At 44.3% G+C, this 539134-nt stretch overlaps 16 protein-coding genes and 1 long non-coding RNA gene across 38 annotated transcripts; 10 read left to right on the forward strand and 7 right to left on the reverse strand.

Moving 5' to 3' along the window:
* The first annotated feature begins 3017 nt into the window (after window positions 1–3017).
* Window positions 3018–11172, forward strand: KCNG1 (potassium voltage-gated channel modifier subfamily G member 1). Of its 2 annotated transcripts, none has more exons than XM_065645722.1 (3): window positions 3018–3179; window positions 8557–9361; window positions 9863–11172. In XM_065645722.1, the coding sequence occupies exons 2-3, from the start codon at window positions 8603–8605 to the stop codon at window positions 10631–10633; spliced, it is 1530 nt and encodes a 509-aa protein (XP_065501794.1). In that variant the 5' UTR covers window positions 3018–3179; window positions 8557–8602; the 3' UTR covers window positions 10634–11172. The 2 variants fall into 2 exon arrangements, with proteins under 2 accessions (XP_065501794.1, XP_065501795.1); XM_065645723.1 differs by lacking the exon at window positions 3018–3179 and adding an exon at window positions 7264–7287.
* A 13528-nt stretch (window positions 11173–24700) lies between these two features.
* MOCS3 (molybdenum cofactor synthesis 3) lies at window positions 24701–28222 on the reverse strand. Its single transcript, XM_065645724.1, has one exon. It carries the CDS (start codon window positions 28206–28208, stop codon window positions 26805–26807), a length of 1404 nt encoding a protein of 467 aa, XP_065501796.1. The 5' UTR covers window positions 28209–28222; the 3' UTR covers window positions 24701–26804.
* A 103-nt stretch (window positions 28223–28325) lies between these two features.
* DPM1 (dolichyl-phosphate mannosyltransferase subunit 1, catalytic) lies at window positions 28326–38953 on the forward strand. Its single transcript, XM_065645870.1, has 9 exons — window positions 28326–28447; window positions 29343–29442; window positions 30005–30038; window positions 32227–32303; window positions 32413–32438; window positions 33398–33493; window positions 34946–35014; window positions 35303–35417; window positions 38567–38953. Exons 1-9 carry the CDS (start codon window positions 28341–28343, stop codon window positions 38669–38671), a joined length of 729 nt encoding a protein of 242 aa, XP_065501942.1. The 5' UTR covers window positions 28326–28340; the 3' UTR covers window positions 38672–38953.
* Window positions 38954–43107: 4154 nt separating this feature from the next.
* On the forward strand, window positions 43108–48861 carry LOC135994666 (collagen alpha-1(I) chain-like). Its single transcript, XM_065645422.1, has 2 exons — window positions 43108–43233; window positions 47815–48861. Exons 1-2 carry the CDS (start codon window positions 43108–43110, stop codon window positions 48859–48861), a joined length of 1173 nt encoding a protein of 390 aa, XP_065501494.1.
* Window positions 48862–48944: 83 nt separating this feature from the next.
* ADNP (activity dependent neuroprotector homeobox) lies at window positions 48945–78534 on the forward strand. Of its 9 annotated transcripts, XM_065645399.1 has the most exons (10): window positions 48945–49260; window positions 54329–54450; window positions 56026–56313; window positions 57211–57306; window positions 59342–59500; window positions 60840–60885; window positions 62014–62320; window positions 71208–71320; window positions 72550–72642; window positions 74370–78534. In XM_065645399.1, exons 6-10 carry the CDS (start codon window positions 60847–60849, stop codon window positions 77493–77495), a joined length of 3678 nt encoding a protein of 1225 aa, XP_065501471.1. In that variant the 5' UTR covers window positions 48945–49260; window positions 54329–54450; window positions 56026–56313; window positions 57211–57306; window positions 59342–59500; window positions 60840–60846; the 3' UTR covers window positions 77496–78534. The 9 variants fall into 9 exon arrangements, with proteins under 9 accessions (XP_065501471.1, XP_065501469.1, XP_065501470.1 ...); XM_065645397.1 differs by lacking the exons at window positions 56026–56313; window positions 57211–57306; XM_065645398.1 differs by lacking the exons at window positions 56026–56313; window positions 57211–57306 and having other exon boundaries at window positions 59345–59500.
* Window positions 64901–119518, reverse strand: BCAS4 (breast carcinoma amplified sequence 4). The gene is made up of 5 exons (XM_065645407.1): window positions 119437–119518; window positions 108025–108126; window positions 105552–105686; window positions 81659–81733; window positions 64901–64977 (listed from the first exon to the last, which is right to left on the reverse strand). The coding sequence occupies exons 2-4, from the start codon at window positions 108064–108066 to the stop codon at window positions 81659–81661; spliced, it is 252 nt and encodes an 83-aa protein (XP_065501479.1). The 5' UTR covers window positions 108067–108126; window positions 119437–119518; the 3' UTR covers window positions 64901–64977.
* Window positions 119519–129758: 10240 nt separating this feature from the next.
* On the reverse strand, window positions 129759–142879 carry PARD6B (par-6 family cell polarity regulator beta). The gene is made up of 3 exons (XM_065645832.1): window positions 142814–142879; window positions 137966–138188; window positions 129759–130585 (listed from the first exon to the last, which is right to left on the reverse strand). Exons 1-3 carry the CDS (start codon window positions 142877–142879, stop codon window positions 129759–129761), a joined length of 1116 nt encoding a protein of 371 aa, XP_065501904.1.
* On the forward strand, window positions 142878–143758 carry LOC135994667 (proline-rich protein HaeIII subfamily 1-like). Its single transcript, XM_065645423.1, has 2 exons — window positions 142878–143254; window positions 143368–143758. Exons 1-2 carry the CDS (start codon window positions 142878–142880, stop codon window positions 143756–143758), a joined length of 768 nt encoding a protein of 255 aa, XP_065501495.1.
* Window positions 143759–153390: 9632 nt separating this feature from the next.
* RIPOR3 (RIPOR family member 3) lies at window positions 153391–205652 on the forward strand. 11 transcript variants are annotated; one of them, XM_065645907.1, is made up of 25 exons: window positions 153391–153608; window positions 161514–161594; window positions 161687–161755; window positions 164851–164981; window positions 174015–174143; window positions 178095–178241; window positions 181279–181357; window positions 182124–182147; window positions 182268–182321; window positions 183076–183225; window positions 183637–183712; window positions 184108–184151; window positions 184835–184960; window positions 187085–187230; window positions 194115–194244; window positions 195228–195809; window positions 196960–197099; window positions 197857–197989; window positions 198746–198854; window positions 200037–200198; window positions 200370–200528; window positions 201593–201795; window positions 202042–202125; window positions 203076–203166; window positions 204648–205652. In XM_065645907.1, exons 5-25 carry the CDS (start codon window positions 174043–174045, stop codon window positions 204746–204748), a joined length of 2841 nt encoding a protein of 946 aa, XP_065501979.1. In that variant the 5' UTR covers window positions 153391–153608; window positions 161514–161594; window positions 161687–161755; window positions 164851–164981; window positions 174015–174042; the 3' UTR covers window positions 204749–205652. The 11 variants fall into 11 exon arrangements, with proteins under 11 accessions (XP_065501979.1, XP_065501982.1, XP_065501975.1 ...); XM_065645903.1 differs by having other exon boundaries at window positions 153598–153871; XM_065645906.1 differs by lacking the exon at window positions 164851–164981 and having other exon boundaries at window positions 153598–153871.
* A 986-nt stretch (window positions 205653–206638) lies between these two features.
* Window positions 206639–245457, reverse strand: PTPN1 (protein tyrosine phosphatase non-receptor type 1). Its single transcript, XM_065645882.1, has 9 exons — window positions 245290–245457; window positions 219280–219370; window positions 217753–217853; window positions 215882–215980; window positions 215090–215227; window positions 214499–214708; window positions 213668–213829; window positions 212858–213093; window positions 206639–210398 (listed from the first exon to the last, which is right to left on the reverse strand). The coding sequence occupies exons 1-9, from the start codon at window positions 245455–245457 to the stop codon at window positions 210191–210193; spliced, it is 1413 nt and encodes a 470-aa protein (XP_065501954.1). The 3' UTR covers window positions 206639–210190.
* A 261-nt stretch (window positions 245458–245718) lies between these two features.
* On the forward strand, window positions 245719–402036 carry LOC135994870 (uncharacterized). Of its 2 annotated transcripts, XR_010607049.1 has the most exons (6): window positions 245719–245795; window positions 253846–253907; window positions 303158–303293; window positions 377229–377447; window positions 381882–382056; window positions 401340–402036. It is a non-coding gene; the product is annotated as an uncharacterized LOC135994870 (long non-coding RNA). The 2 variants fall into 2 exon arrangements; XR_010607048.1 differs by lacking the exon at window positions 401340–402036 and having other exon boundaries at window positions 381882–383316.
* On the reverse strand, window positions 394728–397106 carry CEBPB (CCAAT enhancer binding protein beta). The gene has a single exon (XM_065645931.1). The coding sequence runs from the start codon at window positions 396833–396835 to the stop codon at window positions 395849–395851; it is 987 nt and encodes a 328-aa protein (XP_065502003.1). The 5' UTR covers window positions 396836–397106; the 3' UTR covers window positions 394728–395848.
* Window positions 402037–405890: 3854 nt separating the features above from the next.
* PEDS1 (plasmanylethanolamine desaturase 1) lies at window positions 405891–421881 on the forward strand. The gene is made up of 6 exons (XM_065645619.1): window positions 405891–406113; window positions 409547–409666; window positions 417225–417316; window positions 418853–418997; window positions 419634–419846; window positions 420696–421881. Exons 1-6 carry the CDS (start codon window positions 405891–405893, stop codon window positions 420815–420817), a joined length of 915 nt encoding a protein of 304 aa, XP_065501691.1. The 3' UTR covers window positions 420818–421881.
* A 4356-nt stretch (window positions 421882–426237) lies between these two features.
* On the forward strand, window positions 426238–443967 carry UBE2V1 (ubiquitin conjugating enzyme E2 V1). 2 transcript variants are annotated; one of them, XM_065645620.1, is made up of 4 exons: window positions 426238–426284; window positions 435361–435509; window positions 438759–438884; window positions 439254–443967. In XM_065645620.1, exons 1-4 carry the CDS (start codon window positions 426263–426265, stop codon window positions 439398–439400), a joined length of 444 nt encoding a protein of 147 aa, XP_065501692.1. In that variant the 5' UTR covers window positions 426238–426262; the 3' UTR covers window positions 439401–443967. The 2 variants fall into 2 exon arrangements, with proteins under 2 accessions (XP_065501692.1, XP_065501693.1); XM_065645621.1 differs by having other exon boundaries at window positions 426243–426278.
* Window positions 443968–491301: 47334 nt separating this feature from the next.
* SNAI1 (snail family transcriptional repressor 1) lies at window positions 491302–494840 on the reverse strand. The gene is made up of 3 exons (XM_065645808.1): window positions 494748–494840; window positions 493687–494190; window positions 491302–492409 (listed from the first exon to the last, which is right to left on the reverse strand). The coding sequence occupies exons 1-3, from the start codon at window positions 494824–494826 to the stop codon at window positions 492228–492230; spliced, it is 765 nt and encodes a 254-aa protein (XP_065501880.1). The 5' UTR covers window positions 494827–494840; the 3' UTR covers window positions 491302–492227.
* Window positions 494841–499317: 4477 nt separating this feature from the next.
* On the reverse strand, window positions 499318–506023 carry RNF114 (ring finger protein 114). The gene is made up of 6 exons (XM_065645787.1): window positions 505863–506023; window positions 505029–505179; window positions 503935–504041; window positions 502492–502606; window positions 501497–501604; window positions 499318–501272 (listed from the first exon to the last, which is right to left on the reverse strand). The coding sequence occupies exons 1-6, from the start codon at window positions 505985–505987 to the stop codon at window positions 501207–501209; spliced, it is 672 nt and encodes a 223-aa protein (XP_065501859.1). The 5' UTR covers window positions 505988–506023; the 3' UTR covers window positions 499318–501206.
* A 667-nt stretch (window positions 506024–506690) lies between these two features.
* SPATA2 (spermatogenesis associated 2) lies at window positions 506691–515643 on the forward strand. The gene is made up of 3 exons (XM_065645786.1): window positions 506691–506879; window positions 509769–510194; window positions 511963–515643. The coding sequence occupies exons 2-3, from the start codon at window positions 509877–509879 to the stop codon at window positions 513214–513216; spliced, it is 1572 nt and encodes a 523-aa protein (XP_065501858.1). The 5' UTR covers window positions 506691–506879; window positions 509769–509876; the 3' UTR covers window positions 513217–515643.
* The last annotated feature ends 23491 nt before the right edge of the window (window positions 515644–539134 follow it).

Genomic DNA, 539134 nt, shown 5'->3' on the forward strand with positions numbered 1-539134 from the left:
CTCTTGGTCTCCTGATGTTGATGAGATCCTGATCTAAACAGCATAGTCCAGTGTGATTTAACAGTGAAAACACTGCATTAGTCATACGGGGTGGTAACGAGTTCTCCTTTGGTGCCATACTGCTGTGCCTCTTCCCGAAAGGACAGGTGTAGCATTTCGGGCAATCAGAAATCATAGAAATATGGGCTGGTAAATGTCTCAGATCACTGAAACTCTCCCCTGCCCTGAGGCACGGTCACGCATGCTGCAGCCAGTCCTGACAGCTGTTTATCTAACCTTTTCTTTACATCCTCACTGAACAGATTTACAACCTCCTTAGATTCCAGCTACTCACACAGTAATAGTACTGTCTGGTTTGTTTGTTTGTTTCCTGATATCAAAAGTAATCTCCCTAATTGCACTTTAGTAAATTGCTTTTTATCCTACCAGTGGTGGTCACAGAACAACTGTTTACTGTCATCTTTATAAATGTATTTATACATTTAAAGACAGTTGTCCTGTCCTTACATTATGTTTTCTTTCCCAGATCAAATAATCAAGTTACATCTTTCCTCATAGCTAACATTTCCTAAGCCTCTAATAGTTTTTGTTGCTATTCTCTTGTCTTGTTTGCCTACATCTTTCTTTGAGAGTGAGTGCAATGCTTGAAACTGGATAGAGTCATTCAGCCAAGCCCGACTAGTGCTAAATGGAACAGAAATAATGCTCTCCAATGTCTTACAGATGATCCTCCTATTACAAGAGCTCAGAGCAACAGGACTATTTTGCAGCACTGCTCAGTCTACAATTCACAACAGCCTCAAGATTCTCTTCTGCAGTATTTTTACCTAACTAATAGTCCTCAGTTGACATATGATATTCCTTTCTATGTGGCATACTACATAATTTTTCTTCTAGAATTTGATTGTGTTGAGTTCAGACTAGGTCTGCAGTATATCAGGGTCATTTTAAATCTCAGCATTGCATTCCGTGGTTGGAATCACTGCAAATGTTACAAAAATGCCCTCCACTCCATCACCCAAGTTATTATAGAAAACACTGACCAAAGCTGTCCTTAGATAATTCCCTGGGAGACCTTACTTGATGTGTCCTTCCTCTTTGACAGCAATTATCAACAAAGGCTTTTAAATACAGGCTTTCATTAACAAGATTATTACGGACTATTATACAAAAGCCAAAACTCTTCATAAATGGCACTGTGGTCAGTAAAACCAGTTACCTCCCTTCTGCAGATAAAGGCTGAGAGCTGTGCTAAGAAACCTTTATAAAGTCAAATAAAAATCATAAGCAATATCACGGGAAAAGAAATGCAAGTTGCCCACAGCCACAGTCACTGACAGCCCTCTGCACAACTGCTGTTTAACAACTACGGTTGAAGAATATAAGCATGACTACTCCTGTGTGCCCACACAATTCTGAACCACAGTCCAATTTAGTTTAGAAAAAAAAAGAGGTATTTTGCTAAAATTACCATAGTATAGGTTTTTCATTTGTATTACCATAGCAACAAAGGACCTCACTTGAAATGAGCCTCCCCCCCGGCTCTGGCTGGAGTGCACAATGAAATAAGAGACAGTCCCTGTCCCGCTGGGCTGAGAGGTGACTGTCCCCATCCTGCATCGAGGTGCAGCAGTTCATCTGCAGGAAATTCCCTCTCAGACCAGTGCCTAAGCAGGTGAGAACAATCAGAGGCCAAAAGCACCAGTATCTCCGTACCCACTGGGGGACAACAGCACAGGGGATGGGAGCGGATTAAGAGTCTGTGACAGAGTTTAAGGTGCTGGTTTCTCCTTGACCTTGGCACCAAGATTTAATTCGCTCCTTTAAAACGGAGATTAAATCCACACAGAGTACCTTCCACCTAGCTGTCAAACAAATTTCATTAAAAAGTAGAGATACAAAATGATCTCCAAATCTCTGACAATCAGTAATACCAGTGTGCTGTCTTTGCAAGGGTGCTACCGGAATAAAACACAGTTTTAGCTGTCCAGGAGTCATTGCTGTGGATTGAAGGTGAGAGAGATGTTGCGATTTATGCTTTAACGGACACTTCTAAAGCCACTTCTCTCACAATAAATAAACAAATAGATAAAATTACCATGGAACGGGCAAAGCAGCAGAAGTTTTATTGGCGACGACAGCAGCCCGGGATGCCACCTGTGGGCAGCCCGCCGCTTCCAGCCGCTGCCAGCCCCTCCCGAGGCTGCGCCCGGGGCTGCCGGCGGGGCAGCGCGGCGGTCTCCCCCCCGGCCCCCGGCCCCCGGCACCGCGGGCGCGCAGCGGGCGCGGGCTGCGGCTCGTCGGGGCGGGCACGGCATGGCCCGGCCCGCCGCCCTCCCGCTGCCATCCCGCTATTCCCCCTCGGGAGAAGCATTTATCGCGGAGGGGAGCGCCGGGAGCTCCTCCCCCGGCGGCAGCTCAGCCCGGGCCCGCGGGCGAGCGGCGATTTCGCGCGGGGCGCCGGGCGCAGCCCGCTGCTCCCCGCCTCCGCCGCCGGCCGCGCACACGCACAGGGCGGGCCGCGGGCTTCCCGCGGGGTGCGGAGCGGCCCCCGCCTCCTCCCCGCTCGCCGCCGGCCGCCCCATGCGGAGAGCCGGGGCCCCGCCGCCCGCGGCCGCCCGCCCCGCACATGCGGCCGCCCCCGCCCCGCGCAGCGCCGGCGCAGCGCGCTGAGCACGGCCCGGCGCCGCCGCCGACCCCGCGGCACGGGGCTGCCGGCGGCCGCGCTCGCTGCCCGGCGCCGCGGGCAACTTGCAGGCAAGTTTCCCGGGAACTTTTCTTCCAGGAGCGGCTCGGGGCGGCGGGTGCCCGGGGAAGGCGGCAGCGGCGGGGGAGCCGCGGGCATCGCCGCGTCCCGGGGGCAGAGCCCGGCCGGGGCCGCCCGGGGGGGTTCCCCTGGGATGTCGCTCACACCCCGGCAGAGATGCGCATGGCGGGGAGGGGGCGGTGGGTCGTGCGAGTCCGTGCACGGGTTGTAGCAACAGGTTTTCTCCCGCAGCAGGGATGGAAGAGAGGGACTGTCCCCCCGTGCCGTCATCTGTTCGCGGCCCCGGGCTGCCCGTGCTGCCGGCGGCGGGAGGCGCTCGGCTGGCGGAGCGGACGGCGCGGCTGAGTCCCGGCGCTCGGCTGTCCTGTCGCGGAGGTGGCTCACGGCGGGCGAGGCTGATCCAGCGGGCTCGGTTTGTGATGCTCGGTGTTCCCCTTCCCGGCTCTCCCTCTCCCCGAGTCCGGTGGCTGCCCAGGGCAGCACAGAGGCTTGTGTTTCACATTTACTCCTTGCCTAATCTGAAGGTCCTTTATAGCTTTAATTTAAAAAATAATTAGGATATGGCTTTTATATCGATCTATTTGCTGACTTCTATTCGCTGGCAACTAATACATCGGGTTAACTATTATTGATAGATAATGTATTTCTGGCAGATTTTTTTTCATTGTAAAAGACTTGGCGGGGGGGATGAGGCCACAAGTAAAATAACTCTTCCGTGACTACGTATTTTTTCATTTCAGTGGTAAAATATGCATCTATACAAATAAATGACCAATCCTTTACTTTTTAAAAATATGTTTAGGAGATTGTTTTGAATGTGCCTTATTAAAATTTGTTGACAGAAATATATTTCATAGCAGAATAATAACTATAGTTATTAGTTCTAATGTTTTTCAGAACATTCTCCTGGGGATTTAAGTTATCTGCAAAGTTGTTTCACTGCTGATTATTATCTGCAGAATAAGGCTCAGCTTTATAAAACCAAACACTGAGTAACATATTTATCATAATTCAGTTTGTAGGTTGTCAGAAGATGCCAAAAAGCATAACACTGTTTAGATCAAGGAGGGCAATATACAGATATGAGCATATATTTTCAGTTTATATGTTTTTCAGGATAGTTTTGTTTCATATTATACATTGACCTTTATAAATTTCAGTTTCATTTGGCTGGAGGTTCACTTTGCAAGCAGAGCTGAACTTTGAGATCAGTTCTTACTACGTAAAGAGCTGCATGAGTATAGCTTACAGTATTTCAGGGGGGTACCCTGGCAGTGTTGATACAGCACAGAAATCATGTGTCAGAAGATAGCTGAATGTGACACTGCTTGAAAATACTGCTTATTTTAACTAAGGAAAGAAAAAAGGAGGATGGATCACTAAATTGTAAAGCAGTTTCTTTTGGAATTCATTCCAAAAAAATCACTGTATTCCTATTCAACCTGCACTGAAACCTGAAACTTTTTTTAAAAAAACCCCTTAATTTACAAATGGTAAAAAGCAACAGAAAGAAGTTCCAGGCACTGGAATTGATAGAAGAGTCTAGGGGGCAGTTATGCATCTTCATTGCATGCTTGTTATCATCCAGGCGCAACTTTGAATTGTCTGCATCACAGAGCAGTAGCAGGACTCCTTGCAGGAGCTCTGATTACATCAGAGATGCACTGCAGAATTCAAAACACTGCAGAGGACATTGAGGGGGGGCAAGTGATACTTGCAGTGGAATTTTAGTATGTTACTCATGATTTCTGTTTCTTTCCCTCAGAAGGGCATCTTTAGTAATTCTTTCCCCATTATCTAGCAGTCTGGCACCCTTCCTGAATTTCGGCTGAACGTAAGGGCAGTACAGGTTTCTAATTCGATTTCTTCACCAGACATAATGGATAAGAATGTCATCTTCTACAAGACAGATTTTTGAGATGATGTTTTATCTTGCTTCATGTGCCTACCACACCATTTAGAGTCACCAAGAACCCTTGGTATAGGCCAGTTATTCTGTATTACCATCGTTTCTAGAAGCCAGAACAATGATCAGGATTGTATAATGTAGTAAGAGACAGTTCTTACCCCATAAGCTTACAAACAAAATCGGAGACAATGCTCAGAGAGAAGTGATTTGCCCAAGATGAAAATAAATTATGAGCAGGGGAGCTGGAAGGATGAACTGGGATTCACTAACTCCCAAGTATTCAAAAGGCAGAATACTATCTCAGACGAGGAGGGATTTTACTATTTGCCTCACTTAACCAGAGCAGTTTTATTTGAGGATTTTACTGTTCCAGCATATCCTTAAAGTTCAACTTGTTTAATTGTTTGGAAAACTGTTGCTATAGGCTAATGTGTTTGTCTGACCTTACATTCCAGTGTGTTGTCTTCAATCCTTAACACATTTCCTACAGCCATCTCCCAACGTCATCAGTCTGCAATGCATGAACAAAACAGTTTGCTTGTTTTTTAAGCTCAACATCAAAAAAACCCTTCCATTAATTAGATCGCTACTATCTTAAAGCAGCACTGACCATCATTCTGTAGAAGCACCTTCCAAAGGAAAACAAACGTACAGAGAAATACATGGGTTTATTTTTCTCCTTCCTCCGTCCCTTCAAGTCAGGCCATCTTTTCTATTGTCCTTTATTTTCTCCTATTCTTCCTCCTTAGATATGATGCTATGTGTATCTGAGGCAAAGAACATATAAATAACGCACGTACGGCATCAAATACTATAGCTGCCTACGTGGGATCCGTGGGCTCGCCAGTTCTGGTTATGGAAAAGAAGGAGCCACCTTTTGTAACTGCAGTCATCCAGTGTGTTACGCAGAGGATTCATTTGACAATTTAATGTCTTGCACAGGTCGAGAAGCTGGAAGTGAAAATAATTCTTTTTTCTTTGCTCTGTTGTTTCACAGTTGATGCCTCAGGGTTACAGTGTGTGTCTGACACACACAGAACATTTACATTTCCCTCTCCCCATTTCTTCCCATTGTGTCAACAATGGATGCGGTGGGAGATCAAACCAGTGACAGAGATGAGCTGCCTCCTCATTTTTCCTGGCTGAGATTCAGAGGCTAAGTTGTTGCTAACCAACATCATCTGGTATTACAGAAGGGAAGACAGTTAACAGCTCCCATGTATCCATAGTCTTACATCAGTCATAATCTTTATTCTCTTCGGGCCAGTCCTGCCTTAGACACAGTTGAGGCAGAGGGGAAAACACTTGTTTCTAAATAAAACAACAGTTGCTCTAAGAAAAGGAACTGATCATAAACATCCATCAGGTAGCCCTGTTTTCCCACATCAAACCTGCAGCTTGAACTCCCAGTGGCGTTACTTCTACAGATGGTATCTTGGGAATGCTTTAAGAGAAAACCAGCTCTGAGGTCATTAAGAGTACTTCATGTGATGGGACTGTATGTCAGGGCGATGGCCAGTTCAGCTGTTCATACTGCCTCTGTTCAACGTGCTCCAGCAGGCACTGGCTGCACCAGCTATCACCCTCCTCAGCCCCCTGCATTTGTCTGAGTCCTGCAGCATTTCCAGTGGGCAACGGCAGACTGCCGTCATCTGTCATGAAGCTCCACTGATAATCCCAGTATTGGCTAGAATTTCCTAGAATGTGACTTTTTCATTCAATTATGTTTCATTTTAATGTTCTTTCCAAAAAAACAACAACAAAAACCCTTTCATGTTAGCAGGCCTTCGCTCAGTCTTTCTTGAGGCAAGAGACAAACCAAAATCAATTGGATGTTTATTTGAGTGCAGGCCTGTGGGATTTTGTCACTGTTTGTGCCCATCGTTACTTCTAGAGGAGTTTCAGAATTGTCCATCCCCTGCCATGGGGATTTCCAGAGTCATAGCTCTGAAGGAAAGGCAGAGCAACTCAGTGGTACAAGCAAGTATGTAGTGATGAGGCACTGAAAGCTAAACACAGTTAAGATTTTGGCATGGAGAACAGGTTACTTGCCAAATAGCTGTTCTCAAGTCGCTAACAATAGTAATAGAGATCCCACTTGTGACAGAAGGAAGATGATAAAGCTTACCTCAGGCCACAAAATAGTACCACAGCTCTTGGAAGATCTGAATCATGGCTTGTCCATTCTTGTATGTTCCCGTAGGGCTTTCTTTATCCACATGCCCTGAAGGTAAGTAAATGACTGGTTTCCTTTTGTAGTAAAGAAGATTGCAGGTGAAGAATCAGGAAATACTGCTCCATCCAAAGCTCACCCAGGGCCACATGTTTGTAAGAACTGCTCTGGTCAGAGTAATCCCTCTGGGAAGGTAGGAGTAGGACCAAGTTAGTATTTTACTGAAAACAGCAACGAAAGCCCATCGTTCTTAATCTGAAGTGCAGCTGTGTGTTTTAAGTATTTTGCTGTTGTGTATTCATGGGTTTTTCTTCTATAATAGGTATGTAACACTATTGATGTGGTTTATAAACCCCAGCTTCTGAAAACAACAGTTCTGTGTTTAAGGAAGTCACCCTAGCAGGGCTATATATCCCTGGGGTGCGTATCAAAGGGGAGGTAAGTACAGCCAGGAAAAGAACAAAACTGTATACTGCTACTGAAGCCAATCAGGTGTAATATTTGTTACTTTCCTGTGAACTCAAGGTAGAAGGCCAGAATACTTGTGCATAATTTAGATCTATTTATTGTACAGTCTACTTAATAAATAAATACTCTTATTGAATGAAACTCAGGAGCTCCACACATTAAGCTGTAGCTGACTGTACAGATGGAACATCTAGAAGCAGTGCTGTACAACTCTCCTCTGTATGAGCGGACTTTCAGTCCGACTTCTAAAACGCGGTGAGTTAGGGAGGCAAAAAGTTTAGCATTTCTAGTACCTGCTTTTTATAGCCATTTAAACGCTGTGGTTACTTCATTCCACAGACTTTACACTAGTGTTGTGTGAACAGAATTTGAATGTGATTTTCAAAGTCATCGTAAGAATGTTTTGGTTTCCCATAATCAGAGGTGCAGGCAGTCACCGTGGCTCTTGGCTACTCTTCAATCCACTGGAAGGACGGAGACCTATTACTGTATGTAGGGTGTCAGTTATAACTGAAATAATATTCCAGTGTTTGTGTAGAAATCATGTATTTTGTTGCAGTCTGTTGTAAATGAGGCCATAAAAAGTGAGTTGCCATGTCATTAGATGTATATAAACTCATACAAACTTTTTATGTGATCATCAATATAAGTGGGGTTTTTTTCCCCAAATTGTTTCCATATGGCCTTTTAGAAATTAGTCTTATACTATTTTTTAAAAGTGTGTATTTACTGAATTACAACATAATTGACTTCTGATTCTTTCTATATACTTTACGGGTACTAAAATACTCAAGATTTTTATGTGTAATAGTTAAATAAAAATATGCAATTTCCTTTTCTACAAAACACACTTGAATTCTGGGTTCTTATGTGATACTGTCATAATTTTTATAATTCCATTCTGAACGAGGAATATCCTGCAGGAATTATTTCCAGTTTCCCTCTGTCCTCACTGGGAACTAAGACCTCTGCATCTGAGAGAGGAGAAGCCCCTCAGTGTGACAAATATGCCAAGCAGAGCTCCTGAACAAGGGAGGAGCCCTTGACAGAGTCAGTTCTACCCCACTGGACAAACCCATTCTCACCAGAAAGGTCTTCTGACCACATTCAGCCACTGCTGTTTTCTTTCCAATTGTTTTTATCAGCCATAAATGTTTTTGAGCTCCAATCACTACGTTTGTTCCAAACTTGAAAATAATCCCTCATTCACTCACCCTGTGTATCTGGTTTTTGTTCCAGAAGGGACTTGCAGAAGTAGCGAAGTGATGTGAAGTTATCTTCCAAGATGACTCTTCTACCTGGAGAAAATTCCGACTATGACTATAGTGCCCTGAGCTGTGCTTCGGATACTTCCTTCAATCACACATTCTTTCCAGAAACAGAAACCCTTAAGGGAGTCTTCTACCAAAGAGCCAAGCTAATTCACTCTCAAGAGGATCTCCTGAAAGGCTTTCACCCTGATGATCGGAAGCATCATATTATTATAAACGTAGGGGGCATTAAGTATTTGCTCCCATGGACCACGCTTGATGAATTCCCTTTGACACGTTTGGGACAACTAAAATTCTGTAACAATTTTGATGACATTCTAAACATCTGTGACGATTACGATGTGACATGTAATGAATTCTTTTTCGACCGCAATCCAGGAGCATTCAGGACAATCCTGACCTTTTTGCGGGTTGGGAAACTTCGGCTCTTGCGGGAGATGTGTGCGCTGTCTTTCCAAGAGGAGCTGCTCTACTGGGGAATTGAGGAAGACAACTTGGACTGGTGTTGTAAAAGGAGATATCTGCAAAAAATGGAGGAGTTTACAGAAATAAATGAACGGGAGGATGACCTCATAGAAAATGAAACAACAGGTGAAACAGTAGAGGAGACAAAAATCAGCTTGTGCATGAAAAAGTTGCAAGACATGGTGGAAAGGCCCCAGTCTGGCCTCCCTGGAAAGGTGTTTGCTTGTTTGTCTGTTTTATTTGTAACTATTACAGCAGTGAACTTATCCATCAGCACCATGCCTGACCTGAGGGAGGAGGAGGAAAAGGTAAGTTAGCTTTTCAGGATGGAAAATGGTATGTGCTGGGAAGAGCAGAACAAGTACAAGGTCTGATGATCTGGATTTCAATGAGGATTTTGTAGCTGTCTTTAGAGGGGGAAGAATAACGCAAAAAATATTTGAAATCTCACATTACTGTATTCAATTACGTGTAAGAGAATTAATTGTATCAAGTTTTATCTCCAAAGAAAATTTTGTTAGTGTGCATTCTTCTGTACAACTGTATATTACCTTGTTAAGCTTTGTATTTGCTATTTAGAAAGCCTGAAATTACTGAGCAATCTATTCTGTGGAATAAGTAGTTCTTTTTGAAGTTTTGCATGTAACTTGTTCCAATTTGCCAATGTGTTTCCCCTTGGCAACAGCTTCAATTCCTTTAATATTTTGAGTTTTACAAAAAACCAACACAGAAACCTCTCTTCCTGTCACCGTACCAACTAAAATAGTTATTATCCAGTGCCGATTACAAACTCCTCCTCTTTCCTGCAGGGCGAGTGTTCCCAGATGTGCTACAATATTTTCATTGTGGAGTCTGTCTGTGTGGCATGGTTTTCCCTGGAGTTCCTGCTAAGATTCATCCAGGCAAAGAGCAAGTTTGCATTTTTGCGCAGACCGTTAACCCTGATAGACATAATAGCCATTCTGCCCTACTACATCACTTTGCTAGTAGACACCACTTCAGTGGGCTATAAAAAGCCCACCTCCGGGAGCATCTACCTGGACAAAGTAGGTCTGGTCCTCCGTATTCTCCGTGCCTTGAGGATTCTGTACGTCATGCGGCTGGCCAGGCACTCCCTGGGGCTGCAGACGCTGGGGCTGACCGCCCGCAGGTGCACCCGGGAGTTCGGGCTCCTGCTGCTCTTCCTCTGCGTGGCCATCGCGCTGTTCGCACCACTCCTGTACGTCATTGAGAACGAGATGGCAGACTCGCAGGAGTTCACCAGCATCCCCGCGTGCTACTGGTGGGCTGTCATCACCATGACCACGGTAGGCTACGGAGATATGGTGCCCAGAAGCATTCCTGGCCAAGTGGTGGCACTGAGCAGCATACTGAGCGGCATCCTCCTCATGGCATTTCCAGTCACCTCCATCTTCCACACGTTTTCACGCTCCTACATCGAGCTAAAGCAAGAACAGGAAAGAATAATGTACAGGAGAGCACAGTTCTTATTAAAAACAAAGTCTCAGATAAGCAATGCGTCACAAGGGAGTGATATTTTATTCCCCAGTATCTCTTCTGAGACTAGGGACAATGAATGAAATTTAAGTTACTATTTTTCCTGATGTCAAGTAATGTTTTGTTGTATCAGATTCCACCTTTTAATTTGCTTTGGAAGCATTTTACCAAGGTAACCCTCGTATTAAAGTGAAGAAAAGGAGCTATTAGCCAGGAACCGATGTGGTTTAAGAAGCCTGTTATGATGCTGTTTCTTCCCTTCCCAGTATAATGTATAGGACAGATCTTTCACTGAGATCATACAGTGGGATCTTAGGAATTAAAAGTTATCTAACAAAAAAAAAAAAAAAGAACAACATATAATTGTGTACTTGGCAGGCTGTTTTGCCATTTGTAATACACATTTTTCCAACCAAATCACAATGTATATGATCATTAAACAGGCTGCCATTTTTCTTGTTCTTCCTGTATATAAATAATGTAAATACAACAAAATTAATGGCTAAATTCTCTCCCAGTAAAATGCCTTCGAGCGTAATGGAAATAACCACAGATGCTTGTCCCATTGTGCTCTTAAAATAACATTAAGTAAGATTTGTCATTCACAACAGCAACTGTGTATTTCTTGGTAAGTCAGCCTTAAACATACCAGAAAAGAACTGAGCTGTTCGTGTGATAACCTTGCTAAAGATGTAAATACTTATAGCTCACCAATTTCAAAATTTAATTCAAGTTACAGTGTTGATCCCATGTCATTGAATGCGGTATTCCCGGGGACTAAGTCTTTAAGTTTTGTAGCATTTAACATTATTATTGAGAGGTGACTAGCTGCAAATCAAACGAAATATGCATGATGAGATGCCAGTCGTTCCCTACCATCTGTTTCCATGTTTTTACTTTACCTCAGATATGAAACAGAATTAAAGAGGCCTGTTTCCAGGGGACACCCTACCATTACTTGGCAAATTGACTCTGCGGCAACCCATTCACATTCAGCATTTGGTTCTTTAAGAGGAGCAGAAAATATATGGTCGTGGGAAGTTGCCAATTATGAGAAAAAGAAAATATCATTTGAGTCATGGAGGGGGGAGGAGTACTGGCAGATTTATACTTTACTGTCCTCAATCATGAGGAACTTACGACTTAATTAACTATACCTTTGCCATCATTACAGACATCATAGTAAGGGAGAAAATTTTAAACAGCATATGAAAAAGCAATGAAGGTCCTCAGACACAAGCGTGTGTTCCTTATCTGCACGTGTGTCTTGGTCTGGGTTCTCCTGCTGAAGTCAGCGGGAGCACGTGGGTCAATGAGACACTCGGGTCTGGCACAAGTTTCTATGGAGATTAATGACAGATCTCGTGTTTATTTTAGAGGGAATGAGACTGGCTTGCATAGCAGCTCAGCACTAAAACTTAAGACTTTAAGGAAAAAAAGAAGTTAAATACACTCATTTGATTTCATGTGTGCTTAGAGGCAAAGAAAAGCTGATCTTAAGAGTCTCACTTTTTTCCCCCCTCTTTTTTTAGTAAATTCACTTATTAACAGTTAAGAGCTAGAGAAATTTAGAAGTTCCCATTGCATTCACAAATGCTTCTCTATCCTGATTTTCAGAAATACTATTGCTCATTGGCATTTCTGGAGCAGGTTGCTAGAAATGCCACAATGCATGATGTGCATTTTGTGATGTAAATTAAGGCCAAGGACACAAACATTGTCCTTTCAAAAAAGGTAGAATTGTTCCTCAGCCTATGCTGTTTGGCCAAACCCACATCACACTGGTTTTCTTTTCAAATGTCTATAAAACACAATTTGAAGGTATTCTGGTATGCTCGTTCTTGAAGAATAATTCTAAAACTTTTAAAATGCACTTCACAAATAATTAGGGCTCTAGCATTCTTCAGCCTGCCATAGGTAAATATATCTATGGAGAATTACGGCAGCGTGCTAAACTATTCAGTCTAAACTTTTGGTAATTAATTATGTACCAGAGCTACAAATGTAACCAGCTTTTCACTCTTGTTCTTCAGCTTTAATTAGAGGACAAAAACCAGGAACATTGTGACAAAAAAAAGGGGGCACATTTGCCATCCAAAATACTCTTGATTTCAAAACTGTTTGATCATGTGTAGCATTGGCTCCAACACAAGTGCTATACGTCCTTCTACCTTTGTGTCAGCATTCATTATAAAAAGAACTGGTAATTAGATTAGTCCTGTGAGCAACAGTTGCTTATCTAAGAATGTGTTTGACAAGCTGAGCCATAAATAAGAAGCTGTAAGTGAATACAAAGAGAAATCAAGACTTACCAAATAAAACCTAAGCTTATTTCCATGTTGTGTTAGCTAATAAATGTTGAACATCCATCTATTTTCTCAATGCCTTTACATTATAATTCTAGCTTGATTCTGAAGTCCTTGTCCAGAAAAAAATAACAAACCAAACGAACCACCCTGGAGCTGGGTGTTGGTTGAGCAAACCTGTGAAAGCATCTCGCCTGTTGCAAATTCTGCCTAAGCCAGGAACACATAAGCTGGCCAGGATGTACCCCTATGTAATTTTGTACTTGGCAACACATTACTTGTAAGCATATCAACATGTTTTACTATGAAGCGCTGTAACAAACTTGCTTGTGTCTTACAGAAGGTAATACATACTGTAGTCCTTACGCTAAATAAATCCAGCTATATGTCTTAAGAGCACAACATTAGTATGAAACCCACATGCTGCGTTCCAGCTTTTACTGTGAAGGCTGGAGGTTTAAGATCATTATGCCTCTTTACAGTATATTAGCTAAATTTCAGTCAGATTCATTAAAATTATGGATTGATTCCAAAGCTGTTTCCAGTGACACAGCTGATAGCTACCAAGTCAGCTATCGCTCCTTTTTTGCAATTTAACAGCATGTGCAGTCAACAAGAAAGTTCCAATAAAAACACCTTGTGCTTTTATGAAGTCAAAAGAATTGTTTGAATTGCCACAGCTGAAGTGGTGCATGTTTCCAATAGAGATGGGGTTGCATTGCTATTTATATATCCTATGTATACTGCAGTAAAATGTACAGTATGAATCCAAACAGCAGTAGCTGCATTAATTTTGATTAATAAAGTGTTAGGCTCTCCTTTCATTTTCATGTGCTTCTTATGGTATAGAAAGACTATCACACGTGCTATAGGCATGTTTGACAGCCCGGGGTCGGTATGAGATGTGAGTGGCAGCTGAGGGAGCATTTGGGCGATGAGCATGGCGAGCTGAAGCAGCCTGGCTGTGGCAGAGAACATCTCCCAGGAAAGAAAATGATCTCAGTACGGAAAAGTCTGGGTACCAATTCAGCGGCTTGTATAGGGAAACCTCTTCCTTGCCTGTTGTCCCGAGAACCATAATCACAGTGAACTGAGACATAACTTTAAAATATTTGAACCATTTAACCAAAGAATCTAACAGATTCAGAAAAGAACAGGAAGGAGCTGTGGAGATTGAGAAAGAGAAAAGTCCCTTGATAAAACCAGAATTTCCAGGTAAGGTGGTGTATTAAATTTCTTTCTCCAAAATCTTTCCCTGCTCCATCTTCCTTCCTCAAAAACAATAAGAAAAGCAACAAAATTCACTTGGTGCGCGCAACACTGATAAATGAAGACAGAGCCACAAGGATTCTCTAACTGTACATCAAAGAACATAATTTGCAAGGTGAGTTGGAATAATTTGTATTACACTAACATTCATTCCACTTCAAGCTCTTAGGGAAATTCTTGGTAAGGAATATATAGGAATTGTCTCAATTCGTCCCTTTGTATTTTTTTCCACTGTAATTCAATACTCCAGATTCCCATAGTCAGAGTCTTTAGCAATGTCCAATTAAACAATTTAAGAAAATCATGCAGAACTGAATCATGGGTTTGCACATCATCAGATGCACGTCTGGGAAGGAAAACTGGCATGCTCTACACGTTCATGACTCACGTGGGTAGAGTCTAACTGGGTATGCAGGATGATGCAAAAGCAAAAATTCTTGCTGTTGAAGGTTCTCATTCCTACTGCTATAACTAAACTCTGTAACCAAAACCAGAGTTTCATAGGAATCTCTGTGGGCAAAAGCTTTCCACTCAAACAGTCCTTTAGGCTACAGGGTGAGACTCAGAGTAAAAATCCATTTTAGGCACTTAGCGAAGTGCCTGAAGGGGCAGCCTCGTCAAAAGATCTGGATCACCACTGGGAGATCCGTGTCTTCTCTGGGTTTTATTTTTTAATAGAGGGAGCATAGAATGAACTAGATCTGCAAGTCAGCTGTCACATTAAAAGGCCAGTGTTAGGATAGATTAATTGCACAGCACCACCAATATCTACCAGCACTAACTCCGCAGTATTTGGTCCTTTCCACATCTCATTCACTGTATGTGGGGACCAAGGAATATGAAACAGCATAAAGAATCTGGATCCACAGAGCTCAGCTTCTTCTTGGTCAGGGTCAGTATGAAACAAAAAGACAATGCAAATATAGCAGTTCTTGGCAGTTCATGCCTGATTGTAAAATAGCTCTGTTCCATACAATTACTGAGTGGTTTTTGCTTAGATAAGAAAAAAGACCAGTAAGTTAAAAGAAGAGGAAAAGAACAGATACTTCTCATCACAAAGCTACAAAATTTCACATTACTTTCTTGGTTTGCAACAGGCTGAAAACTGGACCGGGTAATCCTAAACCTACCTAGATTTAATTGACTGCATTTAACCAGAAATTAAACAAAAAAGTGACAAATGTGACTTTGAAGACTGTGACATCAATCCCTGCTCACACATGAGTCAGTGACATTAACCCCTGACCTGACCAGCTGCCTCTGGCCTCAGTGTCAGAGTTTCACCATTTTCACATTCATTACTCACCATTTTCATCTCTATCAGTCATTGCTACAATAGTATATGGGCCACTTTTTTTCTGTGTTAATAGTTCTGTTGGCTCCTTATGCAAGATTTGACAGTGAATTTAGCATCTGTTTATCCAAAAGACGATATGGGTACCAAAAATACGGAAAAAAAAAAATTCCAAGCACAATCCCCTCTGAGATGGTGGAACTGTAGTATCCCATAGGCACGAAGAGTGCAACGTACAGAAACCAGACAGAACTGAAGGCATGAAACTAGAGTTCATGACAGCGGATGAATGTCACCCCTGTCAACAAAAATGCACTTCAAAAGCTCTATTGTAAAAACAAAAAATGCTTGACGCTAGATTTACCCACTCACTCATTTACGATCTCCTCTGTGGCATTTTAACAATCCCATGTCAGCATTACTAATGCTCTCAGTGTTGCTAACGTAGTAATGATGTACAAAAACCAGGAAAGTGAAGACCAGTTCAGATCCAAAACTTGTATTTCACTGCATCAGTCCAGCTCTGGGCACGTTCTGTCTTGTCTTGTAACATTAGAGTGTAAGTCCTTGGGGCAGGATTCCTTCTTTGGTAGCTGTCAGTCGCTATGTAAAATCATACACCATAAATAAAGATAAATTTCTACACCACGAATAAAGAGAATTTTGCCTGTCCCGCCAAACTGAACATGTTCAGAGTTTGGCCTATTAATTAACAATAAAACTTGACCTTTCTCCCTTTTTGCTCATTGTGGTGGTGTTTGTGGTTTTTTGGGGTTTTTTTGTCATTTTCCAGCATTTCATATGTTCTGAAACACTTCCTAGACATCACTAAAGGTATTACAAATGCTATTAGCGCTGCGAAAAGCATGGTGAAGAAACTACAGGATCATAATATCAGGAGGTATTTCTGCCCTGTCCAGCGGGGTTTTAGTTTCTCTTTGCCTGTGGGAACTAATCCAGAAGCAAATGTCACTTGAACAGAAATAAAGTTCTGCCATAACTGGAAACACAGCAGGCCAATTAGGGTAATGAAAGCACATTTTCTACACTTTATAAATATTAATTTGTTATCCCTGTAGCCCTTGTGGCATGAGTTGGACAGCCTTGTGCCACACCAGTGTCAGCCAGGGCACACAAACACATGTAGTGCTGTCAAGCTACCGTTTCAGTTTCCCCTCCACCAGGTACCCTTTTTAACGACTGCAGTTCTTAATTATGGTCATAATTTTAGTCTTACATTCATCGTGGGTCCAGAAAAACAGGGCTGTAAACTACAATAATTAGCCTGCTCAAGTGACTGACCTGGAATGCAAGTCCTTCCTAGCCATCAGCTGCAGATTAGAATTTTTTAAAAGAACAAGGCCATTTGTTTCAAAAACTAGACAGCTGATTTTACAGCTCTCAGTCATGCAAGTGGTCAGCAAGCATCATCATGTTCCTCCTTCTGTTAAAGATAACAATATAATTTAAATTGTGCCTACCATAGGAACAAATTTGTATGGCCTAGGATAAGTTTCTGTAGTTAATTATATATAGAAATAAAGTTTTGACACAGAATTCCTAAATGGCAAATCGAAGTAATGCTGTTCATTTTTATCAGTAAGGCACCTCGTGTCACAAAGAAGCTAAGTGATATCCATAACTTTTATAGTGATAGATCCCAGGTCAACCAAAAAAAAGACAACTCAGTTTCATTCATAAATAGAAGCACACTTTGGGAATTCAAAGCAATACTATCCTCAGGCAAATCAGATCCAACACTGTGGAATTGCAGGTGTCTTCAATTTTGGAAAGGAATGTTTCTCAGAACAACCTAAGTGAGGAAAGTTAGACTGCACAGCATCACACCACACAGTAAGTGGGTGAAATTATCTTTTTCGTTAGGTGAAGGCAGCACAAATTCAACATGGCAATCACAGAATGAAAATGAACGCGATTTGATGGGAACAGGAAAGAAGCACCAGCAACGACAGCATGAGGTAAGGCTGGCGTCCTCGTCCCACCACACGGCCTTCTATAGGCCCTGAAACTGCACTAATAAAACATTTCTCTTGATGGGACTTGTGTAAACCTGTACATGCATTTTTCCACTAACTCCTTGCTCTGACAGCAGTAACTCTGGCCCACAGCTGAAGTACTTCTAGCACTTGCACGAGACCATGATGCATATTTAAGTTTTTGTAGACTACCGATATGCAAAAGCCAAGGGAAAGTTTTCCCTGTAAATCGAAATTTGCCATTACGTGCTGTATTTGAATATTATTGCATTTCTAACTATGAAAGTTCTAGTACTCAAAATGCATGACTAGCCACAGGGGATGTGCTGGTCAGGCTGCTAGAAGAGTCAAGAATTACTGAGAAACACCGTAAATGCAAGCTGCGTGTCAGTGTTTGGGTACGAGACCCCTTTTTCATCAATGCAGAACGGAGAACATGCCTGATTGAGGGATCTTACGTTGCCATCTACGGGCCTATGCCAGCACTGCTAAAAAGTTCCATGTGAAACTCCGCTCAGCGAGACATCTATGACACCATCGCGCAGCTGACAGCTCCAGCAGGACTGACAGCATCTTCCCAGCCACCTCTGGTAAACTGGCATCAATCACCCTGCAAAGGACAGACCCATTTCTCTCCCTAACTACAGGGAGAACTTGAATCTAATCTTTTTAGATATTAAAAGTTAGGAAAAGGTAACCCCATACTGAGCATCTTTTCTAACACAAACTGTGGAATTGCTGCTTTTTCATTGTTGGAGGATTTCTTAAACTTATAACCTACTCATGGAAAAAAACTAAGTCATCACTGTGTTATGCTCAAAAGAGAGAAGAACTGTCACTAAGCACTGATCTGTAGACAAGCACAAAATTTAACACAACAGATAGGCCAAGCTCTAATAGCAAGGGCAATCAAGTCTTTCTTTGTTGGGAAAGCAGCTGTAAATAGCAGCAGGGACTGTTGAGAAGAACAGGCTGCGTGGCAAGTAAAAGCCAAGTCTTGTGGATCCCAAACCCCAAATGTCGTAACTAGGGTGTAAATTTGTAGCTCAAGGTGCCGCTCCATTACGACACAGGCTCACCTAAACCTGAACTCAGTGTCCTGCTCTCCCAGAGCCAGTCGCAAACCCTCGCGTTCCTCAGAGGCACTGACTCTCTCGGCGAGACAGACCCACTGCTTTGCTGGGGTTACTTTTCTCCCTGAAAAGGCTCCCTGGGGGACAAATGAACACCAACATCTGCAGAAGAAAGGGCCAGAAAAGAGCAGTTTCCAACAAGAGGGACGGCGGCAACACTAATTTAGAGTGACGCACGGATGGTGGAGAGAACAGAACCAGGGGAGCTGTAATGTAAGCTCATCCTGAGAGGAGGGAGAGAAATGCTGCTGGTGGGAGAGCAGCCAGCTGGAGATGTTCTACAGGTAACGTGAAACAAACCTTGCCTGTAGGAAAAGGAAGACTCGCGTTCTTCTTGTAAACTAACAAGATGGCACCAAGGCCCTAATCACCAATTTGCCACCCAAAGACAAATGACCTTGTGAGGTTCAGTTTCTAAATTAAACAACAGGCAAACAGGGAATATTTGCTTTCCTGTTGTTTGGGGTTTAGGAAAAAAAAAGTCTAATTTCCAGAAGTGCACTAGAAGTCTTAAGGAAGGGACAGTGCTGTAGCTTCTTACATCTCAGATGAAACACTACCATGATAAACTTCTGTGACAGTCCATTTAGCAGTGGGGATGCACGCACGTTTAACACACTGTCCATTAGTTGGGAACAGACCACTCTACTCTTCTGAATTTACATCAGCAGAATTCCTTAAGACTTAAGTGGCTTTGTCACCCTTTCTATTTCTGCATCCTCAGAGCTCCCTGGAGAGAGAAAAAAACAGGTAAAGAAGATTAAACAGGTAGACAAAAAGAACACGTAGGGTGCAACCACAACAAGTAAGAACAACTTTCCAGCACTGTAAGTAATGACAGTACAGCTGTCTCATCTTCCCAGCTGGCCCCTGGAGGCATTACAACCACCCTGAATCACACCGAGAGCTGAAAGACAGAGTCTGGTGCCCAGCCAAGCGAAAGTCTGTCAATGTCATGAGAACACGTGTTGAAGAACACGGTGCTCTCATCTGAAAGGCAGGAAAAACAGAAAGACATAACAACACAAATTCAGTTTTAATAAATTGAAAAGGCACCTAGAGTGCTTTAATGAGTTCCAGCCATTATAACACCTGTTACCTCCCACTACTACAGTAGTAAAATAGAAACTGAGAACGGAGTTTCAAAAAGATATTTGAATGGACAATATCCATGTCCTGGAAATGATTTCTATAAATTCTACCCAACACTTATGGTTCTATCACACAGGATGTCACCTGTGCTCTGAGCATACACATACATATATGTACATATAAACATGTGTGTATATATACATAAAAATGAGTTTACACATATTTTTAAGAGTTTCAAACCCTTATATTGTGAATTTATAAATCTATTTCGCAAAATAAGAACCTCCTTTCACTATTCAAGAGCAGGTGAATCCCCATTTGTATAAGAGACTTCATTTCCCAGCCAAATATATAAGGAGCCATTTTAAATTTGGAAATAACCTTACTTCGCAAGCAGAGATTTGGTCTCCTAGCAACAGCATGAACACCTTGCGAACAAAACTACAGCTTATTTGCACAGAAGGGCCTCCTGCCACGGGCATGGAGAAGCCCCAAGAACATCCAGCTGCTGGTTTCTTCCTTCAGTGAGTGATGGTGAAGGGCCAGGTCTGCAACACCTACAGCCAACGCGCACACCAGGGTCCCAGCGAGGGAAGGACCACGGCTGAATCCAAGCGCATTGTGGTACAGCCGGGATTCTCCTACCTAATCCGCTCTTGGTTCTGGCTACAGCTGGAGCCTGATTCTAGCTTTCAATAGATACTATAAGTAACCCCAATGCAGAATAGAAATAGCTTCTTTTCTGGCTGGAAAGCTTGTACTGCAACAGGACTAGACAGAATTCATATCACTTTGCTTTTCTGATAAGATTCATATGACAGATATCATTTGGATGGAAGTTATTTTTTGTTTCTAGCTACAATTTGTGTCATGAGCATGAAATATTAGAATTGCAAGTACTTCACAATAAAAAGAACAGGTCAGAGCGGCACCATCACATAGATATACTTCAGTTGGCTTTGACAATCAGCTGAATCAATCATATGAAAGATATTGTGAAGACAAGATTAAATTAACCCATTAAATGATAACAGACTAGAGAACAGGCAAACAGAATACATTTTCCTTTCCTGCTGTCGAGACCAGAGCATACCAGTTGCTTTTCTGCTGCTATATGGAAAAGATGAAGAGCATGCAGCTCTATGGCTCAAGGCTCTGACTGTATAATAAAGACCATAACGTATTTGCACTGTGAGTGACCAAGCATTTGTCCCTGCTTCCAGCATCGCAGATACAATATCCCACTGCTTTGTCCAAGTCACATAACCCATGAATTTTAGTTCTTAGAGCTGTTCTAGAACAACATGCTTATTAAATTGCTTCCTTGGGATCTAGTCAGTAGAGTAAGAATAAGCACAACGCACACACAGCAGGGACTGGGGGAAAAGTGACTTGCCCAGAAGGAGTCCAGGCAAAACTTAGCAGAAACTCAGGATTTCTTCTCGGTCTTTTGCCTTATTCATTAAATTATTCTCCTTTGGACAACTCCGAGTTATTTGAGGAGAAAGCTCTGGCAAATCTTTCTGTCTCCTTCCTAACCATGGGCTCTAATTACATATTGCTTTTTTCCCTGTGCTGTATTTATCTTCCCCAGAAAGATTTGGAAGCTGCAGTGTAAGGTAAGCAGTGGGGCTGGCATATTTAACCAACATAAACCACAGAAGGTTAATGCCACAAACCAGTGTGTATATGTTTTCCTGTGGTTTGCATTAGTGTTTGCTAACTGTGCTCCGAATTTTGCTAACCGAATACATATCAATATTTTACGTGTCTCCTAGTCTTACTGTAGGAGGAAAAGCATGACCACATCATGCCCACCAGAAATTCAACGGACTGGTACGACCTCTGAGGAACTCTAGCGAGCCTTCAGCTGTAGTTATTGCTGCCTTTGCTCTTTTCTTCTTCTCCCAGCTGCCCCCTTTAGTGACATAACTGCTTTTTATTCAACTCTGCCATTTCAAAACTCCTCAGTTATTTCTGGCTGAAGTCCTGTAATGAAACAAAGCAGCACAGTTTGTATTTATCAAGCTTCTTATACCACTACAGGATGACTCAGCTCCACCTTTCTCGCCCAGCATTGCTGCATTTTGTTCAAATGCACTGGAATATGTGCATTTTTTTCCTCAATCACTATAAAGATCATCCTCTGGTATCGTAGAGGCCACTACAATTTTATAGACCGCCAGCTGAGCAACACCACCCTGGCCCGAGTACACAGCGCCTGGACCCAGCTGGCGGCTCTACCAGAACATCAGAGCACCCACTGCTCCTCCCTCTCAGGTTTTTAAATTCTGCTTCAAACACAGGGCCACTAAGTCAGACACGTATAAATCAAGTGACACCAAGAAAGTTCATGCTAACACTGTAATGACTCAACCTTCTCTAAAACACAGAGTGACAAGCAAGTCTAATCTCCAGTGACAGAATGACGCAGTTTCAGGAACAATTCACCTAATTACCCAGGACATGATTTAAGCCATTTCATATGTAATATTGTGATACTCTACGGCAGGAAATAACAAATACACCATCTTTTCATTTCAATATTCTGACCAGCACCTGGATTTCAATGAAAATCACAAATATTCAAAGAGATGCAGGTGCCATGACTTCACAAGACCTCTGCTTTTGATTTATACCCATGAACCAAGAGGCCTGCCAGACTCTCCACTGCGAGCAAAATGCAGCTGTTTAATTGCAGCATTAAAGGAATACAAACTTAATCCCATACATTAAGCTAAAGACTCGAAAAACTTTCAAATCTATTTTAATAAATCCTGAGTTAAAATATGCTTATAACTATGGAAGCTTTAAACAAACGGATATGCTTATTTTCATCCCTTTGTTTTAGCACTTCTGTTACCCCACATTTCTTTCGCCAGCCAGGAGAGGATAACCCTTTGCTGCTCTTGTCATCTGTAAAACTTCAGCTTGCTGCTAGAAGCTCCATTCATGACATTTGCACTGAACACGTCGGATTTATCTTTTAAATACTGACGACAGGCATCAAATGTCTCCACGGTACTATGTGGGATGCTACGGTTCACAACCCAGTTTCATTACCACAGGCATGAGCCTGAGCTCTGGACACAGACGCTTCTATGGGATTGTTTTGATACATCAAGTCCCCAAGTTCAGTTCTTGTTTTCCAAAGTCCAATTTGTTCCATTTTATAAAACCAGAAAGACAAAAACGAAATATCCCTGACTTTTAAAAAAACCCCTGCCCCAACCAGGTAAGAAAATCTGTAACACTTTTTAGTAATATCAGGAAAGCACTAGCAATGACTCTGCAGTGAATCTTGGTAGATTTAAGATCTGCATTTAACTTTGTGCCAGTGTCTCCAACAGTCCTTTTCTGTACAATTATCCATTTTGGCTGCACAAGTGTTTCAAAATAGCATTTGGAAATACCCTCAGGTTAAGTCTCTAAAACAAACAATGGTTTGCAAACTTGCCCTAGAAAGATAATTTCCATTTAATCAGAATATTGCATGTACTGTTCAATTGCCCTGCTCCATTTTATTTTATATCCCTGGTCTTTTTTTCAAAAGATCTGTACAACAACGCATTTTTACAAGTGAACCTCAGCTCTTGCTGAGGCTGAATTGAATCTTAAAACCTAGAGAATGATTTGGTTTATTAACTTGCAGTGCCACCTAGCAAATGTCCTTAACATTTTTCTTCCTGATGTAGCTTTACAAACGACAGCATAGAGCTTCCATATTTTTTAAAAAAGACAAACTTGTGCTCGCACTATTTTAAGCATCTAGTGCATAGTTTTGAACAGTTAATTTTTTATCAGAAATTATGCTTACAAATAGGATATTAATAAAGATGCTCACATACCTAAAATTCTGGTATATGACCTTTGAGAACTAGTTTTGGACATAACCCTTATCCATTTGTCTACAAATAGCTCCATTAATTGTTGGTTTGTTTTTGTTTATTGGAGTCCTGAGATATGAGGGACTCTTGCCATCATAATAAGGAGGATTTTAGCCTATTAAGGCACATTAGTGCCTGGTATGTAGACACCTTTCAGACTCACCTGAAAGCTATAGCGGCTTGATTTGCTTTGCCTTAAAATAATAACCATCTCCAGAACAGAACAAGTTCAGATACTTAACTCTGCGTCTGAACTGCAAGGCTACACCACAGACCCACATGTGGGAGACATTAAAATGCAGCAATTCAGAATAAACGCTGCAGTCACTTTCTATTTCCCAGATCTCTAACAGGACGCTGTTCCCTGTTTAGTTCCTGTGCCAAATTCTAGTAAGCCATTTAAAAGAGAACATAACAAAACAAGCAAAAAGCAACCTCATGACATCAAAGCGAAGGACAAAGAGAAAAATACACCCTGCTGACTGACCTTATCTTCTCTGGTAACACATTGGAGACCAACTACACTACAGGCTCCTTGAATAAAGCAGCTTGTCTTCATTTACAATGTCAACACGTACCAATATTTAGACAGTACTTTGGCAGCAATACAAAATGATACAGTTTTATTGCTTCTCTTCGAGTGTCTAAGTAGAGTTCTGCTATTATACTTCCTGGTGAACAGAGAAACCAGAACACGCTTTGTAGAGTTCAAGAATTAAAACAAGTCAAAACAAAAGATAAGTTTCCAATAATAAGAACAGGTTTGGCTCAGTTATGATCCTGTGACCCTTGATTTATCAGCCTATCTCCAAAGAGCCCAGCACTGCATGAGGACTGTATTTACAGGAAAACTTGTGCATCACTTTAGAAAGCCAAAGGAAAAAAAAAAAAATAAAAAAAAATTTCCATCCTGTAAAGAATGAAATTTTGTCAAGCACTATGGACCCGATCTTTATCTAAGATGTATGGCAGATATTTCTGTATTTCTGAGAATTGCTAAGTCAGGGAAGATTTTATTTTTCCAAAGAAACCTACATTTTGCATACTTTCGAGATCAGAACTGAACCACTAGGTCTTTCCAGAATAACCTTCTCTATATAGCATGGTCCAATTAGTTTTGCATAGAACTCTCTTTACACAAAAATAACAGATGCATTTCAGATGCTGTACTCCTTCAAGAAATTTGGACCTTAGTCCCTGCAGATTGACAAGAGTTGTCTTTCTAAAAAGCCATTTTAAAATAAAGATCCTTGGATGTTTGTCTCTCACCAGCCTGACTTGATGCATTTACTGGTTTTGCCAGTTCTGATATAATTTTATGGTTTGGGTCCTCTTTCACTCATCCTTGTCACTGTTTTTCCATAGAGTTCTCCAGATCCCTGATGTGTCGTCATCTATACAGAGCAGACTCACACCCTGGTTTCCTGCTTCGAAATGTGCTACAAGAAATGCAGTTATAAATTTGCTAGAAAAAACGTTCCACCAAACACCACAGGCTTTAACATCACCTCCTTTTTCTTTCACAGAGTTCGTGTACATCTGCTGCTAAAATGTTATAACAAGGGAAAAGACTTTACACGCGATTTCTATCCACTGGAAGTAGCAGTCAGATTTAGAATCAAAAAGTCTGTCCCTTTTCCCCACGTTCATAGGATTCTTTGAATGACTGAAAAGGAATCACTTCTTCAGGTCAGGTGGATTTACGATATACCATCCGTTGCTTAGCATTGGAAAATCGGATATTAGAGGATTATTGCTACTGTTCCCTTTCATGCTTCAGCCTCTTCTTGACACCACATTACAGAAAGAAACATGAACACATAGGTCAGGCATTTCAAACAAGTCCCTCTGGTTTCTAATTCCCAAAAGCTGAATCCCACCAGAAGCCAGATGTTCCGACTGAACCAAACCTCCACAACGCAGCTTAGAAGGTCTTGACTGACAATGCTTTCACTACATACCACGAAACACTCACACTTATTTTAAGTCATGGTTTTCAACATTTTCCTTGTCTTCTCAATTGTGAGAGATACAACTCTGTATTTATAAATTCACGTAACTGTTTCCTTCACAAGAGACGAAGATTATTATTGCTAAAACCCGTGGCATGTTATAATAAAGTAGGCGGTGTGGATGTTCTCAAATTTATTTTATTAAAATATGCCTTTTTGACTACTAATTATAATGATACTATTCTTTTTGCCTTTGTATAATGCAAAGATTAGTCATGACAAGTGGTTTTTTCTCCTCAGAAAGTAAAGGAAATCCATACCTTAATTAATAAGAAGATAATTACTATGCTTAAGTGATGAGGACTCAGGCAGCTTTCTGTTGAGAAGCTATTTATTTCTCTTCCTTTTCATTCAGTTTGTCTACAAGAACTTTTCAGATGTGTGTAGCTCTTCATGCCAGTTAACAAAATAACGCAGTACAACTGGGAACATGCTTATGAAATACGTCTTTGTACTCTGGAAGGGAGGACACACATCTGTTTTTTTTCTCTCTCACCTCCTCATCTCTCAATCTCTGAAATTCTCTAAGACCTCACAAAAACACTTTCTGTGTTTTACAAACTTTCAGAGCTCAAACTTATGCCTTATTAACATTTAACGTCAGGTTTTCTATGCAAGTCACTATGTAAATGTACATAAAGTTTTTTGCCAGCCAAGAAATGAGGATGGATGGCTCTTGAAGTTCTCAACAGAACATCCTTGCTGCAGGTGCTGTTATTTGCAGTGAGCACTTCTCTTTCATAAATACAGAGAACTACAAGGTGTCAACCAAAACAGCCTTGTCAGCATAGTCTTGGCAATTCCATATGACAGGCTTAATAGCGCTACTGACCAGCTAGAGATGAACAGTTAGTTACATTTTATAATCACTGTGTGCACCCTTTCAATTTGTTAGGCAGTGAGGAACATGAGCAATAACAACTGACTGCTGTGCTTTGTCATTCTCCAGGTTATAATTACTAATTAGGAGTCACTGTCAATCATCGCATGCACAATTAAGTAGTTATCCCAAGTTTTCACTATTAAATAATAATCAAGAAACACATTTCTTTAGATTTCCATGGATAATTTCACATTTTTTATAAAAATAATCAGACATTTTGAAAAATACATAATTATTTGGGGGAAAAAAACCTACCATTAAAAAAAGCAACATTGTATTTCTATCTCCTGTTTTAGGCACACGACACAGTCATTACACAGAGAAGATGAAACCCTATGGAATTTACTATGAAAATTTCCATTTTTTTTACCATTTAAATTTCTAATACTGAGGAAATGTTGGGTCAATTTTACTGGCCCAAGCCATGAGCCCCCCTTTAATATCCTTAGCTAACACAGAACCAAATTCTTTGACAGGTAACTCCTGCAAAATTCTTACAGCCTTCTGAGAATCATTTCCTAATTTGCAAACAACATATACAGGAAAAGATGTTTGGCCATGAGTTCTCTGCTTTTCTTCACAAATTCTTTTTTCTAAATATTCCAGATATTCTTCATCTTTATCTTCTAATTTACTCAAAGGAATGTGGACAGCATGTGCCAGGCGACAGATATCCACTTCTACCCGTGGACGAACATCTAACAATACATGAGGAACTTGCTCATCCAACAGTTTTTTGTATTCCTCTACAGATACTCTGTCTTTACTGGACAGCAGATGTAAAGTCCTGCACTTGTCTGTTGCAGACGAACCACAAAACGCCTCATAATCTTGAAGGCAGGTGACAGATGGACTGTCACCACAAACAGCACAGTCTGGTTTCTTTGGTCTTAACTTGATATTGCGAAATCTCCCTTCGAGGGCATCAAACATTAGCATGAACTGATTGAAGGAGGAACCCATTCCCGAGGCAATCTTCAGCACTTCCAAGGCCTGGATGCACCCCATGATGCCTGGCACAACACCCAACACTCCCCCATCCGCACAGTTAGTCACAGTCTCTGGTGGGGGCGGCTTGGGGAACAGACACCTGTAGCAGGGCCCCCCCTGGTAGTTGTACACCACCAGCTGCCCCTCCAGCCGCAGGGCGCTGCCAGACACCAGGGGCTTCCCAGCCAGAACACAGGCGTCGTTCACCAAGTACCTGGTGGGCACGTTGTCGGAGCAGTCGGCGATGATGTCGTACTGCCGCACCAGCTCCAGGGCGGTGCGCGGGCTCAGGGCACCACAGTAGGGCACGTACTGCACTGTGGAGTTCAGCAGCCGCAGGGCTGCTGCGGCAGACACGGCTTTGGGGAGCCCCCGGCGGGCCTCCCCGTGCAGCACCTGCCGGTGCAGGTTGCTCGTCTCCACCACGTCGTGATCCACCAGGCCCAGGCGGCCGATGCCGGCCGCGGCCAGGTACTGGGCCAGGGGGCAGCCCAGCCCGCCGCAGCCCACCACGAGCACGGAGCAGCGGGCCAGGAGCAGCTGCCCCCGCACGCCCAGCTCGGGCAGCACCAGCTGCCGGCTGTACCGCAGGATGTCGGCGGGGCTCAGCGAGGCCTGGGCGGGCAGAGGGGGCAGCTCGCCGGGAAAGCCAGAAGTTCCCTCCTCTGTGAGCGCGGCGTCCCCCGCGGGTCCCCCCGCCAGGAGGGCGGCCAAGCGCTCGCGTAGGCCGCGCAGCTCCCGCTCCCGCTGACCGATCTCCGCGCTCAGCCGCGCCGCCTCCGCGCTACCCGCCATGCCTGTGAGGGACGACGCCACACAGCGCGTCACTTCCACTTCCGGCTGGCACCGCGGCGGTTCCGGTCGCGCAGCGCGCACTGATTGGCCGCGGCGCGTCCCGTCGGTTCCGGGTGCGTCAGCGCGCCCGACATGGCGGCCGGCGGCGCCGACAAGTTCTCGGTGCTGCTGCCAACGTACAACGAGCGGGAGAACCTGCCCCTCGTCGTGTGGCTGCTGGCGCGCACGTTCCAGGAGAGGTACCGGCCGCGGGGTGAGGTGCCGGGGGGCTGGGGGCGGTGCGGGGGTGAGGCCCCCCCTCACTGTCGGTGTGAGGTGAGGTGAGGGGGAAATAACGGCGGGGCGGGAAATGAGCGGCATTAACGTGTACGGAAAGACGGCACTAGTTAGGACATAACGTTATCTGGGGACCGGTGACAGAGCCCGGGAACGGCAGAAGGTGTGCTGGGGAGGGTCAGGTGGACATGAGGAAAAGGCTCTTCCCCCAGAGGTGCTGGACCCTGGACAGGCTCCCCAGGGAGGTGTCACGGCCCCAACCTGACAGCGTTCAAGGAGAGACTGGACACCGTCCTCAGACACGCGGGTGACCCGTGGGGTGTGCTGGGCAGGGACAGGAGCTGGGCTCCATGGTCCTGTGGGTCCTGCCAGCTCAGGACATTTTGTGATTCTGCTGTGGAATACATAACGTTTTTCACTCGGATGGAGGTGGCGCAGCCGGGTGTTCCTAAACCATAGGGCTGGGAATGGCACTTCTCTGGGGTTAATTAGGGAAACGAAATTATGCTAATTAGCAGTCTCGCATGTGCTGTGATCCGTTCTGCACCAACCGCCAGGTTGAATCACCACAAAGGCAATTTTAGGTTTTTGTCTTCCCCAGTCCGAGGCTGGAGCGGAGCTGAGGAGCAGTGGGTGACGGGGAGGTTTGTGCAGCGATCGCAGCTTCAGACTGAACCAGCGACACGTTTTGTCACCACAACCACAGACTGACAGCTGTAACAATAACTATAACCTGTACCTCGAGCTGTCAGAAAACCACTTTGCATTCTGATCTTCAGTTTCGTGCCTTTCAAAGTGACATAAGTAGTGAAAGTGGGTTTTCCATTTGTGCTTTTAAAAAAAAATTTCTCATTTCAGTGGAAACAATTTTGAAATTATCATCATAGATGATGGAAGCCCAGATGGGACACAGGAAGTTGCCAAGCAATTGGAAAAGATCTATGGATCAGATAAAATAGTGAGTTGTATATTCTATAGTTTTTTTGGGTTTGTTCTATTGGAAAGTACTTGATGTGCATTACCACGAATCTATGGGTTATATCTACACGCACATGAAAATCTTGTAATTTATATTCAGTACTAAAAGTACGCTACATCACTTTGGGAAACATGCCAAAATATTTGCTGTTAGTGTTTGTTATTCCTTAAAAGTGATGGTGCTGGGGAGACTGCTGTTTAGATTTATAACCATATTCCAGATTGCAGAATTTGAAGAAATCCTTTAGTTACTAAGATGGTGCTTTCAATTTTTTTTTTTTTTTACTGCAGAACTACTAATTAAAGCTTAGAAGGGGGTTTGTTTTAAATATGATCTGATCAAATACTTGTTTAATATAATGGTTTGTTTCTCCTGTATTTTGACAGAGAAATTTATTTTTATATGTTATCTAGATTCCTAAGAATTAAAAGTACATTTAAAATATTTTTATACCTTGAAAGTAGTGAATTTTAAGGTGTCACTAAAGTTAATTAAAAACTGTACTTCAACTAATATCTGTATATTTTAATATATCCTGCAGCTTCTGAGACCTAGAGCAAGAAAGCTGGGCCTCGGTAAGTCCATAGTGACTCTGGTTAGTACTGAAAAAAAAAAAAAAAGAAATCTGCTGTATTGTTTGATTGATTCTAGTATATAAAGTTCCAGAAAAAATCACAGTAAAGCCCAAAAGCAGAAATCTGTGTTTTCATCAAGCTTGAAAACCACACAAATGAAAATCAGAGTATTTATAAGACGTTCCCACAACCTCAAACCTGCAAACTGTGGTCACTGCAATTCCGTCCAACCATGTTTTCCCGTTAACATCAAGGTGCTTCTCTCCCTCCCATCCTCTAGTCACTGATTACAGAATTGAGGGGTCTAGACTGAGGGGAAAAAATGTAAGTTTTTCCAAGAGTAGCTGCTGTATTTTTCTGGAACCTACTGACTCAGAGGGGACAGTGGGACTTTTTGTGCAATCTGCCCCTGTGCAGGATGTTTCAAAAATTGGACCGCACTTTGTGCAACCTCCAGAGAAGGCTGGGATGTTTTTCTGACTATATTTGGACAGAGCTCTTTACAGTTAATCCATTTCAGTGTGAATTATGACTATAATTAAATAAAAAATACCTATCTGACAGATGTCCTGTGCTTAAAACTCCTGAATTATTGTCTCATCTATAACTGACATGTGAATGGAAGGTTTTGAAGTACACTGGAGAAGTTAATTGGTGTTGCAGAAATCTCACTAATTTGGGAGCCAATCTTGTACCACTGAGACTGATCATTAAAATTTGCAGGAAATTATGCAGGATTGCAATTTTATAGCTCTGATGGCATATTTCACAGAATACGTATGTGAAGTTTGTAATTATTTGCTTTAGGAAAAGCAGACATCCTAGAAAGTCATAAATGCCATTAAAACTTGTAGTATGTAAGCTATCCTAAACCAGAGTGGAGATATTTCCATCTGTTAATATTCATGTTATATCCTTATCCCTCCTCTCTTATAATAGGAATGCAGAAAATGATAAAATGCACTACCTTGTTTGATTTATTGGAAATCAGTAGCTGACTTTCTTGCTACATGTCTTGGTAATCTCCACTTCCACGTGCTGGTAAAACATTTGAGGTGTCTTGTGTGCTGACTACTGCAGCTAACTAATTTCTCCAGTCCACTGAATAAAAATTCTAATTTTGATATTGAATTGTCTATTTAAATCAACTTTTTTTTACTTTTTTCTACATCTCATTTATCTAAGAAACTCCAAAAAGCTTACAGATAGTTAATTTTATGTTGCCTGCCTTTTCATCTTATGTCCTAATTTGACCAGTGTTATAGATTAGAACTGACTGAATTTGAATTTTTCTTATACCACATCTTCTATTTATGCACAGTACACAAATCTGTGATGCTCCTACTGTGTAACTTTGCAAACAACATGAAAAAGAAAGACAGGTTGTTCATTAACCAGGAGTTTGGTTTGCTGGGAGAGAGCCTGCTAAGGACATCAGTTGAGAGTAGGGTTTTTTGAGTTTCCTGATGAAGTTAACGGAAAGGTTCAAGAGTAATTGGGATCAATGAAGAGTATATGCTGGTTTTGAATCTCTGTTGTGCTGCTCTGCTGTCCTTGGAAGCAGCGCTGTCTTTGAACACTATGACTCGGATCAGAAATTTGCATTGTTGAGGAAAACTGTAATAGCAAGACTTGTTCCAGCTCGTATCAAGATAGCTACACCCACTCATACAGGATGGATAAAACACAACAAAATCTCAAGTAAGAAAAAAAAGACTGTCTGCAGATTAGGTATCAGGATATAATTCATGCTGTCAAGGAAAACAACCCAAACTCTATATGCCACTAACAGTAAATTCTGAATCTAGAAAGCAGGGGTTTTTAACTATCAGTGATTATTTTGTTGTGTCCTGTTTCTAGTTTTGTATGGTCCAAAGTGCCTATGGCGCTTCTGAAAATTATATTTCAAATAGTGACCCACTTACCAAGTCATGTTCGTGCATTTCTAGTGCAGTAGCATTTGCCAAGGTTTAAATTTATAAAATCTAGTTCTGAAATTGTAGGGAAAAGAAAAAAAATATTTTGATGTTTGACCAATGATACATAATTTTAAAATAAATTTCAGGAGGTTTTTGTTGATTCTTTACTAGTATAACTTAGGGATTTTAGAAAATAAGTGAAAACTGTGGCTAAAAGATTGTATATTTTAAAAGAATGAAGGAAATTATTTCTGTACCATTTTCATCAGGCACTGCTTACATTCATGGAATGAAGCACGCTACTGGGAATTTTATTGTTATTATGGATGCTGACCTCTCTCACCATGTAAGTCTGTCTTTTATGTGGTGTGGTTTTAATCTGTTATAATTAAATTTTCATTGATTTTTTTTTCCCACCCCTTACTCTTTTCTCACCTGTTTTCCTTCCATTTCAGCCAAAATTTATTCCAGAGTTTATCAGGTAGGTGCCAATTGTAGCATGACAAAATGACTCCTGAACACTTATTGTTTTGTAGTAATACTTGAAAGCTTTATATTCTTGTATAGCTGTCTAGCTATAGTGACCAATTCGTCAAGGCAGGAATTCAAATAAAAGTTATTGGACCTCATTAGATGTGTCCCAAAATAATCCAGAAAAGTAATTAGTTCCTAACTGGAGCAAAGATCCTAAAGTTTAAAGTAACAGCACGTGTGGCTAAGTACTCCTCTTCCTTGGAATGGTTGTTCAGCTTTGAGAAGTGTATCCCTAAATGTCATCTTCTAATTCTCATTATTTCACCCTGTGTGCATGTAGGGATGTTGACTAGAGGGCCCTGTCCTCAGGTAGCTGTGAAATCCTTCTTTCCCGTTTGCCTGTCTCTTCCCTTCCTCTGCCTGTGACACTTCAGTTTGTGAGAAACGGCCAACGGGCAGCATGCTGGGGGCTGAGGGGCACAGTCTGTGGCGTTTTCAACTTTCTCACTTAGTACTGGAGGCATAGAATTTTTGATAAGTTTCTGCAGCAGGCAGGCACGGTGTGTACTAAGGATAGTTCCAGACTTTTTTCTTTTCCTTACTATGGGTTTGTCTAATTTAAATATTTAGATGTGTATTTAAAATCATTCTGTCTTTTATACTAGAGAGAGGCTTTTAAAATGCATAAGCTAGTCTTTATAAATTATTTATGAAATTCTATGATATAGTTGATTAAAGATAATCATAAGATTCCATGACATAGCTCTTCATAAGAGAACAATTAACAGGTTTTTAAATGCATAATGCTTATACCCACCATAGCTATTGCTTTCCTCTCTTGTCTACTTATTTGTTCAAAGGTTTGTAAAATACAGATTTTGTACTAAGAGTGATTGTTCTTATTTTGAAATTTGTACTACCTTCATGCAAATATTCTGTTTTTCTAATGAAACCAATTGCTTATAGAAAGCAGAAAGAAGGCAATTTTGATATTGTATCTGGAACAAGATATAAAGGAAATGGAGGAGTATATGGCTGGGATTTGAAAAGAAAATTAATCAGGTTAGTATTTTTCTAGATATTTACAGATAAATTTGTTATTTAGAAATGTATAAGAATTCCAAGTGCTCAAACAACAAATCTCTGTGAGCGGTACTGACTGTTTAGTCAATAGTACTAGGTACTCCAAAATTATATTAAATAATTGAAGCACGCATGATTTCAAATTCTGTGGTTAAAAATCCACCACGAAAGAATGTAATGATATGACCAGGTGTGAGAAGTGGGTTGGAACAGAGGACAAATCTGCACAGGATCAGGGTGGGACAGTTTGTCAGCTTCATCATCCAAAGGATGAGCTGAGACTATGACACCTTTGTCAACTTTAAAAGACACATTTGGTTAGCTTCAGGATCTATAATGGTCCTTTCCTTACACAGTAAATCACTGCTAAACCCCTCTGTTGACACTCTGATTTGTCATAAGTTAAGAATTGTCTGGCATGATCAGTGTCAATAAATCGCTACTCAGAAAAGTTACAGTGAGCACCAGGGAGAGGTTCCACCCAAAAGCAAAGAGGAAAATGACATCAAGGTTGTATGAGCACACGGAGGCTGGCATCTCGGGTTTACAGGGACTTAGAGATATTCAGGAGGTAAACTGCAAGTTTCTTCTGCAGAAAGTCTTTCTCTCGTATGCCTTATTTAAGAATATGTGTAAGTTAATGCTAATTTGTAAGTTATTGTAAAGAATGAGGAGCAGAATTTGTGTTACCAGTCTGATCTGGACATGGTATCACAGAGCCTATTTGCATTTCTGGAATAAGTGCTCATCTTTTTATGAATCTAAATAAAATATATACCCAAAGAAAGGAAGAGAGCTAGGTGGACATTAGAGGAATCCTTTGACATCATACTTGACAGTGCAAAGGACTTGCACGTCTTCTCGGTGTGTACTACAGCCCTCAGCAACAACATGATGACTGGCTTTTCAGTCTTACAACATTTGTCATTGGTGGAGCTTACTGTACTACAAAAGCAGCATAAACCAAAACCGAATCTTGATTTTTCTAAATCCAAGTCTCACATTTGTCAAGGAAGCGTTTTTGTTGTCCCTTTACAATGAATGTTAGGAAAAAAATGTAGTTTTGACTGATGTCAAATTTATTTCTTTTGTATTGTAATAGTATGTAGTTGTACCAACAACTCTACCATAAAGAACCAGATTGTAAACTTGATTTCTAAAAATCATTGTTTTTTCCTTCCTACAGAGGTTCAATAATCTACTGATCATCAACATTTGGAAACCAAAAGGTTGAGTTTTGGCTTCAAGATGAACATTCATTAGTCAAATCTAGCAGTGAAAACATATTCAAAATATACTTGTTTTATATTAAGCAATAAAGGGTTTCTTTTTTTGCCTAGTAGGATGATATTTACTGACTTTCTAGAAACTCTGCTTGGTCTTTTGGAGTTGTGTACTGAGAAATTTTGACATCCATGTTTTCTTTCACAGTCGTGGGGCCAATTTTCTAACTCAGGTTTTGCTGAGACCAGGTGCATCAGACTTAACAGGGAGTTTCAGGTATGGGTCTGGTTTGCAATTCATAAATTTTATTTGAAATTAAGAAACTGCTGAACAAGGAACTGCAGTAAGAACAGACCTCCTTTACTGCAGACTAAAATCTGTTTGGAAAGGATATAAGCAATAGTAGACTAGATTGCAAGAACTGTTGCTCCTATGACCTTAGTATTTTAAAAAATCATTAACAATTATATGCGTGATTACAGTTAAGATTCCTACACACTACCTTGGTTTCTGAAGTTCAGAAATTGTGCTCGAGGTTTCATTTTCTTTGTAAATCGTTTACAGGTTGTACAGAAAAGAAGTCTTACAGAAACTAATGGAAAAATGCGTTTCTAAAGGATACGTCTTCCAGATGGAGATGATTGTTCGGGCTAGACAGTTAGGATACACTATTGGAGAGGTATAGTAAAAGTTTTGATAAGTACATGGTGCTTTCATTTAAATGTAAATGCAGATTACTGGGAGCACAGGAAATTTTGTGCACTGCCGAAAAGCAGCGAGATTTTCAAATCTATATAAAGAAATTGCATGTGTAGAACTCTTATTTTTCCAACTTTTCCAGGTGGATACCAGATCTGAAATTCCAGTTACTTATTCCTCTGGCTGATATGCTTCTCAGATCCTTCCCTCTTCCTATGCTATTTCTTTAGCTGCATACAACTTTAGCAGGTTCTTCGAAGGAGGGAAATAAGTCAAAATATAACATAAAGCTGCTCTGAGCCTTTACTTTCCTCCTTCACATGGTACAGACATCTCTAGTTAGGTCTTCTTAAATCATTTTGTTTTCTCCAGCAACCTGATTCTATTTCAAATTTATTCTGTTCTCTGTCATTTATTTCCTTATTATTTTCCAGCTTTCCAGCTATTGCAACTTTCCACTTCAAAACTCTTTGAATGTGCTGTCTATAATCATTGAAAAGGAATGTGCTGTCTATAATCATTGAAAAGGAACTCCAAACAATTATTAGCTCCTCCATTTCCAGCACTCTGCCTTTTGTATTTCATTGAATTGCTCTTGCTGGTGTCTTTAAAGATGATTCACAGGAATTCTCTCTGCAGCCAAATCTCAGAACCAGTTCTTCATCATCATTTTCATGACCCTGAATTGTCGGAGAATTCTGTTCTGTACTTCTCTCTCTAAGCCTTATGTATTGCATTTCTCTGTCACCATCAGGTAGAGTATTTCTGTGCAATAAAGGGAGCTCTCTTCTTCCACCTTTCTTGCTTATGGAGCAACATCACTATCCTGTCTGTAGTTGGGGTTTGACCTTAATTTCTTTGGTCTTCACATCCAGCTGCATTCACATATTGCTTTCTAATATTGCTGAATTAAATCCTCATCTGTCTATACATCCGGATACTGAAAGCTAGGCTGAAATGAGGTTTTATTTAGTATACATTTTTAAAAGAGTAAAATACGCTTCTCTGGCTTTAAGAAAATGGAGTATTGGGTTGCTTACATTTCTTCAGGCTGCTGCCGCAAAGACCTTTCTTCTGCCTGTTATTTGGTCCCACCACTCACTGCTTTACATGCCTCTACTGGTTGTATAGCATCAAATATAAGCTATTTGTCTTCAGTTCTAAGCCTGGCGGACAGTCTTCGCTAGGCCTGATGTCTCCCAGTCAGCGTGGGTCGTGGGCTCTGTTTTGTGGTGGGTCAGTTATGCCATCCTCTGCAACTCATCTGTTACATTCTCAAGTAAGCATCGTCTTCCCTCCTTTGGCTTCTCACATGCGGGAAGAGTTTTCTCTAACATCTGAAGAGTTGCTTCATTATTCTGTTTCAGCCTTGTCTTTAAGATTTCCTTTGTGATATCTGTAATGAACCTGACAGTGTTCAGATTGCTGATGCAAACCTATAAATAAGACTATTGTATTTTTACCATTCTGTGTGTCATCTGTATATTTTAACTTCCTGGGCCAGAACAATTTTCCATCAAGTTTCAAGTACATTGATACGGTATTTCCTCATCAATACTTATGATCTTTATATATCTCATAATTATCCAAATAGTAATACTAAAATTCCAGAAGAGGTGACCCTTGCATGTCTAATTCCTGGTTTGCAGGCGCTGCAACCCTACAGGCAGAACAGGAGTTTTTATGCAGTTGTAAAATGTAGATACGGTTGTGAGGGTGAAATATTTCTTAAGCAAAGTTGAAAATGAAGCTTGAGACCTGCCAGCCTAAAAGGAACAAATGGCTGATGAGATGAACTGACACAAACTATACGTGAATAGCCTTGTATGCACCTCTCTTTCATTCTGCTCCACTTCTTCACTGTATGTAAATGTCCCCCAGTGCATGGAATACACCCTTTTGAAAAGGCTTCCTTTAAGACTAACAACAAACTTCTTATGCAAGAAATGCGAAGTCCAGCAACAACACAGAATGTTAATTCCTATACTGAAGGGAAAGACTGGATACCTCTTATTAGATGAGGTATTAACCATTCTTCACCACTGGTTGGAAAATGTCACTTCTGACATCCTATGCTACATATTCAGCAGTTTCTGTCTGTGCCCCATAGATCATCCATCTGTAGTTGCCAGGATGCTTCCTGGGATCATCAAAGGGACCCTGCTTAGGAAGCCAGAGTCACTGCTGAGTCTGTCTGCATCCCGCCTTGGGTATCTTCTCACTGTCTTCTTGACTGGGTTTTCTTCTGCCATGGACTGATGTGCTAGAATAGTGAGAAATCCTCAGTCCTGGCACAGATGCAAAGGTGTGGTGATTTTTGTGGTCCGCTTGCTAGATGATTTCTGGTTCAAACTGCCAGCAGAACACTAAGCCAATTATTTAATGACTTTTGCAAATGCAATTATTTTACCCCCTGAAGTATTTCAGTTTTGCATACAAACGTGAATGGAAATTCTTGAATATTCTAATACATGGTTGGCAGAATGTCCCATCATATGTCATTTGTACGTGGTTGAATCACTGAAAAGCAGTATGTTCCTAATGTTTTAGGAGTAGTGAGTTCATCTGGACAGGATGATCACTTTAGTAAGAAAACCCAAATTAGTGGTTTAAATGCCCTTTAATCCTGTAAATAATCTGTAAAATTCTCAAAGACTAATAAAGACAGGTATGGCTTGTGAAATATGCACTAACTGCCATATTCAGATGTCATCTTCTAGCCAGCAGTGAGGTTGAGCAGAATGCTGGTTCATGGTGGCAGGAGATTTTTGCCTTCCTGAGGCACTGACTCATTGAATTGAGCTAACAAGGAAAGTGGTGAAGTTTCATTTTAAGCCCCCAGGCTTTAGCGCACTTCAACTATTAAGTTTGTTCTGACTGGTGTATCATCCAGCCACTGAGTAATGTCTTTGGATCATCTTTAAAGGTGATAAACCAAATAATTTCATGCTCCCTAGCTATGGGGCATTATTAAAGCCACTGGTAAGAACTGACGCAAAGGAAGCTAATCTGATTCTTGCCTTCTTCCCATGTCTAAACATGCTGTAGTTCAAAGGCCATTCTTTTGTTTACAGAATATCTGATTATTTAGATTTTGAACCTTAAAAATAGTTTTGCTTGTTTCAACAGGTTCCTATTTCATTTGTGGACCGTGTCTATGGAGAATCTAAACTGGGAGGCAATGAAATCATTTCCTTCTTAAAGGGACTCTTGACCTTGTTTGCTACAACATGATAGTTTATCCTAAATTAACTTCATTAGGAAAACATTTTCTGATATCTGTGGGTTTTAATATATGATAGCAGAAGCTTGATAATTTGTGTGGTGACCAGAAGACCTGCTATAAACTAACAATTAAACAAACTACCAATAATAAACTAAATATATTGTGTCCCAAAATGCTCCTTTCCAAATACATGAACTGTATGTTAAACTAAAAACTAATAAAGACTAATGCTCTGCTCTATTTTTGTAAAAAGTAATGAAGTCTTAATAAAGAACAAAAAGCTAAATGACCTTTTGCATTTAGAAATGAATCATTATTCAGCGGAAGCTGAAGATGATTGTGAAATAAAGACAAGCAAGGACAAAAAAATTACAGAATTTATCTTATCTTTGTTCTGTGGTTTGCAGATAGCATTTTAAACATAAACCAATTAGTTTCCTTTCTTTCCTCAGCGCATATATACGTGTAGCTTAAAACAGATATATAGAAGGGTTTCTACAGATCTGATAATAGCTTGCGCAGTTTAAGAGGAAATACAGATGAGTACAGTCATTTGTTCTTTGTAAAATTGTTCCTAGACTGGCAGGAATGTTCTTTGGATAAGAAAGAGAATCATAAGTGCGGAATAATTTTGTATTCTGTGTGTTTGTCCAGAAGCAGATGATTCCCTTTTCCTATTTTATTTAGAAACAAAACATTTTTAGAATAAAACCAGGAGTATGACATCTCACCCAACTTCAGGGTGACAGAAGACCCAGTTCACCTCACTGAAGACTTCTGAGAATTTTTTCTTATGTCAAATAACAGTTTGCAATATAAAATCTGTATTTGTTCCAGACCCTGATGAATGAAACTCAGAGTAATACTATTTTTGTTTCACTGTTTGATATAACCAGAACTCAGAAATTACGAAGCCCTTGCAATCAAATATGCACTTGGAGTGACGGGGGAAGAACCAAGCTGGAATTTTAAATTATTTTGATAATGGCTTTTTATATATAAAAAAAAAGTCCTCGTTTTTTGAGGGGTGGGGGTATAGTTCTGTGGATACCTGTATCAGAAAATCAGTGGTAGGAGATCTGAAACAACAAATGTATTAAAAATTACAACTATTTGGCTTCTGTTTGTCTGCATTCCTTTAGTACACTAGATACGGTTGTTAATTAAAACAACAACAACAACAAAAATACCCAAACACCAGAAAGTCTGTAGATAAATGATCAATTCATATTTGAGATAGTTATTTACCAGAGTCAGTGACAAAAATTAATTAAATATAACTTTAAAACCAAAGGTTATTTTCTAGTGAACTGTTTTAGAGATATTCCCTTGTTCTTTACCAAAGTTGTACAGATTCTGATATTTTTCTTTTTTTTTGAGTATTCAGGGCAAATGTTTCGTATTTAATTTGCTTTAAAATAACAAAAAAATGTAGCTAGGTTCTGAATCTACCTGTAACTGGATTACAGTGACTTAACTGTACATTTTGTGACATTTGCCTGTACTTTTCCAGCACATTAGATATAATTTCATTTGGTGCAGGCTAATTGGATCTCATAATTTATACAGAAATAAACCTCTGGGTATAAAGGGCCACTGAAATCTCCAGTGAATAGATTTCATCTATTTACGTTTCATTGGGAGGTTTCATGGCTAAAATAAACATTTTAAGTTGAAAATAGGTACAAAGTTTTTAATGACCAAATAGCGAGGGTTTTAGACATTTATTCAAATGTACATGCTACTGAAAACCATTTGCTAGAATGTAAATTGAGCATCAGCAAGATCATATTTTTCTCAGACTTCTATGTAATGATATATAACTAAAGTCCATTATATTAGTTATTCATAATCTAATTGCTGTGAATTAGGGTTTAGGTTTTAGAATGTGCATGCCTACTTTTTAATTATGAAAATCACTTGGTAAATTTTCTTCACTGATCTATTTATGAGATCGTGTTTGGAGGAAGGTGCTTTTACATATAAATTAGGATCATACTATGTGGCATATTTTGTGTGCTCCAGTATGTAAAAGTCTGAAACGTGACTGGGCTATATTCAGTTTTTAGATAAATAAGTAATATTTTTAATTATGATTAAAGGTAATGGTATATAAGTTATCAAGAAAGAAGTGCAATAAGGAAATGAAGTGCTTCATATCAGGACCTAAGTGGATACTTTACAATACTTCTTGACACAAAAGGTCACAAGAGTGAAACTAATTTCAACAGCCTGCACCAAGGTACTTGTAGGAAGCACTGCTGAAGGGAACGAATACATGGATCCAGGGGAAGGAGGCAGAATTAATAACATGCAGGTTTTCCTTCTGTTAGTGGAATATATATACACATACACATGTATATTTCACAATACATACCATAAAAAACACCTGGTTTGGTTTTTTTTCCTACCAAAACGACTATATATTTCTTAAAAAAAAAAATGAAAGGGGGGAATGGACTTTCAAAAGTTGTCTTACGGTAAATTTTAAAAGTCCGAGGCTCAGAAGAAGTAGCTGTTGTTTGTGCATTTGCCCATCCGTGCTCTTGTAAAGGGAGAATCATAAAACAGCATTCTGTTAATGCTGAGTTAGAAAAAAAGAAAAAAAGAAACTGAGTCTTTGCCCAGAACTGGCCTAAATAACTTCTCTCTTCTTCCTTTCCCACATACATCTCAGCCTGCAGTACTTTCTTTCCAAGGAGTTTCTCCACTGAGGTGACTCAACGCATCTGGTTCTAAAGTATTCCCTGTCTTTGACCACTTAGATGTGGCACTGCAGAACATCACAGGTGCTCCCACAGTGTTCTGTACAGACGAAAACATTGCAAAAACAAGCTCTAAGGCTGCACTCTGTCGCTGACCTTTCTCTTGCATGCACTGCTGTGAGAGCTCATAAAAAATAAATATCATAATACTGTGAGCAGTGTTCAAAGCTCTCATAGAGGTCGTTCTTTAATAAAGCTGTTACCTTTTTAGCAAATAATGGGATGAAATAGCCATCCCTTAGTGCTGCTTAAACTGTTTACTTTTTTGAACGTAAACTCTTTGAGTTGCTTGAATTTGTTCTCAGCTTTTTTTAATCAAGCCTCTTCATATTTGAAGACCACCTATGTAAATTCTTAACACAAACCCCAAAATTTTAAAAGAACATGTAGAGGAAGAACGGCTTATGATGTAAGAAGGAAGTTATGCAGGAGTGGCCGTACTATCTCTTACAGTGCTCAAAATGGATGCAGAATGAAAGCGAGTAAGAAACACAGCCAGTATGATCTCTGCCCAAATACGCCAACAGTCAGCAATACAGTGTCTTGTGGAGACAGAGGTCAAGGTCCGGATCATTTAATGGTTCCTTGTGTTTTCTAAGGACTTGATTGTTTTTTAAATTTTTCCCATTTGCCTTTCATTATTATTTTATAGACCCTAGTTATCCCCTCATCATAGTCAGTCTTGTCACTTTTAATTTCCTCAGACAGAAGCCACACCACACATTGCTCGTCTCAAAACGTTAGTAGCAGACTATGGTAGAACAGTGCTGCTATAACGTCTAGAGATCAGGTGCCTAGAACTCCATACAATGCCTGAAACATCCACGTACTAGGGATTTATACAGTGGCATTTTAGTTTTCAGTTCCTTTCTTAGTACCATTGCAATACTCTATGTGCCTTGTTTTGGCCACCACAAGACACTGCCTTAACATTTACAGAGAATTTTTCATTTTATGTCCCTGGTTTTACAGTTCCACATAAATCAGCTTTCCTTAATTACATCCATATTAATTTCCTATGAAGGCACAAATACTCTGCTAATGTACTTTATCATACTTTCATAGGAATCTGTGTCTGCAAGCACTCAATCATTTGGCAAGAACAGGAGCTTTAATTCCTTCCTGGCTTAAATCAGTATATATCATAGATATATTTGGTTGGGCATGTTCAGTGCGGAGGGAGAAGAAGGTAATGTGCATTTTGCACCAGTAAAATTCACTTTCCCCTGAGCAGCAAACTGATTACCTCCCTGGGCAGATAGTCAAGGCTCTGGGAAGGTCTCTCGTTCTGTTTTTGTGGGCTAGAGATTCAACATCATGTATAAAAAATCTTACACAGCAGGTTCAGTTGTTCAAACCCATTAGAACAGCCAAAGCATGTCCTAAACATCCAGCGGGCCGTCCCAACAGACCTGAAGTTAAAGACTGCGTTGTGGAGTTTTGCATGGAGTATCATTAGGATTATCCTTGACCTAAGTTCAGTTCTTGCACTCTGGTTTGGGAGTATTTCTGAATGCAGAGCCCCAGTCAGAGCTCTGCTGGGTGACTTATGCAGCCCTGTATTAGCGTGAAGTTTTTTATCGGACAATCTGAAGCCCGAGATGAAACACGTAACTGGGGGCTACTAAAATTGATAGCGGCTCTTGTGCAAGGACTGAGTGCCTGATCAACCCAAGCGCATGGACCGTGAGCAGCTGTGGTCTCCTCCTGCCCCAACGCCCTCAGCAGCCCTGCCTCAGCGGTGTGCGATACAGGCTTGTACCCTGAGGGATGGATTTTGTCACTCTAGCCAGATGCAGATTCCAGTACGTAATTCACAAGGTCGAGCAGTTTCATCCCTCTGACCTAGATCATTATTATTCTGAAGCTGAGACAACCACTCCAGACAACCAAGGCCTAGTTAACGTATCCAACTGAATGTGAAACCAGTATCAAAATGAGATCCTGGCTTATCTGGTTTGGGTCTTGTGCATGTGGGTTTGTCTGATCTGAGGCTTTAATCTGAGCCAGCAATAAAGACGTCCCTAGTTGCCAGTATAAGCACTACAATAAAACATATTTTCCAGTGGGCTGCGTACAAAGCCAACTGCAAGGTTGCACAACCTTCTGCATATCAACAGTAAAAAATAATGATGACTAATCAGTAATATTTATTTAAGGGCCTATCAAGATTTCAAGTATAAGCATGGATTGAAATCTTGGCACAAATGAATGAAATGACAGATTGTCTACTGGGTTCAATACATTGATGACTTCAGCAACAGCTTTTCAACCGTTAGCATTCCAGAGCTGTAGGCAAACGTTAACATGAGGATCAGCATGAACCAGAGTATAGGCAGATGAGAGGATTGCTTATCAAATTTTATCATTGTTTTATGACATATTACCTCCAAGGTGTCATGCTGTAGAAGACACAAATAAAGCAGGTAATCGCAGAACTTCTGTAAAGCACAGAAACTTTCTGAGCGTCATTTCCTTTTCCTATGGTGATTGTTACTGTTTAGGGGGAAATATATTGGGACTGGAGAGAAGGAAACTGAATTGCAACTTTTAATCCAAAACTAGATCTGAAAACTCAGCCCTTGAGAGGTGCTTTCAACAAAGCAGCAGTGGGCACAGATCACAAGAAGGAAGGTTATCCCTGCAAGGTTAGTTGCACTGACCAACAGAAACTAGTGTCAATGCTGCATGATAATAAAAACAAAACCAAAACCACCTTGTGTTGGGCTCACAAACTTCTTTCCTGTTTTGACTTTTTGCAAACATGTCACACCCCTAGGAGGTGAACACAGACAAAACCACAGCCAAGAACTTGATGTTTCCTGGGAAGCTGAGAATGGTTCTCCCACTCCTAAAATGTGGTGCTCTCGGGTGCTCAGAGCACCAAATGATACTTCTACTTTTGTTCCAGAACAGGAAAGATCTTGACTAAGCTCCTATAGCCACTGCTTGAGGATGCTCTGGGGTCCTCTGTCCCACTACTTCTGTGCAACTACCCCAGAAGAAAATAACCAGATTTACTTACTACATGGAGAATTTCATGTCATGACTGCAATATGTTTGCAGAGCTCTCGTTTCTAGTCCAGTTTTCCATTCTGCTTGCTCTTGCAAAGAAGGCGTAAGGCAGTACTTTTGATAGGTGGATCCTGTCAAAATAATTATATTACTTATTGTAAAATGCAGGGGAGGTAAAAAAGACAAGCTGCTTGAAAGTGATAAATTATTGAAATACTGAAGTTAGGCAATTTAAAAATTTTAATCAATGTCTTTCATTAAGTAAATCCCATCTGAATGCAGTGTTTCTTAAAGCATTGACAACATGTAAGACGTCAGTCCTATTTCCACAGCAAGAATGCGGTTTGTCATGGCAGCACAGCATCACCTCCAAAGGAGATGATACTTGACTGACCAGCTTCCCAGTGAAATGTAAGCATTGCTTACGACAGATAAATTTCTTACGGGTCCAAGGGATCAGCCTTTCCTTTCAAGTTAACTCAACCAACTAAGCAAACCTACCTTAAACATCCCTAATCACAGACCTGCTCAACATGATTATCATCTTAAAAAACAAGGAGAAAAGGAGAGTACTCAATGTCAAAGGGTAGTTCTTCCCTACTTTCATCTTGATACAGACTAAATTTGGGTTCTTTCTGGTGACTTTTCCCAAAGACGTCTTCATGGAAGAAGGTTAGAGAACGTTGGCAGACAATGAAGTGTCTGAACAGCATCGGAGCTGGATGGCTTAGTGGGTCTTAAAGATCATTGTGATCTTAATGCTGGTGTGGATTAATTTACTTGTCTTTATTATATAAGTAATTATGTTAGGTGCTTAAAGCCATTGATAACCATCTTAATTGTTTTTCATTTGAATAAACACCAAACAGTACTGCTGCTAAACTAGTACAATTATGAATGTGGGCACAATTTTGAGGTGAATCAGTAGCACAACACATCTTCAATTATACCTGTTCAATCTGGGAATGCTGTCTCCCCTCCGGTGTTAAATGTTTAGTCTCCTACAATGCTATGATTTTACTGATTTTTCTAGTGGCCGTAGTCTATTGTGAGAAACAATACCCACTTCTGTAACATAAAAAGCATGTTAAGACTATTATCATCAACTTTTGTTTCATTTTGTTCGGCTCAATCTACACATGCAGGAGAAAACTGGGCTCAAGTCTCCTTTTCTCCTTCTTGCCCACTGCTTGAAGTCTACCTTTAAAATTAATCTTTTCATACAAACTTTGTATTATTCTCATCTTTCATTTCTAACTCGCTGTTGACACCTGTCACAGTGCGCAAACCGTCACAAAAACTCTCACCGAACTAAACGAGCACAAGGTCTTGTCTATCACGTGAGGTCTGCTTTCCACACACACCGTCTCATCCTTGCCCAGTTTTGCAGCCCTGTCATTGCAGACGTTACCCCAAAGCAGGCACTGGCTCACGTTTGCTAAACCTGTTGCTGCTACGTTATCCTTCCCTCCTGTTGTTCTCTCCTTTGCCTGAAAACTTTGCCTGCATCACCCATCTTGTACACTGAGTGGGTATTTCTGCCTTCTGATGCTCTTCTCTCTATCCATATCTAATGTATTTCCCTCTCGCACCAAATTCCAGTTTCTGAACTCTTCACAAATTGTTTTCCAAACTCTTCTTGGTCCCAATGCTGCACCGGGTGCCACCATCATGGCTGGAAATGCCGTTTCCAGCTGGAAATTCCTTGATATCGTTGATATCGAAGTGGTTGGAGGACACTCTATCTTCATCTGGTCTGGCTGCCAGCCAAGCTGCTTCTGGTAAATATCAAGAAACTACAGCAAGCTACAAAATTACTCCGATACTTATGCTCGCACCCAGAATTCAGGACACAGAAAGATGTCTGAAAGCCTATTCGGTTCTCATGCCCGGATTCCAACTATTTCTGCTTGGTCTACCGTATCCTTTGCACATATTTTCATGTTGTGTTCATTCCCTTAAGTATCTATCAAATATGATTTCTGTTTCCAGTTGCATTATCTTGTTGCCTTAAACTCAGTTCCTCTAACCTTCAGACACTTCTCACTACGTTTTCCCAAATTCAACCATTAGATTACAAGGTCTATGGGTCGGTGATTTGTTTTTCCAGTGCTGCTGTATTTTTACACATTTTTTTCCGTATTTTCTTAGAAATTTATTTTCTATGTGTAATAAATCCATGCAAGAGCCCTAAAGCATGGTGGTGACAGATGCAGGCAGTGAAACGGGACAATCTTCTCCAACCTTGCCCAGGCGCAGCTGAATGACACAAGAATGTCTTGAGCTGTAATCTAAATCAGTGTGTCAGTGGTAAAAAACAACTAAAAAAGTCTGGAAAACAGGAAGGTCCTAAAGCTTGTTTGGGGTTGTGTATTTTAGTCGATAACAAGGCAACTGGCTTAAGCAGCCATGAAGTTAGCAGAATATGGCACTGACTTAACAACATTTCAGAAATGTTTTCCAACACACTTTCTTAATTCCACCATCAAAAAAAAAACCCACCATCTACTCTTGGAAGGCAAACTGAAATTATTATAGACAAACCAAAGCAGCTTTCTCTGCTTTCCTTAGTTGAGACATATTTCACATACGTATATCGCAGAGAAACTTTTACGTACCTCAGTTCTAGAAACCCTTTAAGTGCTAAAGGACAAGCTTTGTTTTTGCAGGTAAGTTTTGTGTATTTCCGTTCTGTTGTAAAACGCTCTTTCCATGACTTACTGGTTCTTATGACCACTAATGTGAAGATACCATGAAATACCCGGTGAAATAAAGGTGCGATTTGCAGACAGTGACAAATAGCGCGCTTCTATGTTCTGCTGAACTAGAAAGTCTTAAAGCAAGCTGACAAATACAATAAAATGTCACTAAACTCTTCATAAAAGCTATTTATGTGAATTCTGCTAAACACAGTGGCGTACACATTTTCAGGCTCTTGGCCTCTCGAAAATGTAGGAGATCCTTGAGTTTTATGGAGTCCAAGTAATTTATGACTTTACTAAGCTTTCATACTTCAGGCGATGATTCGAAAACAACTTTTCTTTCTAGCATTGTAAGGCTTAACTATAATACATGTCACCCTGAACCAGAAAGGTTTTGAATACCAAGGATGGAAGGATTTTATGCTTTGCTTCATCCTTCAAGTGTTTGTGTATTTTCAAAGTAACAAAAGCCATTATTGGCTTTCACTTGTAGAATTTTTTTTTCACTGTGCTGTAGAATCGGGCCTCGTTTGTCGAGCTCCTGAGCATAGTTGTCTTTATCCACAAGGAGGAAGCACGTGTGGAGTCGTCATGATCCACGTTACGGCTCTGGAACGCCACTTGGGAAGTCGATGATGTGTCTGTGGTGCGGATGTGTGGAACATGTAGGTGGAATCACAGAATGTCCTGAGCTGGCAGGACCCACAGGACCACGGAGCCCAGCTCCTGTCCCTGCCCAGCACACCCCACGGGTCACCCGCGTGTCTGAGGACGGTGTCCAGGCTCGTCTCGAGCGCTGGCAGCTTGGGCCGCGACGCCTCCCTGGGGAGCCTGTCCAGGGTCCAGCAGGCCCACAACAGACACGTCGCACATCCGCCTTCGGGTGACTGTTTGCCTTTAGCAACTGAGCCCAACGCGACAAATCGAGGTTTCGGGCAGCAGCCGTGTGCGGATCACACGCGTCCCCTGCCACCCCGCCCCGTTTCCCGCCCAGCGCCGCCGCGGGCTCGGGAACGCCCGGCAGCGCGTGACCCACACGAGGCGCAGGACAGCCCTCGCCTCCATCGAAGCCGCCCTCCCCTCGGCCTGCGCCTTACCGCGGCTCCGGGACCGGCCGCCCCGCTCTGGCGGCGGGGGAGGGCCGGGCCGGGCGGTGTCGCGGGAGCGGCGGCCCCGCTCCCCCCGCGCGCCGCTGTCCATGGTGTGAGGCGACGCGCGAGCGCCGGGGGGTGCGCGCGGGGCGGGGCGGGGCGGGGCGCGCGCAGCCGGAGGCGCCGCCGCTCCCCGCGGCACGAGGCCGGGCGCTCCCGGCCGCGGTCACGTGCGCGCAGCGCGGTCACGTGGGCGCGCCGCTCGCCAGGCGCGTGCCCCCGCCCCGGCGGCGGAGGCCCCTCAGGACAGGATGTAGTCCCGGCCGGGGGCGGCGGAGGGATAACCGGGCGGCGCCAGCTCCCGCTCCGGCCCCAGCCGCAGGGCGCGGCGCCTCCTAGCGGGGCCGGGGTAGATCCCGCCGCCGCCCGCGGCCACCTCCGTTCCTCTCGCGAGAGCCCCCCCCCCCGCCCCGCCGCCGCTCGGCGCGGTTATGTAACCCGCCCGCCCGCCGCTGGCGGGGCGCGGCCCGCGGGGCGGGATGGGGGCCAGGCCAGCGGGAATCCACCGGGGCTCGGGCCCCCTCCCCCCCGGGGCGCGGCCCCCTCCCCTCCCGCCGGACAATGAGTCCCGTATGCTAATGAGAGTCTCGCGTCACTTCCGCTCTTTCTCGGCCGCCATCTTGGCCAGGGCAGGCTCTGGGCAGGAGGGCCCCGGCTGTATTGTCTGCAGGGCGCCCAGGGAGCCCCCACCCCCCGCCCGCAGCCCCACACCCCCCGCCCGGGGGACCGAGCCCAGTGAAGCCGCCGCCCCCGCCCCCCGGGACCCGCTCACCATAGGCCGCCCCCGCACACTCGCCCCCCCCGCCATCCAGCCCCCTTTGTCTCCCCCGCGCCGCCGCCGGCTCCGCTCCGCCCGCCCGCCCAGGGACCCGGGCGGCGCCAGGGAGGCAGCTCCGCGCACCCCCCCCCAGCCGGAGGTGCCGGGGGAGCGCCCGCCCTCGCTGCCGAGGAGAGCCCCGGTCAGGTAGGTGTGTGCGCGAGTCCGCGGTCCGGCCCGGCGGGCGCAGCCCCCGCCCGCCCCCTCGCTGCCCTCCCTCCGCCCGGCGCTGCCGCGGCCCCGGCAGCCCCGTCCTGCCAGCCCGGCGGCGGAGCGGGGGGGGTCCCGGCGCTGCCCGCCGCAGCCGGGGGGCTGCGGGAGTTGGCAGGCGGGCCCACTCCCCTCCCGCGGCCGCACACATGTTGAAGAGACTTGGCCGCCGTCGGGAGGCCGGCTGTGCCCCGGCCGGAGCGCGGCATCCGCTGCGCTGCCCCCGCCGTCCCCGCTGCCCGCGCCCGGCCGCCTCCCTTCCCCCGCCCGCCAGGGGGGACCACGCAGGGATGTGTCCCGGCCGCGATGGCGGGGAGGCGCTGAATGGGTCCGGCAGCCCGGGGCGGCCGGGCGAAGCTTCCCCGCTGGAGCCGGCTCGGACAGCGGCGCTGGCTGCGGCGCGATGAATGGGGCGCAGCTTCCCCGGGCAGCCCAGGTGTGCTCGCCTGCGGGAACAGGCGCGATCCGCGGCCGGGATCCCGAGACCAGCACCAGCTGCAGGATGGAGCAACGTTGACTCACCCATCCCTCCCTTGCCTACCCTGGGCTATAGTAACTGACACCCGTTTCTCAGACAAAGGCGGGGGAAACCAAACCCTAAAGCCTGGCCGTGCCGCCGGGAGCTGCACCCTCCTTGTCACGCACCCCTTTCACTTGGCACCCGCAGCCCGGGGGCGGGGGGGTGTGTGTGCGAGATTTCCAAAACAAGTACCACGGCGTACGCGATGCTGGTGGTGCCCCCCCCACCTCCTCCCGTTAGATCGGTATTGTCGCTCCCGGTTTATGGCCGTAGAAGAAAAATACCAGCCCCCACCCAAAATGCACCGCAGCCCAGTCGGCGGCGCGGAGCCGAGTGCGGCAGGGAGGCAGTAGGGGGCGCCGTCCCCTCGCCGGGCAGGGCCGGGGGGGCAGGGCCGGGTGGCACCGCAACGCGCCGCCCGCAGCCCCGGCGCCCCGCAGCCCCGGCGCCCCGCAGCCCCGGCGCCCCGCAGCCCCGGCGCCCCGCAGCCCCGCAGCCGCGGGACGGGCCCCGACGTGCCGCTGCCCTCGTACCTGCCGGCCCGCAGCGGAGCTCCTCCGGCCGGGGGCGCTGGGGGGCGCGGGGAGAGGATTCAGGGCGGTTCTGCCAGGTTGTGAGGAGGGTGTTGGTGATCGTATCAAAACTTGGCTGTGGCTTGTGGTGCCGTTTGCTCCATAAACTTGCATGGCTTTTCTCACCCGTCTTAGCGCACGGCTGCAGCGGTACAAACTTGCGGGGCGAGGCGTTGCTGAAGCATCGAGCGCTTTGTCTGGGGCCATAGCGGGAGTCCAGATAACGGCACACTTTGACGTTCTGATATTCTTTGTTTATTGGATGTATTTAAGCCATTTGGTAGGTGTGAAAGAGGTTTTCATTCCTTTTAGAGGAATTCCCGTTTTTAAGTTTTGGGTTTGTTTTTTTGCTAGCTATGTTTCTATTTATTTTTACTTCTATTTTCTGTTTCTGTTTGGAGGTACAAGGTGTATCTGAGATGATGGAGACACGTTCCCAGCTGTCAGGGTGATGTGGAGCAGCCTCAGCTGGCTCTGGCACAGCCAGGATGTGCTGCAGCCACCGGCCTTGGTCCCCCTGGCAGGGTCTCAGCTACTTGGAAAAACTTTTACTTGGGGACTCTGGTAACTGTAAGAATTACAAGTTGTCATCCTTCTAGGTGAGAAAGATGGACCATCCTGTTTAAAAAAACAGAAAAGCTTTTTTTAGTTATTATTATTTTTGCTTTTAATAACAAAACAAACCAAAGTTTGGTTCGTTTTTAGATGGGTATTTACAGATGTTGGGTAGTAATTCAATACCAGCACATCTACATCTACTGTGTTGAAATCTTAAAATGTCAAAAAGAGACAACAAAAGAGAAACATACTGTTGTTAATAAAATTGCACTTGAGGCTGGTGGGTTGTAACATGACTGTTACATTTCCTGAAAATTTTTATAACAAATACTTAAATAAACTTCTGTCAAAATAGACATGTCCTTTTTGATACACAACAAATAGCTTGTTCTCCTCCAAAAGTAATACTAAACTAGATGGTTTTGTACTATTTTTATAGTAAGCCGCCCATTGCTAAAATTAACATAATTTCTTAATTAACTTTTTAAAATTACTTTTTTGTATCTAATAGAAATGAGATGCTTCAGCAGCTCTCTGAGATCATTGCAAAATGATACATTTTGGTGCCCCACTTTTTTTTTTTTTTTTTTTTTTAAACTTGAAGTCATGGTCCATCAGACAGGTTTCTAGAAAGCATCTCTTTAGGTTACTACTATTTATCCTTGAAAGTATATTGTGTGGAACTATTAGAGCTTAAAAGTCATTAAGAGCTTGCAAGATCACTTGTGTTAATTTTTAGGATGGAGATGTTTGGATATGCAAGGGATGGGGAAGGTGAGAGGTGGCTGCGTTTGCCTGTAGGTGAGACAGACCAGTGGTGAACAGTGTCTCTGCTCATAGTGCTCAGGAATGAAAAACCCTCATAGGAGAGGAACTTTGTGGCTGTTTTGGAAAGTTCGTGCCCTGCAGTGTTAAGCATCAGCTGCACCAACAAAACATCTAGGAAGGCTGCATGTGCTCCTCAGCATGAGATGAATAACTTCATTTTTTTTCTGTGTATGTAGGATAGAAGTTACCAGTTGTCAGAAGATGCCCATTAGCATTTTCAGAATTGGTATGTGTCATTTACAGTGGTATTTTACAACAGCATTTTAATTAAGCATTAATAGTCTAAAGTATCATTCATTAGGTACTTACCAAACCGAGCTCCGCAGTTACTGAATTAGCTATTAAATTCTAGATGCATGCACGTACCCATTTTCTGTGGAAGGTAAGTTGTGCTTCTGACACACTGCAGAGTGAATAATAGATGATCGTTCCCAACCCAGCTTTACCACTCCATAATAATAGTAAATATTGAAAGTAGATACTAGCATTTAAAGTAGCATTCCTGGAATAGATAACCATATCAGAGTCTTATCAGTAGTCACAAGTCATATAGTCCAAATGTGTATTTTATAACTTTTTATTAAGATGGCAGCTGATTTGATTGATGTAAAGAAAGAAATTTGAACAAATGATTTTGTGAGAGCAAAGACGGTGCTCATGGGTTAATGTATTTGAGATCGCTGCAAATAAGATTTAGCAGCTCAATAGGAAATTTATTGGGGTATTTTGTGGTTTTGCTGTTTTTCATTTTTTTTTTTTCAGAAAGGGGAAGTTATCTTTGCTCCACTACTTCAAGTTAGTTTAAGAGAGACAAAATTTTATACACGATGAATGAACAAAACAGTGTGAGATCTGATGAGGATCATAGTCTGAAGTCTGGAGGTGGTGGGTGCCGGGAGAGGTGGTGGGTGCCGGGAGAGGTGGTGGGTGCCGGGAGAGGTGGTGGGTGCCGGGAGAGGTGGTGAGCAGCAGTGGGGCTGCAGCTGAGGAGCGTGGTCCACAGGTGTCATTCGATCTGCTCTGTCTGCATGGGCAAAGATGGGATATTTTTAAAATTATTAGTTCAGCTGCATTTCTATATTAATAATGCAGGGTTTGCTGGGATTTTTTTAAGGTGCTTGTAACATGCTTGTTTAAGGAAGATAACAGCTGACTATGTTGGCCTCCCATCTAAACAAGCATTACAGTATTTATGATTATATTAAGATCTCCTCTAGACTTAGATTTTACATATATATATGTGCGTTGGGTATGTTTTTGATGAACATAAATGTAACAGTGTTATTGTTACTGTGGAGGTAGTCCTGCTCATATAAATAAATATGTTGATGCAAGTGTATGTTTCCTAGTAATAGTACAAGCTATGGAGATGAGCACGAAAGGTACTGGTTTGAGGATAATGTAATGTAAATGTCTGCATATGTATTGGAAGACAAAGAACTTCTGATTATGTTAATTTAGTTTTAAAAAAACCTTGTACCTTCTGTATATGTAGAAGGTTTGTTTTCACGTTTCGGGAAGAATGCCCTTGCTTTGCTGGTCAGGATGGCCAAAGTGACCTGGTCATTTTGAGCTGTCAGGAAGTACTTAGACATGGTATAAAAACCAAATACTTGTTCTAGGTTTGAATGAAGACATTTTTAGAGAGGGTGTAACTGTTCTTTATCTACCTGAGGGCCATATGCCTCAAGGGAAAATCTACATTGTTTGGAGCTTCACTAGAGCTGGCTGATGTTGAAAGGTGAACACAAGGCTTGAATTTAGTGTCTTACTCTGATTTCACATTAGTGTTTTTGAATGAGTATGACGGTTGGTGGTTTTGAATAAGAGTGGAATAAATACAATTTTTTTCTGCAGTGAGTCACTTTCAGCTACCACCATTTATATATCCTTACTGGTTTTTTTTTAAGGTGGCATTAAAGATGATTTGGATGAAAACTGATATTGACTGCTGGGTCCTAAACCTGTGTAGTTGACTCCAAACACTTCACACTTGCAGGTTTCTAGCTGTGCAAATCATGTAGCAAAATGTTTCATTTAAAATCTGCTTCCCAGGGAGTATCTAAAACAATTTACAAGAAATAGAAAGTAAGTAACTCTGTAAACAGCCTGCCTACTCAAGTAATGCCCTGCAGCTCATCCAGTCGTTGAAATGTGGCAAAGGGGATGCTCTCCAGCCTGGCTTCACTCTTTGGTGTCTCTTCCCTACCCCCAGCTCCTCGCTTTCAGGCCTCAGACCTCAGCCATTCTTTATTCCTTTCACCCCTTTTTACCTCTTCTGTGTATTGATTTCTGATGTGACTCTGGATCTGATAGTTCTTTGCTTGTGCTGCAGCTGGGCCAAAAGAAGGTGTTAGTGATGCAGATTCATAGCAGCAACAGTAAGGGGGCGAATGTCTCTTGAAATATAAAATAATGGTCTTAAAATGCTTTTTTTTCCCTAAAAAAGTAAAACTTAAGTTTGTGATCTTTTTGTTTGTTTGTTTGTTTGTTTTGTTTCCCCATTCCTGCTGCTGCTGCTATGAAGCCTTTTGAATATCGAAGGTTCCCGAGTCAGACCGAAGACAGCGGTAGCTGAGGTGGATTAACGCTGGAATGTAGTCAGGGCCTGGAACACTGGGAGCTATGCTTAGACAGAAAGGGAAAGAGGTAAGAAATGTGAAGTGGTAAGACTGATTTTAAGCTCTTGTTTACAGACTTTACCCAATCGTGTAATGCCAGCATTTGTGCATAGCGTGTGTGAAGTGGTAAGGCAAAGGAAAAACAATTAGCATCAGCCTACTTCACAGACTATTTTTACACTTTAAATACTCAGATGCTAGCCAGTTGGCGAGACCTTTTCAATATCTAATGTATCTACTATCTGAGAAAGCATGTATTGGCAGGGGTTTGGATGAGCTTCTAAAAGTATTTGTGTGCTCTCTTTTGTTTCGTTGATCTGTTCTGCCGCTTACCCCAGCCTGCAAGCAATGCATGCACTAGACAGGCAGCACTGAGGGATGCAGTTTCACTCTCGGTTTAAATCTCTGTGTCTGTGCTGCCCCTGGAAGGGGTGGGATGAGCCGCGCTGCCTCCCGCCTCTGCCAGCCCTGCTGCCGTTCAGGTGAGCGAGGGAACCGCTCTGCCTGGAAAACGCTCCCGCGTTGGCTCAGGTCTGTGCTCTGGCTGCTGACACCGTGGCGATGTCAGGAAAACACGACACACAAGACAGGACTACCCTTTACACTTGCAGTCTGATCTGATTGCAGTTTCACAATCGGTGTAATCCAGTCGTAAATTACGTGCCTTTTGATTACATGCTTTGTTTTCACAGAGACTTCTGTGCCACTTTGTTTAATTACATAAGTGTTTCTGTGAGTTTTGGATTGAAAATTTCAAGATTATTCTTGATTTAATTTAAATGTAACTGCTAATTCATGAAGCATGCTTGTATTTCCAAATTAATTTTTATTCTGGGATTGTTCATCTTCAGCTACAATCTAGATGAGAATTATTTTGGAATTGTAGAGCATATTCATGCAGCCTTTTTTCCTGATCAGTGAAGTGTGGATATCATGGTGTAAGCAAATAACATCCTTTGTGCTTCAATGATCTCCAGTCTCAATTTCAAATTTCAGCAAGATGTGCAGGGTTTTATTACATTTCAAACCGAAATCTTTAAGAAATAGCCCTAAACAAGTGAGACTATCATATTGAGTATGTATATTACATATTGATTTCACTGCACATGTGTGGATGCATATAATCGTTTATCTTTGGAGATCTCGAACAGTCACAAAAGACATTATGTGAGATGGCGGTAGGTGTGTAAGCCCACTTCTGGAGCTGCTAGTGCCTCTAATTTAAAATTTTCTATGCACCGAAGTCTAGCATGCCCTAGAGAATGAATGCAATTTAAAACTGCTTTTTGGAATGCAGTAGAGATTGCCAGAATTGATGTGTTTTTTATCACGCATGTTCAAAAGATCCTTCTTTAGAAAGCATTCAAATTTAGCTAACGGCATTCTTTAACATAGTTCAGCCTAATAAGAAAACCCAACAGAAGTTCCCAGCAGAGTGGAAGGTAGCAGGTTAATCATCAGGAATAGGAATAAAGAGTTGTGGTTCCCAGAGCAATTGAAATTTGGCCATTTTGTGGTTTATATTTGGGACATAGAAACGACACTGTACAGAACTTTTGCTACTAAACAAAAGTTGATAAGGAAATAGTTAATCACTTCTCAGTTTTGCAGTTAGTGCACACACCCACCAGATGGAGCTTCTGGCACCAGTGGAAAATTCCAGAAATCGAGCAAGAATGAGAAGTGTGTGAATGACTTAGAAGATCCCCGTCTGCTGGACTGCAGAAGAGGGTTTTTTTTTTTCACTTTTAAATAAAAAATGAATGGAGAGTAAGACATATCAGCCTTACTGATTCCTTTCACTGGAGCTGTCTTCCATACAAGTTTTCCCTCTGACGGGAAGTTGGAGTCGCACAGCTGAGGCCGGACAGTAAGCCCCAAAAAACTTGAGGTAAAACAGAGTTTCATAAGCCCTTGCTGAAAATTGTATAGAAACACTGAAACAGCATGTTAAGATTTTTAGCCTAAGAATTTCCTCCAAAGGGTTTTAAGTAGGTTTGGTGGGGTTTTTTTTTAGTACCACATTTTAGATGGACTTATGTCCTCTCCTGAAGCAATATTCACATAGGATGTCCAGAGAAGTGGTGTGTTAAACAGTCCTTTTTGTTTCGACACACAACTTGAAGCTTTTTTTGAGGTAGCTGATTTAATCTCTGAAGTAATTTTATATTTTTTAAAGTTCTTTTTTGACAAAAGGACTTTTAAGAAATAGACTATTTGACTGTGAGGGAGAATTGGGGTGGGTTTATGTGCACAGTGCTGCAAAAGTTTTACAATCCTTGAACCAGATAGCAAACCACATTTGTTAATTTCCTGCAGTTTCGATAATCTTAGTTTTTCCAGACGGTTTGATTTGGGTTTTCTGTTCACTTTGTCTTTCTAATGTGCCTAGTCCTGTTTGGGGTATAGACGCAAGTGAAAGGACCTTGGCTATAGACACGGGTCAAAGGGCTCAGGGGCTTGTGCTTGATGTGCTGGCTTAGGTGGAGTTTAAGTGCTGGGTCTGACGTGGCAGCTGCACACAGAGTTTTCTCGTTGCAGTTGAGAGGTGTTTAGACAGAAGTTTGCTGAAGACCACGGTGTTACCTGGGCAGAAGCTTGGTGTTGGAGATGGTTGAGCGATAAGGCCGAGGAGGTGCTCTCCGTTTAAAACGTTGCCATGAAAATAGAGCGCATGCTGTTACAAAACAGTCTCCATCCTAGGATTATAGCGGGCTTGAAAAATAAGCCCTTAGTTGTCTGGCGTTTCAGATGTGCTGTTAAACTGCAAATCTCATTACCTTCACAGGAGATGTGGGTGCACAGCCCTCTGAAAATTAGGCCAGACATGCTGAAATAAGGAGGAAAGAGAGGAGTCCAACAGAAGAAAGTGAAAATGCTTAACGTAAGGCATGACAGATGTGTTGGGAGTGGACTCTTCATTTACTTAGTGCAGGGAGGGGAGATACTTAATTGCAACTCTTTTCAAGAAAGTTTTTAGTAGTTTTCAGTTCTTCCAGCTCCTCTGTTCCCCCTGCTGTTTCTGCCCCTGGTATTTTTGATTTGCTCACTCTTCTCGGTGACACCTTTCCGCTTGCTGACTGTCGTTCTTCCTTGCTCAGCTCTCCTGAAATTGTCAGGTTGCAGAGTCCCAGCCTCCACCTTGCTGCAGGGACAGGCCGTTGTCATCATGTGAATACAGAATAGTACACACCATCATACTGTATAGCGAAATCTTACCTGCATACGTGAGGAGGCTGCTTTTCTATTGCTGTGGGAACCATAGATTCATTTTCTTGCCTGTTTTTCGTGTATTTTAAGATATTGCACTAACAGCCTTTGCAAATCTCCTTCATGGCTGGCTTTTTAGAGCATGCTGTTAAATGCAGCTAGCTGGGCAGATCATGAAAAGCAGACCTTATTTTAAATGTAGTTGGAGCAGGGAGATAAAAAGTACAGTGTCAAGAAAGTTTCATTTTGTCCAAGCACATACACCTGCTGTCAGCTCTGATATATGCTACTGTATTGCACTGCTATTTGTAAACGGATAATTTTTTCAACTTAAAATATGAGCAAAATAAGGGCTAAAATAAAATAATGTTGCATTATATAACGTCAGAAAAATGCCAGATGCTTGGTGATTCTCTTTAGCAACACAGTGCAGGGAAACAATACTGAGTCTTCAGGAGGCCCAGTATGGGATGAAGTAATTCCCTGTGTTCATTAGTTGTGTCTTCAGATGGATGCTCTGGAGGCCAGCAGGGCTTTCTGCAGTGAGGAGTCAGAGGGACAGAGGTGAATTTGCACTCAACAGAGACACAGGGGCCCAAATTCTACTTTCTAGTTGGAAAATAAGCCAGTATGAAACAAAGCAACCTATCATCCATACCTGTTTGAAGATACAGCTAGTGGTTTTCTTAAAGCATATGCAATATTCAGGTTTGCCTCAATGTGAAGTATTTTAAAAATTTTGTCTTTTAAAATTTCTTAGAACGTTTTAGTATCTTCTGTTGAAACCATACTTGCTGAAGAAAAACATTTCTGTACTTTAAGCTGTGGATGTGTTGTCTGAATAATCAACAGAGATTAAAACCTAACAATTTTAAACAGTAAAAACCCTTATTACTTGGAAAAGTAATTATAAATGACTCAACAAATTTTGCTTTTATACACTTCAGATTTGGTTGTTCCAGACTTGGTGATACTAATGTTATGTCTTATGTTTCCACTCTGCTCAAGACTGAGTTTCTGTCCCTGGGTGATGTGAGTTGAAGAGGTATCAGTCTTCCTACAGAGGCATGATCATTTACGTGCCATTACCCAAAAGAGTTTACTTCACAGCATCCGACTAGCGGTGTTTTATCTGAATACTTCCCAAATGAATGTGTGTCCCCAGGGTTGTGGCTGAGAGCCGTGGTACCTGTTTGATCTCCCAGAGTCTTGTAGTTCAAGGTGGGACTGCGTTTGTATGGAAACCTTCTAGGAAAAATGACCTGGGCAAGGAAGTGCTGTTGGTATTTCACTGGGTGTACCTCATCTACACAGGGCGCAGCTACGCTGTGAGTTCTAGTAGCTCGGATGAGGTGGAAGCTGAGGTCCTGACCACTTGACTCAAAAGGTTATATGAACTGTGAATAGGAGCATTCGTCTCTCTGTCTTGCTGGATTTCTGAATTGGATAACGTAACTGAAATCTGAGCACTAAAAATACTCCTCAGGTAGCATCACCCAGAGGAAGCTGTTGTTTGAGCCATAAACCTGCTAAAAGTTCCTGCAGCACTTGTTGGAGTGCACTCTACAGTAGCCCCGTGTCAGTAAAGGTACCGTAAATGTGGTTTATAATTAGCTTTGTAGTCCTTTGCAATGAAACGTATGTTATGACTGTAAGATTGCCCTTATTACATTTCTTATCTCTTGTCTTTAACGCTTTGTTTTGTACAGCAGGATATGATCCTTCTTCTATGTCCGGGCTTTGGCCTCACACAGTAGGTGTAATATAATCGCTGAGGTGGGCGTTCTGGAAGGAGAATTATTTTTGGAGGCTTTTGCATGAAACTTGTCCAATGAGTCTGAGACGCCCAAGCACCATTAATTTTGGAGGTAAATGCCTCATAATATGTACTAAATAGATTGGGAAGAGTTAAGAATTTCATTTGGCGAAGTGTGGGCAAAAAAAAGGTTGAGAGAGGATAGTTCTGACTGTTTACTCCTGACATTTGGAACTTTTGAACTTAAAGGAACACCAACTTGGACTCTAGAAAAACTGGGGGTGTGGGGGACTTGGAGTTCAATTAGTCTGGCAGCTTCGCTGCATATTAATTAGTTCCCTGGTTTAAATTGCCCCCCCCTTTTGGTTTATTAAAACCAACAGAGGCAAAAGGGAAAGATGATTTTGACTACAAGAGAAATGGCCAGACTGCCTGAAGTGCTCTCGTGCTGCAACAAACTGGGGAAAAACCTGTGACGTGTGATACGGAGGTTTAAAGATGCATAGTTTAAGTTGGATGTCCCTTTAAGTTACTCCTTAGAATCTGACATTTCTTATTTGAATCTCAATTGAAATGTTTCGTTTTGGAAATTCAACTGAAATATTTTTTATTAAGATATTTTCTATCATTTGTCTATAAATCGGTCTGTCAAAGTGAGCTGGGATATGTATAAAGGGAGGGGAGGGAGGAATGCTGTAGTTAACAATGAAAAGATAAAGCCAAAAGGGGAAGAAACAAAAACAAACAAAAAACCCCACACAAATGAAAGAAAATATAACAATTAGTCCCAAAAGAGTGTTTTTTTAAATGACAGATTTAAAATGTCAGTACTTGCCTTGGGCAGGGGGGAGGGAAGGGAGAATAATTTGCATGAAATATGATTTACTCTGAATTTTATTCATGCTATTGTTATTGGAATAAGGTTACTGATAAAATGATAAAGATAATGTACTTTTTAAAAGCTAATAAGTTAAGTTTGCTCTAGTAAACAAGAGTAATGTAGTAGTGGCACACAGCCGACAGAATTGAGAACTGTTTTAAACATTTACAGTGTCTAGGTTGCACTGATGATGTTGATCCTGGATTACCATTGCTTTCTGATATTAACAATAACTGTTATCAAGAAATATTTAATACTTAAAACCAGGCTGTCCAGTAGAAGGCTATTCTGCACTTTTTAATGAAGTCATTTTTAGCATAACTAACTTGTTACCAAACTGCATGCATTTTTTTTGATTATGCTGTTTCACTCTGCTGCGGCCCTCCCGTTAGTGTTATGGGTATTAAGAAATTTGGGGTTGAATTATTAAAATGCAAACCATGGGATCATGATACAAACCGAACAAGGGCAATGGACTAGAGCAGCGGGTTTGAGTGTGCGGGGCGGTATATTACGTAGGGAAAAGGAACAGCTTTTAGAATAAGGGTTTGAAACATTGCTTTTTCTGTAGGAAAAAGATGGAGTATTGCATGCTGGGAACAAGTGCTTTCCATAAGGTAGCTAAATTTTAAAAGTACATTTGTTTCATTTTGTTTTAGGCTTTGTTTAAGTGTTCTAATCTGGTAATTTTGTCCTTTCTGCAGTTTTCATTTTGATTAGACCTCTGCAAAACTCTCTTCTAAACAAAAATTCAAAAACAAACAAAAAAAGCAAACCTGGGCCACAACTGCAGTTTGACATTTCTGAAATATTGCTCAATGTGTACAGAAGAATATTTAAAGGATATTATTAATAGTATAAAATATTTATGTGGTCTGTTTTCCATAGTTTCAAAATTGCAGATCTTTAACACCAGTCAATTTAAAGATGTGAAAGTTTTGGATGACTACAGAGAAATGGCTGAAAGTAAAAAAATATGTTAAAAAGTAGTCTTCATTGACACCTCTTAAAAACAAAGCACTACGGCCCCCCCAGGAAAAGCACTACTCCTCAGGAATGTGAATAGTCACATTGTTTTTTTCTTTGTTTTGTGAGTAGCAAGACATAACACACTCAGAAGACGTTTGAGTAGATGAGTCAGGACTTATTTCATTAACTGCAGTTCAATGTTTGGCCAGGTTTCCAGAGGAAACAAAGCTTATACAAGTTTTCAGATCGTGCTTTGTCTCCTTATCTCCCCTCCCTCCCAGCCAAGAACAAAGTTGGCCATTTTAAACCAAATCTGGTAGAGGTGGAGGACTGAAAAGATAAATAAGCACCTTTTAAGTTGCATTAAATGTAGATCTCCAGGAAGAGAAGAAAGTAAGGTTTGAACATTCTCAAGTCTCATTCACAACTCTCCTCCCAGCCTGTTCCCTGCTGGATGCAGCAATGCCATGGGGCTGCTTAAAAACTCTGCGGGAGGAGTTGTAAGGAGGAGGGGACGGAAATCCCAGGGTTTAGGCCCGGGATTTTCTGGGGTTGACTTTGCGGCAGCTGCAGAGGTGCCGTCGGGGGTGCCTGGAGCTGAACGCAGCAGCTCGCCCGCCATTCTCTAACACGGAGCTAGCAGAGGGTTCTGAAGGAAAGAGAAGAAGCAGTAAAGTATCTGGGCTTAGTATTTGAAGTTTTCAGCTCCAAATGAGAGTTGTTGGTGCCTGAGTGCATGTATAGTATATTATTCCATGGATACGATATTATTACAGGTACAGCAGCAGCTCATGATGCCCCGTAAAGCTTTTCTTTCCCAGAAAGAAAAGCAGGCTCGTGCCAGGGAAAGGGATATGTTAAAAAAGAGGAGGAGGCGACAAGACTATCTCAAAAGAAGCGTGGAGCCGCAGAAAAATGCAGAAACAATAAAATGGCACAGGGATGATGAGAAGAGGAGAGAAAATGAGCAAGTTAAGGACAAAGATATCAAGAAGCGGTGGAGACAGGATGAGAGAGAACGACGAAAGAATGTGGACGCTATGAATTGGCGCAGGGAAGATGAGAAGAGGGAAAATGAGCGAGGTAAGGACCAAGAAGGCCAAGAACCAGCAAAGAAAGGAGAGGGGGAAAGAGCAACGAAAGGATGGACCTTTCGAAGCAGCGGAAGGATGATGAGGGGGAGAGGGGAGAAGAGAGACTGAGAACATGTGCAGAAATAACAAAAAATGTTAGTATCTTTTAGTTTTAAATTTGTAGGAAATCTGCTTTAATGAATTGCAGTTCTTGCAGCGCTAATTATTTTAATAAGATTGATCTAAGTATAGATGGATGCAAACTCGACAAGTCACATCAGGATAGCAAAGGCTGGGTTTACACGTTGCTTATGAAATTGCCTGTTTTACACACATGCTCACACCTAATACTTTCTTCAACAGTACAGTTGATGAGACTGTTTCAGATCACCAAAAAGTTCAGGTTTTCTCAATGTTCACAATATGTGTAAATGAGAACATTAGGAAAGGAAGGGTCAACCAAACATGCTCATCAGAGAGGGTAAAACTGATGTTTTATTTTATTCTTTTCAACACTGTGCCCAAGAGATAGTTGTTATTGCATCCCCAGGTTTATTCTGAGGTAGATTATGTAACAGAAGTTGTACGGAAGTGTAAATTTCACAGGATGCCTTTTAAGAAGCAGTCAGTTCAAGACAGGCACGTTCTGTGTCATTAGATCTCAGGTGTTGGCATCAAATCAGTTGGCATCACATTTGACTTGATAAATTCAGCCGACACCTTGGCATCAAATCTGACAAACTGACAAACAGTAGCTGTTTACAGTGTGAAGACCCCTTCTAAAGCTGCATTTTTATTACATTTTATATAGGACTTTTTTATCTGGAGTCACAAAATGTGTTTTTGTTGCAGTAGCCCTAAAACATGAGTTGTAGGCTTATGAACTGGCGATGGGTTTATTCTGGATGAGAGTCCAGTCCTTTGGAGTACTCAGACTCTCATCTGCTAGAAGCCCAAAGGGATTTAGAAATTGGAGCCCTTAGAGCAAAAGGGGTGGTGCCTTTGCAAACACAGGGCGCGTGGCTCGTTGCTCCGTCTGGGGCCGCTTTGCCTGCGAGGTGGGGAAGGTGCTGGCACCGTACCTTGGGTGACATGGTGCCTCTTCTCAACAGCAGTCATGAACTCGCCATCTGGAAGTGAGAAACTCATTCAATTGTCTTTTGGGTTTTCTGCATTTAACATATATTTGTCTTAGGATAGAAGATCTACTTTTTTTTTCCTCCATGTAAGTGTTTTGGCAGCGCTGGTGAGGCGGCCTGGCAGGACACAGCCACGGGAACAGAGAGGAGAGTTGTGTTACTGCTCAAACCACTGACTCCTATGTGGCCCAGTACTGAATGTGGCCAAATAATTTTATTACTCAACAAAACCAAAATGGTCAACATACTGAATACACATAAAGCTTTTATTTTTAGTGCTGATCCTTTCTATTGAGCCCAAAAAATAAACTTAAAATGTTTAAGGGTGAGGGGTGAATGTTGCTTATGATGAGTAACTTCATATATTTCATTGTGAGGGGAAAATGCTCCCTAAATGAAATACCAGCTTTGTACCTCTGTGCTCCAGTCAGGTTTCATTGTAGGCCTGGGAGTCAGCAGCTGGTAAAATAAATTGTATGTCAACAAAATTGATAAATGCATGTAAAAACAATTACTTCCAGGAGCCTCGTTTTTATTTCTGTAATTTTTTAATTCTCTTCGTTCCTAATTTTCACTCAGTACTCACTAGGAGAATTTAGTTTTGGAGTTTTCCTTTTCTTGATTGACTGCTTCTAACTGTTCTCAGCTCTGGGAAGTTACATAAACTTAGAACTACGTTCATAAAATTTCCAAAGGAAATAAGGGGAATAGCCAGACAGTGACTTTAAAATTATTCCTCTAGTATCATTAGCAATGTTGACATCATATGTTTCTTATATGTTTAAAAAAATAATGACTTTAAAAACCTCGTGTATTCCACTGCCATTGTTCCCCAGTGGAGCAGGTACTTGAGAAGAATCAGTGGCCGCTGCGAGGAGCGTTGGGATGCCCAGCTGCCCACACGGCTCTGAGATGCCTGAATAAGAATAAGCTGCACTGCAGACTAGGGCTCTTTTCTTTATAGCTTTTAGGGATTCTGTAACTTTTTTTTTCACTTTTTTTTCACTTTTGCCATTTCACGGTGGTGCTCTTTGCAAACCTTGTTGAGTGCAGAACTCTTCCTCGCTGAAGTGTTTAGGGTCACCTGCAGTTCTGTGCTTGCTGGTCATGGACGCTTTGCTGATGGTGCAGACTGACACTGGTAGTAAGGAAATGGTGTCGTTTTCAGTTAAGCATAAAGAAAAGAAAAGAAAATCTAGAGTAGGTTTTCTAGAATACCTAGACTGGTGTTGTCTTGGTTCCTTTGCACAGCAAGATTTTCTTCCAGATTATTCCTTTAGGTCTTTGAAGTATTTCTGGATGAAACCCACCATTTTCCTAAGTAGCCTGTGACACTAGGTGGAAGCTTTCTCTTTTTGATCACCTGTGATAGTTTGACTGATCCGGGGTTTTGCTGGTTTTCCCTCTTGTGTTCCTTATCCTCCCTGTCCTGGGCACGCACCTTCTGCCAGGTCGTAGTTCTCCAGTTGTGAACACGGCGTATTGTGAATGAGATCGGTACTCCCCTCAGATGGGAGGACTGTTTGCACTGAGGAAAAGAAAACGTTCATGGTTGCAATACAGAACTCTAAACCAGGCATGCAGTATTGTATTTTACGTTAATTAATTTTCAAAATAATTGCACAGTAATCTTTAACTCATCTTTTGAGTCAATTTTCTAGGTGGTTCCAGTCCCTTGGTAACTGATGTGTTAAAGGGCTGAACTGCCTGGCCATGTTAATTTGAAGTGCTTGATGCTCATACAGTGAGGATAGTGTATTTTTATTAAACACTAAAAGTGGTTTAAAAATCACTTTGAGTAACATAACAGCAGGATGTGTCAGACTTTGCATTCTGGAAGTTTTTAGAGTAGTGACTGCAATTGTTTCCATCTGGAATTTGAAGTGCTAGTTAGAGTAGCGACAAGTCACTGCAAGTCTATCTAAATGCTGAAATCTATTAAAAATAGTAGTATGTTGAAAAATATGGGGTTGTTGGAACTTCTCTGTGACTATGCAGTGGTTAATTTTTGGGCTAGACCTAGTTACCTTTCTGCTTTTTTGTCATGCCATAAAAATTAAAGTCTTGAATTCCTGTGCTTAGGATATTTGCACTGTTAAGTTCCTAAAACTAAGCAGAAATTTTCTCTAGTAATGGGTTTGTCCCCACTGTTCACTTGAATTATATTTTTCCCCAAATATTGTTCACATTAGTGCTCCTGAGAGCATTTTAAGGTGTTACACTATTTTCCCGCTAGTATTTTCTTTTACCAACTATGGCTAAAAAGGTGAGAATTGAGCAGAGAGAAAAGCCCTTTGCTGTGAGCAGCACTAACTGGAAGTGAGCCCCCTTTTTACTAATATCACAGCTGTGAACCTGAGTTCTTTGAAAACACTGAGGAAGCCTTTGATTTCAAACAAATGAAGCCAAATGTTGTGGCCTTTTTTGGCCTGCAGTTGTTGTTGCTTCTTAAAACTTGGACATAATTATTAAATTAAATCAATCAGCCTATATGGTGCCCTGGCCCATTCCCATTTCAGGGTGTGATTCCGTTGGGTGAACTGAACTGGTTCCTGTGGACTTCTCAAGCTTCAGAAGTCTTTGTTGTGATTTTATGCCCTAATTTTGAGGTTACAAGATGCATATATCAGAACTGCACTTGAGATTAAATTCTTCCTTCCCGGGACCCTTGCAGCCCATTAAAAGCCGAGGACAGCGTTGTAGTTCAGTGCAGAATACCTTGTACACACTCTGAGTTCTGTGAAGTCTCTTAACTGTTGTTCCTCTGCTTACCTTGCAAATACTCCTTGCTTTTTCACAAACCCTTCCTTCCCATCCTCCCTTCACATTTTTGGATGAAGATCCGAGAGTGCTTCATCCAGGCCGCTTCGTTAACACATGTGCACTCGCTAGGAAACTTGTCTTTTCGTTCATGTTTTGCATAGTGGCTGTTGCCCAGAGCAGTGAAATAGTTCTGCATGAAGTTTGGCTAAAATAGGTCTTTGCATCTCCAAAACGTGACTGTGAAATGAAAACTGAAGTGCGGTGTTTCTGATTTAGTAACGATACTGTGCTCTTTTGTAGCTTGTCTTTTCTGCTTACATTTGGCTACTGAATTATTCTAGGAGTCAGTACCTGGCTGTGGACTAGACCCTTGTGCTTGGTGCTGCATAAATACAGAGCAAAAGAAGGTTCTGAATACCTCTCATGCAGTCTGTTTATTTTACCATTATTTTTTGACTGGTACAGTCAGACATTTTGTGTAGTCACAAACCATAATAATATCAGACTGTATCTGCCTCTCCACTAATTATGATTAAATGGGCAAGAAACGTCCCAAATAAAATTAACTGTATTTGCTTAAGGATGAGTTGAAGATTAGGTGAGCTGGATTCAGCTATCAAGCAGAATTTGCAAACTAAGGTTGATCTTCAGTTTTCAGATGTAAAGATCTAATTGTATCCTCTGTTATGATGTGTCGTGAGAGGAGGATCTTGATAATTTCTTGTCTTTAAGACCTGACTGGGAGGCAGGCAAAAGGGCTGAGGCGAGGTGGTGCAGACAGAACAGAGGTCTATCCTTAGTCCTAAATCATTTGCTTTCTTTATCACTTGGGTTTATATATCTTGTGGCATATTTGGCATGTCTAGTTATATTAGACACAGTAATTAAGAGAAAGCATTTGATTCTTTTTGGTGAAGAAGTTGTTAGTGGTGTTTTGTACTAAATAAGCTATTTGTTACTAAGCATTACTTTCAGACTTGTGGCTGACTTTCAAGTTTACAAGTGATCATTGCCTAAACACAAACATCACTTGGTGATGAGGAAAAAAAAATGGTTTCTTTACAAGCAAAATGAATAAATTCTTTAATCAGGGACTTTGGTTTTAAAGAAAACGGCACAGCTTGCTAGAAGGTTTCAAATGTAATGTTTTTCAGACACTAATGTTTCTACAATTGATATTAAGAACTTGGGTTATTGTGGAATAAAATTACTAGGACGTTATCTCCTTGGATTTGAAGTTCACTTGAAAATGCTCATTCAAATCCTGAACATACTTGACTATGCTGCTTCATATATTTTTTCATGAAAAAATGGAGCGTACAGGTAGCTCTAAGTAACGCGATGGAGAGCAGCGCTCAGCCCGCTGCCCTTAGAGAAAAGGAATTAGTGGAGCCAGGAGAAGGTTCTTGGCTACAGTAATATTTTTCACTCTGGCTCTATGAGCTGCAGCAGCGAGAACTTGTTATAAGTGGTGTTCTTCACTTTAAAAACAACAAAAAACCCCATTATGCTGTGCTTTGAAAGCAAACTTGTGATACTTTATTGCAGCTTGGCGTTCAGAGCCATACTTCCCAGTTCTGTTCAGGGAAGAGAGGGAATAGAATGTTAGGCGTATTTAATTCCCAATTTGTGATCTGTGTTTAGGGATATAAATCCACTCTCTGCACTCTGTGGTATTTTTTGTTCTGCTATTAATGCAGTTGTGCTATCACCCAAGCCAGATCTGGTTTAAGTCAGGAAGAAGCGGCAGTGGGCTCGGCACTGAAAGCTGTTTCATAGTGACTGGCCTACGAGAAGAAACTGCAGGCCGGCGTTGCTTTTTCCATCTGGAAACGTTAAGCTTCTCTTACTGTTTCAACTACAGGTCCAAAATAGATAAAGTGCTACCACTTGGAAATTGCAAATAGGACACAACCTTACTAAACTATTTGCATTAATCAATAGGCCAGTTAGGAGCTGGAATTCTTAGGCAACAGAATTTTTCCCATGAGTTTTTACCATCTTTTAAACTGATTTGTTACTGATGCTTCACAAAATTGGTATTGCTGCTCCTCAGCCCTGTTAAATATTTTCAATTACTATTCATGTCTTTCATGTAAAATGGACCTGGCTCAACTTTAAACTATATTAGACGTTTTTACAATTGTAGCAAAATTGCAGCCTTCAAATGATATTTTTAGTCGAGATTTTAGTTCTATTTGTGGAAGTAACTAAACTAATTGTAATGCTGCCCTGAAACATGTAAATGTACTCTTTGCGGGCTGAATTTTTTTAATACAACAATTTCTCAATGCAAATTCCTGTTTGCAAGATAAATATTCATTACTATTTTTTAAAGCTTTGCACCATTTACGTGCTTATACTTTGTCATAAATGGTAGTATTTTACTTCATCCGAAAGCATGTTAATAGTACAAGTAACAGGATAAAGCCTCTGCCCAGAGTCAGTTTTCAAAGTAACAGAAGTTAGAAACTCAGATTCAAACGTTATTTCCTAGTGTTTTATGAGGATTAAAAATAATTCACTGGGCGGGAGTGAGGAGCGTTCTGAAAGGACGACATGAATCATTCTAATCATTTGAACAATCACATCCACTCCTGTAGAGAAAGGAAGAATGGTTTAGGCCTGGATATTGTTTGTAATTGCAGGTGAAATATTTGATTCTAAAAGAGTATAGATAAGAATAGATACAGCATAAAAAAAGAGCAGTTCATTATTTCCCATAGAAAGTCTAATTTTTTTCTGATTCTAGTCGTTTTCACTGAGACTAGAGCTGAAACACCTTTACAGTCGCATAACTTAAAATACTTGCATTTAGACTTTTGTATGTGAAGAAATCAACACGTTTGTGATTACACTAAATTCTCTCAACAAGTGGTACTTGGAGGAAGCTGACACAGACCCTTGAAATACTTCTTTCCTGGCCAGTGTTGTTTGAAACTGACTGTCAATAGTCGCTGTGCATGGTGTGTCTAAAGTGACTTCATTACTGCAAATACTACACCTGAATAATTTGGAATCCCTGAGATTTATAGACAAAGTCGAAACTTTTTTTTCTTTGTTTTTTCATCTAGGGGTGTTAAAATGACCCTTGTCTTTGTTTCTGGTCATCTGTGACAGTGGCCAGCCCGATCCAAGTACCAAAATGCTTAATGATCAGAATTGCTTGGTACTTCTGAAAATTTCCCTGTAGATCTCTATATACAAACTCAGGCTTGTTTCCACGTACTTTCTAATTTATACTTGTGATATGAAGCAGAAACATCATGACAGCTTGCTGCTCCTACTCAGCAGCAATTTCTGATTTCATTGATTTGAAGAGACTAGAGCCCAGCACCATGTGCTGGCAGCACTGTGTGTAGATCACAAAACAGCTGAAGTGGTTTGTATCAGCACTGTTACATTTACAACGTTTCAGTTTTATTTCTGAAACTAAACAGTGTTGTTGGGGAGAATCATGGAATAGTAAGTTGTCAGGAGCTGCCTTAAAGGATTACTTGGTAAAAGTTGGTAGGAGGATGCAAATAAACAGGCTAGCGTGTAAACAGACAAGGAAATCCTTTAAGGAGTTTGCATGATAGTGCATATAGAAGAGTTGCTTTCGATCAGAGACACAACCCATATCCTTTGTACTTGGAGAAAATTTCTTCGGCAACTGCCCTTGATCTCATGATTGAAGGGCAGAATTTTTGTCTAAATCAAAAATTTAATGGCTGCAAACTTGTGTTAACTCTGCATTCTAGGCTTCTGCCTGAAAGCGTTAGAAATACTTCCAAGCTTCTAACAAAAAAAAAAATCCATTTTTAGTTGATGTAGGTAGTCTTTGGCCTTACAGTGGATTCGTTTGTTGATATGAATCGAGCCTTTTATTGTCCAAACAAAGCAACATTTCTGCATTGACTCTTGGAAATGTTAATGATAAAAAAATGCAGCTTTTCTCTCCTGGAGTGATACTCTTTACACTTGCTATTTCAGAAACTCCCTCCCCTTTGCTTTGAGAAAAGCCTACCTTTGAATTGCTGGCTCCACCCCCTCTCCCTTCCAAAATACCTGTACGTTTTCAGGGGCTTCCACGTTTCTGCCGTTTTGCCCCTTCTCAAAGCGCAGGAGCCTCGTTGATGGTTCCCGCAGGGACAGCAGGACACGGGCTGAGAACTCCCTACACCCTCAACAAGACTAGTTCTTCGTGTCTGCAAGAAATCTTAGTGGTGACGGCTGAATCTGGGGATCCACATATCTTAAAACTGTAGACTTTCTTGTAGCTGGATGGTCCCAGTCATTAACGGCCAGTTTAGTTGGAAGGAGCTGTCTCTGTGCTGGGATCTGAAAGGGAGGGTTTTCTCAGCTCCTCTTAGAGGTGTTGAGGCATCTCCTGTACTTTTTCCAGTGATTTCTATCTCTGAAGGGCTCTAACCAAGCTTTTGGGTCCCATCTTAATAAAAGAATGTATGCTAAACAGAGCGTGGCAGCCACTTAAAGCTATAAATACAGTAAATGGAGGAAGCAGTATTGATTTCTTATCCTACCTACATCTGAATGCAAGAAGCGTCTTTCTCACTGAAGAGATACTATTAAATGTATTACAAGACTGACACAAACCTCGAAGCTCACCTTACCGATTTTTCAAATCAGTTAGGGTATCTACGCACAAAAGATACATTTTTAAGTAATTCGGCATAGGGGGTAAATTTCATGTAAATACAAACGCTTTAACAACCAGTTATTTCCAGATGCAGCTGATTAGTTCTGCAATAGTTGTTACACCAGTTTGTTGGGTTTTCAAGTGCTCTCTTAAGTTTGTCAATATCTGGCTTTATGGCCTCATTTAAGAACAAATCAGACAGAAAATGTGGTAGTTTCTTAGTTAATGGTACAGCTCTGATACTGAGTTATATGGGTAAAATGAGACAGAAAATTAGTAATAATTAAAAGTGCAATGCTATCAGACAAAACATGTTTGACTTAAACCTTTTCTCTTACTTTCTTTTTCAATAGAAACTATGTTCCAACTCCCTGTCAACAACCTTGGCAGTTTAAGAAAGGCCCGGAAAACTGTGAAAAAAATACTTAGTGACATTGGTTTGGAATACTGTAAAGAGCATATAGAAGTAAGTATCGTACCTCCCAAGTGGTGTAGTTAAAATGCTCCAAAGTTAGTGGCACTGTGAGGTCTTTGGTGTATGACTTTTTTTTTAATTTTTTTTAAATCTGCTTCACAAAATGTTAAGTTTTTACTGTTAATTTTGAAGGAATCCTCTGTATCCTGTTCCCACCCCGTACTCCTCCGTTCTCCTCAGTTTCTGAGAATGATTCTGGGATTCCATTTGCTACCCCTTCATTGCTTTTAAGTGCTACACAAAGTAGGACTTAATGACTTGAGCTAAAATGTACCTGTAAACACTTTTTAGAAGTTAAAGAATCACTTGTGTACCTGTGTTAGTTCCTAGAAGGGAAGAGTATTTGTGCTGCTCTTCTGGACACACTTCATAACTATCATCCCAAAGCAGAGCTTTGTCTCCTGAACATTAACTTCTGTCCTGTGAATTCACACATTTTAGAGTACTCAGCAAATAATGAGCTGTTTGCTTCAGCTTTCCTGTTTCTGTCTCTTTAAAGAGCATTTAAAGAAGATGCATAAAAGAAAGAATTGCCAGTCCTTTCTGCGTGGAAAATTTGTGGAGCAAGTGTTAATTTTTAAGAGCAAAATTCTGAACTGAGATGATGTTACTTTCAGTATTCATTTCAGTGGAAATACTGGTTTTGAGTCCTTATGTGCTGTGGTCTTATGCCAAAGGTGAAATGCCGAAGTACTTCATATGATTATTTTTTAATAGCAATTGGGCTTCTTGGACATCGTACATGTGGTCAAACTTTTAAAACTTGGTTCTGAATTCCTGTGTGAAATTAAAGTAAGAAAAACGCCAAACCAATCAAACACACACGCCCCCAAAAGAAAACAAACCCCACCACTCAACCCAACATCAGAGTTATAGTAAAGCATCTGTATGATATTAAATGTCTAGCACTAGCCCGGGAATACTTTTCTCCATGTCTGCTTTTGAAAATGGGTCAGGTATGTAATTACAGTCTTGGATTAATTAGGAGGATGAGTATTGAAGATAGTTCTTCAGGTGTTTCTTGATGTTGAGGCTATTCACAACTCGTCACCTCCGAAGAGGTACATCTAAAATACTCGCAGTTCCTTGGGTTAAGTATATCCACTGTTTGCCAGCCGCACCTGAGAGGGCTGCACGGACGCTCACAAGAGTTGCTTAAGGGAGTAGCTGCTCCTTGGTTTTGATTCTCTGTGCTCTCTTCCCATCTTCCCCTTCTCCAGGATTTTAAGCAGTTTGAACCTAATGACTTTTATTTGAAAAACACTACATGGGAAGATGTAGGATTGTGGGACCCATCGCTTACAAAAAATCAGGTTGGTAACGGTTTATGTTGACATGTCTCGTTCTGAAGGTGGTTCATACTAAAGGGCATTTCACAAATATGCCAAGAGCTTTTTCTGCAGTTTTGCCCATTGATCTTCATTTGTCATCAGTTTAAGGGACAGCAAAAAGCCACGCTGCCTTTTTTTTTTTTAAGGAGTAATAATCCTGGTCTTTATCGTAGTAGCATGGATAACCAAATACTGGAGAACTGATTGCTCAAGAAATCTTTCTTACTCACCCTTTGAAAACTGCATATTAGGATCCCATCTTTTTTTAAGCTTAGCACAACTTCACTGTCCTTCCAGTCAAAACATCAACAATTTTTTGCAGTTTGTGACGAGCTTTTTTTACCCTTCCTTGAAAGTTTCATTATCTCTCTTCTTCATTTCAGATAAAGTTCAAATGAACATATCTAACTGCTGCTCCCTCCACTATTGTTGCAGCTCTGTCTGCCACATCTGAAGATTCTCATAATCTATATCTGAGATTTGGTTTAGGCATACGTAGTTCTATACAGTAGAATTAAGTTACACTGCAGCTCTTACTTTTTAGATGTTTCTGAGTCAGTAATAAAGGAAGTTTGAATTGAACTAGAAGTGGAGGGAGGAACAAATACTTGATTCTGATTAAACACATTTAAGGCAAGTCCTGTGCACAGCACATTTTTTTTCTAGTTAATTCCAGAATAAAAACTGTAATATAAGAGGAGACACAGCTTTGCTTTAGTTTGTTTTGGTGTATCTTGTCTCCAGCCTACCAGATGTGTGAGGCCTCAGCAGGTGGACAGCAGCAGATATTCCTACTTACTTATGCAGAGGAGAGTCCAACTCTCCAGCTACTTCAAATGATCGATGTGTAGGTTGATGCACAAGACTTGTTTTGATACTTGTGATGAATGTTTGTAACTATTTGAATTTCATGTCTTATCTCATCTGAAATGCCAGATTACTTGTGGTTATCTCTAAGGCAAATGTAACTGTAGTTTTTCTTACAACAATTGACAAGAACTGCATCAGCAACATGTTAAATATAACAAAGGGTGCAGGGAAACTGCGAGTGTGGAATTTCCAAATAACTTTTGTTTTTTTTCTGATTGAAGATTGTTTTCAAAATCAGGTTTGTGCTTTGATCAGAAGGAAAAGGCATGGTGGCTTTAAGGGCTTGTGTGGCCTTAGTACAGGACTTGGAAAGCTGAAATCCATTGGTTCACCAAAAATAAGTTTTGAAGAGCATCTTTTATACTAAAGTTTGTAATGGATTTAGACACTGAAATAGCTGAAGTTATATATCCACCTTCCATCTATAAATGCTTGGCAGATTTTGATGGGAAGTAATTCATGTCTTCTGGATATGTTCTCATACTACTCAGTCATGCTTGCCCCCTGGAAATAAGCTTACAGTGAATTTTTTCATGCAGCTCAGCTACAGGGAATGAGGCTTTTATTGACTGGTGGAGAAAGATGTTGATGATTTAGCCTTGCATGCTAAGTTTACAGTTAAATTCTTGAGGGACCTCTAAACTGGCACTCGCCACATCACGCGTGTGTTCAGATGATAAACTTTTTAGGGTCTGATCTGCATCAAAAATTGGAGAGAAGAAATTAAAGGTCTGAGACTAGTGCAGTGGGTTGTGAGACTTCAAAAACATTATTGTTTAGAGAAGATCATGGATGGTGTTTTTCTAAAATTGGCTTTTCAATATGTTCTTTGTTTTAAGGACTATCGGACAAAGCCCTTTTGCTGCAGTGCATGTCCATTTTCCTCGAAGTTCTTTTCAGCATACAAAAGCCACTTCCGGAATGTTCATAGCGAAGACTTTGAAAATAGGATTCTCCTTAATTGTCCTTACTGTACTTTCAATGCGGACAAAAAGACTTTGGAAACGCACATTAAAATATTTCATGCTCCAAATGCCAATACACCGAGTGGAGGCATCAGCACTTTTAAAGATAAAAACAAACATGAGAGCCTTAAACCCAAGCAGGCTGACAGTGTAGAACAAGCTGTTTATTACTGTAAGAAGTGCACTTACCGAGATCCTCTGTATGAAATAGTTAGAAAGCACATTTACAGGGAACATTTTCAGCACGTTGCTGCTCCTTACATAGCGAAGGGAGGGGAAAAGTCACTCAATGGTGCAGTTCCGTTAAGTTCCAGTGCCCGAGAGGAGGGTAGTATTCACTGCAAACGATGCCTTTTTATGCCGAAATCATACGAAGCTTTAGTACAGCATGTTATCGAAGACCACGAACGTATAGGATATCAGGTAACAGCAATGATAGGTCACACTAACGTAGTGGTTCCAAGATCTAAACCTTTGATGCTAATAACTCCAAAACCACAGGATAAAAAGCCCATGGGACTCCCTCAGAGGATGGGTCCCCTGTCCCCTGGAAGCGTTCGATCTCTTTCGTCACAACAGATGATGAACAGACTCACTATACCAAAGCCTACATTAAATTCCACAGGAATGATGTCAAACGTTCACCTACAACAAAACAATTACGGAGTCAAGTCGGTACCTCCAAGTTACGTTGGCCAGCCAGGAGGAAGGCTCAGCTTAAGCGGTAACGCAGCGGTTTCTATTCCACAGCAATCGCAATCAATGAAACAGTTTTCAGGCAATGGAAGGCCGTACACTCTTGGAGGGGAGCAGAGATCACAGGCCTCAGCAAGATTCTCTCTTCAGTCTGCCAACTCATCTTCTCTTTCATCAGCTCAGCTGAAGCAGACGTCATTATCTCAGTCGCAGGCAGCTTCAAGAGTATTAGGTCAGTCTGGCTCGAAATCTGTAGCTGCTACAGGTCCTTCCACTGTCAATACGTCATCCACACAGAAGTGGAAAATCTGTACAATCTGTAATGAGCTGTTTCCTGAGAATGTGTATAGCGTCCACTTTGAAAAGGAGCACAAGGCTGAAAAGGTGCCTGCAGTAGCTAACTATATAATGAAAATACACAATTTCACTAGTAAATGTCTATACTGTAACCGCTACTTACCCACTGATACATTGCTTAATCATATGTTAATACATGGTCTGTCTTGTCCATATTGCCGTTCAACTTTCAATGATGTTGAAAAGATGGCTGCTCATATGCGAATGGTTCATGTTGATGAAGAAATGGGACCTAAGACTGATTCCACTCTAACCTTTGATTTGACATTGCAGCAGGGTAGTCACACGAATATACATCTCCTTGTAACCACCTACAACTTGAGAGATGCTCCTGCTGAATCTGTAGCTTACCATGCTCAGAATACTCCCCCAGTTCCTCCAAAACCACAGCCGAAAATCCAGGAGAAGTCTGATGTACCTGTCAAAAGTTCTCCGCAAGCAGCAGTTCCCTACAAAAAAGACGTGGGGAAAACTCTCTGTCCTCTGTGCTTTTCAATCCTAAAAGGACCCATCTCTGATGCACTTGCACATCATCTACGGGAGAGGCATCAAGTAATTCAGACAGTTCATCCAGTTGAGAAGAAGCTGACCTACAAATGCATCCATTGCCTTGGTGTGTACACCAGCAACATGACGGCCTCCACCATCACGCTGCACCTCGTGCACTGCAGAGGGGTTGGGAAGACTCAGAACGGGCAGGACAAAGGTACCTCGGTGTCTCGGCTGGGTCAGTCTCCAGCTGTAGCACCTGTAAAACGTACTTATGAACACATGGAATTCTCGCTAATGAAGAAAAGGAAAATGGATGATGACGACTCCCCCTCTGCCTTTGAGGAGAGGCCTGAAGAACCTGTCGTTCTAGCATTGGACCCCAAGGGTCATGAAGATGATTCCTATGAAGCCAGGAAAACATTTCTTACAAAGTATTTTAATAAGCAACCATATCCCACTAGGAGAGAGATTGAAAAGCTGGCTGCCAGTTTGTGGCTATGGAAATCTGATATTGCATCTCATTTTAGTAACAAAAGGAAGAAATGTGTTCGAGATTGTGAAAAATACAAACCTGGTGTGCTGCTTGGTTTCAATATGAAAGAGTTAAACAAGGTTAAACATGAAATGGATTTTGATGCAGAATGGCTGTTTGAAAACCACGACGAAAAGAATTCCAGAGTCAATGTTAGTAAGACTGTTGATAAAAAAATAAGCTTAGAAAAAGACGATGAAAGTTCCTCAGACAGCTATGAAAATATAGAAGAGGAATACAATGAAAGCGGCAGTCCATTTGGTCAGTGTGTTCCTGACATCGGTGGGAAAACCTCTTCTGAGAGCATAGCAGAGAACGCAGAGCACAGCATATCCAAGGAAATCATTGAAGAAAATACGTCACAGTCTCCAGAGAAGCCAGATCAAAAACCAGAGGAAAGCTCTAAATATGAAGAGATTATTTCTGCTGAAGAACCAACAAAGCTGGTAGGAGATGTCTCAGATAGCGAAGGTGATCAAGATGATCAAGATGATGCTGTTGAATGGAAAGATGGAGCTTCACAGTCTGAGAGTGGGCCTGGTTCTCAGCAGGTTTCTGATTTTGAGGATAACGCGTTGGAAGTAAAACCAGAAGCGTGGACAGATGAATCCTCCCAAAGTGAAGATGCTGGTAGCAGTAAACCGACTGTTGAGACAAAAGGGGGTGGATCTGAAAGTGATGAAGAACAGTCAAAGTGGAAGAATCGTTCCTATGGAAAAGTAGAAGAGTTTTGGTCTAAAGACCAGTCGCAATGGAAAAACGCATCCGAGATGGAGGAGAGCTTGTCGAACCAGCAGATGGAATGGCAGAACAGCACAATCGACAGCGAGGACGGAGAGCAGTTTGACAGTGTGGGTGCCGGCGTGGCGGAGCCGATGCACAGCAGCCTAACTGGTGTGGAGCTGAGCAGCCAGCAAGCGTGAGCCGCGCGGTGCGGAAGCATCAGGAACATGATCCCATCTCCTGCTGTCTGAACACCTTCATTTCAGTGTGACCGCGAAGCTTCATGGCTGCCTGGTACTGCCTGGTACTGTCTTAGTGCGAGGGCGTGGGTGGGCGGTTGTGGCCGCTCTGCCCGTGGTTATCTGAGGATGCTCTTGGTGAATCTGGCTTGAGAAATACCTGCTGGGCTGAGCACAGTAACTTAATGTGAAAATGGATAAGCTGGTGGCTCCAGAATGCACAGAGAAAAGCAGAGGTTTATTTTATCTGCATTTTCAACATTTATTTCACTCTTGTACATGTTCAGTTGTATGTCTTTTTAAACATTACCCTTTTTCACATGGTAGTGTAGGGCCAACCATCCAAGCTACCAGTTCAACGTGTATAGTAGACTATGGGGAAATTGATTTTTTTTCATGTATCATTCTGAATAGTTGAAATGTATATTTGTACAGTCTTTTAGACCTATTCAAGTGAAGCTTATGAAATTGTTCTTGTGTACCCATCATAGATTTGTTTCTCTTTTTTAGTGTTGCCCTGCTGTGTAATAAATGCTGTATCTAGTTTACCTAGCAAAAGCTTGAAACTGCTATAGTAAGAATTTTGACAAACTTAGTTTTTGCACATAACCTTGTACAATCTCAAAACAGAGGCCAGCAACATAAAAAATATATCTGGACTCTATTGTATTATAGAATTTTCTTGTTCTGAATATCCTTGGCATTACAACCGATGACAAACGTATTTCAGAGCCATTTTCTGAAATCTTTTAAGCTAAAAAAACAAAAATCACATGCAAGAAACAAGTTTGCAGCTACTAATTTTGACACCTTTTAGACCTGTATAAAAGTGTATTGTGTTCAAGCAGCACACTGAAACAAAAGTGCTGTGTTTTGGATATTTAGTTTTATCTTTAGTTAACACCAACAAGGTGTTGTATTCATTTATACCATCTAATATATGACACACTGTTGTAGTATGTATAATTTTGTGATCTTTATTTCCCTTTGTATTCTTCATTTAAGCATCTAAATAAATTGCTGTATTGTGCTTAATGTAAATATTTGCTTTATTACATGCAAGTGCTGCATTCCTGTTTGGTAAATCCCACCTTGCTACTACATTCATTCCTTTTTTTTTTTTTTTTCCCCAAGTGCTCCACAGCTCTGCTGGGACATGTATGTTTGGTACTTTCTTACTGAATAGACTGATCTCTTTCAAGGATATTGAAAATCTACAAAATGTAGATTTGGCTGAATTTGTCTTTACTATTTAGCATTCTAAACCACTAATTTATAAATAGGATTGTAGTGATTTAAAGGTAATCTAATCGTGATGAGAACAAAACTATTCTTAATTAGAGTGATGAGTTTGATTTAGGCATATGTGTCATAAATATCAGGGTACCTACTTTTTTCGTACTTCACAGGAGCTAAATTGACCTGTGAAATTTTCATTAATGTTGTAAAGGAGGAAATAGTTCTGTGTTCTTTGACATTTTAAACAGCAAAACCATTTCACAGAGATCTTGAGAAAACATTTCAATATCCTCGTAGCAGTGCTGGGTCAGTATGAACTGCGGTTACCGCTGTTCTAACGCCCAGGCCTCTGTGAGCCAGCGATGGGAGTCATGGTCTGCAAGCAGCTTGTGCTGCTGCTGCTCTTTGCAATGAGCATTTCTGGGATTTGTTGAACTAATTATGTGTGTGAAGCGATGACTGAAAACAGTGACCTTCAGGTGAGGATGGCTTAGGATTGTCTTGTTCCTTTCCCCTCACAGAAGGGGTTTGTACTAACATTCTGCTGTTTGGACTCGGAGGAGTAGAAGTTGGACTGGCTCCCAGTTGTGTGCTCAAGTGGTAGAATATACATTTGAAGAACAATACAGGAAAAATACTTTTGACATTTCCATCAGTAAAAGAGCTCCCTGCACTTCTCTGCCTTAAAAGAAAACCTGAGCCTCAACTCATTTTGTTAGCAGGTTTTCCAAAGTTTTTTATTGAAAATGACTTTTCAGTAAATCAGGTGAGAGTTTGTTAACTATCACTTACAGATCTCAATGGGTTGCTGATCTCTTTCCCAACACAACCAGGCACTCAAAGTCCTAGAAAAGGTTATTCTTTGCTAAGAAAACTTGGTTATGTTCCTTTTTCCCTCTGCAGGAGGCTACTGTCTGAAAACTTAAGACATTTCAGGATTTGTTTTGTGTCATTTCATCTGGGCTTTAAGGGATTTTATAAATGCGTTTTTAAGAAACTTTTACAAAAAAAAGGCAAAACAACAAGAAAAAATAGCTGAATAAGACAACCACCTTTATCTGTTAAGTAATGAAATAAAAAATTGGGTATCTTACGAATTTGCATCATATTTGTCTCAAGATCTAGCAAGGCTACTTTACCATTAGTGAACTCCAGTAAGGCTATGAAATGTGAACTCTTTGAAAGTGCTTCATTTACCAGAAAATTCCGTGATAGGAAATAGCATTTTATATAGTGACTAGGTTAAAGGTCTTGCACAAAAATAGTCACACTAAAGTCACACTTATCTCAGCACTTTCTTTTGGGTCCTGTGACTTAACCCTTTACTGACACAGGAGATCTGCTCAATCAAAACCTTTACATGATATTGCAGAAATATCTGCATTGAAGTTTTATTTCACAAGCTCTTAATCTCACTGAAAGTTCAAGTGCCATTTACCACTGCCATCCTCTGCTTGGCAGTAACATTTCTGTAGCAACAACTTGCCAATAATATTTGACCCTTTGACATGTATTTTCAAGGCAGAAACCTGAATATTCACCCAGTATTTTGATCAGAAAGCTCTACCATTCTAACCACCAAGAAATCAGTAGGTTTCAAATATCTGCTAATACAGTTCCAGTGAACAGTTTAGCATTTTGTAATACATATATTTCATACACTGCTATGGTATTAAAACAAGTTTATTTCAATTTTTATCAGAACCAAAAGATTTCAGGAATATGTTGTGTGTACTGTCTCTTCACTTCTCTAAATAAATAAGCTGATATTTGGATGAACAGGTTGGTATAACTAAGAGTATTTTGTTCCTTTCATAACTAATTTGCCTCTGCAGCTCATTTGTAATAATCCGTTACAGTAACCTGCATTGCAGGGGCAGAGACACTGACTGGGTTTGTCTTCTATTGCTTTATATTTTAATTCAACTTTATCTTTCATCATCAGTCCCACTAATAAATATGAAAAGGTTGAGTTCATTTATTTCTGCATCAGAGAAGCGCTGGTCTCCATGGTTACTCAAAGCCATGTAGCTTTACTTTCACCATAAGCTTTTTTTTTTTTCCCATTACAGAATTTGCATTGGATCCTCCATCTTGAGTCTTTCCACAGGTAAAACAAGAGCATTTCTTTCTATTTCTCCATATTTTACTGTATGCAAACCCAATCATCTAAAAATCGTATAACCTTCTCTGCCTAATGTTTCTTATCCAGAGAACTGAGTGGTTTTTATTTACCTAGACCTATTTTGTAGTCATTATGAAAAAAAAAAAAAGGCTACAGGTTGGGAGAGGAACTGTGCTACTCCTGGTCCTGGTTAAATCGCTTCATTACAAAATTGCACAGTCAAAGGTCCAGAACAGCTTTGCAGAAAGTTTATTTGTACCATTCAAGTTATGTTACACAACAGCTTTTAAAACCCTACGTTGAGTTTGAAATCGAGTGCTGGAAGCTTCAGCCATGTGCAGTTCATTGAGTTTTAAAATTCTGACATTGATTTCATGTTCTTTTGTAAAATCTGAAGGTTTAGGAAGTTGGCGGTATTAGCTCATCACCTAACAGTTTTTACATGCTATACGAGAGCACTCACCAACCTCCTGATCATTTTAAGTATAAACATGAAGGTAAACAAAGTGAGGTTTTGCACATTTTCTTCATTATTAAGTGAGTGCAAACTACTGCCATCAATTCTTAGAATAAATGTTCCAGCCTCGTACAGCAACAATACGATCAGAAAATTTAGCTTCCCTTAGAGATGCCAGCCAAAGACCTGAAATGTAACACTTCTTCCTAAGGTCATAAAGCACGAACCGTTAAGAATAAACTCAGGCAGCCTTTCCTAAAAACCTCTTGATAGTAAAAAATTAATTACTTTGATACTTAGTACCTACATAGTTGATGGGAAAAGTCTTCGGTGGAGTTTTGGCAGGTCATAGGAGCATGGTGCTGATGGAGGATGTCTCTGAAACAAGAACAGGATAGAAATTAATCCTAAAGAAAAGGAGACAATTCTTAAAGGGTTGACATGGGGGTGGGAGAGGAATCAGCATCTCAGAACTGAAGTTACTTTCCAATACAAGATAACTGGCTCTGTAAACAGTGCTGACAATGGGAAGTTGTTTACTTTCGCACCTGATTCTACAGACTTTGCAATCATCTTAGCTGGATTAATACTGAACAGATAAAAATAGAGTAGAACACAGGGGAAATTAGTTTTAAAGCACAGAAAAATGCAAATGAATTAACAGCACTGGAAAATACTGACTACATAAGAAATATAGAAAAGGATTTGGTTTTGCTTCTGGGGTTTTTAAGTATTCAAATAATTGATTAATCCTGAATTCAGGAGATAAATTAATTTTTCTGTAGTGCAACAATTCAAACCTCTAGCTAAAATCAGTCTCAATGGAAAATGAAGAGCCTGGCCTTGCCATAAAGCTAATGGTCTTCAGGCTTGAAACATATTTCCAAAGAATAGTTTGCTATTTAGATGTAATCCTCACATTTATTTGTATTTAACTCTCATTCATGTGCTTCTGCTGTGCATCTGATTACAAACATTTCTTGATAGTGTCCACTGTTAATTCTTTGGAATATATATTGTCTCTCCATATACATCCAGGCACAATTTAAGTAAGTATTCATTTATATAATGACCAAGGTGCCATTGGGAGAATGAACGGGGGCTCTGCTGACAAACTCTCCATTTCCACATCTGGAGATCAGCCCGTGTTCACAGAGGAGGCGCTTCCCCGCTGTTCGAATCTTTGCTATGGGGGAGAAACACAGTGATAATCATCGACAGATGCACGGGGGTTGGAAGTTTTTATGTGCAGACCCAAACAAAAGGAGATAGGCTCCTTTTAGTGGGCAGAGTACTAGAAATTTTAATGTAAAATGTAAGTTTTTTCAACTAAGGTTGAAAATCAACAGTCACAACCGCTGAGGATAGACAAGATGAAAAATCCGAGTTGATCGTGTAAGAACTGCTAGTGACGAGGTTCACCTCTGCAAAATAAAAAGGAGAAAAAACCCCAACCAAAAGCAGCTGTAAAGACAGCCAGCTGTAATGATTCACCATGGAATAATACATTTTCTGTATTTTCCGTAAAATAAAAGTGGAGAGAAAGAAAAGTTTAAAATCACTTGCGTTTTCAAAGAAACATAATCTGCCCTTCATTTCTAGAGCAATATTGCCAGTGGTCATACCCAGAGAAAAGGCAGGAATAGTGTTTCGAGTGACAGTAATCAATTTAACAGGCTGGCTGACCGTCTGTTTGCAGAAAGCCCTGATCAGCACAGTCAGACTGAACTAAGGACTTAAGCCTCAAACTAACTTTAAAAGTAGACTCCGGCTGTCCCATAGCTCAAGAAACCCCTGTTCCACTCTGATTTGCAACCGGTTATTTTAGAACTGCTTATTCTTAGAACTTACTATCCAGAATTCCTCCAAATAGTTGATGCCATAATTTGCTTTGATGAATAATACCTTATAACTTATATAGTACTACAGGTGTTAAGGTTCATAGATAGATATACTTAGTCCCTTCTGACCTGCAGGCTCTCTGTTTTCTGTATACCCCACACACAGGGAATTCTATTGGGTGACTTGTGTAACTGGGCCATAAATACTTAGAAAAGCGACTCCTCCTGTTTTACATCTACCCACACCAAACTTGGATCAAGGAACACTCTTGTCACCAGCTTATGTTAAAGGAATGACTTCAGTCTTCATTGTCTCAAAGGATAGTAAAGGAGAGGCAAAGGTGCCAATCCACACAACCTGACAGTATTTTGTGAGAACAGGCTGAGGAAAGCTTTCTGTCACTGGGGCACAAGTGCCACCCAGGTTAAAGGACAAGGGCATAAGGAATCTGTGCTGTGCACATCACACAGCCCAAAGATGAAATAATTCCTTTGTGGTCAGGCTGCTGTGAAACTTCAAGGAAAAATGATCTGGTTGCCTGCTAAGGAAGAGGGGGGAGGAGGGGAAGGAAACGGCTTGAAATTCCAAAGCCTATTAAAGTCATCAAAAGAGAAAGGTTCAAGTAGTAACAAATAGCTGTTCACCTCTAGATCGCTGGATTCATGGCTGGCACAATCTAATAAAGGCCAGCTGATGGCCCTTAGGAAGGCGGCGCTCTCATTAAGACGGCATCCATACCGTAACAACGACCACCGCTGGCACCGACTGCAGCCCTGGCTCGCTGAAGGCCAAGTCCCAGTAAAACTAAACTGGGTTTATGTCTAATCCAGGCTCTAAAGGCCTCAGGCAAGGTTCTGGCATTCTGCTGGCCTCTGTGAGCCCCTATGGCACCTCTTCAGTTCAAATACATAAATCCTTATTTCTCCGCTTGTCTCTTAGGTCAGGCTTGAGACAGCCCAGCATAGTGTGTCAAGTTTACATTGTACCTGGGAAACACAAGCTGGAAACAGATCTCTGCTGAGATGCCCCATATGCCTTTATTCTTTCTCCCAATCTTGGAAACTATTAATTACCTTAAAGATCCAACAATGAGTGAATAAACCGAGGAAACAAAGATTAAAGACACTATAGAGGAATTTAGCATTTGAAAGGCAGTATAACATGTTAGATGAAGCTAGATCCGATAGCAGGAACAAAAGGATTAAAGCATTTGAGAGAGCTTTTGAATAATAAAGTATACACTACAACTCTGCACTTGCACGCAAATAAAAGACACGGCATGTAGAATCATGCCTGAAAGATTAAAATTTCTGGTGGCAGCTTTAGAGACTTCAGTCACTTGCATGTTAACAGGCAGCCAAGTTATCCAGGGAGACAGGTCGCATGACATCATAATATCTAAGGCACTAAAAGCCCCCTCAAGATATACAGTATGGAGCCCCTAAGAGCCAGGGCCCCGGCTGATAAAGCAAAATACGGCAGAGCGGTGAGAAAATGACCCATTTAAGAGCATAGTGGTTACTCTGACAACTGCAACCCAGCATCAGAACAGCAAAGCTGGGTCAAAAGGTGATCCCTTCCAGGTTGTATCACACCCAGGAAACAGCTTAATGCACAGACTGTCAGATTCTACCTTCTGTTGAACAAAACTAAACACTGGGCTGAATGTGTCTGCTTGCTCAGTTTTGTTTCACACCAGGCTGAAGTCGGCCTGCACACACAGCAACGTTACATTTAAGACAATTGCTCTAAGAATTGCTGATGGGACACGGAAAATTGTTTCCCTTCTATCCAAGTATCTACAAGATGGTCCAGAAATCCACTTTGGTCCTACTTTTATAGTGCAGATGTGAGGCATCTACCCCTCAGGGACCATAAGCCCAGCCCAGACAGACAATTTATCCATCTATCCCTGGGCATTCTCTTTGCCAACAGCCTCCCAAGCAGACAGGGCAGCAGCCCCTCCCGTGCAATGTAACAAACCCCCCGTGGGAAGCAGCCGGCACACGCAGGGCTCTCGGTGGGCAGGGGCACTGGCACAGCCACTGCGTGCCCCAGGAGAACGGTTCGGCATCATTAGCGGGATTTCTGAACCTGTTCCAAACAGCATGTTTATCCAGGCTATTTGCAGTGTGCCTGACCGTTACAGCTAAAACACTGAGCTATTTTCACTGACAGCAAAAATAATAGATTACTTGAGAAAAGGAGGAGGGTTATTATTTCACACAGAAAAAAAGAAGTTAACCTTCCACATGCTGCATCTCTGGAAACTTGGCTGGTAATGGGAACATTCTTACTCTGACAGCAATCATTTCAGATCCACCAAAAAAGTCTCCTCTAAGGCTACCGAATTTAAAGCCTTGGTAGTTCAACTTAGACGTATTTACAATAATTGTCCTGGGGTAGTTACCCCTCTGAACGGAGCTCCTCATCAATTCTGCTCCTTCAAAGCAGGGAAAGGAGCAATAATAAAATATTTCGTCCATGCTGCTGGACTGTGGTGATGACTTTACCTTGAGTACTAATGATGTTTCCACAGCTCCTGAAACCATTTACTTTACATCTGCTGCCTACCACCTGAAGCAGCACTAAAAGGCATTTCCCTTGACACCAATAAATATATTTGCTCCTGTTAGTTGCAGTGAAAGACCACTGAGCTTTCTGGAGTGGATCAGCACTGCTGCAGATATCCAAAGAAAACAGAAGAGCAGTTCTCCACAGGAACCTGCAACAGCAATTTGAACTCTGCTATGAAAGATAAAAGGGGATTCTTGGCTATCTAGTAATAAATGTTTTTCAGATACGGTCATTCTCGCAAGTATTAATACCTAGGCTGTAGAAATCAAAACAAGGCAAACCCAGAAACCTGTTTCTTTGGCAGCTCCAAAACCAAACAAACATTCTCACTTTTTTTTCCAGCAAAACTTAAAAAACGATGATTTGGATTCCTCTCAGTCTTAATTTTTAATATAGTTCTATACAACGGTGGTAAAATAACTTTCATTTCTACTAAAAAAAAAAAAATAAGGTTCAACATTAAAAACTTGCTTACTAAAACCCGATCAACTTGAACTTTTCCAACCAGCCTTCTTTGGATTGCTGCCAGCCCATCCAGCACAGTGCCAGCGGACTCTTGTGAGACATTTTGGGGGAAAAGTATGAATTACAGAACCAAAGTGTTCTTCACACATCAGCTCTGATGCTGAGCACAACCAACCCACATGATCTTCTCTGTTAAACACTTGCTATATACCAAGGAAGTAATTTAATAAGGATGTTTTTAAAAGAGAATAAGGGGCCTCATGTCCACTCCTGCCACATCAGACAGACCTCTCTTGCTTAGGCTGGCGTTCGCGGTAATTCTTGTCTCACGTTTGTGGGGCTGCCAATCCCGCTGTGCCAAGGCAAACGGAACTCAGCCCTTCTATAGCATGTGCTGGGTAAACGTGCCACTGAAGATGTAACACAGCACATCACCTACACAACTGGGAAGAAACAAGCAGTCTTAAGGCTTATCCTTCACTGACATAACTTCTCAGAAGCTTCTCAAAGGTGTTTAACCAGAGTCAAGGAACTGCCTTTTAATTAGCAACTTAGAAGTAAGACGGAAAAAGGAAGATGAATCCTAACAACAGCCTTGCAAACTAGTTGAACACTACTACACCTCGGGAAACCAAGGCACAGGTTGCGCGGTGTGTCCTCACAGTCAGCAAGTCACGGCAGAGCCCAGATTTAAATCGGGACTGACAGGGGATTTCTAGCACAGCCTGCGGCACTGGTTTAAAACTTCACCGCCTACGGCTGTCCTCCCCGGTCCTCCCCCAGAGGCTGTTTTTCTCTTGGGCAGCAGAAGGATGTGCGTCACCACCCAAGAGCCATCCCAGCTCAGTCTGGCACACCACCTTAAATCACCCATGCAGGCAGGTTTGTACTAAGGTGCCAAAGCTATTAATTGCAAAAGCCAGAGTATGGCTGTAAGCTCTCCTCTTCAGGCCAGTAGTAGCTTCTGTCCTGAGGCAAACATAGTAATGTCAAACCACTCCAATTTTCAGAACACAGGCTTCAGAGCCCAATTTTTGCTTATGTCCCACCATACTTTACCCAGTATGACTTGCAAGAGTTGGATTCCGTTCTCAACTTCACACGCACAACATCTTTACCTTCTCAGTAAGGTAAAGAAATCTAACAGTCACTCTGTAAGCCCAGAATGTGACTGGATGAGGAGCACAAACTGCACAATTTTCTTCCTGAGCAAATACAAAAGCCTTTTCTGACTCTGGTACCTGTCATGAGCTGGAGTCAGCTGAGCTGGACATCCGACCTCACCTGCAGCACCAACAAAAGCTTCCAGTGACAACCTCTGTAAATGGACTCTACAGAATTCCTGAAGAGCACCTCATCTTTCCCTTTTCCTTCAATCTGCAGGATTTCTGGGAAAGCTTTCCAGATGACTATTGACTCTTGCATCAATTTTCTTAACTCTGATTGACCAGCAGACAGGGGTGGGGGGAGGAAGTTCTTCCTATGGTGGTCTGTTACTAGTCACCTAATCAGAGGACAATATAAAGTTTGAGGCATGCTGTTTCCAAACAGAAGGCAGTCATATCACTTTCTAGTATTATATATTGGTCTCAAAAGCATGGTAAATAGGTCACAGACTGACCGGGCGGGTTTCATTCTCAAACAGCTTATGAAGTAAATAATACACAACAAAAATGGGAAATTTACCTATTAGAATCCAACTCATCCCCTCATCTGGTTGCTTTGTAACTCAGAAGTCACACACCTTATCCTTCTTAGCGCGATCATATTATCATCATGGCATAAATCATAAGCTCTTCCTTCCTGTTGTTCTAAACATTTTGTACAAGCACTTCAGAGCAAGGCCAATTCCATGCAAGCTCCAGAAAGCATCACGTATAGACTTTTGGCTGAGATTAGCCATTAATGACAGCCTTTCACTTATGACTTATGATTAGAATCTCTTCAAGGGAAGGATAAATCAGGCTTCCTTTTGTGAAGTACAGTGCCATGAAAACATGTAAAAACTGTCTATAAATAGTAATGAGATGCATAAAGTCAAGAGAATTTAGAAAAGGCACAGGAGAAAAAAAACCACAACATCCCCTTTTTTTCCCCCTCAGTCTCTTTGGCAAAGAGCTATTCAACAGTTGTAATAATGATCACCGCACGCATCAATAATCTTGCTGAAGCCACAGGAAAGTACAGTTTATTAGCTGTTCAGGAAGGAAACAGAAACACACGGATGCAGCAGCTCTGCCAAGAGAGTGTGGGATGCAGAAGAGACGTGACAGCTTTGAAGAGTCTCACTGCAAACTCTGTTCTCTCTAAGTGTATATACTCTTAAGTTTTTGTGCTCAGGCATGTTATCCAGCAGGCTTTCTTCTCTTCAGTGATGGATCTAGTTTCTCACTAATATAATCAGTTTCCTGATCTACTGTTGCCAGAAGGAGCATGTCCTTTAAAAAGACAAGTCTGGATTTGTTTTGTTGTTGCCATTTGTGACAGGTCTGATAGTCTGTGTCTACCAGGCTTCCTAAGGCAGACCGCCCTGGCTTCCGCACTCTCAGTCTCTCAATTTATTTCTAAATAACAAGCAGTAATATGTTTGGGGCTTCTCCTCGTGTATTAATCTTCAGGAAAGCCAAAAGGGAATAGGAGTGAAAGAAAGAATGAGACAAACTAAGATACATAATAACAATGATACCTAGCACTTCTATCTGTAGGAGCACAAAGGACAGAAACTGGCCATTTGACCTTCACAATATCCTTCTAACACAAGTATTCTCATTTTACTAGTAAGATAACTCTGTGCATTCTTTGCAGTGGTTTTTACTGCAGCCCAGGTCTCTGTCTAGTGGCACAATCTAAGGAAGTGCATAAGACAGGGGCAGATCCAACCAGGGACTACTACAGTGACCTGGTTAATAAAAAACCAAAAACACACAAGAAAACCCCACCATGGGACCAGATGGATGCATTTGAGGATGCTAAAATTGCTGGTTCACGTCATTGTGAGGCTGCTGTCAGTCATCTTAAAGGTCAGGGCAATCAGAGGAGGTTCTTGATGACAGGACAAAAGCCAAATGTCACGCTTAACTTCAAGAATGCCAAGGAGGAAGATACAGGAATCTACAGGATGTTCGGCCTAACCTCAGTCCCAACGAAAATATGGAGCAAATCATTCTGGATTCAATTTCCAGCACTTCAAAGAAAATGAGGTGATTGAAAAGAGTCAGCATAGATCGAATAAGGGCAAACAATGGTTAGCCAACCTAATTAACAGCCAGCTAGAAAGCACCTTGACAGAAAAAGTACTGACGGTCCTCAGATACACGAAGCTGAACCTGAGTCAGCTCTGGCAGGAATGAAAGTACCAGCACACTTGGATCGGTACAGGCACAGCCAACGGACCCACGGATGTCATCACTTCTATTTTGCTGCGAGACTGAGTCTGGAGTGCTGTGCCTGGTTTTGGGCTCCCCAGTTCATGGAGGATTTACTGGACTGACATACTTGGAGCAAGTCCAACAGAGCACAATCAAGTTGCTCAGGGCTGGAGCACACACATTATGAGAGGCTGAGACAGCCAGTTTCTTCAGCCTGGAGAAGTGCAATTTAGTTGATGTCTTCAACTACCTAATGAGTGAAGACAGAACTACTTAGAGAGAAAACAGAGCTGGACTCCACTCAGAACTGTATAGCAAAAAAAATACAGGCAATGGATGTAAGTTATGGAAAGAGAAATATCAATCACACATAAGGAAAAAAAAAATCTAGGTGATGATGTAGTCAAAGACTGGAATAGGTTCCTGTAAAATCTCCCGTCTTGGAGATGTTCAAATCTGGCCAGGACAAGACCCTGAGCAGCCTAACCTAACTTCACTTGGCCCTGCTTTCAGGAGAGAGATGGACCTGATGGCCTCCAAAAGTTCTAACTCCTGTTATTCAGTGATTCTAACTGAGGCGCAGAGGCAAGAAATTACTTTAATTCTACCTGTGGTCTTAATCATGTTAACCCTAAGCTTTAAAGTCAGCATTTCTGGGCTATTTATTCCATTCCCTAACTGCTGGGGAATCCCCACGTGGTATTAGGATTAGGTAGGTTTTGGTTAAGTAGGTTTTCTGCCTTCTTGCACAAGTTAAATTATAAATGTTAAAAAATGCAGTGCTGCACTCACATTATGCAGTGGCACTCCTAGCAAAATGTGCAAAGTCCAAGTCTGCTGCTACGTCTGCTGCTCAATACTCAAAATGAATTTATTCATTATTCGCTAATGTATCACTTGCTGGCAGACTCAGGCCAGTTCCCAAGGGATTGAGAGTTATATCCACAAACCTTCAAAGCAGGTGTTAGCTTTTCCACAAAGGTGCTAAAATGAATGGCTAGGGAGGCTCAACTAGGCATCTTAGCCTGGCTTTCGGTCTTTCTGAAATGAGTTAAGGCACAAACAGCAGACTCCAAGGCTGTCTGTCCTAGAGCAGTTTTTATTTTATCAATGCAGTGTCTGAGTCAAGCACATACAATACCAGAATAGTAATAGCCTCAAATTATAGGTCCCTTTGCAAATCAACTCATACCAACGCATTTTCTCATCTAAGACATTTGAACATTTGGAGGCTCTTGCACATGGAACAACAGCAAAGGTCCCCAAGGAACAACTCAAACTGATTTCACTTTCTGGAAGAATACCACAGACAAAAATAAACAAAAATAATACCATCCATCTGAAGCATGAGGCAGCATTATATTCAGGAAGGAGTCTGCAATTATAATGGGAATCAGATAAGGCTAATAACAAAATAGGTTGACCAAACAGACATGACAAAGCACAAGGAGTTCACACACCTTTCCTTTACTCGGTAAAAGATTCACTCCAAGTCAACAGCAGTAGCCAAGTCAAGGAAAATCCTGCTTCCCAAGCTGCCTTGCTGTTTCAGTGTTACCATAATACAAAACAACCTTCTAACTCCTCCTCAGAGACTATGAACAAGCAAACAGGCTGTGTGGATGTGAGACACAAGTGAGCTCATGCTCATACCAGAAAGACATTTAGATGTAGCCTGAGTGACTCTAAAGAGCCTTTACAGTTTCTGTACTTTGGTTTGATTATCTGTAAAATAGGGGCAATGAAGCAGTATGAAACATCATACACAAACTCATCAATTTTATTACATTAGGTCCAGCAGCACTGCGGGAATGGATGAGGCTGTCAGAACAACCCATTGCAATTTATGCCTGCTGTCTCCTCTCCACCTGCAACGCATCTCACTACAGAACTGAGCTTCAGCTTCCTGGAGACTTCTTCAGCACTAGACAACTATTGGGTCATGGTGACAGGCTGAACAAACTCAGCTCTCTCAGCCTCTCTTCACTGATCAAGTTCTACAGCCCAAGCATCTTCCTCACCTTCCCATGAGCTAAATCAAGTTTATCAATATCTTTCTTATACTGGCACCCCCAAAATTAGGTGTGGTGCTCCAGACAAAGTCTAAGGAATGTCCGTTTAAAAGAACAATCACTTCCTTTAATCTACTGGTCATGTTTCTTTTGATACTGTCCAGTCATCTGTTGGCCTTCATTGGTGGCACACTGCTAATTCGTGCTTAGCCAATAACCTAAAAAGATTCCTGGGTCTTTTTCAGCAGAGCTGCTCTCCACCCAGTTGATCCTCAGCCTGTACCATGGCAGGGTGTTAACTCATCTCAGCTGCAGGATTTGCTGCTTGTCCTTGTTGAATTTTATAAGATTCACGTGAGCACATTCCTCTGGCCAGCTGACGTCCTCAGAAAGGCAGCCCTGTTCTGGAGCACACCTCTTAGTTCACTGTGGTCCACAAACTTGAGGAGGGTCCATTCTGCCTCCTCCTCCAGGTCACTGATAAAGATATTAGGCAACTGTCTGACTACACCTATAACTGGCCTCCAGGTCAAGTACGAACCACTAACAACTACCCTTCGAGTGGAATGCTCTAATCAGTTTTTTTCACCCATCTAGGTCATAACATCCCTATTTAGATACAAGGATGCTGTGGGTGTCTTTATCAAAAGAATTCCTACAGACAAGGTACATGATATCAAACTGCTCTCCCCTTATCCACAGTCACATCATAGTCATATTATTCCTGACAAATTCACAGTAAGAACAAACTTAACATTCCTAATAGAGAAACGGTGCTAGAAAAAGTATTCATAAAGGAGAAGTACTAAAACAGACAGATGCTAGTCCTGCTGTATTTCCATGTAAGGCAATGGGAACTGAAAGCACATAGCACCTTAGATGATCCAGCAGATGCCAGAAATGTGGCAAAAACTGGAAGCATTAGATTTAGCCTGGCAAAATATACAGAATTCTGATGCTCATTGGGAAGGCCTTCAGACAGAGAGGCTGACCCACCCACATAGGAGATGAAAAATTACATTCATTTTCCAAGAGTAATACAGCAGGAAACAAAGATCAATGAGGGTGGGCTTATATGTCAGCCTCTAGTCAGCGGCTATGATGCTGCTCTACAGTAGTACAAGTAGAAATCTGTCCACAAATACAGGCATAGCCAGTGTGCCTGCACTGTCAAATCAAAGCTCAGTAACTCATCTCGAGCTGAGACCAACAGCTGATGCTTGGAGTACAAAACCAGGCTAAGTATGCCGTGCTCCTGCCTGGAATGCTCTCCTAACCTACAGGAATTTGCAGCATACAGGGTCCTGGAAATAGGTAACTTTGCTAAATTACTTTGTCTGATCAAATTTAACATACACAAATCTTCTTTCATTTACAACTGCAACAGTGGGTTCCAAACTTCATTGATATATTGCAGGAAAAAAACTCCTTTAGTTCATTTTGAGTCTATTTCTTCATAATAACTTCTACCTACTGTCTCATGCAATTTTAGATTTCAAAGAACTCTAGTGCATTCCTCTCCAGTGTGGAAAAGAGAAAACTAAAATAATTGTCTGCTTGGCTGTTTCCCAAAGGAACGTGGTCCCAAATTCCCATTCTAGATTCCTTTTCTAGTTCTACTGCAATAGGACCAGAACTTCAGTCTGTAAAGACGAAGCCACAGATTTAGAATGGCACAAGGTTTTTATTTACTTTCTTCGCACTTTTGCTAATAATTCTTAACATTCTATTTTCTTTCTTGCCTGCTGTGCTGAAAGTTTTCATGAGGCCATCTATAATTACTTCATGATCTCTTTCTTTAGTGAGAAATGCTGGTTCAGAGACCAATACCATACACATAAGGCTCACTCGCATCACCCCCATTTGCATCACGTTATATTTATTGACATTTCATTTTGGCTACAAGTTTTTCCACTCAGTCTCTCAATGTTGCAAGGCCTGTCTACAGCTCACTGCAGTTGGCATTCACTTCTGTGATCTCAAAATAACCATGTCAACAAGCTTTACTATCTCATTGTATGCCTCATTTTCTAAATTATTGGTGAACACTGAACAGCATGCTAGAGATACAGCTAGCACCTGAAAGACTTCTTCCCAAGCCCTTTGCTCAGGAGCAGATAAAATCTTTGAGATCCCAACAGAATGAAGAAGACAGCGTTACACTTGTACACTTTGCGGGCCCATCATGGAACATATGTAAATAGTGACTTTTAGCAGCCAGACATGAGCACAGCCACACTGCTTAAGTGGGAGGAGAAACAGCCCAAAATAAAAATAGAATAATAGTCCCACCACTGATACAAGCCTCCATTTCTTCTTCCTATAAAAAGAAATATAATTTTGTCTTAGTAACAACTAACACAAAAAATTGTTGTTATAGTCTGGAAATTAGTGCAATAGTTTCATTTTACAATTCCATATCGTCCTGCTACAGGGGGCACTCTGGAAATGAAAGAGTTAAGTGGGAATGGGGGGCAGAGGGGTGTTGCATGGATTAACCAAACTTTTCTGGAAGAGACACTATCAGGGAACAGTTCTCCTTCAGTAGGTAAAGTTGTGTCAACTAACAGGGAATAAATCAGTCTGTGTGGACTATGGCAAGGCGAGGCAAGGGACCTGGCTCACCAGTGTGTGGGTGCTGCGGAAGGGCTGGAGAACAGGCAGGGGGAGCCCAGTTCAGCTGAACCGAACCCAGCTAAACCCGGCTGGGGTGACTCCAGCTGAGCAGAGCCCAGCCCAGCTGCCGGGGTGACTGGCTGGTGCGTGCACACACACACACACATTTCTGCAGACTGTTTTGCATTTTTGTTCTTGGCAAACCAGAGCAGCTTGGGAAATATTTGCAGGTCTGGCTGTTTAAGCAGGAGCAGCCTAGCAAGGAGCACGCAACAATCACCCGAGATTGGCTCGCAGCTTTACTGCTGCCGGAGGAAGAAAATCATTTCCATAATAACTGTTTTGCAGCATACCAGCTATGCTTTCTATAGCATTTTGCCACCCAGCTGAATTACAAAAAAACAAGGGTAAACATGCTATTTTCATACCTTTTTTCTTACCCAAGCCATACTGACACACAGGCTCTGCGACAAAATGAATGCTACTGAAGCCCAAAAATATCTGCACAGAATATAAATATATTATGAAATAGCTTTTAAACTCTGCCCTAAAGCACTTTCTGATTGGCTGCCAATGATGTCACACATCCATAAAGTCCAATAAAACGCCTGGGTTAACAAGTCCCATTTCTGTGCATGAGCTTCACACAGCAGGAGCACAGACTCCCCCAGGACAGGTGGGGGGTTAACCACACCCTCGGGTTAACCATACCCTTGGGTTAACCATACCCTCGGGTTAACCATACCCTTGAGTTAACCATACCCCCGGGTTAACCATACCCTTGAGTTAACCACACCGTTGGCCCGGTGGTTAAAATCCTGCACCTCCCCACGAAGCTGCATTGCTGTCTGTGCTTGCGGACTGATCTAAACCGTACTTAACTAAGCGCTGTTTACTTTGGAGAAAAGCCTTCCTAAAGGATACAGTCAATCACTGTCAGTTTTTAGGTATTAAAAATGTATATTCGGGAAAACTAGTTTGGTCTCATCTGGCAGTTATGATCTTACATTTCAAGTCGAAGGTGATCTAAGCACGGCACCCTTTCCAGATAAGAACTTGACCTTCGGTCCTGTTTGAATAAACTGTTATTAAAGTGAGTAACATTTTACAAAACCCCTAACAAAACTACAATCTACAATTTTAGAAAACTCAAAACGTAGTGCCAGAAATATTAACTAAGCGTTAAAACCTACTATTTTGGCACCAATTGCTCAAATAGTAAAATTTATTAACTCTTTCTGTGCACTCATGCTTACAGGTTGCCTGACAAGGAATCCTGGTTTGTGGGTTTAGGTAGCTTTGACAAATGGAGCATTCTATTCAGAGAGAAATTTGCTGCATAAAATACTAATTGTGTATGATGCTGAATTGCCAGCAATCAATATTTGTTTCTTACTATGAATACAATCCTTGGAGCTGGCTTAGTGTCAAGTGTTATTAGGTAGACAGTGTGTGGCATTGTAGTAAGGAATCTTCCGCATGAACTGAAAAGATACGGAATTTGATCACCTTATTCTAGGCTGTTTTGCTGCCAAATGTGGGTTAATTTGTATATAGCAGCCTATGTAATAGTTTGCACCCATACTTCCAAAGCAGGCATGGAAGCAGACCACATAGAAATATGAAAACATTGCCCGATTTGCTACATAAAACTTTGTTTTTCAAATCTTTGTCTACAGTTTAGGAACATTCAATAGAAATGAACTGCAAACTACCCGGTTCAAATACGGAGCTGCTGTAAAGTATGGTATCACTGCAGTGCTCAAAGCAGGATCACAATATAAGAGAAAATGCTGGGTATTGCTGTCTGCCATTGTTCCTTCTGCCTCCCTTTTCAGTTGCATATTAATGGCAAAAATGCTAAAATCAGTCAAAGGAAAAAAAAAACCCAAAAGCTCAGTGTCTGGAAACCTCACGTTTTCCTCGATTACTCCTAAAGGATCCCTTTACCACTGAATCTCAGCACATACCATCAAATATTTCAAGTGGAACAAATTCATTAACTTGTAAACATTACTTAACTAACTGCAAGCCAGTGACAGAAACCCAGAGCACTGGTAAATGAACTCCAGGCAGGCACTGCATTTCATGTGTTAATACTTGCCAGCTGCTCATGTTGCACTTTTTTACCACAAGAACAAAATGTGGCTGCTGAGTAAAGACACTTAACAAAAAACGAAATAGGAGAAACCTGGCCTCAGCCATAAACTATGGGTTTATTTTTATTTTTTTTCTTTTACACATGGACACATACTCTGTCTCTCTGCTAAAAACAGAACATACATATAATAGTCTTTTTAGCTATTGTTGCTTTATAATAGCTATGCTAGGAAATTTTAAAGAAAGTGCCTGTGCATGTTTGGTACTCCAGACAGCAAGAAATTTGCCCCAGGGAGAAACCCTTTGTAAAAGAGATGGGGGAAGGGAATATGCTGGTAGACAGAGCGCGCCAGGGAACCAACACATGAGTGTGTGCACATTCGTGTTGGAGGCTCTGGAAAAAAACGCTCGTCATTGCAGCTCCTCAAGGCTCCAGCACAGCAAAGCACCTTTCCTGCTGCACAACCATTGAATCAGGCACGGAACTGCCTGTTGGCCACAGACAATGGCCCAGCCAGGAAGGGGTGGGTACCAGCAGATGGAATGTTTCTCCACTTTGAGAAACATGCAATTTTTAAACGACTTATTTTCCAAAAATTAGTTTTATAAGAAAAGAAGTCCTAACTTCTTACCCTCATGAAAACTAAAGGTGATCAACATTTTGCCCCAAAACTTGGGCCTGTGACTTACAGGATGCCAAGCTTTGTTTTAGCTTTGGCCAAAATGGTATTTCATTCGACATTCAGTGTGCTTCTAGCAATAATCCTAAACAGCACTCAAGCATTTCAGCAATGCAAGTGAAAAGCAATTTGCTATGGCACCAAGGAATAAATATTTCTGAAATTATGTGCCATGAAGTTCTGCTTAGCTGTTGCCAAGTAAAAAAAGAAAGAAAATCGCCTGATCCACGTTTGTGTCTTTTAACAAGTATCATGTTTTAAATGGGTACTTGTAAGGAAAGCATCCGATTAACCACTTTGGTGCATGACATCTACCATCAGTATCCCAGATACACGGAGCAGCAGCTTCTGATCTAGATAGGCAGATTCCAGAGCAGGTTTCTTTACAGAAGCTGCCAGGAGAGAAGCCCGTGTGGTGATCGTGCACGAGGTGGAAACCTCTCCACTGGACGCTGGACAAAACCTTCTCACAAAAGTCGCTGCACAGTAACTGTGCATGAAAAATGGCTCTAATATGTGGCCCAGGCGTAATGATAAAGTCAGTGCATGAAACTTGAAATCGTGACTTCTGGCTCTCTCATTCATTTCCTATTAGTAGTCTATAGAACTATTTTACCTTCATAAAACCACAGCACAGTGTAATTTCTCTGGATGTCGCTTTTCTTTGGATGTATTCCCACTGTCACCTACCATGACTTGATTTTGGTAAAGCTTTATTAGCTGCTGGGGTCCTACTTCCAATGATGGGAAACAGTAAAAACAAACAAACAAAACCAAAACAAAAAACCCCCAACCAAACAAAACCAAAAATAAACCAACCCAACCTACAACAAAAAAAGTTAAAATATTGTGGTCGTAACCAAAGTAAACCAAATATCAGCCTATGTCACACACAAATGAAAAACAACACTAACAGGTTATATTAACACCACAAATACTTGAACACGAGGCACTCTTTAGAGTGAAAAAACCCTTATCTGGTCCCAGATCCTTCATACTTAAAGCTCATGCCTTTTCACTTCCATCCCAGATCTTTGACCAGATCTTTCCTCTCCACAAAGAGCCCAGGTGTTTCTTGAATTCACTTAGCATTTCCAACACTTCACTCATTCTCACATTAATGAAACCCATATGTTTAAGTATTACTGTCACGAGTCACAGAGGTCAGGAGACACCCGCCCCCCCCAGGAGACTTCCAGAAAAAGTCAACCTGATGAACAAAAAGAGTGATTTATATAAGTATTGCTCCTGTTTGAGTATCACTCTAAGATATTATGAAGTATCCACAAGCTACAATGTGTTCCATATTATAAAAGCCAAACCAGAATAAAAACTCCTTTCCAAAATTTCCTCATGCCAACTTCATCCAAATTTTAACACAGAAATTTTTCCGTGTCAAGTATCTGTAGTGGGAATTTTTGTATTTAAACCCTTTACTAACTCACAGTATCTTCCTGGGTCACATACCAGTTTATCTAGTTAAAAAATGGATTCTTTGTTCACCTTTTCTTTTTTAATCCTTTAAGAAAGGACTTCAGATGGAAAACTGAAGTATGACGGTAGTTTATCAAACAAGTTTCATGTAGCGAGAGTCTTCTACTCAGGGCTCGTGCACACTTCCATGTAGTGCCAGGCCACACTGTAGATCATGGTACAACCACGATAAACTAATTTTACTTCTGTATGCCTCCAATTCCCATCAGCAAGTTGGTGCATGTGTTTCCTTTTGCCCTTTTGTCTGGTGTGTTTACCCAAAAAGCAGTTTGCGCCTGGAACTACTGTCAGTCATGTGCTTCAAGATCTAGCCTTACTATAAATTATGGAAGCTTTTTTTTTTTTTTTTAAGTAAAATGTTTTGTAAACAGAAAATCATTTTGAAGGTCAACTTTTTTTTTTGGTGCAGAATTAAAAATAGGCACAGAATAAACACAGAAATTTTTGCTTTTGTCACACAGACCACAATTTCTACAGACATTCCTCTGATGAGACACCATTACACAAGCATATATTACATGGTTACAGAAATAAGTGGAGAAGCATACCATGCTGTGGAGACAATAATCCACAGAAATATGGTAAAACAAAGTTCCCAACAAACTCACCACAACTATGGCTGGCAAAAACATAATTTCTCAGTGTATTACAATCCGTTTGAGATGTTTAACCCTAACATCATCTGAGCTGCAGCATGTTTCTGCATCTCAGCTAGAATTTAAAATGTAGCTGGTAGAGCATAAACTGAGAAAAATAGTATAACCAAAGGAACCGAGAAACAGGGAAAACAGCCATCCTTTTTTAGTAAGAGAATTCTAGTATTTTGGGAAATGTAATTAATTTCTCTTAGGACCAGCTGTATAAATGGCACACCTGTAACAGAGAATCTGGGATGAGAAAAATCCAGACAAGTAATTCTGCTAAGAAAGGGACCCTACAGCACCTGTCACAGTGTACTGCTCTGCTGGCCCTAGGGCATTCACGTTAGAGACACAGCAGCCAAGTTTGAGCTTTTATTATTTCATTGCCTTTTTTTTTTTTTTTTTTAAGAATCAATGGCAGCGCAGCACAGGTTTATGAACAGGAACTCTGAACCACTGAGATTGTGAACTGTAGGTATTTTTCATGCATTGCATTGTAACGATGAATGCACACAATCCTGTTTAACAAGAGAGATAATGGCACAGATCCTCATACGAAGACAGAAACACAAGTACAAACAGAAAATCTGATCCAGCTGAAGCCGTCCTGCATCGCCCAGCAGCCAGGGCGGTGCAGCACTGCGATGGACAACACACAAACGCTTCCATCGACAGCGCGAGCAGCAGCACAGCAGCACTGCTTGCTGCATTCCTTACAGGAGCAGCCAAAGGAGCAGAAGACAAGGGGAGGGTGAAGTGACATTTCCCACTTACTTCACTGGCGCCAGCTACTATTTTTTCTGTAACTAATTCACTTAAACTCTGCACAAGGCAATGTTACGTAGAGCATGCTGAAGGAAGATTTTTTTTCTTTCCTTTCAAGAGCACGCATCAAAGCCTAGTAAACCATATACTGCAGAATATATTTAAACCTCAACAATACTAACCAATAGTCACTGAAACAGAACTCCGGAGGAGGAGCTCTTTAACGTGCAGAGTCTGGGTTTCTATTTTCTGGCACAGATTATACCAGCTTACCGAAAAGCAGTATTTTACAAATCTTTACATATGGAGCCAGAGGCTTTTGTCAGTGAGATGCAGTTATAGCTTAAAATAATTTCTATGGTAGAAAAGAAAGCACTAATGAAGGTGGCTTTCTGACAAATCCAGTTTTTCCTAACTGTTTTTATTCATTCATTTGATCTCAGTGCTGGAATTTTGCAACAGGAATTGGCTCAGTCTCTTTCCAAACATAAAGGGCCTAATCCCTCCCCATCAGAGAACAGGAAGTCAGAAGCCAATCTTAGCACTGATTAAAAAAAAAGAATCTGGATTGTTATTTTAACTTCTTTGTTGCACATAAGCTAGAGAAATTTTTTCCACTACCATTCCAGCATGATGGCTCAATTAGAAGCTGATGTTTCCCCTAAGTGGCACCTGTTTAGCACAAGAGGCACTTTGCCCCATCTTCTCCCTACAGAGCAGCAATTACACTCCAGTTTCTCCCTATCATTGTGTATGTAACTCAGAACACATACTGCACAAATCCTTATTTATGTGCTGCTGCTGCCTTGCTTTGGACAGTCTAACTGTGACATTTCTAGTGTAAAGACTTTTTACACCTGCTCTAGGTGCATTCAAACAAAACTGGTTCAAGTGCAGGTTCAAGAACAGGCAGTATTTTGTACTTGGACTTCTGTCCATGCACACTGTTAGTGCCCACAGTGTTGTACGTGCATCTGCTGGGCCCCACCACCCTTCCCGCACGTTCTCCATGCCCAGGTGTGTGCCCGGGTGCGTTTCCAGTCCCGTGCGCGGTGTTGGAGCCCCAAGCCCTCTCCTCTGCTCCTCCGAACCAGCGGCACTGCCTGGTGTCCAGCACAGCGGTGCAGCCTCCCTCAAGCTCTTCCACCAGAGCCCAGACTCAGCAAACTGGCAAGACACTCTGCCTTCACTTTGAGAATTGTGCCGGCTCTCTCAAAGCTGCAGGTGAATGAGAGCTAGAGCCATGGGTAGCTGAAATCCTGACTTCTGCACCTACTGCATTCCCTCACTTGAATCTTCCCATTTTTAAGTGGTTTTTTTCTCAACACAGAACCAGTATGACCTCTCTGGGGCTCCCAAACCAGGTAATGAATCAGTCCAAATCAGAATGGAACTGAATCAACTTCAAGCGTAGCTGAACACACCCACAGAGCTCTTGACATAAAATATTTAAGTGTGTGTCAGATTTTTTTTTTATTTTTCCCAATATTAAAAAAAATGGCTGGTAGTATTCAGCACTTGAAAATTAATGAGTTTTAAATGTGAACATAGTACATCCCCAGTTTTGAAATAATCTGCTCCATTTTCTCACTTCTCATCTTTCCCATCTGTTATGTTTTAGTAACAATTTACCAAATATTTTTCTTCAAGGCTGTCAGAAAAATCTCATAGCATTTTGGAAACACTAAGCATTATCTTGTGAGGTAAATCAGGACACAAAGAAGTAACACGACGTTTACATGATCACACATTGTCAGTGGCAAAGACAGTAATGGAAATCCCAATATGTGCTGCTTTGGAGTCTTCAAAAAAAGAAATTGGTAATATATACAGTAAACAGGGAACCTGAAACTGACATTAAGTTACATACGAATGATGATCTGGAAAAGTTAAAAAAACGCAAAGTCTCAATATAGGAAAGACTTCTTATTCCAATTATCTATTTTTGTTAAGATTTATTTATGAAAATTCAAACCCAGCTAGCTGTCTTCTATATTAAGCAAAACCTAAACTCTCCATAGCTCCTTAGTTCTTCTGAGCTTTCTTCTCTCAGAGCATGAATGTACTCTCAATCTATGGAGACTGCAGCCAGAAATCTATGTCCAATTCCACACTTTACACCGGTAACCGCTACTTTAGTCAATATAATTCATCAATAACTCTTGCTCATGACTGAGCTCAGATGAACTAATAAAGTAACACACAGAATGCTTCATACACCATCATCAATTTCCCAGTTCAATTTGTCAGAATCTACCCCAGGTGTCAGGAAAAAAAAGCCATTAGCCAGAACCTTAACCAAGACAAGATGGCAAACCCCACCTCAGGTAAAGAGCTGCTGTTCTAGAGATTACAGTATTAGTAGAAAGAAAAAGACAATAAAAAGCCTCCATTAAACGAAAACAAAGGTGCACCTTTTTCTTCATTTCATCGGCGTGAAATATTTGGAGGTTATGATTTTATAAGCCTTTCCCTGCAACTATACAAGGGTTAAAAGTTACTCTAAAAATAAATATTTGTCAAGATTCTCAACCAATGACATTGAAAGAAAATTCCTGGCTTTACAAAAATGCCAGATATGACAAGATGTGTGACAAAACAGCAAGAGTTGCTGACATTCAGTTTTCTTCCCTTAGAAAAGATACCAGTGGTTTTCTTTAAACTCCACATGCTGAAGTTCTATAAAATAGACTTCCTTTCCTTTCTGTAATATTGCTGAACCCCATTCAGCCAGGGCACAGATAACATCTTTGGATAAAAGATTTGAAATCACAGTTTCTCCCATATGAAGTTCAAGCTTTACAGAATAAAAGTTTCTCTTCCACAAAGCTGCAAACTTCACAAGAAAAAGTTATTTCCTCTGTTCTGTTCCCTCAGGAGGTGTTATATTCTTATAACCTGTCAGACTTACCCAGTCATGTTTGAAATATATATTTAGTATAAGGTTGTTTCTTTTCTGACCACCTCTGGATATTCCTAACACAAAGAGTGAATTCTGATTACTCACTTTTCTCCCACAGATTGGACACCTTTCCCAGTGTTCCTGTGCCCTGGAAGTCTATATGAAACAACTTTGTGCATGCCCCAAAAGCACAGGCAAAGATAAAGACAAATATGACAGGATTTTGCTGCACCTTGAAATATAATTACAAACAACGAGATTTTCCTTACATCTAAAACAGCATGCATGTTTAATTAGAAGAGGAAAAAAAACTTAGCTGAAATATATATATATACATGCACACACACTACTCAGAGAGAGGGGAACTCTCAAACTTTTCCACCCCATCTGATCAAGGCTATGGAGAGAAGATACACAAGTGGGATACTCTCATTTCAGAACAAATTAAACTCACCTACAAAGACAGTCCTAATTTTGAAGTGGCAAAAGATGCTGAAGGGGCATCTCTACAATAATATCCTACGGAACAGGGGAAGGGGGATGGACAACCAGAAAGATTTGGAGAGAGTACAGAAACCTGGGTAGTTGGCAGGGATCTTATTAGGTTTCAGGCAACAGTCAAACCAACAGGAAAATTGCTGTAGAAATTCAATCTCCATTTATGTCCTTAAACAATTCAATCCTTTCCTGCACACTTCTACAATAAGTGAATAATTCCTTAGCAACACACAGCGTTGTCATTCAGAGCCAGAATTTAGAGTGAGAGCCACAGTGTAGAAGTTCTTAACAAGCAGCTGTAGGGCATCATTCAAAGGTCTACGCAGCCAAATAATCCCTCTCAAGTGGTAACCAGCTGATGGGATGCCTACTGATAGGCTTAAAGGGTAAATATACAAACTTATTTCCCAGTCTTCAAGAACTTGTAGCTGAAGGACAGATGTTTTGTTTAATATCTATTGTTGGATTTTTTTTTTCCCCATGAATTTGTCTGGTTTCTTTGGGAATAGATAACATCTTGTGCATGTACATTCTATGGCATATTAATACATTGTGTAAGGAAGTATGTCCCTTTTTGTATTGTGAACCTGCCTGCTGATAATTTCACTGGATGACCCTGGTCCTTGAATTATGGGAGGAGTGAATCATTCTCTATTCACCTGCTCCACATACATAATGACTTCACAAATCTCCGTCCTGTCCTCGCTCAGGCTGGGTCTGTTGTTTAGAAATCCCTGTGAGAGAACATTTCCTTATCTGCGCTCATCCTTGTCACCTCTCTCACCATGCCTTCTAGACGTGCAATTATTGGGGGGAAAGGATGGGAGGGAGGGAGGGAGGGATAAGATCAGTAAAGTAAGAAGCTACACCATTCCCTATTTATTATTCTACCATTCCCTATTTGTTGTTCTGTTTTGTTCACTAATATTACCATTCCAAGACACCTGCAAGCATGAATACACAATTATGCAATATTTCAAATTTTTTCTTTGTAATTATAAGGAAAAAAAATTGAAAATTCCATACTGTCTTTAAGTCCAACACAAGCTAGCTTCTGAGTAAATAGTCTGGCTTTTCCACACCCTTATTGGTGTCCCAGTTATAGAACATTATTTGTATAGGCAGACCAACCTTGCAAAACTTCCAGGTCTGATATATTTTCCAGACTGGCTATCTGCTGAAAGTTTTATATGTTTGGAAAGTTTTAGGGAACGAAATCAAGCCAATTCAGATAATGAAATTAAGGAAAATATGTGTTGTTTAGCTCTTCTGAAAAGCACTGATCCCTTCATAAGCTACAACAGGGATTTTAAATTGGCAGTAAACTGCCCTCATATCAGGGACATACTTTCCCATTCTTATGAAAATATTACCGAATTTGGCCAAGTTACAACTCTTCATTGAGTCTATGTATGTGGTTTTCTAAAGATTCACTAGAGTTTGACAGCTGGAGATGAAATCAGTGTACACCATCTCCTGTCCATGCCTCTGTTAACCAGACTGAATATTCATTATTCTCTTTAAGCAGTTAAGGTTTGCCCTGGATCTGCAGAAACTAAACTGGATTTTTTCTGCAACTGAAGCTTTCAGAGGTTGCTATGACACCAGACAAAAATTTGAACTGGTTTAGCTGTACATACATGATCACTGACACCTGTGTATTATTGCCTACCCAGTACATTATGCACACAGGGACAGAACAGATGAAGAGTACATAAAGCTTCCTCGAGTCCACATCAGACCTCATTATCCCTGACTCTCAACATTCTTCTTCTACCAGCAAATATCACTAAAACTCACTGAAAGAGTTCTCGTCCCCCTCTAGTGCTCAGCCATGGATGACTCTATAAAGTAGTTTCAACATAATTGACATAAAAACAAAGACTGGATAGAAAGAACAATCTGTGCTTATTTCTTTCACTGAAAGATGACGTATAGCAACCTTCCTATTTGTATTTACATATACAGAGAAAATAATTTCATTCAGGACCAAAATGTAGAGAACTTCAAAAATTACTGCTGGAACTATTCAATGTAACTCTTAAAAAAGCAGCAGTTCTTTAAAAAAAAAACTGAAAATTTTTAAAAATTAAAAAAATCCATTTACAGAAGCAAGCAGTAGCTAGTTCTTTTATACCACTTAAAATTAATAATTTAATATGCTGTAAGGCTACATTTGATACAGGTATTTAACATCACTTTCACATCTGCTGGAAGCAACTTTAAAAATACTCACATTTTTAAGTGATGAGATAGTTGCACACTGAAATAATTTGCAAATAGTATTAAGAAATGTACTGTGGCTCTTCTCTGCTTCAAGCACCCAGTCTTCTAGGAAGGAAACACGGTGTGCAACCATTTTAACAAATGCCTGTGGAGAGAGGAAAAACACCTAATGAAAATTAAAAGCACATGTGCTGGGTCTCAACATTATCCTAGCTACAGATCAGAAGTCAAAGGAAAAGCTTGAACAAGATTTCAAAGTGCACTATTGTTAATATAAATATCCAAGGGGCACATGCTCATCAGCAGACTACAGACGTTTACAGCTGCGAGAAGAACCACTGGTCATGACCTAAGGCTAATTTTCCTCCTTACCTAAGGCCAGAGTTTTGCTCCCTTTTCAGCATACAGAGTATGTCAGCACTTGCATAGTGTCTAGAGGTCTAACGACAACAGTGGGGTGAAAAGCTCTTCAGAACCAGCAAAGACACTGCTCCTACTGGTGGGAGTGAGAAAGTGGCCAAAGTCGTAGGAGGGAGGAGACAACAGGCAATTTCAGTTAAAAAAAGATCAGGAATTCTTGACCTAAAACACACATGTTCAGTTTCAGTTGAAACTTGAGCCATAAGGGAAAGCCAACTAGAAAGAACAGAGCATTTATTTGTTAAAATACAGAACAGTTTGTAAAGAGTTTTGATGCTCTCTACTAATGATTAAGCTTCGCTATTTTTTTTTTGAGAAGTTGTGCACTGCCCATTTTAGGGATGGGGAAGGTGATGCTGAACAGATGAATTAATTGCCCAAAATGTACCAATGGCAACATCAAAATTAAAACCCAACAGATTCTCATCCTATATAACCACAACAGTTCCTTCCTTTTCTGCTCTTGGGAGAACAAGTTAATTTCTCCCTTGAAAATTCCCATGGATGCTAAGCTTTAAATGTAAAAGTTCTAATTAAAACACTAACTACTGCTCAAATTGCCAATTTAATCTTGTGCTCTCAGATTACTGCCATTACAGTTGGTAATGGTAGGGAGAAAAACTGATTCCTGGCCAATCAAGGTATTATACTCCCTTGATAACCAAAAAAGCCTCTCAACAAAATTCTGCTGCATTATCCTAGGCTACAGTTGTCCTTGAAAAGACTGGTGTTTTCTCCATATTCCAGATTATTATGTCCCTACAGTTGTACTAAAGGAATGGGGTCAGGAAGACTGTGGTGTTGGTTTTTTTTTTCCCTCCCTGTATCAGAGGGAAAAAAGTAATAAGGAACCCTGTTGCTTACCATACTTTTGGCACAAGTAATTGCTTAGAGTTTTAATTTTAGTTTCCTGTTCAAAGACAAAAACACCTTCCCACATTCCCCATAAAATCCCAACCACCTATAAGCATGGAATTTGCAAAAAGACCAAAATGGGTGAGGCACTTCCAGAAACAGCTGGCTTGAAACCTGATTCGGTCAGCTATTTTTCACAGTGCTAGCTGAAGTATAGATTCAATATGGTCAACTTATCAAGTATGCTGAGAGCCCAGTAGCTATTTCTTGGACTGAGGTACTCAGTTCTAAAAATTAGACAGGTTCTAAACAAGTTAACAGTTGACTCGCACTTTTGTTGCCTCAATTTCCTGTCCGAAGGTTTCTCCTGGTGCTGTGTAAGTCCGTAAAATAGGAAGTGGTTTGATAAGTCTGTTATCAAACGTCGGTATAAAAATGCAAACTACAAAAATGAATCACATTTAAAGGAAACTTGCTGAAAGCTAAGGCAATTGTCCTGTCCCTCCCAGAGTAATAAACCTTACCAGAGGATATTACTTTGTACAGGAGTAGAGCCTGAAGCTTAAAGCACTGCCTGTCTGGATTTAATGCCACAAACACTTGGTTTCTTTCCCTTTGAGTCAGTTAAAACTGATTTTAAACATTACACAATTTATCTCCTCATGTTTTCATTATATTCCTCCCAGAGGCAAACTCGCCCTCAGTTGACGCAGATTTTAACATACTGCTTCCTAAATATGGTGAGGCCATCATCTTTGTGAGTCATAGCGGCTTCCCTCATTCAGGATACAACAAACACCAGAACAGACACAACAGAAGATGGGAGCTCAGAAATCTCCCCACTACTACATAGGATGATCTTCACAACTTAAAATGGGTATGTCCAGCACTGGACATGAGACTTGAATTTTTAAATCGTTTCAGAGATATTCAAGTCACAAAACAATTAATATTATTAGTATTATTAATATCAAAACCACAACTAATGCTTTTAAGCTATCATTAGGAATTGTAGAATCCACAGCAATAAATTACTCAGCGATGTTCCAAACCCATAAACACTTATATGTGCTGAACCATGGGTAAACATGTTGATTTAAAAAACAAACATAAGACCACAGAGAGCCATAAACATTTAAACACCTGCACAATTAACCTATAAAACACATAAAGAGAAGGATATAAATTTTCTAATGCAATGAACAAACCTCTAATTTATCAACTTTGGCATAGATGTGGTACATTTCCATCAGCTTGTCTTTAATGAGCGGAATGGTCTCGTCCAGGATCTGGCACGTATCACTTCTAAGCTGCATGAAAAAAAAGTATCTCACATGAGGATGAATTTTGAAGATAAACACTACACTATTTTTTTCACATGAATATTTCAGAAAACATCTATCCAGAAAAGGTATCACAAGGGTCCTTTTGCAGTATGTTATCAAGGAGAGATTGGGAAAAGAACTTACTTTCTCAAGTAATCCATGAGACATTCCAAAAAACAATAGTCAATGGCAGGACTCCCACATCCAACAATTTTAATAGACTTAAAGAATACAAAGGAATATGGATCCCTTCAAAAGAAATTTTTGCCCCAAAGACTGAGTAGAAGATATTCTTCCTTCAACTTCATAGGAAAGAGTAAGGATCTTTTAGCTAAAACAGTGAGAATCTGGAGTTGGGCTAATACTGCAGGGAATTTTCTGGGCATTTTGAGATTTAATCCTGGATCGCCAATAAAGCACAAATGCCCACTATAAGTAATTGAATCCATGGAATATGCATTATAAACTCTAATAGGCACTTAGACATTTTACTGATGATCATATGACTAATTTGTGTGTTTGGTTTTTGGTTTTGTTTTAAGAAATTGCGTTTTAAAAATCTGAGTATAGACAAAGCTATAAAATTACTCGTAGTAAGATTTTATGGCATTTTTATTACCAGAATGACTACATGCAGATCAAGTGCTTTTATAGTGCTATAAGTGTTCTACAATAGGAGATCAAACAGACATATCAAAATAGTAATGACTCAAACCAACTGGTCTCAGCACCACATCCACCAAATATACACACGGACACCTCTCCCAGCAGTGACACAGCTGTACACACAGACACACTGTTATCTTTACAGTATGGACTTTATACCCAACAGAAAGTGAGCACAGACACTCCGGCAGGATCTCTATGAATGAAATCAGACATATTTTCTAACAGTAAATAAAAATACAGAATTAATACCTAATGAAGGAGCCAAAGCAGAAGAATTCCAGGTTTGTTCTATTAAATTGCTTTGGGTCAACAGTGGGCAAAAAAGCTCCTCAATCATAAAGAATATAGGAAAACCAGATTGGTGATCTGTCTGAGATGAGGTTCATACTTGGGTAAACTACATCAGACTAAAATTTGAGCCTGGACTTTCCGAAGTTAAGGCAACAAACGCGTTTGCTAATGTTGGTCTGGGAAAGGACTACGGAAGAGCCACTCTTGCAGCTAACCGCTAGATAACTGCTGGAAATATAACACAGCTTGAGACAGAGCCAGAAAGAGGGAGATGATGTACAGACCTGGTACAAAAACTATCAACAGAAGGTCAGAGCAGACACGGAACAAATCTAAACTATCTGTCTTTGAGGGTAAAAGCAAACAAGCAATACAAGACACAGGAGAGCTGATTTGCCAGCAAGCAGCCTGTGATGAAAGGAAATGATATGCAAATACAATTCAAGAAGAGTCATTCTGCAGCAGTCTGCAGAACCACTGCAACAGAGGAGTTCAAGAGGAGTCAGCACATGACAAAGGGAAATGATTCTCTTGGTGCAGCAACCTCTCCTGAGCCAGAGGAAGCCGGACTGGTCTGAAACCCCACATTTTAAAACAAGATTTATTTCCCCTTGTACAATGTATTTTACTTTATCTTAGTGCTGATTTAGCTGAGTGCTCAGCACAAGCACCAGAGCACAGCAGTCCATAAGAAAAACAAACCAAATCAAACTCGTATTCCTCTCACTAGGTTTTACTATGCTAACTGGAGGAGGGAGGGTTTGATTCAGCTTTGTCTTCTAATTCAAGTCAGCAAGACCAAGCTCAAGGAGGTAGGAAACCAACAGCGCCAAAGTCAGGAGACAGCACAACCAGAGTATGAATGATGAATTGGAACACAAACCAGAAATGGCACATTGCATGTAGGGCAGTGAGAGCCGATCCTTGCATACGCTGCAGTGACAAGCACAGATTCTTTTTAGTTTGTATTTTATAAAAACTATCGCTGTTTCAGGAAACAAAAAAAGTAGCTGGAGCCACAAGTCAAATACACTGTGGAAAGTCTAATTGTCACAGGGACTTTTTCGAAAGGATCTCTCTGTATTCTTTTCCAGTCTTTGATACCATATGTTAACACAGAGTAGCATAAAAGGATCACAAGTAACCACTGTAAACTGAGCAGCTCAGTGGTGAGAAGAGAAAGCTGAGGTTGGTATGTTCCTGAGAAGTCAGCAAACTCAGGCCACAGCAAACCAAACAAAACCACCTCTTTCTCTCTTTTCCCTAGTGATGAAACCAGGTTTCACACCCAGTGCCTCAGGGAGGAGGTTCCCAAAGTGTAAGTCCATGAGACAAAGATAAGCAGTTGGCAGCTGGGCTGTGGAGCCATAACAAAGCAAGATTTACAAACACATTAATTTCCCTGGAGCAAGTTCTGCAAGAAGGTTCAGTGGTTTCAGAACCACTAACCTGTGGTTTTATAAACTGGTGAGTATGCTGGAATATCAACATACATATTAAAAAAAAAAAAAAAAAAAAAAGAGGAGTATCAAATATAAGCTGAGATTTCGTATCTATCCATACATCCTCTTCAAGGATTAGGAGCCAAAGAAATGGAAGTAGTGAATTCCCACATGTAACTAAACCAGCCATGCATCTCTGAATAGATATCACTTTCAATCATTAAGATATACGAGAACCACAAATAATTGTATCTAAAAAGGCAACCAGCAATGACCCATAGAAACAATATAAGATCAGCATATATGAGAGTCTGAATTTTTTTTGCCTGTGTGTCACTGGTTCAAATCATAGTTCAGTTAAAAAGCAGAATTTGATAATTACACTTGGCTCTGAAGCCACTTAGAAGACATTAATTTACTTTGTTGAAGTCAGTGCCCTAAGGAAGACATCACAAAGAGGTAAATGACTGGCACTAAGATTCTTCTAGCACAGCCTTTTCATTGCAAGATGCTCCTTCCATGGCAAGTGCGATGCATGCTGAACTGTATTTACATTGTCACTGCAACTTACCTCCTGTACGAGTGTCCATTTGAAGTGCTGTGCCATGCTGTGCCTAGCCAAGTACAACAGTGTGACACTGGAAATAACATTTTATCTTCCTAGCACTGAGAATCCAGGTTTTTGCTCATTGCAATATTCAAATGTATACATCAAGAGTACTTGTAAGTGAAAAGCAGCAGCACACTCAAAGGAGAAAAGCCAAATCCCTCTCTGTGAATACTTAATGCCCAGTTGAAAAAAGCAAGATTCCTCTTGCCTTTTGTCGGCATAGACAAAAGACAAGTTATTGCTAGGCACAGAAGCTGTAATCAGTTCAAATACTACATTGTATTTATCAGATTCCCAGATACCACTTGATGTGCTGCCGAAAGGAACCTTGCATTGCAGGTACTGGAGAGAAGGCACAGAATCAGCACACTGACTGCAGTGCTTTGATGTTCCCAGATAAGGTCAGTAATCTGCACACCAGGGAATTATTCACAGCCTGCAGGTTGTGGAAAAATGTTTTCGGGGCAATGCAAAGATAGTGTATTGAAACTAAGTTAGTGGGTTTTGTAGAAAAGGTTGGCAAGACAAGAAGTCTCACAGGAAATTGAAAAGCTCACTGGATCTACCTGAACAAGCTTACCATCTTCCCTATATTGGAGCCAAAAAAGTTAAGGTGCATGCCTGACTGATGGGAAAAATCATAAGGTACATACAAAATCTTAGTGTAAGCTCCCAAACAGAAGAATTGAGTGAATGAATTTAAGAATAAACCAGACAGAACACAATCAGCAGTGAAGAGCTATTGATTCAAACCACTTGCTTTGAGCAGGTGACGTCGTATCACTGAAGCAATCATCACCTTTCAGGAATGAACTCTAAGGATTTTTTGGCCCAAGAAACCAATCTATTGTATTCTACATTTTTCACAGACTAAATCTGCTGTACTAGAGAATCTAAAGCTGACAAATGTATGCCAAGATGTATCAAAAAATAGACTGCATGCTCTGAGGTTCACATGCTCCTTTATAGCTATTTTTGTCAAAAGCTGAATGGAAAAACATCTGCTTCAACAGCCACTAATACTGAACCATTCGTACAAGGCACCTATTTCTCCTTTTAAGTCCCCTACTAAACCATATGAGGCTTTGATGAGCCAAGCTTTTGTTTCTTTCCACTCGATGTCACGTCCTTCTGGAAGCAATGAGGCCTCCTTTCCATAAGCAAGACATGCCAACAACAAAACCAGGAACCTCTAATAGAAGTCAAAAGAGCATTAATAACTGGCTGTATTGCTGACTGATTTGCCTAGAACAAGGATGATGGCCTCACTTCTCTTATGCAGAATCCACATCCAGGCTGGAAGAAAGACCTGTCGCACAACAAAAGTATGTTAATTTGAGTTTTCCATGGGTTCTTGCAGACCACACCAGACTGCTTTGGGGCCACCTACTGTGACTCAGGAGTTCTGTCCTTGAGAGTAAGCACATTTCTCTAAACAACACCGGGACACATGAACAGAAAAGTGGAAAGATGCTTAGAAGGCAATATTGGCATTAGTTCTGTAAACAGAAGAACATGTGCAGAAAGGTGAGCACACCAATGTCTTTCATTTGCACTAATGCTGGCAAGAATAAAGCCAGGAAATTGCTTTTCAACTGCCTAAGAGACATTTACCATGTAGTTTTCTTATCTGCTTCACTTTATTCTATCCCTCTCCATTTATCTATATAATTCCTAAGAACCACCCAACAAAATAGCTCATAAGGAACAAGTCTTCCAGGAGTTGTTGGCTGGTCACTTCTTGCCATTAGAAGTGCATTCAATACAATTAGCAACCATTTTATTTGCCAGTGACACATGCATTATAAAAGATGCCTCAAGACAGAAGAAAAATGTGGTAAGGGCTGGTAGAAGACAAGACGGTCAGCGCATCAACGACTGTAAGAGGAAGTCCCTCTAGGTAAACTTGATCCATGCTATCTGAACTAGTGCTCTATGAAACAGTCAGAAAGGGTTCAAATGTGCTATGAGTTCCTCTACCTAATTTTATATCTTTTAGCCTAAGGAAGAAAAAGCTGACTTCAAAAATCACATTTATTATTTTGACATGAACAACATAACCCAAATAGCCTTCAGACAGCGCTACTTTACGCCGAAAGCCAAGGGTAAGCTATGTAGTACCACAAACCTCTTGCTCTAAATGGTTTATCTCAAACAATTAGGCACTGACAATGGCAAAGACAACCGCTGTTTTACAAATGTTGCACAGCGTATGGGTCACAACCCCATCACTTCCCCACTCGGTTACTCCACCTATGTGAACTTCTCTCTTACACTCTCATTGCAGGCTCTTTGGAGACACAACTAGCTCGATGCGTTTGTACGGCACCTCGCGCGGGCGGCCTGAATTCGTAGCTGGTGCCCGTGAATGCTGCCGTACCACACCGCCTGTGTGCGCATCAGTCCAGTGCAGCTGTCCCCGCGAGCGGCCTTCTGGGGAGGTTGCACAGCACCACGCAGGTGACGGGAAGGGCCGGGCGCAGCGCGCAGTTGGTGGTTCCGGGGGCGCTCCCGCCGCCGCCCTTAGCGCCACCTGCTGGGCGCGGCGCAGCGCCGCAGCCCGGCCCGCGGCGGCAAGATGGCCACCCCGCGCGCCGCCCGCCTGCCCGCCCTCGGCGGCGCGGCCGCACGGGCCCGGGCCACGGAGCGGGGCCGCTGTCCCGGGGAGCTCGGCCGGCCCCCTCGGCAGCTCGTCAAGCGTCTCTCCCGCTTCTTTCACCTGGGGGGAGAAGAACAGGGCCTGAGGACGAGCTGGGACCTCATCTGCCGTGCTACCGGGGAGTTGTTTGGCAACCACCACATCCCCAGCTCCAAACGTCCAAAAACCAGATGCGCAAGAACTCGCAGTACTGAGAAATGTAAAATTTGGAGGCTCTGGGAGGGACTTTTCCCTCCACACTAGCAGGTGACCCAAGGGATGTCCCCACCATCTCCGGCCACCCAGGTTTCCAGATCTCACAAGGAGTTTTCTGCCAGCAGCCTTTACGCCTATCGTGTCAACGCGTATTTCAGCAAAAGTTCCTTGCCAAGCATCTTACTCAAGTTTTAAAGCAGGAAGGTTTATTCTAACATTTGCACTTGGATGTAGAAGCAAAGCGTGACTTAGAGAAGACGATTTGAAGTTACAGCCCACGTTATTCACCAATAGAAAACTGGTTAAAACTCCCCAAACCCAACCCATTAGCAAATACCTGACGAGCACACACCAAAACACACATTTTGACTATTCAGAAGTAGAACACTATGAAAGAAAACCAAGAGCGGCTCAGAACGGCGGTTTTGGACAGCCGCTGAAATGCTTTTCCCACATGGGAAAAGGAGCCAGAACTGCACGAAAACTCCGCAGCTCCCCGAGGGCCTGCCCAGAGCCAAGAGCTGCGGCACTCCCAGCGCTGCACGGCTGACAGCTGCTGGACCTGCACTCTTCACTAGAGTTCACAATTAAAGACTGTTGTTCACAGAATCCCAGCAAAGAATTGCAACTACAGGGAGAACAAACCTTCTATTCTGAGCATGGGTTTTTTTAAAAAAATGGAATAATGAGAGTTCAAATACAGGAGATGGAAATCAGTAAAATTAAAAGGTCACCCAAATCCTGCGTTTGCACTGCAATTTAAATAATATAAATACATAATATTCTCCTATCCTAACTGCACCTCAGATTCTCCAAAATTAAAATAATGAACCTGATGAAAACTTTTTTTTTTTAAATAAAGCCAAACAAAGGGAAGTTGTCCCATGTGTTGGGCTATTTCGCTTAAATGGTCATCATAAAAACAGAACAAGAGCAAGGGCTGCCTGAGCAGACCACTTTACCATTTTTCATCTGGGCTGTAAGGAATTATCTCCTTCCTAAATAAAGTTTATTTTCCTTTCACCTGGTAATTAAACTACGGAAATCTGAGTTGCCTCTGAAATTCAAATTGTAGTTTTCAATCCAACAGTTGGGCTAACTCCAGGATTTTCTTGCCATTTTAAAAGTGCCCAAGGACCTCCCAAAACAGGTACAATCACTTTTGTCTGGAACAACATGGCAAAAGGAGTTGCTATCAAGACAAGGCATTAGATAGAAGAAAGGATGCCAGCAGAGGAAGAATAGGTAAGAAGACAAATGGACTTTGTCAGCAAGGGGCAGAATGGAAAAGACTTGATTCTTCATTTAGACTTAAGCGAATATTAAGAGCAGCATCCATCTAAGTTCACCCCAAAGGCTGTGCTTCGTGTGGACTGAAGACGGGCACTGGCATGCAACTCCTCTTTTACTTTATAAAGCCTATTCCACACAAATGGAGCAAATATCATTCTCTGCAGAGCCCAAGTCAACTTTCCAGCTCAGATGAGGCCCCTAACAACCTGTTCCATGTCTATCTGAGCTAAAGATTTCTGTGTGGAAAAGCTGTTTTCCTTCTGCTGCTCCTTCGCATGCTTAAATAAAGGAACAGAATTTCCACAACTAATTTCTCTTCAGAAAGAATGCTCTTCTTTCCCACTGCACATAGGCTAACTCTGAAAAGATCACTGCTAAACAACAGAAAAATTCATAAGAGTTCCCAGTGATTCCACATTACTATAATACATTTAACTTCTGGAAAACTTGTAAGCATTGACTCCGAGGGTCTGATTTCCTGAGGTCTTCATAAGGCAGAGAAACATAATTCCTAGCTTTTTTGTTAAGTGTATTTTACAGCAGAGCAAGCTCAGTGGGTGGTGCAAGCATCAGATGGCCTACAGAACAATTCTATCAAATCCCAATATTTCTTGGCAAGTCTGCACAGTCAGCTTCACAGGCCTGAAGCCACTGATGTAGCCACATGTCCAAAACTGATATCAAACTTACAGCTTTGAAAAGGCCATTGAATGGTAGCAGTCATTAAAGGAATGACTGTAACGCAGGTGTAAATTCCACTAATTCGACAGGTGATGCATTAAAGAAACATCCATTTAAAGAAATTGCATTAGCTGTATAGGTTACTCTCCTGCTCTGACTAAACTTGCAGACATGCTGCAGACAAGTCACTTGCTGACATTACCAGCCCTTCCAAAGTCTACCATAAGCATCTTGCATTCATAATGTTCATATTCAAATGTTGGAGTAGCATGTGCTGGAGGACAAAAGCAAAGTTTATTGGCACCACTGAGAATAAGTTAATTCAAACCAGATTCACAGTCCTTAATTTTTACTCTAGAGTGTTACGCAGCCTAAAAGAAAGAAGACAATAGTAAGAAACAATAGAAAATAGATGCAAACAAACCACTTAACACTATTTCTGCAAGGCATGCTACTATAAAAGCACACTAGGCATAAAAAGCCAAAATACTATGTTTAAAAAGGACTCCACCACAAACAGCAGCTCATATGAATTGCAAAGGAGAAAAATAACATTCTAAGGGCTCAAGGTATTTAAGACTACTTCCAAAATGGTTAAGAGGAGCCTGTTGCAAATTGCAGTATCAACAATATATTTACCATCATCTGTAATTAGGTACTTACTAAACACACCATACAAGCTCCTTCCAGCTGATGATAGAACTCACTGTATATTTATCATTAAGATCTGAAAGAAAATCCACTGAACACATTTCAAAGTTATGATGAAAATATGAGGTGACAAGTGCTTCTTAGTTAAGACTATAATTTCACAATCACTTTAAAATTATATAAGCTGGCAACAGAAGTATCCCATCCTTTTCCATCACTCACTTATGCCCCTAAAGCCAACCCTTTGCACGTGAGAGGACAGACATTCACAGTGGAATGAATCAGGGTTGTTCTAGGTTGAAAACTAACCATTAATTCTTTTGCCATATCATTTTATCTCAGATCAGTTATTGAACTCTATTCATTACACAGCCATTTTAAGGCAACACTGACAAAGAAAACAGGTAGCGAGGGGAAGAGACATCTTGGATCTTTCAACAGCGGTGTTAAGGTATCGTGAAACCTTAGCCAAAGGCACAACAGCACCACTTCCAGATGGCATTTTAATGTACCCATATATCCACTGTTGATTCTCCTGTTTATTTATGGAAAGAAAACAAAATAAAATTAACACCACGACTTCAGTTTGTAACTTAGGCAAAAATACACAGTCTGGCTTTAAGGTTAGTTTTCAGACTTTCTCTCATGTAGTATATACTGTACCCATAGTAATATCCCGCTCTCACCACTTCCCTTTAAATGTCTTTGTTTCTCTTCTTATTTTGCATTCATCATTATCATAGTCTCATTTGCTACAACTGCTACACAAAATCAAAAATCACAATGAAAATCGGGACTTATATGCTAAATTAAAAAATTTTAAAAATGCAAAACTAAGGCAACTCTTTGTGAAAAGGAACTGAAAGCCCTCGTTCTGATTTCCACACCACTGTGATATGTGACAGAGCTGAGCTAGCAAGCCAAGGCCTACAGGAAGAATCATTTAAGAAGACAAAAACTGTGATTAATCCCCAAGGAGGAAAATACCTCAATTATATCACTGCTTTGAGCAAGCTACCAATACGTGCAAGATTCAAGAGAGGTCTGTGTCAAAACACATGTAATTTCAGCCGAAGATGCCTGAAGGAAGCAGAATGACTTGCAAGTAGCAAAGAACACAAGTTGTTTCTGTGTTCCTTGTAAGAACTAACAGGCTTGGCGCTCGAGTCCAAAAATACATAGCCTGCCATGCAACACTATACAGAAAACCTGTTTTATTAATTGGCAGGTCTTCTTTATTTCTTATTTAACATCAGATTGAGTGGCAATTGATAAAACCAATACAATCCAGCTGACATGAACTAATACTTTAATGAAACTTATTCCCTACTAAGTTGTTCACTTTGCAATGTCATCTTAATCAAGCTTGAAAATTCATTTTTGTAATTGTTAACAGCATTAACGATACTTGTTTCTGGCCCACTATAGATGTATAAACGACGAATGAAGCAGATCTTGATCCAGAAGTAAGACAAAGGCTATCAGTGGTTTAACCATATGAAAATTACGTGGGTATCATGGACTAAGCATTATATCATCTTGAAAATGCTGAACAGAAAAGCAAAAAGATCCCAACATTTGGATGTGTGTGAGTGGTCTAGCTCATTGCAAATCATAGATAACTCCATATGGAGAGATGAAATTGATGGGAGTGATGATGTCAAGAGAGAAGCACAGGAAAAAAAAATCTCTTAATAGTGAAACTGAATTAGAGTTTCTCTTTTTTTTTCTTGGACACAAAAATAAATCATATCAACATTTTACTGCCAAAATGAAGGAAGGGGGTGAGTGAGGGAAAGCTGTTTTAAAGACTGATTTAAGAGTGTATTTTATATTGACAAGAGAAAATTTTAAATAATCTGCCCACAGAGAATGCTATTCACTTTGTACCACCACCAGGCTCAAGTGGGATAGGAGCTTCCTGCAGGTCAGAAAAGGGGATATTCCCAAGTGCTCCCTTCTTCGGTTTTTGCAGCCTTCCTCTCTTTTTGGGGGTGGGTGGGAGAATGTCTTCGCCTACAAAATGCAACTTCAAAACCTCTCTCTCTGCCCTCAGGGCTCTCAAGCGTCCCCTATCCGTTACCAGGACGGTGACAGTGCTGTGCAGGGTCACCACTGTCACCATCCTGATGGAGCTGAGCAGCCACACCAGGGTAACTGAGCGCATCCGAGATCCTCAAACTCAGCATCGTTCCACTCGATCACACCAGTGCTTTGAGCCTCACCATCACCAGCAGACTTGTTTCTGCAACATCAAGTAACAGCAGCAGCCACAGTCATTTTAAAAAAGCAGCACGGAAACACTTATTCAGCTATTCGGGAGCTCAGCAGTAGCTCAACTTTGTCCAACACGGCATCCCAGCCCCGGGAGACCTGCAGACCAGGCCCTCCTCAGCCAGAGGGAACGCGAACACCCCGCCGGCGCCGGAAACAAGACAAGCACCACCGAGCAGCGGGCTCGTCCGGAGCTGCGGGCACAGCCCGGCAGCCCCCGGGACAGAGGGGCCGGAGCCTCGGCCCGCGGGCGGGCAGGGCCGGGGGCTGCTCAGGCACCTGCCGGCGGCAGCTGCTCCCCGCTGCCTCTGACCGGGCGAGCGGAGGCTCTCCCGCTGGGAGCCCCCGGCCCGAGCGGCCCCGTGCCCGCCGCCCCTCGCCTCACGGAGCCCCCGCCGCGCTGCACCTGCAGCCTCGCCCCCTCAGCCACCCCCTCGAGCGGCGCCGCCGAGCCCGCCCCTCGCTCCCCAGCTCACGGACCGCCCCCGCGCCGGGACAGCCCCCGCTCGGCGCCCCCTCCCCGCGCCTACCTCCCCCCCCCGGGCGAGCCGCCGCGCCGCGCTGCCCTCAGCTCCTCCGGCCGCGGCACCACCTCCGCTGCAGCTCTTCGCCGCTCCGCGGCCGAGGTGCTGGCAGCCGCCGCCCCGCCCCTGGCTGCCGCTCCTCCCCTCTCTCTCAGCGCTCCCCCCCCTCAGCGTTTCCCGCCGCCTGAGCGGGCCGCGCGCGGCACCTCGCGGCCGGCAGCGCGAGCGCCAACGCTGCGGCGCGAGGCGGCGGCGCGGGCTGTGCCGCCGGCAGCCGGGGCGCCCCGCTCGAGCAGACGAGGGCCTAGGGCTTAGGGACAGGTCTTGTTTAAAGTCACGACACCTCAGCCATAGGAAAACGATTCGACAAAACCTGCACCAGGTACAGCCCCAGCACAGGCAGGAGCCGTCCCCTCCATGACCAAGAGCATTTGGCTCCAACAAGCCTGTGCTGCAGCCCGGAGGGCAGAGGATGTGTCAGGAGGATGGAGCCAGGCTCTTCTTGGTGACAACCAATGACAGGACATGGGGCAATGGGGGCAAACTGGAACACAGGAGGTTCCACTTCAATATGAGAAGAAACTTCTTCCCAGTGAGGGTGGCAGAGCCTGGCCCAGGCTGCCCAGGGGGGCTGTGGAGTCTCCTTCTCTGCAGACATTCCAACCCGCCTGGACACCTTCTGTGTAACCTCAGCTGGGTGCTCCTGCTGCGGCGGGGGATTGGGCTGGATGAGCTTCCAAGGTCCCTTCCAACCCCTGACATCCTGGGATTCAATGATCAGATGCACTAGACTCAGTGTCTGTTTCCTAATCGCTGGGAAGTTAAAGGCTGCAGCTGAAAGAGCAGCTTTAAGGTGCTCAGATTTTCTGTGCCCTGTTTGCAAGACTTGAGGTTAGAGACATTCAGTTTCATTTTAGGCAGAGCAGAACTTCTGACACAGTGTCCAAGTCACAAAAACATCCTGGCCTTGAAGACGGAGCTGAGAGACTCGCCGTGGAAACCTGCAGCTCAAGAGCCTCTCCTTTGGCCTTCTGGATGTTTCTTCACTACCGAAGATGCTCATCCTTGCATAGGGCTCCTTTAAAACCCACTCTTGAACCAAAGCAAGCTGTTAGAGGATAGATGATCAAGACAGCAGTCAGAGTCAAGACAAAAGTAGCCATCTGCTCTCAATTTATTTGTCCTTCCTCCTCTAAGCCAGAAACAGGACCTACTTGATATCTACTGATCAGTTGAGGACTGGTAGATGGAACAAGGGGAGGATTTCTCAGTACCAGCGTTTCTTCTCAATGTCATTCTCAGTTGGAAGGGGTCAGCAGCAGCCTGCTCTCAGAAAAAGTTTGTCCCATGCATCCTGTACTGAAGATTCACACTAGAGTCCAGTGGACTCCATAGTAGCAGGGACATATAGAGCACTATGCAGTATTTCCCAGTAATTGGTTTGAAAATCATCTAATTTTAGAATTTTATACTACATAAAAACTACTTTTGAGTGCTCGCAGAGCAGAAGGCCACAACAAGCCTACACTGTCATCCAAAGCTCTTCCTGGCTTTGGATAAAACCAAATTATTGCTGAATAATGGGAGAAATTTAAATTCAGTTTAGCATCTATAAGAAAATGCCCAAATTTGTAGTCTCCAGTTTGCTGAGAAGATCAAAGCCACCAGGCTTGAAGAGGTACTTGAAGCAACAAATGAAAGAGATAACAGGTTGCGGGGTTTCCCCAAGTCTTTTCTCAAGAGCAGGAACACGGTGAGCTGGATCCAGTCTGTGTCATCCTGACAACAGCACCAGACAGACCCTTTTATGTCACACACATGGTGACTAAAAACCTCTTCTCTGAAAAACTGTATTTGTAAAACCTGATCTTCCACTGACCAGCACTGCATAGAGGAGAAACACGTTGCATTTCTGGGCGCTGCATTTCTGGTTCCAATGGAAGCTCTCCAGGGCTGGCAGCCTTCTTGCTATGGATTTGCAGAGTTAACAACACAGACCTGTTCTCTGCTCAGCCACTCGGGTACCGTTTATGCTGTAGACCCCAAGGGTTTGTATTCTGTATTTTTAAAAGAAGTGTTTCTATCAGGGGAAAGATGTACCAGATAAAACTTCGGTGAGATTTGGAAAGTGTATTTGGGAAGCCTTAACAGATCAGAATGAAATATTCCTAACATCTTGTACATCACGTATTGTTACAAAACTAATTTATCTATCATAGGAGGAAGAGCCCGAGGAGGTAGATTTAGAAGTAACACAAGGAACCAGGGGAATGCTTCAGGTCCTTTAAAAGTATAACATCAACTTTGATTCCTCCTGATGATTTCACACAGACTATGCCATGTACTGCCATGAGCTATTTACTACAGGGGAAACCTCTCAAGAGAAAACAGTGCTAGAAGCACAGATCATACATGGTATTTCTGTTTCTACAACCAAATGGCTTCATGACCTCTGCATCTCAGCTCTATGGTTAGAATAACTCTTCTGTCTTCACTACCCTAAAAGTTTATCAGTTTTAAGTACAGTCAAAACACAAGTGAAGCCACATGTTGAATTACTTCATTTTTTCAATATAATAACTTTGTAGGATGACTCGAAACCAAACAGTTTTTCTACATTATACAGATCCAGTTACTAACCACTTGAGGTATTTTTGAAAGACAGTTAACAACATTTCAGTGTTTAATAAACCACCCAAATTGTCTTTTGGAAGTAGGTCTTTTTGCATTAAGTTTTAGCTCATTTGTTCATAAATTTGCAAAATATATCTGCTTTTCTCATTTTACAGAACAGGACAGAAAGCGTATGAATGGCAGACTTAATAACAAGGTTATTAGGGCATTTAAAATTTCTGAATTGCAAGTCCAAGCATTTTATGTAACCTTACCTTATGTATTGCAAAATTAAGTATTCCTTTCTACGATATGCTAGGACTGTTACCTCATTGGTTAGCAAATCTGCTTCCTACTTTTATCTCCGTTTTGTCTTGCGGCTCTGAATAAATAGGCTATTTATTTTCAAAACTGATTTAGACATGCCAGATTATGATGCACATCAGCTTTGCCTGTTGTAACCACACCAATAAAATGTTTTTTATACGAGCATGAACCCTTGCACTGGATGGTGTCCCTACCTTTTCTAGCTCCTTCGGCATCATCTGCTGTTCTTGTCTGTCCCTCAAACTCTGTTCCCTGTTTCTCAGCATCACCAATGCAACTGTGACTAGGAAAAAAAGCCATATCAGTAACTAGGTATTACCAGGTGCTCAAAAGGAAGCATGAAGAAGTCATTGCACCACAGAGAAAATGAACCATGTTCTCCTGCAGAAAGCAAATGTGAGGGCAATAAATATGTTCTTATATACTTTCTTAAATGTAACATCACACAGCCTGATACAAGTCTTTCACACTGATGAAATGCAAGGTATTTCCGTATGCTATCAGGTAATAAAATGGTAGTTCAAGTAGAAAGGAATGTTAATTGGAAGGACAGGAAACAGTATTTTATTAGCAACACTTCTGAATTGCTGTAAGAAGAAATGCTGGTTAAATAGCACAGCACTTCAGATCACTTTGTGCTTCATATTTCTAAAGCACTTTTAAAACCAAGCATATGACATTAAGTCCTCAGAGACAAATTTATCTCCTGTTTGAGAGGGAAAGTACACAAGAGATCTATCACCGCTGCACAAGGAGCCTGAATTCTTAAATCTTGGCTACAATCTTGCCTCTTCAAGAACCAGCTGTACCATTTCTCACATACCTCTACAGCACCCAAGAACAATACTGTTGCCGTCCAACACATTTTTCCTCATGCTAGTCTTGGAAGCCATTTATGAAGCTACTTTGAAGCTGATTATTCCTCTCTAGCATTACCACATGCAACAACTACATAATAGTATCTGAATATTGATACTTGCATTGCAAGGAACACAAGTTTATCAGAAGTAATTCGGACAGGTCTGAAACTAGAATGCCACAGCTAGTTTTAAGATAACGAGAAAATTCAAAGGGGTATTTGGCACTAGCCTAAATCTTTCTCCTGTTGTTACACCGAAGAAGGGGGGATTTTCAATTGATTACTTATGAAAATCCCAGAAAGTCTTTGTATCTGCAACCATACATGAGTTTCCAATTTCATAACATAACTGAAGTCCTAAAAATCTTGTTAAGAGCTCATCACCTTGCAAAAAGTGAAGTACTGGTGGCATTTCAAGGATAGATGTGTTCTTGCATGGTACTTAACAGCGACATTCCTCCCTCAAGAAGGCAGCAATAGGGTAAGTTAGAGCCTTCCTTTACAGTTAGTTTCTTAGTTCAGGAAAACTACCACTGAGGATTACAGTGATTTGTAGGAATAGTGTTGCTGACTTGCATGAATATGCATTTTAGTCTCATTCCCTTAAAGTGTCCTGGATTAGCTTCTGTACCACCCCTCCACTGCGGATTCAGTCCAGGTCAATATTAGCATTAATCTTTCGGCTCTCATACAGCCTAAAGCCCCCTATCAAGCTCACTTTATCTGCATGGATATACACATTCCTGAGGACACATTCCTTAGTCTTTTATCCTGCAATAACCCATCCCCCTGATTCTCAGTGGGTTTTACTTCGGACAAATGGTCTGAGCCATGGAAGCTTGCTGGTGGGGGCAGAAACCCTGATGGATACAGACGGTCCAGCTGCACAGTCGGTGCTCCTGCTGCACAGAGCCCGTCCTGCCCCACGGACGTTCCCAGACCAGGGAACACTGGAGGAGATGATGCGTTTGCAGAGAGGTCGGGTCAACACTAGACTAATGCTGTGGAAGTATACCTTGCATGAAATGGAGTCCTCTAGATTCAATATATTTTTATCCTCCTTAAAAATGACTTCTTAGGGAGATAAAATTCACTGTGAACCAAATAACTCAAAGCTGGTAAGTGGAAGTTATATTCAACTGTACTTTTCCAATCCGTTATTTAATTTCCTCACACAAAACTGTTTACAAACAGCTTTACTGCTTTTTACAATCTTTTTCAGGTTGATCAGCCCTCTCCTCCTAAGTTTTGTTATACTGAAAACATCCTATAACATAATGATAACATCACTTTTTTCCAGCCTGGCATCCCTTTTGAAAATAAGCAACTAGAGCTGCACACTATACTGAAAGCATTGCTGAATCATGGTTTTGTACAGCAACACTGTGCTTGGCATTCACCATTACATATGCAAAATTGATTTTTTTTCCCCACATATGCACATTTATACTACACTGAACTGTTTGCCATTTCACTGTTTAATCTTGCAGTCTGAAATCCTTCAGATTTTGCTCCTCATTTTTGCTAATTTACTCAAAGCACCTTACAGCTGAAAAATTTCAGCAGCAATACTACAAAGTTACTTGCTCTCACAACAATTCACGTTAAAGAAGAGTCAGTAACTTTGAAATCTCTTCCAGTTTCAGAGCATTTTGCATTTGGATAGAAGTTCTGAAGTTAGAAATATACTACACCTGAATTTTAAAACAGGCAGGACGAATTTTTAAAGCTCACATCATTTCAAGAATACCAGACCAATTTCAGCATTCCTTTAGGAGAGGAGTGAGCCGTCAGCTTCTGCACAAACTAAAGAAATTTCTTCCAACTACAAGACGTTCAGACTCAGGTGCACTGATAAGTAGATGAAGGGTTCTTTCAGCTGCATACCAATATTAAGATCCTGTAGTGCTGTTCTCCATCTTTTTGTCACTTTCCCACAGCTCCATAGGCCAGTATGAAAAGTACTGAACCATAGAAATAAAACTAGTCACGCATATATGAAAGGAAGGTATAGAACAGAAGTCATATGATTTGCCCCAACACCAGCAGTCACAAAAGCCCTACACAAAGGCTGAACAAAACTCAAGTCTTTTATCACTAGGTAAATGTTTACAAGGGCTGTCAAGGCACTAGATAAGGGAGAAAACATTTGGAAGTGGAAAGGGTTCAAGTTAAAACTTCGATACAGACAGCTATACCAAATACTTACAGTAACAGTGAAAAGCTCCACGTCACCAGCAGCACTTGACAAAGGCGACAGAAGATAAGGAACCATCCCCCAGGCCTCAGGACCTAAACTTTGCCATGAGCAGTCCTCAGGCGAGTGGTACAATGCAAGATTTGTTATTTGCAGCTACTGTAGGAATAAGCACATCACGGGTTAGTGGATGGGACTGAAGAACAAAAGTTTTGAGCACTTACACTTTCCATGTGTAGAGATCTGCTCCAGAGAAGGGAGCGGAGGAAGCAAATATTTGCAACTGCTCTGAAAACAGAGCCCACGTGGCTGCCCAAGAGAAAAAAAAAAATAGAAATAATAAATGAAGCCCATCTACTTTCATACTTGAGAGTAAGAAGATACATTCTTCCTCATTTTTACTTATCTGACAAAGTAATTGAAAAAAAAAACCCACAACATTTTATTTCTATTTCTGTTTATTATTCCAGTCTGTAAAAATATAAGACTAATATACAACTACATCTAGCTTGATTTTGTAAAATCAGTCTTCATTCAGTGAGATACCAATGTACATTATACATTGAAGTTGTAAGAAAAATACTGATATTTGACATTTTAAACAAGTTCATTCATGTAAAAATCACATTGCAAGTAAAATTTCATTAGAAAATACATAATATTCACAAAAATACACATATGTTAAAGACAGCTTGTGAGAACATTGTCCTAAATTTAATTCAGCTGTGGAAAAACACATATGATTCACAGTTAGGCTTGACTTATCCAGTACCATAGCAGAACTTCCAAGTAAATGCATCTTAATTCTATCAAGAATTTGTTCTTTTTCCTATTAAGGTGCACTTAAATCTCCCAGTCACAAGTAAGGAATGACTTGTCCCCCCATTGTGCAGGTACACAACATATAACACTAGTCAAAGGAATTTTAGTCTTCCATTCCATTTTGAAATAATTTGGATATTTATAAATTAATTTATAAAATCTGGATTGGAAATACAATTTACATATACAGGATACTTAATACACAAAGATTACATTGATAGCAGCGTAATATTTTCAATCATGCGTAGCATCCTCACTATCACTTTTGGATTTTTTCTTCTCTCTTTTAGCTAAAGATAAAATCTATATAAAACAGTCAAGCCTTTAAGTATTTTCTTCCAAGGAGAAAATTGTAAAGGTGTTAAAAATTTAGGAGGTAGTGAACGAAAGGCTAACAATATCAGCATATTTTTAAAAAACCATATACGGAACCCCAGTATCATTTATATATAAAATTAAGTTTAGCCACTCATAATCAACCATTGATCATCCTGAAGCAACAATTTACAATATTTTGTAATTAACAGTGTATGCATTAGTAAGATATGGAAGAACTTTAGATATTTTGTGGTAACTGCAGCATTAAGCAATTACATGCTGTGCAGTCTGTCACCGTAACTGTAAATACACACTTCTAAAATCCCATTTTTATGTTATTCTTTAAAGTTTTTATCAAATCCCAAATTCTTAGTTTTACTACACATCATCAATTTCTTGAAAACAGACCATGGTACGTGTCAAAAAGAATATTATCTCGCATTTAGATTCATCAGTTTGCAGGAAAGGTCCTAAGAGGTGAATTCTCATGCAATTTAGAGTAGGACCCTAGGTAAATTTCTACAAGTCCTTAATACTGGCATATATATTCAAAATATTCATGCATCTGTGGTAAGTACAGATTGGGTAACACGGAGTTTAGCAGCTCGCTAACCTGGGCTGTTTGTACCTACGCAATCAGTTACCTCGCAACACGAGCATTCTCAGACTCCACCCGCCCGTGTAAGTTAATAGCTCAGGGCCATTATCCAAGCTGCAAAATACTAACGTACCACATTAGACCCATAATGTATTTCCACTGAAAACATTACACTGTATTAAGTGCACTACCAGTTCATCTTCTGTATCTGTGGACCTCCTTTCTCTTCTCATCCAAGTGCCTTTATTCCTTAGATTATTCAAAATACATTCAAGTAAAAAAAAAAAAAAGGCACAGAAGTGCAAACTAGCATAATAAACGAAAGTCACCCTCCACTGATGATTTCATACAGGAAGGAAAATATTTTGATAAAGGAAAAAAAAAGACATTTTAAAGTAAACGATCTTCCTTAACCAAAGGAAGTGTAGAGCAGCATGGCCAGAAAATGTATATTTAAAGCCTACGTTGCAAAATGAATATTTATTCTCCTCATTTCACGCTGAGGATGTAGTTACTTAATTTTTAATAATTATTAGCAAAATAAGTAAAACACTTCAAAATTCTTGCTCATGTTGGAAAAGATTCCAGGGCCTCTCCATATGCACACTGAAGAAACCATAAATAAATCCAATGAAGCAGATCTCTAACCTGTATTTACAGAGTACCATTGTCTGTTATGTCAACTCTCCATAAATCAAAAAGGGCATGAATCCAGCCTTTCTTGACATCTACCAGACTTCAACTCCAACGGCATTGAAGGCTGGAATACACTACTGCTCTTGAGATACGAATTTAAAATTTACATTTAGTAAAATTAAGCAGCAGTAATTTCTGATGTTTATAGCATTACAAAAAACTTAAATACAGTTTTAGCCTCTGATACCCTATAAAGACTTTTACAGATGCCTCAACATTAAACTTACAGTTAGTGTCTTGTTAGTAAAGTTACCAGAGGTAGATGTTTCCCTAAGACAGACTGAGAGACAGACAGAAAGGGGTTTGTCTCTTTTCCCACTCATCATGTCTCCCCACAGGGTAGAAGACACTTCAAGAACCTCGACTCCTGGCTCTGGCAAGGACAAAGCACAGCACAGACCTGGCAGCATCCCACTTCTTTCTTAGCAGCTGGCACAGCCTGCTGGAGCCCTGGCGAGAAGCTCCATCCATCCTTCTCCCCAGTCCTGTTCAGTCCCCATCTCATTTTCCTGCCATAACTGATGTTCCCAGAGAAGGGTCAGGTTGGGACCTGACTGCCCAAGTGGCAATGCAGGAGACACTAAAATGGGAAAGGGGAAAAATAACACCAGAAGCCTCTCCCTGCAATTCTCCTAGGAAGTTTGCAACTGATTATATGCATACCTATGTGTTTGCAGCATCAGGACTTGTCATCAGTATTTTGTTTTACATACAGCAACTCTGTAATATTCAAAACACCCAGCCAGTGGTACACAGAAAGATCAGCATTTACAGTTCAGTTCATTATACTGAATAATTTAATATCACATGGCTCAAGCAAGTTCTATTACAGCCTCATTCTGGTTTACACCATTTTTTTTTCAATCCAGGGATTTCACTTGATTTAAGATGTCTTAACTTGTTCAGGTTTGAAGAGAGTTGCTTTTTACATAATTCAGACTCGCTACAACAAACCTTTGCTAGTAGAAACCTTTAAACTTCTACCAGGACTGCAATTTTAACTTAGATTGTATTATGTTATTTCCATAGCATTAAACTTACACTTGATTTCTTTGAAATTTACCAGGATTAGCAACTAAATCAAATGATATCCTTAAATATTACAAACTAAAATGAGAACAGGTCTTTGATACATAAGTGTTAAGACTTTCACATTTGAATTTCAAAATCATAGTCATTAAAAGTAAACTTATCTGGCCATTAAAACCAGCAAAGATGCATGACTAACGAGGCCGTGGTTGCACATTCACTTACAATGGAACGCCCCACTTCAGAAGCCCCCGCCTTCAAATCCTGACAGTTGTCAAGGTGCGGACCACTATCACGCATCCCTCTTGCTCAACTGGACCAACCAAGAACATCTCTTCCCACCCCACCTCCTGCTTGTTTTTCAGTTTCCTCCCACACAGAGCTTTGCCGGCTAAATAACAGTCCAAAACAGGAATGAAGTGGCTAAAGCAGCTCCGTCATATGTAAGCAGCACTTCAGATGAACATGAAACCACAGTACATTAGATAATCAACCTCGCACAACAATGGAAGTTTACTTCTATAAAACCAGTAGTATTCTGCATTTAAAAAAAAAAAAATCAAGTACCTTTAAAAGAAAGCTCACAGCCATCTCTTAACTATCCTTCATTTTCAGTTTAAAATTTCCCTCATCCAGTTCCAGTCATTTATCAGTTGTCTTCTGTCTTTGTGAAATATTTACATTGAAGTGCAGAATTAACCAAAGTTAGTCAACTTACATAATTTTGAACTTCCTGTATTTACTTTTTTCCCTCCTTTTAATCTAACTGCAGTGCTCGGTAGATGGAGAGGTATAAAATGTATTACATATTAAGCCAAATTAGACCATGTATGGCATCCTTACTTCATACAAAGTACACCAATGTCACTTCATAGCGTTATTATAGTTCCATCTTCTTCTAATGACTTATGATCTGGATCTTGTACTTCATGTTCCATGCTGATGCTGCCTGCTGAATGATTCAAGTTCATCTCAGCGGAAGGAAGGAATCCATTTTGTGTTGACTCATGGAGTTCAATTTGCGTCAACGATTCCAGGCTTTCGCTGGCAGGTGCAGCTTTTGGAATCTGCTGTGGTTCACCACTGTCTTCAATAATAATGTCCTCTTCATCGCTCTCCTCTTCTCCTTGCAAGAAGTTTGCTAAAATATTTGGCGTGCTGCTTGGAAGGCTAGATTCGGTAGACTGACCGGAGCTGCCAGAAGTCCGACTGTTCCTCACAACGTTATTTCTCTGGTTTGCCGGTCTTACCGTAATGATCAGGTTACGGCTGTTTGCAATCATCATGTCTGTAACCTGATCAAGGCTTTTTCCTGAAACCTCGATTCCGTTCACCTCCAGTACTTCATCATTGACAGCCAGCAAGCCTGTGCTTTGAGCCAGACCTCCAGGGACAAGCCTGGATATGAAAATCCCTGGAACTTTCTCTAATCCATGTGGCGTTACTCGGACGCTAGAGCCGTCTCGTATATAGAATCCAAGGGGTTTGTCAGTTCCGTATTTGTAAAGTCGTACCCTACGATGGGTTTCTGGAAGAATATCTACATCTATAATAGAAGACACCGGTCTGAAGTCTTGTGGCATGCTAATGACAATGTGTGGTTTCTTCTTGTGATTATCCGGACGTAACACATTTGATAAGACATTTTTCTTCCGTGTCATGGTATCGGTACCAAAGGCACTGTAGTCTGCATCTTCTGTAAGACATAGCACATTGATGATTAGATCACTTTATACGTGGTCCATACCAGATTGCTATCATGTTTTTGTATCTAATCTAGGAGGTTTCTGGCTTACTATTGTAGAAATGTTTCTCTCTACACATGAAACAAGAGCTCTAACATTATGAGATTTAAAGTTTGTAATACTTTTGGTTTCCTACTACCAAAGACAGCACACAAAAAAATTAAAGCAAGTTAGCAGCAGTAGAGACACAAAGAACAATAGTCTAGCTGCTTGAGAAGAAGGTTAGAATGGAAAGAGTATGTTCCTAGAAACATTTTGATTTTATTCAGAATAATTCCACTTGTTAGTTTTCTCTCCTCAGATTTCAGATCGTTGGAAAAGAAAGAATGAAAGAAGGAAAGCAGCCAGGGTGCTGACGATTGCCCAGCGCCTGGCAGCCAGCCAAGTGACCTGGATTCAAACTCCAGAAAGCTTATTCCATTCTGCACCCTCCTCCCGCCCCCGCAAACGGAGGGAAAATGGCTGTGGAGCAGAAACAAAGAGATTTCGCACACAAATACTTCAAGCAAAACTGTTCATACAAGCAATGCTGTAACTGCCACAATTTGACACAAGTACGCAAGTGGCCTAGAATTTTAAAGAGGAAAGCATATGCAAGTCATACAAAAATTTTAAATGGAGAGTATGTTCTGTGGAAGAAATTCTGATGTCTGAAATGCCTATTTACCAAAGGAAGCTGCCATTTTTCTCTTTAGTGTTCTATAACTCTCCAAAAAACAATAAACCAAAGCACATTCAGATCTGAGTTTCCTTGAATTTACACTTGTATTTCTGCAATGTTGCAGATTTTTTTTCTGCGGCGGATAAAAAAAGTAATAAAGCAGAATGGGTTTGCGCTAACCCCAGGACTCAGAGAAACTGGGATTTCTTTGTAGTATCACATTAAGATGCCACAGCCAAGAAAGTAACATAATTGCTATACATTTCAACTGTAAATTGAAATAACTATGCAAATGCTGTTGTGTGAAATTGCAGGAGAGCTGTCAATTGCTGGTGAAAAAAGTACACATTGATAGTTGGTACGTCACAAGACTTTCTTCTGGGCTAAGAGGAAGAAATATGGACATATACCAATTGTATTTAGACTCTTCAGACGCTTTAAGCAAAACAGAGAAAGTAGCTAGCTATGCTCGAGAACATTACATCAGATGATTGCGAATACAGGAAATAGTTTTTAGTTTATTTGGGAGTCTGAAAGGTTTTCTTGGAAAAGCATGTTCTTCAGCAAAAGAGGTTCAGGAGGAAAAAAGTGATTTAAGGTTAAATTAAAATAACATTAGATCTCAACGTCAAACAAGAAAGCTTTAGAAATAGCCTATAATCTCTTCTTCAGATGCTTAAGTGTGTTAAGTCAGTTGTGTTGAAGAGTGGGTTGATAAAAACCAATCCAACCTCCCAAACCAAAGCATATAACAGGTGGACTATGTCTGAAGCGTAAAACACCTCAAAAAATGCAAACTTACCATTCTCACTGTAAAATGCATTTTGGGATATATGACTGAAACCATTAAAAATGCTGTACTGCATTGCTGAAAACAGGTTGATTTTTCAGACATGAAGCAATTCTTTTAATATTTGCTTAAAATTTATGATCAAAGAAAAAAGTGTGAGAAGTTTTACCCTTCTCTCTCCTGACAACCCATTCAACCGGTTTCAAGTTAGACATCTGGTTGTTATTATACATTGGGAGGATTTTTGCAATTCAATGAGTTGCAACAGCTTCTCTTTTTTTATTTGGAACTACAATTACTTTCAAAACAACTCAGAAAGGGCAATTGTGAAATAAGATACTAGACAGAAGGGTCTTGCTTTAAATATCTTTTACTGCTAAATACAAAGTAACACAATGACAGCAAGAAAGTGATAGTATAGGAGAAGATTGTAGACAAACAAAAGACAATGGTGACTTGAATATTAGAATTAAGAATGTTAATGAGTGCAAAGGTTATTTTTTGAGGCCACGGATTTCCCCCTGCCCCCCAGCAGCTGCTGTGCAGCTCAGTGCTCTCAAAAATGACATATAAACTTCTTTGTGCGGTGCTGTCTAATTAGTGTAGATCTCTGATACTTTGGAACTCTGGTTTTAAGGCTGCACAATCAATGGCAAATTCAACAAGACTAAAGAAAAATATTCCAAAGACCAGAGAGACATTGCATGGACACGACATATCATTTTGCCTCATTTCAAAAGCTTCGTTTCTTTTTGGTTTGTCGCGGTGACACATTTCTAGGCATCTAACACCAGATTTCTCCAGAGGAGCTCTGTTCATTGGGAGTTCTCCAGAGATCCAAGGATTAAGTTGGAAGCATTTTGACTGGTTAGTTCCATATTGTTCAGACGTTAAGCCATTTTATTTCTTTTTTTTTTTTTTTTTTTTAGAGTAAGCTCATCTAAAGAAATTCATCAAAATTCATCAAAAATTCATCAAAATTGCACATGAAGAATTTATTTGTGCTGGAGTTCAAGCTGCTGATGAAAACTGTAGGTTGAGGGAACTGGGGCTGTTTAGCTTGGAGAAAAGGAGGCTGAGGGGAGACCTTATCATTGTCCACAACTACCTGAAAGGAGGTTGGAGCATGCAGGGAGTTGGTCTCTTCTCCCAAGTAGCAAGTGATAGGACAGGAGGAAATGGCCTCAAGTTGCACCAGGGGAGGTTCAGATTGGATATTAGGAAAAAATTCTTCCCATAAAGGGCTGTCGGGCATTGGAACAGGCTGCCCAGGGCAGTAGTGGAGTCACCATCCCTGGAGGGGTTTAAAAGGCATTTAGATGAGGTTCTTAGGGACATGGGTTAGTGCTAGAGTTAGGTTATGGTTGGACTTGATGATCCTGACGGTCTCTTCCAACCAAAATGATTCTATGATACAGGTATTAACACTGGTACCAGTGAAGCACTAGGTTTCTGCTGCTTTTATTACAAGATTTGGCTTAGAAACAGTACACAGAAAAAAAAGTGTATCAAAACTTTGTCAGTATTGATGTTCTTTCAAGTACTCTTCCACATACATCACAACATCAAAAGGTATTCAGTTTGGGGTTTTTTCGCCTTAAATTTGAAGTGCGAACATTCAGATTCTTGTCAAAGAATCAGACAATGTCTGGCATGTTACACGTTCTATCCTCTTTGACATTCCCAGCTTGCCACAGTGGGCTGTAAAGCTTCTTCACCTTGGTAGCAGGTGACGTACCAGGATCCCATCCTGCCCCTACACGGCAAGTCTGGCCACCTTCCCCAACAGGAACAGAGTTCACTAAAGTCATCGCCCAACCCACCTTCCCGCAGCCACCAGTGGACAGGACTTAAAACTTTGGTCCAAATCGAATTTTTCACAGTCAGTAGAGAAACATGAAGATCAGTTGCAAAAGGACTGGCTTTGAAAATATTATGTAAATATATCTGTATGTGAACTAGCAGATTCAAAAGTGCTTTTAAAACAAAAACTAAGATTAGAAAAACATTTATTGGAAGAGATGAACTTTAAAATTCTCTTTCAGAAGACAAATCAGACAAATATACAATCAGAAATCTTAATATTGAGCTGGTGCTTTTGCTTTTAGAAACTTACTGAAGTTACGTGACACATTGTTGAAATAAAAGCATCCCAAAATTGCAAGTCACCTGTCAAAACATTTAAGAAACTATAAAGCACCAGAGGTTAGTCAGTTTGCATTGTATTAATACCTAGTCTTAGTGGCCTAATAATTCAAAACTACCACAAACCTTATGATACACAGTTGAGGTTACAGAATTTGTGGGAAAAAGAAATAGTGAAAGGTTGATGAAAACTCATCTCTCCAGATCTCAGCCAAGCATCATGACTCTGTTTAACCTCTCCTTCCACTGCTAAACAAATTTTCTAAAGCAATATCCTTGAGTACAAAGGCATCTTTGTTCTGGCACCTAGCTAATCAGTTTAAAGCTGCAGTGGAAAAATATTCTGGCATAAAGCCAAAGGACAAGGTGTTAACTGCAGATTGTGTTAAGGAGAACGTCCACATAGAGCAAGAATGAGTTTTCCCTTCGCAGTTTCACGCTCAAGGTGGCACCAACCTATATATACTTATTACTTGAGATTTAAAACAAAACCCCACAAATGCCAAATCTGGTTTCAATTTAACATTGTTCAAGACATATATTTAAAATGTTTTCCTGCTCTATTTGCAAAGCAGTGTAGAGTTACCCCTCATGAATTAAATTTTCAAAACCCTCAAATCATGAGTACGTTTGAATATAGATGAAATTTAGCATTTTTTAAATAAGCCCCAACAAATTCTGCCTCTTACTTAGTCAGAAGTTATAACAAAACATCGTTTTAGGAAGTTAACCTGCCGGCTTGCCTTACTTTTCAACAAAATAAAACTTCTCAGTGAAAAAGTCTCTCTCAAGAGGCACAATGAATTAACCAAAGAACTCACATTTTACTATATTCAGCCATGTACATGCAGAGCTTGCAGGAGTTGTATATTATAATTTAATATCCTGCAAGCAAGTTTTAGCAAAATATATATTTCATTATAATGCCTTTAAGTTATCTGTATTTTTCTTGTATTTACAATGCAAAATCCCCCATGTCGAACTGCCCTTCGGGCCTGTGCGAACTACATCCCCCCCCTGCCATTTTATCTTCAGTAAGATTTTTCTCACAGACAGAGTGACTCCCATACATCTGGATTTAATCAGGATACATTAGTTTAACCTTTAAATTCCAGATGTCAACAGTACCTGTTAATCCGTTAAACTGCAGAATGAAGTTCCAATAAGCAACTGTTTTCTACAAACTGATAGCCATTCTTGGCTTGTGCAATATCAAGCTCCAGTTTACATTTAGCACTGGAACTGTTCAAAATATTTCAAAGGAATTTAGTTAAATACAATCAGAAGAGTCTAAGGGGAATAATGTGACTTGATTTTATTTCATTCCAGGATCTCTAGGTTTCTTACCACATGAACCAATACACATAAATGCTCAGGGCTGACAGCCTTCTAGCTTTTGTAAATAAGGAGTAAAAAATAATTGAACAGAAAAGAACGCTTACTCTGGCATTCCAAAATTTCAGAAATTTTGGAGTTATGTTATTACAATTGTCACTTATTAATAAAATCGCAAAAGCATCCTGCTGCTCTCATTTCAACCCCTTAAGATGCTCTTCAAATGCAATATACTAAGAAGTTAATACTATTTATCCTAGATTTTATCGTAGTCTGCTCATACCTTATGTTAGCTTTTCACAAATTACATGTAGCTTCTAAATAGGTAAGACAATATAAGATTTAGTATCTTTCAAGACAGCAAATACTTTATTTTCTGCACAGTGGCTTTTTGCCTTGCAGATGGGAAAGTAACTTGTGTCACTTATCAGTTATAGTTCCAGAACAGCACAGATCAAAGCAGCCCCATCAATAGCAGGTATTTGTTCGGGAAATTGATTTTCAGTTTCAGAGGTGCAGTCAATTAAGATCTGTGCAATCGTATTAATCACACTAAACAAATTATGCTGCACAAATTATCGCATATCTTTAACTCCTGCGGTTCAGCTTTCATTACAGGTAAATTCTCACAAATAAAATACAGAGTCAAGCTATTTCTTTATTTTCCATCAAACCAACCTCTGTTCCACATGGCAAAGGTGCACATGAAGTCAAAGCCTCAGTTTAATCAACAGAAGCAATCAAAGCGGCCACAATGAGTTCAGAACAAAGTACAGTGCTGGACTCAGATGCCAGCCTGGGTTCTTTATCCCCTAAACTCTACAGCCTGAAGACTCTTGTGTCAAAAGGAAAGTGGTGACAGCCAATACATTCTTACACGGCTTTTCCTACTAATCAATTCTTAGCATGATAAACTGAAGTGGGTTCATCTTATTTCTAGTTTCGTGCATTATATCAATTCTATTATCAATTCCTTGCACCAGAGTAATAAGAAACAATCATACTTTAAATAAAGGTACATTGAATACAGGTATAAGGTGTTATAAATGTAACACTAGTAACAATTAAAAACATATGGTGTTAAAATACAACCTCAATAATCTCAGTCTGACAAAGTGGCTTATCTGTTCTCGTCATATGGCTACTGTAAGAGATTAAATGGAATCATAGACCTTTTCTACCTCTAGGTTCTATTAAAGCAAACAGTTCATTCTTTTGGCAACTCAGGACTGAAAACACAGGCCTTACTAGACCATACTATCCTCAGTACAAACAAAGCAAACGTATTTTGCCAGCAACATAGCAGCTGGCAAGCAGCCACACTGCTTTTGAATATTGGGTTTGTGTCAGGCTGTTGTGGAGCTCATTCATTTTTTGGAGTGGGTAAGTTGATAAAAGCTTCCAATACCCAAGTATTTTCTGAAGAAAAAAAAGCCTTGTCTTAGCAAGAACTGCAAATAGTGCACATCTTTATAAAACAGCTCAGCGATAAGCAGTCTCCTACTCAAAGATCAGGTGACTGTCTTTTGGTAGGAGCTGTGCATGCACATGCTTGTTTATCTACACACAACACATGCACACTCACACCTGTATGTAAGTAAGCAGAAAACCAACAAGTGCAGAAATCAGGTTTTCTTGGCTTCTCTGGATTAAAAATTATCAAACCACATCACTAGATTTCTCCTCTCCCCTTCAGGTGCATGTACTGAATATGTTCTCCTGGACAAGTACAACTCCAAGTTTGATCTCTTTTTCCTTCACGAACAAAAGCAGAAAAGACATTGGAAAAAGACAAGAAATTTGTGCCTGGAAGACATGCCATTTTTAAAGGTAAATCAACAAATGGAGCAGCATTCACATTTAAGGTTTGCTACCCAAAATAAGCTTGTAATTTTGAAAGCTTCAGAATGTTTTTACTAGGAAAGTGTGATAAAATTAGCATATTACAAAGTTAGTATTTAATTTATACCGACATATAATACTACATGTAATAAGACTTTCAAGGTTCCTTTCCATCCTGTAATGGCCTCTCTTCTTGTCTGATCAAGATCAGAATTTTAAGTGAAAGGCATCCAACATACAGAGCAGAAAACCCTAGAGGTTTAAAGTTTATTTTCATTTGCTTACATAAAACCAGAAAGAAGCATTTGCTAGAGATTTAACTTGACTTTATCTAACTGAACTCAATACAAGCAGAAAAGCACAAAGTATAAATAGGTTGCCTGAGGAAGCTCTTGCAAGAGAGATGACTTGTGAATACCTTTCATGATCCATAATTACTATGGAATTCAACATTATGAAATAGGACTGAGGGGTTTTTTTCCTCTATACGTCACACTGTTTACTGCAGCACAGTAAAACTGGATAAACAGGTGATTCACAGACTTCAACTGCACTTACCTTTCCTCTGAATGAAAATCCTGAGTAGAGGATTGGCCGTGGAAACTGCTTTATGATAATTGTCATCATTATTGATAGGCAGCAGGTCTCCATGAATGTCCGTATATCCCACCAGAACATCAACATTTGGTATCTTGTGCACATGCTGCAATAATCCATAGAACTCCTCAAACTTGCCAGGTTTGGATCTCTCCAGAGAAAATCGTCGGAATTCAGCTCCAAACTACAACAAAATATATCTCACATCATTAATACAGAAATCTAACAGCAATAGAATGATTTGAATGTTAAACCAGAAGTGTTGTGGAATTGGAAGTGCACTAAAAACTACAATCAATAATTTCAAAGTGGCATAAGAAGGTCAGATTAAAGTGGTTTGTTTAGTTTGTTTTCCTCCTTTTTTTTTCCCCTCTCTCAAAAAAAAAGTTATAACTATTTTTGGTCCTGATAAAACATGTACTTTTGAATATGCAAAAGTTGTTTTCATTGTTCCATTTCAGTCAGAGCATTCACTAATATGGGAGCTTAGCATTAAAGTGAAAAGCTAGCGCAAGAATAATTGCAGATTTTTATATGCTTATGAAAAAGCCATGCTCTCAGTAAGGGACAGAATTCATAGCCAGCACCGATGTTGGTGGCTCAAAACCAAGATTATTATTAACCTCCCATGGTATGTGACTACCTGGAACTTCTTCAAATAAATTTCAATGCACTTTAGAATGGCAGGTATAGTTGTCACACAGCTATGGTTAACCTATGCAAGACTGAGTAGTTTTCAGATTCCCAGTTGTTTGGACAAGAAATGAAAAAGCCACTTTGCCCTGAAGACTACAAAGAATGGCTGCTGCTTTTCAGTACAGACTACGTGCAGTAAAGCTTTAGTGACCTGATCTCAAGTCATTTCTGCTCTTACCTAAAGAGAGATATAGAGGGTGCAACCAGCCGCTACTCCTTGAGAGTGTTCAGAAGATTTCCCTGCATGATCAAGACTCAAATCTTGATTACATAGTCTTTTAAAATGTCTGGTTTATACCCTGGATATAACCACAAGATTCAGAAGATGCGCAACAAACCATTCAGTCACTGGCGCTTATCAAAAAACAAAGCTAGCAAGGATTCGGTGATGGTAGGCAAAAGACAAAACTGGGTGCAAACAAAAGAGTAAGCATTTGATGCACACCAGACAATTTGGAATTTTAGCAAGAATAACTGGTAAAATTAGAGTGTCGTGCCCTGCATGGGTGGGACCCAAAGCAAACAGAACACTGGATAAAAATTTCTCCAAAACCCCCATATCAGGCACACAAAACATACCAAAGATGCTAAAGGTAATTAAGAGATAGCAGCAGTCAGGTTACTAAAAGCAGAACAGCTTGTATATGAATTAAAAGGGTAATAAACTAAACACTAAAAAAAGAAGTCAGTTAGTGGCATTTTTTGTGAATTCTATAGCTGACCTACAGTAAACTTAAAGACTTCAAATAATTTCTTTATCAAGTTTAGCTTTAAGCAGAACAGAAGGGCACATGGAACAAAACACTCACTGAAAGTTTGAGCCTCAGTATCACATACTTGGGGATAGGTTACACCGAGTAGATGTGAAGGTGCACATTACCAAGCCTCCAGACCAACCTTTACCTCACATTTGATTACAGCCTTTCAGAGAATAAAAGCTTTAGAGTTTGCACATATAAACAAAGGAATGAAAATAAGGAGACAAGGACCCCATTGTTGGCACATTAGCACCACACTAACTCAAACACAGCGCAGGAAAAACAGCTACACCTTCCCACAGCCCACTTCATCCACAAGTTCAAATGAAGGCACTATCTGGGAACATTCCTCTTCTAGAAATACTCCAGTTACCACAATAACTAACAATAAGGCAGAAGGGATGATTCATACGTGCTTAGAAAAGCCTGCAGGAGGAACTCCCATCACGTCAGGAGCGGCACACTTCATCATGACGTCAGTGAAAGACTTTATCCGTGTCCCTCCTAGATCTTTCTTCAGCTATGTGAAGAATGAATACCACAGGAATTGCCAGTGCATGGCATCAATGTCAATTGTTTGGCTTCAAAAGACAACGTAGTTTCAACATAATCCAGTAATAAAAGTTTGAAAAGCCCACAACCTTGCTCTCAATTTGAAGTGAGTTAAAGTTTCTTGTGACAAGCATGCAAAGGGTCAGATTTTCAAACGTGTGATTTTTATTTTTTCCACGTTATTTTATACATAGTCGGTAAAAACACCAAGAAACTAATAAGCTGGCTATTATTTCCTAACACTGTTTGCCATATGCTCAATATTATTATAAAGACAAAAGTAAAACTATGCAATTTTATAGTTTAAGTCCCTGAAACGCTTTGATATCAGATGTTGCACTCCATGTGATTAAATAGGCTGCACTGACGACTTTTAAGTAGTTTAGGGGAGATGAAAGATTGGAGGAGACAAACTTAAGAAGAGAAGGCTTCTTGCCACCTGAGCTCTTTACAGCTACATGCTGTTACACAGTAACTCATCTGGGGAAGCACAGTACAAGCGATGTGAGCATACTAGGAAGTTACTAGAGATACTCACTGAAGTAAGACTGAGAGACAGCTTCAAGTCCTCTGTAACACAGCATACTGCTGCTGTAGGTCTCCAGCAGTTATAGAACATTAACTACAGCAACCATCTGCCTTACTGGTATATTAGATTTTTTTTTTTTTCAGAATGAAATCCAAGTCATAAAACCAAGAAAGGAAAAACCTGAATTATATACCTAGAGAACCTGAGCTTTATTTTGGAGCTGTTATACCATCCCCGGGAACTCTAGTTTGGGGTATAAATCTTTATTTTCTATGACAAGAGAAAAGGCTAACTTGAATTAAAATACTATGGGGATTCCCCAGGGTAAGTTCAGACCAGTTACCCAAATTGAATAAACTAGACCAACAAAAGGATTTTGTTCCTGTAACTGCAACTACAGTTGGGCTGTACTGGCACAGCTTTATCAGATCATTGATTTGGAGTATCTAAATAAAGAGCCCTACATTGCTGATAAGCCTTCAAAGCCTAGACCTCTCCACAGTAATGGGTCCTCTCCACCTCCCACACGAGCCTTTCTTCTTTCTCTGTAGAATTGCTTATTTTCATAAAAGGAAGATGGCTCCTATGCTGTATTAAATCAAGGTGCTGTTAAATAGTGCATTAGTGACAAGTAGTTCTAGGAATGCCTTGAAACCTGCTTCATAATACACACTTAAGAGACAGTCCCTATCCATTAGAACTTCTACACTTCCCTGTACAAACACCAAAGAACACACCACACAGGCGATCTCTAGACAGATTTAAATCAAGGAAAACACAATGGGGGAACAGTAAGCCTAGAGTTTGGGGCTGAGGCAACAAGTATTTTATTTATAAACACAATGTACTGATTGTTTTCAATCTTACAAGACCACAGGTGAAAACGGACTTCACCAAGCACAGTAACAGCTACGCTTAACTAGTATTTGAAATCATGGCTATCAGGTATTCCTGTGCCTTCTGGTTTTATCCACATTAAAGTTAATTTAACACTTTAAAGAAATTAGCATCATTCAAGCTGTAGAGACCAACCATATGTTTTCTAGAAGTTTCAGCATTATGTTACGTGATCCTCAAAAAGACCCACACAACAAAGTCCTGACTGCTTCACCTATACCAATGCTGGTATAACACTTGATTTGCAGGAAAGGAAGGTCCAGAATACAGACAGACTGTAGACCAGGTTTAAAAAAGCTCACGAGAGATGTATTTTTGCATAAATGGAAGAAAACACATTCCCACACGTAGGTGCACTTGCAATTTGCCTAGACAATGAAAAAGAAGTTTTGGTTCACAGTGCGTAACCTGAGTTACTAGATTGATGCTGCACCTAATACTGTGCATCCAACACTTCTACAATTGTTAACTGCAGAATGACATGTCAGCAAAATCTTACAAATACAAACCACAACAAAAATCTTTTTTTTTTTTTTCAGAACAAAGTTCTGTCAGCGAGACTTTGACTAATCAGCACATGAAAAATGAACAGAAGAACAGATCCAGATACAACTTAAAGAATTGTGCAAAGCATCGACAAACTTTTGGTATAAGATGTAACATAGAGATATACACTCATAAAACAATTGCCAGTGTAAAATCCTCAGACAGCCTTCAAAGAAGGCAGGTCCCACTTTAAGATAAGCTAGTCAGGGCTGACCTCCACCAAGTAATGCAAGCTATATGTTCTGGCCCACCAAAAAAAAAGTACAGAAGCACTCGATAAGTTAAACAAATGTATTATTTTTCTAATTCAGACAAAGAACAGGTTTTGGAGTTTGAATCATACCTCTCAACACCTCTTTGGGCTCAGATATCCGAAACTTACCCCAAACATCTATTTCTCTGTTTGTCTTTTAGCCTGTATAGGAACCAAAGGGCAAACTCGGCTAACTTGCTTTTCTTAAAACACCTCAAAAATCCGTTAGTCCCCCCGCAGAAGCGCACCAGCAAGCGACACCAGCACCTCACCCACTCCCCTCGGACCAGCCGGGGAGGGCGGAGGGCCCGGCCAGAGCGGGGCCGGGCAGGTGGGGAGGGACCCGGCCCCCGCCGCCTCCCTCAGCCCGACGGCTCCAGCGCCACCGGGGCCGCGCACCGGCCGACAGCGGCCCCTCGCCCCCGGTGCCACCTCCGGCAGGTGAGTCAGCAGCTCTCCCCATCCCCACACAGACCCTGCGACCAGACGCCCCCGCAGGGCAGGGCCAGGCCGGGCCGGGCCGGGCCGGCTCCTTCCCGCCCCGGCGCCGCCGCCGCCCTGAGGTGCCCAGCGCTCACCTTGCTCTTCACCTCCATGGTGCCCAGGCCCCGGCTGCCCGCAGCCCCGCGCTGAGGCCGGTTCATGCCGCCGGGGGGTCGGTATCGCGTCTTCTCTCCTCTCTCTCTCTCCCCCGGGTGCCCCCGAGCGCGCTGCGGGAAAGGGAGAGCGGCAGAAGGAGAGAGAGGGCGAGCAGCGCGGCCCGACGCCAACTGCCCCCGGCAACCGCGGCCGCTCCGCCGGCTGCTGCCGCCGCCCTCAGACGGGGGAAAGGGGCGGGGCCGCGGCGGCTCCTGGCACCTGCCGCGCGCCCAGCCGGCGGCCAGCGGGGGCGGGGCAACCGCGCGGGGCCGCACGGCGCCTGCGCCGCAGGGAGGGGCGCGGGCCGGCGGAGGGCGGGGCCGCGCACCTGCCGCTGGCGAGCATGCGCAGTGGCCGGCGGGGCCGCGCACCTGCGCCTGGTTCGGCGGGTCCGAGGTGGAGGCGGCGCCCGGCGCGGGTGAGGAGGAGGGGCCGTTGTGTGATAAGGAAGTTTGTTGGTGTGTTGGTAGTTTTTTTTTTTTTTCTTTCTCAGGGAGCAGGTGCGGGATGTGCCTCGGCAACCTTTGCCCTGGAGCAGCCGGCTCCGGTGCGCACACTCAGGGCCGCGCTGGCCGAAGCGCTGGCTGAAGCGCGGTCTCTCGCCTTCTCCTCAGGCGCCTCAGCGCGCCCCCGCCCCCGCGCTGGGTGCGCCCCTGGCCGCGGACAGCAACCAGCCCGCCCCCCCGCGGCCTCCCACCGCGCCGGGAGCCGGTCCGGCCCCGCCAGGCCCCGGCTCCGCCCGGCCCGGGTGCCGGCAGCCCCGGCCGGGCCGCCCTGAGGGCGGGTGGCAGCCACGCACCTCCGAGGCTGTCTTGGGATCCTGCGAACTGAGCACGGAAAGTGCGCCGGTCTTAGTTTATGTATTGACAGATTACAAAAAATAAGCCTGGATTGGGATGAAAGCTTGAACTCTCTTACTCTCAGGATGGATCTCTCTGGTCATTCTGGGTGTAAAGTTGTTCCTGGAGTTTGTTTTCATTTTAACCACGGGTAATATTGCAGGATCTGGTAACATGTCAGAGTGGTTGTCTTAGATAACCTTGTTTATTGGTTTCATTTTGAGATAAACTAATTATTTTCATGTAAAGGTCTGCTTAGCTACCCCAAGAGAGGTACTGAAACCTCCTTAGTGGAGAGACCATAAACACCTTACAATTTGAAGAAAAATGACTTCTCGCTTATATAATTTTACATGTATTGGCAAAAAGAAAGCATGTAGATTAATCTAGTTATGTCAACAAACCTTTGAAATAAAGGTCTCTCCCTAATCTGTAAACCTGATAGCAGAGCACACAGCGTGAGGCATCTTGGTGTAGATGTCATGTAGATGGCTGTGAAAGGAGTTCAAACAACTCCTTGCAGTTGAGGCAAGTTCTGAGTGTCTAGTTGGTTCCCAGGTCTCAGCTGGTAATCAGTAATTAAGAAAAACCACATCCAGTGCTGAATCACTTCTAAGTCAGTGCTGTTTTTTCTACACTTGATCTTCCTCCCGTCATGCCAAAGGCAAAGAAATTGCAGCTATCACTCAAGCCAAGTTGTAATTAGTACAAAGGATATTGTTAATTGTTAAGTATAGTTTGCTGTCAGACGGTGTCTAGACTAATTCAAGTCTTCCCATCCTTTATCTAGTATGTTTTGGTTTTACACTGCAAAAGGATACATAGAGAATACAGTCTGTAAATGTAGATAAAAATCTGTGCTCCTGGTGTAGCAGAAGATAGATTACAGCTATGTGAGCAAGACATGGATAAAATCTCTTATTGTGTCACTTTGTAATTAGAAAATTGAAAAGAGTTTGGGCTGCTTTCCATTGCTGTCTTCTACAGCATGCTTTGCTTAATGAGCTGTAGGAAAACACAGAGTGCAAGTGACAGAAGACCGTGAGTTCTCCAGGTTTTTAAAGCTCTTGGTTTGCCTCTTTTCTTTCAGAGAGAGGGAGGAAGAACCTCCTGAAGATGATTTGTGCTTGAGGACATTGTGCAGTTAATTTTATTGCTATGGATTTATGAAGTATCGCCTGAGATAATGTTTTTTCTGTTGTGCATTCCTCGCATGGTTGGAGTGCCATGCGGTGGGTGTGGTGGCATGCTTAAGGAGTCAGTGCAAATTCATTTCAAGTCACTGGAACCAACCTAACAAAAAGTATTAATCACTGCCTTGCTTTCATCACAGGGAGCTGATGTATGAGGAAGGAATGAGATAAACAATTCGATTTCAGATAAAAGTAGGGGGAGAGGTAGGCTTTTTGTGCCAGTTGTAATGCAAGTTCATAGAGCTATTTTAGTCACAAGTTCTGTAAAACCTGTGATTCAGACTTGATCAAGCTATTCATGGCACGTTCAGTTCAGTTTCAGCTCTGTGAAGTTGAAAGACAGGTTTGGTTTCCTAATCTCTGGACAGCTGGGGAAGTTTTTTGAGACACCTTTTTTTCTTTGTTTGTTTTTGTGTAGAAATTCAATCACTAAGTCCACCATGGAGTATAGTGAGGTTCTACCATAATGCTTCTTTCCCGTCTCGAGACTTCCCACTTTTTAAGTGGAATGGAATTCCATACAACCCTCCTGGGAGCTGAAAGAATACTTCCAAGAACAAAACATAGAAAATATCTGCCAGTGTGTACTGGAAGTTATTGATGACCCACCTAAACTTTTATTGTATAATTCAGGGCTTATACTGTTTTTATATGTAACATAAACTATTCTTCATTTACACTGTCAGTGCTAGCTCAGAAGAGGAGTCGTTAAATTCAGTACATTGTGATCTGATCTTGGATTGGAGTTGATGAGAGGTTGTTTTTTTTGTGGGTTTGTTTGTGGTTTGTTTTTGTTTTTATGAGAACAGAAGAATAAAAGGGGAAAAGAGAAGCTTTATTTAAAAAAGAAGAAGGTCATACTACAGATTCCCCTGCTTTCTTTAAAAAAATAAAATCTGTACTTACAGGATTTCATTTTACACCTTCTGCAATTTTGATACATTAAACTTGCATACCAGTTATGTTTCCCTACAAAGAGAGAAGTCTTCAGGAACAGTGTATACGCCTGGATAACTCCATTTTCAGAATATTAGGGACACGTGACCTCAAATTGCTTTTGCCTTCCCTATAATACATGAGTAGTACAGCCAAGCCATTTTTGTCATAGACACATCATATGTTCACAAATGCAAATAATATTGTAGAGCACTATTTTTAGGTGCCCATGAAGCCATGGAAATAAATTTCGTAACATTCTGTTAATACTCCTGATCCTGGAGCAGGATAGATGAATTTACAAATGTTGCATTAGACAGAAAGAATTTGAGAGGGGTAGCTTTTTATATTTTGTCTCCATGAAATACAATCCATACCAACAGTACTATACAAACACAAGAGCAAAGCTCAGAAAATAAACCCCATTACATGGCAGTTTAGCTAATTTATTAATAAATAGTGATATTTAAATAGCACATGTATAATAAAAAACTGAATTTGTTATCATGAAATTGTGACAGTTGTGGGATTTTGAGGATTTCTTGCTTTTCTTATGCAGAAATCAGCAATACCATACAATCCTACCAACAGCATAGTGGCTGTGTAGTTACAGGTATATGAGTGCAGTTCTAAAGTGCTCTTCAGCTAGGGACTGCTCCTCCTTTTCTGCCTAGATTTTATGAATGTATTTTTTGTACAGGTGCATAGGAAGACTTGAGAAATATTTCTGTATCAAAAAAAACCCAACAAACCTGAAGAACTGCAACACTCGGTTTTTAAATATCTACTGCAAAGAAGCCAGGAACATACAAGCCCAAATTAATGGACACTTCAAATAATACTTTTGCTCAGTAAATAGATATTACAAAATACTTACATTGTTAACTGCAGAACTAATGCCATTTCACCTCTTAAATATAGGATGGACCAGGGGAGCAACCAGAGAGTTAAGATGGAAGAATTTCTGTGTTCTCATTCTGCCTCTGCTTTCGTCTTTGGCTGTCAGCAAAACAATGAGCCTTCCCCCCCACGCTCCTCTTCCAGGCACCTTTAGTTGTTATTTTGATGCAATATTTACTTACCTGTTGGTGATAAAATGAATCGATTACTTTCAAAGTTCATATATGAGATCTTTTCCAATGAAATATTTCTAGTTTCGTAGGGTTGTGGGTTTTTCTTTCAGTTTGTACTTTTGTTTTATTTTGTCTAGCTTTATGGGAAAAGTTGTCTTTGTGTCATACCGCCTGCCAAATAAACATTTGTTTCTGGTGTGCTATAAGTCTTGATCTGGTTTTGGAAACATATTTAAACTTACTCATGAAAAATAGTCCCATACATTAAACACAGGTACTACCATAACTGGGGATCTGACCAATTCCAGGAAGAGCTGTGTGGAAAGGGGTGCCCAGCAGCAATACACCCTGTGAATGGGGGACACCAAAGCTGTCACACTGCCTGCTCGGAATGGGGATGGGAGCAAATGTGGGAGCACTGAGAGAACCGGCCCTGGTTGGGGCTCCCGAGTCCCCCTGTGCTTGGTAAGCTGGAGGGTCCACTGCTGAGGAAATCCTCGGGATGTACCATTATGGAATTATTTCTTCATTAGGCAGGAGAAACTGGTGAATTATTTTGGATTTTCTTACCCCTGTGGAAATTTTTGCTTTTCATTCTGAATGGGAGTTCTGACTATTGACAAGCTCTGACATCAGCCCCTTGGTGAAGGTTGTGTTGCAAGTGCTTAGTGTGCCCTTTGTCCCAGCCATGGAGTCTCCGTCTGGAGAATATTTCTGTGATTTTTCTTGGTTAGGGGCTTTAGTTGTGATAAACATCTGAAGTTTAGTGAAAATAGCTTTCCTGACAAGTCAAAAGCTAGTACTGATATTTAATTTTACTCTCTGAGGTTTCTAGCTAAAGTAACTTAAAACTTTCAAAGCTTTTCTTCCCATTCATCTAGTAATCCATTTCTGTTTGATGACTCAGGATTACTTTGAAATTCCTCCTTGTTTAAACACCGTAGTACTAATCACAGCTCACTTCTCACACTTGCACACGTGTGTAGAGTTTAATGATTTAACTTTTCTGGCTAAAGTGTTCAAAAGAAACCCTGCTGGTGCTCGAGCTGTACAGGTCGATAGATAACACTTCAGTGGATTTTCCTCAAAGTAATTTGTGACCCTTGCTTATTTGTCTTTCCAGTGAGTATTCCTCATCTAGAATTTGGAAAAATTATGACAGCTCAAAGGAATAATTACTCCAAAATTTATTTTAAACTTCACTTGGTACAGGTTAGAATTTTTATTTTGTCTTATTCTTAAAGAATTAGAAAAGGAAGTTTTTTGGAATAAAGACTTTGCTTTTAAGCTTGTCTGGAAAGGATGTTATTGCTATTTGTGAGCGAAACAATGCCCTCTGCTAGCGGCTGTAATGTAGAATAAGTAATACTTCAAGTGCCATCTGCTGCATAATGAGCACTGGGGCCTTTTACTGAAAAAGAATGTTTTTATACAGAATGGTGGTTGATGTTAAAATTATTTGTGACTACACAGAGTATGCTTATAAAGCAAATTATTTGGCTTTGTAAGGTGTTAAAAGTGATTTCCTATCAAACAAAGATAACATTTGAGTTTTGAAGTGAACAAGCTACAATGGATTCCAGCAGTTTAATCTTTATAAACATCCAGCTCCGTTACACAGTAACTTGCTTCACAGCTGGATTGGACCGTGTTGTCTTTGTGTCCCCTCGTCCCCCAGGGTGTGATGTTTATCTCTGCGTCACCATGTTATTTTGACATCGCTTATTGCCAGTTGGTGTATCACTCCTGTAAGCACGTCCCTCCTGCCCCATACTTTTGCAGGTAATCTTTCAGAAATGTTGTATTTAGGTCCCTTTTCTTGAGCTGGTGTGGTTTTCTGTGTCCACCTTCTCTCGGAACTGCTAGAAACAAATCAGCGTCCTCCAAGCTGGCCCCACCGCCGGGTCGTGCAAGAAATGGTCGAAGAAAGGGAAGTGATCACAAGACCTATTGTGGTCCTGTGACTTGTCTGACTGTGAGAAAATTAATTTTGCAAATGACGCCCGCATCCACTTTCAAAAGTAATGAGAGCTCTTTATAAAATAATTCATTAGGACTTATTATGAGCGAATTATTATTGGATAATACGCGAGTCATCCAGGGTCGCTCACACGTGCTCGGGTGACGCTGATGTTCCGGATGTGCAGAGGTGGGTGGGCCGCCGGGAGCCGCGTGTCGTGGGGACCGGCCGGGTCACGCGTGGCGCTGCGGGGCGGGGCCGCCAGGGGGCGCCGGGCCCGGTCAGCGGGGCTCCGCGGGGACCGGCGCCAGCGCTGCGAGCGGTGACATCGGCCGCGCCTGTGCCAGGTGCTTCTGGTGCATTAACTCCTCCCGTAGCCTTACGTGCGTTTGTAATTGACACATAAAATGATTCTTGTCATCGTTTAATATTTCATCGATTTGTTGCTGAAGTCGTAAGATGAAGTTAGCAGCATTTTAGGAAAATGTAAAACAATGATTGTATTTAAACAATTCAAATCAACACAGGCCTTTTCTCCTCAGTGTTTGCATGCGTGGGGACACAAGCAAGTCAAACCCACTGTGAAACTACAGAGTTTAAGCAGGCAGATGTTTACACACTAGCATAATAGAACTGTCACTGTTTATTAAACAAATAGTAGTGATGCAGTGGTAATAAGTAAAAGTAGAAAAGTACAAGCCAAGGGGAATAGAAAAGCAATTCCATTTTTCCATGTATTTCACATTTGGAAATACTGAATCCATGTGAGTTCAGCCACTGTCCCAGTTGCGTTCGGCTTTTAGAAGATATTCTTTGCTTCTGTTGGCTCATCTCTTAGTTTCCCTCCTGAGTTATAATACCCTGAACTATAAACTCCAATGCAGATAGATGCACAAAGAAGCAAAAATAATCATGTGCTTAGAATTGTGGATGTGTGTAATTACAGTTTAATCTTACTATAACACACCCTCAGAAATTCTGAGTAAATGCACTTTATGTAGGGATGGTTTGTTATAACACAGTCTGAAGTTTGTTGTGTTACAGTAATGAAAGTGCCTGGTCAATATATTGATAGATCGACAGATAATCTACTTCTATGCAAATTACTTCAAATTTATTAACATTTCAGTAGTATTCTAAAATTAAAATAATACAAAATACAAAGAGTAGGGTGAAGGCATAAGCAAATATTTGCATACATATTGCTTGCATTAAGAGCAGCAAGAAAAAGATTGTTTTCTCTAAGTCAGCCTGGTGTAAAAGATCATATTAATAGGCCTGACTACTCAGTTATTGCTATTATAAACAGAGTTATGGTTTATAGTAGCCTTTCTAAAAGTCGGTTTAGTCTGGATCTTCCTGAGAAGCCTGGTCTGCTCACAGATTTTGCTGTCTGTAGCTCAGTTGGTTTAGAAAACAAACAAAAATGATTTAATTCAGTACTTAAACAGTGAGATTATAGTTAATCTGCTTATGCTAGAACATTGGTGAGGCCAAAACACTAGCTGTATAATATTGTTGCAGCCAACCTGAATATTTTCTTGTTAAACGATCTCTGTATATCACTGGCATGCTACTTGATAGAAGTTGAGTGGCTGAATTTGTGCGTTTGTGAAGTGCCTTGAGACCCTTGGAGAAAATGTGCTAGCATGTTTTTAATGTCTCTTTAGGTCTAAGACACATCAGGCTGTGTTTTATTTTTTTCATTGTATATATTATAATGATGCCAACACTGGAGTATTTACTGCTTTTCATATGCGTGAGAATGCTAAACATATATATTTTTGAAGGAAATTCCAGAAGAATGTGAAACTAGCTTGTAACAATAATTTGTATGTTTGTGTCCATTGTTTTCAATAATATGTAAATTGTTACAGTATAGAACTTACTTTGAACCCTGCTACATAATTAGCTGCAGTAAACATCAGTATTCAATTTGGAAAATCTGTAGCCAAGTGTTTTATTAGAATTTCATGGAAAAGGAGAATGTGAACAAAACCATAGAGCAGATAATCTGAAATGCAGTTAAAAATAATGAAAACCAAGCACCAGCCACATAAACATACCAGATGAAGACACAGCAAATGAAGATCATAAAAAATAAACTGGAATAAAAACATGCAAGGCCCGTCCTTCACTGAAGTAAATAGCGACATCTGCATCAGGAGTGATGAAACCTTGGTCATTTGCTTTAGTGGAGGGTCCTGTCTGTGAAATTCATTATAAGTCTCATGTTTAGGAGGAAATGACAGTAATAGTAAAGGTTTTTTGGTCAACAGGTTGCATAGGGCTCCTGCAGAGATTTGATGTTCTGACAAATGTGCTCCTGCAAATCCAGTTAAGTTGATTTTAAATAGCCCTTGTGTTCCACCCTGCTATGGAGCTGGCACACAAGGACATGAGTCTGTACTTCAATGGCTGCAGTTCCCAGTCCACATGTGAGGATAGTCCTGTGTTGTGTGAGTTGGTGTGACACCATTCACTCCGGTGGGTGAGGCTGGAGCACACATCCAGCTTTGCTGACTGGCCTGTAAGACTGGAAAACCTGAGCAGAGAGGCAGGACATAGCTGGCTGCATCTTACAAACAAAGAATCTTAGAACAGTTTGGGTTGGAAGGGACCTTTAAACATCATCTTGTCCAACCCCCCTGCAGTGAGCAGGAACATCTTCAACCAGCTCAGGTTGCTCAGAGCCCCGTCCAACTTGGCCTTGAGTGTTTCCATGGATGGAGCATCCACCACCTCTCTGGGCAACCTGGGCCAGTGTTTCACCACCTTCAGTGTAAAAAATTTCTTCCTTATGTGTGGCCTGAATCTCTTCTCTTTTAGTTTAAAACCATCACCCCTTGTTCTATCACAACAGGCCCTGCTAAAGAGTCTGTCCTCATCTTTCTGATCTTGAACTGCTGCATTATATTTGCCAAGTGTAGGATTCTTCAAGCCACCAGTGTGATTGATCATAACCCCCAAAATCCTACGAAAATCAAGAGTAGCATTACAATAATTAGCATATGTTCTGTACTCACCTGTACAAGTCCATGTATTTGCTCCTCCTTGTTTGTCTTGCTAGGTACACCAGCTCTGGTACTAGCCTTTCTGTGCTGTATCACCATTGCCTTTTCCAGTGCTCCAAACCCCAATCAGTTTCCAGATCCGGCATGAAATCCACTTTTACTTGTATCTCAGCACTGTACTTTCTAATATATATATGAACCCTAAAGTGCCTGAGTTGTTTGCTCAGCCAAGTCCACCAGCCCATCTGTTTCTGTCTCTTATTGCTCTCACTTTCATGTGTGTCAGTTCCCCATGCATCTTAAAAACATATTCAGCTGCACAAGAGATCTTGCCTTGCCTGTTTGAAGACTTTCGTAGAAAAATCCAAATCCTAATGAACTTCATAAAGTACTGCGAAAGAAAATAATAACTCTGCCCTAACAGTTTATTTTATGAGATCTCTGGTCATCTGGTATGTTGAGAACTTTAGTACGTGTTTTATCCTCCTGAAACAGGATGGAAGAATCTGGTATGTGTCCTAGATATTGCTGAATATGGTCAAGAGGGCAGCAAACACTATAAGTAATAAAGTTATCATGAGAGCATGTCCAAATTCCGTACAGTCAGCTGATTTTCCTCATGGGGAGTGTCTAGATTCCTGTGCTGTCAGTCATGCAGCATGCCAGCCTGATGGGGAAATGATGCTAAAAAACATCAGGGAAAATGGAAGAAGGATGAGACATACTGTAATCCAGGGTGCTTTGCCCAAGGCAGGAACATGGTTGTGTGTTGGTGTTTACAAAAGGCCTGGCAAGGCATTGTTCAAAAGAAAAGAGGTGTGATTGTGTGGGTTCGTGTGGGGAGGCGTTGGGAGGATGTCAGCCTGCTTGCTACATCACAATTTCACATCTTTTTTTGCCAGAATTATCAGGAAGGTGTCTAGAAAGCTGGTAGAAGGGAGCTCATTCTGGAGGAACAGTACCTGCCTCAAGAAGCAACAAGAGGTCAGTGGTGGGTGCAGCAGAAGGGGCTTGAGCGGGATTTGCTTGACAAGGAGTCAACGACATGGCAAATTACAGAAAACCTACGGGAGGGTAGGATACAAAAAGGGAGGAGGCAATAAGAGAAAGATTATGATTAGGGAAAGACTGAAGCTTGTAGGAGGAGGGAGTCTTAAAAGGGATGGTGAAGAGAGAGCAGGGTAAGGGGAGAGGAGTGAGCAATGGATGGGGAAGGTGGAAAGGGAGGGAATCTGGGCAGAGGAGAAAATGCCTGGGAAGAAGTGAAGGGGTAAGAGTTGAGGGGGGCAGGAGAACGGAGGAATAAGCAGGGGCGCAGGGCCGGGTGTCCCCGAGTTTGTAGCCGGTTTGTCATTGCCCTGCGGCGCGGTGGGGCCTGGAGTAAAACAGCTGGAGCGAGCAAGGGGGCGCCTGGGATGCTCCGTGATGAACGGCGGAGGGTCCGGGCCGCGACCGCAGGCTCGGCATGTGCTGGAGCCGCGCTGCACTTTCCCAGCCCCCCTGCCAGGATGGGGGGGGTCGGAGGGAGGGAGCGAGCGAGCGGGACGGGGCCATCGGCATCCAGCAGCAAACAAGCGCTCCGGAGCCGCGGCTTCCTGGAAACGGAGCCCAGCTGGGTGACAGGCAGCGGCGATAAGCGGCGGCTATCGGGGCCCTCCCGGCCGCCCGGCCTCCCCGCGCCGCGGAACAGCGCTCCGCGCCCCGCCGCCCGCACGGCAGGTACGGGACACCTGGCCGCGGAGAACCGCGGGGCGGATCCCGCCGGGGGCTCCCGGGGGAGCGCGGGGTGCCGGCTGCGGCTCCGGGCGGGGAGAAGCGCTGTCCCGCCCCGCTGAGCGCCGGCGGAACGCGGGCAGCGACCCCCGCCCTGCCCGGCGGCGGGAGGTGCGGGGCAGGGGCGCGGCGGCACCGCCGCTCCGGGCACCCGGCGGAGAGACGGGGCCGGGACGCGCGGGACAACGGGAGGCACCGGCACCGCATCGGTAGGTGAGAGCTGCAGGGCACCGAGAGGGGGCTATGGCACCTATGGGGGGGGGTACATGGCACCTATGGGAGGGTGCATGTCACCTATAGGGGGGGTTAGGCTCCTTAGGAGTCCGCGGACATCTGTAAGTAACTGTGAGGCAAGCCTCCAAGGATGCTGATATTCCTTCAGAGGCTGCACTGGCGCAAAGAGGGGCGGTAGCTTTTTATCCAGGGGTAAACACATTCACAGCAGGAAACACCCAGGAACCCCCTGGGACGTGAACACTGGGCTGGAGCTGGTGGGAAAGAGGAGCAGGACAATGTTTATGCCATCCTGTAGGGTTTGCGTTTTGGAGATGTCATTGCATGGGCTGGTTATATTTTAGTGAACTCTTTGTCTGCACGGAGATTACATTTTATTTGCTCATAAATACGAATTGAGGTCTTGGGTCACAGCCCAGTTACATTTTGCTTCAGACGGAGTTTAATTTCCCCTTTTAAAAAGTGTTTTAAATAAGTTGGGCCATATGGAAATTGAGTTGTTCATCAACCAGAGAAACTTGGAGGAATTTGAAAAATAAGGTTACATATTTCTTGAGCCATTTCTTGAGTATTGAACCAGAGTCAGAGTGCAGCACCAGTACCCAGAACTCCTGATTCAGTAATTTCCTTTGTTGGGATCAAGACTTAATCCGTCTCTACCTGTGTTTTCACAGCTGTAAAATGGGAGCTACACCTATTAATGAGGGGCATTACAGATTCTTTTTGGAAAGACCTTAATTAAAAAAAAGGCAAAGGAAAGTCATTTGTAAGGGTAGTAGACAATGTAAAATGTACCTGAGGGAACATTTCATGTTGAATGGAGAGATATGTCTGAGAAAGATGTGTCTAAAGGAACATGCATATTAGAAACTTCTTCTCTGTTGTGTTCATTTCTTGTGCAGTTAATCGCTTACATGCTGCTGCTCTGAATTCTGCAGAGGGGATGACATAAGCACCACATGTAGTAGTGCAGGAAAAGCTGCACAAAACCTGCCAAAATGGGCTGTAGCTGTTACTGAATGGCAGGCCAAGCCCACTTTATGCCCCAGGTCTAGACAGACACTTGTGTGAGATACAACACATGCCATACAGTAGTGAACAACGAGCTTGGTAAAATTTTCCTCTGATTAGAGTCTGCATACTGTTTACAGGAATCGAAGGGCTTCCCTGAGAGGGCAGGTCGTGTGTCCCTGTCTAGTGCTCGATTCTCGAGTCAGTCAGTAACGTTGTGGTTATTTCTGTTAACCACATGGAGCCAAGAACAGGGAAATACAGGCCAAACAGTGAGTTATGTAATGGTATTCCCTAAGGGGCAGTATAAAAATGAAATTATTTCCTTCTGTCAAGACAAAAAGCAGCAGCACGGTTGCTCTACAATGTTCACTCTGGCCCTGGGTTACTTCGGAGCAATCCAGGCAGAGAGTTGGGACCCTGTAATAGCAGATCCACCGATACCACTTGATTCCCTTCCACAGCTAATTCCTTCACAAATACTCCTTTGCAATATCATCATAAAGAATCCGAGAAGTGGAATAGATCCATTATGGCTAGAAAGGGAAACCAGACTCAGTCTATGGGGAGGGGAAAGTTATGATTCTTTTTCAGGGGTTTGGGGAGTGGTAACGGGAGTTACAGTGCACTAGGACAAAAACAGAGGTTCCGTGTACAGAAAGTTGTACAAAATAAAGCAAGAGAGTGAGAACTGTCCCAGAAGGTTTGTTAATTATGCCATTTGGATGAAATAAGTAGAAAGGCTAGATTGGAAGTGAAGGAGATATTTATGTAAAATTGTAGGTTTAATATTAGTTAAATACACACACTCGATCTTAGCCAAAAGGCTCAGAAAAAGGGAACGGACAGAGTTGAATTATCTAGACTGTTGTTGGCCAGGGTTGAATTTTGGAAGGTAATTGGCTGGTGACGATCCAAAATTATACAGACAGCAAGTCTTGCAAGGGACACCAGCCGACCTTTAATGACTGCAGGTGCTTCGGGTGCTGGGTTCAATTCTAATTGTAAGATGACGCCTCCAGAAGTGCAAAAGGGACACACATATTTATGAAATACCAGGTTTGTCCATTTTTTCAACTTTTCCATTTCTGTTGCCAGTTTATTCTCCCTGAGCACAGATTGCTTTAAACCAGTATGTCTTCAAAGACAGAATGCCTCAAACCCATAATTTATATTCAATTCAACTTTTTAGGGAAAGAATTTAATTTTCAGCCAATCAATACATCTAATCATTAATAATTTAGAGGATCAGAACACCAAGATGATCTTGTCTTCTATGTCACTAATACAGAAAATACTGCAAGAGTAGTTAGCAAACCAAATTATGTGTAACTGATCTAGATTTGAATTTAGTTGTTTCAAATTAAATAATAAAATTTGTTTCATGGGGAACTTAAAATGCAATTATTATTGGAAAAGTAACTGTGTCTGTGATATTTTGTTATTAATCAGATATGTTCTTTCCGTGAATTCATCCCTGGCCTGCTTGATGGAGTAGCAAAAATCCACTTTCATTATTTTTTTAACTCTTGCTACCCCAGACCGAGTTATGTGGTGGCCCTTGCAAATTGCTCTGGCCTTTGTATCATGAATTAACATCCACAGCAGAGTTTATACCTTGAGGTGTGAATCTCAGTTGCACAGTAAAATACCCATAATATCTGTCATTGGATTATAGTCATACAGAATGACTGTAAGATTTCCGACTGAATTGTCAGGACTATTAGTGATTAAGAAAGCAAACTGACTTGGCGCTGTAAGCTTTTAATCTTGTTTTTCTTTCCTTTCTCTACGACTAATTTGTTCAGACTACGAATTTGGAGAATGCTGGCAGCTCAAGCTGGGATGTCCAAGACTTCCATTAAGAGTCAATAGGTTCCTATAATTTCAAGTAAGGCCAGTAAAATCTGTTGATCCTCAAGAGCTCCAAGAGCCAAGGACTCCAAGTTTCAGTACAAATAACTAATAATAGGGGCATCAGAATTTAACAGACTCTTCAGACATTTTGGCCTCCTGGGCTTCTGACATACCTCATCTGTAAAATGGTGATAATACAGTAATATTTACATAGTACCGGGGAGATGATAAGAAATCAATATCGATCTTTCTCCATTACGTAGGGAGGGTTGTATTTATGATCAGAGAATGGACCTTGTTCCTCTTAGCTGAATACTTTCCTCACTTATTTCATATGGTAGGACCGGTAGTAATAAAGCACTCGTCATTTTGTTTAAAAAAAGCTGGCCTGTAGAATGTGTGCTCACCACAAGAGTTTTCTCCAACCATTGTAGAAACATTCTTAAACTTGTAATTTTAAGCTATACGTAAATATCAGTAGCTAATATTCCATGTGCCTATGAAGGTGAAAAGGGTGATCTGATTACGTGTATTTGCAGCTCTCTCTCTATTTCACATTCTTGCAGACCAGAACAACAACATAACTTTCTTCTTTCAGGATAGTTAATGTTCTGGCCCAGAATTATAGCACCAGATGTGTTGCCACAGAAACAATTTAAAGGGAGAAGGAATTGTGAGCAAATTGTCTTTCTAGTGGAAAATGTAAAAGCAGTATTCACGTTTTAGAGCTTCTCACTGGTTCCTGTGTGTGTTATACATGTGCACAGCAGAGATTAGGGGAGAATTTTGCTTTTTTGTTTCATACATCTGTTAGCATTTTGAAATTCTCTATACAGGGTTGAAAATTGAAAAATATCCTATTATGGGCGCAAGTTATGTACCTTAGAGACTTTTTAATTAAATCCTGACTCACTTTTAGAAGCTTTTTTCTTGAACAGTGTGCAGTGTGCTAGCTGATTTACTTAGCTTCACTTGCAACTTGCTTTGGAATATATTTCCAGAATAGTTGTTTCTGTGAAAGTAAGGAAACATCTGACTAGATAAAATTATCCCAGATTTTGATGCTGAGAGTTAATAGCACATTTTTACTTACTACAATAGACATGCTGATGAAAGGCGGAATGTACATAGGAAATATTTTGTTTCCAGTCTTGCCCTGGAAGCTTTAAAGAGCCAAAGCCCTTGATTTAAGGTAGCATTACTTTTTCTCAGAATAGTTGCCACAGGATACTCTACTTGGCATATCTGTTTGTCAACTATTACGAAAATATTTGTCTGAACAAAATGCAACATCATTTACTTTAATATCCCCTTTTCACTTTTTTGACCACAAAAGGATGTCTTTATCTTACAGTTTTGCAGACTGTTTGGGGTAGAATAATGAGAAAAACATCCAGGAAGGCTGGATGGAAACGTAGCTGAAGGAAACATAATTGCATTTATCTTATCAAAATCCAGGTTGAAGTTCATGTCTCTTAGGAGTGATGGAAATATTTTACCATATGCATCTATATGAGTAGTGCCACTCTGTGATTTTGGAGGATAATGAACATATGGTGTTACGCCAAGAAACTTTATTTTATAATTGTTTGTTTTGTTTATTATTTTCCATCTGTGAAATTTATTTTTTAAAAATGTTTTTTCATATAGCCATACTTTTAAATGTCCCTCAGTTTGGAAATATGTAATTTATTTCCTTTGTTACTAATTTTTTATTAAAATCTAAGATCTTCACTTTTCCTTTGATGAAATTGTTTGTAACGGAAGTATCAGAATATATCCAGGTATATTAGAGTTGGGAACAGATATGCTTGTGAAAATAGTTTGACCTTATTTTAAGTGTCCCACAAGAGTAATCTTTTGCAACCCATCAGTTTTGGAATAGACTGTATACTGTGTCACACATTTGAATTTTGGCAGGTTCACAGGCATGTGCATCACCAAACAAGATCTGCCACAAAGATAAGAAATTCATCTCTCTCTTGCATTCCTCATTCAGGCAGAACTCCAATGGTGGGTGTGGAAGGAATGCAGAGCTGGGGCCAGAGCTTGTGTCTGCACAGGTTAGAAATGAACTTGCAGTGTGAAATTTGGATCTGAATTGGCGTCCATATTTCCCTAGAAGACCACAGAGATTTGAGTCCAGGTTTCTGGTTTGGTTCTCCCTGGAGCTAAATCAGGCCTTATGTTTGTAAACTGATCTGAATGTCCCATTAATTAGTTCACACCCCTTTTGTTCGATCCCATGAGAAGATGAGTTAGTCTTTCTTGAGGCAGTAGAGCTTTCCCAGACAGACATTGTAAACTAGAAATATAGGTACTTACAATTTTCTTAAAAATGTCCTTTGGGCCTGAAATTTCTCATGCTTGGTTTCAATCCAGTATTGAATAAGACTGGAAAGTTTGAATAATGTCAGTTCAGCTGCATGTGAGTTATTCAAGTGCATTTTAGAAATACGTACTTTCCACTTACATTTTTTCCATAATTCTCTGCACTTACATAACCTCTGTTTTATTATTTAAATTGACACAGACTCGAAGAGGGAAGAGTCATTCTCCAATACTGGAACTCAACAGATAAACAACAGGGAGGCAGTTCAAAGACCTCAGTGTACAGTTTACTGCTTAAGTGTTAGCCTGAATAGCTTTATATTTCTACTAGTGCAGACAAAATATAATGTAAATAACCTTCAGTTTATCGGTGGGCTGAATGTCTGCAATTTTTACCTCATGTAATTGAAATTTTACAAGAAGAGTTTAGAAGGTTTCTCTGAATCATAAAGAAGGATTTTGTTTGATGAGATCTGTAAAGTGAAAATAGTAGGCCCAGAGTTTTCAGAAAGATTTGACACGCAGAGGTATTTCAAATGCATACGCAGCCGTTTGCGCAATTATTACAATAGAGTGTACATGTTGTGTAACTGTGAATGAAAATGTGACCAATACTTGATCTACAGGGAAAGTTCAAAGGCTTTTTTAAAGTTTTGAAGATAACCGATTTGTAGCAAGTTGGTTACTTGTTTTCTACAATGGGAGGTAAAACAGAAGTACAGTTAAAATGGATGGATCATGTCTAAAAATGCATCGATTTAATTCTCTCAGTAACATCACAGCTTCAGCATCACCGTATGTTTGTTTTATAGACATATATAACTGCACATTGCTGTGTGCCTTTTTTCATGCTTTTAGTACGATAGTATATGCCCAGGCTTCGTGAAGATTTGTCACTAGGCTTTTGTTATTCATTGTCTGAAATGGAAGCCCACCCAGTGATCCCGAAGGTAACGCCACCTTTGAAGAGAGTTCTGCATGTAGAATACTACTTTAATTAGCCACGACTCCCACTGAAACAATAGAGCCAGCCTTTGTGTAACTGCTGAAGTCACTGCATCTTGTTCCCAATTCCAGTGAGGCTGAGTTGTGCCCCTCCCTTTTTCTGAAGTGTTCACATGCCAATGTGTTGTGCAAGCAATATAATTTGTTAACAAATAAAGAATAATTTAAATAACCTTAGAAAATCAGTGCAGGCATCCCAGCTGCCGACAAACAAACATCAGAAGTGCGTGCAGAACAAGTAAGTAGCAGTGCAAAGTATTTCAAAATTGCTTGAGCTTGGGTTCTTCAAGAAAAAACTCACAAGTTGAAGGAGTATGTGCTCTGCAGGAGAAGACTTTGGATAAGAACATATACAGTATCTTCTGGTAAGATCTCCAGTCCAGACAGAATTTCTTCATCTGCCCAGCCTAGCTTGTCTCCTCCAGAGCTGTAATAATACATTATGAATCTTTCCCCCATATGTGTATTAATTTGACTGCTCTTAGTTTCATTTAAGGCAATAAGCAAGTATATTTTGACCTGTAATTGTCAAATTATCTTTACAATACAATAAAACTGTAGTTTGTTGTAAAATATCTCTCTTGAATAAGCCGAGTCATATGGAGCAAAACACCATTTTTCTATTATAACATTGAATGCACTGTGTGCCATTGCTGCTGTAACTGTGTAAGGATCTGGATTTAATTCTGGATCTGAGTTAGTATATTGTTGGAATAATTTGTCAACATGAATATGTTGTATCTGAATGGCCGTTTCTGAATTTTGAAGATCACTCAAGAGTGATTTTTGGCCAGTAAGTTCTCTGGCCTGTACACTCTCAATGACCATTCTGTAGAGGATCACAAATGTGAGTTCATGAGATCTGCGATCCACACAGCGATGGTTTGAGGGTCATATTGCAAGGGTGGGAAAACTGTCAGGGGACGTAGAACATGACAGGGACTTGGTGTTGTATCTGCTGCGTGTCCAGCCAGGCGTGGTTCCTCACTGACGGGAAGGCGGATCGCTGGAGTGCTCAGAGCACCTTGCAGCATTCTGGACACTGCTGCCGTCAGCTCAGGCTCGTCTGGCAAGATGTGTCATGATTCTGTCTTTCACAAATCGGGCCTGTCTGATGCCAAAAAAGATCAGTGCACACATAGTGCCTTTGATATCACAATACTGTGATGTTGAACTGTTTTGCCTGTGTGTTGTCCTGAAATTTAAAGTTCTTTGCTGGTGATCTCAACCACTAGGACTCCTTAAATTATCAATCAAGCAACAGCTATGTGAATATAGACCATGCATTTGGCCATCCGTTTTTCTGTTAGATCTCTCTGCAGCTCTAGTAACTATAACTTAATGCAAACCTGACTGGCTTTTCCCTACACACCACATTCTGAAGGCGACTGTTGTTTGTCTCTATTCTATTAGGACAATAGGAGCTGATGAATTAAGGATCAGAACATACAGTGAGCTGATTGATACCTTCAGTCTTTAGTTCATTGCTCTTGGGTAAGAGCTCTTCACTCTCTTGAGTCTGCGTATGTTGGCATTACAGTTCATTCCTTCCACCTTGAAAAGGAACTAAGAGAATTTTCTTACAGGGTTCCCAGTTTTGTGAAGTTGCACAATCCTATTCTGCAAGAGTGGTCTCAATTATAATTGGGTCATAGGTAAGTAATGGAGTCTGGGTAACACAGACTAAGTCAATTTACATCACAAAAATGAGTCTTGTTTTATGAGGCATGAAGGACTTGCCCACAGATTTTTTTGTAACCTGAGAACTGTAGTTGTTCTACACTTGCCATGCAGTCATACTAAGCCTTGTTCTGTGCTTAAATGTAGTACTGCTATAATTTTGTCTCAGCTGAAGTTTTTTTAAATGACATAGCCATGTGATTTAAAAGCTCCTGCTGCTGTATTGTTATGGTAGTGTTATATGCTAATACAATTTCCCTGATGCTTCACAGCAGTACATCTGTACTAGTGAAGTCCTTGTAGTATCTAAAAACACACAAGTAATAAGCCCCTCTCTAGAGATTTTAAATCCTGGTCTATATTACAGATTCCTTCCCTCAGCTAAATTGGGTGAGGTCTGTGAAAAATGGTATCTTTTACCAACATGGCTGAATTAGCAAAAGATGCAAATGTAGCAGCAGTTATAGTGCACAGTAAACTCGTGCATGTGTTCGTACTAATTGTTTTAAGTCTGAGGGATAGTTGTAAATGCGCTGATAGAAAGCACAGGCTTGCCAAGTTGCGCCATTCATTCTAGGAGAACTTTTTGTAGTAAAAAATATGAACATTCTGATAGCAGCGAGGTGCTGGTAGTATAGTTACACAGAAGGTGTTCACATCAAAGGATTTTTTTAGATTATCTGCAGACTACTAATGCCTTTCAAAACTATACTACATGTATTAAACCAACAAAGCTTTCTTGTGTAACTGTATAGATCTATGTTACAAAATTTCTGGCATAGCTGTGAGCACTAAGAGGAACGTTAAAAAATGAAACCCGTAAAGATTTAATTGTGCTGGCAAAAATACTCATAGAATGCTCCTTTTGCCAGGATCGCCTCTGTCTTTTGGGGAGAGAAGTAGAAACGCACTGGCAGAAGACCTCAGTTATCTCTTTTGTTGGAGTTTTGTTGTTGTACTTACACATAGATGCAGAGTGAACCAGTCCAAGGTCTAGGAGAAACCCCTTGTGATGCTGAAAAATGTGAAACACTGAGCAGCTGGTGCTGCTAGCTGCAGTAAAAGCTTTGAGTCCTCAGGGAGCAAACAATTGGGTTCACAGTCTTTGAAGAAATTTGAGACAGAGAGTTGATTGAATTTTTTTTGCACACAAAACTGAAATGCATTTTCACGAGTGACTCTTGCCGTATTTGTTGATGATATTCATAACATTTCAAGGGACCTTAAAATTAGATTAGCCTTTGGCCTAAATGTCGAAGTGGTTTGGTCTCAGCTGATCCTGCTACTGAGCAACTTCTGCTTAGCACTTCCAGTAACGTCCGCCTTTTCTTTCCAGTGAATACCTCTCTTGTGCTTGGGCTGGGTGATGTAGAAGAGTCTGACATTTCCAGGAATTTATTATCTCTGGCAGAAGTCTTGTTAGTGTGGGTTGTTGATAAGTGGGAAAGTAAACATGTGGCTGATGGGGCAGTGCGTTTTCCGTGGCTTACCACCAGTCCGATTTCACGTCACAGCACACAGTGGTCCTCTGAAGAAAAACTTTTCTACCATTAATTAATTTCAAAAATTATTCTTCCTGTGTTATTTTGATTATAACTTATCTACTTTTTGCTCATTTCTAATGTAGAAATAGTTTTTTATTGTTTACAAATTCCAGTCACATTAGAGACATCATTTTCTGGTGTTGCTAGAAATACTTCTGATTTAAGAAATAAGTGTGGCACCAGTATTAACCTTTAATGAATTTCAAAAGGGAGTTTTTATATGCCCAAATAGATTCTTTCTATTTGGTGACTGTGAAGTATTTGAATTAAATAGCAGCAACAAAACAGGGCTGAAGAAAGGAAATTTATAAAGGCCAAGGCAGATCTGCACTCAGTTGCTCTGGAGGAAGGCATCTCCAGTCCTTCAGAGATGTGTTGTCAGAACGGTGTATGTGAGCTCTCCCTACACACCTTCCAGGAAAACGGCTACTTTAGAAAAAACACTCGAAACAGTAGTCTTTGCTAAGCTATATTTTTTAGACTGAAATAGGTTTAAGGGGTGCTCCATGGAGTCATGATGGTCACAGATTTTGTAGTCTTTCCTGGGCAAACTATGTCTGGAAGTCAATACACAAGTTTGACTCTTCTTTTCGGAAGAGTATTGCTGTAATTCCGTTTAGGCTTGGAATAATCAAAAGCTATCTTCTAGGCAGAACCAGACTGACAAAGCTTGAATATCTGGTTTAAAAGTACGTGTAGTCCAGTTCAGACTGCATTTTGCTTAACTGCTCACTTCACCATATGTATCCTTATATACATTAGTCTTTCAGCTGTTTCCAAAGCTATCTCCTTTTGAATGTTTAATATTTAAAAACCAATTAGTTCCATTTTGTTTTGTTTGGATAGTTTGCAATTAAGCATTCTTTCAAGTGGGCTTTATTTAGCTAATTCCATCACAAAAATAAGCTCTAAGGGAATGAAGATAAGTTCAAGCTAGCCAAAGTTTATTTTTATTATTAATAATTTATATTATGGTAGTGCCCTGGGGAACTAGGGCCCCACTAAACCCGGTTTCCTCTGTATGTGACGACTGTGTCTCACAAAGCCTTATGCAGCAGAAAATTATTTTTTGCTGCTTTGGCTTAGTGCAAGGAACCTGCTCTGTACTGCAGGGGAACGTACTGATGAAGAGTGTATAAAGACAAATCAAGAATAAACTTGTAAAGAAGCTTAAGCTACGAACCAGAGGGAAAAACCTGATGCATCTATTCTATAGAAAGCCAATCACTAATGCATTTTTCCAGTGTGAGCACCAAATCATGACTACAAAGGTCGTGTTCGTCCTCTCTCTGAAGTTATGGCAATGCTCCCGGTGACTCTGATGGACGCAAGATTAGGCAGAGAAGTGGTGGTCCTAAAACCCTTATCTATTTCTTAACTAGCAGCAGAAGACACTTTATTTTATAAGAAGATGCTGATGGGCAAAATTAGTTTAAAAAATTTTCATGTTTAGTCAGATTTCTGTCAGAAGTTACGGGCTTCGCAATATCTGATCCTAAATAATTGATCTACTTTATATTTTACAGAAGCCTTGAAAGAAATGAGTCCTTTCGCACCTGATAAATGCAAAGGAGACACAGAGCCAAAGCCTGGACTTCTGTAAATACGCTGGTTCAGATAAACTGAGGGTCTGGCACACTCTCTGTGGGATAACTGTGTGAGTTAAGTGGACAGAACTGACGCTGGGATGAACAGGGCTGCAAAGTGGAGGTGCCTTTAAGTTACTGTAGCACTGCAAATTTTCATCATCAGTGGATTTACCATCCTTCTCTCCTCCCCTTGTGTGGAAGCACCAGGCTTTTCTCTACTCTTTCCATAATTCCAAATTCAAAATCTGTGCAGAAATTTTCCTGACATATTTGTTCCATATTCCTGTCCTCATTAATTCAGTTTAAAGGGAGTAAAACATCTGTTTCCAAGTACAGCAGTGTGGTTAGTATGTAGGCCTTTTTTTCATACAAAAGTCACTAAATCTGGCCATTTAACACACAGATTTTATAGAAGCTAGAGTTGGGCTGTGCAAAGTTCACCTCATTAAAAACAAACCCAAACCAAATAAAAGCAGAGAATAATAGCATAAAAAATGTGGGCCAGGAATGTTAGAGAGTATGTATCAGGAACTGGTAAGAAATGAAGAGGAAAGTACAGATATATCCACATATATTCAAAGATTCTTGTTTTTTTCCGCAAGTAAGGTTGACATGCTTGTGGAGTGCCTACAGAAAGGGAACATTAGTATAGAACACAGTGTTAGGATTACTATGACAGCTGCCCTAATTCGTTAGAAAATATAATGAGTTCAAGCCTGTATTAGAAGATACTGAGTAAATTCAGCCTAGATAAAATGTTCGAACACAACAAATAATTTTTTCACGCTTCGGCTGTTAGTTGGCCATGAGAGACATTCTAAATTGTCTTGATTTTGATATATCTTTCTAAAAAACTCACCCTTTTTCACTATATTAAGATAGGTACCAACATTCACTCATCAATAGTGGAAATACTGACTTTGAAAAAACTAAATCCGTGTTTACTCAGCATTAAAGAAAAGACTTTGCTTTAAAACATAAACCTTTTATCTCTCCTATTTCCCTCTTATATGATGTTTTGTATACTTCTTTTCTTTTTCCAATGTTCTTTGGGATACTGATCATAACTTAGCAACTTCATTATTTCTGTGGCACAAGATCGTCTTGGTAACATTTATGAGAATAAAACATGGTTGCCATAGGAAGTTGACTTAATGGTTTAGTTCTTAATAAATGAACGATTTTCTTGATCAGAGAGCTAAATGACAGAGAGTTTCTCCCATTTCGGAAACATGCCCAGGGACAAATACCATTATATTGTGATTCACAGACTTCTGTTTTTGAAGATATCAAAATACATCCCACATACTGTGAACATCGAATTTCACTGTTACTGGAAGTTTGTCATCTGTTTTGGTTAATGTATCCTTGTCAGTGTAATAATCAAAACATGTATCTATCCGACATGCTGGTTTCTATTGAAGCTTAGACTTGGGACTTTCTACAACCCTAAGGCTGAGATAAAGGACCTTCCTTATTTCATAACTGACCTGGAAATAAGCTTTTAGGAGGCTCCTGCATTAGCCGATGGATGGAGACATGGTCACACCTGATAAGTCTATTTGTAACATAGATTCAGGCATAGATTGAGGGAAACAAGGTGGATAAGATATGTATTACGGAAGAACGTTCCTTGGGGTTCCCAATTAAGAAGGAGGAAGCTCTCAAGGGCAGAATTGGTAGGATTCAGGGCCTTGCTGCTGGGCATATTTGCCTTTGTCAGAAATGGAAGAGCCTGTTCATCACTTGTAAATTGCTCTCCCTCGGTGCCATCTGCTTCTTCTCTTGTTAGGAATTTGGTTTTAAGTATTCATTATAATGTAGCTAACTGCAGACCCAAATTCTGCCCAAGCTGAAAAAGCTGCAAGTCAGGCTAGCGTGCGGAGCCTGCCACATTCCTGAATCTCTGATTCAGGCTTGCAAGTTTGTCATCAAGTTTGAAATTGAAACCAGAGGAGCCAGCAGCAAGCCCTGTGCTCATAAATCAGCTGATAATGGGTGAATTGTTCTGTGCCTTCCCCTGAAGAGGAAAGCAAAACTCAGTGCAAAAGTACTCATGGCAACTAGGAGAGCTGAGGTCCAGGCAAGCCTGGCGAAACTACGTGCGGCTACATGAATATGACACGTACTGGCAAAGGAATTAAATGGGGATTTTGGTTATTTGCAGTAACCGATTCTTTTCTTATTACAACAGTACCAATAAGTTACAGTGGGATTTACAGCCAACTTTGATTCCAAGTAATGAATTTCCATAAAAGAAATGGGCACAATACATCAGTGTGTGATCTGTGACAAGGTCTCCTTTGTGCTTCGTTTGTTTGATATCTGCTGCCACTAGAGGGAGGTACCAAATTGACCACAAAATTATGTCTTGAAAAATAGTTTCCAGGTCATTAACGAAGTATGGGCCAACATTTGCTGCTGGGATTCTACGGGAAATCTGGAAAAAATGGCAGATTAATTTCCTCTGGATGTACACCAGTGTCACTGAGAATAGAACTTGGATCTGAATGCTTAGATGAAAACTAATTAGAAATACAGTAACGTTTTGAATCGCAGGCTTGAAAAACAGGTCATCTTGGACTTGAAAGCTGAGTGTTGCGTTCAAAGAGCTACACTAGAAATGTTTACATCAGAGACACCACCTCCAGCACAGGAGAAGCTGTCTGAGGGGACTGCTCAGGAGATTTATTGCTGCATAGGAAACCTGGACTCCAGAAGTTCATTTCCAGAAGCTGGCATAAAGCTGTAGAAGGGCCTAATGACTAAAGCAATAACTTGGATCAAAGCCATTTATCTGATTTTTTTTTATGGCTTGAATATGGCTAGGAGGAAACCATGTCAGGTATGTAGTATTTAAATATATATTTGAGAGTTGAATCTGCCTAGATAAAATTTTCAAAAGTACCAAAATGAGGTACGCACTGGAGCCCCGTCTTTCTAAATAATGTGAGCTATGAATGTAATTCTTATTGAAAATCAATTGAACTAACTCCTGAGAGCCCAAATTACTTTTGAAAATGGGTTTATATTCCTAAATCATTTGAGATTTTGAAAACACAACCCGACAGATCTAAGTTTGGTGCAAAGTAAAGGGCTTGTCTAATAATCTTGAGTTAAACAGGTTTAGGCCAAGAAGTTCTGTGGAACACATATGCAGGTTTGTAGGGAAGCAAAATCTTCTACTTACAGCAAAATTGCTAAGTGATTGCTCACATTGCTCAGTCTTTGACCAGCAGAAATATCTGGTGAATATGAGTGGAAGAATGACTGTTCATGGCTCTGCACAGCTGTATCCAGTGGGCTTTAGAGCACGGTAACTGGACGTACATCTTTGGTAGAAATGGTTTCCTGCTGTGAATCCTTGTGCTGTGAATCCTTTCCACAGAAGGGATGGATCTGAAGAAATGTTCCCTGTTTGGGTGTAATGCTGTGTTAAAATAGCTATACTGACATGTAGCATCAAAGGCACTTTCTGTCTCCTTAATTAAAATGACTTTTCATCTCTAGAAAAATAACCAGAGAAATTTTTCTTAGTTCTGCCAATAACAGTATAAATAGAACGTTTGTCTAATTGAACAAAAATGCTTAAAAGTTAAAGGGTTTTAGTCATAAATTGGGAATGTTTATCTAGCAGAGTAGGCATTGCTACTGAGGTCAATGGTTTTTCTAAAGAATGCTAAAGAGCAAAGATTAAATATAGTGTGTATTTTCCCAGTGGACTTGACACTGTGTGGTACACAAGATGCACATTTCATTCTTTGTTCAGTCTTCATTACATCTACCTTTAGAATAATTAGGGCTGAGTCATGTTGTTATCACATCTCAGGAGTTTCATTAATTTTAATGGTCTGGATTCTTTACATGTCCAATGCTACAAAGTAAGTGCCAAGGTCTAGAAATTTCCAGCCAGTTCCAGGGTACGTCGGAATCACAAAAGGTTTCAGTGGTTCAGGCCTGGATCTGCCCTAAGACTTTGTTCAGAATGTTTGACTGTATTGCAATACATTGTGACAATCTGATTTTTTTTCTTTACCAGTGTCATAAAAGGCTCAAATGCCATTGTCTGCTGCAAGTGTTTTGAAATTGATACCACCCATCATAAGGATCCAAAAGTGTTTGTTAATTCCATTGTTCTTGAGTTTTGAAATAACGGAGAGGAAGAAAAAGAATTGTGATCACATCAATGTGATGGTGGATAAATGTAGCCCAGTTTGCAAAATGTCTGAAATTTGACTTTTGCTGGAAATTTTCTAGGGTTAGAGTTGTCTTTTCGCCGGTTAAGTGTTTGCAATATGTATTTCTGTCAGCTAAAACCCTAATACAGATGCAGTTGTAGCAGCAAAACAGTTATTGTGGTGGAGTTTATAATAAATTCAGGGAAGTGAATTAAGTAACTTAGCACTTTTGAAGGATTTTTTGAAACAGCAGATGATTAGTTGGAATCACAGATCATTTCTTGTGTAAGTCCAGAGAGTGTCTCTGAAGCCCATAAATGTTCATCTACTACATCACCACAGATTTTGGTTATGTACAGTGAGCACTGCGTTTCAGGAGAGATGGTATAGGACCAACATACATTAGTGGCAAATTTGTTTGGCTGTCATGGAGCTGAAGTTAATTTTATAAAACTATGCTCTAAAAAGACAGAGATTCTAGGTGGCAACCTTACAATAAAATCTGTGTACTATGCCATGCAGAAATCCACTTACTAAGAGGATTCTCCCTATAAGCACAAATATAAGCCACATATTTTAGGGTCAAGGCTGCAGTCCCTCCAATGAAATGCTGAGCACATCTGATATTGAGAAAAGGATTGTGTTGTGATAATACAAAATGAAATCGACTCTGTTCAGTTTCTACAACTAGAAGAGAGAATAGCTCTGTTGTCCTTCCAACTAAGGCTCATGTAATATTTAAAAATAAAATTATGTACAAAAATAACAGCAATAATCTAAAAATGTAAGGAGGAAGTTAGCATCAAGCAGTATAAGATAAGTGGTCATGATCACATAATATATCCAGAATCACAAACATGATCCTAAGACACTGAAGTGATTGACGTTTCATAGTTTGTGTTTGGTTGTGTTTATTTTCGATAGCAACTAATAATTTACTGGATTTCAAACTGGCTTTTATGTTGTTTGGCAGCCGCTGCTTGAAGCCCATGCGCAGCGGGCACTGACATGCCAGCGAGATACACAGCCCGCTGTGGGCTCTGTGTGTGTCCACAGGCAGCTGACGGAGACAGGAACCTGCTACAGTTCTTGTAGACACACAACTAGAAGCAAGTGCGTGTCTCTTAACCAACTCGTCATTCACAATTGGAACACTCTGCATTTTAAGGAAACATTAATACCTTATTCTAGCAATAGTTCACCAAGTTTAAGTGAACCTCTTGGAGATGTTAAAAGAAAAACATGGCTACTAATTTAAAGTACAAAACATAAGCAGGAATATTTTGCAAGAAGTCAGTGAGTCATATTTTCCTCATAAAATTGTTGAAACCATCATGCCCAGAAACAATTAAATATGTGACTAGGGCTGGAAAAGTTTAGCTATAAACACAAACAGACACCAGCTTTTTGTTTGCAGAGGATGAAGGTCATTTGGCTTGAGGAATATCCTAATACCAACAGAGACAAAGCAGAACATGCAGTTTGTACTCATGGCTGCGTAGAAGCTCAAATATTTGGCCCTACATGCCTGGATACTTGTTAACACTGATGGTCAGATGCTAATAGTCCATTATGGCAAGTCATTGGCACATCGTTGAAATAGGAACAACCATATTCCTTTAATTTGAGAAAAACACTCTTTTGCGTTATAATAAAAATACATTTCTGAGACCCAAAATCTTGATCTTACGAAACTGCACATATGAAGAAGTTGGAGTAGATTAGTATCTGGCAGTTCGGAGCTCAGTTTAAGTCTACCAGACATTATAAGACCTTTTCAAGACTTCCTGGTTTTTTCTATTAGTTTGGTGTTTCTATTGCCCCTGGAAATAGACTCCTGCAGTTTGGGCTGATATTTTTGTGCTTTACCTACGCCAGCCCCTAGCTAGTTACACGTTCAGGTTCTGTGCTCCTGGGGAAGATTCAAAGTGCGGAAGCGCCTCTGTCCCCCCGGGTATAACCCCTGTCGTTCTGAGGGCTGGAGACATTGGCCTGCACAGCAGAGGTTACAGGTTGGAAGACAGATTTGAACTCGCCTTTGTTGGGGTCCTTATCTGGGTTATTTCTAGCCTAAAGGGAGAGTTACATTTGAGATGTGCCCAGATGCTTTTTCTCAGGGGCAGTTCTAATGTAGCTCAGCACTTTTATACAGACACTCTGGCTAGCAAACCCCTCTGTTTAAACAACCGCATTTATAAATCATTCTTACAAATAAAATGTTGTCTTGACATCCTACTTATGGTCTTCTACTCAGACGTGTGAAATGAGCTGTAAGATTTCTAGGTTGCTACAAAAAAATATATCTGCAGGTGTGTACCAAGAGGTATCTGACTTTGTCGACATTAATTCAGCGTAGGAAAGATAACCTCTTCAATGGTGCTTTCCTAACATGATTTAGATTCTCCTCAGTCTTACAGGAGGGAACTGCGAAAATGTGCTTGTGAATTGCTTTTGAATGTAGCTCCGTGTTACAGCAGAACATGACACAGTCAGTGGCCTTGAAGACTGAGATTTGTGCAGTGAAAAAAACAAAGCAAACAAACAACTCATGAGAAATTTTAAATGCTTACGGCTATGCACAAGTGAGGTCCAATTCATCTCTCATTTCGACTCATTTGCAACTGTGTATCTTCTTGAAGTCCAGAATTATATTTCATTTAAAAAAACCCGAAACCCACGTGTGGCAACAGAGTCAAGTCTAGGCAATTTAAACAATTTATTTATTTCACCAACTGAGTTTTGGGGAGGTCTGTACATTTCCAGCTTCTGTACATTTCCAGCTTCTGCACATCTAGAGTTCAGTACCACAAATTTGTACTTCGAGTGTCTTCTCACCATTTTCCACTTTCTGTTCCCTGTTAAGGGTCTGCCTGGTTTTGTTTCTTTCATATTTATATGCTTCAAAGGCTTTCAGGCTCATGCTATGCAGGCTTTAGGAGTCCTATAAAATTAGACAAGGTTTTCCTGCACTTTCTTCCTCCCTCTTACTCGTGAACTAACTTGCCCAGGTTAGAGAACCGAAGAATAGATCCTGGGAATCTGGCTTAGCCTTGATGAGGGATGTGGTCAATAACCATGAGGCTATTCCTTTTATTTCTTCCTTTAACAGCTTGTTATGCAACTACATTTTTCAGTAAGTTACATGTTTTTTTCAGTCTAATGATCCTTTTGATGGGGTGACTGTTCACAGGCTCATAGGCATCTGAAAACTAGAGGAAAGAATGGAAAATATTTCGAAACTTCAGCTGTGTTGTGATGCAAGTACAATCTCTGAATAAGGGTGTTAAGGAGGAATACTTTCAAAGCAAGAAAACATAAGTGCTGTAGATTTTGATTAAAAGGTGACTAAGATACGCCTAAATTTTTGCACGTAACAGATTTTTATTGATACTGCTGAGGCTATGGAGACACGTGGACTTGGATGCACTGCGATACAAAATACCTAGCCATGCCCAACACTTCTTTTGACAAACCAGGTAGCTTGCAAAGCAAGTAGCTGTTTGACTCAACTTTATAATTTTCACATCTTGCTCTAAAATCTTTTGTCTATTTTTCACAGTTCATGAGCTTGGCACAGCCTGTAGAACAGGCAAAGAAATGGGAGTCTGAGAGCTCAGCCCAGGGAACCGACTGAGTGGCTTCTGCTGAAACAGCCAGGTCTCAGTGCAGGATCTCTGCTTGTGGAAATCCGTGACTTCTGTTACTGCTTTGGTAGATAATGACACCTAAAGCATAGTCACTTACAGTGTACTTGTAGACTAACTCAGAATTAGCAAAACGCTCTCAAGTCTTACCCCCTCGGGAAGTCTAGTTCAACCATTCAGGTCTTTATATGCAGTCTAGAAGAGCATTTAGTTGAATTGCTCTCCAAGTTAGTGGCAGAGCCAGGAAAAGAGTCTTATCCTGACATTTCTGGGTTCCTAGTCTGATTAATTGTAGCCATGCTGCTGGGATAATGTCAGGCCTAGGGGCTGAGTGCCCATGTTTCTTTCCAGTATCTGCACTGATAGAGTAAGAGCTCACTGTTCTTCAGAGCACATTCTATAATGTAGAACAAACTTCTGCATGGAGCATCTCCATGTAAAGCTCTTTATTGGAATTTGTACTTCTCTCTACAAATAGATACTCCAGCTTTTTGTTTTACTCAGTTTTACTCAGTTGTGGTGTTTACATTACACCAGCTTGCGGGGGGAAGGAGGGGAATTTTTCTGTATATTAACTGTCTGGGTGATTTTCTACAGCTGCTTTGAAGGATATGTCTGTTACTTATATTGTAACTTGGATTCTATAGACATATGGCAGAGAACACAATTCTCCAGAAAGCAAAAGAGGTTGACTGATGGAAAACAGAAGAGAGCAATCCAAGAGAAATCCTGCCAGAGGAGGAGCATGAACTTGAAATTTACTGTTGAAACCAGACTTCTGCCTTGAGCTTAAGTACCACTCTCAGCCAATTCTACCACTGACTTCAGTGTGGCTCTGCACAGATACAAGGAACTGCTTTTTGGACCTGACTAAGTCTGGAGTTTAAGTATTGCTCTGGCATCCATACTGATTTGGAAATACACTGGTTGGCTTGAACTCCTTAAGCAGTGGGACAATTACAGGGTTTTTAAAAAATCAGAAGATTAGAGAGCTGGTGAATTGAGGCTGTTCTGGCTTTTACATAGCGAGTTTGTAAAATCAATCAGAAATTGAAGAAGGCATGAGAGATTTCATTTTAGACTGTTCAGCCCCTTATTAATTGTATCGTGGATGGCAACAGAGGAAATGCATATAGCAGACAAGTCTTTTTTTTCTATTTAATCTACTGTCTGTTATTCTGACTTTCCACTTCCATGCAGCTCAGCATTTGCAGCAGCACAAGTCTAAGCCTGAATTGCCAAGAAGGTTTTGACTCATCTGTTTTTCTGTTTATTTCAGAAGCCGATAACCTTACTGACTGGCAATCATGTCGGTCAAACTCACATTTGTCTCTCCTGGTGATGGGGGTGGTATCAGCAGGAGTTGTTCCTTCACTGGATTCAGCACCATGCAAAGCAGAAAATTAGCGTAAGTAACACAAAAAGAAAAGCACCTGATCGTTTGGGCAACCGACATTAGGTACCGTGAATGTATTTTTTCACTTAAGGCATCTGTGTGTATAATAGAAGTTGTTCCTCATTGCGTGTCGTCATGGTTCACTGATAAATAGCTTTACTTCACACCATACTATGGTTCTGCTATACACACTGTAGTTGAGAGGTGGCTGGATTTCAGAGGTTGTGTGTCAGACTGTTCAGAGTGTCCATTCCTGCTAGAAAAATGAAGGCTTGTGACCCTTCCTGCTAGCAGCCAAATAGTAACTGGTGTTTTCTGACTAAATCCTTCCGAACAGTTCTAGTTCTTCAAAATCTCACAGACCTTTAAAAAGATGAATCCTGGCAAAACATGGAGCAGGACCCAGCTCAAGTTCTCCTGGAGTTATTTAAGTGGAGCAGAGTTACATGAGCGGAAGGGCTGCGTCTGGCAATGCCACAAGGGAGAGGAGGGGAGGAACACAAACAGGCCAAGAAGGCCACTGCAAATTAGCTGCTACCAGTAGCAAGTCTATAGTACAGCTGAGGTTGCAGTCGAGTCTTCCAGCTTTCAGTCGATCTCCGTAATTGCTAAGCCATCCTGTAATGTTTTTTCCCTTTTTGCTTATCATAAGTTGTTGTGTGGTATTGCTCTATGTAGATAGCTGTGCAGCTTTTCCACTAGAAGTATTCGCGTTCTTTTTCTGGATTTAGTGATCCCTGTATAGCCTGTCAAGTGCTTTTAGAAAATATGATATATAAATGGAAAATTAATCTCTGACTGCCAGTGCATGCTGGAATAAAAACAAAGTGAATCATTTAGCAGTATCATATAGACCTATTGGAAAGTAGGCCTCTAAAAGTATTGTACTCAAAAAATCATATTGAGAATCAGCAAAATACCTGACTTATGTCATAAATATGTCTTCAAAAAAACAAATGACTGACTTAATTTTCTAGTTAAACACAGCATGGTAAAGTATGAACAAAAATGAAATTCCAGGATGATTGTGATGGAACCAAGAAGTCTTCACATTTGAATAATTTTGTTGTGGAAGCTGAAAAATAATATCACACCTAGCAAAGATCGGACATCTAAAATCACACCAATAGCTAATATCTTGAGAAAAACGGTCAATAAATTATATAAACGGAGTTGAACTCAAGTACATAGTGGGAGTTCTAGCAGGTAAAGGATCTACCAGGAAAAGAGTTGAACAGCTGTTTCTGCAACAAATGCACAGTCCAGCAGGATAAGAGTGCTCCAAACAGAGAGTCCATATATCCCTGAAGATTATTCTGTTACTTTTAGCTGCAAAGGTTTTCTAACCAAATGCCTCTCTTTGTGCATTTTTATGATGTTGCTTTTCATTATTTAAGTGTTTAGACAGAGAGTTCTGTTCAGGAATCACCGCAATGAGGGAAATTTGTGTACTTAGCTAATCAGTCACAGCCCACTGAACACCCAAGAGCCTTCCCCAGCACAGTGAAGAAATTCTTTAATCATCCTTTCCTAACTTATTTCTCCCTCAGGCACTGTTGCAAAACACAGCAAGAGATTGCAGGGGCCCTATGCCACGTCTGTCCAAAGGATGACACACGAGTCAGGTCCACATGGAGATTCTTAAGCAGATGCTAAATACGCTTTTGTATTTCTTTAGCAACTTCACTTTGAGGCTCCCAGTCAGACACACTACTTCATTTTTCCTCAGAAAGGTCTCCACAGGAAGTAAACGTTGTTACTGTTATCTCTAAAGTGGGAAATCTGATACTTAATTTATTAAGTTCACAAGGGAAAGCAGCAGAGCATCTAGCTTTTAGCTGCTGTTCCTAAAGGCCCATGTCAGCCACTTTGCTGTGGAATGTATGAAAATGAGATTCTTAACATCAGTGCACTGAGTATGGATGGGCCACATGAGTCAGTAGGAGATACTGAGGTAAACAGCGAGTTTTAAATCCCAGCCTGTCCATACGCAGCGCTTGGATGCTGTGCTTTAACCGAAGGGAAACCATTTCCTGAATTTAGGATTTGCAATCCAAAACTCTGAAGGTAAATATCAAAATCTTTTCCTTTCAAAAAATAAACAAACCCCAGGAGTAATTTGGTCTTTTTCATTTCAAAAGATAGAATTATCTTATATCTTCCATATGATATCTTGCTAATTAGAGTACTCATCTAAAGCATGGAACTGGATGCTATTTCCTTCTTTGCATAAAAGAATTTTGAGTGATGATCCTTCTAGGAGACTCTTTCGACTGCTGTTACTGGCTGGACTGTCCCTTCCAGTATTATGCCTGTTGAAACCCTCTCACTTTGTGTGGAATACTCAAAGATTCATAATCTTACAAAATAAAACAATATTAATATAGGTTTCTAACTTAACAGTGATGCTCTTCATTATATGTAACCTGAGCTCCAAATGATTTGCTTAATTAATACTTTACATTAAGCCATCCTAAAAAACTAAAATAATCATTGGGCTGAAGAAATTAAATATCAAGTAATGGTTGGCAACACTTAATTTTATCAGATTTTTTGCAGATTATGTGTTAAAAATGGAGCTAAGTAGAAATTTAGCATTAGGATAATTACAGTAGTTACTTGAAGGTTTCTATAATAGGACTGGGAACAGCTCTCAGGTGTGCTGGGCCTAGGATTTAATCACCAAGCTCAATAATCTCATTAGGCCTTCAGTCACATGCCTAGAACTCAAAACAGCCAGTGCCTAAGTACTAAGCCTGTTGAAGTTGATCATTTCTCCAGGTGAGCTGAATTTAGGACGGGGATTGCAGGGAGGGTGAGAAGCTTCTCTGAGAGTGCCCAGCTGTCTTGGTGGAATGGGCAACTTCTGTGTGTAATGTTGGTTTAGGGGGGTGACTTACAGAGAGTATTAACAAAACTATATAAAAATAAGTAAGACTTAAAGGAGTATACAGACAGAGGTAAGCCAAGCAGAAGTCTGACAATGTGAAAGAATTGTTTGCAGAGAGTTTGGTTTATGGTTTAAATGGCGTAGATATAATTAATGGCTTTGGGTGTTCTAACTCTTTAGGTTAGCACAAAAAGTCCTGTGTGGGGACTTCTGTTAGAAACAGTATTTAATGTTGGTTTTGCAGGTGCTTTTAAGAGTAAGTGAGGTGTTAGCCACTGGAAAAAAAAAAAAAAAACAACTTGATAATTATATATTTTATGCAAGGTGGGTTTGGTAGCTTGCTTTTCTCAAACATGGTAGGGCTCTAAGACATCATTTAAATGAATGGTGAGTGCAGGCAAAGTAATAGCAATTTCTAAAGGCTTTTTATGTTATCTTTATCAGTTAGACCTTGAGCAGATCAAAAGTTTGTTGCCTCATTTTCCTGAATTGCAGGTGAGAGTCAGAATGGGAATGTGCTTGTCCTGCAGCATGGCTCACTTGACTAGTTCTGCAGTTGACCCGACTGGTGTGAATGTGCGCACAGAAGCAGAGCCTGAGTGAGCTGCTGTGCGTGTCTGCTGAGATAATTGCTAGCAGTATGAAAATGAACTTGTTATTAGCCTGTTATGAAAATGAGCTTTTCTTTTTCTTGCTCAGTGCCTGCTCCCACCATCCCAAAGAAATGGGGACCTGTGCAATTTTTCTTTACTTAAAAAGGATAAGAGAAGCACTAGGCTTCTCAGAGTCTGCGTCAAGCTTGGAGAAGGAGATGTTTCTTATTTAAATTTGTTGTTGTTGAAGTCACAAAAAGCTTGCAGCTTTTTTGCACTAGGTATTTAGGGCTGGGCCTTAACTTTTTAATATTATTTGTGAAAGTATTCTCAGTGTGTCCAAGAGCTTTGTGTTTTTGTGTGAAGTTATATAGGACTGGGCATGGAGCTTGTAGCCTGGAAGTTTTGTGGGTCAGGCAACTCTCTTCTCCCAGGTGATGGGGTTTGCATATTTCCCATATTTATTTTCTTTTTCCACAGAAAGTCTCTCGGCAGAAGTTCAGTGAGATCAAGAATGTCACTGAAACCCCCCAAGGCTTATAACTCCCTGCAGAAGGGGGCAGTCATCTGGGATCCAAAGCCACTGCAGGTGAAGAAAATTTTTGAAGCTTTGAAGAAAGGACTTAAGTAAGGACTTTTAAAATATTATAATTTGCCTTACCTAGTCATGCTGCTTACCTTTGTGTATCACTGTTCTCTGTCTACATCTGGCATCTCTAAACATATGTAGTGACTTTCGCAGGAACTGGCTTGGGACCTCGTGAAACAAGTTTCGTTTGCTCTCCGTCAGTCTGAGAGCGAACAAACAAAGTGCTCTAATGTTTTTGTTTGTTCCTAGGTTGTTACACTTCTCTAAAAAGTCAGTGACAAGTAGAACTGTGGGGAGATTCTCCATCTCTTGGGGAGCAGCTAAACTCTCTGAAGGGAGGGAGGCTTTCGGAGTGTGCAGAGTGGCAGGCAGGATGTCTGCAGATCACGGAGACACCTGGGTAGGGATGGGCCAGCCAGGTCTGGGGAGCATTGGCAGAGAGTTTCTGTGTGGAGTTTGCTTTGACTCAAAAAGCTGGCTTAAAACCAAGTCTGAAAGTGGGGGTGTGTCCTGCTAGGACACAGAGGGGTCGCTGGTTCATAAACAATCTCTGTTCTCTCTATGCTAATTAAAGAACACTTACAGAGTTAGATATTCTAGTGGAGGGGGGGGGGTTGGTTTTGATTTTTTTTAAAATTTTTAAAATTTTTTTTTTAATAGAATTAAACTCATGGGTTCAAAAGTCCTCTTTCATCTCTGGATGGCTTATTGTAAGGGAAATGTCTAAACAGATCCGCCTGAAAAACTTCAGCTGACTTGAGGTGATGGAACAGAGCTGTAGAATAACTCCATCTTATGGCAATGTAAATAAAATTATCTTGCTTCAAATGTAGCATTATTTCAGAGTCTTTATTATGGTTGACTGCACAGTCAATGTTGCATCAGTACAGACCTGAGTGCAAAGGCTAAAGACCAGTTTTGTCCATTGGCTCCATCTGGCAGTTGAGGGGAGTACACAACAGATGTAAGAGATCAAAGGATGGGCTGGCGATTGGAATTTAGGGTGTTCTGGTTTTCAGGAAGCTGTTGGTTACCTCATAGCAAAACTGATATTATTCAGTGCTGAAATGGCAAATAAAACATAGATGTGCTTGCTCTCTTGGTGTTATAGACCACGAATGAAGTGGTGGTAAGTGCTGTTTGCCTCCATCAGTGGTTGGAACTGGTCAAATTTTAACTGAGTCCTCAATCTTATAATATAAAAATATATCTTAAATTGTTGATGAGTCTAGTCTAATATCATAGGAACTTCACTTACACCCTGAAGCGACTGTCTGAAGACAAAATATCTTTCCTTGCATGTGTAGACTCTGTAGCCCTTTCTAATAGATTCTACAGTTTTTTCATGTATGTTGTTGCTGCCCTCAGAATTTTGCTACTGTATTAATTCTGATCATAGTTTTTCTTAAGCAAAGAACATAAACCATGCTGTAATAATATATTGTAAACTCAGATGTGTCACATTTTTATTCCAATAAAAGACTAAGTCTTAGCCCTAAAAATATCAGTCAATGTCTTATTAGTGGATTTATATTTAAAACAAATAATGAAACCAAATGTTTTTTGCAGAGTTTAGAATTTGTCAGAGCTTAGGGAGGAGAAACCATAAGGTGGATCAGAATTTGTTCCCAGTTCTGCAGGGAATGCCATATAACCTGATTCCTGCCAAAACTGAGTATCTAGCTAGTTGACTGAAGTAACCTACAGAAAACAACTGTATCAAATAGCAATGCAAAGTCCAAATTTTAAGTAAATGCAGACTAAGTCTGCTTGGTGCTGGAGTGACTTAGATTTTTAGTACGGAACATGTTTTACGTGCCTGTTTCTTTATAGCTATAGCAAATAACTCTTTATTCTGTTAACCATCTGGGTACTGTTCCAATAACTCATTATTCTGTTAACCATCTGGGTACCATTCCATTAAGCTGGCAATTCCAACATACTTAAATCTAAAAGTGATGAAGCTCTTCTAAAAGTAAAGTGAACCCTTTCCTGCCACCAGCCGTGGCTGCTTCTGCACTGAGCTGTTAATAGGCAAGTGTGAAGAGCAAACAGCTGAATGCTGGAGCCACTGAGTGTCTTGGGGGAACTGGTTTTGTAACAGTCAGAAAATGAGATGCATCAAGGCAAACGTGAAAAAGTGCAGATGTCTGAAATGAAGTTATTTTAACTGCTCAGAGACTATTTCTTATATTGTAGTATTTACCAGGTGACTCTTGTTCCATCTTAAGCTTATGAGGAAAAAGTTACCTAAGTCTGCTCTGTATTAAAAGCAAAGTTGGAAGAAGGTGGTCTCAGCAGAAATAGTTTAAGTCCCTGTGGGAACTCCTAAGGGGCAACCCTTGCATGCCAGCAACTCTACAGAAGCCAATTAGCACCAAGTGCTTCACACCTTGCAAAATAGTTCCCATTCTGGAGAAAGTAATGGCTGCATTCAGAAATTGTCTAGCATTCTAGAGGGTGGTATTCAGCTGTGTTTGCTAAAACACAGAATTACATGTGGAGTACTTCTATGAGCTTGGGTTTGTAGTGCAAGCATTTCATATTGCAGTTCTTTGACTTTGTAAAATGAAGTTGGTTGATGAATTCTTATTCTTCAGTAACTGTAAGAGACTTGCTCAACAGATGACCTGATCTTCTGCCTTACAGAAAAGGTTCCAGAAGGCCAAACAGGAATAGTTAGAGAAATCTGAAAAGGCGATGTATGAGCTGGGTTATGTGTGTGTTAGAGCTTGCTGTTCTCCTCATACATCCTGCCTTTCCTCTTGCCTTTGGTACTTCCAGCTCTACAGCATTGTTTTGTTTTACCTCACGTTTCCAGAATAAAGTCTGTCTTTCACTTGAATGATCTATTTCAGATGAAGGGAAATGAGAAATAGTAAATGCCTGAGTGCAGCGTGTGCATGTGTGTACCTGATGCAGCAGTGGTGGCCTTCTTGAACTGTACTGTAGCAAAACAAGAGGAGTGTTCTAGAGAAGGAAGTTGCTTTGTAACATTCTGCTGAAAAATTCTTTGGGGAGGTGTCATAATGAATGTACCAGAAGAATGCAACTCTGGGTTTTCTTCTTCTCCAGTGAATACCTGGAAGCACATCAGGCTGAATTGGATTATCTCTCTGGTCGACACAAAGATACAAAAAGGAACTCTAGATTGGTAAGATACTTTTAATGTTAAATACTTAAATGACTTTAGAAAGTCAAAGAAATGAATGCTCTCTCACATCTAGGACTCCCAAGAGTTTTCCAGTTAAAGCACTGAGGTGAGTTTCATCAAGGCATCACAGTCAGACATTTACCAAGCAAGTTAGCTCTTGATGTGAGAATTAAAACTGTGATTTCTCATTTTCAGTATCCAGCAGTGTTCTTTAGATAGCGTTCCTTTACTGGCATGGTATCTCCCCGTGTCTGTTTAGTTATCAGTATTTGTACCTGACTCTAGATGGACAGAAATTATGATAAAGGTTGAGCTTTTTTTCAATAGTTGGTGAATGTGTCCTATAAAAGCAACATAGATTTGGTTGTGTTTACAACTCCCTAGAAATACCTTCAGCAAAAATGCTGATGAAAAGACAATTGGCAGATCCAGCTTTGCCTTTCATTTGGGAAATAATAGCTAGATTTTAAAAAAAATAATAAATCAGAAACTGCCATGTACCATGACCAATGTCCAAGTCTTTGTTACAGCTGGTGGTGAGACTTACTGTCTCATTTCAAGCATCTGTGAAAACAAACCAACCAACCATGCACATAAAATGAAGCTACTTCTAAAAATGTTGCACTGTTTCCTTGTAGTAAACAATGCATCTTAATTTAGTGTAACTTAACATACGCGTACTGAGTCTTGAAGTGAATAAGAAAGTATTGTTAATATGTACAAATACATATGCTGTCCTGTTCAGCCTGTACTATTTCTCTTTCAGGCTTTCTACTATGACCTGGATAAGGTAAGACTTGTGAGGATGAGATGAAATGTTGCAAGTGGAGGAAAAAAACTGATGTGTCTACTGTGTTACTTAAAGTCATGTTTAGGAAATAATTTCTCATGTCCTCCCCCTCTTCTAAAGCAAATCCGGTCTGTGGAGAGATACATCAGAAAACTGGAGTTCCACATAAGCAAGGTAAGGAGTTTTCTCTCTTGTATGTGTAAGGCTTATGCTGCTATCTAAGCAAACTATCTAAATAGAAAACACTTAATTATAATTCATCTGAAGGGGAGTAATGCTGGTTACTTTCTGAAAGCTGTAACCACTCTTTTTGCAGGAAGGGGGTTTTATTTATTTGTTTGTGTTCTTGAATGGTTGGGCTGAATGGGTGCTACCCAACCTGAGTTTGCCTGTGAAACCAGTTTGTGTAGTCTGAGTTTATTCAGAAAATGCTGCTGTGGGAAGACTTACATCTCTTCCCCCACTTCCCACGAGGGGCCTGGTGGGCAGCTCTGTACAGCACGTCTGCTCTCTGCCATCTGCTTCTGAGGGAAACGCATCTTTCCTCTGACATGGCTAAAGGTGTAGGTGTTCTAAGCTGTATCGAGGGAATCAGTTTCCTGCTCCCACAGTAATTTTTCCCTAAACAGTGTTATTCTACGCCTTCTACTCTGAGCAAGTTTTTTTCCTCAATATCCCTTGTTTTTTGGTGTGTGTGTTTTTTTGGTGGTGTGTTTTGTGGTGGTTTTTTTTTTTTCAGCAATGTCTACAAGCTGTTGCACTCATTAGTCTGTAAAATGCAGGAGTTGCAGCATTCTGCAATACTATGATAATGGGATTTAGTTGTTATTTTTGCCAGGAAAGACTGCTGATGTTCCTTTCCAAAACTTCTTACAACTATTCTAGGGTAATTCTTGTTCATTCTTCCCCCACCTCCCAAATCTTAAAGGTAGAAGAACTCTATGAAGCTTACTGTATCCAGTGCAGATTGCGTGATGGGGCTGCGAACATGAAACATGCGTTTTCCTTGTCTCCTTCCACCAAAGCATCCAGAGAGAGCCTTGTGGAGCTTTACAAGAACTTCCAAGAGTGCACAGAGGTAGGAAATACTACACACATGTAACAAAGACCTGACTGTTCCATAGCAAAAAATGTGCTAGGACTTGCTGTTAGCTTTTTTTTTTTAATGGTGCATGTTAAACTTAATGTGTGAATGAAATACAGGTACATAATGTGAACTGAAATTTGTGAGATAAATATCTTGCAGGCAAAGCTCTTTTCAAATGACAGCCTTTGAATTTCTGTTTTAATACTGGGTCCATTATGAATTCCAGTGGAAATAATGGGATGAAAGTAGAATAACGAATAAGCTATGTTATTTTTACAAAATGAGTTCCACTCCTCTGTGGAGTGGCAAAAAAGCCAAAGTCCTTTAAAGATGAGATAAGAAAATGGTGTGTTGGGGAAGGTGGCTTCCCTGTGCTGCTTCCCAGTCATAGTCACTGTTCAGTCTTTCTTCCAGGATATGTGCTTTATAGAAGGGGCGTTGGAGGTCCATTTGGGAGAGTTTCACTTGAAGATGAAAGGTACGTTGCTTTCTTGTTTCCTTCAAGACTCATCAATTGATTTTTGGTTTCCCATGTAGCGATCTGGTCCATTGAGTCCGATTACTCAATGTCGGTTTCTTCCACTGGCTTTCTGGATCAGGCCCTGAACAGAGTTTTAGCAAACTTGTTTGCTTCAGCACTGTAAAACAGATCTGCACTGGTATTTTGTATCCGAGTATAAAAGCTCACAAGCTTTCTTTCCTCAGCTCAAAGTTTGTCCTTGTAAGAGTGTTTTGGGCTGGTGGCACAGCTTCTGCGCAGGGTTGAGCATAAGAGGGTGTTACCCTGATAGTAGCTTTATTTATTGCAAGCTGGGGCATTGGGGGACTTTGTAAAAAATCTACAAGTATTAGGAGTTTTCCTTCTCTTTTCAGGCTTGGTGGGCTTTGCACGTCTCTGCCCAGGGGACCAGTATGAGGTGCAGTATGCAGCAATTCATGTTGTCCTTTATTTTATGCTGTGAGTTTGCAGTTAGAGGAACAGGAGAGCAAGAGTGCAACGTATAGAAGGGGAGCAGGAAACAGCCTCTGATAAAACCGTGCACTGCCCTGCTGAGAACAGTGCTTTGGCACATCTGCTAATTACTCTGCTCTCTGAGACTGAGGGGGGAAAGATTGGATTCAAGTGTTATGGGAGGATTTAAAATATGGCAGCGATTATCTATCAAAACCAACTTGTCAGGTCTTTGTCTTCAAAGTTGCCATGAAATCAAGTAACAATTGCTGCCTGTTTCTTGGAAGATTGCCCCTGACGTGATTTGAATGCATCTTGGTGTCTTGCTGGGTTGCTCTCCTACTTGTAACCGTTCCAAATGAATTCCAGTGTGCCTTGTATTTCAGTGCTGCTACCCTTGCTATGCAACATAGTTTTGCAGTACTTCTAGAATGGGTGGGATGTGTCATTTGGCCCTGAGTTAAGGTGTTAAAACCAGCAACCTGAATTCCCGCCTCCAGTCTTCTAGCTTTAGCCAAGTTCCTAAATGTATAGTCATCAAAGAACGGCTTTGCACCTGCAGTACTGGAACAGCGTGAGGCCTATGGACTGAAGGGAATGTTCTGGGATATGTTGACCCAACATCATTTTTTCCTTCGTGGTTTCTAGGTGTTCGTGCGACTGGGGCGCCAAAAATGGAGGTTGAAAGGCAAGATTGAGACTGATGACAGCCAAACATGGGATGAGGAAGAGAAGATTTTTATACCCAATCTCCATGACAAGTTTGAAATCAAGGTGTGGTGTATAATGGTTGGATTGAAATCAGTGGGTTAACAGGTCTTCTGCCATACTACTTACCTGTTAGGCTACCAAGCATTTGTCAAAATTCTTCAGTAGTTTTCTTTCCCTGTACTTGCCAAAATAGCAGTTAATCAATGTTCTGCTTACCAAACAGACATCTACGTCTGTTTTACCTTTGCTCCTGGCACTCATAATTGTAGCAGTGCATCTGCTTCCTCATGTTCTGGAGTCTGGTATATGTGGTGGTTTTAGTTTTGTTTTGCTTTTAACCTCAAATTCCTAGATCAATATCTGGGATTTTCTAGGATGAAGTTTAGATATGGAGACAAAAAGAGATTTATGTATATATTATGTCACTAACGTGAAATATTAAGTACCTGGAGTTCTGTTCTCCATTGAAAAAGGAATATGTATATGGAAAAAATGTGTGTTTCGAATGTGTAGTTGAAATATCCTTTTATCTGGGTGCACTGCAGATTCTTTCATCACATTTTACTCCAGTGATGCTCCATATCTGCAAAGAATCATAGGCATTTATATGCCTGGTACAAACTATCTGTACTTTATATCTTCTTGTAGAGTTCTGACACTTTTTGAAGTCCCTCAGAAGAGGTCATATCTTTAATAGCAAGAGACCAGTGCTAGTGGCCTGTGATACATAAACACAGTGTTGTGGGTGCCCCTTGGGAGCAGCTTGTAGTTTTTTATAAATATCCTTGTGCAGCTGCCCCGGGCGTTGGTCCTGGCATTTACCTAGCAGGTGGAGTTAATCCTTAAACACCACTTCCACTGCAGTCTGGCATCTCTCGTGGGCTGGACTCTGCAGCGTGACTCCTGTCAACCTAAAAGGAGCTGAGATGGAAGGCTGTGCTGGATCCTATACTACTAGGAAACCGTGCCAGTGCAGGGCTTCAAGTTTTGGCAGCTGTGTGAAAGCAGCTATTGCAATGTTCTCCTCCTATCTGGCAGCAAGAACTGGGTTACACAGGAGAGACCCTTTGGCATCTCACCAGTGCAGCCTTTGGAAATGTGCTTATAATGTGGTTTTTTTGCTGCCACTGCACAACAAAGATCAGGTGAGAGGCTAATTCAGATCCCTGTTTTCCCATAATAATTGTAAAAACTTGTATTACTTTGTATGACAAAGACAAATTTTATTCTTTTCGTCAGCTTATGAAAGTCTACTGACTAAAGTTCTCCATACCCTCCTGCTCTTTCCACTTTGTACTTAATAGTCTTCACCCAGTATGAATATGTAGGTTAAAAAAAAAATTTGAGAAGTGCCGAAGAATGTTCCAAGAGGATCCTAGCAACAAAACTTTTGCCAGCTCTTAAAGGAGATGTAAGCATGTAACTAATTCCCAAAGTGGACTTCTTAGGCACTTGTGCTGAAATCCTCTGCTGAGTCTGATGCTTTATGTGCTTCTAGAACACCTTGATCTTCAATTGGAAGTGTGTTTTTATAGCAAATATTTGACTAGATTGGTTTTTAAGTAGCTGAAGAAGCAAAGTGCCAGGATGGAAAAAGCACAGGCCTGTAACTACACTGATAACAAACTCTGAGCAACCTGCAGAGATAGAGGAAAGAACTGCCACTTAGAAGTTCTGACTTGGGTCCACAGCTGAGCTGAGGACAGTCAAAAGGTCACAGTGGATGCAGAGAGTTGTGCTCCCAGATCCTTCAGGCAATTGAAAGCTGCAATAGTCTAGTGTAGGTAGGCTGATCTACTTCTCTGTAATATGTACTTTGACAGCATTGTTCTAATATAGTACAGAGTCTAGCTTGTCTACAGAAATGACAACTACTTGTATGTATACCAGACCTAGAATTTCCAAATTTCAGACTAATTTTTCTACATAGTCTACCAAATTCTTTTGACAGAAGTGCTGAACAGCTGTCTCTCTCCAACTCATGTAACTCCTTTCCTCTTTTCCAGCCATCTGTGGCGTAGTCCTTGTGGGGACATTGGCTCACAACAGTTTAGAAGCCCAGAATTGAGTATCAAGGCTTTAAGTTTGTGAGCCTCAGCAGATCTGAGCCTGGGGTGTTCTCCTTTCTATGCACATGACTTAGGAGTGTGTCTGCAAAGATGAAAATCGGTATGTTTGTCCCTGCAGGTGACAGAGCTGCGAGGACTGGCCACTATTCTAGTTGGTGTTGTGACATGTGACAGCATAAACTTTTTTACAACCAAGCCTCAGTCGATCATTGTGGATATAACTGAACTGGGCACCATCAAGCTACAGCTGGAGGTCCTCTGGAAGTAAGTACAGCTTTAATGAAAAAACTGGAGCTAGAAATTTGAAATAAAGGCTCCTAAGTATGTCACTTAGTAGCATTCAACATCATAGTCCTCTTTTAATTTGCAGAGCAGGGGCAGGATAGGCAGCAGCCACATGCTTCCTCACAGCAACCCCAGCTCCTGGGCTGATCTCTGACGCTGGGACTGGTCCTCAGGGAACAGGGGGAGGGACAGAAGCTATTTCTATGACCCTTTGGTTCTTTGTGTTGGTGTTACCAGAGCCATGGCCACATGAACTGACCAGCAGGCTTTTACTGAGCTTACTGCTCTTCAGAATGAACACTCAAGTCTAGCTCCAAGCAGTGTATGTGCATCTCTAAAACATGAACAATAATCTTAAAGATGGTGAAAACAAACAGAAAATAGCAACTTCTAGGCACAATGAAAAATATAGTTGAAATTTTAGGACAATCACTACTACAAGACCACAATTTGTTAAAAAGGGAGCTTTCCCAAAGACTTGGCACCTTCATATTTGCACTAGGATTAGAGATATTGACAGAAAGCCTGTTTGTGTACTACAGGGAAGCCTGGTTACAGATGCACCTTTAAAATAGCTGAGTATTTTCATGGAACGTATGACTCATTAAATTGTTTTATAATTTGTAAAATTTTTGTAGTGGATTACTGTGTTATTAAAAGCAAATTCTCACTTTTGTGGATGCTGCACTGGAACTTCTTTTGCACTCTAGACATGCCACCACAGATTTTTGAGACGGTACTGTTATTTCTGCTTTATGGGACTGTGGGTCCATACTAGGTCTTCAACAAATCAAAAGTTTTTAATCTGTTTCCATTTATTACTGCCCAGGGGTTAAATCTAGCCACCTCAGTGAACTGCCCATTAAGCAATGGACACTCTTCACTTGTACTTTTGTATCGGGCTTACTGCAGCTCTCAGTTCTTCCCAACCCGGTGTGTTGAAGAGGCGCTTGAATGTGCCTCCGTGATAAGGACCTTCTTGGAAGGCCACTTTGTGATGGCTTATGGATCTAGGCACTCTCTAGGAAAAGCAGCAACTGAAGAGTGTTTAGATTAGGAAAGGCAAGAAGCTTTGCCTTGGAGGCCAGACTCACCTGTGACTCAGCCTTATACAACTCTTCTCTGGTCATGCTGGTTTCTTGCTTTCTTCAAAATTACCCCAAAATAAAAAAGCTTGTATGTGTTGAGTGTTTGGTCTGCCAAACTTGCCCAAGAGCCAAACCGATCTTTTGGTAAGAGAAAAGTTTCCCTGCCCCTAAGGTCAAGTAACCAAATGTATTTTACAATCAGACTTAATACCCTGTTTCTACTTTTAATTACATTTGGAAACACCATTTGACTTAAACTTTGTCATGGTCTTTTAAGCCACCAAAAGGAGAAATACCACAAAGTTTTTCAGTTGCAATTCCCGTTGAATTGTTGAAAAACAGTTTTCAGGTTGCATTTCTGGGGCTGAGGAAAGAAAAGCTTTATTGATCAACATACTATTTTCTGAATGTCTTTTGTGTATGCTGTGGTTCTTGAAATTTACTGTTGTCTTGTACATGCAACTGGGCAGAAACATGAGTCTTGCCAACAGCATCTGAAAATTATTTTCAAACACACATATTGCTCTGAGTCAATGAGAAATAAACTTGCACAGCGGAGTTTTGCCTGCACCGGTTTATGACACTTTTTCCTCCTGAGATCTAACAATGGGCATCAGTATATGTTTTGTTCTGCTGAGGTGCTGCAGCTGCTCTGAGACTCTTGAGGCCTCTGTTTCTTATTTGAGAAGTTGAGCCACTAATTAGTTGAGTAACAAAGCCTCGTTCCAGAAGCTTGCTGTGATCTTGCATTCTGTGCCCTATGAAAATTCCTCTTACTTGTGCCCTTGTGTGTGAATTCCCATTGGAATTTGATAGCAGAGACATTCATGGCAGTGTTATAAAAAACTGGAGTGAGGATGGTGCGAGTTGCATGATATAGATTTTTTTTTAAAGTCGTTTTTGAAATGATAACCCTTTAATATGAAGGCAAATTAAAACATTCTGTTTTGACGTTCACATGTCTTAATATTGAGGAAAGAAGGAGAGAAAAGGGGCATGGAGGGTATGTGGGCTCTCATAACATCCCCAGCAAGTCTGATACTTTTATTTGTTGTCTCACTTTGCAACAAGCGCACACCACCAAAACTTGCACTGCCTTTAATCTGGATCTAAAATGATCAAAAACTCTATATGCAAATTCAGAGCAGAAAGGACTCTTGCAGAGATGCTTTTCTTATAGGGGAAGAAGTCCTTTTTCACTGACTTCAAGCCTAAAGTCTTGAGAAGCTACAATTGTGCAGTGAAGGAGATATACTTTCTTGAACTAGGTATAAAATCTGGTTTTACCCTAATATGGGAAGTGCTGTACTGAGGGGTGGCACATTTGTAGTGGAGTCTGGAAGAAATATTTTCTTAACCCACACAAATGGCACTTCATAGATTCACTGAATTTAGTTTTTTCTGGATCTACTTGCCTTTCTTCACTGTCCATGACTTGCATAAATAATTATGCACGTAAGTTGTTCTTTCAAAAGGACTGTATGAGGAAAATCCCTTTCTATTCTGGGATATTGCGTAGTTTCTCAGATAATAGCCTAAATCTTCAAAGCAAATTATACTTGTGACTACATTTTCTAGAAAAATACTATTTAAATTGTGTTGACACTTGATTGTCGCAGTAGCTCACAGCTCGGAGTGCAGCTTTTGACTGGCAAAATGAGCATTTCTGTGGCATTTGGGACAACCATCACCCAGCTGAGCTGAGAGCAGGGTTACTGGTGACGTGCTTGCTTTGGGAGTTAATCCCACTTGGAATTGTTCAGTGTATGAGAAATCTCTGTCTGCGTGTCTCTGCTGTGTTTAAGTTCTGTGAAATGTGTTGGTATCCTACCAAGTGGATTCTCCAGAGCACTTCTGCACAGAACTGGCAGGCTCCTTCTCTTTGACAGCCTGTTTGCTGAAGTCATTTACAGAAAGGAGAAATTGCATGGTGATAACTCAGTGTTTCTGTTTGCAAAGACAGAGCACTCAAAATAACAGCTGCTTTTTCCTTTGATTTAAGAATAACTAAACAAATCCATCTCATTTGCCCAGACTCCCCTGAGAGGCAAGCTTTCAGTCTAGATCTGCTTTGTGAGAAATCCAAGTGTAGATCACTCTTCCACTTCTAAATGTATATATTCTTTAAACAGGCCACTAGTCTTCTGGGCTCTGACAAAAGTTCCTTCAGTTCCTTTATAGATTATGCCATGAGGAGTGTGAATGAGTTTGGGCCTGTTGCAAAATGGCTTTGTTGGCCAGTTTGGCAGAAGACTTCATTTTTTTTGCCAACCTAAACAGCAGTCTGAATTCTCTCCCATGAAGGACAAAGAGAGAGCCTGTTTCTCTTTTCAGAATTTCAGTGAACACCCCGTACTGGGATCTGAGGGTACCATCCGCACAGAACCACTCTTGTCATTTCTGCCTGCTTTGTGTGCTGGCCTGGCTCACAAAGTTTGTGGAGGAGGAGGAAAACAAACAAACAACAAAAAAACCCTTAAAGGAGAATAAAAAAGGAACGTCTGGGGTTTTTTTGATACATACCTACTGATAGTCTTGCTCTTATAGATGAGAACTTCTGTGAATAGGTAGTTACTGGTGCAGGAAGCTTTAAGCAGCGGTCCATCAGTGCACCTCTGTGCTTTTGGTAGAAGTGGTGTTTCATAGCTTAGGTTGGTGATAAGCTGCACTAACCTTGATGCCAGTGCTGCTTATGCTTCAATGAGTAGGAGAAACCTAACAACAGTCACACTGTTGAAATTGTATGGGCATGTTCACCTGTGTTCAATAGGGGAAAAAAAAGAAATCTCAATGGTGAGTCCAATCCAGTTGACCAGAATAAATTTTTTTTTGGTTAATGCAAGTCTGGATTCACAGGCTTAGTAGTGAGACTCAGACAGGTCTGCGCACCAGCAGCCCTTCTGTCCTGGTGGCATTTAACACATGGAGCGTGATGCGGGCACAGTCTTGGCAGTGGCAGGAAGGAGGTTGGATCCCGTGGGGCTGAAGACTGGATTTAGTTCCGCTCTTATATGCTCTGCCTGATTACTTGCTCCTCTGAACATAAACCAAGAAGTGTCTTCCTTACACACCCAACAGAGAAATGCAGCAGGGTGAGGGAAACGGTAGAAATTTCAAGTATTCCATCCCTCCATGGGTTTGGTGCTGATGACAAAACAGTATCTCAGTGGGACTCCACGTTCAGTGCTGGCCGAGGCACCACTGAACGTGTGCGGGTGCAAAGCTGCTGGTGTGGGAGGCTCAATCTAGGAAACGTGAGCTCTGGTGAATTATAAACCCCTTCAAGCTCAGGCTGGGCACATGTGTTTTGGGGCTGAGCACTGAAGTCCTGCAATGGTGCTTGGGGAAGCTAAAGGAGAGTTGTGTGTGTGCTGACATTGGCCTTGGCAATGATGGCATTGTAGTGTCATGCATTTAGTGCCAATATTGTAATTAGTCATAACCAAAGGCCGGTGTGTTCGGCAATGTAGAAATGGAATTGGACATGGACAACATGGAATGGAATGGACAACAAAGATGATCAGAAAAGCGGGGCTGCTTCCATTTTTGTTTAATAGAATTTTTCAGCCTTGAAAAGATGTTGATGGATAACACTGTACAGGCTTATAGACATTTGCTGTGGGGAATGTGGAAAGGAAATGATTTGCCACTGTTTCTCTCAGTACAGGCACAGATAGCGCCCCCCCAGTCAAAGTACTTTTTTCCATGATTTAAAGTTAAATAATTAAAGTTCTCCACACTTCTGACCTATGCAGAGATCTTCTCTCAATGATTTCAGGAAGTGACTAGACTAACTAAGGAAAAGCACGTGACAATTAAAGGCAATAGTCTGCTTGCAAAGTCTGGCGCATGACAGATGTAAGCTATGGATTGCCTCAAATTTGAGCGTGTGTCTGGGGAAAGCCTACTATATTTGACTGATTTCCTATGCTTTTCCCCTGAATATCCCCTACTGGCTTCTGTCAATGTCAAGACGCTGAGAGAGATGGATTCATAGATCTCTCCCAGCATGATGTTTTGTTTGCTGTACAAATGTGGAACAAGATGATGGATCATGCCCAAAGAGCTTACAACCAAGAGGTAATAGATGCTTGAGAGCTGACTTCAGTTTTTCTTTCACCCTTTGCTTTGCTCTCTCATTTTCTTGCAGTAACAGGAAATGTGTGCTTGTTTGGAGGGCAGCTGAATAGCTGCATTTTGCTAGAGGGTTTTAGTAGTTGGTAAAGAGGCAAAACAGATTTAGCTTGTTATTCCCAACCCTTTCCTCCAAAGTGTCACTTTGTATTACTGCATTGCTATATTAAAAGCTAAAAATGAAAAATCTGAGGAATGAGTCCCTGTGACTCTTCTTAAAGAAACGTCATGGATGGGAGTAATTTGCTTCCATCAGTAAACATAGCAGGCTTCAGCTAACAGGCTCTTACTGTCAGAAACCTGATTTATTTTTTTGCATAGTGAGACAATGCAGATGGTTGTTAATGTGACTCCATGGAACTGGCCTGTTTGATGAACCCCAGCTGGGTGACACTGGTTAATTTAGCCAATTAACCTGTATTAGACGAGCGCACAGAGCATTTCCTCTGTGCTGAGGAGGACAGCGGTGCACTGCACTGCAGGATGCTGCTGAGAATTGTCCCCGTGCAACACGAGAAGCTGGAGAGAACTGGAGCTCTGCTCTTCAATTTCTGCTAGAGACCAGAACTGAATTTCCCTGTAGTTGATTAGTCCTCATTATTGTTTGGATCTTTTCAGAATTCTATATTGTACAGCTAAGTGCAGCTGACTTTATCGGCTGCTGTTATCAGCTGCTGTTCGGTCATTATATTCCTCTCTATGGAACTAGATTTGTTATAAACAATTCACTTTTTTTGAAAATGCCAGCATTTAAGTGGAAAAACAAACTTTATTTTGGTGCTACAAGGCATATCAGTAGGGAACAAAAGTAACATACAGAAAAAAACAAACTTCTTTTGTTTAACTTTAAGTATGTTTTCCCTCTCCTGGTCAGCTGAGTTGTGTTTTGGGACAAAGTTTGTCTAAGTTTCCTCAGACTGCCTTGCAAAGGAGTTAAGAAATTAATGGCTGTGATGCAGCAGGTAATTGGGAAGTCTTTAGAGCAGGACTTGTCAGACTCGGGTAGACTGTAGCCAGTGTCCCCTGGGGCTACAACTGGACTCATCCATGACTGTATGAACCGCATAACTTGTCATATACCACTGAACAAGCTTCCTCCACCAGCCAAAGGCATTGTTTATTAATATTTGAAGGATAATGAAAATTCAAATTAATCTTCAAAGGATAATGAAGCTTTTTTTTTATCGGCTTTTGCAGGTGATGTGTGCTCTGCAGCAGGGAAATTGATGGCAGTTTTCCTTTATTACATGTATAATGTGCTGTGTTTCCTCCCTGCCCGGTGTGGTGTGTGTCGGTGGCTGTCAGCAAGCAGCCCGTTCTGCCCTTGCCAGCGCACGGTCTGTGGGAGGACGGGGAGCGCTTCAGATGTGGGGGCTGTTGGATTCTCCTTCCAAGGACTGTGGCACAGGTCTCTGTCTCAAGGGTGCTGAGAATTCTGTGTAAAATAGGCAACCTTTTCACCTACCTCTTTCTCTGCTGGTGCAATCACTGATACTGGGCAGAGAGGCACTCTCTTTCCTTTTATTCCCTGTGTTGTTTATTAAACATCGCAGTTCAAATCCTGGCAGCTGGTCATGCTGCTAAATGTCCCTGTCCTTTATGGACCTACTGACACTTGGGCCTTTGTGTCTTCTGCTACAGCCCCTTTGACACGGAGAACCTGTTTCTGTCACCTGGAAGCACTGCCAAGTTTTCGGTGGGTAGCAGGAAGAGCTCGTTGTACAACTGGACCCCCCCAAACACTCCCAGCTTCAGAGAGAAATACTACCTGGTGAGTACGCCAAGGAAAGCAGAACACAAAGGATGGACCTAGGACTCAATTTTTGGATTAGAGTAGACTATTGAAGAACATACTTAGAAATGTGAAAGTGTAGCACTCCAAGGCCATTGCGGTTTATTTTGAGGCTTTGTTATTTTTTTTTCTTCTAACCCCTATTCTTTTGAGTTGCATTTCAGATTTTGTACAAGGAAAAAAAAGCGAAATATTCTTGGCAGGCAGAATGGTAGAGGTGTGAGCATCTGCTGTGACAGTCTGCAGTGGGAACCAAACTAGAAACCGATCTGTGTCAGTAGCCATGGAGCAGGATGGTGCCGTAGAGGTGCCCTGTGAAACAAGCCTTCCTCCTCCTCACCCCACCTTCTGCCAAGGGGAGCCCGGGGAAAAGAAAACCCAGTCCTTTTTCTCATTCGTTCAAGAGGGTTTTGTTTTAATGGTTGTTCTATGTGATCCTGTGAATTCTGCCATACGTATCAAATACTGGTAACATCATATGTATGTTTCCTAACATCAAGTCTAAATCAGCTTTGGCATTGCCTAACCAAGGCAGCAGAATATGCAGTCTTCTTCAGAAAGGTTTATTATTTGTACAGGGTATGTTGGACTCTTAAAAATGAACGTTTCCTCCAACCACTATGTCCACACGCTGTCCTGAGCTGATGTGACCTGACAGCTGCTTGGCAAGGTTCTTCTTCCGGAAACAATGTTTTTAGCTGTCTTGGTAACATTCATCTGAAAGATGTGAAGCACAGTCGCTACGGCTCTGCTTAGTTCATCCAGTAGGCTCTTAGTACTTTGTTTTGATAGTTTCTTCTGTCCAGTCCGTGCTGGCCGGCTCCTTTGTGCACAGGAGCCCTGTGGTTTTGATCAGTTTGTGTGTGCGTGTGTTTCCAAGAGCAGGAAACCCCAGTTCTCTATCTTAAATGGTGTCTCGTGCTTTTCAGTTATGTGTTCACTTATGAATCTGTTTGCTGCAGTCTGTTTTGCAGCAAAGGCAGAACCAAGGGGATGTAAGTGATGAAGCTCAGCCTCCCAGCATATTGAGCTACTTGGCTGCCTGTGATTTTGATGTGCACGGGAGGAACAAAACTCACAATCCTGCAGAGACAAGTGAGGCAGACTCGTTCAGCAGTGAGGATCAGAAAGGGACAGAATCCAGAAATACAACTCCAGCTCTGGACCACAGGACGTTGCCGTCAGTAATTATTAAAGAATCTAGTGCTGAAGAGCAACAGCATCCTCTTCCAAATCACGCAACTCTAGATATCCTGAAGAAGACTCCATGTGTGGATGGATTTCCAAATCACCCATCTAGTTTTCTGAATCGTCGCAAAGGTAGCAGAGATTCCTTCAACCAGACCAGAAATCGCTGTCTGACAGAGCAAGACATTAGTCAGAAAAGCTCAAATGCTACAAATAGCCTAAAACTAGATGGATATACAAAGTCAATTGATAAGACTCTTCTTGAAGTGTTAAATTTGCTGAAATTACATGATGTGGGGCAAGCCCAGCTGGAGAAATTGGAATACCAGGTTTCATCCCTGAGGGATAAATTAAAGGTACGGTAGTGTTTTACTCTTGGTAGATGGTGTAGCTGTAGCTTCCACTGTGACTTCTAAAACTGTAGAAGTTCCATGACCCTGTGGTGGTTTTGACTTAATGACGCATCAATGGCATGTTCCCACAAAGTCAGCTTGGCCACCAGAGGTCAGGCAGTGCTCAGGAAAAGCTGCTTTGAGAGCCAGCTCCACAGGAGCACTGTGTTGCACAGCACCTTCAAATGCTGTGTGCACATCCATCATCTGGAAAAAGAAATTAAGAAACTGCATGCGGCCAAAGCGGAAACTAGTCTGGGCGAAACAGAACTTGAACTGTATGTCAGAGCCTCGGCACTTTGGTTTGCTTCTAATTTCTTTTGGTGTTTTTCAGACTTAGTATAACTTGAGATGACTGTATCAGTTCATCAAACCAAATTTTTCTCCAGGATCACCCAGCTTTTGCAGGTGGTTCACTCTGTCTGACAAGTCATATCATGCTGAAACATTTCTTTAGAGGGGAAGGTCCTGGAGAAGAGCTTTCTGCATGCAGTGGGTTAGATTGCAAATTCGGTAGCATTGTAGTACAGTGTGCAGGCTTGGGAGAATAAGATACTGTAAGACTTCATCTGAGGTCTGGAATAATAAACGATGTTAACAAAACTGCACTGACTTCCTGTTCTAGTGCAATGACTTTAAAAATAGAAACTAAGAAAACTAAACCAAGTGCTCTCAAAGCAGCCTTTCCAAGGGGGAGAAGGTTAGTGGCCCCGTGAAATCCAGTATTGATATCAAAGTTCTTGGATGCTACACTGGAATGCAACAGAGCCCTAAGATTGCTACTTCTAGATCTGAAAGGGGGAATAAGTGACAATTGCACTGAGGGTGGAAGATGCAGAGAAAATCAGCTCTTGTACCCAATTTAACGGGCATGGGAACCCAAAGCAGAATACAGACAGACAGAAGCACTGAAGCATAGTTCGAGTTCAGTTAGCAATCTTATTTTGGGATCAGAGTGCAGTTCCTAGGGCTGACTTTCCTGATGTGTTAAGAATGAAATCAGAAAAGCAAACTGATTTGTTATTAGGAACGATTTGAAAAACAGCAAAGAACTTTGTGCAAGATGACTTGGTAACTATAAATAACAATCTTTTAACTTTCATTTGTTCAACAGCTAAAGACACTTCATCACAAACATTCATCTATGGAAAGTTTGATGGTGGAGACAGTACTGGAAAGTTTTGACTTTTTAAATGCCGACTGTAGTGCTGATGAGCTTTCGTTATTTGGAAGCATAAGAACAGCCAGTATTGGGTATGTATCTGCAGGAAAGGGGTAATGAGAGCTGATCCCAGCAACACTTATTGATACACAATACTCAGCAAAGTAATGATTGTGCAGAGCTGCTGTTTGTATAAACATGCAGCACAGAAACCTTTTTTTTAATACTCTGAGATTCATAACTCAGAATACCTACCAGATTGCAATAGCAGGAAAGTTAATCTGAATTTACGGAAAACATTGCAGAGCGATACCTGCAGGGTATAGGGGAAGACCTAACGCATGGGACTGCGGGGAAACAGGCTTATCGGCGCGATGCTGAGCAGCCCTGCACTGGTGAGGGAGAGAGCTGCTAGTGACTTACAGAGCTCTTCTGTCTGTTCTTGCTTTCCTGGGAGACTTACTACACTCGCAGTATCATTGAGCTGGGAGAACACCAAGGGATTTGTCTGTTTTACGTGCTGCTTTTGCAGTTGACACACTGCAAATGATCCAGCAACTCAGTTCACGTTATCTGAAGTGTGTTGATTTTTCTAAGTATTGATCCTCCAAAATGGGATTTTGTGGGATCACCTGATCTGCTATTGCTCTTCTGGAATGAGTTGTAGAAATAAAGTCCTTCTGTTTTTAAGAAGTGTTTAAAATGTGATTAAAAAATGATGTTATCTGTTAAATGCTACCTGGTTTGTACTTTTGCAACTTGCTTGAAGGCTGCTGCTGAGACTGGACATCTTCATATGACCTCAGCAGCAAATGAATGTTTTAACTTCTTTTTCCCTCATCTCAACAGCACATACAATGACAGCACGCTTCAGTCCCCGAGCTGTGACACAGGAACAGAAACAAGGGATGTAACTACTGGTGATGACAACTTAGACGCTCTCTTGATAACTCATCTGAAGCTGTGCAAAGGTCTTTTGCAGGTAAAGAGTAGCCTGTGGGTTTCCAGGGTACTGGTTGTAATTGTTGATTCTGGTTACAGACAGAAGTGAATATGTAGCCGGTTCTTTTATAGACCAGAAAGACTCAGAATAGAAATTGAGTCCCAAAAATGCCGTGTGTACATGTGTATGCACAGGACATGTCATACAAAATGTTGCTGCTGGTTTTTTTCAGCCTCTGGGCTTTGCTGAAGCTCTAAATAACACCTTTGTGCCCAAAGCAAGCTGCTAATGCAGTAGGATAGATTTGGGTTGAATTATGCATCAATAACAGGTGATCAATTTTTTTAATTAATGAGAAACTGCTACTACTGGTAGCATGTAGGGCAATAAAAAACTCTTATCTCCCCTTGAGACCTCAGTCCTCAATTTAGGTTGTAGTACTCAAGCACATTGTTGTCCTCAAAAGTATTGCCTGGGATGAGGGTGTGCAGCAGGGGACCGTGTAACCATTAGCGTTGATCTGCTGCACAGTTCTCAATGGATGGGAACAGAGAAGAATGTCAAATGCTGGACAGCCTGTTCCAGCATAATATGATTTACTCATCCTATTCTGCTGAGCAGCTTTGCTCTCAGAAGTGACCTGTCCACGCTGTGATGGGCAAAGAGGCCTTTTGAGTGCAGCTGGTGTTTTCTCACAGACTTTTAGAAGTTCAAGTCTAAGAAACAAATACTCGTTCATCTTGAGCTTGGTACTGCCTTTGTTTCAGCCGCTAAGATAAGCATGTTGCATTTCAGAAACTGAGGTCACCCAATGTAGCCCAGGTGGTCCAGGAGAGCATTTTGGAAGAAGTATCAGAGCAGACGCGAGTCCTGGGGGATGTCTTGGATATGTCTGTTGAAGAAAGTGAGTAACTGCATTATTCTAATGCACGGCAGAGACATGAGATGTACAGGTAACACTGAGCTTCTCCAGACACATCAGGGTTTCATTCTGAATTCCTTACAAACATTCACATAATTAAAACAGTTCTTATATCTACATTCTTAGAAAAAACAGGGCTCATAGTTCTTTTGGGGTTTTTTTCCTGCAAGGAAGGAAAAGATTTGAAGAAGTTCAGCTCAAAGGAATAGGAGCTGAACTGGCGTGTCTTAAAAACAGCGATGATATAGATGATGGAGTTTGCAGTCAAAGAACAACAGAATAGCCTTAATAAAATCCTCTTTTGTATCTATGCTTTTACTTTAGTAAGCAAGCAGCCCAACTTGTGTACATGTTTGCAAGCAAAGTTTGGTGTGCAGTTTTTCCCATGGCAGGTCTTCCTCCACTAAATCCTTCTGTTGACTGTTGGGTGTGACAAAGTGATAAAGGCACAATGGGAGATTTTGAAGGATTTTGTTCTCATCTTGGTAAATATAGTGGCAGGCATGCAGATTTTAGGTGGAAGCATTTGCTGACAGATTTTATCCTGAAGGATGTGAGAATAAGCTGTTCCCTGGAGCAAAGGGCCTTTGGCACGACGGGGTGAGGAATGTGTAGGAGTCTTAAATGCAGGACATGAGTTCAACACCTCTGTACGTAAGGGTGTGAAATTATACAGTTTAAATGACAGTGAGAAATCACAGGGTATTGCTTCAAGTGCTCTTCTGAAGTGTTTGATGGAAGAAAGCCTGCGAGGTTCAGAGTTCTCCACTTGGGAAGGTGCATCAGACAGGGTCGCTAGAATGCTGGAAATGGCCCATCTCTTGCTTTAGAAGTGGAAACAGTTAAACTCACAGGAAGTTCTTCTGAAACTTGACTCAGATGCTGGGATAAAATGAATAATGAAAGGCAGAAGAGTTGCTAGGCGTCTCATTCGGGTCTCACAATGACAGTCTAGTCGCTCAGCCCAAGTTTGGTGAAATCAATGCTTGCAGATGTTAAAATACTGGCAGCAAATCTCCAGCTATGAACAAAGCCATCAACGTTAACGCAAATACGAGTTATGCTGACACGTCTCTAGATATGCCATCTGGTGCCTAATTCTCATGTAAAATCCCAAATCTGCTAGGGCTCACTAACTTTTTGAAATGTGGCTTTTTTTTTCAGTTATTCAGAAGGCTAAAAAGAAGAAGCACTATCTGAAAATCTGGAGCGATCTCGCAGAGCCGGGCAGCATCTTGCTCACTTCAGCAGAAAGATTCCGTCATGCACTGAAATACACATTGACGCTTAAAGTGAAGGAAAAATACCCCCGTCAGTTAGAAGCAGGTACTGGTCTGTTCCTCGAACACAAGGCCCATCTGGCTTCGTTTTCTCGCATGGCTAAAAATTGTCTTTGTGCATTTAAAAAAATAAAATTTGTGTTTTCTTTTTTAAAAAACAGCTTCCATCTAACCAACCTCTCATTTTCTCCTTTCTTCTTTTCTGTGTTACTTCCAGTATTGCAGAGATTGCTGGAGCAGATTGTTACCTGTGACGGGTTGCTCTCCTCTCCGTACGTCCAAACAGAATCGGTTACTTTATTCCAATTTTATAGCTACCTGGAGAAACACCACATCACCAGCCTGGAGAAACACTTGGGCAAACTTGCTAAAGAAGGTAATGGCTGCGCTTGGCTCCTTCGCTTGGCCCCAGAGCCCAGCGCTGGCTGTTGCTTGCCAGGTTACTGCTCAAGATGTACTTTGAGAGCAGAAAACAGCCCAACCATCGCACCGACAATTTATTTCCATTTTAATTCCCCTTATGATGATGCAATTTAAATTATAACAGGAAAAACGTGCTTGACACCCATATCTAACTGGGTAGAAACAAAGCAGAGGTATGAAGGATGGTGTATCTGAAGTGCCCTAAAAAGTGAGTTCTGTGATATTCTGAAGTTAAAGCAGAAACAAAGCCGACAGACGGAGTAAATGTCTGTAGCTTTGTGTGACTGTTGCAGCTGTGATCAGAGATGACAGCAATAAAATTTCAGAGGTTACTAACATGCATTTTCTAGCATGAGGTAGCCAGTGTCTTGCTGAAGCCTCATCCAACATGTGAAAGTACTTTAAAACTTAGTCTGTATCAGAAAAGAATGATTTAAAAAATACTCCTGCTATCGGCTGCATCTTTAGTCTTATTTTGTTGTAGAGAGCTCGTCTGCTGGGGGACTAAGAACTTGTGCATTGCGAGTCCGTGAGAAGGACCTGGAATATTCTTTGAATTGAAACTGTCAATCCAGTGCCTGATTTCTTATTTTTAAAAAGGAGTGTTTTCTCTCTGACCAATACAGCTAGATCTTTCAGAGACGTTTGAAAGTGGTTTGCTTGATTGTGTTTTCCTTATTTTAAGAAGGTGCAGGCGTTCTTTTGCACTGTATGTTGTATTTGGTGCACCTGGGTCCTACAAGGATCAGGCTCCGCTGCATCCTGTGAACTGATGTTGTGAAACAATCGTCTCTGCTCCGTTCGTCTTGGCACAGGAGGAAACGAAACAATGAGGGGGAAGAAGACAGGATGGTCAAAGGGGCACTTGTCCAGATTTGCTTCCTGCTGTGCTTGGCTACTTATTAACCTTGTGAATAACTACATGTGGCTAAAGGAGACTGAATTAGAGAGGAGATAGTCTTCTCTTGATAATGTCTTCATTTGTCAGTTGGTGAAGTTGAGTCCTTTCACTTGCAGTGATGCTAATTGAGGAGCTACAATGCCCTGGACGGCTGAAGACTCTTAAAAAATTGAAAGGAAAGCGACTGAACAAACTCCAGCCCCTGCCACAGACTTTACGGCTTCTGGGGATTTTACAGCTCGACGACAACCACCGTGTCAGCAAAGCGGCCACGTCCGTCCTGGCCCGCGCAGCGGCCAACAGGAACTTCAGGGAAAAGGTAACGCCTGCAGTTCTTACCAGCTTGTCTAAATAGACACTGAAATACGTGGAACTTGTTTAGTCCTGGGGTAGCACTTTCGTGCTCTCTGCGCTTCGCAAACTAGAACTAAACTGCATCAGTGCTCAAGTGATTTGTCTGGATCCTCTGTTCCACTGAAGATACGTAAGATGGTGTTAATGTCAGCCCGAGTGCTTGATTATGCTTAAGTTCATAAAGCCTTTCTTTTTTTCTTTTTTCCTTCAGGCTCTCTTTTTTTACACTGATGTTTTAGCTGACTGTGATGCAAGATTTCAGCAAGCTGCATGTTTGGCCCTTAAAAATCTCAGAGTAAGTATTTACAGCTCTACTTTTACTGTGCATGTCTGGCCAAAATTGCTAGATGCAAAACTGTATCTAGCTTTTCTTTTTCCCCCAAGCTGTTAGGGTTACTTTTTTAGCTTCCTTCTATTTGGAATTAATGAATTCTTTGGCTGCCAAAGTTCCAAACTATGAACGTAATTATTCAAAAGGCAGCAGGCAGAGGGAGCTGCAGGCATCTTGGAGTGTCTCAATTTGATCTGGCAGGCACAGTAAAACAGCAGAAGGGATGTTTTCTAACTTCTACAATATTGTCAGTGGTGAAGGACGACACTGAGTGGGGGACTTCCAACATGTAGAAAGATGGGCAAGTCAGCTATATATAGAGTCAGCCTTAACTGTAAAAATTTAAACTTAAATCAGTTCATCTTCTTTTTAACAATAGCTCATTATATTCAGAAAATGAAAGTAATATTTGCATTGCTATTCTAAAAAACTGTCAGGACAGATTTAAAGCTTTCCAACAGCCACAAGTCTATAGTACATTAGTTTGCACACAAAGGATTATTATGAGCACAGTTTCTACAAACAGGCAGTCACAAGATAGACCCAACAAATCAGAGTCTTATTCTCAAAGTCATATTTGCAAAGCAAAATGTTGCCCTTGTACAACCTGCACCGACTCTTTTCAGTGAAGGCTCTGATTGCTTTACGCTAATTGAACAGTACTGCAGCAGCAAACTGCACCCTAGAACCTTTACACTTTTTCACACCCCAAAACAGGAGAGAAAGCAGCGGAGGTGAGATCATGCTTAGAACAAATAATTGCAAGCTGAGATGTTGGGGGAGCAGAGAGAGGCCACAGCAGAATTCAGATGCAAAAAGAGATGGGAGGTCATGTGTGTGTTTACCTTGTGAAACATGTTCATCAAAACACTTGCTGAAAAGCTGCTGTTGCAAATTTTCCTTTTTTCAACCAGGGTGTGGAGAGTATCGAGCAGGTTGCCCACCTGTGCCAGTCTGAAGTGGAGGAAGTCAGGAATGCGGCCAGGGAGACAACGCTGTCCTTTGGTGAGTCTGTCACACAACTTTATAGAGTATTAAAAAAAATAATGTGAAATAGCGCAGAATTGGAAGTTGAGCCTGAACACCTCTAGGACAATGGAAATGTTTCATGAACAGCTGCTTCACACTGTTAAGAGAAACTTCATACCATATGCAATAACTGAAGGCTCCTGTTACAGTTTGTAGAACCAGACCAAGGACATTACCATAGGATAAAGCACTTTAAGAACCACTAAACTTTAAAGACTTTAAAAACTTTAAAACCACTAAACTTTTAAACTTTAAGAACCACCTTAAAGGTGGACTGATATCTGACCAGAAGGGAAGAGCTTAGGATTTGGTCAAGAGGAAGAGAGGTTTTCCTTTGTTAACCGCTCTTGCATATTGCACTGAGAAGAGCATCAAAGTTGGAAAAAGAGCAGCCTAGAAGAAAAGTGCTGGTATGGAGATAATATAGATGCATGAATCTCTGATCCACGTAGCTAGGTGCATCTTCATGTGATGTGCTACTGAAGGGTTCAAGCACAACCAGAAGTTCATTTGAAATCTTGGCAGTCAGAAGTGCGGAGCATTGGTAGGCTGGAAGGAAGAACCGTCAAGAACCAATTTTTGCTATTTTGGGATATTTTCTCCTTCAGTAGCTTAAAAAAGTACATTGTAGAACTGGATGGTTCTACGGATGAGTAGATGGTGGCAGATGAGTACTGAAAGTGCTGACTGTGCTGCTGGAGTGCTTCCTAATAGTACTGCTGGCATCAGCAATTTTCTTCTGGATTTTGTAAGAAGGACGCTTGAACCTGACAGATCTCAACAAAAGCCTCTTCTATCTCTGAGATCAGCTGAGCTGATTTGGAGATCTTTTATATATCAGAACAATAACAGATCCTTCAGGTCTGGTAATCTTTTCTAGCTACCTACAAACTGAGTAGGTGCTTCTAACTTTGATATTCCTATTCTTCAAATGGTTCCACTGAATACTGGAGGGTTAAAGTGTACAAACAGAATGGTTTTATACAGGTTTGTTACCTGTCACTTCACCTGACCTCAGGAGGTCTGCAGTGGCATGAGCTGCTGACGAAATGTCAGGGTTCCCAGTTTGTTACTGTCCACTGTTTGTACTTCTCCTGAGGGCGCAGGAGAACTGTCTGCGCTGCGCCCCCGAAATGCGTCCTGTCCATCTAAGTCACGTTTAGTTCTGGAGATCTCCAGACTTGCTTCACAGATTCACGTGTACAACAAAACATGTTTTCCAACTGTGATGCACCAAATCATTGCTCATGTGGAAATGCTGACAGACGGTCTGATCTCTCATGGTGGCTTCTAGTGGGTTTTGGAGCCCTATTCCCTCAGAGATGTGTTTATTACTAGTGAAAGTTCTTGTCAGTTCTGAACAAGGTCACAACAGAATATTTCTAAAGTATCACTTTTCTCAGGGTGTTTCTGACTTCTTTTGCTCGACACGGGATATATTTTCTCTTTCTCCACAGGTGAAAAGGGACGGCAAGCCTTTGAGAAAATGGACAGGATTTGCTGTGAATTAAGAGAAACTGTTCAGCAAGAGGCTGAAATTGAAATCACAGTATTTTAGTAGTGGAATATGAGGAGCTGAATTGTATTTTCCTCACAGCCCCATAAGGGTACCTGAGGATTTGGGTTTGTTTATCAGTGTCTGGTTTACTTGTGCCCTGTGACAGACCCGCTGCACCCCACAGGGTACAAGGTGTTTTCTAGAGGGGCAGTTTGGAGTCTACATGAAGTAGACTGGAATATATTTTCTCACTGTCCCTCAGCACACAATGGAATATCATTGCTGGACAAATGAAAACTAGAATCTCTCATGAGAGAGTATAGAACCAGGTTGGCACTTGAGTTCAAATCCCCATCTCACTGGAATTACCTGCCTCTGCTCAAACTGTAAGTCAACCATGATCTGTTTTCCCATGAACTATTTTATTAATTTGGCATTTCCGAAAGAGGAGAGAAGTGAGCGCTCTCCCACTCTTCCGTCTGGAAACCAGATCATTTACATCAACTGCCACATGCATTAGAAAAATCTAGCAGCATTGCTCGGTGGCGTCTTTTCCTTGTACAGTTTAGTCACAGAAGGGAAAGCTTGTTACTTCAAAAGCCAGTTTCTTCATAACCACACCTGAGGGCAGGTTCAAGCAAGGCCGACAGGGACACGCACCGAGTGTCTGTCCTCAGCTTCCAGCAGGATGTGATGTGTTGTATTTGCCGTGCACAGGGCTGACTGCCGTGTGCACAGCTCTGTGTAAGTTGTTTTGTTTGTTCTTTTTAAAATTTATCCATTTAGTCATAGATCAAGACTTCTCATAATCATACACTGTCAGGCTCCTTACTCAATATTTTAACTTAGTGGAGCATAGCCATACAGAGAAGCCTGGCTTCAGGTAAAATACTTGAAAGGGTTTGGCTTGTGTGTGTATATATATATTTTTTTATATATATTACTTTTCTATTCAGTATTTATTTGTTGGATTTCATACTGTTTTCTAAAATTCTAATAAAACATTAGAGACAAGTTCCTGCAAGTGCTTCCTACTGCTGTACTTGTAGCACAGGGGACGGGTACAAGGCACTAAACCCTCAAAGGGAATTGCAATGCTTGACACACACCCCAGCTTGACGTGCAGTGTGTCCTGCACCAGTTCTCTGTCTGTCTGTGAAAAGTTCAGGCTTGTACGTTGAACCAGCCTGAGCTCCTGTTCTGGTGTTCAGTTTGGAAATGTGCGATTTGCTTATACAGTTCAAGCTGTTACTGTGATGAGCTCAGACTGGCAGGACCATGGTGTTCAGGTCATGCTATTCTATAGCAAAGTAGAGCTTAACAGGCTGCTTACCTGTGCTGTAATGCTGCTTTTAATTTACAGTTTAAAAGCAGGGAAAAGAAGTTCTACTTTGGGAAGTTCTCTCCTTCCCCTTCCCTAGAGGGGGGAAGGGACACAGTGGGTGAGGGGTGGGTGTTACACACCCACAGCGCCTGAAAAGCCAGCACAGCTCTTCTAGTGCCACCTCATCACACCACTGCAAACTCCCTCTTCAAGCACCTCTCCTCTGGCTGGAGCTTCCCTTAAAAATGTCAACAAAAAGGTAAATACTTTAAGCCAAACAACAGGGCAGTTTACCAGCTGCAGCTGCTGTAACACAAAGAGGTACAGTATGGAGTTCCCAGCAATGCAGCTGTGGGTTAAGGTGCAACTGAAACTCTTGGGGATAAAAAAACAACCAACCAAACCAACTCCCCCCAACCCAATACAAAAACCAGCCACACCAAACCACCACCAGATCTGCAAGTGATTCCAGACCAGAGCCAGGGGCTCTACCTCTGAGAAGACAGGAAACAATGAGACTCTCAGGTATGTTCTTTAAAAAAAGAATTTTATTGTTACAACTAAAATGAGAACTGAAAAGTTGTATGGGAAATTGAAAAACTGTACAATTTTACTATAACCTGTGAGGTTTTTGCAGTGGCTTACACAAAAGACAAGATACCTGAAAATGTATTATACCAAAACATTTAGCTTTTTTGTTTTTTAATTTTTTAAAAAAAGTTTATTCTATGGCAATCTGTAAAAAAGAAAGACCTGATGAGTAAATATTTGCTTAAGGCATATAGCAGAGCAGCTCACTAACTTTCTAACAAGTTTAACATGGATATTTGTCCATTTTTCCAAGAATAGGTTAACCAATACACCCACTTTGAAATGCTACTGTATATACACACCCAAACTACTACATACATATACAGGACATCAGAACAAAAATGTTTACAGTTCAGTATTAAAAGCCATATCCACACCTCCCGGGCTCCTGGGCTATTCCTGGCTGTGCCAGGACAACGTACGGTCGGGATTTGAACAGACAAAAGAAACAGCAAAGCACCGCGGCAGAAAGGTGGATGGTCAAACCTTTCTCAGCTGCAGAAAGTTGCTCTTGTTAGAATAAGTGAGTTATTCTGGATTCAAAGGAAGGATGCTTTCTCTTCCTGTCAAGCCTAAAATTTAAAATATTCCCTCTTGGGAACAGTACATTACAGAGTGAGTTTGTTTGTTTCTAAATGGGGCAGCACGTTGAGCCCGTCCTTGTGCAGCCCCAGCTGTGGCCTGAGCTCCTGCTCCCTCCTCCAGCGGCCCCGGGAGCCCGGAGCCAGAGCCAGCCCTGAGCCAGAGCCACTGGGAGCCCAGAGCCAGCGCCAGCCCTGAGCCAGAGCCACCAGGAGCCTGGAGCCACCGGGAGCCCGGAGCCAGCGCCAGCCCTGAGCCACCGGGAGCCCGGAGCCAGTGCCAGCCCTGAGCCACCAGGAGCCCGGAGCCACCGGGAGCCCGGAGCCAGCGCCAGCCCTGAGCCACCGGGAGCCCGGAGCCAGTGCCAGCCCTGAGCCACCAGGAGCCCGGAGCCACCGGGAGCCCGGAGCCAGCGCCAGCCCAGAGCCACCAGGAGCCCGGAGCCAGCGCCTCAGGGGAGCAGCGGGAGGTGTGGACAGGGCTCACACACCCTCTGGAATGTCTGTACTATACTTACTCAGCAGAAATGACCCATGCGCAACACCCGGGTTACACTGAGGACGCAGGAATTGAAGTCATGCCGGGTATCAGGTGAGTATATGTTTTCTGATAAACACCAAATCAGTCCGTCCCTTGGAACCACAGCCACTTAATGATCAGGTCATGCAAATATAATTTGGGCACATCAGTTAAGCAGAAATATAGGTTCTTTCACCTTTCAAGCACATGGTATTTAACCAGGACACTAGGAGACTTCACATGCATTTAATACAAATGGGGTACGAATGTTGCCTTAGAACAATATGCTACCAGATGATGGAGAGAACAGTGGGGACAAAGCAATCACATACTGTATCTTAAATACACAGAGGAGCCATTATATATTACCATTTTTCATGTTTCCAATAATATAACTAAATATTGACTGATTACAACATTCCTCCTTTCAAGTACTGGTCCGACCAACAGTCTCACAGGTAAAGTATTGATTCCCAGTACTACCTGAGGATTTATTATTGTACTTTTGAAAAGCCCTTGATGCAAGCTTAGCAAAACACAAAACAGAAATAACTCCCACCTCCCTCGCCCCAGTTCACCAAGTTATTCACTGCAGGAAGAGCCACACCTACAGATGGCTCTGCAAAAATAAATATGGAGTGGAGAGAGACGTACATAAGACACTCCACAGTGATGTCTGCACTGAGAATGGTGGCTAAGCGCTATAGATCTAAAAGCCTTTAAAAATAAAAAGAACTGACTAGTAACACTGTTGCAAACCAGCTGTCATGGTTTAGTTTCAATCACTACAACTTAAGTAGTGAGTTTACTCCCATCCGCTGCCCCATGACACCAGCAAAGAAATCTTTGCTATTATTGTTTAAACTATTAATAATTTGGTACTAACAAGCGGAATGGCATTGCCTGTTCAGCACAACGCCCACTTCCAGTCACAGTTCTACCAATGCACCCAAATCCGTATTTACAAGCACTTTACATGATCCACGTCCCGGCCCCGCGGAACAGGCCGGGGAGGGGGCGAGGCCGGGGGCGGCACAGGACAGACCTGGGGGCGGCACAGGACAGACCCCCCCGGCCGGCACAGGACAGACCCCCTGGCCAGCACAGGACAGACCCCCCGGCCGGCATAGGACAGACCCTCCGGCCGGCACAGGACAGACCCCCCGGCCGGCACAGGACAGACCCCCCCGGCCGGCACAGCCCCTGACTCCCCTGCCCACCCTTGCCGAAAAGCGCATCTTCAAGCCAAACTAAAGCCAGTATTTTAAAATCTTTGCTTTAAGAAAAAGCAGAACACACAAACGCTTGTATCATAAGCCAACTGATCGGTTCACAGACCAATGCGTCTTCTGTTGAACTTTCTGTGTCTCAAGGAAGCTGCTGCAGCAGTAACTGCTCTGGATACCAAACGCGTTGTGCCGGCTGCCCGCGGCGCCTCCGAGCGCGGTCCCTCCCCAAAGCACGCGGTTCTCATGGAGCTCACGTAGAGTGAAACTGCGTTTTACATTCCAAATGATGAGGTTTAAGAACTGGTCCTTCTGAACGCCAACTGCACAGCTGCAAAATGCTGGTGGACAGGTTCTGGTTGAATTTCTTTTTCCTGTTTCTCTCTCTCCCCTCAACCTCTCCTAACCCAGAATATAAAAGTAAAAACAGCTTTACAAAGGATGGTGCAATGTAAATAGGCATATGTGCAAGTAGAGTGCAACAAAAGTCAATGAGGAGATACACTTATTTTAAAAAAAAAAAAAAAAAGGAAATAAAAAAGAGCTTGACATGTTGGGATACCCTGAGCAAATGCAGAAGCCTGTTTCTATAAACACAAGTAAAACAATAAGCTCTTTAAGAACAGTTATGCCAAGATTAAATATATCAATACCACAGGCACTGCCCACAACTCAGTCTTTAATGATGAAGCAAGTTAAAAAAAACCAAAACAAAATAAAAAACCAACCACAACCCCCCTCCCCACCACGCCTTCCCCTTCCAAAAAGTTTACATTCTTCAGGTATGTGGGTTTCTTTCTATTCTTTTGGGGGAACTCATCAATATAAGTGATGTATTTGGTTACAACACTTGGAGAGTACAAGCAAGTTTCACTTGTGCCTAGTTTTTCTGAAACACAAACGAAAAAGAACTGGCTTTTTAAAAAAGGCTAAAAACAACAATGTGTTGTAATTCTATTATTTAGTTTAAAAAAAGAAAAAAAAAAGGAAAACAGACTATTTGGCATTTTCTCTGCTTACTCCTGAATATTTTAAGGCCCTGAGATTAGAATATTATGTTCTTGGGACCACAGGGCTGGATAAAACCCTAGTGCATCAATTCTCTTTAAGCCCTAACCAAAGTTCCGGCCTTTCCCCCTCAGATCTACCTCCACCGAGACCAGGCTCACGTGCCTCGATCAGCTTGCTGGCAGAGAAGCTTATTACAAACCCATCAAATCGTTGGTGTTTTCTGCAGGGTCGGTCTCGCTGGCGCGTCCGTCAGTGAAAACACACCCTGTAACAGAGATAAGCTCCTGCCGTGAGGAACGTGAACATGCATATATTCACTAGAAATGGCTTCCAAGTCGTCACCATGTTCTCATCATCCTCTTCCAAGTTTTCCGACTTCATCGACTCGTCTTTGTGGGGTGACAGACGCAGATTTTCACCAACAGTTCTCCTCCGAATTTCAGTGTCTTGACTAGTGCTAAGGACAGAGAAACAAACGCTCAGCCCCGGCGGCGTCCACGGCCACGCGGCCTCACCCGCTCACAGCACCCACAGGGCTGGAAATCTCCTTACCAGGAGCTGCAGCGGATGATGAGCCCCAGCCTATCATTAATTATTACTGTTCTGGCTATTAAATTACAGGTTTAGAACAGTGCTTGTCATCAAAAGCTGTGCTTGGGAGGATTTTGAACCCTTTAAAGAATAAGCTGACTTGGTGTTCAACACCACCTATGTCAGTTGCTTATCACGAACCTGCTGCCCGCACCGAGACGGGCAGGGAACGGCACAAATCAGGTCAGGAGAACACTCTAAAAATCAAGCGCTCGCACAAGAAGTCAGAAAATGACAGAGCTGAGGTTGCTGGTGCGGCCAGAACTTAACAAGAGTGGCTAAACGCACTGCGAGAGCTCTCTGTGGTGGGACTGAAGATCTCCTCCCCTGCAGCACTCTGTTACCGTGGGTTTGCATGTAGACACTGGGCCTCCATCCCGCTGGCAGTGCGGGGACACCCAAAGAGGCTTCGTAACCGAGCAGGAGCTTTTGTATCTACTGCACCAGTTCTTCGGCTGAATTCTGGAAGCCAAGCCCCACCGCGCTGTGGGAAGCAGCAGCGGGGGAACCGCAGCGAGCGGCTCTGCCGGGGGTCCCTACACATCTGCTGATGGATTGAGTACAGAGCTCAGGATCTTCCACCCCAGACACCACAGCACCTGGGCAGGAAAATAACCGTGCTTAAGACTTTCCGCTTTCTAGACTCACTGTCCCAGGCATGAGGACAAGAGCAATGAGCACAAAGGAGCTGATCCGGCGGCAGCTGTACCGGTACGGAGTGAGGGAGCTCAGCACCCAAATCCTGCCCTTTGCTACTCGGCCTGAATCATGGCCTGAGGAAGGATTTCACTTTAGCGAGGTAAAGGGAGATGTCTGGTCCAAGCAAGGCTCTACAATCAATGAAGATGGGCAGTTCCAGAGGATGACTCCACTCCAACCTCAGACAAGGGACTATAACAAATTAAATTAATCTGAGTCTCTGAAGTCTTTACAGCTGGACATTTCTTGTGTTCATCTGCACTAAACTGTGTAAAGGATTTCCAGGAAATCACTTATTCACTGAGAAATTCAGATTTATACAGCTAATGAGAAGACACAAGACACCGGCTTCAATCCATACTCTCCATTAGGGATGGAAAGCATTGACTGGCATCTCATAAGCCAGGGAAACGTTCTGGTAACAGAACTGTATTGTCACCAAAGGAAGACAGAGAGAGGTGCTACTGCTGCAACGTTTCTTTCTCTTGTAGCTAAGGCTCCATTATTTCCTTTCTAAAATTTTAGTAAAGATGTTTGGAATTTGAATACTTAACTTCCAGAATCTCCCCTAATTAAGAAAAATCCTGATAAAAACATTGTTTCACTTTGAGCAGAGAGTCCTCTCCATTTTATCTCCTTGCCCCCAGCAGAATTTGGAGGGAGACAACAGGTTCAGCTCATGGTCTCAGCCCCTCCGCTGTGTGAAACCAGAAGTTTATTTTGCAGAAAGACTACTGGAAACACAGCCCGCTGATCTCCGGCTCCCACAGTCACACACTCCCCCACGGCTTCGGATAAATAAAATACACCTGGCTGCCAGTCGCATCTGTTGAAAAGGCTCCAATTCTGTGGGCAATACTAAAGTTCAGTATTATATTCCAGTTTTCCTATGGGAGGCTGAGAATGTCTTGTTAGGTGATCATCTAGTGGGGGAACGTTAAACCTTCCCTTGGTTATCTCTGGTGGGTGTAGGGGGTTTTAAATTCCTTTGGTTGTTCTGAATAAAACCAGTCAACGCGCAGGATTTCAAGCAGTCCCGCTCCCTCCCATAAAGCAGGAGTGACACCTAGCGGTGCCGCGGGCAGGATCCGCAATTCCCGCTGTGCTGCCGCTCACGTACGGAGCATTTCTGCACATCTGTTAGTCCTCACAGCTCAGGTTCAAATGACAGGTAGAAAAGTTCTCTGTTCATGAGCCCCCTCTACACTGTTTATCAAAAGTAGCTTTGCTTGCAATTAATTTCACATTTCTAAGTGCGGCTAAAGCCGGTTGGCCTGGTTTTCAGTTAGGTGACGAACAACATCCCAACCTTCCAACCCAAACTAGTCCGACCCTACAAGCAGTGAGAGAGCTCCTCCGCAACTTGACATACACTGCATGTAAATCCAGGCTGCACCACCTCACTGTGCTCCCACGTTTACTACGGCAGGATCCCGTAGGAGGCCCTGGCTTACGTGTGAACTTAAAAGAACACGAGCATAAGGCCTCTACTGAAAACATTCAGTAACTCGATCAAGGTCTGTTCAGGCCCTTCTGGATGAAATGCCATTTATGAGCAAATGTCTTACAACCTCTCAACACCATGAGCCAACTGGAGAGTGACAAGAGGGAAACGAAATGAATTACCTGTCTGTGATGAGCGGTACAGACGAATGAGCTCTGCCATCTGGAACCGCCTCTTCCACAGCGCTGACCGAACATCTAATCTCCTCCTCTGCTCCCTGATGTTTGGGGAAGAATTCCGTGTGCTCGTGCATCTTGCCGTTGTGCATTTCTGAGGTTCGCTTTGGTGGCCTGGGAGGTGGTGGCGTGTGGTCAGGTGGTGGGGCCAGGTCTTCGTTGGAGAGCTCTTTCCACTGTTCCTTCAGGGAAGGAAAAGACCTGTTAAGCTTTCCTCTATTTTTAATATAGTTAACTTATTTTTTCTATGTTAACTTTTAACCTTAACACGGCAGGGTCTTTATATTCTATCTTCATTTATTCTTAGAGTGGCTGTTCATTTGCATTGAAAAAAAAGGGAAAACAAGAGATACGAGAACTCCAAACCTAACCTACACATAGGACGCAGAAGACAGAGATAAGTGCAAGAAATTTTAATCTAATTCTGGAAAATTTAAATAGTACAAAACAGAATCTGTGTTGCTGGAGTTCTGCTTACCATAAAACAAACTTTTAAGAGTTAGTCATAATACTTACATTTCTGGCATATTAGTAAATTTTTGTTCTCAAAAATGAAAGGCAAAGTCGATGCAGCCAGTGTACACCCCAATTACAGTGTTGAAAAGCACACAAGGCCCTGTTATATCATAGGTACTTTTTTGAAATTTAAGCAATATAATTTGAAGTTTCTTTCTATTCTATTCATCCCACACATCTGCTCCAGGTAGAGCAGAGCGGCAGCTCACTGCATCAGGCTGCGCGGTCACTAGGACTCACTTGCACTGAAGCATCTCCCATAATGAATTTTGCTCCTTCAATAACAGCCAAGTAGGAGAAACGGAGCTGATCTGCAGTTTGTATGAGTCCCATTCTGTACTTTCTCATCTCCAGGAGAACCTGTTTAACGTCCACAGAAGAAGGATCTTTCCGTTTGTCCATCTGAAAATAAGAAATTGAAACATGCTTTATGTTCTGATGAGACTCACTACAATGACTCATTTTGTAGTAGGGCCTTCAGACTACCCTCCATATTACAGAATTAATATACTAATAAAAAATTGGTATCAGCTATTCATTGGGTCTCTAAAAAGACAGAGAGAGGAAAACACACTGGGCCTTCAAATTATTTTATGTTTTCCCCTTTTTTGTCTTCTTGTTCTGAAAATATAATTAGGGGGGAAAAAAAAAGAACACTTCAACCCAGGCCTGACTTCTGTGTATTAGTTGTTCACATAGAGACAGAGTAAAACCAAGAGAACTCCAATTTTATCTCAGAGGCAGGACAATTTCCCCGCCTATTGGCAAGGTTGACTCCGTAGGATCTATTTTGCGTTGTTTCAGGCTAGTTCACACTATTACTTATGACGGGAAAGCTGATCTTTGCAATTCACTCGATAAACTAGGGACTTTCTTCTCCAGACTCAAAAAGGCCAGTTCAGAATGAGATCTGCCTTGGAATACACTCCCAAACCAGAGTGCGAGTCAGATAACGGGAAAACAGCAAGGAACGACACAGAACATCCCACAGTTCTTTGACATCCTACAACAAAGTGTTCCTCAAAATAACTCTTCAGAAATAGCATATCATCCCGCGTAAGTAGCTCTCACCAGCAGAAGACACGTATCGACCAAACAGAAGGTGCCCGACCTCCCGATGCCCGCGCTGCAGTGCACCACGACGGGGCCGTGCTCGGGGCTCAGCGAGCCCGACTCGCGCACTTTGAAGAGGAAATTGAGGAACGAAGCGGGTGACTCTGGGACACCGAAGTCAGGCCACGTGGTATAATGAAAGTGCAGAATCTCTCTAGTTTCCTGTGTCTGTAAAAAAGTATTTAGGAGTCTTTTAGCTAGGATAGACGAGTCAAAGTATTTGAGGCACAGTTGCCTATAACAATGCTCTAATCAGCAAATACAATTCCTCATTCCTTTTCCCAGCAAACAGTCACTTATGTACTTAAGACACACGGCTTTAGACACTGGACATTTTTATCTTTAGGTCAATTTCAAATTTGTATATTTGGAAAAATTTTAGCTACTTTCTTTGAAAATAACTCTGACTTACACAGAACGGAGGCAAGTGCCTCCTCAGCTTTGTATGCTACTCAGACTGCACTGCTTCACTACAGCTTTACAACAGCTGGAAAATTCAACTGACAAACGAGACTGAAGAATTTGACTGGTACTAGTTTCAGTACTTACTGTAAGGTTTTCCAATTCTAGCTGTCGTACTGTGTAATATGATTTTATATCTTCAGATATCAATGTTAGTTTCAAGTTTGTATCTTCAAAAAACATTTCTTTCTCCTCCTTCCGTGGCCAGTACTGTGCACACTTCACCTAAAAACAAAAAGGAGACATTTATATGTCATTTATGTTTGTGCAAAAGGTAAGGGATAAACATCCTTAAACACGACACTTTCTTATGAGACAATTTCTTCATCTGCTTTTATTATAAGGAGGACCGATTCTAGTGTGAAGAATATCTGCCTTCCTTTATGTTGCAGAAACACATCTTCAGTGACCCTTCTGTATGAGCCAAATTATTTTGACCCTGACAGAACTTGTGAAAATACCAAGGACTGAGGAGAGCTCTGTTTGGGTGGAGCTCTCTTTCTTCTACATGTAGCCAAAATCACCAACACCACTATTTACTTCAGCTTGTGCCAGACCAATAATAACAAATGAACAAAAAAAATCTAATAACTTTCTAACTACAAAAGCTCTCAAAACACTCTGCCCAAATCTGAATTTTAGTCAATTCTGCATTTTATTTATATGATCCTGATGTCAAATATTTAAATTTCAAAAGAAGAGATAGATGTTAACAAGAGCAGATATTTCTCAGATAAAATTACTGAGATGGTCATAATCTTTTCACCTCCTCCCTGTTCTTTGGGTTGTTTTTTTGTTGTTTTAAATTACTGTATTTTATTTTAAAGGAAAACCATAAACATGGAACAAACACATAGCTAGGCCCAAGTAAGTACTTACGGATCCCTTTTCCATCACTCTGTTCAACATGACAACTCCACGGCTTTTCTGTTCCCAAACCATCTCCCAAAAGTGACCACAGGTATTTGGCAAAGGTCCCTGCAGAGACAGAATCCCCAGAAATAAGCATTATTTTCTGTTAATGGCAGTGCAAAGTTCCTCAGCAAAAGTTACTGCACTAGGCAACAAATTTTAACCAGTAAAAAGCGACTTCTCATTTCAAACTAAAAACTGCAGTGATACAGCTTAAAGTTCCATTTTCCCACTATGAATTTACCCAGGACAGCACAGTTAATCTTCTGCCCCCACACGTAACAGGAAGAGAGAAGCATCTCATTTGTGAGAACTGGGAGCGAAAAATGCTGAGAGAATTTTCTTAGGAAAGGTACACATAGAATGGGGAAAAAAAACCCTCATTGACTAACCAAGAGCAGAATTAACATCTGTGCTGAACTACTCTGCAATACATCACTGTTATTCATAATACTTGAAAATTACCAGGCTGAATGGGTGAACATTGAAAGACCAAAACAATGCCAGACCAGTAACAAATTTCACAGTTTTCCAGAATCTTCATGGATCTGCCATGCGACTGAACAAAACGATAACTCCTTTTAAGGACTACTATCTACTCACAAAGTAGATTTCCTTATAACTTTTTATTTGTGCTATGCTCCTTTGTTATTTTCTACTCCAAAACCATTGCTCTGAATTTTGGACAACACAAACCAGCACCATTGTGTGTCTGATATTTGCTATGCATCACTTTGCTCAAACAAAACTGCTGCCAGGGCCCTCAGAAAGAACGACTGGATATTTAAATAAAGCCATTCAAATCAATTAAGTGCTGGATCAGAACAGATAACTAGTACCAGTTAGCTGCACACTTGACTATTCCACACATAGGTCTACCGGTTCAACCCTACAATCCACCTCCCCTGTCCTGAGTAAGTGGAATAAGAGCTGTGTGCACAGATTACTTTCGTATTGACCACTGTACTGTCCACTTCTTCCTTGGCAGATTTATCTTTATTCTCTAGAAACAGGAAGGAAGAGCTGCTGCTTAAAAATATGAATCCCAGTCTACCTAAAGTGTGGGAGGGAGGGATAAAAAAAGTCAAGACTAGAGACCAGAACGGTCTCCAGGGAACCCAACATTAGGGCAAACAAGACTTCTGGCACAGTTGCTAGCGCTCAGAATAAGACAACAGGGTATCCAGGTATTTTTAAATTTGTTATATAGGTAGGTGTGGAATTCACAGATTCAGTGAAAAAAAGCCACTTCCCCCCGCAGATTCCCTTCTCTATATTCACAGCTTTCCTCTCTCACACACAGGTAGAGGCAGCAGCATTGCCTAACTTAGACCTTTTGGAAGTTGTGTTATTAGGAACTACATTATTTGCAAATACTACAATGACACCCCTTCCAGAAAGACTTTTAACAAGAATTATGTGGTGGAGCATACTGCTTATTGGAAACAGAAGGTCGGGTGTTCTCAAGCCTTTGTGCTGCCTTTCCATCTAGGAAAAGCGTGACTCATTTCAACCACATCAAAATGTTGCTTGTCATAAGCCAACAAGCAGATTTCTAGAAGTATGTTATCTTCTAACCTAGATGGGTCGCAAGTCAGATACACAAAGTGGTCAAAACACTCTACAAAAAGTCAGCCAGTGCTGACAGAAAGTGTTAAGAAATATGTAGCGTTTCTAGAAAATTGTTCTATGTGTATGTTTATATATGCACAGAGAGATGTTTATATACACTTAACTAGCTTTGCAATCAAGAAAACAAATAAAATAAGGCTAAAGAAAACCCATGAAAAACAACTCCAATCACCATATGATTTTTATTATCCACTGCCAGCAATTACCTGGGTAAGGATGTAGCTCCTTTGGGCCTCTTCCATTTTTATCAAACTAGCATTGATATAGTCATTGTCACCTTGGTTTAGCTTAATTCGACTGTGATCAACTGCAGCATAATTAGAAAACACTGGTTAATGTATATGCAACACAGCACAATCCATGCACAACCTCATCAGATGTTAGGATCAAAAAAGCTGAGTCATCCTGAGAATGAAAAGAGCTTAATTGCAGATAGTGCAGACGAGTTTGCTGGTGCTTGTAACTCTGGAAATACCATACGGGTACTACAAGAACAGCACTACAGCAGGGCAGCGAACGTGTTGCACGCTGTTTCCCAAAATACATTGCAAGAATGGAAATATTTGCATCTGAAGTAACCAAACCAGGAATTTGCAAACCAGATCACGCTGACCTATTTGTAAAGTTACCGAGTTACTGCTTTTAAATAAATCTAATTACACAACTGCTTATCTTCTGCAGCTTAAACATTCAAACCCAGCTTGTTCAAGATTGTTAAAGGTTTGCCTAAACATATATTGGACACACCGCACAGAGACTTCTTATTCTTCTTCACAGGACAGAGACTTACTCTTCTTACAGACATTTAGCTACTGTTCCCAACCCAGCCACACCTTAAGGTACAGAAAGAATATCACAGTTCAAGTATTAGAGCAAATGCAATTTCATTGCTCTTTTGTTAGTCTCAGCTTGCTCCATTCAGGATTAAAAAAAACCAAACCACCAACAAAAAAACCACATACAAGAGTTCCCACAACTTGCAAGAAAGTGAAACAGACTGGAAGCAGCATTATCTAAAGGCAAAAAGGAACCATTTGTTACTCACAACCCCAAACATTAGAACTGCTTAGTAAAGCAAACTATGTGCCATGTTATTGTTCCTAGTCAACTGCCCCAAAGACTGCAGCAACTTTTAAACACTGAATATCAATTTTTCTGATATACAATAATACTCTTGTCTTTGAACCTTGGACAGAGGACACGTGCTCAGAGATGCACTTCCCACCAGAATCCACCTGAGTATGTAATGATAATCATTTCCGAAACACAGGTCTCACGCTAGTATTGCCACCTTTTCTCTGGCCAATTAGCTTATTAGCTTAGGTTGATTTCTAGTAGTCACAGGTTTTACACAAGACTCTTCCCCATCTCTCAACAGGGGCAGTATTGACTAGAAGGATGCTCGAGTAAGCACACTGCGCTAGAAAGGGTACTTGCAATTTTATTAATGCTACTTGAGCCATCATTCTTCTCTAGCATAAAAATAAGAAGGTGAAGCAAGCTCCTTTCTTCAGATTTCTGCTGACAAAACTACAGTCTACTGTATGCTGCTCTAGTATGGATATAATGGCATCCTGTGATATTTATCTCATAAATAAATATATTAACAAAAAGAATTGTCTTGGATGCGTATCTAACAGAAATCTTGTTCTTACAAAGAACATTTAGCTGTTAGAAGAAGGCATTAGAGGTCAACGGTTTTTTACAAACAATGGAAAAGAAAGCATACTCACAGGGGCTGACATCTCTGTACCTATTTCTATTTTTGTTTCTGGGATGTTTGGCCACTTTACATGGAAAATCACTGGCTTCATGCCTGATGTCCTGAAAGAAACAAAGAGAGAAGTCTTAGATACAAACCCATCTAATATCATCATGTCATTAGCTATTTTAAGACAAATACCCATTTGATTTCACATCTCCATGTGTGGGAGGTCTGGACGGCAAACACTTCGGGCTTCAACTTAAGAACTGAGTTTAAATCTATCAGAATACAATACTAACATTATTTGCATGTTAAAATATTATTAGCTCACAGAATAAAGTAGCAGAACATTTACCAGACATTATGCCTTTACACTCCTGATGGAGCAGGGTCTCTGCCCCAAAGCACTTTCACAGAAACTGCTTTAAGCAACTGTTTCCACTATCAGTGAAAATATCGACTGTACTGCTGACTCAGCAGCAACTAGAAAACGTTCATTGTGATAGAAAAAAAACTTGTTTACCCCCCTTGGCACCAACCACACACACGGAGTGGTGACTCGTCTTAAGATCACTTACATCTTTGTTATCAACAAGATGTCACAAAGCTGCAAATGGCAAACGTTATTTGTATCCAATTCACATGCTTGACTAAAACATATATATCATCTCAAGCATATAATTAGGGTTTCTTTCAGGTTTTTTCAGATGCACATAATAGCTCAGCTACCTCAGAAAATTTCAAAAGTTATAATGAAAAGAATTCTGCTGTCTTTGGACATTGGTCCCAATTTGTAGAAACAACTTCATATTGTAAATAATACTGTGTAAATATATAATTCTTAAAAATTATAGTGCTAGGAACTTCAGGGTGAAGCTTTTAGATTTAACTGAAATTAATGAAAACTGAAGGAATGGATTTACTGTAGAACTGATATTTCAATGGCATAATTAAGTTTAAGGAATCCTAAGACAGACACTGAGCACATTCATGAAAGGAACAAATGAACCCAGCCCAAAGGCCACTAAAAAAATCATCATTAAAATTTAATTATTGAGCTAAATTCATCCCCTTTCATTGGATGAAATTAATTTTGTTCAGTATAGTCAACCAAATGAAGCAGAGTGTAACATTAAGTTATCTGTCCAGATACAGGTATGCTGGAGCACGGCGTTGACCGCGGGGCGGTGCGACCAGCGAGCCGGTTTCTGCACAGGCAGCCGGTGCATTTGCAGGGCTGCTCCTCGGACACGCAGCACTGCACAGAAAGGCTGGGCACTCCTCTGCTCATAGTTTCCCACCAGCTCAGGCTCTAGTCCACATTGTGGTGGCTTTCCAACATCAGAGCAGGACTTCACACCAGCTCAAAACTCTAATCCCTACAACGCGTGCCAAACCGAAGTGGTTTTCTGTTCCTCTCAGTTTTGCATAAAGAAGCATGTACAATGCTGAAGATTTTTTTACATGGGTCATCGACTGCAGCTTATTACTTGTTCATCTTTTTCTACCCATTATTCATACGTGTATCAATTTACATGGAATTCTACGTGTCAAGGGATGAGTTCTGTTTTACACGTACTTGCTCAAAATTAGTATTCTGAAATGGCTCCTCACTGAAATAAGCCCTGACATCAGCTGCTATCTTTTTATAACTTAACACACGGCTGCCAGTATTTCTGCTTATGAAGAATGCAGTCTGGAGAATGTGATCTCGACCGCCGCAGTCTAATATCTCAAACATGAGGCAGCTAAAGTGGACATTTGCATAAATTTGTCTGACACTAAGTTGGTAACTTTGTATTTTGCAGGTGTTTATTTTTCTTCTGTACAGGATTAACAAGAGACAAAAATGGAACCAGGAAAAATGGTTTCCTCTATCTCTAACCGTATTTCCCACAGAGCCTATATATGTTATTTTTTTAAGCCCTAAAAAAAGAAAAAAAAAGGGCAGCGCAACCACCCCACCACTTAGGACTCATGGTCAAATCCACACCTGAAAAGATGGCACATACTCATCTCAGCAATATGGGATAAAAGTGGTTTGGGGTTTCAAAAAAAAAAAAAATCTAAGATCACTTGCAGGATATGAAGCTGACTTCGGTGGAAATCAGATGGCCTTCGACAGAGGAAATTATCAGAGGGACACGATCTCATGACAAGTTACATAAAACAGCTGCATTACAGGCTTTCTTGTGCCTTCCTCAAAACCCTCGGTTATTGCAGGAGTCACAGAAGTCCTGGTGCTCCCAGCTATGAGAGTGGTTTCAGGACATGTCAATAATAGCACCACAGGTTCTCTGTGTTGGAGAAAGCAGACTCATTCAAAGCACTAATATGCTACAAGGACACTGAAGCCAGTGATGTCACACGAACTGAAGCGAGTGGATGGACACGCGGATTGATAAAGTTACGAAACACCTTCTCGAATCACGCTCGTAGTCACACTGCAGAGATCCTGTCATTTAAAAAGGAAGCGCGACATTTCATTTAAAAGGTCGTGCAATATTAAACTTTAAAGAGGAAGGGCTAGAACTGAAGTCAGTTTTCCAAAGTCAAATGCTTCTGGTTTTGTGCATGAGTCATTCCATGCCACTCGTCTCCTGGTTTTAAGTCCGGTACCCTGTGCAAATACCTCCAAAAACTTCAGGGGTGGAAAGAGGAAGTCTGCTGAAGCGCTGTGCTTCAAATGTGAAGTTCTTGTCGCTAATAATTTGCAGCAGTGACTGGAATAAGAGGTTCTTTAGTGCTTTACAGGAGCAGGTTGCCCTCTGTTGCACGAATGGGTTCCACCTGGCCTGACGGCACCACCTTTCCTGCCGCAAAGAAAGGACACACAACCCGCGGGCAGAGGGCTGTGTTGTTCAGACAAAAGGAGTCAGTTGACTTTTCCAGAGTCCCACAGATGTTCATCAGGAGGAGGTGCTCACGGTGGCTCTCAGCCCCTTGTCCCACAGCCCTCTGTAGCAGAATGCCAGACCCTTCCTCCCTTCCCCTGCCAGAACCCCGACAGCAGTGACGCACTCTGCAGCCCACGGCCCTTTCTTCCCATTCCTCCCAGCCTTCCAAAAATTACCCTCAGTTCAGCCTCCTAACCCGTAACCACTCTGCAGCCCGAGGTCTGTCAGTTCCCCGTTTGCTCAGTATTTCCTGCAAGCATTCCGAGCTGTCCTAGCCACCGGCACTCTGCACGACACTGGAGTTGCCGTATGTGAACTCTGAGCACTACAGCACATTTCACTGCTCCTTCCCCACCTTGTTCAGACACCAACGGGAGATAAAGAAAGAGCAGATATACCCCAAAAACTTCAAGTAAGTATCAGGTAAGATCACACACAGAGGTGTTCATGACATCAGTCATTCAAGCCCACTGCAAAGTTCCCCAGATCTGCATGGCAGTATTTCCAGAAGAGAATCTACATGTCCAGTCTAACGACCTTGAGTCTCAACAGAAAGGCTCCTGGGGAACTTGGCAGCAGGACTCAGGTTGATCACACAGTCTTAGCACACCATGAACTCTGGAGCAGCTCAGACTAAGAGGTGATATACTGTCATCTTAACAGTTCTGTTCCTATGGGAAGCAGCAATTGCCAAGATCTTCTCATGGGCTACAGAAACGCACAGCAACCTGTCTACCGAAGCAGTCACACTAAGGAAAGCAATCCACAACAAGTATGTAACGACTTAAAACGTAATTTTAGCTTAAGAGCTTAAAAAAAGAATGTTTCCTCTTAAGGCTAGCACTGAAAAAAAAAAGATGACACTGCTGTAAAAGGTGGAAGAGTAAAAAAAGAAGTTACAGTAAAGTCAAGTGAAAGCTGCTGTTTCTGAGGTGTCATTACAGGCTGATTTCAGAATGGAAATACCCCTACAATTTTATGAGGTGGCAAAGACCTGTACAGAAGACCACAAGAAAAACAGGTAGTACTAACGGATCCATAATAAACGGCTACTTTACACAAATGGGAAAATGTCTTCAAAATCAGTGTGTAACAGAGCAAATTGAGTCATTGAGAAGAAGTGAAGTGACTCTGCTAAGATTTAAATCTTTAAAGCATCACAGATCAACTGCTCATTCAACTCACTTTGACAAGGAAGACTGGACTTCTCATCCTACATTAAACTTTACATCAGGATGTTTGGACAAGGACAAGAAATGAGGATGTAACTTGTAGGTAACAAGATCAGATAAATGAACAGAGAATTATATCACATAACATTAATCTGTTTCACTTTCAAATAAAATACGCTAGTGCTGATTTGCTTATTAATGTCCCACAAAAAAAGCCAGTAGGCTGGTATGCTGAGCTTCTTCCTGAGGTCAAGTAGCATGGAGAGAAAGGGACAGGCTTGTTTAAAGTTCAACAATGCTATGACATGATGTTAAAATAAATAAATAAATAAATAAAAATCACAGACTTGCAACACGATTTTCCTAGAAAGCCCCTTGCTAATTCAGCACCATGTGGGCAATCTGGAACAGGTTGTGGCAGCGCAGCGTAAGCAGCGTTTCTGACACCAGTCAGCTGGTTGCAGGCACGGAAATAACCCCTCAGGAGAATGTAAACTGGGCATGATCATGTTATTAAATCATATCAGCACTCATGAAAGCGTACTAATTTTTTCCGGGCCCACGTTTATTGCAGCTAGCAAGTGTTATAGATTGTTTCTCACCATTGACTAGTTTCAACATGCCTAACTGTAGAAATTAAAGAATTAGGAAAGTGAATCCTGTAGTACTTTATTGTACCCACTTCATCATGGCAGATAACCACACGCTGTAAACGCTCAATTAAACACTTGCACCTGGATGGTTCCTACAACCTGGGTACATCCTTCCAGAAGGGAGAAAGTCAGACTTGTGCCATTTCCAAATTTTAACAGCGTTATATTTATTTTGCATGTTGTCAAAAGGAAGATATTGCTGTAGATTAAATCACTGCAATTCTGCAGAACTCAGCTGTTCCAATTCTCGTATTGCTTCAATGTCACTATCTGCAACGAGTAAAAACTGATTTTGCAGTTCTGATTTTTTTGAAGGTTGCAGCAGAGCCAGGGTGATCAAAGATTCGACTCTAATATTAGGTTAAAGAATTACATGAGACTTCTCAAATTTCAGTAAGTTCAAAATACAGTTTGTCCTTGAAATTTATGACCCATAACAGCAGAAGTTCAGCGTAGCTGGCAGGAACACTCTACTTCTGCTGTTTTGTAGCCATGTACTCACTGCCAAAACAGGAAACAACTGAAAGGAGTGTCAGTATAAGAAAACAACTGAAGTTCCCTTCTTTTTCACGTCCATCTCTGTTTTTCCGCCCAGATATTCAATCTGCTCCAGAAGCGCATCTTAGACATTTTGGGAAGGATAGAGACTTTTGAGAAGGTTAAATGGCTTTTTCTTGACAGCTGTTGTGCAAAAGAAAAGCTTTACTATCTGTATCATCAAACAAAATCAGTGCCAGAAAATAAACCACCATCTCCTTAAAGTGTCAAGAGGTTCTAACTCAGTCGCTCTTGTCCTATAAGAAAAACAATCCCAGAGATGAGATCCAGATCTTGATTTGCCCAAACATTAGAGGTCCCCAGAGAGAGAGTTTTGGTTTAACCTTATCTCAGCCTGGTGCACTGACAGCTGTGTAACTCCAAAGGAAGTTAGCAAATCCAGACCTCCATTTGTTTGCAGCATGGGTTTTGTTTGAGTTTTAAAATGTGTGATTCCTGATCTAACAGGTATTCCAGGCTTCATAAACTGACAACTGTGGCTACAAACAGTCCTCCTTTCCTAGTTACCTAATATTTTCATTCTGACATTTCACGCGCCACCTAACAGCATTATGGCTTTTACAGAGTTACCGCCACACACACACAAACCCCCAAACCCAACGAGGTACAGACCATGTGTGTAGACTTTGCAAGCTGCAGGGAGGGGAGAGTGGAGGAAAAGACGAGATAAAAACTGTAAGTACTAGAAGGTGAAGGAGGGGTGAGAAAAGCTGCTTCTCATACCTCTTCACAGCAAAACCAGGTCACTGTGCTGCTTAACCAGGATATTTTGTAGAGTTCAGACAAGCTGCAAATAACAAGTTGCAAACTGGAAACAAAAGGACAAGAGATGCCCTTGGAACCACAGCAGATAGTTTACAGTTTCCCAAGGGGAGCTCTGACTTCACGAAATAGGAACCATAGAATTTTTTATTTATACTCAGAATCCTCTGCTCCCTTTCACAGATTCTCCATACAGTGTTAGTAACCTCAGGCAATGTTAAGAAAGCAAGACTGTGCTATCACCCCAAATTCCCACATAATCCATTATCACCATTTAATCCTAAAATAGATGAGCTCATCCAACTAAAATAAATAAATAAAAAAATGTAAGACTCTTGCTTTTCAGTGCCCCTTTTTCATCAACAAGGGCAGCTTGATATTAGCTGACAGCTAATTGCCCTGGTTGGCATAGTTAATACAACTAGTAACAGCTGGCATTCATGTGTGAAATTGCAACTTATTTTACAAATTTAATACCTGGCTTATAGAGAAATAATTTCTTTTGTAAAAATCCACAATAAAACTGAGCTTAAAAACTTCCTGTCTAAGAGCAGCCAATTGACACTGTCTCTCTCAGTAGCCAGAATCCTATTTACCAAAAGATAGTAGAAGGCAATGCCATGTTGACATGGTTTAATCTGTAACAGTTTTATCCAAAAGCTCTGTCAGAAGGATAAAGTTGTGGTGGTTTGTGTGTGTGTGTGTGCGTGACACGCATTTGATCAGGCTATGAAAACCCACTTCATCTTTAGTTACAATTAGCAAAATAAAATCTGGATTTTGCTCTGAATTTAACCAGGTAATTTGATGGATGAAAACCCTTGGAGAGCACATGCATACTCTGCACATGAAGAGGATAAACCTACTTCTCTGATTAAGTTTGTAGATGACTGGGCAACTAGAAGTACCTACAAAATGGTCATCAATCCATGATCATTTATTTAGAACAAGGGCTACACTGTTTGGAAGAGCAATAAAAGCTGCTTGAGAGCAGTTATAGAAGAATATTGATGAAAAGGATTTAAGGAGAGTTTTATATGAATCATGGTAAGTACAGTAATAGGTGTATAAAAAACCACCACTAGTTGAGTTAAATCTATTCAATAATAAAGGCACTCAGTAAGTGTTTTGATTTGGTTAAAACTGGAGGATTCAAGCAATTCTGACTGCCTTAGTATTTTGTCAATGAGCATGAGTTTTATGGTAATCAAGTTGAAGAATATTTCATTCTCCATATATATAAAGTTTTTGCGCTTCAATGCAATAGAGCTCTAACATGTCCCTGCATTATTAATCTGTGTAGTGTTTTAACAGATGTTCTCTAAAACAAAATTTTGAAGTGATCTATAGCTACTACCAGCATATTTCAATAATTATAACCCTTTTCATTGTAAAATAACAATTCACCCAAATTCCTCTAATTTCATAAAGTTTTATATGCTGTTTTACATGCTGCAGAATTAAAACCAGGAAAAAAAAAAAAGGTGAAAATTAATTTTGCGTTAAAACTAGAAGGAGCAGACAAAGGAGGGGGGTGGAAAAAAAAAGGTCTGAAGTATTATCTTCCAAGTTTTTCACTCTTTCAGGACCTCCCATCAGGTGGTGGTTCTTCACCTGTCATGACCGACATATGGACAGCCTGTTCTCGGAGCCCCGAAAACAGGTTATCTACCTGGCAGCGGCTAATTGATTTTCAGAAGACTGAGAAAAGGTACTGAAATAAAGGCACGAAAACACTGAGAATTCTTGTTCTATATAGGCACAAACCAGTTGTAAACTTCATCACCGTTACAGGAATTACCCAGAATACTTGTTACTCAGATTTAAATCTCACCTTTAAAAAAAACACAACCTTCGAGAATATGAGAAAAGGCTTTATTATTTTCAGTCATTTCAAGTGATGTCTTTAAAAAAAAAAAAAATTACTCATGCTTTGTTAATACCAGAAGTTTCACTTTGGGCAGAAATCGATATGCAGAAAGTGAATCAGTCGAGCCCGACTTCCTGTAAATTGATTTCTGTACATTGAAACAAGCACATTTAAAACCCTGAAGCAGAAGAATGTTCCTGTAAACGAACACAGGCACACAGTTCCATTTCCTAACTTACCATCCTCTCCTCCCACACCGAAGGCGTGTGCGACTGGATCTGCTCAGGCACAGGGCATGAGAGCCCGTGCTCAGCTGCAGAGACAAAACCGTGCCCATAATGACACTCCTCAGTCCTGTCAGCTGTATGACAGCCCCGTCTGAAGTTGTCTTTTCCCCACTGCTCCAGGTGTTCACTCTGACAAACTGTCTCATTAATTTTGAACAACAGAACAAAAAGTCACCTGTGGATTTCTGAGTTGTAGGTTGGTTTGTTTGTTGGAGTGGGTTGAGTGTTTTTAAATCATGTCTTTCCTAATAAAACTACAGTTGCTGACTTCTTGTCATGCTTAAAAAAAAAAAAAAAAGACATAACAGATCCTTTAACTGAATTACTGCTTCAGAACTTAAACCTGGCCTGGCATCTCAAAGACAACAAGGAAGCATTTTGGACGCAGCTGATACCCTGCAGTCAGACCCACCTCCGTCACCACCACCTGAGGGCCCGCATCAGGCAACACATTCAAGGTCTTACCGGTTAAAAGCTGAACAGTTCTTTACTGATTCTTTTTCCTTATCTCCTATTTTTGACCCCCGCGAGCATGCTGCCCACCAATAAGAATGTACATTTTCAGAATATCTGGCATTTTTATTAGTACTGTTAACAAGGAATTTAAGATGGTATTAAGATACTAGGTATTGTACCAACAGATGTAACACAGGACAACAATCTCCTGCCTAGACAGAGACTCCGGGCAGTTGTTTAGTATGGGATCTGCTGTCGCTGTTTGGGAAGATGATTAACACGCTCATCTAGTGAACTGTGACAGACCTACTACAATTACCAAAGGACCCAGAGCATCCCAGCACAGAAAAAGTTCAGTGGTCATGACGAACAATATCCCACTTTCCACGTCTGAAAGCAAGCAGACCTGCACATTTGAGGAGCTGAAGTTTGAGTCTTTCTACTGAGCTTCGATTAAGATTTTTAAAGAGAGACTTCATTTTAGCTTAAAACATACACTTCACATTTACTGAACTACAAACGAAACTTGTCTGTGGTATTTGTGTCCTTTCACCTTTTCCTGGAAAGTATGTTGACTAAAAGCCAAACAAACAGCACAGCACTTTAGCTGCTTAGTAGACAAACATCACAACCATTTTGCTCAGGACAAATATTTTAAAGAAGCAAAATACAACTACAAAGGTTTTTTGGTTTTTTACTTTTTTTAAAGAAATACCAACATTTGGGCATTTGTCTATCAGCGGTTTAAACATACATTCTTAAAGTCTCCTAGTGGTAAAGAGAAGAAATGCAGAACTTCTGTTTTTCAGAGTTTGATTTTACACCCACACACTACGCGGCAGAACAAACCCCTGAAAGGCAGCTGATGGCAGCTGATTCCCTGAACAAGAGCACAAGGATTTTTCACCCTGGACTCAGCAAACAGGAACATGCTTTTCAGAGTTTTCAGCACTGCTTCCTGGTGTAGATGGATGATGAAGTTCAAATAAAAAGCCATACATATCTCTAATGATGCGGCGTCTACATTAACGTGGTGGTCATCCAGTTACTAGCAATGAGGACCAAAGACTGCTCACAAGTACCACTTGAAAACAGGAAACCAATGACCCCAGAAGTCTTGGTGGGTGCTCAAAATGAACATGAAAAACTAGGTGGAACGAGAGATGGCTACACAGAGACAAATTGATCAAAAACAAAGAATTCACCAGTGTCAGAGAAGCCATACAGCACTAGATGTGCCTGAAAACAGATTATGTGAGTTTTTAAAGAGCTCCAGAATTGTTCTCATATTTACTTACCAAGCTCTACAAATTCAACTTGACTTGGCACCTTACAATACCTCCTAGAAACCACAGTTAATGCAATGAGTAGTAGGGAAAGCAGGAGAATTTGTACGCTCTGAGATTTATCACCAATTCATTTTTGTTATGCTGTTAAAATAGCATTAGAATTTGCATGCAAAGGGAAAAAAAATAGGCTGCATGTAAGAATACGCACGCACATAAGCCTTTGCAAGCTCATTAGAGACTCCAAGTTACAAAAATACCCTTCTAGGTCTTATGAAGGAAAATACCATACATGTTTTCACATCACTGCCTTGTCCTTTGGATGCTCTAGTGTCAGGTTTGTTGTTGTTGTTGCTGGCATTACACTCCAAAATAAATATTTATATCAACTTGGACTGCTAAACATTAAAGGCTTTCAATGAGAAAGAGACAGGCCCTTATGCTAGACTAGTAATTTTGATTTACTCTATGTCTTCCAAATAGCCAACTGTGTCCCCAAAAAATGCAAATGCACCGGTTAATGAAGTCACCCATTGAAGATGGTCAGGAGGCACCTCTTGGTTGCTATTATGGATGCTACTTGTGTTCTCCAAGCAGATTAGATTTCATCCTCAATGCTCGAACTCATTAGGTTTCTAACTTAGGAGTCAATGTTTCTCACTTCCATTTTAGGAATCCAACCACTTTGCTGTCAGGCTCTTGGGTTGACAGCTGTGTTGGAGCAACGATATATTTCTCCTTTCAGAAGGGAGGCTATTTCTCCGAGCAATTTTTTTAGGCTCTTGTAGGAATGCTTTTGTCTTCCCTGGTCCCCAGAGGCAAGGGAAGAAAGTTTTAGATTAGCTTCCCTACCCCATCATTAGCGCTATAGAAAAAAGAATTGTCATTGGAAGCGGCCACCATTCAGAGCCACGGGAGACAAGCCTGGAAGTCATGCCTTTCCTTCGCACTTTTGGTGATAAAATCTTTCTAAATACAAAAGCACTTCTAGATGAATTGTCAATCGCCTGTTTACCACGATGACACAAAACCAGAAACAAGAGGATTATTACTTAGGAATCAGGACTTCTGGAGTTTGCCTAGTTTTTATTTTCTTGATGTGAGTTGGTCTGAAAGTCTCTTACCATCATGAAAAACAGAAGTGAAAATAGGATTTTGTGAAAACAGGATTAATTTGCAAGCATCATCTTCTACACTCAACACTGACTGAAACTAAATTCAGATCTTTACTGTAATGTAGAGGACACAGTAAGCAAGCTATTGGTGTTAACAGAAGCAAAGAGGAATTGAAGTAGTTTTTCTAAGACTTAATTCTTATCTCAAGTTAAACTAGTTATATAAGCCTTTAGAAAGTACAGTCAGTTAAAGCAGTTGTAGACACCCGCTCGCCATATGTTATGGTAAAATTAGACTGATTTTTTTTTTAAAAAGCAACAAATTTATGCATGAGGTATGTCTACTCAGTATACACAGATTTTGAGGGAAGCTTTTGCTTATCCAGTAGTCGTTGCCAAAGGCACCAAGTACAGCTTACCAGGAAAAATAAACCAGTTCAGAATGTAATTTTGAAGTTAATCTTGACAATACCTCATTAACTGTAAGCACTTTACACAAAGTAAGCTCCACCAGCATTGTTTTCCGAAATTTTATTAGTGCAGTTATTTCATAGTCTGCAGAAGTACAGTTAACTGCAATGATTTTTAGATTTCAAGATAGAATTTATAGTAATTTTTATAGGACCTGTACAATATCTCAAGGATCAACAGAGAAGCATCTAGAATGCAAACAACAACATGTAAGAAATTATTGTATAATGGAGAAAGGCGACTTTCTTCGAGGGCAAGAAAAGGGGGAATATGTATGCCAGACTGATTATATGTAAACAACTTCCAGAAAATAACAATTAACTCATTCCAGGGCTCAGGCCTCTTCCTCTGAGGAAGCTTTCAGTTTGAATTCATACAAGTCATAGACATGATTTTAGTGTTAACACAGCCCACATGCCACTCGAAGTGTTCTGTTGTGTCTATATATCCACACTGTTTGTTCAATTTAAAAAGTAATGGACTGGTTGCACTAAAAATGTTTATTTTACCTAGTTATTCAGCATGATAAATGCACTTTTTTTTTTGAAATTAATAACATGGGTACCATTGAGAACTAGAGACATTATAAGCTGCCTAAAAATAGTAATTTGAATTCCTAGCTTAGTCAGCTTGGCAGAAACAGCTGTGTTCACTGTAACCTCTAATTAGTTTGCATATTATAAGAGTTCCAAAGGTTATTTCCCTCCCAGAAACCTACTAAATTAGCCTTCACAGCACAATACTGTTACTATATCAAATGCAACAGCAACAGATTATTCAGACTTTAGAGACTTATCACTATTTTTTCTGTAACGTTTCATTTATAAAGGCATATATTCTTATTTGATAAGGTAAAAGCAATCTTCTCTCTATCTGGAGCATTCAGAAAAGCCTCTCTTGAAAGCAAAAGGTCCAGCTCACAGTCGCTTGCTTATGAACATGTGCTCCTTGTTACAATAGCTGTGAGCTCCAGTTTCAGTGATCAATGCACAGTGTTCATGTAGCTCCTGTACCTATTCGGCACTGTCCCACCAACAGTCAAAATATCATCGAATTTACATGGCAGAAGTAGTGGCAAGCCAACGTTGAGCATGCTTGGATACGAATTAACAGCCGGATTTTAAAATTAAAACATAGGTGGCTCTATACCAGATGCACTGCATGTCTGCAGACTCCGCAGAAACAGGTATATCCGTGATGAAGAATGAAAGATGAGGAGCAACGTGCATTATCACAGTGCATTTAAGATTGGCATTTACAAATTAAGTCACATTTAAGCCATCACATTTTCGATGTATAGATGTTATGCCAGTTTTTTTATTAGTATTTTTATAAGCAGGAAAGGTAAGAGAACGGTTTCTTGAAATCTATTGCTATTGGTAAAAGCATATTTTAAAATCTACTTTTTCTAGATACAATTATGAAAAACTACTGTAACATTAAAATCTCAGACCACATCAGTATTATTTTTGTATTTACAATACTATGGGGCAGGCAACAGCCATATTTCCAACTTTTTATTAATTCCATCAAAATTCTCAAAGCTATGAGCTCGTATAGTGGAGGTAGTACTAAAACACACAGGGAAGGAAGCGGCAGAGATTGTTAAATAGGAAGTTGTGAACTCTGCATTACCTATTTAAAAAAAAAAGAAAAAAGATATCTACATCTTATTTAGTGGTAAACTTCATTTCCTTGAAGATGTTTGTACCATACGCTGTTTTACTGGCTTTCTTGAGATGCATTTTAAGTTTAAAGTGTGAGTGGGAATTACTAGATTTCTTTAGTATCAATAAACCCTGTTCATTCAAAATGATGAACCGTATGTTACAACAGGTACCAGCTCCATAATATAAGTGGGTTTCCCTCCTGTGTTCTGTTTCTTCCCTACAAATTATGGTATAATACAAAATCCCAGCAAGCTCTAATCTATGGCATAAGAATGTTGGCCATCAATAAGAACACAGGCAATGGAACTAAAGATTCATTCTCCCAAAACATACTTATGACACCATTACCAAAACCTTTTTACTATTTCTAACATAATGAGATTCAAGTTTACAGAGGATATACAATTAACGGGATTGCACAAACCATGTTCATGCCTCTGCCTGCAGAGAAAGGCCAAACATGAGCTCTGCTCCAACAAAAGAAGCAGCAAATAGTCACATTTTCAGTTGTTATGTTTTTCAGCATACTGCCCAAATCTGTATTTAGGAACTTTAAGTAGCTGTAACCACTTAACTACTATTCCCAGAAAGAAGTTACAAGTATCCTTTCTTAACCTCATTTCAGGAAAGACTTTTGGACTGAGATTTGAAGAAACACACCGGATCACAAATTTGCATGAACAGTTTGTTTCAGCTGGGATGTGTTGAACATGGCTGCTGCTGGTATAATCACAGATGCTCACTTCGCTGTACTTATTCAAATTCGGAAAAGAAAATTTTAGCGATGGTGAAAAGCATACTGAATCCATTGAATGGTGCAACATACAGGTTGCCAAGTTACTGCAATGCACACAAAAACCTGCTGAGAACAAACAGTACTGCTGAAAACAGATGTTAGATAAAGCAGAATTAGGATACTCCTCTTTTCTCACGACTGTCTAATACGTGTCTAGGAAACCAATCTAAGCTACGCTAGTTTAATATTAAAGCTTAGAGCTTTCTAAAGCTGAGATGATCAGCTCACGATCTATGGACCAAACACAGTTTTGGGGATAAGTCAAATGCGGGTGCCATTTCCCCGGTCCCCACAAACACGAGCCTACACATCTGTTCACCTGACGATACGGCTGCCAGGTCACACAAGCGCTGAACGGGCCACGGGACAAAAGCACAAGCACGTTGGTCGATGAAATGACGGGGACAGAACAGACTGTCCGGGCTCCACGTGGCTCCAGGACAGCAGGGTTGTGCACCTCTGCTCTGCACCAAGGTTTAACAGAACTTGCACTTAAAGCTGAATGTTTACACAACTACTTCCACAGTAGTAAACTGTTCTAAGAAAAAAAAAAAAAAGAGAGAAAAATCGATACTTTTTTGGAAAGAGAAACTTAACCCTTAAATGCTGACAGCAGAGATGTAACATTTACTGAACTGACATTTCAGAGAAGTTAAGCTACTTAGATTTGAGGTAGGTTTCTAAGTGCTTTGCTTTACTAGCTGCCCTCTCTAGTCACAGTGGATATTGATACTGCATTTTACTTATCATAAGCACAATTTCTAGCGTGTATAAGCCTTTACTTCTCACACAGGAAAGGTAAATAAAAGTATGTCTTCAGAAAAGACAATGTGTAAGAAAATCTACCTACGGCCAACAAGCCCGAGAACTTCCTGTGGAAAGGATACAACCCCTCCCTTAACCCCAAACCAGCCAGACCTTAAATGCTAAAATTTATTCTATATTTTTTTATTTCTCCAAGCTGCAAAGCAATACTTTATGATGCTGACAGAACCAATCCTGTGCTACCAGAGACTGTTCTAACTGTCGTTGCAGTGAGGGAGAGCTTTCACCCCCAGCTCCGCAGATCATCTCCCCATTTGAAAGCAAATGAGAGTTTAAAAAACAAACGTCAGTGTTAAACTGGCACATCCCGTAACCAAGACAAGCTTCCTCAGACACCCTAATGCAGGACAGATTAGCACTCTGGACTCCGGTGCATGAGGAAGCCTGCAAAACTCAACAAGCTAGGCCTTCAAAGGACCATGTAATCCTCCCCATGCTAAAGAAACAGATTTGCGAGTGAAGGTAAGTTGCCTGGATCAGATGAGATAAACAGTTTTGCTGCTTCATGCATCTACTAATACTGCAAGTTTAAAATAATTCGTCCTGGGAACACCAATTGATTTAGCAAAGCCACGCAACTGTCATAACTTCTCCCTCGACACGGACAGCATCCTCTCGGGAACGGCGGGACGCGGGTTCCTCCTCTGCCCCTCTCCCGGCCCCGGCGCAGCACTCCACCCTGCCCACCACACCCCGCCTGGCTCCTGCTCATCGTATTCCACTTGCTGTCAGCCACAGTCAGCCAGCGGTCTTGACTAAACATCCTTTACCATTTGGTGGATACCTCAAACTCTCATTTGCAGTCTTAGCACATGTCCGGAACACTTATGGGGACAAAAAAGAAATACAAAACGCAGTAACTTCCAAGTACCTTTAAAACGCCCTTCACCCCATCACATCCCTTTCATTCCCCTACCCCCAAAAGACTGTTACATCGAAGGCTTCTGAGCACTGATCCACAACTAAAGGTTTTTGACTATTAGAATCACACAAAAGTGCCTCCTCTTAAACAGTGCTGAGGGCAAAGCATTTTTACTAGAAGATTAGATTATTTTTCTCTAAGCATTCCAAGATAGAATTTTGTGTGTAGAGAAATAGTTTTACATGGAGAACGCGTTGTTAGCAAAGACTATAGTATAAGAAAACCCTAAAGATGTAGACATCATTACATGAAAACAATAAATATTTGAGTGCTTGCTTCTAACTAGGTAGTAATATTAACTTACTTAGCTACTCTTAAAAAACATAATAAGCACGTAACAGTTTTACCACCCCAAATCCCCACTTTATGTGGTAGACAGCAGACACAACAGCAAATAAGGAATTTCTTGCCGTCAGTCAGTCACAGCAAAGCAACCCATAGATTGGACTGTATAACACAATCAAGTAAAGCCCAGCATAATGGACTCGGCTCCTAACAGAGGCTCTGTATAGCTTTACACAAGCTATAAACAAGAAATTGATGACAAATAAGGCATTAGTCAGTAGTTTCCACGAAGTCTTTCTGCTCTGCCTGCTTCTTAACAAGCTTTAAAAAGACTTGTAAGATTAGACCTCTCCACTCATGCTCTCACGTCGGCTAATAAATCCAGTAATTTAGCAGCTGTAAAGATTTTACATATTTTCAACCTCCTGTTCCAGTCTTTCACCTCTGCTGAAAACAAGACGAGCCTGATGGACACAGAACAAACAAGCTGCAGAACCAGGGGGCAGCCCCCCAAACGGCCCGGTTCCTGAGCCTGGTGCAGCCAGACAGCTGAGCGCAGCGGGGTTTCCAACCGCTGGCTGCTCAGAGCCGCCCCCTGCCCAGCCTGCTCACCGCCCACCTCGCTGGCCCCACCAGCCAGGCCCAGACCGCCATGCACTCCTCCACAGCTCAGCTGCCCGGCATCAGAGTGCTTATTGTACAAGAACCGAAAGCAATCGCTATCTAAAGGGAAATCAGTCATGAGCCATCTATGTAATATTGCTCACAGACAAATCAAACCACCAATGTCCCCCAACTCGATATTGCATGTTTCAGCACACTACCAACTCAACCACAGCTAAGGTTGTAATGTGCAAGGATAAAGAAGATGGGTTTTTTGGTTCCCAACACGTGTTGTCCTTCACTTATTTACTGTCACAATTTTGAAACAGTACAAGGGCAGAACTGCTCTGGTCATGAGACACTTGAGGCCGATTCTGAGAAGGTACCAATACTGGGAATGAAAACATTGTACAAGTTGGAACAAGATTCTTGTTCATGTCACCCTACAGACACCACTGGGCACTGCGCAGTTCTAGGTAGCAACTGCGATTTAATGTGAAAATTCTCTGTTGTCAGAAGTTTGAGAAACAAGCGACAACGTTGCTTTCTAACTTAATTAAACTGTAAAGGGAATAAACAAGAATGTTTTCTAAAGTTGGGTAACTGTCCACTCTCCCACCCTTTGCTGGTTAAAACGCTCCCCATTTTTCTTCAGTTTCTGGAAATATTCAGAAAATTTCTGAAATCTGTATATGTGTACGCTATGTAGTATTTTTCTGGTTCTTGCTCCAATGACGCACCCTTGTTTTCTTTCCAAAAGAAGTTCCTCTTACCAAAACCTCTTGCACGTGTCAGAGTTCTGTTTTTCCAGTAGCCCCATCTTCAGTCATTGATCCCTGTGCAACGCAGAGCAGGGATGTGCAGTTCTGCACAAGGATGGCATAGGTTCAGTCCTACTTCAAGCCGCTGCAATGGCTGTACAGAAGATAGTGGAAAAAATGGGCCTTACACAGTATAATGGCATCGAGATCTTCTGAACTAGTATGGGTTATTTTTCCTGTCAGAAAAAGGAAGTATACTCTTCCTTAGTCGAAGATGCATTTTTAAAATAGATTTCACATTTTACTTCCTGTGATCACATTAAAAGGTCACACTGTTTATGCTACTGTAACCTGTTACTATGGGATTAGAAATGATATAAACAAGCAATTCTCCTTCAAATGTGCCCAAGGGAAGAAGGTTATGGGAACATTCCTCTTTATGTGTAGAACGCTTGTTCTTGTTCCAAATAAATATAAAGAATCAGAGAAACAGAGTGTCTTTTGTAGAATGGCTCACAGCATCAAGTACTTGATGAATCAAGCACTTCACAGAGCAGCATAAAGTTCTGTGAACTTGAGATACAAGAAAAAGCACCTGAAAGATCACAAATAGAACAGCTACTTTATGTTCAAAATACTACTATTTAGTAGTATTTTTGACAAGCAACTATTTTAGTCCAAAAAATATAGTGAGTTTCCTTCCCATAGGGGACAGTTTCCCTCTGCTTGCAGTGAGACCCGCACAGCTCTACACTCACACTGGGACGGCACGCAAGTTTTTCTATAATTGCATATACTGGCAGAATGCAAAACCTGCTTTGTACTTGCTTTATTTCCTATCTCTACTTACATAAAAACCGTTTTAACTTTCTTCTAAGTACAGGAAAAAGACCACACCACACGATTCAAATCTGATTCACGAATCTCTTAACAGTTGGTGAGACAAGTAAATCTCCTGATCATTGATCTCTTCACCCCCAGTGCTCAAGGTGACTTTTTACCCCTTGAACCACGTGTTCCCAAAGCATCCACAACAACCAAGAACTGAGACAACTATGGACCTACTGAGAGGCCTGGATCCTAAGACAGAAGGAAAGACGACATCCTATATACAAAGTAGAGATCCAGTTTCAGTCCCTAACAAGGGAATCAGGCCGCTGCAATGGATCGGTATCCTACCTAACTAAATCCAATATGAGATTAATGCTGGATTCAGCTGAAAGGTTTTTTTTCCTCTCTCTACTGTCTTTCATGAAAGATATGCCCAACTAGGAAGCTGAACTGTCTAAATAGTTTTTTCATTCCATAGGTTAACAAATCAGTAATTAAACGAGGTATATGTTCAGTATCAGTGACACCAACAAAATTCTGCTTAAAAGTATGGTATAATTTATCACGCCAATGAGGACAGGTAGAAGACAGCAAGAGAGTATACGTTAAAAAGAAAAGCCACCAGAAAAAAACCCCACACAATTTGGGAGGAATCACATCTGACAGTGTTGATGATAAATATGGAGTTGAAAAACATATAAGGGCTCTAGCTGCAACAGTTAAGAACACAGATCTCTCAAGTAAGCTGGCTGTATTTATGCTGCTTCCATAAGTAGTGGCCCTTTACCAGCTCACAACTCCACAACTAATGAATGCAAACCCAATAAAACTTATGGAAATAATGTTTATCAGTCCGTATTCTAGCATAAAGTACTGTGCAAGGTGAAAGCATATGGCAAATAGAATCTACAGAATTAGAAATAAGCAAAAAATAAAGACAATTAAAAACCTTTCCAAAAGTTTCATATGATGCTAGCTCATTTTCCTTCCCAACAAGGACACCACATTTTTCACTGCTGTCCTAGGAACCTTTTTTCTCAAATGCAGAAAGCACAAACACAATTTGAAAGTAGACCAGCTATCACTATTAGCAGAATCACATGCATTTCCAAGAATCACTTCTATCACTTTTTCTTAGCATAATATGATAGGGAAGCTGTTGAATCTTAGCTGTGTTTTGCGTGGGTGAGAGAAAAAGCACATCTAAATTCACAGGGTTTGGTAGAAAATGAACTGGCATTTGTAGTACATGATCTACAAAGTGAACACACAAAGGCATTCTGATGCTGTATCACAGTGCCTCTCCCAGCCAAACCAGCAAAGGCATGTCTGCTGGCACCAGAAAGATAAACAGAAAATGTTTCTTGTGCAAATCAACATGAAACAAGGTGACCAATGACTAAAAAAAAAAAAACAAAAAAACTCAATGGTAAGCGCTGTAAATATCCAAGCTTACAGATCGGATCAAGTTTATATTATTAATTCTGAATACTGCAGAAAATCTGTTTCTACATTTTCATAAACTTGGTTCTTTTAGGAATAAATGCACACATTGTTCGCTAGGGCTGCTTTCCTCTGCCAGTGATGCTGTACACACTTTTACAGAGGTGCAGATACAAACGTTCTAGTCTAATAGTTCTAGTCCAGTCTAATATTTTTAAAATAACAAAGTTTTAAGTTCATGTAATTCTGTAAGATGTGAACACTGACAGCACTTCAGATCAGCACTGAGGACGACACAAAACCTCAATCCTCTAACGTCTGTCTTGCCTCTGTTTTTACAAACCTTTTTCCAAATCAGTATTCCAGAAACAACCAGAATGAAGCAAACTTTAATATGAAATCCTACACTTGGGAACATTCTAATTAACCACTTCAGCCAAGGGGTTGGGGTTCTGTTTGTTTGCTTTGTTAATTTGTTAGGTTTACGGCACAATATTCAATTTTCAAGTACTTATCAATTTGTTGTTAATAAGTCTCCTACTCAACTCACAGTTTGAAAAGCTTTCACTCTATGCAGAGAAGTTATCCCTTGCACTGCTGGACAACAGGCCTCTGTTTTAAAAGAGCAGAACAAAACTGCAAGAAAGACGATGGTCACAGGAGAAAATCCTCCTGAGATGTTGAACTGCCTGAAGCATTACAGGAGCTGAGCTAACCTAACTTGCAATACTTTTTGAAAATCCCTAAACGCATAAACCCCCAAACCCTACTAGAAAACTACTTAATACATTATCAGTAACAGAATACCGATACTGTACACGTTTTTTGTTCCTTCTCTTCTGTGCTACAAAAGGCAGAAAAGTAACGTGGTTTAAAAAAAAAAAAAAGTAGCTCTCTAACACTGTGTTGAATATAAATCTCATTTTGCAAATGGTGAGACTAGAGAAAAAACTAGTTTATTTGACTATGAGAAAACAAATTCAGTGGCATATCTGGTGACTGAAACAACCCATCCAATTCTCACATTCACTGGAGTACAAGCAACAGCATGACTTCAAGCTTTTACCCCTTTTTACAGATTTTTTTTCCTCCTCCATTTTCTTTTAATTAAAAGACGTATAATATGAATCATACAGGAATTCTGAATTTCAAGGAACCAGTTAGCATCCTTAGATATTTAATGAGGTCAAATTCACAGTCCAAACAGATTATTATGTCATGCCAGTGACACTAATCTAAAATGTGGGGATTCGCATGTTTCCAAGAAACCAGCAGTGGTATTTCAGTGTAAACCAAGTCTCAGCTAAAGAGAACCCTTGGAGAAAGTCCATTTGCAAAGCAAGTATTACAAGAAAAGATTTCATTTTAGTGTTTAGTTAACTATAGGATGAACTGCTAATTCAAACCTACTCAGAATATTTATAAAGTTATTTTAGTTTCAAAAATACTTGGTCTACCACTACCACACTTTATTCTCTACTTACAAGGGCTATTTCTATTTGAATGTAACATCATTTGGCACGTGGCCAACACTGCATTCTCCTTAACTGTCATTTTCCTTCTATATATACATACCCTTAGAGCAGACAAAGAAAGAGGAGTAAGTAACATATGGAGGAACACATTAAAACCACAAAAACCTTCTGAAGGTGCTCAGAAGCAGGTGTAGCACTGTCTGCACGCTGTCTAATTTCTAGATTTTTAGCAAATGGTATCCCCTTAACAATAAGCTGTCACACGCTCCATTTTTCAATGTTCTACTTACAGCAATGCTATCACAGGATATTTGGATTCAAGTACTTAGATTTTAAACTTTGAAAAACAAGCAAAACTAAGCGGCTCAGTAGCTCCATATAACAGGACTTGTGCAATCTCAAATTCGCCATCAGTAGACACAATTGGTCTTGATATGAAAAACTTAGCATAACTAATCAATGCAGGAGGGCACCCTGAAACATCCTCAATAGCACAAAACACTGCACTATCACTTGCAATTGAGAGTAAACTCAGGTTCTCAGAGAGGATATTGACTTTGCAAGCCACAGAGACTTCACTACTTCATCATCATTTGCCTCTGCTTCTACAAAAGACACTCGTATCAAGATTCAGTGGCTGTAGAACACTGGAAAACATGGACTATCTTCAGCTGTATTGAAGGAAAAAAAAAAAAAAAAAAAGAGAGACTCCCTGAAACCATCATTCTAAACCAGCTTTCCATAACCAGAGCCAATTAAGCTAAGCCCCAGATGAATCAACATAGCATGAATTAAGAAGTGGCAAGGCATGCATGCAGAGACCTGCACTTTCAAGTAGCAAGAACTGGCAGAATAAAGCACAAAGATGCATTTATAATAAGTCATGCTCATGCCACAATTTATCTGCTGCAAAGAAGTTTAAAGTTTTTTAGCACCAGAGCAAAGGAGTAACCCAAATCTTACAGAATGCAGCAGCACAAAGTCTGAACCCTCACTGCAGTTTATAAACCAAAAACACTAGTAGAATTTCCTGTTCGTTTACTTTAAATACACAACACAACCACACTATTATACATCTACAGGGTCAACCATTTCACAGTTTACTCTCCACATTAAAACCTATCTACATATTCTATAAATATTTGTCCAGAGACAGTGAATACACAAAAATCTTCCCATGGCTTTCCTCACTTGACAGAGATCCAAAATATGCATGATAGTTTTATACCTTCCTCTCATAATATGAGTAAAGCTTATTAACTTTCACAATTTCTAGGATTTTAATTTGGCTTAGAGAAGTGTGGGAAAAAATGTAACATTCACATTCATATTAGTTTAAAATACCCTCAAAAATTAATAAAGAAACCGAGAACAGTTATATGTCTCTTACAAGCATCAAACCAAACTGTATCTGCACTTCAGCTTTCCAGAGCACACCCAGCAGCGTAGTTAGTTCTGGTTTCAGTATACTCACTTGCAAACATATTTGAAAGTCTAGACTGTACTCAGTTCTTTTTATTTTATATTCTACTGACTATAAACTTAGAAAAGAGTGCAAATTTTAATTTAATTTTGCTACCTTCACATGGAAAACTGTATGAGCTGTCCCCATAGATGTTTCTGTAAAACCAGGAGTCAGCTCTGCCTCCAGCCATAGGGGATCCCTAGCTGCACGGCACAAGAGTAGATAATTAAGAGGTGTCTTTACTGTTACTGATAAGCACATCCAAGTCAGTATCATTAGCCAACATACTAACATCAACAATATCTAGCTTATATAAACACTAGAAGCAACTCTACCTGTATTTGAGGGTTGTGTTTTTAAGATACTATCTCATTCTACCACCATGTCTAAGAAGTTAGAAACTAAAATACCTCCTAAAATTCTGAAAGACTTCTGCATATAAAATTACTATGAAAATCTGATATTGCACTCACTGTGAGCAAATCAAAATCAAATGTTCCTTTGATATTCTGGACAAATATCTCTTTTTCTCTCCTGCTCTAACGGTAAGCCTAAAGAGTGCTTTTCTTAGCTTTGGGCTATTGCTTTTTTGTTGTGACATCTCCAGAGTGAATGCTTTTCATTCCTATTGATGCTTCTAATGATATTTATGCAGGGTGCATATCATTCACTCACCCTTAAGCATTTGTTTTCTGTTGCATATCTTTACCACAGTATCGCATTGCAAAGCTCACATTTAACCTGCTGTCCATTTTCCTTTAACTTATGGTTTTCTGGAGGAGGACTTCAATTTGAATGATCTTATGCCTAGATCAGGTCTCATTTTATTAGGCATCTTCTAAGTGTGCTTCTCTACAATATAAGCAACGGCCAGAACCAGACCAGTCCTTTTTATCTGTCGGGTCTCTGAAAAATTTTTGTGGGATCTCATGGCTCACAGTTCATGTAGCAAGGAAATCCAGATGAAATTAAGGGACAGTATTGGATATTAAAAACAAAACAAATCCAAGAAAACAAAAACAACAAAACATGGAAAACTTCATCAGTGTTCACCGTGTTTTGACCAGCTGCAGCAGAGAATAGTTATGCTAAGCATGCAGTGCCCAAGACACGATTGTCACAAAATCACCTACACAATATCTTCATTTTGAAATGTTTTTGTCTCCATTGTGCAATTACTTATGCTTAAAAGAAGTAATCTATTTTTTTTTCTTTGACAACTGTACTATTATCATAGCTGAACATAGCTTCCCCTTGTCCAAAAAAAAAGAAGCCTGGACAATTTTAAACCTTCAAAGTCACGTGGCTCCCAGACAAGTCTCCCTGTAGTATTCATAATTCCTCCCCTAGATACCGTGCAGTTCTGTATCTCTAGATAATAGATTTAGCCAAGAAACAAGAGGAAGTGACTGTCAGTAAATTGCATTATGCTTCACTCGGAATACGGGTGAACATTTTTGGAGCTTAGCAGTTACATTCATGACACCTAGATACTGGGAGCCTGTGGTACAATTAACTTGGGAAAAGACCCTTTTCAGCACCAATAACGTACATTATTCTACTTACTCCATTCTTCAGTCAAAGATTGGTACTTGTAGGAAAACTGCATTGTTAATGTCACAGCCCAGACATCAAATGCACGGATTATAGTGAAGCACATTGTTCTTCCAGATGTACATGATCTGCCAAGACGTCATTTTCAACAGCTGATATTTAAAAGCAGGATGCAGTTGAGTTACATGACATAGATGCACATACTTACTAATCAATCTTAAGAAAAAAAAACAAACAAAAAAGACAGAACAAGCAAAACCCCATCTCTTGTGCTTGTCAATAGTTGGATACAAATCAATCACTTTAGTCTTTTTTTTTTTTAGGTTGAATTTTAGTCCTCAATGAAACCTCGTGCTGTGCCACAGTCTGAGCAGGCTACTGAGTTACATCATTCAAAGAAAGTAGGACAAAAATATCACCGAATGCTGATCCCACATTAAAAATACGCCACAGTCCTTCATTCCCCTTACACATTTCACTTATGTAATTAAATAGTATCCGTAGAAATATAGCATCTCCATTACAGAGCCATGTTACTCAAAATCATTTTGTGAGCACTAAGCCTGCAAACAAACCAAATCATCAAGAGCAGTTTAGCGAAAACATAACGTCATATATGCACATGACTTTCAACTGATACGGTTAGCAAGCACTGAAACTCTGCAGGAAATTAAATATTCTAACAAAAACCTGACCTTCTGAAAAGCATGCTCAAAAATGCATACTTGTTCTCTATGTGCCAAAAAACTGGAGATGTTCATCCCGCAAGCTACTACCTTTAAAACTTGCCTGTTGTGATTCTGAAACTGGAGTTCATTTATTTCAGTGTTACAAAACTCCACTCCTTCTTTTAAAAGTGTATTGCCAGAGAAATTCATACTGAAAGGGAAGCAAAGCTCAACGTGTGTTACAAATATAAACTTAAAACTCATTAGTATATGCAATATACCAGTTTAAACATTCAAATGGATTTTACAGCAACGCTGCCTGATCTGACTGAACGCATCCACCCAACCATTCATGTACTTCATCTTCTCTTACGTTCCATTTTGGACAAATGCACAAAGAATGTTTTAAAGAGAAAAGCCCTAATTCCTTTTGCTTGTATGTGTGAAGCTGGATCCAGTCGGCAAATAGAAGCATTCTCGTTTGCCACACGGGTTTTCTAAAATGTCACCAAAATAGAATCTAAATGCAGTAAACTAAATAATAAAAACCAGCACCAGATAACTGCACAAGTATTACTAACAAGCTGTTTTCAGGCTCTGTTCTATTGCTGAAGTGACTGAAAAGCTACATGCATGCAATGCTGCCCATCTTTTTCTGATAAAAAACCCCACGAATACGATAGTTAGATTTCCCCTCTCAAGGGTAGGAAGGGGGCAGTTTTAAACGGTTACTAGGAACCTATGTGCATGCTCAGCTCCAAGGGAGCCCGGAGCGAGGAGCGCAGCGCGGCCGAGGGCTCTGCCGGAGGAAGCTCCCGCCGGGCCCGCTGGGCGGGGGCGCAGCCGGCCGCCCCCGCCGCGGAGCGCTGTCCCCGGGGCGCTGCCCGCCCACGCCAGGCGGTGAGAGGGGCTCTGCTCCGCGGGGGGAGCGGCAGAGCGGGGCCTCCCTCTGCCCCCCAGCGCCGGGCACGGCGGGCCAGCCCGCGGCTCGCTGCGGGAGGGAAGCGGCAAGGGGAAAGGGAGAGCTCCGAAGCAGGGAGAGGCGGGGCGGCGGGCAGCGCTCCCCGCGCTGGGCCCTCGGCAGCCGGCGCACAGACACGCCGCGGGGTGGGGAGGGCAGCCCCAGGGGCGGCTGAGAGAGGCTGAGGGAAAGCGCGCTCCCCCCTGAGCGCCGGGGCAGGGGGTACGGCCGGGCCGGCCGGCTGCCCCTCACCTGGTAGATGGCGGCCCAGCTGGCGGCCTGGTCGAGCCGGTGGAACTCCTTCTCGATCTCCATGGTGGGGACGCCGCGCCAGGCCTGGCCCCCCAGCGCCGCCGCCGCTCCCGCCCGCCGCTCCGGCAGCTCCGGCTGCTCCCGAGGCCGCGGCTGCCTGCTCTGCATGTCACCCCTCCCTTCTCCCCGCCGGAACTACGCAGCCCGCCCCGGCGACGCGACGTCCGGGGCGGCCCGGCGGCCGCGGGGCCTGCGGGGCGGTGGGAGGCGGGGGGGCCGGCAGCGCGCGGCGCCAGCGGCCCGTAACGGTCGCTGTGGAGCGGCCGCGGGGCCGCGCGCCCGCGTCAGGCAGCGCCGGCCCCCGGCGGGGCGGCCGGGCCCTCGGCCCCCTGCGGCGACAGGCCGGTCAGCGCCGCTGTCGGCGCCACACGGGGCGGGCTCGGGTGCGTCCTCCCCTTCTGCAGCCGCGGCCACCGCAGCCGTCCCGCCCCGGGCCGCACTGACAGGTAGGGCGGCCCCGGCGGGGCTGGCGGGCCGCAGGCCGGAGGCGGCAACGGGGAGTCCCGGCCTGTGCTCGGCAACGGCATCGGGCTGGGGAAGCCGCTCCCTGGGCCCCGGGCTGGCGTCATCTGGTGTCTGAGCCTGAGGAAGGGCTTGAGTCGTGTTTTCCAGCTCTTTGTCTGCGGCAAGAGGGTCAGAATTTTTAAAAAATTCTCAGGCAGCCATGTGAGTGCCAAGGGCTGTGAGGAGAAGGGCAGTGCGGCAGCAGGGGACTGCCCTGGCAGCACAGGGTGCTTGGGGGTACGTGTGCTCGCTTCAGAGTTGAGCAAGACAACTGTAATTCTCTCACTGCAGACAGAAGATGGAGAGTTTATTTTTTGCTCTTACACGGTCTGCTGAATGAAACGTGTTTCTGTCAGTTGTCCCGTACCCTTTGATTTAAAGGAATGTGTGACGCGACAAGCTCCAAATGGAGTTCAATCATCTGCCCTCGGCTCTTAGATTACTATTCTGAAATGGCCATTACTATCAAAGTGCTATACAGTCCTATCCCAGGAGGTAAACATTTGTCATTCTATTGCACCCTTCTCATAAGGCAGTGCCGAATGAAGTTCTAGCGTACGTATCTCAGAGAGCCAACATCTTCCTGAGCTTCAAGAGCAGACGTTCCAAACATATGGACATAGTTATCCCATGTATAATGTTAGAGCACACTTTGTTTGCAAAGCAAGGAATTTTACTTCTCCTGTCAGCCAGCTTCTGTTTGTTAGATTACTGCTGTTTCTCAGGCTTTTAGAGCACACTGCTGCTTCTGAGGGCTGGTGCAGGCTTGCTGTACCTGGTACCTCTGCAGCATGAACACTGGCCCAAAATAAGGTTGTGAGAGTGGGTTTGCAGGATCAACATTTTTCATGAGTGAATTTGATCATAAGTAAGCACAGCATGGCTGGCGGCAATGAGAGCGGTCGAGTTCTCAAAGGGCAAAGTGTATCAATGTCATGGAAGACAGAAGTATGTCACAGCTCAGCTGCAGCCCTCGCACCACTCAGCTTTCCCTGCTAGAAGAAGCTGTTCCATTGCTTTTCCTAATTGTGCAACTGTGCAGTTTTTGGAAGAGGCTCCCTTCCAGCGTTCAGCCCGAGAATGCCACCCAGTTTGGGACGCGCTTATTGGGCTACTGAAGTGCAAATGGATGCTCTCTGAGAAGAGAGGACTAGTCAGACATGTGAGCTGAGAGGCCCAGAATTTTGGGGGAGAGTTAATAGTAACAGCCACAGTAAAAGCAATCTGTGGAAAGTGTGGGAACAGGCTAAGCGACTTAACCTAGGTAAACAATGGAACATTATTCTCTAGTCAGCTGCTGCATGTAGCATAGAGGCATTAGCAGATGGTATTAAAAAGATTTTTTGCCTTTGTTACTGCATGGGCTTTCTCTTGACCTGATTTTTGGAAGTAGGCAGATGCGGTACTAGTCCCATGAATGAAAGAATTTCCACCTGTTGAGACCTGCTTCCTTATTGCTAAAAGCAATGGATGGTGACTGCAGCTTCTTTCCCGTCTGGCTGCTCTGAGGCGCTACCCTTATCTTGAGTCCAGGTGGTGAATTTTTAATCTACTGGAGCTGGGGACATAAAGACAAATTTAACAACTGCTTTCCCCTTTCCCTGTTATTTCAGGGTGATGAATTATGAATGTGTGTGGGGAGTCATGCACTGTTTCGGTGACTCCATACTTGAGAGATGAATCTTTGTAATGTCACCAAAGCACAGTTCCAGGGGATGGCCGTTTTTCATGCAGGCATAAACCTGATCCTACCGAGAAGAAGTCAAAGCTTGTGATGCTACAGCTAAATGCAGCTGAATTACTGCAGGTGCATAAGCATTTTATAAAGGAAGATAGCATACGCTCTTTTATGCTTATATCTCCTGAATGGACGTAATAAATAAAATCAGTACAAGTCCTTCAGTCAATGATTCATCAGCCATATATTCTGCTGTGTACTGTTGTCACAGAAATAATTACCTTGAATGATAAAAACTCATATAGTGCCCTGAACAAATGGATATTCAGCTGAAGATTTCAAAGAGTAACCCAGTAAAGATTATAAAAATTGCCAGTGTATCTTGCATTTCTTCATAAAACTCTGTCTATCACAGTTGCAATATGTGTGGCCAGTGACATTTTAAAATGTGTCAGTCTGGCTGAATGAAATATTAAAGAACTGGAAATTTTGGAGGGGTTAGACTACGTTATGAATATTTGCTTTTACCTGTATCTACCTATACAAAAGAAGTAAACAATTTGCAGCAGCGATACATGTTATGGCTCCTATTTCAGAAAGGCACAGCTAATTGGTACATATGCTCTTGAATTCTTTTGGGTTTGTTTTTATGGACAATTTCAGCAAGAGCACATGCAATGACATCTAAAGCTAAAAAACTGAGATCCTTACAATATACAGTTAGACACTAGTTTATGTCAAATAATAAGCTTCATCTCTTTGGCACCTTCTAATGCTAGAGCAATGTAAAGGGCACGTAGGCCACTTTATGGAACCATCAAGTGCATTCTGAAGTTGAGAATTCTGAAATTCCTCCTGCTGAGTAGGGGAGAACACCCCACCTTTTTATATGTAACAGCTGTAGGGGTTTGCAGTAGTTTTTCTTTGTCTTGTAATGTACACTAGGCTCTAGCTACCCACAGAGCAATGTGAAACAGCCCGGCCTTTAGTTTAAAAAATGTACATTGGCAGAACAATGAAACTAAGTCTATTATTCTGAATTCGTTTGGAAGCCATAAAATGACTTATTCATTCTAATCATGTTAAAGTCTTTAATTTGCCATTCTCCTAACAATAATCAGCATTTTGAGATGACCTAGTTTAAAACAGCCAGTGTCATAAATCTCCATTAAAGTGTTTGCAAATATGATACATGTTGTTCCTTCACTGTTTCATTTTTGAATGCAACTTTTTAGTTACATTAAGCGAGTTCTAGCAGGCTGCATCTCCAGGGTACAACTGGGAAGCTTGTCCTTCACATTCAACACAATGATATTGCACTGTACATATTTGTATCTCTGTTTAGCAGAAATACAATCTTATGTGAAAGAGAGCTCAGGCTTGGATCTTCTAGTATGTCCTTTTGGTGTTACATCTTAGGTGTTCTTTGTTCTGGTTTTCTCTTTTGTCGTAGTTAAACATCCGGGATTGTTACTGTAGAAGGTTCAGTTCTATCTTGATTTTCCCCTCACTAATATTCCAACATCGCACAAGACTCTAATGATTCACATGTTATACCTTGGTTACTTGGAAGTGCCTGTAAGTTCATGAGCAAAATTCAGTGCAATTGGACATTGTCATATAGTGTAAATAGACTGGTTTGCTTCTGATTTTGTTCTGATGTTAGCCTAAGTTTTAACGTGATAAAATTATTCTTGGTTTATATTACTATATGCAAGATCAGGATCAAGCCTGGTATGTTCTAACTTGTGATTTTGTTGGTAAAAATTTACATTAGCTTGTAATATTTTAATTTTAAGGTTACATACACAGATTAATATTCAGGCTCACCTAACTTTAAAGCTCCTTGAAGAGATATGCAGTTAAGAGTGGAACTTAGAAAATATAGCATGCCTAGTGGAGTCTCAAGATGAGAGACTACAATAGGAAGTAGCAGAAATAGGAAACTATTAAATATTTTAGTTCATATACTTCTGAGAGTCCTGGGCGTCTGAGTCATGGGTTCAGGAAAGCATGAGATGCACAAGCTAGATCACTCTTTTCAAAGAAAAGGAGAAAATGTTGTAAAGGACATGGGTCAAAGACAGAACTACCGTAGCCCAAGTCTCAGGCAACTCATCAGAAAGGGCAGTCAGACTCTAGTCCTGCTGGTGGTGAGCGGCTGTGCAAAACAGTTCCACATATATAAGGGAGGCTTAAAGATCTCCACACCAGAGCCCATGAGCTCACGGTCAGAGCTCTGCTGAGACGTGCGAGGCGTGTTTCCCCCGGGCAGAGCTGTGTGCTGACTGCAGGTCTGCACAGCCCGCTGCAGTGAGACCTGATCACTCGGGTGCTGGCTGGACGGCGGTTCCCAACCACAGCTCCTTGCTTTGTTTCCAGAACACGGTCTACTGGTGCTCTGAGTATGTCTTCAGGACCAGGTTTCTCAAAGAATATAAATGCGGAGAACCTATTTGTGAACAGGGGGCTTTGACTAAAGAGAAAAACTGATTTATGCAATTGTGTCAAAACCGAGGGGAATTTTGTGCATGCTAAGAGTTCAGGTAGAGAATTTTAGACTCAAAGTTTTAGGCTGGTGACCTAAGAGACCATGTACTGTAGCAAAGGATTCATCTTGTGCTGGGCACTGCACAGGGACGCTATAATAGCATGCTGGTGTCAGAAACCATTCACAGTTTATCAGAGAAGATGCAATGAAATGACTCGCTATTGTGACTCGGACAGGGTACAATCAGTGTTGAGCTGCTGTCTCACTGGTAACTCTGTGTCCTCTCTATCCTTCCCAAATCAGAGCAGTCATTTTCCCGTATGTGGCTTTCCTGTTGCCTGTCTCTTTATGCCAAGATAAAAGAACAAGCATTTGCTGGGAAGAGGATACTGAAATAAACTCTTACTAAAAGCCTCACCACAGAGAGGGCCAACAGAAAGGTTGAATTAATCAATGAATCTCAGTTAAGAAAAAAAAAAAAGCTCAAAAGTGTTTGCGTAGTTGGTTGGTGCTAAATTCATAGAAAACTCTACAGGGTAGAATGGTGGGGAGATGGGTGATATTTCTTCTGGAATTCCTGCCTGTGTCCTTGTCCTGCAGTAGTCCCTAGCAAGAAAAGGGTGGAGGATCCTAAAATGATCTGGCTCAATGGACAGTGAAGCTTCCCGTGATGTGGAAGTCATATGGGAACTAATTAGAACGTTGCTTTGAAAGGCCAGGAAGCAGGATGAGTATCTGTTAATATCTCCTGCGTTTAGAAGCAAAGATGATTCAGGTTATTTCCTGACAGCTCCTTCAGCTGAAGGGATGAGAATGTGAGTAGAAGAGGTTTTAATGGGTATATGTCTGTACATCTAGCGGGAGATCTGTTTGGATAGAGCCACCTTGGATCTGCAGTGCGCCAGAAAAGTGATTCTGGATCTCGGCCGGTTCTTCCCGCGCCCATTCATGGAGCAAAGAGCCGTTAACACAACAGCGTTGGCGCCCGTCACGTGCTCCCCGCGCGGCTCGCGGAAGTGACGTCACGCCGGCCCGGCGGGTGCGGACGGCGCCGTCTGGCGGCGGGCGGGGCGCGCGGCCTCGTGCCCCGGGCTCCTGAGGGGAGCTGCCGCCTGCTCGCACGGGTCACACGGGGCCGCGGAGCTCAGCAGCCGCTTCCCTCAGCCTAGCTCACCGCACGGCGCCGGCCCTCAAACCCTGGTGACTTAGCGGCGCCCCGGAATGATCTCTGGTAAAGGGGCTGCTGGCGGGGAAAATTACCTGCAGCGACAAGAGATGTCTGCACCGTTTAAAGTAACCGCTTGGTGGCACTCTCTTCCATAGTTAATACTATGTGAAGTTAAGGAAATACCGTAATTGTTTACCCGGTGTCTCCTTTTGGAAGGTCACTGTCGCCAGCTGGGTAGGAGCAGAGCTGGCCGTGTGAAACGAATGTCTTCCTCTCTGCAGTGAACTGTCCAATGGTAGTTACATCGGCGTCCTGGATTACTGGTTGCACTGCTGCCGATTCTCCAAGGACGAGGCTGAAATTTAGAATCTGGGTAGATGTGCCATCTGACGTACGGGCAGATGTACTTGTGGGAGGCTGCAGCACCGCTGCGCCTCAGAACCGCTCATTTGTCGGCTCCAGCGAGGGCAACTGCTGTCTTCTGTACGGAAACTACGACCATCGTTGTTCGTGTTCTGAAAAATACAAAATTTACCGCAAAACGTTGTAGCAATGCTATAGGGTCTCATGCGTAGACTGGCCCTTTCTAAATCAGGCTCTACATGAAAGCAGGATGAAAAGACTGTCCTTGATCCATTTAATCAAGTTATAATTAAAGTTCTATTTTATTTTCCTTCAGTGTAGGGTCTTAAAACTGGTAGTTTATTCTTGAAAACTTTGCAATAAGTGTCAATGGAAGGTTATTAAGAGTTGAGTCATTCGGCTTTTTACACTGTTCCTTTCTGCTCCTCATTGTGAAGATGCACTTTTCCACTGGTAAAATATTTCAGTTTTTGAAATGATTCTGTGGGAAAATTTGACCTTATATAGCTTGGCTTGTTTTGAAGGATTTTTTTCAGTAACTTCTGAACTTGTTCCATCCTGAGGAAGCAGTACACATTTAAAAAAAAAAAAAAACAACTTATCACACAATCTAGTGATGATTGGGATAGTATAGGTAATGGGAATGACTGGATTGGAATTTTTATGAGAAGGTTTGTTTTCATGATATTGCCAGTCCTGGCTTGCAATGTAACGAGGGTAAATGAATCTCTGGGTTTCTAATTTCAGTTGAAGCCAGGCTGAATACCTGTTTGCCATAATAGTGAATTGGACTTGACAGGCTCCACGCTTTTGGATGCCTGTCCTGGTAAAACCGAAGGTGTAAAGTACATTCCAGTTAAGAATATGGACTGAAAAGGGCCTCTAGGATCATAGAGACCTGTGCCCTACAAATGTGTGCAACCACTTAATAGATATTTAGTCCTCAAATTGCACACTCCACACAGATTCAGGGCAGCAAAACATTTCCTAACAGCCTATAGGAAATTTATGATCTGCCTTACAAAATACTAAAGGTTGCAAAACCTGCGAAGTATTGCAGGAAAACAACAGAAAATATTAAAATCATTACTGGTGACTTAGATCCTTATAATAATGGAGGATTAGGTAACTGAAAATGTTCTGTGATCTCAGGACACAACCCTTCTTGCGCTTCAGAGAAGGCAATCCCTCCTCAAAATAATTCCGACCTGGGTAACCCGGGCCACATTGCTTTTCATCCCAATATACTCTGATTCGGGGTTTTTAGTTAGTAAATTGTCCATTAGAACCTGGAACTTGAAAAGAAAAGGAGAATCCAAAAGAAAGGATTGTATCTTGTTTTTATTCCACTTCATAAAAAATGAAAGTGCTTGTCCAAACTCAAACATATGTTTCATATCCTCTCTTCATTCTCCATAGTTCAAAGCAATTTGATAAAGGAAGTTGCAAGTACAGATCAGGATACCAAAAACTCTGCTTACTGCCTCTGTTTAAAGAGAGCAGGAATAACTTTTTCTTTTTTTTTTAAATTTTTTTTGCAAGGTACATTAGTTTACACTAAACTAGAAATAAGAAATAATGGCAGAATTCTGTGTGACAAGGAAAGAAGGGATATCTATCTATTATCTATACATTGAAGTTTGAGCCATCAGTGATGGCGTGACAAAAGGTGCCTATGGGAGAAGTGAAAAACTGATGTGTGAGCGTGTGCACCTTTTGCTGCTTCTGATATTTTTTGGACTTCATGCGTTTTGCAGAACGTGTTTAATGTCATGCAGTGGCAGAAGCAGCTAGAGGTAGACATTTGTGAGGAAGTCACAGCTGCTGAAAACCATCTTACCAGTGGATGGCACTGTAGTCCTTACTGCTCATCGGCATCACAGCTCTGCATGATTTTACTCCTCATGAGAATTTTAGGTCAAACAGTAAATACTGGGGAAATAGCTAACAGGCAGACTTTTTTATGGGTAACGTGATGTTAATTAAATAAAATTACACTTGCAGAGCTGGATCTAGTTTTGCAGCATTAGATTTGGGGAAATCTGTGTTGAAATCTTGCCAAGTGATTTTGTTTTCTAAATAAAGATTTCAAAATGCAGTTGATTCTGTCCTATAGGACTTGGGTACTGTGTGCTCTCTGCTGTCATAAAAGATGTTATGGGTATGTTTTGTGATTACAGGGTATTTTACCTCAGGACTTTTACTGACTGTTTTATGCTATATGCAATGTTTTATGTTAATGAGATGATGTTTCCAGCACCCCTTTACTTAAATAATTCCTTTTCCTTACAGCAGATATGGCATATCTGAATTTGGAATCGCCTTCACCTGTGTATCCCATGGCTGCAGAATGGGTGAGTGTTCAGGTCTGCAAACCTGTAGTCTTGCAAGCATAAATATTTTTCACATCAGTTTGAAGACACCAGTTTTCAGGGGAATGTCTGTAGGTCATTCAGAGTTGTGGCTGCTGTTTTTACATATGCAAGGAAGCATTAACCTAAATTTAGATAATTGATACACCATTAGTTTATTATTGAGACAGTTATGTCATTGGTATCACTGTGACCATAGCACAGCATTCAGTGCAAGCCAGATGCATATTTACCTGAGTTTCCTGTAGGGTTTTGCAGCTGGTTCTGAGTTCATTGCAGGCAGTCCATTTAGTTTGAAGCTAAGTGATTATGGACATGAACTGCTGACTAGACTTGAGGCTGCATCCAAAGAAAGTGTTTGGCAGCACTGTTACCCCAGCCTCGCCTCCTTTCCCACCTGCCGCTGGTTTCTGTGGTGTTCCACCCCTTCGGCTGTGCCAGCCCAACTATTTGTGCAGCTGCACTTGGAAATGGAGCTTGGAACTCACCATCTAAAAACAAAAACAAAAACAAAACCAAAACCAAAATACTGGGTTTTCTTCTGGGTTAGTTTTAAGCAAGATCAGGTCTTTGCTATAGTGAACCACATGGCTGCACAAACAATTTTTCTACAACAACAGAAGACATACATGCTGGGGCAGGAAGATTACAGCAGACAAATATCAATACCGTAAGCCAGTATTGCCACTTAAGACTTCACCTTGAGACACCATAACTAAATCTACAATTTCAATGATTCGGAGTAAACTCTGTTTCAAATCAAGATAAGGTCATATTTGAAATTATTCCGTTTGGGGCTACTTCCATATGCCAAAACCCCACACATAAGTAAGATCACTGTAGTGGCAGAAAATGCCTTATGTGGAAAGAGTGCTCAGAAATTATTTTTACCTAGTGGTAGAATGAGAGCCTTCTAGTTTCAGGTGAGCCTCTAAATGGAAAAAACAGTGACAGGAAAAAAAGAGTATGTCCATTTGAACTATGTCGTCCTCTAAAGACCAGTTATTTCTGGAGGTGTGTCTTATTTCTGTTGTAGTGTGTGAGTGCTCTTAATTTATTTTCCATAAAGGAAAAGGAGCTCAGGTCGACTCCTTTTCACTTAGTCAAAGCAGAGCTCAATAAAACTACTTGAGAAACTCACACCACGTTTGGGATGACAGTAGGTAGATTTACACACTGTATTTCCCCAGCACTGTGTATAAACAAGTATCTTACAGCAGAAATATTTTTTCCAAGTCAGGTATAGTAAAAGTTTCAAATCTGGCCTGGTTTGATAAGAGGACAAGCCAGAAAAATACTGCTGCAGGGGAAATAAAGCTCAGTGCATGTTTGGCCTTGGTGACTACCTGCTAGGAGAAAAGGGACCTATGAAACTTTCTTCTAACGGATTATCTGAATCTTATCTGCTCAAACACTTCAGGGTTCAGGAAGAGCAGCCAAAGTCAATTTTTCCTTAGAATGTTTAAAACCAAAAATAAACAGGAGGGAGAAGTTGTGCGTGTGCAGGAGGAGGTGTTGGGGTGGAGAATGGACAGGGTGGTGGGATTGGGGAGAGAATGTTTTAACCTACATTGACTGTTCTGAAATCCTCTTGGAAATACATGCCGTTTTCTCAAATGACAATGAAATTGCACAATATATAATCGTGGTGCTGGAGAGCTGCTGGCCTGTATCCAGGGGCCAGTATTCTGTCTGACTGCAACAGGTAGATGAAACAATACTGTAAATTAGAGAACAGCTTTGTCATTACTGTGTGCTAGTTATCTGATTCTATTAAGCCTGAAAAATGCCTTCTGAAATGTTTAAAACAGAAACTGAATTTTCAGCTCTTTGTCGGGTAATATTTTAAAATATTAAAAAAGAAAAGGAAATAAAAGCTTTGAGTGTGCAGTACTCCAAAGTCTCTGAAATCCTGTGAACCCTCACAGTGTGCACTGTTGGTCCAGACACAACAAAGTCCTTAGTATTTCAGGAACATTTTGTGAACTTCCCTTCTGTCTTGCTGTCTGAGGAGAGGTGCCTCTGCTTTCACCCACATCTGTCCAGCTGTTCAGAGGTTAGTTATCCGCTCTATGCCTCTGCCCTTCCCACTTGAATCAGGTATTCTCAACCCAACCATCAAGCTAACTTAACCCTGCATTTAAATGGAAATGGTAGTAATGTGTCTGTAAAATTCTCTTTCAGTCTATTAACACCTTATTTATTGAATATAATGACTTACAGAAGCTACAAGGGTTAATGCTTTGGAATAGCTTGCTGTTTAGTGACCAGTCACCACCATTGTTCCAAAGGAAGCTCCAAGAGTGATTGTGCCTTGAGATGTAATTCTTCCCAACTCGCTAATATTGGTGCAGAGTATCCATCGGTTGGCATCATCTATTATGATGCAGCCCTGTCCCTTTTGTTATGTGTAATCTGCTCTGTGATTAAGAAAAAAGGGCAAGGTGCAAGTTGCTGCTTTTCTACTTCTTTCCTGTAGTGTGAATTGTATAGGGTAGCATAGAGAAACACATTTTCTTGAACAAGTTTTCAGTGGATTGAGCAGGGATTCAAGAAGGAATTCTAATCTGGTATTTGAATTTTATTTCAAGTACATACGAGAGAGAAGTTGAAGCTTTGTTACAAAATCAAAACATTCCCATGTATTCTGCCTGTGGTGTGTCTCGCAGCAGACAGGTCTGCTTCTGTTCTTAGGAGTGTCAATAATACATTTGCCATTTTTATTGCAGAATTATGACAATGTGTTGCCCACGTTTGGCCTCTTCACATATCCTATGAAAACTAGGGTTGGGGCCAAACTTGCGGCTTGTGAATCTTCCAATGTATTCTCTACAAACCAACTGGCCACAATTTGGCCTTATATTTCATGAAAGGGGAATAGTATTAAAGCTTTGTTGGAACAGATCTTGAGAGGTAAAATTGGGGATCATCTACAGGGATGTTTCTGCTAAATGTCTGTCTATGAGATTCTCAAGCTGAGCTCGACAGAATATATTGGAAGTGGAAGGGAGGATAATGTATTGCCAGAGTTGTTGGGAACAGAGTGCAGGATGTATCAAGGAGTTTAAGGTAAAGCAAGGAATAATCAATAAATTTCCACTCTTCGCCTCTCATTACTTTCTTCCAGACGCGTCTTCCATTCTCAGCTTAGTACCTTAGAGCATTGGTCTTCCATTATAATACCTATAGGGGTATCTCTTTCTCACCATCAGTGTGAGCACCACTGAGAAATCAGCTGGGGAGAAGGATACCAAGGGCACAAAAACTGTTGGAGCGGGGAGTGAAAGCATTCAGATGAACCTAAATAGACCTAAATGGATAAAGATTCTCTGATATTCTCAGACATTCTATTCCATTGCTTCAGTAGCTTCATTATTAGCTATTTTCTCCTAGTGACAAACCTGTGTCTTTATTTCTAGTTCTGCTTGTAGCTCTGTTCTTGCAGAAGACATCTTCAAATGAGGTTTTTTCCAATGCTAAAATGAGTGGAAAGATTAGCCTGTATATCTTGAAGGATTATGTTTTTATATACCAATAATTGTAAGTGATATTCCAAAATTATTTTCATATGCTATTTTTTACATTTTAAACATTTTTGAGCAGATACTTTAGCATCCAAATGCATATGTAAAACGTCCACGAGACTGGTTTGCAAACACATTAGGAAGGTGAATATTACTGTATTATCTGCCATGTGCACATATGGACATTAGTAAGGACCTGCAGCAGATGTGGAATGTGAGCATAGTTGTGCCAGCTGCTTGTGTAGTCAGAAGGAGCAGTCTTACATGCATTTTGAACTTAAATTCACATGTTTAGCTTCATTAAAAGTCAGTTACTTTGTCTGTGGCATCAGGCCGAGAGCATACCACATATAATTCATTTCTGAGTGCTCTTGCTAAAAGATCAAATCACAAACTCGCTTATAAAGAAAGCTCTTCCAGCAGTCATTAATCTCTCTTTTGTAACTGATAAAATAGGAAGAAATTTAACCAAATCAATTTATTCTGGTTCCTATGAAAAATATTGTCTGCGAAAACATAAAAGCACTTACAAAATGTCAACATTTCACTCCTATCTGCGTGTGGATCGATATGAATGGGTCACAGTAACCTCTCTGGGAGCAGGTCTGCATGACAACCAAAACTAATATGTACCTGAGGTTCTTAAAAAAACCACAAACCACCTTTATCCATGGAGTATCTGCTCCCAACAGGATAGTTTATATCAGATTGGTCTGAATGATCTTGTATTAAGATGGCTTCTTTTAACTTCGCGTTAAAGCAAGAGGTAAAACTTTCAAAAATATAGACAGGCATATTTAATCTAGAAGTATGTAGTCTGCATTGCTTGTTGTTACACTTCTTTGTCAAATTACTATCTTACTAGGATACTTTTAAAGATTTTTATCAGGCACAAATGTAGGAAATGTCCTCAAATTGCATGCGTAATTATCACCACTGTATGCAGTAAGCTGTAAACATCTCTAGCTTGGGATAAAATCTTCAAAAGCTATTAACTAAGAAGTTTAAAAGACAAGTGTGTACCGGGTGCTGATATGAATGGTGGAGATGCCAGCCTGACGCAGGAACGTGGTGCAGCACACTTCTGCTGATGTATTATTTGGCAGCTCTAAATAACACAACTTAAGTGTAGCAAAACTCCAGTAAGCTCTGCCTTCCTGCCCAGTTTCTGGTTGCTGAATCATGGCAGAGAGGTGATGCAATCCTGTTTCTGGTTGCGGTGCTACTGCTCTGTCACAAGTGCGTAGTCTTAGAAGTGTATGTACCCTTTATGTGATGTGAACATACCAGAAATTTGTTTGGAAAGTAAAGATTCAGACTCCTAAGTATTATAAATGCTTTTGAAAATAGCAGGATAACTATGCATTAATGGAATGTCTTTGCAGATCATGTGTGGTATACTGAAAGTCTGAGTCCAGCTGGGAACTAAATGGTAAAACAGTTAATAAAACATTGCCATATTGTCTGGTCTAGATGTCTTGGAAAGAATTCTTGTTACCTAGATGCATAGTGCAGTAATATTGATCAAATTCTATGTACCCTGTGATTTGTGTTTAGCACCCTTGTAGTTTAATCAGGAGACAGGAAAATGTTGATGTACTGTAGATAGCTTTAATTTTAAAATCTGGAATTAAATAGCAAAATCAGAAGAAATATGAATACTTGTGATTTAGATTTAGCACCTCCTTTTTGGCTTGTTTAGGGAAAATTTAAATATGAAGAGGTCAAGTATGAAATACATGGCAAAGACTTGGGGTTTCTGGTTTTGCTTCCTTCTGAAAGCTTTTCATTTGCTACTAATTTCAATTTCATATGCAAGATAAGATTCAGCAAAATATTTGACTGTATGATATATACTTGAATTTAAGAATATGCCTAGCAGGTTTGCAAAATCAGTCAAATTTCAGAAAATCGATTTGTCTATTTAAAATGTAATATGGAATACATACTATTTTTTTCCTCATCTGCCATGTTCCTCTATTACGTATTAAGATACTGTACTGTTAAACATCACAGCTAAATATAGTATTCAATAAATAAGAAACAAGATGAAAAGATTAATCTCTTCTCCTCCACCCAAAGGATCAAGCGGTTAAAACTGTAATCAGATTCCTCTGAGTCTGATCTTTTACTGATGATGAACACTAGTTCAGTAAAACCCAGAAGTACATGGGCCACAGATCTGGCATAAATATAAATCTGAATCGCTGTAAACAGTTCTTGTAAATATTTCTTATCCAACAAAGCTTAAATTCCTAAGTGTTTGATAATGAATCTTCTTTGCAGCTCTTTGTAGCATCTGCTTTTTAGTGCAGGTGCTAAGAAGGCACCGAGTGCAGTGTCAGTTAAGATGTAGCCACATCACCCAGCGCAGCTGAGCATCGCCGTGTCCCAGAGGTGGCTGGCTGTGTGCTGAGCTGTAGTCACTGACCAGGAAGTCATTCTTTAGCCTGTGCCAATTCTGTAGTAAAATGTGTTGGATTAAATCACTGTGGAGGTTAAAGGTATGGCCTAGTATTAAATTTTTAGTTGTCTTGATTGCATTCTTGTAGATTGGAGTACAACTTTAATAGGAAATTAAATGGCAAGAGCCTTTATGGAGCTGATAAAAGACAATGCAGGGTGGCAGTCCATATGCACTTCTGAACTGCTTATGGTTACTTGAACATAGGGAGGGAGTAGTGCTTGCATGCAGCTCTAAAGTTTATTTTAGTTGCATTATTTGCAGGACTCTAATAACTGATACAGGAACTCTACAGGAGCACAGGTTATTATCCCTTTGAAATTTGAAATGCACATTAGAAATTCAAGGATTAACTATGATAGTTTTAAAATCTTTGGTTTGTGTATACAGACAACATCTTTCCTGCCTGCCATCTAGAAATCTCTGGTTTCGTTGCAGAGCTATGCGTGTCTGCTTTACGTTTTGTGGGCTTTGTATATAGTATAGTATGTTTTGGAAGATGCTTGCTGGATCAGTTCCAATTATTTATCCCAAGCTTTATGCATAGGGAGATTGCTGGGAAAACTGATGTTGATCCTTTTCGTAATGGAGACAGAGATGCAAACTCTCACCTCTGTAATAGATATCGCAGGGGTGTCCTTCTAATGCTTAACACAGAAGCAGCTGCCACTGAGGCCTGTCTTGTGCTGAGTGATAATAAATCACATGTGGGTGGTGGTTGTTCATGTTAGATCTTATTTAAAGACTTCAGTATCTTAAGCTGCTCTGCAGTATTTGCTTGTTTTTCTTATTGCATATTCCACACTAAAAGCTGTAATGTTGTGATTTGCAAGAATATTGGTTCGCATCTGACAGGACAGAAACAAAAAAAGGGATTAATTGTTCCGTTTTCTAACTGGCCATTTACATTTGTGTAACTGAATCAACTCCAATAGTGTTACTCCTCATTTAAGTATGTAATAAGAATTGGGCTATTAAAGAATAACAGCAAGAAAAGAAAAATTCTGTTTTCCCAAAGGAAGAGAATGAAAGAGTGAAGAAGGAAACAATGCTTAATTAGGTCCACCGAATGTGTGCTTTGCTACAAAAGTATAGGCTCATGGGGATTGCATTAAGCAAGCAAACCGCCCACAGGAAGAAGCAAATGACACCGTTGGGTGTTAGCTGGCCACTTACTGACCGCAATCAAAAATGAAAACCTGCTTTGTCACTTGTGGATCATGAGCATTTGATTGACATTGCACCTATGTCCAGTTGTGCAAAGAATTAGTTTATTGACAAGTTGAAAATCAGACGATATAGTGCAGAATTTTTGTTATCTATAAACTATATATTGATAAATTAATAGAACTTCATTGATACAGGTTTAAATTTGATGAAGATTTGGCTGTCAGTTCGGTTATATATGTGTGTGGATGTACGTATGAAATCGTGCAAACATATTTTTTTATTCCAACATAAAATAAAATTGACAAATATCAAGAACAACTCATGAAACAGGCCGTGATAATTTCTCAATACAATGATAAATTGTTTCTAAGATACAGATATTCAGTATGAACTCTCAATGGAGGCTTTTGTTCACATTATTGTTTATAAATATTCTTTTTTTTTCTTTTGATCAGTCTGTGCTTTTATGTGATGGAATTGAACAGCATTCTTATGCCCTAATTGCAGGCATATCTTATGTTCCAAGTACATACTCAGCTTTTGATTACCTGTACAGTAAATAGAAAAAGATGGTGATTTAGAGCTCAATGCATTGAATTGTGTTCCAAGGATACTGCCCCCCTGTGTTGACAGTGGATTACGTAAGGACAACCAGTTTCCCATTTAGCTATCCAGTTTATTGTGCACAAGTCAGTAGTATGAATTTCCACCTCTCTTCTTGATAATAGATTCAAAATTACTGATTCTTTGCCCCCATAATGTACTCCCTTTTGTGGCAGTTTGCTGCTGATTTTGATGAAAATGAAACTGAGTTTTTATTAGAGGTTAGGAGACTTTGGCAATGATTTCCTTAAAGCAGTAATTCATTTGTTCTAATAAAACAGCCAAGAACTCTAGAAGAGAAACAAACAAAATTCCTTTGAAAGGTCTTTGTATGACTGTGCATGCTTTTCAGACTCAGCAAAATCAGATAAATATTCATTTTAAAAATAAAATTTTAGAGAAACTATTTTACAGTTGGTTTCAGAGCCATACTAGCATGGGTTTGTTGGGCGTGGTGGTTTTTTTCTTTAACAAGGAACTTTTCAGATGGAACAAGGGACTTCATTTTTGCTACAGCAAAGCATTTTCGAATATTAGAACATCTTGTTTTATGAGGTGAAAAATATCTGCTGCCAGAGTGTAGTTTTAAGTGCTGGAAAAGGCAGTGTCTTCACAGAAAATTGGACTATTTTTGAGCAAAGAAACATGCAGTTCTATGAAATATATCCCACCATGCGATATTTCAGTGAATCACAAAAATCTGTGGTTCAAGGTTGGTTTTTCCTTATCTGAAATGGAAATATATAGTTAAGCTTGTAAGAGGAATGATTGGTTGAGAGCTTTTTAGCAAAACATTCTTTGTCTGAAAATGCTGTTCTCTGTCTAAAAATGCTGTTTTAGAAGAGAAAAACCCTCATGGGCATGCTCTACTTTTTACAAAAAACTCCTGAGATCCAGAATGGAAAATGTAGTCAGAGAATGCGAGATACTCTTCCATTTCGGAAAATCAAGAAGTGCGGTGGTTGGCGCTGCCACTCACAGCAGGCGCTTTATCTTTTGTCTCCTGTGTCTCAGAGAAGTGCCTTAAAGAAATGGCTGTTTGAAATTTGGCTGCTTGTACATGGGTTGTGTGCTCACGTTCTCCTCTTGGAAAAAAAAAAAAATCGGAAGGTCTTCAGTTTGTTCCAGTGCGGAACACAGCTGAATGTTGGTACTTCAGGATCTTTCTCAGATCTTTTTCTTCTGTCCAGCCATAAATAGTTTAAATAGTAGCTTAAATACAATGGCTTTTAGCCTTTGTATAATCTTACCATGCATCTCGGTCTCACTCGTCCTTCTTTGTGATATGTACGTACCATGTTTGTCCTACATCTGTTACCCAGATGAGCAATGCCATGGGATGCGTGACCCACCTAATGACTTGAAATTCTGGCACTATATCCTTGGTTGCAATAGGTGGGGCTGTGTACTCCCAAAACCAAAAAATGTGTGTTTGGACAATAAGATGATTTGGGTTGTTTGTGTTTAGGTTTGCACATTCTGCACATAAGCCATTGATCCCAAGTAAATCATGAAGAAGAGAAAATCCATGAAATAAATTATTCAAAATATCTTAGAACTTGTCAAATTAATTATTTCACAAGTGGCATCCAAGTAATTGTTTTTTCAGTAGAGCAAGTTTTTAGGGATTAGAGAAAATCCAGACTGTTCTCAGGCAGAATCCAGCTGAGGTGAGGTCAGGATTTTGCGTTCAAGTCAAGCTTCAAAGTCCATCGGTTTGTGAAAAATGTTGACTCAAATAAGTTTTGTGAATTATCTTATTTTTTCACTCCTGTGAGGCAGCTTATATCAATGTAAAGCCAGGCATGGGAGAAGTACAGTGCCATTGCCCAAATGGCGCTAAATGCTCAATAATGAAACTGGTCAAATACAAGTGGCTTAATAAGATGTGAAGCTGGCAGAATATCAATTACAAATTAAAAGATTAATCTGTGGCTACTTTGAAAACATAGTTTTAGTGCTCAAACTGAGTGCAGCCAATAAGAATTTAAGAAGAGGATGGAAAAAGAATGTTACAATTATGGTTTAGATGTTATGAGATTAGGAAATTGGTGTTTCACAACTACCTTTAATTTTGTCTTGATGAAATAATGTAAAATTGACAGGAAATATTTTTTTTTCCATGTCAGGCAATGTGATCAGCTCCGCGGTAAGCAGGGGGAGAAGAGCAAAGGTGCTAAGCATTGGGATAGTTAAGAGCTGAGTGAGTGGAGGAGTGAGGCTGCTGGCTGAGCACAGCGTGGGTACGATTGCCTGGTCAGAGGAGCTGCACCTCTAACACCGACTGCAACCCACGTGCGTAAAGAGCGCCCAGCTGGGTTTGGGGGTTTTTAACTCAGCCTAACATTTCTGAAACCAGAATAAAATTCTCAGTGCTAATATGACTTGACAAAAATTCACTCTAATGAATACATTTCTAGATGTGGCTAGGTGTAGCTTATAGCTCACATCATAGAGAATGTCCTGTGACCAGACAGGATGGTATTTTAGCAGTACTGAATTTTATCACCGAGAATTTTATCAGTTGACATAGTTAAATATGCCTCTATTGCTATTGCTAATTAGCAGGTTACAGAGATAATGAGAAAAGTAGTGTATATGAGAGATTTATTAGACACTGGCACCCCAGTTGAAGCTCTCCATGGAACAGATATCTGTACTTTGGGCAGGATGTTTTTTCCATGCAGAGTGGGTATGCTATTGTCCATATTTGTCTAATTACAGCCTAAGTAGTTCCAGATTTCAACAAAACTCAATGTTTGTGAACTTTTTCCACTTCATGTCTCTAAAGACTGGGTATATTCAGCTGATCAGGGATTTGAACACTCCACTTACTAATGGAGTGAGTCTGGTCGTGACCTAGGCCAAAAGAAATTGGTGAAATTGGCTTCTGGAATGTATGTGCAATGTACTGTGCATGATTCTAGTTTAGCGTCAAACCGCTGAAGGATGTACCATAGCTCATTTCTCAAGATGTCCTTCCTGTTTTGAATTGAACAGGAATATAGTCCTTGAAAAGGCACTGAAATACAGAGAGCTGTCTGGTGGTGTTCGCTGAGCAGCCCCAGTGTAAATCCCAGTGTAATTGAAACTCAGCATTTTCTGTGAAGAGCCCAAGAACTCCAACAAACAGGAAAGTCATGGACATCATCATCAGATTTTCTTGAGGATTACGTTTTACATAACTGCCGAATAAAACTTCTGTTTTCCAAAATTAGTTCCATGTTAGACTACCATACAATTTCTAGATAGTTCAGGAAATTTCTCCTATAGACTTCCAGAAGTCAATGACTGGAATGACAGAACTTTGGGTATCAGTGACTGGAACTCTCACAAGAATCAAGAGGTTAAGACTTTGGTGCTGTTAAAATTCTCATTAAGGCCTTGGTTCCACATTATCAGCTCAGTCTTTGGGACTGCTCAGCTAATTATCCATTCTGTGTAATTCTGTGGAAGATTCTGGAACAGCAATTTATTTTTTTCTAAGGTGCTTTTTAGAATTTCAGAATGATTTTCAGAATCAGCACTCAAGTTTCTAAAAAATTGTACAAGCCTGCATTATATTCTTGTTGTCCTCAAAGTTCTCCAGGTACAGGGCACTGGGTTGAGCCAAAATCTGATTTAGTGCACTGGACATAAATTGTAGGCCTGGCTTCCAAAAACTGGGCACTGGCTGCCGTGTACAGTAATTGAGTACTTGGATGCTGAGTTCAAGTATCCAAGTTTCGGACTGAAAGCAATGTCATTTGAAATGTCAGTATTCTGAAGAGTGGTAGAGCTTGTAAGAATACTTCAGTGGGTTTCTAAAATATTCACCGTGCAGATTTATAAAACAAATTGTAAATGAATAGCAGTCTACATCAGACATGCTTAACATGTTTTGGTCCTGTTTCTAGATGTTCCCTTGTACAGCAGTGAATTTGATAAATCAGATACCTGCTTTTGAGCTGCACGAATATTCTACACAAAAAACTCTCTGAAGACAAAATTTAATTCAGTTACTTAATTTAGAAACACATAGAAAGTAGATCTGCAGGTACAAAGTATCTGGTAAGAAATGAACAAAACAAAATTTTGTTAAATTAGATTAATGGTGTGGAGTGATGGGAAAGTGGCCTTGTAACGTATGGAATTAAATGTTGTGAGGGAAACAAAACGTGGTCAGCACTGAGTGTAAAACATACGGCTCTGGGAAACAGGGCCTGATAATTCTCTCTAGAAGAAAGTTCTGCTACGTTTCATTGGCCCGTTTGATTATTGGTACAATTTAGTTTCACAAGTTTTTAATATCCGCTAAATATTTTTATAGTACATCAAATCTCAGCTCGTACTCCCGACTCTTCAGCCAGTCTTACCCCGGACATTTCTCTACCTGGAGTCACTAAAAAGAATCTGATGGGAGGTCCTTTCCGTGAGGACATCCCCAGCTGCACAGCCCTCACTGGCACCACAGGTTGCTGGTGTCTTTCTTGGACTTTTCGGAAAAGACCTTGTCATGTGACAGGATCTGGATCAGAGGCTTATCTGTAGGTCTCAGGTTTAAATCGAGTAGTGACAGAAATTTTAACGTGACCGTTACTCAGTGTGATATGTGAGATGTGTGAGGCTTGTTCAGCCTTAGCGTACTTTCTCTTTAGCTTCATGTTATGAAAACGATCTAGCACTACAACAAGCACTAGCAGTTATTTTAGTTCTTGTATAGAATTTTTAGCAGCAGCTCTTGAAGTGTGTTGTAAGGGAAGTCAGTACCATCGATCGCAGTTTTAGTGAAGATCTGAATTATAGAGAGGTGAAGGTACTTCCAAAAAACCAGGCTGCTTGTCAGCGGCAATTCAGAAGCAGAGTGTGAGAGGCAAATCGCTCCGGCGCACAGTCGCGGGGATCCCGCTCCCCACAGGACTTGGGGCGCAGCGAGCGGCCTCTGCCGCCCGCAGGACGAGCTCGTGTGCGAAACCCGCCTGGGCTTGTCAGTCTGGCATTCTAAATTCATCTCCGCAACACCAATTTTAATCGTCGCTATGCAAAGATTTCCTAGTATTGTCTATATTTTATTATCTTTCCCCCCCCCCCCCCACTTAGCAGTATTTTGGAAACTTGTTGGCCTCCATTTTTTTTCCCCAGCACCTGAATTGTGCCTATGAAGAGACAGGAAAGATTGTTTTTCTGTCCTTAAACTGATTTCTGGATTTTGCGTATTAATGCTGCAAACTTTTTCAGTCTTTGCTTAAAGACCTGTTTAATATTTAACTGAAATAAACAGAACTGAGATTTTTTTTATACAACGCTAGCTGTTGCAGGCCAAAAAATCTTCAGATTATTTTATTTCAAACAATTTAAAGTATAAAACATGAAAGAATGGACCTTTTGTAATACTTCAGCAACTACTACAAAAAGTAGGGTGGGAAGTAATATGCGTTTAAGGACATTTTGTTTGCTGTGTGTGCTATTGAGGTTAGTAAGATTAGTACTTTTGAGTATTAACTTAAAGAGGTGCTGTGAAGAAAAACAAAAGGAAAATATTAGGCCTGTTATAGTTCCTTTAATTTATTGATTTGCCCTCAATCTCGTTCTCTTAACTCACTGTCCCCAGCTACTGTGATAAGTTTCTACTTGTTGCTGTTTTTTTCCATAGTAAAACTGTTGTCCCAGTGCCAGCACATTATGTTCCTGGTTAGAACCGTGACGTCAAATGGTATCTGGCCCCAGGCCAAGGAATGCTGCTGGGAAGGAGTCAATGAATGAATGGATTTTTCAATTCACATTGTAGTTGTCTCTTTCAAAGCCAGGAATCTCCGTATAATATTCAGTCCACTGGGTCATGTACATGAGCCACCAGTGTCCCTGGAGCCAGGGGGCCCCGCGTCCTGGTGCATCCAGCACAGCGCGGCCAGCCGGGCAGGGAGGGGACTGTCCTCACCTGGAGCATCCACTGTGCGCAGGGCTGGGGACACAGGGTGAAAGGAGATAAAGCTGCTGGAGAGTGTCCAGAAGAGGCTACGAAGTCGGTGAAGGGTTTGGAGGGGAAGCCGTGTGAGGAGCGGCTGAAGTCCCTGGGTTTGTTCCGCTGGAGCAGAGGAGACTGAGGGCAGAGCTCATGGGGCTGCAGCTTCCGCAGGGGAGCAGGAGGGGCCGGGCTGAGCTCTTCTCTCTGTGACGGTGACAGAACCCAGGGATCGGCAGAAGGTGTGCTGGGGAGGGTCAGCTGGACATGAGGAAAAGGCTCTTCCCCCAGAGGTGCTGGACCCTGGACAGGCTCCCCAGGGAGGTGTCGCGGCCCAACCTGACCGTGTTCAAGGAGAGACTGGACACCGTCCTCAGACACGCGGGTGACCCGTGGGGTGTGCTGGGCAGGGACAGGAGCTGGGCTCCGTGATCCATGCGGATCACTTCCAACTCTGGACATTCTATGATTCTGTCACAGACGGATTACAGAGCAGAGGAGAACGTTCCACTGGTTGTAGCTTGCTGTGGTAGCTGGCTGCACAGCGGTGAGATGACACTTACTTATGCCTCCAAGAACAGACCTTTACTGGGGAAGAAATTCTCCTCAGCCACAGAGCCAAAGGTGCTTCTGGCATCATTGTGCCAGCGCTGGTACCTTGTACTGAAGCAGTGCAGTGAAACATAATATAAAGTAACTGTCCTTCCAGAGAAAAACAAGTCCTACCGATGAAGTGCGGTTTTACTGATTTGTTTCTACATGATGAGCTTCTTCTAGCGCACCGTGTGCGCCTCCCCACACCTCTCGCCTACACGGTATTTGCCTCCAGAGGTCTGTAGTGTAGACCTAGCTCGAGACTTTAATGCTCCAGTGCTCTTTTCCTTAGAAATTGCAACAGCACCTTTTTTGTCCCCACAGAAGTAAAGGGCACAGTAGTGGGTGTGGGAACTTTGTAATGGGTGGACCTCAAAACTTCACGTTTTATTTGGGTTAGTTCCCCCAAATTTCCATGTTGCTAGCCCAACCAATTCAAACTGTTTTGCTGGGCAGAATTAAGCACAATATAATAGGACTGGATTATATGGTGGCACTTTTGAATCCAGACAGTGTCACAACACATAAGTACAAAGAGGTAAATAATGACAATTAACTGGACTTCCTTGAACCTCCCCAGAAGTATTCTGGTTTATTCACAGCAAAGGTTCAGAACTGCTCATGTTTTAATTGAACCACTTCACTCATCCCTAAATGAAAACAGTTGCAAACAGTGTCCAATGTACATAGCCCCAGGCGCTGCAGAACAATCAAATGAAAAGCCTTTTCTTTGTCTTATTTATTTACTTGAAGTTAAAGAAAAACGCCAAAATTCTACCCTTGAACAAATCACCACTTTTTACATACTTTACCCCAGGCACAAGTTCCAGTTTTTTCCTAACTTACGAGTTGTTTTTCTTTGTATTTGTGTTTGTATAATTTTGTATATCTTATTTGTTTACTTTTCCTGCTTCTTAAAATTGTCTCTTCTCTTTAGAAGTGGGGGAGAAAGAAAGAAATTGAGGTGAAACCACAAGATGTTTTCATTTTCATGTAACAAACAGATCTTTTTTTCACAAGCTTTTGCAGGCACTAAATACCCAATACGGCTTGAGACAATAAATTATGATGTCCTTCAGAGACTGCAGAGCTGGGAAAAGAAGAAATGCAAGTGTTTCCAACATGTGTTAAGAGAGACAGTTGATTGAGATTTCTTTGTTAACTCTACATTGTCTCATAATTCATACTTGTAAAGGATAATAATATTATTATATATCCTTGTGCTGCGCACTTTCCGTTTGCCAGAGTGTTTACAAGTGTGAATATACATCATTATTTCTGGTTTTCGAATGTATCTCTTATAAAAGTAGCAAAATCCCCATGGTAGTTCTGGCATTTTGGAAAGGCTGAGTATCTTAGTTACTCTTTATTGATGACTGCTTGGTGAAAATTCTGTGTTGCAGCTTATAAGCAACTGAATCTTAAATAGAGTGACAGGTGAGCTAATCAGCGTTAGAGAAAACTCCTGGAGGGAGAGATATAAAACTTCATTTACCACTGATTTCAGAGAGGGCTGAATTACCTACAGTAACATTGTCCAGGAAGATTCCCTTTCATGTGTCAAGGCAGCATGAAGAGAAGGAATTCATTTATACTATTCCAAGGCAAGGGTCTACAGAAATGAAATTATGTAAAGGGGCCTTAACCTAAAGGAGACAGAACTTCTGTTTGATATATTATTCTATAAGTGCCTTTTGTCAGAATCTTTCGACCCCTTCACATCAGGATTAGAGATCATCCTGTAGAGTCTTCCTGGGACACTGGAATTCTATAGCAGTGCAGTCAAATGAGCGGTCCCAGTGACTCCGTGCTCTGCAAGGACCCAGTTAAGTCCAAGGAGCACAACATCAGAAGCAATTTAGTTTCTCTGCCCTGGATTCTGTCACTGCATCCTTGTTTCACCTTCTCTCACCCAAATTAGAATTCTTTCCTCCCTTGGTCATTCAGTGTAACATTCATTTCTTAGCACCAGATGAACCTCACACACTTACGTGCTCAGACAAACTGTACAAAAATTAACTGGGCAGGTCCCATGAAAAGCTGAAGCATGTAATTATGTGTGTCCTGCTTTTACAGTCTCTACTGAAAAATGTAAATTTCACAGATAATGAGATGATAAATGAGATAAGGAACAGTTCCTATCTTTGAGACCTGTATGTCTTATACCTCCTCCTGCTGCTGCAGAAGTATCTTACTTTCAAGACACGATGCATATACTTACAGTGAAAAAACATATGCGTTTGTTTAATGTTTGTGATTTCCCAATCTTCTGCACATTTTTAGTAAATATTAGTTAGTTACTGTAAAATCAGCATAATTATTTGCTTAGGTAGGAGTTTGGGATTTTTTTTTGTGAAGGAGTCATAGAATCATAGAATATTTGTGGCTGGAAGGGACCTTTGGGGGTCATCTAGTCCAACTTCCCAGCTCAAAACAGGACCAAGATAGAGTATTTTACTCAGGATTGTGTCTAGTTTTAATATTTCTAACAATAGACACTCCACAAGCTCCTCACAGGCCAAGCCGTTCCCGTGCTAGACCACCCTCACAGTAAAAAAGCTTTTTCTTGTGTTTAAGTTGAATTTCTTGTGTTTCATTTTGTGCCCATAATGAATAGAATATTAACATACCCCAAACTGGGCACACTTTTGACTGCAACCTTAATTTTCTCATCCGTAAAATATGCCACTATTATAATAACCCTGACAACGTCAGCAGATACAAGAGGCAGTTGCTGGTATTGACCCATACTTGTTCTGTATCAGAGCAGGCATCAGATTTCAGATTCTTTTGAGTTATAGTCTTCCTGACTTTTCATAGTGTTTTTTAGTTTAGCAAAAGCCTTGAAGTGCCTGATACTGGAAATGTATTGCTGGCGTAGTCATTTGTATAATGATTTGAGAGTTGGAAATGTGCTTGACTAAGAAGGGACTTGTGTAAATAGGGAGAGACTCGAGGGCTGCGGCAGAGGAAGCCCCGGGCTGCGGCTCAGAAGGGAACGCACACAAGATTTCCAGTGGCCCCAGGAACAAAACTGCATTGCGGAGTCAAAGACAATGATTTTTTTTCTCCTCTCTCCTTGCACTGTTGTCTCTGATGATGTATTATTTTATGTCATGTCTCGGTATTTTAGCTGTGGAACTAACCTTTTGATAAGCAGAGCAAAAGGTGATGTAAATGCTTTTTTTGAAAGCACTGTTAATGATCTTTTGGGTTTACCCTTGTCTGTGCAGTGTAAAATAATGTTTGGATGATAGTGTTTTGCTTGGCTTCTTTCCAGGTTTTTTCTACTTGCTTTACCACTTCTTTCTGTATGTGTAATATCTGACTAGTGATCCCACAAAAAGGTGTGTAATGATCTATTGCAAAGTCTTGTTTTGCTACCCTCTTCCGGGAAACAGAGGCATTGGCAGTAGTAATATTTTCCCATCTATTAATAAAGGAATAAAAGTGGTCTTAATGTGGGTGTTTTGCTTACCTTGTTGAGTAAGTTTTGCGTAGGTGTTGTCTGCAAAAGGCTGAGACTTGGAAGCTCAGGCAAACCATTTGGCTGTGAACGCCCGGCGGCGTTGCAATAGAGCGCGTTGTTCGGGGACAGCAGTGAGATGTGCCAAGCACATTCTGAAGAGCCCAGTTGGTTGCCAGAGTGTGCAGAAAGCCTGAGTCTTACCCAGTCCATTTGTACAAGTAATAATCTCTTCTAGTGACAGAGATTTTCTCGAAATTTTGAGGACTTTGCACAGTTCTCATGCAGATTGTACCTACAGTGGGAATGTTACTTGGGTAACTGTACATTTAATGGATCAAAGTGTGGCTTTCTTGTTCAGTCATAGAGTCCTTACTCATACACAAATCCTGTTGTAAAAATGGAACAGAATTTGGTCCATTACATTTAATGGGAAATGTGGTAGAAATTTACCACCTCCTGGATGCGGAAAGGTCCTTCAAAGTCTCTTTATCTTAGTGCAGCAGATCCTTCCCATCTTAGTATCACGTTTTGAGTAACAGAGGATGTAAATGGAACATACAAATTTGCATGGTTATCCAAATAATAATTGTATAATCATGGATTTAAAAATCTCCAAAGGCAGGAATTTCAGAGCTCAGATTAATATTTGGATTTTTATCTTGAGTGGATGTTTCATTTGTGTCACGAGTGCGTAATGTGAAAAAATTCAAGATTATTCTTGACTACCAATGAATTCATGAGTGATTTTGAATGAACTATTTCTGCATTATTTTTCTCTTAACAGCCTTTGGCGTATCTTTTCACCATTTATGTTAGTTATTTCTGCAGAGTTTGTGTTGGACACACAGAAAGATCAAAGAGAAAACCAACATTTTCTAGACCTCGCGTCTGTTCGACTCTGCCACCCAATGGTATTCTTTATTATTACCCACTGCCTTCTCTCCATTTCTTAGGAGCTGTTCCATTATTATTTGATTATTTTAATACAAACTTATCTCCAGTGATAACAAGTTTCACGTCAATGCAGTAACATCGTCAACACATAAGAATTTTAGTGGAAAACTGTCACATGGCAAAAAGGCCTTTTTTTCTGTGTAGATTTTAATACTGGTATTGTTGAATACCATTTTCAAACTCTGCTTACATCTCACTTTTGGAGGTTTCTGGTTCCTCTGCGATCAAAGTTCCTTTGATGTAGCACTGTGAAGGCCTAAGACGAAATAGAGGATGTAAAAGAAGGGATTGCAATTCAAACTGCTACCTTTTCATATCAATTATGTGATGGAAACACAAAATATCTGCCCATGAAGTGGTTAAAACTGTGAAATCATTTAATATATACATGAGAGCTTTATAGGCTTAAACCATATGCCTGAAATGTGTTACAACCTCTCAGCCCCTCCTGATGACAGATGCCACTTTAAGATGAAAATTTTAACTCTGTGTTAAGCCAGAGAGTGCGCCAAAGATATTCAAGCAAAGCATTCGTGTGATCTTGATGGGATAACTAGGCGGTTTTCTAGAATATGTACTTCGAGAAGCAGAGGAGTGGAACGGGGTGTCAGGGTTGTTGCCAGACCAGTCGTTCCTCTCAGGTGCTTATTAATGGAACGCGGAGTTTTTGCAGGAATGTACAAACTCATTCATCCTTATCAGCAAATGTGTCCAAAATAAGTACTGTCAACTGTCAGACCTGGCAAGCGCTGAACATACTGTACCCGGAGAGTTCAGTCACGATGCTCTGAGCTTGTTTACTTTGCTTTTCTATCTGAAGAGTTAAACAGGTGTGTACCTTCTGCGAAGATAAAGGAAAGGGCGCAGGTTGAGGGGGAGGGAATGTTGAAGAAGTAGGATGATAATGAGCACAGTGCTACATTGGGAAGATTTCCTTGAGCCCCAAGTGCAGGGTGATTTTCCAAAAGCATGGTCAGCGTTTCGGTGCGGTGAAGAGCAGCTGGGTATTTCGAGGCTCGGTGCGAAGTGTGACCTTGCCCACTGGCAGTGTGCACATACCCACAGCTGTAACTGTGGTAATCTGTGCTGTATTTGTAGGGCTTGCAAACTAGCTAGCCTGGAAGTAGTTAAAAACGCAGATCCGTCTCAGAACAGATGGGAGCTGGCAATCTTTTAGATCACATGTTTTCAGTCTGTGTTCAGGTTTTACAGAAATAAGGCTGCATACATATTTCCCACCCAGTTTTGTTTTGCTATATTGACACATGAATATTTGTTTTTATTGATACATGCACATTTGGTTTTGTCTTGACTTCAAGATGTCAATCTTGTGTTTATTTAGAGACTAATAGAGATGCTGTTTGGACCTCTTGCTTGAAACCGGACAAGTTAGTTGACTGCACTGTGTAACTCAAAGCTTTAGAAGTCAGTGTACTGCTGAAAATGCTGAGCTGTTTGACAGGGGTTGCTGAGAGCAATAGCAGTAGTTAGAGGTACACATGATAAAGCGAGCCCTTGTAACTTTAACTATTCAGAATATTCCTGCCTAAGCTGGGAGATACTTTTAGTTGCTTTGGAGTGACAAGGTTTCAATAGGAAAAGGAGTCTGAACTAGGCCACTGGTGGCATTTTGAAATGTTGCTGCAACTCTTGCTGCTGCCATTCTGGGACTTCACTGGCCGTGTTCAGCTGTTCTCTGTGTTTTCCTCTACCATTTTCCTTCAGCTGATTTCACGTTAAGGGTTAAGTCTTATCTGCCATGCACTTTTATTGGTTAGATGCTCAAATTTTCCGTGAAGGTATCTCAGGGGTAACAAATTATCTCTTTCCTGTCAGCCAAAATTATCTCTTCTCTTGGACCAAGCTGAGATTTATTTTAAAAGCAATATCAACTTCAAAGCCTCACTCCTCAGAAATACAGTCACAGCGTCCTTCTGTAGCCTGAATGCCCATGGTAGCTGGCTGCCAGTGCGTGTGCCAGTGTGATTCGTTTAATCACGGTTTGTGTGCATCCATGAACCACGCAGGCCTGTACTGGAGCTTGGAAGAAGTACTGAGGATGAGTGGCTTACAAAATCTAGACTCTGACATGTATTCCTCATGAATCTTGTTGTGAGGCTGACCCTCCACTTCCCAGTCTTGCTGGCCACGATATTTCTGAGGTTGCGAACAAGGACCTGCTAAGCAGTGTAAAATGCTTTGATGGCAGCGTAGAGACTGAGTCACTCTAGGGTACGCTGCCTTTTGGGGTTCGGCCTCTGATGGTAATGTTTCTTTGGAGGTTTTTGTGTAATTGAATTTGCTGTGACTGCTTGCTGTGTGGTGTGTTGAAATACCAAAGTGCCAACCCCCCGAGATGGTATTTCAGGGCACTACAAGACATGCTTCCACTGCAAGGTTCTTCGACATGCCCGCATGGCTGCCACCTTGTCCCTGAGCCGAGGAGCAGAGAACCACCTCTGCCTTTTCTACCTCACGGTAATTGACAACCCTATGAACTCAGTGTTCGTATCATGATGGAAAAGTTGTGGTTGAATTTTTCTATATACATATGAAGGTGCTGGATCTGTCACCCATACACGAAACTCATACAGAATGCTGCATTTATGCAAAATTCATGTTTAGACTAAATTCAAGGAAATTGACTTCACCCTCCCTGCCCACTACAGCAAATACATCAGGCATCCTAATGTGGTGGAAAGTAGGCCATGATGCAACTGAGTACATAGCAAATGATGACGCTTCCATTTGTGCTATATATTGTGGATATTTCTGTTTATGAGATAGTTTTTGCTGGCATGGATGAAACAGCAATGAAACATTATTATTATTGTACAATCCTGGGATGCGGTTCTTTGCCAGTTCATAAATGCATGCAATGGAAAAAATGTTTCTGAATAAAATCAAAGCGCTAAATGAACTGTTCAGTCAACTGAATGTTTCCATTTGGAATGCTGAATAAAGAGTCCTATTTCTAATCCAAGACAGTTTTTATTAGCACTCAGTGCATTTAGCGCAAGCACAGACCAGTTCCGAAAGCAGCCAGGGTACAGTTTGAATAACAGGGAAGTTATTTTCTGCATAAACACCAGATTTATTAAGGCCTATTTTTTCTGTCTCATGAATGACTGGTTGCAACTTGTTTGAGGAAGCCATCAGAACAACTGCATTCTCAGGATCTTTGAGAAAAGAGGGTAGATTTACATCACTGTACGAACAATACTGCATTTATACCTGTTGCATCTTCTACAGAATGCCGCGAAAGGTTGGTGCAGCAGTTACCTGCTCCATAACTTACTTCTTCAGAATTTATCTTAAACCATCAAACCATACTCAAGTTCAGCTGAGTAGTTCAAATGAAAGATGGACAAGTTATCAGCTTTCTAAAATGAAGGTCGCTTTTAATTTATTATCCATCTCATAACTTTATTGGCACACATTATTGTCTGTTCCAGTTATGCTGCTTATCTTCCAACTATCATCTTGATGCCTGACAATTTATGTAAATGTCCAAGAAGGTGCAGTTAATATGTGGGTAAGTACCCACTGGTAAAAACCACCTTTTCATAGAAAATAAATATTGGCAAGAATACATGAAAAAAAACAGCCACAATTCATATCCATTTTTATTTTAATTGATTCTGATGTGCAGATATGTGTGACTTTCTTACGAGGTTTCTTTGTTCCCATATGTAATATGTGGCCAGTTGCCTCACTTCCAGATCTTAGATAGCTTATCTTCTTCATCTTGTATAATTATTCTTTATGCTGGAAAATTAAAAGGATGCCCGTGCATTCATCTTGTGGACAAGATGAGGAGTCTGCTTTGAAATGAATCTCCCAGTTGTTGCCACTTACACAAATGAAACAACTTATTTAGTTATCAGCTAGTTTTTCCTGATTTTTTATTAGCTGAACCAAAACTATGGAATATTTGCATACATTTTCCCCAGCACTTGTGAATTAATTTAGTTTGGTAATTAAATGTCTTTCGGTTGGTCGTTTTGTGCCTATTCAGTACGGGTTCCTGAGAAGAATTTCTATGAAATGTTACTAGTCCAGGTCAATTTGGAAGTTGAATTTGGAGTTTATTCTCTCAGGACTGAACTTGCAGGCCACAGTATATGTGTTTGACTTTATAGGGGTAATCCCAACAACTGTCACTTCTTATGGTATGTCAGATCTGCTTAAGTCTGGCCAGCTTCTGAATTTTGGAACAAGAATTCATTTTTAATTGAGTTTTAAATGGCTATTGAGTTTATAAATCTTTGTATGTGTAGGCACATCTATATGCCTGTGTACGTGGTCACCAGCAGGGCTTACATAAAGGGAAAATGCAAGAAAAATGACTTTGCTGTAAATACACCACTAGCTAAGTTTCAGTCTTTTTAAACTATTAAGCTGAAATAGTACCAGAATGAATCGTGGTATTGCAGGAACTAAGTAAATGCATATTGCAAAGTAAATGAAAATGTGTAAGGAATGTTGCCTGTTTGTAACTGCATTAATTTAATGCAATTGTAGGCAAGATTCAATGTCATGACAGAAAGCAAAGAAAAACAAAATCATGCCTGATGAAAACATCTGGATTCGAGTTTTGGTGCCAGTAAATTCTTCCCCCACTGGTAAAAAAGATTGTAAAACCACATTCTTTTTGGGTTATGTGATTCATAGGAATGTTCTGCAGAGTGCTCCAGCTCTTCTGCTAAATACATAGCTCAGGGTCATTGGCTGGCAATGGCAGTGTTCTGGGACTAAGGCAGGGAGAGGTCAAGGGGCTCTATCCTCAGTTATGCTGAGTTTGCAGCTGGCAGGTAGGAGAGGATTAACCTCCATTTCAATTCCCTGAAACTCAGAATCCAGAGCAGTCCTGGGTAGAACTTGGAGTAGTTAGCTGGAGATTTTTGCATAGGGATTGTATATTAAAGAGCATTTTGTTCCGAGAAGCTGGTTTTTGCTTCATTCTACCTCTGGTGGTACTTTTATTGCTCTGCCACCTGTAAGGAGGATCAAGAAGTCCGCGATGAAAAATCAGCTCTAGTGTGTGTTGCACAGAGTTCTTTCTGTAGTGACGATGATCCTCAGCTGCTCCCGACAACTTGTCCTCAGCTGCTTTTTGCTCTCTTACGACTCTGGAGATGGAGTGACTGTGAACAACGTTCTGGCAGCACTGCTCGCTTCAGAAAGCACGGTCTTTGATTCCTTTTCCCTGCCCTGGTCACTCGTTCCCACCCTTCTGATGTCCCCAGCTGCTGCAAGAGTCCCTGCAGGGAGCGGAGCCCCTCCGCAGGGATCGCTCCACTGCCCGTGCCGCTGATGCAGTGCGAGCAGCAGCAGCCGTGGCAGCACAAGGCAGAGGGCAGCACAGGGATGGAAAGAGGCAGCTGGAGCAAGGCAGGAAGGGGCAGTGAACTCCTACTGCCAAAGGTCTGAGCATGGACGGAGCTAGGGCAGTTGGCACAAAACATATGATGAGGGAGTTTCGTTTGATAATATAACTGGGGGGGATATTCGGAATATCCCACTGAGTAGATAACGATTTGCTGTCCTAAATGTGCAGACAGTTGTGGCACCAGGACTATGAGAACTTGGATACTAGAGATGTGTTCAGCTTGCATCCTTGACTTAGGTATGTGGAGGCCCTGTCCAGAATTCATAAGCTAACTGCAGCAATATGTAGTGAAAATAAATTTACAGACATGTGAAAAAGCTTAACTGCATGTTAGCTGAGGTGCATTAACTAGAATAGCTTCTAAAGGAAGCGGTGGCCTCAGATAACACTGTGTGCTGTCTTTGCGGGAAGGGAATTCTCTTCAGACACAAGGAGTATGGAATTGGAAAGGTAGGAATATGGGATTTAGGGAGGTAATAATGAAGGATAATATAGGAGTGGGGCCATAGTTCAGAGAAATGAGGAACTATGAGGATAGAGAAGGGTACAGTTCACAGCCCCATGAAAATTTTAGAATGTGACTTTAATAGTTAGGAAGTTAGTACCTCTGTGCTTAACTGGTGGTTTTCTTGTTACATTTTCTTTCTTCTTTTAAACTGGTTTGGCTTTTGCGTAGTTATTTTCAAAAATTCCCAGCCCTATTCAAGCCGGGTATGTGTTCTAAGTTTGCTGTCTATAGATCACGCTCTGAATAGTGTCCATTCTTCATTGATTTGTGTGCAGTCTTCATGTGGAGCATTGCCAAACCCTCATACTCTGCATTTTCTTCTCTGGTGGAGGCTGCCCCTCTAGAGGGAGAATTGCTTTACGTGTTGCAGGAAATCTGAACATGTTCCGTGGCTCATGAAGGCATCATAAATGACAAAGTTAATGAGCTGTACATGGCACGACTAGTGAGTGTTCTTTCACTGAATTATGAGCAAAGAGGGAAGGGTGTGATGCTGGGGTACTTCTGAAATTTTATTCTGAAAACGAGAAAATGCAGAGTAGTAATCTGGTGTCAAATATATTGCCTGCAGTTATTTCTAGCAAAAAAACTCAAGCAGTCAGTTTGTCAGCATTTATACAGTGGTTCTTATTCCAAATAAACTCCCACTGTAAGCACTCATAGGTAGCTGGCTTGCCCTTGGTCTCTGCTCAGGCCACACTGCAACAGGCGTCAGTGGTCACTATGTCCGATATGCTCTGGTACTGGATCCAAATTTTACAAGCAAGTAGAGTTGTACCAGGATAACTGCAGCAATTCAGGCCAGCACAGCACGATTTTAGGTCATGTCTACACTAGATGCTTGGACTTTACTCAGCTATAATCATGACTGAAATCCTAATTCAAACAAGCCCTTAGGGTATGTCTACACTAAATCAGAGGCACGAATGCGACATGTACAGGCCTGGTTAAGCTACTTTTAAACAATAGCAATGATGGATTGGCAGCATAAACTTTACAAAAGACTGTCTAAGCACATTGGGAACTTGGTGGATGTATGCAAATGAGGAGTTGTATTGAATTTCATGCCTCTGCTTTCCCATTGCGATTGCTAACTCATGTTGTAATCATCTCTGACTGCAGTGCAGAAATTCTATAAAGCTGTTCTGTTGTAGAAAATAAGACATTGACTGGGAAAAAAAAAAAAGTAAATGCAACATGTCTTTGCTCTATTGGCAATAGTGTGATCTGAAACTCAAAACCACAAGAAGCATTCACGCAGTTTCCTGCTCAGGAGGGAGGAGAAATGTGACATCGTTTCAAGTGAGAACCCAGGTACAGGCTCTGGTAACGGCCACAGCGCAGGAGCCGCGTGTCAGGTGAGGGGTTTAGTGTTGCCCTGGTTTGAAATTGGAACAAAGGAAGGAAACACTAGATTGCTCTTTCTAGTGAAATGCTTATCTGTCTCAAGAGGCATGTGGCTTTAAAATTGTTTGTCTTGTCTGTCTCAGGTGCAATGAGTACGCCCTGGATTTGGAGTTCAGCTATTTTCTTGATTAAAGACAATTTCATGGTCAGCTTGCAAACTTGTCCATTCCAGTTTCAGTTGTTCCAGTTCATAAATAAGAATTTTCCAAAGTGAGTTTTAGGAAGGAAAATATTTTCACAGATGTCTGCTGGAGAACAACTAGCTGAGTAGTATTGATAGCAGACTAGACGGCTTTTTTGTATGTAGCTTGTCAGTTCTAGTCCAACTGGTGGTTATTACCTCAATGGTGGTCTTCATTGAACAGCTGTTTTGTAGCCTACAGCTGGTCTCATTTCTCTTCCTAGAGGCTAAAGGTGTCCATAATACAAAGTCAGCATTCTTATTCTAGCTGTAGGTTGGAAAAAGCCAGAGAATTCAGAGCTAAGCAAAGGACTGAAGAGAGCTTTATCTGTTTGACGTACCCCAAACCATATCAGATCTGATTTAGGGCTCCTTACTATAGATATGGTACTCAATACGAATCAGTATCAGGTTCTGAAGTCAGATATTCAATGAACAATAAGAAACGTTTTTAACAGTTAAAAAAATTACCGAGCATTTTATTAGGTTTTTTTACCTACACAGTTCTAGAAATATTTTTCTAAACTAGACATATTCAACCTCAATTGCAGTTACTGATGGATGCATTAACTCAAAGAAATCCAGTAACTTACTTTACATAGTAGATCAGGTTAAGTAACTGCAGTATGTGCTTTTGACCTGCTAATATGCTCAGAATAGAAACGTCTAGAAGAGGTTCCTGTGACTGCAGTCTAGTCGTGCAGGTGGATGTAATGTATTGCGTTTTGTCCTGTGCCAAGTATGTGTAGAAGGCTCTGATCTGTCTACCACCTTTTTCAAGTGCTACATCAAGACAGAAAAATAAAGGCAGTTACAGCTGCTGAGGAAGTCATACTCTCATTTTGTATTTGTGTGTGTTAATCCTTATCAAATGCCCAGTGACTCAAGCTTTAGTCACCTGATTCAGTTGGCAACTGCACTGAATCGATGGTTTATTTCTGCATCCTGAAGGAACCTCTCATCCCGCAATGTGCATGGCCGTCCAGAACTGAGCGATACTCAGCCGTTCCCATCTTCGAGGTCAAGAGTACTGTACCTGCAATGTATACCACAGTGACAGGCTGTGTGGTAAGTTATCACAGGACATGAGTCTTCCCAGTAATTAGTCTGTTTTCATGGTTACCTTTCATCCTATTAGTGCTAAAAGTGATAGCCATCGGAAATGTCTTGGTGAATGTGGACTTTCTTTTCTTTAGAAATGGACCCGATAAAGGGAATACTGTGTGCATGACAGCCGGGAGTCAAAGGGCAGCACATGCCCAAAGGTAGAAAAGCAAACCAGGATACCTGGTTTGGGAAAACAGAAATTCTTCAGATGTTGTGAATGAATAAAATAGAAAGGAATTCAATAAGGTTCCGAGATGAGTGTTCTGAGTTTTATGGACTCAATGGCAAAAGCTTATCTGCAAGTACTTCACAACCAGCTAGAAGCTCATAGTGTCATTTAACATTAATGTATTTGATTTATAAAACAAGTTTTCAAGGAAAACCAGCTAGAAATAATTCGGGGGTGGAACCAAAAATGTCAAAGCAAGGTGAAAGAAGGTAAAACTGCCTCCATGTGGAAAGGCAAGCGGCTGAAATGGATTGTTATTACTGTCAAATTAAAACCTTTTAGCTGTCTTTTGACCTTTATGTGTGGGGTTTTGTTTGTTTGGTTTGTTCTTGCTGGTAGATCGGCTAACTAGCTTTTTGTAAAGTGTTTATTTCATTATCCAAGATAGACTGATGTATGAGATATACAGACAATCTGAGCTGGCTTTTCAAGATTACTTACACGTGTTTACAAATATTTCTGTTTACTTAATTTGTGACAGCTAATACTGACTTCCAGCTGTTTATCTGGCTGCGTTTTCACATACTGGGGTTAAGGATTCATTACGAAAACCTGAAGAGAATAAAACAAAATGATGAAGCCATGTAAAACCCATAGAGAAACCTTTCAAATTTGCATTGTTTTGATGTAAAATTGTAAATCTTGAGGCAACATCTGTTCAGAAGGCCAGTGTTCACATGGCATAAGATGTGAAATCATCAGTATCGACACAGAAATGTTGTACTAGAGAGGGGCAGCGTAGGCTCATGACACTAGGAGTCGGCTCCCCCCAGAGGTAACCACAAAGACATAATTGCAGCATAGTCCAGCTACGCGAGTGTGCACGTGTTGATGTCACCCTCTGGAGGTCACCTCTGAGGTAAATAAATGACATTGGTTGGCTTGTGAGTTTTGTGTGCTGACTGGCAGTCAATAGTACCAAAGGAAGCCACAGCTTCATTATACTTGTTTTGCCTGAACCTTACAGCAGATTCAGGTTAAAAACCAACTCAAATTGACTATAACCTTTATGAAGCTATTTGACAAATGTCTTACCATTGAAGAGTGGAATGAAAGGAGAAACTATGGAAACTTAGTGTTTTCTTTATGTATATACCTAGTCCATATTATATGTATTATCATCTAATCACGGAAACCCCAAATAAAACGGAGAAAAAGTTTCTAGTCATTGTACTCACACAGAATACCAGCTGAATCACTTTTGTTAATGTTGGTTTCAACCTACATGTTGTTGGTAGAGAGCATTAACGAAGAAGACTTAAACCTCACGTGTATCTGGCTTCTAGTGAAACATCACTGAAGCTTGTGAGTATCTTGATCTGAGGCTTAGATTCAGATTTCCCTTATACTGAGCTTCAGGCAAGTCGCAAAGGTTCTCAACATGAGTTTGATCAGGATGATCAGAGCAAAAGCTAAGTGAAACTTGAGTAAAAACCATGAGACTTGTGATGGTGATTTCAAAATGAAACGTTCATTTTTATTTGGTTTGGGAAATGAGATTTAGTAATCGGTTGGCTGTTAATGGAATGAAGTGTGCTCCCTAGGCCACTCCTTGAACTGGGCAAGGGCTACTAAGGTTAGCAGTACACCGCAGAAAACGTCAGGGCTTGTAGCGTGTTCTAGAAGACTGCGCATCATGCAACATTGCTGTAATCTGACAGCTCGATGTGACCTCTGTCTAAGGTCGCAGTTGGTGCCAAAAGCCCAAAACATTCAGGCAGATCTCTCATTCTCCAAATCATGCAGCAATGACATGTTCATGGCATTTTTTAGGTCTTTTGATAAGATTTTTAGTGACATGCTCTTGTTTATTTAATGTAAATCATTAACTCTTGGAAACCTGTGATACTGTGTTCTCAGTGAAAAAGAGGAAATTTGTTGGAGGTGGGAAGGGGGTGGGGTGCAAAGCAAAGAGAAACATCTGCCAGAAAATACTGTGCTGTAGTAATGGTAAATAATCAGGCTCAATGACAAGCACTTCAGCAGCTGGAATGAGCTTGTCTACGTACAACCATGTGATAGTAAGTGGGAAAGCAGTCCCATCTTAACACTTTACTTGATTTTTTGAACTTTCTTCTAAGCCTAGCTTCTAGTGATTCTGGAATTTGAACTTGCCCTGAATGGCCGAGGTTATCCACGTAGGCTGCGTGACAGCAGTGACGGGCTCTGGCTTTCCAAAACATCAAAGTCGCCAACACTTTCTCAGTCTCTCCTCACTTGAGAGCAACCAGAGTTCTCCAGTGCAACCAGGGGCTTATGATGGGTTGTATGAATTCCTTTCCTCCATGCTAATCTCATTCCTGGTCTATTTTTTTCTGCCTTGAAACTGATAATCAAGAAAAAGGAACAAATCTGTTCTCCTGAAGTGTTTGCTGCTTTACTTTTATCCCTGTGCGTTGAATACATTTTTGCATGCTCAGTGGAAGAGATTATTTGGAACAGATGAAAGTATATTACAAAGTTGGAACATACTGGATACCTGAAGGTGTTTGTGTCAGAGATTCTTCCTTATGAAATACTCAGCTTTAGGCAGGACTGCAGTTCCTGAGCTGTTCTTTCACTTAACATATGGAAATAATATCATTTTTCACCAAAAACTACTGAAACGATTCGATAGCATGATGTGATACTGTATGTGCCATGTAACTGTGCCATATGACAACACCGAATTACGTAAATCACGTCACTGTGTGTGGAGAGTCGTGCTGCTGCTGTTTACCGCAGGTTTGGGGCATAGCTGGGATACACATCACCATGAAGCTGCTTCTGCTCCGCGGGAACCCGGCCACAGAGCACTCTGCAGACCTGTGGCAGGCCCTTGACTCATCTCTCTGGTCCGCTTTTCAGACCAGTGCAGAGAATAGATTAATTAAGCTTTTCCTGCTCTTTTGAAAGCCTCAGAGAGACATTTTCATAGCAGAGGAAAGCACAAAATGCAGTGTAGCATCTTGCAGATACTCTCCTTTGCTGAATCATCCCTCATGGTCCTGAAACTGAAGCTGAAAAATTCAGGGTAGAATATCAAAATCCCCCCAAGTTTGTGCTGATTTCTATTGGCTCACCTCTGAACAAATCTGATCTTTCTAGCTCTTGTGTCGTGTATTTCTGGTGTTCTTATTGCCACGATCTCTAAAAGATCACTACTATTCTGCTGAGAAGAGAGGGAGTCACCTCCCAACACCGAGGAGGAAGAGGAACAGGGAAAATCTCAAGCACCTTCCCATAAGCTGCCTGAAGAACTTGTCCCACAAGCCTCAACTGTTTGTTTCCATCAATACCACCCTTTGTACACAAAAAACCAATCCATGCCTGGGCCTGCTGGTAGCATGGAGAGCAAGACAGCTGGGGGAGCCGGGAGCCGACTGTCAAGACTTGTTCTTGCGCCATGAGCACTAAAGCCAAATGTAGGGATTCATATAGTGAGCCAGCCCTTCTCCAATTGGAAGGGCCCAGCTCGTCATATTTTGGTTGGATTTAAAACCTTAAGATATTTTAATGGTAGCAATAATGGGTTTTTGTTCTTTACCTTCTGTAATTGGCGTTGTAAGATTGACTTGAATTATTACCTTTCGTTCATGAACGCTAGATTTTTTTTAAAGGAAAAATGAGGTTTTCTGTTAGTTTCTATATTTATATGACAGAAGAGGCCACTCTGTCACTCACTAGCCATACGACTTACAAAGGAGTTTATCAGGGTTTGTGAGAATGGCTGAAAATGGGCAAAATACACATCGTCTGGGCAGAAGCCAATATTCTCCTGCTATGTATATCACATATTGAACAGATCTTGTGCAGGATTGTTTCCATGTCTGATTCTGCATTGTCAAAACAGCTTATGTCCAAGAACTGGCTGGACATTTCTGGGGCACCGTGTTTAGAAAAACACTAAAATATTGCCAAACTGAGGACAAAATCACAAATTATCTGGCCAAGAGCTGGGTGAATACTACTGGCAAGTATTTGTTTGACTAATTTCTTTCCATCAGCTTCGAGTCATATGTGTGCTATGTCTTCATTCTTCATCTGCTTGCATTCCTTAGTGAATTAAATAAGTGTTTTTGTTAGCACAGAATGTGTTGCAAATTATTTTTAACATTGTTTATTTAATTTTTATTCTTGCAAGCATTATTTATTACATTACACTGATGGAAACAGTGATATGGAAATTTCTGAAGTTACTCTGTGTGTTCAATATCTGGAATATAAGTGGTGGTTTGAGATTCCAGCAACACAATCTGTGATCCGTGGAGTTCTAGAAGAGGGAATGACAGCACTGCTGTAAATGCTCATGATTTACTTTCTTGTTTTGTGAGTGACAGGATTGGACTGGACCTGGGCAAAACTTGTCATGTTTGAAGCTTTGCCCTCTGCAGTGTATCAGACCTACCTGGGTAAACTCCCAACTTATTGGGAAGGACAGGCAGACTGGGATCTTTTTCATCCATAAGGGAACTTTCTTACAAAAAGAGAAAGGAAAAACAGAATCTAAGGCAATTTCACTTCGCCCCTTCCCTGCCGAGATTTTCTGAGATGACTTTTTGTGTTCATCCTCATTGCAACACCTGCTGTGGAGGGGACTAATGGAACCAAACAAGGCAAAGAGGAGCGTGTGATGGGAGACAGCAGAACTGCTATACCGGGAAACCGTGGATGTAGGATTGGTTTGGAGACTGAGAAGCAGACAGAAGCGTGAACAAGCACCTCTGTCTTCTCTGGATTTCCTGGGCGGTTGACGATATGAAGTGTGCTGCAAAACGTGGGCAGGCGAGGGGGGGAATTTTAAAAATCAAAACGCAGATAGACCAAAACTAGAAGCTGAACAAAACCGATTTCCTGACTTTTGCATCATTCTTGTAATTGCCTGCAATCTGAGTATCGTTTTTACCTCTTCAAAAATTGCTGCAATAATTCCTGTCACTCCTGAAAATTCACCTGCAACAACAGGAAGAGTATAAGTAGATATACTGATGCAATATGTATTTTTTTGTTTTGCTGTCTTTAGGATGGTATTAAAAGCCATCACAAGCAACAGACATTCAGAGCAAGATTCTGTTCCCAATTACCTATATTTCAATATGATCTACTCTTTGCACTGTTATAACTTGAAGCAGAATTTAGGACAATATAGAAGGACAAAAAGTAGCATAGGTTTCTGAAGTGTCATCAGATATGTGCTTAAATATATATGGTATGTGTATATATGCATATATGAATATTTGTATACATGCATATCTACAGATATTTATACACACACTGTACCCAACACTCTAAATCCCTGATCTCTGCTACGGCTTTCTCATTATACATGTGGGTTCATACAATTTAGATTTATATAATCTAACATGTAGTTTACATACACCCAAATTATGCTTAATTTGTCTTTAATTACTGGAAGAAACTTTCCTTAAAATGATATAGTTCCTTTCCTTTCTTCTATAATAGAATACCTTCTGCTTTGCCTGCCTAAAAAGCCTTTTAGGTGAAACCCTGGTTTGTGGGAAATCGTATTGAAGCCACAGTAACACAACAACCAGCAATTAAAAATAAGCTGATGCAAACAACAAGAACAGCAAATGTAATCAAAAGACAGACCAGACACACGGCATTCTATGAATTTTTTCTCGTTCTGTTGTGACCTGTTGGATTCGCCTTAGCCTTCCCTTGAGGCTTTCTGTGCCTCTCATTCATTAGAATTTGTGCCTATAAATTGCTGTTGCAAAAAGCCTCTTCAGTTTCGGCTTTTCAGTTTTGTTTTATTGTTTTCCCTCTTCCTCACCCCTCTTCCCAAATGCTCTAATTGTTTACCTAGTATTGGTTCAAACAAGGACAAATTGATGCTTGTGATTGTGCTGTAAGACATGTTATTTAATTTTAATTGTGACCATAGTTTGTTTAATTTAATCATCAGGGTTGATCCCTTTCTCATTGCAGAAAGCCAGAATGGAGGCTTCGTTAATGCTGTGCCAAGGTCTTGGCATTCATTAAGGACTGGTTTATGCACTGGTATGGAAGTGGAAGCTCTTACCTTCTAACTAAGACAAAGAGGAAACTATACTGAACTAGAGAAAAAATACCCGTGGTCCCCAACTGCTGTGCTGGTGGCTTCAACAAACGTGTTTTACTTGGGGCAGAGTAAGAATGTTCACACTTACAGGGCTGTGATTCAGCTGATGAAAGGTGCCTTACACTATAATTACCGAGCTTACAGCCACTGGCCACTTTCCAGCCTTCTGCAGCTGTTCCCAAGTGGTGACGTTACATCTAGTTATATACCCAAGTTTCAGCTTCGCTGCCTTCCAAAGTTCAAAATGTTCACCCTCAGACTCCTGTTCTGTTGTTTATCTTGGTGTATAATTGCAGCCAAGTCCTTAGACAGTTAGGTACAGATATTTCAACTGCATGTGTAAGATTTGGTCTCAGTGAATCTTACTGCAGTAAGGACCTTTTAGGGGCTTCATCCTGTAGCATCTACTGTGTTCCAGCATGCGTGCCATAGAAAATAGCCTAGAAAGTGAAAATATTAATGTCTGTTTCATCAGCAGCAATACAAAATGTGTGGAAAATCATCATTTTCTGTCATATTTTGTCCCAGTGCCACAGCAGCCTCACCTGAAATAAAGCAGCAGCAGGCACAATGACCCAGAATCCAGGAACGTCCCATGAAGATGCAGCTATCTGTAATATGGTTTTAACAAACCCGAGGTTTTGCCAGTGAATACAGAACACAAACAAAGGTGTCAGTGGTATTAGTCCTACATTGGCAGCTCTGTTCTTTAATCCATGACCAGAGTGATTCTAGCTAAATTTCAGAGCCAGCTGCAATGCAATTCCAGCAGCACGATAAACATAAACCAGACGAAGAAATGTGACCGACTGCCGGGGTTTACAATAAAGCAGTTCTGAGGTCAGCAGACAAATACTGTGTGTTGATAAGAAGACTGTGAAAATAAAAAGATGTTATCACCTGAAGTTTATGGTTGTTGACATACACATCTATTGCCTTTGACTGTGCAAACAGTAAGTGTGGTTGCAATGCACCATTAGAAAATTCTCAGCATGAAATCAGAGAGAATAGTTAGTGGGCGTTCTTGCCGGTGTTTGAGAAGAGGAAAGGAGTTTTTAAGGGAGGGAAACAGCTCGAGGGGAAATCTGAGTTTAGAAACAGATCTCCATGTTCAATAAGATAAACATAAGGCTGAGTCAACAGTAAATATATCCAAGAGATTAATGATGAAAGTGCAGCAGACAAGAAGGAATCCCTTTCTCAGGGTATAGGAGCACTGGCAGTGGCAGGAGGCACCGGGACAAAAAGGCTGATGGTCGGAGAACCAAATATCTTTCTTATTTGGAGCAGATCATAAAATAGTAGCAGACAGAAAGGCCACATAGGTGTGACCAGAGAGAACACTGAAAGGTCTTCTTCTGTCAGCAAAACCTTTTTGTAAAGGTCGTATGAACAATCAACGGGAGAGGACCGGTTGGACCATACGTAATAGGATGGAGGAATTGATAAGAGCAAAACCACATCCTGAATCAATACCAGTAACAGAAACGGGGAAGAAGAGGTTGGTTTGAAGAGCATCGTACTTGAAAGATGCAACCCTGTGTTACGGGGCAGTGGTTTTATAACGGACTGCGTACTTCTAAACGGTGCTTTTTTGACAAGCCAACGCTTGAGCAAAAATTTCTTAAAAGGAAGGATGTAATTTCTTAAAAGGAAAGATGTAGCAACTCACATGAATGTGGAGGGCAGAGCATGTGTTGTAGGGGAGAATCTGAAGGAGACACAAGAACTTAGCCTGTTGGCACATGGATAGAACCGGCACAGGACAATGGCAGAACCTCTGGAAATATTTCTCTCCATGTAACTAGGTTTGCCAGGTTTGCAAGCAGGCAAGCAAGTTTTACATAGCATACGGCACAGAAAATAGTGTCTTTCTTCAGAATTTCACTTGAGGGCAGTTAATTGAGGTGAAAGCAAATCTTAGATCCCAATTATATTGTTAGTCCTTTTGTTTTTAGCGGTTGCATTTGGTGCTTTCTAAGAATGCTTTCAATAGCCCTTGACAGGAGATTTGTGAGTAACTCATCCAGGTAGAATCTGCAGCAAAAATCTGAGCAGTTTTTCCCCACCCCCAGGTTTGGGATGAGTCTTATCAACATTTCCTTTGCTGTTTAACCCTTTTTCAACTCGTTTTGTCTGGCAGGAGGTTTTCAGTTTCACACTGGTTTTATATTTGCCTGTTACCTCATCGCCAGGCTCTGTTTTGCATTATATACTGGTTTTGTCTTGTTCAGCTGATTACGATTAGTTACAGCTAAACCCCAAACTCAGCAACCACATATAAGAATTTACTCTCTAATGAATTTCTCACCCGTTATAGTAATGACCCAAGAAGTACTTGGAAAACAATCTTTAAATGAATTACACAAAGGGTAAGGCTGGATAGTAGCAGCACAATTACTGGAGCACTTAGAGCATGATCCTGTACAGTGCTTTGTCACTTACATTTATGAAATATGTGGAATATTTCGCACCAAAAGCTAAAAGCCTACACTGTGTAACATACTATTTGGACCTAGATAACGACAAAAATAGAGCCTTTTGTCTTGAAAATATTTTGCCGCAGTTTTCCTGTGAAACAAATAAAGAAAAATGACTTTCCAGGATTGATGAGGCTGTCTAGAACCCCAGGATCATCAGGGTTCCCTTTTCTGCATAGACCCCTTCACATGAATATGCACAAAATGCACAATTATCTTTCACATCTTTAGTTTCCAGCAATATGGAAGCAAAAAAGTTATATCCTTGAAATATTTCAGCAAAATTTACAGTACAGCATTGCAATAACAGAGAAATCAGTATTCTTCATCCAGTTCTTTTGATGCTATATTGGTTTCATGCACTGGTTTTCCTTAGCATTGACTGACTTACACATATAAAATATTATATATATATCTTTTAAGGTAGCAGCAGCACTTCACGAGGTGAAGGCACTGAAAGTGAAGGTCAGAGATCGTAAAGGCTGTTCCACGTGCACGGAATAGCTCATCAGCCTGCGTGCTTCATTTTGCAAATGTATCCTTAAATATTCCTTCTATCTGTTAGAAAGAAGATCATGATCTCAGTCATCTCATAGCTCGTATAAAAAAAATAATCTTATTATTATTCAACTGTAGCTTTGCTGTGGCCAGATTTTCCATTAGTCAAGGAGCGTAGCCCTATTAAGTTTGCTGAAGCACGGTGTTCTTACTCTAGCTGAGGATCTACTTGGCTGCTTTCACCTTTGATGTAAAGTATTTCCAGAATGAAAGGCATTCTCCTGATCTGTTACAGAAGTGCAATAATGAATACTTACTAGTATAACTCTTGTGGATCGGACTCTAGCTTAAAATGTGTATTTATCTTTAAGACGACTGAAGAATTTCATGGAACCTTTAGTTGACAGAGAATGAGAGAGTTAAGAGGGGAGTGTTTGCTTTTGTGTGTTTATCTTCCCCTGTACTGTACAATCCATTCATTCCACTTCTCAGCTGGGATGTATAAAATACAAGTGCAAGTACCTACTCCTTTACTTGATACCAGGCCGTGTTTTACCAGTCGTTACTTTGAACGGAATTTGCACCATTTCCCTTCTCCAAGGAGACTGAACTGCTGGTCCTTTCCTTTTCCTGATGACATGATAATGATGCAGTTACATAGGATGCTCTTGTTCACCCTTCCTGTTCTTTTATTCCTCTTACGCAGCCTCCTTCTCTCACATTGTGGCTGTGTATGCGTCACTTATGATTGCAGAACTGAGATTTCATCTCTAAAATGATATTTTGGTCCAAATATTTAGGAAAACAACAACAACACCAACAACAAACTCTGAGATTTAGGGGTTTTCTTATGTAAAGCAAAAATGAATGTTTCTTTCTCAGACTTCTTAGCGACTGCAGAACAGGTGATTACACCTTCGCTTTCATTGTCCTCAGTATTATACGTGTTCCCTTCTGTGCCACTATACTTCTAGCCATAGCTCTTGCTTCAGCTCACTGGGCAGCTCAAGCTCAGCGATTTCTGGTTGAGGATCTAGGTACTTATTCTGGTGGCAGAGCCGGGCTCCATCGCAGGGGTTTTCTATCCTATGGTGCTCCCTGTGGTCAGGAGATCTTCTGAGGCGGTGGTGTGTCTGAAGTGCCCAGTTTCCTGTGCACGTGTTTACAGAGCAGCCGTCCCACCCGCGTGCTGTCAGCGAGCGCAGCGACCTCCAGCAAGCGCCCGGCGAGCGCTGTGGCCGGCAGTCGCCCTGCCAGAGGCCGTCCCGCCGCAGCTTCTCCCGAGGTCCAGTGTCCCTGTGGGCCGCGCAGACACCACATGCTGGACGCTGGTTTATGTCATAAACTCTTTGGAGACAGAAAACTTTTTTTTTCTCCTGTTTGTAGAGCACCTGATAAAGTGGATCATGATCCAATACTGGCCTGTAACCTTCATTTATGATGGTAGCATGTTGAATCTATATCAAATGTATGTTCTCCCCTTATACAGGTCTGTTTGTTTTCTCCTGTTTTGTTATTCCCCCGGTCTAAACGAGAAAGCAGTTTGACTGAAAAGTTTAGTATGGAGGAGCCTAACGAATCCTTGTCTGTTAAACTGCAAAGTAAATGGAACACCGACTTAGAAGTGAACTTGGAACCAGGTGACAATAGACTGTAGTCAGGAGAAAGCAGTGTCACTTGAAGTTAAAATATTTTACCTGGGCTAGTCAAGTTTCCATCTTGCGTAAAAGAATAAGAGATCTAAGAAATCTCTAATCAGAAAGCAAGCCATGATATGTATTTCTGTGGGGTAATTCATATCTACCATTAACAGCCACTTTGTCTGTGCATTTGAAATGACAGTACACTTATTTCTACGCAGCAACTGCCATTTTTTTGTTTCTTTGGTTGGTTGGTTATTTTGATGCTCCTACATTTAATAGTGCTGCTGCTGAAAAAAATTCAAATATTCTAAGTATCAGCTCAGATCACTTGTGGTGTAAAAACCTGGAATGTAATGAATTCCATGATAAAATGCTTGTGAAGACATGGAATGATGCAGCTGAGTTCTCCTGAGATCATTTCTTTGGATGTTCCGCTCTGATTTTGCTTCTCATGTTACAAAATCATTTGCGGATTTGAGGAGCTAGAATTTTTACTGCTGTCTTCATACCAATGTGCCAGAAAAATGTAGGATCTACGGCCAGAACCCAGCCCTGGCTGTTCTGCTAATAGCAGTCCCACTCTAATGCTTGCTGTACGGAAAAAAGGATTTTGAAAGGGGTGTAGATTGATTGCACAGAAAGCTAGAGCGGGAGATTACTGCACTATATGCTGCAGAAAAAATGATAATTTTTTTTGGTAAACTGAATGATTTTCAAGAAACTGTGGCAGCTGCTGAAGAAGATCTCTGTGCAGTCTTAACCCGCTGGTATTTTATCGTGCCTGATTACACAGGGTATTCACAGTGTTCAGGCTTTTAAAAAGCACCTGAAAAAATTCTAAACAGGACTTAGGTATATCAGATGAGCTAATAACGCAATAGCCTTTTCTTGCAAGCATAATGTAAACTTTGAGTTAGTTTCATTATTAAACTGTGTGCATAAAATAGAAAGACTGATGCCATCTAACGTAGCCCCCTGGTGTGGTTAAAAAGGTTATTCTTTCTATGCTGTGTGAATGGCTACAGATGTTAAGATCTGGTTTTTTCCTTTTCTGTGGTCTTTGGTGTTTCTTTGTCAGCATTCAGTGTGAAACTTTGGTGAATAAAAGGAGCGAGTAGGAAATGAAGCAAGTGTGATGTTGGGGGACTTTTAGTAACCTGCCAGTAAGCACTGCTCACACGCTTTCTATGAAGAATGCAGAAATGCTTTTCAGTAAGTTTAGCCGCCAAAAGGAAATGGTTTCTTGGCCTTCCTAATCTCTCAGGCTCTATCGAGTTTGCCAAATACTTCAGATTAACAGAGAGAAAGAAATAACAGCCCCTGCTGTGGTTTCATTCACTAGCTTTAATTCACACAATTAGAGCTGGTCCTTATTCATACCACTTCCACAGGGTCATTAGGTCTGACTGGGGCTCTGCAGTGTGTGGTGGGCAGTTACTTTTGCTTGACTTTGGAGTCACAGTGGGTGTAGCTTCTGCTCAAGGTTTCCTGGCTTGCTCGGGACATCGTATTTCAAGCTGTGAGCGGCAGAACCTCAGACCCAAGCTACCATTTTTGTCCGTGTCTGACTGCAGGACCGCGGGCTGGGTGTACAGCGGGAGAAGGGTACACTGTCACAGGCCAGAGCCGGGTACCATTGGAAAACGCTGTGTTATCAAAGCTGAGATTTCCCACTAATAATTTTAACAAATGAAAGCGTCCTTCTGTTGCTCTAAACCTGAGCTAGGCCTGGTTGCGTTATAATTGCTGATCATTCTTTACAATGCAGCCCATGCGTACCTAGGGGCAGTATGTCTGGCTGCTCACGTTAATCCCACAAAACATGTTTTATTTCATTATTGTTTCCATATTTTGAATTATACTGACTGTACAAAGGGCAGAGAAGACACTTAGATGACTTCCCTGTCCTTGCCTGCAAAGCTAATTCACTGTATATCAACTGAACCTGACAAAGAGGAGGATAGTGAGGGGATCTCATAGCAGCTTAAAACTATTGGAAGGGAAATTGTGATGATGGCAGAGGCACGTTCTTCTCTGCTGACAGACAGCACAGCAAGAGGAAATGATCACAAATTGTAGCTTGGGAGGTTCAAACTGGAGATGTTAAAAAGTTTTTCGCCCAGAAGGTGCTCAGGAACAGATTACCTAGAAAGGCTGTGATATCTCCATCCTTGGAGGTTTTCAAGACTTAGACAAAACTGCAGCCAACCTGATCTGGCACTGATGATAGTCCTGCTTTGAGCAGGAGAATGGGCGACATAACCTGCAGATGTCCTCTGCAATTCCTGTGGTTTTATTTGTTTAGAAATATTAAGCAGCTTAACTGTCCATCTACTCCAGTTAAGAATGTATTCCGCTGTTCGGTGTATCATTATCACACGTCGAAGGAGTCAGATAACCAAGCATGCAAGAACTTTGTGAGAAAGTTCCCTTGTAAAAGTGAAGAAAATTAGGTTTTAGCTTAGACTATATTGTGTAGGGCTTGTATTGCGCGCAGTGAATGACAGTCGTGGACAGTTCATCCTCGCGGTACAGCTGAGCGCTGGCTGAAGAAGGCAGCCCGAATTACAGTTTGAGTAGCAACACAAAATGCAGCAATCCAGTCTGCCACAAAGCAAACAGCCCTTAGTCTGTTAAAGGATGCTGACTTCCCTGCTATAGTTGGCTCAAAATCTGAGTCAGTACCAAATTGAGGATTTTGCAATCTTTTTCTGCTGAAAACCAGGAATTTCCAACGTAATATATTAATACATCACTTGCAACTGTCTCACACACCAAACACTAAGGGATTAACATAATCTTTATTGCCATGTGGCATTTTTGTGCCTTACATCATGTTTCCTGAAAATGACTGAATGATGGTTCAACACACATGATTTAATAACTGACATGGCACTTGGCCCGGACTGGGAGATGTCCAGTGTCTATTCAGCTACCGTGATTTTTTGGCTAACGTTCTCTGAGGGATACGTAACAGCTGATGTCGTAGTTATTTCCGTTCAGTTCTTTAGATCCCTCGCAAAGTTGCTCAGGCAAGCAGGAAAAAGCCGATTATGTACATATATACAACAGTACAAAATCTGTGCCAGTTACCAAAGCAAACATGGCCTGGTCTTATTTTCAGTGTGTAGGAAGTGGTAACTTTAGAATCTGCACTGAATAAGAAGTGATTCAAGATCAAGAATATTAAGATAAGGCTTCATTAGCCTCAGTCAGGGAGGACAGAACAAGGTAAAGTGGAGTTTAAAATGGAAAAGGAAATAGATATAGATATTTCTATAATAAAGGAAAATATGGCAATAAAAATTACAGTCCCACTGTGATCTGCATGATATCTCTGGCACTACAAAAAGGGTGACTTGTGTGATTAGTTAAAATACAAATCCTGTGCTCATTAAAGCTGCGCTAGTAACTTCAGAAGAAGTCGGAGGCAGTCACATGCGAATAGATTAAACACCGAGGAGGAAGCCGAGATAGTTTAGAGTTTGATAGTTCCAGATGAAGGATATGCAGGTAAACTATTCGGGTACTTAGAATCCAAGTGATGAAACAGTAAGTTCTCTTAAATTGAATTGAATAGAATTAAAGCAAAACCAGTCAGAGTGGAGAGAAAACAGTAGTTTAATTTTATACTTAATATAATGTTAAGTACCTTAACCATGGAAATATGATCAGATGTGGTAGATACACAAACACACACTCCCACTCACTCCTCATAGACAACTGGAGCGAACGTGCTCCAGAAGTGGTGCAGGAGAGATGCAGCCGGGGAAGCCGCCGTTCTGCTTCCCTTCCACAGGGCTGCTCCCTGTCCTTCTGGAACTAATCACACTTCTGCAACACATTGTGCTTCTAGCTTCACATGTACCTCTGTCTTTTATTAGATTGTATTAGGGAGCAAAATTAATTTTTTAAGTCTCTCACTTGATTTATACCAGGATCTTGACAAAGCAGTGGCGCTGCAGTAACTAATAGTGGCAGTAGTGTTGTGTGTGTCCAGATTTGTACCTTGACTTTAGGTTTTGCTGATTCCTGCAACACAGAGTCCCCATGGCGTATGGCTTCCCATGGTCATTTAAAAGGACACAAGCCACGACGTTCTGAGTTCTGGAAGAACTCAACAATAAAGCTAGTTCAGTTCTGGACCAACAACAGTTCTCAGTAAAAAATTAACCTAGTTAAGTGTTATTCTCTTAGTTTATAGCAAGATTCCACTGTAATCAGGGCAGTGCCAAAGAAAATAAACAATCATATGTGGTGTATGAAGTAAAAACAGTTGAAGGGTTTTACGGTGCAAGATTATTTATCCAGGTGTTCTAAAGTGTTACACACCAGTTTTCATAACTGCTGACAGATCTGTCAGTGGGGAAGGTTCGGTTATGTGTACACACCTTTTTATGAACCAGCTGATGAAAGAGAAAATCCCACAGACCGTGGCCCGGATTCAGGAAAGTACCAAAGTGTGTACTTAGCTGCTTAGGACAGCACTTCATCATGTGCTTAATTTTAAGAATGCAGTTATATATAATTCACTTCAGCGAGATTTAAGCACATGGTAAACCTAGCACAGGCTATCCTAAACCTTTGAGTTACTTCTAATTAGAAATTATCTTTGTCCATGTGGAAATCCATTTGTATTATCTTTTCATGAACTCTTAGGAAAATAAAATGTGTTTCTTTGAATATTTAGAGCAAGTGAATATAAAAAAAAATATATTATCACAGTGTGATTTTTCTTTTGTAGTGAAATCATGTTTGTTTTGTGTTTGGGTTTTGGAATAAGAAAGGTTTTAGTAGCTAGAGTGATATTCTAGCTGGGGAAAGAAAAATAAGCAATTCAGTGAAATGAAGTATCTAGTAATACAGGTTGACCGTTAGTCCTAACAGAGCTCTTTCCCTGCAATGTACTATCATTGGATAGCCAAGATGCGGCCTTTTTTATTTTGAATATTTCATACATGATGACTCTTTTGGCATTGGCATCAGTGATGAAAACTTGTCAAATTGTCTTTTTGCTCTGGATAACTCTACCTTGATGCTTTCTGCTGTCAGCATCTCCTTTCAATTTGTTTCTCTTCTTTGCTGGACCAACACCTCTAGGAATATTGACATAGGCATGATATCAGCTCTCTTTGTTATTGCAAACTATTTATGCTTCAGGTTATATCTTCATATGTAAACTGCTGTGACTGTTTTGCGGTTCACCATTATATGCTGCAAATTACTTTAGTGGGCATGTCTGGTTTTACGCATTTACAAAAGTTTTCCCTCTAGCCTACATTCTTTCACCTAAAATGACTACATTTAGATTTTACTTCACACGGGCAGTTAAATAGGCATATTTACTTGAAGTTCATGGAGAAATACTTCTTAGCATCAGCTGGCCTACAAATGCTTTATTTTTTTGCATGTCTAGAGTGTTTAATTATGTTAGGTCTTTCAACAGGGTGGCTTCTGTCACTGCTGATAAGAAGGCAGCCGTACCTGGCTGCTCCAGCCGTTTTACTGGAAGTCCATCGGCTTCAAGAGCAAGGGAAAAAAGAGCAATGACACAAGGCTTGATAAAGCCTGCACAGACCCCATCACAGCTCCAACTCAGTTCTGTCAGAAATTGCTTGCAATCTTTTCATGTCGTCTTAGTAATTAAAACCAGCACCAATGATCAACAGTTGCAGAGAAAATAAAGCAAAACTGAAGACTCTGATCATGATACAAACTCCTGTTTCTTATAAGGAACAGTATTGAGTGTTTGTACTCCCGCCAGAGAGGCAGAGGCCAGAGGAGTCAGGCTCTTTCATCTGCACTACTCAGACCTTGCTCAAATGCTCTTGAATCCTTGGACTTACTCTGTAAATTGTGGCAACTTTTTTGAACTTGTTACTAAGTGACCCAGACTAATGGGAACAAAAGAAATCCAAAAAAGCCAAGTTGTGTTAGAATATAAATTTAAATACTTAACATTTTAAATGAAGAAAACTCCAAATAATTAGCTAAGACAGAATAGAAATAAAAAGGACTTGTTTCCAAGGCCCCCTGCGCGCTGTGCGGGCAGCGGCCCCGCCGCGCTGGTCCCAGCACCTCTGAGCGCGGGCGCTTGCCCAGCGGCTCCCCGCGCGGCAGTGCTGGCGCCGCGGGCGCGGGGCTCCTTGCTGGGACTGTCTCGCTCCCAGTTGTCTGTCATGCTCTTTCTTCTGGTCTGGAAGCTTCTGACCCAGACCAGCCTCAATTTTTCCTCAAGGGAAGAAGCATTTTCTTGCTCCCTCCACGGGATTTCTTCAGACCTAGTCACTTATTCTTTAAAGGAAAATAACACATAAACTGAAAACAAATCAAACAGATCCTGGCTGTCACAGGAGTCCATAACAAACTGAATTAAAAATAGATTTAAATGACTTATCCAGAGTCACACTGAGTGTTTATGGCAGAAGCAGGATTAAACCCAATATCCCTTGACTGTTCTATGGGTGTGCTTCCTCTCTGAATAACGCCTTAGCCTTGCCGAGAGTGCTGGCAGGATGGGAAGATTCTTTTAAAATTCTCTTTTCATATGGAAGTCTGTAGGAATTACAGGCTCTTGTGTGACGCTACAGTGCACAGGTCATGTCATGAAAGGGAATACAATGCTTCAGTCCAATGCTTTCTTAACCGTCTTGCCATTATTCTGCACAAAATGAAAACATTGACGGTATAAACACCTTGTTTTGGCAAGAGTGGGAAACCTCATGAAGTCTGAGCTTGCTTTATTAGGCAAGAGAAAGGGAAGCTTATGCGTGTTGTATTACAAAATGTTGTTTGTTTTGGATAAACTCACTCGGCTTGTACCCTGCCTATTGCTGTGGGGAGAGCAGCTGCCTCTGCTGGGCTACCAGCAAGAAAGAAAAGCAAAACCTCTCTAGTATTGAACTTACTCAGTGGTCCTCTGATGCCAACGAGTCCCCAGCTGATCCAGGCAGGACTGTCCTCAGGCAGGAGGTTCGTCGTTGTTTGAAACTGAGTAAGAAACAATCATCTGTTTCATTACTAGAATACTAGGAGAGGAAACGGGGCTGCAGAAGCAGGAGACTTGTTCAGTTGTGCTCAGTGGTAGCAATAGCCGTAAACCTACATCTCTCCCAACTTCCGCACTGGTATGCGATCTGCAAGGTTACATTGCTTCCTCCTGAACCAGTATCGTTTATCAAAAAAATATGGCTTCTTAGAAACTTGAAATTATAAGAGCTGGGACACAATAGTTACCTCTAACCTGGTATCTCTCTCTCTGGCCCACATTTCAAAGTCCTGTTGTGAAAGTGCTCAAGCTTCTAAGTAGATTGTCACAATTATGAAACTATTGAGATGTTCCGTTCCCGTTTCAGTACAGACGTCCCTTCCTGAGGCTTCCTGGTCAAAGGCAATCTAGGCTGCTCCAAACCTTTTACAGAGCCCAGAGCCCTGATGTGGTGTAATGAAGCGTAACACCTTCCTTAGTTGCAGCAGTGTGTTGGCTAGAGTAGCAGTTCTTTTTGTTACAGACTGTTTTGAGCAGGTAAGCAGGTAAGCCAGGCTGTTAGACCCTTGCTAAGGTAAGTAAATACACAATCTATCACTTTCCTCTTCTAGATTTTATCATTAAAAAAAAGAATGCTGAGTCCTGTAGTCTCTGATGATGTGCGTAAACTCTGGCCAGGAGGCTGTGAACAACGTATGAGCTGCCTGCACATCACCCCTTCCCTTTTACTGCTTCTTTTACTCACCCAGTAGGAACAGAAATCCAACCATATCAGTGGGAACAGCTATATGTTTGCAATTCCATTGCCATTTTTGATTCAGAACACTTTTACTTTGCCTCAATAAAGTACCCAGTACATTTAAATCTGTATTTAGTTTCTTCAAAAGGAGAAACCTAGTCACACAAACGTCGTATGTAGTAGATGTTTTGACGTGCGCATTCACAACCAGTGATTAGCGACCTTTATTGTAGTCACCAGAAGCCAAGTTGGGTTACCCTGCTGTGATTTTCTTGGTCAAACTACTGGACATCATGGGATGGAATGTACAGGAACAGTAATTTATCAGCAAGGTGGGGACAGCTTTCAGGGAGATGCCGCAACATCCTGTCGCTTTGGAAATTCTAGCTACACAGTTGGGGAGCTACAACTTGCTTAAATTCTGGTTTTAATTTTGTGTCCCAGATGTGTGGTTCCAGATGAAGAGGCTAGCACGCAACTCCGCTGTAGTCCCATAGTAACTTGGGAAATTTTGATTTTGATGTATGTAATACCAGCTTGTGGCCTTGCACCTTAGAAACACTGAACACTTTCCACTTGCAGTGAAGTAACTTTCTTTCTGAATATAGGAAAGAAAAAGAAGAATTCTGTTTTGATAGCACTTGCAATGTAATGTTTTGATTTCCGCCGTGACACATACAACACACAGAGTGAGAAAAAATGCACTGTAGTTTTTCAATAAGCTGAAATAAAATACGACACCACCAATATGAGGGTTAGTTGTTGTTTTATGTGACAGGTTATAGTTATCCAGTGTATTAGTTCTGTAATCAGATCTAATCCCAATGGATTAAGGACAGCCAAGCCGCTAAAATAACTCATAATAAAAAACACAGACCAAATGAATCATGGCCTGTACTAGCAGAGTGGTGAATCACATTCAGTGACAGAACAGAAGATAGTCACAAAAAGTTTTGTAACTACGTATCTTAACGGAAAATAATTTCGAAATGGAACGATCTCCATTGAAATAAATATGACACCTGAAATAGGACAACTAAGATACAAAACGCTCTGGCTACAATGTGTTTAATAAACAACCTCAGAATATTGCCCTTGGAGCACAGGAAATGCGCTCCCGGGCCAGTCGTAGGCAAGCCGTGAACCCGGGGCCCCGGCTGTGCCCCGGCACCCGCGTTGCTCCGCTGGGGAGGGCACAGCCCCCCGACGGCAGCGGTGAGGCCGCTCGGTGATGAAGAGCTTGGTGGCGACTGCAGCAGCAGAACTTTCTAACTGCCCTGTTGATGTTTTCAGTCGTCCTTTGCACGGATATTGACCTCATATGGTGCCAGAAACTCTTGGAAAATATTGCACTAGAAACGATTGGGTATGCTCTCTGTCCAGGTGGTGGGCATGGTCAGTTCATCAATCGCCCTTGGGTCAGTTGTCCAGAGTTATCATACTGCAACACAGCTGCGCCATACACAGAGTTAAGACTGTTGAAAACAAAGCCCTCTCACCTTGCTAGTATTCATATAATGAATGCAGAAGCACCTGTCCCTCCTTTTTCCTAGTGAGCTATAATTGGACTTCGTTTATGGACGAATAAAAAGCTTCATTATAAAGACTGATAGGCTCTAATTGGGAAAAATCTGGCAAAGATTATTCATCAGCTTTATGGAATAACACTGCTTTTACGTCTAGGAACTAGAGAGAAGCCAAGGGAGATTGTTCTCCAGCTTTTCATGAGGACTCTCTTTATATAGCGCACACATGAAAAAGTCTGAGAAGAATAAAAGAAAACAAGAAAAACCTCCCCAGAACAACATCATTTAAACACACAGGCTCAGGGAACAGGACTGACTGAAAAGCCAGGCTACCATCTTAAGTTGAACAGTTGTTCATGGCTTACAAAGCCATTAGACCTCCAGAAAAATGAAAATTATTCCATGTTAATAATGCTATTATTTAAACACAATGTCTTGTTCTGATGTCTGCTTATTCAAAGCAGGATGCAAAATCCCGAAGGGGGATTGAAAAGACAAAAACAATCCAGTAGCTGGTAAACAAATTTTGGAAGCTAAATTCATCTCAAAGGAAGGAATTTAGAAATTGCTTGACCACCCTGTGTAGATATTTGCAATGGAAGACATGCAATAGTCAGGGCGTTTCAGTTGTGCAGACAAAGGCATGACAAGATTTCATGCTAGAAGCAAAAGTAAAAAAAAAAAATCCTTAAAATAAATAATATACAACTTGCTAGCAGTGAAGGTAATTAAACACTGCAGTTGTTTATCAGGCACAGCAACACCTTCACCATATTATGAACATTTACAGTAAGATTAGATAACCTTTCAAGAATGCATCTGTTAGTTTAGGCTTAGGAAGAATTACAGCCTCTGTATTCAGGTCAAATTAGAGAACCAGAATATTCCCTTCTGGCTTTGGACCTATAATCTGCTTCAGAGAACCTTGTGCTGGGCTGGAGGCTGCTGCCCTGGGCTGGCCGGGACTTCAGGAGACCTGCGAAGCTGATCACCCGCAGCTGAAGGAGAACTGGATTGTTCCCTGGACCCTTGAGGAGACAGGAGTTTGGCTGCCTGCTGCTGTCTTAGTGGCATTTATGGTGAACTAGGGACTTCATTGTCTGTCTCACTACAAGAATTAAGCAGGAGGAGAATCGGTTGGGCTGATTCTATATGTAAAATGTTTCGAGTTTGGTTTTTCCCCCCCCCCAAAACTATAGGATTTTACCTCATTGTGCAAACAGCTAAATCGCCGTAGGCAGAGGGCAAGATCTAAGATGTGACAGAAATGTTACAAGATACAAATGTCAGATAACAGGGAGACGAGTCACAAAGATTTCTATATAAAGTTGCTGTTATGTTCCCTTTACTTTGCGTATATCACCTAGTGATGTAAAAACAATGTGCTAAGAGCAGGTGATCTTTTAAGATTGTTTCATATGGCTCTGTCTTCACCTGAGCCTCACACAGTGGCCCCATTTCAAATTATGATTTTTCTTTAAAATGTCACAAAATATGGCATCGTCTTTGACATGGACTTTCATATTGTTACAATATGGCCAAGCCTGGATGACAAGGTTTCCCCAAAGAAAAAGGAAAAAAATTCCATTCTTTATTCTCTGACTTACAATTCTATTTTGAGTCCAGAGAAGAGAGGATAGGTTGGTGTCCAGCTGCATCAGGTAGTAGCATCTCATTGTTGTTATATGTATTTTGTAGCCTCAGGGACTTAGCTCTCTAATTTCTCCCTGCTTTTGTCCTTGTCCTCACAGCTGCTGCCCCTGGAGGCCTTATTAACTCCTAAGTGGCGCCCGTCCCCCTCGGACCTGGAACAGGACACAGGGTTTACCAGTGTCTGCTTCTCCAAATGAAGAAAGACTCGGGATCCGGGTACCTGACAAAGCAGAGGTAAGTGTCCTTCGAGTGCACTGGACTGACCTTTTCTCTGCTGCTCCCCGCTATTTCTAGCCAATAAGTACCACTGATGGGAACTGAACCCGTGCGGTAGTGGTGAGTACTGTGCCCAGATGTCCGGTCTTCATGCCCAGATCTCGCCTGTGGTGCTCTGAGTCCTTCCCTTTCCCAGAAACATGGTTACAAATTTAGCCGTCTTCTTCTCTCTGCCTGTATATCGAGCTTTGGTGTTAATGTGGTCACAAATGGTCTCTTGACATTTTTTCCTCTTTAGTAACTCCTGCTTATGAAATTGGGAATAAATATAAATAGCTTATTGGTTAATTACATTTGTACATTTCAGGTGAAATGACTTCTTAAAGCGTGTGATGTTTAGAGCATGTCTTGACCTCCACTTGGTCCTAGCATGAATTAACATTTACGTTATTTTGTCCAGCCTTTCACAGACAGGACGGACATATCTTTATATACATTCTTCACACCCGTATCTTTTGTTTTATTGGTCAATGTCATAGTAGTGGAATGCAGAATCTGCTATTTCTCAACTGTTTTGGAGAGGGCTAGACCAAAATGCGAAGTGTCTCGTTTTTACACAGGACAAAATGTGTCTCTGGTCTTACTATGTCTGGTTAATATTTTCCTAATTATTCCAAACAGTTTGTCTCTGTGTAACAACTTCTCTCTTCAACAAAGTTTTGAGTCTGAGACTTCTGTACTTTTAGGGAAACTCTTCAGCAGAGCAGCCAGTGGGCAGGAGTAGCACACGCTCTGTGGTACATGTGTACAGCTCTGGGCCCAGTTTTAGATGTGATTCCCAGATTTTGTGTATCTGAGGCCCTTTGTCCATGCAAGGATTCAGAATTAGCTGTGTGTGTGCTCAGTTGTGTTTGCGATCACTTCCTATATCCTTGCGTGCGCATTGGCCTCTGATTTCACAGCATATTTAGCCTATGATTTTTCAGATTTTTGTGCTATCAATACCTGTTGTAGATTTCATAACTTGTTAAATTTACCAGCAAAACTCATCAGTGTTCAGCACAGACCCAAATCTTCAAGTGGGAGAGGGGATGCCACCCAAAACTTGTCTTCACCATTAGAATGCTCTTCTTGCTCCACAAAGTACACAGGCTTGCCCACAGTTCTTCAGTGATCTAGTAAAGAGGTTTTCAGGAGTAGATATTGGTATGAAATGGCAGAAGAACAACAACCTAATGCTGCTAGCTTTATAGCATTGAACTTATTTTAACAGCAGTGAGAAGCGAGAGCTGGCAAGCTGTGCAGGTTGTGCTATAGGCACAGGAGGGGGTGTCACATTCTGCTGGTTGTCAGTGCCCTTGGCAAGAGCTCTTGTGCTGGGTCCCATACAAATGAATGCAGAAAAGAGGCAATTTGTGTCTTGAATCTAAATATGACAAAGAAGAGTGCATAAAAAAATTCCTAGGCATTTTTCTGTGTCACATCCATAAGAAGATTATAGGTCCAGAGTTAAGGAAAAATTGGGAAAAGAAGGAATGAAAACAGAAGACAAGGAAAGGACAGGAGAGGGCAGTGGTGGCATTTTCCCTAAGAGGAGCTGATCCTGAGATCAAGTTGGAGTCAAATGCTATAACCACATTGGCAAAATTAGAAAAAAAACCCCAACATATCTATCTATCTATCTATCTATCTATCTATCTATCTATCTATCTATCTATCTATGTATCTATCAGTGATTGTGGTATTGATGAGAAGCTATTCTGAAGAATTACCCATTATATGAACTTTGAGTAGAGGTGTATGCTAAATTCCTACCTCCTACTGTCCCAACTGATTCCATGTTTTGTACTTGCAAAGCACACATCTGTACTTCTGAAATTATACGTGATTAATAATAGTAATTACTAACAATGTAGGGCATCCTAGCATCCTGACAGAATACAGAAAAAATGAGGTTTTAGTTTCTTCTGCCTTAAACTGAAAGAAGGTCAGAAGGGAAGGGAATTGTAAAAAATAAAGGAAGGCTAGAAGGTGTTACTGCTGTGGAGTTGAAGGCAGAATGAATTGGGAATAGCAAAGCTGATACTGGAATCACTGTTACTGGAGCGATGGCAGTGCAGTGGGGTAGGGTCTGTTCTGCTGTTTGTGGTCAGCTTGGCTGTGTGTCAGAAATTGATGTTTATATTTTTTAATCCACATTTTAAGAGAGGCCTCAATCAGTCTGTCCTGTGTAGATCATGTGCACTATTATTTGTAAATAACAGAAACATGAAAAAATGTGTCTGAGCGTTATATTGGGAAACGTATCTTTGCATCTTTGTGCACGGGTGAGAATGTAGAGAGAAGAGCACAGCGGGAGAGCTCCATCCCGCACCTCAGCCAGACATCTCCTGAGACACCCCGGACTGACCTGAATGATGGTCTGTTCTGATCAGGTTCCAGCTGCCAGGAGCTGAGCCTGTTCCCAGTGGGGAAGGACTGCAGAAGCAAACACTGTGTAGCTTGGAGCTCCGGGGTGTGTGCCAGGAACGGGGGAGGCGCTGGTGAAGATGGTTGTGCTGGTGCTGGACACGTACTGGGTGAGAAAAAGTCCCTGTCCCAAGAGCTTACAGTTCAAAGGAGGAAGAACAGACGTATGTTACAACAAACATATGTTAGCCTTCCAAACAAGATGACACAAGTTAGATTCTAAAAACAGGCAAAAGATTTTTTGGCATCGTCTATAAAAAAAGCATAAGGAAAACGAGCTAACTAATCCCAGCAGAGGGAGAGTGGAGAGGGGGAACTGAGGGAATGAAGAACATTCCAGCCAATTTGTTGATGACTAACATACTTTAAAACAACAGGCTGCTTTTTAAACTGAGAAGGTGACTTGCTGAGTGGTTATTCGCTGTTCACTCCCCAGTCTTGATAAGAGCTCCCACAGGACATTCAGTTCTTTCCAGCTTCTCCCGCATAGGTTTATCTGTGAACATCAGTACAAAGCAAAGGGGAAAGAGGCCAAGCAGGTTTGTTTAATCTCTGCTGTGACCAGTAATGATGTGCTGGGTTGGCTGTTCTTTAACGCAGCTTGATACTACTAATCTGACTGGCCTTTTGCAGCATCTTCCTATGGGGTTCCATGTTGATAATTATCATAGGACAACCAATGGTTTTAAGAGCAAGATTCAAATGAAATTAATTTCTACCAAGCTGGGAAACCCAGAGGTCTGTGTGAACATCACAGTGAATATCACAGGAACTTTGGCTGAGGAGTTGCTGAGGCCAAGCAGAACTGTACTTTTTTGGCAATCGTAGAATTGAAAAAGTGTATTGTGGCGTGACTGCCCTGTCGGAGACGTGTGCTATGCAGTGTGACTCGAGCTGGGCTGCTGCACGTGGGGGCGTTGGACTACATGACCTCCTGAGGGCTCTTCCGTCCTAAATTATTCTATGATTCGACAATTCAGACTTTTGTACTCTTTGCATTATCATGGTTTTGTATTTACTATTAGTTTTTTACTTTTAGTGCTATATATGTGCATCCTTAGGCCCTGTAGAGATAATTTAACCTGCATCAATGGTGTCACTTGTCTGGGATTCAAAGATCCTAAAGATCTTTTAAACGCTAATAAGGGGCTTCATCACATCGATCAGGATCAACTACTTCTGACTTATGCTTAGTCCCAATATTTGCTTATTATATATACCTAGTAATAAATACTTTGGAGGACGGGCATTGTATTCCGTATGAAATGTAGTGTTTGGCTCTGCAGCACTCCTAAAGTAGAAATAATAAAGGTGTGTATCTATTTTTAGGTCTGACCTGGTATAAACTGAGTCAAAACGGGTGGAAACAGAATGATCAAGTATCATGCAAGAAGTTAGTGAGTGAGAGACTGAGGAGGTGGGAATAGAAGCCAAACTGGCTGAGTGTTTCGTATCAGCCCCGGCGCTGCAACACAACCTCTCCTCTTCCTCTTTGGTCTCAGAAATGAAAACATTACTGCAAGTGAAATGAAAGTGAAATGCTTGTCTGCTGTGCTAAAGCAGCTAAAAAGAAAAGGGAAACTTTCAGAAATACAGGCCTAGGAAGGACTGCTTGGGATGCTGACTAAGTGCCTTCTCAGAAGGATCATGTTATGCAGTTGTTTTCGCTTCTTTAACACTTTTATTCCTAAACTAGGGTTTTGGTCTCTGCTGCTACCATGTTGGTTAGCCCTAGAATCAGGTTATTGGATTGATTGGGAGCCTTCTAATTTTCAGCCTTAGTTTATTAGTAGTCAGTTCATGCCTATTTGCTCTTACGCCAGGACTAATATTTAGCTTAAACTGTTCTTTTCCTTCCTTTCCTATTTTCCTCTTGATGTATTCATAGCCAGGAATCATATTCTTTTTCACTCTTCATTTTGCTAAGTTTACTGACCTTCTCTCTTGTGTCACTCTCTTCTGAAGGAAAACTCACCTTTATTATTTCTAAAGAAGACTTCAGAGAGTGGACTTACACTTCTCTCCTGCTTTAGCTTGTGGTAAGCAATCCATCTATGTGGTAGTGCAGGAAGAAATAAAATGTTCTACAGAATAACACCTACTGACTCTTGTCTTATCAAAGAGGCCAGTGCAGAGTGTTTTACAAGTTGGAACAGAAAAAAGTGAGTCTGACTGTATTGCAGTCTCACCGTGAGCTGGACTGCAGTCGGCTTATGAAAGGTGGGGAGCGGTGGCAGAACCAGGAGTCTCTCCAGCGTTGCCAGAAGGGTTGTCTTTGTGCTTGGCTTCCACAAAACTTGTCCTGGGGTACACTCTGGGGGCTGGGGCCCGTTTTGTGAGTGGGGATCTGACCTCTGGCCAAGGAAGATGAGGTTGCAGGGTCAGCATTTCCACATTTCATATTCTATTTGAACTTCTCCAGCCGTATAAGAATTATCAGTTTTCATGTTAGTAGAGAAGATTTGAATGCACAAACCATAAAAGCTCAAAACTTGGAACAGAAAGAACCCCACTTTTGCCCTGTTCAAACTCTCAGCTGGTTAAGCCAGTGTGAAGCACGGAGGTGGTTTGCTGTCCTGGCAGTGCCGTGCCCTGGGACGCGAATGCCTGTCCTTCGTCCCTCATCCCTCGTCCCTCGTCCCGGCCTGGAGCAGGGCTGTCGTGCTTAGTGACTGGGAGTCACTGACCCACATTTCTTGTCAGAGAAGGTGCCCTGAGTGCACCTGGGCTTGGTGTGCCAGCAGCAGCGGTTTCTGCTGATCAGGTTAGAAATGGAATTTAGCTCTAAATGGAGCTACTTTAACTTTTTAGATTTTGGACAAGCATATCCTCTCCCTGTTGAAAAATGTAACAATTGTATTTTAACTTGCTCTGATGTGTTTGTCTTTTCACTACTTGAATGCATAGCAGTTTTCAAACTAACTCATACTTTCAGCTCTCAAGGTTAGTACTCCGCTGATGAGATTTGTTCTGATGTCTCAGTCTGTGTTACGTTTTTCATCGGCTGTCTATTCTTTCAGTCAGTACCCAGAGAGAAGAGCTCTGGGACCTGCCCGTGCAGCTTAAATGCAATTTGATTAATAGCAATTAATAAATCAGATGTTTGATTATTTTAATCTGGCCTGAGTTCAGACTCTTGTTCACTCCCAGCAGTGGGAGGGCTGGTTCAGCCAAAAAAATCCATGCCTAGATTTTTACTTTCGGGAAGTTCAGGGGCTTGAGATCCAAAATTAGGTTTTCAGTTCGTGCCAGGAGGGAATCAGCCACTAGATTAAGGATTTGGATGCTTTCCCTCTCAAAAAATTTCTGGGAGTTGTATGTCAGGTCCAGGATTTCAGATCCATTCCCAGTGTAGGTTCAGAGCTAAAGCCATGCCTCATCTTCTCATTCCAGAGATAGGAAGAAAAGAAATGAGCTTGAAGGAGGAGCGAAAAAAGAAGAAAAAAGAATAGGAAAGGAAAAAGGAGATTCTAGAAAACTGAGAAAGGTAGTTAAGTCACATGGGTAAATGGGGAATGGAACTCAAGGGCACAGGGAAGCAATTGAGGGATCAGATAAGAAACGTTGTGTTGCATAAAAGCTTCTTTTTCATTGTTCTGGTGGCTCTCCCAGACAGTCAGGGTCAAGGGGTTATTTTTAAACTAGCCATTGATTCATACAAGATGCCTGATTATGAAATATTGGAATTTTTCACCAGCAAGGGAAAAACTTCCCCCTTGAGTGACTGCCTGGAAACCCACACCGGGGAAGGGGTTAATGGTTGTTCAGTTTACAGCTGGGAATTGCTGGTATCCAGGAAACAAGCAGAATGCACAAACCAGGAGACCAGCTGGAGCCTGCTGGAATCCCATTCATTTTGGCAGAGGTGTCTGTGGTCTCGAATTCTGACATCACTGCCTTTTGCGTCACAGAGGAATGCCTTAACCACTTCTCCCTTGCTATTTTTTCCTGTCTCTCTCTTATTTGTGTGACTGACTCAGGTTTGCAAAGCAGTGAGAAGAGGCAGTTCACAAACCCTCCAAGTCTCCTGTCATCGATGTAGCTTAGAAGTGACTCCACCAAAGATGTTAGAGAAAAGATTTGTGGTGTGCGGGAGAAGCCATGGTCGGGAAGTATGGGTTGGATGGGAATGATTTCTGTTTTCAGTCTTATGTAGCACATTGCTATAATGAAGAGCAGTCTGTCTGACTGGACCCCAAAAAGAAAATAATATCTTATGGTTCAGATACTCCAGAGGATGTCAGAAGAGCTGGAAACCCCCTGTGGTCACAGACTTGCTGAGTTACCTACTACTCAGTGCTCTGTGTCTTTCCTGCCCATACAACAAAACCAGTCTGAAGGCATGCCAAGTCCTCGCTCTGGTTCTGCTCAGGAATTTGTTCTTCTGAGACCTAGATCACCCTGAGCACAACTGAAAACTCGAAGGCCATTTAAAGAGAGAGTATCGTGTTCCTACATACTTAGCTTTTTGTGCTTCATTTTGCCTAGCTATAACCTGTGGATAATAATCTCTCAGCTATTCTGCTTTTCACTTGGGATGGTGTGTCCTTCTACACCACAAGCAAAGCTGCCTGAAACTCTTTAGTACCGCCCATGTGCATGAAATGTCATTTGACGGCTCCCGGTCTTTGGTCAGTCTGTAGATCCTGCTAGCATGGAAATTATAATAAAACCTCTTTTTTCCTCTTTAATATATGCATGAACACGAAATTCCACTGTTACATTTTGAGTTTAGTTTAATTGATTGAACATGATCAACTAACATGGTGTAAGTGAAAACACACACAGCTGCTTCTTGGAATGATTTGCACAGCAGTTGTGTTTAGTCACGGTGCAGTCGGCTCATTACAGCGAGACCCCCGCTGCCCAGTGGAAACTCATGCCCATCCTCATCTTCCTCTGGAAAGGCCTGACATAGACAACGAGTGTGTTCTGTATGGAAGACGTTTTGTTTTGGAAAAGATTGTGACCTCAAAGGGCTATGTTAAGGGAAATATATCGTGTTTAAGTATTTCAGGGCTCTGTTCTTCTGAAGCGTGTTCTTGTCTGGTATTTATCCTCAGCAGCTGATCAGCAACTTCACTGCTCTGTAAACAACTACTAATTATTCTGTTATTCTTCTTTTCATGATTAACATTCTGAGCCTCGATGTTCAGCCTTAATATAAAGCGCAGAATAGAACCGTCACTGGGAAGGAATCTCTGTTGTAATTCTGAGAAAATGCATATGTGTGACTGGGTCACCAGGGAAATGGAAAAAAACTTGAAATCGCTCTTGCAAAGTTTGGAAGTAGACTGTTAAAAGGCTGATTTGGATCTCTGTTCTATAAAATATTATATAGCAAATTAATCCAGAATACCTATATGAAAGTTTTTCACTATTTAATCTCCCTTTTTCAGAGCACGTTTTCATTAATTTAAAGATTTGCCTTCTTTTCCTCTCTATATTAACATGAATCTTTATCTTTCTATAGGTAGGTCTGCACTCACGCCCTTAGCCAGGTTTTCAGATCCTAAAGGAGTTTCTGTATTTGAAAGATTCCTAGTTGTGTATATACGTAATGCTGTACCTGTCAGTGTGAGATGAGTTCAGACTCGAGGTCTACATGACTGTGGTCTGTGCAGGGCTCTGTATGGATGGAATTTGGTACTTACTGTGTCTCTAATTAAAATGCCCATCCCTTTGCTTTGCTAGGAGAGGAACACGGGTTCAGCCAGCGTGCAGTGCCCGATCAGCTGGCAGCCTCTGTCTCTTCATGATCGGGGTAGGGTCAGCCATCACCTCTGTGTGCACAAGGGAGAAAAGAGGAAGGCATCCTTCCTCCTCCTCCTCCTCCTCCTTCTCTTCCTCCTCCTCCTCCTCCTCCACGCATCCAGCGCTCTGCTGTGCCACACGTCTGGAAACATTGGAACGATCCAGGCTAGGCTGTGTTTGGCTTCCGTAGGGTTGTTACTGATCCTAATGAGAGATTGTAAGGGTGGAAAGGAGAACAGGCCGGAACATGCAGACGGCAGCCCTGCCACGGTTCTCGTAGCGCAGCTGGCGTGGATGCCACGGCATACAGGTTTCACACACATCCTACAGAGCTCTTATGAAACAGTCTCTGGAAGTCTTCAGTGCATTCATTTTGCTGGATTCATTGGCACTATTAAATGTAGGTGTGGCGCGATCAATTATTTATAAACTGAAATTCCAAAAATTAGGGGCTTTTCACACAAAGATTCTGGTTTTCAGGAATTCTGAGCTTTAGCAGTTGCCATTAGCTTTCCTGGGATCTTTCTGAGTGTTCAGCACAGCGGTGTGACCTCTTATTTAGGTACACAGCATCTGAAAACATGGACTTTCAAAGCGAGTGATGTATTTGCATGGACCGGTTTCTTAAGAGGCTGCAGTTCTTTTTTATGGTTGTTACTTGAAGGTTTTCAGTGGCCTCGGGAACTGGGCTCAGAAGCTCAGAGTTTAGTGTGTTACAAGGTTTCAATTTTGCAGGATGCTTTGGTGATCTGGACTGGGGGACTGCTTCAGGCCTTAGGCTGCTGTATTTGAGGCAGTGGAACTATGCCCGTTTCCATTTTTGGTGCTTTTTTTCGCTGGCAGAAGTAAGGCTTTTCATGGCAGACAGAACAAAAGCGACGGAGGTAAATAACCGTTCCATGGAAAGTGCAATGCTTTTGTTTCATATCTGTCACACACGCTCCTGATCTATAACAGGGGCTTCTAGGCAACACAAATAAACAGGCCGATTCGCAATACTGTGCTGGGCTTGTATCCACACTCCCAGATGTTGCTGCCTTCCACTGCATGGGAGGCATCGGCACAGGGGTGAGGACAGTGGGTTTGGTAGCTGGACGTGGGTCCAAAGCGGAGAGCTGTGAGTCCCCGCTGCGGTACGCGGTGCTGGGAAGTGCAGGCTGAGCTTTGACTACGCTAGACTGGCTAAGGCAATCAGAGCAAGCACCTGGCATCGTTTAACAACTTGACTAAAGATGTGTTTTTTCACATTAATACTCAGGCCTCTGACCCCTCCTGGGTGTGGTATGAGGAAAGCCACAGCCATTGGAAGAATGTCATTAACGTCAATCAGGGAACGATCAAAACAGCCCCACCCACCCTGCCATGGTGCGAATGTGTCACACAGACGCGAACTACCAACAGCAAGCAGTGCGTGGGATTTCTGTATCAGTCTTATTTGAGCCCTGTATGTTTATTTTTTTCCCTTTACTGCCCTTTTTTTCGTCAAGACTGCCATCTCGGACTGCTCGAGTGAGGGTCATTCCAGCACTGGGAGTCACTGGGAGACCCTTTGTGCTTTCCAGTCTCCTCCTCCTTGTCTTTCCATTTGTGTTTTTACAGATCCCCTCTTCATGATAAGTGGCATTTCAGTCTCAAAGCTGTATTTGGAAAGCTAGCTTGAATTTTAATCAACACTATGATCAGTATGTCTTACAGATGCTATAGAGTGCGTCTGGCTGTTGTGCATAGCCCACTGAGTAGGTGATTCGGCATTCAAGGAACTGCCTGTGCATGTCCTTAGGTCTAATGATGATAAGCTATAATTAAGTCTTCAGTGCAGCATGTGAAATTTTGTACCAATTAGGATGTAGTAATGCTGTCTTTATATGAACACAGTACCCACCAAAGTCGATGGTAAGAGTGTGGTGTTAATCTCTTTGGTTTTAATAGTAATCTAACTTAAAGATGAAGTTTGGTCTTGTACTTACTGCTTGGAATGACAGTGTATGGACTGATCTAGCAAACACATCAAAACAGTTAGATGTTCAAAGCAGGCTGCAAAAGGAACCATACATATAAAATTAGTCTGATTGTGTATCAAGTCTGGGTGCAGATGCTTTTTGAAAATTGATTGTGTTGTATTACCCTCTTCATTCTCCATGTACAGTACTCATATTGTACCTTTTCATTTTCTCGTCATTACTGTTTATACTTTTATTTATGGTTAGAAAAAGAACTAAAGGTCCACAAGGCTATCAAAAGACAAAAAAACATCACACAAGTAACTTGTCTAAAGTCATGTGGCAGGTTAGTGGTTGTTTTTAAATCAAGCAAATAAATGTCCGTTGTATTACACTGGCATCAAAATAATGTAAAAGATCGTCCTAACTGAAACACAGCAACAGTACAGTCTACGTCACAGAGTTTGCGTGCGGGAGCTACTGAATGGTTATTGTGTGTGTGTGTTTTACAAAGCTAGTCCTAAGGGAATGTTCTGGAGTCAAATGATGGCTGAGAGCTCTGGCCACCACAGCTTCCTGTCTCCCTCCCCAAGGGCAAGGATCAGTGTCTGTCGCATCTCTAAAGTCACACTGGATTTGGATTATTCTCTACATTTTTCTTTAATTATGCCCCCTTTTTTGCTTCTTAAGAGACTCTTAAAGTTTTCAAATATAATAAGAAGTAATAATAACCAATTAAAAAGCTGTGGGTATTAAGTGGGAAATAACAGACTCGAACAAAAGTCAAAGATTATCCTGGGAAATTACGTTTATGGATCCTGGAGCACTCAGTTCTGTGAGGCAATCTGAGGTTTGGGCCGTGCTTAAAAATGCAGCGGCACAGCTTACAGAAACCACCAAAGTGGATTTTCTGCAAGGTTGAATGTGGAGGTAAAGGTGCCGTTGTATCTCCATTCCCTCATTCACACTCCTTACGCATTGCTCATGGTCTCTGCCACGTTGGACCCCATCCGTATCAAGGCCGTGTCATTCTCTGTGTTAACCAAAACAGTCCTCTGGCAGCAGTCAGGGTGTAGACGTGGTTATACAAGCAAATAAAAATCTCTTTCCCCATATGCTGTATTCCCCTTGTAAAGTTAATACAAACCGTATGACTAAAAACATTTTTCGTGTTGTAACTCCACCAGAACCATCAAATATTATTTACATACTATATAGCGTGTACTGAAGAAAAGGGCTGACAGTATTTGTATGAAAAGCTTTCTCAGGCACCAAACAAACATGCCGAGTTGAGCCGATGATCAGTAGCATCCAAGAGATTTTGATACACGCTGTGCTCCGCAGCTGCGTGTTTGTAAGCAAGGTGTCCCAACGGAGACCTGTCCCGTCAAAGAGCTACAGTGGGACAGCATGTTTGTATACAGACTAATGTATAGGAATTTATAAAATCATTTCAGACGGTGTTTGCTTTGACCATACAGCTTTTGTGGAGGAAGTTGCAAGGCCCAAATGTTGCATTGTTTGGTCTTTCTACTCTTTAATGGTTGAATACTGGGGTTTAAAGACATCTTATTCAAAAATAATAAGGTATATCTTCAAAACTAGATGAAAAAAAGTTATACCTCTTCTACAAAAAAATCCCTGCCCTCAAAAAACAGCATATGAAAGTGTTAGCTACTAAAAGTAAGTCCTGTTTATTTTACCTACATTACAGTTCGCTTTCTGTAATGAAGACACTTTTAAGTATAACCGGACCGTAGGCTTTAACGTGAACTGTGTAGCATATACTGAAGTCTGTACTACATCATTCATGAATTACGTTTTGGTAACGCTCCTAGACAAAATAAAGTCAAGAGGGAAGAAAAACAGTTTATCAGCTCTGAAAACACGAACACTTCTGTGGAAGTGTAGGATCAAGAATTTATGCTCATAAGTACCTATGATCATGAAATGCTATTTCAAGTTTAGGATAAAGAGCAGATAATCAGACTAAATTGGCTTCATTGGTTTAAATTGGAATACTTACCGAGGAAAGGATTTGGTACAACCTCAATAAGGTTTTCTGGATTTGATCTTTTTTTGTGTAGCCTTTCTCATGTGACTCAGGCTTTCAGGATCAGGACCAAGACCTTCATCCAAAGGCTGCTCAAGTCGACGGAAAAACTCTCATTGTCTTTAGTGGGCTTTGGATCAGCCCCCAAAAGTTGAGTCATACTTTGAGTGGAACATTGGTTGAAGCCAAACAGGCTCAAGGCTTCATTCACGTAGATGTTTTAACTGTTAAGTGAAGTTTCCTGGACGCTTCCTGTGTCCTGCTGCCTGATTCCTGCTGCATCCTCTCCCGTGGACACGCGTGCTCGGGGAGAAGGTGGTGAGCCCGGTGCCCGGCTCCAGTGGTCTTCAGCCTGTTCTCCGCCGCCTTTTCTCTATCAAATGATGGGAGGTGTCTCTGTCACACGACCAAAATGCACATGTCCCTCATATCTGATAATGCAACAGTAATGCTCTGGTTAGGTTATGTGACCAGAATGTGTCCCGTATCGTGGCAGGACATTCACGCACTAATGTAACAAGGAAGTGGTTCCGTTTCAGTCACTTGAAAATGTGTCTGACCACCTGGTCGTGAAGGACTAAAGCTTACTGTCCTCAAGAGCTTTCAGTAGGAGCCACCATCACTGTGTTCACCTTCCCAAATTGTCCTTGAAGAGCACGCAAGCATTACCCCAGCATAATTAATTGCCAAGTAGCTTGGACAATTAGCTGGGATGCGAGAGATTTCCTAAGTCAAACCCAGAGGTAGAACTCATGCCCCGAGTCTAACATGAGGGTATTAATCACCAGACCAGTGGTTGCTTCAGGGCTCTCCTCTTGCACTGCTCTATTTTGATTAAAAATTCAGCAGATCACTGGAACTAAATAAAGAGATAAATTTGAGCCCCATTGGTCAGACTGCTTCTGTGGGATGTGGGAGACCAAATTCAATGCATATTTAGTATTTATACAAAATAGGGCAGTTCCAATGCCACGTTCCCATGAAAAGTTTTGGGCTCAGTATAGTGTAATTTTCCTTTAAAAAAAAATAGAGACACTCTTCATCGGAAAATTCCCAAGTAGCTTTTCCTCTTGAACCACCTATGGGGTTTGCCAAAGTAGTTGACGTACAATGAGATTTTTGCCCTCTGTAATTTAAATCCATGGGTTTTTTCTAAGGGTGATTCATTTTACAAAAACACACAACAAATAAACAAACACATAACTGGAGTTAAGAAGCAGCATGTGTTATGGATTAGGAAGAAGAGCACCCCTCGAAAGCTCAGCTGGTCCTGTTCATTATAACGATAGTGTTATTTTTTTCCATTTCATTGTCTTCCTCTTTGTCTGTGCTGCTTCTCTCACAGTGCCTCCCTTCAGCTTTTCTCCCTGGTACAGTCCTTGCTCCATGTGTCATTCATTTGCTTTCCTTGCTTCGAGGCTTTGTCTAGACCAGGGCGTGGAATGTGGAATGTGTTAACTTGTTTTAAAGTAACTTAGTTAGATATACTCAAATATTAAATATCTCATTGTCCAGATGAGCCCTTTATTTCTCTGAAATGAATGCCGGGTCCTTACTGGAGCTGTGTCCATACCAGTCCCATCACCATGCGTCCTGTCACCTTCCAGCCTTGCGTAAAGCAACACCGGTCAAACCTGCCATGTGCAGTTTGTTCTCTCCTCCTCTCCCCAGAGGGAGAACGGGGTTTGCAGGCAGATGTTTCTCTTTCTGTAGACCTGTTTTTGTTGAAAATGCCATACCCATGCAGCGTTTGTGTTTGAGGAGGTGGGTCAAAGCATGCCTGATGCTTGGAGCAGGGGATAATAACAGACTTCAGGTACTGGAGGGTTTATTCCAGGGATTCAGGGACATTTCTGTTCCCTTAACAAATGAACTTTAACTGAACTGAGCATGCAGAGCAATGGTGTTTGCAAATATGCGTTAATGAATACAATGGCAAGAGCTGGGGAGAAGTAAGCAGGGGCAGCTTAGGACACAAATAGAAAGAAAAAACCCACCATAATTTGACGTGATGTTTTACTGCCCACTTAATTCGAGATTTCAATTTCCTCTTCTCTCTCTCTCTCAACACCCAAGTTCCTACAGCAAGTTTTGAGCCACTCTGGTGAAATTAGAGTGACTGACACCTCAATGAACTCGATCAAAATCAAACTCATTTCCCCCCAAGGTCTATACAGTTTTTTTTCTTTGGTTTATAGGAGATGAATATGTGTAACTACATACAAATTTGGCAAAGATGTGACTTTTGAATCAATTCACAATGAGTCTCATTCATCCCACTGTAGCTGAAGTGCAGCATCTCACACTAGAATGTGATTAACTTCTCTGTACAGCAATACCCCTGCCCTTTTTTGTTCTTTTAAGCAAATAATTGGTGAGGCGGAATGTGCCTAGAATGTATCTGCTGCAGCAGAGACAACAGCTCTGCCCTTTGGAAAGTGCCACTCAGGATTTCGTCCTTAGCTACAGCCCAGTTGTCATAAGAAGAGATGATTAATTAGCCATGGGACTGGGGTGGGACAGGAGGGCTGAGGGGTTGGGAACTGGCAGGGAAATGGCTGAACCGATTCAAGGAACAGTAAAGCAGTCCAAAAGCTGGAGGAGAACTGCTGGAGAGATCTCTAGTTCGAAAGCCAAAGATTTCCAGGCAAAAGCCAGAAGGGCTCTGTGAACGTAAATGAGTGGGTGGACAGAACAGATCGGCCGTGCATGGAGAGGTCTTTGGATTCACTGACCCTCTTTAGCACCAGATGCTGCTTCTAATGCACAGCTGGCTGGTGGAGGAGGATCTCAGTGTAAACACAGTGGGGATGGATCGAATATCCAGGATGGAGCCCAGAGCCGCTTGCCCAGCGCTGTACTCGTCCCCAGCTGAAGGTTGGGATCTTTTTGATCGTGTCCCGCACGTTGTACTGTACGCATGAATCACTTCCTGCCTCTGCCCTTTCCTCTTGCTGCTGCGCGGCGGCCCCGCGCGGGGCCGGGCCGGTCGCGTTCTGCGGGCGCTGTCCTGGCGCCCGCTGCAGCGCAGGAGAGGCTGCTGTGCGCCTGAACTGCTGTGTCATACTTCGTTATTAATGACCGAGAACCACATGACACAAAGTTCTGGGAAGCTCGAGCAGATTCCAGGAAGGGGTCAAGGAGTTCAATAAACAGTTTTATTAGAACTTGAATTGCAACCAAAAGGCTACACATTTACTTTTTTTTTATAAAAACTTTGTGAGTGTTACTTGACTTTAGAAATCCTATGAATGGCAGAAAAAGCACAGAGGGCTACCTTTTCTTCCAGTTGATTTTTATGTCACTGCTAGTTCAAAGTTGTCCATGATAAGGAAACCTGAATGCACCCTTCATTTCTATTTTTCAGTTACCTTTCCAGTTTGTTGGTAAACTGGAGGGTTATCTGACCTTCAGTCCGAGAAGTGCATCGTGATTGTAGAATTAAATTCTTGCCTCAGTTATACTGGTGGAAATTCAGAAATCAGAGGAGCAATGCTAGATTTACACCAATATATCTCACACTACTGTAAAGCCTCGTGTATGCATGTCACACATCACAGTTAAAAATATATATATGTGTGTGTGTAAATTCCGGATTAGTTTATTATGTTAGTAAAGTGCAGGGTCATCATTCAGGATGACAGATGCCATATCGATGCATATTGCTGAGAACAGGCTGGCAAGGGTACTCATATTGACACAGGACTCGTGTGGCACGGTGGGAAGATACGGGGCAGGTCTCAGCAGGCAGATGGCCACGTCTCAGTGTCCCCATGTAAGTGGCACTAATTGGCTCCATTTCCTGGCAGCAAGCGTGCAAACTGAGTAAGTTAGTGCTCAGTAAAAAACAATTTTTCAGTAAATTGCCTTTGCCTAAGTAATCGCTTTTACATTATCTCTACCGCACACTTGTTAAGACCAAGCTGCAGTTCTGTCTCGCTGAACATGCTTTTAATTAGTCTTTCTGGCTTTACTTCTGTGTTTCCCTTTACTGCCATAAAATACTATGAGTTGTCTAGCACTGTGTACGGTATAAATTGATCCATTTGTTCATTCATCAATTTATATGTGTCAGCAGAAATGGGAAATAGGAATACATCTCCCTTTGAAAGTGACCATAAAGCACCCATTATAGTAAATATTAATGAGACATTAATGAGCATTGCTATTCCACTGTTACTAACAAGTACTGAGGCACAGAAATTAAGGGTCCAAGCCAATTTATTCTGAAGTAAAATTAAGGTGCTTTTTGGCCTTACTAGAAAGTGAAGGAACATGACCAAGTTGCTACTCGAGATAAACAGAAGAGCTAAAACTAGAGGTCAGGTCTGTCTCGCACTCCACTGATCTGTCCGTGGGACAAAACCTTCTTACTGTCAGCTTTTGTTGGCTCTTTGCTACAAACCATAGCTCCGTATGAAAATGTTTAGCCGTTCTGTATAAGAATAGACAGAACAAGTTTCCCCGCAGGTGGTATAGAATGCACCCAAGCTCTGCACTGGGTCATTCACTGGGTGTTTTAGCCGCCTTTGGGGTAAAACACAGCAAAGTGCTCAACAAAACATGCAAAAGTACTTGGCAGTCTTTAATGGAGGAAGTGAAAAAGTATTGCATGTTTGAAATAAATGGGGAATTTTAGAGAGGCAGAACGGAATTACCCAAGCTGGAATCTGACTTCAGTTAACTGGCGTTAACTCTTGCAAAAGCGGCCACGAATTCTTCAGTGACCACACTGGCCAGAGTTCAGTGTGACCTCTTGTCTCTGGGTGTTGTTCCAAACGTCCTGGTACCTGCTCCCGTGAGGAGCTGGGCTGGCTCAGCGCTGACTCACTCATCACTAGTTATTCATCTCGAAGGCCGCTTCCACAAGACTTGGAGTTCGCCGAAGCCTTTGCCTAAAAATCACCACCACTTGTCATGGCTCTTCAAGGTTCCTCATCAGAAAAGCTTTTTGAAGTATGGCATATCCAATCTGCTGAATGCTGCAGGGCAGCGGCCAATATCTCTAGCAATTCCGTGACATCTGTATCAGTAATTTCTGGCCTACTGCAGATTATTTACAGACGCCGTTGAAGTTCTGTGGTACTACAGAATACTCCATAAACTTACTTCATGTAAAAGCTGCAAATAGATATTCAAAGGTTATTTTTTCATGCCAGACAATTTGCATTTTAGAGTATGTCCAAAGCTGTGACTGGAAGGTGTAATTGTGGCAAATACAGGGACCTCTAAACTTCTTTTATCTTAGGTGGCACGGGTAACAGGAGAAACAAAGGCACGCTGACATAGGTTTAAGTTTTCTAAGTCTTTGTAAGTCTGTTAGTGCCCTGGGTACCAATAAGTGGAGTGCGGCTTAAAAGCTGCAATCACCTTAGACAAAAGCAGTAAATAATTTCTGTGCCCCAAGATATGAACCAATTCTAATCAAACATGTGCATATTTATAAACGGTCAGTCTCATAGTTTCTGAGGATTTCTAGCCTCGTAGGAAACTACGTACAAAAAGTAGCAGAACTAATGAATGTTGGGTTCCTGTGCCTTCGTGTCCTGTGGTGTGTGCTCTGGGGGCTGTGAACTCCAGTGGGAGAATTTCCCATCGCTGGGCATTTACTGTTCTTGCTCATCTGCTTTCTGTGGTATTGAATACAATGTCACTTCTACTGAAGCTTTTTCCCTTCATAGATGCAGTAATAAAATCTCTGACTACCACAGTGAAACATAAAATCCTGACGTAATTTAGACCTCTGTCATTATATCAGATTTAGTGGAAAGCTGCCAGTTGCTTCGAAATTATAAAGAATTGATGGATAAAGAGACTCATGTATGGAACATATGCAAACACAGCACAACCATATAAATCCTATTTCCTTAGGAAATCAGGTTAAAGATAAGAAGTCTAGCAAGAAAGTGTCATTGCAGAAAACTCCACCAAATATGAAGTTAACATGAAAATGAGAGAGATGGCAAAGGAAAAATTAACATTTCACTGGATAACTCTTTCTCCCAGATTTTCAATTGAAACCCAGTTTATGTCAAAATTTGTTTGCTGCAAAAGAAATTATATAAAATTAAACTTGATTTTCTATCACTAAAATCCAATCTATTTCTACCTCTGCAAAGTTTTAGATCAGGCATTATTAGAAAACCCAAGAAAGCTTCTAAACAACAACCAAACCAGACAGACCGATCACTTTTAGCTGGAAAACATAAGGATCAATGGAAACATGACATGCAAAAATATACATGGACTGAGGTGAAAGTTCTTAGGATGTGAGGACTGTTCAGTAACTTGCCTTGGATTTGGGCGTCAGTGAAAATAAATTACGCTCAGAAGTTGTCCAAGCAACAGTGTCCTGTTTATATCTTGTGGTCTTATGAGTAACTGACTGGAAAAAAACAATAATGAAAAGATAACAATTACAATAAAATGAAATTAAATAAGCCAGTGACTCATTACAGAGCAGTAGAAACAAACCCAGGATCATTTAGGACTCAATAACAACAGGAGAATTAAAACGAAACACAAAAATGGCTAGATTGGTTTCCTTATATATACAATCAACCACATTGACATAGGAAAGGAGTAGAAGTGATCTCACAATTATTCAGTGGAAGGCAGAAAATTCAGAAAATATGAATTACAATACTATGGTTCTTTGGCAGCCATGTTCATTTTAGTGGGACAAAGGTTTTTGCCAGAGTTCCGTAGAGGAACGTAACTCAGCACGGATCCCACCCAGGCACACCACTGGAACTGACAGCAGTTTTTATCCTACATACTCAGCCTTGCTCCATAAATGCATTTTATTAAGCAACTTCATTAGGCTTTAGAAAAGTGTTATCAGTGAAGACTCATCCCGTGATCTCCTTCATAATTTTCATATAGACTCCGGGCTAATCCCAGACTAAGGGCAATCCAGGAAACTCTTGAAATATTTAAGCAAACTAGAGCTCCCTTTCATATGACTCTATTGGGACAAGTTGTGAAGTTATTGTGCTTCCAAAGCACAGTAGTGCTAGGAACTGTACATTCTGAACTCAGTGCTTTTCGCAGAAATCTGCCATGAAATGCTGAGCCCTGCACAGCTGTAGTGCTTCGATTTAGAAAAAAACTCTAGGAGATTTATTCTGAAGAGAAAATGTATTATATAAAGGGATACTATCTATGATTCTATGATACCTTGACTTTTCAACGCCATTCAATTTCCAATGCCACTAAGAAGCTGAAAAATTCATGGTAGAATATCAAAATCGCCCCAAGTTTGTGCTGATTTCTATTGGCTCACCTCTGAACAAATCTGATCTTTCTAGCTCTTTTGTCGTGTATTTCTAGCGTTCTTATTGCCACGATCTCTAAAAGATCACTATTATACTAAGTTTGGTGGAGGGAGGAGCACAGTGACTCTTGGACTGCTTTTGAGTTGTCGTGATATCGTTGACAGACCTTTAACTTTGCTGCAGTAAACAGGTTGACCTGCTATTCCTGAAGCTTTAGAAATCCTGTGGAAATACATCTTGTTTCGTTTTGCTTTAGCATTGCAATCCAAAGAACAAAAAGCACTTTATAAACACAAACAATGGGTGTTCGTACCACTAATAAGGCAAAGTAGTATCTTGGAGGAAAACAAGGCACAGAGCAGTGAAGTGATTTCCCCTTACTGGCTCCGGGAGCCACTAAGAGAGCAATAAATAGAATCTGAATCTCCTGACTGCTTGTCCTGTGCTTCAGCCACGAGACCAGGCTTCATCTGACAGCCACTGGTTTCTGGGGTGTGCATTGTTTTTCTGCACAGATGGTAAATCCTCCTGCAGAGTAAACAGCCTGAAAAGGGAACAGCTGCAGATGCCTTTTTGACAAGCACCTCGCCTGATGCTGGCCATGTGGAAGATTTGTACCCGTCAGATACATTATACTGTCCTCATCTTCAGTTGTGCTGTGTTGTTTACAGCCTGGTTCCCTGGAAGTCAATAGACATTTTCACAGATAGTCCTTCAATTCTTGAAAAGACGAGACTCAAGTATTTTAAACTGTTTTGCAGCAAGGCTTCTGTGACCGTGCTGTTTGCTGCCGTTCTGTGCCCTGGTTGCTTCTGTCCCTCGTTGCGCTGTAACTGAGCGGGAGTGTTCTTCTTGAGCCTTCCTGGCACTAAAAACTGCAGCCATGAGGTTAACATGGAGCTCAACAGATGTCATGCCCACTTACATTTACCAGTCCATGCATTTCAGAGCTGGTAGGACTGAACAAACACGTTCCTCACGAGCAGTTCAGCTCTTTCACCACTGTGGAAGAGTCTGCCTGCCCGAGACCTCATATGGCAAGTTCACTATTGGTTTCTGGTTTGCACACATGGGCCTTGTTCTAGGGAAGAAGTCGTCTCTTCTGTCAAGAAAGTTAGTACGGAAGCTTTTCTTGCCCCTAGCCTCTCCAGCCCTGGGTTACCAGGAGAACAACACACAACTCTCATGTTGCATGTTTGTATTCATTGTACAAATGTTTACCGCTGACATCAAGTTCCAATTTGCTACATGCATGCTCTGGTTTTGATGAAAGTGTGCTGAATTTATACATCTGCTCTAAAATAGTACCTTACCAACTGGGTTTAGTATTTTAAAATGTCACTGCCATTGCTGTAACAGACGCTAGCAATAAGCTGACAACCCAGATTTTCCACTGAGGAGACATTCACGGATGCTGCTTTTGTAGCAGAATCCATCAGTTCTCTAACTCATAACTCAGAGGTAACCACCACTTGGTTTTTTTTGAAATGCTGAAAAGTGTGTCCTAGGTGATTATAAATACTTAGTTGTATTTAATCCTGGAAATGTACTGAGTTTATTACTAGGCAAATGTAGCAGATTCAGTCCCCTGTTTGACGAGATTACAAAATAAAAGGTGATAATGGAGGGCAAAAAAAGTGAGGAGCTTAGAGCTATGAATAGTGCACAAGAGTTTTCTGAGAGGTTATTGGAAATTCACTGGAAACCATCAAACTATAAAACTAGAGGCTGAGTTCACATCATCCGCACTGACATGCAGTCAGTTCAACATAAACGAGGAGGGATGGACCGAGCCAGCCTCTGTTCCACCTCTTCCAGAGCGCTGGTGAAACCTCCAGCGGTCCCATGCCGAGGCAGCGTGCTGCCGCGCACAACGGCTGGGAAGCAAAGAGGAGCCGTTCTGGCAAGAATCCTCAGCTCTGATTGCCCTGACTCTGGGAACCCACACTGGACACCTTTGAGCAGCACCTGCTCCCACGCCGGGACGAGAGATGCAGCAAGAAGTGAGCAAAGGTCGAGCGTGGTGTGACAGAATGGCTGAAGAAGGAGGCGTAAAGGAGAGGTTCCATTCGGACAGCTAGGAAGGCAAAGAGGACTGTCGCCTTGGTGAACTGACAGAGGATCTCCTCAGACAGATCAGCTAAAGGAAGAAGATAACAGTAGCAGCTTTGGTCTATACTGATAATTAGGACTGAGCTTAAAGTTATTACAGAAAATATATTAGTCACCAGTGCTACACACTGCAAAGCTCAGAGGTCAGACCTGGAAGAGCTACTGAGATTCTAGTCACAAGGTTAAGCCAGCTTGATTCCCAGCTTGGCCTACGCCTATCCTTAACTCCAACATGTTTTGAAACTTAAGCGACAAGGTATAATAAACAGGGACCACTTTGTGTTAAATATCAGTATAGACCAGGACTAATTTTATGACAGAATGGTCCAGCAGGATGTTCTAGTATCTCTGCCTATATAATACTAGTTCTGCTAAATGAACTGCTAAGAAAATTAGTTTAACTACCAGAGAACAAGAAGATATGTTATACCTTGCAGGTATCAAACCTGTTGTTTTCAGTATCTCCCTGAAATTTGTAACGTACTTAAACCACAAAAAAATTATTCAGGTGGTAAAATTTGTAGTCAGTTGGGTTCTGCTAAGCAAATTATGTTATACTTGAAAAGTGTTTTTATGACAGTGTGTCTGTGTTTACTAGGTCTTTTACCAACACACAAATGTAATGAAAAAAAAAATATTTATAACTGGCATTTGTATTCCAGCAAATATTTTAGTACAGGGCCGAACTCAGAGCAAGTGCAAATACCGCCTTGCGCTTCAGAGTGCTGGGATGTCACACAGAAGCCCAGTAGGCTGCAATTTGTTTCTCTGCAGCCCATGGGGAACTGGAGTTACTTGCAACAGAACTAATTTTTGTTTTCTGCAAGGCACTCAAGTGAGGGGAGAGGGGAGGAAGCAGCAGGCGTACAGCAAGCGGTCTTTAAACAGCTCGCCACTGCCAAGGGGAGATAAGGAGAAATGAATTAGCTACTCTGGAACCAGCTCCACTTCGTTTTCTTAAATATCTTCAGCTTTGTGCCTAGTTAAAGCACATCCTTGCTTTGAATGTCTTGTTTCCGTTCCATGTCAGTTTTCTACTGCTAAACTAATTTGCTGGGGCTTTGCTAACGTCCCTGCCAGAGGAGCTTCCATCGCTCTTATCTTTATTTACTCAGAAACATCGCGACAGTATATTTTAGCCCTCTTTCCCTTTCAAATTCTTTTCAGCATCATTCCCCATCTATCCCAAAAGCTGCTTCCTGCACAGTGATACATTTTAGCAAGAGGATAATGAAACCCAGCAGCGATGTCCTCACCACATGTTGCACAGTGGCGATTAACAGAGGGCTGACTGCCGGCAACCCGAACGAGCGGCTGAAGTTCGGTCGGTCAGGCTGGAAGCCGCCAACACGACAAAGCAGCACAGGCGTGTGTCGATGCCCTGCAACCTGCCGTATCGTGTTTAATCCAGCGAGGAAGCCACTCTGCACAAGCCGGCGCGACTGTCCGTGCCGGCGCTGGGCGCGGGGACGGTGGCTCCTTGTGAAACGGGGTTGCACGGCTGCTGAGCTTGGGAGCTCGCAGCACGGGTTGCGCGGTGCTGGGCTGCCAAGTGTCAGTCTCTTCTTCGCTTCTTCCAAAATTACTTTAAAGAATCTGGGCTGGTTGATGTTGTTTTCAGTGAGTAACTGCAACAAGAAACAGGGATATGCCACAAGTGCTGGATTTACGTCATGAGACAGGCCCGTACGTGGTCCGTGGTCCCTTATCTTGCAGAATCTCAACCTAGTGGCTCCACGTAGTTTGTTTCAAGCTTTCAAGTCGGGGGAGCATTTAATGGTTTTGTAACAGAAATCTGTCCTTAGGCTTGTCATTTCTGCCTGTGTCTGCTCCTTTCTCCTGGAAGGCCTGTTCTGTCTGTCCGTGCGCAGAGCATCCGGCCGGGCCGGAGGAGGTTACTGGAGGGCAGGAGGCTGATCCCTCCCCCTCTCGAGGGCCAAATGAGGAGCCTCCCTTGAATGACGCAGGCTGATCTTGTTCCCCAGAGCTAAAGCCGACGTTCCCCTGACAGGCAAAATGATCCTTCCCAGGAGATGAGCGCAGTTCCTTTTGTGGGATAGCACTGAAGATGCTCCCTCCGCACGGGCAGGATGCAGGATGAGGACACGGGCCCTCCCTCTCTCCTGGAAGCTGAAGATACGGGAGAAGCCTGTTCTGTACCTCTGGGGACTCATTTGCAGCTTCTTATCCTCTTTTCCTCACCTGCTTGCTTGTGACACTGGGACCAGATTTAATGGCACACTGTTTAGAACATACCAAGGACAAAACCTTTCTGTTTTATTTTCTCTGTGCAATAAAGCTCAGGGTTAGACTGATTAGAGGTTCTCTTCAGTTTCCTGTTAAATCTTCTTTAATTATACATATTTTTTAATCACAATCTCTTGGCTGATGTTAAAAGGGAATGCAGTAGGTTTTGGCTTTGGATTCGCAGCTAATGACTTTCCAGGGGTTTCAGAACAACAAGGTACCAGTGCCTCCTCTTGTTAGTAAAATCTGATAGCAACAAGTCAGTGACTAATAGTCCAGGCCTAGCCCCTGTCTGCCCCATTGCGGTCACGTAAAGTCATTTCCAAACTTAGCTTATAGGGCCATTGTGGATGTTGGACAGAAAATGTTTACACCTGACATATATTTGCCTCATTGACAAATTTTGAATGATTGTGCCATGCTGCTTTTGATGCACAGGGGTGAGCTGGCTGTCCCCTGAACAACGGTACAAGTTGTCAGTAGGAGTCTTGAATTGCGATCTTTCTGCTCTGAGCACTAGTACAGAATCCAAGGATCTAATCACCTGCTCCTCTCCTGAGACACACAGGACTGTAGAAAAACAAAAGCTCTTTTTTCTTGCTCTTTTAAATTGGCAGGGAGTACATGTACTCCGAACAACAACAATATCAAATTTGAATTACTGCTTATTTCTACTACAGTCATGCCCAAAATCCCAGACTGAGTCTGGGACCCTGTTGCTATGTACTGTTCAAAACATGTCAAGAGAAACTGCAGCATGAATGAATGAAACAGAAGCAGTGAGAAAAGAAACAAAAGTAGGAGGAGGGGAAATAATTCGAATAGGATGACAGAGCGGGTGATAGAGGTTGGCCAGGAAAAACCAAGTATGAACCCACATCTCCTGAGTAGTTAATAATACATTTACTTTACCACACTGCCCACTTCCTTCTTGTAGTAAGAAAAATGCATACATCCAGAAGTTATGGCAAAGTTATTACAACTTTCAGTTAAGATTTTTCTTTCATACAATTACAAGGGTTATTCCATGAAATTATGAGATGAGCTGCTGTACGCTGCTCCATCATGGAACTGCTCAACTCCTTATTTCCGCACTCCTGGGATGAAGTAGCCTGTCCCATCTGCACTTGGGGATAAGCTCAGGATATCAATTCACACCATCCCCTCTATACGCGTACTCCACCCAGGAAAATTAAGGTGCACTTGTAGCATGTGCAAAATTATCTCTGCTAGCTTAATCTAATTAGCATGGCTAATAACAGCCACAGAGAGGCAGCTGAGAGGTCTTTAACATGCTGGTAACCAGATTACAAACTCTAAAAGACTCTGAGTAGATACTCTGGCTGTTAAACCCACATTGCCACATTTTTGCTGCTATTGTTACCAAGCTGTATTAGACTAGCACAGGTAAATCAGCGCATGCTGCAATTACTCCTTCCCCCATTTTTGATGCATAAATACTTAAAGAAACCAGCTACTCTTGCACTTTTGTCATTACGGATGGTCTATCCAGCCTTAGCATGGCAGATTGTTACTCTGTGTGATAGAACTGAAAATAATGAACTTTGATGTTATTCATTTGTTATTCAGTGCCTTGCTACCGCCCAGCCTGGCACCGGGGTTTTGGCCTTTGCAGTGCTCATACGCACCTCAGATCCTGCAGAGCGGATTGAGGGAGCAGAAGGGAGGGCTGGTGTTTTACCCCAGAAGCCATAGTTAACACAGTGTCTTATACAAAAGGCAGGGTAGATTGCCAAGCTGTCGGGCTGAGCGGGAACGCATTCTGAGAGCGTGGTTTCTGGAAGGCAGTGGCAATAAAGCTCCCCTGTCCTGTCCGCGGGGCGCACGGGGGCAGCGCCCTGGCAGCGCCAGCCGTGGGAGCCCGTGGGAGCGCAGGCTCCGGCGGGCACGGCCGGGGCTGGGTGCTGCTGCAGCCCGGTGCTGCAGCCCTCCCGGTGCAGCCTGCTCCCCGTGCAGCTCGCTCGTACTTGCTTCCTGATGTGGCTTTCTCCACTGGGGATTTCCAGCCTTCTTAACATTGATTCCCCCTTGTCCAATGTGCTTTTGAGCTCTGAGAAGAAACCTGTTTTGCAGTAAGCTTCCTCCAAGAAACCTGGATTATATGAAGGATTTTCATGCCCTCATTTTCTTGTATGATCAGCTATTGAAGTGTTTTAATGACAACCATGACACAGGTGACTTGGTCTCTCTTCCCAGCATCCACCAGTTGTGTGTGTCCACAGGTTGCCAGCTGGAGTTACTCTCATGGCTTCTTTCCCTTCTTTCTCCTTATCTGTTTCCACTGTAAGATAAGGAGCCCGGTATTTGCCTAGTGCTTAGTCCAGTGAGCCGCTTGGACAGGGGCTTCTATGTGCTACCAGAGAGAGAACGGAACAGAATCCCTATTTCAGCGTATGTTCAATATGAATGCAGATGTTAATCCACACCTACGAACTAGGAACAGTTTATTTAGTTTTATCAATGGATGTAGTCCCACTGAAATTAATACTAGTCCCATGTGCAATGTTAAGCATACACTCACCACTCTTTTCAGATCACTACTATGAATTAATACCTCTTTTACTAATAATTGGCTAAAGCTCTGGTCCTGTAAAATTTCACCTAATTTTGACAGCAATCTGCTTAGCATAAATATACAAAAGGTTTAGCTTAAGTGCCAGCGTTTGCAAAATCAGGGCCCTAGACTGTGCATGCTTGGGGGCAAAGTCCTGCCTCTATTTAACTGTTCTATTCATAATATCAGCAGCCTGGCTCCTTGACTAGGGCTGGAGATGCTGCAGTGATACAAGTAAGTATTAAAAATGAAGCTGCTCTGTAGCTCAGCAAAGCATCCTATTGCCTTTGGTGTCAAGGTCTGCGTCTCAATTCTCCTGCCAAGCCTTGGAGCTCACATCGCACGGACAGACGCAAATGGGTTTTTCCCATCAGTTTCATCAGAATAAAACTGTTTTGTGGTTTCTTGTTATAAACTCTTTACAGAAGCTAATTACTGTTGGCAAAGAATTAACCACCAGTTGTATAAGTGAAATTTTGCTCAGCTTTGTATACTGTGCTGCATTAACAATACAGTAAAAAAGAATGTGCTGCTCAGCTGTATGTGCTATTCTGCAGACGCTCTGCTAAAGCAAGATCAATCCATCTGCCCTTCAGGTAGAAGTTAAAAGTCCTCTTTTACTTTTTAAATAAACAGGGAGTAAATCCCACTGTCCTTGTCAACATTTCCTCTCTAAACAAACCAGATTCTAATGTTCAAGGCTGTAAGCAAACTGCAGAAGCCTGCAAACGCCTGAGTATTTAAGATACTTTGTTTCAGTGACATACCTGTGATATGGAAGACTCTATGTAAGACCCACTTTCAGCCCTTTTTTTCCGGCTAAGGTGTATTTATACCATTTTGAATAGTTACTTCAGCTGTGAAAACGAAGGGAAAAAATCTTTCCTGTGGAGACCAATAAAATCTGCGAGGTTTGCATTTTATTTATGGAAAATTAATTCAGCAGGGTCAGTGGGGCATCAGTTTACAGGGTGCCCTGGCCCCACTGATGAGTAATCTGCTAATTAATAGCTCTGGAAATGCTGCCAAGATCCTGGCAGAACGATTGCAGCACACCAAGAGACCAGCCCCGCTCCCGAACAGACATTCAGAGAAGCGACCGGCGCTGCTGGGGTGAGCAAGATGACCTCTTCCCATTTCTGCCAGGCTGTTTCCTAGGCCAAAAGCATTTAGATCTTGTGTCTGTCCACAAATATAATTCTTCTTTTTCATATTCTTGGCAGCATGAATCTCAGTAGCTCAAAGTGAGACTCAACTTCTGTTTAAGCAAGATCTCAGTGTTTTCAAAAGCAATAATAAAAACACAAATAATCTGACAGCTTCCTCTTTGACCAACAAGAATTTAACAAATATATCTGTGTATTGTATCTTTAAGCCTAGGAAGTCTTTATACTGACGTTGAGGTAAAATAGCTACCTGTTTATATAGGAAATAATGAGTTTATACATAATGGTCTTTTATTTTGTTGTTCTCTTATTGTAAAGGCAATACTGATTCAAACTGAATCTGTCAGTGAGACACACATACTTGAAGGATTAGTTTTATTGGATTCCAAGTTATATTGCCAACTGCTGTGTCCCTAGAGTTGCATATTGGGAAAATCTGTTCTAAATCTAAAAATTAATTAAAAAACCCACAGGCCCTTGTGTAGTTTCCTCATTAGCAACTGATCCTGCTTCCTTGTAGACTATAACCTGTGTTTAGACCTGTGTTGTTTTGTGAAGCATGGGGAATCGAAGGGAAACCATCTCTTAGATGCGTGAGAGGCCGGCGTGAGAAGTCAGAGTCCAAATCTGCATCAACTGCAACAGCTCTATTGGTTTCAGTGGAGAGAATCTGATTTATGTCAGCAGAGGACTTGGCCCACAATAGACACAGTGTGTTCTGTTCTTCTGTCTCTTTGGGGTTAGGAAGATGAAGGTGTCTCATATACCAAAAAATACATGCCAAAACAAAATAACAAGCAGCTGCTCTGCAATGTGGCTGGCCTGTTGGGGTACTTCATATTTTGTCCTGTTGGTAAGACTTCTTTTATTCTACTGCAGCCGTGGCTTCTATACAACCCACTATTCCCAAGTTTGCTAATAAAAACGATTATAAGACTCTAATTTCTAAAGCTTGAGAAGAAATTCTTGACGAATTAGTGCAAGGAACCAAAAGCTGTGTGCTTTCAAATGCTTCCCTCTTCCGCCTAGAGCTGCTGGCAGCCAAGGGGCTATTACGTGTAGCAGAGTTGAGTACTGTTAGTCTTGAGAAGAGGTGCTTTCAATAGTTCCCTTTCCATAGTTCTGAAAGGACTAAAGATGCACTTTCCCCATTTCCTCAATGATCACTGAGGATGTTGGCCTGAATAATGAACCCTGTTCCAATGTCTTCTGTCTCATCTGATCAAAATTCACCCTTTCTTTTTCATTTTAAATAGCCACTTGATGCTGGACCTGATGGCAGTCATTTTCCTTTGTGTGTGTACGTATGGAAATGTGCCATTCAATTTCTCATTGACTCATGCTGTCAGAGAGGAGCTAACTTGTCCTTCAAACCATTATTCTAGTGTGGCACTTTCTTCAAGTGTTTCCAAATCCAAGAAGTAAATTTTGCTTGTGTTCTAAGTGAGTGTGCACCTCATGCACTTGATCTTCCTCAGCATTTCAGTGCCTTTCTGCAAAGTGCTGCACTGGAAAACCTTGTGGAAAAAAACGGTTTTCTTCCAAATGTAAAGTGGAAACTCCTATTATCAGAATAGGCTTTTCTTCTTTCCCTAAAAGACACAAAATTAACAGTAAAGTCACCATGAGAGAGCATCCTACGTACCTGCTCAGTGGGAAGCAGTTACAAGCAAACCCCGGCGTTCCTTACGTGGGGACGGCCGGGCCACTGCAGCTGGGCAAGTGCCCTCAAAGCACACAAAGCCGCAGTAGAACTGCATGCACTGCAGCTCCTTCCATCCTTTTCTCTAACATACTGCTCTCAAGCTTCTCCATGCTAACTACTTCTGAGGGCTCGGTGTCTTGATATTAAATACGCTAAGGAAGCCAAAAAAAAAAAGGGGGGTCAGATGGTTAACAGAAAATCTAAAAAGAGCAGGCAGCAGCAGAGGGTCCCAAGAGATTCCAGTTAGGATTTCGGTGATTTTTTTGGTTGTTCTTCCAAACCTACACAGTAAAGTGCATGTTATTGCTTCCTGGATGTTTAAATGTTGTCTTCATACTTCCCCACTCTCTTGATGAAATTCATTTGACAAATCAGGAGTATGACTTTGGTGGAATTAAGATTGGGACTTCAAATATAGGTCCACAAATTAATGCTTCATCTGGAAAATAGGTTTGGCATTTTGAATGTCAAATAGACCAAGGGCAACACCCACTTTTGCCTGGAATGTCCTTGTCACCTAGGAAAGTCCTGACGCTTCCTAGTCTACAGCCACTGCATCAGGAACATTTGTACCTGCACATAGCACTTCTATGGATTAATAACATACTGCAAGTCAAAGCACTTTTGGTAAGTTCTAATCTCCATTCAGGAGCACAAAGAATGTCAGCTGTTTACTGGCCCTTAATAACATAACGCTATCGTCAATGATAAGAAACAGGCCACCGAGCCTGTTCTTGGTGGAGTTTTTTAAGGATAAAATTACCTGTCTCGTGGTTGTCTGATACTCTCCATCTTGAGCTAACTGTCCCAAAATGGAACTGACAAAAAAAGGGTAGCCACTTATGGAAAAAATGGCATCATTTAATTGTGAAGTTTGCATGTTTGTGTCTAGAGAGCTCAGGAAGGCAGACAGATAAGAGGAGGTTCAACCCTGCGAAAGGGTTGAGTCTATGCAAAACTCCAGCTAGTTCTGCTGAATCCACTTCACATTCGCTGGAACTTACTCGACCACTTCTTTCTTCTTTCATTGGTGGACGTGGGTCGAAGTCCCTGTTGATAAACCTTTTATTTTTATCATTGAAGTGCTATCTTTTCCTTGCTTCTGTCACCTTCAGGAAAGCTGTTACCCAATTCTGGGTGCCAATTGAGGAAGCAAAGATTAAGTAATAGGCAGCAACAGGGGATGTATGACACTGCACTGAGAAACTTCATCTCTGTTTAACAGCAGGTTCCGTAAATGTTAGCCGTAGGAGAGTGACCACTGGATGCTTCCCTGTCTGAAGTTCCTTTCTGGACTCTTTCCCCACTCACTTAGTGTTTGTTCTTCTGCAACAGCAAGGAAATGAAGAAGAGGAAGGAAAAGAGGCGATGAGTACACATCTGATGAGGAAGGGGGCAGATGAAGGTACAAGAGATACCCTTAAAGTTTATGCAACTGGCCTGTGCTCAGCAATCAGTGTCCAAACACGGCAGAGAAGCCGCTTTCCTGGTAGACGAAAGCCGTGAGAAGGAAAGGAGAAGTGGAGCCCTTTGGGTTACAGGAAATCAGTGCGGACCAACCAACGCCCTGTCCAGACAGCACAGGCCCTGCCCTTTCCCCTCACCTACCAGCCTGCACGGCTTTATCGGTCACAGAGCAGTTTTGGGTGTTGTTCAGCATCAGCTAATGACGGGTATCCTTGTCCAAAGTGAAGCAATCTGGAGACCCATTCCTTTCGTGTGACTTACCCAGAGGCCTGGGGGCAATTCCAGAGACCAGTTTTTCAGCCTATTCAAACTGTTCTTTTTGCTAAATGAGAGACTAATAAGGTGGTAACTTCACTTTAAACCAAAAGATAGAAAGGGGCAGACTCCCTTCTACACATAGACATGAGCCAGGCTTAGTAAAAGGAGAAAGTCCTGCTGGGCTGGGGAGGCTGGCGGCTGCAGGGCTCCAGCTGCCCACCCTGGGGAGCCCTCGCCAGGAGGAATCTGTCCTGCGCTGGAGGAAGCCCTCTGGCTGATTGCTTTGCACATTGCGTCTGGACCCCAGGGATTTTCTGCCGTATTAATCATCTCTTCACGTGGACCTCTGAGCAAGATGGAAAACCTTTCCTCCTCTAGAGGTTCAAGCTGTATATAGTTGATTTGCGGTAACTGCTGCAACCGTACTTTTGAAAGGCTAATCAGATGTTGCATTTTTTTGCCTGAAATGACATGATTTTTATGCACTGTTGTATTTTTGCCTGTTTGAGCTTTTCTAGTGCCATGAATATCAAGTCCAAAGTAGACAATTTTTAAAAATTTTCTGTTGTGTGTGCCACCACAGTGTTTAAAGTGGACCCGGGAACAGATCTGGAGAACCACTGTCAGGACTAACGGTGTCAAACCTTTTATTCTCATTGACTTCTTAGATATTTTCTTTATTTAACTGTGCTGAATACAGTAATTCTTTTAAATTCTTGCTGTATTTAATTGCCAGTGACAGAGCTGTTGTTTAAGTTTCTGGGCCTGAAGAACAACCTGTTTTTTACAGATTATGGAGTGTTATGTTATGCTTGAGCTCCCTGCTCCCTGCGAGGGAATCTGCTGAACTTGAAGGGCTGTGGTTTGAAATGAACTCCTTTGCAGCTTAGAGTTTTGAAAAAAATAGATGGGTTTTGCATGCTGCTAGAACACAACCCATCTTTATCTCCCAGCAAAGTCCATAGGGCTGAGCTTCATATTGGGAGTTGTCAGCATCTTGCTAAGTTCAGTTGTCATATATGATTGTATGCGGAGACTGGAGAATACCCTCCAATACCCCTTAGCATGCATTTAAATTATCTGTATGTATTATAATGGTGCTTAAGAGTCCCAGATGTTGAACAGAACTCTGTCATGCTGGATGCCGTACAAATACAGAGTAAGAAAGTTGGTTCCTGATCAGCTGGTTCTGTAAGCATGTGCTTTGTTTTTGTGCTAGGGAGATATATGGGGCTTTTTGATTGTGTCAACCCCAACACTGCCATTCAACTGACTCAAAGGTACCAGCTGAGTGGGTGGATTTTTACAGAAGGCCTGGCTAATTTTTAGACCATTAGTAATGTGTAGTTGAGGAAGATAAGATAATGAATAGTATGATCCAGTCTCATGCTGTGGAGTGCAAAGAGTTCAGCTGCTGGAGTTAAGAAAGAATTATTTTCCCCATCTGTGCCATTGCACAATAGCAGAGGTGCTTGAGCGAGGTGATGTCTGAACTGTTGGGTGTGGGGTTGCAGGAGGAGGCAGGATATCGGACATGCTGTGGTTTAGCACCGACCGGTATGGAAAATACATTTTTTCTTATGTTTCAGAAGTGGGAACTGTGTAACTAGCTCTGGAAAGGCAGCCTTGCCCTTCAATTCCTGAATAGCCAACAAAGAGCATTAGGAGAGGAGCTGCAGCCTGGGAATGGTGTTGCGAGAGTCTATTCCTGTCTCTCTGTGCTGAGAATGGACTAAGAAGATTGTCCATGGTGACTCTGCCGAAGTGGTATGAAACACCTTTAATGTTTCAGAGCACTTCAGATGAGAAAGACAAAAGATTGTAAAGAAAGTGGTTGTTTAATATTTGGACGCACAAGTACCAATTGCAGGGCTTAAAATAAGGGATTCTTTCCACAGTGTGGTTTAGGTGCATCCACGTCACATCTTGAAACAAGTGATCTTCTAATTCCAGCCTTACCAAGCAAGACATCAGCAGTTACTGGGTTTTTGTATGTTCGTGGAGCTGTTACAGAAAAGTACAGAAATGTCCTTTGTTTTCTTTACAAACCAGAGAAATTCTCTACTTAATACCTGTGTGTATGACTGCAGGTAGGAATTATCGTGCAAAATAATAGAGATGTTTTCCCAGCCAAGAAAAGTGGTGTCTAATTTCCCTAACAGCTCTAATTTCCCTAACAAAAAAACCCAAAAAAGGTAGAGATGTTGAGTGGCACAGGACACATAACTCTCCCTACAATAAATATTTTGTAAAAGCAGGCTCCATTTGGGTACTAATTTATTTTAATTTTGGTATGCAGTACTATGCAGACCCTAGACTTCTTTTCTTTTTTTGCATACACCGAATACAGGGGCTAATACTCATATTTACAAGCACTATATACAAGTGTTTAGGTGCCTGTATATACTGTTATAGCACATTTTTTCTTGGAGTTAGGTTATAGCATAGTGCAGGTAATTAAACAGTGATCTCTATACAAATTAGAAGGGTTAGTACATACCTTTAATATGGAAGTACAATTACAGTAATTTGATGTGCATACTGGCTGCATAAAAGCAGGCATGCAGTTCTGAAGACTTGGGCCTGTGTTTTGTATGCGTTAGTGCTGTTGGCACATGCAAATGTGAGGCTTGCTCAGGTCAGAGGCTGCCTTTGAAGCTCTACCGCTGCAGAATTGCTATGTAAATTTGCCTGCACTGCGAGACTCAGTAGATTTTTCGAATGGTTTGGGAAACACTACTCGAAAATTAACGCTCTTCTTCCCATTTCCTGTTAAGCACTGAAGCACTGCCAGCTCTGAGCAGTGCACAATACCCAGCTGAATAGACGTTGCCTCTTTCTTCTTCCCAGATTGTGCTGGAGTTTCTCTGGAATGCTGCAGCGCTCCAAGCTATGGCAGTTACAGACCGTCACCAAACAAGCTACTCGTTCAGTTTATTACTAACTCGCTTACTATTCATTTAAACTTAACCATTGTGCAGACTTGAGATGAGCTGATTATGCGAACAGTTCATTCCACATGTTCCTGTGAACATCCGAGACTCGTGATGTGGTAGATGTGGAGTGTGCAGTATTGGAAGGTGCCTTACTCCATTCATTTTGAGTATGAGCAGATTTTGGATTTAACTGTTCCTCATCTTGCTTTCCTTGTGATAATGCGAATGCTTGCAGGCACACTCACAATAATTTTTTTCATCATGATCAGACTCCAAGCCAGAACTGATGTCAAGGATCAGTGTAACAAGAACAGCAGGTTTCTGTAAAAAGGGTTGCCTGAATGATGGCACGCATGCGGCAGCAGCAGGGCCATTAGAAGCCTTAAGACACTGTTTTGGTTTTGAAAGTCTGGACTCAAAATCAGCTGGGAAAGCAATGTGATTCCAAGTGACTGCTTACAATGTAGGTCAGTCGAATGCAAAAGTGAAAGCATATGTACCATCAGATTCCCACGTCTGGACCGGGAGGGGATGTCAGCCGGCAAGTGCAAAAAGCCCCAGAACTCATGTGTGACGCGTGTTTTCCGGTGAGTAACAAACGCTGCCATCCTGCGTGGATGGGAAGGGGCAGAACGCAAGTGCCAGCGTGGGTGTGAGCGTGCAGCTGGAGGGGCTGGATGCACGGCTGGGAGAGATGAACCGCGTGTGCGCGTGTGTGTGCATACACATACTCTTGAATTCCACAGACTTTGCCACGTTGAGGTGTGGGTGTATCACCGCAGTCAATGTCTGCGCCAGCAAGGCTGCGGTCCCCGGGGAGCCCACCGTGGCTGGGGGGGTCCCTGCTGGAGCAGCACCACAGCAAGAGCCCCCGCAGCAGCGCATCCCAGCCGATGCGCACAGGCTCTGCTCAGCTCCATTCCCACAAACAGGAGGAGGGAAGCCCATTCCACTCTCTTTCACCTCCGATGCCCCCGGCCTGGCCCTCTGGAAAGGTGGAAGAGGCAGACGGGCAGGGCTCAGGTCTGGATGCAGCTCCCCAGCTGCGACGCCAACACCATCTTTTCTGGGAGCAAAACGCAGCTGTCTCCGGCTGCTGGAGCAGCCGAGCCTTAGGCGTCGCGTTGTAGGGAGTTGCTTTTCGTGCTGTTCTAATTAGGTGATGCAGTTTCAGTTACCAACAGGCTTAATTGCAGTAACAGTAAGCAGCCTCACCACTCACAGTCATGTGTTTCTGGTTACAAGAAGCTGAGTGGAGCTGGGCTGAGGGAAATCCCCTAAAAAAGCCAGCGCGGGGCTGGGCTCACACAAGCGCACCGCTCGGCTGGCTGTCGCTTGCCCCCCCCGCTGGTGGCTTTAGCTTTAGCTTTAGCTTTTGCCACCGGCGCGGGGGCCGAGCAATAGCCGGCCGAGTGGGCTACGCGTGCCCTGGAGCACGGCACCCATGGGTGCTGCTGCGCCAGCCTGGCAGGGCTCCGTGGGGAAGGGCAGCCGCGGGTCACCGCTGAAATGGAGGGGTCCAGGGCTGCAGTGTCGAAATATTGACAGCACAAAGGGGTGGCGGGAATGGCTGCAGTCGGGAAAGGGCCTGCGGGGTCATGCTGAGCCCAACCGCGCTGAGCAGGAGAAGCCCAGGACCAGAATAAGTGAAGCTGCTCCAGGGCATGATTGAACTGCAGGAACGGTTGTCAACAAGTTTGTACTGACCACACTACATCTGCTTGCCCCGTGCAGACGTGGCCGGCCTCACTAATTCAAGAGGTTTAAAGTTACCTATGAAAATAGTTTGGGAAACTGCAGCTCCTCTCCTTATGTTTTTGTTGTTGGGTTTTGTTTTTGTTTTTCCTCCCTGTGGCTGAGTAAAAATGATTTGTTTATACAGAGTCATTAATTTGGTTTAAGCCTATGTATGAATTTTAAATGGATTGCTATTCCTCAGTGGCATGGATACTGTTCCAGGATATAAGTGTTGTAATGCAAATTAATTTTACTCACTTCCAAAGTGGATTCCAAATTAGCATCCACACAGGGAATTAATTAGAAGTAGCTTTTGCCTCTACAAAAAAAGAAGTCTTGGATGCCACAGTTGTTTGGAGGTCACAGAATACTGCTGCAGGATGCGACTACGGTATTTGAAATGTACCACTTCCCTCGTAGTCATTACTTTCAAAAAGTCGGAACACACTGAGCGTAAAGGCTTTCTTCATATTAAACCAGAGAGATAAATCACCCTATTTTAAACTTCTAGGCAGCATAATGTGTTATTAAAAATTCCTAAGGGAGTATTAAAAATAATTATTTCTAAGGGTATGGAGATGTGAACATGTTACTGTGGGGTAAGGTAAGGTAAGGTGTGAACTTGCTGCATATCATCTATGCTGTGGTTTGCCTTATATGCTTATTTTTACCCTGTGGTAAACGTGAAGCTGCCCCCGTAGGAAGGAGGAAATGTCTCTCTAACTTGAGACATCTTGGTAAGCACTGTAGCAGAACAGTAATATTTTTATTTCTCCTTAATGACTTGAGGCTGTTTCTAATGCTCATACATTTATCTAATGTGCGAGTGCTGTCGAATTCTGCCTACGGTAGTATCCCATGGCAAAGCGTTCCTCTGTGTGACCAAAAAGAACTGTCAAAGCAGGTGATGAATGAAGAGTTCGGACTTCAGTGCTGGGAGAGACCAGCCTGTGAGTAATGGTCTGTCACTGCCCTCAGATCATGAGCTGTTTGCATAACTTGGCTCAGGACAAACCCAAGCCAAAGATGACAGATGATGCCTTATAAGCTTTCCCAGTTGCTCCAGTTGTCTCATTCCAGTCTGATCTAGATCAGCTGGGCCTCCAGGTCATTGGCGCTCCAGAGCCATTTATTGGCAAGGGTGACAGAGTTTGTGGCCTCCCCCGCACTGTTCTGAAGGATGGCAAAAGGGAAGGTAAACAAATAAGGGAGTTATAATATCTGCTAGTCATAGCCTGCTCTGGAGCTCCAGCAGCAGGGAGGAGAAGGGATGAGTCCGTGGTAACATCTGCTGGTGCTGTTCCTTCACAGAAGCCACCGCCCAGCCCACGGCCCCGGTGTACGTGTGATTGCTGGATACACCGACAAGAGCAGTATCGTGCTCTCCTCAGGATTTAGCCACTTCCTAAATTTGTGGTTTGGTGAGCAGAGTAGTATGTTGTGTTTGATGGCCTCAGAAATTGACTAAAATTAGAAATCGAGCTGGGTACGTTTTGCAACTTTTTTGGACCCGCTCTCACAGCTGGCATTGCCCCCTAATCCTTCCTCCTCGCCCTGCAGGTTCACTGCTTCTCACTCATGTTGGGGGGCTCGAAGGAAAGGCAGCGCTGTCCTTACACCTGACCACTAATTCACCTCCTATGAGCATATAGGAGGAATATATATTTATGTAGGACTGAAGTGTACTTGGGCATACAGGACTAGTCTTCAGCTAGCTTGCTTATGGTGTGATGCCGGTGATAGCAGCAGCCTGACTCAGTGACCCGAGAATACTTTCCAGTCGTGCGTTCTTTGTGCTCAATTCCATTCTGCATAGCACTAGCAGTTTTGACAGACACACCTTGCCTTTTCCCCCCTGCCTTTTATGTATCTGAGCATTGAGAGGCAGCAGCACTGAGATGAGCACATGTTAATTGGGTTTAGGATCTCTTACAGGTAAGCTGTTTTCTTCATCCTTAGGGGAATTCTTCCTGCACCTGCTCCAGGCAGAACCTTTTGCCTTGGCAGATGGTAGCAGACTGCAGTACATCTTCCCCGTCCTTCCCTCTCCCTTCCCTTGAGATTCCAAGGAAAAGAGACATGGAAGTCACATAGACCTCGATAACCCAAGTTTCATCATTAATCCCCACCCCTTACCGCCTGACCTTCTTCTCTGTATTCCCTTGGAAACCATCACATGGGCGATTTGTGGTCATGGGGGAACTGAGTCTCACAGAGGTTTCTTGTAACATACCCACGCCTCTTCCCCATGGTCAGGCTTGGGCTACTCCTCTGCTGTATTTTCACTGGGGGGAAAAAACAAAACAAGACAAAACACAACCCTAGGCCAGCAACTCAAAAATTCAGGGAAGGAAAAGGCTTCTCAGCGAAGGCAGCGGCCTCCAGCAAATGGAAAGGAGAAGGAAGGGCAACTGTGCACAGCCCGTGACTTGGTGAATGCTGCCACACACGGGGCTGAGTTTCTTGGCTGAAACTCTGCCCTACAGTGGGTGGGGAAAGCTCAGTGAGGACACCCTGTTGTTTGCTCACACTCTGGTGTTGGTAAGGGTCTGCCCAATAATCTCTTCCTCATGCTCACATGCACGCCTTCGGCCACGGCACAGGTTGGCTGGACAGCTGTGGCCTCTCTCTTTTCCTCTCTTTCCCATTCATTCGTGTGTCTATTTGTGGCAACACTGCTTTCAGTGTAATCCGCTCCTAATACCCAGGTCTGGGACGTGCTAGAGTTCAGCTTGTTTCTTTCAGCATCCCCCATGGCATTATTATCATTCCGGAATTCAGGCAAAACCTTCCCTGTGACACCTGAGGAGCCTCCTCCTCCCTCCAAGGGTGCCTGATGTCCTTGCTGTGAAGACCATCTCGTCTCAGTTCTGCAGTGAGTCCCTCTCCAGACTAACCTGAACACTTGGGAGATTTTCCATTCTGCATCCATAAGTGTCAGTAGGGTTTCATTGTCCATCTGGATTTAATCCTTCCATTCTTCCCTTAGCTCTCTGCCACACATTTTGTGTTGAAGGTCCCAGTAAATCCAGCAGTTCTGCTCACCTCTGGCTAGATGGGAATTTGTCGGATCCTCTGGACTCCGAGTTTAGGTCCTTCGGAGAAAGGAGGGAATTTCAGACCATCTTTCCAAATCTCTGAAGTTTCTGCTCATGTCTGGACCCAGAAGGGAAGCAAGTTTCACATGGATGGGGGTTCTTCTGAAAAAAAAAGAAAAAAAGGCACCATATTTGTGGGAGCTGCCATTTGTAAGCAAACAGCAGCACTAAAAATAAATATGTTTTGCCCCCATCTCCATACTGTTAGTATTTTGTGGGAAGGGATGGTTGAGTGGGTGAACTGGCTTTTCCTTGTTCCTTTTTCTTTTTTTTCCTTTTTTTTTTTTTGTTTAGCTTAAAAATATGTCGTTGTCCTTTTCATGAGAAACGACCCAGCCCGAGGCCTTTTCACTTCTTTGTTTGTTCTGAAGCGGGGCCGTGGTTTCCCCCTTCCGGGCAGCCTTGGCTTCAGGCAGCTCAGCAGAGTGAGGGGCTGCTGCTCCAGTTTATCTGTGCAGCTGCTTCTCTCCAGCCAGTTGTTGTGCCTCTGGGACACCAGCCGAGTCTCCCCCGTTCTCCTCCTCATTGCCTTATCGGAAACCTAAGACCCGTATGGGCCACTTGCCAACACATAACTCTGCTCTAACATGGATTTAAACTCTTGATACTGCCCTTTTAAACTTGTTTTTCAGGTAGTTCCTACCCTTTGAACACTGACATTTTTCAGACTGTCATTCAAACAGTTCATCAGGTCTCAACCCCAGCCCCTGAACACAAATTTGTGTGCCTAATTTTTTGTGGACTAGATTAAAACAGAACAGAACTTTCTGAAGTGCCGAAGATATTCTGTCCCAGTAAATTCCTCTAGGAACTCCTACACAAGTACAAAACATCACTTCCAAAGTTTGGGCACAGAAATGTTATAGTTCCTCCATGAGTAATGAAGCTTGGATCTCCCCGTGACGAGAACTCTGTGAGCTCCAAAATCGTGCTGGCATGCCTGCATGTCCTAAGGTGGGCCGGGGCTGTCAGAGTTAATGCTAACAGATGGCTTTTGCAAAGGATATAAAACCTTGCATTTTCCAATTAGAAATCAATCTGTGGGAAGCTGGAAAAGTCTTTCATGTGAAAGATCGTATCTGGTTATGATGAGAATCATGTCAACGTTTGGAGTACAACACTGTGCTCTGTGATTAGCCTGTGCCTTTCTGCAAAGTGTGAAATGAAGCCCCGTTCTAGCAAATTGCCAGGCTTGACCTTGCCCTCCTCCATCTCCAGCCTCACATCCCGCAGGCCGCAGTTCCTGTGGCATTGTTTGGACGCTGGCTAGATGCCGAGGTGGTGGAGCACGTCCCTTAGCATAGAATGTTTGGGCTGGAAAGGACCTTAAAGATCCTCTAGTTCCAACCCCCCTGCCATGGGCAGGGAAACCTTCCACTAGACCAGGCTGCTCAAAGCCCCGTCCAACCTGGCAATTATGGTGTTCATCCGAGACAGGAAGGTCTAAATTGAGCATGGAGGCATGAATCACTGCTGTTACGATCTGATTTTCAGTGATAATGCGAGTTTCAGTTCTGCTTCGAGAAACCTTTAAGTGTCTAGCCATTAGTTCTTTGGTCTCCTCCCAGAAAAAAATGATAGCGCTTGTTTGTTCACTCAGATCGCTGCCTGCTTTGGGAATAGTGCACAGCGGAAAGAAAAGAAACTGTCCTGTCAGTTAGAAAATGGAGCATTTCAGTGAAGTAGAAAATAATCCCACAGAAATGCCCATATATGTGGAAGACTTCTTAACAACCAGCTAGAACAAAGCAGTGAAACCTGATCAAAGAGAACGAACTCCATCATTTAAGCTGGTTTTGTAATTGTAGTACTTTATCAACAAATAGCTATTGCTGGAAGGGCTGGCTGACTGGGTTGTGCAGATGTGTAACATCTGTGCACATTTGGCCTCTGGGAAGTGTCCTAGTGATGGTTCATTCCAAAAATTTTATTGGTTTTCTAGCTTTTCTGTTGACCGGATAAAGGAAGAATGCTTTTTCCAAGGTCATTTTTGGTAAAAGTGTTTTCTGGTTCAGGTCCAGCAGACGTGGGGAGCCAGACTACAACAGCGGAGTTAGAGTTCAGTTCTCCTCAGTAAACTAGACCACCAAAGCCTTATCACAAGGTCATGTCATAGATGACAATCTACCTGAGCACATAGTTGCGGGTGCTGCTGGTTAATCTGCAACACAGAGGGAACAGAATTCCCAACTGACTGTTTGTGTGATTTTTTTAGCATGTGAAGAAGTCGGAGGTCTTGGTCAAGAAATGAATGCTGCTCAGAGAGGAGCATTTAGACGTGTGCATCCCATTCCAAATCAGATCTGCGTGTGGAAACGGGCAGCAGACCTCGCTAGCTGCATCAGGCAAAACGGGTGTGAAGGTGATGTGTCCCCCATTGCCGTAACAGTGAAGTGTGACTATGTCCCACTGAAGTGTGACATGGTCCCATGAGGACAAGACTTCTGTTCAGTAAAGAGAGTTTCTCAGCTCTCCTCAGAGGCATGAAGCCATCTCCTGAGGAGGGGGGGATGTCACTTTTGTTGTTACTGTGAGGATCGGTGTTTGTGAGGCGCTGTGAGTAAATCACTGTGCTTTCCCTTTGAGTCTAGATTTTTCCCTGATGTAAAAAGAAGACACCAGATACCAGCTGGTGTAAGAAAACCCTGCCTATTCTTTCTTCTTGGCTACATTGTGATCCCAATGCCTTGACCTTCAGAACCCAGGGTATGGTCTGTATTTTCCCCAGAGTTTCACCATTGCCGAATAACTGTATAAAACATGCATTTGTACATTTACCTGCAGGGAGGAGAAGGGACAATGCAAAAAAAATGGTGGCTTTTCTGTTCACCTTCCTTTTAATGAGTATGTTCTGTGGTTTCTAAGTTGCTTCCATGTGCTAAGACAGTGGACAGGTGTTAGTAAAACATGCATAAAGAGGTTTTCTTCATCTGTGCTCGACATCTAGATTTGGATGGGTGTCTCCCATGCAGCCCAAAGGGTCGCGGTTCATGACAGGCCTCATTGTCGGCTACAAAATTCAGGGAAACCTGAACTTTGTACAGGCCGGGCGGGGGTGGAAATTTATCCCCCAACATGTCCTTCCCCAACAAGCTCTGCTCGCCTTCCCCAACTATCAACAAGATCAATGATCTTTTATGAAATCGAGACTTCATGGGTAACTTGGTTATTGATTGTTCAAGATGCCAGTTTTACAAAATGTTCCTCTATGAGCTCAAGGTGCGGAGAAAATAGCAACATACGGGCTGGCTTAATGAATTATTTAATATAAGTAACTGTGTTTTAAACTCGCACACTTAACTTATACGTCATCCAAACAGCTATAAGGTGATTTTTTCCCATTTTGTGGAAGCAGAAACTGAGGCACAGTTCAGCTCAGATATTTGTCCAGTATAACTCGCTATTTGGAATAGAAACCCGAGTTCAGTCTCCTCAGATTTGGTATTGTTTGTCTGAATCAACCCGTTGCACTTGAGGCATTTATCAGCTGCTCTAGCCTCTTTGTTTCTTGCTAGCTGTATCCACAGCATGCTGATTTCTTGTAACTCGTTTCCCCGCGCTGCCATTTGCACCGTGCAGTTCAAACAGCCGGGCGTTCTGGGAGCGCGGACCCTGCCATCCGGGCAGGGGGGCAGAGCCTCAACGCCTCCTGGACGGCCCCCCGCCTTGCAGCGACTGCCCATAAGTTGTGTGGTTTCTTTGTTTTAGGCTGGCAAAGTTCCACTGCGGTGAAACCAGCTCAGCCCCAGGAGTGGGCAGATCGCACGGGTGGGCTAAGGCTGGCCTTAGCTTTTGCCTTATTTATTTTGTTTGCTGATGGATGAGTACTTTGTCCTCTTTGAAAGGCTGACCACTTCAAAATCCAGCCGCTCACCAATACCTGATTGCACCACAAGTCCCGGAAAGTCCACTGACATTAGTATGTGTCTTAGAAGGAAGTTTCAGGACATAATTTTGAGCTAGGTTTTGTTGGGTTGGTTTTTTTTTTACCATCTCCTGCAATTCATGTATGTGCGGGTGAATATGACTCCAAGGACAGCCTGACTGTGTCCATGTTGGCGCAGTAGCTAGTTTGCACAGTGAGCTTTCAGACCTGGTTGTCACCGCTACTGCACTGTAAATGTTAAACAGTAATGGTAATCGTAAAAGCACCATCAAATAGGCTACAAATTACTTTGGCTTGCTCAGATTCATTTTGGCTTTTGAATGTTTTGGGGGTTTTGACTTAAAACGGTTGTGTTTTGATATTTAACATCTCTCCCATTTAGCTGGCTTCCAGGCAAGCCCTGTTCCCTCTGCAGGTAGAACAGCCGCGGCGGGGTTGCCAGCTGCCGTTCTCGCTGTGAGCAGTGTACCCGTCTCCCTCTGAAACGGAGACTTTTGTCTCCCTAGACACAAACATATGGCACAAGATCCCTTTCTAAATGCCACATGAGATTCTGGGAATCCTCTCCCTGGTCCCAGAATACTTTTAGAGCTGTTTATCTAAGCTCTCTAATGGTATGCCAAACCACCAGGTGTTCCGTGTGCCTGGGGCCCCACTTGTTCTGGAAGGCTTCTTTGTTTGTTTGTACAGACAGTTATCCTGGTCTGGATAGTGGGTTCAGTGTGTCTCTCCCAATGCTATATGCCTATTCCTACTCGATTGAGAGGATCTTTTCATGCTTCCCCCACGGTGACCCGTGTTAGGATTACGATGACCGCATTTCGGCGTCCGCTTCCGAGGGCTGCGGTGGGTGTGGGACAGGGCTGTAGCGGCTCTTGAGCTGGGTCTGCCCTGATGGTCTGAAATACCACCCGTGGGCAGGTCTTGCTTCTATACAGCCCACTCCTTCTCAGGCACATGGAGCCTTAGTTGTGCATTTCTAAACATGTTTCTGTTGAACGTTATGCAGCCGCCACCATGTCGTTGTCAAGATGAGCTTATTACACTGAATACTGTGTGAAATTCCATGGCCTTGTGTTATGCAGAAGGTCAAATAAGACGCCCGTCACATCCAGGAAACTATAAATAGAAACGGTACAAAAATCAGCAGAGGATGACTAGAGGAGAGGTAGTCATGTGAAACTGCCCAGATTTATGTGCCCACTTTGGGAACTAAAGTTCCCCATACAGAGAGAAATAAATTTCTTTTGAGTTGCCCTCTGGAAGGTAAATCCTCCTCTCGCCAAGTGCTTAAGGCAAAAAACCCACCCTAGAGTATACAATAGAAGAGCCCAGTTCTGTCCACACATCGATGAGGTCATTCTTTTCAGCTTCCAAATGAAACAACCAGCTCTGTGGTGCTCCCTTTCTCAGATGGTTCTCATACCAAACTGCTACCAGATAAAAACCAGAATTGCGAGACTAGGAAGCACAAATAACACCTCTTTGGGTACCACATCATCACCCTCATTTTTGCCCTTTAGAAAAAACAATTAGCTGCTTCATTGTTTTGTGCAGGTGACCATCACAAGTAATAGAGACGAGCTGCTTTTCGATACCTGGGCTGGGTGGTGGTTCTGATGGCAACGCTCTGCCGGTGCCTCCGCATCGACACGCGTGACTGGTTTGTGCATTGGCAGAGATTACTCTCCCTTTTCAAACAGAAAGCAATGACTGGATCAAACCCAAGCATTGTTTAAGCGTGGCCTGTGACACCGTGGTTTGTTTTCTTGGTTAGTTTGTAAAGGTCAAAGACATAATGATATTTTTTGGAGGTAAAAGTTAGCTTGTACTCCAGACTTTCACAGGGCTGAGCTGGAGAGGAAGTGAAAAAGTAGGTCTTGGTTAAAAGCATATTTCTTTGGTAATTTCTCTTGTCTCTCATGCTTGAAGTTGAACTTGATCATGTCTCCTGGTGAGGCCATGTTACCTTCCTTTAATACCACACTGTCCCTGTCTAAATGTAACCACTTGGATTTGGTTTTAAATCTAATAAAAATTTCTGTTTCTGACCTCATTTTTTGGGAGTTCCAAATTGCTGTAACCTTCAGTGAGGTGTGTTTCATAGCAAGCACTTTCCACTTCCAGACCCTGCCTTATCTGGGATATAGGGGAGCCAGGCAGGAAGATCTGGAGACTGATTTTTGCAGGTTGTGAAGAGCTGGAGCCTGGCGGGCTGCTCTGCCCTGCGCTGCGGCTTTGGAACGGAGCGGCCTCTCTTTAGGTACCTGGCAAAGCGACAGAAAGAAGAAACTGGTCATGACTAACAAATCCTTCCTACTTCGCTGGGGTGAAAGAGACCTTCAGTGGATTATTCTTAGCTGTTTTTCCAGGTAATACCCAATGTGAAATTCTTAGTAAGGGATTGCTGGTTATAGACAAGTCCAAGTGCCAGCAAAATGTTCTGCAGGGTCTGATACCTCTGTGAGGTCTAGACTTTCAAGGTTGTTTACTTGCAAGTATCACAGACATTGTACATAAACACTGGTACAAATAGGCTTAAGAACTAAACCCCCAGTTTTTACAGCTTTCTGTATGCTCAGTTATAGCTAAATGACATGGACAGGCATTCAAAATAAGAGTACAATTGTTATTTAACAGGACATCTTATTCATCTGAATATGTCAGATTTTTAAAATGGAAGTATTCAGAGATGCAGAATTGGTTTCAATGAATGTTCTGTCTTGGAAAAAAAATAAATGGTTTTGAAACAAAATTGTTAATTGACCTATCCCTTTTCCCCCCTCAATTTTCAGTTTGTGAAAGTCATCAACAATTTTTGCAAGTAGGTACCAGGGAAGTTTTTGAACTCTCAAAAATATTCACAGGAAAGGAAAAGCATTTCCTGCTGATCCCAGCTTGGGGGAGTATGACATTTTCTGCAAAATTGACAGAGACCAGGTAGCATTTTCACTGCCCGCCAGGCAGGCTTGAAAACCTGCTTGATTTCCTTCCAGCTCACCCGCGCAGCTCCTCGGGAGCCTGCTGGCGGACGGAGGGACGGACGGAGAGCTGAAAGCCAGAAGCTCCTCTCTGCAGCTCCTCAAATCTCTGGGCTGTCGCCTGTCCTCTTCTGGACATCTATGACAGTAGAGGTGACTGCTAGAGCTCTCCTGGACTATTTCAAGCTGTGTCTTCCAGACTAACAGATCTCGCATAACCTGCTGGGATCTTCGGGATCTCTGGCTCCTGGGCAGCTGCCAGGCTTGAGCTCTTCAGCAGCATCAAGCAGGGGACACAGGGACCCTCACAGGGACCCTCACAGGGACCCTCGCGGGGACCCTCACAGGTCCCCAGGTTGCGGGGACCAGCACCCCCGAGGGCTGCCAGTCGGAGCCCTGCGGCTGGTTCCCACCCGCCGTCTCCTTCCAGGGGCAGGAGCCGTGTCCCCCGGAGGGCAGGTATGCAGACTCTCCAGCTGCCCCGTATCGTGTTCAATTCAAAGCATCCATTTTTTTTCAGGAATGTGAATTTATCCACTAGTTCATGGTAATTTCGCTGAAGTAACTTTTGAAATTGAAATGAGGCCAGGTGGGGAATATTCTTTAGGGTGTAACTAGGAGTGTTCTCTGAGAAAGAGTCGTCCTTTTGGAAGTTATAGACAAACTGAATCCTGGATCACTGGGAACTGATCCTTCCTGTCTTTGAACACCTTCTGCCCTAAGCAACAGTGTTGAGTCAAAGCTGATGTGGGTCACACTTGCAATATTTATACCATGTTTGCTGGTTCATGTGGAATACCTCATCATCAGTAAAAAATGTTGGGATAAAGAAACCTGGTCCTAGGGCAGTGTAAATCCTCAATTTCAAACGTGAAATTTCAAATCCGAGAAAAGTTGTCTGACAGAGAGCCCGGTACATCAGGATTTTTTTCTGTCTTTGTTACATCTGTTTTGGTCAACAGAATTGCACACTACCTTGCCATGAGGCTCTTCAGCCTTCGGCCAGCTGAAGATCCCTTTTTGGGTGTCAGACAAGACCAGCTTGTCACATCTCCGCTGAGCGTGCAAGCTCTGGCGGAGGCTTAACCACGTGCTCAGAATTGTGTTTAGGGCCACGCTAGCTCATTTTGTCCAAGCGGCTTCATTAGCTACTGAAATGAGCTGGGGTAAAGGGTGGAGCCTAGAGATGAAGTTGCCATACGTGAATCACCGAGACCCTGTGGAATATGGCTTGCATTCAAAAGGTTGACAACATTTAACCTCACAGAGCTCTCAGGCACCGGGACCTGAGTGCTTTAGCCTTTACTAAACAAATACTTTTAATGATTTGAGCCTTAACAGGAAAGTCCAGTGGGGGCTATTGAACTCTGGAATTCGCTGCAGGGGGGCACAGGAGAGATTAGAGGCCATGGCTAATCAAAGAAAATCTGCTTTACATTGTACTGCTGCTTGCACAGCCCCCTATTCATACCTGCAACTCCCTTCTGCCTTAGAGGCAGCTGCATGTGTAGACCGACCCTTTCTTTGCTGAGCTTTCCTATCAAGATCTTCCAGAACAATCTGTTTCTCAGGCTGTGAATTCACGTCAGTTTTTTCAACAACCACTTCTCTCCCTTCAGTTCGTTGTCCCAGTTCTTGCCGTGCCCCTGTTTTGAATCAGCACACCTTTCTCCGTGGTTATGGGGTGAACTGAACTGTCAGCCGAAAGGAATTTTCCAGCTGTTGTGGCCAGCAGCAGAGCTGCACGGCCAGCCGTGCCAGCAGCACGGCGAGTGCGCAGGGACGGGGCTGCTGTGCCACAGAATGGGAAACTGCAGCCTCCATCCTTACAACTGAAAAATGCCATGATGCCAACAAACCACCAACGGCGAAAACACCGGGTAGTTCTTCATTTTTCTTGCAGGTTGTGGAAGATAAAGATGAGCCTTCAGATTCTATACAGCCAGTAGCTTTTCAACCAAGTAGGTTCAGATATTTAAAATCAAAAGCCTCCCAGCTGAAGTGCAGGTGATCGGTTGGTTTGTTCCGAGGTTTATTCCAACCCAGCTCTCGCTAGGGTCTCATATTAGCATCATGGGCCTTGGAGGCCTCGGATCTGTGCATGATCACAGCAGATGGAACTGTGGCGATGTAACACATCACTGCCCACAAGCTGCTCCCACATCACTGCCAAAGTTCATGCATCTGGAACTCCGCTGGCAGGACTGATCGTGGCACATCACTTGGGGCAAAGTCAGCTGCCTTACTTTAAGCTGCTTGTGATAGTTGGCGGCAGCCTGGATGGCTTTGTACTGAAGCAGATGAGACAAGTGCGCACTGTTCTGCTAACTCATCTTCCCTTAAAGCACTGTGGAGCAATCACTCTCTGAAAGAAAGTGGTAAGATATAGCCAGAATGAAGTAATATCTCAAATAGCTTCCTCCCTTTCTGCAGCGTTTCTTTAACCATGTTCATAAACAGGTTTGAAAATGTGCACCCACACTGATCCCCTTTAACTCCTCATTGCTCCTGTGTAATATTCCGATTGATGGGTCTAGGTACCAGAGCACAGCTACACACCGAACTATCTTTTGGCCTCATCTACATCCCAGTTGGAACACGTCTTTTAAACGGCAGCCTTTTGCTGTTTCATACTTCAACTACCAACTAAACTCCTTATCAGTGTGATTCTATCAACAGGAAACTGGTAGGAAAAAAAAAAAAAAAAAAAAAAAGAAGTAGCCAACCCCCACACCACGATGTTATCTAATCTCTATCCAATCTGCTTTCTGCTTGGGGACACATGCAACAGACTGCAGCAACTGTATGTCAGAAGGTCAAAGAATACAGGCAGGGGACAACAGTGCAAATAACCAGTTGGGACTCAAAGAATCCAAAGTTAAAGCAGATTTTAAAAGCTGCTTAGTAACCAAAGTATCTCACTGTGTAAATCAGCCTTTTTCTTGTGGTCATAGCTCCTCTGTTTTGCAGTCATTGGAATGTTTGTCACTGTGTCTGAGATGTGACAAGAGAGTATTACAAGCACAGAAAGAAAGATGGACATAGGGTTTTGTCTTAAACCCTGTACCTGTATTTTGCAGGTGTGGAAGAAAGTAATTTCTGTTATTGCAAAATGGGCTTTTTTGGAGTGCAAAATTCAGTTCCTGCAATGTTTGGCTATTACAGTTGTGTGGGGATGTAAGACTTAGCTAACAGCTCTTATGAAAAAGAGAGAAAATGATAGGTAGGTTTACAGTTGCTATAGGTTGATAATTATTAATGTTTGTAATTACAGTAGGCTGCTCTCGGCACCTGGGAGATGCTACGGAACTGCTGTGGTCAGAACAGATTCAGCCTGCCTCTGGTGCTTCTTTTCATCTGGGCTTGTCTCACCAGAGCCTGAACGCTGCCAGCTACGGGAGTTGCAATAAGGCCCTTGCGCCATATGCAGCCCTGGCAAAAAAGAGATCTCAAGCAGCAGCTAATCCCCCTCCCCTGCCCTCCAGAAAGAGGTGCAATAAGAATCACAGAATATGTGCCAAGGCAGCTTTGCCCAGCTGAAACAGATGGCACAACAGTCATCCCTTCCCACTGACCCCAGGGTTCCCTAAAACCTCTGCAATCCAATTATTGGTTTTAATCTGATTGTGTTATTACACTAAGCATATTATTTAAAGACCATGCAGGTGTGGTTAGCTGGAATATGTGTGAGGCTTGCGAATTAAATGCGTTAATGAAAGTGGACATAGGTGCATGTCCACAGTCCATTTATGGGGAGGGTGAGGAGCAGTCCGAGTGGGCAGACTGAGAATGAGAGCTGAGAGTCAAACAGTTGCTTAGCACCTTCTTTCATAGATTATGGAATTAACTAATTCCTGGTCCTGGGACCCTTTTCTTGGAACTGGTAGGGGACAGTCTGAAAACAAGAGGTTAAGGTGAAATGGGATTCAGTTGAGTCACGTACATTTGCATTTAAAGCGTGAATAAAGGAAGTGGAAATAGGTCTTGAATGCATGAAGACCTGGGAAGTTTTTATTCAGAAAAAGTAATAATTGGAAAAAATTGCTGAACTGGTCTAGGAGGTTAGCAGACTTCCCTAGGGAAATCGGTCATTGTGAAAGCAGCAATCGCACGCTCCGAAGGACTTTAACCTACCTGTCTCTGCTTGACATGGAAAGACTGATTTTTTTTAATTACTTTTTTTTTTTTTCCTGGCTGAAGCACTTCTTAGTATGCTATTTGTAAGCAAGGAGTTATTGCAGTAAAATATGCCGTTGATATCTATTTTAGAAGAAGGAGATGTCTTAAACATTAAAGGCTGGTCTAGCGCAGAGATTAGAAGATACTTGTGGTGCTGCTGCTTTCAACTCTGCCAGTTTCACAGTCATAGTGTGAATACATAGTGGAAATCCCTTCTTAGTTAGTTTGTCTGCTGCTCTCAGTGAAGAATTGTCTATACAAAGAATTGATGCTTTTTATTTTTAGATCAAGTCTATGAGTTGAACTCATCTGATGATGGACTTTAAGTGGTCCTTAAATAATTGGATAGAAGACCATCTGGGAATCTTGAGTATAGCAGTTACAAACCAGGGTATTGTGGCTGAAAACTTGGTTGTATTGGGTCATGAATGGAATTCCAACTTGTTGCTGAGTGGGGAATTAAAAAGAAAATGTGTGTATTTTAGGAGATGCAGCAAATAATTAAAGATGATTTAGCCTGCAAATGTAGTAGTGAATGGAGCCGAGACGGAATTCAGGTATTTCTGCCTCCTTGATCACTGGTGTCTGAATGAATGTGAACAAATCATGGTGACTTTTTTGGTCTTCTTGTTTCTGACCGCAAATGCAGATGATGTGCCTTTGAGAAGTTCTATAAGCTCTGCAGGAGAAAGCGGTTTCACAGAAATTGTGCTGGTCGTGAGAATCGGCAGCGTCAGAGCTGGCCCTGGGAACCTTCCACTTCCTAAAGCGTCTGCCAGGACTGAGGGGCCAGCTGAGGTGAAGAGAAAGATGGAGAAAATTAGGTGCTAAACTGTCACATTCCAGGTAGGTCTTTCTGACGTTAGGTCTGATGGAGATTAGGTCCTTTTCCAGACTCTCTCCAAGCTGTGCTGTTACCCAGGGTCCATGTCATAGGTACCTCAGAAACATGGACCTCCTCAAAAGAGCCTGCTGGAGACGTGTTGGGATGGTTTGAGCCTCAGCAAGAAGCAATGGTTATATAAACAGAGCATCCTGTCCCCTGCCTTTGAAAGAGAGCATTTATGAAAGGAACGCGCCAAAACCCACAAGAGGTGAAGGGACATGTAGAGCCGCCTACACCCTCCCAATTCCTTACACAGTCACTGCAAAAACAAACAAACAAGACAGGACTGGCTTTGCCAAGATGCTTATAGGGACTGACTCAAGGAAGCCCAGTGTCCAGGCTGTAAACAAAAGTGAATATGCATTATCTGGAAAATGAAACGGATTGATATGCAGAGCTGCGTGCAAAAAACAGGATTAGGAGAAGGGAGGAGTGGCAGCGAGGCGGGTACATGGTACCGCTGAAAAGTGCAGGATGGGCTGAGACTGGGTGTTTGTCTGGGCTCAAGCCTGGGCTCATGCGTGTGCCTAACTGAGCCCGAGTGCCCACACACAGGCACCCACCCACCCGCTCTGGAGGGAAGGACGGGGGACAGGCCTTGTCATTCCAGCTGCAGGGACGGCTCCCGGCATTGCAATCGTTTTGTTTGTTTGTTTGCCGCTGCCATAGGCTCACGGTGCTGCCTTGAGCAAGTCATGGGTGTGTGCTCATATCCATGGAGCACATGTGTGTATTTCTGAGAACACTGCCTGTCTAAGCTTGCACACAAGTGTGTTTATACAGGTGCATGCATAAACACGTGTGACGCCTATGTTTGTGTGCGTACACTCTGAATAAATATGGGTGTATCTGGAACTTTATGTGTGACTTTGGAAGTCAGCGTTTGGTGGAAGTTGTGTGTTATACGTGTGACTATGCAGGAAGCTGGTTCTGTGTACATGGGCTTCCCGCGTGTATATTGGTGCTTGCCCACCTATGGACGCGGCTTTTCCATCACAGGGAATACTGTTTCATTTTCTACAGACTAGTGGCAAAATAATAACGCCAAGTGTAAAGCTTGTGCAAATCTGAGCTTCTGACTGGGGCGGGATAACTACAGTTCTCGGATGGAACAATGAGGTTTTGCCCTACTTGCTTGTTGAAACTTTACCTGCATTTACATCAAACTCTTTGCAAAAGTAGAAGGCATCAGTTTTGATTCCACCCACACTGGGATTCTTTAATCTGGTCTAAATGCAACGTGTCCTTTGGGTACAGTTGTACCTCAGATATTAAGATAAGGCTGTATCTTTTCTGCGTCGCTTGTGATCAGTTTATTGAATTATATTGACTTAAACATAGAGGTCCAGTAGCAACCCAATAGCTGAAAGCAACGGGGAGCTCCCTAGCATTGGACAAGCAGACATTTGGCCAGAGTGGCTCTTAATCTTGTCTGTGACAAGTGGGATGCGTATATAGAAAGATCCCAGACTCCTTGGGCATGGCAGTTCCAGGGTTTGAGCTCTGAAGAGCCTTGACGGGGACATTTGAAGTTATGATTTTAAACAGGCCTATAATTCACCTTACCCATCTTAGGGACAGAACTGATCGCCTAACTGGGATGCTTAAATTTTTTTCCCCCTCTTGTTGACGTTTCCCCTTTTAGGCATCTGATTGTTTTAACTGCTCTAGGAATCTTATATTACACCATTTAATTTTCAAAGAAAAACACTTCTCTGTGCTTAGCAAAATTGATCTTCCCTTCAGCCAGTACTCTGTGTATGTAGATGTATGTGTATATAGAGGTAAGTGTGTATAGATGTATGTGTATTTACGAAATAATATTCTGATTGTTATCTGCACTATGCTGTGTACTGCGGTGTCCAGTTATGATGTCCTGGCCACATCTAATAGTGCTGCGCTCAGCAGTGTTGCGTTTCGTGGTGCTGGTTGCTCTTGCATGATGATACTGCCTTGTCGTGGGTACCCGCTGGTAGCTTCTGTTCACAGATGCAGGGCCGTGGTATATTGTTACCTGACGATGTTTGCTTTTAGCAGGGATATCAGCTAGGGCCAGTGCAGGTAACAGAGTTTACACAATTTGCACTCACCCGCTTTGTAGTTACGCTCGTAGCATCAGATTATGGAACTCACACCGAGAGTCCAGGTTTGCGGTGTAATGATACCCCTGTCCAGTCTTGCAGTTTCCTATTGGAGCTGGGAATTCTTCTCTTTGAGAAATTCGTCATTGACATTCATTTGATCTGCTGAATCTGTCTGTTGTGCTATATTTTTTTTCAAGTATACAGTGCCACTTTGTATCTGGGCGTAGATCTACATGGGTTTGGACTTTTTGTGAAATAGCTGTGATTTCTCTGTCAGAAGCATTTCTTCTTTGGTTTCTCCAACTATAAAATTAAATAAATCCTCAAAAATAGCAAGTTAATTGTCAAGGACTGCATAACTATGATCAGTGTTTAATTGGCGTTAGATTCCAGACAAATTAGTTTCCGTCTAAGGAATCCATCTTTCTGCAGGCAAATTAAAAAACTGTACAAACAGATCCTAATGACATAACAGTGACGTGGTATGTCTCTCTTTTGTGTCAATGAAGTGCACGGTATTGTGGTTCACTTGTGACTTTACAATTAAAGCAAGTCAAAATAGTGTTTAATAATTTTAATTATTTTACCTGAGTATTTGATCTAACAGTGACCGATTCTTGAAAAAAAAAAAAAGCTAAAAGCAGGACCATGTGTACAAAATACTTATTGCACAATTTTGCATGCACAATTACCCTGATGGCAAATGCAATTACACACTATGTATCTACAGCTGCACGCACAAATTGGCAAGTGCTCAACTCAGGATTTTTACCTAGTCTGGTGAATTTATTTGGCATGAGAAGACTTCAGGAATGAAGTTTCAATCTGTGGACACAAGCAGCTAAACTTTCTGTAGGATATGCCTCTATCCCAGCTTCCCTCAGCAACGAGAATTGAATTCCAACCCCATTGCCTGTTCAGACATTGACCTTTTCCCTGGAAAGCAGTGATGAGTTTTGAACTTCATCGTGTGCTCGTCTGTCCCTATGGAGCAGACAGCATCGCCCTCTGAATGATCTGATCGCCTCTGATATGATTTGATCCTGCCGAAGTCTGGGTCGTCCATTAGCAGAAACGACCTCGATCCGTCCTGATCTTTGCTGTATCCCTTGGGAGTTATTGAAGCTGTTTGCATGGTTTCGCTAGCTCCTGGTGTTTTTCAGGATCCTCATGTTCTTTGCTGGACTTGTACTCTGGCTTAGTCAGGACATTTTTTTGCTCTGACCAGGAAAGCCTTGTTGTTGCTAATGCTCCGTGGCTCTCCCCAGCTGACAGGTGTAGTTAAGTACTGATAATTCAGATTTCAAAACTGGCCAGATCCAGATTTCCAGTGTTCAACACTTGCAATTAGAGGCCACATGTTCAAAGCAGCCCCCCTCTCATTCTGAGACTTTTGTAAGTGTAATTGGGTGCCAAAATGCCCAGTGCCTTGCAGCTCTTTCTGGGATGTTAATGGCCGGATTCTTCCAAGGACGCGGCAACTTCTTGGAAAGCTGAACGAGGTCCTCGAAATATTTGAACTCATGCTACTCTTCTTCCAGAAGGTAACGAACACTGTGTGACAGCATGAGTGTCCACAAAACTATGTATTAAGTCTACCTGGCAGAAGCTGGCAGAAAGCAGCCTGGATTATGGATGAAACTGCAGCTTTTCTTCACCCTGCAGGTCAGACTGAAGATCTGTGGCAAATCAGTAACCTAGGGGGGAATTCATGTAGAAATTGCTTCTATCCCTTCAGCGTATTGAAGGAGATGAGGTGGGGAAGCATCATTATTATTAATTACTCATCTCTTGTGAAGGTAGAACTCACTGACTTCTGGTGACTGATTTCAAAGGGAATCCTGTGTAAATAATGAGTAAGGAAGCTTTTAGAGGGTTGAAAGCTTCCTATGGGTTAAACTGCGTGTGTGTTCATTTGCTGTCTGTGGCTCAAAGGAACTAGACAGGAGCCAGAAAGTCATTTTGCTCCGTGAGAGAGCACTAAAATTATTTCTCTGGCTTACACAATGGATCCGATTCTCCTGTCACTTATGAAAGCTTTGCAGCTATGTAATCTTATCTGAGCTGCTTAATTTACTTCAATGCAAGTGAAAAGAGATTTCAGGGTATTGCTTCTATGAGAAGTCAGCAAACAGGATCAATATGTATTTGTGTCCATGTTAGCCTCGTTCCTTTTATTCAGATCTTCTTTTGCTAAGCTGTTACATCTTGAGTGTCTTCTGTCTGTAAATAATTATTTTTGATATGTGAAAACAACACAGTTGAGATTATTCTTTACACAAAGATACAGTAGGAAGAAAGTCCTCCCATTTGTGGAATGACCTTAAGCAGTCTGGGCCAGTGCTGGACTTCTTAAGGGAAAGAGGAAGGAAATTGCAGGGCCACGGCCCCCCGCCCATGTTAGGCTGTTCAGTTCCCGTGTGATGGAGGAGCATCTGCTTGGTTATGCAACCTTCCCCACCCGGACAGAATTCTGTGCGTCCTGTTGAGACCTTTGCTGTACGATTGTTGCCACGGTTTTACTGTATATGCCTCACTTGGTCCCTCTTCACCGCTCAGCGCTTGCCTCTAAACATCAGAACGGCGGAAACATCACATTGGAAACTTGCATCAAGTTGCCGTAGGGGCACAGCGCGAAGCGCAGCCCCAGGGTGTGCGCCCAGCAGACACAGGTGTGCCACGGGGCGGACACTGGCTCTGTGCTGAGGAAAAGGGCTGTTGGTTTGCTTTCTGCACGGTGAGTCGCGGAGCAGCACTCCAGCTGACAGTAGCAGAAGAAGCCAGCAGGGCGAGAACATGTGAGAACAGAAAAAATTGTTTAAAAGAGGAAAACAGTAGGCAATCCCAAATTTAGCAGCAATTCCCTGTGTCTGGCAATATGGAGGGGGAAAAAAGACTATTTTTAATGCTCTCCCAACTCAGCATTATAAATCTGCAACTGATCTGATTTAGTTACAGCACAAATAGAAAGATGTTTTTCTCTTTTTGCTGTCCCAAGGATCTCGCTCTGAGATCTAAATGTCAGGGTCTGTCTTTTGTTTCTCGCTTGAAATCTGCACTTATCTCCAGATCTGAATGGGAAGTGTTTTGCCATCCTGACAAACTTCTCAGAAATTCGAGAATGTTCCTGTGTTCACACTGAGTTGAAACTCATATCTTTTCATGCTTTCTGCACAAAACCCGTAGAAGCCACCCGTGGCATTATGAGTAGCAGCCTGGTGATTCTGGCAGCCGTTTGGGACGAGGAAGAGCGAGGGTCCTGCCCTAGCGAGTGCCCGGCTGCTGGGCACTGACTGTCCGGGGGCTGCGCTTCCCAATCCAGCTGGCATCTGAGCAGCCTTCCTTAAACACCTCCCAAAAATATGTGCAAAAACATAGCTTGATAGAGATCTCTTTCTTCTGTTTAAAAATCCTTTTTCCTTGACAATTCCCAAGCAGCTGTAGATGACCAGGCTGCAGGTAAAGCGTGCACCAGGTGAAAGCTTTCCTGGCCCATTCGCAGCTGGATTTTGGCTCTGGAGGAGCAGCCAGCAGCAGAAGGGCAGCGGCTGCGGTGAGGCCAGCTGCTCCCTGAGTACCCACAGGGGACAGATTGCTGGGTGGAATAGGTCCGTTTTTCTCAAATCTGTTTTCTTTTCTATATAACCCTACTGCTGTAGCTTTTCTGGTCAGGAGTGTGACGAGTTGTAACCCTGACCAAGAGGGCTGGGCTGACAAGAGTCCCTGGTGTAAGTACAGCCCAGCTGGGACAGAAGCTGAGTTCATGCTGCGCATGTGTTACTGGCACGGTAGGCTGGCTTAGCTCTATTAGTGAGCTAACAGACCCGGTTACTTAGCGTCTGAATCATACACAGCATTTGTTTACAGTATGAACAACAAAGTCTTTGCTTGTCCTTTTAGTCAAAGAAGAGGCACTATGTAAATTGAATGATTTACCACTATTTAACTATATATCAGTTTCTCACCTTCAAAGGCTGTCCGAGTGGTTCATTTAACATACATTTAACCTTGGACTGAAGCTGAGGTGCCGAGATACCACAGTGATAGGTCCCTTGGAAATGCTAAGGCAGAGATAAAGAGAGTACCATCAGATGGGGTGAAGTGAGAAGAAGTGTCTGGCCCCTTCACAAATACCGAGGATAAACAATAGTGATCTTTGTACTTGGGCTGTAGGCGTGTTGTCAAGGTAAATGAGACCTGGCAGAGGGCCCTATTGTCTCCTTTCCCACAACTCATTAAGATTTACTTGTTTTATCATCAATGAGTATAATAACTAGAGCTCTGATTGTGCCACAAGGACATCCCAATGCCAATGATTCATGAAACAGAGATTGCATTAGTCATCAGAAGGGTCTCCTCAAAAGGTTTTCTCCTTGTCTTGTCGGAGGTAGGAACATTTTTAGAGGGGCTGCTCAGCAGGGAACACACCAGGCTGATATTGCACCCTTGTGTGAAGTTCTTTGCATCCTTTATCCAGCCCTCACCCTCTTCAGTTTATCCACCAGTGACACCCTCCCTAACGTACAGCATCAACTCCCACACACAGGGCTTGAGTTGCAAAAGGGCTGGAGGCTACTTGACTTCAGAGTCTTTGCCAGCAAGGATTGCAGCACATAATGAATCAGCTGGATTATGCTTACCTTGGATGGGGCTGCCAAAAACTCTGACCTGATTTCCTCTCCCCCCACTCTCATTTCATTGTGAGGAGCCAAATGGGCTCTGGATGCAGTACAGTGCCACTAGCTAAGTTGCCAACCCACAACATTTTGCAATAATACACCTTTGTCTTTCAGTAGCATCTCTTATCAAACAGTTCGTAGTTATTGTTACAGACCTCAGTGCTTCAGTGGTGCAGATAAGTGTTATTCCCCAAGCTACAGAAGGACCAAATGAGATACTGAAAGATGGACAAGATCTCAGAGCAATTCAGTAGTAAAAGTAAGACCTCGTTGGGCTGCTCTGCCGCATTAGCTATTTATGAACATACACCCATACATACATTCCCAGGTGCAAATACGGTACACAAGATCTCAACACTCGTTCCTTGTGCTGCTCCACAGTTCAGTTCTTCAGGAGGCAGTAAAAGATCTGTGATGTGTAGCTCAGTGGGGCTTGTTCCTCAAGAGACTGCGGTTCAAGTGCACTTGTCCCGGCACTTCCACCTTGAGTTCAGGTCAGGGGGACAGTTACCACTGACAGAACCTATTCTAAATGCTTCTTTAGAATACATTCTTGGGCATATATCCTATAATATTGGAATACTGCATTTAAACTTTACTCTGTCTGTGGAAGGGCAATAGACCTATGAAGATGTTAGTCTGTTAGACTGTATTTGTGTTCCTGGTGTTGTTTTGCTGGAGATAATGCTTGCAAAACAGAAAATAGAACATGTTTCTCTCTCCTGGTCTCTAGTTGAACTAATGGATGTGCCCCAGCTATTGGAGAGTTCATTGCACAAGCAATGTGGCTCGTGTGTGTTGTAGGGTTTTTGTTCTCGTTCCCTCCTAACAGGGAAAACTGCATGCAGCAGTGTCTTGTTTCATGTTTATTTGCTTTTCATACACATGCAGTACATAACAACGTTCGTGTAAGAGGCAGCAACATCAAAGTGGAAGAGAATGGATTCTTAATTCCCGGGGAGTTTTTCCCACACTCTTGGGCTGGACCACAAAGCCCAGCGCTTCAGGGTTTCAGCCCTGTGCCCGTCACCCCGTGCGCTGCGGAGCTTGTCCCCATCGTCCGGTGGGGTGGGACAGGACTCACCCCGTTCCGCTGTGGGCCGGGACGCAGCCACGCCAGCGCCGGGCAGCCCTTTGCATGCCTGGCCTGTGGTCACAGGGAGCAGAGCCCGTGTCCCCTGCAGCAGCACGGCACACAAAGGACGACACGCTCGGCGCGTTCCCGTGTTTGAGGACAGAAAGCTTTTTTGTGGTAGAACTATGGAAGTAACTCTTAGAGAGAGATTTTTCTGAGAGATGTGGAGGGTATTTTTTAATGAAATGAGTATAGGATTTCCTTTGGCGTTTCTTTATTCGGAGGAGATATTTAATATGATGTGTCACATACATCTGGCTCATACATTGAAATAAGATACGATGTGTTAGATATAAAGACTATTTTTGAGAATTAATTGTCTCCCAAACATCTTTGTGATCATGTAAGTGTTCATAAATTAATTATTTTCTTGAATAAGATAAGTTACTTATTTGCATATATTTGGAATTTCACAAACAAGTTAATTTTTGAGGCCAGTCCTGCCTAGCTCTGCCAAAGAAAACACTGACTAATCCTAACAGCTTTTACATAACTTAATTTTTAGTTCAGTTGTATCAGCAGAAGTGAAGTAACTATCTGAAAAAGCCATACTGCTACTTGCAGAATTTTACTTACTATAAGCCAAGCACTTGACAGGTTCATTGCAAGCACATACTTCATTTGGACCTTGTCAAAATTAACTCAGAAACTGAATGTGCAGATTTTATCCATATGAATCTTAGCAAGACAGAGCTTTTAGAATAAATGTCATCAAGACTAGTAAAATCTTAACATTTTGCTCCATATACATTCTAAAGCTTTTTTATCAGTAAGACTCTATCAATGTTTTTTTTTTCCAGTCAGCTGAAAAACATATTTGTAACAATATGCAAACTATAAGTAGGCAACACCTTGCACAATGCGGGGTACAATGCACCAACCACCTGAACTCCCAGGAGATCCAGAAAGGCTCTGTAAAACAGTGCAAACTTGAAGCATGTTTGCAGGACAAATGAAATGAAATTTTCTGTATTTATTCCATTCAACATAGGCCAGAACAAAATTCTTCCTGGTTTTCTGTGGGAAGAGATGGCCGTTTGACTAAGCATTCTACCAAAAGTTATAATTCTGGTGAACTGTAAAAATTCATCTTAAATATCATCGTTTTAGCACTTAGGTAGATTTTGCCATTTCATCCCGTGGGTCAGATATATCTGTGTATAATGCTCTTCTTTGGATGGGTAATATGAATATGGTTTTGCCTATGGATCACTTTCAAAATATTTGCCCCAGCTTAATTAGTGGTGTAATTTACACCAGTCATCAAATGCATTGCTTTGTGAATGGATAACTCCTAAAAAGCCTCCTTCAGGATGGCTGCCAGAATATTGCTAATAGAATATGACTTTGCAGGAGTTTTGATAATATGGATATTCCTGTGCACAACCTAATGAATCTCAGGCGTTTTGCAAACTTAAGGCTGTTCAAATCAAAAAAGGAATAGGGCATTTCAGTGGGGAATGGGGACCTGTTTGGTGAGGAACCTTCCAATGTGTTGACTCCGCAGGGTTTTGCAATCTCCGTGATGCACCATGTACTGTTTTCACTGTCTTCTTGTCCACTGACGGTGTTTATATGTGAGAACAGAGCAAGAGTTCCCTACTGAGTCACACCGCAATCTGCTAAGTGCATCAGGCAGGTATGCCAGGTTGGTTAAGTTCTTCCCGTGATAAGGGTAACAACAGAAAAATAGCCAGAAAAATGAAGGAAGGGGAGTGGGACAATGAGTGTCAGGCTTGCAAGTGGTGCAAGACAGATGGCCCAGCTGGCTCCTCAACCTCGAGATGAAGATAACCTGGACTGAACTTGAACTGGTGGCAGTCTGTCCTGGGCCACCTCATCTCATAACCTGGATCACTGTGAACCCCAGCAAAGGTAACAAGGTTTCATTTGAGCCACGCAAGTCAGCTCCATGCGTGGAATGAGATAACACAAGGCTGAAAATGCCATGCGGAAGGTGCAAGGAATGCAACGGGAGCAAGGCAGAGGAAGGCAGGGCGAGGTTGTGCTGAGCCGGGTGGCAGCCGGTCACATCGGTGGCCATCTGGCATATATCTGGCCACAGGGTTGTTGTTAACGCTGCAGTCTGTCAAACACCTGCCCTTAGGGTTAGGCCATGTGTCTCAAATTTGTGCTTTTTATTCTCTCCCAGTTGTAATTTGAATTGATATCGTGAAAACTAACAGGAAAATCCCAGCCACCTTTGTAAATCAAGGCAAGTCCTGGTTGGCACAGTGAGACAAGAAATCAATTGACTCTTTTATTAGAGTTGCACTTGCTAATGCCAACAATGTCGTTTTATTAGTCTGTATGGGCTTGATCTAAGTCTTGCTAACGTCAAGGAGTGAATGCAGAGCCTGTCCTGACAGTCAGCCTTATCGCCATCAGGAGAGATGGGGCTCATAGCATTTTATGTCTGCTGCCAAGAATTAATTGTGTTCAAGTTAATGCCTGAGTTAAGATTAAGCTCTGCTTGATTGACAACTATTGCTAGGGCAGGAAGCATAAAACAAGAGGAGGTAGCTTAGAAATTGCACATTTTGTCTGGATCACCTTCTGCAGATGGGAAAACAAGCAATGCTTTGCTGTTCTGTTGGCGACAGCCCAGAAATGGGCAGAGCAGGGTGGCGGGGGCAGAGCAAGGGGGGAATGGGCAGAAAGGCAGGAGTTCGCTGGTGTGGCCGGTGAGCCAGCTGGGAGAACACGGCAGGCTGGGAGCGACGGGCCGTGAGCACGCAGAGCGGCTGGGGAAAAATTAAGACTGTGATCAACATATCTGTGTGTATGAACAAATTCCCCTGGGGATGGTGCAGAGCCTGGCTGGGACTAGACTGGGAGCCTGGGAGAAGGAATAGGAAGAAGTAGCAGCAGTGTTGTGGTTTAGGGGCAGGCAGCACGTGATGTGAACCTTTATGCTGGGTGTCCAGTGAGGTTTCCCCATTGTCTTTTAAGTTCTGTGATGAAAATTGCTATGGACTTCAATAATAATCAGAAAATCAACATTATATCCCTTAATAACATAGTAGGTGTGCCTGTATTTTTAATATTTTCTTGGGTTTATGCTAGGTCTAAGGTCAGCACCCAAAAACTTTGACAGTGTATGCTCAATGTATTTGTCACAAAATGGTCAGAGAACATTAGAACACTGGAACACGGAGCACTGGGGGGAATGAAAACAGCACCACTTCTGACAAATGTTTCCTTCATTGTAAATGTATTATGCCGGGGTTGGTTTGGTTTGGTTTGTTTTATGAGTTATGCATATAGATGCAGGGACAGTTTCTGGCTCAGAGCCTTTGGTTGGTGAAAACCGGCCAGGGATCCCTCTCTTGCGCGTAGAGACACAAAAGACCTGAAGTGCTCCTTGTCTTTGTTTTGTTTTGGTGCAGTTGTTGTTCAAAATGCTGCTGGGTGTACACAGGGTGTGTTGATGCTGGGCCTTGTGGGTGAGTCTGTCCAGAGGCTGAATAAGCCTGCCTGACGCCCTAGTGCTACCTAAAGTGTCTATGTTGGAATAAGCAGGGATTTTTTTTTTCATTAGAGATTATTATTAATTACAAGTATTACTGTTTCATTTCAAAGTGCAGCCTAGGAATTGCGACATTTTCCACTTCTCCCTTGGCTCAGTATCTCATGGCATTTCAGATTAGTCTGGGAAACACTGTCAGGAGGGAACAGAAGGGACCTCACAGGCAGGAGAAGGCTTCGGTCTCAGCCAGAAGAGCATTTACAAACCACAGATTCCCCAGTGCTTCTCCGCAGTCGGCCGTGCGAAGGCGTCAGCCCGCTATGCACTACCATGCTCCTGTTTTCTGTTGAGTGCTACGATTCCACCACCTCGGTTTAGCTGAACAGTGCATTTGAAGTAACTCCTGTGGGATGGGTGTCTTGTACAGCAGCAGGACGGAGCAGCTCCCGCTGCGTTTCTGCAGGTGCTACCACGGCGTCTGGCTCAGACAGAGGCAGCGTTGCTGATCAACTGACTGACAGCAATTCCCTGATAGCACCTGTGAGAACTCGGCAGGAGCTGGGAGCTGCTACAGCGCCAGGAACAGCGGGCTGGGCATTGCTTTCTGAGCGGTAGGAACCAGCTTTGAGCTGCAGCTGGCGTGAGAAGAGCACCCCCAATGAAACGTCGGCCCCTCCAGCCCCCCGCGCTGGCAGCGTGACTGCCAGCCGCTAATCTTTCTCCCGCAGCTGCTGTCCCCAGCAGAACAGGCGCTGGGGCACAGCTGGAGGAACATGCTGTATCTCTGGTGCCGCCCGCTCCGCTGCTCGTTGTCGCATCCCGTGTCCCTCCACAGTGCCCGGCCACAATGGAAGGAACCGAGACGGGACATTGTTCCAAAAGGGCGGCGCCTTCCCCGTCTCTCCTGAGGGATCCAGTTCAGAATGTCCAGCCTGTTTAAAGCCTGAGCTCTTCAAGCAAGGAACGTGTATTATCTAGTTTGTATTTTATGGCAGTATATGAATGTTTTGTTATAATAACAACAACAACAACAATAATTAGGGCTGTGAGAGCCCTGGAGGGCTGGAAAGGAACCAAGCCCTGCAGGTTCTCTCGGATATTCAAGTTTGACGAGACTGAAGCGTCCAGGTTTAACCCTCACCACTGGTGCCCTCTCTCACCTGCTGGCTACCACTATGGCCAGGAAGTCTGCTCCTGTCCTCCTGTCGGCTGGGAGCGGGGATACCCTGGGGCTCCTCGAGGGAGGAACCCGCAGTTACTGGGGAGGATGTGAATGAAACTCCATGAACTTTCATGGATGTGGGCTGAGGGTCGTGAATCATCAGATCTTCAGCCAGGGCCAAGCCCGAGTGGGTCTGACAGTCTGCACAGAGCCGTACCGTGATTTGGGATTGCAACACTCTCCTTTGTCCATAGAGCGCTCTGAGATCTCGGGGTGAAAGTCCCCCTTCTGTGTCATTTTAAAAATACTGTGAAGGCACTAAAACTGACTGTGTTAGGTGGTGCTATAGGTAATAGAAGCCGTCCTCCTCTGAAGCCTCAGTCCTTTCTTTGGATCTCCTGTCTGGAGGACAGCAGGGTCTGGAGTTGATACTGAAGCATGGAAAAGAGTTTTTTTCCCAGATCTCCACACAAAGCCCGTGTGGACCTGGAAGGAAAAGATGTTGCTGATGCACAAAAGGGCCAGCGCTGGTCATGTTCAAGGTGCCGTGCTGAGCTGAGGCACCACGCGCATTCCCCGTCGCGGCAGCCTGGCAGTCGCTGTGCGGACGGGGCTCCAGGCCCTCCTCAGCTCTCCCGAGCTCTGATCCCAGTTCCCACAGCGTCGCCTCAGCTAATCGCTGCCTCAGTTTTCCTCACTTGTAAAACGTGGGGGTAATAGCTGTGCATACCTTACAGAGGGCTGTGAGGATTCATTAATTAAACGATGTTCGGGAAGTGCTTTGAAGATGAAAAGCCCTATATAAATGCTGGGTGTTACTAGCGCTTAGTGAGTACCTCCACAGCCACAAGCAGGGTGTGCCTGCAGGAAGCAGAGCCATAGGCTGAGGCTTATGGCTGAGTGCCTTTAAAAATACATATGATCAGTAAATGCACTGCAGGTCAGCTTCCCTCTCCTCGCCCTTGGGGTGAGCTCCCACCTCAAAGGAACTACGGTTTTTCTTTGCCTCCTCCACTTCTGGAAAACAAGAAAGAGGTTTGGGAGTGATGAGGAGAGAGTCGTACCTGTACTTGTGGTGGTGGCGCTGGGAGTTAAGGCATCACAAGCAACCGGTTTAAATCAAACAGGTATAAAAATCTACATGTTCAATGAGAAGCGTTGTCCTAACAGGTACCAGAACTCTTGAGGAGCGTGAGGTTAGGACACCCGCAACTCTCACCAGTCCACTTTGCCAGAAAAATGTGTGTTTCCATACGTTTGAATGCCAGGGTTGTGTGCACGGGCTCCATCACTATTAAGACAACCACTCAAATGACATGCAGGTGGCCAGTCATGTATACAAGTCTCATGACTCCCTGTGCAGTCATAGTAATTACTTGCATACTTTAAGTATAGGAAGGCAAATCTGTACTTGTTCCTTCATACATGTGTTTGAATGCACACAGATGCTGATTTCTTCCCCCCCGCCCCGCCCCCCCAGAAAATCTTGTATTTAATATTCACCTGACTAGGCAGAAATAAGAGAAAAGGGATTTTTGATTAGGCTAATTGTTTTTAATGACAGCCTGCCACATTTGACAGATCTCTCTTGTGAAGCCTCAAGAAAAGCAAACTTTTCTTTCAGATGTACCATGCATATTTTGGCATTTAGTGGGCTGTGTTGAAGTTTGGTTTTCTGAACTGGGCAGGGAGGTTACTTCTTTCACAATTCTCCCCAGGTTTGTCTGGGAATGACAAACCTAAGCAATAATCTGCGACCCAGTGGAAATGTCCAGTAGAACTAATGGCAAAACCGGATAAGTTAAGAGCTGTGTTTACTAGCCTAAACAAGACTTGGTTATAGAAAATTAGTCACTGAAGACCAAACTTTGAACCAGACTCAAATATCACTGTATAAGAGATTAAGGCAAAAGATGGAAATTCTTCTGAGGTAGATGTGTAAATTGCTTCAGGAATAAATGCTAGTTATTAAACAATTGATAACACTAAAATTCATCAGACGTATCATTGGTTATTTATATTCTAAAATTACCCAGAAAAGAAGATGTAAAGACCTGAGTCATAGCTAAGGCTCAGGCCAGAGTGTATCTGTCACATCAGGAATACAGTTGGACTCCTGAGAGGAACATGCAGAAAGATCGACAGAAGCGTGTAGGTGTTACAAGGGGAGGACAGACGTCCTGGATTTGAGAACACGGAGACCTGCAGGGAGCAGCCGGGGATGAGCAGGTTCTGCTCGGTGTGCAGTCTGGAGGGAGTTTTATTCCATTCACCCTGGAATGCCCTCTTGGTTTGTTCCTTCGTATCATAAAGCATATCAGGTGGCTCGGCCACGCGCTGTGACGCCCTGAGCACCAGCCTGGGACACAGGAGTGCTGCCGCTGGTGGGGCGTGACACTTCAAATCTTTGTGCCTCAGTTTACCCATTGATTAAGATGGTAACCTTCACAGAGTGTTGTGGTGATTGGTTATTAACGTTAGTAAAGTGTTTTGAAGATTAAGAGTACTACATGCTGGCTAAAGTTACTAATTACCTCAGACTCATGATGAAATTGTTATATTTACATAAAGAACCGGTCGTGGAAGAGGTGCAGAGATGGTCTGTTCTGGTGAACAGATTCTTCTAATTCATCCGTCTCTGCTATTGTCGTTATCTAAATGAAATCAAATCCTTTTTTCCATGGGGACTCTGCTGGAGGAGCAAGCAGAGCCCCACGCTCCATGAGAGACTCCCGGGCTGGCAAGCAGCCACCGTACCTGTGCTCATTGCAGTCCCTGCCCATGAAACTCACCTCACCCAGAACTTGTTTCAACTGCTCCAGCTGTTCTTGGCATGTGTTGAGATTTCATAAAGTTGATGCCATCAACTCCCACACATATGGCAAGAGAGAGTGAGAGAGAAAACCCACACACAGTAACTAATATATAGGGAGAAGAGATATTTGCATGGGAGAGCACAAACATGAGGCTTTGCTAGCTGGCTCCGATGGCTCCTGACTGTTCATGCCAAGATGCAAAGGGATATGCAGATCAGGAGGATGACTCAGAGAGTCCCTTCCAATGCACAACTCCAGGAAGACGCAGGGTGCTTCGAACAGGGCCACTCGATTAGTTTTTGTGGAGGTCGGGTGGGTCATTTTTACTGCAGTCCGCCCAGGAGTGCGAAGCAGTGTCGCCACGTGGGCTCCGCCGGGCTCGGCAGGTAGCGCCTGGTGGCTTCGCGGCTGGGAACTGTGGTTCCTGAGAGCCTGGTGGGGCACGTAGAAGGTGACACATGTCTAGGACACTGCAGAAGCTGGGAAGATCTCATTCTTGGTCCAGATTCAGAATGCAATCTACACTACGAGTTCGTTTCGCTAAGACATTATACCTGTGGTACAGTAGTTTTCTTCTCCTTATATGTCCTTTTTCCTTTTCCTCTGGAGGCAGGTGCATAATTTTTCAAACTTTCTCAGCCTATGAGACTTGTGTCCAATCCATAGTTCATTATCAAGGTGATACCTAATTATTTGAGAGATCTTTTAAATTTATAATCTCACAGTAGTTCCAATAGGAAAAATCTGGAAACTGCAGGCAAGGGAGAGTTTGAACGCAAACACAGAGTGCAGGCAATAACACCCATTTCCATACCCACATTTAGATCTGGGCAGATTTCCAGGGGAATCCACATTTGTCTCCTAGAGCAAGGACTTCAGGAGGAGCATAGCTTTTTCAGCACTCACACAAAACTTTTGCTTGTGGTTTGGTCCTCCTGTTACAGGCCAGCCAGCTGTTGTGCTGCGGATACGGCAAGAATGGAAAAAACACCTAGATTCAGTGCAACACATGGTTTCTTACACTGATGAATATTGAATTCCTCTGCTCAGCCTCAAAATCATTGGGTGTGGATGGGCACTGGACACGTACGGAGACTCACCGTGTTAGTGAGGCACCTGGGGATGTTTGTCCCTGCCGGTCTCTTTCACTCCCTGAGGACAGAATCCCCTCCTTGGAGCTTCTCAGCCTCTCATGCCCGCCGTGCAGTTTAACCCTGTTTACCTGCTTTGCTTCGCCTCGGTTAGTGCAGGATCCAGCCTGTCGGCTGCACTTGCTTCCTTACTCTCTAATGGGCTGCATGCTTAGAAAGCATTTAAATGTATTTTATAGCGATTGAAAGATGACAACGACAGTTTGCTAATTACCTCATTGCATACCCAGAGATCCCTGCAAAAGCTTGGCCACATTGTGGGGTTTATTGGACACTAAGTATCAGAACTTCCATTTCCTTTTCTATTTATATTCTCTGTTTTAATGAAAACCACAGATCTTTCCAGGTGACTTGTTTATTAAGTGAATTTAGAACCGTTCACATTTGCATTTATCAATTTTCTAGAAAAACTGGTACTACTGGTTGCTTAGGGCTCTGACTGCTATCTCAGATTTCATTGGATACCAGCTGCAAGTCTTGCTAGTAAGACTTTGTTGATGATTAAGCCAGTGACGTGATTTTCAGTGGCGTGGAGCACCTGCAGCTTCCTTCACCTTCACAGTGAGCTGAGGAGTTCTCAGCACCTCGGACAACACCTCTGCAATTCGGGGACAAAGCAAAAACGGCTGCAAAAAATCAAAAATAAATGCAAAAAATCTTTAGGACCAGGTTTTCCCAGATGTGAGCACAGAAGGGTACCTGTTTGTAGGACCTGAGCATCCATCTGCTCTGATTTCCAATACCTTCAATGTAATGGCACATCCGAATTACTCTTATGAGTTGCATGTTTAAACAGATTTTGAGAGCCAAGTCCTGAAGCTACTCATGTCCCAATCCACAAACATGAACTGATTGTATTTTTAATGTGAATGTTTGGGTTTCTGAGCTCAGACACTGAATTTTGATATGCCCTTATCTGAGGACGTATCTGTGGTACCTTCTCCCCACAGTAGTACTCACAGATCCCTCCGTGCCCTGGAGTTTTGTTCTACAGTTCCTTGATTGCACGATCAGGAATGTTCTTTCAGTAATTTCACCTCATTTCTTTTCACTAATGACAGATCTTTTCTCTCTGCAAAACCGCCCTCAAATTCTTGATTTCTTTTACTGGGTCACTGTTAACTGTTCTATGCTCTACATAATAATGCTGGAGATTTTTTGTAGATAGGCATTACGCCAGTCTCCTTCATAAAACTGAATTACATCTTGAGCAGGTATGAACTTGGAACGTTTCCTACCTCCCAGGTAAAATAACTCATCTGGAGCACAGGCATACCATGAATCCTGCACAAACTGAAGAGGCTGGGAAGGTGAAAGGAAATTTTTCTAATTCATACCTAAATTTCTTCTGACGAAGGATATGTACAACCAACTGCAAGAAAACAAATGATTGTTCTGACTTATTTTCCACTGTAGGAATAATTGGTAACATTGTTCTTCTTGGCAAAGATGAATAGTTGGAACCAGACTATTTCACAGAGACAAAATATCCACAGGGAGAGATTTTTGAGGCAGTCATAGGATGCACCCTACAGAGTGTGATTCTCATGACATTAAAGCGGTGCTAATGGCATTGTGATGAACTTCTAATGAAAAAAGACATGAACCTGATAAACACAGCATAAATGTTCTATGGAAAGGACAATAAAAATATTACATTTTAGGCAAGGTCTGGCTCTCACTGAAGCCAAAAGAGCTGAGCTTACTGAACTTATCCAAAACAGGAAAAAGAATTTATGACTGTGGAGGACGAAGAAATACTGCTGTGAATCTGAGCTGCTGAATAACTCCGTACCACAGAAGAGATCCCCCAGTGTTTTGCAATAGTAACTGTTGTGTTACTTTGTGGAATTTTCTGGTCCTTTGATAATGTTTCCTCCTTTTAGCAGCAAAATCCACGCTGCTTCTTGAAAGCTTTTAGAACATTATCCCTTGTGCTTTTATCCTAGAGGAGAAGGCAGGACTACATGTGGTGTTTAGGACAGGGAGCTGGCGATCTGGATTCTTTTCAGCTTTGTCACTAACTCATGGTATGAGTTCGGTCTACTTGTTGTACAGCACCATGGCCTGGAGGAGCTCTGCGGGTCTCCCTGTGCCTCCAAAAGGGCTGTTGGTGCCCGTGAAGGGACGCTCCCAGCTCGGGCACTGGCTCTTTGCGGCCTGGCAATAAATCCTCCCACTTGCAGAATGTCATGAAGCTGTGCTGAGGCGCAGGTTCTCAGGGTCACCCACACGTGTTGCTCTGGCTCAGTCTGTGATCTCCATGGAATTGTAACACCACGGCTTTGTTTCCACCTACCTTACCCCCAACGTCAGACAAGCCTCCTAGTAAAGCAAGTGTTTACCTAGAAACGATTGAAATTGAACATTTGGATACTAGACTGGGAGAAAGCAAACAAGTAAAATATAAAGTAACCAAGTAAAAATTATTTCAACTCTGGCTTAAATTTTGCAACCAGAGGCCAGTGTTTGTCGCTATCCTCCCTTGAATCTCAAAGAACGTCCACACGCTGGGGCACTGGGACCCGTGAGTCCCAGTCCTGGAAATACACCATGTTCCATCCTTCTTTGGGCAACTCTTTGAAGTTCTCCACACTTTTATTCCCCAGAAATTAGGTTTTATAATATTTATAAATGTGTCTCTAATTGGCTTTTACCAAAGCCGGCAGCAATGGATACTTTACCAGTGGTTCCTCTGGGTTTAGACCTAATTGACCAGAAGGTGTGTGACCTGCTGGCCCTTCCCAGCAAGTAGGTGCCTTATTGTTTCTCCCTTCCTCCCAGCCAGCCTGCTGGCTGCTGCTTCCCACCCACTCTGAGCTGCTCCCTTGATTTCTTTATACAGAGTTATTAGTGTAATTCAACATGCTGGTTATGCACAGATTCTACTAAGTTACGGTTTGTGATGTGTTCGTGGCTTCCTGTACAGACCTGTATGTGCTAATCTAGATGAGTATAGATTATTGATTGATGACAAGTTTTTCTGAGAGGACTTGTCTATGAGAACAGGAATTCCTCAGCTTCATCTTCTGTCACAGACCCTTAGGCAAAAATTTTCAAAGCCCGCATTTTTAATGTCTGCCTGGAAAGGAGTCACTGAGCACCTCGAGGTTCGATTGACCTTATTTGAATTTGGGTGCTTGTCTTGAAGTGAGGCAACAGTCACTGGGTACCTCAAGACTCCCCTGACTTTATCTGGGGTTTGGGTGCTTGCTCTGGGGGATGTACACACTTGAAACAACAAGCGAAATAAAAACGTGCATTTTGTGTAAGTGCCCTCAACTTTAAAATGGGACTTTCAGTTTCTACAGGCCGGCAGGGAGTTAGTTTTGAGTCAGTCTTTGTGTGGTCATTTTTGTTCTGGAATGAAAGTGTTCTTGCACAGAATTACACTAAAAAGTTTTGTCAAGAGACATTGTCTTTTGTTTCCATGAGTCTGCAAATATTCCCAAACAAGTTTGATGCAAGCCAGCAAGACCCAGCTCTTGCCCTGCTGAACCAAAGCACCTTCCTGAACACCGCAAGCCCTCGGCTCGCCGGGAGCCCTAACCCGGCCTGTTTGCCATGGCCCACGCTAAATAGTTTATGGCTGCTTCAGGGGGTCGCCTTATAATACTGTCACAACAGCGTGTTTTGATGAGATTTTAAGAAACTTTCTAGATTACCTGAATTCCTCTAATGAAGGCCATTATATGTGTGCAGTTTGTTTGTATTGTTGCCTAATTATGAACAACAATTAAGGCTTTGCACCTACAATTGGTATTCACAATTTGTAAAATTCCCGTGCCTTGAGTTCTCTGCTACTACTACCAGCAAGGAATACAGCAAATTTTATTCTTTATCCAAGTGCCATCGAACAAGCCACTTCCATCAGTCTCACATCTTCAACTGACAGCAAAATGGCCCAGACCTGGAGCAGCTGAGTCGATGCCGCTGCAATTGTGGCTTACGTGTACTTTAACAGAGATTATACACACCTGAGCAAAAGGAATTAAGATGATAGTGCACAGGCATCCAGCACATACCGCCAAGCCTGATTCTGCAGATCCTCAGACCGTGAGTGAGCTTCCCCACAGGAGCAGTCCCGTCTGGGGACTCCGCTGCTTGCAACACCACGGTGAGATGATTTGCATACAGAAAATTATTCGTGTGGATGCGTCCTTGTATTTATTTGATCTCGTAGTTCTTAGGTACCATCAGCTTTCAGTGACCTTCTTTGGAGTTGGAAATGTTTAGGACTTCATCATATCCCAGTCGTAATTCAGTAATTCATTTGTCTGTCAAGCAGATTCATACATAACCTTAAGCGATTTGTGGAATGGGGAACGCATGGAATACATTTATGCGCCTCTAATCTACAACTCAATTGCACTTTCAAAACATTGCTTTGAAAGCAGCGCTCTTGGTGAAGAATAAAGCCAATACTTCTGGTTTTTTCTTTCTTTTTCTCTGCCGTTGGGTTGGCGCGGACTGGGCGCTGTGTGTACAGGCGGTCCGTCCAGCCGGCTTTGGCGGGCGGCTGGTGAGAGCTGCCGGCGCTGAGCCCCGCAGCCCTGACCGGGCACGCCGCAGCCAGACACACGTCTTGCTTGGAGCCACAGGGGCTGACCAGCGGTTCTGTGTTATACGAGTATCTTGTTGCTGGTGTCTGGACGCTGTGGTCAGGGTTGTAGGCAAACCAGGACATGGCCGCGTGGTTTAGCCGAACAGGACAGCAACAGCCCCTCTTCACAGGCTGCACCTCTTAAAAATGCTCCTTTTCTGACTCTGCTGGGGAGTTTTGCAACAGTATATAATGATATATTCAGATGGGAAGGTCTCCAAATGGTGACTATAACATTAGTACAAAGTATTATTAATAAATGAACGGACTTTGTTTTTATTAGCTAGAAAAATAAACCTGGGCTCATGTTGTTTGAGTGAAACTCAAATCAGGACAGACAACATCAAGAGCACAACTAGTATAAAAACTGCCACACAGTAAATCAAAGAACAAGAAAAGTACATGGCTATTAATGTTCTACTATAGCATTCCTCACAACTTCTCTGCAGCGTGGAGAACTGCAAGCCAACGTTTTTCAGCTGTCCTAAAGAATGTGAAATGTAAATGTTTACAAGAGCGTTTTTCTTGCCAAGCTGAGAGCAATCATAAACATCAGCTTCTAATAGAAACAGTTGAAAAAGATGCACTCCTTGCTGCCAGCTTTTGAGAGCGACACCATTTAAATGAGATTGGAGTCTCCTCGAATTCTTGACACTCCGTTGCTGCCTTTTATTTGCCAAAAACTGTTGGACTGATGTTATGTTTTAATTTAAAGTATGAACTGCAACTGTTAAATATTCTGCATAAATGTCATGTGGATAAACAATAAATTACCTGCCTAGGATTCATTTTGAGGGCAGGCCTAATGAGAATCTTGAGGGAAAAGAACGCTTGTTTTAATTGTGATACTTTTTCTGTGGCATCACAAATGTGCATGGTATTTTCCTGACAAGTGGAGTTTACAGATCTTTTGGGATGTAATTGCCACAACTAATAATATACTAAAAGTGAAGTGTGACTTACTCCTTACTGTACCCCCTCCGCCTTTCAGCTGAGAGGTCTGTAAATATAATTGATAAAATATTGCAGTAAGCTGCCCTTATAGACCTGTGTTCAGTAATACTGAAATCCTGATTCTGACATCACATTATTTCTTTACAGTAACATACTCCCATTGTTTATCATTGGATAATCTGAGCCAAAATGTTCAAATCTAGGAAAACTGAAATGCTTTGTGAACTAGAACCAATTTCGACTGACTGCTTTATTTATATCACCCTGAAATTCCAAACAAATAAAATTATACAAGTTTAGCATTTTCTAAGTGAAACATTTTAGCTTTGGGATTTGAAATTTCCCTTTTAGTTTAGTGCTTAACAATATTTTTAGAAACTCTTAAACCAAAATTAAATATTTGAATCCGTGCATTTCCTTATGAACCAAAACATCTTTTTTGTCACTGCTGCTAGTGAATCAAATTTAGTATATTTTTAGAAGAAAGAGCCATCTCTGATCACAACCCAAAGCGCCTCCTTATATAATTGATGTTCATATTCTTCAGACTCCCTTATTTTGCACCATGATACCAGATGGACTAGAGATGACATGGTTATTAGTGGATCATGGTTATGCATCTTTGCAGGTTTTATTTTGATGAAGACTTTGAAATAACTTAGTAAAAATTTGATTTTAGATAAACTTTCCAGGTTTTATGTGTAGCCTACCATTTTTTTGAACCACTTTGTTAATTTAAAAGAGGATTTTGAAAGGCAGAGGGAGCAGTTGTAGGTACCAACCCCGGGGAAGTAGGTACTTAAAGACGGACCGCAAAGTTAGTACTGTTTTGAAAACCACAATACTGAAATAGCAGGGCTATGTAGTGAAATCATGAGATTTCCTTTTCAAAACCAGTAATACATTTTTGGTTCATTCTTTTCTTCCTTTTTTCATTTGTACTTCGGGATGATCACACACTACAGGTACAGACCACTTCTGCGAGTATGGCAGCGAGGACTGGCCAGCTGCCCCGTTCTCCTCCTTAAACCCCATCTGAGAACAGCCGAACTTGACTGTGAGGCTTATGATGACAAGCAAGGAGAAGACACATCTCTATAAGCAAGATGTGTTGAATGGACGCAGAAGACAGTGTTTCAATCAATTTCTTCTTTTTCTGTTTTGCTTGCTACAGAAACGAATATCATCTTTAGATGGAGTTAAGTGTTACCTGTGTCAAAGAAACAGAGACCAAGAATGAGCATGAGTGGGGAGAGGACCAGTCAAGCCTCACAGCCTGGAAGGATGTGAAGACGACCCAAGAGCAGAGAATAAGAGGATGTGAGCTGTGCTGTGCTCACAATGAAATCATTGGGAATTTTGCCATGAAAGCAGAGCTGAGATGTTCTTTCAGGTATGAAAAGTATGGCAAATTACAAATATAGAACTCAGATTAAGAGAATAAGACAGGAAGCTGTTTTCTTCCTAGGATGAGCTGCAAAAGCTGGGTCCCTAAACTTGTGTGTTCTAGCCAAGCCTTGGCAGAAGTCTTGCTTCCGGCATTCCTTGAGGGTGTTTTTACTTCCCATTAATATATATTGTAGTTCTCCCAGCACTTCCTTGAGTTCTAGTGGCCTTCCTTCTCTTTTCCATCTTATTGAGAGCTTGCACTGTAATCTAAAGTACACTGGAGTCAACAGATATCTTTGCATTGTCTTTAATAGGCTTTGAATCAGAGCAGAGAGGTCATAGTTCTTCGGTTTATAATTTGTTTTTCAGATAAATTGGGGCATTTTGCTATTGTTTTGATTTGAGCCTCAGATAACCCTAAAAACAACAGAAGCAGCAAATACATAAAACAAGGTTCATGCCAATGGGGCAACCAAAAGGGTTTCTATACGTCATCCCAATGCAAACAGGATCTTGGTGGCAGAACTAGGAATGAAGGCTGAGAGTCCTGACTTCCCTCCTTGTGCTTTCACCATTCAGTCGTGCAAACCCCCCAAAATTATCATAAAACTGTGCAAAGAGTAACATCCAGCAGAGACCAGCTCTGCCTGGCTCCTATGAGCTTGCCAAGGCTGTTGGGATAGTGAGGGAAGAGGCACACAATTCATTTTAAGAAGGTTTTTTTCCCCCTTTCTGTCATCTTCTTTGTGGTGGTTTGTGAAATGCCAGCAAGAAACAGCACAATGAACAGAAAATGTTCCAAGGAAACCAGCCTTCTCCATGCCATTGCCCAACAAGCACCCAGTGTACCAACCGCGGAGCTTTGCACAGGAGCGTATGACACATGGGGACTATGATTGCGGCTGCCAGGGGCCTCGCTCCCCTTCTCAATCCGCAAAGCAGAGAAAGGGCAGAGAATCAGAGCCTCTCCCTGCCTGGTCGAGGCTCTCCCTCACCTCCAGTACAGGTGCAGGTGCAAAATTATTGAGTCCATAGGAGTTTTTTGCATAATTTAGAGCCATAAGATGGAAACTGCCTTTAAGCATTTGGCTCTTCCTCTCTTGCAAGTTAGGGCCAGACGCAAAAGAGGACTTAAGCACCTACAACTCAGTAGGTTCCTCCCTGCTCAGGATAACATTTCTTCCAGTACCAGCAAATTTATGTCTAGACATGCCCAGGACTGCTGTGATCCGAGCAGCTTAGTAGAGAGTTCCCACCTAAAACCCATTGGGATCCTGCAAGCAGTAAAGGAGCGTCTGTTTTCTCAGGACAGCCAGTTCAGATGGAATATTCCGAACAAGCCTAACGCACAGCAGCAGGACCAGTCCCCTTACATGACGCAGTCATAGCTACTTTCTTTTAAACTTGAGCAGGTGGGAGAGGTGCTCTCTGGCCGGATGGTTTGGTTCTGGCTGGCAAACCCGAGCAGAGCAAGAGTCGTCCTGAGCCGTTCTGCGTAAGGGTCCAGGCCTGTCCCAGTCCTGTGGGGATTGTCCAGGAGAATAAGCATCCACCTTGGGAGGGAGGTTGTAAATCTGAACGTTTCCAACACAAAGAAGAAACAAAAACACAAGCCCCTTTCAAGGAAAACATAAATGTAGAGAATTAAAAAAAAAAAAAAAAAAAAGCAAAGAAACCACAGTTATTTTGCTGGCTAATATCATGAAGGCATGATAGTACTTGCAGCTTCCTGCTTGGACCTGGCTTGCTCCAAACTTATTTCGTGTGTTAATCATGTGGGTTAGATGATGAAGATTAGGTCTGAGTGAGCTGGTTCAGATAAAAGAGGATAAGGCAGCAACCAAACCTGCACCCCAAACTCCAACCTGAACTTTTCTAAGTTTTGAATTAAAAAGAAAAAAAAAAGCAAACCAACTTTTCCTTATTATTCCTTTGTTTTGCAATTAAGATTTTATTTAAAGGTACTATCATTCATTAGCTGCAATTGTTCATTCAAAGTTTTGAAAGTGTACAGTGCTGTAAGCAGGACTGCTGCTATCACTGCAAACACAAAAGTACACATTTCACGTTCAGAAAAGTACATTTCTCTCCCTGTTGCTGAACTGGGCTTTTTAATGGGCTTTTTAATCCTTTTTAGTGCTTCCAGTGTAACTACCAACATACTATTCAAGTTTCTGCCCAGTTTTGTTTTCTATGCATCATGGGCTGGAATGTTCAATTACAGATTTATTGATAAAGACCCCAGCCAAAAGCTAGCGATTTGACCAATTTTCCTCAAAAAATTGGTACATAAAATCATGTTCCAAAACCTAAACAGAAATGTGTGAGTGGTCTGACTCTCAGAAAAAAAACCAAACACGAGCTGCTTGCTGCTTGGCAATTTTGAAAATTAAAACTATATTCTTTAGCACTGTACTATGTAATACTTTTAGATACCAATTTTGAATGGTTGTCTCAGCTGATGGCAACTTTTGTGCGTGATTTACACATATTGGGCACGTGGTGCACAAGGGAAGTATGCACCTATTCCGTTTATGCACAAGCTGGACAGCTCTGCAGTTGTTAAATACATGTGTAGCAAGCCTGATATTTGTTCATGCACACAATAGGCATGTAAGTACAATTGTTGTAACTACTGGCCTCATCCTTCATTGCTTTTAAGTTCAGCAGACTGACAGCCTGGCTGTCCAGATGTGCAGGGCAGCGTTTTACACACCCTGTGGACTTGGAGTCCGCAGGTTTGACTGCACAGTCTCAGGCAGTGGGGAATCGGGCTCTAAGGATGTTGTATATGAACACTTCTGGGCAGAGAATCCGGTGTCCTGTGTTAAAGTCCTTTATCATACAGCGATGTGCAGGTAAGCTGGCTTCAGACATCCCGTAATGGGCTAGCTGCGGGGGACAGTTACTGCTCAGGGAGATACCGTAACATCAGGCACTTCGCAAGACAGCTGGACCTTGATCCTTCCAAAGTGCAGGCAAACAAATGAGATGCTCAAATTAGGAGTCTAGTCCCTTCGCTGTAGTCACTGGCAAGAGGCAGGTGCCTTCAAAAAGCAGCTAAACTTCCCAAACATTAAGGAAACGGGGATTCTAACAGTTCAGTAAGATTAAACCAAGCCTTCAAGCCCTAGGGACTGGTATATGCAGAAGCGAAGTGTCACAGAAGGACACAAGACTGTGGCAAGCACTGTCTGGAGACTGCTGTTCAGTCGGTTGAATTTTGTGCACACCTGCAATTACTGATTTTGAGTGGGCATGAAGGATGGGGCTGCTTTTCGTGACAGCTGCTGTTTGTGCAGTGGTTCAAACCCAACTTTAGTCAGGATATATTAAAAACAGAATGAGTAAGCCAGCTCTAGAGAGTGACTTCCATCATTATAAACTAAAGAGGCTTGGATTAACATTTGAACTTTTTGAATGCTTACTCTAATTCAACCACAGAATCTTCTGAGAGCTTCAACCATCTCTAATTAAGACATGCAACCATTTCTCTGTGGTTCATCCGTGCCCTTAGCAGTTTTTGCTTTACTGGGACTCAGTGGTGCAAAGTGTCTGTGCTGGGGTGAACGCCACTCAGAGAAACACATGGACTAGCGAACTCTACACTTCTATAATAACTCTTACCCCTTCCATTGTGGGGAATACTACTGTGGCCTCAGATTTGGAGTGAAAACAAATAACCCACTTCAAAAATAAACTGCCCTAGGAAGTGTCTTTGAAATTTTTTTTTAGTGCTGAATTAGAGAAACATAACGTGCGAATATAAATCATTTTCTATGCAATTAATGCAGTACAAACATCCCAGTGTTTTGCTAGTACCTGAGAGCTGCAATATAGAACTGTCTATAAACAGTAGTGAATCTGACAGGTCTGTTTTCTTTCTCTTCCTCCTCCACCTCCCCTCAGTGTAAATTAATAAATATTAATGAAAAAGAGAAGCAATAACACTTATCTATTAATTTTTCTTCTTTTATTTTCTGATCGTGCTTAATTTAAAAGTGTTTTGGTGTTACATGTAGTCATATATATGGTTCTCTGAGCCTTTTATTAGCCATGATTCATTCTGCATATCAGCATGAAGTGGTACTCATGCTTTTAGTCTATATCTGTTCCATGATGCTCAGTTATCTGTCTGCCCTTGAGCTATCGGTAGGTATGGATTTGCATGTACACTGTTCTGCTATGACAATAGTATGCCAGGAATGACCAGTCTGGTATTACCTGGTCAGGTGAGGTTCCATTCAAATAATGTACATGCCACCAAAACAATTCAGATCAAAGGTCTGTCTTTCAACAGAATTAAAATGTAAGGACGTCTAAAGCAATTTTAGCAGTTGGCTTTACAAATGAACTTATGTCAGCTGCTCTGTATGATGACTGACTAAATTACTTCTATATCTAATCTTATCTAACTATCTGTCTGTCTGTTTTTCAGCATTTCAGTACCCATCACCGTATTATCTAGGCGCCACCATAAGATTAAGGAGCTCTGCAGTGACATTCTCAACATGATCTGTTCAAAGGTCATTAGAAGAGCCTTTCATACTGGAAAAGATTGGAGGAGAGTACCGAAGTGAGCCGCAGCAGGAGAGAAAAAGGAAAAGGAGGCGGTAAGCCGTTGGAGCCGGTTTAGTTGCGCTCCTCCTGCGTGGCTTAGCTAGTACTGAGGTGCAGGGGCCTCCTGTCCGCTGCCTTTGCTCTGCTGCAGGGACCACGGCGCTTATTGTGCGCTACCGTCACCTCCCAGGGTTCCCTCACATGGCCTTGGGATTGCCGTCCCTGTGCTTTTTCAGATGCTGGTTACAAGCTTGGTCTTTATGATTTCGGTATGTTGCTGCCTCAGAGCAGGACATTTCTCGCAAAAATTCCTGGTAGAGAGCAAATGCTTCAGCTCGGGAAACCACCTTCTCCAAACTAATATATTAGGTAAAATTTTATTTTTAGCTTAGCATGCAAATCCTACAAACTCTTTGTGTTTGAAGAAGCAAAAAAAAAAGGTGGTTTTCAATGTATGCAGAGTTGCATAGGACCTATGGAATCAGGAGAGATGACTTTATCCCACGAGGCCCAATCCTGCTTCCAATGCATTCTGTTGCTGGACTGTCTCTGGTTGCCATGAGCACGTGCGAGGACAAGCTGGGGAACTCGCGTTACGGAAAGCTGGCCCTGGCCGTACTGCGTCCACTGATGCAGTCTGTTCCCGTGGTTTCCAGAAGTGTACTGCTAAGTGAAAAATTTGCCACAGCTCCGTTTTTCACTGCTCCAATTAGGAAGGCTGGTTCAGTCCTGAGGAGGCCAATGACGGTATCCTGACATGGATACTCAAACAAACCCCTGGAGGTCTTTTGTACCCCTTTTAGTACAAAAACACTGGGGGATTTACACTAGGGGATAAATAGGTGGTTCCAAAACAAGAAGGAAAGAGCCAAAGTTGGAAGCTAACCACAATACGTGGGTGTAAGCGATTACCAAAGGCTTCCAGTAACTCTGCTATCATCAGAGACTAGCTTTATGGGTATGGCCTCAAGAAGTTTCCCTCCACTTAATTAAAGAGGCAGATAAGTATCTAGGTGGAGTGTGCAGATAGGTTCTGAATGAGTTATCCACTAAGGCTGGTTCGCTGCACCTATTGTTAAAGCCAAAATATAATATCAGATTAATGCATTATATTTGCCTATTATAGCACTATGTCATCATTATATGACATGTTGTAATTAAAGCCCTGCGTTAGAAACAAAACTATTTGGCTTGGGATAAGTTGCCTTTATGACTTCTGTGGTTATGATTTCCTCCTTTTCTTAACCCCTTAAAACTGCATAATATAGCTATTTGTAACCGTATAAAGAAAGTTTCGAGGTTCAGATTCTAATCTCAGGTAATTCAATGTAAATAAAGTAAAAATCTGGCACACAGTCTTTTCCTGTGTCTGAATATTTGCTAACAGAGGGAAATCCACGTTGTTTGGGTCGAAGGAGTCACAAAGATGGGCATTAGATTAAATGACAGCATGCATAACTCACCAGCTAGCCCTCTCAGCTGTCGTTCAGCTGTCCGCATCAGTTCCTGATTTTGTACAATTCCCCATCACTGTTCAGGAGAGGGAGCCACCCAGCATGCTTTCACTCTTCTTTTTCCTTCCTGGAACTACATGAGGAAAAATTGGTTATTAGAGTAGTTTCTGGACCTGGCTCTCAGGAAACCATGCTCACAAATGCAAATCTGCGAAATGGGTGTGTGATTGCATGCCGAACTTGGAGATACGATTAAGATTACAGTTTGGGTAACTGACTATGGTAATATGTTTAATTAGTGATTTGCATATGCAAGCTTTTAAATCTCAGTAGTTGGTGACTCATGCAGGGAAGTGTCAAGCTCAGCCCTGCTGTCAGGTTCAGACAGCCAGGGGACACCAGCAGTGCCCCTGTCCCCACATCAGCTGCACAGAGCAAGTGCTGTCACCAGCCAAGGGGTAATTTCCCCAGAATAGCCAGGCTGCGTCCCTTTGAGAAGTCAACGTTGTAGGGCGATGAATCTTCCTGCTGTTGTTTGGTAGCAGCTTTTATTATTTAATATTTTGCAATACTCTTATATAAATCTAATTGATGTCTTTTGTGTTAGTAACTTAACTGTGCAATTGTTTGGTTTGGAGATGACCACCTTAATGAAGGTTAATGCCGAGGGGACCGTTGCCAATAGCTGGGGGAGATATCCCACTGTCTTAGTCAATCCGCTGGAGAGAGTTTATTCTGCCGCTGCAACGCTGGTAACTCAATAGTTTGCTTCCTAATTCGTGGATGACCTTTCACCTGGACTTGGACAGAGCTGGATTTGGCCTTGGTAACTGGCTTGTGCAGTTTCGGGGCTTAAGCGCACCAGGAACTGTTTTGTTATTTCTGTTTCACTTAGATCTTGGCAACGTGCTTTCTCTTCATGGGGGCAATTTCTCCCGTTCAGGAAGGTCTCAAGTAAGTGCCAGATGCCTCACATCGTCAGTCTGGGATACATACAGTCTTCTGATTTACATAGCTTACTGGAGACACGTTTCTAGCATTTCATCTGAAATAATAAAATTCCGAAAGTGAAAAGTAAAAAAGTAATAATAATAATAATATGCCCAAATGTGATTTTATTTTTTTGCATGGAAAAGTTATTTCCCCAGCTTTTGCCAGTGGTCCCCTGGCCACTGCTCAAGGGGAAGTTTCCCTCTATGGCTGCTTACTCACACGAGTAAGTCACTAAACCTGATCCCACTGCTGCTCCTGTTCGCATGGAATCGGTGGCTGCGCAGGGATGACTCAGAGGGCAAAACGGGATATAATGGGCCACACATGGGCATTCCAGAAGAGTGTGTTCTCTCCAGTGCTAATGAATTTTCTGCTCTGCAAAATACTTAACAATACAAAACACTGCTAACTTCTTTTTTTCTTTAAACATTTCCATCAGCCTCTTAGAGGTGCTTTTATGAACTCCATTCAGTCCTTTTCCATGTTGATTAACAAATCAGGCCTAATTACATGGTTTATTATCATGACATGTTGTCCCTGAACAGCGTGCTATTACATACTTAATAAAACTGCAACGATACCCACCAACATCAGGAATTACATACTGTCAAAGGGACGGGAATTGGAAAGGAAAACACTGAGGACTCAGTGAAATTCTGTGAACTCAGAGCTCAGATTCCGGAGGAACTTTGAGGGTGATTTCAAATACCTTGAGAAGTATGAGGCATTATAAAAATATGGCCCCTGAAGAGGATTTCATCATGAGGGAAAGGCTTCTCTACTCACTGGGTGAAAAAAATTACTTTCTAATAGCATCTGTCTGTTTTACATATATAATGAGCCAAACTCTTTTGTGGTCATGTTACTGCCTGGGAAGTGTTTGGAGTGAGGGACAATTGTGCTTCCAGTCATTCTCACCAGAAAACTTTCCCTGCTGAATTCATTCATATTTTTAGCTTTTAGTATAAACTTTAAATAATATATGGTATTGTCAAGATCTTTTATCTCGTATTTCACAGTTTTTTAAACAAATAATACCTGAGACACCCTCTTCTGTTCTCCCAAATCCAAGAAGAACCTTTCTGCAGATAAAAAGAACTGAGGCAAAGAAAGGTGAAGTAACTTGTGTGAGATCCTGAACCAAGTTTGCAGCGATGTCAGATACAGGACTTTGCTTTCCTTACTCCGGAATCACTAGGTCATCGCTCCTATCTAGTTAATGCTGGGCAGGGTCTCTGCAGCAGAGCCTGAAAAGCGACCGTCTGGGCTTAACACTTAGGACAGGACCAGTGCAGCGGCCCCCAGCCCTGTGCCAGGTCCCACCGGCCAGCTGGGCTGTGTAAGGTGGCCAAAGCCCTCCCGGCATCTCCAGCTAATGTTTAATCCTTGGCGAGAGGCTGGAAGAGAGTGCAAATTAGCTGAGAGAGGTGTTTATTTGGAGGTCACATTCACCTTCTCCCCTCAAGACAAGGTGGTGGGCAGGGGGAAGAAGAACTTAGTATTGCATTTGTGAAGGAGCTTATAATAAATGGGCTTTTCTGTGCTGGGTTTGTACTCAAAAGTGATTTGATTATAAACAACCGTGGATCTTGACAAGCCGTGGATGCGGGAGGCTGAGGCAGTCAGACTTCGCAGGACACAGGACAGTAAAAGGCAGCATTCCTCACAGGCAAGCTTTATGCAGTATGAAATATTTTTTACGTCTGTAATAATTTTCCCATTTGTCCACTTCCTAAAAAACCTTCCACGTACCCAAGTGCAACAGACAAACTCTTCTCAGAATAAAGCCTGTTTTGAAGCAAGTGAGGGTTGCAAAGGTCTGAAATGCTGATATCCGGAATGCTTATTTTGGACCAGCAGAGACTTAATGTTTAAGGTGTGAGAATGGCTCATAAAAAAGCAATACGGGGCTGTTGGGAGATGGTCCTCACCCTCTTCTTCTTCGAATGCAGGTGAGGATGAAGCCTCATGCTTCATGGCAGCGTGGCAGCGCAGCGTAGCTGTATTTTCACAGGCAGAAGCACATGCTGCAAAGATAACTTTTCTCTGAGGAAGGAAACCAACCTCGTCATTTCTGGGCTTTGTAGTAACCAAGATAACGCTCCGAGTGGGAGCAGTGTGTGAAAAATAGCAATGCCTGCCTCAGTCTGCAGAAACCAACAAGTAATAGGCCTGAGAGGTCCATATTGCCCTCTTCATCACAGGAGTCTGTTGATGAGCAGATTAGGAAGGTACTAGCTTGAGAGCACAGGTACTACCTTGATTAGCAGTTTCATAGTCTTATCACAAGCATCTCATTTTCCTCACCCAAGCAGGTGGAGCTTTGTTGGCAGCTGGGGCCTAGGAAAGGTTTAGCACTATTTTTTTTCTCCACATCTAATGCGGCCTTGAGTGCTCAAGCGGAGTGACTGTGGAGGACCACAGGCTGCATCCCCCAGCCCCGCTCCGCGGGCTGCCCAACAGACAGGGGGACACAACCCTGCTAAGGTGTTTGTCCCCAAGCCGCCCTGTGTCACAGATTGCTGCCCTGTCTGCGTTGGGTCAGGTACCCTGCAGAGCGCAGCGCTGCCCCTGCTGCCCCCGCGCTGGGGTTATGTTTGTTAAAACAGGATTCGCCCTCTTTTATTTAAAAAAAAAAAAGAGAAACATTTGAGTTTTACCTATCATAGTAAACTGACTCTAATGCCAGTAAAGTATGCCTAATTGGCAGGATTTAGAGACTGATCATTCCAATTTATGCCCAGAACAGGTAGGGCAGCAATGAAAGCCTCTCCCACCCAACCCCACCCCTTCTCGCCAATGTGCCTCAACCCTGCCCTGGAGGGACCACCTGGAGGGCTGAGAAGGGAGTTTCCTCCCTCTGCGCAATAAAAAGGCACAGTCCTACAGTAAACACCACGTTAAGCTTATGGCTCTTTAGTAGTTAGTGTACCTCCGGTAATAAAGCTCTTGCAGGGCTCGTGCAGAAGAGCACCTGCTAGTGAATTAACGCAGAAGCAGCAGCCATTTGCTGAGGTTTTCACTGTAAGAACTTGGCAGAAAACACGAGAGTAGAATTTTCACTTCACGTTACCATGAGGTCAGTGGGAAAACAGTTCAGTGCCCCTAGCCTGGGGCTGGAAACGGTTCCCATCACTGCCGCGGCTTGCAATAGCCTTCCCAGAACCATGTGCTGTTTGGTATCACTTCCCTCTCCCAAGGCCTCTTCACCACATGGAGAGCTGCTTTCTTGCCCGTTTTGCCAAACCCTTTCCAGTCTGTCAGCCTCGCTCATGAACTGTATCCCCTACAACCTACAGAACTGTATTACAAGAGGTTTGACTGCATCATTCCCACCTCTTCTGAGTGCTTTATCCTCCCCAGGCCAAAATCCACAGGAGCTAATTCTAGTGCAAGGCGCATTGACCCGTATTTGTTATCGACAGAGGAAGAGCTATGAAGCAGAGGTTTTCCCCTGTAAAGTGGGAGCGTCTGTTCGTCTAAATAAAATGCTTTGGGAAAGAAAAAAAAAAAAAAAAGAAAGAAAAAAAGCAAGCACTGTACAAACGCCGTGTCACTGTGAGCATTTAGCAAATCAGGCTTATGCAATTGTAGAACCGAAATAAAAATAACATTTTCCAGTAGCCATTAGTAGCATTCAGATTGCCCAATGCAGGCACCTTTGCTTTTCTCAGCAACTGCTTTATCAGTTGTCTTGCAGCCCATAGCAGTCCATGGCTCTTGGCAGCAGCTCTTGCTGATGTGGAGCGGGTTGTTGCTCAAGAATCCTTTGATGAGCAGCCAGGTACCAACACCAGGCTCTGCAGCAGCAGCTTGCCAGGCCTGGCCAGCGTACAGACTGGATGTGCTCCTTCAGTACAGCAGGAGGAAGTCAGGGTTCCTTTTGGCCTGAGTGCATCTCATTCACCGTCTTTCTGGACAGACAGATTTTCTATCATGTTTTCTTTCCCAGGACGTACGCCTGTGCCACAGCAGCATCCCAGCAGTGTAATCCGGGGGCTCTGGAAGGTTGTGTTTCAGCAGAGCACTTGGCACATCCAAAACTTCGAAGCTTGTGTTCAGCCTTTTTTTGCTTCTGGTCAGGTATAACATCCACTCAGGTACTATGACTATGTTGAATTGGGACACAATGATGGCTGTTAGAGCACAGGCAGTATCCCACTCGTCAGGTGTTTTGTTGTCTGCTTTTTTTTTTCCTGGGAAATGCAAAAGTGCTGAAGCCACTGTCATCTCCTTTTGCACAGGAAGAGACAGCCAAATCGGCCCATGTGCATGGGTGGCTCTCTCAAATTTGAAAAGACATGAAATGAAAGTGCTCAGAATTTGCTAGGGCATATGCTGTAAAACTCAGCAAGGCACAAAAAATTTCCCAGAGACACTGTGATCTCAGATCCATGTATATACAGATCCATGTAAATGCATGCATGTAAATACAGATCTGTGCATTTGTCATCACTCATGTGAGTAATAATAGTTCCACTGAAATCACTATAGCTATGTGTATAAAGTGAACTACATATGTAAGATGAGGATCTAAATATATAATAGGCAAATACACCTGCCGCTGTGGCAACTGAACTTATAACTAGAGATGCACATATGTGTATATGGCTTCTATTACATCTAGGGGCTAACTGACAAGCTAAAGATAAATGATAAACTGGTGAAAGAGCCAGGACTGGAAACCGTCTTTTTTGTTTCATGTGCTTTTGCCAAAGCTCAGTATTTATCCCTTGCATCTTAATTTCTGTCAGCATTCTGCACTCATGAACTCTGCAGCTGTGTAATTTGCTTTAAAAGTGTTAGGGACACTGTGCACCCAACAGCTAAAGTCATGCGTAGAGGCTTTCTGCCTTCTCTTCTTCAGTTAAGAAGGAGTTAAGTACTACCTTAAAGTTAAGAATAGTGCTTAACCCAACAATCAGCACTATTGACTTTCAGCACAAAGATATTTTCTGCCACCATGAGGGCTCATCAATAACTCAACAGCAAGGAACCCATCCTGCTCGGAAGTTATCTTTCTTCACAGAGCTGGCACAAAAGCCGGCTTGTGTGCTCAAGTGGAGTGTAAATGGCCACGGTCCAGCTTGCATTCCTTTAAGCAACCAAACTCCTTGATAATTACTCTTCTTTTTTTTGTAATTCTACTCATCTTGTTGTGCCAAGTTATCCCACGGATTTGATTCTGCTCCTCGCACATGTAAATGTTAGACACACTTAAGTATCAGTAAATTACATTCGTTTTCTGGCCTTATGTATTTCAAAAAGCAAGAGGCAGAATCTGCACTTCGCTGTTTCAAGCAGGACACCTAGGCTTGGAGAAGTGTGGCAAATCGCTGTCAGAAACATCCACCCCCGAGTTATTGTCGGGAGGGCAGAGGCTGGGGACATCAGCAAAACAATGGGTTTGTGAGCAGCCACCACTGCTCTCCGTCTGCTTCTCCAACCGGCTCCAGGCACTTTCTCTTGTTCTTGTGATTCCCTTCCTGAATTACTTCAGCCAAGTAATTGTTTCATCATGTTGCACAGAAATATTTTCCCATCGTGTCACCATGACATTCGTTTCTCAAACCAAAGCTCCTCCGCTCGCTTGTAGAAAATATATCGCAAAACTTTTGTGGCCCCAGGTCCCAGGTGAGCTGAGGGAGGAGGGGGGTGCAGCAGATGAGGTGTTAGAGGGATTTGTGTGTTGTTTTAAGGAGACCGTGATTCCTATTACTGTAATTTCTAGGCAACATCAATGAGCTGTTTACCATGGGCTTAATGAACTGCTGTTGCAATATACTAGCAAACCCAAGGTATTTATAGAAAACAAAGAAGCCGTTGCACTTGGTTTGTCTGGGGATAGGGACCGTAGCATCTTGTAGCCTCTACCAAAAATTCAGTTCTTTACTCTGACATGATGTACAGAGGTGTTTGAGCCCATCAAAACCAGGTCTGCTGACCAAGTCACTTCTACAGTGTGAGTTTTTACAGGATTTATTCTGCAAATTGTATGAAATTATGAGACCTAACTAAAATCTCTGATTTAAATACCCTCAACTCTGAGAAAGTGCTGTGATAGCTGTGTAATCTGTGATGCAGGGATCCCAGAGGCAAAAGCAGATAGGACAGGGCAAGGAGAAAACTGGACGTAGATAAAATTCTGCCTTAGCTTTTAATTAGAGAGAAAATGTTACTGGAGTTTGTTATTATTTATTATACTAACAATTTTAATAGTAAATATATAGATTCATGGGAATTTTAAAACAAATAAGAGTTAAATTTGGCACTGCTCTGTGCAATTGTGGCAACCAGTTGGAAGGTTTGGAAGCTTCAGCAACTATTAACCCATTTATCCTCATTTTGAATTCCAGCCCTATTGTTTTTCACATCCAGACAGATCTAACCACCAACATTTCCAGTAGGGGAGGAAAGCCTTTTATTCAAAACAAAACAATTTAGCAGGTGGGAAGAGGACGACAAAAGGCTATTTGGTTTCTGATAGAGTTTCCAATAGATCAAACTGAGCGAATCAGAATGAGGGCTGCTCTGGAGGGCTGTGCCTGAGCTCCCAGGTGCTGCTCCAGGCGGCCGTGCTGCCCCTTCCAGGATCGTCTCAAAGAGAAACTCTCTTGGACTTTCATGTAGTTTTGCATCAGGCTCCCACCGCACCATAAATTGCACACGATCCTGACGTCAATCCAAGGCTGTACCTAATCTCTTTAGGTGTTTACATACCATAGATTGTGCGGCTCATCTGCCCAGGCTGGGGCAAAACAGCCTCAGTTCACGTGAAAGAATCAGGAACCTCAGAAAACCTCGGGATGTTATCCAGGTGTAGAGTGTCTACCAAGGTTTAGCTTTATGTTGCAAAGATTAAACCCTCAGACTATGATTTGAGTCCCAGCAAAGAGTTAAGTAGAACTTCATTCTTTTAGCGATTTCACTTGTCTGTTCATCAGGTATCTCTCAAAAGAGAACTGATTCCCTCACATATTTAACGTACAGTTTTGGCCACATGGTTTTATTTTTACTTTGTTGATGGATTACAAAAAGTATTCAGAATTTAAACAGAATTGTTTCCTTGGGAGTAGTTAACTATATTCCTAGTTTTGTTTGAATTTCCTGATTAAGGTATTAAGACCCTTTCAACATACATACACATGTTTAAGTTTTACTTCATACTTCACATTAGTGTATGAGGTTTGCCCTGAAATTGTGACCGTTAAGCATTTGCGTGGACTTAAACATAAAAAGGCTAACGCTCAGGAGAGCAGTCATCTTTTTTTTTTTGCATTAGGAATTGGCAGCTAAGAGTTAGAACCAAATTTGTCATTGCCCCCCATCCACCCTGTAATAATCTATATCCAGTACAAACCAAACGTACAACAGTTTCATGGGGCTTTGGACTCACTTTGTGCCGGTATGAATGACAGCAAAATGCAAGACAGGGCTGATTCTGTCTTCAGCAATATCTGGTCACAGAGTGAAACATTGCTTGAAGACTAGCTAGTGTGAGAGTAACTTCAGATTTTTTTTTTTCAGGTTGTAATTTCAATATCTGAAGGCTTTTCCCAAATTTTAATGAGGGAAAAAAAACCATACTGTTGTCAAATGTGATTGAGTCTCCCACCCAATGGCCCTTTGGTGCATGTATGCAGTTTGGGTGATGTTATTTGACAGAGGAGAAACAATTAGGATAGAAACAAGTGTGTATTTTCCTGCATCTCCAGAAGTCACTAACAGGAGGCAGCGGGAAAAGTGTGAAAGCAACAGCACAGTTGAGCTGCATGGGGTTAAACGGGCTTCGCGCAGAGCAGAAGACAGTAAAAAATTATATTAATAGATAGAAGAACTGCTAACAAAATTGTATTTTTAAATATTTTGTTTTAAAATGATACATATGATTCCTTTTGCAGTACAACTGAACACAAACACTTAGCAAATGATAAAACAGTGCTTGGGAGAGGGGACGTCAGTGCTCGGGATTTGATCTTACTTATTTCTACGCAGGAAGAAACTCTCGTTATTTTAGTAGTAATGAGGAAGACCTGTATGCCTCTGTCAATATAATAAATAATTTGAAAGGGAGAAAAAAAAGCCCAAATGAAATGCTGCTTACAAACTTCCAAAAAATTCAAAATACTCCTGCAGTAAGTGCCTTAACTTGTCTGCATGGTTTGCCTGCGTGTAGACTGCAAAGTCTTACCACGAGCTGTACTGAGTCGCTTTGGGAAAAGCTCAAGAGACCCGATCAGACACCAGGGACGCAGCAAGCACTGCGTTCGGCCAGCACGGTCCTGTTTGGAATGGGAAACTGTATCAATACTTGGAGCTGAGCCACAGTTTGGACAGGGATTTTCCAATTCACCCACTGTGATTAGAAAAGGTATTTGGAATCTCTTGTCTACTTCAGTGCTTGGAGTTTTATCAGATTCATTTCCAAAGTTTTTCTTATCCTGACTGGTTTTTTCTAGGACAATTTTTAATTACAGGGGCTTTTTCACTTGCTTGTTTATAGAGCAGGGTATTTCATTACCTTCATGCATTTAATAGCACTACAAGGCTCCTAAAATGTAAGTTATGTGGGTAATACAAGATTATGAATGAAGGATTTGGGAATTCTTTTTCCAACTTTCATGGATTCCTTCTGAGACTAGTGTAAAATGGGTGCATCCATGTCCCTGATTTTTCTGTCTGTATTTGCATCTTTCGGACAAAAACTAGTCGCTGCAGAAGTTTCTTCCTGAACAAGAAATCTGTAATCCTAATTAAGAGATAAATGGGAATACAGGAGTAATTTCAACGTCATTCTTTAAATTGCAGCAACTCTACCCTGGCTCTCCTGAACTGTGGCAGGCAAAGTTTAAGGACGGGGATTAGCTGATTCATGCCTGATAGAGCTCTATCTCCAAAACGGGACTATAATTTAAACAAATATAAATACCTTTAGTACATGTTATCTTTCAATCTACCCTGCCTTCTAGCCCCCACAAACTGAACTTCTGTGGGAAGGAAGGAGGGAGGGAAGGAGAGAAAGAGAGAGGGAAGGAGAGAAAGAGAGAGAAAGAGAGAGAGAGAGAGAGAGGAAAGAGAGAGAGAGGAAAGAGAGAGAGAGGAAAGCGAGAGAGGAAAACGAGAGAGAAAGGAAAAAATGTATCTGAGGACATCTTCAGTCCCCAAGCAATTCCACCCTCAGCAGCACTGGGTTCTGGCTGGGAATGCTGCTTTTAAGTTTGGGTAACATTACATGGCCTACAGCACAAGAAGAAAATAGGATCTAACGATGTGGATAAGTTTCGTAACTAGAAGAATAGTAGAATAAACAGCCACAGGAGGCTGGAGTAATCATCGTCACGAGGGACGGTCAAGACAAGATCTAAAGTCTATCTTGCCTGCAAGAACTTGAGTCATGCTGGTGCAGGAGCTAGCTCACCCAAGAAAATCTATTCTTAGGGTCTCATAAAAACAACTTAACTGCACTGTACAAATTAAAAAGCGGATGGGTGAAATCTGTAGCAGGACTAACACTCCACTACTTACTACTTCCCGGCTCCTAGCAGCAGCTCCGGAGGCATTGCGGGAGCAGGGAGCGCGTAACCAATTTCATAAGAGCTCTGGGAGATTCCCCTGCGGGAGGTTATAAGCTTAAGTGTCAAAAAAGCAGAACAGTTCTTTAAGAAGAAAACACGCTTTGCTTAAAGAGACACTAGGAATAAGCAACAAATTGAATATTTGTCCTTCTGCAATCTGTCTGTATTGGAATGTACAGCAGCAAATTCAAGTCCACGATCTTTATACTGAAAACCCTTCCTGTGTTCAGCTGTCAAACAGAGCATAGATGATTAAGGAGTTTCTTTTCTGGGGCGCCAGGAATCTGGATCTAAAAACTTAACACTTAAATTTGGCCCGAGAGGAATATGGAAAATGCTGAGTAAGACCCGATCACTTGCCCAACTCCCTCCGCGTAACCAGCGTGAGACTGTTAACTTCTCACAGACCTGGACACAGCAGCGTCCAGCGGGGAAAGGACACAGCCCGGGCCCCTGGCAAGGCTGGTGTTCCATGGGCAGGCAGAGCCCGAGCTCTGGCGAGAGCAAAGTTATGGCCTGCTACAAACTTCCTCCTCCTCTGCCACCCCCCGTTTTCTGGTTTTTGCTCCCAACAAACACGCATGCACACAGAAACAAACACCTCTCATCAGAGAAACCCTGACTGCAGTTTTTAGAGAAACGTCTCAAGAGCAAAGATAAGGGAGTTGTTCACATGCCTCTCACCTGGCCGGGTTTACAGGAGAGCTTCCTGAGCAATGACCGAAATTACCGACATCCAACAGAAATGCTACTTTCTCATGTTTATTCCTGTAAACTACAAACATAAGAAATGCTGAATCATAACTTAGAGAATAGAAACTCTGTAAAGAAAAAACGAACACTCATTTCAGGCTTCCTCCCTTATTTTTTCTTCCTCCCTCCAACTTCAGACTTGGTGTTACTTGCCAAAGATTGGTCATGGTTTGGATAGCACATCTCGCTCTACACGTTCAGAACAGCAAGAAGTGCAAAAAAAAACCCCAAAACAAACACCTCCTCCCCAAACAACACCCAAGCGGCAGCTAAAGCAAGTGATTAGAGGAGATAAAATGAGGCAACAAGAACTGGCTAAAGCTTCCAGCTCTGCTCTTTGCTGGGTTTCTCTTGGGGGTTTTGTTTTTGGTTTTTTCCTTTCTCTGAGTCACAGAGAAAGTTCAAAAGACCAATAGAAATCCTGATCCCTGATCACAGCACCGAGCCAGATTCAGCTAAAAGTTCAACCCTGCATTTAATCTAACTTTAAACATGCCTTCAAAATAAAACAAGCTACTTTTTTAACCTAGTCATAAAGTTTATTAAAATTGTTCATTAATGCTTCAAATGTAGCAAGAATGCATAGATCCCAAAATATACATATGTATTTTCTTATAGAAATAGATTATTCTTTATAATAAAAAAACCTGTAGGAACATCTTTAACAGATTACTCAATTCATGACTGACAGTTACACGAGATTGCATCATGTACACAGCATTCCCAGCCATGCTTAAAGGATTGCATCACTTCGCCCTTGCTCTCCTCTCGCTCTTTTAAATAACCCAGCGCCCAGCAGCCGGCAGAGCCCGCCCGGGGCCGGGCCCCCCGGGCCCCCCCCGGTCACAGCCCCCGGTCACAGCCCCCGGCCCCGCTGGGGTCCCCGCGCGGCGGAGGGACCTTCCGCCAACATGTAAATAAAGACCAAAAAAAAAAAACCAAAAACAAAAACAAACCAACAACGAAAAGTAAAAACCAAACCAACCAACCCGTCCCCGGGCTCCCCCCGCGCCCCGGCCCGAGAGAAGCGCTGAGCAGCGCAGGGAGCGGCGGCTCCGCCCGGCCGGGGGTCAGCAGCGAGGCGAGGAGGCGAGCAGGGGCTCGGGCAGCTGTTTGAACAAGTTCCTGAGGGTGCTCAGCTCCCGGGAGAGCTGCTCCACCTTCTTCTGCAGCCGCTCGTTCTCGGCCGTCAGTTCCAAGACTTTGTGCTGCGTCTCCAGGTTGCGCATTTTCGCTTTGTCGCGGCTCTTGCGCACCGCGATGTTGTTCCTCTCCCGGCGGAGCTTGTACTCGTCGCTGTGCTTGTCCACGCACTTCTTGGGCTTGTTCTTGCCCGCCGGAGGGACGGAGTAGCCCCCGCCGCCGCCGGCGGACTTGGAGGACTCGGAGGGGTTGGGGGTGCCGGGGGGGCTGGAGGAGGACGAGGTGGACAGGTTCCCGCTGCTGCCGCTCGGCACCGACTGGTAACCCAGGTAGGAGCGCACGGTGCTGCCGTAGGGTGAGGACATGCCCCCCGGTCCCGGCCCGGCTCCCCCTTCTTCCTTACGGGGCCCTTTGCAAGAGTCCAGGGTCTCGAAGACCGGCTCCACTTTGGTTTCCACGATCTGGGGCGGGAAGCAGCCCGGCAGCCCCCCCGGCTTGTGGCTCTGGCTGGCGCAGGGGTGGCTGTGCCGGGCGAGGCTGATGTAGGTGTAGTCGGGTTTCTTGCTCCCGCCGCTGCCTTTATAGTCCTCGGCGAAGAGATCGGAAAGGAAATCTTGGCCGGCGCCGCTGCTGCAGGGAGGCTCAAAGTTGCCCCCTGCTGCTGCTGCGGGAGGAGGCGGCTGGGCCGGCGGCTGGGATGCCAAGGGGTCCAGGTAGGGGCTGAAGTCGATGGCTCGCTCGTGGTCCCCTACGGTGAGCTCGGTCATGGAGCGGCCCCCGGCCGCCCGCGGGTGCAGCTTGTTGAGAGCAGCCAGACAGTCCGCCTCGTAATAGAAATTAGCCACTTCCATGGATTTAAAGGCGGGCGGCTGGATGGGGAGGCATGCTGCGTCCCAGGCCACCAGGCGTTGCATGAAAGCAAAGGGGGATGCGGGGAGGAGAAAACGACGCAGGGGCCCCCCCCGGCAGAGGATCAAGCTGCCGCCGTTGGGGTGGGGGGGTCCGGACCCTGCCTCAGTCCCTGGCGCTGGGCACGGCCCCGGCTGCGCTGCCCACCTGGGCCGGATCAGCTCCTGCGGCGCGGCGGGGCTTCACCGCTCCGGCTGCTGCGGCGGGAGCTGGCGCGGCTCCTCCGGACCATCTGGTTCTGGGTCCCGTGTCCTAAAGTCTCTCACTTAGGAAAGTTCCTTTCCTCAGTTATTTATAGGGGCGGTGGATCCCATAGCAACAGGCGCGTCACCGCCTGGCCGCCTGCCACGCTGCACGCTCGGTGAGTGCTGGCCCCGGCCCCGGGGGCGGCACCCGGGGCGGGTGTGCCGGTGCGGTGCCCCGCCGAGCCGGCCGCAATAAACGCGGGCTCTGGCGGGCACGGAGGGCAGCGGGCGGCACGGCCCGCGGGCGCGGGGACAGCGCGGCTGGCCGCGGCGGGGCCGCGGGGCCGGGGCAGGGGCCGCGCTCGGCCCGGGGGGGCCGCGGGGACGGGGCGGCGCTGCTGCCCCTGTGCCAGCCCGCGCCCCGGCTTTTCACCTGGGAGCGGGACCCGCTGCTCGGGGCTGGCGGCGCCGTGCGGAGGTGGGCACGGATCCCGCCCGGGGCCCCTTTTGCCTTTGGGGAAATCGCGGCAGGAGCGATTTTTCCGAGTCCTTCTGCCAAGGCAGGGGAGAAAGCTGCAAATAAAAGACAGATCCCGTTGTCCTCCGCCCGGTGCTTGGCCAAGTAAATCCCATTGGCGAGCAGAACTGTCCATAGGGATCTGCACAAAGCCGCTGTGCAGCGGCGCGTGGGGCAGGCACGGCGCTGCTCCAGGCCTTCCTGCGGCTGCAGGCAGCCGGAGAGCCCAGCAAACCCTGCTCCCCTGCCCAGCTCTTCATGCAGGGATGATGGCCTTAAAGTTTGTCTCGGTGTATTTACTTTACATGATATGGTGCAACTGTCAGGGTACACAAGCGACAGGGAATCTGTGCGCTGAAACCAAAGGGGACCCTATGTAACATGATTCAGAAGGAAAGTGAGATACGTGCATAGAGACATGGAATGCAAATGTTTTTAGAATCGTGGGGTAAGTTTGGGAAGGAAGACTGAATCTTGATGTCCGTTTTAATTAAAGACACCCACCTTGGGAATCAAACTTAAATTTTCACTCTCTTACTCCCACATTTACCTGTCTACAAGCTGGTGATTCATCCCCAGAATAAAGGACATTAATTTAAAACAAAACATATAATTAAAGGAAGTAGGAGTGTCCTTCGCCTCAGTAAAGAAGACCTAGCACTGCAGGGAAAATGACACTGCCTCTTAGAATAATGTGAAGCAATCCTGCGGTGTGGGAAATATTGTAACGTTAAGCCAGAGGAACAGGTATTGCATTATACGATTCAAACAGTCAACTGTCCATAATGTTCAAACCTCAAAACTCTGAAAAGAGGAAGAATTCAAGAATCAGCCAGTGGATCATAGGACTTTATTTTTTTTCATTTGCTTTTTCTTTTCATGTTTTAAAAGGATTTCTTCTTTCCATAACAAAAGTACTCTAACAGGCTTCAAATATTTCTAGTTCCATCTTTATCTACCAAGTTAATCTTTGGTGCATGCACCAGAGATTAAATTGGAGCTGGGCCTGGCCGGAGAGCTGGGTCTGGAGGTTGTAGTTGGAGCCCATACCTTCATAAATACAAACATCTGTATTGGGTGCAAATACTGGCAAGTTGCTGTGAGCCAGGGCTTGTTCCTCTGGCTGTTTACTCCCTCGTTCTGCGTCTTTATCCTGCATTCTGATCTGGCAGTTACGTCCAGCGGCTGCTTTAACTGGCCTTTGCAACTGAAGTCTTGAAAATTGGTCTCGTGTGCTTCCGACCTCCAAAACGTCTCAGAGACCCACAAGCAGAAGGTCTCCTGCCGTTGTGGCCTGCTGAAATGCATGGTTAGGATTTCTTGGCATTACCCTGATAGGTCTCCAGCTTGCCACAGCCATTGGCTAGAATTGAACGCTAAAACTAGTTGGTAAATTTCCTGGACAATTTTTCAATATATTTTTGAAGATGTAAATTTGCCTTCTTCAGAGTTCTGCCCTGTTCTCTGCTGCTCTGCAGCATGAAGTTGTACTCCTACTCAGGCTGATCTTCCCTAACAAAATAAAACGTCTGTGCAACTGTCATGTGAAACAGATTATATCAGGGATGGTGTGGCCCACACCTCCTTTCCAGGCCAGTGCTGAGTAATCCCATAGTCACCGAGATCACACGTCAGCCAGGGTGGTAATTGAGGTTGGATGCTGGCGTGTCCCCTCCTTCCCTTCTCCCCCCTCACCTCCCTGCTGTACCTGCATCTCTTTAAACTTCCTCCAGCTCACCTCAAATCCCAACATCCACTCTCACGGAGCCAACATCCGTTCTCAGCTTCTCATGGGAACCTTGTTGGCGGGACTAACCACATATCCAAACCCCTAGCATTCGGCAAGCAGGTTTTGAGCTAACTCTGGTCTCTTTTAAATCGTTTCTGCACTTGTCATAACAAATGCATGGCCAGAAACGGGGGTTTTGAAATGGGAACAGGTGCAGAGCGAGGCTCGCACCACGGAGGGCTGGGCGGAGGGCTGGGCACACCAGGCTCTGTCCCTGCGAGTGCCATGGCTTAGCCTGGAGAGATGTGCAGAGGCTGCTAATAACCGCCCTGGAAAACCTCCTCAGAGAGACGCTTTAGGTAGGAAAAGAGATGCAGACGTTGCAGGTGAAGGGGTCCGGGGACTGGTCTCACTCTGTGAAAACCCCGCGGGCAGCAGCCCTGCGGAGCATGTCTCCCAACAGCGATTTTCAACAGCAAGGCAGCACTTCTGTGAAAAGCACCTTCTTTATAGTGATTTCATTATTTCTCTTTTTCAGAACTAGTCAGCTGAGGAAGAAGACAGCATAACTCCCAAATTACTTAGTAAAGATGTCAACATTTTTGAGCAGAAAAAAAAAAAATCTGATGCAATAGAACCCAGATTCCTCTACATTCGTGTGTGAAACAATATAGAGACTGGGAGGGTAACAGGAGGATACCAGGATGGCGAAAAGGTGGAGGGAAGAATCTCATCCTCACTGCTCGTTTCTGTCATGAATTAAATTCTTCTTTCCAGTTTCCCTTTTGTACTGTAGAAGCCACAACTTTCCACTTCCAGGCTTAGACCTACAATAAAGCATTGCGGAGGCATTTTCTTCCTGGAAATTGCCGCCTTTTCCAGGATTTCTTGCGAGCTCTCCAGTTCACGTGCTCCAGGTCTGCAGCAGTTGTCCCTGGAAGGACACCAGCTTTGGGGAGATGCTGTTAGTTTAATGGTGATGGCTCAAACACTGAAGCGCTTATAGGAAGGTCTGTGAACTGAGGATCATATTCTAGGAAAAGGTTGTCTGTAATTTCTGATGCTTCTTGCTGCAGACTTGTCTCCTGTATTATTTCCTTGCAGTAGGTCTTAGCAGTTCAGCAAGGTCAGAGCTGCACCACGCTGAACCCTGTGTGAGCGCAGCTGCTCACCCATAGACCTGCAGTGTAAAACAACGCGAAGGGGCAGAACGGGGCAAAGAGGGAAGAAGTTAATGCCAGAATTTGACAGTTGCATGAATGAAGAAGACGCTATAGGTACCGCATTGGGGATGAGCTAAAGAGGAGAACGTAAGGGGTTCCAGAGCAGCGTCCGTGTGAGCGGGCAGGCTGGGACAGAGCACAGAGGTGGCATGGGAAGGTCTCTGGGGGGTGGGAGGGGACCTTGCCTGAAAGACTGACTTAAGTGCAGCGATGTCGCAATAAAGGCTGCAAAACAGAGAAGTAAAATTGAAATTTATTTCTGAGCATGTTGTGCGCGCTCTTTTTTTCTTCTTCCTAGCCCCAGGTCCCTCTTTCTACAGCTGCACACTGTACGCCAACAACAACTCACAAGCCGTACCTGGCAGAGGCCAGATTTCAATCTATTGCTTTCCACTTGCCGTTCTCCGCTGTAAAAAAAGCTGCGCTTACGAAATGTCAGGCAGGGACAATGTCTCAACTGGGAGAGAAGCTGGCTCTCCTTCTGTCTCCCCCAGCTCTTAGACCAGGCTCAAGACTTTGCCTCATTTTAACATAAGAAACGATTGCCACATGCTTTCCTCTCTCGTGAAGCCGCAGCTGTGATACTCTGCCTTGCCGTCTCCAGTGGCAGGCAGCTCCCCAGGCGGTTGCAGGCCGTGTCTCCTGGCCTCCTTTGGTTCTTTTGTTACAGACCAGAGTCCTCCCCCCTGCCTAAGTGCTCCCTCACCCCTTGTTTTCCATGTGACACGGTGATGCTCGGGTATTTGTTGGTCTTCTGCTGATTTTCTGCTCACCTCTGACCTAGCATGCTTGGCCTTTGCAGTGCTGGGTTGCTCAATCCCACTTTATCTACATGTTGCTCTTTGCCCTACCCAGTGCTGCAGAGACGACACCTGGAGATCGGCACTGCTGCCTCCAGCCGGTGGGACAACATGAGCGAAATACCTTCCCCCTCCAGACCGAAAATTTTCCAGAGCAAATTGGAGGTCAGAGCACCCACGCTGCGGCCGTGCAAAAGAAAGAAAAGGAGGGAGAGTCATGCACACAAGCACCCGTGGAAGGGAACAGTGACAAAGCAGAAGCTACAGTCCCCAGCCCTGTGTTGCAGAGAAAGTCCGTGCTGAAGGCGTTTGGCTGGCAAGATGTGGGCTGTCTTTCTGAGCAGGGACAGAAAGAGGTGACTGTGTATTTTGTGAGTAGCCTATTCCCTTGTATCCCAAAAAAAAAGGGCAGAAAAGTTGCCGTCCACTAACTTTCCAGAAGTTCTCCATAGTTGCCTGACATTTCCTAGGTAATTGTAGACTCCTACTTGGAGTAATTTGTTGCACATCACGTATTAATGTTTTTTTCTAGCGTATCCAGGCTTTCAAAAGATCCATCAGGGGAATGGGAATCCTATCCTTCCAGGATACCCTGCCAAGTGTCAGAAGTTCCCAGTAACAGAACTTGGTAATTCATTTAGGAAGTTTCTAAAAGACGAGAACTATTGAAAGGTGCTGAGGCTGCAGGCCAGGTAGCTGGAACTGCATGGTGTGCATTGCCAGGGGCAACAGAGATCAAGGGAAGTCTTAGAGTGACAGGAGAGTGGTCTTAAGTGAAAGATTTAAAGATTTTTTTCATTAAAAGCATTAAAGGCCTGTGCCCTAGACTGTGCAAATACTTTTTCTTCCATCTGCTCTCATCTTGTGTCAAGCACCGTGGGGAAAGCGGGGCTGCCAGGGGAGCAGTTAGGGCTTGTTGGTTGTGAGTGCTGGCACATCGGAACGGCCCCTGGCTGGTCCGTGTCGCCTGGCAGCCCGCCTCGGTGGACCGGGTACCAGGTGGGGGGAGCCACAGCGCAGCGTCCCCCGCATACCTTGCCTCTTGGTCCCCGTCCGTTCCCTATCTTTGCATTTCTGGCTTTGGACGGGAGCCGTAGGAGTGGCCATTCCAGCTCTTCCACCCACTGACACTTTCCCATGCCAGAGAGAGTCCAGCGAGGGAGCTGCAGCCAGTTTCTGCTCCCTCGGTGCCTCGTGGCTCAGGATCAGACCAGAATTGCCCAAGCAAGGGGAGCAGGCGAGAGCCGTGAGCCGGAGCGCTGCTCTGCGCTGACGGGCCAGCCTTGGTGGGCAGCTCGCAGGTACCGAGGAGCAAGGGGAAGCGTATAGAAAACCAGAGGTGCGGTGGTGCGGCTGGGGTGAGTTTGCAGGTGAAGCAGCAGCCGGGGCTGAGCCAGCTGAAACCACTGGCAGCATTTTCTATCCTGTGTCTGCCCCTTCTCCTCCCGAACACACCGCTGAGGCTGCAGCCGCTGCTGGCAGGAGGCCGGTAAAGGCCAGATGGTGACTTTTATGAATGTGCAAACCCTTGTTGTTTGGGCGACATCCGCCCTAACTCATGGGCAAACGGGCTCTGCAGTGGGACGCCTGGAAGGTTTTCCCGCGGGCGCCTCTGCCCCGTCCCCGGGTGGCTCGGGCGGGGCCGTGAGGGGCACGGCGGTGTCACAGGGCTGGGGGTGTCACAGGCTGGGGGTGTCGCAGGCTGGGGGTGTCACAGTCTGGGGGTGTCACAGTCTGGGGGTGTCGCAGGCTGGAGGTGTCACACGCGGCGGGCTCGTCAGCATCTCCCGCCCCGCCCGCGCCGCCGCCACCGGGCCTGGAGCGCCACCTAGCGGCGCGCGAAGGGGCCGGGGCGGTGGCGGGAACGGGCCGGGGCGGGAACGGGGCGGTGGCGGGAATGGGGCGTGGCGGGAACGGGGCGGTGGCGGGAACGGGCCGGGGCGGGAACGGGGCGGTGGCGGGAACGGGCCGGGGCGGGAACGGGGCTGTGCGGGAACGGGCCGGGGCGGGAACGGGCAGCCCCGGCGGCGGGTCGTGCCGTGCTTGTCCAGGTTGTGTTCTGGAGGAGAGGGGAGCTGCCCACCGTACCGCGGGGCTGGTGGCTTCTGCGCGTCCTCAGGCTCCTCCGCGCCGGGGACACCGATGTGCGCCGCTGGCCGGTAGGGACCCCCCGTTCCTCTGTGTCCCCGGTACCGGCAGGGCCTGGCCGGCTGCTCATGCCCGGCGTTACCTAAGGACAGCAGGGACCTTTCACAGCAGAGCAGGGAGCTGAACGCAAACACAGCAGGGGCTGGCTGTGTGCTGCCTCCAAATACCCTGGCCAGGGATTTACATCTTTCAAAGGCCGCCTTATGGTAATGGGCACTATCGTGTTCCAAATGGTCCTTATCTTCCCCAAATAGCATTCAGAATTTCCTACAGAACTAGTCTCTTAATACAAGCTTCTGTTCAGAGTCTCAGCAGCCTTGTCCTGGCTATGCTGATCCAGGTCACCACTAGGTCGCCTGATAGGTCACGTTTAAGGTGGTGTTTCTATAAGGTACCGCACTCCTGCAACGCTGAATCCTCAGGGATGCGGTGGTCCTATGGCTGTACCAGCTCATGGAGTTTCACTTGAGCCTATGAACTAACTTAGAGTTTCCCCCTCCTCCCCCAGATCATGATAGAGGGGAAAAGGAACTTTTCTTCAGATGAGGCCCAAGCGTTGGTTTGTCTCCAGGAAAGGACCAAATCCTCTCCTCGATGGTCTTCAGTCCTGTCACACTGAGGTGAGATCAGAAGAGGCTTCAAAGCACATTTTTCCTTTTGCAAGGTTTGTCTTTAGGCAGCTACACTGACGTCACTACAGAAAGATGCAGCTTTATTCCAGCCAATACTAAGGCAAAACTAATAACAATTTTTCGAGAGAATTTGATAACCCATCCAAATCCAAACCTTGCTAGCAATTTGCAGCTTTTTTCGTACTGACAGCCCTTCTGCCTTGACAAAACAAGATAACTAACAGATGTTGAAGGTATTTTGGGGAACACTCCCAAGAACTGTACAGTAGAACTGTTTATATCTTTCCTCTAATGTACACACCCATCATGGGGACATATGGCCGCATATCTCAAAACACATTTAAAGGTGCCACGTCCTATTGAACTGACATTAATTGACTCATGTTTACACCAAATCCACACTAACATTATCAAGGTCACTGTGACTCTAAGAGGATCTTAGCAGAAACCTTAGCGTGGCAGCAGCCTAACCTCACAAGTGTCCGATGAAAACATCGGCATCCCTCGATGCCAGAACCTTCCCATCACTCAGCCTAACACAGCCCAGGCCGACCAACTGAAGCACCGCGAGCGAAGGCCTTTTGGTTGGCTTGTTAACCACCTCACAGAAAACACAGAAACACCCCCTCAGATAAATACCCATCAGCAGGAAATATTGTCATTTATAGTCACCAGAGCTTTTGAGAGAGGTGTGTATAACTCTTCATGAATCTAGGACTCATCGAGTTCCTAAGCCATATTTTCATTAAGAACCACTAATTTGAGCGCACGATTCTAGCTAATTATTATTTGACTTGTGGCTCTCTGAACAGCAGGGCAGGCTCTGGGAGGCACACTGCAGCCTTTCAGCCTGCTGCACCACGAGGCGACGATCCTTGAGCAATCCTTGACCATCGGCTTGGTCGATTTTTTGTAGCTCCGGGATGGTTTGATGCAGCTGGCGTTTCTCTTCCAGCTCCTGGAGGGACGACAGCCCCCGTGTCGCGTCGTGCAGGCGGAGGATCAGCGTTTACCCCTGCGGTGGGTGCGATGTGCGGGTCTGCAGCCATCGGGGGGTGCAGCCGGCGGGCCCGGCTGACAGCGGCCTGGGGTTGGCTTTGCTGTCATTTCAGCCTTGCTGTCGAGGGTAGAGGAGCGTTTTATTCCACATCATGCATCGCTTTCAAACACGTAACCTTTGGATGAAACAGACATCTGGTTCAGTGCTTCGCCCTCTGCAAAAATAATTCTTTATAGACACGATGCAGAACTGTTACATTTCTAGGGGCTTTTTTCTCTCTGTTGTTTTTTTCCATGATAAGATGTATTTACTGAGGAGCACTGAGCACCTCGGTGAGTGGTTTTGACCACGTCCGTTAAGGCACACGGCTGGATTACCAAACTAAGGGACGGCAAGTGATTCCATCGGCACGATGATGGCCTTGGCGGGTCACAGTAAGCCCAATTACCGCCGCACGCCCAATGACCGCCGGCAGCGGCCGCAGCCCCGGTGCCGTCCGGCGGGGCGGGCTCCGCGCCGCCAGGGGGCGCGCGAGGCAGCGGCCGGAGCCGCCGGCCCCGGAGGGCCCCGCTGGGACCGCCCGCCCGCCGCCCCGCCCCGGCGCCTCCGGTCGCGCCGCCGGCTGCGGCCCGCGGGGCGGGGCCGCCGCCAGATGCGCCACCGACGCTGCCGCCGCGCCATTGGCTCCGCCGCCTCGGGTGGCGCTGCCCATTGGTCCGGCGGCAGCGCGGCGGCGCCGGCGATTGGCGGGGAGGCGGCGCGGGGGCGTGGCCAGCCGCGCCCGCCCGGCCCGCACCGCAGCGCCGCGGCGCGGCCCCATTTCCCGATGCTGCCGCGGGCCGCAGCCGCCTCGGCGGGGTGTGGGCGCCGCCCGCCGCCGCCCGCCGGCCTCGAGGAGGGGCAGCCGCCGCGGGGCCGGGCGATGGCGAGCGGTGCCGCCGGGAGCGTCCCGCCGCGGGCGGAGGCCGCGGACGAGCCCGAGGGCGGCGGCCGGCGCTGGGGCGCGCAGCACGCCGGGGCCCGCGAGCTGGCCGAGCTCTACTCGCCAGGTGAGGGCGGGGGTCCCCCGGCGGGGTTCCCCCCGGGGCTGGGCGCGCTCCCCGCGGGGCCCGGCTCCGCTTTCCCGTTCCGCGGCCCCTCCCGTGCGGCTGCGGGCCCGGCGGGGCTGTGCCGGGGCTGCCGCTCGCTGGCGGCCCCGCGCCCGTCCGCGGCCGCCCTGCGCTGGGCAGCGCCGGCGAGCGCGGCTGCCGGGGCAGGGCTGGGGAGCGGGCCGCGCCCCGCGCCGCGTTTCTGGTACCGTCGAGGGCCCTTTCGCTGGCTCCCGGTGCCTGGGAGGCGTTGTATCAAACCGCTGGCCTCTCCTGGCTGTGCGCGCTGGGGGAGACGCTTTTCTGAGCGTCCGTCGCTGGGCTCCTGCGCCCTTTGTGTTTGACAAGTCTCGGTTATAAACCGAGGCTTTATGGAAGTACTTAACACACCACTTCGAAAGCAAACTTTTGAGAGGTTAAGCAGGCTCTGTCCTGGAGGGGTTAGATGGTCAGCTCGTGAAAAAGTGCCAGTAAGAGGCTGGAGTTGGTGTCTGGTTGCTGGGGTGGAGGTTGTCACACTAGAACCTGCCCAGAGCACTCTTCCCTCTAAAAAGAAACAAACGAAGTTAACCTTTCCATACAAAAGCAGATATACGAAGTTGGTTGGCAAGCAAAATAACAACAGAAGCTTTGACTTCAGAATATTTATTCAGTGAACTACTTTGAGATACCCAGTCCCGGCACCTCAAAAAGAGGCAAAGGAGTGTTTGAATTTTTGTTTCGGCCTTGTGTTCCTGAAGCCTATTATTTGTAAGAGCTCAAAAAAGTGACTGCAGCTATTCAATTATGCTATGGAAATAACTGCAAACTCCTTATAATAATATATGTCATTTGTTTCTAGCTCAAGGTGTCAGCAATTCTAGGTATTCTTGCCATTCCCTGCGAATTCATTCAGAGGTGAAGCATTAGGAGAGGGAAGACATGCTTCCAGCATCTCGCAGGTCCCAGCAGGACCAGCTTAGTTTGCGCACTCAAGGCAATTACTGGAAAGGCAGGTGGTTTTACTTGCACAGAGCCTAATAATGTTAAGAAAACAAATGTGTTCATTACTTTGTCAGTTTTCTAGACTGTTCCGGGCACGTCTGCCCTTTTCAGCTTGTACTGGTCATCTCTGCCTTGCCTTGAAAGAAAGTGGTGTGTGGCGCCTTCCAGCTGGTCCAGCTGCACAGTTCTGATCCAGGCAGTGACCGATTCCTCCGCTTTACAGAAAAGCAGTCACTGACTTGACCTGCACACTGTGATCATAAGGAAAAGGTTTTCCTCCCCAAACAACTTACTACCCTTACCTTTAGCTGGAGTTCCTGGGAAGTCTGAAGTAATATATGTATAGTGGTATCTATCAGCAGTGAGCTGTGGTAATATATTACATGTGTATTTTTTTTTCTGGTGTTACATAAATAATGTCAGAGATGTGTTATGGTGGAAGCACATGATGCCGAGCTACTGTTAAGAATGGGGATTATGTATAGTTGCGCAGAGTGAATACGGCTCTGGAGTATTTCCATGGCTGCTTTAAGTGTGTATTTTGTGGCTTTCTCAACTTATTCCTTCCTGTGGCACATACATTTAAATTCGAGTGCTCTTTGAAGACAAGTTATTGGTGTTGACTCTCCTCCTCGGACTGATTCTCTTTCCCAGTCTGTCCAGAGCCGGGGCTGTGTTTCTGGTCTCGGATGCCTCCGGACAGTCGTGGCGGGATCCCCGTGTTCAGAGAACAGCGGTGTTTGCACAAACTGAGCTCACGGGACTTGCTAGCAAGGAGCCTGGTGTTTCCCTGCAGCCGGCTAATTGTTCCGTGAGGATCTACCCGCTCAGCTCCTCTAATCAGGGTGTGGTTTTCTTGTGTGGCAAGTGAGCGTTAATTAACTCTCATTACTCCGGGGATCTCTTTATAGAATCTCCCACATTGTGACCTGATGCTGTCTTGAAATATGCTTGTTCTTGTGTCTTAATTTAATTTTACGATTCTCTTCTCTGCTACTGCAGAGGATGTTAATTTATGTGCTCATGGCCTTTCTAGAACAGAACTCTGAATGGTAAAAGTCTTTGTTCACACTTCTTTAAAATATTGCTCTGTAGGCACATTGAAGATAATACTGATACTACTTCGTTCCTAGTTTCCTTGTCGTTCCATGGTATAGTTGAGAAGAAGGACTTGATTTAGCGTCTAGGAGGAGCAGTTTGACCAGACGGTGGGTCAGCACAGAGGAGCGGTAGGAGAGAAGCTCATCTCCTCAGCACGGCCAGATGTGCGAGTTTGCCTCTGCTCCGAGACAGGACGTGCAGCTCACGTGTGCTCGTTACCGATTGTCCCCCACACGTTGCTTTGCCCCAGACTCGACTGGTGGGAAGCACGGAGGGCTACGGGAGGGAGTGGGGAATGGGCTGTGGGGTGACCTGCCCCGGGAGGCCCCTGGAGTGGGTGGACGCTGATTTCTGCTCCTGAGCGCACAGGGAGCTGCCCACAGGCAGCGTCCTCCTGCGCCACGGCGGCAGGCCAGGTCTCCTTCCGGGATTTAGGCATTTAAGGTCTGTTTCTGATGCCTTAATCCATGCGGGTCTTGTGTCGAGTGTTCCCTTGCTCTCAACATCAGCGCCTGGTGAGGATCCAGCAGTGATTAGCAGCAGAAAGCTTCTGCCTGTCAATCTGAATATTCAAACTGTTAATGTACTCTCATGTGTCTGGTGGTTTGGGTTTTTTTTTTTTGTTAATAGGCAATAAACGAGATTATTTTTTTTTTTTAGAGGTATGAAGTAGTACGGCAAGGTACGAGACAGAATTTGCGCCAGTCCTTTCTCTTTCCTTATTCTGTCTCTTGTCATCTCAGAATGACTGACAGGTCGTAGCATACAAAAAGTGTACTTGCAATGTTAGGAAAGCAATTCCAGAGCCACCAGAATACAGAATGATGCTTTTTCCTGTTAGTACAACAGCTTTATTTACAAGCTCTGAGATTTAAAATATTACAGATCATAAGGTGATTTAACTACAGGGCATCTGAGGCCAGGAATTTGTTCCCAGATTCAGCCATACCAGCAACACCGAACACTGAATGAAATGCAAATTTGAAAAAAGATGTGATGTGGAAGAACGTTATGTCAGCAACCGCAGGGAAAAGGAAAGTAGGCCAATGTGAGATGATGTCTGATTTGTCCCTGTTATTTGGGCAAGGGCAGAGGTAAGGGGTTGTTAGTGGCTCAGGGAAGAGGAATGTCATTTAGCAAAATATGCACATCTCCCATGGATAAATAAGTTTCTGTTTCAGTTCCCTGTCAGGCAAATGGAGCAAGTCATCCAGGCAGTAGAATAGTCTGTCTGTATTATTTCAGACTTCAAAATGTCCTCTCGGATTAAAAGTAAAACATGCTTTTTTCCTTTTTTTTTTTCCACCAGGAAAGAGACTACAAGAATGGATCTCTGTCATCTTATGCTTCTCTCTGATCTGTTTCAATTTTTACAATCTTCTCTTCTACTTGCGACTGGAACACACACCCTCTGTTATTGTTGGGATATGTAAGTAGGAACTGTTCACTGCCGTGAACAAGGCAAGACTGTCTGTTGTAATGCTGGAAACAAATGTGCGATCTTTTAGGCTTGGCTCACTGTTAGAAAGGGAGAGGAGTGTTTGGTCAGTTGTGCCTCCAGAACCGAGCCCATCTCAAAAATCGTTACTGCTTCCTGTCTTTCAGTGGCTTCTCAGTATCTCAGAGGTGAGGTTCTTAACATAGCTGTTTAAGTTTGGTGTTCTTACATAGGCATTGCAAGAGTGAGGATTATTGAGAGGGAAAATAGCTGTCCAGACTGTCAGAGATGGAAACAAAACACATTGATCAACAAAAATATTTACAAGAACTTTTCAGAAAGCAAAAGCCCCCCCCCCCAAATCTTATAAAAGGTGTTCCAGACATCAAACTCAGGACCGATAACTGAAACTGAGTATTCCACAGTATTATGTTTTCATGTCAGGATGTGAAGTTTGGCCTTTCTCCTGAATGATGATATTTTTCCAGCAGTGTAAGAAGGGTCGCTGCTTTCTCGTGGTTATGAATGTAACCGTTGGTCTCTTCTGACTTTGTTTCACTGGAGGCACAAGCAGCTCGGTCTGAGCTCTTTGCCTCAGCTGCTGGAGGTGTTTGCGCTGGCTGGACCTCGGCAGCACCGTTCGCTGGTGTGGGTGCAGCGGGAGTTGGCGACTTCACCTTTTCAGTGAAGGACAGGAAGAACTAGGAAAGGATTCTAGTTTGGTGCTATACGGCTTTACTGATAGAATTGGAAATGGCTTGGAAGTACCTAAAGGAAAAACTTGTCTCAGAATAAGCTGGGTGTGAAAAGGGGCTCCACAACATTTGTTACATCATTGAAAGCCTAAACCTGTGTACAACTCGAATGTTGCTTAGCACTCCGAGCAGTAAGTATCAGTGTTTATGTGAGGTTTGTGTTATCAGAATAGGACTGAACTGCCGCTGCAGACAGAAACTTTCTGGAGAAGAGGCCGGCGGGAGGGCAGGGGGCAGGGGCTGGGGCTGCCCCACCGTCGGCTTTAGCTGGGCAGCACACGGTGCTGGTGCTGGGGGGTCTCTGTGGGTGGGAGGGGACGTGGCAAAGAGGATTAAATTTAGAAGTGGGAAGAGTCAGCTCTGCAATGCATGCCTTTCATCATTTTCTGGTAAACTTCTCGTACGGGATGAGGGAGGGAAGGCGATAGTAACTAAGCATTTCACCGGTGATCACTGGTGATCTGCTTGCGGTGTGTATTGAATGCAATGTTAACTTCTTGTGTTGGTGTGTATGAAAGTTCACATATTTTCATATGAATTGCCTTGTTAGCTGAAAGAACATGTGGTGTCATCCATTAGGATACCATACAAGCTCGCTACGGCTCTTTGGCTTCTGTGCTTCATAATAAAAATTGTCTATAAATTGTGTGAGGTGGTGTATGTTTTAGGACACAATGATACTTGTTTGTGATCACTGTTGCGTATCGCTTATGATTTTTAAACAAACAAAACCCCACAAAACCAACCAGGCAAAAAAAAAGTGATATATGATAGGTGCTATGAATTTCAGCCCAAGCTGAAAAGTGGTAATTTCTGGTGTCTGTTTAAAGGTTATTGGCTTCATGTTGGGGCCGAGGGGGAGCCGTGACCTCCCACTGTGAATCACACCAGCTTGTTTGGCCTAATTTAATCTTGCTCTCAGCTGTGAGGTGGAGGTGTTGGGAGGAATGGAGAAGAACGTGGCATGAGAACTGCTCCATAATGATAAAGACAGATGTAGACAAGAGAATCAGTAATGATGGTTAACCTGTACTGCAATCTGTTTGCAACTGGCTTTCATCTCAATGTTAATATTGATAAAAGCTTGAGTTTTCCAATATCCTGGTTGCCAGTTTAGCTGATAAAGCAACCAATTCACTGATAATATTATTTAAGCAGTAGTGAATGATTAAAGTAGCAGAATCTAGATTCTGTGTAAATAAAGTAGTGTGGAAATAACTGATAATGTGTACAAAGATAAGTGCAATAAAATAAGTGCTGCACATTATCTTGTTTTACTATCTTCTTCAATACGTTATTTCTCCAGCTACAGTGTGGATGATGTCTGTAATTCCCAGTGATTAGGTTTTATTAAGTTTTGTGAAACTGATCTCCATAAATGTCCCGATTCATAAATACACATGCAACACAACGGGTGAGACAGGGAGCAGTGAGTCACAGGCATCGTCAGACGTGTGCCCGCTCCGAGCTTTCCTGGGGCGTAGGTTAGAATATTGACCTTTGAGTTGAGATCACAAAATGAGCATTCTGCTAATAAAGATACAGCTCTAGATCAAGTTGACATCAGGTCTTTGGAAATCTGAACGTGATCAATGATCCGATGGGCTGGATCTGATCTGCTGCACAGGCCTGTTCATTAAGGTACGTTGTTGGGACCCTCAGTGTACTTTTATGTAAATATGGATTTTCTTTTAAGAAATAGGGAATAGTTTGGATCTTCTGCATCATTTCACCTCACCTAAACCCTGTATCTATAATTAAAGGCTGTGTTTTATCTTATTTTTTTCCTGCCTTTAGAGGCGCACATAATTGTAACATGGGTTATACTGTAAATATCTTAATCTAGAAATTCTTGGGGCGAAAAAGACGGGATCCTGCCGTTGCTGGCGGTCGGAAAGCCGTGAGCTGCCGCGCGATGCGAGCCGCCTTTGGAGAGGCGCAGCCGCGTGGCGCGACACCCGGCCGCGCTCAGTCGCTTTATGGCGCTGGTTTAGAACAGCTTGAACTGGGCTGTTCCTACTGGCTGAAGCTCTTGCTGGGGAGGAAGAGGAACCCGTCGGAGCCTCCTGCCTTGCGGGCTTGTTTAGCAAAGGCATGAGACGCTTCCCTTCCCCTTCTTGCTGTCAATTAAAAAAAAAAAAATAATAAAAGTAGGCAAGAGGTGGATTTTTTTTGTGTGTGTGTGAATTCCAGCCATGCCCTATGCTGAACATCCAGCTGCTGAGGAGCTATGAAAATTCTCCTTTTCATGCAAGCTGACAACGACGTAGGTTTGAATTTATTTCATCTGCGTGCATACGGTTAGCTCAGCGGTAGGCTTGCTGCGGAGAGCCGGGCGTGATGGGGCTTTGATACCCCCATGTTTTCAGCTGCCGCCGAGCTGTGGCACGCCGGCAGAATCTCGGCCGGGGCTGTCCTGTGGTCGGCCGCGCAGCTCGGGCCAGGCTGGCGCGGGTGCTGCTGTGTGCCGCGCAGAAAAGCCTCGCCAAGACCTGCGGGATCAGGCCTGAGAGCTCGTACGCCTTCAGGGCAGTTCGTGGTGTCCAGCATATTATTCCATATACATGAGTGGTGTATATATATATATAGATGGTGTATTAATAGTGCGTCTAGATAAAATTTCAGCAAGTTACACCACGGATTCTCATTTTTCCCTCCCTCCTTATGTCTTTCCATGGGGTTTTAAAGCCTTTTTTCCAAGTTGTTGACTTGTTTCTGCAGCCATATTTGTTCTTATTAGATGCTGTTTATTGCAGTCTTAAAAAAAAATTAAAGTTTGTGTTGTGACCTATTAATATGCGTAAGAACTGCCACACATAGGGCAGATATCTTGAGAAACATCTTGTGACACAACACAGGATACAACTAGTCATTGCTGACTTGGGAGATGGGGAGCTAATTTTTTTACACGCGTTGGAGGCCCGTGATTCACTACTGCAGATGTTGTGGGTTAGCCAGAGAGAGCATGCGGGAGGAAACCGCTTGGTTTACTTCCGAAATAGAAACTTGTTCCGACGGAGGCCCCAGAGCTTTGGTTTGAAGCTGGCGCAGCTGTGCGGAGCTGCGCCTGGTGAGCCGCGCTGCCCGGCAGCGGGGAGCGCGTGGTACCCGCCGGAGCTCAGGCGCACAGCGGAGTGAAAGCTCCAGAGACCACGAACCCCGCACGGCATGGGCTGATGTGCGAGTGGACCAGCCGCTTCAAAGTCCCGCTGCCCGGCAGCGAGAGGTGGAACTCTAACATGGTCACTTTGCATTGACTTTGTACATTAAAATGGGTTTCCGCTTGAAATGTTGGTGTAAAAGGTCCTTGAAATTACACCAGGGAAACCTCGGTTAACAAATGAAGATTATTATTTGCTTCAGTGTTGGTCCAAATAAGCCAAATCTTTGCCACCTGCTTTCTCACCCCACCTGAAATAACCATCAGTCAGTTCGCAGCTGCTGGTAACTTTGTGTTTTCCATCATAAACTATTGTCTCTTAGAGATGGATACTACATGGGCTGTGGTTAAATAGGCAAAACTTCGTTGTGCTGTGTGTTGCACAAGGAAAACTGCACTGCACTAACACAGGTTGTATTGTATCTTCCGTTGATCCGTTAGGTGGTCGCGGTGGGTGTTCGCGTGGGGGCTCCGGGCCCGCCTGCCCAGCGGCTGCTGGAGCCTCGTGGAGGGCGGCTGCTGGTTTGGCGCGGGCGGCGCTGGCGCCGGTTCTCTGGTCTTCACGCACCGTGGGTTAGGGGAGGAACCTCTGGGGCGTGCTGGGGAGGGACGAGCCTCGTCCCCGCGCGAGGCCGCCGCCGTGGCGGGGCAGCCGGGGCGCAGCCCCTCCGTGCTGCACGCTGCTCCGCACGCTGCTCCGCACGCTGCTCCGCACGCTGCTCCGCACGCAGCACGCGCTGTCGCTCTTGGCGACGGGGCAAAGCCAGCTCTGTGTGCTCGCTGAGTTCGCGGGGGCTCGCTGAAAGTTGCAGGGGACTTTGGCTCAAGGATTTAAGAACTATAGGTCTCACTGGCCCGGTCTGACCCAGAATATCGCCTCTTGCACTTCAAAACACCAGCGCACGCTGCAGTGTTGCCCTGGTGGGGCTGGTCGTGGCGAGTGGTGACAGTGATGGGCTCTGGTGAGAGAGCGGGGGCTTTGAACAGCCAGCGTTGCGGCTGTTTGTGTCCCGCACCAGCGCCCGAGCGTTTGCCGGGGTCTCCTTGGTGCCAACCTGCACACACAGCGCTGCCCGGAGCTCCCAGCGCCGCGCGCACCCCGCTGCATCCTGGGAGCATTGCAAAGGGCTGAAACTGGAGAATCAGTTTGATCGGGCACACTAATGCAAATATTGGACTTTTTTAGTGAGGGAAAACTTGCTCTTGGTTTTCATTTAGTACCCGTTGTTCTCTGTTCTTTTAATTATTTTAGTCTGGGATGGCTTAATTGCTTTTTATAGTAATGCATTTTTGGGGAAAAGAAGCACACATAATGGTACTTTTTGTTTAACCACCTGAGGCCAAGGTAAAGTTGTTGAATTTCATCATTTAAACGCGACAGGTGCTTCACGAGCGCCCCATCCGCTGGAGAAACAGGAATAGCTTGCTTTGTGCTAATGGACTAGGGTTAAAGACACGGAAATAAAATTTGGTGGTTCCTGTCATTAAGCTCACCAGGTAACGATTCTTAGCCAAGTCGTGCTGCGGTAGATGAATATTTGCTTTAGGGTCTGCTGCTGTTTGGCTCCGGGGGAGAACCGGGTTCCCTGATCATGGGGATCCTCTCCCGGCTCCTGCCCCCGGCGGCTGCGGGGCGGCCGCAGTTCGGCCGGGCAGGTGTGCCCGCGGTCGTCGGGTTCCCGCAGCCGGCACCTGAGCGTTCGGGGGAAGCAGAAGTGTCTGCTGTACCAGCAGTAAGCTGGTGTGACTTCGGAGAGACTTCCCGTCTCTGCAGTACATGTATCATAGACGTGGCTTATTTGAAAACCCAGTTATAATGTAATATAACTACTATATATCATCGTAACAAATATGATATCCAAGCCCTTCTTTTATTTCATAGTTCAGCTGTGTTCTCTGTTTACTTGCACTGTTAAGTCCAGCTCTGACTAAATGTTTCTCAGCCAAAATTAACAACTCTTCTCTTTTTTGCTTTTAAGCTGCTCTGATTTTTACTTGTTCAAATGCTCAGGGATTATTTCCTTAGTCTCATAACTTGCCATAGCATCAAACCCCTGCCTTCTCTGTGAAATAAGCATCTCTCTAGTGAAAGCCACTAAATGTGGAATGCAGGTGACTGAGGCATTTTATTCTTGTAAGTGTATAAGTTACAAACAACTGTTACTTCTTAGCATATTGATTTTTAGAAAACAAAGAAGTTCTCTGTTGTGAGAACACCCCTCCAGCTCCTTAGTGTTGTAACATTCAATTAGTTTGTACAGTCACTGATTAAAAATGACTGCACTTCTCAATGACGTTACACAATAGCATCGAGTTATTTAATAACATGCTGGTTTTTCCTCTTCAGAGACTCTAACTGAATTTTTGCAGTAAATATGAAACTTACTGTGAGGCCTCTGGGTTACAATTTGAGAATTGTATCTATGCAAAGCCAGGCTTACATGTAGCTCTCTAAAATTTTGGTGAAGTACAACTTGTCCTGTGTTCCTGTGTATGAGAATACTGAGTTAAATTTCTTGCTGTCTGATGTGCCTTCTGAGGCTGGAGATGGGATGCAAACAAATTACGCTGCTAGCCATGCATAAGCTTTGGTACAGTTCTTGCTCTTTTATTACATCTTGTCATACACAACTGCTGAGGAGTGAGCAAACCCTTCTGCAATACAGCCAAAATATGATTTCTAGTAGTCAGGGCTTTTTCAGATTGCCTTAGTATAATGCACTGCTTCGGGCACCTTTCATTCTTTCCTCTTAGCTTTCTACCAGCTGACATCAAAGGAACATGCAAAATATCTATTGAACTGTCAGTATTTTGCCTCTATTTTTGTTGTTCTTCCTGCCGTTATTTCAAGCTCTCGTAAAGCAGCGTGCCAGAGGCGATGCGCGTTAGTAGGGCGATTACCTCAGCAAGAATGGTATTTTAGTTGCTGCAAAGTAAGTGTTGTTTGGATATCTTCCCCCTGAGTCAAGGCTGTTTGCTCTTCCGGCTGCGAGATGCGGATCTAAGAGCTATTGTGCTACACCCTGGCTCACGGTAGCTTGCATATGTGGTCTGAAGCAAAAACAAGTGTATGGAATTTATTGCTTGTAAAAAATAAGCTGCCTTCAGTACAATAGCTAATACATAAACCATGAAGTGTTTCCTGCTGTATTTAAGAGTTTGGGTCAACGAGATAATAGATTCAGCAGTGGAGATTGATTTGTAACATGAAAAGAAAGCATTTTGGCGTAGTAAGTGCCACACTGATCCTGATTTATTTTTTTCTCCTTTTTTGAAAATGAAAGGCACTGTAGGTAACCGCCGTGCCCTGAAAATGAAGAGCGCTTGATCAGTAGTGATGGGACACCTAGTCCTCTGTCATGTTCTAAAAATTACGTGTTCTTTAGCAGTCCTGCTAATGTTATGAGGACTTAATTAAACTGGACTCTCAAGGCAGCTGACTTGAGCATCCTAATTGGAGTAGGAAAATCGGGCAAAGTCCAGATCTCAACCAGGGTAAATAAAAGTTGTGTGACTTATGGGGGAAGATGCACATTTGTTGTAGATATACTGTAAATTTGTAAACCAAATACAAAATGTGAATATGTCAGTAAAAATGGTTGTGTATATCTAACTGTCTCTCTCCTCACTCAAGTTGCAGGAGTCATCACGGCTGACTTTCTGTCAGGATTATTCCACTGGGGAGCAGATACCTGGGGATCTGTGGAGCTACCCATAGTTGGAAAGGTTTGAGATTCTTATCCTTAAGCATGAAAAAATTATGAAATACTCTTGTGAAACACTTCCAGTATTCCCAGGCGTGTTGGACGGTGTACATAAGCTGTATCTTGCAGTCTTGCCAATGTAACCAGCTCCCCCACCCCCAGACCCCTTCGCTAAACGGTACAATATATTGTTGGTCAAGTGCCATGTTTGCGCTTGGCCTAGGTGACATGTGCAAGGTGACACTGTTCCATTTTATCAGGTTATTGAAGTCTTGCACACAGTTTTGCAATACCGGTGTTCACAGACCTTCCCAAGCAACTGTGGGACTGACCCGTGACACCACAAGCACAGACAAAAACGGGCTGGACTTGTGTAGGTCTTCCAAAAGGCCAATAAACAGAGATGTGGAGAGTTGTTCCTGTAGCTAAACTCTCTGAAAGCTGTTTTTGTAAACCACAAAGACACTCCAGTAAGAAATCTTTGCAATTCTCTGTGCCTACTGGCCGCTGTTGTAAATGTACTATTAGAATGGTGATGACCAAAGATTTAGATTTGAGATGTATTATACATCTGCAGCTATAAATGCCAGATACTTAGTGGAAGGTGCACTGACTTCTATAATAAGCAATAATCTGGTTTTTAAAATAGACTTATTTATAGCTACCATTAATTATTCCTCATAGTGCAACATTAGAAGGATCACCACTAAAAAAAATCTATATGCAATATTACTTGTAATCATCCAGAAATACAGGAACTAGAACAGCAGAATTAAGACTCTTAGTTTTAGGCTTATTTTGGTTCACCTTCAATAGACTTAGGAGTCCTTGAATCCCTGTAGTTGGGGACCATAATTCAAAGAAAAAAATACAAGCGCACTGCAGGAGACCATGTACTAAATAAACGAGCTCAGACTGATCAGGACGCCTTTGCATAGGCTGTCCATGATGTATATGTTGTATATGTTAAAGGCAGTTAAGTACGCTTGGTTTACTGTCCCGGTCCTACTTGGAATTATGTGTTCAAATGTGATTTCTTCTTCTAGAGGAGACTTTTGTACAGTCTATTTGACTTGCATTGGTTTGTCTATGTAATTTAGCTTGCATTTATTCTGTTAATGCTGTCATCTATAGCCCATACAAAATATTAGGCTGAATTTTCATTTTTTAGTGCTTTCTTGTGTTATGCTGCTTAGAAAATGACTTATTCGGTTGTGATTTTCACAGACGTGTTTTGACCATGAATTAGGGTGCTGATGCTTTGGTTCTGAGATCTAGGGTCTAAAGGTCTGAAGTGAAAATTAAGAAGCATAAAACTGAAAAGCAGTCAAAAACTGGATTCGAGTCTGGGAACTGAAATGTTCTGCAAATATATATCAAATTATCTGAAGTGTCCTCACGGAAGTTTGAACCTGCTTACATGCTTTGTACTATGGAAGTCTCTTAAACTCAGTCATCAGATTTGAATGCACGGGGGTTTGGGGTGGGGTGTTTTGTATTTTTCTTTCCAAGACCATTACTGAGCCACGGTGTCCTGCTTATCAATTTGTTTCTTCAGGCTTTCATCAGACCCTTTAGAGAACATCACATTGACCCCACAGCAATTACCAGACATGATTTTATAGAGACCAATGGAGACAACTGCTTTATGACACTAGTCCCGTTGGCAAACATGGCATACAAATTTGTTTCTTTTTCCCCAGGTAAGTTGTTATTTCTGACTTCAGTGGATTTAACATTTTTGTGGATACTGAAATGAACACTTTTCTGTGTGAGGCTGGGAGAAATCAGTGAATATGAGATGACAAATATTAGCTGTTGGAAGCATGATGCTCCTGGGAGGAGGGAGGGAAACTTTTATTTTCTTGAAGAGGAGGCAAAACTTCTGTTCAGCCTCGCAGAGAACCTGTGGCTGAAGGGTCTTGTAAGGCAGCATTAGGAGTTACATTAAATATTCTTTCTGTATGAGGGAACCAGCTGTGTGCACGTAAGGAAATTCATTGTTCTAATGTACATAAAAATGCTTCATCTGTGCATAGAAGTACTTTATTTGCAAACTGGAAGTGCAGGAATTCAAGTATTTGTTTTATAGATGGTAAACTCTGAGTTTAACTTCCTATTTGTGGCGAGTTGACAGACGTTGGCGCTCACCAGCCTGAGACGTGCTGGAATTGGTTGTGCCTCAGCGGCTCTTGTGACACTCCTGCCAAAGCAGCTTCGTTGGGGCCTTTGTTAGTTCCCGCAGCACCGGGCAGATCTGTCGGGGCAAGACAACCTTTTCCTAGTGGAAATTTACCTTTTCATAAACGGTATTTAAAGACACAAATCTTGTTTTACAGAAGCATTATATGAGTCATGTCCTTGGGAGTGTTATGTCTTTGCCCTTATCATCTTCATAACCATGACGAACCAGATTCACAAGTGGTCTCACACGTACTTCGGTCTTCCACGCTGGGTGGTGTTTCTCCAGGACTGGCACGTTATCCTGCCACGGAAGCACCACAGGATCCATCACGTGTCCCCACACGAGACATACTTCTGCATTACAACCGGTACTGCCGCCCGGCTCGTGCTGCGGGCGCTCTTCGGTCTAGTGCAAGTCACCTGGCAAGATGTAGTTTAGTGACAGCCTGTTAAATACGTGCTAAATGACACGGTGAAGTTAACTCTGCTCTTAGCTGCACAAGCTCTTGGCAAAACTATGGTTGGGTTTGTTGCTTAAAAAAATGGATGGAGGGAAGACTCTTGATTAGCTAAATGAATGCAGTGTGGTATTGCAACAAGGTTTGCCCGTCACAAACTTCATTAGCAATCAGTTATGCAACTTTAATTTTGCCCGGGGAGAGTATAATACATGTAAGTACCTTAAAAATGAAAATTGATGTTGGAGCTATCTGAGCTTGAGGCTTTACTTAAGAAAAAACTTTGTTTAGTTTGCTGAGCCTTAGTGATGTTTAGGTCCCAAACAGAAGTCTCTATCTTTTCTTCAATGATTGCTTTATTTTTTTTTTCTAGAAGCTGTGGCATTGATATTGTATTTGAGATTTCAGACCCATGTTGTGTGTATTTACTTTCTTGCTGTACTGTTTAGTGAGAAACACCAGGAAAAGCTGAGCTGGCTTTGGTGGTGGGGGAAGCTAGTCAGGGAAAAATAGCTGAAATTGTTGGGTTGGGGTTTTCGTTTAGTTGCTTATATTTCAATACTACACCTAGGGTGCTACTAATGTACATGTCTTCTAACATAAATCATTCGACTTGATGGTCCCTTTTCTGATAGCTCTGCATAGAGCAGTCCACCATTTACCTTGTGTTTAGTTTAAAGAATATTAAATAAACACTGCAAGACATTGAACTTTGGATGCTATGACAAACTAATCCTTGTTTTCTTTGCAATCACTTAGGTTGGCTGAACTATCCATTAGAGAAGATAAGATTCTGGAGGTGTTTGGAGAACATTATTCAAGGAGTTACTGGGGAGAAGCCCAGGGCAGATGACATGAAATGGGCTCAGAAAATCAAATAACTTTTGCCAGCCTTCTGCAATCCTTAAATTGTTGCCAATGTTGTTGTTTTTTTAAAAAAAAAAAAAAAAAAATCAAGCCATCAGCCAAATTCAAGACCTGCAAAGAAATAACAGACTCTAAAGCACAAACTAAGAAGTGCTAACACAGACTGTAATGAGAAGAACTAATTCTTTAAACAATACTTGAAATGAAGATGATTACTCTTACTGAGCACCTTTTTGTTTAGCCATGTCTGCTTACATCGTAGAAAATCCTTCATCACTGTATCTCATAAGGCACCCGGGCAGGACAGTCACTCCATTGGTACATGGTGGCGTAGTAAACATGTGTTGTATCAACATTATCTAACGCTTCAAAAATAGCTTGTTGCCTAAGACCTATAGGGGAATGGTGACAACAGGTTGTCACTTCATGTTTGAGTCCAAATACACTGCATGAAAACAGTGTGTCAGGGTAATGGAAGCCTATAAAATCATCACTGTTCAATGCACTTAGTGATTGATAAACTCGCAGTTTTATCTTCGCTATCATGTTAAATCAAATTGATGTAATGTGGAACAGACTTCAAGAATCCCATTCCACCAGTGGGCCAGGAATCCTCAAGTGTCTTCAGTTTCCCTTAAAATAAAATTGTTCTACTCTTTACGTGGAATTGAGCAAACCATTTCTGCATAAGCCTTCAACTTGATGAGCCTCTGAGGAGAGGGAGGGCACCCAATACAACACATGCTCGCGTTTGTCATGTGGAGTGCTCGCTGATGAGTCTTCTGTTGAGTGTTCTGTACCCTGACAATAATGTTTAAAATAGTTGTAGCATTGGGCACATTGCAAATAGCTGTATTCAAGAGCTCAAGGTATCAAACTTGTTATATTAGAAGGGAAAAGTCAATGACTGGTGTTTTGTTCTTTTTTTTTTTTTTTTTTTTTAAGGTGCTTGCTTGTTTCTGTAAATAATATAAAGCCTTAATCTCTTCTGGTGTAATGGAATAATATTTTAATGTGATGTTTGAATGTATATAATATATTTATAACAAAGCAGTTGGATAATACTGGTCGTGTTTGTTAACTTTCGTTGCTGTTCTTCGTTCACACAGCGTCAGCACTTAGTCCAAGAACCCGGATCACTCGCTGCGAAGTGCTTGGTGCTATTCCAGCCACCTGGAGCATCCAGCAGCCTGTTACGTCGTCTTTAGATTGAAGTGATCAATTGTTTTTCAGCTTTGTAGGAGCTTGACTGTGTTATACCAGACTTCCACACCTTCCAAGAAGTGTAACTAATTCTGCTTTGGAGGCTGAGTAATTCTGCTGGGCTGCCGGGGCGAGTTCCCTAAGATCATCCCTAAAAGCATCCAAAAGGCACTTGGTTTAATTATCTCCTAAATGAAATCTTGCTGAGGGTCAGGTCTAAGACTACTTTCCCTTCCCTAATTGTAAATTGTGTTGAATTCAAACGGTCTTTTCCTGAAGTGTATGATAAGGGCGGTTTGAATCATAGGTTTAGACTGACCTTGGTCTCAACTTCTTCAGAAACAATGGATCACAACTTCTTAAAGAGTTGGGTTTTCTTCTGTGGAAGTGGCTGAACGCAGATGTGTCCAAGCTGGGTTCTACAGATTAAAATTGCAGTGGGTACCTTGGTTACAAAATATTAGATATGTTTAAATGATTCACACCCTCGGAGAACTTTATACCATCACATGGAACGCTTGTCTGCTCCAGTTGCCACAGTCAGTATTTGGTCTCCGTGTACCTTTGACAGCAAAGAATACTTCTGTAGGGGTTTCAAGGTGTGTTCGGTTGAATGGGAGGAAGAGGGAGGAATACTCCTCCAGTGCTGCTGTTGTGGAAGACGGGTGTGTGATTTCATACTATCTTGGGTGAAAAAAAGAGGTTTTCCCCTTTTTCTCCCACCCATGCCATCAAACAGGTTGGCTGCGGGCTTGGTCGGGCAAGATTGTTGCAACCTGGTGAGTTCTTTGTTGATTGTCACCTCCTCCCAAATCTGGGTGTTTAAGAGTTTTGATTCTGTGCTAAACCTGTTGGCTTAAAGTTGTTCCTGGAAGTAGTTTAATCTGGTTTTAATTTCCAAGCATTGAATGTTTAGCTCTATACTAAACAATTGAGATGTGAGTATAAATTTGGGTGGGAAGAAAGGTAACTTCTGCTATGGTGGAAATCAGTCTGGTGATCGTTACTCTGAATCACTGAAGTTAGATCCATTAATATTTGCTGTTTGTGGCTGAAACTTATTTTAAATTCCTTTGGCATAACAGGTGTTGAACTGAATATGTGCTGAATGCTGGTGAGGTGGGGATGCAAACCATCATGTGTCCAGAGCAAAGGATGTTCTGTCCCTGTTCTCCCGTCCCCGTGCGGGTGGCCCGCGCTGCTGGAAGCGCAGGAGGGCTTAGGGAACGCCCGGCGCTGTGAGTACAGAGCACTGCAGTAGTTATTTCTCGACAAAAAGCTTAAATTCACACTTGCTTCTACCTTGAGACTCCAATAATCCATATTCTAACAGATCTGTAGTCCTTGGCTGTCTGTCCCTCCTGCCCTCGTCCCTTTCTTCCCCCTTCCCTCACCTGTGACCCCAGTTTGAGTTAAGTAAACCGGTGTAAAAGCCCCGTACAGAACTGGGTGGCTGCTCAGGACTCTGTAAAACAGCCTGAAGCACGGACTCCTTTGAGAGCTCATCTCTTCCTGCACATTTAAACGCCAAGTGAACAGCAGCAGTGCAGCGTACGCAACAAATGGATTTGAAGCACACAAGTTATTAGAATTTGTACTGGAAGAGTGCCGTTAAAGGCAATCGCTGGTGCCCAGGCCTCTCTCTCAGCCCCTCGATCTATAGTCTTACTGGAAACAAATCTGAGCTGCTGATCCTGGTGGCCCCTGGGGCTATTTATCTGCTAATCTTGCTTAGTTATGAGAAGCGAGGCAGCAGTTGGTCTCGGGATGCTGTTTTACGTGGCGACGCTGTGCTGGGCTCGGAAGGACGCGGGGCGGTGCCGTGTCCCTGCGGAGGCGGCGGGCGCGCTGTCGGCGGGGGCTGGCTGTGTCGTCCTGGGTCTTTCCCCCTCCGCTCCGAGTCGAGGTGTATGCTAAAGCTTCCTGCTCCTTGGAGGAGAGGTAGTGAATCTCCGTATGAGTTGGCTCGTTCTCGGGTTTTCAGCTGGATTCTGGAAACGGTTCCACTCATTTAAAGCAGTGGATGCTTCTGTAAAATCAATACAGTAGTTCTGGAGCAAAGGGCTATGTGGATCCTTCTTAACAGATGCAAATCTGGCTTAAGATAAATTTGTCCTAAGTTGATTAGGAACAGATTAGAGCTAAAGCAGAATAAGGCACTCCTTTTAAACTCCACAGAGATGGCCTGCCTTTCAGTCTGACTAAAGGCTTTTAAACGCTATTTGATTTCAGTCCGTCACTTCCACAGAAAGATGTGGTCAGTCTTCTGCTCCCTGGACCCTCAGCAGAAGGGCTTTCGGGCCTTCGCCTTCTGCCGAGTGTCGTTGGCCTCCAGCGAGCTGGCTGCTCGTGGGCATGGGAGGGCCTGGCAGGAGCGGATATATTTCTTTACACGTATCTGTGGTGTTAGAGATCCACAAGCAGAGCTGTTTAGGGACTCACCTGCGAGGGGAAGCATTGCACTGTGGTAAACTGAGGAAAGTTACCACAAAGTGCCTTAAAATCCCGGTTGGCCTTTTCTTAAGCCAGTCTTCAGGACAGCCTGGTGGGCTTGGTGTGCGCTCGGAAGTTCCCACGGACGCATGTCAAACTGCTCAGCTTGCTCATGCCTCTCAACTTGTTCAATTTTGCTTCATTTTGCTGCCGGATCAAGTCGTCTGTGTTCTCCCCGCTCGTCTGCAGCCTTGACCTGCCTGCTGCCGCTGCACAACGCGGACAAGGAGAAACCCTGCTCGGAGCCGGCGTCCGCTGCGGCGGGCGTGAGGCAGTCGCACGGCGCAAGGCAAGAGGGTACAGCCTGCAGACCACAGCGCACTGAGAGAAGTGTGTCTTTCTGCCGTGTTTGTATTCTGCACTGTCTAAAAAAGAAAACCTCGAGAGCTGGTCTGGCCCACAGCTGTTTGCTGGCCCTGCTGCCCTGTGCGGCAGCAGACTTGCCTGTATGAAATAAGGGCAAAGGAGGAGGTTTTGGCTCAGGTGTGGTGTCTGCTGGGGGAGCAGGGGGGCTCTGGGTGCTCGGCACGGGGCTGGTTCCGCTCCTGGGCAGGTCTGCTGGGCTCTTGTGCCACCTACCTGCTCCACCGGCCCCTGCAGCGGCCGCTGCTCCCAGCCCTGCCCCAAATGTGGCACTGGAACTGGATGAAATAAAATCCAACCAGTAAGACCAACGTTATTGTAAAGTAGTTTCAAAGAATAATTGACAGAACTGGCACGTTGGCTCTGTTTGCTGCTAAAAGCTGGGTACGTTAAAGTTGACTTAACTGAGTAAATGGCTTCAACTGCAATAGGTCTCCAAAACACTTTGTTTCTGCAAATTTTTGTATGACGTCTTGGGGCACAGTTTTTGGGATATGTATTGCAAGACAAAGCAGAATTCACTTCCCTCTGCGTTTTATTTTTTTTGAATTACTGCATTAACTGGAGAGGGGTAAAGGAAAATGGGCTGTTGATTAAAAGATGGCATTGTAGATTTTCCTCATGTTTTTAACATCTCTTCTAGATTGATATCAGCCAGTTTAGGCCTGAAAATATTTTTATGGGCATATATTGGACAGCAGCAGCCTCCTGAAACACAGTAAGCAAGATGTGGATGTGCTTCACGTCCTCTGCTCTGCAGAGAGGGTGTCCCAGGGTGTCTGGCCGGGGCTCTGATCCCACCAGGCTGAAGCCCCCTACCCCGTCTGTGTGTTCCTGCACAGCAGCGTCAGGCTGTGCTGCTGGAGCAGGGATTCCTGTGCTGGCTCACAAGCAAAAGGCAGAAAATTCAATTAATGCTGCTCAGCACAGTATCCTGGGGCTTACCTTGGCTCAGACATCTCGGGAAGAGGTTTGCGATGCAACTGCATTAACAGAGTCAGGTTATTACAAATTGACTGCGGCTACTTGTAAGGCAGGAGAGCTGATGCTGCTCGAGCTCTGGCAGTAATAAACGTAGTTTGCCAGTTATTCATATTAATTGCATGGCCTGTTAAATGCTGGAGAGCGTGCTGTTGTTTCAGAGCCCCCCGGAGAGCTGGCTGGGGTTGCTTTCCCCAGCGGGGCGGGGGGCTCGCCCGCTCCCCCCCGCCTCCCGCCCCTCCCGGGGAGCCCGCCCGCGCAGCGGAGCTCCGGAAGCGCTCTTCGTGCACCACAGAGCTCTCCTCGCCGCCACCGCCCCCCGGCCTCCGCTTTAGCGCGCCCGCCCGCGCGCTCGGAGCCGCACTTCCCGCGTTGCGCTGACGTGTGGGAGGGGCGGGGCCCGGCGGCAGCGGCGCAAGATGGCGGCCACCACGGGTGCGGGTGAGCGGGCGCGGGCCGCGGGCGGGGGCCCGGCCGGGGCCGCTTCTGCCGCGGGGCTGCCGCGACCCCGCGGGGGCGGCCGGGGGGCCCGGCTGGGGGTGTCGGGGCCGGAGGGGCAGCGGCGGGCGCTGGGCCGGGAGGCGCCCGGCGGAGGGGCGAGGGCGGCCGCGGGGGAGGGGGCGGCGGCGGGGCCGGCCCGAGGGGCGCGGCCCGGAGGGGAGCCGGCTGCCGGCCGGGGCCGGGACACGCTGCTTCGCCGCGGCTGCCGGGCGGGCCCGGCCGGCACCTTCCCAGGGGCTGCCGAGGCCTCGTGGTGGGAGCGGCCCCGGCGGGGCGAGTGCGGCCCGGGCCGGGCGGGGAGCGGGGCCAGGCCGGGCCCTCAGGGAGGGCCGCCCGGGCCGGGTCCCTCAGGGAGGGCCGCGCGGTCCGGGTCCCCGCAGGAGGCCTGTCCTGTCCGGGTCCCTGTGGGCCCGCACCGGGGAGCAGCACCGGCCGGGGCGACGTGCTGGCCCCCCCGGGCTGGAACCCGCGGCCCCCGCCCGGTGCTGGGGTGCGGAGCCGGGACCCCGCGGCCCCGGCAGCGGCTGAGCCCCCCGGCGCTGGGCCTGGCTTTTCTCACCGTCCTGCCCCTCTGGGGAGTTGTGGTGGCCAGAGCTGCCCTGGGGTGTCAGTGGTCACTGGGCAGTGACTGGGGTTACGTGGGTGAAATGAGCTGCTGTAAAAATCTTTGTCACTAATAATATCTTCCTGTTACATCAGAAGGATGTAACTTCCTTGTCAGTACGTGTCTGATTCAAGAAGTCAGTATATATTTTTTTCACCTTTAAAACCGCTCCTTGCCTGCTTTGAGTAGTTAAACAAACCCTATATTTACATTTATCGTTGCACATTAAACAAAAATACTGCAACTAGATTTTTGAATGTGATTTTTCCCACTGACATCCTCTAATGAACTTGGACAGATCAAATAAATTAGTTTCGCTTCTGTTTAGCCAGTTTCATTTTCCTGTTTTGATAAGTCCATACAGGGTTTCAAATGTGCCACTGTAATACTTATTTTCAAATTGCTTCCTTTAAAGTTTAAATCTGAGTTCACCAGAAGACTGCTCTTGAAGATACAAGAATATTTTGGAATTTTTTTATTTACAGATGCTTTCTTTCGATAGTCACTTTCAACTTTTAAGAATAGCCATCACAATGCGGATAATTCATAGTATCAAGTTTATAAGAACACTTTTAAAATGTAGTAGATGCCGTCCTGAGAATTATGATTTACAGATCTGCGTTTGAATGTATATGATTGTGAGGTGCTAGAATGCTTGATTAAAATACACAAAAAATATAGTGGAGCCTTCTTGCTCCTCTTATGTCACATTATTCTGGCTACCATACTTTCCTGATAATCCTTTAAAGCTGCTGACTTTTCATTTTGTAACTGGCTGGAAGAGCGAGACAAATATTTTCTTTTTAAGCCAGTGCAGCTTCGTGAATTAATTGTCCGGGTGGTGACGGGGGAGTGTGTGTAGAAAGGGACTTGGACTGTGGTGATCCAAAGCTGGTCCTACTGCACGGCTTTCGTTTTGCAGCAAACAGTCTTTGTGATAAGCTATTGTTAACCATCATCTGCTAGCCACATTGTGTCTTTTGGGTTGCTTCCTGTTATTTCCTGGATTCCCGAAAGCTGTCTGGTGGTGTCAGTGCTGGGAGTGTGAAGCAGTCCGCAGCCAGGTGGATGTGAGTAGCGGCCTCGGTTTCTTGTGTCTGCAGCATGGGCACCTGACAGGCACTGCGCTCCAGCCGCTCCTCAGATCCCGTGTGTTTAACTGCTGCTGGGAAAAAAGAAAAAAATCAGTGCGTGACTTAAAAACACGTGCTGCAGCGACACTGAACTTTTAACAGTGAACCCTAAATTCAGTGCGGCAGAACCTTCAGGTGTAAATCATAGGCTGCCCTAGCACCAGCGCTCTGCTTTTTCTTGTCATGTCAGTGAAGGGTGGAGAGTGTCCTCTTCTCAGAAAGAGAACCCGTGTCCAGGTCCTGGTAGTGGTGGTGGCACTGCAATGCAGTTTGTGTGGTTCCTTCTTGGCTCTGCGCTGAAGGCATTGCCTGGCACACACCAACAGCCTGGAAATGACACCCTCTTGTTCACCACTGCTGATCGATTGATTCACTGTGGAGCTTTGGGCAGCATCTTTACTCATATGTAAAACAGATTTTGCTGATACTTGTTTCATGGAATCTTATTGTACTCATATTTGTTTATAAAACACTTGAATGTGTTTGATATCCTGAGTTTATAGTGGTTCAGCAAAGGAGCTTAAACAGAGGTTAAGGGTGAAAAATGCTCAGTCTTTCTTTAAAACAAGCTACTGAGTCAGAGGAAGAAATGGTAGCAAATGTCCCTGTCAGTTAAAAAAGTCGTAAGGCTGGTCCTGGGCATTCGACAGGTAAGCCTTGTGTTTGTACCTGATAAACAGGTAGAAATAATTAACAGTGGGAAAAAAAAAGTCACCTGGAAGGAATGTTATGATGCAAGGTCCACTAGTGTCACTTACATAGAGGAGAAATCTGTGTTGCTGATGATATGGGTTTCCTACACTCATAATTAATATATGAGCAAAACAACAGGGTTGACTTTAATCATTCTAATAAGGCTCTTTGTAGGAAGCTACAAACACCCAAACTGTGTATCCGTCCTTCAGACTGAGGTGTGTGCAGGACTGCTCGGCTGGCTCAGGTACCAGAGCTGATCCAGCCGAGAAGCCACAGGTACCTCAGGGGCTCACGTACTCTCTGGCCCCCCAGGGAAATTGGGCTACGTGGAGTCTGTGTTCCAGCTGGACTTAAGGAGCTTGCACCACGTCACTGGCCTGCAGACTCCAGTATTATAATGGGGCAAAACCTGACCACGTTGGCCTGTGGAATCCTATTGTTCTAACGTTCATCCTGGGAAAAGTTTTAACATCCTTGTTTAACTCACTTTTCTCTCTTAAGTCCAGTTAGAGGGTCTGTTGCAGGGCTGTGGGAGACGCTGCATTTACCAACAGCCTGGAAGAACCGAGTATGATTTGCCCGGATTTAAGTTATTCAAAGTGAAGAACTCCAGGACAATTCATTAGGTGAACCAGCATGATAGCACTGATGTATGTGGTTTAATATTGCTAACAGAGAGAGGAGCTCAGATTGGTTTTAGTACAGTGTATTAAAAGTATGTACCTGTAATTGTTGGGGGACCCCTAACATCACTGTAAACTCAAACTTAGGCTTGTGAGAAGCAAATGAGACATTACAATGCAGAAGAAACTGCGTATTGAAGGATGTAGAAGGTGTACCCTGCCTCTGCAAATGGACCGTGATGTCTCCTTTGGAGTGCACTGCACACAATAGTCATTGTTATCTCAAAATAAATATCGCCAGCCACCAAGTACTGAGTCTGTAAGTAAAATACTCAAGGGTAGGGAAAAAGTAATTGAAGAGAAACTGGGAAGATAAATTGTGCCTCCTTAGATAACATGGAATAGAGGAGCATATGAAAGAGCAGGTGCTAAAGGAGCTGATTGCAGAGCTGCTTTGTTTATTGTAATGCGAGGGTGCGGTAGCTTAAATATAAAGATAAATAGTTCAAAACTTACAAAATGGTACTCAGTTGAATCTTTTGATGTATAATGATATAAATTACGTAAGATATTTGAAAAATGCTATTCTGGGTGAGAACTTAAAATGATTCATTAGGGTATTAAATATGTAAGTAGGTAAGGATCATAGAAGATGAATACTGACAAATTTTGTAAAGTGGAGGAAGGTTGGGATTTTCAGATTGTAAGGGTGTTTTTTAACTGTTGCAAGTCAAGATTCTATGATGGGTTTTTCCCTGGGGAAATTTAGTGTAAAGATTGGAAAAGATGTAGTAAGGGCTGAATATCAAATACACAAAAACAAACAACAGAAGGGGCTTTAATATATTAAGCAACAGAGGTGTTTAAAGCTATTGGATTTCAGTTCACTTGAGTTAGTGTAAATCAGGAACTGGTACAGGAAGCAGAATTAAAATTGACCTGAAAGGCCATTTGATAAGTTGCTTGTTATTGATGAAGATGTCAAGAAACTTTCAGCAAAAAGGCGGTTCCTCTTTTTAGAGCCCCTGACGAATGAAGTGCATTTTCTGCATGCTTTTCTAAGGTGTCCCTTGCGGTATATTTATGCTTTAGTCCTGAGAAGAAATGCTTGTAATTGGATTTCACTTTAGAAAGGAAAAAAAAAAAAGGATTCTTGAAGTTTTTGTGAGAGGTGTATATTTTGTTCTGACACTGATGAAAAAGATTCAAGATGAGGATCTACTCTCAGAGGCGTATTGTCTGCCCTATTTCACTGGTTTCACTGTACTCTTTTCAGCTGGGTAAGGTTTCTGAATTTGTAATTGCTTCCACTATACAACTGGGGAAAAGCGTTGGTTTTAACTTGTTAAAAGCATACAATGTACTTCACGTGAATGTAGATTTAAGATGAGAACAATCCTGGACTGGTAAGATCACTTTTACAACTGTTGTAAGACACATTCAGGGATGTATCTGTGTGTCTTTAGTGAGATACACTAAAGATGTATCTCACCCGAGAGTGCTGTAAGATCTTTAAAAGTCCAAGTTAGCTTTTAGCTGTTTTCCAGGAATAATTCTGTTCTTTCCTAGTGTGGAACTTCCCTTAGTGAGCAGGCACTGTCCGGCCCCGTTTGTCCTCATTTCACCTTGCTGTCTGGGTCTCGGGGTGGGGGGCAGCTGGTTGTGAGGGGCCGCGGGAGCTGTTGCGCGGCTGCGCCTGGCAGCGCTGCCGGGGGGCGACACTGCTGACAAGGAACATGGAACGTCCTGGTTCTGTTTGAAGGCTGAAGAGCATGTCACCCAAAACCTAGCAGCTTCTTAACTGTTGACTTTAAACTCTGTAACACATCCTGACTTTCTGGAAGACTCAGGCTGTGGTTTAATTTTGTTCTCTAGTTTGCCATAAAAATATTTTGTGAACTTTTTTGTAACTGGCGAGCTAGTGTCCAGGGCTAAGGCTTCACAATGCGAGTTTACTACAAGGTGAATTTTTAGAAAGTCCGTACAAACCTCTGTCATTGGAGATCTTACCTTGTCAGTAGAGTTGTAATTTAGCTTTCATAGGTTTGCTGCTGTGGTTAATAGTAAATATCTCCTTTTGCTCTGAAATGTTTTATCAGTTCCATTTCTGGGAGTATTTCTGTGCAGTCAGGCAAGCTGCAAGTGAAGTAATTATCTAGATACTGTATTTTTGTATCAAATGAAGCTACTATTTGAGAGTCTTCTTGAACCATAGTGAAGGCTAAATTAAAATGCATAACTGAAAGTACTTTTGACAACCTGATTGCTTCTTAATTGCCTCTTACTTTATTTAGGTTTTCTTCTGTTAAATGAAGGACTTTTAGAAAAACAGGTTTGTTTGGTTACTGCCTCGAAGGTCTCCATTGCTACACTGAAAAGTTTATGCAAGGTATTTATTGGGGAGCGGGAGGACGACACGCGGTGTAGTCACGGTTGTGTCAGCTGGCGCTGGACGTCTCCTGACTCTCAATGTGCCATGGTTTAGCCATGGGAGTTATTTGGCAGATGCTGTGGGTGCCTAGAGCAGATCAGGTCACTTTCTAGGAATCCTGGTGGACAGCAAGCATGATGATGATGATATGTTTGCGTACGACCACAAGTGATAAAGCTGGTGTGGTTTCTGAGGTCGGGGTCCCAGCAGGATGTGGTAGCTGACCATGAGTGCTCCAGGCCATGGCAGATGAAGAGGGGACGGGGTTGGCTTAATGGCTTCATGCATCTTTCCAGGCTGACCAGAAGAGTGAATCTGGTCTTTTATTCTGCCTTGCTTAAGGGCAGGTTATTTAGAAATTATTTAAAGCATTTATGATCATTTGGCCGTAGTCTTTTATGTGCGTGTTTGTGTGTGTTTTTCTTCCTGTTGAATCTCCTGAGAACGTGTCGGGGAGGGAGCTGAATTATCACCTTTGATGTGACTCTGAACTGTGTAGTGGCTGAGGTGCTGCTCTTCCATGTTATACCCCTGCGCTTTAGGACAGGGCTAAAATATTTTTATCTCCCATAATCATTTTCTGTGAAGTGCATAAAACTCAAATATATGCACTTCACTTCTCATACCTCGCTTTACCACTGATGCTGCTGTAGTGCTCACAAGTGAGCAGTTGCTGTGGAATTAATAGTCATTTATGTTAACTTTTTCTGTGAGACAGGAGCCAGCACACAAGCCAGCTATCTGTAGACCTCAGACTTGTCAGGGAGCTGTAAAATCCTGTGTGACTCTTTTATGGCTCTGATTCATGCTGAATCAGAGCAGCTGTATCTGGGGAGAGCTCGGAAATACAGTTGCCTTCTCTTGCCGTGAGGTTGTAAAGCCAAGCCTAGCTCCGGTTAGCAAATGTCAGCATTAAGGCCTCCTTTCAGCCTTGGTTGTGGCCTCCTCAAATATATGCGTGATGACGTAATTTTTAATTACATGATCACTTGATGATCCTCAGGCAGGATTCCTGCCTCACTCGGTGGACAGGGTGTGTGATGCTCAGGGGAAGGGTAGATGGACAATGTCGTTGGTGTCCTTCTGTGTCTGGCCTGTGTCTGCTTACCATAAAGCTGGTTCCTCCTAGGTTGTTTAGAATCATTGAATCATTTTGGTTGGAAAAGACCTTTAAGATCACCAAGTCCAAACATTAATGCTGCCAAGTCCACCTCTTTGTTTTGGTCTAAGTGGATATCAGTAACTTATCTTTGCACCACTGATAAATATGAAGTAGTACTATCAAGTACTGAAGTACAGAGGCTGAGATGGTGCTTGTTAAGCATGGTGATGGTGTGGTCCAGAAGGCAGAGTATTTTTCAGCAGCACGACACATCCGAGTCAAGTCTTCTGCTGGCTTCAGCTTATTGTTTCTGCAAGCAGGGAGAGGCTCAGCCTGGGTTTCTAATAATAGTCACGGACGGTTTCCTTTGCGGCATCACCTGCGTTGTCGAAGAGCTGCCATGTCAGACTGAAGGGCGGAGTTCACCCTCCAGAAGACCTTTTCTTTGTCTTTTGTTTGTCCTCCTCCCCTGGCTGTTTCTTCCCTGGGGTGCCAGCAGGCAGGGCCGAAGCCCAGACAGCAGCTTCAGACATGGCACAACGTGAGTCCTTCCCCATCGCCAGCTCCCCCATGGATCCACTGCAGCACAAACCCTGAAATAGGTTGTGTGTGTGTAAGTAAAGGTGGTACCTTGGCCTTCAACTCATACTCATCCTGTCTCCCAGCTCTCTTATCCCCTGCCTTGGAGCTGGACTGCTCTGTTCTCTGCCACCCCTATCTAGAGCATGGAGAGCGTTGGGAATAGAATGAAAAACGGGGTGGCCGATCTGTCGTGGTTCAGGTATGAACTGCGTACATGAACCTTTGTATGCCCGAGGTACACAAGATACATACTCTATGCTTTTAAGACTTACTAGGAGGGGAAACACTGGGTTTTTTTGTGCGGTGGAGTGGCAGTGGTCACCAAGAGGTCCTGCTGCCACTGAGGGGCTGGGGCTCGGTTGATCTTATGGCGATGGCTTCACCAGCCCCAACTGACTGATTTCCTTTCACAGCCAAAGATTTGTAGTACTCAGCAGCCATGGTAACAGCTCGGCCTCGCTGCGGGTTGAAGGTGCAGATTTGGCATGGGCTTGTGTTTGAGTCGCACTTGGCAGCCCCCGACATGTGGTTTGGTATCCGCTCTGCGGGTCTGGTGTCTTCTGTGGCCACTTTTCTGATTCCAGGTTTCTCTTCATAGTGTTGCTACAGCTGTGTTATTGAATCATATTTCCACAGAACAGTCTTGATTATGTTAGACATGTATCAAACTGGCCAACCAACTAATTCCTTTAGTAAGTTGCTTTTTTGGTTTCTTTTGTGCTTGTTTTGTAGTGGTCTGCACCACGCGCTGCTGGGGAACCTCCGCTGCGGTGCCTGCAGCACCAGTTCCCCCTCCTTCTTCCCTGACCTTGGTGTCTGCAGTTGTTTCTCTCCCATATTCTCACTCCTCTCTTCCAGCTGCAGTTGCGTGGGCTTTTTCCCCCTTCTTAACTACCTTATCCGCGAGGCACAACCACCGTCACTGATGGGCTCGGCCTTGGCCAGCGGCGGGTCTGTCTGGAAGCCGGTGGCACTGGCTCTGTCGGACATGGGGGAGGCCTCCAGCAGCTTCTCACAGAAGCCACCCTTGTAGCCCCCCCGCTACCAAAACCTTGCCATGCAAACCCAGTACGAAGGAGAAGTGGTGGCCTAGAGTGCATGTATGTTTTATGGTGCCTGAGGTGCAGACACCTTGAAGAAGAATAAATCAAGTCCCTTGTGGCCTGGCTTCAGGATCCTCCTTCGCCGCTGACTTAGTGCGCGACCTTGGATATGCCATTGTTTTCCATTAATGTGATGAGGATAAGAAATTTTCCTGTTTTGCTGTGTATTTTGACGATAAATGTACCAGCAGTTCAGAAGTGCTGAAATTCCGTGGTAGCAGAGGTCATAAGTACAAAGGATGCTATTGCTGCTGACAAAGCCCACTTAAATTAACTTCAGATTAACCTACTAATGTTATGAAAGAGCTTTATTTGCTTTGAGTGGTATTTTTAAAAGCTCTGAGTGAGTTGAGTGATGTCAAGCCTCTCATGGTGTCATTTTGTAGAATCTTCTACATTTTTATACTATATCATATAGACGTGCTAATTAGAGCTCCGTAATACTGTGTGTATCTCTGAACGGACAGAGATTTCCTTTCATTTTATTGCCTGCCCTAATATCAGCCTGTCAGCCTTCCAGCATGTTTAATTGTGGATACCTTGACGTTGCTTGTAAAATCCGAGCTAAATATGGGGTTATCTTTCTGTAGTGTTGAAATAATGTCATTCAAAAAATAGTGATATTTTTATGTTTTTACCAAAAATGTTTTCTATAGAATGACCAAAAGTATCAGTGAAGTTACTCTGGCTTTATTTCTTCACTAGATTTCTCAACTCAAAATATTTTTCTGATTGTTTTCAGGAGTAAAAGTTCCTCGTAATTTTCGTCTGTTGGAAGAACTTGAAGAAGGTCAGAAAGGGGTAGGTGATGGGACAGTTAGCTGGGGCCTTGAAGATGATGAAGATATGACACTTACAAGATGGACAGGAATGATTATTGGGCCTCCAAGAGTAAGTATCCATTCAATATTTAAATAGTACTGTTACTTCTTTTTCTTCCCCCTTTTCTTGTCTTAATCTAACCACTGAAGTAGAAAACAAACAAAACACAAATGAGTGAAAAAATACTTCAGCAAGTGATTTATGTTGAAGCTTCAAGTTCCATGTAATAGTGGGTTTCGTGTATCTATATGTCTTTTTGATTATAATTTGGAATATTTTTAGAGCCTTTGTCTGGTTAGTTCTGTTACATGTCTGCTTTATATTTACAGATTCATTAAGACATAACTTTTGAGATTCCAGGGTTCTAGTATCCTGTACTCTTGAATACAGCAAAGTTTAAAATCCTTCGGCTAGTGAGATTACAAATGGAGCTAATGTAGGTAAAACGTGGATGTTTTGTTCAGTACTGCTAGTCTTTCTCCTGTTTCTTGTTGAGTTTATGGGTTGGTTTTTATTGCAGCAGTACTGACTTGCTCTTGTAGAGTTTCAGCTAACTTAGGAAACTCCAATTTTAATGAATTCAATTTCTTCTCCAAATGTTCTCGCCCTGAGCAGTTTCTTTATAATGCTACTGGTTGTTGTGGTAGTATCGTTGCATTCTCTCTCTCTTCTCCCCCAGAAACCCTACTGAACTGTGGGTCTCCACTTTTGTAGCGAACTTGAGGACTTAATTGTGCATCATCTGTATGCATTTATTCTAAAAACACAACTTGTCTGTTTTCTCCAGTTTCACCGTGTATCTCTGTTGTTTTCATAACATCCTTACCATGAAGTGCAAGTAGCCGATTCTCCTTCCCGCAGTAGTAGATGTTGTCTTATGTATCTGGCCTCAGCATCACTTTTCCATAATTCCAGTGTTCTCAAGCTATTATGTGGAAACCATAACAGAGCTATGTGTTTCTGTTGTATCAGTTGCCTTTTCTGATGTACAATGAGGTTGTACAAGAATTTGCATTATAACATTACATGTGCAGTATTTTCTATCTCATCCAGAAGTATTGTTTACTTTTTGTCTGTCGTTTTGAATATCTCCTCATTCACGATCATTTCGTCTGTTTATGATATGTCCAAATCATTTTCTAGAACAGCATTTGATTTTAGAACATTAGGAGAGTGTTAATGAGCCTGCATTAAGACTGTGAAGAAAGCTCACTGTGTGCATATGCTTTATGGAAAATTTAAGCACCCTTGAAATCTAATTTAGAAAATTAAATAGAAACTGGATTGTGCAAACAGGTGTGTGCTGACTTGTCAGCAGTGATAGAAATTCGTAGTTTGTGTCATACCGCTAACCAAGGCTAGAGGACTGTCACAGATGATTCAGCTGTGCTGCTTTTGTCTTTCCAACACCCTTATGAATATAAATTTTTTCCAAAAGTATCTTTGGCTTCTTTTGAGCTTATTGCTTGAAAGCAACAGGCTGTATTGAGGGAGATTCTGGGAACTTTGGGTCATTCTTGTTTGCTAAGTGGCTGTCCTGCTTTTAGCACTGCTTATACTCAGTTGTATTATTACCATTTTTTTTTTTCTTAATAGGATGAGGGAATACTGGTAAATATTGGTAGAAAGCAGTTGTGCTTATAGCAGGTGGAAGAATCTTATGTTAGGCATTCCAGAAGTGCAGGGTTAGATCGGTGCTGCTGCTCCGTGTCCCTGCTGCCGAACATGGGATCATGCTGCTCCTTCCCAGGCTTGGTGCGGATGGTTTTGCAGCCAATGATTCATCTTGTTTATACAAGCTATTTAAAAGCGCTGGCACAGTCACAACTTCAGCTTTATCTGCACAAATTTCATATTGGCCATAGACATATGCACAGTCAAGGCTTTCCATCCTCTGGTCTTCATGTGGTGCTGTTATTTGCAAAGATCCTAAAACCTGCAGGAACCTCTGGGCTGTTCACCACTCAGGGACTCGGTCGGGAGGCCTGGGCAGAGCTGACAAATTACTTTTTTTCCCCAAAACTTTGTGACAGTGTTCAGTTTGTCACCGCCCTGGATGGGAACTGACAGGCAGCGCCGGCCGAGCGCCCATCCCACCGTGGGAGCCGCTGGCTGCTGTGAACCTGCTGCACTTGCAGAGATGAGGAGCAGCGCAGTCGGGAAGCCAGTTCTTATATTTTTTGTAGTGGTCTGCATCAAAATGCTCATGAATATTACAGGACATATTAAGATGTTCAGGGGCATAACAGGCCCTTGAAAGGTATTGCACTGAGTTTTATATTGAGAAGTTTTTGTACATTGAGCAGCTTTTCTTGAGATGCTGGTGGAGCCGTCGTGCTTTGCTGCCATGGGCGAGCAGGAGCTGCTCGCTGCTTCTGGGCTGCTGCGCTCACGCATTCGTCTGGATTTTTCCTCGTGGTCACTGCCTTTTGAGTTTAATGTTCATTGCAATGTTGAGGGTGCAGGAAAACTTGTCAGAAGGCCTAAATCTGGAGAGCTTGTCTGCCTGAACTGCCCCACGGTGATCTCGGCCCTGGTGTGTGCACTTCGGCGGCTGCCTGCATTGCCCAGCCAGGCTGCACCACACCAGCACATCAAAAATAGTTATTCTCAGAATGCAGAAAAACATCAACTGTTCTTGTTTCTTTTAATTAAGTATTGAAGAATCAATGAAGCAATGTTACATTTGTCTCTCTACTATACTCATTGATTAGTTAGTTAAAAACTGACAGTCTGGGATTTCTCTTAGCTGTGAAGTGTTACTGTGGTGGGGACAAAGTGATGACGCTGTTTGCAGTCAGGATGTACTTTGCAAGATGTTGAATTTCGGAGTGTTCCCCTCTCTGAGAACTGGCACATTGGTTTATCACCAACGAATATTTTTCAAGTGCAGCTCCAGGACAGGCTGACTTTACGCAGTTGCCCGAGCTAAAGCTGTGGCTTCAGTTTCAAGGTAGTGTGTCTGATTAGTAAACTGATAAAACAAAGCTGCTTTATAAAGATTGGTTGAAAAGTAGGTATCTGAGCTATATGATGATTTTAAAATACATTTCGGTTGGTGAATGGAAAGCAATGCCAGTTTCATTCCTTATGTGAAAATGTGATGCTTAAAAGACCAGTAGAATTTATTACCCTGAAGAGATAACATTTGATACTCTGAATATTAGAAAATGTACCCAAAACAGAGGTAGCCAGTGTAGCATATAAGTGGCTGCCTTTATCTTTAGTAGTTTACACGTCCTGACAGTACGCACTGTTTTAACCAAATGCTTACAGAACTGCCTGATGTGATTCTTCCTCCCTTTCTTTTCCCCTCAGACAATTTATGAAAACAGAATATACAGCCTTAAAATAGAATGTGGGCCTAAGTATCCAGAAGCACCTCCATTTGTACGATTTGTAACAAAAATTAATATGAATGGAGTAAATAGTTCTAATGGAGTGGTAAGTTTTTTGGTTTTATTCATTTTAATGTGCAGTTTCAAATGAATGTTATGATTATCCTTTCAGCTTGCTTAACTACTTATTGCTTTTGCTTTGAGGAGAAGGAAAGGGCGGTAGAAGGGAAGCGAATGAGCCAAGTGTGTTCTGAAACCAAAACGCAGAATTGACTTTTCCTGCCTTTTTGCAACTCACGAATAGTTGCATCATGCGGGGATTTATTACGCTTTTAGGAAACCGCTTGCTTGCTTTTGCTTTCTTTGTTTTCTCATGCTCAGATTTTTTTATCAGATCTTTAGTTGGAGGGTGTGTGGGAAGTTACGTGTATCAACGTATCGATTCTGACAGGAACGGTTTTTTTGTCTGTTTTAGGTGGACCCCAGAGCCATATCAGTCCTAGCAAAATGGCAGAATTCTTATAGTATCAAAGTTGTTCTGCAAGAGCTTCGGCGTCTAATGATGTCTAAAGAAAATATGAAGCTTCCTCAGCCACCTGAAGGACAATGTTACAGCAATTAATTAAAACAAACAAACAAACATGCCCCCCTTATTCAATTTAAGCTGTCTTCATTTTCCACAGTAGTAAATTTTCTAGATGCATCTTGTAGACCTCAAAATACTGGAAAGGAAGTTCCCATTCAAAGGAAGTTTTTCTTGAGATACTGTAAATGATACTAATTTTTTTTTTTTCATTTTAAATATAAGTTGTGCTATAACAAATAATCCTGTTGTGTAACCACTGTCCACATAGCTGAACTTCTTGTATCAGGAAAAGTCTATTTAAATTTATTACTGTCAAGACCAGTGTGGCACATCTAACTTAACTGTGAAAGCATACATCCCACAATCACCTTGCTGTGTGTCTGGCCTGGGTTTGGGTTTTTTTGTTTTGTTTTGTTTTTCTGTCTTTTGCAATAGAGTCGAAGCTCAGGGCTATTTATTAGAGTAAACACAAAGGTTTTTGCTTCCAGTACTACACTGGGCTTTATGGACTACTAATGGGGATGTGTGCTAACCTGGGTCATCCCTCCCTTTGTGCTATCTCTAGTAAAGGCTGAATGTGACTGTGGTCATTTTTTTGGGTTTTTTTATTATCTTTTTTTAATGCCCCGATAATCTGGGGCAAGCTTTCCTTCTTCCCTTTGGCCAAGGCATAGATTGTATTTCTCTTCCTGGTTCCCCTCACCAGTGACGTGGGTTTGGGTGAGGGATTCAGGGTTCTTTTAATCTCTTCCCCCTTCCCCTCTTTTTAGCGGGGGTGCTGCTTTCTTTTTGCCCCTCTTTGTGACTCTTCTCACCCCTGCGCACCAGGGGTGAGTGTTGGGGCAATAACTTGACTTGTTCCTTCCTGCTTCTCATTTTGGTTTTGCAACAGATTTAGTCTTCACCAGCCTGGGAAACAAGAGTATCTGTTCTGCTCGCAAACTTGGATTTTCCCTGTCCCTCCAGCACCGCTGCCACACCGCCAAGCTGGCCACGGCTGATGTTATTAGATAGGCTTTGACGTGGGGAAATGAGCAGTCATTTACCAGGATTGCCGAAATCTTCTGCTGCCAAACTTTAAACGGGGAAACTCCGCACGTAGAGATTCTGAACACACACTCCCGCTCTCAAATAGTTGTATTTTGGTGCTTCGGATTGACCTAAGAATGTTAATTAATGAAATGTTGCACTTATGTTTGGCCCTTCTAAAGATGTGACGACTACAGACAAATCAGTGCAGTAGATTTTATTAGGATTCTGTAAGTCTTAGAAGAGAAACCTCTTCAGTGACGATTTTGGGGAAATGGTGCATACAGCAGATTAAGGACCTTAATTGGCTTTGCATCCTGGCAAATCACTGCCCTTTCTGGTTTACTGTTTTGGACCACTAACTGCTGAAATGTGGATGCAAGCTTACATACAACCAACCTAGTGTGTCCTAAGTTTTACGACAAATTCAGTGTTTGTGTAAAAAAAAATTTAAAAAGAAAAAAAGAAAAAAAAAAGGAAAAGTAAAAATAAACACATTTTAAAGCAGCAGCTATCAAGTCAATGAACAATTGATGTTTCCATTAACTCTTTTGAGGAAAATATTAGTTGTAAGGATTTAACATCCTCTGTAATTAAAGTTTGACATAACAGTATTCCATAAGCAGCCTTTTTATTGTATCAGACCATTGCCTGATTTTAATATAATAAAAAGTGTGCATTAATATTATAAGGCTTTAATTGTATTTATGTTTAGAATTTTGATCCCTTATGGAATTCTTGATTTGTTGGAAGTATCTTCCTACAGATCACATTTAGTAAGCAGTGTGTAAACTGGTGGCAAAAGGCAATTGGCTTTATCCAGCTGCTGCTGCTGTGCCAAGGAGAATCTTTAGTTTTAGTTTAAGCCTCAGACTGGCATAGGCTTGGCAGTCGGTAACATTACGTGATGCTGAGGAGCTGCTGAAATGAATTTCTGGATACATGTGCGATCTGCAGGTGCTGTTGTTGCCGTAACCTTTATGTGCTGTAGTCCTGAGGAAATCGAGTCCCTGTACAGTTGCATGTTACGCTGTCCGTCAACTTCAAGGAGAACTTCACAACCTGAAATTGTACTTGTTTTCCCTCAAACAGTGAAGCATAAAAAGCTGACCGTCTCTCCAAATCCAGACAAAAATGGGGCTGTGAAATTTTGGCCTTGCCGAGTGTGAAGTGTCTCCGCTTCAGAGGATGCCAGGAGGTCCTCGTTGTGCGTTCACCGCGACATGGTGGTGACACAAGGTTCTTCTGGGTTGGGAATGACAAAGGGAATGACCTTGTTTTTTTGGTGAAACTTTGTGAAACTTGCTGCTGGCTTCTAGCCCAAAATACTACTCAGTCCTTCAATAGCTCGGAGGATATCTATGAAGACAATGCGACTAATACTTTGTCAGCATCGTGTGTGCGTCTTTATTTAAAATAGCTTAGTATCTAAAGATGTCAAATGGGAATGGGAACAATGCTTGATAACGATAGCATGCTGCTCGATTATCTCTGGTTTTCAGAGCTATTGTAAGAGTGCCCTTGCCCTGGTCAGGAGGATATGGTTGGTGCATATTTGGGGCCTCTCCTAATCTTTGTACTTCAAGTAATATTTTTGAAACCTTGAAACTGTTTTGCTTTGTGAGTTATACAGGTTAGAGCATCCCACCGTGCCGGGGCCGTGCTGCGCCGGCAGCTGTGCTGGCGAGAGCCGCGGGTTCACAACATTTGCCATACGAGGCTGGGTGGTACTTTAAAAAAAAAGCGTTCACTGTAAATTTTCTCACCTGGGAGCCGCACTCTTTGAACACGTCAGTGCTCCCGTGCGCTGCTGTTCCGCTCTCAACCAGGTAGGAGCGGTTTGGAAAAATAATGCAGTAAAAGTCAGCTGTCATTGAATCCACGTGTTGTAGTTTTGTTGGTGTATGCGACCTACAGCCTACGTAGCGGGAGACCAGTCGTCCCACAGCCTGGTTGCTTGTTTTGTGCTTCAGAAATGAGGTGGGGAAGCAGAACCGTGTCTTACCTGTATTTATCCTACCTCTGGCAGCATAAAGGCAAAGTGTTCAGCTGATCCCTGCTGACCCTCGGTGTCCTGAACCAGAGAAAAACAAGAAGGGACAATAAATAGAGCAAGTGTATTGGCCATGAAATAAATGGTGTTCTTCGGAGCAGGAGCTGCTGGAGGAGACTGGCCTGAGCAGATCGCCCTGGGGCTTCTGCAGAGCTCGTAGGAGCCACCCCAGTACCAGAGGGAGCGGACGCCTCCAGTGAACCCGCTCCCCTGCCAGCGCTGCCCCTGATGTGCAGCTCCTGTTGCTCCTTCCTGGCAGGAAGGCAGTAGAGGGAGCCAGCAAGCTTTGCAAGGCTCGCGTCTGAGCAAGGTGCAAGTGCTGCTCGTTTTAAACCTCAAGTCCTCTTGTGGGAACCACTTTTTGTATTTATCGTGAATCAATTTCAGTTTTAAAAGCCTGTTTATCATGACTTTCTCACTCTACAGGCGTTAACTTGCTAGGGGGAAAACCAGCACTGCAGTGAGATCTTAATTGTTAATAAAGACTAATTGTTGTTTGCTTCTTGCTTTGTCATAATTAAGCTCTGTGCATGTACGTAGGGACTATATGCTCAAATATGCCTTCTCCGTGCTCTTACAGCTCCTTGCGCTGAACGCTTGACCTCGGCGCTGCCCGCGGCGCGGCCAGGCAGGTGCAACAGTGTGGAGTTATGGCAGGTTTAACAAGGGAAACAAACCCGGGAGAGGTGCGGTGGACGCACTCTTACCCCTTTGCCAAATACCCATCTTTGCGGTGTCTTGCCAGAACTGCAGGAGCTGTTTGTGGCTTACCTGTTTGCAGGAACTGGCCGTTAGGTGTTTGAGGTCGGGGCTTTGCCTACAGGACAGTGTTTCCTACATCAAGAAACAGCACAGTGAATTCAGTATTTTTTTCAACCTGGCAACCAGCTTACATTGAAACAAGGGAGTTCCAGTTCTGCACATACCTGTAAATATGTGTCTGCTCCAAGTTCTCCCTACTTTGAGCTGAAAGTAAGTCAAGAGAATTTGATAGTGATATTCTCAATATCTGGGTTTTTTTACATATCATTTTAGATTTAAGAATCTTTTTCTGATGGCTCAGAGTTTTCCTAAGTCAGTGGAAATTGCCACGTTGCATTAATCTCTGGCTCGGGTGCTTTCCACAAGGTCCCTTAATATCTTCTAGTTTTATTTGGTCTTGCTGTAGCAGATTGCTGGAGAATGGGCTTAACTTCTAAGCTTGTGAAGAGCCCCAGTGAAGTCAGATTGAAGTTAGGCGCATGCTTAAGTGCTTTGTTGGACCAGAGCCAGCACGCTCAGCCTTTGCTAGGACAGAGACTATTTTAGCCTTTATTGAGCATCTTCTGCCTAGTCTTCTCTTCTTGGTGCTATGTCCTTGGTGCTTGTGCCTTTACATTTTCCCTGATGTCTCCCACATTTGCTGTAACAAAAATGCAAAGAGCAGAAGACCACGTCGAAGATAAGGAGATAAGCTAGATTCTCATCATTTTATATCTGTCAAGCATCTTGTCACCTTTTTCTCCTTATCTCCTTTTAAATAAAGCCTACAAAGGGTTTTCAGAAATGTGAGTCCTGTCCTGATTTTCTGGCAGGTTGTTAGTGGCTTTGCCCTGGCATGTCTAGAAAGCCCTGCGGTACCTTGGCGGGTAATACGAGGGGAGCAAAAACGTCAGATGGTCTGTCAAAAAGTCCCTTCCCCCTCTCCGTTGCTCAACATTTGTTATTTTTTTTGTCTCATATCTTTAGCTCTCCGCTCACCAAAGAATGTGTCTGGGTAGCCCAAGCCGAAGTTTCTTTTGGAAAAAAACACCAAGCAGGAGTTTTGGGAAGAAAAGGGAAGCAAACTTTTGAGCCCATCGTCATCAGAAATGATGAGTCCATTTTCCCTTCTATTTGCTCGTTTTGTGGAGCTGCTCTAAAACCACGTGTTCATAATTGGCCTGATTGTGGTCTCCAGATTTAGAGAGAACAGGGATTTTTGCTTGCCTTATGGAGGCTTTCTGGGGCAGATTTGTGCTGATCTGCTGGCAATAAGCACAGGCGGGGAGGCTGGGGACACCGCTGCTGCTGGGCCCGGGGCAGGGTGACGGGACTGTGCTTTTGCGAGCTGGCGAGCGGCTGCTTTCTCCCCTCGGGGCAGAGGAAGCGCACAGTCACCTTCAGGAGCATTCCTGGAAATTAGGAGGAATGTTTGATTACAGCTTTTTGCAATCATCGGGGCTTGGGTGCCTTGTAAACGGGTTGGGGACGTACGGCGGCTGCGTGTGTCATCCGGGAGCGGTGAGCGGGGCTTGAGAAACAACCGCAGCAGAACGGAGATTTGTGGGAAGGTATCTGCCAAACTTCTGTCCCTCCGAAGAGACCTCTTAAATCCCTGGGCTACCAGATTAGACGTTGTCCAAGGTTAGCGGCCAGATGTTTCTCAGCTGTTTGGACTGGTTTCCAGCTGAGACCCAATGAGTGGCGATCCAACATGTAAGTATTAATATAAACATTTTAGAGGCCTTGCCTTGAGCGAGCCATTAAAAGCTTCCCACGGTACTGCGAGCGGCGCTGGTTTCCTTCGAGAGCGTCAGTGTTTCGTGTATCGCGCTGGAAACCCCGAGCGGGTCAGACCCGCTGCCACCTGCTCACGCAGCGCTGGGGCCACGGCCCCCCCTTGTTCTAGTGGCGCCAGAGCAGTGTGGTCCCTGGAATTTGATTATTTGTGTTAGCAGATAATTTAGGCCAGAAGGCTGAGAGCGTTCCCTTCCTTCCCTGGATGTCGTCATGCCTCCCAGCAAAACACAGGCCCGGGTCTTGTGTCCCTTCCCCTCCCCTCGCCCCGCAAGTACAACAAAAACACTTTCTACGTCCCTTCTTCTGAAGGGTCACTGTCCACTCGTTTTAAGCTTGGTTTTGGCTTGTGCAGGCCTGCCAGAAGGGGGGTATTTCATTAAATCCAGCATGTAAAGCCATGGTTTTAATTATTAAAAAAAACCCAAAAAACAAAAACAAAACCAGAATGAGTTTCTGATGTGTGGTTCTTCTGAAATATTCCTGATGCCACCCATGATCTTTGGTGTTCGAACATGAGCGATGAGAAATTACCCTTTCTGGTCTCCCACTGATGTGAAACGAGACCCTTCTAACGCCTTCCGTAATTTTCAGTGAATTTTAATGCTTCGGTTCTTCAAGACCTGGCCTGCTCTAGCCCTAAACCAAATTGCATTTTATGCCAAAGCCAGGTCCCACTGGAGGCGTGGGATATTTATTTGCAGAGGTAGATGCTGTTCTACAGACGATCATTCCAGGATTTTGGCTGGAGGGGTTGGGGAAGGTGGTGTCTTCATCCAGCACCTGGCGGCTTCGCTGGGGACAGTCAACCCAGCCAAACACTCGCTGGAATAACAACCCCCCAAAACACACGGCTTATTTATAGCTCTGGTTGAAAAACCCGAAAATATCACCATGGGAGTTGTTTGCTGTACTGGGGGCTGAACAGGAGCTCCTGAAATTGGGGGCCATAACGTCATTTACTGACAGCCAAAAAAATCCAAACCTGAGAAGGCCAGGGCAGCCTTTGCTTCTCGCTAGTCAAAATCCTCCTTGGCTCTTAATTAACGCCTGGTTAATTAGCACCTGGTGTTCCCCGCGGGAAGGCAGCGCTCCCATCGCCTGCTCCGGTCCTGCCTCTCCCTGCCAGGTTTTGGGTGATTTGCACAGCCGGTGCGCGACCCACAGGTTGAATCCATCCGTCTGATGGCCTCACGGCGTTCCTACCTGGGCTGCGTAATTACCTGTAATAATAATAAAAAAGTTCTGGAAAGAAGACTTCTAAAATCAGCTTCTCAGAGTAAGACGGTGTCCCATCAGTTCACGTGCGGTGGTTTAGATCAGTTATTTCTGTGTGCGAGCAATGAAATTTTGTAAGGCAGAAATGTGCTGTTAACCTGTAATTTTTCAGGATTTGGGCTGGAGTGACTCTGATAAGCCCTGCGTGTGGTTTTTATTGTACGATTCACAATCACGGGGTGACAGTGGGTTTCTGGAGGTGTTTTCACCCATCATTTCTTGGTCAACCAAACCGCTGCCGCAGAGCGTTGCCTTGCCATCCCCTGCGGCCCGGCATCCCGCGCTGGGAATAGGATGCAGTTTGGTTGAAAAGAAAAATGAGAAGTTATTTTCCCTCTCTCCAGCACAGAAGGCATTCCTGCAAGCGGGAACTGTCGGCCCTGGGTGCTGGGATGGGTGTTTTCAGTCATTCCGTTTCCTTGTATTTCTTGCTCATTTTTTACCGTTCCGATTTATTTTTAATGGCCCTGACACCCTTGTTTGTAATAATAAATAGCGAACGTGTGGACACAATGAGACTGTTTCAGGTTCAAGTGTTTTTAATAACCTTGCAGTGAGAAATAGACCCGAGCCGAAATCTGGAGAAACCCGATGAAGACTCTCTGCTGCTGCAGTGAAATACGATTTTGGAGTCGCTGCTGTGCAAACAGCCCCGGACAGCGATCGCTTCACCGCTTTGACTCCCGGCCAGTCTTTTTAGACAAGACTCCCCTTTGTATCATTCCAAACTCTGACTTCTAAGCAGTATTTTTGTCTTCCAGACATGCCCTGATTTAAGCAAACACAAGGGGGTAGGTAAAGATATCTTTATTATTATTATTTATCCGAGTCTCCGCATCCCTCCTCAGCGTACGCCCCGTCCCGAGCAAAAGCCGGGTAATTCCCATCTGGGATGCTGCAGTGGTGCAAGGCGAAGGGAAAAAGCGACGGTCGGCATCGTGAGGCCTCGTGCTGTTTAATTAAGTAAAACCTTGTTAGCTATTTTCAGGGGCTTAACAACTTTGAAGGAGCCATTGTTTGCCAAGAAGAGCAGCGCGGCCCCCGGGTGCATGCGCCGAGCGCTGCGCGTCCTCGGCCAGGGCTGGGAGCCGGGGCGTCCTCTCCCCGCTCCCTCTGCAAGGCCGAGCGGGGCCGCGCTCAGCCCTTTGTCTTCACGGAGTCTTCTGCCCTATTTATCTTCCCCACATGACATCTCCCCTCCCTGCTCCATGCAACACCCCCCGAAAAATAATAAACGGCGGCAGGCTCTGTAAACAGAGCCTATCTCCAAAGCTGTTTGAAATGTAGACAGGCTCAAGTGAATTAGTTCAGCGAGGACTTAATTGCCGTCCTGTCTGTCAGCGTGCAGCGCTGAGGGTTCGCAGGGGAGCCGGGAGATGGATGGGGTCCTGCGCCGGGGTGGCAGCCGGGGTCACCGCGCCAGAAGCCACGTCCCGGCGTGACCCCCGCCGAGATAAGCGGTCCCTGAGCCGTCCCCATCGCTGGCTCGTCCTGCTGCTCTGACCCTCCCCGGCCTCCCCCGAAGTCCAGCCTGGAATGAAAACACTGGGAGAAGGGCCCAGGTTTGCAAAAAATGGTCTGTTGTCCCTTCCCCGCGCCAGCTGGGGGGCTCGGGGCTGCGGGTCCCCACGGGCTGCGGAGGGGAACAGGGCTGTAGCGGCTGCCGACGGCAGCGTCGTGTGTCCCCGACGCGAGGCACCACGGAGCATCTGGCCAGGAGCGTTCTCCATCCGTCAGGGAAATACCCTGAGCAGGAGAAATTCCTTCAGTCATAAAGAACAAAATATGAACCCCCCATCCCTTCCGGAGCAGCAGCAGAGCTGTATCACTCGAGCAGTGCAGAACAACCCTGGTGACCCCAGGCAGGTCCCCAGAGCTGCAGCCCTTCTGCATGCTGCTCGAGCACAGCTGGTGGGCAAAGGTGCTGGGGAAAAATCGGGGATAACCATCCCCCTGCTCAGGGTTTTCGGAGGGGGAAGGTGGGAGATTTCCCGGGGAGGGCGGATGGGGGCCCGGCCGGGGGCAGCACCCTCGGGGTACGGTGCAAATGGGGTGTCGGTGCCCAGAGCTGCCACGGCACCGCGGGGGGACCGGGCTTTGGCGAAGGCAGCCGTCAGCAGGGCGTCTGGCCGGGCTCTTCCCCACCTCCCCGTTAATTAAACGGCAGCCTCTTATGCATGTGGAAAAGGAAGGAGAAAAAGAAAAAAAAGATCAGCAAGCCCAAACCCTTAGATTACTGTTTACCCCCTCGAGGAGCACAGAAGTATATTGTCCATTTAATAGAAGCCTATAAATCACTGAAAAACATTTATAAAATAATTGAAGGTAATGGGAACCATTTGTTTAAATAACATCACGTTCATGCCCCAGAGGTGCAATAAAAGTTAGATTAATTGATAGGATTTTATATCTCACTGTGAAAAACCAAGTCACATTCTAGACACCGACAGTTTGGGAAAGTTGCAAATTCATCAGGCACCCAGCTACTATCAAAATAGTCTCTTCCATGCGAAGAGGCACATTTATATGACCCTGAAGGGTTTTGGGATGAGAACTATTTACTTAAACTGTGAAGTGAACTAGCCAGTGTGAGATCCTGACCCAGATTGGGGGTTTTTTCCTTCCTCTTCTATCTGCTGTTTCATTTTTTTCCCATTATGATAAAAAGCAAATAAATGTCTCTAAACCAAAGGCTCGTTCCTAATCTAGGGCTCAAGTGTCCCGTGTCCCTCCGTGCCCGTGAGAATGGCACCTCCGAGGCACGGGGCGGGGGTGCTGGGGCTGGAGCGGGGCTGGCGGGCTGTACCCCAAGCCTTGCTGGGTGCCTGTCCCCCCATTGCCGGTCTCTGGCTGTGGCCCTGGCCCCCGCAGGGTTTGTTCTCCTTGGGCTCCTCTCCGCTGCCAGCCGGGGCCGGCAGCAAGCTGCTTTCAGCTTGTAAACCGTCCCTCCCTCCCATTTCACCCCTGTAACCGTGTTTTGTGGTTTATTCGGTTAAAGGGCAGAAAAATGAAACAAAGCATGGGTTTGAGCAAAAGGGCAGCTGGCGGGGCGATGGGAGCCGCAGGCGGGCAGGGACTCCCTGGCTCTGCCGCTGATCTGCCTCCCCCGGGGCTCCCCTGCCGCCCATGTTCCGCTCCAGTTTTGCCCTGGTTTTCCCCAAACTCCTTTGTCACTTCTTTCCCTTCCTTTCAGTGATTCTCTTGTGTGCCGCAGCAAGGCCAGCGGTGAGCCCGGGCTCTGCTGGTGGCCCGTGGGACTGTCACCCCCAGCCACCCCGCGGTCCTGCCGCCCCGTCACAGCCGGTGCTGGCATCGGGAGCAGCCGTCCCCCGCCTGAAACGCCCTCCGTGGCTTGTCGCTGCAACGGCCCAATCCACCCCGCTCCAGAGGTGCTCCTGTAGCATGAGTGTCCCCAGATGCAGCCCCCTGGGGGGCACAGCAGAGTTGGGGACCTGCCTCACCCGGAGCGCTGCTCCCAAAGTCTCCAGAACGCTCGTCCCCGGGGCAGGGCCGGCTCCGAGCTGCCCCTCGCCAGCCGAGCCCGAGCGCGCGGTGCGGCCGGGCTTCACATCAGCTTTTGATAAAGGCGCCCTGTCAAACAAGGGCTGAATAAATCATGATGTGTTACCAAGACGCATTACAGCTTTTAAAACAACCACCATGGCATTCTACCCCACGGACTGATGAGTCTGGGGATGCCAGATCCCTGGCGCTCCGCAGCCTTGCTGGAGCCAGCTCACATCTGGAGTGCAGTAAACGTACCCAGAAGCAAGAAAGCAGCTCTGTAAGGGTCAGGAGTACAGAGAGCGGCTGCTGACTCCAGGCGCCACCCCAAAACCCACATGCATTTCCTTGTGTAAACACATGTGGCCAAAAGGCAGCCATGGTCACCTTTCTCCAACGTAAGCCCTATAAAACCGCCAGCAAAGTGAGGAACAATGTCACTATTATTGTTTTAGAGGAATTCCTCCAAAGCTGAAAAGCATAGCTGGGCTGCCAACAAGGGTGTCTTTAAAAGCAGGGCTGACAATTGACTCCAGAGCCAAGGGGAGGAAAAAAATCCCCCTGGGGTTGATCGTTTGCAGTTGTTGGGGGCTTCCAGAGCCTCCCAGTAACCTGCTGGGTCCTGCTGCCGCAGAGGCACAGCTGGGCGTGCAGAGCCCTGAACTGCTCATCACCCCCGTGGGGCCGCTGCCTGGGCCTGGGGGGCTTTGGGGCCAGGCCTGGGGTGCCCCGGGGTGTTGGTTTTGGCTGCTGGTGGGAAGCAGCCCTGAAGCTCCCTCCGTCTGAGCAGCGCCCAGCGAATGGACCCGCCGAGAGCCCAGCACACCCTGAAACCGCTCCTAGACCCGGCGTGGGTTTATTGCCCGAGAAAGAGGATTTCTGCCCCCCCACTCCGTATCAGCTGTGTCTGCAACCCTGCTGCTGCAATCAGAGCTCCTCGGGCTGACATCCTTTGGGATGAGAGCTTGCCGGACCCGGGAAAGAAAACAACTGGTGCCTTCCCAAAGGGGCCAACCAGAGCAAATACCTGGGGTCTGGAGCTGCTTTCTCTCGGAGGGCCCGTGATCAGTTGGATCAAGACCTTAGAGCTGCTTCTCCTTGGGGATTTATTGCCCGACGGCAAAGCCAGACGTGGGCTGGCAGGAGCAGCAGGAGCGATAACCCAGGGCCAGATCCTGCCCATAAATCGGGAATGGCAGCCAGGAGCTGGGCATGGACACCCTGGGGTCTGGCAGCGGGCACAGCGGGGATTTAACCTCCGTCCAGAGCCCGAGCTGAGCCGGGCTCCAGCACCAGTGGTACTGGGAGAGGCACCACAGGACGCCCGGCCAGGAAAGTTTTGGGGACGGGGCCGAGAAAGGGCTGTGAATATGTAGCGAGGCGGGAGGGTGCAGATAGGGCGAGTCTCCATGCTTAACACCTGATTGGGATGACCTTGCTCCTGGATAAGGGATTGTCCTCCAGTGAACACAGATGAACATTTGAATTTCAGTGATAAGCCCATCAAATAGTTAAGTGTGTTAGAGGCTGTATGAATGCCCCACAGAAAAAGTTTCTCCAGTGAGTCAGGGTCCCAAAACCTTTCTTTGGGGAGCTTATCTTATCGGGCACGGGATGCAGCACTCCGAGGAAACGGGGCCAGCTCAGCCTGAGTAATGGCCTGAGCAAAAGCATTGCAAAACTAAAGGTGCTTTTTAAAGAGTCCTGACATCGCAGACAGAAGGGTGAGGAGGGAGGAAGAGGAGGCTTAGTCACGTTGGCCATCACCCAACGCCGCGGTGCTTCTCTAGGGCAAGGGCTTTAATGTCCTTCCTAGGAAAAAGCTTTACATCTGCCATCCCCCCTTCCCTTGTGAGAGCAACCTGGGGGCTGTTCCCAGCCAAATCCGCTCCTTAATTCCCTCCATTGGAGGCTGGGGCCAGCAGAAGGATGCTGCCAGCACCATCCACCGTTCCCAGGGCCACCGAGCAAGGGGTGTCAGTGGGGCTGGGGGTCCCTCAAACGTTGGCCGCGGTGATGCTGAGCTTCCCCGGACGCCTCCAGCAAAGGCACAGCCTGTGCCCTCCCGGAGGGAGGATGGAGCTGTCGGGAACCACCAAGACAAGCAGCGAGTGTGATCCTGAGTGAAAACAAAGCAGCTGGCGAGCGAGCTCCCTCCTGAGCCCAGCCTGGGCTGCTGGGAAGCTGGTGCTGGGGTCCCAGGCAGCGGGGCCATTCACCCTCCATGGCCCCAAAAAGCCCCTGCGGTCCTTCGGGTCCCCTTACCAACACGAGCCGGGCAGCGTGGGAACCTAAAAGCTGGTGTAAATAATACAGAAAAGCTAGCCAAATTTTTAAAACAGGAAAATCAGTGGCTGTGGAATAAGTACCCAAAACTGTTCCCAAAAGGAGGAATATGAGTGTGGAAAGACAATGCCTTCCCTGCTCCTTGTTTCTCTGTGTGCTGATGGAGATCCCAAATTTCCACCTACTTGGGAAATTCTTCCCATGGTAAGCACGAGCATTAAATTAAAACCTCTTTGGAGCCTTTCCCTAAAAGCCAGCGTGTCCCAGCCGACATCCGAGCACGCCCATGTGCGAGGGGCACCTTCGGGAATGCCTTATGTATGGTCCCTATACGTGCGCGTCGGGCAGGGCTCCTGGGGGCTGCCAGGGCAGGACGCCTCCGAGCTGCGGGAGCCTTTGGTTTCTGCCCATCGCTCACATAAAGGAGGGAAAGAGGAGGAAACTAGTGATTTACTGCACGTAGATGGTGTGACCAGGACAGACCAGTCATGACACGTCCCTAGCGCTGAGCGGGGCGGGAGGTGGGCTGGTGTGGGGACCCCGTGCTTGCTCCCAGCGCGGGTGTGCAAGGGTTAAGGCACTTGCACCTCTGGAGGTTTTGCAGGCAGCAGCTACAGGACACATGTGATTATTATTGTCATTCCCTTCGTTTTTTTTAATTTCAGAAAAGTATCTGCCCTTAGGACAGGGATTTAGAAAAGGCTGTGGAGGAGCCGGCAGCGTTTGCTGCTGGGCTTCTGTGAAGGTGGAAGAAAGGGAACTTTTAAATGTGGATTTTTCATAGTTAATAAAAAAAAAAAAAGAAGACGATGGGACTTTTTAGCTGTAGGGGAAGGAAGTGTCACAAATCATTGATGAGATTTTGAGGTCCGTGTTGAAATATGGTCAAAAACATGGTGTGGGAAACGTTTGGGGCCAGTTCTGCCACCTGCCCTCTGTTTGCTGAGGACCCAGGGCTGGCGCAGGGCTGCTGGGGGCTCAGAGTCTCCTCCCCAGGTGTCCCCGAGATCCCTCCGGCTTTGCCGTGGCTTGGCACAGGGAGCGTTTGGCGTCTCCCGCGATGCCCACGCACTGCGGGACCCGCGTGTCGGGGCTGGGAGAGCTGCCACGGCCGGCGCCGGGGCCGAGCCTGCCTCGCGGTCTGCCCTGCGTGGATGCGGTTTTGGGGAGGGACAAGAGCGGGTGTCAGGGGGACCTTACCGAGGGCACCACCTTGTGCAATGGCAGATCTCTTCCTCAGCATCCTGGGGAGACACAGGCAGCCCCAGATGCTCACGGAGCACAAGCTGGAGAGCAGCTGTGGGGGACACCGTCCGGTCCTGCGGGACTGGCCTGTCCCCAGCGCCGGCCTGGGGCACGTCACCCCCCTCCCCACGCGGCCAGGAGCCCAGCCCGCCTCTCTTTGTAGTGCTATTTTTAAAACACCAAAGGAGAGCTCCCACCTCCGTCTGCTGGAAACGTGGCGCGTCCCCCCCGCTATCTGCCGCAGCCAAGAGCCCTGCTCATTTTCAAACCCGCCGGAGTTAGCTTCAGATATAAAACCAAACAAGCAAACTGAAAGGGGCTTGTTGTGTAAAAAAAGTTCCTCCGAATTAGTTATATCTGGCTTGTGATCCCTTTTTGATTGAATACTTAATAGCAGCCAGGTGCAAGCAATAAGGGACGCTCGCCCGCGCCTCTGCAGCAGCCTGGGAACGCGGGGCGGTGGGGCAGTCCCCGGGCAGCTCGGTGTGTGGGCTGCTCCTGCCCTTCCTCTGCCTCCCCTTTCATCCGCGGGGATCCCAGCCTTTGTTTCCTTCCCTCGGCGCTGAACGAGCGCGGGAGATGCATACATACGCATCTATATGTTTGCACGTGTCCATATACGCAAAGGCAGAGCTCTCTGTGTTGGGGGTGCGTGCAAAAGTGTGGGCACGTGCATGTGTCCTTAATGCAATCGGGCAAGTAATGTGCACTTTACACACATGTGCGTGTGTGCATTAATGCATGTGCATGTATACAAACACGTTCCCTTCAGCAGCTGAAATAATCCGCCCTCCCGGCTCGGCCCCGGGTGCAGGAGCGCTCCCGCTGCCGCAGCAAGACAGTCACGCGGCGCTCGGAGACATTTTTCCATCCTGGCACTTCCAAATGCGTCTGCTGGTGTTTAAGCCCATTTCCATTCCTGAGTACGTATGTGTGCAGTTTTTACTGCATTAATTTTAGAAACATACTGCCTTCGTAGACAATAATAAAAACTGGATGCCAGGGTGGGAGACTGTCCAGAAACTACCAGCTTCTAGACATTGCTCTTCTGGAGCACAACCTGTCCCTGCAAGCGGGAGGTACAGGCAGGAGTGGTCCTGAAGGAATGAAAACTGGCGCCGTGGGCCCAGTTGCGGGTCAGGACGCAGCAGTGCTGTGGCGCTCGGTGGCCCCCGGTCCCGTCCCCACGCGGAGCACTGGGAGCAGCGCTGCGGGGCGGCGGAGCCGCTGCGGCTGGACGTGCCCCAGCTGCTCCTGGCTTGGCGTGGCCCTGCGGGCCTTTTCCATCCAATGTCCCTATTAAAAATGCACTTCTTTTCACACCCCTTCCCCCCATCATCCATTTATTCTTCCCGAGTGATACAATTTCCACCCAACGCTGTTCTGGATAAAGATCCTCAGCGTGTCACTTCCGATTATAACTCCTGGAGTGTTGGCTGTAGCCTGCCTGGTTACTTGATTTATTGAACTCCCAAATCCTCCGAAGAAACTCGATGATTTTATACAAACAATTCCCTTATGCCTGAAAATAAAGTATTTGCCAGAGCACTTTCTAGGTGTTAGGATCCAGAAAGTCATTAGTACCAATAGGAGGAAAAATTGCGATGAGCTCTTGAAATCTGGGGAACACACTCTGTTCACTGCAGAGGTGCGGACCGAGCATACACATATGCTATAGCTCGTTCTTTCTTGGGCTGCAGAGATCAATTTTGGGCTGGTCCCACTGCTGTTGCGGGGGGTTTTTGTTGCCTTTTGCAGGCCGTAGTGACCAGGCAAAGGCTGATCTGCTGTACAGCCGACATGGCAGAGACGGGTGGGATGTCAGCTGGCAACAAGCTGGCCAGACAAAATTAACCTATCAAAAAATTTGAGTATACACGCTTGGGCAGAATGCGTTTGCACCAGACCAGCATTTTGCATCGTGCAGTGGCAATGCTTTGGAAGTGCCGAGACCAGATTTCCCCTGTCGCTGAAACATAACTCCAGTTTTCCACCTGCGAGCGGGGCCGATAACACTTTCAAACTATGGAAAGGGTGATAAGATTCAAGGGGAAAAGGCGCTGTACCAGAGCCAAGCCGTTGTTCATCATCCCGAGGTTTCAGGTGTGTGTGCAAGGGGCTGCAGAGAAAAATCAGTGAAAGGCCTGTTCCTTCTCCTGGAGGGGAAGTGTTTGTAGGATTAGGGCATATTTAGACATGGCAGAAATGGGATTCCTAAACAAAGGGCCGGGGGAGGCGAGCCCCCGCGCCGCCGCCGCCGGTTCCCACACTGCAGAAGGTTTCCAGATTCGCTGCCTACCTGCCTGCAGAGTAAAGCTGTCCAGACCCACCGCCCCGCGCTCGCCGCTTCCATTTTAGGAGGTGCTGGAAACAGGGTGAGGCATTTCAGACCCCCTCCCTTTCTTACCGGAGTGGCCGAGGTGGGCTGGGGGTGCCTGGCTGCACCCACCGCTTCTGGGTGCACATCCATTGCCAGGCACCCTAATGAACCCGTCTGCTGGTTCCTGTGCCAGGACCCCCCACCCCGGCACTGTTGTGACGGCCGTACCGGCCAAAAATCCGGCACTTGCACCAGCCGCGTCCCCCGGCAGACGTGGCTTTGCCGCGCGGCTGGGTTTGGTGCTGGGGCCCTGCGCCTGCCAGGGCTTTTTGTTGGTCACGGGAGGAAGCCTGTTCCCCATTAATTGACATAAAATAAATTGGACTTAAATGCGAAATTGCAACACGGTGAGCAATTTATACAATTTTACTTTGGGTTTGTGTAATTAGCGGAGGCGGATGTGCATTCTCTGAGAGTGGGTGTGCGGGAGCGGGAGCCAGCCGTTGCCAATGGCAGAAATCAGGGCGGGCTGAAGAAAGGTGTCAGTGTGAGCTCTGCAAGCAGGGACAGGGCTGGGCTAATTAAGCTTTGGCCTGAGCCTAGGAAATAAAGATGCATGACGCCAGACTGCCGCTGTGGAGCAAGGAGGGGATGCTGCCCAGGATTTCGGATGTTGGAGGTGGAAAGAAGGGGCTGCACTACGGGGACAGAGGAGATGGTGGGCCAGCTCCCCGTGGTCCTTGGAAACGTCCTTCTGAGCAGGGGCCTTGGGAGCCTCTCTCTTTCTCCGCCTTGCTCTGTTTCTCCTCAGCTCGGTCCCCGTGCACGTGCGCGGACGCTGGTGAGCGCGGGGCGAGTCGCTCGCTGTGCTGCGCGAGCAGATGCATGGAGGCGCAGTGCTGGGCTTGGCTTGCAGCAGCACTACATATGCAATTTTTTTATTTACACCCACAATCAGTTTATAATCTCTGGCCAAAAACTTCATCTCCTGAATGGGAAGATTTGGCCCGCGGAGAGACGTTAACTCGAAGGCGAGAGGGAAATATGAAAGGGCCCTCTATGTGGAGAGCAATTCAGTTTGTCTCCAGTACACAACTGTGGTTTTTCCACCCCTCTGGCTTTCAGCTGGGAGACGTCTCTGCACCGCGAGCGCTGCCTGGGCTGCAGCGAGTGCTGCCCGCGGTGGGGCAGCCGCGCCGGGACGAGCCGCCGGTGCTGCGCCAGCGCTGCTGCCGGGGCTCCTCTCGCTCACCAGGGAGTTAATAAAAAAGATTAAAAAAATGCATCTCGCTATAAAAAAGAAGAATAAACAGGGGGGATGGAGAAGGCTGCTGGTGTGCAATCGATGTGCTGACTCAGCTGCCTGCCTGCAGGATGGAGGAAAATCCTCCGGCTCCGGAGCTGCCGCGCGCTGGGGACCCGGCGGTGGCCCTGCCGGCAGCGAGCAGGGGACCAGCGCGGCCACGGCCCCGGCGCGGTGTGCAAGGCAGATGCTGCTCTCACACGTGTAGTGAAGGCGTGGGGCCTCAGCTCACAGCCCGTTGGCTGCATCCGCCCCTACCCCAGCAAAACTTAATTGTTTTCTGCAAAGAGAGAAAAAAAAAAAATCATTTGGGGAATAGATGGAAAAAGGAGATAGCGTCAGGCAGTCATGGCCTGTTCTCCACCTGTTGTTATTTTGGTCTGGCCCAATCAACCTGCTAGCCAGGCTGGAGCCAGAGACCATCTGGAAAAACTGCCGTGTTTATAAAACTGACATGGAGCAGCACCCCAGGGCCCTGACCTCCCACACAAATCTGGAAATGATTAAAATGGCCCTGGCTGCCTTCGCGGCAGAGAGCTGCCTGCGGAGAGCAGCCCACCGACCGCATTTGGAGTTCTCATCAGTGGGGCTGGGAACACGCACCCTCCTGCCTGCCCCACTGCCGCCCACCCCACAGACCCCATGGGCAGGCGGCTCTGGGGATGCTCTGGGGATCGGGAGCACGGCCGCAGCAAAACCTGTCGATTTGTCTCATCCTACGGGGCGGGAGCCTGTATCCTGCTCTGGGTGATGGGCACACACCCCCAGGCTGGGGCAGCCCCCCAGTCCCTCCCCAGCCTGGCTCCGGTAGCCCAAGGCACCAGTCCCTCTGTCTGCAACAGTCCTCTGTTTTTATAGCTAACTGGAATTAAAAAATGAAATTGTATCGGTGAGTCTGATTTCAGCGGGAATTAGAAAGCAAGTCTCAGCGTCAAAGGTGGGGAGTGCGAACCCCGACAAGCTGGCTGCGAGCTCTGGTGAGCTCCTGCGGGCGCAGAGTGAGATGAACGCACTGCGCGGCTCCAAGTCACTGCTGCAGGACCAGAGCCACGTCCAGCCCGTCCCCAGGGGCAGAAAGGCTCTGGAGAGGCTTTGTGTTGGACCCCAGGTTTGGAAAAACCCTCCCCAAAGGGCTGCTGTCCCCTCTGCACTGCTCTCGTATCTCCCACCTCCAGGACTTTGCTTATCAAAGCAGCTCTGTGTCCTCCGTGTAGCGAAGGGTAAATGATGTTGCAGCCGAAACTCTGGCCACATTGGACCTTGCTGACCCGCACCGGCCAGGGGACATTTGGCTGGTTTCAGCCTTGCCTTGCCTGCTGGGCAGCAGTTTAATTAAAGAGGTGTGAATAATGAATTATCCGTGACTCCGAGCCATCCATGGAAAATTCAAATCAACCTGCTTTCAGTTTACAAGACGTCAGCGAACTAACTGCCAAGAGAAAGCGGGAGGAGAAAGAAAAGCCAGACTGTGTGCCGGAGGCTGACGAGCGGGCGGTGCTGCGAGGGGAGGCGATGCTGTGCCGCGGTCAGCGCGGGCTGCTGGTGTGCGCTGAGAACGGCGGCTCGGCCCCGGCGCGGGTGAGCCGGGGCTGGGGCTGCGGCCACGGCTCTGGCAGGGTGGGGACAGTGGGACGGCTGCTCCTCGCTGCCTCCTCGCCCCCGGTCCGTGGGGCTCACGGCTGGCAGGCAGGGACGGGCAGTGCAGCCGCAGCCGGCAGCTGGTGCGGATGGTGGGTCCTTCCGTGCGGGGTCCCACTCCAGCTCCCACCCGAGCAGGTGGCCCTGACGTGGGGACCAAGCCGGCTTTAGTCCCCACCCCACGGGTCCTGCTGGCACCCCAGTACGGATGGGGAGCAGGGCAGGGAGAGACCCGGCCGCAGTCCCACAGCACACATGCGGTGGACTGAAGCCCTTCTTGCAAATGGGGCTGCTGGCAGCTACAGCAACAGCTTCAGTAACCACTTGCTTCACGCCAGCATGACGGGACTTAATCCCTGACGAGGGCCCTGGTCTTGGGCCTGAGAGAATACTTTTTGCTCTGTTTGTCTTTGTCCCTCCTCTGGTTTACGTGCTCAGCCATGCTAAGCTCTGGCCCTGAGTTTGCTGCCTCCACTATTGTTCCCTGCGTTATCGGGAGTTTGATGGGGACAGGGATGGGAGCAGGAGGGCCGGTTGGTCTGCAGAGAGCCTGGCTGGGGACAGCCGGCAGCTTGAACTTGGGGCCACCACCGCTGGGCAGGATGCTCTGGGCAAGGCTTCCCGCACTTCTCCTGCCCTCCAGGTCCAGCCCAGACCTGGGTGTGATGGTGACAGGTCCCTTCCCTCCTGCCCCATCCCGTCCCGCAGGGATGCTCGTCCTGCTCCCATGTGCCAGGGCAGGGATGCTGGGAAAGGCACAGCTCCTGTGCTCCCCTCCCAGTGCAGGCAGGATTTTTGATGGAAAAGCATGCAAAAATTTTCATCCTGAATTTCAGATGCTTAAACCATCTCCTGACAATGAAGGGGAGCCCTGCGCTGCTTCCAGGGCCGAAGGCTTTGAAAGGGGCAGAAAATAGACCTGTCATGTCTTTTGTCCGGGGCCAGCTCTGCTCATTGATCTCTCTATCAGATGAGTAAACCGACACATATTAACCTGGAGCCAAAGCAAACATATTCTGAGTATCGAAGAAGCTCAGATAAGTCTTTTTCCCCCTCTGGGAAGTTGGAGCCCTGGATGGGGGGACCAACTGATCCCAAACCAGTTTCTGGCACAGGCTTTCCTGGAGCGTGTGGCTGAGCGTGCCTCAGTTTCTCCTGCCCTGGGGAGGAGATAAGACCCTTTGCCATGGGTTAATCCTGGGGGGCTCCAGCCCCCACCCCAGAGCCTCCAAGCTGCCATCGCCCGTCTGCGCGGGGGGACGTGTGTGACAGGAGCACGCCAGCCCTCCCGTCATCAGCCCCCTCTGCCTGTTGAGATTGTTAAATTAACCGCCCCCAGTTTGTAAAGGGAAGGGCCGTTGGCTGATAAACCTCTGTGAAAGGACGGGCGATAACAGCAGGTAGTGCCGCAGATAAACCGTCGTGCCAGCCCCGACAGCGGGGGCTCCCCCGGCACGCACCCACCTGCGGACAGCAGGGACCGCGAGGGAGCATCCGCCCCCTACTAGACTACAACCTCTCCTAAATTGATAATTCAAACCTATTACGCAAATAGATTATGGAAGTAAATTGTGCTTCAGGGAGGTTAAATACTTGAAAACACAGAAAACACCTGTGGCTGATTCAATTACTGGCCGTGGACAATAAGCACCTTGGCCGCGGCAGTGGGACCGGTCTGGAACAAACCCAAGTCCCTTGGTACTAAGTGAGCATCACCTGGCTCTGGGGGACATTTCTGGAATGCTGGGACCTGCCTGCCTGGGCAGTCAGAAGTGAAACACTTCACCGGGGCACGAGCATTTTGGTGCTTTTTCTCTGGGAGAGAGTCAAAATGACTCATGCTGGCGGGGGGTTTTGGTGCAATGATGTCCGTGCCTCATTTTTTTAATAAGTTTCAAAGTTTCATTTCCACATTATTGTCTTAGTTAATCTTGCTTCAATTTTTATATTAAGCATGGTGCTAGATACTTTTCCTTCTAATTTTCGATTAAATGGTGTGCTAAATACATTGTGAGTGAAATATATTACATGGACGTGTTCATTTACATGGTACAAAATTTGATTTCATATAAATTGCAGTCCAGGAATAATAAGGAGGGTGCAACCCTGCAGTGCCACATGGACAGTTCGTCACATCCTCCGTCCCCTCCACCGTCCCATTGCTGACCAGCCCCAGTCCCACTTCCCCCACCCTGGGGGCCAAAGGCAAATGAAGATGGTGATTGTCTTGCTTCGTTAAGGACAGAGAGGAGAGGAGAAGGGAAGTGACTCGTCTCTGTCACCACGGGGCTGTGTGTCACCGTGGAAGCCGGGAAGCCATCCACCTCCGGCTCGTGAGCAGCCGGCACTGCCCTGTCCAGCCGCACCCGACCCAGCACTGCATTTCTGCCAAACATGTAAAACAAAGACACCCACAAGCTAAATAAATAGGTGCCACTTTGGTACGGGTGGGTGGGAAGCTCTCAGGTGACCGGAGCCGGTGAGCGGGACCACTGTCGATGCCAAGTTTTGGGGTGCACCTTGCAAAGGCTGGGCAGGAACCGGCGGAAATCGCGGCAGCCAAAGTGTCCCTGGGAGCAGGGAGAGGAAACCGGGGCAGCCCCAGCGCCGCAACCTTTTGTTCCTCCGGGAATGCACGGCCGCAGCAGGAAACGCTGGGGGGTCTCCCGGCCCGGGGGCTGCAGCTCCCCGCCAGGGCTGGGCGCTCCAGGGAGGAGGTTCAGAGAAGCCCTGGCCAAGGGCATCCTCTGCTTGGTGAAGAGGGATGACTTTGCTGCACAGCAGCTCACCCGCGGCGGCTGCAGCAACCACACACTGAGTCATTTGATTTCTCACATGGGTAAAAGAAAAGTGATCTGGAAGTGAGCCTCAGTGCAGAACAACCCATCCAGTGGATCGGGCTAGCTGTCACATCCCACAGCGGGGTTTTTTGGCTTTCAAGTCCTGGTAACTAACATTTAGTCTTTTTCAAGCGGTAAGGAAGTTACCTGGGAAACTGGGGGAAAGGATGGGAAAAGCTGACATCGAATCCTGATTTCTGTTCTCCATCCACACTGTGATGCATATCTGGGGAAAAACAGTGCCCTGCTCAGGGTGCGGAGCTGCTGGCCCCACTGCAGCAGCTGCTCTGCATCCCCCAGCCCATCTGCTCCTAAGTTAGATGTGGGCATGAAATACAGGGTCACCAGAAGGACAGAGCGCCCAGCTTGGCTGGCAGAGCCCAGTGCAGACAGGGGGAGATCCTGGGCTCAAGCACTGCAGAGCACAGCTCAGCCCCAGCTGTGGAGCACGGCGTGGTGCAGGGGTGGGAACCACGCTGGAAAAATCCACGTGCTCCCCTCCAACTACAAAACAAAATGCTTGTTCAAGAAACAGCCGGTGCTCCCTTGAAACTCAGTGCAGGTGAGTCTGTAATGGGATCCAGGTTTCTGCTGAGCCTGGCTGGAGGTTGCCAGAAGTTCAGGCTGGGCTGGGGTTCGGGTTTGCGACGAACCGCATGGGTCTGGGGGCTGCTCACAGCGACTGAGCGTGGGGACTCCACTGCTGCTGCCTCCACTTGCCTTCAGCTGAGGATGAACTTGGGAATGGGTTTGGCTAGCATGGCACAGCTGCCATTGACAGTTCGATAGCAGCAGAATCAGCCTCTGTAGGTGAAACACCATAAGAGGCACCGGCACACAGGCAGCAGAAGACACCCTGCACAGGAAACAGGAGCCCATTCCGATGAGGAAACAGTGTGAATGCTATTTATTCGCAGAGTTTTGTTTTCATTAACTGCAGCGTGAGTCAAACCCTTCCTGTCAGTATTGTGCCCGGTGCGGTGCCTCCGGCTGGCACGGCCGCTTTGCAAACGCTTCTTTCCTTTGCCAACGGGAGCCGCGCGATGGGCTGGGCTGGGGAAGGCAGAACGATGTGGCTGGTGGCCCCCGCGGGTGCTGGCCGGCCCGGCGTGCCGCTGGCCATCGTGTCACCCGCACAGATGTGTCCGTGAGCTGAGCCTCCTCGGGGGCTTTCCCTGATGAGCTGTGTATGTGAATCACGGGCTGGCCGGGAAGGGGAGAAACAGCAATGCCAGCGGGAGGCTGGGAGGAGGTTTGGAGGTGGGGGGCTGCAGCAGCCCCACAGAGCGAGCTGCGGCTGTGCCTGTGCTGGGAACAGCTGCCTGTGAGAGGGTTTGGGCTGATTTTAGGGGTGGGGTTGGGAGGACACCCCAGGGCCAGGCTCTTCATGCCTTTTCGGGGCGGTGTCCCCAGGGTGACGGTGGATGCGCCCGCACCTTCCCATGCAGCTCCATGCCAGAGAGTTGTGTCTCCTCCTGTCCCATCTGAAAGCAAGAGCTGGTGGTAACCAGCTGCAGCTGTTTCAAGGGACAATACCAGGGATTTGAGCTGCTGTGGGACCATTCCAGCTCTGAGCCATTTCAACTCAAAGAATGGCCCCTTAGGGGTGAAGAAGCAGGGACATTTAAAACCAGGCTGGTGACAGCCATCAGAAATACCCTGGCAGGAACATGTTCTGGTTTCCTAGGCAGTTCACTTCCCTCCACAGACGCTCCAGCATGGGTAAAACCAAACTAAAGACAAGCTGTAAGCGGCTTTTACGTCTCCAGCTGGAAGATGCAGCCCTCACTGCCCCCACCCACACTGCGGCCATCCCCTACAAACACTGGGATGCCACAGCAGATATTAAATCCGTAGCCAGCCGCTCATAAAAACGCATCAGATAGAAACGGGGCACTGCAAACCACACAGCCCTGCAGACCAAAGGTCTTTGTGTGAGAAGAAGCTGGTTCCCGACGCTTCCTCTGCCCTGCTGCCTGTGACCCACAGCGTCCTCCAGGCCCGGAGCCGGCCCCGGCAGGAAACAGGTGGGATAAATATTTGTGCAAACCAAAGTGAAATTTCCCTTGAAGGCCATGCAATGTGTTTCCCTCGCAGTGGTTATGAATGGGAAGGTAACGGCCGGCGCAGCAGCAGGTGCTGTCAGAGGGTTGTGGGACGGGTGCTGCTGTCTTCCCTGGGAAAGTGAGTGCGTTACTCTTACTTCACCTGGAAAGCAGCATCAGAAAGCTGCTGGGGACTGCAGACAGAATAGTCCCGGAAAAGTCTAGGCACTTAATTGCTGTGGCTCAAACCCAAGGTCTGTGGGAGCCCAGCAGGGTAGGGGCCAGCACACCCCACCCAGGGAGAGCCTGGGGGCTGTGGGACCAGCACATCAGACCCCATGCTGCTGGCACAGAGCAAAAGCAGTTACAGACCCAGCACAATGTTTCTAAAGAACCGTGCTTTGCCTTTGCAAGACTGGTTAAGAAAAATCACTGCAGGCACAGCCAATACCCATGGCCCGGCATGAGCGGGTGAGCGCAAGGGCAGCACACCGGGGCCGTCAGCAGCCAGCGGTGTGTGCGGAAGCAGGTGCTGGTGATTTGGGGCCAGATGTTACCTATTTCCTGCCCTGGGCTGTTCTCCTGCAGACGTACCCCTGCCTGCTGGGAGGGGGCCAGGGTGTAAGAACACAAAGGGCTGCGTGGGTCTGGTGCCCTCTGCACCAGTGTCACTGGAAAGGATGTGCTGGTGGGGTTGGGGCAGATACAGAAGCTCTTGCTCTCCCCTTGTACAGCAGTGGTCAGGATTTGACGCTCTGAGTCTACCAGTGTCAATGAGAGGAAGGAGAGGAAAATGCCCTATGGCGATGCTGCTCCATTTTCCCCAATACAGGCTACAGTGGGAGCCTGCAGCTGTGGCACCCGTTCCTGGCAGTGCATGGGCGGATTCAGAGGGCTATCTCCAACTAGAATTGAAATCGAACAAGCCTGAGACCGCAAACAGCTTCATGTGGCTCATTTCACAGCCAGGCAGTGGGAAAGGAGTGGGAATTTTCTATCCAAATAAGTGGGCGAGGGGAGCGTGGTCAGCACAGGATACAGGCGTCTCTGAGCTAACACGCTCTCATTACAACCCCGACATCTGCTCTCTGACCTCTTGAGCTCTGCCTGCTGACAAACCTGCTGCGGCTGCCTTCCCCCGCTTGGGTTTCCTCCTCCTGCCTGCGGCAACCACGAGCCCCCCGGCCCAGGGGCAGGTGGGAGCCCTGGGCGCCCGCTTCCCCTGCAGCGCTGCGGTAGCCGAGCCCTGGGATTTGGGGGCTGGAGGGTGGGGACGGACTCTGCAAACCAACAAGGGTTTCACAATAGTTTGCTTAAGGGCTTGTGACTTACAGTCTCATGCTCAGGTGCTCCAGGCAGGGAGCAGCCGTGTCCCAGCTGCCCACAGGAGCCCTGCTCTTGCTGCTGTTGCAGGGACCAGGTCCCTGCGCCCCGCTTGGGGCACAGCGGCGCCAGGGATGCTGTGGGAGGGCTCCAGGGAGCCACCACCACTCCGCTCAACACCGGCTGCTTGTGCACACCAGACCTGTCAGATCCAGCCACGGTATAGAGCGGCTCAGCATCCCCAGGCAGCTGCCCGCACGGCCCCGAACGTGCCGTCCACCCAGCAGGAGTCAGCATGGCCAACGCAGCCCTTTCTCCTCCTCCAGCTCTCTCCCTTATTTTTCCTCCCTCTCCTTCTCCCCCTTCCCCCAAAAGCTCTTTGTCTCCGGGCTCTGTGGAGGAAGCAGACCTTCTGAAAATAAACTCTTTCTGCTTTGATCTGGTTTATGGGCACGCACTGTTTATAGCTCCGTGCGTACGACTTGACACCTTCCCACCTGCGGCCCCAGCAACTGCTTCTTATCACAGCCACTTTGGATATTAACAGGCTGGTGGGGAGGGCGATCTGGAGGTCCCCAAGGCCCCCAGCCCTCCCCACACCCCACTGCCCTCCCCACGTGCTCCCCCTCCCCAGGCAGGAGGGAGACATGCTGGTGTCCCCCTGCATGTGCTAATTGCATCAGCCCATGTTTATTGGGATGTTTATCTAGACTAGAGATGATGGGAGGGTCCTCAGAGGCCGGATCCATCCCTTCCCCACAGGAATTAGCTCATTTTGACCTGTGCTTTCAGCACAGCCTGGGACAGCGTTGGGTTCCCTTGCCTTCCTTCTGACCTGGCAGATAGACACATTCAGGAAGTGGGGGCAGGAAAAGCCTGGAAAGGCCCAAATTTGCTTTATTTTGACCTGCTGAAGCATATATTGAAGCAGGTGTCCCTCACCTGGCCTGGGGACCAGAGCCCATACAGACACCACAGCCTGGCTGGGGTCATCGCCACGTGAGGGCTTGGAGGAGGGACAAGACCTGCACCAGGCTACAGGGGACTTTGCTGCGGCTTACCACAAACCCAGAGTTTTGGAAAGGAGCTTTGCCATGCAGCGTCAGTCCTGCTGTTGGGCTGTGGCACAGCGGCGACATTGGGAACAACTGGGTCAGCCCCATCCCTGGGTGCTGCACAGGAGGTGCTTGTTCAGTGCAGGGGGAGGGCAAGGACCTCTGCTTTCTCTGGAGCTTGTTGCATGGAGTTTTCTGCTGTACTACAGCATCCTGGAAAGGGCCTGAGATGTTGCAATAAAACGAGTCTGTTAATAAACAACGTCAAGTCTGGGCTGTGCTTGCAATCATCTTTCTTTTATCCAGGCTTGCCTTCCAAACATCCGCCAACAGGGCATCTCTGCCGGTAACACATGAGTCAGTGGCACGTACCCAACAGCGGATCCAGGCAAGTCCCCTGCGAGGCCTGGCAAACACCCACCACGGTGCCCAGGTCACTTGACAACACAGAAAAGCAGTCAAGGTTTTGGAAATCTCCACTTCAAAAAGCAAGGCGGGAAAATGAAATTTCAAGGTATGTTCCCCACAGAAAGTCTTGAATTAGGTCAGCTCTGGTAAGTTCTTCCATCCTCATCCAGACACTTCAGAAATATTTCATCTGCACTTTGAACATACAGAATGTTTTAAAGTGCATTTAATTAGCTTATACTCCATGGGGAAAAGAAATCATTTGGGCTTGGAAAAAATGAAGCTTTTTTCACATAGCCACAACAGTGGGGGCATATTTTCAAGTAGAGAAATTAATAAAAATCAACCTTTTTCCACCATATTGATTGCAGCTCATTGACAGTTTCCAGTTAATGGCATCTCTTTAAAACATTCCCAGCTGGCTCCAGTAGCAACACTTATTTCCTGCTTCTTGCCACACAAAAGGAGACACTCGGTAACACTTGAGACTCCCATTTAAAGCCCATAAACAGGCATAACCAGGGGGACTCCCTGCCACCAGGTACTTCTGAGGCCAAGCACTGGGGAGAAGCGTGGGGAGCAAGTACAGCCCTGGCACTCACAGCCACAGGTGGGGACCCCCTCAGGGGGTGCTGTGTGCAGGGGAAGGGGCTCAAAGCCACCACCCCGGGCTGGGTGCCTGGGGAAGCCAGGGGTCCTGTCCACAGGCTTCGCCGGAGCACCTGCTCCAAGGTCTCGGGACAGGGTTTCTTAATCTTCGGGCAGGCTAATGCAAGCAGCGTCTTGCACAAGTGGCTGTTATCGGCATATTCTGGGGCTTAGTGGTGACGCGCAGGAAGGGACAGGGATGTGGATTGCTCTTGGCTGTCGAGCGTTCCGGGCTGCAGCCAGGCGCCGAGGCTGGGGGAACAGCCCACGCTGCAAGCCAACAGCTCCGGGGTTGGAGATACATGGAAAACAGCCTGGAAATCCCAAGGCTTGGCCTGGTGTGGGGAATGACTCGCCCTTGGTGTTGTCCCCCGAGTACATCAGCACCTTCCCAGCCGCCTGCGAGGGCAGGGGATCCCGCCGCCATGCAGACCCCCAGCATGGCAGGAGCTGCACCCGGAGCTGCTGGATGGACATGGGAATCGCTGGGTAAAACACCCAGGGGAAAGTGTCATCCTGCTGCACACCAAGTCCCACAGGTGCTCTGCACCGTGCATTTCTCACCCTTTGCTTTCCCCCCAGCCGGCTGCAACCCAGGCCGCTGGTGAGGGTGCACAGCCAGCCGGGCTGAGCGAGGTCCCTGCCACCCCTCCAGGGACCGTGCCAACCACAGCATCCCTTCAAACCCCACCCTCCCTGCCGCAGGGAAACGCGGCCCTGCTTTCAGGCAGACATTTGCCAAGGCAGCATTGCTTAGGCAGGGACTAGTCGTGCTTCATGTATTGAATATTTGTGTGGAACCCTCGGGAAGCAGCTGCACCAGTGCCATGGGGACCTGCAGCACCATGCGTGACTGGGGACGAGCTGGCCTGACCAAGGAGCTGCAAAGTGGCTGTCGTGCTGCCCCTCGCTCTGCTTTGAATTTTACCAGGGTAAATCACAATCCTTTGCTGTGGTTGCCGGATGACACTGTGGGAAGGCCCTTGTGCTCTGTCACAGCACCTGTGCACTCACAGCACCCACAATGAGGCGCAGCCCACCCGTGACCTCACCTGGCCCTCCTGGGAGGAATTCAGGAACAGTCCTATTTGAAAGAAAGACACACACCAAAATGAGAGTAAACAGGAAGTTATTTTGGAGGCAGGAGGAGCTGACCGAGGCACCGAGCCAGCCCAGCCCCAAACGCAGACACCATACTGGGGAAGCAGACATGAAATGAGGCAGGGGTTCTGTTTCTAAACATCACCTGTGAACCCCAAACAACTACAACGTGAAGCAGCGCTCACCCTGGAGCCTCCTGAGGACACGCTGTCACAGGCAGTGGAGCGGTACCAGCATCCCGCGGTTTTAGGGCAGCTCCCGGGTTCTGGAGCACTCGGAGCAGGACTGAGCAGCGTGCCCACCTCCCGCAGGGTGCGCAGCGAGGAGAAACCAGCCGTGTGTCCCCATCAGCCACGGTTCAGTGCAGAGGCACCTCTCCCTTCTCCTCCACAGCCTCAAGTTCAGGTGGCGATGGCCAGAGGAGCATTTTAGTGTCCACATGCACGGGGAGAGCATGGACTTCACGGCCAGGAGTGGCAATGCATGACCATGAGCTAGCTGCACACTATCAATCACTGTTAAACCACGTCGTACCTCCCACCCTGAGAGCTTCTTAAAAGAAACTCCTAATTTTCAACACCTACTTAAAGCTCTTGAGGCTGCGCCGCTGCCGGCAGACGTGAGCTCATGCTGACGCTCGTGGGCATGTGCCACCCCGCTCCAAGGCTTACGCCTACAGCAAAACATCTCCCCCAGCTCCCCACTGCATGAGCAGGCACCAGGCAAACATCACCTGAAAAGCAAAGGTGGAGTCACAAGCAAACCCCCCACTACCTGTGTGGATACTAGCGCCTCATGGTTTTAAAAGGAAAGTGCTAAAAGAACCCAGTTCCTCCTCTGTGCTCACTCAAGTGTATCTTCATAGTTCACTTGAAGGCACAGGCATTAGTGGATGTCCCCTAACCAGGGGGCACAGCACAGAGCCCATGTTTGCATCCCCTGCTGACACAGGGACAGCCCTCAGACCCTGCAACGTCACTGAGTTCATGACTCACCAGCACAGAGGTGGGGAGGGGGTTTCATGCAGCATCTCCCTAGAATGGTCCTGCTGCCCTGGGGTGCTCATGCTGCAGAGACGAAGGCTGTTTGGGCTAGTGCTCCTGCTTACTCCAGCCTGCCCTTAGGCAGCCAAAACCTTACCTCCCCAGGTGGTACAGAAGGTCCTATTTCAGCGGGAAGCTAAACGGCAGATGGTTTTCAGCTGCTCCTGAGCCAGGCTGTGAGCAATCAAGCCCTGGAGCTCCCGCTAAAGGGTCACTGTGCTTAAATGCCACCACCCCAGAGGTGCTGCCAGCCACAGGCAGTGTGGGACCCTGCGGTGTGTGTGCCACTGAGGGGGCTCTTCCAGGCACACAGAAATGAGGGAGGTGGCGTCCATGAGCAGACTGTCCCTCAGCCCTGTGCATAGGCTGGACTTGGGCATAAGGCAGGAAAAGCGCAGCCCTGCGGGCACCCATCCCTTCCCCTGGCACCCTGGGCTGGGTGAGCACAGCCAGGAGGAGTGGACAGCTCTCTTGGTTTCTCACCAGTCCTTGGCTACCACAAATGTTTTCTTCTGGCTAACCACAGCCCTGGCCACGTGTGAAGGTCCCAGGTCCTGGGGGAGGAAGGCCTTTGATTTCCTCCTGCTTTACTCAAGCTGGGCTCTTGTGAACACCACATGAAAGAGCTGGGAGGGGCAGAAGGCACAGGAAAGGTTCCCAAGAAGAAAAAAACCTGCACCCTGGCAATGAGTCATGTTGCCAAGCCAAAATAATGCTGCCCAGCTGGAGATGCTGAGCTGTCCTGTGCCACCCAGGCAAGAGATGCCCTGTGAGCAGGGCTGCTGAGCAGCCTTGGTGCGCAGGCTTCCGAGACATTTATGGTGTGTGAAATAGAAACCGTGCCTGGTACTGAACACATGTCTGGGGTGGGGTCCCTCAAGGGGCTGCACCCCACGGAGTCACCATGTACCCCAGGGGAAAGGCGGGAGCTGGGGGCGCTGCTCAGCATCGCAGGACAGACCGAGGCTAGGCGGGGATAAAGGGGTTAAAAATCCAGGAAAAGCTGCAGATGGATTTCACAGATGGCCCTTCAGCCACAACTGCAAACCTCCACAGGTTGTTCGCTCGGGTTATGTGTGTCCCTGGACACCACCGCTACCCTGCAGCGCTGTGCTGAGGGGGCTGGCTGGTTCTCGGGGACCCACCTCCCCTTCAGCACCCCAGGAGATGGCACGGGGCAGAGGCTGGGATGCAGCACCGTGGCCTTGGATTCAGCAGGAGGCATGGAAAAAAAAAAAGATGAGGTCACCACAAAGCGGTCGTGTAGGATGTGATACAGGAGTGGGGCGTATGGTGGAACAAGGAGCTATTGTAACCCTGCAAATCAGGGGAAAAAACAGCTGTGGGGGTGGATGGCCACTCACCTCACACCAGACACTTGGGGGTTAACTCGCCTGAGGTCACATAAACTGGGTTTAGAAGAAGAGTGGGCAAAAGGAGTGGGCTGAGGTGGGCGGGATGCTGTAGCAGAGGCATGAGCACGACTTTTCTCTCCCTGCTGGGGCAAGGTACAATAAGCAGGCAGGTCAGGTACAGCGAGACAACTGGAAAACACCTGGCACGGCGCTGGGAATGCCCCGTGTGCAGATCTGCCCTGTTCCACCCTCATCTTCCGTGCCCCCGGGCTGTTTGCAGGGAGTGGGTCATAGACAGGGCTGCTTGGACTCCATGGAGTAGGGGCTGGAGCGTGCTCATGGGGATAAAACCAAGAGTCTTTCCCTCCTCCCACCACCCTTTGAACCTCCCAATTTTCCAGCTGTGGCACGCTGTGCCCGGTTGGCAGAGGGTGGCTCCATGCCGTGGCATTGTATGTGCCTGCCCCATGGCACGGGGGACCCATCGGGGCTGTTATCCCGGGATGCTCGGGAGGTGCCCATTGCTCCAGCCAGGGCCACACACCAACCTGGGGGTCCAGCCCCAGATCAAGCCCTTTCCCTCCTCTGCCCCGGCACCGCTGCAGCCCCCCCAGCCGTCCCATCGCCCCGTCCCTGGCCCTGACGGCCCCGCGGTGGCACGGGGCGGCCGAGGCGGCGGTGCTGCAGACTTTCTGTCTGCACGGGGACTTCCCGTCCCCGCACGGCGCTGCCGGCCTGAAACCAAAGACCGGCTTGTTCGGCTGCCTGAGCCGCCTCTGCGCTGACTGCTGTTCTCTGTTCCCGCTAGGAATAATATACCCAGGGCTCTGAGCATAAATTGAGTTTCCCAGAGCCAGGCTGGTGGGGAGACTTTAATGGGAAGGAAAATAAACTGTGTACTCGGCGTGTGGGGAGAGGTGTGGTGCTGGCGGAGGGGTGTCGGGAAAAAGCTCCTCTTGGTGTTCTTTTTTTTTTTTCCTGACTTGTTTGCTGCGGGAGCACACGTATGCATGCCCTCCCATGCAAGCTGTTTGCTTCCCAGGTTGCCAAGGCAAAAAGAAGCATTTTAAACTAGCTGTTTGAGAGCTCTGGGGCCTCTGATCTGCCAAAGCATATCAGTGGCTCAGCACCAAGCCCAGCCCTCGGAGGAGGCAATTGCTTCAGAAGAAGCTGCTTCTTTTCTCATCTTGCTCATCTGGGGCTCTGAAGAGGCTGTCGTGGTGCAGGCACCAAGAAGGGACGTTGCCGTGCTGGGAGGGTGACGGCGCGTTTCTGATTTCTCAGCACAATGCTGCGATTCAGGGACTCAGGAAAGCGCATGAGTCACGCTGTGAACTTCCCCAGCCAGTCACCGCTGGGAAACACGCTCGCATCTGCTCAGCCAGCCTCAAAATTCCTCCTGCTCGGGAATAATCCCCGCTGCTCCTCCCCTCCTGCCCGCTCCCGGTGCCGGCTGGGGCTGCTCCCTGGGATGTTGACGGCCCAGGGAAGAGGGTGCAGGGGGAGCGGTGAGAGCATCCGAGGGAGAAAACAGCGTGGGATTTGGATGCAGCGGAAAAAAAGTGCCTGTATTTAATTGCTTGACCATGCACAGTGGACACCAGCAACCCTGGGTACTTTCGAGGCGGTTGAGACCCACACCCCCTGTGTCCCCCTCCAGCAGAGGAGGATCTACAGACTTAACTCCGGGGCTGCACCCATTTGTGTCTGCAAAGCCTTTGAAGTCCTCAGGGAGAGGAGCAGGGCCTTTGGATGTGCCTGTGACTCAGGAAAATCCGCCCCCTCTATGACCAACAACTATCTGAAGAGGGATCTGTGAGACCGCGGGTGCGTCAGGTGTCCCCCCACCCCCGAGCAGCCCCGGCTGGCAGGAGGGACATGGACGGGCTTCCCCGGGGCTGGGAAAAGCCTGTAGGTTTGGGAAAGTGGTACTCTTTGAGCATGTTCACTGTCAGCTTTCACCAAACGTCAGAAATAGAAATGGGAAGTGAAATCCCACTTTTCTATGAATATTTGCTTTGAGCTGTGAGGAGGCTTATTGAGGAAAAGGGCGCGCTTGAGTTTCTTTTCAGTGCGATGCTCGACTCATCCCGCCCCCCGGGAAGGTGGATTCCCCGCGCCCTGACGTGTCCCCAGGGCCATGTGCTGGTGGCCGCGTCCCACCTGTGTCCTCCCTCTTCTACGAAACCCAGATCAGCCAGAGTAGGCGGCCACAGGGGTCCTGGGGAGCAACCCTGGCACAGCTTGGGACAAGCCGATACAGTCAATGGCGCTTTTCTGCCCTGCAAACCCAGCCAGGGGTGCAGGGAAGTGACCCCCGTGCACGTCCAGCTTCCTCCGCCGAGAGCCGAGCCCCAGCGCCTCTGTCTGTGCCGCATCCTGCCGAGTAACGCGGGCGCACATCCATACATGGGGAAGAGCCGCGCGAGAGGCTTCTCCTCTGTCAGGCCTCCCCCTGGCTCAGTAAATAACATTCCTGCTCACGCTGGTATGTAGAAAACTTTCCAGCTCTCAGGCTAACATCAGCGTCACGGCTCCATCGCCCGCCCCCCGCCAGCGTCTGTGCTCCCCTGGGGGCCGGGGCTGCACCCCGGACAGACCGTGGGGTGCAGGGGGGTCCCCGCTCACCCGCCGCTCCCGACTCCACCTGCATGGGCAGCATTTCATTTTGGGGGAAACGCGAACCTCTTGGATAACTTGTGGTTCCCCGAGCCCCATCGGGATTGATGAGGGGATGTCTGCAAAACGATGAGTTCTCCAGGTGACTAACGCAGCAGCACAAAGCCTTGGCTTGCGTTCGGTCCCCCAGCTCAGGCTGTGCAGCCGCCTCCTGCCAAACCCCGGCTCCTCTGCTCCCGCCACATGTCCCGGGTCATTCGCAGGGTGAGAAAGAGCCAGAGAGAAGAGGCAGCGGGTGCAGGCAGGGACGTGAGTGCTGGCACAGGGCGACCCATGTGTCCCTGCCCAGCCCCACTTCATGCAGCCTGTGGTGGACTCGGGAACGATTCCCTCTCTCCTGCCCTGCCCGAGCTCAGGCTCATTCACAAACCCTCTCCCTTCGTGCCCAGGGGAGCAGCAGCAGAGGGGCGGGCTGGGGAAGGCGGCAGGGGCTTCCCTGTGCCCCCCTGGCCTCTGCCTGCCGCCAGCGGGGACCCACAGCTGTGCTGCTGCCCTGTCCTGGCATGAATCATCGGTGTGTGCACCGGCAGGGCTCTGCTGCAGTGACCCACTGCCACTGTCACTGCCACTGCGCTGTGAGCGGCACTTGCCTTTGCTGGTCTGTGCTTCAACAGCTCCGGTATACAACATCCACCTAACGTGGGGCTCGTGCAACACCATCCGGGTTACCCCACGATGCACTTTGCACAGAGCTACAGCACTTGGCCGGTGCTGAGGTGTGATTTTGATTGCTAATTAAGGCAGCGATCTCTACATGCTCACGAAAAGAGGTTTAGATTTGTCCAAGAACTGCCTGGGACAACTTAATGGTGTTGATACAAAGAGTTATCCGTTCTCCAAGGCTGTCTTGAGGACCTGACAAGAGCTGGCTCAGGTTTGGCGGGCAGGGGTGCTTGGTCCCTCACCCTGCGCATCAACTAACCAGTGCAGGGGAAGATAAAAACTGCCCCCAGGCCTGTGGTGGGGGCGAAGATGATCTTGGCAGGTGGAGCTGGGCTACAAAATCCATGCAGGATTCGTCTATGAGCATCTTCAAATCTTTTGGGTTTTGGTTCCAAGTTTAATCCCGCCTGGGGTGCAAGCACACACAAAAGCAAAGCTTTGGGCTGTCTCCAAACACTTGGCACTGAGCACCCCGAGCTGGGCTGATCCCGGGAGCGGGTGCCAGGGCTTTTCTCCCACTGCTGGCAAGCGTGGCCCTGGCCCTGCCCAGAACCTCCTGCTGTAGAGCTGCACCCTTGGCAATTTGGGAAAGCCCCAGCTGCGGACAGGGTGTCTTGTGTGGCTCTGTCCCACCCCGTGTGCTCTCACAGTGCTGCTTCCCGCAGCGCTGCCACTGGGAGCCAGGAGGGGAATTTTTGCTCTTGTTCCCCTGCAAGGGCACGGTGCCGGCCGCCTCCCCCCTCGCCGGGCTGCTGGCACGTGCCGCCCGCGGGAATCGCATCCTTTCCCCACAGTGCTCCAGTGAGGCTCCCGGCTCGTTTTACAGCCTCAGAGGGAACTCCAGGCTAGAAAAGGCTGGGGGATGAGCCCGCGTGCGGTGGTATCACAGCCTTGCATCCTCGGGAGAGCGTCCTGCCTGCCTATTCCCACTGCATGATAAAAGATGATAAGAGGGGTGCTGGTAGCCCCGGGGAGCCCACGTGCTTCGTGCACCACCACGTGCCAAGGTGCTGTCTCCCTGCTTGGAAAACAGGAGCAGGAGCCGGAGCTCCGGGGCTCAGCGTGGAGATGTCCCCAACATCCACCCGAGTCCTTCCCGGCCGCTCGGCAGAGGAAACGTGCTGAGGGCTGCTGGGGACGGGCCGTTTCCTCCCCTGGGCTTTTCCTTCTCTTTCTTTGCCCTATTTAGGTATGTAAAGATCAGGGGAGGAAAGCCTGGCCAGCGTGGGGCAGGGGCAGTGCACAGCCGTGGGTCCTGGTGTGGGGCTGTCCTCCTCAACATGGGGCCAGCCTCCCCATCTCCTCCTCTCTCCCTTTGGCCAAGGGTGCTGCGATGCATCCCCACAGCAGCTGTGACCCCGCACCAGCCCCGGGGCCATGGAGCACCCCTGGCCCCACACTTTGAGCTTCACGTGGTGGGAAAAGGCCAGACCCTGGCGCAGCGGTCGGGCTGCGCTCCCTCCGAATACGGCTGTGCGAAGTCAGCAGTGTGTTAGCAGCGGGGACCTGGCCCTCTGTGCGCGCCTCCCTGCCAGCTTCTCCATGAGTAATGACACAAACGTGCTTCTCGCCCTGTCCCCGGCGCGGGGCTGCTCACTGGGGCGTTCACATGCTCTGCTCTCGCTTCCCTGTCTCTGTTTTACATCAGAGCAGCTCCCGTCTGTCTGTCTGTCTCCTCTTCTCCCCCAGATGCATCTTCCAGACGGTGTTAAATGCCCAAAAGGAGAAGCGAACCAGGCAGGCAGGCTGCAGGCAGAGCTGGGGTCAGGCAGCACCCCCCGCACCGCATCCCAAGGGCCAAACCTGTGTCCCCACCAAGGTGACAATAAGGACATAGGCTGGTTGGCAAGTGCTGAGAGCTAATCCTGCCCCCAAGTGCCAGGAAGCCACCTGGGGACTCGCTGAGAGGGTGAGAAGTATTCATGGAGTCCCCTGAACGTGGGGGGCACCGAGGGGGACCAGAGCAGACCCCCGCCTGGTGGCACCCGCTGTCACCACCAGCACTGCTGGGGCCCAGCCGTGCCAGCGTCCTGCCCCGGCTGTGCTGCAGAAGGCTGGCTCCGCTCGCAGTGATCCCAGCAGCACAGCCCCAACCGGGCAGCTGCTGGGAAACACTTGGCCTGAAACTGGGGGGAGGAAGAACACACTTGGATGACAAAAAGGGGCTTCTCCCAGAGGGCTGGGACTGCAGGTGAGAGCTGGGCATTAGAGGACAGATGTTACAGCTGTGGGCATGACAGATTGACACATGGATGGCGGGATCCTGGAAACTTTGCACTGGCAGCCTAATTGCTCATTTGCTATGAGTCTCCACAGTGACATGTTTGTCTTAAAAGCAGCCCCTGGAGTTATAGAGTCGTTCTGAGATGCACTTGGCTGTTCACACTCGGGAGGTGGGTGAAGCACTGGGTTTCTGCTGCCCCTGGGACACAACTGGGATGGTGCGATGCAGCTGGGGGGGTGGCCATGGGTGCTGCACTGCCCACCCGGGAAGCTTCACAGCTGGGAAGTGGGTTCATGCTGAGATGTAGTTACGAGGAAGGGAAATGAAAGTAAAAGCATGGTATGTCCAGCTATCTCCTAACATACCCGAAGCTAGGTGGGATGCCCCAAGCCTCTCTTGCAGAGGGCGATGCTCAGCATCCCTGGGGACCAGTGGTAGGGGTGGGGAGGCGAGGGCTTCACGGGTCTGTCAGGAGGGCGAGGAATGTGTGGTTAGCTGGAGATGGCTCCTCCACCATGGTGGCAGCCGGGGGATGGTCCCCCCAGCGCGGCGGTACCAAAGGTCCCGGCACAAGCAGCTGTTTAAGGACCGGCAGGTTGCAACGGCTCAATCCTCCCTTGTTCTGACCCTGGCAGCAGAGTGGGTGGCAGGTGCCCGCGCTGGACCCAGGGTCATTTCCAAAGGTGATATTTCTCTCCAGCCTCTCTCTTAGAAAAATCCCAGCAGAAAAGGAGACACTGAGCAGAAGCCTGAGAGAGGGGACGGCAAATGACACCCACTGGGGCAGGGACATGGGACATGGGGCACAGGACATAAGGACCTTTCCTTCCAATGGACTCTTTGGGATGCTGGAATGTTGATTAGGGTTATGATTATTAGGCTTAAGAAGTATTAATTATTGATAACAATAATACTTTGGCTGACTACATGTAAGATGCCGGGGTTTTTTCACCCTTAAACTTCAAAGCTTTTTAGAAAAAACAGTCAGGTTCATTAAGGCTGTACTACAGATGGGGAAACTGAGGCAAGGAGGGGACTGAGGCTGGCACCATGTCTGCCTGGCCAGGTGGCAGCACCAGAAGGGCACTGGTCTGTGGGGACACTTTACAGGGTCTCTCCCAGCAGCAGGAGAAGCCCCAGGACGCTCACCCCACAGCGGGACTGGGGCTGATGTCAGCGTGTAGCCTCTCCTCCTAAGCCCTGGATCAGGCTGCGTTTCAAAAATGCTCCTAAGTGGTGCTGCAGCCCAGCTAGTGGGACAGGACTGAGGGGGAAGATGTGGCCAGGGCCTGGCCGCAATCCCTGCAGGAGCCCGGGGATGCCAGCGAGATAATGAGAGGGGATGTTAAACATTACTGCAGGCACAGGGCTATTTATCTGACACGAACAGAGGCAGCCAGGAATCCTCCAGGGTGCACAGCTCAACTTAGACCCCATTAAAGTTCCTTTTATTCCCTGTGTTTTGGCTGACGTTTAAACAGCGCCTGAATTGCTCCTGCGGGAGCCGGCTTCCACGCCTGGCGTCAGGGCTGCTGCTCGCTGCGGCCAGCGGCCGTGGGGCCAGGCTGCCTCCGCTTCGCCCATCTCCCCGGCTCCCCCAGCACCCCCAGTTTCCCCATTGCCCGGCCCCAGATGGGCAGAGCGGGGCAGGGATGGGCAGCTCCATAGGGCAGGGGACCGCAGGTGCGGGCAGAGAAGGCAGGACAGGAGCTGATGTTCCTCTTTGGCCATCCCGGGACTTGGGGGGCTCCTGGCTCTGGTGGGGCTCTGCAGGTCGGGGAGAAGAGCTACCCCAGCCGGCAGGGAGAAGCCGAAGAGGCTGTTTTTGCGGGAGCCAGGTCGGGGCTGCCTGCATGCAGCAGCATCCCCAGCACCAGCGCTGCCAGGAAAGGATCCTCCTGTGCGCTGAGATTTGCTGAGGGTTTGGTTTTTTTTCTATTCTGAAATAGGAGAAAACCTGAAAAATCTCTCTGAGATCACGCTGTACCTGCAAAGCCCCAGGCGGGAGCACAGCAGGCTGAGCAGGGCCTCCTGCTATCATCACTTCCGAACATCGATTAGCTTTTTAAAGAGCTTACCTTTCCAAGCAAAGCCTGTTGTGAACGAGAAATGTATTTAGTTTTGGGAGGAACACACCAAAATGAGAAACTCTCGAAACTTTTCAAACATCATTTGGACCCCTGAGTGCCAGCTCCTGCCCCACTCCTCCTTCCCAGCTGCTGCTCTCAGATGTGGCTTTGGGGCTACAAAATGCCCATGGCCAGGGACAGCAGCGACAGGGAGCTGCTCATACGGCCACGCTCTGTATGACCAAGCCAGGTGCCCACAGCAACGCTGAAGGGATGCCCAGTGAGCGCAAGGTGCCACCACACCACCATCACCCACCCCGTCCCGTCCCTGCCCGCTGCCTGCGGAGGTGAGCCGGAGCCACGAGCTGTTCCCGCAGGCAGAGGCCAGAGAATTCGGATTCAGAAGCGGAACAGACAATTTCCAAGCTGTCGTGTCGGTGCGCGGTGATGAGCCGGGGCTGCTTCAAAAGGAACCAGCTTTAAATGGATCAAGCCCCGAGCCAAAAGCATAAACACTAGGAGGAAGTTTGGCTAAAGTTAAATCATGTTTTATTTAAAAATCTCTCTCTCCCTGTTGTAAGATGGAAACTCTCCATCTGAAAAGTGAAACTAAGATTGGAAACAGTCCGCAGTCATTAAGTTTATGCCGCTTTTTTTTTTTCTCTCCAGCTTCTCAAGTAAAATATCAACTGGCTCCACTGTCAGGGACAGGAAACATTAGTAATAAGTTCATAGATTTACATTTTCCCCAGGGAAATACAGGAATATCAGAGATCAAAAGTTGGAGAAAGGAGTTATTTTTATACAGAGTGATTTGCAACCAGCATTCATTGGGGGGAGTAAATAAATTACAGGCCCTTCACTTTGGGGTTGTTTAAGTTCTTTTTCTTTAATGCCATCCCTTTTAACTACTGTAGAGAGTCTGTCAGGACTTACACAGAGCAGAGAGGCTTCCCGCCTGCAAAAAGGGCTGTTTTACAGCAAAAACAAAAAAAAAGAGTTAGGCACTGCAATTGGTTGCCATCTCTGAACATCATGTAAGGGCTGCAGGCCCTGCATCGGCTTGGCTTGGGGCAGGACAGGGGATGGGCCAGCTTGGGGTGGATGGGCAACGTGGGGAGATGGTTCTGTTGGCCAAAAAGGTGCTTTTGGGGGCTGTTAGACCCAGCGAGGTGTATCCACGGGAGGTGATACTGATGCAGCAGCTGGGTGCAGCGGGATGTGCAGCACCGGGGCTGTTTGGACCTCACCTCCACCTGCCCCTCGCGGGCAATGAGATGCCTGCAGTCAGGCTGATTCCGCCAGGGGAGGGGATGGCTGCAGAGCCCAGCCCTCCAGGCGGGCAGCGACGGCCCCGCGCGCTTTGCTGCTGCCCCGCGCGCTTTGCTGCTGCCCCGCGCGATTTGCTGCTGCCCCGCGCGCTTTGCTGCTGCCCAGGCTTGTCCTTGTCACAGCTCAGGGGGCGGCTTGCACCATCCCCAGCACCTCGGGGTGTCCACTCTCCTCCAAGCCAGTCCCAGTTGTGGTGGAGACACTGGAAACTTTGACCAGGTGTTTCGTCTTGTGTCATCAATTAAAGGTGAGACGCTCGCTGGCTGTGCAGGATAATGAATGATGGTTTTAAGTACAACTGGAAAAACAATAAAATACTCAATTAGGGTGACATAGCTGTGAACAATGAACATTAAACAACTTCGCGGCTAGTGGAGCTGCCGCAGCAACACTTAGCCCTGGCGTGTGATGGATTCCTGCTTGGAGTGCTCCTCGCAAAGTGACTCTCCATCCATCCCCGGCACGGAGGGCTGGGAACCGCTCTCTCCTTCTCCTGCTTAAAAATACATCCACATAAAATGCGCTTTAAGAATCCCTTAAGGTTCATTAATGTCACAAGCAGGGGAGGAGAAAAGAGCTGGAAAGCCTTGAAGTACATGTCGGAAACACTCTGGAGAAAACTGTAAATGCTGCTGGGATGAACTGCAGGCTCTGGAGGATCAGTCACGCTGGAAGACTATTTATTTTCCAGTCTATTTTAAACACTGGACTGTTTCAGATAAGAGTTGCCTGTGGTGGCAGACAGGATCGTGGGACTGGTGTGCAGGAACTCATGCCAGATTCATTTCTGGGGAGTATTTCCTCTCTGCCTTGATAAATCTGCCTTGTCTGCTGTACCAGGTTACTTCCTTTGGAGTTCTCTCTCCTTATTATTACTTATTAAAATTGCCTGCAAATAGCACTTGGGCTTCATGCAACATCCTGTAAGAACAATTCATCCTTCTCGTTATCTTGAAGCTGACAATTCCCACCAGAGCCAGAGAGGGTGGGTGGAAAAATGTCTTGAGAAGAAACAGAAATGGCCATCCCTTATTGCAAGGCTGGAGAAACCACACTGGGGAGGCTGGAGAGGGCAGGAGATAAGTGGGGACTTCTCCCCTTCAGAGACAAAACCATGAAAGGGAAGAAAATGAGAAGAAATGAAGCCAGCAATGCCAATGAGCATCCTCCCTTGACTGCTGGCGCTGGGGTCCTGGGCTGGTGTTCGGAGGGGTCAGCAAGACCCCCATGACCTGACCTTGCAATCTCCCCGCCTTTTGCCTAGATCTTATCTAGAAAATCACTCTCAGGTTACATGACACATTCGGTGCTGGGCTTTCAACTCTCCAGACAGTGACTGCAGAAGGCAAACCAACACCTTTTCTCTGCACCTCCCGACACGGCCGGGCAGGAGAGGCCTGGCTGGGGTCACCAGCCCCTGGACTTTGCAACTTCACTGCGTCCCTTTCGACAGGGAAGAGATACGGTGTTTTGGTGGCCTGGGGCTGAATGGAGGGGGAAGGTTTGTGGAACTGATCTGCCAGCTGCAGCCAGACGCTTGTTCCTCCAAGTGATCTGCAAACGGCACTTGTGCTGGGGACGCTTCTCCAGGAGGATGATCTCTCCTCGCCCTCCCGGCCTCCACTGCTTCATCCCTGGCATCACAAGCTGTCAGGATGCAGCTCCCTGGCCTTCGTCTCACACAGTCCTCTCAGCTTGATGGAGTCGAAAAAGTCCGGTTTGGCTCCCGCCAGCGTGGGGCACTTCCATCAGGGGAGCCGCACTTAGGCTGGGAACATTCCCACCCTGAGCATCACTCAGGGACAGGCAGGAGGGACAGAGGCAGCTCCCGTGGCTCCATCCCACCAGCTGCCCCCAGCCCCGGCCGGCAGGAGCCAGGCTGCACCCAGCGCCCCCGCCAGCTCCAGCCCGAGCTGCCCCTGCCCAAACAGCCTTTGCTCCAGCACGTGCCCCCGTCCCTGGCCTGGGCACCGCAGCCCGGCTCCTGCTGCGCATGTGGGCTTAATCACCAAGCATCTGCTTCCCATTGCGGCCGCCCCGGGCAGGTTTCCCCTCGCAGCCTCCTACCAGGGTGCTAATTTTATATAGGCAGGCTGCGTCAGCGTGGCCATCGGCAGAGCCGTGGGGCTGGGAGCAGCACGGGGGGACTCTGCCCTGGGCAGGGGGAGCAGGGTGGAGGGGGACAGGCTCCTCTTCCCACTGGGGCTGTGGGGAAGCTGGAAGCAAGTCTCGGAGATGCTTGTCCTGGCTCGGCAGCATGGAGGGGTGCCAGGGACTATTTTCAGAAACCTCGCTCATGGTGACATCCCAAGCGCGGGGTAACGCGAGCCTGGTGTTGCTGGCACGGGCTGAGCCATCCAAAGTCGGAGGGTTTTGCAAGACGACTCCTCACCGCTCGGTGATGGGCAGCCCCAGCACCAGGCAGGCATCTTAACTAGCAGTTCCCAGCCACAGCTCAGAGAAACGGCAAATGCTGCTGGTGCCAAATGACGAATAACTCCTCCAGACATTTTGGAGAAGCATCTGGAAAACAGCCTCTTCAAGGGATCTCAATTTTGGCTTTCTAAATTGAGGCTCCCCACATTACTTTTGGAAGCATTAGCCATTACTATTTTCCCTCTTTCTGTCTGATCACAGCGTTTTCCCCGATGCTCAATGGTAACAGGCGTACAAGCACTTTATGCCCCCCCCAGCAGGTCCCACACACTGTCACCCTCCCCAGCTCCCACCCTCTGGCAGTCACCGCTGCTGTGCCAAGCGCTGCCGTCACCCTCCAGCCATGGGCAAGAGCGGGCAATGCCGAGCAAGAGGAGACCCGGCAGCACCTGAGCGAGGGGCAGGGGAGCTCTGCAAAGCCAGGCACCAGGGCGGGAGCGCGGTGCCAAGCAATGACAAGGGTCCGCAGACCCGACCAAGTGCGATAAGGAGGCGGCTGTGATGGGGATAACCCTGTCCCCGCGGTCAGAGGCTGCTGACAGCAGCGTGTCGCCCTCTGAGAGCACTTCAGACTGTGCAACAAAAACCTCAGAGCGCTTTGATCTGCGCTGGGGCTCCTCGATGTAAAGCAGGGACGGGGTGAAGGTGGCTGCAGGATGAGCCTTTGGCTGCCGCCTCTCCCGGCGGGGAGGAACGGGGCTGGCTGCCCCAGGGCGCTGAGCGCTGCCCTCACCAATGGGGACCAAGCTGGGACCCAAAATACATCTGCATGAGCAGGCAAGGCTGGACTGCACAGGGATCAAAGGTCCCGGTGTCATTTGCTTTAGGCAATGCTTTGCATCCACCTCTGCCCTCCCTCGCGGAGCTGCCGAGGGCCACGGCAGACCTTCGTGGCGCAGGGCTGGGCTGCATCCAGCTTGGCAGAGCACCCCAGGCCCAGCACCAGGAGCCTGGCTGAGGGCTGACAAGACCTCGCGGGGTCTGCACCCCATTTAATGGGGGAAAATGGGCCACAGGAAGCAAAGCAGCCAAGCCTGGCACAGCTGCTGAAGCTCGAGTCTCTGCCTTAGCTAGAATGAGACCACGTTGGGAAGACCCCACGCAGCCCAACAGCAAATGGAGCCCTTGTGAAAAGTCTTCATGGCACATTGGAAATCCTCCCCTCCGTGTTGCGCCCAGATGCCGGTTTAAATATCCGCTGGTGGCAGTTCCCCAGGTTAGCAACCAGCTCTCTTCTCCGTCCTTAGCCCTGGGTAAAAGCATACCTGACAAGCATGCCTGCAGAACTCAGTCTACAAACCTGGTCAGTCAGCTTCGGGCACTGCAAACCACCCTGGAGAAAGTTTCCGTAGCAGAGCAGAGCCCTGTGTGCAGGGCAGGTGAGCTGCAACGCCGGCTCGGGGGGGATGAACACCGCGAATGAGACCATCTTTGTGCGGCACCTCTGACTGGCGTGGTGCATATGGTCCCTATTTATTTGACTTCTTTACTGCTGGATCCCTTTCAGAATGGTTCTCTGCAATTACTTTAAGTTTCCCAGTGCAGATTGGGAGTGAAACTTGTGCTTCAGGAGATAAACTGCAGACTGTTTGGCATCGAGGGAAGCTGTTAATTTGCCAGCAACAGAGACAGAGGGAAAATGAAAATGAAGAGAGATAATTCATTTGCATTGCAGCTTGGTTTTGAAGTAGGGGCTGTGGGCTGGGGAGACACAACTAGAGCTGGTTTTAATGGCTCAGTGCTGAGGCCAGGCCAGCAGAGCGCAACCCGCAGCCAGCTGAGCCGCAGCCCGGCGGTATGCAGGGCCGTGGGTCCCCAGCCTGCCCGTGGGGCTGCTGGCGAGGGTCCCCCAGGAGGGTGCTGGTCCTGGTGCCCCTTCTCGTGTCTTGGTTTGTCTGCTGGGCACACCAGCTCCCTGTTGCCAGGCTCAGAGAGCTCCTTACGGCTGCAGCTGCACTATGATGTTCCCCGCTGTGCACAGAAAAGAGTGGAGATGATGTGCCACGACCGAGGATGAAGTCAGTGTCAGAGCTGGGGTGTGACACCTGCACCTGCCCAGCTGTTCCCTGAGCTGCCAACCTGCCCTCATTCAGTGCCATTAGGTGGTTTTGCAGGTCCCCCCCTGTTTGAAGCTCCTACTGCAGGACAAAAAGAGCTCCGGGTGCCCAGGAGCGCTGGCTTGGGGCTGTGTACACGAGGCTCACTGTGGGGGCCGCTCTCAGCACCCCGCACCGCGCGGGACCTGCCACCGGGGGGGATGCGCATGGAGAGGATGTTCAGAGGGTGACAAGGGGAGGGCTGGGGGTGCCCCAGGCGTGGCCACATGTAAGCGGCTCCTTGGCATGTGTGCGCACCTTGGACCCTCTCTGCTCTTCCCCTTACTGATGTTATCCTCGGCTGTGAGCTGGAGCACGCCGGGAAAAGCTTTCCGCATCTGACTCGCCCGTGCTCGCGGCCTCCCCCACGCTCCCTCCCACCTTTCTTTATTTATGGGACAGCTATTTCCTTTCGGAGAAAAGTAGCCAGTATTATGAAATGGCAAAAGGGTTTGAATGAAAACAAGGTGTTTGCTTAAATCATGGAGGATTTGGATTTTCCGATGGGTGATGGTGTGTGACACTCCAGCCTTCCCTTCCTCCCGTGCAGTTGGCGAGGACCTCAGTCCCTGTCCCTCAGGCACATGCCAGCCATTGTTTTGGCTCCTGGGATGCTCAGAAAACCAGTTGCCATCTACCGTGGAAAAAAAATGGCCTTCGGGTCCTCACGTGAGTCACAAGTACTAATAGTTATTAATTTTTCCAGCAAACAGGGGCCCCACATTTCTGCCCTTCAGCCTGGTGGCAGTGACGATGGAAGGCTGTTGCTGTAAGGTGAGGTTTGAGGTGGGGAAATTTGGATGATACTGATCACAGACAGCAGCTGCCGTAACCAGGGCAATCAACTTTCCTACCCTGGTACTTCTTTTGACCTAAAATAACTTCTGTGCTCAGGCCGCATCTTTCCGAAGACCGAGCAGTGATTATTTTTTAGGGGGGAGGGAAAACGCCCAAGCTCAGCTCCTCCAAAAGCATGGCATGAAGGGGGCATCTGCCTGATGGACACCCCAGGAAAGGAGGACATGGGCTGGGCTGGGCTGGGGCCGTAGCTGAGGATGCTCTGGCTGTCATGGTGGATGGATTTGGGGGACCAGGTCCTTGCGGGGCACAGGACCCCACTGGGTTTGAAGCCAACGGGGTGGTCAGGACACGCAGGACACTTGGCGGCCCCAGCTGGGCAACCGTGCACTGGCTGGGAGCTCCCGGCACCTCCGGGTTTGCTTTGTCACCGCCTCAAATGGAAGCAGATACCTTTATTTATAGGGGAAGGGCTCCGTTTTTCTTCCTGCTCCTCTCACCGCGAGTCACGGGGCAGGGTGGGGGCAGCTCCCGCGCCAGCTGTTGGCCTCTCGGTCCCGCCGCCGGCGCTGACATCCTTTCCTGACACACATCGGTTTCCTGCGCGCGGCTCTCGCGCCACTTCCTACCCTGCTGCAGTTTCCACTGAGCCCTGCATGTCACGGAGTGGAGCAGGGCGGCGGGGGGGAGGGCAGAAGAACGAAAAAAAAAAAAGGGAAAAAATAAATTAAAATAGTAGCTTTCCTTTCCGCCCCCACCCTGGACCGCAGAGAGGTGCGAGCTGGGCAAGCAGTGCCCATCCGCACGGCCGGCTCCCCAGGAGCATCCCCGGCACCGGTTCACCCGTCAGGTCCAGCCGGGTGAGGAGGGCTCACGTCCCAAGCTACGGTCCGCTATGGTTTGACACCAAAACTGTTTTGTTCCCTGGTTAGCAGCCTGATTTCTGAGGTGGGAGAGCAGGGCAGGTGCTCTGCGCCCCGCACATCCCCAAGCTGTTGTCCCCACCTCAGGTTTGGGGGGGCTGCCCTGGCCGCAGCGGTGGGATCGCTCGCCCCTGCCCGCCGCGGGGCCACTCTCCAAACCCGCTTTCTGCCTCATCGGGAAAGCAGGAAAAGCGATCAATGGCTCCAGCCCTGCCTTTAGAAAGTGGATTAGGGCCAGTGAATAGGAACTGTCTCTCTAATGAAGTGCTATTACCAACAGGCTAATTGAGTAATGACATAATGCAGGCCCTTGAAGCTCTTTACAGCAGCCCATGACTCTGTGCCGCGACACACCACCACTTCCTCGCCTTGCCCCGCTCTGCCTCCAGCACATCGCCAGCAAAGGAGCCTTAATGTGCTGTACCGTCCTCCCCGGCGCGGCCAGAGACAAAGTGTCGCCAGCATAACCCTGCGTGGAAAATGCGGAGGTGGAGGGGAACCCGGATTAATTAGCTCAGGAGACGCCAATCTCCTCACATGTGAAATGTGAGCCTTTTTATTGAGAAAAGTAAAACAGGCCCCGCATTGCTTTCAGGGAGCCCAGTAAAACAGAAGGTGATCCATAAATATGTATGTTATGCTGGATTTAAAATACTTTCTGATGATTTTCTAGGCAGATCTCCAATAAGCTACAGCACAGCATTGCTATTGTGAAGCCGTCGGTGCAGGCTGGTAACTCCTGCACATCGTATTGTGGGGAGGACACAGGTCACTGCTGTGTGCGCTTGGGTCCCTTGTGCCAAACTGCTCATCCTCAGGTGAAGAAATTAAACATAACGGCTTTATGGCTTTCATTTTTACCCCACTGCCGTTACTGGAGCGGGTTATGAAGTGCTTGGGTGTCTCTGCAGAGGGGCTCTGTGGCTGCTCCAGGATGTTTGCTCAGCATCTCCCATCTGCCCGCACCAGCGGCCCCCATTGCTGGGACCAGCTGAGAGCGAAAGAGGAGAAACAGCCCTTTAACCCACGACAGTATTCGGCTTGTCCATCCTTCTGTGTTCTCCCAAAGCCCTGCGAGGACAGCTGGGCGCTGCTTGTCCTCCCGCCGGCCACAGCCACAACATTTGCACAGGGGACATAAATAGTTGAAGGGTGACACAGCCCGGGAAGGTGTTTCTCAACCCTGCAGGGTGAGCGGAGCTGCCCTGCTTGCTTGGGGTGAGGAGTTTGTGCTCACTTCACCCAGGGAGGATTTACAGCCTGGTTTTTGAGGCAGCGAGGTGCACGCTTGCGCTGTTTTGGCAGGCGGCTGATGCTTCTCCGGCACGCGGCACAGCCGGCGGCGGGCATTGTCCCTGGCCCCGTCGGCACAGGGGCAGGCAGGGAGCGACTCGCAGGCAGCGAGGCCAGGGAGAGGCGATGCCCCTGGAAAGGTGAGTACAGCTGGCAGCAAGACCACAGTGATGCTGCAACCCAGACCACCTGCATCTGCAAGGCAAAACCATCTGTATTTTATTCCAACAGCCTCGCATCCCTTCCCCAGGTCTCCTGGGCTCCCTCCCTCTGTATTTGTCGTGCTCTTTGTCTCCATGGGAAGTCTCGCAACCCCTGGCCCCACACTACCAGGTCATCATCTGATTAAAGATTAATTTGAGATTATTGCTCACATCTATAGCCCAGAGCCGGAAAAAACAATAGCTACACCTGCAGCTTGTTTGTGAACCCAGCTCCTTATGGGGAACTGTTAATGGACGGAGGCTTTCGGCAGGCCTGCCTGTTGACAGAGGTTTGCTGAGCTCTGCCCTGGCACCTGCTGCCCTCCTTGTCCAGCCGAGGATAAACACACACGTTGTCCAAGGCCTCCCGCGGTCCCAGGTGTCTCAAGCGGGAAACCTGTGTTGTCTCTGCCAGTTGCCCCATGAGCCATCCCGGCTCCTGCCACGGAGCTCCGGTCATTCCCTTCCCCAAATCAGAAACAGCCATCCAGTGACTGGTTTTAATAACGGATCTTTCCCTGGATCCTGCCTGGTTTCTGTTTGTTTATTCAGCTTTTTCTAGGCAAGGTAAGAGCCAAAAGAAGAATTAGGCTGCTACACTTGGTAGGGGCTGAGCTTTGGCTGCCTTCTCCCGGGGCTGCACGCTCGGATGCTGCAAACTCTCCTCTGGAGGCTGCGGGGATCCAGAAGGCCATGAAGGGAACATTTCTATCTGACGCGGGTTCGGCATGTTCCTTGTGTTTAAACACTTCCCAGTCCTTCTTTCTCCCTCTTTCCTCTTCTCAATGCCTGAATGCCCCATGGGGGTTTGCCAAGGGCTTTGAGTGCACTTGTCTTGGAGCTGCTCTTCACCCTTACTGCACCAGGCATGCCTCGTGCCCGTCCTCGAGGGATGTGGGGACAGAAAGGGGTGCAAAAGGCCGTTTTGGGAACTACAGCCCCCAAATCACCAAGCAGATGAAGCTTAGCCCTTGCAAAGGTGCCTGTAATCCACGCGCTTCCCTTCTCGTGCTCTCTGGGACACTCCAGATGCCCGCAGAGACAGGACAATTTCAAACAGTGTCATGGAAGCCTTAAAGCCCTTTTTAACCCGGTATCTCCGTGTGGGTCTGCCCCAGCTCTCTGCCCCAGGGGGATCCCACGGCAGGGTGGGTTTCCAAACACCCGTAATTCTGCATTGAGTCAGGGAAGGGGAGAAAAAACTACTCCTGCTTGGGAAGAAAAGACACTTTGTGGTTTCCCCGAAGCCTTTGAAAAGGCTCCAGAAGCCGAGGGGACGTACGTGCTTCTTTAAAGGTCCCGTGGAGGTCCGTGGAAATTAAACGGCGGAGTTCAAACGCTGGCTGCCGTGGCCGTGCGGCTGCCCGGGGAGCGCGGCAGCCCGGAGCCGGCACAGCCCGCACCCCGGCACCACAGCCCCTGCCAGCGGGGCCCCCGCTACCTGCCGGGCGCTTGATTGAATCCCGGCTTTTACGAGCGCTGACACCGTAATCTGTTACAGATGGTCACACAAGGTGGTCACCAAATGGTTCCTCCTGTTTAATCGCCGGCTGTCCCCCCGCCTCCGCCACCCCCATTGCCCAAACTGCCGCCTGCGTTACCTGGATGAAATAGCCGGGCTGCGGGCAGTGGCTTTACAGTTTGTTTAGTTCCTGTGGCATTAAAGGAGGAAAAAACAAGGAAAAAAACTGCTGAGGTTTCGCCATGAAGCCTCTGGCTTTGCCGTGCAGCATTTGTTGCCCAGGCAAGTGCAGGGGACGAGGGGCAAGGGACCACGACACTGCTGCCAGCTGTTCTTGCTGCCAGGGATGCTGCTCTGGAGGGTTTCCTTCTGAAACTGAAATTAAAAAGCAATTGCAACCCATCCTTAGGCCCAGGTTCTAGGTGCAATTCTCCGTCATAGAGCCCCAAAGCTGTACGAAGGCAGAGAAAGGACAGAGGGGACGACCCACGTCTGCAGCACGTTTTGGCTGGACATGAAGGTGTCCTTGTCATGGGCCCCAGTCCTCTGCTCACCCCAACGGCCCTCAGTGTAGAAATGTTTTTTGTAGTAGGAAAATGAGCAGCCAGTCAGAAGAGGAGGGATCTGGGCCACATCCATCACCCTGTGACGGGGCAGCAGCTGGTGCAGACCTGGGCATAACCTGGGGCGGTCAGAGGCACCACCCCGAGCCGCGGGGCAGCAGCGAGCAGCCGCGGGTCCCCGGGGTGCGGGCTGCTCGGGCAGGGAGCAGATGCAGCAGCAGCCCAAGTGCCAGTGGGCTGCTCTTTTGTGATTCAGAACAGGCAGCATTTCTTTTTTTTTTTTTCCAGTGTTTCAAGGCTGCATTTGTGTTTGAATGCCAGCGGGATTTGTCAGTCGGAGCCTAGGCTGTCCTCCACCCGTTTTATACCTTCTCTCTAAAAGCCTTGCATCCCAGCCAGGCTCTGGACAAAGCCAGGAACACAAGGGAGAGCAGGAAAGATTACTAAGGAGGAGGTTTCTCACAGCTCTCATCGCCTGCCTAACCAGTATTAGTCGAAGGCCATTGAGACGGAGCTGGCAGGGTTCCCCGCTGGGTGCCGACGTAGGGATGAAGCACCAGCCTGAATGATATGGTAAAAGGTCCCCATGCAGATGGGTGGCAGCCGTGACACGCATGGATGGGGGTAAGGCACAGCCCGTAAGGTGCGGTTTGATGCACGCTGCAAGGCCCTAAACCGAGCAGTAACCCAGGGCTCCTGCATGTCAGAGCCGCAAAGGCAACATCAGCCCGGGCTGGGGGGACAGCCTGTGCCGCCCCCCGGCAAGCACCGCTCAGCCGCTCCTGCTCCCTGCTTACCCGCTCCTCAGCCCTCCTTTCCAGCTCCTGCAGGTGGTCTGTTCTCAAAATTGGTCTTTTTTTTAACTATTTAGCTGCTTTTGCGGCTCCAGGATTTTATGGATGGAAGGCTGAAAGTCATTAGTGCCCCTCCCCTGCTTCCTGTTGGGAAAGGGAAGGAAAAAAGCACACACGAGAGCAACCCCAAAACTTCCTGCCCTGCTTAATAATCAAGTAATGAGTCCAACTCGGCTGGGAAAGTCAGTTTATACTGAGTGAGCTCTTAATTAAAGACGGGCCGAGCAGCAGCTCTGTTCACTTTTACAACCACACACGTCTTCCCGCTCCGTTCCAGCCCCCGGGAGAGGCGCAGGGAGCCGGACCCAGCAAGCTGGGGGTGCATGAGTGCTGGGGAGCTGCACTTTTCTTCCCCAGTTAAAAGCAATCTCCCAGAGATGGAACCGAGGAAATGTAGGAGGAGAAGGACAAAATCCCAGCCCCCAGGAGGGGCAGGTGACAAGACCAGCTGCACCACCTCTGAAGCACCCCAAATTCAGAGGTAGCTGGGAAGGTGCAAGGCAGGTGGTTTGGGGCATTGGGACAATTTCATTATGGAAATCCTAGCAGCAGGTACCTGGTATCCCAGAGTATCTGTCCCTCTGTGCTCTCCCAGCTGTGGCATGCAGGGGACAACTGCACCTGTGCTTGCCGAAGGGCTCTGCGGTGACAACAGGATGTGTCACCTCCGCTGCCACACCACCCACATCAGGTCACCCACCCAGAGGCTCGACTCAAGGAGGTGCGTGCTGCTTTAGCCAGCCCCAGGGAGGCTCTGCAGCTTGCCAAAAGCCAGAGGCAGCCCCACCACCGCAGCGAGGCAGTCCCCATGCTGCAGCACCCACCTGCTCCCCAGGGAGTGCTCAGGGACACGGGGGGGACAGGTGCTCCAGCAGCCCTGTGGGCTGGGGAAGGCAGCACCCACCCGGGCAGGCTGGGGGGGGACAGGACAAGACCTCACGCTTTCCCACACGGAGCCAGGGAGATCCACTGCACCCCAGCAGCCCGAGCCCCCAGCTGCATCCCTGCACAGCTGCCCCTTCCCCAGCCCTTTGGCAGGAACTGACTCAGCCTGCCTTTTCCTTCCCACAGAGACAACTGCTCTGCAGATCCCCTCCTGCGAATGCCACTCGCCCTTCACCTGCAGCCGGAGGCCAGGAGCACAGGGTGGGAGCAGAGGAGCCAAGCCCAGCACCCCAGTCCCTGCAGCACTCCCCACCCACTGCTGCATTTTCACCCTAAGTCCCCACAAAACCCTATTATAAATTAACCATTTTATTGAATATCAATAAACTGTATATAATTATATAAAAAAAGTTTCATCAGTACAAAATTGTGGCATAAAAATATAAATACCAGTGTACCTTTGAAATGTAAACATCCTCTTTGTAATGATTCCATGAAAACAATGTCCAAAGAAAGATGCATTCAGGAGGCACCTGTCAATACCCATAAATAGGGCTTTTGGCACACACCTGTCGATGGGCAGCCTTGGGACAGGCCACCATTGTATCGGCTGACAAGTGCCTGCTATTAGTCACAGTTCTCTTGAAAAGCAGTTGTTAAGAGTCATATTAACAGGTGCTTGAGTGCATAGCTGCTCTGTAAACAGGGTTGGCGTTTGAAATGGCTATCCATGCCTTTTATGGACACTGTTAATCTCGCAGGCATTGCAAATTGTCATTGTGCTGGGGAGAAGCAGCTGCTTCACAACTACTGGGATACTGTATTATTGCATAGTTACACCTTCTACAGGCAGCATATATACACTCAGGGTGGGGGTTAACATTTTGTCCTTCATTAAAAAAATATTGGTTCTTAAAAGTTACCAAGTGGTTATGGTAAAAAAAAAATAAAATAAACACAAAACCCCCTTGACCCGCCCCGCAAGCTACATGGTCGCAATGTTTGATACCGGCAGTGGGGCCGGGGTGCAGGTCCAACCCTGCAAGGTGCCGAGTGCCCCGCAAGCGGGGACGCCTGCTGAGGGGCTGCAGCAGCGGCCGGCAGGCCCAGGGCACCCCCCGACTTGCATGCACTCACTTTGCCACCCACACTTTGCACCGAAGTCCAATCCTGCACCCTCAGGCGCCGGGACAGGGGAAGGATCAGGCATTGCACAGGAGGCACCAAGTGAGGAGTGTGAGGGTCTCGAGGGCTGGAGTAGCCGCGTCCAGCCCGGTGCACACCGCGATGGCGACGCAGGAAACTAACTCCTATAGAAACTAGTTATGATATAGGCATTTGCGTGGTGAGAGGCCTGGGGGAGCGGAGTCCTCAGCGAGAGCCAGAGCAGCCCGTCTCTTGGTGCTTGTGGAGCAGGGACATGCGGGAGAAAGTCCGGGAGCAGGTTTTGCATTGGTACTTCTTTACATCTGAATGGGTCTGCAGGTGGGCTCGAAGATTAGAGCGGTCAGCAAAGGCCCGGTTGCAGTGTGTACAGGAAAAGGGCTTTTCACCTATGGGACAAAGAGAAACGCTCCCAATTAACCAGTGCATCAACACATGGGGAATATCAAAGAAGGAGCCATTCATTAGCCAAAGTTTGTGAAGAGCACAGTGAAAAGAAGTGCTGGCTGTTATTGTTCAGAGGGAAGGCCGGGTGAGGTATGTACAGCATTCCCTTCGGGGAATGCCACGGACTTGGGAATTTCCTACTCCCAGAAAAACTTCTCCTATGAACCACGGAAAATTAATGCTGGAAACATCTGCAAGCAGCAAGGCAGTTGCACATACAAACGAAGACACGATATTCGTCTCCCGCCTGGAGCCAAGGGAACTGTTTGCAGAGCGGCAGGAAAGCCAAGCACTACGTGTTAATTATATCATAGCAGGCAGCGGCTGAAAGGCGCCAGCGCCAGGGTGAGTATAGCTATTTCCTCCGACGAACCCCACGCTCCCCCTTCTCCCGCCCTGCTCGCATTGAAAAGCCTGGCCAGGGCGAATTCCTCCCAGAAAGACTCTTTTGGAGGAAACAAATGTGTATGCTCAATTTGGAAAGCACAATTAAGTCTTCCCGGCTTCCTTCAGCCACCATCTTTAGCACGTTAAGAGGGTGTGAAATCAGTGCCAAGTAACAATTACACTATCCCCGCCGCCCCACAAAGGATGCTCGGGAGATGCATTGTACGGGCAGCCACGGCAGCAGGGTGGGCTGCAGCTGCGGCACCCTGACCCGCACCAACAGGTGCAGGGGGTGGCCGGCCCTGTGCCCCTGCACCTGCCCGCAGGCTTTGCTGGGCCTTGCTGCGGTGCATCCCGGCAGCGGGTGTGCTTTGAGCCCCGCTCACCGCTGCTGAGCGGGAGGCCACGGTGGTGGGCAGCGGGGTCTGGGGTGCTCCCCGGGCTGTGCAGCCCAGCTGGGAGCGTTTGGTGCGGGCAGGGAGGGATGCTGCAGGCACGACGGCGCGCAGGGAGGGAGTGCTCCAGCAGTGTCATCGCTCCAGTTCAGGAAACTGAGCCGAAGCGTGCACCGTCACACCGTGGCCGATGGGCTGGCTCGTGTGCAGGCACGGCACTAAGAGCAGCCACACAGATTTATGAGCCGAGCCTTGACCCTGCGCTCAGTTCCAGCCAAGAGGATATTTAAAGGACGTTTTAGAGAGATGTGCCAAGGGGGTTTGGGAAGCCCTTATCTTCCCAGATAACACCTGGCCCACCGATTCGCTGGGGGCCACGGAGCTGGGAAGCGGGAAGCGATAAGGGAGGGAGGGAGAGGGGCAAGAGCCGACATTACCGGTGTGTGTCCGGATGTGGCCCTGCAGCAGCCAGGGCCGGGAGAAGGCCTTGCCGCACATCTTGCAGACGCAGGGCAGCGTGTGGCTCCGGATGTGCATCTTGAGAGCCCCCAGGCTCACATACTCCTTCTCGCAGTACTTGCAGCTGAAGGATTTCCTGGCCTGGGCGTCGCAGTGCAATTGCTTGTGCTTGGAGAGCCCGGCGAAAGTGGAGTAAGCCTTGGCACACTGGGCGCAGCGGAAGCGCTCGGCGGCAGCAGGGGCTGAAGCTGGGCTGGGGGGCCCCGAGCTCTTGCCTTCATCCTCCTCGCTGGAGAGCGCAGTCAGGTCCAGGGCAGGGGACGCGCCACCCGCTGCCTCGCTGCCTGGGCCGCCCGGGAAGAGGCTGGAGAGCAGCCCCGCATCCCACACCAGCGGCGGGTAGTAGGCACCAGGGCCGAGCACCTCAGGCGGGGGAATGACGGGCAGCGGACACGTCTCATACAACAGCGGGGCAGCCAGCACTGCGGGAGGAGGCAGCGCTCAGCGGGGGCCCAATGCTCCGCTCCCCGTAGGAATGGGGGCAAGGGGACCCCAACCCACCCCTGGGTGTTCTGCACTCAGGGGCAATAGGACCCGATCCCAGGCCATCCCAGGGTGCCCCGCTCCCCACCCTAGAGCCAGAGGAGCAAAGGGACCCCAGCCCACCCCACGGGGGCTCAGAGCCCCAGCCCACCCCACGGGGCAAAGGAGACCCCACCCCACAGGCACTCAGCGCCCCTGCCCGCCCTGCTGCGAGGGACGAGGCAAAGGGGACCCTGCGCCCCTGCCCGCCCCCATCACAGGGAGCTCCCCGCACACCCGTGCGCATCCCATGGGGGTGCGAGGGGGCAGCTCCACGCCCCGGGACACGGGAGATCCCGCGCCCCATCCCACTCGAGATGCAGAAAGCTGAAAATAACGCTCCTGCAAGAAGTCCCTCAGTCACCCACGGGCGATCCCGCACCGGAGCGCCCGCAGCACCCCACGGAGCGCCCCACGCGCGCGGCGATGCCCGTCCCGCCGCGCCCCGTGCACGCACCGGCCTGGCTCTCCAGCTCGCTGTAGTTTGGCTTCTTGCTGGCCGAGAAGTGCTTCTTCACCAGGAAGGAGCGCGGCATCGTGCTGCCCCGCTGCCGCCGCCCGCCGCGGAGCCGCCGCGCCGCCGAGCCCGCTAATATGGGCGCGGGGGCGGCGGGGCGGGGCGGGGGCGGCGGGGCGGGGCGCGGCCGCCCCCGGGGCGCGGAGCCAATGGGCCGGGCGGGGCGGGCGCCCGGCAGGTGTCGGCCCCGCGGCCGCCGGGGGCCGGGCTGAGCCGCGGGGCTGGTTGGAGCCGTGGGGCCGGTCCATGGGACTCCGCGCCCGCGCTGCGTGCCCGGGTGTCCGGCCTGGAAAACTCCGCTGGTGCTGCTGGTGCTGCTGCTGGTGACGGTGACGGTGGATGAGCCGTTTCTGGCTTCTCTCCCGAATGTGTCCTTGTGCCGCGCTCCCCGCGGGGACCAGCCGATGCTCCAGGCGAGGAGCCGTGCGACACACCCACGGGCTCTGTGCCCGAGCCGGGGACACCTGCAGCAGCGGGGCTGCAGCAAGGCGCCGTGCCGAGCGAGTCATCCCCGGGACCCCCACGCGTGGGTGTCCGTGCCCCTGCTGGGGACTGCGGTGCAGATTAGGACAAGTCTTTGCCGTGGCCCGCTGCTCCGAAGCACTGCTGGGACACAGCCCGGCACGGGGAGCACGCTTTGCCGCAGGTTATTAATCCTCTGGGAAGAGACAATAACTTGTGGAGGAGCAGCACGGATCCAGCACAGCCCTTGCCGACTCCCTCCCCCAGGAAGGGGTCAGGAGCACCTGTCCCAACATGTTTCTCCCTTCTGCTGGGCAGGTTTCAGGCAGCGCAGCCTCTCCAAGCCAGCTGCCCTCTGTTTTAATTCCATCCTGCCATCCCGGAGGTCACTTGCCCACGGGAAGGTGCCCAGGCCTCACTAGCGGGTACGGGGGCAGTGGTGGGCAGAGCTGGGGCGGAACCCCTGGCCTGGCAGTTAAAAGCCCAGCCTGGGCTTCCAGCTCACCCCGTCCCTCCAGCTCATGTGGGGACTTCCCCGCTGGAAGGGCCCGGGGCACTGCTCCAGCCACCTGCCGCGGGAGCCGTGCTGTGCTCCGGGCCAGGACAGCTGCCGGCGTGGGCGGCCGTGGGAGGAGGAACGGGACCTGCTGGGAATGCCTCCCCGCTCCCCGCCAGCGCCCGGCCCTGCCGCTCAGGAAAGGGCCACTCGTGACTCAGCCGTCACACACGGCTCTGCCACCCCCACTGACCACACGTTACTGTTTAGCCACAACCCGCATGAAATGCAGAAGTGGGGAGCAAATCTTTCCACTGTCACAGCTGCAGTGCAGGGGCTGAGCTCACTGTCAGTCTGTCCTCAGGGCAGGAACAGCTTGGAAAGCTTGTCCTGCCAGCTACGCACAGTCCTGCAGAGATGAGACGTGTTTGCAAACTCTTTCCCTGCAGCCACGTGCTCTGGAGCTGGATCCATCGCTCCTTTGCTGCAGAATTGCCCGTGGCTTTTCAGCAGGTGTTTCTCTGCACAACTCCCCTGGATCAGCCTGAAGTTCAAGGGAAAATGTGCCCCAAATGCCTTTGGGGGGTGCAAATCACAGAGGCCAGGTCCACTCCAGCTCTCGCGGGGGTCCAGCCCGGGCCCTAGAGCAGGTGCCTCCCCTGGCACCCCACCAGTGCCCCCCCGCCACACTCCTCCACCTGCCGCGGATGTGGTTACGCTGGGGACACTTGTATGAGGAACCCAAGTAGGTGGTTTTCTTTCAAGAAGCAAAGGCTGCTCCTCTGTTTGTTCTGAAACGTTCAGATCTGTTCCAACCACTGCGCATGGAAAAAACTTGCATGTGCTGGAGGAAAAATCGAGATCAAGGGAGGGAGCGACCTGAGCTGCCTGTGAGCCAGCAAGTGACGGGACAGAGAGCAGGAGACCAGAGGGGAGGGGAAGCTCTGCAGTGGTGCACGGGCTGGAAATGTCAGCGGTTTCTCAGCCGTTCCATCCTGCACCAGAGCCTCAGGGTGGTCTGAGCGGCCCCGCCATCAGCCCCTGGCACAGCTCCAGTCCCAGACCCACACGGACTGGCCCTTGGAGCTTGTAGGCACAGGCTAACCACCTCCAGAGTGGCGAGTCTGGTGCAAATTCTTCTTTTTACCTTCTTTGGCCCCATGGCTACATGAAGCCTCTCAAACAGCTTGCTGCAGAGCAAAACTCCTGCCGCCGAGGCCGAGTGCCATGGGGCAAAGGGGAGTTCTGGCCATGAGGCGTGAGGATGAGCTGTGCACCCTCATTGCAAGATCCGAGAAGCTTCGTGGAACCCACGGCAGGCCCCCGAGCCTGGCGGAGGAGGACGGGGACGAGCACGAGGCCGGGAGGAGCGAGCCCCGTTCTCTGCGAACAGCAAGACCTCCCTCTGCCGTCGGCGCACGCCGCGCTGGCCACCGCTCCGGCTGCTGCCGCAACCTCACGGGGCTTATTCCCCCCACACTCGGCTTATAGAAGGGAACCAAGGGAACCTCATTGTGTGGAGGTACTAAAACAGCTCCAAGAAGCTCCACTGTATTATTTTGTTAAAGCCCAGTGTCTGAGTACTAGGTAAAGACAGAATAAATGTGAGAAGAACTAGAAGAGAGACACAAGTCTGTAGTGATGATGCTTATTTTTGCTAAGCACTGAGTGTTTTCTGGAGTTCTGGGGAAGGAAAGGGAAATTTGCATAGTGGTTTCAACAGTCCTTGTTTGTATCACCTGGAGAATAATGTAGTTTACCCATTAAAAATGTGTTGCTTTTGAAGAATGAAGCACAGACAATGCAACTGTGACATGGAGCTCTGCATTAGGAAAACAAGCAAACCCCCACTCCTAGAACAGGCAAATGCCCTCTGGTCATTTTTAGTATATTTAACCAAAGAAAAGCTTTAGGGCTGTAAGCACATCCCTTATGTACTTTTCTGTGACTTAACGTAGCCTTGGTATTGCACGAGAAGTTAATCCTTTTACACTGGTCTTCGCAGTGACCATCCAGTGTAGCTGCCCAAAGGCCTCAAAGCAAATTTGCTGCGCCTTTGTCAATCAGGTGACATGAGGACCCAGAATATACCATTAGTGCTTTATTATAGATGGGATCCTTTACAAGATCTCATCCTCCCCAGTGTGAGGAGACCAGGGGGATTTATTGCTGTAATTCCAGATGAAGCGATCAATGGATGCCTTTGTGTCAGGCAATTAATGCTGACAACAATTTGTCAGACCTATCAAGGCCAGTCTTTGACTGGAGACAGATTCATTTAAAAAAATGAGCTCGCCTGTGAGCATGTCTCCTCCCATTCTGTCTCTCTGTGCTAATCATCTTCCTACAGCTGACTCCCTGTGCCAGACGCCGGGAATTTCGCGGGTTCAAGGTGGCCCGATTGCATTATCGCCAACAATGGGCGCTTGGGATTTGTGGTGGCTACTAGATCAGCTGCTGATGAGGCGAGAGCAGGTCTGGCAGAGCACTTCGCTCCCTGCTCTAACACTCCCGAGAAGCCCAAACTAGCTTGTTCTATAATAAGGCTTTTTTTCATCACCAATTTCTGCACACAAATGAGATGAACGAAGGTTGTACGCAGAACACACGCGCCTCTCAACATAACGTCTTTTTAAATCAACCAGCAAATATCCGTGAGACACACCACAGCGTGTGTAAACGTTTATACGTTGATGAAACGAGCAGCACAGAGACACAAAGCCCTTCAGCAGCTGGGGGAAGGCGAAGCCTCTGGCTGGGTTTACCTCCCAGTGGTTCCACGGCCGCTCACCACGGCGGGGAAAGGGGCGCTGTGAATCGGGCTGTCACCGAGCAGGTGCCAGGACATCGCTTCTTACCCACACGCTGACGCCAGCAAAGTTAAAGTAGAACTGGTGTGCATTTTCCAGTCATTATTTTTGGCCTGTACCTTCTGTGAAGTAACTCCCGAGGAATAAACTGATGCAAATCAACCCCAAGCCATGCAGTCCAGGAGCGAGCGGCACCGACACCGGGGTACGATCGGTCTGAGCAGTTTCTGAGCGGTCATTGCTGCAAGCCAGACCCCACCTTCTCACGTGGAGCTACTGAAACCAACAATGCAAACATGACAAACTTGACAGCCAGAGGAGTTAAACCTATGGGAGCTGCAAAGATTTTAAATGAGAAGCCCTGTGGGACAGCCACGCTTCCCCATTTCACAAGCAACTCCCGGGGGTTTGTTTCTGTGGTTTGTAGGAGTGTCACATACAAGACTGTACCTGCAGTATTCCAGCCAGCTCAAAAACTCCATCTGCACTATTTTTCATAACCTGCGTGGTCCACTGCTTGAAAGAATATAAATACAGTTGCAAGTAATCAGCATAAAATATTTAATGGAAGTCAAAAGCTGAAGTCTCCGCATTTCTCAATGTCTGTTGTGCTCCCTGCGGCGTTACACAGCTGGCACAAGGTGGTTTGAGGGAGGTGCTGAAATGAAACGTATGGACCGCGAGGAAGAAATTACAAGAGTTGACACAAGGATAGGATTTTATAAATTAAATTATCTTTATTTGGAACTTGTCTTCGAAAGTCAAAAACACGACAAAGTAATTGCTCAGAAGCTTCTAGCTGCTCCTTAAATATTTTATTAGAATTGCATGGAAGTGCACTTAAAATAGTAGCAGAAATCTAGATTCCGGTCAATGGGTATCACCAAACTGCGTTCTAGCCAGAACCCAGAAATCCCCATCCAATCCCTAATGCATTGTAATCTCTTTGCAGACCAAGCATTAAAAATAACCAACCCCAAACACAGTACTTTTTCCACAGTACCATGAGATTCCACCCCGCCAAGACTGAGCTTCCAGTTACCAAGCAGATACTTAAGAATGAGTCTATAACAGCCCACACGAAACTGGGGAAAACGTACTAAAACCAAGTGCAATTCAAATAGGTCAGAGGTCTGGCTAGACACAAGGTTTAATCAAGAAGTTTTAGCTGGGGTGCATTTCATTGTTTTAAGGGTAAGGCTATGCTGCAGTCTGCAGAGTGCAATGATTTTTTAAAGTTTACTGGTCAAATAAATTAATTAGTACTCAATTCTGTGATGGTGCAGGTCCACTGCTCCAATTAAACATGCTTAAGTTAGACTAGACGTCTCAACACTACTGTGATTTACGAGTTCTGGTCAGGTGTCTTAGATCACTAGATCTCAGCATCTTGATGATGCAGTTAATTAAAACCTTAAACTAAAAAGGAATCTCTATAGTAAAAGTGTAGACTTGAATACAGAGTAGTCATTTACCAAGTAGTGGAATTGTCATCCTGCTTTCTGGGTTGTATCGTACTTTTTCTTTGAAAGCTGTACCTGCATACTGTACATATTGTACAGAAAACAGTGCAAGTACAGCTTCAGCTACTTCAGTAACATTTAAATGAGGAACAGAAATTCAAAATACCTGTTAAAATCTGTAATGCAGAGGCAGTGCTATGCAAGTGCTATGAATCATTGGTAAGTTTTGCTACCACCTTGCCTTGAGAGATGGAAAAACTAGGAATATATACGAAAATTTTAGTTTAAATAAAAAGCAGAGGTATTGAAAAAAACCTTCTGATTTCCCCTATCAGCATAAGGCTTAAAATCACTAGAAAACTAGTTTCAAAACCACCAATTTAATCATAAAGCCAGCAAATATGATTAATATTTGCCAAGATAGTTAAAAAAAGGATGCATTTTAACTAAGACCAACATTAAAGTTTGTTTTCCAGGCTATAAATTATGGCCAGAGTATGGAAGAAAATAATAATCATGCATAGAACTAAAATATTCTGAACTAGTTGCTTACACAGGTGCAAGGATTTGCTAAGAAAGTTTGTAGTTTGAAGACTAATACTGAAGACGTGTTTTCCATATAGCTGAGAGTCTGGGTATAGGAATTTAAACACTGGGAAACATTACGAAATCACAGGCATCATAGGTCACTTATTTTAAATGAGAGCAGGTCTGACGATTACAGTTAGCACCTAGAGGTCTCACTAAAGGAAAACAGCTACAAATACACCTCTCCTACTATCATTTAAGATATGTAAATAAGATCGGGAAGAGATAATTAACTAGTTCAGGCCATTCTATTTTGAATGGTTTTGTCTTTAGACAGTCAAATGAACACAACTCCAAAGAAACCAGGAAATAGGCACAGGTAAAGGAAAACAGATTTTTCTCCTCCGTGTTGACCTGTAACTAAGCTTTGCGTGACAGGGTTGAATGGCATAGACCATGTTAACAAAGGACTGAGTGGAACTGAAATATCAAACCAGGATTTGAAGTGGAGATGGGGATTAAAAAGTCTTCCATATTTATGGATGCCTGAGTTCATCTTGGGATGCACAGGGAGACGGGCGAGGATGCCGAGCGTTTCCCCTCACGGAAGCTTGGTTTTACTGTTAATCTTCTAGCTGGTTCATTTATCCCGCAAAGAACGCATCAAAACCTGTGCCATCATATCATCTTCGTCGGCATCATAATCCTGTGAACAAAGGGTACACAAATCCTTTTACTGCAACAGCCATGCTGGTTAATACAACACCAAATTACAACAGAGAAAAAAAGCTCTCTCTTCCTTTGACTTGCCAATAATCCAATTTCTCTCATGATACCAGCTGCATGGACGGGATTTCCCAGCAGTGGCTATGTGAAAAAGCTGAGTTTTAACATCATCAGGCTGTACTCCACGGGTGAGGAAACACATACCACAAAAGTATCATACGAAAAGCGATGTCGTCTTTGAAGGTGCTCCATGAAGTTAGCACTCCTGTAATTTGGATCTCCCCATGGCATTGAGGCACAAATTGGGCAAACCTTCAAGAAAAATAAAAAAAAGACCAAACCAATTAAGCCTCAATGGTGAAGTGCTGTGATATTTATAGGAGGAAGGGCAGGACAGAGACAGCATGGAAGACTCAAGTTTGAGGTTTTTGACAATCATCATTCTATATGCAAAGTGATGCCAATTAGTTTGCTGGGACACAATATAAAAGCCTCAGAGAACCTCAAATTATTTTAATTAAAGTCTTAGACCTCTGAACTGCAATAGTTTACTGTTCTCTCTATATTCTCAGAGTCAGAACTGACTGCAGCTGTTTGCTTTAGAAGATTTCAGTCTTTATTTCTCAGTAAAGTTTCCTTGATCTCCCTTACGAAGATCACTTTTCTCCAAGGGAAAAAAAGAATCTTTTTGCTAAATAATTTGGAATTCAAATAACTTTCCAGAAAAATGAAAGGTTCAAACTCAGAGCCATGTTTTGCAATTCCTTTTATATGAGAAGAAATATCAGCAGATAAAGATTACTAGAATGATACACTATTTTTTGTAAGCATTTTTCCCAATGGTTTATAATATCTTCTTGCTGAAAACAGCAGAGGGGAAAATTAAATGCCTGACTTTTTTTCTAAAATTGATTTTATGATTGTTACTGTGTCTAATTAACTTTGAAAGTCTGCCATTTTTCAAATATGAAAGGAGGGTGTGACCTAGCTGCAACAGGAATAGAGATCAGCCACCTCCAGAGAATGTATTGAAAACCGACATCAAAATTATGTAAAAGTTAAATGCATGAACAGCATACCCACATTTGACTTTAACAGCAGTAATTATAAATATGTACTTAACTTAAAGTCTCTAATTCATTGTTTCAAAGGGATTTAAGACTAGACTTCATTGCAATTCCTGCACCAAGACTCATTACCACTTGTTTTGCATCCATGCTGTGCAATGTTTTGCAGTGTTCAACTAGTCCTTCTTGATCAAAGTTTTTCTCGTTGCAGTACGGACAAGGAAAGGTAAAGCGATTTGGGAAGTTCCTGGTTGGGGGGGGAAAGAGAGAGGTTATTTATCGTTGTAAGAAAGTTGAAAGTAAAAGCTTTACGATTTAATACTCAGAAATTGCCTTACCAGCTCTTAAGAATACAAATAATTTAAAGCAATAGTCTTATTCTATGCAATCAAGACCAGCTAATTTTGAGAATCAGCTATTGAATGCCCAACAATAGCTTAAGGAACTCTTAATATCGTTGTTAAGGTTTAACCCCTGCCAGAACTCAGCACCACACAGCTGCTCGCAACCCCGCCGGGATGGGGAGAATCAGAAAAGTGAGAAAACTCATGAGTTGAGGTAAAGACAGTTTAATAAGTAAAGCAAAAGCTGCACACGCAAGCAAAGCAAAACAAGGGATTAATTCACTCCTTCCCATCGCAGGCAGGTGTTCAGCCAAGCCCAGGAAAGCCGGGCTCCACCACGCCTAATGGTTATTTGGGAAGACAAACACCATCGCTCTGAACATCCCCCTCTTCTTTCTTCCCGCAAAATATGTACCGAGCACGACATCGTAAGGCGTGGAATATCCCTTTGGCCAGTTTGGGTCACCAGTCCCGCCTGTGCCCCCTCCCGGCTCCCTGTGCCCCCCCAGCCTGCTCCTGAAAAGTCCTTGACTTGGAATAAACACGTCTTGGCACCAACCAAAACATTAGTGTGTTATCAACATTCTTCTCATACTAAGCCCAAAACACAGCACTATGCCAGCTACCAGGCAGAAAATTAACTCTAGTCCAGCCGAAAACAGGACAATCATCCATATTTACACAGAATGAGAGCTCTTCTACAAATGTTATAAATGCCATTCACCATCTTTGTGTGGTTTCGTTTTTTTCCTTTTCTTTTCTCCCCTCTTTTTTTTTTTAATGCCCTGGGTACCCCCCGTACACTACAATGCAGAAGAGTGCACTGCAATAAGTTTCTATTAAAAAAATAGCTACTTTTACTGAAGACTCTGATCTTTAAGATGTCTCGTGCATGGACTACATAGAAAGCAGAATAGTTTGCCTGTGCACAGTCAGATGCAGGATTAAGGCTTAGTTTTTAACAATGTGAAAGGATTAGAACAATTAATAACCAAACTTAGCAAAGAGGTGAAGTCTGCTTTTACTCCAAAATTCTGTAGTTTGCATGAAACCCCACAATACAGTCAATTTTTTAAAGATAAATGGACTTGATCTTGAGGGTCTTTTTCAACCTAAATGATTCTATGAATCTTCTCAGAAGAATCAAAATTGAGATTGAATAACGATTAATCTGTAACAGCCCCGTTTTTGTGACAAAAAAGACAAGTATTTACAGGGAAAAGCTAGTTACCTGGTGTTGTAAAGTGGTTCTTTAGTTACAGCTTTCACACCTTCCATTATATAATTCTGGTACTTTGAACACGAAGCTGCGTGACTGCGCATCTTGGAGAGATACATCTGCGCAGGCAACAATTGCACAGCAAGGTTAATTTAAACTATTTGCAGTTACTTCGATACTTTTAAGCAGAATCAGCAAACATGTAAAACAAAGCAGCTTTCTGCAGACAGTGTTAACGCAGCACACAACCCAAACACTTCAGCCGGTGAGGCAGAAAGCTTTGAGATTATAGATTAGTTAACCTGTAACTTTGCTGCCTGTAATATTTTACAAATACAACACTGTTCAGGACAGCTCACTTTTCTTAACCTATACTGTAAAAAAAAAAAAAGCTTCATATAAAGCCAGTTTACCCAGTTAATGAAAATTCAAATTTACAACATGGAAATGTGTAATTCAAGGCACTACAGCTTTCTATTAGCTGGAATAAACACAGAATGAAGACGACACCCAGAAATAAAAAGTGAAATTAACTGAACTGTTACCCTCACCTTAGTGTGTCTAATTACCCTTTTCCTGTTGTTTTGCCACCTGCTAAGATATTTTCTTATACATTTAATTAACTCTAAGCAGCCCAGCTTTACACCGAGAAGGATGCCATACAGGTATTCAACACGCAGGACACTAACAAACGGTAAGTCTAGGGAATACACCACCCATATAGGACAACTATTTCAAACAAAGCAAATAAATTTCTGTTTAGGAGCCAAAGAGATCACTACCTAAAGCCCACAGTCACTGTTTCATTACGGTGTTCCTCCCACAGAGACACGCTCACAGAAGCAGCTTCGGAAGCAACGCTTTACTATAATTTAAAAATCAGTGTCTTTCATTTGAAATTCACTTCCTGAAGAGGAAACAATAAAAAACTGTGGCAAGAATGTCAACGTTTGGGTGCTGTCTATGTAAAATACCTCGAGCACATATCAGAACAAACATTTTGACCTGGTTCTGCAGAAAGCTGAAGAGCAAGGACTTTATTTCCCTCTAAGCAGTACAACCAAGCAAGCACACCTCACGCACTTAATTTCCAAATACTTTCATACTTTTTTATTGCAGCCATTGCAAGTGGTTTCTGTCATTTCGATCTGCTTTTCCAGATCCAGAGCTCTGGTGCCAGCTGACAGCGTGCTGCGGCACACCCCACACACCGGCTTTTTGGGCTTCAGACATTCCTGCAGGCAGGGAGTGCAGAAGCTGGGGTGGGAGAGAAACAGCAGGCGGTGAGAACGAACCTCCTGGACACGCGGCGCAAGCACAGGGCGGCGGGGGCTGGAAGAGCCCCAAAGCCCCCCCAGTGCCCCCCTGCCATGGGCAGGGACATCTGCACCCGCTCAGGGTGCTCAGAGCCCGTCCAGCCTGGCCTGGGATGTCTCCAGGGATGGTTCAGCCACCGCCTCTCTGGGAACCCGGGCCGGGCTCTCGCCACCCTCGGGGCAGCAATTCCTTCCTCATGTCTCGCTCTAAGCGATCACAGAATCTCAATAAATCACGCCTAACGAAACGGCAGCCTGTGGGCACCTGTGCATGAAGAGCCGAGCAGGACTCCAGCTCTTCATGCTCAGCGTTATCAGCTTTCGGGCAGCGCTCCGCTCGCCCCGTTTCCACCTCTCGCAGGAGAAAAAGCAACTGAAAGCGAAAGAGCATCAGCTGCTCCGTCGCTGCCGGGTTTTTGTTTCCCTTCCCCCGGAGGCCCGCACGCCCCCCGACGCTGTTGCGGAGCCGCCTGCGGAGCCCCCGAGCCCGGCCCCAGCGCCGCGGGGCGGAAAGCGGCGGGCTGGGGGCAGCCGAGCCGCGGCCGCTCCCCGCTCCCCGGCCCCGCCGCGGGCTGGCAGGCCCCGCCCGCCGCCCCGGCCCCCCGCGCCGCGCCAGCCGCTCACACGTGTCCGCAGGGCACGCGCACCGGGCTCTCGTACACCTCCAGGCACACGGGGCAGGTGAAGCGGGACAGCGGGTCGTGCCGCCGCTCCGGGGAGCTGGACGAGCCGCCACCGGCCACCGCCATCTTCCCGCCGCCGGGGTCACCGTGCGCCGGCGCGGCCCCGCCCCTGCCGCCGAGACCCCGCCCTCGAGGGCGGGGCCACGCTTGACGGGCGTGCCGCTGCGGGGGCGTGGCCCAGAGATGCCCCGCCCCTGCCGCCGAGACCCCGCCCCCGAGGGCGGAGCCATCAGTGACGGGCGTACCGCTACGGGGGCGTGGCCCGGAGCTGCCCCGCCCCTGCCGCCGAGACCCCGCCCCCGAGGGCGGAGCCATCATTGACGGGCGTGCCGCTACGGGGGCGTGGCCCGGAGCTGCCCCGGCCCCGGGCCCGGTCGCTGAGCAGCGGCCCCTCACGGTTCCCCCGGGCCGGCAGGTGCGGGCTGCAGCCGCCGGCACCGGGCGGGAGCCGCCTGGCTCTCGCAGCAACCACGATTACTCCCGAGCGTAAACGGCACTTCCGCGCTCGCAAACAACCGCCCGGCGTAGGAGCGAGAGCCGCCCCGGGCGCTGCGTGCCCGCCTGCCCGCCCGGCCCCCGCCTCGCCCGGCGCCCCGAGGAGGGGCCGCCCCGCCCGCTCGCCCCCCGCCCCGCCAGCGTCACGCGGCGGAAGTGCCCCCACCGGCAGAAGGCGGTGCCCCGCTCCCCCCGTCATCCACTTCCGGGGCGCCGCTGTCAGCCGCCGCTTCCCGCCGCCGCCGGCAGCCCCGGGCCGGTGCCGGGAGGCCGAGCCGGGAGGGCGGGCGCACCGCACCACACCGCGGGCCGGCTCGCCGCCCTGCCGGGGGGAGCGGCCCCTATCGGGACGTCGCGGGAGCGTGTGAGGGGCCGAGGGGGCCGCAGTCCGCATCCGGGTCACCGGGCGCTTCCGGCCGAGCGGCGGCGGGTCCCGGCGGCAGGCGCGGCCCAGCGCGGAGCGGTGAGGGACGGGCCCGGCCGGGGCGGCTCTGCGGGCCCTCGGCGCAGCGCCGGCTGCGGAGGGGAGGGGGCGGGTTTGCCGGGGGTGGGCGGCGGGCGCTGCGCCCGGTACCGGCGGAGAGGCAGCAGGGTCCCTGGCGGGGCCGGCCCGGGGCTCGGCGGGCAGCGGGTGGCGCTCAGGCCGGGCAGGCGAACGGGGTGTCCTGGGGCCGCGGCTCCTCGGCCCGGCCGGGCCCGTCCCGCTCTCCCGGCGTCTCTGCAACAAGTGGCTCCGTGAGAACCGGGGAGCGAAGCGGCCGCAAGCGGGTGTTAAATCGCGTCTTGCTTCCTCCTTCTCCCGTGTCTTGTGGTGCGAAATTCCTCAGCGGTGCGTGTGCTCCTGTGCTGTGAAACGCCGTTTGTGTTCGGGTTAATTTCCTCTTCAAACGCTGGGTGAAAGCCCGGTGTTTCTGGTTAGGAGAAGGTTGTGCCTGTCCCGTGTTCCTCCCCTGTTGCTGTGAAGGTTTTTGTGTGACCGTGCCCTGCCCAGAGCGGCTGGCTCCCTCAGCTGAGGATTTGACCAGGAGATGGACAGAAACACTTTCTTGTCTCGCCAGCAGAAACTAGACTCAGATCAGAACTCGCTGTTCATGCATCTCCATGAAATCCAGAGGTTTTCAGTCAATAACTTGCAGCAAAATGGCTTTGTCACCTTATCTGTTCTGTCAGCCAGTGTCTTTCTTAAAACTAGATTTATCTGTGCCTGCCAATGGGTTGAGGTTTTTCCCCAGCCTTGTAACCGTGGTTGTGAGCTGCTCAGAGCCTGGCTGGCGCTGGCTGGGCTGCTGGGCACGGGGACGTTTTCCTTCTGGCGGCTCTGCCCGTGGAGCAGCAGCTCTGCCAAGGTTTCCCAAGCACTTGGCTTTGTTGTGTTTCGCCTTTGTCCATGTGTACAAACCACAAGTCGAAATGGGAGCTGGCAGTGGCTTCGAGTGTCATAGTCTGTAGGGCCTTGATGAAGGATGCTCGTTTGGGGACTTTCCTGATCCTGATGTCTCATACGTGTAACCAAGCGCTTTTCTTTATTAGTTATTAACAGCGGAGGCAGAGAACTGTAATATTTAATCCAGCCCCTCATCAGCACAGGATCATTCCTTGTTCTGGGGAGGTATTACTGACATGCCAAAGATCCTTCTCTGAAATTCTCTTGTGGAGCTCTCCTTGCTAAGCAACAGACTTTCTGTTGTCTTTGTCCACAGACTTCATCTTGCGCAACTTGAGGAGGAAAGATCTGGGGAGAGAGAAGGGTTTGCTCCTGTCCCTTCTGCTCAGATGTTAATTTAGAACTCCACATTTCCTGTGATTCACAGCTTGTCTCTTGACATGGGTGCGATTTCTGATTGTGGAAAGCTTGAGATCAGTGTGCCTTTGAGCAGAAATTAAACTGCTGGTTAACTTTGCCCACACGGGCTTGTCACTAAGTGCAGCCTTTAATCAAGTAATATTAACTGCTAGGCTGTTGATTTTTTTGTTTGTTTGTTTTCCTGGCCTCTTGTTTGTTGGTTTGTGGTTCCTCCTCTCCCCCATGTATTTTGTGTTATGGCTCCTTTCGTTCAGTTAATTTTGCTTTTAACAGTGATTTTCATTTGAACAGGAGTGTGTGGGGGCATTGATCAGTATTCTAGCAGCTGCAATTAATGTTGGGTGGAAAGTCTTTTCTAAAGTGCTGTTTCAGACTGACTAGAACCGAAACAGAGCATTGATTTCCCCCGCCTCCCTCCCTTTGGTTCACAGTTGGGAAGTCCGTAAGGGCTAGATTGCATTTTCATTTTAAAAACAAAGCTTGTGGTCTGTGTTCTGATCACAAGTTCCTCAGGAGATGGAGCCTGTTGGCCTGTTAATTACCTTGGTTTTGGTAAAGTAGCATTAGGAAGCTTCTTTTGTCACCACATTTTTCTCTGTAGTATGTGAGCTTGGTGAGGTAAAAATGTAGATCAGGGAATGCATAAAAACAACTATCCCTGCAAACAAAAATGTACGTGATGTAAAAACAGAATGGTTTTGCTCGGTTCTAATAAAGCAGCTAAAAATGGCAGGTGTAGCTTTTTGCTGAAAAGATGAAATCTCAACAGCTGCCAGCATTCAGCTGAAACTTCGGCTGTGCTTGGCAGCGTTCGGGGAGCCTGTTCTCTGCAGAGCCCGCCTGGCGCAGGACTGGCCTGGGTCTGCCATCGGGTGCAGCGGGAGCGGCAGGCAAAAGCCTAGAAAGTGTTAGAAACAGAAGTGCAAAGTTGATTAATCTGCTTAGTCTATGGGCAGTCATGTGCAGCTGGAGGAAAAAAAGGTAGATGCTTTCCCAAGTTGAGCAAAATGAAGCTTCTTTGTGGGATCTTTTTAATCTTTATATCACTGTGCAGGGCAAAAACCCCCAACCAACCAACCAACAAAATCCCAAACCAAAACAAGCAAATACCAGAAAACAGTGACTGATGAAAATAATGTTTGTGTAAGTTGTTTAAACTGAAAGGGCAAAATAAAATGCAGAGAAGCAGCCCTGAAAACTCATGATCCTCCTTCCAGTTTTTTTCTGAGAGTTACTTTTGCCTTGGTTCCCTAAGCCAAGGAAGCTTCAGTCTAGGCTTGAGCCTACACCAGCTCTCGGTGCCTTGCTTGATGTAGGCTGGTCATGCTGTTTTAGGCGGATAACTAGAAGAGGAGTAGAGAATGACAGTGAAAAGCAGGACAACAGCATTTCTGTAGACTCTTGCGCTTTTTCAGAAACGTAAAGAGGCTGTTCCGGGAGCTGCTGCTCCGTGAACCATTTTATAGAATCCTGTGGAGATAGATGCTGTGGACATCTGGGATTTATGCAACTGTGATGACTTGTCTTTGTTTTCAATTTTTATTCCAGAAGAGTTGCCATTACTGAAGATTCTTAATGCCAGATAATCAACCTACTGCTGAATAACCATGAAAGGGGCGAGGTAGCTGCCCAAGTGTGAGATAAAAACTGATTTCAATGGATACAAAATATAAAGACGATTTATTTAGGAAGTATGTACAGTTTCATGAATGCAAACTGAATGCCTCTGACAACAAGCAGCGTCCTATTAATGATGAGTATTTGCGAGTGGCAGCGGCAGCCTTACTTTGCCTTCCCAAAATCGATCCCTTTTATAGATTCCGGCTGATAAAATTTTACGAGATGGCTGAAAACTCACTGAGATCTGTGAAATCCTCAAGTTTACATTCTCTCCATAATGCATTCAGCATGCTTGAGACAGTTGGAATTAATCTCTTTCTCTACCCCTGGAAAAAGGAGTTCAAAAATATTAAGGTAAGACATTTTATGTGTGGCTATAGTGACAACGTGATTTGTTTTTCTTTTAACACATTTCGTGCATGTCCTTTAAAGGCCTTTTTTTTTTTCTCACCTATTTGCATGATGTATATATTTGTCTATATATAGTTGGTAAACAGAAGCCATAGGAAAGTTTCTATATAAAATAAGTGAAGTTTGTGCTGGTGAGAGTATCCTGAGAGCAGAAGTACAAGTACTATCTGCATTTATAATGTAACCATAAAATAGAGGAAGAGCTTATTTAAGGTTTTTGTTCAGCCTACCCTGCTACAATGTCTTAATTTCTAATTTGAGATGCTTTCACTAGGCTGAGCGGTCAAGTTGTGTTTAAGCTCACTCAAAGTTTGATTTTTTTTTTTTTTTTGGTCTTGCAACAGCTGTTAATGGAGCACAAGTACTAACCACCAATGCATGCTTTCAAGTGGGTGCTTTGCTGAGGTTCCCACAAGTTATGTGATAATGGTAAAGGAACTTCTCTGAAAGAATTGTTTCCAGAATATCTTTTATCTGCTTGTCAGTTCTCAGTTAATGAAGTTTTGATTTTAATGTACTTTCAAATTATTTACCTATGCCAGCATCTCAGAGGGAAAAGTAGGAACTTGTATATTGCTCTGCTTAGGTGCTGGAAGTCAGATAGTGAGTTCTCTGCTGTTGATTTTTCTGTTTTATCTTTTACCTGTGCTTCTATGCTTATTCAAAACTGCTGCAGCATTTCAGTAACGAATGCTGCAGGTGACCGACGAGAACAGTTTTGAGACTGGAAAGCTGGATAAAACCACTGCTGGTATAGGTGTCTAAAGTCATTTGCAGGTTGAGTGTGCTAGTAATGGGTGTTTTTGTTTGTTTTTCTGAAAAAGTCTCTCTTTCACTGTTTAGCAGAGAACTTGAACATTATTAGAACATTTGAGAGTTCTCTGTTTTTCCAAGGGGAAACTACTTTCTTTAAAATCTCTCCATAAATCTTCTTCATCGTTATGCTTAAGTTCTGACCTTTGAAATACTGACTGATCCATTGAGGATATCTCTTGGTGCACTGCCGATACTGACTTTGGTTGTGCACTGTGGATCCAATGCCTGCTCCATACAAAGATGTGATGGGCAGGCCACCCCAGTTTGAACTGGGTTAAGAACGTACCTCAGGTATGCCACATACCAAGGATGTTTCAACTTGCACAAACTCATATCTTTGTTTTTGGGGGCTTCTTTAGTGGAAGTTCTTAACCTAATATAAAATAAACCAGACATTTGAAATGGCATAATAATAGTATGCAAGAAAGTATGCACCTCAAATACACTTGAGGCTGAGCTGAAGAGGACTTTGGTACTCCCGCAGTGATTCTGAGTCCCTGTTCTCTCTACAAGGCCCCTGCCAGGGGCAATACATGAAATCTCTGCCTTTTTTCTTTTCATGGCAGACTTACTTGTAAGTGCAAACATTTATGCATAAAAGTAAATGTCAGTGTATAGCATAGTGATTTAAATCAACAGAGAGGATGTTATGCTAATCAGGATTTCAATTTGAATGAAAATTCTCCTATTTTGAATTTGCCTCATGAGGAATTTCCATCTGCTGAGCAGGAGGGATGCAGAAATGGAGTTCATCTTGCCGCAGGAGTTGCATGTGTTCCCTGTCATCATTATTCTATTTAGTTATATAGTATCTGTCACTGAATGATCTGGATGTCTAGTCCGCCACTGGATTTGTAACCTAGTTTTCCTTTTATTTCCCCCCACCCCTCCTTAGACCTACACTGGACCCTTTGTTTATTATGTAAAGTCTGCTCTAACGGAAGATGATGTAAGGCAGATTTTGAACTACATGGGCTATGTCCAAGAACTGGGAACAATGTATAAGCTCAAAGAGCAGGTCGATGCCATTCAAGTGAAAATGGTTTCATTTGAACTCTTTTTGGCCAAAGTGGAATGCGAGCAGCTTCTTGAAATTCACTTGCAAGTGAAAGATAAAGGTTATTCAGAGATTGATGTCATAAATGAACGAAAAAATAGCACTGAAGATGTTAGAGGCTGCTCAGAAGCCATGAAACGGCGTGCAGAGTGCAAAGAAAACTTAAACACTTCCATGGCACGAATGGTACTCCAGAAATCAGCCAGTGAACGGGCCTCTAAAGATTATTTCAAGCCAAAGGTGAGCAAACCTTCTAAATCAGTGGACACATATGATAATTATTGGGAAAGTAAGAAACCACCTTTGATGAGCTCACTGAGTCTCAGGAAAGAACCAATTTTAGTTGATGCAGAAGATGACATTAAAGATGAAATTATCCGTCCGTCACCCTCTCTTCTGACAATGTCAAGCTCCCCACACAGGTGTTCAGATGAATTCTTGCCAACTTCATCTCATCACAATGGCATGCTAAGAACAAATGCTCCTTACAGCTCCTATTTTTCTGCTCAAGAGGACTTAGATTTATATACTGATCCCGATTCTAGAAGTGTGTTAAATTTTAAAAGACAGGACGCTATTAAGCCTGATGTGTGGCTGTTAAGAAATGATGCCAACCCTGTTTACCACAAACGCACCCACCTCGCCAAAGAGACAGCTTCCCTCAAGTGCCAAAACTGTGGCGTACCTTGTGGCACTTCCATTTGCCAAAAGTGTGACAACCTGTTCGGCTCTAGGCAGGAATATCCAGCAGTGAAACAGAGCACCTATTCAATCAAACCGCTTCCAAATGACGGCTTGTCTCCTGCATCTGCTTTAAGGGAGAAATCTCAGTACACGTCACAGACTCAGAGCCAAGAGAGAGCTGCTCAATTCAGTTCAAAATCCAAACCTTCAGGCACCTTGCGCTGCGGCTTTTGTAACCGATCCGGAGCTGCAAACACTTGCACGTTTTGCTCGAAAGTCTCATGTGACACTTGCCTCAATGCTTACTATTACGATCCCTGCTGTAGAAAAAGCGAGCTTCACAGGTTCATGCCTAACAATCAGTTAAACTATAAATCGTCCCAGCTATCTCATGTAGTTTATAGATAGACTTGATGAGGCTGTTTTGGAGGGGAAGGAAAGGGGGAGAGGAAAGGGCTATCCTAACTCATGTACTGACTTCACTGATAAGAAACTACACTGACCTCTTACAAAAACGTCATGTCCAAATATTTGGAACCATGGTCCAGTGATCAGGTGCCAGTTCTTGATTTTTTTGTGGCTTCACAGATGCTGCAGATACATTAGATTTCATGCTGCTATAATTTAGGTAACTCCTAAATGATCATTACTTTTCAATTTAAATGGGGGAGAAGAACACATTTTTCTTTAAAACTTGGCAGCTGTTGCATTTTAGAAAAGTGGCATTGCACATTTCTGTTACATTGCAGTCATCTCCTTGCCCAAATAAAACCATGCAAGGCTTGAAAATAAAATCTAAAAACTAAGATTCTCATTTTCTATGAGTGATGAAGCCACTGCCAGCTTTCGATAAAGTATGACTTTAAAATGTGCAAGAAATATATGAATGGCTTGTTTTGCCAACAAGGACTATTTTTTGAAGTGTGTCTGCATTTTTTGATCTCCAAAATGCAAACACCACAGCATCTCTTCCTTTTGTCTTTATATTTCTTCCTTCTCCCCTTATCTCCCGGTTGTTTATCTCAAGCTTATATAATCTGGACAATACGTGCTTTATTTTTTTGGTGTTGCCAATATCATCCTACTGGTTTTTACTGTATGGTATTTTAAAAAGGTGAACGTGTATTCATGTCACTTAAATTATGCCTAGAGTGTTGTCCTTCCAGATGGGTACTCATTTTCTTTACTTCCTGTTGCACATGTATTAAGTACTGTTCTTTGTACTGTAAATAGGTAATTTGGAAACAGTTTATTTTTAATAAATATTTAATATGTTGAGTTCTTAAAAGTGGTAAAATCATTATAACTATGAAGTCTCTCTGGGTTTTTTGTTCAGGTGACTTTTTGTTTTTCTTTGTACTGTATTTCATAGCTTATTATAGTCACTGTGGCAGACTGTTCTTGGCTCTGATCAATTTTTCGTTTTCAATCTGACTTTTTTTTTTTTTTTCCCCTCTGATAAGGCTACCACAAGTCTAAGTGGAGTCTTGTCTAAGAATTTCAGGCTTTTGGTTCTCGGTGCACTCTTTTCCTTTGTGGTTATGGAAATTGTAAGTATAAATGTTATGCTTGCTTCCGAATTCACTGCAAAGTCTGTAGTGTCATCCAGCAAGTAAAGCACTGGCCTGATTAAAAATCAGAGCTCATTTGTGACTCCTGTTGAAGTAAACCCATCACTTATGGACGTGAATCAGACAATAATATTTATCTGTATTAGTGTAGCACATAGGAACCCTAGCCGAGAACCAGGACTCTGTTGTGCTAAGCTCTGTACAGTTTCACCCCCAAACAACACCCGATTATGAATAGGCTTTAGTTTTTTATCAAAAGGAAACCCACGAGAATCCTTCTAACTTCCTTATTCCAACTAGCTAGTTAGAACAAAGCATCAGGCACCCTAATCTGATGTGCAGAATTAAATGTGTTTAAAATATCTGTAAAGAACTCTAGCTGAGATGTAAACTATGTAGTCCACTTTGCACTAAAATTATTCACTTAGGTTTTTTTTTAAACACTGTTAGAGTCTAGGCTTCTAAACTTAAATGTCCGTTGATCCCTGTGTGGCAGAAACATGCATGAATGATCATTTGTCTTACATTTTTGGGGTGGGGGGAGGGCTTGAGGTAGGTAGAAGGGGAAACTATATAGGCTAACGTTGTAAAATACCTAAAATAATTTTAGCCATAAATGGGTGTCAGAAATGTTACGGAAATAAGATGAAACCCGGGTCTTACAGAGGGCTGAGAACAATAAGTTACTATACAGTTTGCACTAAGAAAAAGTGAATGGCGTGTGTTTAGCAATCAGGGAAACTTCTGAATCAAGCTACAGCAACTGAACACAATGTTACAGGCAAGTATTGCCTTGCTGACCCTGAAGGCTGGGGTGAATATTGGTTGGGTGAATGATTTTAAGGTTTTCAAAATCTTGTATTTTTTTTTAATAAATATATATATATAAATATGACACAAATGTAGATACATTATGTATATAGTGAAGAGTTTAAAATCAATTTTAAAATACAGTCTAAGGGTGGTTTTCATTTCGGTGGTTAATTAGGTTTTGTCCATCTTCTGACCTGTGATGCCTGTTTGGCTGCTATACGGTGTATCTTCTAGTTCACAAGTTCACTTTCCATATGGCTACCACACTACAGTGAATAATTAAAACTGTGATGCCACGTAATTTTTACGGTGAACATAGCAGGGACTATACTTGCTTTGAAAAAGAAAAGCCCTGTGTATATATGTCATGGAATACTGTAGTACGAAACTGTATTGAAGTGATACCATGCTCTATTTTTGTGTATCTTACTGTATGAGGTTGCTGTGATTGATACAGTAAAATATATGCTAATTTAAAATGCAGGTGTTTTGCATCTGATTTGTTTAAATTAATTTGTTTTGAAGGAATTTAAAAATAAAGCAGCCTTTAAGAAAAGGCTTAACTCTTTTCTTAAAGTTGAGTGCATGATGCTGTCTGTTTCCCAACCGTGTTTTGCATGCAGAAATAAGCTGGTGCACAAAGGTAATCTTGGGGGCAAAATGGGCAAGTGTGAGTGTATCATGAGCCTCAGCTTGATGAAATTGGATGTACTGCCTGCAGAATGCAGAGCTTTTTAAAAACATTTATTTTCATGTCTTAGCAGCATGACTCAGTTTGTTCCGTAAGAGCATGTAAGCCAATATGTCAGCAATCTGCAGCAGGCAGACAAACGCGGGGCGGGGAGCAGGTTTCATGTGCGACGTGAAGTTAACCTACATTGATTTCCAGTCTCAACTCTCATGTCACATGCACTTTTTCTAACTGCTTCCTGGCGTAAGCTGCGTCTCACCGAAGATGTGGGACACTCCTGATGGACTTTTTGGCACTTGACTTAGGCCTTCTGGCTCCTTTTCCATCCTGTTAGCTCTGGAGCAGGATAATTTCTCAAGTTCCGAACCAGGTTATTTGTTTGTTTGTTCTTTGTGTTAAAGCATGTCAGATGAATACTTAAACACCTGAAGTGCCGTTTCTCCAAATCCTCTAATCTTACAATCTGTTGAGGTTACTGGAAGTATCAGAGATGATTACAAAAATCAGGCTCAAGGTAGCTAAAATATTCTTGCAGGAAATCTAATGCTGCTGTGCTGCTTGTGCTGATGTGTTTCTGGAGCATATAAAACAAGACTTTGCTGTCTTACACTCCTAATTATGGACCTAGATGTGTATCTGCTGTGTCCTTTGCTCTCAACGGAAGTAAAGGTTCGATATACTGTCAAATAGTTTAGATTTGACAGTTTGAACCAACAGCTGCTTAATTTTTTTTTTTTTTCTGGGAGACGACTGTGGATTACAAGCGTTTAGTGCATGTTGCTAATTATGCTGTAGAATCTTTTTAGGGGAAGAGATTCACCTTTCCAGTATTTGTTTAGAAACAGGAGCTAATCTGAGCATGGTGATAATTGGTATGTTGCCAGAGTGACTGAGAGAAAAGCCATGAGGTTACTGCAAGTTAAGGTAACATGTTGATGTACCTGTTTTGGTTCTAATTTAGTTACTTCTCTGAAATCAGTGGGAGTTAATTAGGCCTTTTAGTATGGCCATTACTGTGGTATCTAAGCAGCAACTGAGGTGGGCTACGAATGTTCCTGACTGTTATTTGTGAAGGATGTTGCTGCTTCATTCTGAAAATCGTGGGATGTGGTCGTGTTTGTCTAAAGATTTCAAGTATAGAAATGTCTTAGAGCTCTTCTACAAAAATTAAGTAAAGTTGGACATTGCAGTTACTTTTAATTACTTTTTTTTCTACAGTTGATCGTATTCTCTTGCCAGTCTGAAAACGCAGGGGCAAGGATTCGGTAATTAAATAGCTTTCTGGTTTTGTGCCCCTATACCCCTGCTGTGAAAAGCAAAGTCTGAGGGCGACCTTTTGTGTTGAGCCACTGTGTGAGAATGAGCAGACTAGTGCATCAGATCTTCTCACCCAGCGCCTAGAGGAAGGCGAAAGGTTGGAGTCTGTGGTGCCGCAGCAGCTCTTTTAACTCTGAAATCCTGCAGGCATGGCACATAATTGAAGCTCTTCCATCTGAGGAGAGATGTAGGAGAGCCAGGGAGCAGCTGCTTTGTTTGACAGGCTTGCTGTACAGATTGAATGTGCTAATATGCGGAAAGCAAGGCTGTTCCCTGCAGCATCGAAAGCTCTCGGCATTGAAAATATCTGAGCATGTTTTATACTGGGTAATGGGTCCTCGGTTCAGACCAGGATCCAGAGCCCTGTGACGAGGTGACCCGAGTGGCTCTGAGGCTGTGCCGATGGGCAGCCGCCTGCGCCAGGCTCTGTGCCAAAATCGTGAAAGGCGACTAATGTCAGGCTGTCCATGTAGAGCCGTGGGGATAACTGACCCGGAACCAGGAATTTAGGGCACATAGCAGTGCCCGAAGTGGGGCAATCCTTATAGTTTTTCCCCTCCTTCACTGCTTTTGCTGTTTTCACAGTGTGAGACAGGCTGTGGAGGCTCTGGCATCGCTGTGAGTCATCGATTTTTGGGAACAGTTGCTTTGTTGCCCTGACCCCTGCAAAAGAAAGGATCTCATCTCCTTAGGTGTCCCCGCAGGCAGGGGAGACGCTGCCTTGCTCAGGGACAGTAGGCTGCTGCCAGTTGGTTTCTGACCCAAGCTTTTTTCAGATTTTCAGGCAAAATGCTTCACCCATCTGCGCCATGCTGCCACAGCTGCCTTCCTGGAGAGCCAGGTTTGCTGTTTCCTTCCCGTGAGGAGCAGCAGGGTCAGAGGCTCTGGGAACTGCTGGTCCGCAACTACAGTCGGCTGCCCCTGCTCCCAGTCTGCTCTCAGCCCACAGCAGCGGGTCTGGCTTTCCACTGCAGAGCCAAAGGGGCTTTGGAAACATGTCTGACACCCAGCAGCTTCCTATGTTGCCTGTGCTTAAAGCCAAGCATGGACTTCACTGAACTTGGAAAGGCTTTGTGCAGAAAAGAGGTGGGCAGGTGGAAATGTTCCAGATAAAATTGAAACAGCCTGCTCTGACTTTTTTTCCCCTTAGCATCATGAAGAAATTTCTCTTGCAGCACTTAGAATCTCGAAGGCACTGCAGTCATGTTGCAGGGCACTTCAGATGAGGTTAGAGGTTGTTTTAATTGCTGTTATTTCTTTTTGGTGGATCCTTTCTTAGTGCTGCAGTTCCCTGATTGTGAGTGGTGGTGGTCATGGTACTTCTGTTCAGCCCAGGCTCTATCATAGCTATTCTTGCTTTGACATGAGAGTGTGAAATACCTTCTTACTTGGTTAATAGCACCCACTTGTTTTTCCTCTCTTATACTGGGCTTTTAGTTAATTCTGCATTGTGCAGGTCACTGCGTTGAAGACAATGTCAAAGCTCCAAGGAGCTTTAAGTAGTGCAGGATCAGACCTGCAGCGTGTGGCTGACAACTTGCATGTGGCAGCTGCTTCTGCTGTTGTGGGTGTGGGGCTGTCATGCTTCCTGCTTTAGAAATCTTTCTCATGATAGTCATACTGTTCTGAGATTTTTTTTTTTTCATCATCAACCTGCTTTAAAAAAAGAAAAAGAAAAATCAACCCACAACTGCTCATCAACTCCTTAGTGAAAAATGTTGCTTTCCCCAAAGTAAGTAGAATCTGTTTTGTAGCTTTGTTTGCAGCACGCTCTAGTTTAACTGTCTTACCTGAATTTTTTGCAGACCAGCTCTCTAAAGCATGGACAGTACTGGTGAACTGTTGTCACCTAAGCATTGATCTCTGCACATCCCTCCATCATTGCGCACGGGTAAACTCTGCTCCACACTTCACCTTCTAGCTCGGCAAGACTGAGCTTCTGTAGTGACCCAGTTGTGGATCCTTGCCAGTGGCATGTGTAAACCCCAAACCCTAATAAATGAACCGTTCATCAAAATAGATGCTGCCAACCAGCAAGCCTAAAAAGGAACAGCCTGTCTGCACGTCTTAGTGCGCCTGTGCTGACTGGTATATTTGTGGTGAACCTTTCCACGAGGCAGCTCTGTGATGGAGAGGAGAGGAGAGGCCACTTGCCCTGCCCTGTGCACCCCTGGGAGCGGTGGGTCCCACCGCGGCGCCACGGGAGCTGGTGGAGGCTCACTGACTAATAACCAGCATCTGTGTGGTCCCGTAAAGGGTGCGGAGAAACCCTGTTAAACACCCACGTTAGCACAGGGGCAGAGGATCTTCTGGAGAGCCAAGTCCTGGCATGAAGATCCACTCTGTGTTCCTAGGTGGAGCATGGCTGGGTGGCAATGTGAACGCAGCCCCTGGAAATAGCTGCATAACTGTTCCTCAGCAGTTTCTGACACTAGAAGCCAGCAGACACCTGACAGCGCTTTTCTGGCTTGATCAGGGTGTGTAGGCGGGGTTGTCTAACTCTGAAGCGATGGGTTTTTTGTTTGGCTAGGGGTTTTTGGCCGTGTTCTGCAATACAGCCAAGCACGCAGTGGAGCCTGTAGTTACTGACATGGAGAGGGTTGAGTTGTGACCCCACGGGTGGTGGAGGGAACGGGCAGAGAGCCACCGAGGGCAGCGCTAGCGCTCGGGTGTGCCCGAGGAGGAGGGTGGCTGTGCGCATTCACTGGCCGCAGCCAGCACAAGGTGACTCAGTGGCAGAAGCAGAAGGGGACAAGGATGCCATCTGCCACATCACCTGTTCAGAACCTGTTTCTTCAGGCTGTGTTGCTGGGGTCAGCTCAGCACCGCTACGAAACACTCCTCAGGAACTTGGTTTCCCTCGGAAAGAGCTGTTGGAGGTGGCTCATTCTCAGACCTGGGATGTGCACTGGGGGGAAAATGCCATTTCCATCTCTTTGCTTTATGCTCAGTTCCTGGCCCTAAGAATGCAAACCTGTTCTAGCATGTTTTCACACAGTGTTCAATGAGAAGATGTATTCTTATTGCTGTAACAAGCCTGTTTTATAAGCTGGCTTTGGGCCACCTCAGCAGAAATCAGTGGGCTGGATGCATATGCTCTGCCTCTCCTTTCTAGGGGAGAGCGGGGAGAGGGGCTTTATCCCCCACGCTCCGCCTCTCACTCTGCGAGAAGTAAAGCCCCTCTTAGGGCAGCTACTGTTAAATCTTTTGCTACGATTAAATTCTCTTATCTCCAGACCTTAATGACAGAAGTTTCTTGGAGAGGTATTCCTGATGCCAGGAAGGGGAATAAGCCTGCGTGTGCATTTTCTACTCTGCTTTGCTGCGAAGCCATGTGAAATGGCTATAGATGGCACTCTGGTGTTGGCTACTGCTTGTGCCTGCCTGTTTTCATGCTGAGAGGACAGAGCACAGTGAGACTCTGTCTTGGCAGAGCAAGATCAATTTGGCCAGCTTCTGAGAGAAGATGTATGTATAGCTTCTGCAGCGGACACACAGTGTGAGCAAGGCTATAGTTAAGGGTAGAAATCAAGTTTAACGAATAAGGTAAAGCCCAGTGGCAGAACAGCATCATGCTGTAGAAATACTGTTTTCTGCTATACATATTTTTATAGACAGTGCTTCCATGTAGATGATCTGTGTGCAGTCAGTCTCGGGGATCCCTTTCTTTCCCATTCTTACGCCTGCATTTCAGTGTTCAGGTAGATTCATTTGAAATGCATTTTCTACTCCAGAGATCACTGCTGTGACAAGTCTGCCATGTCCAAGTTGTCAAAGCTGCCATTTGCTTGGATTCTTGAGTGACTTTGTCCTGTTTCAGGAATCAAAGTCTGATTTACTTTCCATTGTGACTTGTAAAGTCTTGGACTATTTAGAGGCACATCAAAAATTAAAAGAATCTCTTCTGGCAGCATTGAAACTTGTGGTATTTGAATCTTTGATATGAAGATTTCTCCTGCTTGGAGAATGGTTCATTTTTATGCTGTGAAATAGCGGATGATAACTGTGCTGCTGTATGTGCTGCAGGGACCATTATATGCATTATGTGCATATGTAAAATGATGCTCCTGTCCAAGAACTTTCTTTCATAATGAAAGAGGGAAAGTGCAGTATTCAGATGTGAGTAACTCACACCTAAAACTTTTGGCACAAATTTGTCTTCAGTTCTGCTGCCTACAGCTGGAGTTAAATTGTTTCTTGCTGGTTTGGTGCTCAGTGCTTAAAATACAGCCTGTTAAATGCTGCAGTGATCTAGATAACTTTGGAACCTGGTGTCTGTCTGGTCTTGCTCTGCAGGGAATTTGGTAAGCAGGTGGGGTTGAGACACAAAGATGTGGTTTGTAGCCATCGTTCTACTTGGGTTTAGCTGCAATACTGAGGAAGAAAACAACCTGTTTTCCTTAAAGTCATTTTTGCGATGTGTTAAAATGCAGTGAGGTCTGTAAACGTGATTTGGGGAAAAGATGAGAGATCCTAGGAAGCAACATGCAGCTGCAGAACTGCAAAACCTACAAGACTTTGCCACCAAGAACTCTACCTGCTAGGAATGATCAAAACCAAATGTTCTTCGTTGTAGTACAAGCCTGGGGTATAATCACTGTATTTTGCTTCTTGGCTGTTCCCGAGTTTGTAGTCTCAGGGCAGGTTGTAGGCATCTTATGGTACTTTTCAGTGTTTAGTTTAAAAATCCTCTTTTTCCTTTAATTGTGTTTCCTGCTTCTTTTCAACAGGCTCAAAGCCTGTTGGCAAAATGCCTTTTACTGAGCGCAAGTAGGATGCTCGTGTCTTGGGAGTGAATGTAGGTTTGACACTGATTTGATTCTGCTTTTTCTGCCTGCAGCTTTTCACTCAAGCTCTCCAACGAAGGACTTTATTTCCTCAGTCAAATATTTTCCATATGACTAGATAATAGCTAGAGACAGTGTTTTTTTTTTTCCATCAGTGCTCAGCACTGTGGATTTTCTGTCAGAAATTGTATGTCCATATGAAAAGTATTCTTAAAACAAGCACTGCTTGTGTTCAGAGTGACAGGATAAAATAAAGCGATGGAGTATTTTTATTTCCATGGCACTTAAATTTTGCCCTTTTGTCCCCAGCAAAGCTTGAAGTCACAGGGAGATTGATTCATTGCCAGCAGACACCTTCCCCGTCAAACTCAAAGTCACGTCCCGGTTTCTCCGTTTGCACTCCCTGCATCGTGGCGCGTGTGAAAAGCACCAGTGCAGCTGCTGGGGATGTCCGGATTTCACCCACCTCCCCGATGGGCTGCAGCTGAAAAGTTGTTTTCCTTGATTCACTCATGTCCTGACAGGCAGCAGCTTTGCCCCAGCAGCAGCTTTGTGAAGGGGAGCCTGATTTCTAGTTCTGTTCAGTCAACACCTCTCCTATCACCAGCAAGCAAAGAGGTTTTTAAGTGGGTTTGTGATTAGGGTAAATTGCCTGCTAGAAACCTGATCGAGACACCGAACTAGCTTATGTACCAGTTGCTAAGGCATTGTCTCTTAATCATGACTGACACAATTTTATATTGAAAACAAAGCCTGGCACTGTAACCTTTGCTTTGCCGTGGTTTTATGCCAGTGGAGGACCACTGATTACAATGTGGTTAACCTGATCTGTACAACAGGGAGAGGAACTGAAGGTACAGAATTAATGTGAGATAAAACCGCAAGCGTGAAAGGCTCATTAAAAACTATCAAGCCATGAAGTAAAGAAATGTAGGAAAGAAATTATACCAGTGCCAAAGAGCAGTACGAAGATAAGGCGAGAAAGTTATTGGCCCAACAGTCCTTCAGAGAGGAGGAGAAAAAATTGGCTTAAAAATTGAGCCTGATAACAAAGTGATATCTAATGACTCTACATGCAAAAGTGACTTTTTCTTGAAATGCTAGTTTTGTATTCTAATGGAGAAAAGGTAGCTAGTAGCAAAGGAAGTTGATAGATTTCAAAGGGAATATAAATCAGCAACAATTTGAAAGTCCTGCCAAAGATCTATTTAAATTGATGCATTTCTAATGGAAATTAATCTGCCATGTGTTTTCCTAAAATAAAATAACTTGATAAGATATTAAGTCTGCATGTGTTCAAAGTGGACTTTGAACATTAAGAACGAACAAAATGAAAATTAGAGGAACTTGCTGCAGAGTGTGAAATGGCTGTTGTGCACTAATGCCTGGTGTGGGGCTGCTGGCATGTCACCTGTCCCCGCAGCGCCGCCCTCGGGGCTGGGGAGCACACCGGAGCAGTCCCTTCAAGGTCTCCTGGCTTTCCACCATGTTTTGAGCAACTCAAGTTTGCTGAAAAACTATGGCAAGGGGTGGGGTGAGCTCCTGGTTGCAGGTGGAGAGGGAGCAGCCTGGTTGCTGCGCGGGCATCGGGTGGGATGCAGCTCCTGGGGACGCTTTGGAGCATCCTGTCTGGGGCTGTGGAGCTGAACAGGGCGGAACTGGAGAGAAACTCGGAGAGGATCTTGAAAGGTAAGGGTTAAACTCTGGCCAGCTGGACTTGAAGAAGCAGGCAGCATTCAAAGTACAGAGGACAAGTGGGATGTGAGAAGCCGGGATATTCAGGCACTGGGAATTGTGGGTGGCACTGAAAAGCCAAATACGAGAACAGAAACATATATTTTAATATATATTTCCATTACAGTCACAAGCACAAATTGTGAGGGGGGAAGTGCATCTCAAGAGCAACATATGTGTTATCTCATGCCTCCATCTAAGTATACAAGCATGGGTTTTGTGTCTATTTAACATAAAGCTGGAAGTTTGGTGTACAGATGGTAGGAAGTTGGGCAACAGCATGTGTAGCTTGCAGCATAGATCTGTCTTAAATGAATGCCATCACCTAGCGTTGTTTCTCGCAAAATGTTACCCTTCAAATCCGTCCGTAGCCCACTTGCGAAGATGCTGAGCTGCCTCTTAAGCACAGAAGTACTCAGGAAATTAAAGGCCAAGCCAGCCTGACCTCAGGCGGGCTAGGTAAGGATCTAGTGACGGTAAAATGAGATGAGAACGCAAAGCAGTGGCAGAAATATGAGTTGATAAAAATCAACTGGCGTGGCTAAATCTTGTCAGACAAGTGTAGTGGGGTTTCTCCTCCTGCTTTTCAGGTGATGACGCAGTGAACAGAGTTGCGCACGAGAAGCGATGGACACGGACATCTGCAAGACGCTTGACACAGCGAGGCACAACAGACTGGTGGGTAGGATTAGTAGGTACAAAATGTGCCTGGGAGACACCAAAGGTGAAAATGTGACTGTCACGCTGAGAAACTCATTGCCTGCAGATTCCGGAGCCATGCAGACAGGTAATAAGCAGAATCTCATACCACACTGTGGGAGAAATAAATATTATTAATGCCATTTGCAGGTGAGGAGACAGAGGCCCAGTGAGATGATTCATCAAAACAGGACTAGAAGTAATGCTTTCCAGATTAATTTCATTAAGATGATGTACAGTAACTGTGTTGGTGCATCCCTGCTCCAGCCAGGTTGTGGGGTACTGAGAGAGGGGATGAGGCTCTACAGAGAGCCTCACTCAAATTTCAGGCAATTTTACTTCAGAATTTTTTTCTGTGCCTATTTATGGTGATTTTCTTAGGCTTGGTCAGATTCATAAAGACAATCTTGAAAGAGAACTTATATTTCAATCTGCTGTTATTGAGGTCAAATGTTAGGAGCATGCTTTTAGGGAAATATCTCTGACCTCGTTGATTGTGTTGTAGCTCTGTCTTTTCTAAAGCTGACACTGACTGCTTGATGAATGCAATTGAAATCAGCGCCTTTATTCTCTGCTCTCCGTTTGCTCTCTAAAATTAAATGCTCTTGTGGTCTGAAGGAAGCCAAGAGTGGTAGTTGCAACACTTCAGCTGTAGCTGGCTGGCTTGGAGACCTCAGCTGGTCTTCACGAATTTTGCACCAAGTGGGGATGATAACGCCCAGCTGCCAGAGCTGGGAAGCGACTTGTGAACTATCCGCAGTGTTCAGTCCCTCTGAGCCTCTCTGTAAGGGGCATGAAACAGCCTCCTGAGCTGGTTTCCATTATATTTAAAATTAATCTACCTGTAGACCTCTGGTTTTAGCTGAAATAATCCCCAAGCTGTCCTTCATGGGCTCTGTTCCTTCACAAATGATCCTCTTGTCTCATCACTGCTTATTTTTATAGACCTTTCCTTGTGATATACATGATAATTCTTTGAGATACTGGTCTGTCACTTACTGAAGACTATAAATTTCTTTCAAAATCTTTTTTGTTGATTGTCCTGAATGAATTTTGCCCAGCAGCTGCTGGTATTCCTTTAAAATTTCCCATGGCAAACCTGACAAAAATATCACTGTGTCAATAGCTTTGAGGTTTCGTATTCCTGGGCCAGTCATGGGCCGCAAGTCACATCACTGTTATCCGTCCTCTTGAGTGCTTACCAGTAAATGGGTTTAACAGCAGGATTTTCACAAGGAGTTAAATACCACCTCTGTCAGTGAAAGGTTTTATGTCTAACGTAAGGAAGCACGAGTGAGGATTTGTACTGACCCAACTCTTTGTCTCAGTTATGGGCACTTCGTGTCACCCCAAGAGCTGTAAAAGCTGCACTGTCAGTGCTGTGTGATGGAGGTAAGGAGGCAGTTTCGGTCACTTGCCTGAAGTGACAGGACAGTTGGGCAGCAGAACTTGGAGCTGTTCCTGCGGGTGTGTGTAGTGAGGTCCGTAGCTTGCCGTGCAATGCACAGGGTGACACAAGAGCTGGAAGAAGGTGGCTGTGAGAAATGTCTTTGTTTGGGAAAATGAGTTCCCAACACAGGCTGAGGAATGCTGGAAAAAGGGTTTATCCAAGAGTTCTGTGAGGGTGATATTGTTAGTGGGAACGTGATAGACTGCAGCCTCTGACTCTGAGAATTATCATGGAAATCAATGTCAAGATAATTTTTTCTGTGCTTGCAAAGCTTCAGAAATGAAGGCTCCACTTGGGTTTTGGCCGAGAGTTTGGCTTGTGGGCAGTGTTGCCCACCATCTGATCTCTGTGGACTTCTGTGCCTTGAAAAAGAAACAACGTGTTATTGTCCTTTGAGACGGGATGTTCTAGGGATGCGGTTTGTCTAGAGGCTGGAGGAGGCGGCTCGGAGCAGGGCCCTGCAGGGCTCTGAGCTGGCTGTCCTGCAGTGGTCAGGTCCCTAGCCCGCTGCCAGCTACGTCATCTTTGGGTTTGATCAGTACACGCATTTACTTTGGTTGCACCACACGAACAGTGTGTGAGTAAGTAAATAATTGTTTAGAATGGCTTGTTTAGTCTCACGTGGCCTTCTTCGCCCATACACCATGCCAACAAAGGAGCGAGTCCTCCCAGGGGTTGCTGTTTCCTTCAGCTCCCACCTGAGGCTTCTCCATTAGCTCGGACAGCTTTGTGCGCAGTTGCGCTGGTAGCTGCGTATGGAGAATGCCAAACGAGGGCAGAGGCGAATCCCTAGCAAGGATGTCGTGCAGGTTCTTGCTTTGGTTCTGATACCGCGCGGTGTTGTGCTCTATACGTGACTGGCAAAGCGGGTAATTGTGCCCATCTGCATATCAAGACCTTTCTGCCCTACCTGTGGCCGTTTGGTTGCTGCCCCTCGTGCTCAAAACAGAGCTGTCTCTTAGGGAACTCCTCGTCCTACAGCTGCTGGCACTGGCCTGCACGGCAGAGATAGCGTTTGCATCTGGTGCTGAGCCTTTTGCTGCCTGCAGATATCCTGGGTATCGGACACAGCTGTTTGGACAGTTCTCAGAGCCATTAATCCAGGCGAGTGTTGGGATAGTTTCCTCCCAATTGTTTCTGCTCTCCCTGGTCCCATGAATACAACCGTGGAGTAATTTTTCATTCGACTGAAGGATGAGGCTCCTTTCAGCTCCCTGACAATGCAGGACACAGCAGCATTTGGCTGGGTCAGTGCAGGGGGCTGACTCGCGTTCCGTGCGACCTGCCCTGGCAGCGAGACCTTTCACAGGGCTGTGCTGTTCCCGCTCACTCAGATTCGTGACCGTGTCCCCCTTCACACAGCAGTTTGAATTCCCATCTCCCGCTGATGTGCTGCAGGGGCTGCCGGGGCTGCCCAGGGTCGTGCTGCCTCCTCGAGCCTCCCGCCCCTCAGGTGAGCAACTGTGGGGCATAACAGCCCGAATTCCTCCTCTCCGTCCCCTTTCCCTGCTGCTCACCTGCTGGGGAGGTGATGGAAAAGACACTCATGTCTGAAACACCACGAAGGGCAAGGCCACCCCCGAGTCTCCATCTTCACTGACGAGCACAAGGTGATTATTCAAGCCTCTCTCTTTCATGAATAGTTTTGATATTGTGTTTTTTGAGCACAATATCCTCAGACCTGTTTTGCCACTTAAGCCCTGGATCCCTGATCCCTGTCACTTTATTTTTGCCTCTCCCGGCTCGATTATTGATGAGAGCAATTTGCAGTATGTGCTGTTTTATTCGACAGAAACAAACTAGGTGTACAAGAGAGAAAAGTATTCCCGTCCTCTTTGTAGGGGGTTGAGCAATGCGCTTCCAAATCTGTGCACACAAGCGCTGTCATTGATTCACGTTTCTGCGGACGACTCTGTCATTTGCCTACAAACGACTGTGGTTCTTCCAGGCTTTGCTACACCTCAGGCTGCAGCTGGGCTTCATGTTCATGCTATGGAACATGTTCCCAATCTGTATCTGTCGTCTGTCACTGCTACTTAATGAAAAAGCTAAACATTGCTTCTCTTGCAGGCTTCTCTAATGGTTCAACTTTAATTTGCTTGTTGCTCACTGATTTTGCTGTTTAGGCTATGATAAATAAAAATTAAACATTCGGAACAGATCTCTAGCTAGTGATGTCAACCCATTTTGCAAATTTAAATTATACCTCCCAGAATCCCTGCAATCTACTTTCTTCCAAGAGGGGAAACTGAGATTCCTGATACTGGAAGCAAATCTATTGCTGCCAGCGCAGGGTTACTGGTCATGGTCCAGTTAATGTCCCTGTGTGCCAGCCAGGAGCTGGTCTGAGCTGCCAAGGACATCAACTGAAAGCTCTGGAAAATGTAGTTGCAGCAACTTAAGGCGATGCCAACCATAACTGTCTGCTCTGATCCTGTGCCGGACATGAATGTCGCTGCAGCAGAGACTGCAGGGAGCAGCAGACTCCTCAATGTCAGCCCCTCCGTCAGCTGCACGTCCCGTTATAAACCTTCTTTTAGCTGAAACCCCTGACTTTGCAAAGAAATGGTTCAAGTGTGGTAGGATTTCTTCTTTCTCGGCTTTGTGCTGAGGGTCTTCTCGTTTGAGAGGTTTCTGCAAGGCTTTGTTCCTAGAAGTCATTGGAACAGAAGTGAAATGTTTCGCCGGACATGTGGATGTGCCGCTGCTGCTGCGGTAGGTGCAAGTGATGCATGTGCACAGGTTTCTCTTCCTGGCATCAGTGTTCAGTGTGTTAAAACCATGTTCAAACTCCATAATTTTATGCTGAAGGGGAATTATATTTTTCTGTGGTGTTCAATACCTGAGTTTCGCACATTCCTGGATGTTAGTAGGTGTTAAATAAGTGTTGTCTTATTACAGTTTTCTAATAGAAATGCCCGTTCCTTTTAAAAACTGAAATGTGTGATTAGAAGAGTTGTATGAGTTTAAGTTCAAGGTGTAGGCTGAAGCTTTCATTGCCTGTAAAGGTCACTCATGTAAGTAGGAACAGCTATTTGTAGGCAACATTATCTGCCAACAATACAGGTTTCATGGACATTTTTCCTGAATAATTACCTGTCTTTATACTGTATTCAGTGCTGCCATTGCCAGAGACCTTTAAAATGGGTGTAACCGTGTCTGTTTTCATAAAAAAGGAAGAGAAACACCATGGTTTAAGCCTTGAGGCATAAAATTGTGATTCAAGACTCAGCTCAAGCCAAGGAGATCACTAGGAATGAATTAAATGCCATTACTAATCGGGAACAGGCCACTTTCAAAATTCTTCAGCCCCTGGGAGTCTGTGGGTTTCAGGATAGTCTCAGTCTCATGATTGACTGCAACGATGTAGAGTCTGTCCTGCTTCTTAGTGCTTTTATCAATGGTGGAAGTGCTCACAGAGGATACTGGATAACATCATCTAATTTTAAACTAAAAGATTTGTACCACCAAAGCACTAAAATCCAATAAATTCACGAATGACCTTCCAGCTGTAGTGTGGTCAAAATCTGAAATGGAAATCTCAACCCTTTCAGCCCTTCACTTCTTAAAAACAAAACAGATAAATAGATGAAAAGGACCCATAACAGTTTGGGAATGTCGGGGGTCTGTGCTAAAATGACACTTGCTGCCTCGGTGACGGATCAGTAACAAGGAAAAGCCTAATAGCATTTTAATGTAGCCAAAGCAGCTTGTGGATGTTTGTAGCACACCCAGAGAGCTTTCTGTCCAAAAGGCAGAAACCAAAATCTCAACCTTGGCCATTAAAGGCACCGTGATGGACTAGAAGGGCTGGGTGATTCCCTGTCCCTGCAGCACAGCCCGTAGAGGATCCTGTCTGGTGCAGGTCACCCAGAGCTGTCACCGGTGCCAGCACAGCCACCTCGCCGTGCGACGTGCGCTGGTTGGCCGCAGATGTTCACACTGAGCAGCGTCGGCCCGAGGAGCCGGCTGGGGCGTCCTGAGCCGGGGCGGAATTCCAGGCTGAGGCTGGAGAACCTCTGCGAGCTGCTCACTGGGCTGCTGAGCGGGACGCCCTGGGGGCATTGATGGGGACGTAACTTGGGTCCGGTTGAAGGCGGCATCTCTGTGTGACAGTGACTCCGTTTGACTTTGTTTATGTGGCCTTTGGTGGAGGAAGACCGAGATATGAATAAGGGTTTAAAGATTTGAGCTTTAGGGGCAAGGCGCACAGTTCATGCCGCCTTCTCGGGGATGTTGGTTTAGTTAGACCTGTCTGTGGTCATGGCAGGTGGTCTAGACTTTTATGTTATTGAGGAAATAAATGGCTAATTAAAAATTCTTTAGTTAGATTAGTACCAGATGTTTAACAAAGCACTGTTTTAAACATCTGTCCAGCCGCCTTAGCAGAATCCAGTTTGATAATGCAGAGTCCTACTGGTCTTCAGTTTGAGAAAACATACTTGACAAAGTTTTCATTTTTGGATCAAGTTTATGTAAATATTTAAAGATTTAAAGGATTAATAGGACTTCACATAGCTCCAGAAGCACTCTCCCACTTCACAAGTACAAGTAGTGTCTTTTTATGCACAGCAGCAGCCTCCGAAGACGGATGACAGCTCTCAGTTTGATTGTCAATTACATGTTTATACTCTGTTTGACAGATAATTTTTTCATCATGGTTTACTCTTCCTTATAATTAGATATAGCAATTAGAATATCTTATATATTATGCTGGAATTTTCTTCTAATGATGTTGTAGCTGGATGGTCTCTCAGACACCTGTCCCCCAGCAGAGTGAGCATGGGAATTCACTCTCCACCACACCAATCTGTTTCTCTCCCTCCTACCCCCCACTTTGAATCATTTTAGTCTCCTGGTATTGGGGAACTTCCACTGTTTTCCCGGCATATTCCCTATTCTGAGTTGATGTTTGTTTGTCTTATCTTCATTTAAGTTACTTCCTTACAGATCTGATCAGCTGGCTTGCTATCTTTTGTGGGCAGCAGCATACCTCCTCCTTTGTCTCAGAAAACAGATGCTCTGCTCTGTCTCTTTGGTACCCCCAGGAACGCGTTTTCATTTCAATATCAATGCAAAAAAATGGCCAGAGATGGAAGAAACATACAGAGAACTGAGCACCTGGCAGCACTGCCCGCAGCTCTGTATCCTCTTGTCCCTGGCCTCTTAAAACCAGGTTTCCGTGCTCGCTCCCGCAAAGCACGTGCTGCAGTGAGGCTGAGAACTCCCAGCCAGAGATTGCTGCTGGGACGGTGTTTGGCATCTGGGTTGATATGCAGAAGAGAGGCCTGGCTGTGTGTCTATTTTCCAGGTACAGTTATTACAGCAGTAAATGAACTGTAAACACATCTCCGTAATGAATGCTTGTGTCAAAATTCCCGGTTTGCATGGAAAAGGTTGTAGTATTTGCACATACAGATTAGGTGCACAATTATGTAGTTTAAATGACTGAATGCACTGGTAGGCTTACAAATTCTTGCAGTCAGTGTGTTCCAGCACAGGAGCAGAACCACAGGGAAGGATGTTGAAACACAGCCAGGCTGGTGGTTCTCAAAGTCTCATCTCCTCCTTATCTCCAATACTATCAGAGCTGTGCTGCCAGCATTTTAACGGGAAAGGGCCCTGTGTCTGGTGGCGAGCTGGTAGTTTCTAACAGTCAGAGGGATCTGAGTTTCAGGTTACTTCCCACCATCTGAACTGCAGAAATGCAAAGCCGAGGCTGGGCAAGGACACGGTGCTGCAAAGCTCCTCAGACAGGTAGCAGCCGGGCTGCTGTGTCCCTTTGTCACCTGCTGCCAAAGTGACCGCGGCAGCCTCGCCGGGCCAGCTGGGGAGCAGCAGAGCCTGTCTGCGGGGAGAGCAGCTGCCGAGGAAGCAGCAGCAGGGAGTGTAACGGTTCATCACTGAAGCTGCAAAACAAGGCAACTTTCGTAGGTTTTTGTCACTGGGTGGAAGCTTTAGAAGGTGAGCCATGTTTTTCTTTGGCTATAACGTGACTTACTGGGTTTCTCTGGACACGTGTGCATGTGGATTTTCTTTCCTCACTAGCTTTCCTTGGCTGAAGGAGAACCCAGATACCCACTTTAAAGAGCCATAGTAATTTGACTTCGTTTCTTTGATTTTTATATTCAAGTTCTGTGTAAGAAAAAGAGCCCATAAGCTTCTTTTGCAAGTTGGAATCTGGAATGCTCGCTCCTAGGTGTGGAGGCTGGTGTTGTTAAAGCAGAGGTCCCACCAGCTGCTGCGATGGCCTGGCTCACCGGTGAGCAGGGAGTTCCCCTGTCCCTGGGCTCGCTGCCATTCCTCTCAGTTTTCTGCAATTATGCTGCAAATTGTGCAATCGTATGCTTAAAACCCTAAATGTTTAATTACATGAAAAGGCTTGTTTGATTTGATCAGCACAGACTTACAAAATCACCTAGAGAAAGTGTCTTCCCACAAGGAAGCTGTTGTTGACAGAAGAACAGTTAAACAGGCACTTAGAGAGTTAAACCCTGGTCTCTTCTTGGGGCATAGCTGAAACCGAGACCTTAGACCAACAGATCTGCTGTACAAAGCCACCTCAGCTGCTGAAAATGGGCTCCAGTGGATTAGGAGAAAAACCAAATATTTACAGTCTCGACTTTTAACACAGACGGTGTAGATGTCCTCAGGATGTATCCAAAGAAGAATGAAAAATTTCTGGTTAGCCTTTGCCTGTGCGGCAAAGGGAGAGACAGAGAAAAGTGAGGCAGGATTACAGTCCCGATGCTGTGATTAGTGTTGGTGTTGAAAGGGGAACAGGGTGCTCTCAGTCGCCTGCCCAAGCACAGGCTGTTATCTGCTTGGCAGGTCTTCTCCACTTCAGACTCTCCTGGCTGGCAACCAGAAATATTAAATTTGGGACAGATGACATTGTGTAGGTTTGACATATTTCTTCTGTTGTCTTTGTAGCTCTGCCAGCATCCTGTGGCCGTTTGCTGTCAACTGGGCTCTTGTTCCTTTGGGGAACGGAGAGCTTGAATATTCATTCTTTCTGGTGGTTTTTTGAGGGAGAGAGGGAAGAAGAAGAAGGGAGAGCTTAAAAACAAAAATTAGATGGTTGAGATAACACAGGCTATGCTGGAATCTCAAGGATTCACAGCAAAGAATAATGCTTCAGGTCAATTTTGATTTCTAGAAATCAAGCTGTTGGTTAAATCCCAATTCAAAAGTGCTCCTCTAAAGACTTGCTCTGCCTTGACTGTTGCCATAAAAAAGCAATGTTGAAAGCGTGTGGTAGGTCCAAGTCTAAGCATGGCTCATTGTGTGCTTAGGCTTTGAGAAAAGAGCTGTTCCACAAACAGCCAACCTTATGAACTTTGGTTTTCTGTCCTGTCACCTCCATAACCCCTGGCTCCTTCACCCCTCTCAAGGAATCTCTTCCAGACAAGAAAGGACTAAATAATCTCAAAGAATTCAATCCCTTTTCCAAATCTGGGTGAGAAGGGCTGAATGAATGAAGTGCTATTGGGGAGGAGCAGTGTTGCTGAGGAAAGACAGACTAAGCTGGAAGGCTGTTTCCCAAGGAAACTGCTTAAAAGATAATGCAATTGTGCAAACCTACCCACCGAGTTCAATAACTGTTTGCAGTCCCTGTGCACAGCATGGAGTGGGAAGTGCCGCTGCTCCTGTTCGAGCTCGTGACTCTGCCGAGGACTCTGTGTGTCCCTTGGCGTGTCACTGAACGTCCTGCTTCAGGTCCATCCCAGGTGAAAGGGAGAAAACGGGGCACATTCCCTGATGGATGTCGGGCTCTTTGGGTTAACGCTGGCCATGTGGAGGGGACTGCACAACGGGGCCTCAAACTTGGCTGAGGCCTTTGTGTTTCTGGAACACAAACGACAACTAACTTTGTAATAATCTCAGTATGTATCTGTTTACATAGCTGTTTAGTGCATAAATGTTTGTCATGAAGGTTCTTTCCAAAGTACGTAGAGTACGTGAAGCTATTTGCTGTGCTATTGCTGTCCATTTCTCCAGCTTCAGGGTTCCTTTCTGAAGCAAATTTGAGCACCTAAATCCAAGCTAATCAGTTCCTGACAATATTTGGAGCTCTAAAAATGAACACTAGGGTTTTTTGTATTATTCCCATTTCTAACTGGCAACCAAGGGAAAGGTCTTGGTGTGGAGATATTTAACAAAATGCGTGGCTAAGTGATGGTTGTGACTCGTGTTTCACCAAGCAGAGACAGGTCGAGTTATTTAGGCGGAAGACAAAACCCAGCTCCGATTGGCAGCAGGCTCAGCACAGCGATCCCCACCTCCTCGTCTCCTCTGTCACTCCCAGCATGTCCTTGGAGCACCTCACGGCACAGCATGGGATCGTGCAGGGTGGCCAGCCAGATCTTCAGCGAGAGGTGAGTGAATTGCCACCCTGTGTCCCTTGGGGAGTGGAGCGATGGCTGAGAGGAGCCAAGAGAGCACCTGGGGATGCTGAGCCCATGGGGCAATGCTTGAAACTATGCTCCTTGTGCCTTAGTTTCCCTTGCTATGAAAATAGCGGCTCTGATGTGTTAGCGGGGATGTGCGGCTGGGGTGAAGGGTGCCTGGGCTGAGTGCTCGGAGGGGAGCGGGCTGCTGGGGAAGGACGGTGCCCAGGCCGAGCTGGCCCTGCGGCACAAGAGCTGCCCTGGCTGGGGCGACCGGCGCGGGCAGGGCAGAGCCCCGATGCAGGCAGGGCAGAGCCCAGTGCGGGCAGAGCCCGGTGCGGGCAGGGCAGAGCCCCGGTGCGGGCAGGGCAGAGCCCGGTGCGGGCAGAGCGCCGGTGCGGGCAGGGCAGAGCCCCGGTGCGGGCAGAGCCCGGTGCGCGCACAGCCCGGGCAGCGCGCGGCGGGGCGGAGCTGTCCGCGGCCGCGGTGCTGACCCGCGGTGCCGACCCGCGGTGCTGGCCGGCGGTGACAGCCGCCGCGCTCCCGCGGCCGAGGAACTCGCGCTCTCCCTCCCGCGCCGCCGCTGCACCGCGGAGCTGCCGGGGGAGCCCCGGGAAGTTTCTGTCGGCGGAGAGCGGAGCGCGCTGCGCCGGGGGCTCCTCCGGGAAAGGTAAGAGGGGCCCGGCCGGGGGGAGGCGCTGACCCGGGCATCCCCGGCACTGGTGCGGGGGGGACGCGGTCCCCGTGGGTGTCTGCAGGTGCAGCAGGACAGGGAGCACGGCCCCACTGCGTTCCCGGGGCCGAGAGCCACAATTTGCTGGGGGGTGACGGAGCACAGCACCGGGACAGCGCATGTCCCAGGGTGGGCATGGGGGACCGGCAGTGCCACCTCTGCTCCCCGCCTGGGCAGCCTTGGGCACTGGTGCGTGTGTGACACATCTCACCAAGAGCTGTACGGTGCGCAGGGGCATGGGGTTGCACCCCCTCCAAAGGGGTCCAGGGCGGCTGACGGGGGGGCAGAAAACAGGCTTGTTTTGGCTGTAACTGATGCAGATGCACAGCCCTGGCACAGGAAAACCCTGTAGTCTACAAAGTGATTTCTGGAAGTGGACTGAGGGCTGCCTTTCCTTACACTGCAACCTGTCCTTCAGATACCGAGCAGTCCCTCAGCTATGCTCCTTTGCTCTTCTGTGACTTTTTAAGGCTTGCTTTATTTGCTAGGCTGGCAGCAGTGTCTAAGCTTCCCCTGTGCTAGGAATTGCAGAAATCGATTCCTGCTATTTACTATTGAAAGGGACGGAAGGTCGGCTGAGTTTCCAGGCTCACCAGGTTTCTTCCTCTTCTCCAAGAAAGGCTCTGGCTTTGTGGTACGTAGGCTGAAGAAAAGCAACTGTCCAAGTCTGGACAGGAAAAGGGCAAACCCAACAATCTCACAAAATAAAATGCAGAGTTTTTGAGGTAGACAGAGTGCATGTGATCTGTGCAGCCATGCCGGTGTCCTCCCAGGTGCCAGATGTGGACATGGGATGTAGGTTTAGGTTTGATTCTTCCTGTGAACACAATAGGGTCTGGGATGCAGAATATGAGGGTTTCCTGGTAATGTACCTGTGGCAGCAGCTGCTTGGAAAACTTTATCTCATTTTGAACTCTGATTAAATTGAGGGGAAAGGAGCTTTCACAGTCTGTCTCTTCTCAGAACAGAGTCTGAGCACTGGAGCTTAAATCAAATTTAACAGCAGCTTTGTATGCCCAAAGACTACGTGGCCAAGCAGTTTGATTTTAAAAGCTGCATTGTGCTGGCTGGGTAGCCCCAAAGGAGCCATTCTTGTCTGAAGTCCCTCCCAGGGGAGTTACAGATTTAGTTTTGATTGAGCATAGCCATGTTTTTGAAATGGTTTTGAGTTGGAAGAAAACTCCAGCAGCTGCTTCTGTCAGAAATGAGTGTGAACGTGTTTAGTACCTGCACTGATGCTGCCGCAGCTTGTGATTCTCCGCTGAACACAACAGCACAGGGAAAGGCTCACTGGAGGGAGCAGCTCAGGTAGAGAGAGGCCCGTGGGCAGGTTCCAGCAGGAAAGCACAACCAGAGCAGGTTTGTGAATTGGCAGAGGAGCAGGTTACACACCGGCCCGTTTCCACAAAGGTAAAAACCATGTAAGCATCTCCTGGGATGAGGAGGCCCCAGCATCCCCCTCCCAGAGGAGCTCAGGCAAGCACGCCACCTTCTCATCTGTCTGGGGGGTGAAGGCTTTACAAACCCCCAGTGAAAGCAGCAGCGGAAAGCCTGACAGTTCGGAGTAGTGTTTGTACTGATCCTAGTTCGCTTGCCTGCGTGCTGCACAAAGCTATGGTGAGTTCACAGGATCTAGTTTATTATTTACTTTCAGCCACAAAAATGATAGCTCTCCATGTCTCCATGGAACTGATTTATTCTTCATGTGTCAATGACATCATATCTATCAGTGCGAGAGATGAATTTTTATCATTTTCTGTATTACAGTGAGAGATGTGTACTTTACAAACAGCTCAAGCACAACCATAAAAACAAGGCCTATCCCAAGTAATATGTCAGAAATAGAAGTTCCTCTGCCCTGGGTTATTGCTACTTTTTGCCAGCTTGATCTCACGGGACACTTGTAGCTCCCCTGATGTATTGCAGGATGGAGACCTGCCAGGGATCTGAAGGAAATAAAGTCCTGCAAGCTTTGCCAGTTCTCTCCTTCCTTTGCTGCGTGTGTGCACGCACACTGGCGAGCAGGAACAATTCCTTCCAGGCTGTTTGCACTGGGCCCTGCCCTGTCTCGTCACCGGTGCAGCTGTGTGACCACAGTCTCTCCTTTTTCCCAGGCTACATGTTCTTAACACACGGATGCTTTGCTGAAGCATCTCAGAGAGGTGGTGTGCATGTGCTCTGTTCAATGTATCTGCTTCCAAGGGCTCTTGAGGAAGAATGAAATATGGCCTAGGGGAGAACTATGCATTATGAGAATCTCAGGAATGATTTGCTCGGCCCTAAATAAAGGTTGCTTCCAATTAGGTTAATGAAGGACATCATTCTCATGGCCAGAGTCACTTGGTCTTCTACAGGGAGGTATAAATTACCTGTTCCTGTACCATGGACACTCTTTACCCTCCAAAGAGCACAAGAGAGTAAGGGAAACTATTTTCATCATGCTGGAGCTCAGTGCCCCAGACAGAACTATAACTGTCTGACGGTGCGTGCACTTATCCCAAAGGCATGGCCCTGTGTCTTAGTACACACATCTAAAATGTGCCTGTGGGACCGCTGCCCATTTTTATCAGTCTGTGGTGAAGGGGAAAGAGCCACTTTCTCAAGAAATTCTGAAGAGAAGCGTAGAAGCTGATGAGTACGTAGCAAAACCTTCTTCCTTCTTCCCATTCCACATCCACAGTGTCATACTGTGAGTCTAGTAGGTTGGTGGTTTTCTAATAAATTTAACTTTAGCATCCATTAAAATGCTTTGGCACACAAGGAAGGGAGAGGTGGGCTCCTAAGGACATTTGTCACAGAAAGCACAGTGAGGTTGGATTTTCGTTAGCTTGAGGTGGGCTCACTGAAAAGCAGCAAGTGGGACTATATGAGCTGTAAACATCCCATAGGTTGTGTGCCCACCTAACCCATGACAGCCATGATGTAGGCCAGAGGAACCATGGCCCATCAGTATTTGGCTGTATGGGCCAATAACACAGAGAATGAAGAACTATTGGCAGGATCTCTTGGCAGTTTGACACCAATTAGTGTCTTAAAATACATTTACACTCAAAGATGATTTACTTGTTACTTCAAGTAATTAGCTCCTTCTGTCTGAATGCAGCCTTGGATGTGAGGTGGGCATTTTCACCTGATTACAGATAACAAGGGTGATTGCTCTGTTTGTGAAATCCATGTCAGCATAATTAATGTAAAGAAAGTCTCCATCTCCCGCAGCCCTCAGCCCATCCCATGGCTCCCCAGCCACCCCACGGCAGTCAGAGGTCAGGCAGGGACCTGTGCTGGGGGTATTATTTTTATTCACCTCTTCCCCATAAGGCCATATCTGTTCCAGCTGGCCCTGTGAACAATGGGCTATGGGGCAGGGCCCAGCAGCCCAGTGCCGCTGGCGAGGGTCACCCAGTGCCATTGCTGCCCCCAGCTGTCCCCCAGCTGTCCCCCGGCAGGGCGCTCCTCAGCTCCCCGCAGTGTGCAGCTGGGACGTTGGGGAAGGCGGCAGGAATGCTGTGTGCATTAAACATCCCAGCAAGCAAGCTAACAGCTATCGAAACATATAATTAAACCATTATTTTCTCCCGCCCCCTGTCCTCTTTTTTCATCACCTGAACAAAATATTTTTCCATTTATTTGTTATCAGTGAAGGGAATGAATATAGCGAAACGTGTCTGCTGTTCTGCTCCACTACCCCCTATTAACTTTCCAAGCACTTGGGAACCTTTGGCTCAGCTGCACAAAATAACAGGGAAATGAATTAGGCCCATAAAACTCTATGGTTGAGTCAGGCACCCCAAGAAAGGGAATGACTTTTTACTATTTTTTTTGTTAATACATGTGTTCACCTCTGAGTTCTTCACCTCCTGCACGGCTGGCAGCACGGATCACATCTAGTTACAGCCGAAGAAGGAAGGTCCCAGCGGGGCTCAGTGATCGGGGTGACAATTCCTTTCTGTCCCCAGCTGTGGGGTCTCCTGGGCGGGGGTTTGATGAGCAGCTTGTTCCAAGTCCCTTTGTCCACACCAGCCCTTCTCGGCACACGCTGTGCTCATCTCACGGCAGAGGCAATTAATACGCTGCTGCAATGGCACGTGAACAGGTCTTGGCTGCATCGCAAGGACAATTTGGGCCAAGTCTCTCTGCCGAT

Source organism: Caloenas nicobarica, chromosome 15 (assembly GCF_036013445.1).
Source record: "Caloenas nicobarica isolate bCalNic1 chromosome 15, bCalNic1.hap1, whole genome shotgun sequence".
NCBI lineage: Eukaryota > Metazoa > Chordata > Aves > Columbiformes > Columbidae > Caloenas > Caloenas nicobarica.

What these genes read in the sequence shown, in the direction of transcription:
- SNAI1 (XM_065645808.1), bottom strand. Translation starts at nt 494,826, where the DNA reads ATGCCGCGCTCCTTCCTGGTGAAGAAGCACTTCTCGGCCAGCAAGAAG. An exon ending in CGAGCTGGAGAGCCAGGCCG is followed by an intron (nt 494,191 to 494,747) that starts GTGCGTGCACGG and finishes CTCCTCCCGCAG; the next exon opens with TGCTGGCTGCCCCGCTGTTG. An exon ending in CCACATCCGGACACACACCG is followed by an intron (nt 492,410 to 493,686) that starts GTAATGTCGGCT and finishes TTTGTCCCATAG; the next exon opens with GTGAAAAGCCCTTTTCCTGT.
- UBE2V1 (XM_065645620.1), top strand. Translation starts at nt 426,263, where the DNA reads ATGGCGGCCACCACGGGTGCGG. An exon ending in TGATTATTGGGCCTCCAAGA is followed by an intron (nt 435,510 to 438,758) that starts GTAAGTATCCAT and finishes TTTTCCCCTCAG; the next exon opens with ACAATTTATGAAAACAGAAT. An exon ending in TAAATAGTTCTAATGGAGTG is followed by an intron (nt 438,885 to 439,253) that starts GTAAGTTTTTTG and finishes TGTCTGTTTTAG; the next exon opens with GTGGACCCCAGAGCCATATC.
- MOCS3 (XM_065645724.1), bottom strand. Translation starts at nt 28,208, where the DNA reads ATGGCGGGTAGCGCGGAGGCGGCGCGGCTGAGCGCGGAGATCGGTCAG.
- BCAS4 (XM_065645407.1), bottom strand. Translation starts at nt 108,066, where the DNA reads ATGGAAATGTACCACATCTATGCCAAAGTTGATAAATTAGAG. An exon ending in CCAAAGTTGATAAATTAGAG is followed by an intron (nt 105,687 to 108,024) that starts GTTTGTTCATTG and finishes CTCTCTCCACAG; the next exon opens with GCATTTGTTAAAATGGTTGC. An exon ending in CTATCTCATCACTTAAAAAT is followed by an intron (nt 81,734 to 105,551) that starts GTGAGTATTTTT and finishes TTCTTGTTTCAG; the next exon opens with AGACATCCTCCATCAGCACC.
- SPATA2 (XM_065645786.1), top strand. Translation starts at nt 509,877, where the DNA reads ATGGATACAAAATATAAAGACGATTTATTTAGGAAGTATGTACAGTTT. An exon ending in AGGAGTTCAAAAATATTAAG is followed by an intron (nt 510,195 to 511,962) that starts GTAAGACATTTT and finishes ACCCCTCCTTAG; the next exon opens with ACCTACACTGGACCCTTTGT.
- PEDS1 (XM_065645619.1), top strand. Translation starts at nt 405,891, where the DNA reads ATGCTGCCGCGGGCCGCAGCCGCCTCGGCGGGGTGTGGGCGCCGCCCG. An exon ending in GGCCGAGCTCTACTCGCCAG is followed by an intron (nt 406,114 to 409,546) that starts GTGAGGGCGGGG and finishes TTTTTCCACCAG; the next exon opens with GAAAGAGACTACAAGAATGG. An exon ending in ATTTGTTTCTTTTTCCCCAG is followed by an intron (nt 418,998 to 419,633) that starts GTAAGTTGTTAT and finishes CTTGTTTTACAG; the next exon opens with AAGCATTATATGAGTCATGT.
- KCNG1 (XM_065645722.1), top strand. Translation starts at nt 8,603, where the DNA reads ATGACTCTTCTACCTGGAGAAAATTCCGACTATGACTATAGTGCCCTG. An exon ending in TGAGGGAGGAGGAGGAAAAG is followed by an intron (nt 9,362 to 9,862) that starts GTAAGTTAGCTT and finishes TCTTTCCTGCAG; the next exon opens with GGCGAGTGTTCCCAGATGTG.
- LOC135994667 (XM_065645423.1), top strand. Translation starts at nt 142,878, where the DNA reads ATGCCGCCGGGGGGTCGGTATCGCGTCTTCTCTCCTCTCTCTCTCTCC. An exon ending in GGGCCGCGCACCTGCGCCTG is followed by an intron (nt 143,255 to 143,367) that starts GTTCGGCGGGTC and finishes TTTCTTTCTCAG; the next exon opens with GGAGCAGGTGCGGGATGTGC.
- LOC135994666 (XM_065645422.1), top strand. Translation starts at nt 43,108, where the DNA reads ATGGACCGTGAGCAGCTGTGGTCTCCTCCTGCCCCAACGCCCTCAGCA. An exon ending in CTAGCCAGATGCAGATTCCA is followed by an intron (nt 43,234 to 47,814) that starts GTACGTAATTCA and finishes TGGAACATGTAG; the next exon opens with GTGGAATCACAGAATGTCCT.
- PARD6B (XM_065645832.1), bottom strand. Translation starts at nt 142,879, where the DNA reads ATGAACCGGCCTCAGCGCGGGGCTGCGGGCAGCCGGGGCCTGGGCACC. An exon ending in CCATGGAGGTGAAGAGCAAG is followed by an intron (nt 138,189 to 142,813) that starts GTGAGCGCTGGG and finishes ATTTTGTTGTAG; the next exon opens with TTTGGAGCTGAATTCCGACG. An exon ending in GATTTTCATTCAGAGGAAAG is followed by an intron (nt 130,586 to 137,965) that starts GTAAGTGCAGTT and finishes TATGTCTTACAG; the next exon opens with AAGATGCAGACTACAGTGCC.
- PTPN1 (XM_065645882.1), bottom strand. Translation starts at nt 245,457, where the DNA reads ATGCAGAGCAGGCAGCCGCGGCCTCGGGAGCAGCCGGAGCTGCCGGAG. An exon ending in GAGTGATGGAAAAGGGATCC is followed by an intron (nt 215,228 to 215,881) that starts GTAAGTACTTAC and finishes TTTTGTTTTTAG; the next exon opens with GTGAAGTGTGCACAGTACTG. An exon ending in TAGAATTGGAAAACCTTACA is followed by an intron (nt 214,709 to 215,089) that starts GTAAGTACTGAA and finishes ACTTTTTTACAG; the next exon opens with ACACAGGAAACTAGAGAGAT.
- CEBPB (XM_065645931.1), bottom strand. Translation starts at nt 396,835, where the DNA reads ATGCAACGCCTGGTGGCCTGGGACGCAGCATGCCTCCCCATCCAGCCG.
- DPM1 (XM_065645870.1), top strand. Translation starts at nt 28,341, where the DNA reads ATGGCGGCCGGCGGCGCCGACAAGTTCTCGGTGCTGCTGCCAACGTAC. An exon ending in AGCAAGAAAGCTGGGCCTCG is followed by an intron (nt 30,039 to 32,226) that starts GTAAGTCCATAG and finishes CATTTTCATCAG; the next exon opens with GCACTGCTTACATTCATGGA. An exon ending in TTTATTCCAGAGTTTATCAG is followed by an intron (nt 32,439 to 33,397) that starts GTAGGTGCCAAT and finishes AATTGCTTATAG; the next exon opens with AAAGCAGAAAGAAGGCAATT.
- RIPOR3 (XM_065645907.1), top strand. Translation starts at nt 174,043, where the DNA reads ATGTCGGTCAAACTCACATTTGTCTCTCCTGGTGATGGGGGTGGTATC. An exon ending in ATAAGAACAGCCAGTATTGG is followed by an intron (nt 197,100 to 197,856) that starts GTATGTATCTGC and finishes TCATCTCAACAG; the next exon opens with CACATACAATGACAGCACGC. An exon ending in TGTGCAAAGGTCTTTTGCAG is followed by an intron (nt 197,990 to 198,745) that starts GTAAAGAGTAGC and finishes GTTGCATTTCAG; the next exon opens with AAACTGAGGTCACCCAATGT.
- RNF114 (XM_065645787.1), bottom strand. Translation starts at nt 505,987, where the DNA reads ATGGCGGTGGCCGGTGGCGGCTCGTCCAGCTCCCCGGAGCGGCGGCAC. An exon ending in CGCGTGCCCTGCGGACACGT is followed by an intron (nt 505,180 to 505,862) that starts GTGAGCGGCTGG and finishes CTCCCACCCCAG; the next exon opens with CTTCTGCACTCCCTGCCTGC. An exon ending in GCAATGGCTGCAATAAAAAA is followed by an intron (nt 504,042 to 505,028) that starts GTATGAAAGTAT and finishes TTGCCTGCGCAG; the next exon opens with ATGTATCTCTCCAAGATGCG.
- ADNP (XM_065645399.1), top strand. Translation starts at nt 60,847, where the DNA reads ATGGAGTATTGCATGCTGGGAACAAGTGCTTTCCATAAG. An exon ending in GAACAAGTGCTTTCCATAAG is followed by an intron (nt 60,886 to 62,013) that starts GTAGCTAAATTT and finishes ATATTATTACAG; the next exon opens with GTACAGCAGCAGCTCATGAT. An exon ending in CATCGCTTACAAAAAATCAG is followed by an intron (nt 72,643 to 74,369) that starts GTTGGTAACGGT and finishes CTTTGTTTTAAG; the next exon opens with GACTATCGGACAAAGCCCTT.